This window comes from Ochotona curzoniae, unplaced genomic scaffold (genome assembly GCF_017591425.1).
Source record: "Ochotona curzoniae isolate NIBS_2020 unplaced genomic scaffold, NIBS_Ocur_1.0 contig_291, whole genome shotgun sequence".
In the NCBI taxonomy this organism is placed as follows: Eukaryota; Metazoa; Chordata; class Mammalia; order Lagomorpha; family Ochotonidae; genus Ochotona; species Ochotona curzoniae.
In genome coordinates, this window is record NW_024465649.1 from 3,252,556 (window position 1) to 3,824,032 (window position 571,477).

General features: G+C 42.8%; 2 protein-coding genes and 1 non-coding gene across 3 annotated transcripts; all 3 read right to left on the reverse strand.

The window, feature by feature from the left end:
• Window positions 1–18,923: 18,923 nt before the first annotated feature.
• Window positions 18,924–68,980, reverse strand: UBE2U (ubiquitin conjugating enzyme E2 U). The gene is made up of 10 exons (XM_040978640.1): window positions 68,749–68,980; window positions 66,897–66,978; window positions 64,534–64,626; window positions 64,080–64,177; window positions 61,171–61,291; window positions 52,762–52,810; window positions 43,663–43,751; window positions 35,985–36,066; window positions 22,894–22,985; window positions 18,924–19,206 (listed from the first exon to the last, which is right to left on the reverse strand). The coding sequence occupies exons 1-10, from the start codon at window positions 68,812–68,814 to the stop codon at window positions 19,052–19,054; spliced, it is 927 nt and encodes a 308-aa protein (XP_040834574.1). The 5' UTR covers window positions 68,815–68,980; the 3' UTR covers window positions 18,924–19,051.
• On the reverse strand, window positions 32,544–32,648 carry LOC121155398. Its single transcript, XR_005883659.1, has one exon. It is a non-coding gene; the product is annotated as a U6 spliceosomal RNA (small nuclear RNA).
• A 21,708-nt stretch (window positions 68,981–90,688) lies between the features above and the next one.
• Window positions 90,689–480,730, reverse strand: ROR1 (receptor tyrosine kinase like orphan receptor 1). The gene is made up of 9 exons (XM_040978422.1): window positions 480,233–480,730; window positions 255,978–256,049; window positions 213,874–214,161; window positions 213,194–213,224; window positions 129,545–129,672; window positions 127,025–127,342; window positions 125,406–125,651; window positions 109,288–109,499; window positions 90,689–92,635 (listed from the first exon to the last, which is right to left on the reverse strand). Exons 1-9 carry the CDS (start codon window positions 480,318–480,320, stop codon window positions 91,208–91,210), a joined length of 2,811 nt encoding a protein of 936 aa, XP_040834356.1. The 5' UTR covers window positions 480,321–480,730; the 3' UTR covers window positions 90,689–91,207.
• Window positions 480,731–571,477: the final 90,747 nt, after the last annotated feature.

The window sequence follows — 571,477 nt, forward strand, 5'->3', positions numbered from 1 at the left end:
CTCTGCACTTGCCCTTGGTAATGAGATAGCTCTAACAAGATCAATTCTATCATAAGCCAATCATGGACCTCACTGTGGTATGACTTGAGGATGGCTTCTACAGAAAGCATCTCCCCCTAAGTACTGCCCAGATGCACTACTGCCCAGGTGCCTACACTTTCTAACTAACATGGTGGCCGAATGTTTCTTTACTCCAGAAAAAGGCAAGCCTAACATATCCACTTTGCTCAGAAAAAGTCTTAAGGGTAGTGCCGGAGTCCAGCTCCAGCTGAGTTCGGAGATCGGGACGGTGCGTGGAGTCGGTGGTAAAGAAAGACACACACACTGTCACTTGGTGCACTCTCACTACAGCTCAAGAAAAGGCTGTCCTTTTTATTTACTCAGACACCTTGCAAGACTCCACACAAGCAATTAATTATTCTATTTTTACTTCAAGACTAAGGGGGCATGTACAGACATTTGGTCACTCTGTCTGCACTTCAAGGCTAAGCAGGTGCCCCTAAAGATAATTCTGCAAAATACTGTATTCATATTCTTCAAAGCAAGCCATTATTCATTCTTCAGCAGTAGCCATGGAGCAACAGCCAGGACTCCAAGGCCAAGGCACATGCGATTACCTACTAATCAGTAGTACATACTTACCACATTTTTATTTCTACAATTCACCCATTATTTAATGGGAAAATAGGTTACAAGGGAAAAACCTAAAATCTAAAACAGAAACTTCAAATGTTAAATCCCCCTACAACTATAGATCCTACAACCCCATAAACAATAAAGCTATAATCAAAAGCATTTTTCTTTAATAAAAGCATCCTTAATTCCTCTAGCTAAAAATTATAAAAGTGGCTAAAATAATTACAGTTTCTTCACTCCTAAAAATTGCAAAGACAAGCTAGCCTTTGAGATAACAATAACTATATTTATTGCCATAGCAGTTTCAGCTCTCACTCCCATCACTTGCATTAGTATTTAAGACATATATATCAAGCCCCTTCCCAGAGGGCCTGCTTGCATGTCTGGGCCAGGTTCTGAGGCAATAGTTAGCACACAATAAAGTGTCCAAAAATGGCATGGGCTTAATTGCTCTCCTGCGTGTAAGTTGCCAAAGGCCCACTCACCAAGACATCATCAGTGACATTAACTCTCAAGCTCACATCGGTTGCAAAAACCTGCAAAAACTGTCTCACAGGGGCAAACAACAATGCCTGAATAGAATACAGAATTCTTAGTGGGGTGCTTGAGTGTCCATGCAGCCAGGGGGTGAAACAGCATCAAGGTGGTCGGAGAGACTTCCACTGGGCCTTGCCTAACAGCTGGAAGCTCCCCTGGGCCTTGTCACACAGAGAGCTATTCTCTTCACACCCTTGTGTCATCCACACCCACTGCATGGACCCCAGCAGGGTAGAAAATGGATATGATCAATTTTGAAGGGTTAACCAGGAGAAGAGATGGCCTACTCTTAGGTGGGGACTCTGACACTCTGAAACACACTCGCCCCACCCCGGGGAGGCTGAAGGGAAGGCCAAAGATACTGAGGGAATTGAGTGAGGGACCTGAAATCTACATGGTTACCTAAAATCTTCTGTGTGATCTTAGGGATGAAATGGGTGCTTTCTGAACATTTGCTCCTTGTGATTTTTAAGTACACAGCCTTTCTTACCCTGATCATTTTCATATGATTCGTAGCATTACTCCTTTAGATTTTTTGCCCTCTTCTTCATTCCCTCCAGCCTCCTCTTATTTCTCTTTCTTGAATCTAAGATCCTTTACACATGCTCTTCTCCCTTCTGATTTTCTTGATTTCTCATTTATTCAACTCTACTTGAACATGAGATGTATAAGAAGAAAAAGGCTAGGAAAAAAGACTTTAAGATGGAGTTCACTGTTTGTCCCACCATTGAGCAAATACATGAGCAAGTGGGAGCAAGAAAGAGAGAGTGAGAGAAAGAGAAACAATTCTGCATGTTCCTTAAAAAGAATTAGGAATTCACTGCATTATGCAATTATATAATCCAAAGTTTGGATTTTCTTTCACTTTGTTCTTTCTTTTCTTTTCCTCCTTGGCTTTCTTTTAGGTCGTTTTGAATTGCACTAAGGGCCAAACAATCTGCTATTGTATGCCATTTGCACCCAAGCTGCCAAGCTGGCTGCCAGCCTTCGACTTAATGTGATCAAGAACGGTCAAGTTACAAAGCCACTGAAAAAACCGGTTTTTTACAGGAAATAGGAATTTATTAAAGTCAGGCCTCCCTAAGTGCCTGGGCTGTGAGGCTGGCAGTCTGCCAGGGGAACCCGGCTGGAAGATGGGGAGCCAGGCAGCTGTGATCCTCCAGCCCTTACTCAGGCCAGACTGTGGGGTATGGCAGGGTCCTGGGGATGCAGCTGTCTGGCTTAGAAGAAACTCCATGGGGCTCCACCAGGAACACTGGGACTGTGCTTTCCTGGTATTCCTAGGTTTTCTGAGAGTGCCATTTGTGTAAGCAGGTCATTTGTGAGCTCCTTGACTATATGTTGGTTAAGCTCTGGTCTCTGGTAAATGTGCCCAAGCAGAATGAAGTGTGCATATCTTTATGGAGTCTGGGATTCAAATTTTGCTGAGACCCTGAACTCCGAGCCATGGCTACTTGTCATCTTTGCAATGGAAAGAATGCTCACCCATGAATTGAGAACTTAAAGAGCAACCCAACAACTGACTGGCTCTGCCACCATTGTCTCCTCTCACTCCAGCATGGGATACCCAGGGCCACTAGCATTTTAATCAGCCTTGGTTTGGACAGCACTTAAGCTCAGAGCACAAGGGCCTAGGGAGGCACTGGCCTGGCTCCTGTGGATTTTCTCCAGCATTGGACACAGCTCAGCAAAGTTGCAGGTACTCCTGAGCTACTATTTGAATCATCACAAAAACCTCTTAGGTTGTTAGCACTGCCTTGTCACAGGGCAACGACACCAGGGCAGAGAGAGGGTGAATTCTTGGCCAGGACCGCTGTTTGGTGAGACTCAGACGAGCAGTCGGACTCCAGAGCTGCAGGCTGAAGGGAATTCAGACTCTTTCCAGTTGAATGAAGATAGTTCTTAGCATGTACTCTTGGACCATTAACATTGAATGTGGGGCTGTGAATCTGAGGAACAGGTACCAGACAGGTATTGCAGAATAGTATGAATCAAGCACGGGTGGAGCCAGCTCAGAACGTTCTGGGGCAGGAAACAGGGGCATCTGAAGATCAGCCTCTTACAGGGATTGAGGCAAAAATCAAGGAGCCAAAGAGGATTATATGTCGTCTAACCTTGGCTTTCCCTTGCTCCCCAGCCTTGCAGCCTCATTTGCTAGCTTTCTGGACAGCTTTGGGCCCTATTCTCTTGCTCTGTGTGCAATCTTCACACGTAGCAATTCTAGCTAGCTTTTGTGGAACCCAACATTATGGGAAGCACTTTACACATATTGTGCCCCTTAATTGCAGCAACAACTCTGTGGAACCCACGTTATTTTTTTCTTCACCTGTAAAAAAGGATGTGAGACTCAGAGGATGAATAAGTTGCCCAAGGTCACACTGTCATAGCCAACAAGTGGTGGAGCACAGCTTTGAACTGAGTCTGGATGACTTCAGAACCCAGCTCTAAACATTTGTGATGAGATCAATATATCGTTTGACTCTGGAATAATAATAAAATTTAACCTGCCTATGGAGTCACAACCTATTAGAAAGACTTCATACCAACCAAGGTTTGTGAAGTAAGCCTGCATCCCACACATGGTCCCATTGTCCCTCACGCCAGCTGAAAGCCTTGACCAACTTTCTTTGCTAAAGCACAATTCATTGCCAACTCTTGTCCACTGAGCAGATGCTCTTGAAAGCATCTTTTGTGTCTTTTCTTTGCGCCAGTCATGGTGAGCCCCCATCACTTCTCACCTGAGTTCTGCCTCTTTTCTGGCCCCCACTCCTTTCTCTCAGCTCATTTTCACACCTGTGATCCATCAGTTCTATGATGGCATCCTATCGAGCCACACATTGAGGTCTTTTCGGGTGCTGTGTGCTCATTTGTCACATGCCAGCTGTTCCCTCACCCATGCACTCTTATTCTTTGTCTGGCCAACTCCACTTGTTCTCCTGGGACCACCTCATGTGTGCCTTTACCTGAGCTCTTGAGTCTGGATTAGAAGGGCCTCTTATCCCATGATGCCCAGTGCCGCTTGGACTTCTTTCACCATGCCATTTCCGTTTGTTCTCCGTTCTCCCCTTTGAATTATAAGCTCAGTGAACATTGAATACACACATAAATGATATTTTTAAAAAATGTTACATGTCATGTGCCTCTTGTAAAGGCAAGAGAGTAAGAGAAAGACAAGGGGATGGAGGGAAAGAGAGATAGAGAGAGAGAAAACAAGTGAACTTCAATCCACTGATTCCACTCCTTGAATGCTTGCCCACAGCCAGGGCAGGGAGCCAAGCACCAGGAACTCAATGCAAGCCTCCCACATGGGTTGCCAGAATCCATTTTCCTGAGCCATCACTACTGCCTCCCAGGCTCTGCACAGGCAGGAAATTGAAAACAGGATCTAAAATTGGGAATTGAAGCTAGATCTTCCAATATCGAACTTGGTATCTCAGCCAGCAGGCTGAATGCCTGGTCCTGATTTTTTGTTTGAGGATAAGTTTACTCAGATTACACCATGTAATTAGCTATCTTATCCCCCAAATAAGCAGAGATCTTGCCTCAGGTAAGCTGCTTTCATTTGGTGTAGGGCATATGACATCAGTAGTGTAAATAGCTGTCCTTGAGGATCTTCTGAACTATCTCTATCGCTTGGTGCAATGCCAGGTGAAACCTCTTTCCTAATACCGGATTTGTAACATTTGTCTGTCTCTCCTGGAGCAGATTGCAAACATGGCCTCAGTTCTCCACTCCTCCCTGCATGATGTAACATCATCGCTTTGATCACTTTGCAATTTCCTGTAAGAGTTGATTATCCCCTCAACGCTGGTTTAGGACTATAACCTGTTTGGCTGTTTGGGCTTAAAAAAAAAAAGTCATGGAGACAATAGTGTACCGGTTTTGAAAAGAGATCTGAAATGTTTTCTTTCTCTCTCTCTCTCTCCTCTCTCTCAGCTGTACTGCCGTGTGACCGAGCCTGGGCTAATCTGTTGAAGGATGAAAGACCAATGGGAATCAGAGCAGAGTTGCTAGTTGACACCCCTAGACCAGAGAGGTTTCAGCTAAGCCAGTGGCTGACTGCAGGGCAAACTCCAATGGAGTAGAGGTGCTGAGAAACTGATTTGAAGAATTAGGAGCTAAATTCATGAGTACTTGGTGGGTTATAAATTGGGTGGGTTGTTACACATTAAAAGTTCACCAATGTAAGTCCAAGAAATATGATAGGAAACAGCCCAGAACAGGCCATGGAAAGTTACCCACTGGCATACATCTGGCATGGGTCGGGGAAAGACCAGGCTGAATCTGTTCACATCATCCACTGGCAAATCCAAGCACCAGAACAGTGTGGGTCAAGCCGGGTTCGATCACGAAAAAACCAGCGCACAATACAGAATGCCAAGGTGAGGTTGCCTGTGCCAGAAGTGACCGCAGCACCCAACCAGCATGCATGAGATCCAGGAAGGGAGTGGGCAGAGCCAGCAGGGGAATAAGGGGTGGTTCCTTTGCTGGATAGCTACTCCCACTGGAGAGCATGAGCTGGGATGGGGGCAGACCAGACTTTGCAGGGCTACAACACCTGTATGCCTCAGGTGGACTAGATCAGGGAAAAGCCAGGCTGGGCTGATTATTCCTACTGGTGCAATCTATAATCAGAGTGGGTGAGGGTTGTTTGGGCTTAACCACAGCGTCAGCTGGCAGAATCTGGCACTAGGGCCTAGTTCTGTCAAGTCAAACCACAGAAGTACCTGGAGAGTGCATAACTGAGAGTGGGAGAGGCCTGGGAGGGAAATAGTGGGCTCATCCCTCTTGGGTTACCACTTCCATGGGAGGGCACAAAAACCAGGACAGGGGCTGGGGTGGAATGGGGTGTGGGACAGACTGGATTACTGCTACACATACTGGCAAACCAGGGTAGGGGACAGGCCTGGTGGGGGTTATTGTGGGTCTCTCCAACTAGGCTGCAGCTCCCACTGGTTTATGCGAGGGCTGAGAATGTGCTGGGCAGAACCAGGCTGGACTGCAACACCCATTGGTACCAGTGGAAGTTGGGGCTGAAAACAGAACCAACCCAGCAATTGCAACCAACAGCTGATCATGGCGATGGACTGAGCTGGGCCCTGAACCTGCTAGTACATTCAAGAATCTGGTTTGAGAACACCTCAGACAAAGTTTCTTTGGAGATCTCCCCAGTCGAAATGCTGGACTCAGAACCCTAACCAAGAAAAGAGAGAAGACAGAACAGGTCAACCAACCATCTCAGCTATATGTTGGTAACATAATACGGGGCAAACAGAGACTCTATGATGGACTATGTCAATCAGTGGATTCTTCCAAGACCTCATAGTGCTTGGAGTGGCAAGATTGGCAGCGATTCATAACTGTTGGAATATCAAAACCACTTTAGCAAGAACCTCGGAGCATGCCCTGCATGCCGACCTGGGGAGGGTGGGAAATTGGGTGAGCCTTCTCCCTTAACACCCCCCTTTAAACATGAAGGAAACAATATGGAAACAATATTCTTACCCATTTTCCTATAGCCCTTGAACCTTTTAACCCTAATTAACTATATAAAGACTGTCAAAAATAATAAAAATAACTTTTAAAAAAGTTCGTCAATGTACTTTTGTAACCAAATTTGCTGTCATCCCCTTGCATATTGTCAGGTTGGGCATCCCAGGGACCCAGCAGTCAAACAGAGACTCTTAGTCCACAGAAAGATATATGCATGACCTGACGTTACAACATGTTCCCCACCAAGTCACCATCTCCAGGACACTGTACTGCTCTGTAGTGGATAACAAACCCAATTGGCCTCATTATGGAGCACCTGACCGTCCAGGCCTTGGGTTCTAGGCTGATGCTGGGTGCTGATGGTGTACTGTCTCTTCTGCTTAGTCCTGCTCCAGGGTACTGTGCTCTAAGCACCCCCTGGTTTATGAGAAGTTCACTGACTGTCTACACCGTGTACTGTACAGAATGGCTCCCATCATCCCACAATTTCCTCATTCTCAGCTACTTTATGACTGGGAAGATACTACTTAAGGGGGATCCTGTGTTAAGACTCCTTTTTTATCTGTTGGTTTCACAGGAAATGCTAGAAATCCCTGTCTGAGGCTACCCCAAATGATTTTGGTCACCTCACCAACATAGAAACGTTTACATTTGCCTGTCTCCCATCCTCTCCAAAGGAGTCAGCCATTTTTGTAAGGTTGATAAAAATAGAATGCCCCATTGTCGCCTCCGTATCAATTTTTAATGCCTTTTAAATGTGGCAAAGGGTATTGTAAAATATGCATTGAATCATAAGTGAAAGCATGGGTCGTCTGTGTTACTAGAACTGCCTTTCATCGGCTGGCTGCTTTTGTTTCCGGCATTTAAGACGCTTTGCAGGGGGAGCAGCAGCGTTGCCTCCCCACCCGGCTTTCCTCTTCCCGGATGAATCCAGAGGTGAGGTGTGCAGCTGCGGCAGCCACGTCGGCATCAGGAAGCAGAAGGTACAGAGAAAAAGTGGGAACATGAAAGGAGAAAAGGCCTTGATGGCATCATGGCACTGGACCCGTGCCAGCACCTGCCCACCTTCAGGCCCCTCCTTGCTTTGTGAAGGAAAATGCATTCTTTAGGCATAGTTAGATGTTGTTGAACATTAAATGGGTATATTCCAATTTAATCGTTATATACACACTTAAGCAGAGTGGTATATGAGTTATGGATTTGTATGTAAAATGGATAACCACTGCCACCACATCTAGTGTGTGCTTGTCTCCACGCCAGACAACATTTTTGTCCCTCAGTAAAGTGTTGTTACCAAGAGCTGGTTGTTGAAACTTGCACAGAGCCTCGGGATATCTCATTGGATGTTGTCATTGTGTTTGTCGAAACAGAATTCAACTTGTAAATACAATTATCTTTTGTCGTTAGAGCGATCGTTTTTCACTTGGATTCCAGTCTGGTCTCTGGAACTTAAAAGTGAGCTGAAGAGGCGGCAGAGGAGCTGGATGAGGAGGCTGCTACAGTGAGGACCGGGATGGGTCAGACAGAGGGTAGAAAGGACTGGAACGCTGAAAACCCGCCTTCAGATCTAGTAGGGGGTATTGTTCAGAAAACGAGGGCCAGCCGTTCCCCATCTTTTATGATGAAAACCCCAAATCAAGTGGGCTTACATGTTGGCATCTGGGAATCAGATCACCTAAGAAGGAACCCCCTCTTGGAAGATGCTTCAGGGCTGCCAGTGAAAACGTAGATAAGATTTTGAGATCTCGCTCTCTGGAGATAGCGGCTTAAATTTAATTCTTGGTTTCAAAAAAAAAAGTTACCTCTACGTCTCCTTGTGCGTTGCCAACAATCAGAGCAGCACAGCGTCCCCCACCCCAGGGCTCTCTTACCTCTGCCTCGCCACGGCCAGCATGGCCTGGTCTTTGCTCTCCAGGGACCTCCAGACAAGGGTGGTCCCCACGGAGCATGGGCCTGGGAGGGCTTGTGGCTGTCAGCTTGGGGAGCAGGCTCCCTTCCACAGGTAGGCGCTGAGGCAGGCCCTCGGTGGAAGCCCTGATGTCTGGAAGTCATTAACAACCCCCTCCTCCCCCACCAGACTCCTTCTCATCTACCGGAAGGGCATTTCTGTGTGGTCCCGCCCCAAGGCCATGGTGAGGACTGGCTGCCTCTCCAAGTTGGTTCCCTAACAACATGCATACTTTTTAACCCCTGGGTTGTTTTTTTTTTTTTTTTTTTCCTTAGGAAATAGTTCCTGGGACTGGGGGTAGACCTCTTCCTGGCAAGGGAAAACCAAGTAAGCCTCGCTTTTATAAAATGCTGACGTGCCACACAAGCGTGTAAGTGGCCGGGCACCTAGATTCGGGAAAACGTGCCTCGAGTTTAGTACCTCAAACAGCAGCTAACGGGCGCCACCTGGAGGTCAAAATGCTCCTCAACAATGACATTTAAAAAACATTCCCAAGTTCTGACATAAAATCAGTTTTAAAAAAAGATGTGTTACTTTTGTGTTTGAAAAGTACACTTACACACACACACACACACACACACACACACACACACACACACACACAGGAGCTGGGCCAGGGCAAACCTGCAACCAGGAGGACCTGGGTTTCCAGTATGGGTACCAGGGGCTTGGCATCTCTTCCGTTGCTTCATCCAGGTGAACTAGCACGGAGCTGCATCAGAAGAGGAGCGAGCCACAAGGACTCAAACTGCTGCCCATGTGGGATACTGGCATGGAAGGAGGCATTCTAACCTGTTGTGCCACAAAGCCTGTCCCAAACTTTTTTTTTTTAAGATTTATGTTGTAAAAAGACAGACATAGAGAAAGATCTTGCCTCCCCTCCGCTAGTTCACCTCCCGAGTGGCTACAATGGCCAGAATTAGCTGATCCAAAGTCAGGAGCCAGGAGCGTCTTCCAGGTCTTCCATGCAGGTGCAGGGTCCCAAGGCCTTGGGCCATCCTCTACTGCTTTCCTGGGCTACAAACAGGGAACTGAATGGGAAGTGGACCATCCGGGAAACCAACCCAGGACCATATGGAATTCCAGAGCACATAAGGTGAAGACTTTAGCTGCTAGGTTACCACATCGGGCCCAGTTCCAAAGAGTTTTTGAAAGTGAAATTTCCCAGGCTCAGTGTGCTGACTCAATTGGCTAATCCACCCCGCTGCAAGCTCCAGGATCCTATATGGGCACCAGTTCATTTCCCATCTGCTCTACTTTCCATCTTGCTCCCTGCTTGTGACCTAGAAAAGCAGTAGAAGATGGCCCAAGTCCTGGGCACCCTGCATATGCCTGGGAGACCTGGAGGAGGCTCCCGGCTCCTGGCTTCTGATTAACTAAGCTCTGGTTGTCGTGGCCACTTGGGGTGGGGTGGTGATGGAAGATCTCTCGATCTCTATCTCTAAATATGCCCTTCCAATAAAATAAATAAATAACTCTTTTTTAAAAAGTGAAGTTCCCCATCTTCTTTTTGCTCCTCCTTTGTGTCCATCTGGACTTCTCACAGGGAGGAGCTGGACCTCAGCTTTCCTCACACAACCCTTTGATCTGGTGTCCCAAGAGGCGATGCTGGCCTCACTGCACCCATGGCACTCGTTACCCAGACATACATCTAGGAGTTATAATGTGTCTAAGCTTGTCATCCACTGGCAGTCTCCTTGGAATCCAGGAAGGCATTTACAAGTGCTGTGGATGTGCAGTGTCTGGTTCAGAACTTGTGAATCTGAACTTGTCCCATCCTACACTGAATCAATTACGGCAAATAGCACAAATTTTTTCCCCCTATATCACACAAGTATGAAACAAATAAATATTGGGCAGGCACTAATCTTAGCACCTTACAAATAGTCAAATACTGGTGTACTGATGCGTTTACTTGCTCTTTGTAACTGTGAAGGACAGACATCCTTGACTTGATGGGGAGACAGAGGTGAAGGAGAGTTAAGGAACTTGTCCAGGTTCACACAGCTGGGAGCGTGTGCGGCAGAACTAGGCAGTTTGGCTCCAAAATCATAGCTCTTCACCCCTGGTCCAAGCTGTAGGAAATTGGTAGGAAATAGTCTCAACTGGACGTGTGTGTGTGTGTGTGTGTGTGTGTGTGTACCATTTCTAACTTGGCTCTCCCTGCATTTTAGCCTTTTTTTTTTTTCTGCTTGTACCGAAACAGAGGAAGCATAACAGAATGTTCTCTCTGCACATGGAATTACTTTAGAAATAAAAAGCAGAAAGATTTCTGGGAAATCCTCAAACATTTCTAGATAATTCTTGGATCGAAGAAAAATCAAAAAGGAAATTGGAAATATCTGGAATTAAATGTAAGCGAAGGCTGGTGGAAAGCTGCTGATGCAGATCTGGGGGAAGTATTTAGCAGGCTGAAGATCCTTGATTTAAAATGTGTGGGATGGAAAGTGCTTCACACTTGGGAGCTTCCAGATCTGGGAAGATCTGTGCACCAGTGAAGCACCCCTAGTCCCAAAAGGTGAAAATGAGAAGCTACAAAGTCTGGAAGGTGCATGGGCCGCACGTCAGCAGCCAACACGCTTCATACTGCGGACAATTTCAGAGCTCATATTTTGCTCAACTTGTAATACTAAGCTCCTATGTGAGAAGGAACTCAAGCTCTCAAATCAGTGAGCCCAACCTCCAACTGGGAAAGTTAGTTGGCAGAAAGAAGGAAGCAATAAAGATTACAGTGCCAGTCAACAAAACAGAAAACAATGAAGAATTCTCAGCAAAATAGTCCCAACTAGAGACCATTATGCTCGGTGGAATAAGCCAATCCCCAAAGGTCAAATAATATATATTCTTTCTTATGTAAGGCAACCTTTATGCAAACTACAAGATCAATAGATATGTGGGTAAGCATACACATGAGAGAGTATCTGTACAGTGCAGGCAAGTATGCCATGATGTGGAGATGTATTGCAATATACATCTCTACTTCCAAATCAAAGATGAACTCCCAATGAAACTGCTAAATATATCATGACAGTAGGATGCTGCACTTTATGTCATTGTCTATACCTATGTCAGGATACACATAAGTTACAAAATGATGGACTTATTTGTTGTTGATGGACTTAATTATTGTTACAATGTGTGGGTAAACAGTGGGGCAGGATGGAAAGGGAAATTCCTGGGCCTATGGAGCTGTGTCATGAAAAATAGTTTTACAACAACAACAAAAAAAAAAAAGAAAGAAAGAAAGAAAGAAAGAAAGAAAGAAAGAAAGAAAGAAAGAAAGAAAAAGAAAAAGACAGAGAAAACTGTGGTCCTTCCATGAAATACTATTTAGCCATTAAAAAGAGTGAAATTTTACCATTTGCAACCAAATAGTCCCAGTTAGAGACCATTATGTTGAGGGAAATAAGTCCATTCCAAAAGGAGCTGGGGAAAATCAGTTCTAGGGGGAGCGGATAAAGGAACTCCCAGAGTCTGTGGAATTATAACATAAAATTGAAACAGAAGGAAAGAAATGAAACCAGTCTTTGAAGAGGATAAATAAAATAATTCAACCTCTGAGAGGACTGATCAGGAAGTATAAACAAAGAGAAGACGAAGTGGCATAACTACTGATCTTACTTACAGCAAAGGACAGTAAGGGATTATTATAACAAGTTTATGCCCAGAATTTGGTTGTTAAGACGAAAGGGGCAAACTGTTTAAAAGATGAAAACATCAAAGCTTGCTGAAAAAAATGGACTACCTTAACAGCATACAGATTGAAGTTATAATTAGATGGTGTCCTACAAAGAAATTCCAGACCCTCATGATTTTGTTGGTGAATTTTACCAAATATGCAAAAAGGAAATAACACCAGTTGTACAAAAAATTTCAGAAAATGAAAGAAGACATTGTTTTCCACTTCATTCTATGAGGCTATCATTACTCTTACACATAATATACATTTCAATAAAAGAAAGCCTAGCCAATTTCCATCATGATCACATATGTAAAAATGGTAACCAAGACGTCAACAAGTCAAATTAACATATAAACAATCAGCCCTGTATATTTATAAACTAGAAAAGTAGTACTTTCATCTTAATAGACATCAGTAAAATAAGAACAAAAATAATTTTTTAATGTTAATGGATAACAGAAAAGAATCTAACAGAACAAACTTTTCTTTTGTGATTAAAAAAAGAACTCATAGAAAAGTAAAGCTAATAAAAAACTGAGGGACTGATCCCAAAATCTATGTGGAAAGTGAACTAGAATAATCAAAGAAGTCTTGAAAAAAAAATCTAATATGTTAACATATTCTTATCTTAACAATATATAATAAAACTATTGCAATCAAGACAATGTGGTGCTACTATAAAAAAAACTGACCAGTGGAACAGAGTCGAGTCTGGATGACTATGGGACAAGTGATTTTCAGCAAAGGTACTAAGATAATTCAGCTGAGAAAGGATAGTCTTTTGACCAAATGATGCTGGACCAGTTACATTTGAAAAGGAGGAAGGAGGGAGGGTGTGGAGGAAAGAACAAGAAGGAGTAAAGGAAAAACACATAAATTTTGGTCTATTCTTTGTATCCATTTGCAAAAATTAGCAAATCCATTTAATAGATCATGAACCAAAATATAAAAATATAAATGTGGAAATAAAATTTCTACATGAAATAAAAAAAATGTGTGATGCTGGATTTGGTAAGGATTTATTAGACACAACACTAAAAGCACAATCTATAAAAGAAAAAAGATAGATTAGACTTTATCAAAACGTATGCTGCTTTTTTGAAAGACACTTAAGTTAATGAACAGACTGTCACTAGTTTGCAAATTATATACCAACAAATCATTTATATTACAAAAAAACTTGTATCCAGCATACCAAAAAACTCTCAAAATTCAGTCATAGGAAAACAAACACCCTCATAAAAATAAAGTCAAAGTAGGGCCCGGCGCAGTGGCGCAAGTGGTTAAGGTCCTCGCCTTGCACGCCCAGGATCCCATATGGGCGCCGGTTCTAATCCCGCGTCATAATGGCACAGGGGTAAGGATGTCATGGATTGTCATCATCTAGGCTGCCACTTGACCTGTCAAGGCACCTTTTGTTTTTAAAGATTTATTTATTTGAAAGGTGTGTGTGTGTGTGTGAGAGAGAGAGAGAGAGAGAACTCCATTTTCTGGCTCCTTCTGTAAGTTGGCCACAATGATCAGGTCAGTGCTAGGATAAAGCCATGAGCCAGGCACTCTATCCAGGTCTCCCATGTGCATGGCAGGGGCCTGAGTACTTCGCTTACCTACTGCCTTCCCAGGTGCATTAACAGGAAGCTGAGTGGAAAGCAGAGCAGCCGAGATTCAAACCAGAACTCTTAGATGTGACAAAAAGATAAATGGATCAACAAACTGTAGCATGTTCATGGAGTCGGGAATTACCCAGCAGTAAAGATGAATAAGTGGCCGATGCAAAACAGGAATAAATCTCACAATGCTTTTGTTGAGTGAAAGAAGCCAGACTAAAGTGTGGAACACGCATACTGATTTGTAATTACAGGAGGTTGATCAGTGATGGCTTGGGGATAAAAATGAGAGCAGAAAACGAAGATGGGAGAATGACATTAGGAGAGGCACAAAGTAATTTTGGGGGAAAAGATACATTTATGATCTTCATGTTTGTGGTATTATTAGGATGAATCACATAATAAACTTTGTACTGAGTATACTTTAAATATTTTAATTTATTAAGTGAGGGTTACTAAGAAATTCATGGGAAATAGAATTCAGTGGTAAATTTAATTTAGTGCAAAAATGTTGAAATACATGTGCACAAGGAGTGCACAAAAAGTTCATGGAAGTGCATATTATAAAAAACTTGATTATAGATTTCAAAATTTCATATCAAAATAAAATGTGGGCTTGGCGCAATGGCGCAGTGGTTAAGGTCCTCGCCTTGCTCGCCCAGGATCCCATATGGCCGCCGGTTCTAATCCCAGTGGCCCTGCTTCCCTTCCAGCTCCCTGCCTGTGGCCCAGGAAAGCAGTCGAGGACGGCCCAAAGCTTTGGGACCCTGCACCCGCGTGGGAGACCCGGAAGAGGCTCCTGGCTTCGGATCGGCATAGTATCAACCCTTGCGCTCACTTGGGGAGTGAATCATCGGACGGAAGATCTTCCTCTCTGTCTCTCCTCTCTGTATATCCACCTTTCCAATAAAAATAAAATAAATCTTTAAAAAAAAATGTCTTACTTGCATTTCCATGAAATCTTTCTGAATTATCCTCATGTGTCAGCCATACTTCAGTAAAGCTGATTAAAAAAAAAAAAAACTTTAGCAAGCATCTTCTTCCAGAATCCATTCTGTTAAGGTGTTCCCACCCGTTGGTAAAAGCTTCTTTTTTGTTAGCTTTTTAAAGTTTACTAATGCACTAACATTTCCTAGTTTATTTTTCAAGCAGCACAAAAAGGACCTCTTGTTTGAGATGAAGAAATGAGGTCCTCTATTTTAGAAAATCTTAAAAGATGGAATTTGGCTTACACATTGAAGTCCTAGTGGGATTATCAGATGGGCAAATAGACCGTTTCAACGTAATACACACATACTCTGTGGTACCTAAAGAGAGAGGGAGTGGGAGAGAGCTTGATTCTGCCTAGGGTGAGTGATGGGCAGAAGATACTGTGGAGATGGTGTCTGAATTGAGCTTTGGGGGATGAGCAGGAATCAGCTGTAGGAAAAAGAGAAGAGATATTCCAGGAAGAAGAAAACAACAAAAACACATTAGAAAACAGAAAAGAACCCATAAATCATGGGGAACAAAGAGGAAGTTGGTTACACAAGACACAATTCCATGGTGAGAATGTTTAAGTAGTAACTCTATTGAAACCCTAACCATCAGGATGACAGTGTTAGGTCATGGGTGTGGAGCCCCCCTAAATGGGATGTGTGTCCTGGCAGCAGATGCCCTGGGCCATGTGATGTTATAGTTAAGTCTGCTGTCTGTGAACTAGGACTGTCTGTTCTGCTTGGACACTGAATCCACCAGCACCGGGATCTTGGATTTTCCACACAACTGTTAGGAATAAACTTCCGCTGTTTACATGTGATCTGGTTAATTGCATTTCATGGCAGCAGGCCAGACTGAGATGCACAGATGGTGAGTTGCAGTTCAGAGTGGGTCAGGGCTGACTTGAAGAGGTGTTCCGATTTGGACATTAGGCAGAGACTGTTAGAAGAATTTATGAAAGATGAATGATGTCATCACGTAGAGCAGCAATCTCATCCACTGATTAAAAGGATTCTGTAACATAAAGGGATAGTGCTGCTCCCAGCACGGCATGAACAGGCTTGGAGAGGGAGGCAGTTTGCAATTGAGAAAATGAGAAATGAGACAAAAAACTACAAAAGTGGAGTGGTCAGAGGGAAGCCTGTTGCCTAAATCTCTTACGGAGAACTGCCTAGGGAGCAAATTATAGGAGTTGAGTGGCACAAACCTTGATAGCTGTGTCCCACATTGATGTCAACCAGGCAGTGCTTGATGATTAGGAAGTAGCAATGTGACCCAAGTACAGAAGTACTGCCTCAATGATATCTTAAAGCATACAGTTCTGTGGCCTTGAACTGTTGCCCAGCCGTTGCTATGGACCCTTGCCTGCAGGCATCGATCTTGGTCTTGGACGTTTGCCCACTTGTGAACTGATGCCTGCACAGAGCGTTACCTGGATCTCTGGCACCAGCAGTCTCTGAACTCAAGATTCAGGCACAGTTTGGCTTGTTCTTCCTTATCAAGTCACACTGTCATTTTCTTTTTTTCAGAAATGGCCTGAGGCATATGGTAAGGCCAGGGATGGAATGTAGGTTGGTTTATCATATCCAAAAGAACATGTTCCAAGCTTGGTGATTAACTAAGTGTAAATGAAAGAGAAAAATCCACATAGACTCTCAAGTTTTCACTTTAAGATTATACATTCTCTGAAAGAAGAAATAAGAGGCAGGAGAAGGAGTGGGTAAGGGTGGCAAGAAATGGAGAAATTAGTTGAAGTTGAGGCATGTTGAAATTCAGATGCGTGGGGGACAGTTGAAGAGAAGAGGCCTCTTTAGGACAAGTGGGAAAGATGACTGAAAATGACAACATGAATGGAAAATAAAACAGAGTGGCAAGATCGCGCAAGAAAAAATATATAGAGAAGAATACTGGGCTGGCTCCCTGAAGAGTCCTTCAGTAAAGGCTGTGCCAGAAGGGAAATTGCTATTGGAGAGCTAGAGTAAGTGGCTAGAGGTACAGTGAAAAGTAAGTTAATAATCTTGCTCCACTGACTAATGTCTTTATTTCGAAGCCTTCTGGTCTGAGACTTCCCAAGGCAATCCCACTTCCACCACCAAGTCTCATGGCTTCAGGAAAAGAAGCTAGAAACCACCACTTTTTGATCCCAAAAGATTGATATGAAATGGGATAAAACAATCTGTGGCAGCTGATATCAAATAAGTAGTTTTTAATTGATTGTCATAGTCTTCTGGGTTGAATTTCTTGGTGATGGCTTTTTATCTGTTGACACACACATATTCTCATTTCTTAAATGTCACCAGATATGAAAGTCAGACTCTGTTGGTATGACCATCTGCAAGGCACTTTTATAAAAAAAAAAAGTTTTATTTATTTGAAAATCAGAATTATTGAGAGAGGGAGAGGCAGAGCGAGGGAAAGAAAGACCGGAGAGATCATTCCTCCACTGGTTTACTGCCCAAATGGCTGCTATGGACAGAGCTGTGCCAGTGTGAAGCCAGGAACCAGAAGCTTCTTCCTGGTCTCTGTCCATATGGGATGCCAGTGTCACAGATGGAGGATTAGCCTGTTATGCCACTCCACCAGCCCAAGCAAGAACGGGATGAAACATTAAGAACACCGTTTTCATTGGCTGTGAAAAGAACACTGCTAATTGTGACCTGACTGGAGTTGGAAGTGGACTTTTGGCTGTGCTTTGCCATTCGCACAAAAGGAATGGAAGAGCTGCTGGTATTCTGTGATTCTGGTTGGTGGTGAAGGTGGAGAACAGAAAAAAACAAAGCATCAGGCACTATCATCCGTTGGGGCACTATTTCGAAACCACTTGAGAAGCTCTGGCAATATTCAGCTAGACAGGGAAGTGCCAAGAGACCACAGAATACATAGCAGAGATTTTTAAAATTGTCCTTGGAAATTCAAATCTCCCTAGAAATAAGGGATCCAGATCTAAGGTCACATAAATGCATTTGTGCTGTTTGTGAGATCTATGCATGTTGATACATAGGTTTCAAAATATTCTGTTGGAAGGCACAGTAATATCCATTGTCACAACAGGTAGTGATTAATAATATTGAATACAGCCCTGAAGCCCCATAATATTAGGTATCCACTGAGTTTTAGCCATATTGAATGCTTTGGGGAGCCTATAAAAATTTAGTGAAGTATAATGAAGCAGAAGTAGATTTTATCATATGGTGGATGTAAATGTGTTGGGAAGTAAATAAATAAGGAGGGCTTGGTGCGATAGCGTAGTAGTTAAAATCCTCGCCTTGAATGTGCTGGGATCCCATATGGTCGTCGGTTCTTATCCTGGCAACCCTGCTTCCCATCCAGCTCCCTGCTTATGGCCTGGGAAAGCAGTTGAGGACGGCCCAAAGTCTTGGGACGCTGCACCCATGTGTGAGAGCCAGCTGAGCTCCTGGCTTCGGATTGTCTCAGCTCCAGCTGTTGCGGCCGCTTGGGGAGTGAACCATCGGATGGAAGATCTTCCTCTCTGTCTCTCCTCCTGTCTATATATCTGCCTTTCCAATAAAAATAAATAAATCTTTAAAAAGAAATAAATAAAGAGAGCAAATGATAGGTTACTCTCAATAAATTTCGTGAATGAGATAGTGTTGGAGTAAAGCTACAGAACAGGAGAGACTCAAGCATTCGCAGGTTGGGGCAGCATGGCAAAGAGGGAGAAAATAAAAAGCTAGAACAATATGGAGAAAGTGAAGGAGAAAACAGCACGTGTTCTGAGGAAAGAGTAGAACATGAATGGACGGGGACATCTTGCACCCTGAATTGGGATAAGGCAAGTACCTGAGAGAATGCAGTTACTCAGAGCGCCCTCTGAGTTAATGGCAGCTTCTGAAGCTTCTCAACGTTCCTGCTTGCACAAACTTGCATCCAACCCACCAACTGTGGGAGGATAACACAGTGGCTGGGACACAGCAAGGAGCAGCTTGAAGTTGGCTAACCTGGTTCCAAGCAAAGACATGTCCCTCCCCCCCCTCCCCCATCTCTCCCCTTCAAAATTCAAAGCAACGAAGTCGCTGGTTTCGACATATTTCTAATTTGTAATTGCAGACTAGCTTGGAAACAACAGAATCCAACTTCCCAGAGCCTGCCAAAGTTACTCCCTGCAGCGGAAATGCGCTTGACATTGCTCAGGTTTTGAGCCCCGGAGTTCTAGGTTTGCTCTTCTAAAGCCTCTGCGTTGAGAGTGTGGGTCCAGGCAACCAGATCTTCTACTTCCTCTTCCCATTCCTCCTCCGTGTCGCTATCAAATGAGGAAGTCTCCGCGACAGAATCACTGCTGCTTTGTGACTCGGAGTAGGTGTCATCTATAGTGAGAAATGTGAAAGACAGAAATGCAATGGGCACCACAGGTAAAACAAAACAAAACAAAACAAAACAAAACAAAACAAAACAAAACACCACCAATGGAAACAGACACATTCCTGAATTTGGCCAGGATGCTGAATTCAGACTGAACACAAATATCTTTTTAAACTTTAGAAATTTTGTATTTTACAATTAACATTGCCATCAATCATCCTTTCTCTTTCACTCGATCTTGTTACTTTAATTAGCTTATTCATTTAACTTGCTTATACTGAGTCCTAGTTGATGTGTCCCTAGCAAAACGTATAGGTATGGATTTTGTCCCTGTGTTAAAATAAGTTACGAAAACACTCATTCCAGCTGCCTCACATTTTGTGTACTCTTATTGGGATGAATCCTGGAAATGTTCCCTTTTAAAATCTATTTGTTAATCTTAAAATAATTTAGTTAACTCTTCAATTTAACTTAACTCAGTTAAAAACTGCTAATGAGTGGGTTCTGGTTGTTGGTTCAATTCCATTCACCTCCGTTATTAGTCTGGGTTCAGTTAAAAATGGAAGTGCTCAGCTAACCCAGGAGTGATGAAGGGATCTGAGGTTAGGTAGGTGTGGGAGGCCCTGGGGGAGAGCGGGTCTGGCAGGCTGCGGCTGAGAACTGGAGAGGCCTGGAGCCTGGTGAATGAATGTCAAGTTGTAAGCCAGGAAGGAGCTCATCAACTGCAAGCAGTGCACACCTGCAGAGTGGGACAAACGTGCTATGTTCCTGGGCTGCGTGTGAAGCTGTCACGTCTGTGAAGTGGGACACTGTGAAAAGTTCTGTGAAACTGCTGTGGCCAGGGAAGCTGCCACACCTGACAGGCGCACCTTCCTGAGTACAATGGTCCCTTCTCTCTCCCCACCCACCCCATGCCGCCTCCTCAGTCTCAGGAGAGTTTTCCTCTTTGGCAGACCTCGACATGCCAACCCTCTCTGCAAAAGAGCAACGCGAAGCTCATTCCTTTCCCAATTGAGTCATACTTCTGTCTGATACCTTGTGCAAGTTCTCTAGTGCCACACAATGAGCAGTCTCAAAATCTTAGCGACATGCAACAATAAGTTTTTGTTTAGGTCACACAGGTGCCCATCAGTTAGGGGTTGACTTCTTTGGCTCAAGAACCGCTGAGAAACTTGGCTGAGGAAGCCTGGCCCTGTGCCTCCGTATCTTTCTCTGTGATCAGAGAAAGCTCAGGCATGCTCTTGTGATGATAGCAGAATGGAAAGGCGATAGCTAAATCATGTAAGTCCTTTCCAAACCTTGAGCTTATCACCGCTGCTAATATTCCACTGATCAAAACAAGCTCCAGCACAAAGTTCAAAGTCATGGGGCAAGGAAGCATATTTTACCCATGCAGGTGGAATAGGAATGAATATTTATGAATGATAATTTATCACAATTGTTAGGTAGTCTCTCCTGAGCAGACACAAAGAACACTCTATCCAGTCTTCAAAGAGGACAAGACTCGGCACTAGGAATCGAGTCGGTTTCTAGACAATTCCCGAGAAGGTTCTCCCTTCAACTTTATCTTTTCCTTCCCACTCATCATTAATTCACTCCTCTTTTGTTCAAAATAGCAGCAGTGCTAAAAGCATCATGACTTTACCTCAGCCTATCCTAACGTGCTCATTTATCCATGAGCACTGAATACTTCTTGCAAGTATTACTCTGGGGTAAATAGGTGTGAGCAGTCCCTCTCTGTAGGGCACCCACGTCTTCTCAATGAGACTGGCAGCAAGTCAACAGGGCGACAATGGTAACAGCATGTGTGGCAGTCAGACTCACAGGTGGGCTCTTGGGATCCCTGTTCACATCTTTGTGGAACCCCTTTCCTTCTGAGAGTGGGTGGGACCTGTGACTTGCTTCTAATCAGCAAGGTGTGGCAAGGGAGTTGGCATTCCCTTGACCATATCATGTAATAAAAGATTCCATTTTGCTATCAGCAAATTCTATGTTACATAGTAATAGGAAACTAATAGGGCACAATATGGCTATAATGGAAGTGCTATGATAACCCACAGAAAAAATTTCCAGAACACCTAAACTGAATCTCAAAGGAAACATAAGTGTTAGAAAATAAACTCAGTGCATCTCTCATAATGTTTTGAAATAATTCAGGACACAATCATGTGTCAGAAGGTCAGTATGGCAGCAACAGAGTAAGGGGAGAATGAGGAGAGATGTTGCTGAAAGACAAGCAGGTATTAGAACATTAAGGACTCTTTATGGGAAAGAGTCTGCATTTTGTCTTGATCAAAATGGAACGCTCAACCACTTGAGCTGGTGAAAGCACATTTTGGTTTGAGCCGTATAGATATGTGGCGAAGCAGGGGTAGACATCGTTGGGATCATTGTCTTAATCAAACACTCTCCGGGTGAGGGTGATGGGAGTGTTGAAAGACAGAGACTGCAGGGAGGAGCAGAGTAGCTGGAGGAGGCAGAGAGGAAGGCTGGGGAAGGCAGCTTATCTTGCAGGGACACTGATGTCTGGAAGAAGGCCCTAGGCTGATGGTTTAGAGGGATCTGCCAGCACAACACAGGAAGACAAATCAATGCTGATCCGAACAAAGGAAGGTTGGGACTGCAGGAGCAGGGTTCATTGAATGAACGACATTGCCTGTGCCCCATAAAGTTTATACTACTTTGCAGATCTCAAAGAATTTTCACATATTTGGAATCATTTAGTCACAAGCACCCTAACATCTTCTATGTCCCATTACTAGCTGAGCAAGAAGGCCCTGAACCCCAGAGGTCCTGGATCTGAACCCAAGTTCCCTGACCCGGAACACATGTATCCGGTGTTCCCTTTGCTGTAGCTGACTTCCACTGCCCTCACCATTACCAGCCCCCACTTGCAAAGTTGTCTGAAATTATTCCAACAAAATGTTCATATTTAAAAGCACACCACATACTAAACTTTAACTACCACCATTCCTTTCTTTCTAGTTATATTGTATGTACCTTTTAACCTACAAGTTTCAGGGCTTGGTCTTGTTAATAATTTCTTTGGGTTGCTTTTTACATTTTAAAACTTATTCTCAAAATATCAAACTGTATTATTAAACCATCAAAGTGTAATGAGCTTGCAAGGGTGAGTAATTCAAGTTTTAAAGCTACAATTCCTATGTCATAAGTTGTCTGAATTGATTTTTTTTAAGATTTATTTTATTTTTATTGGAAAGTCAGATATACAGAGAGGAGGAAAGACAGAGAGCAAGATCCTTTGTTGACCCCCTCCCCAAGAGGTCGCAATAGCTGGAGCTGTGTCGATCCAAAGCCAGGAGTCAAGAGCCTTTTCCGGGTCTCCCACGTGGATGCAGGGTCCCAAGGCTTTAGGCTATCCTTGACCACACTTCCAGGATACAAGCAGGGAACTGGATGGGAAGAGGGGCCACTGGGATTAGAACTTGTGCCTACATGGGGTCTTGGTGCATGCAAAGCGAGGACTTTAGCAACTAGGATACCACACTGGATCCTGAATTGATTTTTTTTTTGAAGAAGAAGAAGAAGAATAATTGAAGTAAAAGGGAAATGTAAGATTTAGGCCTCACATATTCAAACTTATTCTGAGCTGAATATGAATGTTTAATTTATGGTTATGAATAACATTTTAGTTCTACAAGCCAAACCCAAATGGGCAGAATTCAGTTTACCTGGAGTTGGGAGATGCGGTCTTTTCTTTGAGGCACTGACTAGTTCGGTCATTTTATTTTCCCTAGCAAGCCGGGCCTTAATAGCAGCATACCTAGGAGGAGAAAAATAGCAATGACTTCAATTCCCAAATGAGTTTGGAGATGTGTACATCATTCTTAAGAACAATCAACCACATAAGTGAAATGAACCAGAGAAGTGGAACAATGGTCTTTAAACACGGGGCCGTTCTGAATGCTGCCTAGTTTAATAATAAAGTGAGTTTCAAATTTTTTTGCACCAAAACAAATCCATCCTTTAATTGCATTTTTTAAAGATTTATTATTATTATTATTATTATTTTATTATTGGAAAGTCGGATATACAGAGAGGAGAGACAGAGAGGAAGATCTTCCGTCCAATGATTCACTCCCCAAGTGAGCGCAACGGGCCGATGCTATGCCGATCCGAAGCCAGGAGCCTCTTCTGGGTCTCCCACGCGGGTGCAGGGTCCCAAAGCTTTGGGCTGTCCTCGACTGCTTTCCCGGGCCACAGGCAGGGAGCTGGATGGGAAGCGGGGCTGCCGGGATAGAACCGGCACCCATATGGGATCCTGGGCGTGCAAGGCGAGGACCTTAACCACTTGCACCACCGTGCCGGGCCTCTTTAATTGCATTTTTACAAACTTTTTGAAATATCCTGTGTACAGCTAAATTTAACTTGCTAAAATTTTGCATCTATGCATATGAAATGTATGGATTTGTAGGTTTTATTTTATGTACTGTTTTGATTTTGCTATGGCAATAATACTGACACTATTTGTTGGGAGGTGTCTTCTGTTTTGTGAGAGGTTTTGAGGATGTTTGTATTATTTTTTTCATACATATGTAGGAAAATTCTCCAATGAGAACATGTGTTATTTTTATGTGAAGACCCTTAACTGGGAACTCAATGCATTCATTAGATACGGGATTTTCACATTATATATGTCTTTTGAAATAGGGCTTGATATCGTCTTGCAGCATTTTTGTCCATTTCATCTATGAGGAAATGTGTTTTCATTTTTAGAGAAATTTTCATTGAGTATAGAATTCGAGTTTTGACAGTGACTTTCAAGTACTTTTAAAATTTTTACTAGTTATATGTTGACTGCCAGGTTAATGCCATGAAGTCATTATTTCTAAGTTCTTCTTTTACTGTGTTACTCTACATGTAACATTCAGGATTTTTGGTATGATTTCATACTTTTTAAGAATTCTACCTTTGGGGTCAGTGTTGTGGTGTGGTCAGTTAAGCTGCTGCCTGCAGTGGTGGCATCCCAACCCTGGTTTGTCTCTGTCATTCCACTTGTGATCCAGCTGCCTGCTAATACGCCTGGGGAATCAGTGGAGGACAGTCCAAGTGCTTGGTAACCTGCCCCCACGTGGCTGGCACAGAAGAAACTCCTGGTTCATGGCGTTGGTGAGCGATTCAGCACATGGACTATCTCTTACAGGCTCTGTCACTTCCTTTCCCCCCCATAACTCCTTCAAATATATCAATAAGTCTAACAGAGGAATTAAGCTTTATCTCCGAGTTGCAGCAGATTAGTTCCAGGGTGCCTTCGCGTGGTTTCCTTGCACTCACTGAACCTAGTGTACATTTAAGGCTTCATCATGTTTGGGGATTTTTCAGTGCTAAGGATTTCCCCCAGTGTATCTTCTCCCTCTTCTGGGCCAACAATTCACTGCAGCTTACATCACTCCATACCGAGCCGTGTTTCAGTGAGGACTTTTTCTTCTTTTTTTTTATCTTTTCTGTTTTTGTTAATTTATAAGAGTTTGCATTCCCCTTCCCCCGGATCCAGAAAAGAAAAAAAAAAAAAAAGCCCTTGATCTTCATACTTTAATCAACTAGGTAAAAATCGCTAAAAATAAAATTTGAAAAAGAGTTTGTGTTTCTAATTCATGGGACATTTCTTCTGGAGTATCTGATTTTCTGCTCTTCTAGTTCACATATATATTTTTCATTTTTTTTTTAAAGCTTCATCTATTGATTTGAGAGACAGAATGACAGAAAGAGAAAGAGAGAGAGAGATAGCTTCTGTCTGCTGGCTAACTCCCCGCAGGCCTGGCTTGGTATCAGCAGGACGCTGGCTAGCAAGCAGATGAGGTGGAAAGCATCCTGAAGGCAATGAGGGAGTTCCAAGTGGCAGCTCAACTACCATGCCACAGTTCATTTCCTTTATTTAATCTTATTTATAGCTTTTCCGTGGATATTTTATATATTTCCTGTTTCTTCCTCTTTCCATTTCTTTATATTAATGTTTTTGCTATTTCAAGTTTTTATTGTTAAAGATTTATTTATTTTTATGGAAAAGGCAGATTACACAGAGAAGGAGAGACAGAGAGGAAGATCTTCCATTTGCTGGTTCACTCCCCAAGTGGCCATAATGGCCAGAACTGAGCTGATCCGAAGCCAAGAGCTAGGAGTTTCTTCTGGGTCTCCTACATGCGTGCAGGGTCCCAATGCTTTGGGCTGTCCTCGACTGCTTTCCCAGGCCACAAGTAGGGAGCTGGATGGGAAGTGGAGCAGCTGGGACATGAACCAGCGCCCATATGGGATCCTGATTGTGCAAGGTGAGGACTTAGTCACTAGGGTTAAGGTTTTCTTTATTTTTATGGATCCACTTATATTGATTTTTTCCCTTTGGCAATGAGTCATATTATCTCACTTATTTTCTTACCTGGCAATTTAAATTTAAAAAATTATATATTTGAAAAGCAAATGCCCACACTAGTTAGTGTGGGAGCCGGCAATGTAATTCATGTGTACATGTGGCAGGATCCCAATTACATGCCACATTAGCATGACAGTGGGGTCAGGAGCTATAGCTGAGAATTGAATCCAGGTATTTCACTGTGGGACATAATCATATCAACCACTAGTGCAATTGCCTGTTCCCCAAACTGATGATTTAATAAAAACAGGTTTATTCATTCATTTGAACAGCAGAAGGACAGAGAGGAAGAGATGGCGAGAGATCTTCCAACAGCCGGCTCACTCCCCAAATAGTTTTGACATCTAGATGAGTCGGGCTGAAGTCAGGAGCCACTAACACCTGCAGTACTTGGGCCATCTTTCACTGCTGTCCTAGGCACATTGGCAGGGAGAGGGATGGGAAGCCAAGCAGCTGTGATCCAATGGGTGCTTGATATGGATTACCAAATGCCAGCTTCACGAGCAGCGGCTTAAGCTGCTGAGCTACATGTTGGCTCCCAGACTGATGGTACTTGATGGGATTCAGGCCCTGTAAGTTTTATGCTCCTGGGTTTTGAGCTTGGCTATATTCCTTTAAATATGGCTACTCTTTGTTCTGCCATTCAGTTCAGCATCTCTCAACTAATTTGAAACTTTCAAGACAATATTTTTAAGCTTTCTTATGGATTTGAGACAGACTTTATCCTGGAGCCAATGTGGCCCCGCTACTAAAGCATGATCCCTCTGAAACTGCTCCTCTCCACCCTTGAATTACGAGGTCTCCCCATTCTGGCTAGCTGGAACACAAAGTATTTGCATCACTATAAACCTTCGTGTCAGCCTGTAAAAAGGTCGTTAGGATATTCTTTACTTCAGGGCAAATGTGACTTTAGCAAACAACATGATCGATTTAATTCTGCTCTTACCTGCTCAGTGACCTTTGTCATCACTAAGTGGGTCCCAGCGTGGTAGCTTAGCGGTTAAAGTCCTCGCTCTGCATGCACCAGAATCCCATATGGGTGCTGGTTCATATTCTGGCTGTTTCACTTCCCATCCAGCTCCCTGCTTGTGGCTTGGGAAAGCAGTCAAGGACGGCCCAAAGCCTTGGGACCCTGTACCCATGTGGGAGACCCAGAAGAAGTTCCTGGATCCTGGCTTCAGATGAGCACAGTGCTGGCCATTGAGGCCAGCTGGGGAATGAACCAGCAGATGGAAAATCTTTCTGTGTCTCCTTCTCTCTGTAAATCAAACTTTCCAATTAAAAAAAATAAATCTTAAAACTATAGAAGTATGGTTATTCCCTTATTTATTCAACCCTTTATTTATCTTTATGAAGGCACTTTACAAAGTTTAAAGAGCCTGGCATGGTAGGACTAAAGTCCACGCCTTGCACGTGCTGCAAACCCATACGAGCGCTGGTTCATGTCCCAGCTACCCTGCTTCCCATCCAGCTTGTGGCCTGGGAAAGCAGTTGAGGACGACCCAAAGAATTGGAATCCTGCATCCACATGGGGACCCGGGAGAAGCTCCTGGTTTCGGATCAGCTCAGCTCTGGCCATTGTGGCCCTTGGAGAGTGAATCAGAGGATGGAATATCTTTCTCTCTGTATATCTGACTTCCCAATAAAAAAGCCCCCAAAACCTTAAAAAAAAAAAAAAACAAGAAAATGTGTATCAGGAAGAAGGTCTCTTTCTTTCTTTTCTTTTTCTCTTCCTTTCTTTCTTTTTCTTTTTCTCTTCCTTTCTTTCTTTTTCTTTTTCTCTTCCTTTCTTTCTTTTTCTTTTTCTCTTCCTTTCTTTCTTTTTCTTTTTCTCTTTCTTTCTTTCTTTCTTTCTTTCTTTCTCAGCAAAGTGAATATAAAGAGAGATCTTCTATCCATTGGTTCATTCCATAGCTATCCACAATATCCTGCGATGCAGCAGGCCACAGTAACTCCTTTGCAGGTAGTGGGAACCAAGCACTTGAGCTATCAGCTGCTGTCCCCCAGAGTGTGTGCATCAGCAGGAAGCTGGGGTAGATGTGCAGGTGAAATTCAAAGTCAGCCATTTGGATACAGGATGTGGGAGTCCCGAGTGCTGGCCAACCTCCTGTGCCACAACATCTACCCTATACATGTACTTAAATTCCATTGTTCAATGAGCCTTTTAAAGAATTCCTTACTATAATTGAAAAAAGTTATAAAAAATAAAAATGGTTTGAATCACTATAAAAAGTGAATTAAGTTACCATGGAGCAAAAGGCCGTAATTATTCAATTTAAATACAAGATAAAACCCCTATTACCTGTTATTTTAAATTCCTGCATAATTTTGTTGTTACTGTAAATTTCCAAATGTTCTCAAAAACTGCTTTACATGCAAATGTATCTTTTCCTTGGCACCTCTCTTTTAAATTTATGTGTCAGGAAGAGAGAGACAGAGAAAGAGAGAGAGAGAAGCTTCCATCCTGTGGTTCACTGCCCCAGTAGTTAGCTGGCCAGGCTGAACCCAGGAGCTGGGAACTCCATCCAGGTTTTCCCCATTGGTAGTACAGCTCCAAGTGCCTGGACCATCTTTAGCTGCTTCCCAGGTCTGTTAGAAGGGAGCTCCACTGGACATGAAGGTAGCAGTTTAATATACAGTCCCCCATGCTGGCCCCTGGTGACATGTTGTAAGCAAACGTCTTGGCCCCTTTTTTTACTCCTCTTGATAAAGCACAAGCATGTATGCCTCCCCCTCACTCCCGCTCAGGGCAGAGTATGAGCAGCACCAAAGTCAGTCTGAGTTTTCTACTTCTTCGCTCAAGTTCAGGGCAGGAAGGATTAAGGAAAAAGGGAAGAGAGATTGACAGTGATGGAGGGAGGGGTCTCTTAAAATGGAGGAGTCTAACCAAAAATGCGATTTTCATAGGGAAAATAAATATTCCATATGTGCTTTTGGCCCACAGTAGAACTGTTTTTCAGGAGAAAGGAAGGTGGGGAGTGATCTTAAAATGCAGGAGCTTCTGCTCGATTCTGTACTATAGTCAGAATTCTGTAGTAAATCTTTAGGGCTACGTCCTTTTAAAATAATTATCTGAAGTGCAGAGAGACGGAACGAGGTGGACAGAGCCCGCCCATCCACTGGGTCAAATGGCCACAGCAGCGAGGGCTGGACGCGGCTGAAGCCAGAAGCCTGCGACTCTGACTCTTGTCTGAGGGACAGGAATGTGACTGCTCGCGCCCTCGCTGCTGCTTCACCGGGTAGGCATTGATCACAAGCTGGCATCTGAAGCAGAGCCAGGACTCAGACTTACACTCTGATCCCAGACGCACGCATCCCAGGCAGTGTCCTAACAGCCGAAAGTCATGCCCGCTCCTAGGGCTAAATTGCGAGAGACCAAGTATATTCAAAAGAGGAGCCCCATAAAAGGTGTAAAATTCCTAAGAGTTGGAGGAGTTCGGTGTGGCCGGAGTCTCCGTGCCTGGCTGGCTAGGGCTTGCATTTCAGCTATGATGCGAAGTATGTTAACTTAGGACACTCTATTTTAAAAAGCTGTTTCTTTATACATTCTCCTTCTCCCTCTCCGTCTCCTTCTTCTTCAGAGAGGAAAAGAGGCAGTGAGGAAGATCTTCCATTCATTGATTCATTCCCTAAGTGGCCGTGACAACCAGAGCTGAGCTAATCCGAAGCCAGAAGCCTGGAGCTTCTTCCAGGTCTCCCAGTGAGTGCAGGGTCCCAAGGCTTTGGACCGTCCTTGACCGCTTTCCCAGGCCACAAGCAGGGAGCTGGGTGGGAAATGGGGTCATCAGGATTAGAACCAGCGCCCATATGGGATCCTGATTGTGCAAGGTGAGGACTTCAGCCACTAGGCTACAGCACTGGTCCCTCTATACACATTCTTAATAAAACAGATATCATTTCTCATTTTAGTTTTCTAGACAAATGTAGAAGCACCAGGCAGGAGTTAAATAAAATCCATGAAAATCTGGAATGATTGGATATTGAAACATGTTCCATGGAAGCAAGGAGGATTGGAGCTGTTTGAGCACTTAAAAAATCCGCAATGTACTGCCTCTAAAAGCATCCAAAGAGAGACTAAGCACTTTTCAAAAAAAAGGGTATTGCTTAAAAAGGGATTTTCCCCCCTTCAGTTGTATTTCCCCCCCCATGTTTGTATTTTCAAATGTAAGCAAAGTCCATTGTAATGTCAATTCTCTCGCTAACCACAAGGTGGCAATCAAGGTCTTATCTTTGGGGAATAAACTAGCCTGTTCACGAAAAAGCGCATTGAACATGTAACTAAGTAAATCTATAAAAACTATGTTTAAATTCAATAACCCAGACAGAATAACACAAACACACAATCAACGAATGTACTCAGCAGGAAGGTTTTCTACACACGGGGAGGAAAGGAACGCCAGTGTGCTAACAGGAATGGAACTTGCTTTAGTGAATTAAAACACCTGCTTACAGAAACCAAACAGTAAAGAAACTTTAAAACAGTGTGTTAATCCCTTAGTAGATAGAAGAGCTAAGTTCAGAGTGTATTTTGTAAGTACTAAACATTTTTATTTTTGTGTCGGGTATAATACAGATGTTAATATATTAAAAAAAAAAAAAGAGAAAGAAGAAGAAAAAGGACAAAGGAACAATAAAATATGCTGTTGGGGCCAGCTGTGGCATATTGGGTTAAGCCACCACCTGCAGTGCTATAACCCCTTATGGGTGCTGGTTTGTGTCTTGGCTGATCCACCAATCCCTGCTGATGTGCCTGGGAAAGCAACATAAGAAGGCCCAAGTGGGACCCTCCACCCACGTGGCTGAACAGGAAGACACTCCCAGTTCCTGGTCCCTGGCTTAGGCCTGGTTCACTTATGGCTGTTGTGGTCATTTGGGAAAAGTGAACCAGCAGGTAGAAGACCTCAATAAATAAGTCTTTTAAAAAATCTTTACTGTTGATGGAAAAAAAAAAACTTTCTAAAAGGGAGATTTGATTTGTTCTTGCAATTGGGCCTATGCAGAAATATGGCCTATTTCAACATTTACCTGAAAAAAATTAAGTTTTTAATACGCATCACTTGAATTTCAGATAACACTTGTTGTTTATCAGTAACCTCACACACACACTGGATGCTCCCTCTGTGCCTCAGTTTCTCTCACGGGTCAACTGGAGATGGTATCTAACCCCGCCCTTATCGCACTTCTGTGAGGCATTTTGGGGTGGTGCCAAGTTAACATGGCAAGAGGGTGAGCCGTGCTGGGAACTTGTCTTGAAGCGGAGGTGGCAGACAAGCCACGCAGGCTGACCTGTGGCTTTGGTGGAGTCCGGGGCCTCTCACCTCCCCAGGGTGGCCGACGTTGTGTCAGGAAGGAAGGGAGAGTGCTTCTTACTAAAGGTACCAGGCATGTTGGTCCCTGCTTCTCTACACCTTCCATTCTAAGAGCACATGAGGCTACCAGGCTTCGAAACTGCGGGTTAGACTACCTGCTCACCAGACAGGAAAGGCTCAGATTACCGGCACCGATTACTCCTTCATCATGTTAGGTACAGAGTAACACACGTCTTTTTTTTGTTGTTGTTTTTTTTAAGATTTATTTTATTTTTTTTTTTTATTGCAAAGTCAGATATACAGAGAGGAAGAGAGACAGAGAGGAAGATCTTCCATCTGATGATTCACTCCCCAAGTGCCCACAACGGCTTGAGCTGCACCATCTGAAGCCAAGAGCCAGGAGCTTTTTCTGGGTCTTCCATGCACGTTCAGGGTCCCAAGGCTTTGGGCCGTCCTTAATTGCCCTCCCAGGCCACAAGCACGGAGCTGTATGGGAAGCGGGACCGCTGGGACACAAACCGACGACCTTATGGGATCCCGGTGCATGCAAGGTGAGGACTTTAGTCACTAGGCTACCTCACTGGGTCCAGGATACATAGTTTTATGCATGCATAACATGAATACTCAAAATAACAGATTTCATTGCCTTCTGATTTTTATCTTTTACTATTTCTCTAGAGAAAAATACAAGCTACTGATTAGATTTTTGACCTGTTGTTTCCCATGTTTTGGTGGAAATAAGCATTTGGCTGAATAACCAAGATAGTCAAGACAATTGAAAAGAAAAAGGTCTTCAGAAATGAACACCTCACGAAATGATTGATCACTGAATATTTATGGACTGCTTGAAATGATAATTGGCTTCTATTAATAGTAACTAAAACATGTGTAAAATTCAAGTATTTGCATAAAATATTCAAGACTGTCATTTGTACTTGCAGTTTTCCATCACTGTTCATGACGGTCTCGGAGAACTCAAGGCACAATCCCTGCATTGGAACACACCTTCATACAAGTGTACATCTCAGGGTAAATTTCCAAAAATCAACTGCCTTTGCCTTCAGTCTTAATTTACACGTGAGCAAGTGTGCATCTTTGCTTGGTGTTTGCCAGGCACCAGCGATTGCCTCTGCCTCCGTCCCTCTCCACAAATAGAGGCACTGCTACCCCACAGGTGCTGAAAATCAGGAAGGAGAACGGACAAGTGGCTACGTCTGAGCATGTCAGCGGCTGCGTCTCCAGGACAGGGTGGAGCTGGCTCATCGTGCCAGGCAGACGGCGCGGGGTGGAGCCGGGAAGGGAAAGCAAGCAAAGGCACAATGGGACTAAAGGGCACGTGGTCGTGGTTGGTGTTTCCTGACCGGCGAATGAGCACTTTGTGGTTTTTTCAGGTCTCCATCAGAGATGATTGAGAATTCTCTCGAAGGCTGTCAGGCATGAGGTGCACCTGACCTCTTGCTCAGGGATACTTGAATGTTCATGGCCATCAGCTTGAGTGTTACCTACGTATTCTCGTTTTTGACAGGCAGAGAGGCAGAGGGGTCTCCCAGCTCACTTTTAACTTAGTCCAAACCTTAATTCTATCCCAGAGGACAGCAACACTACACGAATGAAAGCATCCGTTTGCATTTTCTTTTCGTGTGTGTGGGACTAGGTATTTTTGTTTTGTGTGTGTGTGATCCTTGTGCAGGGGCCATGCTAATCTTCTCTGTATTGTTCCAATGTTAGCGCATGTGTTGCCAAAGTGAGCTTTTTCATAGATGTTTATGTAAAGGTGTAAGGTGTGACTCAAACACCGGCCTTGAAGACCCCTGCTGTTTCAGACCATTTTAAATATCTGCTGCCCCCAGGTCTGGGCTTCCTTAAGATTCGGGTGCCCTTTAGGTTTAAATTTCCTGGTCAGCCAATCTGCTGTAACTTCCTAACCCCGTTCCCGCCAATCCGCTGTAACCTCGTGGTGGCGCTGTGCCTGCGGGCTCTCTCCATCAATTCCTGGCGGCCTCTCCCCTTAGTCTTCACCCTCTGCCACCTACCAATCCCCTACAGCCCCAACTGTCCTACCCCCCATCCCTCCTGGCCTCGTGATCCTCGTCCCAGCCATAAGGTGCCCTTCTCACTCTCCCCTCTCCCGCTTCCCTTGGCGCCCTCGGCTGGTACTACAGCAGGAGACACATCTCCCTGTCTCTGCCTCCGTTCCCATCCCTGTGGCCAGCATCCTTGCTGGAATAAAACCTCCTGTGTAGCTCGCTGGGTCTGGCGTATCGCCTTGTGGCAACAAACCAAAAAGAGCTAATATCAAAAAGAGCTAATGTCAAAATATCGAACAGAAGGGAACAAATCTCCTGTATTTTACATATACAGCTTTTAGAGCATAACTACTTTTCATTTTTTTCTCCTTCCCTCCCTCTTTTGCACCCTCTCTCTTCCTCCCTTTCTCTTTTGAATTTTTACGATACAATTTCAACTTATTTTATAACCACAAGCTTATGCCTCCACTAAATAAGAGTTGATTTTCAAGTGCGTGCTAACAGTGGAGGGTGGCACTATGAGGTCTTGTAGCGGTATGGTTTGCTGCGGATTTTGTTCTCCCAAAGGGTCGTGGGTTGGAAACTTGACCCCCAGGTGATGCTACCGCAAGATGCTGTGGACTGATAAAAGTGGGCGGTAGTGAAAGATCTTTGGGTCAGCTGGCGTGGTCATCTCTGCTCCTGATTTAAGAAGTTATCACGCGCCTGCTTCCTCCATTGCACCTGTAACATGAGCGCTTGCGTTGTACTACTTGGACTTTGCAAAACTGTGAGCTGAATGTGCCTCTTCATGAGCAGCCCCTGACAGCTGGCTAATATGTGCAGTGAGAACGTAAGATCAGTCACTGATGTGCAGAGATGGTTGACCATTTTCTACTCGAGTCTCTGTGAACTGAACTCTCTATCACACTTTATGCATTTCAGTGATGCAAGACTTCTTGGTGATTATCTGAAAATAAGTTGAATTTCACCATTCTTCATGTCTCTATTATGCTTTTTCATGTTTATATATTCAGCATTCATGCCACATTAAAATTAGATACGTGGCACTTAGTTTTGAAATTTTGAAGACTATTCTAAAATCAATACGAAACTTACAAACAGCAAGTACCATTTGATCTAGGTAATATATTCTCATCAACCACCAGATGGCATAAGGCGTGAGGATTTTATTCTGACAGGATCACGACGCGCATGATAATTTGACCTACAAGTTCAAAATAATGTATTTGGGAAAATGTCTGAGCTCTCAGGCAGTTTACGACGGTTTTAGCCATATGCAGAAGTGGGTGAGTTGAAAATGACATGGTCCTCCTTTCCCTACATCTCTGGGTTCTGTGTGATGTTGGCATTACACAATGAATCAATGATCAAACAAATAAAAAAGCAGGTCTGTTAAAGGAAATCAAACAGGAAGTCATGTCAAAGCAAAATTCACCTCGTTTTCTAAGTGAGTTTCTACAACTCTATGAGAAACTTGAAACGTGCTTTCAAAAAAAGAATGAAAACATGCTTGTACTCCTTCAGATTCTTAATAAAAACTTTTCTACTGCCTGTAATTTATCTTGAAAGCTGAAAAGCATCTAATCAGAAAGGTTTTTTTTTTCTCTACGTGGACTTGAAGGAAGTTATTGCAGAAGTCAATTGAAGAAAGTTTAACTTAAAATCCAATCCATACTATCATGCTAACGGCAGGAAAATTTAAAAGGATTTTAAGATCTTCATTCCCTATGCAAATTCAAAATAAGACATGCTTTTTCTATTAATCCTGGATTTCATTCTTGAAGAGAGAGCACATTACTAACAATAAGTTAGAGTTAAAAAAAAATAGGGGAGGGCCTGGCACCGTGGCCTAGCAGCTAAAGTCTTCCCCTTGCATGCGCCAGGATCCCATATGGGTGCTGGTTCTAATCCCAGCAGCCCTGCTTCCCATCCAGCTCCCTGCTTGTGGCCTGGGAAAGCAGTCAAGGACGGCCCAAAGCCATTGGACCCTGCACCCGTGTGGGAGACCCAGAAGAGCTCCTGGCTCCTGGTTTCAGATTGGCACAGCACCGTCTGTTGCAGTCACTTGGGGAGTGAATCATCGAATGGAAGATATTTCTCTCTGTCTCTCCTCCTCTCTGTACATCTGATGTTGTGATAAAAATAAATAAATCTTCAAAAAAATAGGGGAATGCAGCAGTTGGCATCTTTAATTCCCCTAGGTTTAAGGAATCATCATGTTCACCCAGTAGTGATTAAGGTCCCCCTCTTCATTTGGCCCAACACTTAATGATTTCTAACGATAATATTTAAATTTTTTTTTCTGGGCCCAGCATGGTAGCCTAGTAGCAAATGTTCTTGCCTTGCATTTACCACGATCACACACAAATGTAGGTTAGTATCTTAGGTGCTCTACTTCCCCTTCAGTTCCCTTCTTGTGGCCTGGGAAAGCAGTGGAGGACGGCCCAGAGCCCTGGGCTCCTGCACCCACATGGGAGAACGAGCTCCCGGCTCCTGGCTTTGGATCAGCTCAGCTCCGGCCGGCTGTTGTGACTTCTTGGGGAGTGAACCGGTGGACGGAAGATCTTTCTTTCTGTCTTTCCTTCTCTCTATAAATCTACCTTTCTGGTAAAAATAAATAAATCTTTAAAATGCTTTTTCCTGTGCACCTCCTTGATAGACTTACTATATTTTGTAAATCTGTACAAGGAGAAAACGATGCAGAAGGATGAGAAGGACGGAAAGCTAACCGCTGACACACAGACGGTTTTGTGTTTCAATCCTTATGTCATGGACTGGGGCAACAGGGAACCGATGGGCGTGAGAGAGCTAACGGGGAGGGCATTTGACATTGAGTTCGTTGGGGTTCATGACCTAGATCTATCTTCAGCAGCCATGGTGTTTCCCACCCGAGATCACATGAAAGGAAAAACTCACAGCTCCCTTCTCCCTGTGCTTAGGAGTAGAAAATGGCAACACTGGTGATTTCTCTTGAGGATTCAGTAAATGGCAGAAATAGAATAATGGCCATTTCAAGTGAATGAGATCATCCATTGAAGGCACTTAAAATTTCTTACTTGAATTTCCATTCTTCAGGATATTGTAGTTCGCGTTTCTTCCATTTATAATACTGTCCGATGAAACTTGTATCTTCAAGCACTGAAATCAGAGCATTCGAAAAAAAGTTGTGCACACATTAGCAATAGTTAAAAGTGGAAAATAACTCAGTTCACGTTGTGTTGGTATGTGACAATAAGACACATTATATGGTTCACGTCATGCCGCAGTGCTTAGAAACTTTCCAAAGTTCTTCCTTTTATTGGGCCTTTGGAAGATGCTGTTTGAAATAAGTAGATGGTGTCTTGAAAATTGTTTTTACTATAATGACATTTGTTTATACATCATTTATGTTGTTAAATAAAATTGGTAGGAGGTCATTGTTTTGACTGTGCTCTTTCCTAAGCCCCCAAAGGCCAAACCAAAATGGAGTCATTTACCCTATGTGCCTTGAAACCAAGCTGAAACTTTCAAGGAAACAGATAAGTTTTTCTTAAGAAATTCATAGCAGCCAATTATTAGAAGGGACCCTGGAAATCTGAACCAACATGAGAAGGAAGTCCCTTCTGGTTTCCTGGTTGTAAGGTAAGTAGTGTGAAACATCCTAATGCGAACGGATCCATTTTTCCACTTATTCTGCGTCCTTGTTCCCATTCTTCATGCCCTGTGCAAGCATCTGCTTAGCCGTGGCCTCTGGAACAAGGACCTGTTCTTTAGGTGACATGCCAGCTACCTGAACCATGAACCACTAATAAAAAAACAACTAGATTTTTCAACTTGTTGAAATTTTGTGTTTTTTTTTAAACAATCATGATAAATTATCAAAAATAACCCATAAAGAAATCACAGACATCATAGTTTAAGAAGTTCATACTTGAAGTAGAAAAATAATAATTTTGGGTCAGCACCAAGGGGCATGTGCAGCTGCTGTCTGCAGCACCAACATTGTATATGGACGCTGGTTCAAGTTCCAGCTGCTTCACTTCCCTATCCAGCTCGCAGCTGATGTGCCTGGGGAAACAGCAGAGAATGGTCCAAATGTCTGTGCTTGAGCCCCTGCACCCACATGGGAAACCTGGGGAAGGCTCCTGAATTCAAGTTGTCCTAGAACTAGCAGATGGAAGATCTTTCTTTTCCCCTCTCTCCTCTCTATCTCTCTTTCTGCCTTTCAAATAGATAAACAAATCCTTAAGAAAAAAAGAAAAAGCAAGCTGGAAGAGACGTCACAGATTTTTAAAAATGTATCTTTGTCTACTTGAAAATCAGAAAGAAAGAGAATCTTTTACTCACTAATTCACTTCCCATAATGTGCACAGCAACCAGGACTTTCCATACAGTTCTCCCAAATGATGGAAGCCATCATTTGCTGCATCCCAGGAGGCAGTGGCAGAAAGTGGGATTGGAGTGGAGCAGCCTCAACTCAGGCTGGCTCTCCATTATGGAGTGCAATTGTTCCAAGCAGTGGACTTACCCACTGTTACAGAAGGCAAGCCCTGAAATTACAGATGGTAGAATCTTAACAGATGAGCATCCTGGCTCTGAATTAACTCTTTGTCAACACACAGAAAATGCTTCACCTTGTGTTTGGGAAACTGCCTGTCCCACTGGTGGGTAACAAGGGCTACAACATCCTTCCTTAGTCTTCATGATTCATAATTTTACTGCTCTTAGTTCTGACTCAAGGAACAAAACTGAGTGATCTCTCCCTGCTCCGGCAGGTGAGAGCCCTCTGCCAATACTGGATTAGAAGGCATCTCTCAGGAGAGAGCTAAGATCCTTCACCTTCTTGTTAGGATGTGATTTTCTAAGAGACTTAAACATCTCTGCTGTCCTGGGGTGAACCTTGTTGGTGTGTTCAGAACCAGACTGGGGCTTGTTTTATTTTGAAAACCAGACACAAGAATGACTTACTATCTTCCTTGACCTGTGTACTAACTACACTACTGTTAATTCAAATTGGCATTAGTATTTTCTGGAAATCATATAATTATAAACCTTTTGTCATCAAAGTCATGTAAGATTTTTGGAAAACATGCCATGATTAAGGCATTGTTAATGTTTATCTGACATGTTGTTAAGTCAGATCACACTCCCACAAATACTTACCTCCCTCTAACCCTTGTCATTCATTGTGCTGTTTACAGTCTTGAACTACTTAACCAACTAGATGCTCTCCATTAGTCTTGTGCTCTCCGGGCTCACTTTAACAGTCATTAACTTATTCTTTCACCTTAGCTTGATGGCATTTGCCATTGATAGAAAAAAAGACCTACCTAATATCTTTTCTTCTTTTATTAATAGGACTTGATTTTCACCAGCAATATTTCTATCTACTCTTTATTTTGTTGTTTCAAGTATACACAAGAATGCATATGTGTACACGCTTATTGATTTTAGAATTTTATCATATATACATATATATATATATTCTGCCCTTTCATTAAAGAAACAAACCTTAGCTTCCCAGAGTTCTTATCAAAGGCTCATTATTTATTTCAGGTGATTAGTAATAGCTACCAGTAATAGAATTCTTGCCATTTTCTGGACACATGTAAAGTAGATATCCACTCTACTAATAAGCAAAGAAAGAAAGATTACATGCTCTCATTGGGAATTTTCATGACTTGCAGTCAAAATTTAACCTTTTACAAATGCGATTTTTCTTTTTGAGACTTCAGTTCAAGGATAATTCATATCTTTTCTTAAACTGTTTTGCAATTGCCTTCCTTACACTTTATGTTGGGATAGGGAGGACAGTCCCTTCCCATCATTACAAAGCCCCAATGATGTGTCACTCTTCCTGAATAGTCCCATTAATTTTATATCATTAACTCATCTTGCTGTCTTGCTTTCTTTACAATCATGAAAATGCCATGGGACTTTGTACAAACTTTGTACAAATACTTCTCAAATTCTATCCCTTTACGTTTTCCACTCATCTGCCTCCTACCAACTGCCTATAAACTCTTTAAAAAGCTTATCACAACATGTATTTTTTTGTCTCCAGCACTCGGCCAACTGTCTAGACAGAGAAGATGGTCAGCAAACAATGCTGATTGTGGGGGAATAATGAAGACAGAGAGAGAGCAGAGAAAGAATGAAACTTTAACTATAACTTCTGAAAGTTCTAATTCTTTTATCATTATTGTATTTTGTTTCTGTGGTCACTTTGTAATCTGAAAGATTTTGTAGGGGGAAAGCTCCCTCTTGTCTCCATAATATAATTCTCCTTCCCTGTAGTTTCTTCTGAGGATTGCTGGATCTCACTGGACCCATACTATTTTTTTTTTTACTGTGACACACTTCCTGTCCAATGCTGGTAGAAATTGACCTGAGAGTTTATTGCCCATTGCTGTTTGTTACTTGCAATGGAATACACCAGCACTAACTTGTCTCAGCAGCTTTTATTTGCACACATTTGGTCTCATATTGATCACAGGGTCACTTAGAGGTAGATTATCTTGTCAGTAGACTTTGGTAGCTAACTTAAACTCACTTATCTGTGTGTGCAAAACTAGTACAAGGCTAAGGAATTCTTGACTTCTGACATCACACTCTTCCCACTGGAGCCTTCCCAACCTTGGCTGCACATTGTCGTCACCTGGAGAGCTTTAAAAACTACCAGTGCCTGGTTCTATTCCCAGGGATCCTGATGTAATTGGCCTGGGGCATGCCCCTTCTATTGGAATTTTTACAAGCACCTCAGGTGGTTCTGATGAGCAGTGGACTATGAACCACTGCATTGGAACCAGGTGATACCGCTTCTTGCATCTCAATATGTTTCAGAGAGACTTGTCTTTATTGCTGGCTCAAAGACTCAAAGAAGGAAAGTTTCCTGGGGTGAAAGCAAGCATCCCCACGATGCTTCAGGCTGTTGGCTCTGCCTTGATGACAGCAAGCAAACATCAGGAAGCCTGTGCTCTGTGTTCCTGTGTACACTGGTCTGGAGGAATGCTCTGCATAAACATTTCCTTATGGGGATCATATTCTGTCGTTAAGGCACTATTGCCCACAACCATATGTATCCATTTGTTTTTTGCCAATCCTTTTACTTGCCATTTTGTAGTGATGGGCAGAGAACATTGGTGCATTTTTCCCATATCATTGCCTTGGTTAAGAACCAAAGCTTGTAACTACTGGAAAATTTACTGCACACATGTCAGAGTCTGAACTTAACCATTTTATCGTGCAGCGATAATTTTGCTGTGATATGGATGGAGTCAGGCTAGTATGATAGAAGAAGCAGCAAAGTCAGGACCTGGTTTAAGTCTGAACCACAGCCCACTCAGTGAGGAAAAGCCACATTTATGGAGCACTTACTTGCTGAGTACTTCCTTCCTCTGTGTTTATTCTCATTTTACAATGGAAGGACTTGGATGAGGCGAGGTTAAGCAACTTACGGCTGGCAACGGACAGAGCCAGGACCAACCCTTGATAGTTCCAGGACTCACCGTTTCTCCAACGTGGCAGTCTCCCTCACACGTGAGAGGTAAAATTCCCTCCAGTTTGCCTTGGGTACGCTGCTTGGTTTTTACCTGTCTTGTTTTTCTCATTTGTAAAACGGGGTAAATAATTCTAATGCCTAAGCTCCTAGGGTTAGTATACTACCATACATGACATGTATTAAATATTCATGAAACAATCAAATCAACGCTCAAATCAATGAATATAAGATTCCTGGATTGGGATGATTTTCATAACATTGTATGTTTGAGTGTGCTCTGTGAACTGCATGTTAAAGGAACAAGCTTAGTATTCTGGCATCCAAGCCTAAGGAAACATTTGTGGCACAAAGGTATGGGAAAGAGTTAATCCTACAAATCAAAACGTTATTACTCATCCTGAAGAACGACGCTCTTAAAGTATGCCCAAAAGCCAGTGCGGTGGAGCGCATCGGTAGTCCCAGCTACTCAGGAGGCTGAGGCGGGAGGGTCGCTGAAGGCCAGTGCAGGAGGGTCACTGGGCTGCAGTGCGCTATGCCCAGCGGGTGTCCACACTAAACTCGGCATTAATGTAGTGACCTCCCAGGAGCAGGGGACCACTGGGTTGCCTGAGGAGGAGTGAAGCGGCCCAGGTCTGAAACAGAGCAGGTCAAAATATGTCCAAAAGCTCACTGCTCTTTGCAGTGAGATATATGTAACTGTAGAAAATGAAGCTAGTAGGGGTTTCCCTTTTATTTCTCAGTTGCTGTAGAAGTATTCTGTGATCTAAAAGCTTCATGTTTATTATTGCCAGGAAATTAGGCCATTAAAAAAAGATAGCATTGGATCACATCCAGATGAACTATCAAAAGACAAAATGTCCAGCAGCACATGTGAGGTTTACATTTAATTGTTTTTTAATTAAGTGCTGGTTATTATTGGAGGAAAGCTAGCGGAACAGTCTTAGAACAATTCCACAGGGGAAGAAGAGGCAGGGTGATTGTGAAATCTTGCACCAAGTGTTACATTCAAATCTTAGAAATTCTTCTGGGCTAAAGATAAGGTTACCAGCTATTGCTTTTACAAAGGGGGCTGCATTACACACTAGCATAGTGGCAGATGTGGAAAGAAGAAGATGAAAAAGTTTGAAGAAGGAATTGTTGTCAGTGGCGCCTCAATATCTTCGTTGGCTTTTTCAATCATTTTTTATTTCAAAGCAATCATTTCCAAATCTCCTTAAGCTTTGGCACGTGCTTCTATTACTTCACTCTCTAGCAGTTTGGGATATCCAAGTGGCCCTGTGCATTTCCATGATACTCTAGACAGCAGCATTCTATAACCATCTCTTTGCTGTTTGGTTGGAGGATTCTGACTTTGGGTCATTCCTTAGTGAATGCCAGTTAACGTTACGAGCCGCCACATTTGTAGGGTTAAGGGTCATCACCTCTGGAACCTAAACACTTCATTCAGTGCTTCCCGGACATTTAGGAAGACAATGTGTAACACTCAATTACGAAGCTTTGAAAGGAAGTAAATATTCACACCCTCTAATATTGAAAATGACAGAATCCTTTATAGTGGTTTGAGTAGCAAAATTCTGTGCACTGTAAAGCAACTTAAAACACCTTTAACCATTCATTTATAAGGTTGATAATCTATAATCAGAAAATAATTAAAGACCAACTTCCTGAAAGAACATGTGATTTCTTAAAAGTTACTGATCTAAAATTGCTCTTTATAATATTTCTTAAGCCCAGTATTTTTTTTTCTGTAATTTGTGCCTTGAGACTAGGTAACGTTATTGCAATAGTAGAAAACGATCACGATGATGACATATAGTGAGACTCCAAATAATGGCAGTGTTCATGAGGATGCAGTAGAATGGAGACATTCTAAATGTTGAAGTGGAAGAAACTTAGGTTTAATGAGAGCGATCAACAGGTTTATGAAATATTCTGGATTAGTTGAAAAAATATGTAGCAATCTATCTACCATTAACAGAGAGGAACTAAAGCAGGAAGAATTGGGTTTGGGAACAAAATACTGGAGTTCCTTCAAGATGTCTTTAATACGAGTAAGGTGAGATGTCTAATGCACCTTGTAAATACGCACGTACAACCCAGAAAAGGACTAGGAATGTGGCTTTAGGAAAGGTTGGTATGCAGGTGTATGGAACACATGGCAGTGGAAAAAGTCTTCCAGAAAGACGGAGGAAGAGAAAGGAAAGAGGCAGAGAAGGGGAAAATAAAACTCACAACCACACGGTGTCCTCGAAGTCCAGGGGACAGTGGGAAGTGAGTTCAAATAAGAAAAGGACAACTGAATCTGGACACCAGCAGGATGCAGCAGCCCGGCTGAGGCGAAGTCCTCTCTTATTAAGTGTGTGCAACTGGACAACCTACTTGGGTTCAAACGATGCAACAGTACTCTAGAGAGTCAATGAAATGGGGCCAGAAAGTTGTCCAGCTCTCACGTTGCGTCCTTTGATTCCCAGTGTACAAGGCTGACATGATTCTTAGACTAGCATAATTGGGTAACCTTAGGTTCTTATGTTTACTTGCTGGATTTCCACCTAATACTTCATTTGGCTTATATAATAAGTATGTTTAAAATTAAAATCTTTCTTGGGCCTGGTGCGGTGGCGCAAGTGGTTAAGGTCCTCGCCTTGCACGCCTGGGATCTCATATGGGTGCCGGTTCTAGTCCCAGCAGCCCCACTTCCCATCCAGATCCCTGCCTGTGGCCTGGGAAAGCAGTCGAGGATGGCCCAAAGCTTTGGGACCCTGCACCCGCGTGGGAGACCTGGAGGAAGTTCCTGGCTCCTGGCTTCGGACCTGCATAGCATCGGCCGTTGCGCTCACTTGGGGAGTGAATCATCGGACGGAAGATCTTCCTCTCTGTCTCTCCTCCTCTCTGTATATCTGACTTTGTAATGGGGATAAAATAAATCTTAAAAAAAAAAAAAAGAATTAAAATGTTCTCATGAGCTCTGAGGTCATCTGTCTGGGGTGTAGGGAGGATAGCAAACCTCCTTAAGATGAAGAACACCTTTTATTCCTCCAAATGTCTTTCTTTCTGTGTTGTAAGTAGACTTCAGACTCTACAAAAGAGGAACTAAATTGATAGCTGTTAATGACCAATAGATAAAGCCAATAGGGAAGTTTATCACCCGTATCTAGCAGATACATATCAATTATCCTTTGAAAGAGGGACAAGCTGAGAATAATGTACAGATTGATATATTCCTAAGGACACAGGATAAGGCTAGATCATCTTACATGGAGTTCTGTAGAATGCTGAGGTTTTTGATGTAGCTATTCCAGACCATGTCTTGTGGTATTCATAAAATGAGATTGCTCTAATGGTTCTGAAAAATGGAAATAAACATCGCACAGTGAATAATTTGCAAATGTGTTTTTAAAAAGCCGTTTATCCAGGCAACATTTCAGATAACAGTATCTCATCACAATAAAGACTTGTGCAAATTTATACATGTAGATTTCTAAGAAATGGACATATCATTAATTTTATCCTAATGAATTGAAATTATAGAGAGAAGAATCTACCCAAAACATTTTCCAATAACAAATATAAACATATATCCATATATATATTATAAAACACACACATATTTAAGGCACCTGCCCATGCTCCCTAGCATTACAAAAGAATGTTAAACAAAGCATTATACCTATAAATGCTCTCCCAGTAGTTTCCTTGATCTATTCTCACACATTTTAGTGAAATCACCTTTGTTCCCTTCTTACTTTTAGGAGAAAATAAAAAGCACTAGAGTTGAGATGAGTTTCATTTTTACACCAGATCGAGCCACTTGCAAAGAGAGGGGAAAAAGATCTGTTCTTCGAAAACTTCTACCAATACATTTCTTTCCCTGTGCTGGCATTAGTATGTCCTCAAGGGAGCGCAAACATCATTAAAAAGTAGTAAATGGAAGCAATGAAGCAGCCTTTCAAATAACTGAATTTTTCTGTTTTTTCTCTACGAAATTTTTTTTTTTAACAAAGAGATTCTTAACACTCCATAAACAGAACATTCCTTGTGGTTGCTTTTTTTAAAGATTTATTGGAAAATCAGATATACAAAGAGGAGGAGAAGCTTGTGGCTGTTCTGAGACACGTGGTATCATCACTGAACTGGCTCAAACTGAAGGGCAACACCAAATGTGCTCTGCAGTAGGCTTGTGTTCCAGCTTCGGTTCCCAGCTCCTTGCAAGAAGCAGCAACTTTCCAGTCAGAACAAGTGTGTTGGCCCTAATTTTTCCAGGCAGATTGTAGGTCCCTCAAAGTAAATATTTGACCCAGTTTTGAATGTCTTGGGGCAATATCTAAACGTGTTAGTGCATTTATTTATTTAAATAACAATACAGACACCTAATGTTAAGACTTAATACTTTTCAAATGTGTTATTGCTTTTGCAATCACACTTAAGTAGAAATCTGAGACTAGGTGAAGATAAATTAATCATGGTTATTATTGCTTCCAGAGCCGCATGCCATGCTTTCCACTACTAAATGATATACTAAACTAACATTAATTTGCCAATGAAATGTTTCACCATTTGGCAACGGAGGTAACCAAATGAAAGGCTGCATTATATCTCCTGCACGAAAAAGCTTGTGATCAATTTGCTGTCACAGGTCGTTTAGCAGACAACAATGACCCAAGAGGAAGGAAACTGTCAACACACTGTCTCGTGAAAAAAAATACACCATCTTCAGGCACAATCGTCTCCATTGTTTTTTGTCTGTTTGACGAAGACCTGTGACCCCTTTCCCTTCCCAAGGGTGTCCTGTTCAATTTCAAACTGTTAGCCTTCAGGGGCTTTCTTCCCCTCCCCCCCCAGAATAATTAAAAATATTACCCTAAAAGGTAGAACTTTAGTATAGGTTGAATATACAAAGCACAATGTCTGAAACATTTGAGGATATTCGTATATTCAATTCTATAAAGGAAACAGCCCTTTTAAAGTGAGAGGCCAGTGAGTATATTTTTCTATTATTCAGATAAACTAAGTTTATATGGATGTATGCAGTATAAAAAAAATACATGAGCATACAGTTTCAACCAATAACAGGAACTTATTCAGTTTTATCCTTGACAGCATGAATATAAATAAGTAGAAGACACAATTTTAAACTGAACATTAAAGCCTATTTTCCTATTGGGAAAATAAGATACATACCAAGGCTGGTGAGTAGAAAGGCTTTCTATATTAGCACAATAAAGCCTTACAGGTTTAACACAGATGTTTAGAGAATATAATAACAGATAGTTCTTTGGCAGGGGCAATAAGAGGAGAGGCTGAGGGGGCTAAATGTAGCTATGTTTTGAAGCCATCAGTGAGAGAGCCACTTGAGATTTGGGTCTGGAAGAAAGGAAGCAAACAGAATTAGCAGCAGTTTGGATGGGAAAGAGAAGGGATGTGCCTGCTTAGATACACAATGTTGGGAGAAAACATGATAACACTAAGGACTTTGATTAAAGTGGAGAGTTCAAGTTTATAGGCATTGGATTTCCAAGTGGGCAATGGCTCAAATTTAGGCAGAATATAGACTAAAATTTGTTTTTTTTCTGATTCGTTAGGTAAGGAAGAGTCATCTGTCATTTCTGAACAAGGCAATTATGAAGTCGGTGTTTGAGCAAGGGTGTTCTTTGGGAATACTATGCAGGATAGAGTCAATAAAGGAATTTAAATGTAGGAGACCAGACAGGAAACAAATGCAGCAATGTAAGTGTGAGAATCTGAGAGCTCATGGTACGGTGGGTGCAGACTTACAAAAGGGAAGGGAAGACTCTAAGCCAACGCTAAAGAACTGACTCCAGCAATTGTCTGGCAGGGTATGAAAGGTGTAGGACTGTTACAATGGAATATTCTTCTAAAGCCCAGAAGATTAGTTTTGCTATTGAGAGAAAGCATCAAACAAAACTGAAATAAAATATGAGTTTAATTTTAGATAGGGGTTTTAGGTGATGGAAGGACAGGCAAGTCAAAATGACTTTTCAGAGTGTGACTGAGAAATTGGGACTGGAAATAGGAGACCTGGGTCAAATCAACATACAGATCGATAGACGATGCCTTTGGGGGATGGGGGAAAGCCTCTGAAAGAGCAAGTTTTCAGAAAGTAGAGAGCAGAAACCAATCCAGAGTTAAGGGGACCAATGATAGAAAAGGTTCATTGAAGAAAGAGGAACAGCATGGTGGCAGTGTTTCATGGAAGTAAAGTCAAGCCACAACCAAAGTCTAACAATGGAATTCCTAAATACATCTCTGCATGGAATTTTCTTCTCCATCATCATCTAGCTGTGGTGTCACAGCTGAATGCCAAGCCAGGAATCAATTAGCATGGCTGACAACGTTCTGGCTTTGCTGTAAACTGATCATGCGACTCTAGGTAAGGTGCCTATCTTTTTCCAAGTGGTTGTTGTAAGTATTCAATGAAATCCTGCATCAGAAGAGCCAGGTTTAGGGCCCCTTCAGCAGTCACCATCAGCTGATCTCGGTTGCCTTTGGCAGCTACTTCATTTTTTCTCCCTTGCTAAATAGTTTCTTGAGTATTTTTCCTACCTCAGAGTTTCCAGTTGGTTATCCTAACACTTCAGGATGAAGTCTAAATATTTTAAACAGAAACCAGGCTCTTTATCATCTGCACACTTCCTACCCTATCTTCTACTTCTCCCCACAACCATGTATTTCCCACCAATCCCAAATATGCCATATAAATACACTTCTGTTACTGTGCAAGTCGTTCTTTTTACAGACTGCTTCTCCCTCTGCACTTGTCAAACACTTTCTCATCAAGCTTTGGGTTTTGTACAAATCCTTCGTATCTAAAGATTGTGGCGTGCACACTGATTGCCTGCTCCATGCCTGTCTCCATTTTCCTCCATTTTTCCTCCAATGCTCTGCTGGGATTGGTTCTAAATCAGAGCCTGATGGCTTCCGGGTTATGTGAACAAGGTGCCTATTTCAAGGATAGGAACTTGATCTATAAAAATTCAATCAGAGTGAAGCTTTTTGAGGATTCAGCCACTAGTCTGGCATGATAGACTATAGGTTACTTTGGGAAGAACTTACATAAACCATGAACATTAGATGTCTTTCTCTGCTTCCTTTGATTTAAAATATTTTTTCAAAATGCTTTGTAACTTTTAGTATAAATGTCTCATGGATCCCTTTGCTACATTTTTATGCTGACATAAGTGATATTTATAAATTTGATTTTTCTATTTGTAGGTTTGAGTACATAAAAATACAGTTGATTTGATAATATTCATGTTAAATCTGAAGTCCTTGCTAAATTCATTTTTTAATTTTCAAGTTTAATTGTTCATTTGGATTGTACTATGTATATGATTTTGTTGTCTGTCATAATGAGATGGCTAATTTTAGGTGACAATTGACTTCATTAAAAAATATCAAATAATATTTTAAAAAAAGATTTTGGGGAGGTGTGTTTGTGTGGGCATTCCCAAGACAGGTTAGATGGATGGGAAGACCCAGTCTCAATGTGCGTGCACACTGGCAGTTGGCTAGAGATCTGGAGACACCGAGCACAGAAGGTGAATTTGTGCCTCACTCCGAGGGCATGGGCACACTCTGTTACTGCTGTGGATGTCAATTTCTGCCATTTGGACTTGTATACACCAGAGGCTCCCTGGGATGACACTTAAGTGTAAGTCTCCCACCACAAGTTACACTCTGGGCTTCTTGTTCCTGGGTCCCTGGCACATGGGCTATGTTTCACTGCCATAATGCCAGGGTCTCCAACCTGCTCATGTGCTACTATAAACCTTCTCAGGCATCAGGGTTTGTTAAATCTTGTGAGTTTTTTGTAAATTACTTATTTGTTCATTAATCCATTCATTTTCAAAGGCAGAGTTTCAGGGAGAAAGAGAGACAAATCTTCCATCTGCTGGTTCACTTCCCCAAATGGCTGCAAGAGTCAGGGAGAGACCAGGCCCACACCAAGCTCCTGGAACTCCTTCTGGGTTTCCATATGTTTGGTAGAGCCCAAGCAGTTGAACCAACTTCTGTTGCTTTTGCAAGTGCATTAGCAGGTTGCTGGATTTGAAGAGGAGCAATTGGGACTTGAACTGACATTCCTATGAGATGTTGGTATAGCGGGCAGCAGCTAACCTGACTGTACTACAATGCCAGGCCCTCAGCTATATAATTGAATGAGCCATTCACCCTAATAAATGCCCCTTCATGTACCTGTATATGTATCCCATGGATTATGCTTTCTAGAGAACCTTGGTTAATACAGGGAGTGAAAAAAACTCACAGTAGTGTCATCTTATCTGTGGTGTTGCTTCAGTTGCCTATATTCAGTCATGGTCTGAAAGTCTTAAGAGGAAGCTTCCAGAAATAAATAATCTCCGAGTTTTAAATCGTTTGCTGTTCTAAGCAGTTTAATGAACACCTCTGATTTTCTGCCCCATGCTATCTAAGTTGTGAATCATCCCTCTGTAGAGGATGCCCACACTGTACATGCCACTAGCAGCTGTCTTAGTTCTCAGATCAAATGTAGCATCCAGTCAGTATGTGAAACCCTAACGCTACACCACAATGCACAATGCCCACAGTGCACACCTCACTTTATGTCATCAAGTAGGCATTGCATCCTTTCATATCACACAAAGAATGAGCATAGCATTTTTGGAGTTGAGACAGATATCACATTCACATAACTTTTACTACAGTGTATTAGTATAATTGTTCTCTTTCTTCAGCAATAGTTATTATTCATCTCTTACCTTGCTTAATTTATAAATTACACTTTGCAGAAGGCGTTGAATTTGTAGGTTAAAAAACATAGCATTATATATACACAGGGTGGGGGTATTAGCTGTGGTTCCAGGCATCTGCTGGAGTATTGGAACATACTCTTGCAAAAACCCTTGCAAAAAAGGCAGGACTCCTGCATTTAATATTGTGACCACTCATGTCTCATTTTCCTCTGCCAACTGTGTAACAACCAATCGTAGTCTCCCTTTCTCCCTTTGGCTCTGTATCTCAGCTACGTTACTGATTCATTTCCTCTAAATGACAAGATGTCACAATGCCTTGCTCTGGGCCAGAAATGGGAAATATGGTCTGTCATCTTCCATGCTTTAGAATATACCGTGTTCTATCGGTAAGTTCTACTCAGCCTTTATAACTCACCAGAGGGGTCACCTCCTCTTGCAAGCTGGACCTAACATGGCCCCCCGCCCTGTCACTCCTACCAAGCCAAACTAAGATATTCCTTCCTCCATGCTGCCCCCATATCCTGATCTTGTGTCCGTCATTCAATTATGTCTATATTGTATTATGTGATACAACAATAAACAGGCACAGTTCAATAAAACATTGGTGGATTGTATTTAAAACAAGATAACTTGGTGAAAAGTGAAACCTTTTGAAAAGAGCCTAGAAAAAAAACAAAGTCCCAAAGGAGGCTGTTTCTGCTCAATAGGACTCATTTTAAGTATGAATCATTCTGTCCTGAGCATTGCTTCCCTAGCCCTGACTTTGATATCACCCTGTGGCCACCAGCAGCATCCTCCAGGCGCTTGCTGGGTTGGCCCTGGGGGCCTGACAGCTCCACTGCTTGCACTGTCTTCCCTTCAGAGTAGGGTTTCCAACACTCCAGGGTAAATATTGTGAGGTTAAGGGTTGTGCATTATTCAGGTGTATACATCCAACTCTGGGTCCTTCTGTCAGCTCCAGGCAGCATAGAACATATGCAGGATGAATACGCTTTCTTACATTTTTAAAAAGTTTATTTTTATTTGAAAGGTAGGTTTCACAGAAACAGAAGAGGGAGAGAGAGAGAGAGAGAGAGAGAGAGAGAGAGATCTTTCATCTGCTGGTTCACTTCTCCAAATGGCTGAGCTGAGCTAAAGTCAGAAACCAAGAGCTTCTTCCTGGTCTCCCATTTAGGGAAGAAGTCCAAGGACTTGAGCCATCATTCACTGGATGGATAAGCAGGCCATGAGCAGAGAGCTGAGTTGGAAATGGAGCAGCTGGGACACAAATTGGTGCCCACAGGGATGCCTGCACTGTGAGGCAGGGAATTAGCATGCTACATGACTGAGCTTCCCCCTAGTGAATGCATTTTAAATACATGAATGCCTAGTTGTTCTACAGGGACTAAAATCCAGCTTCACAGCTTGCAAGAGTATTGTATAGATCATGTGTAAATATTCTAGGAGACTAGTGTAAGCTCAAGTCACCTTCATGACTGGGCATCAGTGGATTCTCCCTAACTACATTCTACTCAGTTGACCAGACCTTGGCCAACTTTTATTAAGTCTTCAGGTAATAGAGTTTCATTCGCCTGGCTAGCCCTCTGGAATATATTTCTTACAGTCAGCCTATTTTTTTTTTTTTCAACTCATGAAGTAAAGCAAACTCAAGCAACAGACCAACACAGTGCTAACAGCACCATCACTCTTCTTGAATAGTTTAAAATAAGGAATGCACTGTTTGAAGACTAAAAGCTTAGGGCAGTTGTTGGTTTTCTGTTCCCCATATCAGAATGTCTGAGTTTGGATGCTGTTGAACTACTGACATAGTTTCTGCTGCTGCTGTTGTTGTTGTTGCTATATAAATTAAGCCATTTGCTACAGGCTGGCTATGTGTCAAATAATGCTGCCTCTGGTGCTTTCAATTCCTTCAGTCTACTGAATTCAGACTTTATCATGATGGCAGGAGTGATAGTGTGTCCAGACATCACTAGCTACAGTTTTTAAGCAGGAACCACAGTGCCAGATACCCCACAGCTCTTCTATCTTGATTTGTCCACAGAAGGAATATTGGCTGATTTCAATTTTCTTTACCGTTTTTCAAAGGGAAGCATCACAGTGGATCTAGTATTCCTGACATTCCTACCTTCTGTGTGCATTTAGTCAAACTGTCACCATGCAGGTCCAACCCAGAACGCCAGATCTGCTTGTGATGTCAGCATTCCTGCTGATGGGAACTCTGTGAGGTTGTGAATGATGGCTGAAGGATCTGAGTTCTTACCACCCATGTAGGAGATCTGGGTTGACTTCTGGGCTCCTTGTTTTATCCTTGGTCTAGTCCCAACTGTTACGGATGTTTGGGACATGAACCAGTGGATGAAAGATCTGTCTGCCTGCCTGTCTCTCTTTCAAATAAAATGAAAATGAATACATTTAAAAATTTTCAAAAATAGCATATGTTTCAAAAACAGTGAAAACCAAAAACTAGATATAGCTATTTAAGAACAAATTATCAGGTCACAAGTTAGAATTTCCAGATACACAACTATATACATGTCAGGGGTATGAAGTATCATTGCCACCTAGTATGAATGGCTTCAGTTGACGCTTACTCAAAACTTCTCAAGAGAAGTTGGGTTGGCACAGGTGAACCTCATAATTCAGACTTGACATTAGCACCACTCTTATCCTTAACTGGGTTCACACGATCTGCTGAAGCTGGGACCACCAAAGAGGCTCTGATCTGTTGTCGCTGCCTTACTTGTAAATGCTAATACTGCATCGCTGTGCACTGAAGATAATTAGATGACAAAGAGAACTTTTTTGATATTCTAGGGACAGTCATTTTTTTTCCAGGTAGAAGATGGAAACAGTGATACAACGGTAATAAATAGTGACCACCTGGTTAGTCCCAGAGTGACCAATGCAGCCAGTGCTTTGCCCCCTGTTGACATGTAAGGGACAGTACTGTCCTCTACTGAGTCCCAGACTAGCACTTTGTTCACTACACTCTGCTGTCTTCCTTCAATTTTTTGTTTCACAAACAGAAGCCAGTCAACTTTCCTAATTTTACTCATTCTCTATAGAGGACTTGTTGAAGAACCTGAACCGAAGCAAACGGTATTTCAACACACTTTTTATTTTCACGCATCAGACTGATTTCTCAGAATAAATTTGATGGAAATGCTTGAGCAACAAAATATCACAGAACCATATCTGAGCTGCTAGACTTCTGTTTTGCTCAGATATTCAAGGTTCAATGGATACCACATGCTCAGGTCATTTTCCAAAAGACGCAACGTTCACCATTGGCCTCCTAATCTTCTCCTGAGTGATTTATGATTTGTTACAGTTTGTGCTCATTCAATTGACAACACTTCTACCAAAGTGAATATAAAAGAAAAAACAAGTTTATATCATTACAATTCAATAGCTAAAGAAAATTCAGTAAATTTTTTCACATACTTTCTAAAAGCTTTTTAAAAAAAATATGTGAAGAGAAAAAGATACCTACTTCTTTTTCTGCTTTAAAAAAAATGGAAATCCAATGACAGAAAATGCAAAGAGTTTATGTTGAGAGCTCTTTGGTAAGTAAATTGACATAGAGCTATATCAGTAGACATTTACCTGGTAAGTTTCGGTGTGTATTGAGGTGGTTCCAGGTTATCACCTTTTGCTGTAAAGAAGAAAAGAAATAAAAACATCTTGGTTCACATGGGGAGTGAATATATAGTTTTATGTGCACTTTTCAATAAAATAACAAAAAATAAGATATAAAACCTCAAGGGCATCAAAGAAAGCTGACAAGAAAAACTTCCAAGATGGGCAGCAGATGTCAAGTGGTAACTGTGTTAAGCAGGCCTAACAGAAACTTGAAACCTAACAGTGTGTTGAGTGGAGGCGAGTAAGGAAGGGGCAGATCTGCACTTCAGAGCATGAGGCATAACCCAGGAACTGACAGTATTGGACACCTCTGAGAGCAAGGATGAGGTTGATCCCAAAGGTAGAACCTTGTTCGAGTATATGATCACCCTTGCTAAGATGGGAGGCAACATGTTTTTTGTTTGTTTAAAGATTTGTTTATTTTTATTGGAAAGCAGAGTTTACATAGGGAGAAAGAGAGCAGAAAGAAGGTGTTTCATTTGCTGGTTTATTCCCTAAATGGCCTCAATGGCCAGAGCCGAACTGATCTGAAGCTGGGAGCCAGGAGCTTGTTTCAGGTTCTTCATGTGACTGCAGGATTCTAAGGCCTTGGGCCTTGGAGGTCATAAGCAGGGGGATGAAAAGGAAGTGGAACAGCTGGGACACAAACTAGTGTCATATAGGATGCTGGCGCCACAAGGCAGAAGATGAGTGTGCTGAGCCACTGCACCAATCCCGGAAAGATGTTTTAATTCCTGGATCAACTGAGCCAGAGGTACGCAGGATGAAAGGTGCTGGGCACAAATAGGAGTGTGGAGGGCTGGCATGTGGCCAGCATTGGAGCCCAACAGGCTAACCTCCACTTGCGATGTCTGTACCCCATATGGATCTATGTGCTTGGTTTGAGTCCTGGTGCTCCATGTCCCTTTCAGTTACCAGCTAATGTGCCTGGGAAACAGCAGGTGGTAGCTCAAGAATTCCAGTCTCTGCTACACACATGGGATCAGGATGGAGTTCTGACTCCATTTGGGGAATCTCTATTTGGGGAAGATTCTCTCTCTCTTTCTCTCTCTATTTCTCTCTCTCTCTCTGTCATTTGCCTTCATTGCTGTTTTCCTTCTTTCTTTCTTTCTTTCTCTCTTTCTTTCTTTCTTTCTTTCTTTCTTTCTTTCTTTCTTTCTTCCTTTCTTCCTTTCTTCCTTTCTTCCTTTCTTCCTTTCAGAAGAAGATGAACAGGTGTATGGTAAGAGAAATGAATGAGAACAGGGAATAGATCCAATAAATCATATTGAACAGATTCTTCTCTTCCTTTGTCTAGGTCTCTGTATAAGTCTCTTACCTTCTCTCTCTCTCTGCCTTTCTCAACTGAAAAACTCAGGACAAATAGTCAAGTCTAACTAAATTACTGGGTTCTCACTGAATAATCTTAAATTGAAGCAAAGCCTTCAACAAGCCCAGTCTTGTATCAAGAACTTCCAGTATTTTTAATGGGAACTTATCATAACTCCATCATAAGAATGGACAATCATTAGACACTTGGGCAGGTTAGTTTGAAAGACAGTAATCCCAAGCCAATAAATCAGGAGAAAAATAGAAAGCAGAGACATATTTCTCTGGGAACCTTCTAGAATAGAGAACAAAAACCAAAGAGATGAATAACCATTTTTAAAAATCAGAGAATGTAATTAATAGATTCAACATCCAAATCATAGGAGGGGTTGGCATTATGACACAGTGGGCTAAGCTACTTTCTGCGATGCCCCCTTCCCATGTGAATACAAGTTCAAATCCCCGCTATTCCATTTCCAATCTAGTTTCCTGCTAATGTGCCCAGGAGAGCAGTGGAAGATGGCTTGGATGCTTAGGCACTGGCCATTCATGTGAGAGTTCTAGATGGAGTCCCAGGTTCATGGCTTTCAAGCCAAGTCCAACTCTATCCATTTCAGCCATTTGGTAAAGGAATTCATGGACAGAATGAGCCAATTGGTGGAAGATCTTGCTGCATCTGTCTTTCCCTCTCTTCCTGTGTTTTAAAAAAGAAAGAACAAACATATAAAAAACTAAATAGGAGATCTCTAAGACACAACAGAAAATAAAGGCGAAAGAAATCACGCAAGAGAATTTTCTAGAACTGAAAGACTAGAGTTAAAGATGTTAAGTTTATCAAATGCCCTGCACGATAAATTAGGGAAGAAGCACACCAATAACTATCATCAAGAAATTCAAGAGCTCTTGGGATAAAGAGAAGATTTTTAAAGCTTCCAGAAGAAGGAATAAATCACATGTGAAAAAGTGGACATCTGAATGAATTCAGACTGCTCAAAAGTGAATCTAGAAAGCAAAAAGTCATCAGATTCTTCCTTTTCTAGAAGAAAACTATTTCCAAACTAAAATACAACCGAACTTTGAGCACATGAGAGTAGAATAATCACATTTATTAGCAAGAAAGACCAAAAAACTATAGTTCTCATGGCCTAGGAAGCTCCTGGAAGCTGCACTCAACCAAATAAAGGAGCAAACCAACTGAGAGGGACACAGGCAGGAGCTCCAACCCAGGAGGCAGAGAAATGGGCCATTACAGTGCACCTGCCAGCTACCTGCAGAAAGAGAGGAGGGACACTTGGAAGTTGTCCCCATGGGGAATTGGAGGTGGAGCAGCTGGAACCTGAAGGAGCAGCCATATGGGATGCCACTATTGGAGATGAAAGCTTAAGCTACCATGCCACAGTGCCAGCTCCGTTCACTAAAAACTGTTATTTGCATCTCAAAATTTGCAAACTTATATTTCTTTGATAGAAAGTAGACACCATTTGGAGTTCAGATGTTATTCTAACTGGCTCAGTGGGAGAAAACAGGGGAAAATAAGGGATGTGACTGTAACAGACAGGTGTGTACACTACTGTCCTGAGAAACTCGTTTTCTACACCTCTTGATGTCTGTGACCAACAGCATATTTGCAACACCTCTGTAGTCACTGATTGTGGAGGAGGAAATTGAAGCTTGTGCTATTGAACAAGTCAGCAACGCCAAATGCCACTGGGCTACTTTCCCTTTTTATAATCACAAAGCTGATTTTCCAATGGTAAGGATACTCTTATACCTAACCCCAAAATATCCTCCCTTGATCTTAAAGAGAAAAGATACCACGGCATACAGTCCTGTGGATATCATTTGGTTGTAAGACCCTGGCAGGGACAAGATCCAGGGCTGAGAGCAGGCCTGGTAGAACTGTGGGCACTGCTCTGCTGGATTGCAGCTCCTGCTGGTGAGTGTAAGAACCAGGGCTAGGAAAGGCTGTTCAAAGCAGTAGCACCTGTTGGCATATGCGTGGTCTGGTTTGGGAGTGGGACGGGCTGAGCTAAGTTAGAGCATGCATGGGTGTACATAAGAGCCAGATGGGATGCGGGCTGGGCTGGGCTGCAGCACATGCTGGTACATGGGAAAGAAAACCAAGGCTGCAGGTGGGCCTCCAGGGTTTATGGGGGTTGTTCAGTGAGGCCGTGGTTCCTGCTGCTATGCATGAAGATAAGGCCAGTGGAAGGGCTGGGCTGGGCTGGGCTAGGCTGCAGCACCCACCAGTTCTTGTGAGAGATGGGACTTGGGACAGAACTGACCAGGCAGCTGCATTTGCCATAACTGTGATGATTGATGCTGGCAGACCGAACCTAACCCTGAGGTCACCTTGTGCAAGATTTTTTGGGGGATTCCTCAACTAGACCACTGGACTCAAACCTCAGCCAGTGCCTCATCAGAGGAGGAAAAGCAGAGCAGAATGGACCACTCTCCCAGCCAAGCTTTGCAGCATGTGTCTGGGTCTGTGGATGCACTAAAGTGGACCTGGTCAGCTAATAGACCTTAGAAACATTTTCTCAACTCTGGTGCAATGAAGCTGATGATGTCTCAGAACAATCAAAACCACTCAAGTAACGCCCTTGGAACACTCTTCCCCACATTGGGGTCTCTAAGGCATCATCAAATGACTCTACACCTGGGTGCTAACGTAATTTGATAGCAAGGAATGGCCCCCTCCCCTTCTGCCCTTTCAGACACAGGAGAAAAAATTGAAACGTTTGTCCCAACCACCTTCCTCCATACCTGGCCCTCCCCACCCTAACCCCGACCCACGTGGGCGTATCTATCAATTACATAAACCATCTTAAAAATAAAATTTTAAAAAGATAATTCAAAATTGCTCTCTAATGTTAATAAATATTCCAAAACTAGTGAAATAACAGGGACATGATTTGGAAAGGAATCAATTGCTTACTGCAGCCTATCCTAACTCTGGACAGACAAGGTTATATTTGCACAATCACTGGATTGTTTTGAAAGTATATAATGTTAATAAGTATTAAAATCTCCCTATGGCATCTGGGCAAGTGCTGTGGCATGATAGATTAAACTTCCACCTGCGCCGCCAGCATCCCATATTGATGCATGTTTCAGTCCTGGACGCTCCATTTTCCAAGCTCCTTGCTTGTAGCCTGGGAAAGCAGTGGAGGATGGCACAAAACTTACAGAACCCACACCTGTGTGGGAGACCCAGATGAAGCTCCTGACTCCTGGCTTTAGATCAGTGCAGTTCCAGCCATTGTGACCATTTGAGGAGTGAACCAGTGGATGGAAGATCTTTCTCTCTTCCCGCCCCTCCTGCTCTCTCCATAAAATCCACCTTTCAAATAAAAAGTAAACAAATCTTTAAATTTTTTTTCATTGCCACTTTGCATGTACTTTTCCAAGTACCTTCATATTTTAATAATTCCCCTATTCTTTAGTAATATGATTCTTCTGTCAGTTATTATAACTTGCTTAGGTAAATTTCTGAATCTTGGTAGTGTTTTCCTCCTTTATTTATCAAAAGCCGCAGGAATATACCTAACTAGAAAAGAAAATAATCACTTCATGCTTACTTATCATTATTCAATTTTATTATTTTTAGTGCCATTTATTTTCCTTCAGTTAAACCTTTTTTGGAGTTATATGAACCTTAAGTTTTAAAATATCAAAGGAACCGTGGTAAATAGAGATAAACATTATTTGACCGCATAACCACACAGAAGTGAAAATTCACAAGGATGAACTAAAGAAGAAAAAAAAAATGATGTAGTACCTACAGAATCTGCAAGAAACCGGAAATGAACACTACTCAGGATCTAGAAGACAAACAGTCGCTATGCATTACCTCCTTCCAGTCTTTCCAAGTTTCTATAAACTAACTTGGAAAATACTTGAAAGTTCCCAATGTGTAACTCCTGACATCAGGCAAGATGCTACTTAACAACAGCCTTGAAAAACAGTCATCTGTCCATAATGAAAAAAAGTACTAGTGGTAAATGATTCTTAAAATGACACAGGTGGCATGGTGGGTTAGACCTCAACCTGCCATGCTGGTCATTCCATGTAAGTGCTGGTTCATGTCAAGGAGGTTCCACTTCCCGTCTGGAAAAGCTGTGAAAAATAGCTCAAGTGAATGAGTCTCTGCCCCTACTACATAGGAGAGTTGGAAGAAGCTCTCGGCTCCTGGCTTTGGTCTGGCCCAGACCTGGCTCTGTGAACATTTGGCTAGCGAATTGGTGAGAGAGGTCTCTCTCTTTGTCTCTTCCTGGTCCAAAGCCTAGAGATAGGAGCCTCCTCCAGGTCTGCCCAGCAGGTGCAGGGTCCCAGGGCTTTCGGTCATCCTCCATTGCTTTTCCAGGCCACAAGCAGGGAGCTGGATGGGAAGTGTGGAAATTGGGACTTGGACCAGCATCCATATGGGATGCCAGGGCTTGCGGGTAGAGGATTAGCCAATTGAACCACCGTGCCAAACACATACATAATTTCTTTTTAATTAAAGAAGAATACTTCTAGTGATAGGAAGTTGACTACCTGCCAAGCCAGCCTTGTCCACTCTTTTAAGGAACATGAATTGTCAGAATAAGTCTTCCTCCTGTTTGGCCAGACCTGGATGGACTTTGCCACTGAGGATGCTACCAGTACAGAGGAATTTGCTTCCAGGAAATACCAGTCAGACATTCCCCTGACTGTGTAATTTGTTATCCAAACTGATCCACTGCAAAACAAGAGAGGGTACTAGAGACAATTATATCAGGGCTATCCCGGGAGCTGGGTTATGTGAGTGCTCTAAAAATAAGAGAGATAGAAATCAGACCACAAGGAAAGGAAGTTGACAGGATATGGGCAGGTCATTGGACCTCTACCAACTGGCTTCAATTCAGAGCTTCATGTCTTCTTATCAATACATCAAGCTAGGACCTAGCTGTTCAGTTTAGAAAATTATAACAGATGTTAGGAAAAAGTTTGGGGAATGAGAAGCATTTGCATATCTGCATGTGAAATACCAATCTTAGCCCATGTTAACAAAATTAATTCCAGACCACTAATTACGGAGCAAAATCACTAAGATATGTTTTGGCAGAAGGCAGGGCCATGCCTGCATACTCTAGACTACCATAGCTACAACACTGTTATGACCCAGGGGAGGAAGGACTGATTCATAGTTTTAATGTGACTCCTGCATTCGTTTTCTGGAACTACTAAGATGAAATAGTTTGTTTCTACTGGATTCTCTTCAATTATCGGAAGACAAACTTTATAGTTGCCCTTCATATTTTCTTCCATTAGCTAAATACACAGAGTTTTTTAGCCATAAGGAGAGGTGACACTCTATCCGAGTGCACTGGTATTTTAGATGAGTGCTCATCAAACCAGAGGCAGCTGAAAGTACCATGCAACACACATACACACACACACACACACACACACACACACACACACACACACACTCACACACATACTTGGACTTGGTTGAAGGGTACCTTCTATTAATGCCTTATCTTAAGCAAATAGCTCCCCCAAGAATGTTGTGATAAACTGAAGAGTCCTCTTTCATTCTGTCCTGTACTTTTTACTTCTCTGACTCTAAATGAGGGCCTTGACATTCATCCACGGAGCCTGGAGGCACAGGAACACCAGAAGACCAGATGGAAGCCAGCATTCTGTAGTTTCCTAGATGTGGCCTTAGGCTGATCACCTTAACCTTGACTTCCTCTCTGAGAAAGAAGCCATGAGGATCAGTTGATTATAAGCTTAGGGAAGTACCAGGGAAACCAGAAGAACCATCTGGAGCTAAGCACAGGTTAATTTTTCACATTCACTCCTTTTGTACATTTTTATTTACTAACTCTAGTCAGACATTACCATGGGCTCTGAGGATATGGTACTAGCCTACAATGAAGGCCTATAGAAAGGTATAATTAACTGCCTTGTGTTTCACATTCACACAATTAATTATCTGCTTCAGTTTTGTGTTCCCTAACATTATGATAAAAACGCCTTCAATATATTTTCTGGCAGTCTATATTATAACATAAGAGTGAATTCTTGAGGTATTTTAGTAGAAATCTTTTCCCAAGTGTCTAAAATGATCAATTATTATTGGACACAGTTTTCCACAAGATCCACGAAGACATACAATACTACCATCTAATTAAGAGGGGGTGAATTTTCGGTGACGTTGTCACTTCTGGTATATAGGGAATTCTGTCTTCTGCAGCATGGCAAATCTTCCTCCACTAAGTCACAACTATCATTCTTTCCCTGATGCCCTGGGCTACCACCCTCAGTCCAGCAAGATAGGGCAAACAAGCTGACACCTGTTTAATGTCTTATAGTTGTGGATGTTTCACTAACGTTACTGAACACACTTAGTGAAAACTGTCCAAGTGCTATGTGCTGTGTGGCTTCCTTCCTGGGTGCTGTGGTGATCTGGGCAGCTATTCCATTAGTATGAGGGCAAAGGAGGAGACTGGAAAGGAGCGGAGGGTGATGCCTACCTGTGGAGGGCAGAGAAAGGACTGACTTCACTTCGATTTTCTTCTCATCTCCCTTCCGCAAGGAAAACCTGAACTCTATTGCACATAATTCTTTTTGCAGAAAATTCTCGAATAGGTCCAATGGATTATAAGCAGCTGCCTGGAACACCAGCATCCCACACCAGAGTGGGATTCTAGTTTCAGCTACTCCACCTCCAACCCAGCTTTCTGAAAACAGGCCTGAGAAAGTAGCAGGTGATGACCCAAGTACTTGAGTTAAAGTCGAATGTCACATCTTTGTGGTATGTAGATTAGTTTCAATGAGCACCAACACCACCAGAGTATTTAAAGATAATAAATGAGCTTAAGTTCTTCATTGATCTTCAAAAAAAAAAAAAAGGAATTGGTTTGACAAAGAGTTTTAGTAGAAGGGCACTTACCATCATTTATTTACTGAAAATGGACGTATTAAATATTTACTGTATTCTATAACAATTTTATTTTCAGAATTATTTCCCTGCCATGCGTATTTAATGAACAATGGATGATTAACAAACAGCAATAAGTAGGCACTTCTTACGTTCTAATGGCTTGTGGAAAAGTCTTTGAAGTATAGTTCTGTACATTGATTCATCTTTAATCAGCATTTGGGCTGCTTCCAAATTCACTGGTTGTTCTAGTCCTGGATTAGAAAGCATAACCTATAGAAAGACACATGCGACACACAATCAGAGCTCAAGACAAGCCAATATAACGGCTTTCCACAAGTGTCTACTGGTGCTCCTACGTCCCACCTGGAGATAGACAAAAGGGAACACGAGACACAATCTTTACACTCAAAAAACTTCTGATTGGCCTTTGGTCTTACACTGTACATTCTCCCTGTCACATTCCTTCAAATTTATACAAATGCTGATTGGGTTTCCATGGAAAAGAAACTAAACACTAGGAAAGATTGCATTCAAGAAAAAAAAAAAAGCTTTTTAAGCTGATGCTACATTAGAATATAACCAAGCACATGTACTGAGTCAGTTGTTTCTTCCTGTTGCTATAATTAATTACACACATTTACCTGCTTAAAGCATAAAGGGCCAGTGTTGTGGCATAGCCGATTAAGCTGCTGCCTATGATGTGTCATCTCATCATAGGACTTGGATTCCTTAGCCTGCTCTTCCACTTTCAATCCAGTCACCTGCTAATCTGCTTTTAAAAGCAGTGGAGGAAGGCCCAAGTACTATGGTCCTTACACCTACATGGGAAACCCAGAAGGAGCTTTGGGTTCCTGGCTTCTGCGTGGCACAGCCTTGTCCATTGTGGCCAACTGGGAAGTTAACCAGTGGAGAGTAGGCACGTCCATCATGCAGAGACTTCTACTGGACACTACTGACATTCAAACAATCATTGAATAGCTATTAAAATGGGCCTGGTGTGGTAGCCTAGTGGCTAATGTCCTCAGTTTGCACATGATAGGATCCCACTTCTAATCCTGGGGGTCTCACTTCGCATCCAACTTCGGACCTGTGGCTTGGGAAAGAAGTAGAGGACGGCCCAAAGCCTTGGGACCCTGCACTCGTGTGGGAGACCCAGAAGAAACTCCTAGCTCCTGATTTCAGATTGGTACAGCTCTGGTCGTTATGGACACTTGGGGAGTGAATCATCGGACAGAAGATCTTTCTTTCTGTCCCTCCTCCTCTCTGTATATCTGACTTTTCAGTTAAAAAAAATTGTATATATATATATATATATATTTACATGTAAACATATATATGTATTCAGAAATTTCACCAGTGTATTCTGGGTTATCCTGAATCATTCTATTTTGAGAACATTTGTCATTTTTAGTTTAGGCAGAAATAAGATCTATCACAGTTGGAAGAAATTTAAAAAGTGAACCCCATTATCTATATTCCATACTCCCTTCCTTAACAGTTTTACTCAATAGATTTTCTTAGAACACAGTTCCGCACAGGTGGATGCTGTATACATACAGCAGGAATGAACTCAATATTGAAACTTTCAAAAGAATTTATATTTTGCTCAGTACACTGCTGACTAATCAGAAAATAGATCATTATTTTATTTATTTTCAAAACTAAGCAACAACACAAATGGGAAAGCAGTAGAGGAAGGCCCAAAGTGTTGGGACCCTACACCAATGTGGGAGGCACAAAAGAGGCTTCTGACTCCTGGCTTCTGATCAACTCTTTTTCTGCTACTGTGACCACTTGGGGAGTGAACCAGGAGACAGAAGATCTTTCTGTCTGTCTCTCCTCCTCTGTAAATCTGCCTTTGCAATAAAATAAATAAATCTTTAAACAAATGAGTCTGACTTCCGTAACTTCTATGAAGCAGCTTCAAAAAGATCATCAAAAATGTGCAGTGTTACATCTTATCTTGGGAAAATGTCAATGAAGACAAAATATTTTATCCTCCAAGTGGTCCTGTTATTAAAAATTTGATAGTTTACATTCATGTATTATTAGTAATAAATTGATTGACTGAAATAGTCTGTTCCAGCATTGACTAAGAAAGGAGGGGCTTCAAGGGTCAAGAATAACAAAATCTTGAGTAGACTACTAAAAACCCTGGACCCGGGGAGATAAAGATGGTATTTGGGAGACAGGCATCGGAGGAAAGGAGAAAGTTACTGGTTTAATTGTTCACTATGTTTGATGTGAACATGTAAGAGAAAGTAGCTAGCATAGAGACCAAGGATAAAGCCAAACATTTTCAAGGTTCAGGAACGAGCAAAGATCTGGAAAGCCTGTTTGATATCAGGAAGTGAAGTCAGAAAAATCTAAGGCTTTATTTCTAGAATTGAAACCAGCCTCACAAAACCTTTTTTTTTTTGTATTTGTATTTTGTATTTGTATTTTTTTATGTATTCAGTTGTAAATCGCCTTAACTCTCAATTTATTTTAAAATAAGTCTTTTAAATTCAAATTTCACTTTAAAAAATTATTTATCTTATTTTCCATTACACAGTTTTGTAGGTATAGGGATTCCTACCTTTGCCTCCCCGACTCCCCGCTCACACGCTGCTGCCCACATGCACCATGGCACTGCAGGTGTAGACAAAGGCACAATCTAGCATCATAGTATCGAGGTCTACTTAAGTGTTTCATGGGGAGTGCTCCCTTTATTTAGGAGTAGAAATGTATACTGCAAGGTATCTTCACTTCCAGGTATGCTAACTTCCAATTCATCTATGAAAATCTCTCTCTCTACATATATATATATCTATATATATATCTCTACATATATATGTATATGTGTAGAGAAATAGATACAGATTAGATATAGATATATAGATATAGATATATAGATAGATATATACTTGTTCAGTTCACAAACTTGACATAGACATAGATTTAGATAATTTGCTCAAGTTCTGTCAACAGTTGAATATGCTTTGTATATTTTAATTTTTGTTTTGTGTGACTGAAGCATTAAATGCATTGAAGAGAGCATTGCAAGTACTCTTCTTACCTGTAGGCTAAGTAGGATGCTGCTCAGTGTGTAACTTGTATCCCATTTATCAGGGTTGTCCAATAACTCTATACATGGTTGACCGGAACAGGGGTCTACTGTATTAAAACAATATGTAAATATTGATACATATGATGAAAATAGTTAAAATTCATGAACATCAAAATGATAAATCCACATTATTTACTTTTTTTTTTTTTTACTTCTTCCCCTCTGCAATGAGAAACACCACAGCTGCCTCTAATCCTCACCTGTCCCTTGTCATTCTGACGGATAACATGAGGCCCCTGCTGTCTTCCCACCCTTCTTCTAGCAAGATGTGGCCAAGTGACTAAGTCTTAATCATGGGATATAAGCTTAAATGTGCAAATTCTGGATCATTTTCCCCTTAAACCCTTAAAGAGCCATTTAGACCTTTTATCTCCCCCTTTCCCCTTTCCCATTCATTCCTTACCATTTGGATGGAAGGGAATTGTCCTAAATTTCACAGTTGGAGGGACAAAGTTGTACTCTGGTGTAAAATATATTGTCAGTGGAAAGACTAATCCTACAAAACAGAAATAAATGTTTTTACTGAAGTACCACATTGTATTGATGAATTCTAATCTGATTAACACTGAAATATCTCCATTTAATTTAGCCCTCACTCCACAGCTCTATTTTTATTGTTTTTCAATCACTTTTTTTTAAGTGTAAGAATTCTCCAAAGTAATGGGCTACATTATGATATTTCTATACAAGTATACACTATGTGATATCCAATCAGGGTAAATACATTTAGTTCCTCAAATATTTAACATTTCTTTATGGTGAAAACATGTAAAATCCTGTATTTTTTAAAACTCAGATATGCTGTGCATTATCATAATTAACAGTCACCCTATTATGCAATAGAACACAGAACACCCGCACTTCTGCCTGCTATCTAGCTATAGCTTAGTACCTATTCAAGCTTTTTCAGTTCCTTTCCCGTGCCATTATTCTAGCCTCTGGCGGTCACTGTTACTCTTTTAACTTCTATGAGATCAACTTTTTAAGATTCTATCCATGAAAGAGATTATGCAGTATTTGCCTTTTGAATCCTGACTTATTTCCTTTAACACAATGACTTCAAATTCCATGATGTTGTCACAACTGACGATTTCACCGTTTTTAATGGTTAAATAGGATCCATATGTATATGACCCATATTTTCTTAATTCATCCTCAGTGGATAGACACTTGGGTTGCTCCAATTTCTTGGCCACGGTGAATAGTGCTGCAACAAACGTGGGCGTGCAGACAATTCTTCAATATTGTGGTTTCATTCTTCCGGGACATGTAACCAGTAACGGGATTGCTGGTCCTGTGGTAGTTCTGTTTCAGTTTTTGAAAGACCCACTGTACTGTTTTCTACAATGACATAATTGTAGAGAGTTGAAGTGCAGGCAATGTCTTTTCTCCCCATCTTGTCAGTAGTTATTCGGTTCTCTCTCTCTCTCTCAAATTCGTAGCAAGGTGATGCTTTATTGTAGTTTTGATTTGCATTTTCCCAATAATTAGAGATGCTAAGCATTTTTTTTTTTCTTCCCACAGGCTGCTGAGCCTCCAGTGGCTTTATTTTAAAATAAATCATGCAGTGCAGCAAATCTGCTGGGAAGACTCTTCACAGTCTAGTCACATTTTATCTTTAGCCTGTCACCTATCAATCCTTTCCAGTCACAACCTCCAGAACTTCCTACGTCCTTCATATGTCCCATACATACCTACTGAACTCAGACCCTGGTGTGCCCATTCTTTTCAAGCTTTTGTTCTGCTTTTTCCTGCCTAAATTGTTTTTTTCTTTTTTGAGATATTTATTTTTATTTGAAATAATGATTTTACAGATAGAGAAGGAAAGGCAGAGACAGAGGAAAGAGGTCTTCCATCTGCTGGTTTATTCCCCCAAATGGCCACAGTGACCAATACTGAGCTGATCTGAAGCCAGAAGCCAGGAGCTTCTTCCACGCCCCTCTCATGGGTTCAGGGGTCCAAGGACCTTGGTCATCTTCTGTTGGATTGGAAATGGAGCAGCTGGGACACGAACCAGTGCCCATATGGGCTTCTAGCACCCTATGGCAGAGAATTAATCTGCTGTCCCAGGCGCCAGTCTCTGCCTTAATGTCTTTCTCCTCTTCCTAAAATTTGCAAACAAGTACATCGTATGAGACTTGAATCAAATGTCCTCTTCTTGGGAAGTCTTTCCTGACACACAGGTAAGTTCACTAATCACTCTCTTGTTGCCATTCTGTTAGAAATCTTTGACAGCAGTTTCCCTCCCCTGCCCTACTCAGGGAATTCACGATGGAAATTGCACACAATCATTAGACTATAGAGTGACTTAATCTTCTTGAGAATTTGATTTGTAGAATTTAGAGTGAAATTCTTAGAGGAATAAATGGGAAGTCAGACTTTTTAAACCAATAGGAATTTGATAGCTAGTCTCTGATGTCTTAAAAAATGTAAGAAAATACTTCCAGTTAGTATGTTCTGTTGTGCCTGAATCGTAAAGATGTAGAAACATTAAGATGTAACATAAAGAAAAATGCAAGCTCAAAATGCCCATCTATACTGACAAACAGAAAAAAAAAGCATCATATGCCGAAATAAATATTGTGAATCATTTTAGAATTTTAGGGACTTGTCACAAACTCATAAGCAAATTCCTCTTTATTTGCACACTTGCTATGTATATAAAGAGGAATTCTAGAAAATCTATTCAATACAAACTTATTATAAAAAAATAAGGAAAATAAACTGTTGATGTTATACAGACTTTTAAAATAGGTTGCCACAAACCTTGCCACATTGAGTCCTGTAGACCTTCAATTATAGCTTCCCACTCCATTAGGTCTTCACTTATCGGAAAGGCATCAATACCCTTTAATTTAAAAGGATATTGAAGCATTAAAAATGATATTAAAATAAATAAATAACATTTTAAAAACATAAAAACCAAAGCATAGTTTAAAAAGATTAGTTGATAGAGTCTTTAAACTCAGATACCAGGCTACATTGAATTCCAAAACCTTCACACTTTTTCTTTCTTTTTGATTAATTTATTTATGTGATGATTTTGGAACTCCTATATATGTTATTACACAGAGGTTAAGATAGATTCAAGGAAATATGTGCAAGAGGAAGTTAAAAACAAGTTGTGTGGAAATTACAAGAGAGACTAGAAGATTGTTTAGCGTGTGATCTATATAGCTTTTGTGTAAATCAATTTTGAATTAGAAAACATGGAAATAGCTGGAAAATATTTATTTCTTCAAAGTTTTCTGAAAATTTTTATCTGTGTTTGAAAGGGATGGAGAAAGACAGAGGGTATAGATGGAGAAAGAGAGAACTTCCGTCTGGTTGACTGTGGTTCAACTCCAGAAATTCTCCCAGTGGAGCCCAGGGCTGCAACTGAATCCAGGTTTTTCTCCATGAATGAAAAGGACCCCAAATACTTGAGCCATTGATCCCCTGTTGCCTCCCAGGGTGTGCATTCTGAGGCAGCTGGAATCCAAAGTGGAGGGGGAAGTTGAATTCAGCACTGCAAGATGGAGCGTATGTATCTCAGGTGATAGCTTTATCCACTACACCAGATGCCCACATCTTCAAAGATTTTAAAGCCATGTGGATGATGCAGGAAGACATGATGACCACTTGCATCACAAAGTCATAATTACAACTGAATGAAAAAACTTCTTATTCAAAAGTATTATTCCAATGGAAGGACAATAGTGTTATTTTATGGAAAATCTTACTAATTATGCTTAGGTGGCACACTCAGTGTGTGTGTGTGTGTGTGTGTGTGTGTGTGTGTGTGTGTAAGGCAGAATTACAGAGAGGGAGTGGGAAGGAGAGAGAAAGAGTCTTCCATCTAACAGTTTGCTCCCCAAATGGCCACAACATGACTGCGCCACACTGAAGCCAGGAGAACTTCTTTGAGGTTTCCCACATGCATACAGAGGCAGAAACACTTGGTTATTTTCCACTGCTTTCCTAGACACCTTAGTAGGAGCTGTATTGGAAGTAGAGCATCTGGGACACTTACAGACACACGTATGGGATGCTGGAACTACAAATGGCTACTGAACCCAACATGGCACATTGCTGACTCCCTCAGTAAATACCTTTAATCAGGGTTCAAATTTATGTAAATTACTTGACACAATGTGCTCAATATAATCACTATTATGTTGAGGTAATAATAACTTCTTATTGTGAAATGGGTTATCACAGTGTGTCACTGAATAACAATACTGGTGTGGCAAAGTAGGTTTAAGTAAATTATGGCTTACAGAATCAATATAAGTTCAACTGCTTCTTCAAAATCATTACTCAAGGGCCCAAAGTGATGGCCTAGTGGCTAAATCATCGCCTTGCAAGCACTGGGATCCCATATGGATGCCAGTTCATATCCCATCTGCTCCACTTCCCATCAAGCTCCTTGCTTGTGGCCTGGGAAAGCAATAAAGGATGACCCTTGGGACCCTGCACCTGGCTCCTAGCTCCTGGCTTTAAATTGATTCACCTCTGGCCATTGCGGCCACTGTCTCTCATCCCTGTAAATCTACCTTTCCAATAAAAATAAATCTTAAAAAAGATTTAAAAATCATTACTCAAACAAACACATCCCTCTACAGCCCCCTGCACTTACCATATACTTATTTTCTTTTAACTCCTGAAGTTGCGCTTCCAGCAAGAGGTAAATTCTGTGGTTCATGATGAGATGGTCTGCCACTTGTTCCCAGATTTCGCTAGTTCACTCTGAAGCAGGTGCCTAACGGTTTCTCAGTCTCCCTCCAACCCCTGACAGAAGCTGCTTGCTTTCTAGAGCTCCAGGCACTTCTCAGGGTAGTTAGCAGCGACTTCCTCTCCCCTCTAAAAAATGACTTCCAGAATGAAAAACTGTGCACTTTGCCATCTGAGGTATGTCACTGTAATGGCTGCCATCCCACAGCCAGTACCAAAACAAACTTAGATAAGCAACTAGGACAGCGCTGTGTTGTCGGTGCTAGAAGTGGAGTGGGAGGAGTAAGCTTAGCAAGTGGTCAGTGGTACTCTACCCACAGGTGTCAGTTTAGCTGGAGGACGCGAACCGGTTGCCAAGCAACCAGCCGGCGTAGGGTCCAGTCGCAAGCCTAGAGGGGGTGGGAGAGCGGCAGCCTCTTTTCCAATTAGCTGTCCTTCGACAGCTAGTAGTTCCCAGTATCACTTTGAAGGGCACCTGGATCCATGGTCAAGGCAACGCCACTGCCCATCCCCCCTCCGGTCGCCCATTACGCATACCTAGCTGAAAGGAGTTATGGTATATGTCACAGAGCCTTCACTTGAAGCCCTTCTGTGAAATTAGCCCTGCTAATTTTTTTTTTTTGAATCCCAAGAACTGACAGTAAATAAGTGACCATTATCCACAGGTTGCGTTTATTCATAGCGACGTCTTAACAATTATAGCAAGCTTCCAAGCATTAATACGTGCTCATGCCTCGTTATTTTAGCGACTATCTTCCTTAACCGAGAACAGGGCACTGTTTAGTGTTTCTCAGGCTCCCATCTCTTTCTGCATCTAGTCTTTTACTACATCCTGCCATTCCTTCCTCCCCTATTCTCCCTGCGCTCCTTCAGGTTTCAAGACTCCAAAGGAATTCCTTAAGGCAAAATTGGGCCTCTCCCTTGTGTGACCCCTCCGGAGCCCGTGTCTGCTTTCCTGGTGGCTTTTGTCACCATGTACCACTATTGCCTGTTGTCCTCCCTCCAAACGTGCACTGCTTAGAAAGGCAAGGCTGAATCGTCAGTACACACCGGAGAGCCTGGCATCTTGGTTCAGAACTTCACTCACTACGTCTACGGGAATTGATTTCACACGTTCATTCCCGTCCCAATCATTTAGTAAGCACCTATTTCGCTTGCGATGGAAAAATTCAAATAAAGTCACTGTGGCTCCAGCACACACATAAACAAGTACAGTTGTCCCTCTATCCGGGTCCGCATCTGTGAATTCGACCATCTGTAGACAATATTTCGAGAAAAAAAAATGGCATCTTGTACTGAACATAGGCATGCGAAAGCATGCAAGAGCTGCTTAGATGTTCCGTGCAATTCTCTTGCCATTGTAGAAAAACACTAGCAAATTTGGATTTTCATATTTTGGGGTATTTTGGGGAGTCTTCAAACTAATTCCCCCTTGCTCCCCGCCCCCGCTCCAAGATATCGAGAGACAACCGTAGACTACAGGTAGATATTCTGAATGATGGAATAACTCCAGATCATGGTAACAGTGCTATTAGACAAAGAGTAGTGTGCTGGGCAGTGGGTGGATTGTGCAGGTTTGGGACTCAGGAAGGCAGGGGACCGTTGCACTCACACGTGTAAGATAAGAATGAGCTTACCATATGCATTATGAAGAGGGAAGGGGTTTTAGGAAGGAAAAAGCATGATAGCTTGGAGTCCAGGAAGACCCTGTCTTGAAAGGGAAACCGGGGCGGGGCAGGGGAGAGATGTGGTAACTTGTGCCCCGCAGGAGAGGAAGTTTGTCCTGTAATGGAAGCAGCATTTAGAATCTTCCTGAATATTGTGCTCTGTTTTACATTTGCAAAATCACACTGGCTTCTGTGGAGTGTATGCTAAGGGAGCAAAGCCAGTTGACCCAGTCAATTTCATATCCAATCATGCTAACTTAGAAACTGTCAACAATATATGTAAAATTGCATTACAGTAAAGTGATTTGATGTTTTGAGAACTGACTCTAAATAAAAGTTTCCTATGAAAACATTCAACAGCACCTGAAATTGATTTTTTCAGTCATCTTTTGATACCATCAGATATTTTAAAAGATGTGTTTTCTCAGCAGGTGCTTAAATTGGGCTTTGTAGGACTAGAAAGTTGGAGGTGAAGAAAGGGGGTTCCGTGAGAAGGGAACGGACCCAAGGGAGAATCTTATTTAGATTTCTCGGGAATATCATGATGGTCCATGGACCTTTGCTCCCATTTCAATGGATAACACGGAAGTGAATGCAGAATGTTTATGCTTTAACCTATGCACACATATTTACTGTGTACAACATAATATTTTAAAATATGCATAAGTTTAAGATGACTAAATTGAGTTAATGAATATATTACATTGCCAAATACATATTTTTTTGAAAATGAGGACACTTAAAAAATCTTTCTTGGGCCCGGCGCAGTGGCGCAAGTGGTTAAGGTCCTCGCCTTGCATGCCCAGGATCCCATATGGGTGCCGGTTCTAGTCCTGGCAGCCCCGCTTTCCATCCAGTTCCCTGCTTGAGGCCCGGGAAAGCAGTTGAGGACGGCCCAAGGCTTTGGGACCCTGCACCCGCGTTGGAGACCCAGAGGAGGCTCCTGGATTCGGACCGGCATAGCATCGGCCATTGTGCTCACTTGGGGAGTGAATCATCGGACGGAAGATCTTCCTCTCTGTCTCTCCTCTCTTTATATCTGCCTTTCCAATGAAAATAAAAATAAATCTTTAAAAAAAAATCTTTCTTTTTTTTTTTTTTAAAGATTTACATTATTTTTATTGGAAAGTCAGACTTACAGAGAGGAAGATCTTCCAACCGATAATTCACTTCCCAAATGGTTGAAAGAGCCAGAGCTGAGCCAATCTGAAGCCAGCAGCCAGGAGCCTTCTCCAGGTCTCCCATGCAGGTGCAGGGTCCCAAGGCTTTGGGCCTTCCTCTCCTGCTTTCCCAGGCCACAGGCAGGGAACTGGATGGGAAGTGGACTTGCCAGGATTAGATCCGGCATCCATATGGGATTCCAGTGCATGCAAGGCAAGGACTTTAGCCACTAGGCTACTGCACTGGGCCCTTAAATCTTCTTTCTTAACAGTTGTCAAGAATACCTACAGTCAACGTGTGTTGTGCAGGTTAGATTTTTTGTTCTTTAAAATTTTTTTCTAGAGGAAAATTCTGCTCAAGCGAAAGATAAATTAAACATAAGAAACAAAAGAGCATTAAGATGTAAAATGTCCTTTGTTGTGACTTTTCAGGAAGTGGTGCTTGCATGTACATCAGTGTATTCAAAGGGTTGATTCTCCATTGACGCCCCAGTCTGCAGCATGGGATTTGGCTTCTTTGAAGTCTGACTTGCAATCCCCACTGCGTGTTCTTCACACAGCTGATACGTCCCAAAGACATTTGAAACTCAAAGATAAAAAATAAATGTATCATTCTTCGTGCCATGTAACCTTCTTTCCCAGATGGTTCACTCTTCTTCCAGGCGGGAACCCTGAGGTGGTTTCTGATGCTTTGTTGTTGTGGTTCACATTCAATCACTCACCAAGACATCCTGCTTTTATTGCTTCTTCTAGACAAGTCTTCCCACCGATGTCTGATTTCAGAGCCCTGTCATCTCTCGCAGAGATGCAGAACATCTTTATACCACACTCTTTTTGCCTCCAGACTGTCTGGAAACTTGAGAGTAGCTTATCTAAACCAGCATGAGGTCAGGTGATTTGTCCCTAAAAGCGCTTTACCTCCCCCTGCACCCCATCTCCATCTTTAATATTTTAAAAGCCGATTGACTCTGGGGGTGTGGGTGGGGTGACTGAAAAAAAAAACTGTGTGTGTATTTAATTTTATGTGGCTACTTGAGAAAGCTCCCAGGGATATGAGATTGAAGGCTTCATTCTGGTGCAAAAATCAAATCCAAGCACAATTTCTGCATAGTATTCATTTTCTATGAGTTTGTGGAAGACCCCTTAAATGACAGGAGTTTCACTGGTGTTCCTCAGTGAGATGACAGCTGTGCTCACTGGTTGCCCATGCCCTTTGTTTTTATAACCAAATCCTAGATAATGGGACAAGTGCTATGCTTCTGGTAGCTTCTGAGCTATGGAGTAAGAATGGGAGGTGTGTGCCAAGTGGTGGTGAGATTCAGCAGGTATATGTGTGTGTGTGTGTGTGTGTAGTGTATAGTACTCTATTGTTTGAATAGACTTTGGCTGCTAAACTCATGGTGGACTTTAAACTTCAAAAGTTATAAATTGGTGGTACTGACAGGGTGGAAATTTAATTTACTTATCATGTTTAGGAGGTCGACCTGGTGAGAGATTCTTAGGTCTTTGGAGGTAATTCTTGTGGGAAGATTGGTTACCAAAGTCGGATTGGGGGCCCAGCGCAGCAGCCTAGTGGTTAAAGTCCTCACCTTGTGTGCACCAGGATCCCATATGGGTGCTGGCTCATATCCCGGTTACTCAACTTCCCATTGAGTTCCCTGCTGTGGCCTGGGAGAGCAAGTGAGGATGGCCCAAAGCCTTGAGTCCCTGCACCTGCACAGAAGACCCTAAAGATGCTCCTGGCTCCTGGCTTCAGATTGCCTCAGCACCAGGCTTTGTGGCTACTTGGGGAGTGAGCCAGTGGATGGAAGATCTTTCTCTCTATCTCTCCTTCTCTCTGTAAATCTGGGTTTCCAAGGAAAATAAATAAACCTGTGAAAAAAAGAAAAGAAAAGCAGGCTTGAGGACCTACATTGTGGCACAGCTTGCAACACCAGCATCCTGTATCAGTGTGCCAGTTTGAATTCTTCCAATTCATCTTCCTGCTAATGTGCTTGGGAGAGCAGCAGATGACAGCCATGTGGTAGAGCAGCATGCACTGCCTGCTTCCTGTCTTTGACCTGGCCCAGCCTCCACTTTCGAATGCGTTTAAGGGAGTGAACCGACAGATGGAATATTTCTCTTTCTCCTTGGCTGCTTCTCTCGGTCACTCTGGCTTTTGAATAAGTAAATCTTTTTTTTTAATGATTAATTTTTTTTTATTTTGACAATCTTTACATATTTAATTGGGGTAAAAAAAAGGCTCAAGGCCTAAAGGGGGATATAGAGGAAGAAGCCCTACCCAGTTTCCCACCCACCCTAAGTCCCGGATGTGGGGCATGCTCTGAGATACTCGATCGAGTGGCTCCAATAGTTCACCATTCATGGGTCGCTGCCAGTCTCGCCACTCCAAGCACGATGTGGTCGTTGAAGAGCCCATTGATTGACACAGTCCCTTCTAGAGTCTCCATTTGCCCAGTTTTTTGCTGCCAACAGATAGCTGAGGTTGTTGCTTGACTTGTTCTGTCTTTTCTTGGTTAGGACTCTGAGTCTGGTGTCTCGACTGGGGAGATCCTCAAAGAAATTTTGAGGTATTCCCAGTCCAGATTCCTGCGTGTTCTAGTAAGCATAGGGCCTGGCACAGTCCATTGCCCCGATCAGCTGGTGGTTGCAGTTGCTGGGTCGATTCTGTCTCCACCCGTGTCCTCTTGTAGTCTGGCCTGGTTCCGCCCTGGACACACTTGGCCCTCACACGTACCAGTAGGAGCTGCAGCCCAGTCAGGGCGGCCCACAGTAACCCCAACCAGGCCCACGCCCTACCCTGGCTTGCCAATGTGTATGGCATACTAGTCCAGTCTGTCCCAAATACCCTTCTGCTCATATACTTGCCAACGGGTGTTGCAACCTACTTCCATCCAACCATCTCATCCAACTGGCCCTAACGGATGTTGTTGGGTGTCTGTCTAGCCACCCCAGCCCCTGTCCTAGTTCCCATGCCCTCCCGTGGAAGGTGATGACCCAAGAGGGAGGCGCCCACTATTTCCCTCCCAGGTCGCTCCCATTCCAGTTGTGCCCTCTCCAGTGGGCCCTGTGGTTCAACTCGACATGTCTAACCCTTTGTACCAGCTTCTGCCAGCTGATGCTACGACCAAGCCCCAACAACCCTCACCTATTCTGATTGTAGCTTGCACCAGTGGGAATAGTCAGCCCAGCCTGGCTTTCACCCCATCTGGTCCACATGAGGTGCGCAGGTGCTGTGTCCCTGCCTGGTCTGGTCTACCCCCTACCCAGCTCACGCTCCTCAGTGTAAGTTGCTGTTCAGCAAGGGAACCACCCCTTATTCCCCTGTCAGCTCTGCCTCCTCCCTTCCTGGTTCTCACGTGTGCTGGTTGGGTGTTGCGGCTGCATCCAGCTCAGGCTACTTCACCTTGGCATTCCAAATTGTGTGTTGCTTTTGTCACGACTGGACCTGGTTCGACCCACACTCTGTTCTGGCGTTCGGATTTACCAGTGGATGACATGAACAGATTCAGCCTGGTCTGCCCCCGACCCATGCCAAATGCATGCCAGTGGGACACTTTCCATGACCTCTTGACTGTTACCTTCCATGTTTCTTGCGCTGACCTGCGGGGTCTGTGTCCTGCCAGAGGAGTTGCCCGGGCTCCTCCATCAGAACCCTTCCATGTGCCAGGTTTCATGCATACCAGTGGGTCCATGTGCCAGTTCGCCTCCTGTCCTAGCAGGAACAGTGACCTTTCCTAACTGGCCATCATCCCATTCTGGTTCTTGCTGTAGGGTGTTTCAGCCCAGCCATGGTCGTCCACACCCCCTATAGCTCGTATATGGCTCACTTGGGGTTGGGACCTAGCCTAGTCTGTCCCACATCTACCCTGGTACTCCAAAGCACCAGAAGGTGTTGTGGTCTGGCCCGGCCCGGTACGTCTTTTTCCAGTCCACACTTGTGCCAAGGGAGACGACGACTGCATCCAGACCCGACCGCAGCCCCATCCACCTGTCACGACCCCTGCTTTAGACACCGTGGCTCAACTCTGTGCTTAATGTGGACCAGTTGGAGCCAAAACCAAGCTGGGCATGTCCTGAGTTGCACCCTGTGTTCCAATCATGTTTGTGGACTAAGGTTTGCTTACTCTGAACATTCAGGTCTCAGTCCCACACTTGCATTAAGGTTTCATGTCCCGGGTCCTGGGAATCACCAGAAATTAGTGTCTCACCTACGCTAACGCTGGTCTTACTTATGGGTGTCCCTAAGCAGCTATTTCATATCATCAAACCCCAGAGCTCGCCGCTGGGCGGCCAGCAGACAGAGCCTGGCACCACTTGGTGCACTGGCTGCCCAAGGCCGGGGTCTCTGACCCGCCTTGCCGTGGGGACTGTGGCTGAGACCCTGGAGGGTTCCATCCGGCAGGGGCTCCCTGACAAGTGCCACCTTGATGGGGGGTTAAGCCTGTCCCTTTTCCTGAGACTGAGACCCACCCGACCTGTCCTGCCACCAGCTTTTGGCTGGCGGGGGCAGGGGAGAGCTAGGAATTTACCCCCAGCTCCCAGCCATCTCCTGCGGGTACTCACCCACGAGAGAGGCTTTAGTTGCTCTTGGGCCAGGAGAAGGCCGGGGTCTCTGTCTTAGTAACTTAATCTTAAACAAAGAAGCCGTGTGTGGATCCCAGCTGTCTGGTGTGTTTCTGACTTGCCTATGTAATCCCTCTTCCGCCCTCACTCCACAACAGTCATTGAATCAGTGGCACCTACCTGATCTTTCGTCTTGTTTTTAAAATTTATTTATTTTTTTCTTGGAAAATCAGATACGCAGAGAGGAGGAGAGACAGAGAGAAACATCTCCCGTCTGCTAATTCACTCCTTAAGTAGCCACAATGGCCAGAGCTGAGCCAATCCAAAGCCAGGAGCCAGGAGTTTCTTCTGGGTCTCCCATGTGGGTGCAGGGTCCAAGTCTTTGGTCTGTTCTTGACTGCTTTCCCAGGCCACAAGCAGGAAGCCAGATGGGAAGTGGGGCCGCTGGGCCACGAACCGATATCCATATGGGATCTTGGTGCCTGCAAGGTGAGGACTTTAGCCATTAGGGTACTGTGTCATGCCCCCCTACCTGATCTTTAGCTGTAAGTCTCCACAATGATGAGCCAGAATAAACTTCGTCTCTCCACAGAGTTAGCATGTCTCCAGTATTTCTCAGTGTAGTAAAAAGAGCTGACATACATATACATACATACATATACCACATGTGTAACAATTGCCTAGGTTTGCATCTTGCTATTAATAGCAGAAACTTGAGACTGAGTAATACTAAGAGCTCAGACTCATGGAACTGGAAATTTAGAAGTGAAAGCTGCTCTGAAAAATGCTTTTGTCTGCAAGGAAGCACCTTCTATTTCTTCTAGCAAATGCTAGTTTAAATAAGCTTTTCCAAGACATGGGGTCATGAATAACACACGTACAGGTCCTTCTCTGAGTTGTTCATTAGATTATGTATGTTTGTTTTTTGTAAAAACAAAAAAACCAAAAAAACAAAAAACAACTTAACCAGAACATAAGTCCCATGTGTGGTTCTTCTACTGTCTTACAAGTAAATCAGTAGTAAATAGAATGTATTCTCTTCGGGCCAGTGCAGTGGTATTGCAAGCTAATCTTCCTGCCAGTGTCAGCATTCCATATGGTTACCAGTTCATGTCCTGGCTCCTCCACTTCTGATCCAGCTCCTGCTTAAGGCCTGAACAAAGTAGCAGAGCATGATCCAAAGTCATGGGCCCCTGTTCCTATGTTGGAGACTAGGAGAAAGCTCCTGACTCCTGGCCTTGGATTGGTTCACCTCTGACCATTGAAGCCATTGGGGAGTGAACCTATGGACAGGAAATATCTCTCTCTGTCTCTCCTTCTCTCTGTAAAATCTGCTTTTCAAATAAAAATAAAGAAATATTAGGAAAAAATACCTATAACATGGGCCCAGCACAGTACCCTAGTGGCTAAAATGCTAGGATCCCATATAGGCACCTGTTCGTGTCCCAGCTGCTGCATTTTCATTTCATCTCCCTGTTTGTGGCTTGGAAAGGCAGTGGAGGATGGCTCAAAGCCTTGGACCTTGCACCTGTGTGAGAGACATGGCAGAAGGTCCTGGCTCCTGGCTTCGGATTGACTCAGCTCCAGTCCTGTGTGGTCATTTAGGGGAGTAAATCAGTAGACAGAAAATCTTTCTGTTTGTCTTTCCTTCTCTCTGTATGTCTGCCTTTCCAATAAAAATAAATAAATCTTAAAAAAAAGTGTAGCATGTATTCTCAAGACAGACTTGGGTTGAATCACGGCATACTTGTGTTTTGTTAGTCTGTTTAGAGAAAGCCTCAAAGAAGTTACTGAGCATTCTGGATCAAACGCAGACCACTTCATTTGACATGGACAGCCAATGGTAATGATACCTCATAGTTCATGGCCAATAAGAAATAACGCCTGCTGAGAGGTTAGTCGCTGCCTGGCATAGAGAGTTGGCTGACAACTTTCCATATCCTGCACATACTGTTCTAAGTACTTTGAGGGAATGTATCTCATCTTCAGAAACAACTTTAAAAAGTTGGTGCTCTTAGGATTCTATTCAAAATGAGGGAATTAAAAGCACAGAAACACTAGCTTATGTGTTCAGTGTTGCACAGCTAGAACATAGCAGATCCAGCATGCATTCCAGGGTATCCAGCTCCAGAGTCTAGGATTCTAACCACTAGCTTACTCTGCCTCACAAATCCCTCATTTTCCAGTAAGAGAACTCTAGGACTTCCTGGAATGAATGATTGTTGCTCTCAGTAATTGATGATAATGGTGTACATTTATTATTTTTGCTTGTTAGTTACTTTTACTGAAATTTTACCTGTAAGCTTCTTAAGATTCCTGCCCTTAAGGCAGGAAATTCTTAAGGCAAGGCCACTGTTGTGTAACATAGTACCCACAATAGATGGTAGGTCAAGTATCTGGGTCCTTGCTGCATATGTGGGAGACCCAGGTGGAGTCCCCATTTTCAGTATTGCCTGTTGCAGACACTTTGGGAGAAAACTAGTGGATGAAAGGTCTCCATCTTTCTACACTTTGATGTGTGAAAAAAAAGAGCCAACATTATCGCATAACAGGTTGAGCCTCTGCTATATGACATCAGCACCATATAGGCTCTCATTCAAATCCAGATTGCTCTCCTTCTGATCCAGCTGCTGCTAATGTGCCTATTAAAGAGGTGGATGATAAATTCATTAAGATTGAGTTTAGGGCTGGTACCATCGTACCACACATTTGACTAATCCTCTACCTCTAAGTTCTGGTATTCCATATGGGAGGTGGTTTGTATCCCAGCTGTTCCACTTCCCTTCCAGTTCCCTGCTTGTGGCTTGGGAAAGCAGTAGAGGAAGGCCCAAAGTGTTGGGACCCTACACCAATGTGGGAGGCCCAAAAGAGGCTTCTGACTCCTGGCTTCTGATCAGCTCAGTTTCTGCTACTGTGACCTCTTGGGGAGTGAACCCGCAGGCAGAAGATCTTTCTGTCTCTCCTCCTCTGTAAATCTGCCTTTGCAATAAAATAAATAAATCTTTGAACAATTGAGTCTGACTTCCATAACTTCTATGAAGCAGCTTCAAAAAGATCATCAAAATGTGCAGTGTTACATCTGTATATATTTAGAAGGCACACAAAGAAAGCACTTCCATCAGCCAGATGGCTTTATCTATAAATGCTGCCACACCTGGACATGGCAGACTGACGCCAGAAGCCCAGAATTCAACCTGAGTTTCCCATGGGGGGGATAGGGACTAGGTCACTTGGCCCTTTGCCTGATGCGTTGCAAGCCGTGCATCACCAGGAAGCTGCAATCAGAAGTCAGCCAGCACTCAAACCCAGTCACTGCTGTGCGAGGCTGACTGGCAGAGGGGTGTCTTAGCACTGGGCCAAACACCTTGCATTGTCTTTTCATTCCATGCTTTTTTCCACAAGCATTTTGAAAACCCCTGAATATTTGTAGTACTTTGTGTTCATAGCTGAGAAGACACTAACTACTCAATAGCATTTTTAAAGATATGTTTATTTGAAAAATAAGAGAGAGAACGATTATTTTCTATTGCTTTTTAGTACCTCCAAAATTAGGTTTAGGGTCCATTGTGGTAGCCTAATGGGCAAAGCCCTCGCCTTGCACACACCAGGATCCCATATGGGCACCAGTTCATGTCCCAGCTGCTCTGCTTTTCATCCAGCTCCTGCTTATGGTTTGGGAAAGGAGTGGAGGACAGCCCCAAACCTTGGGCTGCACCGTGTGGGAGACCTGGAAAAAGTTCCTGGCTTCAGATTGGCTCAGCTCTGGCTGGTGTGGCCACTTGAGTTGTGAACCAGAGGACAGAAGATTTTTCTCTCTGTAGATCTGACTTAACAATTTTTAAAAAATCTTAAAAAAAAAGTAGGTTTAATTGTCTTCCTATATGTTCTCAGGGAGCTTTGTCTCCCACTCTTTTCCCCTAGAACCAGGCCTGAGATTTGAAGAGAAATGCTGTGCTGTGCTTCTGTAGTAGGCAGGGCTCTACAGTGGCCTTCAGCTGTCCTACTGTGCGCAAGCCTCAGGACGGCGACTGCGGAGAATGTGGCTCCTAGGATCAAGTCAGAACATATTTACTAACCTTTAAGGAAGTGTGCTTAACATGGTGTGTGCCCGACTCAATCAGGCAAACCCTTCCTTGAGGCTGCCTTCTTCCTAGATCACGCTTGAGAGGAACGCTGTGCGAGTGGACTCCTTGCAGCTGGTCTTGAACATGGAAGCAGTTATAATGCAGGGAGGAGGGCAGCCACCGGAAGCTGAGAGTGTACCTGGCTCACAACCAGTAAGAGGATCAGGGCCTCTGTCCCACACTGGCAAGGAACTGAGTCAGCCATGGAAGAGGACCTGCGTTCCCAGCCGCCATAGAAGCCAGCCCGTACCTCAGGACATCTGGAGCAGAGAATCCAGGCCAGCTCTGGTCCGGTCGGGCCGACCTAACTGTGGGCCAGGATAGTGAGTGAGGGGTGTTTTGTTAGGCAGCAATTGATGACTGATACAACTTGTGAAGTCTGGAACCGCTGACCACGTGCTAAGACGTGGGACGCTTCCTGTGCTAGGATTACCCTGATTTCCGTGACAAGAACTCGAAATCCTGTGACTTCTGACAGGGGAAAGGAGATGTATGTACGTATGAAATCCTGGAAAATGAAGGCCAAACTGAAGGTCACGTGCAAACTTTCCTCCTCCTGGGTGAGCGGGGGCGGCTGGTAGTATAATTATTGCGCATTTGCGATGTTTCTGAAGCCGTTTCCTGCTTTCACAGGCAGCAGCCCCTCCCCCCTGCCTTTTTAAAAATAATTCTTTCCCTCAGGACTTGGACAGCTGTTTTCATTTTGCTGAAACTAAAAGACTGTTTTCCTCATCCACCAGGAGTGTGTGCCAGTACAAAGTGTTAACCTCGTTTGGACTTGAACCCCCATCCCCAAGAGCCAGAGAAGGCTGAGGACTGCCGAACGGCAACTCAGCTGTGAGAAATGTTTTAAATCATATTTTGACGTGTGTTACGCTGTTAACTGGAAAATGAAGTGCAGCACACATGCTTCCAGTCACTCCGGTTTCAAATCATAAGATCTCCTCTTTGTCTCCGAGACCTTTTGATGTGCACCCCCAATATTGGGTTTCTCTGCTTTTAATCATCTTCGATTCCCTCCTCAATATAAATGTCATGAAAAATACTGAATGCTAATCTTCAAAGATCAAACAGGAAGCATGAGGTGGGCAGCACAGTTCAGTGACTCGAATTCCTGAGACTTCTCGTTTAGACTGATTCTCCAGTTCAGCTTGTAAAAGCTTTCGCTCCAGAAAGGCTAGCTTCCTCTTTTGAAAGCTGAAGTTGCATGCCCCTCTTGAGGAGGGAAACTCCCCTTGCCCCTGCCAAATCTTCCAGTTTGTTTCTGTAAAGCACCTGAGACGCAGCAACAACTTCAGCCGTACTTTATTGATCTGTGTTTGTGATTCCCTGCAGAGAGGGGCTCAGAATCCATCTCCACTGGCTGGTAGTTCAATGTCTTCGCTTCAGCCAGAACCAGCGACAGTCCTGATTCGCCTGGGACAAAGGACTTTTCAGACTGAAACTAGGACAATCACTGGCCAACTGGCACACATTGCCTGCCTCGCCGGGACATCAGGGACCTTTTGAGAGTAAGAATTGTGTGCACCTGTTGGTACAAGCTGTTTACTTATTTTTGGAGGCTGGCAAGGGAGGGTAACAATTTGTTTTCTCTGATGGGCTAGTGCACAGATCCCAGTATCCTGGGTTATCAGAAGTCACACTCAGAATTCTGGCAAGAGAGGGTCCTAGAGGTGCTTGATAGGAAGGAGTACAGGTGGCCAAGGTCTTCAATATGTGCTCATGTCCTTCTGGGGAAACGGGTCTCCAAAATCCCAGTCACAGAGTGGTCCGTGTGGCAGGAATATGAAAAGGAGTCACTGCTCCAGGCTTGCCTCACAGCCCTCAGCTGGTACTCTCAGTTGTCCTCCAGGGCGGGCGGAGAGTTTTGTCATGGCAGAGCTTTGAGGCCGTGAGGTGGCAATCAGCTTGGAGATGGGGAGGGATGACATGTGGTTTAGCGATGTGTCTTGAAGCTGGTTTTACTTAGAGTAGCTTGAGTGGGGATGGTTGAAAGGAGATGATGGAAGTTATTGAGAGGTTAAACCCGTCCGCCCTCGGCACCAGTGCCGAGTGTTCTAACCTATGGCATACACATGAATAATTAAATGGAGTATTTTGTGCGTTGTTTACTGCACTAGAAAATAATATGTCCCTTTATAAAAACTGCTTAAAACAAGTTGAATAATAAGCAACATGACTTCTTCTGGGGCACCTTCTATCTGCCACTTACTGCTTATATGTTCATTTACAGGTTTATTAGATGTTCCTACCAATTCTGAAAGGTTGGTATTATAGAAAAATTATAAAATTATGTATACATAAATTCTACTTTTGAAGAAGTATTATTTATTTGAATGGCAGAGAGCTACACAGACAGGCATTGTTCAACTGCAGTTCGCTCTTCACATGTCTGCAATAGCTGAGTCTGGGCCAGACTGAAACCAGGAGCCAGGAACTCCATCTGGATCTTCTATATGGGTGGCAGGAACTCAGCCACGTGAGCCATCATCTGCTGCTTCTTACGCACATTGGCAAGGAGCTGGACCGGTGCTCCAACATGATACATGGTTATCCCAAGTGGCCATGTATGCTTTTGCACCCCGATGCCTGTCCCTAGACTGCTGTTTGAAAAACTCTGTGTTAAGTGCTTTTTGTTCATTTTACAGCCTATAAGACAGGATTAAAACTCTAAATTAGGTTCACTGATTCAGGTGCTGTGTTGGCATATGGCTTGTTCCCTAAATGTTCAGTTGTTGGCAGACTGGTCCCCAAGGTGGTAATGTTGAGAAGTAGTGGAGAATTTAGGAGGTAGAACCTACTGTAAGGTGATGAGGTCATGCGGACGTTGCCTGGGAGATTGGTGCTACCCTCTTGAGATTTTATCAGACCAAGTGGTTACCAAACAGAGCCACACTGCACACTTGTTGCCGAGAAGTGGCCAGTTCCCTTTCTGTTTCTCCACTATAGTGTGATGTAGCCGAGGGCAGCCCCTACCACAGGCTAAATGATGGCACCTCCTGACCTTGGATTTGCAGGCTCCCATACTGTGAGCCCGATAAAGCTCTTTTCTTTACAAAGAACCCAGCCTCAGGTGTCTTGTTATGGCAACAAAATGGATCAAGCTGTGTCGTTATGGGGTGGGAGCAGGCATTGCTATGTTGATTTATCCCTTTTGATGGGTATAGAAATACAGACGAGGTTATGTTCTCAAGGTAGTACAAGTGTGGCACAGTAGTCAAAGTTCATGTTCAGGCACAGTAAACAATATAGGTGCTGTCTGCTCCCATTCTGTTCAGACAGCCTCCTAGGAAGAAGGGAGACCCAGAGATACAGCAGTGTCATAGCTCAGCGAAAGGAGCTCCAGTGAGTGACGTCTGTCATAAATTCAAGGGGGAGAGGACACGATTGATGTGGATTATGATATGGACTCTAGCTACCCAGGGCTTTGGCTGGAGATGGGAGGACTCAGCTATTACCAACTGTTTATCTGCTTTCCTACAGGAGAATTTTATACTTCTGCCCGTAACTCTGGCGAACTGCAGTGTCTTTCAACAAGCAGCGATACCTCCACGCCCCACAGTCAGGGTTTGTTTTGGAAGTTGTGTTGACCTGGAAGATGTGACCTAGGCCATGTCTAAGCTTAAATTTTATGAGCAATTATGTTTCACTTTTGCTTCTTGCTTTTGTCCCTGTGCCATGAGGACAGCTCAGCTTTCATTGACCAGGGGTTAGATCTCCAGGATAGATCCACCTCTGCTGACAGATGTGAGTGAGGAATAAACGTTTGCTCTTCTAAGGAAGCCCTTAGGGCTTTGGAGTTATTACTATAAGCAAGCAGACCAAGAAAAGTCAGTATTGCTCAATTTGGAATCAATCATCTGGAATCCATTCCAACAAATCCTGAAAATAAAAGAAGTCCTAAACTGCCATTTTACCTTAATTCTGGTGTACGTCTTATTTAGACTGGCTTTCAGTAAGCTGTGATCTAGGTCATACTATAGTGGAGTTTTCATTTCTTCCATGTAATTTGAATTTCTCTTGGAGTGGGCCACATCATGACTGCAGTCATTGTTGCGATGTCCAAGAACTGAAGTCAGAAGAGGAGCTTCTGCTGGTATGATGAGGCCTTGTCCAGACTACTTCCGGTGCAAGGTGCAAGTGTTTCAAAGGCTGAGAAGAGCTGGAGCATTAACCTTCTTGTTTATGTAGGTGGTTGTGTTGTTCTGTGTGTATTATTTGAGTCTACAGTCAAGAGCACAGGACTATGAAGAGTGACATTTTTTGTTCCAATGAAATTATTCCCTGCATCACCTTTATTTCTATACATGCAGATATCCTGTTTCAGTTCTTAAGTCATGTTCTATCTGATGTTCAAGAGGAGCCTTTCTTCTAGCTTAACCATTCTCACATAAGAATATTTACTGACACAGTTATTTGCTAAGGATACATTTGCCAAGCCCAGTTGGCAAATGTTATAGCTCTCATTTGTGAATAAGCGATTCATAGGTGCTTGGATTCAACCAGTCATAAATATGTCAGCAGACCTTCACCTAGTATGTCTCTACATTTTTAAACCTTCCCAGCTTTAATTTCCCAGAGGATTACCTTGACCTTGACTGCTTTGATGGTGTATAAGCCTCTCCGTCCCTGGAGTTAACGGTGTCCTAATACTCTTGGCATTTATGATAACAAACTTCAGGTGCAGTCATATTTTGGCTACAGAAAAACTTTCTTACGTGCACTCCTTTGCTCCTTCTGCTCTAAGCTAGCACTTCCTTTTTGGCATTTGAGCTATTGGCTGCAAATGAAGTTCTATAAATTAAGGGGAGTATGAGTTTCACCCCCAGCACCTCCCTTGGATCCCTCTTGCTGTCCTCCTTCAGTGCTTTCAGCCTGCTCTAGGCAGTGGGAAGCAAAACCTGAGCTCAGGCGCACACCCAGCCAGCCAAGGACTGACGGACTGCAGCTGGCAATGGTCAACAGTAGGACCAGTCACAGGTGACAATGTCACGGAAGCCAGGACAGGGAGGAGGGCCTTGCCGCAGCTTCCTACCTCGTGCTTGCTAGAAGCTAGGTCTTTTTTGCTCTTCCAAGAAAGACCTGCTTATCTTGACCTTAACTGTGCTAAGTTGTAAGACAGAATGGAAGTTCTTTTAGTATTACTTATCACCAACCCAAGAGTCAAAATAGGTACACAGAGAGGACAATGAGTTTTTGAGCTTGTCCAAGGGAAGCAAAAAGTTCTGGCTAGTCTCCCAGAATGTGGGTCTCAGATGAACCAGATGAGGAATCTGTCTTGACAAAAGCTAGGTGCTGTCTATCCATAAAACATATAGGCAGTTGTCTGAGGGATAAGACAAAAAAGATTTTAGTGTTGACTTTTTGACTAAGTATAGCTTAATTTTCTCAAAGGGGGGTAAAGTGACAAGCTGTTACTTTAATGTTGCTGGGGTAGGGAGGGATGGCACTGTCATATAGCAGACAAAACTAGCTTGAGTGCAGCACAGGCGACCCATATTGGTGTCAGTTTAAGTCCTGACTGTTCCATTTCCAATCCAGTCCATTCTAATGCACCTGGGGAAGCAGTGCTTGGGCCCCTGCATCCAACCGGGAGATCTAGAATAAGGTCGTGGCTCTTGGCTTTGGACCAGTCCTGCTTTGGCAGTTGTGGGCATTTGGGGGAGTGAACCAGTAGATAGAGGATTCTCTTTCTCTCTTTCTCTCTTTCTCTCTGACTTTCAAATAAATAAATAAATCTTTTTTTTTTTAATGCTGCTGAGAGTACTTCAAAAAATATGAGGAAAAAGAATGGAATCAATTTACATGCTTATTTTCCCTGCTTATTGTTTTTTAAGACATCAACGCCACATTCAACATGCTAAACCTTTAGTTTTAAATTTTTTTATTATTATTTAATTGGAAAGGCAGATATTCAGAGACACAGAGAAAAAGATTTTCTTTCTGCTGGTTCACTCTCCAAGTGGCTACAATGGTTGGAGTTGAGTTGATCCAAGGCTAGGAGCTGAGTTGATCAGAAGTCTGGATCCCCAACGTGGGTGCAGGGTCCCAAGGCTTTGGACCATGTTCAACTGCCTTCCCAGGCCGCAGGTAGGGAGCTGGAAGGGAAGTGGAGCAGCTGGGATATGAACCAGCACCCATGTAGACTCTTTCTTGGCAGATACAAGGCTAGGATTTCATGTTTTGTTTTGTTTTATCTTGTTTTGTTTTGTTTTGTTTTTTGAGACACAGAGCATGAAGGGAAATTGGTATGTCCAGTGGTTGGTTCACTTCCCAAATATCCACAGTGGTAACTGGGGCTGAGTTGGGACAGATCTGGGAGGTGGAATTCAATCCAGGTCCCCACATGATGGAAAGAGCCCAGTTACTTGAGCTCCATAGCTACGTCTCATGGCCTGCGTTAGCAGGGAGCTGGAGTCAAAGGCTGGAGCAGGGACTAGAATGCAGTTATTCTTTTAGCAATTTGTTTTCAATTTTATTTTCAATATTGTTTACTTAGTTGGGAGGGATGTATGCCCATGTGGGCCTCTGATTAGGCGCTGGGAAGGTCAGGTATGGAGGAAGATGGGTGGGACACAGGTTTCAGTCTTTTTTTTTTTTCTCCTGTGTTGGCAGGACAGGAGGGACAAGGCTATTCCTTGCTCCTCAAAGAAGCAAGTCAGACTGCAGCACCAGGAACCCAGCTCTCTCTTGCGAGATGTGGGTCTCTTAATTACTAGGCTATTGACTGTTCCAAACAGCCTATTTTGGTGCAAAAATTTATAAATCCCATGCTTAGCTTTTTTGTTTTGTTTTTACAATATGTAATTTCCATGTACTTTCTGAGAACCTTCCACTGAGCTGGACTTAAAATTTCTCAATAAACATCTTTTAAGAGGCTTTCAAAAAGTTCATTTAAAAAGTGTAACATGAAAAAACCATGCTTGAATTTTAAGTTTTGCACCTGGGTGTACTTGAATTTTATTTTCAGCAAACTTTGTGAATAACTCACACATATACAACATGGCTGAGAATGTAATGATGGCTTGTCTACACCCTCATCCATGTTTTTAAATTAGGTTCATTCTGCATTTATGGTTCTTATGCATATCATAATTATGTGGCGGGAATGCTAAGATGAAAATTGCTGGGTCCCAACCCCAGAATTCATGATCTTAAAATTTGAAACCCCTTAAAATTTAGAAATGGGGTTGACCATTTGCATGTCTCTTAAGTTGTGGGTGCTGCTGGTACTTTGCTTAGGGAGCTACCCACTGTGACCTGGTGGGATGGGGAAGCGACTTTGGAGGTGTGTGGCTACAGAAGAGAGCTTCTCTTTATTTAGCATTGAGTGCCTTGCAGCAGGCAACACAGCAGCGTGACGCTGGGAGCCTGCAGATGTTGGTGATTATGGAATTAAGGAAAATCAAGAGAATTTAAGAGTTGAAGGGGATTGGATGGTGGGAGGGGTAACCAACCAGAGAGACCCAAGAAGGAAATGGGAGTGAAGGGCAGATTGAGGAATTCAAGTGAGAGGGGAGAGAAACCCAACCTGACACGGATGCTGTTGCCATGTGAGGTGATTGCTTTATTGAGTTTGATGGCTGAAGTGGTGACAAGGGCTGTACCTAAAACAGATGGATAAGGCCCTGAAGGCTTTAGTGTGTTCTCTTCTGTACCAAATAGCAGAAATGGACAAGTTCTTTGAACTCTCATAATGACACTCATTTTGCTTGACAGTGTGTGTTAATCGCCAGATGGGGAACTTTTTCTTTTGGCTCAATAAGGTCAAGATAAGCTGTGACAGTTATATGGCCACATTTCTTCTGTGAATACAGTTGGCATCTAAGTTGGACATGATAAGATGTGTACAGCCTTTTCTTCTTTAGAGTCCTAAGGCATGGTGTTTGAGGTTAAGTTCATGTGGAAACATCAAAACCAGAAAGAGAGAAATTCTCTAACAAAAACCGATACTTTGGGTTCCATGGACTGTGATTATTCACTACATTATTATGATATAAAAAATTCAAAGTTTTCCATAACTAGGTGGGTAGAATTTGGTTATAAAATCACTGGACTTGCTCTGTCACCTATAGAAGGCAAAAAAATTCAAGCCAATTTCAAAAGCTTACTTGGAGAAAGTCATTCCAGTGAAATGGCAGCAGATAGGAACTGTGATTCCTCTTTCTAGGAAATGTCATCATTAGGAAAAATGATGTTCAAATTACCACACCCCTCTAGGATATCTGATTTCAGGAAATGATATTTTACATTAAACATTTTAATAAACAGCAGCATAAAATAATCAGTGTTTAATATCATCTCTGGTGTGTGAAGTACAAATGCATATATCCTCAGTATAAAATAGCCTTTTGTCATTACAATTCCATGCTTGTCTATTTGAAATGCCCATAGTAACAAATCAAACATTAAGTAATACAGCGCTCAAATGCATGCAGTGAAAACAAGGGAAGGTATGGTAGAGTGAAATATCTGAACGTTGCTATTATATATTTGAAGAAAATCTATCAAGTTAAAGACAAAAGAAACAGGAAAACAGGCCAGATATAAAAATGCAGAGATATATTTTCACTTCTGTGATACAAACCATAAACATAAATTTTGTGCAAAGAAAAAAAATCTGAAAATAAAGTCATCTTACAAAACGCTGTTAACAAAGCAAAAGATTTTTCAGTTTGTGGGAAAATACTATTTTAATACAAAAGGGACTGTGTTATGTAATATCACAGTGCTATTAGAAAACATTATTACAAGTGGTTTTGAAATTTACTTTGCTCACCCTAATGATTTCCATTATTATAAAATGTTTAAAATAAATGATATATAGTCCTTTATAAAAAACCAACTTGGATTTATTTCGCAAGTGTATGAGTGTTTTTTCCAGAGGAAGTGTTTTACTGGCTCATGGAATGCTAATTTCCCTTTAAGGGACTCCTAGAAAAACTCAGATTCACTGAAATTGTGTTTATTTAAAATAATAAATATTCTTGGAAAAGAATTGATTGTCATATGATATACAAAAATTGTGATTTGAAGCTTCATCATTAAACAGTTGCATAGCAACAAAAGGATACAAATATTCTCCTCTACCTAAACTTAAGAAATGTAACTTCTGAGTCAGCTTATTTAGGCCACAAAAGTATGTCTGGATTCATCTCCCAGTAAGTCTGGATGCAGCCAACGCCTCAAGTTCACAGTACCTATCAGTTCATGTTTGTTGTCTGAAGAGTCAGTTTTCTACAACACGTTTGGTAAACATATTCCCTTGATTTCTCATGCTAATTTTACTTTTTATACAACGGAAACATCAACATGTTTCTAATTCTCTTACATTCTCCTCATCAAACATAATTTTCAACAATTACTTTACATCCTGCAAGTCTTTTTGTAAGACTTATATAGCTTTAAAATAAAAACAAGGCTTTGAGACACTGTTCTTAGAATAAAGGAATTTTGTTGTTGTTGTTGTTGTTCAGCCAGAGAAAATTTCAACCAGTATAAAATTCCTTTCTAAATAGAACTTGAAATCCACAAGAATTTTAAACTTGGCAAAAGACGGTTGGCAGGTGAATGCCAGGAGACGCACATTTGATGCCTCCTTCGAACACAGGCAAAGTGATCATGTCGCTTCTGTGCTACTAGATGAAATTCAGTTGTTGATAAACTTTGAAATAAGAACTCAGTACATTGTTTAAAGAAATACTGTAAATGTTTTACAACATAGAATTCATTATCTTCGGATGCTAACTAACCCTATGAATAAATGGCTATATTTATCGGTGCTGGAATCACATCTGTGAACATTTCCAAGAGAGAAAAACAAAAGGTGAGAAAGACTTGGAATTTACTAGCTATTGGAGCTAACATGGGGAATCCTATTTGCTTGTGTCTCTTGATGGTAAGTACCCCAACACGTTGGATGACTTGTAAAAAGAGGGCTTGTAAGTTGTGGGCATGCTTGTCTGCAGCCAAATCTCTCATTCTTAACGTGACTGGTCCAGGGAAGCTCCTGTGGAGGCTGTTCCTGTGGGAAACCTTGTACCACCACATCCATGAGTACTGATCTAACAGGAGGAGCCATTTTTCTGACTGTGCCTCCTTTGGTGTCTTATCCCTAGTTCAGTGAAGTGAATCATCCATCACCAATCAATTCTACATCCGAGGCTAGCCTTCTTAGGGTCTGAGGCCCTGTGTTTTTTCAAAGACTTGTGTAAACACTTGTGACCCAAGAGAATGCGGGCTGGATTTCATGATCAGAGGCACACTCTCCACCTTCCTGAGGAAGCTCCACTCGGTAGAAGGCTGCAGGGGGTGTTAGACTTGTCTTATGGCTCATTTCCATTTGGCCTAAAGCTTCCTCATTGATTCTCAACATCACTTCCATTACAACCAAGCATAGAGTCTAACTTGAAATAACACAATTCCTGAACATCTGTCCTGAAGAAAAGACAGCAGGTAGACAAATGCTACTGTATATACATGTAGGAGGGAGAGACCAGTCATGGCCGCTGAAGTCAAATACACAAAGCACCATTTGACTTCCTTTTTGGTTTGAGATTTAATCACAAAATTCTTTTTCCTCTTCACCAGTTTGCAGTTTTTAGCACTTGAAACTGTTAAGTTCCAGTCCCAACGCCATGTCATGTACTCCGACGGAGTGAATGGTGGTGGTGGAGTTTTCTGGCTAGGGGGTGTCTTGCTTCATATGACACAGTTTAGCTTCACAGAAGATACTTGTTGCCACGTCTGCTAAATGAGAGCCTTACTTTAATAAAACATTTGAATATAAAATCTCTTCTACAACCTCCTAGTTGTCCTGTATACCACATTTACAAAAGTTGTGCATGTTACAGTTCTGCAGAAATCATAGATTCGGTGTGTCCATGAATATTGGAATCTCCTAGCAGAGATGGTTGCTTGGAGTCTATTTTGTAGGGTTTCTGAGATTTGTTGCCAAAAACGGTGATTCCCATCCCTCCGGGATGATTTGGCATGGACATGTGTGGTAGCAAAGGGATATTTGCTTCCTGATTGGATCCTGACGAAGGGAGGCTGGTCACATGACCTGTACTGGTTGATCCACTGGCGCTGCTTGGAGACCGGCTCTTGGGGGGCGGGCAGTGCTGAATCACCCTGGGAGGTCCTGGTGGCTGGTAGTGGGCAGCCGGAAACGCTGCATATCCAGGAGGTATTGGATACCCATTGATGGGGATGAAGCGCTGGTTCTGAGGTATGGGTGGGCCAATGAAACCCGCGATCTGGCCCTGTGGTGTGATACCCTGGCTTGGGAACATATAATTTGGGTATCTGGGATTACTGAGATTACTCACTGGGCTGGCACTGAGGGAGGTTGTCTGCGTGGTGGCGTTGCCCCCCGAGGGAGTTGTAGAGCTCGTGTGACTTGAGAGTCCCTCCCAGGACCGAAGGCGGACGTGAATCTCTTTAAATCTTGGTCTCCTGGAAGGAATCTCATTCCAGCACTCCGTCATGAGGCTGTACATCCGGGGCGGGCAGTCCTCGGAGCAAGGCAAGAGCTGCCGTTTCCTCACCATCTCGATCACTTCCTGGTTACTAAATCCATAATATGGCTGGAGGCCAAAACTGAAAATCTCCCACAAGACAACGCCAAAGGACCAGATATCTGAATCAGAAGAGAACTTGCCATACATGATGGCTTCCGGCGGCATCCAGCGGATGGGGAGTAAAGACTTACTCTGCACCCTGTAGTAATCAGCTGAGTAGATCTCTCTGGAAAGTCCCAAGTCAGAAATCTTGACGTGAAGCTGCTCTCCAATTAAGATGTTGCGAGCTGCAAGGTCCTTGTGGACAAAGAAATGACTGGACAGGTACTCCATGCCAGCTGCAATCTGAATTGCAATGTGCAGGAAATCTCCGTGATCAAGGCTTGATTTTACTGTCCCATCTTCGTCACTACTGCAGCCAACGTCAGAGTGGGGGGAGCGCATGATGAGGAATTCATGGAGGTCTCCCTGGTTCATGTACTCAAAAAGCATACACACAGGTTGGTCCTGTGTGACAGCCCCTAGCAGGCACACGATATTGGGGTGGTGCAGTTCGGCCATGAGGGAGACTTCTTGCTGAAATTCTGCCCATTGCTGAGGGTTGTTAAAGTCTTTCAGGGTCTTGATAGCCACCAGTTGGGCATGGTCCATGCCTGGGAGGTAGAGATGGCCCTTGTAGATTTTCCCAAAGGCACATTCACCCAGTTCTTCCATAAAACGTACAGCAGATAGTGGCAGCTCCTTAGCCTTGCTCTGTGTGAAAGATTGGACAAGAGTGGGTTAAATCATTGTTTAAGGCAAGATTTCTTGGTCTCTGAAAGCAGGGGAGTGGTATATAGAAAAAAAATGTATAAATAGACAGAATAAAATATTGTAGGTCAATATGTTTAACATTTTTGGCTACAACTTGAAGGAAGTACATAAGCAATTTTCTATCAGTACTCCATCCCTTACCCCAACCCCCAGGCTCAAAATGGTTTCCTGCTGTTTCCTAGTTTCTTGCTACTCTAAGTGTGGTCCAGGGACCAGTGAGATCAGCATCACCTGAAGCTTTACTGCAAATGCAAGCTTTTGTGCCACCTTGGGCCTACTGAATCACTGAGTGTATTTGATGAGAACGCAGGCCATGTCTGTGGATGGGAGGGTGCAAGCAGCATGACCATATAAGACACAGCCTGAAATCCTTTGTTATGGGGTGCAGCCAGTGATAGTGAGCAAATGAAACTTGGTTGGGTCCCCTATCCTCTGTCCTGAAGGTGGATCCTAACAGCAATGGCATGATAATTCAATCCTCAACCACTTCCCCCATGTCCTAATTTAGCCAGGATATTGGATACAGACAAGTTCAATTAGTCTAAGCATTTTCAGCTACAAACCCAGTTCCTGTCCTGCCCATCCCAGTGAGCGCCAATTAACTCCTTAACTCACAACACTTAGGTATTCGCTCCTGCCCACCTGTGACTCACCTATCAACTGAGAGGGAATGGTATTGTATTGTCGTATAACCACCCCCTTCACAAGCCCCTTTAAAAGGCCCAGGAAGCAGGGGCTCTCCCTGCCCCTCTCTCTCTTTCTGGCCAGGTGCTTCCATTACGCTAGCACCTCGACTCTTGGCTGACCCAGGACAGGTGATCCCCTGAGCTATGGAGCCTGTGTACTGCTTAGATGGAGCAATGGTTATAATAATGTTGTTTCTGTTTTGTGTGCTGTCGGGAGTTCCAGGAGGGGTGTGGCCTAGCAGTAGTGGAATGTGGGCAGAGAAGCTAGGGAAAGGTGAATGTCTGCAGCTTTGTGAGTGTGTCCAGGTTATTCGTTGCATGTCTCTTAGGATAACTTATATTGTTGGGGAAGCTGGGACATAGATCTTCACCTTAATGGATGGACTTAAGGATAATGACCATTTGTTCCTTTTGGGATTATGATTGGTTGGATTATGATTGATTGGATTGCTGTATGGACTTGTGTTTTGCTATTGTGCTCTATTGTCACCAAGCTTGGTTAATAGACTCCTTCATAAGCCTTAGACATGTCTGGTGTGATCCCGCTTGCACCCTGCAACACCGTGAGATGTGATCCCAGCCTCTGCCTTGGCTCTGTCCCGTTCACTCTCCTCTGTGCCCATCGCACTGCGTGGGCATAGGTCTCCTCAATGTCCACTCCAAAACATTTTTCAGTGTTCGCTCTTCCAATGAGCTCCCGTTCTTAGCATATTTTATTGTACTAAAAATCAGAAATATCAAAACAGACAGTTGACTCTGAGGTGCTCTGAGTGGCCTGATAAAACTCGGTCAGTCTCCACTGGAATCCTTTGCGCTGCAGTCACAATGCTGCCACAAGGGGCAGTGTGGCAGCTGGTTAGGCACATGGTCTCCCACAGCCAGTAGCAATCCTGCCTTGTCCACTTAGTGGTGTGACCCTGAGGTCTGTGTTTGTCATCCTGCATCTCATTTCCCTCATCTATGAAGTAATTTATAGTAATTGCACTTACCTCATTGGCTATTGTGAGCTTTTAATATGTTAACATTTGTAAAGCACTTGGGACCACGCCTGATCCATGGTAAATGCTATCAGACTTTTAAATAAGCCACCAGTACCTTAATTTTTCTGTTCTTTTCATGCATCTTCACCAAAGTTCAGTTTCTTGAAAGGGGGCAGTGCACCTCATCCCATTTACATCCCTAGGGCTTTCTAAGCGGGTTGTCTGACTGACCTTAGAGCAGACAGGACATCTAGCTCATGATGAAAGTCAGCATACGTTGTGGCAATCTGATATTGGCAATAAATGTCTACAACGTTATGTGCTTTCACTATTTTTAAACATCATCTTAAATCTAGCCTGATTAAGGCTAATTTGATGGGGGAATTTGCGTCTAAAATTCTGATATTTTTGTTTCTATTTTTTAAGGCTTTTATAGTAATTTGAAATTCAGAGTTTGAGAAAGAGATAGAGAAATCTTCCACGCATTGCTACTTCCAAGATATTCACAATGGCTGAGGTTAAGCCAGAGCTGAAGCCAGGATTCTGGAACTCCAGCCAGGTGTCCCAAGTGAGAGGCAAGGGCCCAAGCCACCTTCTGTTGCTTCCCCTGGCACATTAGCATGGAGATGGATTGAAAATGAAGCAGTGGTTCCTGGCGCAGTAGCCTAGTGGCTTAAGTCCTCACCTTGCACGCACCAGGATCCCATGTGGGTACCAGTTTGTATTCTGGCTACTTTACTTCCCATCCAGCTCTCTGCTTGTGGCCTGGGAAAGGAGTGGAGGACAGCCCAAAGCCTTGGGACTCTGTACCCCTCATAGGAGACCTGTAGAAGTTCCTGGCTTCTGGCTTCACATCGGCTTAGCTCTGGGCACTGCAGTCACTTGGGGAGTGTACTGGTGGACAGAAGATGTTTCTCTCTGCCTCTCCTTCTCTGTAAATCTACCTTTCCAATGAAAAATAAATAAGTCTTTTTTTAAAAAAGAAAAGAAAAAAAAAAAAAAGAAAGTGGAGCAATGGCAGGGTCCCGAAGCGGCACCTATACGACACGCTGGCAATTGCAGACAGTGGCTTTGCTCATTGCAACACAATTCTGGCTCCTTCAATCAGAATTTTTAAAAAAATTATTTTATTTTAAAGTAATTCCTGTAATTTCAACACTGGTGTTTTTTTAGAAGAATACTATTCTGAGTATCCAAATTGAAACTGACATTGCAAATACACATGAAATTCAAAGCTCTCTGTACAGACTAAAACAACAGTTTAGAAAATTAGCTCAAAAATTTCTCTTATCCAAACACTACTAATTTAAAATTCATGATGATTAGCTCTGTTCTAGGCTTATATTTTCCAGGGCAAAATGCCAACTAACCTAATTATAAATGTAAATAAACTTGCTGCAAAATGTCCACTTAAAGGGATAAAACGGAGTAGGGGATTTGGGAACATTAATTCTTCTATGCAAATACTATTTCTCATTATACATTGGGCTCATTTGTTCATCAAAGCAGATTTTGCAGAGTTTATGTTTGGAAAAGCTTGTGCATAAAACAATAGTAGTGTAGAAATTAAGGCTCACCGATCTAGTCCTATTCATCAAGCATTGTTTGGATTAACAAAAGATTACAGCTCAACAACATACTCCACTATATAATACTAAGTAACTAAAAGTTTTGGTGGGGTTAGGAAATAGACTTGTGCATTCACAGGCTCAGCATTCAATCAAATGTAGATTGAAAATATCTGAGGGAAAACCTGCATATGACTGAATATTTTTGTTATCATCATTCTATAACTCAGTGCAGCATTTTTAAAGACGTATTCATTTCATTGTATGGGAAAGGCAGATTTACAGAGAGGAGAAAGAGAGGGGGAAGAGAGACAGAGAGACAGAGAGAGAGACGAGAGAAAAAGAGAGAGAGAGAGAGAGAGTAATGGTTTACTTCCCAAATGGCTGCAAAGGCCAGAGATGAGCCGATCTGAAGCCAGAAGCCAGGAGCTTCCTTCAGGTCTCCTAAGTGAGTGCAGGGACCCAAGGATTTGAAATATCCTCAGCTGCTTTTCCAGGTTGTAGGCAAGGAGCTGGGTCAGAAGTGGAGGAATCAGGACACAAACTAGCACCTATATGAGAAGCGAGTGCTGCAGGGGGAGGATTAGGTCACTATACCACCACGCCAGTCCCAAGAAGAGCATTGTTACAGAAGTTATTTATTTGAAAAGGAGAGAGAGGAAGAGAAGAGGGGAGAGGAGGAGAGGAGAGGGGAGGGGAGGAGAGGAGAGGAGAGGAGAGGAGAGAGAGAAATCATCAATCTGTTTGTTGGTTCACTCTCCAAATGACCACAGCTATTAGGGCTGGGCCAAGCTGTAGGCAGGAGCATGTAATTTCATCCAGGTCTCCAGAGATCTAAACACCTGAGTCATCTTCTGCTGCTTTTCCAAGCCACATTAACAGGGAGTTGAGTCAGGAGTGGAGCAGTGGGGACTTGAACCGGCACACATGTAGGATGTTGGTGCCAGTCAGCGGTTTAACGCACTATGCCACAAAGCCAGCCCTCAGTTTGGCTTTTACACTGGGCTTGGCATTATAAGTTGAGATGATTTAAAATACACAGGAGGATGAACATGTATTACATGCAACCACTGTGCCATCTTGTATATTGGAATTGGGCATTGTTGGATCTTGATTTTGAAGGATTTTTTTTTTCAGGAACAAATCCCCTGCAGCCACGTGGGGAGGATTACAGATGAGAAAAAAAAAAGATAAATCTTTTTACACAGAAAGGTCTCCAAAACTCTCTGCTTTGGGTAAAAGTATAAAACAAGGGACCAGCTATATGCTGCTTTTATGAAAAAAATGGAGAAGAAAAAGGATAAACACATTCAGAATTCTTGCATATGCATGAAGAACTAAGGAAAGTATACCTGGCTAACAGAGAGTGGTGGCTCTTGGAGGAAAGGGAAGTAGGATAGAGAAGGTGGGGGAACAGGTGGAAACTTTCCACTTTCCTCTTTTTAAAAATACTTTAACATCTTTTAAAGGATTTGCATATTCTTATTGGAAAGTTAGATTTAGAGAGAAGAAGAGACAGACAGAAAGATCTTCCATCTGCTGGTTCACTCCTTAAATGGTCACAACAGCCAGAACTGAGCTGATCCAAAGCCAGCAGCTTCTGGGTTTCCCAAATGAGTGCAGGATCTCAATGCTTTGGATCATCTTCCATTCCTTTCTCAGACCACATGCAAGGAGCTGGATGGAAATTGGAGCAGCTAGGACATGAACTGGAGCCTGTACAGGAACCTGGCACATGCAAGGTTTAGCCACCAGGCTACAGTGTCAGGCCATAAATATGCTTTAAAATTTTTGAAGCTAATTTTTGAGTATGTTACTGATCCGAAATAAAGTTAACTAATTAAATATAAGAGTATAAGGTCACTTTTCCCATTTGAATGAATCAAGGAACTGTTTTTGCAATTATAGGTCCACACACTATTTACTCTTTGGCTGTTTATGGTGTCTGTATTCTTCCTGCAGCAATGGAGCACCTCTGGGAGAGCAAGGTGTGGGTGATGAGAAAGGAGGCCTGATTTTTTTCTCTTGCACCACTCAAGGGATTTTACTCTTGCTGGTAACTATAACCCAGGGGGCCTTCCTCCTGCATGGTGTTATGTCTGGATATTTCCCTCAGAGCTTTTCCTAAGGACGTGAAGTTATCCAACTTATGTGGTGATCCCCTTATGGCCATAGCACGTACTGCTTGCTTTTTTGACCTAAACAGGATCCCTAGAACTTTGGTGGCAGAGAACAAAAACTGACTGAGAATTAAACTTCTTTTGGGAAAAATGGGAATTAGGAAACAAATCTATAGAATATTAGCTGATTTAATGAGGAGTTGGAAATTCAACACCTCCACCCCCCCACTTGAGACTAACATAATTCAGTGTGGTGTAATTCAAACCAAGTGAGTTTTGGATTCAGACAAACCAGGGTTTGCATCATGGATCTGCTGTTTTCTATTAATAATGTCTAACACTCACATAGCACTAACAACGTGCCAGCCACTGTCCTACATACTTAATGAATATTAAATTATTAAACACAATAGATTTATGGGGTGAATCCTGTATAACAAACACTACTATAAAGATTGATCCTGGAGCAGATCTTTAATCTAGCAGTTAGGACATCTGTGTCCGGTACTGCAGTATGAGACACAAATGGGTGCTATACCAATCAATACCTCCTAATTGCAGCTTCCTGCTCATGTAGGCCCTTGGAGGCAGTGGTGATGGCTCAGCTAACTGGGCTCCTGCCACCCACATTGGAAGCCTAGATTCAGTTCCTGGACCTGAGCTTTAGCCAGCTCACCATGGCATTGCAGGCATTTGGAGAATGAACCAGAATATGAGAGTTCTCTCTCTCTTCTTCTCAAATATATAAATGATTTGATCACACACACATACTGAGATTCATGTACGTAGAGTCTTTTAAAAGTTGATGGAAATATGTGTAATATATGTATATATGATATGTTATGAAACCATTTTTATTTATCTGAAATTTTTCATTTCAATTTTCTCTGTTTTCAAATATGTACAATTTTGGCCTTGTTTTAACAAATTGTATTTAAGTCTCCTCTGTAATTTTACTTTGCTATCGGCTAATTGGCTGGCATTTTAAAAATTAAAGACCATAAAAACACAGGAGAATTTGTTTTGGAGCCCTGGGAGCCATGAGAAGGTGAGTGGCCTATTGCCTACTTCTGTGGATATGGATGAAGCTGATGTGGATTAAGGTGGGGACAGCAAGAACACACGTGGGAGAGTGGGTGGGAACACATCCACATGATGGGCAAACAGGACAAGCTCTCAGGGAGAGGACAGCAATGGTGGCCAGGACCTTGGCAGTGGCTTCATGCTTGGTCCTGGGGCCTTGAGGCCGGCTGCTTTCCCATCCGCTGAAGTAGACAAATCAATTCACTGGTACTTGCCTTTGGAAGAGGAATCTTCACACTTGCCAGTTTACACGTGGAAAAGAAGGTTTACGCAAAGCATTGAGAACGTTTGGCAGAGCCGAAAGAACTTGCAAGGCCTTCTGCTTTGGGCCTCAACCACTCTATGAAACCATAGAAGCCTGCTGGCCAGCAAGCAGGCTGTGCGCTGGCTGTCTCTGGAGTGTGGGCCTGACACCTTGCAGGACTGTGAGCTCAGCCTTCAGGGTGTGTTCGCTCCGTGCAACTGTAAAGGGTCTGTGTGTGCAGATTCATTTTGGCTGCAAAGCGTGCCTTGTCCTATCTCAGCATCACTCACACAGCGCAGTCCCAAGGGTTCTCCAGCAAGGAACGAGTAGTTGAGTAGCACCACACCGCCGCCCCCCTGCAAACCAAATGTGTGACTTTCCCTGGGAAAGAAGCATGGAGACTATCTACGATGGCAGATTCCACAAAAAGCTTTCCTCTGAACACCTGTGCAGCTAGCAGCACAGAACTATCAAGGAAAAAAAAAAAAAAAAAGCTCAGAGCTGGGTTTCAGGGGAACAATTTACACAGTGATTTGCATTTTTAAAATGCTCAAGTTACTTCGTACAAATGAGTCTTAACTACAGACTCATTTTCAAATTTTACACTAATCCTGAACTAGTTAAAAAATCATAAAACCCCTTAAAGCAGCAGCCAGTAGACTGCACGGTGACGGCAGGAAATTAGCTGTATTGTTGAGGAACAGATGGTTTACATTAAACAAACCCTTTAGGCTAAACTTGTTTAGGTCTGGCATATTGTAAATTATATTTTAGTAATGAAAGTGAAATGACCTCCGCTTGACCCCAAGTGGGCTTTGTCTGTTTGAACCAATGCAGTGGAAAACTATGAAAGAAAATGAAGTCATAAAGTTTTGGCAGTTCAATTTTGGCTCATTTCAAGTTAAGGGGTTATAAATCTGTTTAGTTTTTGTTTGACAAGTATTTGTCATACGGGGATGTACAAAATGTAAAGAAGTGTAAAATACACATGAGGCATGGCGCCAAAGTAAACCAAGTACAAAGAGAAACTGGAATGAATAGGGTCGCGAGCTCCTATCTCTTTATCACTCCTTCCATTAGTTGAATGACAAGATGGGCTCGGTTTATTATATGGCGTAAGGCAATTAAGTACCTTAAAGCTGAAACAGGCTTTCAGTTTAAATGTTAACATTTTTACTTCTCAAAGTAAACACACATCTGCCTCAGTGTAGTTTTAAAAATTACATAATTTTTGATGGGGGGGCGGTTGTGGGATAAAAGTTGCTGTTGAAGTCGATGCATTATTCAAGTGTGCTTCTTCCCTGAGAGAGGCTTTTGGGGAGCCATGTGTTAGGACTGACGTGAGCTCTTCGCAGAAGGGACACGAAGGAAGAATGGTTTCTATGTGACTTAGTTCTTCAGACTTGAGGGTTGCTGTGATGGTGTGAGTCAGACCCCAGGACTGTCTAAAGCTGCTGATGAAGGGGTCAGCTGAGCTCGGTGTTGCCTTTCACCTGGGTGATGCGTCCTAGCTGGGGGTGGGTGGCCCTTCCAGTCTCTTCACACTCAATATGAAAGCAACAACATCACAAGTAACATTTTAACAACCCATATGCATACAGCAAGCCAGTCTAGATGGAGAAGGAGGGCAGAGTCAAGTGATTTTGTTTCTTTCCACCTTGAGGAAGCTGCATGGTGCTTGGGTGATGCTATGTTTGAAAGTCTCCCTGATGAGAAGGCTTAACCTGTCATTTCTCGCTCACTTTACCCATGTGTTGATCGTGAAACAGAAGGAAGGATTTTGTGATACACTTTAACATTTGTAGGGAAATTTCTTTGCGGGGTGCTTTAACTTGAATGGGGACCATCACTCTATTTCTGGGTCCGACCTGAAGTAGACAGACAGATAAAAACCAGAGCTGTATGAGGATGGAGATCATAATGTTGGCTATAGTGTAATTTTTATAAGATTTACTTATTGATTTGAAAGGCAGAGAAATGAAGAAAGGAGAAAGGATGGAGGAAGAATTCTTCCACCTTCTGATTCATACCCCAAGTTGCTACAATGGTTGGGGCTGGGCTAGACTGAAGCCAGGAGCCAGGCACTCCAGCTAGATCTCCCACACAGATGGTAGAGCTCCAAGTACTTGGGGCCATCCTGTACTGCTTTCCCAGGTGCATTAGCAGGGAGCTGGATCAGAAGCAGAGCAGCCAGGACTCAAACTGGTTCCCTGCTATGGGATATTATGAGTGACATAAGGATGTTTACACGTTAAGCTCTAAGTACTTTGCACAAATTACTCTTGTCATTCTCAAAATAACTCCGTGGCATTGTGAACTATGCCTAGCCCCCATTTCACAAATGATGAACCTGAGATCTGAAACCAACGCTGGAGCACTGTTATGGAAAAAGACATCAGAGTTTTCATGAGATTCTCCAAGAGTTACCCCATGTAAAAAGCATGAGGTCCACTGGCATAAATGTGGACACCTTACAGTGTAGGAACTCCCTGGGGACTGATGTTTCTTCACAGTATACTCCACTACCTCTGTTGTCTGAGTTAATAAACAAACAGAACCTATCCATGGCAACCTTAGCCTGAATCGGGCACAAGAGCCTTGGAGAGGACCAGAAAATCAGTGAGATTTCTTAGAAACTAAACTTGGCTGTAGGCACAAATCTGTTCAGCTCTAAAGCCAATTTTCCTTTCTTGTGGCTTTTCCTGGCATTTTAGGTAAATAGCGTTAGAATTGGGCAACAACTGACTCCACTTCTAAAGGGCAATAGCTACATTTTAGAGGGCACACCCATTTTCTTTCGGGAGGGTATGGATGCCTTCAAGGACTGCAGCTGAATCAAATGCCTTCTGGCTTATTCAATCAGATTCTAGAGAGAGTTCCAACCAGTGTTTTGCCACATTTACTCAGAGCTCAGCTGTGCTTCTCTGGAAGTGATTTAACTTCAGAAGTATTCCTCTTCTCTATAACCTAACTTGCTGATACTTCCTTTGAATGTTTGGTGGTGATCAGGGTGATTGTGTGGTGGAATTGCTTTATTGCAGCAGTGAGAGAGGGACTATTTTGCCTGCAACTCCACAGAACACATGCCAGTAATTTTAATGTCATCTTGATCCACCATGTTATCACAACTTGGGCTCATAGATTTTAGCCTGAAAATTAAGACAGGGAAATGAAATAGGGTAGCCCTAGGTCTCTGGAGCTGGCTAGACCTGTGTTCCAGTTTTGGTCTTCCCACTCATTATCTGTGTGACTTTGGCTATATTCTTCACTTCAAGCCTATTTGCTCAGCTTCCTCCATCCCACAATCAGGCTCAAATTAGAATCTACTTGGGGGCAAGCTTTGTGTTTAAGATGCTGCTTGAAATGCTGGCAGTCATTTCAGAACACTGGCTCACATCCTGGCTGCTTTGCTTACTATCCAGCTCCTTGCTAATGCACCTGGGACTACAGCCAAATATGGCCCAAGTGCTAGAGTCCCTAATACCCATGTGGGAGGCCATAATGGATTTCCAGGATCATAGCTTCAGCCTGCCTTAGACCCAGCTGTTGTAGTAAGGGTGAACCAACAGATGGAAGATCTCTCTCCTCTCTGTCGCTCTGCCATTCAAATAAATAGAGTAAGTCTTAAAAAAAAATACTACGTACCTCTTGGAGCTATAAAGATTCTATTGTGGTGATGCCACAAGATCTCAGTATCACTGCCCCCGACAAGTAACATTTTGTATAGACATGGGTTTCAGCTAAGCCTGTGCCCCGGTCTCTCAGCCATCACTCAACCTTCCAGCGTCATGGATTTTATCCAAGGCGTAATCAGGGTGTTCAGCAGGGAAATGCATGCCAACAGAATGGAGAAATACTGGAGTCCTGTGAAGCACTGCCTGCATCATCTGGGAGTCTGTATTCTCTTATCGCTACAGTCTCTGCTGGGTTTCTTTTGCCACTCTCTTCATCCCAGATAATGCGACAGACTGCTGGATCCCATTGCCTCCTTTCCAACCAACACTGCCCCGTTTTGGCTTCATGAAAAGATCTGTTGTCAGCACTGTAACAGAAATAGTAGCAATTTCTGGCTGTTGAGTGCTACGAGGCTGTACTCACCAGGATCTCAAAGTGTCAGAAATAGCCCTATTAAAGTATCATTTCATTATGCTGCATAGGTGAGAAACAGATTCAGAGAAGTTTATGAAGTTATTTGCTTAAGATCTCCTGGTCAGTAGGCAATGAAGTCAAGATTTGTAATGATATCTTTTGGCCTCTAAGACCAGCTTTTGAAGTGGATCAAAACTATCTCCCAGAATTCTGCTAAGAGCAATACATGACTGGGAAGGTAAGCTGCTCGCAGATTGGACGGGCTCTTGGGTGACAGGAGGAAGAATTTTTTTTACCTAGAGACTGGTCCTTCCAAATTGGAGGATCAAGGGGGAGCTAGAGACATCAGAGAACAACATCAGTGTAAGAGAGATAGAACGGGAAAAGGGGACAAACGCTAGAACTTGTTCCCAGTCAGGGAATTAGAACTGATGAGGACACTGGTGAGAAGTCCACAGCAGGAAAGCCAAGGGGGAACGTGTTTGAAGAGTCAAATACTCCAGAGAGATGAAAGAGGATGAAGATCCGGAAAAGGTCACTTGGGTGATTCCCAAGAAGCCTGTGTCGATCACGTGCTGAGCACAGAGCCTCGGAAGACAACGGCTTTAAGGGATCAGTGGAGACTTTCCTGAAGGCAATATAGCATTCACTGCAGCAAGGTTTTGATAACAGCAGGAGTCTGACTTTAGTCTGACCGTTAAGTTACCACTTGGGACATTTGTAATCTGTATCTGAGTGTCCAGATTCAAGTCTTGGTTCTACTCTCCATGACAGCCTTTTTTTTTTTCTTAAAGATTTACTTATTTTTATTGGAAAGTTAAAGGAGAAAGGTAACTTTATACTCTTAATTATTTAACTTTACTTTAGATCAGTAACATATTCAAAAATCAGCTTCAAACATTTTAAAGCATTTTTTAGGGCCCAATGCAGTAGCCTAGTGGCTGAAGTCCTTACCTTGCATGTGCTGGGTTCCTACTGGATGCTGGTTTATATCTTGGCTGCTCCACTTCCCATCCAACTCCCGGCTTGTGGCCTGGGAAAGGAATGGAGGATGACCCAAAGCCTTGGGACCCTGTACTCACATGGGAGACCAGGAAAAAGCTCCTGGATCCTGGCTTCAGACCAGCTCAGCTCTGGCCATTGTGGCCACTTGGGGCATGGAGAGTGGCACCAGTACTTGAACCTGAGCACTCAGAGCTGGGATCCAGGTGTCCCAAGTGGCAGCTTGCTTTGTCAGACTAAATTCAGACCCCTGGCTTTATCAAAAGGTTGCTACAGTGAATGTGAAATTGTCTTCAGGAAAGTTTCCACCTGCCCTTTAACTTCTCTGCAAGCTTAACTCCTGGCTACGGAGGGAGCCAGGAGCCTCCTGCTGAGTGTGCCTGACTTGCAGTGGGAACTGCCCCTCTTCTTTCCAGAAGTACATATTCCACAGCTTCTCTCCTCCCCCCAGGCATGTCTAACTACTGCTCTGCTTCTCAGTCATGATGATTTGAAGAGCTGGAGGAAGGGGAACGAGAAGCAACGGAAAAGCTAAACAAAAACCAGACAGAGGGGCCTTGAGAGTATTTAGGCTCCTCTGAGAAGGGGCATTTTCTGCAGTGCTTTGACAAAACACCAAACCATTTCAACTGTGAACTGAGAAACGCAGGAGAGGGAACTCCTGCCTCATTCAGGCACCAGTGGATTACTCATCAGAGGATTAAATGGCTCAAAATATTGGGCTGAATGAAATAAAGCGGAAATAAACAAACAGGCCTTGATGCAGACACAGCTTGCTTGAACAGTTGAGAAAAAGGGAAGGGAAAAGGCTAGAATGGCCTCTTAGGGGGTCACAGAGCTGTCAGAGGCTCCTCTGACACCTCCAGGTCCTGCCTGGGACTGTGCATCGCTCAGTGTTAAGATACTCCCTACCCTCTCTCCCTTCTCTGCCCCCTGCTTTCTTCCCCACACGCTGGGAGGAAACTGAGCCCTCATCAAAAGCCACTGCAGCATCCTGCCTCTCTGGGGACCTGAGTCAGGCCTTGTCCGCCAGTCCGTCAGCGGCTACCTATTGTCCTCCAGGAAGGGTATCGGTTTCTAATCTCCCAGAGGAGCTTCTTCTTAATCCAAACACTCAGGGGGATTTCAGCAGCTCAGCCAGTGAAGAGAGATGGAAACAGATAGTCGAAACCCAAAGGGCACATTCATTTGGCTAAATAAGAAGCCTGGATCCCTTCCTTTGAACTGGCCTGGGATAAATAAGACTAAGGCGAGGGCGGACCAGCCTCCAGCCTCCAGGCTGTGTTCATCTGCGTCTCCAAATACCCTGGGCATACCTGGGTACACATTTGTTCTCAGGACTTGCCTTTCCTCTGTGTGCCCTTCTTTTTAGGATTTTATAGGTGCATGTAATATTTATGTGTCAAAGACCTTCCAAAGGCATCTGAGAGATTGACTGTTTACACTCAGGAATTTTCTCTAAGGTCCACAGAGTCCTTTGTGCTCCTTCCAGGAAAGGCACTCTGTAAGAACCAAAACAAACAACTGAATAACTCGAATTTGATCTGAGCCAAATCTCTTAGGAAAGCAAGAAAAAAAAGTAAGTATGTGTTTTTGTTGTTTCTTTTTCCTGCCTGCCCAACACAATCAAATATCTGCAACCATTGCTAACTTTGCCTGGCCCGGAAGTAGCTATGAGCTGTCTAAGGCTATAGTCTAAGCCTTCTAGGTTGGAGAAATTTTGACCCTGGGAAACTTTGCAAGGTGCATTTCAGAAATAATGCAGAAACAAGTAAACAATGCTTACTTCATTAAGCCTCTGGGAAACGTCAAGCCAGTGTATTTTATTTTTGTTCCTTTGACCAAGGAGGATGGAGAACTCTTATTGCTTGAGCCAAGCTCAACATGTACCTCACAGGGCTAGGGCTATGCCATTCAGGGCTGTGACTTTCACTTAAAGGCTTGTCATAAGTGCTTATGGTCAATGTCAAACACGAACTAACCAAATGGAATCATATCTGATGTGCGCTTGACCTGCAGGTCAAGCAAGGGTTGAATTTTGAGTTGAAACTCCTATATTCATATTTTATCTCTTCCAAGGTCTCTTTCTCTGAGCTTGGGGGACATTACTGCATCTATTGTTGAGTTTCAGTTACCCTGGTGGTATAATAGTGATGATATTTCTGCCCATATATAATGGCCATGAATACTGGATGAGATAATGGAAGTATACTGCTAATATACTTAGCATTATGTGTTGATCAATATAGATTAGATTTCTCCATTTAAGCCCAAAGCTCTTTGAGATGTCTGTTGGACATCATGTGTTGTAAACAAACCTCCAGTAAAATGTGATTAAGATGTTCATTAAGGCTAACCTACAAACTTCATCTTTTTTTGCCTTTTCAAAATATTTTTAATGTTCATTTTACACGAAAGGCAGAGAGAAATGGAGATAGAAATTTTTCCATCTGCTGGTTCACTCTCCAAATACCCACAACAGCAGGACTCAGCCAGGCCAAAACTAGGAAGCTGGAATTCAATCTGGGTTTCCTATGTGGGTGGTAAGGATCTAAGTATTGAGCCATTACCTGCCACCTCCCAGAGTACACTTTACTAGGAAGCTGGAACCAGAAACAGAGCTGGGACTAGAACCCAGGTACCCCAGTATGTCTTAAGAACAGTCTAAACCAGTGCACCAAATGCCCAACTCAAATGCAACACTTTTCCCTAAATGGGATCAATGGTTCCTTTGTTCCTTGCCACAGCAATAAGGAAACCATCTTCCCATGGTGATGGTTGTCACAGTGTGTGACCTCTTGCATTACACTAAGCTGGGTTTCCACGGTTCTGGCATTTCTAAGACTTCTGAACATTTCCTAACAGAAGTGACAGGGGAAGAATCTCATGTAATATTGGCTAATTGCACTAGAGGCTTGAAGTCTTGTGGTACGCCAAAGCATCTTCAAGGCCAGATTTTACCTAGTGGCAGTTGGCAGGAAGGAGCAAGTGTGATGCTACCTAGAAATCCATAATGCATGAAATCAGCCAGCTGGAGGGTAGGATTCAAAAGAGTCAAACTCCCACCTCCATACATCGTCAGAGTCACTGTGTGAGCTCTATCATATTTTGAGTTTGTGGAATTAAAAACAAAAGCATAGTATTTATTCAAAAGGCAGAGTCACATATACAGAGAAACAGAGCAGCCTTTCATCCCCTGGTTCATTCCCTAAATGGCCACAACATGGGTCTGAGGGGATGGCATTCTTGAGTCATCTTCCATAGCCTTCCCAAGGACATTACAAGGGGAGTAAGTCAGAGGCAGGGCAGCCAGGACTCAAATTTGCATTCTTATGGGAAGAGAACAATAATGGCTTTGCTTGATACAACTTGAAGTTGAATATTTAACACTCTAGGTATATCACATCCTCACTAGCAAATACGAATTTACAGTAGTACAAATGTTTGCAAGATGTATGAACAAAATAAGATAAAGGTTCTATGTCAGTTCACTTAGGCTACTACATTTATTAGAGCAGAGGATTACTTAATATGAATGTGATAACATCCCACAAAATTTTATTGAAAGTGGTGTATCTCCCTTTTTATAAGGATTAAAAGAATAATAGATGGTCATGCCTCCTTAGAGAAGGTAAATATGTAAATGCTCCCTCGGAATTGGAACAAGAAAAGACAAGATTCTTTTACAACAACCCTAAGTTATTTAAGTGAAATTTCTGTGCTAGAGGCATGGGTCTGAAGTGTTGCTTTTCCTGAGAGAAAGCCCTGTTGTATTTCAGTTTCAAGATGCAGCACGGATGCTCTGTGTAAGGTGAGGGAGGGTTCATGACCTAGGTTCCTTGCCAGGACCTCCAGCAACCCAATGTTGAAAGATGTGCAGGGAATGCAAAGAGAAGTGTGTGACTAGGCACAGAGGGGAAGGACTGAAGTGGGTTATCCTACAAGGAGCATTCAAAGGCTGCTGTAAGGACAGCGCATCTCTAGGAATGCAAAGAGAAAGCTGATTAAGTTAGGCATGAAAAGGATTTTTAAATTATGAAAACAATACAAGATTGACTTATCATTTCTAAGTATTCAGTGGAGCATTTTAACTAGCTGTACTCTGTTGGATAATAAAAATGACTCAGGCACATTGAGGTTTGTGAACGAATCTCACAGCTGGGTTGGAAGAGGATGGCATTTCTTTTTTTCTTTTTTTAAAAAAAAGATTAATTGGAAAGAGTGACAGAGAGTGAGAGACAGGGAGAGAGAGAGAGAGAAGGAGAGATTTCTGTTCTGTGGGATCATTCCTCAAACAGCCACAACAGGGCAAAAGTGGGCCAAAGCCAGGAACCGCAAATTCTATCCAAGTCTCCTACACAGGTGGTAGGGACCCAAGTACTTGGAAGCCATCTTCTACTGCTTTCCTGAGGGCATTAGCAGGAAGCTGGATCAGAAGTGCTGCTCAGATATAGGATGCCAGCACTGCAAATGGCAGCTTAACCTCATGTACCAAAACACTGGACTATATAATCTCCTTGAGAATTCAGAATCACTCCTCACACTCCGAGTTCTGTGGACTGGCTGCAATGGTCTACAGATGGCTGCTGGCCCTGCCACCCTATAGGAAGGGGTAATGTGGACGGCCAGCCACTGATGAGGACGTACTCAGGGAGTAGGCACAAGCTGCCTTGGGCAACGTCGGGCTACATTTACTGAAAATAAACTATTACTTGTGAGATTCTGATCCTGTATTGTTTCATTTGTAGGCTTAGGAAGGTGATAATGTGCTTTAATCTAAACCCCAGGGAGTACACGCAGTGCTGTCCTGCTCACTTTACCTTGGGTTTATAAGCATTCAGCATCGACATCTCCACATTTTGGCCTCTCACATGCTTTGGTTGCCTCTGGACTGGTGGTGATGATGACTTCTGGTTATTGCGGCACACACAAATGAAGAAGAAGAGTAATGCAATGGCCAGCGGGATGGTAACACTTGGCACCAGAATGTACAGGATTTCCATTTTATTCTTCTCTTTGGAGTCCTTTGAATCTGGGTGCAGAAATAAATGAAAAAAGTCAGCATTATATTCATTAAAATACCATGTATAATATTACACTGCTCAGTTTAAAATGAACTTCTTCTATATACACAAATCCACTGTGAAGGCAAAAAAAAAAGAATCTATTGCTTATTGCAATTTGTTTCTATCAAACTTTCAATGTAATTTATTAAAGTTTAAAAGTTTAAAGTTCAAACGTTTAAAAATTGCAAAGAAACATTCTAAAGACTCTATATGTGTGTGCATTGTATCTGCTGTCGCCTTTCTCACAGCAGACCTGCATTTCTCTAACACCTTAGAAGTTAAACGCCACGTGAACGGACTGTATACATCCAAGAGCCTTAAGTGTGGACCTCAAAGCTCTTCTTCCATTGGCTGCCAGCCCAGATCCACCACTGCAATAGGGTGCTGTAAAAATCATGTTCTTGCCTTGAGTGGTTTGGACTAACAAGGCCAATCCTACGTTCCAGAATCAACATTGCTCCTAAGAGCCAAAGAGCCATCAGCCTTCCGACAGAGGGGCCGGAAGTCTGTCTGATGAGCTGTGTGACCTGAATAATTAGGAACGTCTCTAAGTCTCACATTTTCTCATCTACAGAAGTGAAGTATCTGTTTTGGAATGGTGTCTACAATTTCATCCCATACAGCAGCCCTGTACAGCTTGACACACTTCTGAAACCCTAGAATTCTTCTTAAATGGTTTCATATGAACCCAATAATTATATGTGCTAACACTTTGAAGTACATTTCTGAAATCTTATACATCCACTTTCTCATTACTTGGCAAAGAATATAAACTATATAGAAGGATATGAGGTATACTTTTCTTTTCTTTTTTTCTTTTTTTTTTTTTTTTTTTTGCTTGGAGTCTGACCATCTAAGCCAAATACTTAGGGTATATATTATTAATAAAAGAATCATTGTATGTGGGGCCAGTGTTTTATATGATGCTGGTATCACATATGAACACTGGTTTGGATCTCAGATGCTCCACTTCTGATTCAGCTCACCAATGTGCCTGGCAAAGCAAAGGCGACCTCATGTGGGAGACCTCATGGAATTCAGGCTGCTGGTTTCAGCCTAGCCCAGCCCTGATTGTTGCGGCCATTTGGGGAGTGAACCAACAGATGTAAGATCTCTCTGTGTGTTTCTTCCCCTCTCCCCATATCTCTGCCTTTCAAACAAACAGATAAATGTTTAAAATTACAATACACTAATTAGAGGGGTGACATAATGACATGCTCTGATAATCAGGGCCATCTTTCCTTCTTAAAAATTACCTTTATTTGTTCAAAAGAGAGCACGGGAGTGAGAGTGAGATCTTCTATACACTGACTTACTCCCTAATGCCCATTATGAGGGATTTAGCCAATTCAAAGCCAGGAGACAGAAACTCCAGCCAGCTCTCCCACGTGAATAGCAGGGACTTGAGCCATCACATTCTGTTTCCTAGGCACGTCAATAGGAAGCTGGATAGGAAGTAGAGATGAGACTTGACCCCAGGGATGTGAGCATCCCAAGCTCTGGCTTTACTTACCACACCATGATGCCTGCCCCAGCTACCTTTATTTTCTTATTTTTAAAGATTTATTTATTTTTACTTAGAAAGAAAGATTTTACAGAGAGAGGAAGAGACAAAGAGAGGCACGCTTCAAATGCCTACAACAACCAGAGCTGAGCCCATCTGAAGCCAAGAAGATGGAGTTTCTTCTTTCCAGGTCTCCCACATGGATGCAGGGACCTAAAGAGTTAACACATCCTTCCCTGCTTTCCCAGGCCATAAACAGGGATCTGAATCAGGAGTGGATCAGCTGGGAGATGAACTAGTGCCCATATAGGATTTAAGTGCTCCCAGGTAGAGGTTTAGACTACAAGATCATCTTGCTGGTCTCTGCCCAGCAATCTTTCTCTGGGAAACAAATAGTGAAAATCATTTTTCCACAAATTCATTTTCTTCTCCCAACCAATTCCATATGATCGATAACATCATGATCCCCATTTTTATAGATAAGGAAGCAGAAAGACAGAGTGGTTAGGCAACTGCTTGAAGACATCCAGCTAGTAAGTAAAAAGCCGAGACTTTTTCATGCTTCCCATTATAGATACCAAACCGCATAGCCAGCACTTGAGACTGGTTATTTTCTATATCTGTTTTATCATGAGTTCATCTTGGATATAGGAAAGATGAAGGGCATCTGAAAGGTGAGGAAGATCACTGAACAGGTGTGCTTTGCTGGAGGTCATTCCAGATCACTGGCAGCCAGGCAACTTAGTATGACTGTGTTTACATAAGCGGATACATTGTCTGTACACAGATGGAAATGAAGGCACCACCTGAGTGCTAGCCTCTCGAGCACAGGGCCTGGTGTGTATGAATATGTATATGTGTATATATCTACAGTCGGCCCTCCAGGTCCGTGAGTGCTACAGCTGCAAATCCAACCAACCATAGCTAGAAAACATTTGAAAAATAAACCCAGTTGTGTCTGTTATGAATTGATTTAGCCTTTTACATTTATTATCACTTATTTATTTGAGAGTGTGGAGTGGAGAGAGAGAGAGAGAAAGCAAGCAAAGGAGTACACATGTGCTTTCCCAACCAGGAGGCTGGGATACAACCTAGGTCTCTCATGTGGGTGGCAGGAGCCGTCACTTGGGCAATCATCACTCCCTCCCATGGTCTACAATACTGGAAGCTAGAGTCTGGAGGTGCAACTGAGCCCACTCTCTCCCACATGTTTTCTCTTTCCTTGCCATTATTACTCCCAAAATGCAGTAGGACAAGCATAGCATTTCAACTGTATTAAGCATTACAAGTAAGGTAACATGATATCAAGTATGTTGTGTGAGGAGTTTATATATAAACATCATGCTGTTTTCTATGTGACTTGTGCACCTGCAGGTTTTAGTATGGTGGGGTCCTTAGGATGACTGAGTGGATCCGTATGCACACACACACACATCTGCGAATGCACTTTAGAGCCAACGTAGCAGAAAAAGGGATGTGTGCATTTGAATCAGACACCTTTGAATGCTCCCTTTGTCATGCTCCAGGTGACCTTCAGTAGACACATGACAACTCTTAGCAAGTTCATTTGGAAAAGGGGGAAGGATAATATCTATTTTTTAGAATTGTTTCAATAAGTAGAGCATATCTGTTTCAGTTCCTGTTACAACTCACTCACTCAATGTTTACCTTTAATGTAGAAGAAGATTCAGGGATAAATGTTTTGGGCTGGAAATTTTAAACAGCCTGAAGCAAGAGTCAGCCCCTCTGATTTCCATTTTCTTATTTATTCAGTTGGAATAATACCTGCTCTACCAATCTTACTTGGCTAATGTGAGAATCCAATGAGACAATATTCATGAAAGAACCTCGGATAATTGAAAATTGCCAAACTGTCTTTGAGTGCTAGGATACTGTTAACAATGTAAACCTTTTTCAAATTTCTTAGTATCCCACAGCAGGGGGGCGGGCGGATGTCTTTATTGTTATTCTTGGATTTTCACTGAAATCATAATGAGCGTAACAATCACAAAAGGAACGAGGCTAGATTAGTACTAATGCAGCACTAGTCATTTTTCCAGTCTAGATTTTAGGAACAAGAGAAAGAGTTTCATCTGCCTGGCAACAAAGGACTGTCCTGCATTTATTCCCTATCAGGTTATGCACAGACAGCTTTTTTTTTTTTTCATAAGCAGAGTTCTGGGACAAATCTTCCTGTAGGTTTGCAGGAGAGCAAGCTACAAGAAGCTCAATCCTTTAAACACATTCACACTTGGCTCCTTCTGATTACCCAGAGGACATGCAAATGAGTACAAGGGGTGCAGTGTCTCCTTGCCAAGTGTAATAATCAAATAGAACAATATGTGGTCATGTTGGAAGTGACAGAAAACAAATTCAGGCCTATTGTAAGACTATGGTAAAACAAGCTCCCTTGCTAGCTGTCCATTTAGCAAGGAGAGTCAATCTTTGGTTAAAACAAAAACAAAAAACCAACCAAATAAAAAAGCCTTCCATAAAGTACTGTATAGGACATTAACCTTACTATAATAAAAAACTTAAAAACTGGCCCTGGTCTTGTCTTTCTTAAATTTGCTAGTATTTTTAGCCTTCATTTTAAACCTGATACTTTGGTTTATCCTGATTTTGCACATTGAAAACCTAAGGCTGAAAAGCCACAAAGTAGTAGTGTCTGGGTCAGAACACAATGCTTCTATCCTTTTACAATTATAGTTATATTACTAACCTAATTGGCACTAAAATATTAGACACAGAAGTGGTTTTCTTTTTTATTCTTCTTAACAGTTCAAGGATCCTTTCAATGAAGACTAAAATTGAGTCAAGATTACACTATTTTTAAACAATCAGCATTACTCCTGCTACTCACTTGAAAGAGTAATGGAAACCTCCAGTGCATTGCAGAGAAAATTGGCTGAAAATTAGAATAGTGAAGACTTTTAATACTTTTTAGTAAGAGTTTAAAAATAAAATGAACATATTAGTTACACCAAGTTAAATACTTGGGATTTTTGAACCAATAATTTAGTCTGGATCACATGACTAATTTCCTTTTAAAAATCAACAACTTGGTATCATAGTTCAAATCTGACACTCCTGCTTTATTTTTAAAATGAAATCCAATACTTTGATCAGTAATTAAACATAATGGAGAAAGTATTGCTTTCTTATCTTGGGATTTAAAGCAAGATAAACATAATTTCTTATTCAGATGGTACCTGTATAAAATAAAACATCATTTGGGATACTACTTTGAGTTGAAACAACAAAAAGATTCGTTTTTAAATATGGCAAAGACTGGAATAAATCTTACAGGATCTTAGAGTTCCACGGAGCTGAATGTTTGGAGTATGATGTCTAAAATTAAGAATCATAGGAAAGTAACGAGAATCACACACCCTTATTATTTGAAAGTTACAAAATATCTGTGGTAGATAGGGGCCTACCCTGGTGATTGCAAGCTATGCCAGAAGCCACATGGGGATGAGTGGCAGTTAGGTCCTCAGTAGGCATCCTGCCATAGGCACGCCCTCTCTCAACTTGATGATGGAAATATTAGATGGATGATCTAAGCCTTGTGAATTCTCAAATGAATTCTTTAGAGAACACTAAGTAGGCCTTACATAACGTGAGTGGACTTTGTTCTCTGCAGAATGTGGTTGAACTACAATGAATTAGGGGTTGCAGCTCATTTGTGAGCACCTGAGACAAATTTCTGAAACAAGAATTTATACCTGCTCACTGAAAATTCTTCATAAACTCTTTAGAGCCTAAGTCTCCCTGCTTTGAAAGGAAAGATTTTGATTTGTCTTTTCTTAATTCTTCAAAATGAAGCCATGAGTTACAGAAGTATAATGTAAAGTTTACCATCGGAACCCTTTGTGATTGTATAGTCCAATAATGTTATGTACATTTGCAGTATGCAACTGATTTTCAGAACCTTCTCACCTTGTAAAACTGAAACTCACCTTGAATACTTCTGTACATCCCCAGGCCCCTCACCATCAGCAAGCATCTTTTATTTTCTGTTTCCGGATTTTACTATGGGTGTTTGGATTAGTTTCACCTTGTAGCTATTGTGAAAAATGTTGCAATGAACATGCATATGCCTATATCTTTTTTGAGGTTCTGTTTTCAAATTTAGGTAAATACATAGTAGTGGAGTTTCTGTACCACATGGCAATTCAATTTTAAAAATTTCAAAACAGCTGTACCATTTTATAGCCACATTAACAGTGCACAATGGTTCCAATATCTCCACACCTTCACTAGCACTTTATATTCTCTGTTTTTCTTTTGATGGTGATCATTTTCATGAATGTGAGGTAGTATCTCATAGGAGGTGCTTTTCTGCAATGATTAGTGCCATAAGTCTTTTGACATGCTCATCAGCTATCTATCTTCTTTGGGGAAATGTCTATTCAGCCCTTTGTCAATTTTTAATTGTTCAACCTATTTTAAAAATGTATCTGATGACCAGAAGAAAGAAAGAAAGTAGAGCTCTACCCTCTGCTGGTTCACTCTCTTAAATAATAGCAAAGGTAGGGCATGGGCCAGGAGGAAGCCAGGAACCAGGAACGCACTGAGTCTCCTTCAAGAGTGGCAAGACTCCGTATTACCATCTGTTGTCCTAGAGCGTACATTAGCAGAAAGCTGCCATTGGAAGCACAGCTGGGACTTGATTCCCGTTACTCTGAAATGGGATGTGGACATCCCAAGTAATGTTTTAACTGCTTGTCCCTGTCCACTTTTCAACTGAATTAATATTCAAAATTCAACCTAAACCTTAAATCTCTTTGGTGTTTGCCAGGATTACTTTGGAGTGATGGACGAGAGACATTTAAACCTTAGCCAAATATTGATCAATTGTCTCTAATGACTCCTAATTTTCATGTAGACATGATGGAGAGCTGAATATATCTGTAATTCATCATGCACTTTATTAGGTAAAGTTAATCAGCAACTCAACATCAAGCTATAGAAGGCTATACTTAAGGAAAACCACCCATTCAACATTAATATTGATAATGATAATATTGATTAATCATGATTATCAAACTTGTAACAGGCCTATGTTTAGGCAAGAAGCCTGCTTAAATTTAGAAATAAAATTTTACATAGTCATCCACAGCAGATGAAAATAATGAACCCAAACTAGCAGCTAACCTTCTACAGTCTAGCACGCAGTTAAATTTAAAACATTGCTTATGAGATCCATGATTGGACAAGTCCAAATCATTGTTGATGTGGTCAAACAAAACAGCCTCAAAACAGTACCAATAAGTTTTAGAGGACATGTAAAGGTTCAGTTGCAGTCAGCAAATAGAATACTTCAAAACCTCCAACAGCTTCACATGTGGCACCAATAGCAACATAATGGGCTTCATTGGGGATTCTAGGTAATGATCAAGAATAGCATGGTCTTCTACCTGTTGTATTAAAAAAACACTGAAAAGTGTCTTGTTTACTAAGAATCATGGTTTTAAGGAGGATTTTAAAAGAGCAAGAAATGCGAGAGGAGGAGAATGGGTAAGGAGGAGGTGCTAGCTGGCTTTGAGAGCAAAGAGAAAATCAAATGAAAGAGTAAATGTCTTCAAAGATGAATGACAAATGACAACAGAGGTTACAAACCAGATCCAGTCTACAAGCATGCTCTCTCTCAGTTTTTTCTCTTTCTTAAAACAAAAACAAAACCTGAGTAAGTGGCCATTATCTACAATGATCAGATTTTGCATGTGAGTTTTGACTGTGATTTTAAAAAGCTAGAATGTTCGAGTATTGGAAGCCACTCCATTAACCACTTTGAAAGGGGACATTTTCCCTGTCACTAGAGATGCCTGGTGAATACATCAGGCTGAGGTTGGATAATCCCTATGGTTCCCCGCAAGGTTCTTCTGGTTTTATAAATGGAGTTGGTGTGACATAGGCCCCTACCTACTGAACTCATATTCTCCCACAGCAACTTAAAGTCAACAATGGTATTTACCTCATTTTCCTCAGTCCCCCAGTCTAGTCTCAATCCTTTTCTACTCAACTTCATGCCCGAAGATTATCTTTATGGGTAATACAAATGAGTACTCTGGAGTTCTGGCTGCCAGTGAGAGGCACTGGCAGGAGAAGGATGGCATGAAGAGAGCATGGTTGACATGCTTGTTCCCCTGGCTTCCTCCATGCCAGGTACCTGAAGGTTGGCGTCATTCTAGGCACCTGCTAGGTGGTGGGCCTGGAGGGTTAAGAGCTTTCTAAAGTGTATCACCAAAGTGGCTTAAGCACTGGGATGCAACGCTTGTGGATACATACTGGAACAAATAATGCTGATTAAGAAAAAAACAAACCCTCTGACAGAAAGTTATTTTCTGGAAAAAAATGTTGATAGAAAATGACTTAGCTATACTTCTTGGGTCACTGTTGTTCTTTACTTTGGTGAAATATATACAGACTGGAAACTAAAACACGTCTTGGAAATCTTTGTAGCACAAAAATAACTCTTTTTGCAAGCATCAAACTATACAAAGCGGTGCTCTATTCCTTCCTCCTTTACCCCTCCCCACAGTCCAATTCACTGTAATGTTCAATTTTGGTTTGAAGAAATGGCTGAAAGACAAATTGCCTTACAACAGGTCTTCTATGAAATATGGGAGAAGGCTGCTGACAGAGTGAGTTAAAAACTGCAGTGTTCGCAATCTGGAAAACATCTGCCTTGCCCCGAACTGTAAACCACCACGTTGTAGAAAACGGTTTGTGACAAAGCAGAGCCCAGGGTGGGTGTTTGCAGGGTTATGGGACAAGTCGAGGCTATTCAGGCATAGAACTGGGCAGTGTGCCCTTTGGCAAATTACTGCAAGCCCAAGTCTTAAAAGGGAAATACAAAAGCAACAGGCCAGGTATGAAAACTTCAAATGGAGCCAAATGGTTCACTACTTTTCTTACTAATGGGTACTCTTCAGTGATGCTGGTTTAGAAACAAAAACAGCACTGCTGCTGAAAGTTCTGATTGTTTTCTAGAGGGAGAAAACTCCTTCAGGCATGGCTAGGACATGAAATATGGTCTCGAGACTCAATCATGTAAAATAACAATCTCAGGTTTGAACATAAAAAGCAACAGTATAATCAGAATTCTGCCTCCTCAGGTAAACTGAGAAAGCAACCAACATGGGCTTCTCAATTGGTAGGGGAGGGAGAATGAAAACAAGTCAGGTAGCAGAGTACAGCCAAAGGAAAATGGCCAGATGTTTCCACAGGGAGCTCCCCAAGATACAGACATTTCCCTCAGTGCTATCCCCGGAGTCACGCAGAAAAAGCAAAGGAGAAGTGCTACAGCGAAATGGGGAGCCTGGGAGGTGTGACTAGACGACAGCTGCAAAGAATCCAAGCAACATATTTCTTTTCAATTTAGTTTCGCTCCAACTCAAGTTGAACTTGAAGGAGGTCAGGGTGGCCAGAGGTGACTGTGTATCGCTTTGGAAGCTGTGAAATAGGACCTCAGAGCATATGGCCAACGAACTTCAAGAACTGGAGACCAGGGCTTCCAGGAAAGCAAGAGAGATGGATTTTAATGGGCAAAGGTAGACATCATGAGAAGCAGGTGGAGCTGAAGGAGAAACTGGTCCAGACAGGGCTGAATTGAGGTGGAGCCCCCTGGAGTCACAGAATAAATGTTCTTGCGTGTGGCAGGGGGCTCCGATCCTGTAATCCCTGGTCCTGTGAATAAGAAAAATCAATGGGCAGCATGTCAAAGACATGACAAATGTGTAGCCATCCAAGAGAATGCAATCTAAAATTAGTTCTTTTTTTTTTAAGATTTATTTGTTTTTATTTGAAAGGCAAATTAGCAGAGAGAATCTTCTATCCACTGGTTCATTCCCCAGATGGACTCTAAGACTGGAGTTTAGCCAATCCAAAGTTGGGAACCAGAAGCCCCTTCTGGGTTTCTCATATGGGTGCAGGGGCCCAAAGCCCTGAGCTATCCTCCAGTGCTTTCCCACGCCATCAACAGGGAGCTGGATTGGAAGTGGAGCAGTTGAGGCATGAACCAGTACTCATATAGATGCTAGCTCCTGCAGGTATATAATTAGCCTTATTGAGCCATGGCACTGGCCCGTAGAATTAGTGCTTTAAATAGCTGTGCCTGTGGTATACAGAGGACTAGATCTGGAGCCCCATGGACTTGGTCTGAATCTTGGGTTCAGTAGAACTATGCTTCCCCATTAGTAAAACAGAGATGATACTTTTATCTTGGGGTGATTGTGAGGATGACATTAATTATGTCAATACGTTTTGTTGATTATCAACCAAGCCTTATGCAAGATGCTATGTAGAGAACTTAGCAGTAGTCACCATTAAAACATGAAGCATACTGGAAACATGTGACAGCACTTAATGTGGTCCTTATGTACTCGTCAGATTGTTTCGCTAGATTGTAAGCCACATGAGGGCATGTTCTCCTCTGCATTGTTCACAGAGTTCAGAACCTCAGAGATGCCCCACATCTTTATAGGGGAGTCTTAATGACTAAAGAGATCATTGATTAGCCATTCTAATTAATGGCTAGTTAGATGCCTGGGACATAAAGGAAAGGACTACGAGGGTGAAAGGTCAGGTCTTGCCCAAAGTCTCTTTGTTTTTGTTTTGTTTTGTTTTTTCCACTCTAAGTACTTCCTGGACATAAACACACAGTCAAGTCATTTCCCAGAATTTGCAGTAGCCATATTTTCTGTTATTCTTAATTTCACATTCTGTTCTAGAGTGAAAGTTCAAAAATAAAACTATCTGTGGCTGATTGTTCTTCAATGTCTTTATACTAAAAACACAGCAAATGCTCACATTTTCTATTTTGTTAGGCCTCTACTTTTAGTCATACTTAGTTGAAACTGAAACAAAATTTAGCAGTTGGAGAATTGAGAAACCTCATGGAAATTTTGAATTTCCTCCATTTTGACTTAATTAAAGAAAGCAGGAACATTCCTATGAGAATCCATCCCATTTGGGATAGAGAAGAAAAAGGACTCATTTCAAATCTGCCCCACTAATTTACTATTTATTTTAAAATGAAAACTTTTGTTCCCTTTCTTTTTCCCTCCTTTATTTCTTCCTTTGCCTCTCCCTCCTTTTGTCTCTCTCCTTTCATGCCTTCCTTTCTCTCCCTCTCGTTTGTTCATCCACCACCTGTCTGTCGTCATCATCTCCATACACACAAACACACAGCCAGTCACACACATAAATAAACCAGTGTTTAAAAGCTAGCTATTAGTCTGAGTCCTAGATCCACTTTTTATCAGCCGTGTGACCTAGGACAAGTTACTTACCATCTCAGTTTTCTCTCTTGGGTACACTAAAATTTGATTCAAAGAAGACCTACTTATGAACTAATGCACTAAAATCTCTTAGCATAATATTTTGCTCAGTGTAAGCATTTAATACATAGTGATTGCTGATAAATGCCATTACTACTCGATAGTCTCCAGTTAAATGGCGTAGAGAAGTAAGTGCTGGTGTGTGTGGGTAGTGTGGGATGTTCAGCAGCATATCTGACCTCTCCTAGCAGATGACTGTATCATTCACCTAGCCCCCACTCCACCCACCCAGCTGTGATAATCAAAGTTATCTCAGGACATGGCTAAATGTTCCCCGGCAGGCTGGCTGAGATCCACTGGTGTGTGGAGCAGACCCCTTGGGGATGGGAGAACTGATTCTGATTAATGACTCTGCAGTCCTAGGTAGTCTCTTAGCTCTCTGGACTATGGGTTTGAGATAGGATACAACAATCCTGGGCATTCCTGCTTCATCTTTCATGGGGTTCATAAGGAAGAACTGAGGGGCAAAAATCAAATGCTCTGAAGAAGTTACCAAACTGGGATTCTACAGGATTGGGTAGCTAGAGGTAGGTCATTGAAGGGGTGATTCAGAAGTCTTGCTTCAGACAACAGCTGATGCTGACTGCTCACCTCTGATTCCCACACTGAGAAGTCCCTCTCCGCTCAGCAGTTCTTATCAATTACATGTCAAGGGCTCCCTTGTCCTTCCATGGATGTATCTGTAGCTTGAAGAATTCAAGAGGAGCTGTTTTCTTTCAAAATGAGATGTTCCTTTTAAAAACCCCAAGTGGTGAAAACTGCCTTGTTGTCTCTAGATATAACTGTCTTCTAAATTTATCACTCACATGTCTAGAGTTAACCAGTCCCTGGAATTTTAACTGTTCTCGTCTGCAGATGGATATTCAGAAGGAAGTGTTCTGAGGCTTTCCAATATCACTGCACAGAATAATACTACAATAATATATATGAGTAATACCATGAGAGGGGTTTTTTTTTTGTCCCCCATTAGCAAGGGAGCATTTATTGATGTTCTGTTGTATAATGGGAACCAGCATGGTGAAATCCAGAGGTGGAACCGCCTGTCACTGTTGGATTTATTTTTGCAAAATCTTTAAACGAGCAGGAGTGGAGTATCTGGTAAGTCTGAGTGGGATGCAGCCAGATGAGGGTTTAAGGTTCAGCCCCATAAATATATAGCACACACCATCAAGCAGGTGTGAGGTGGCCGTTTTGTAGGTATAAGTAGTAACTTACTTTCTGCCCAATCTGAAAGACTTTTCAGTTTCTTTTTTTTCCCATCAGAACATGTTTGGTCTGAATGCTTCAGAAAGACCACTGAAATGACAATCAATAGTTTTAAAGTAAAATTTATAGTCTTAAACTAAGCATGAGAGCGGCAGAATCCTTGGATCACATGACCAATTATTTTCCAGTTTATGGGTAAATTACCTTCCTAATTTCCAATGAGTATTAGTTGGAAAGTAAGTATCACAAGTTACCTAAAGGACAATGGCACTGAGTCAGGGCAAAGTAGGTGATGCATTTTTTCCTTCCTTAAAATAATTCATACTGGCTGTTTAAGAGCATATATTAGATGTGGGTATTTGGTCCAGTGGTTAAGTCCTTGCTGAGATATCTGCCTCTCATATTAGCATGCCCAGGTTCAGACCCGATTCTGTTTCCAATTTTATCTTCCAGCTAATGTGTAAACTGGCAGGAATCAGGTGATGATGGTTCATGAGGCTGAGCCCCTTCTCCTCCAGATTGAGTTTCTGGTTTTGGGCATTTGGGGAGTGCCCAGCAGATGGGCACTGTGTCCATTGGTCTGTCTCTCTCAAATGAATGCATTATTTTTTCCTTCAGAAAGGACATCCATCAGTAACCTGAAAGTCCAGCAAAGAAGCAAGAAGATAAGCTTGGAATTAGACTGGTCTGCCATTTGCTAGCTGAGAGACCACAGGGTTTTCTAAGCCTCAGCTTCCTCATCTGCAAAGACAAGATTAGTGCCATTTATTATAGCGTGAGGGTAAATATAAATAAAGCCTGTGAAAATGCCTAGTGCCAAGCCCAGGGTGTGGAAGCACTCTAACTGCTGCTTCACACCAGACTCCGTTATAGAGTCCTGTATCTGGTGGTTTAGAAGAAAGGATGGGACAACCCACGCAAATGACTGTAAACTTACATTATGTTTCTATCGCTTTCTTATTAATGTAGAATGTAGCATGTGGAAAACGGCGTAAAAATTACAAAGTAAAAGCCATTGAAAAGATACAGAATAATCTGTTTGCAAGTTATCAGTGGTGACACTGCAAGTTACTTATCTATTCATCCTGCATGGGAAGGTACTTCGAAGCCCCGCCTCCTCCACGCAAAAAAAAAAAAAAGCCATGAATGTGATCAGTTTTCTTACACTTGGCGTGGTTCATCAGCCACAAAATCATTTTGTGATAAAAGACACTATGATAACAGGTAACACAGGAGAATGAAATGATAAAAAATAAGTTTCTGGAATTTTCATGACTAAGAGCTTTTAAAATATTTTAAAGTATTTTCCTTATAGAGGAGCCCTTTAGCCATGCTTTAGTGCTTCCTTTTTTTGTCCCTAACAACTGTTCCAACTTGCATTGCATTGTAATTGGCACACGTAGAAATCATAAACCAACGTTTATTAGTCTCCCTACTGCATAGTGGACTCTCAAATACTATTTGCTGGGCTGAGTGCAAGCATTCCTTTACATATGTTGACTATATCATAGGTATAGTACATTGTTCTACATACCATTTGTAACAGAAAATGTTTATTGAACATTTGCTGTTTTCAGGCATCACCAGGGTTGTTCTGTTAATGACTCAGTTATTCTCACAATAACACCCAGGTGTATATATTATCTTCATCTCACTGATGAGAAAGTTGAGGTAAAGAGGGATTAGGGAACATGGCTGCCTATTACAGACGTTACCTAACAAAGACTAAGAATGCACAGTGACTTCATTGAAGAGCAGTGATTCAAAGCCAGTCACTTAGACATGAGAGCCCACACCCTTGACTATGTGATAAACTACTTTGCCCACAGACTATTTATTGCTTACTCACTGTTGCTGCTTTTCAACAGGTTTGCTTTGCTTTCTCCTAGAGGGGGGAAGACTTCGTCGAAAGGGCCAATGACTTTGGAAATCAGGCTTAACGAATTCAAATTATGATTAAGTTGCTGACAGCTGGGTGTCCTTGGGCAAGCTGCTTTTTACTGAGTTTCCCTTGTCTTAGAAGCTGGACATAAGATTAAAAGAGGTGATAGAGGCAAGATATTCTGCAAAAGACCCGACACTCAGCAAGCATTCAGTTAAGTAGTTGCTATGTTAGGAATATAGACTATTGACACCAAACAGTCTAAAGTCGGCTTTTAGTTATACATTCCCTGCTCGCTCATCAACCAGATATGCCTCTATTCTCCTCAGGGTGGGGTGTGTATTTCCTCAACCTGGCTTCCTAGCAAGTCTTATAGCTTCAAATGTTGTCTGTTGCTGAGCTTTCCCAAATGGCTCTTTCATTCTAGACCCTGACCCTGGACTTCGGTCCATGGCAGTCAACCTCCTCCTCAGGATCTGCTTATGGATTTCTAAATGGCTCAGTCTTAAAACTCAGTATGAGCAAGCTTCAAATTCCACTTACCACAAACTTGCTTCTGTTATAGTTCTCTCCATCTCAGCAAAAGGCAATCCTACGCACAAGCCCTGGAGTCAATCCTTGAATCCTTCCTTTGCTTATAACCCACATTTGATGCATGGTGATCCATCTTATCTCCAGTTTCAAAAGCAATGTAGAATTTGCTCCCTTTTCACCACCTTCTCCACTATTGATCTTGCCCTTAGATTATCGCTGTAGCTTCCCAACTGGTCTCCCTGCTCCTATGCTTGCAACTGCCCCACTCTCAACTAAGTCACCAAAGTGATCCATTCAATGTGAAAGTCAGATCATGCCTCTCTTCTGTTCAAAACACTCAGATGCTTTACCAGCCCACTCAGGGTTAAAGAAAAGTTCCATGATGTCCTACCACAGCACCTTGATTGTCACAGGGATCCTGTTACATCTACTCTCTCTTGCCCATCCTGGCTCCAACCTCAATGGCTTCTTGTTTTTTCTTGGTTATAGCAGGCCTGCTCTAACCTCTTAAGATCCCCACCATATCCCCACACCCTGATGACTAAGTACTTAGCATGAAGTAGGGGCTCAACAAATATTGTTGAATGAATGGCTTAGATAATCATCTAGCTGAAGATCCAGCTCAGTTGGTGATGTGCCATTTCTGTGTCCAGTGACTGCTGCTTCTTGTTTGGCTCCTCACCGTGCAGTGTAGGCTGTGCCTTTCCCAGCAGTGGCATCCTGACACTTCTGCTATGTCTGGGGGATCCACTAAACACTGTGAGAATTCGAATCAGAAAGACAATTCAGTTCCTAAATAGTTCCAAGCTCCAGGTCTCAGCAGCATTTTTATTCTTTTTCCTAATCTCCAAACATTTTTTGTTATAGAGGAACACACTGAATCAGGAGTTTCATTTTTCATTTCCAGATCCCTATATACATCTTCTACAGTACTATAGGCCTAACCACAGGTTAGGCTGCTCGTCATGATGGCATCACGACTGTGGTTTCACTTTGCCTGGGGATATTCACAAGGACACCCAGAATGCATTCCCCTTTCTGCTGCCAAATTAACTGTTATGCTCAAAAGGCACATTTGGACATGGGCCATGATGAGTAACATCTTTTTCTGTAGGAATGGCTTGGAAAGGCTGTCTCACATGTGTTTTTGAAGAGCTGGGTCACTCTTTTATCCACTACCAGTGGAATGGCTGCAGGCACAAAAACAGCTCACTTCTTGAAGCCTTTTGGTGTCCTACAGGTGTTTTCTGTGAAATGCCAGGCTTATCTCCAAACTGCTTGAGATCAAAGGAACATGATCAATCTCCTTTGCCCCCTTCCAAGGATTCTCCTGAGCGAAGGGGGGGAATGAAGATCTTAGAGGTAATGGAATACATTAGGAGCAATGGCTTCTACTTACCACATGCTGGGATGTCACAGAGATCAGACTTAAAGTTTTCATCCAAGGTAAAGCACCAGGGAGCTTCTTTCTGGTTCCCTGGGTTGCGGCAGTAGGAATGGCCTCCATTCAGCTCTGGGAAACGGAGGGCCGTGAAGGTGTGCATGTGGGGGTACTGAGAATTCCAGGGCTGGCACTGGCGCCCTGATTTAGTCACACTGACAGTCCCCCGGTAATCCACTCCTGTGCTGTTATAACACTTGTGATCTGGAAAACACACAAGGAAGGCCCAACGCATGAGAAAAGCACAGAGGGGATGCAGCCAGCTAGTAGCGGAAAAGAAGGGCATGCAATTAACTTTGAAGCCAAGGCCTCCCTGCTGGTCAGGGGCCATGCAGGGCAGTCTCCTTGCTTGCTGGGCTAGGACCCTGGGCCTGCCTCGCAGCTACATTCCTGGGAGGATTTAAAGCTTATGCTTCAGTGATAAAACCAGCCTTCCACAAGCATTTTCAATACTGAACATGGGAGAAATCAGAACTGAAGGAGGGACCTGGGGGCCACGGGAGTTATTTCCTCCTGAACGGTTCAAGGAAGGTTCAAGCCGAATTTTTCCTTTCTTCTGACTGATGGCCTTAGACATGAATCATGTGATAAAGGATTCAGTTGGTAATTTACAGAAAACATTTATTGGGAGCAGCACATTCTGATTTGTATGAGGACTTAGGGTTACTTCTGTGCCGACGGAATAGACGCGCTAGGGAATCAAGCCCTATTAAGTGTCCCTCAGAGGTGACCACAAGGGCTGTAGGATGATGCTGAGATCTTAGCATTTGCTAAGCATACTTCTAAGAGGTTTAGATGCATGATTTTTTAAGCTAGTAAAGCAGTATTAAGTACCAAAAGAAAGCCAAAAAGTTCCCAGAAGTTTAATTCTAGATGAAGGGGAGACAGTTTACTTGGTGCTGATGAGAGGGTAGAGGATGGCAGCAGGCCTCCAACGTGTAGTGATTCCAACTTGCAGTAGAAACACAGTCAAATTTACCATTGGTGCATTTAGCCCATTAACAAGGCTGTATAACCATCATCCAAAAAGGAAATCCCACACTCGTGAAGTCAGTGTTTGCTGCTACGACTGGTCCCTACCCCCGGCAACCACTACTGTACCTTCCAACTCTAGGAACTGAGCTAGTCCGGATTTTTCATACAGAAATATTTGTCTCATCCAGGCTGTAGTACATATCTTTCACTCCTTTTTAAGGATAAATAACATTTGGCTGTGTGGCTATACCACAACTTGCTCATCCACTTATTCATGGACACACAGCTCCATTATTTCCACTTCTGGCTACCATGAACAGAATGTTAATGAACAGCCTTTCATGCATTTTAATTCAGATCCTATATTCAATTCTTTGGAATATATCTAAAGGCATGGAACTACTGGCTATATTCAGCCTATGTTACTGAGAAACCAGCCCTCTCATTTTCAAATTATTGTCTTCATGAAGCTTGTTGAAGATCATGGTATCTAACCTATTATGGAATGTACATATACAGTAGCTAACCCGTTGGAGTGTAATCCGAGTTACTACCATGAATCATTACTGTGGGGCAAGGGCCATTTCAGGGTACCCGCTTACTTTTGTTTATAGGATCCGCCATAGGGATTCCAATCCGGATGCAGTTGGCAGCTTCCGGGCTCTCGGGCTGCGGCAGATCTTCACAGTTGGGCAACTTGAGCCTCATGAGAATCATGGGGTTAGACCTGGCAAAGATGTACTCCGTTTGACACAGGACGTTTTCCAGGATTTCACATTCATCGCGACACAGGTCACGGGGCTTGGGGACAGCAGAGGTTTCGTCACAGTAAGGGAAGGCGTAGTGGCACAGGGAAGGAATGGCGAACTGAGAACACTTATCAGATAAGTGGCTGGAGGTGCCGATCATGGTGAAGGCGGCTGAAAAACAAACACAGGTTATAAGCTTCCACAGGCCAGGGTTTATCTTCCCCGGTTATCTGGTCATCAGAGATCAGATCTAAACACACACAGGGACAGAACAGGCCATGCTGAAACACAAAGGGAGAAGGAGACTCATGGCAGAGGGCTAGGTAGCTTCCTTTCTCTGACTTGGAAAAAAACATTTTTAAAGCAAACACTTGGACTACAAAGCTAAAAAAAAAAAAAAAAAAGATTAAATTACATACGGACCATTTCCTAATAAGAAAAATTAATTGGGTTAAAGTACAATACATTTTTCATTCTTTGCTACAGAACCACAGAATGTTGTGTTTCATCCGGTGCCTTTTATGAGTTTTGTGAGCTTTCTAAGACACGACAGCTCCAGGGCAGATCTTGCTGTTTGTGGTGGCTGAGCCCAAGCACGGGATTTAGTTCTGTGTCTTCCCAGATGGTCAGAGCTGCTGAAAGGCTTAGGGCACCCAGCTTTGTTTCCTTGTGGCTAGAAGACTTACTCTAGAGGCAGCTCAATTCGAGGATGTCAGTACACAGCATAGGCGACCGCCACAGTGCTGCAGCTTAACCTCACATCCCGCAGTGTCCCTGATCTAAACAGTCCAGACCAGATTTGACCACCCTGATGGACAAGATGAGAGCACACGAGATGGCCTGTTACGTCACTGATACACTGCTTCCCAAGGTATGTCCCTTGGAACATTAATCCTGGAGAGTATTATTAGTGTTTGAGAAACAATGACAACGCAGCCAAACAACTTTGGAAAACGCTGGGTGAAAAAGTTCAAGGGGTTTCCGTAAAATTTGCAATACTTTCCAGTAAGCTGAGGCCCACTGAAAAATTCCCAAGAGGGTGACACTGGATATGCCAGAGCTTCCACTTACTTTTGTGATTACTTAGTTATAAGGACTAAGAATTCTTACATCAGGTGGAAATGCACCTTCACCAGCTATTCCCCGTCAGTCCAGCTGGTGTGGTTTGGAGTTTCAGAATTCTCTTCCTCCTGTGAGCCTGTGTGTGCTGTTTGTGGCAAACAGCCACCACACATGCTTGTGGCTGCTTCTCTTGGTGGACTAGCTTCCCTCCAGCCTCCTCTTGGATTCCCCAAGCCCCTTGGAGGATGTGACCAGGAAACGTTGCAAAGTTTACAGAAAAATGGAATTAATAGTTGCTTATTTTGGTGTGAGAAGTTTTTGAAATCCATGCATTCTAAGGGGTACTCCAACAAGAGCTGATGAAAAATGCAGTTTGTGGAAAGACTGCACGTGAAATTCAAATATGAAGGGAACAAACAAATTAATCTTTTAATTCCAACTTTTGGTGCGTTTCTGTCATTTCTGAGCCTTTTACTCTTCTGCCTTCCTGTCTGGAGTTTGCTCCTGACTCTCTTAATGGCAGATGACAGTAACATTTGAACGTCAGATAGGCATCAAGGATATAAGTGTCCTAAAGCATTACCTGCTATTTTTCTGAAATGCAAATGTAACTTGTCACCCTGTACTTTTATTTGTGACGTCCACATACTGTGCAGAGGTGTGCCAACTATGCTGACAGAGAAGGCGCGGGGCTGCTGTCACCACCAGAGCTGGGTGTGCAAAATTGCAGAAGGTGACTGACATCCCGTCCTGTACGTGCGCTAGAAGGCATTTCACTGTCCACGTCCATCGGAGTGGCTTCTGGTGAAGGAGAGCTAAGGGCAGAGTGTCGGCAGCTACGGCAGGAAGATACCTTTGCTCAAGTGTTCCGTCACTTGTTCCCCAGATGCAGATTTTCATGGAAGGTCAGCGTGTGCCCAAAGACCCTGAATTTGGGTCCAGAACTCCAGCCTTGCAATGTCTAGACCATGTCACTTTCTTCCCACCCATAAGCTCTGTAAGGGCAGAGATGTGCCTGGACACCATCATGTCCCGAGCACTTGGCTCAGTTCTTAGGTTGCTGAAAGCCCCCACCAATATTTATTAAGTGCTAGAATGAATGTGAGATTCCTCAAAGCTTCCTTTTCCTCTCAGAGCAACTTGCAATAAATTATTTTGACATAGATTCCAGAGCACAGAGATCATGTCTGATGCTTCTTCAGGTTCCTGTTCAGCCATCCCCATACCTAGCCCCGATCCCTTGTGAAGAAAGGAGCTTGATAAAACTTGTGATAAGAAGGGATAAATATAAATGCATCAGTGCTAACCTACCTGTGATTTGATTTTCTATTTCTCCTTGCATGTGCAAAGACTCCATATAGACGGTGCGGTTGCCAATAAATCTTGCACATGCTATCCCTCTGTATGGCTGGCAGAATCCATCTTCTTCATACTCGTCTCTAGAAACAAAGCATGAAGTTAGCCTGAAGCACCACGTATACAACGTGAGCTCTGATTGCACAAAGCCTACACAGTCGCTAGGTGGTGCAGTTGGGCACAATATCTAACAAAGTCTGCAAAGCAATCGGGCTTAAAACGGCACCTAAAACATCTGTTGGTCACGTTGGTCAAGTTTCCCACATATCTAGAAAATCATCCTGAAGCACAAAATCGTCCTTAAATATGGGGGAAAATGCTTTTATTTTCGCAGCTGGTGGTGGGCTGAAAGATGATGTAGTCGTAAGAGTAAAGAGGAAATGAGTTGGAAATCTGGGCACATGTTCTACAGTTGTTTTGTTTTTTAAGCACAGATTATTTCTGCTTCATTTGCTTCAAAGGCGTAGGTGCATTAGCTGCAAGATTCACTCCAACTGACATGTCAGTTAGGGGGACCTCCAGGGTGCAAAGCTAGGTGCAGCTGGAGGAAAACCAGACAGCAACCTGGGTGAGTCTCCCAGGCACTGAAGATGGTCTGTACTGGGAAGAAGGGCCTGGCCAAAGCACAGGCTGCAGGACCCAAATGGAGTCCCGGAACCCAAGGACGTCTAGCGAGAGTTTTGGTGGAAAGCTTGCTCTTCTGCGCCCCTAAAAAAATATTACTTCAAAACAGGACAGGGGAGACTCTTGAAGGTGAGGGGACACCAAAAATTAACATGTGTAGAATGAGTGACAAGTGCTGAGGCTGGAGATGAGAGGACCCAAGATGGCAGGTTCACCTCGAAAGGACAGAGGCTACATCCCAGGCACTAGAGGACGGAGCCTCCAGCTGCTTCAAAAGGGCAGACCACAGCTGCAAGCAAAGCTGCCGGCCATGTTCATGGCCGACCTCTCCCCTGGATGCTCCTCTTCTGTGCAACACACTGCAGTCAAATACATCATCTCAACAAAATCTCAGTTCTCTGCTTTGGTCTCTACTAAGCGCAAATGTCTCAGGTCAAAGTTGGGAGAGCAAAGTCTTATCCTGGACTTAAGAGATGGGCATCCCTAGGTAGGCTGTCCACACAGTCTCAGCCAAATGGAACTAACAATTGATTGGCTGCTTGCTCCGCCCCGTGAGTGGAAGTCATGGAGATCCCATCAGATCATGGGAGAGATTCAAAATTACAGAGCTGACATTTGATTGTCATGAAAGTATTTACAGTGACCAAAGAGGACATTTACTTGAGAGATATTCACTAAGCTCCTGCTTTGTTAAGTGGACTCTGGTTTGTGCCATAGAGCTGGACTTCCCCATTTGGGGGTTCAGAGGAAGAGTCTACAAAGTCTGGGATAGCAGTAAGCAGAGTAAACAAGAGGATCTGACAGCATGCCAATGTCCCATGCCTCCCTTCTCCCCATTCACCCAAGTAGTCATTCTGAAGGTGGAGCTGGGGGCAGTATCTTCAGTTTAGTGCCCCCACCACATAGTTTGTGTTGTGAAGCTCTTAAGATCTTAACCTTTCAGTACCCATACAAATGAATATGTCATATACCTGACATGGAGACATTGAAATTTTAATGTTGCACAATCCTGCAAGCACTCCACATGTTTACTTTCATAAATCCTGGAGTAATGCTGAAGCCTTTTTGGCTTAAATTTTACTTGGGCTGTAAAATTAACCCAACTTTTATTGGGTAACTAATACCATAAACCTATGGGGAGAAAGAAAGTTCTCGATGACCTAGCCATGCATCTTGGAAACCAAAGTGCAGGGATGCGAATGCACCCCCACACCCTGCAGCATCACCTCATTGCTATTACACAGGATGGTTTTCTATCCTGAGGCATTAGCGGACCTCTGGATTTTTAAGGTGTCATTATGAGAGTACTTCTTCCTCCCCCACATTAAACTCTCAAGACCTCAATTTATATCTCTTGGGAGGACAAAACCATGAAATTACCTCAGATATAAATCCCCAACCTTCTGGGAGTTCCCATATTTTATGTGTGAGGCTTAGACTAAACTTCTTACCACCTTTCCAGTTTCAAACTCTTAAAAAGACTCTTTAAATACTTTTCCCCCCAGAATATATGGAATGCAATTCCTTGGCTGCCCATTTCTTATCAAGGGCTTAAGGCTGCAGGTGCACTGCACTTCTGATTATGCCCAAATTCCCACAATTCTGGCCGGTCTCTTGAGGACAGACTAAAGCAAACAAAACCGTATGGAAACATCATCAGCTGGGGGTTGCTCTCATCCCAGGGTACTTACAAGAATCTCTTCAGGACACTTGTAAAAATATCAATGTCCAAACCCTACTTGAGACCTATAAAGTCATACTCTCTGGGGTCAAGGTTAGGTATTTATATTGCCTTTTTAAAAACAAAACAAACAAAACCCCCCTAAACCCCACAAAAACCTCTCAGCTAATCTGAATGTGGTTCAGAACTGTAGTACTAAGCAAAATGAACGTGGAGTGTCTGACTCTGTCCGTGTGGGGTGTTGCACTAGATGTACCGCTGATGAGGCTGAAACTCCGAGTCAGGGAAGATAACTAATTCAAATTCACGAAACCGCTAAGGTGGCAGAGCGAGGCCTTAGACATTCCCAACTCAAGTCTTTACTCTGTGTTGTAAGATGTGTGGGGCTGGTGCCACGGCTCAACAGGCTAATTCTCCATATCCAAGTGTGGCGTCCCATATGGTTACTGGCTCATGTCCTGGCTGTTCTATATCCCATGCAGCTCCCTGCTTGGGACCTGGGAAAGCACTGATGGTTCAGATCCTTGGGATCCTGCATCCATGTGGCAGACCAGGAAGAAGCTCCTGGCTCCTGGCTTCAGATCAGCTCAGTTCCAGCTACTGAGGCCATTTGCGGAGTGCACCAGCAAATGAAAGATCTTTTTTTCTCGCTGTCTCCTTTTCTTTGTAAATCTGCCTTTTTAATGAAAATAAATCCTTAAAAAAAGAGATCCATAACTATTTGCTTCTCAGTACTGCTTGATTAAATCTTGATTAAATGAGAGATTTTATAAAGAGTATCCCATACCCTGATGTGTTTGAGTCAGAACCATTAGGCAACACAAAGAAATAAAGGGGATACAAACTGAAAAGGAGGAAGTCCAACTATTTCTATTTGCAGATGACTTGATCTTTTATATAGGAGAACCAAAGTACTCTACTAAGAGACTATGTTAGAGCTCAGGAGAAAAATCAATGCACAGAGATCCTTGGCATGCTTACACACCTATGAGGCTCTGGCTGAGACAGCACTTGCAAGATCAATCCCATAGCTACAAAAAATTAAATCCTATGAGATAAATTTAACCAGGCATATGAAAGAACTCTATAACAAAGATTGCAAAATATTAATGAAAGAAATAGACGACACTCACACAAATGGAAAAATCATATTCATGGACTGGAAGAATTAATCCTCTCAAAATGTTCATAGCATCCAAAGTCATTTTATAGAATCAACGTAACCCTCATAAAAATTCCAAGGACATTCCTCACAAAACTGGAAAATTTCATATACTAACAAGATAAGACATGCTGTCATTTCATTCTGACAACAATTTTACAAAGGTGGTGATTATTTACAAAGGAGGATACTGAAGTTTATTAACTGAAAGGATAAGCAAAGTTCACAGCAGTAGAGGAATTTAATTTTATCCCCCAATATTATTAAATTTTATCCTCATACATTCTACCATTTCCCTCCAATGGTTCAGTTATAGAATCTTTTTAATTTGAAAGAATGAGAGAGCGAGTGAGTGAGTGAAAGAGACAGAGAGGAAGAGACACATACACAAAACATACCCAGAGCTCTTCATCCACTGGTTGACTTCCTAGTGCAACATCCAGCATGGGGCCAAGCTGACGCCTGGAGCCAGCACTCCATCCTGGTCTCTTGGGCCTTCATCTCCTGCCTTCCCACATGCATAGCAGGGAGCAAGATCAGAAAGCAGAGCAGCTGGCTGGGCTGGGTGGGGAAGGGGGAAGTCCTCGCCCGCTGGGCCACAGAGTCTGCCCCAGGGATGGAAGTTCTGACACTACTCCTAAGGATTTTGTACTGGGAGGAGGCGCTGGTATACACAGAGTACCAAAACAGTTTTCTTTTAAAAGCCTGACGCCAAAATCACCTCTCATTCCTTTCCATTTTCCCTGCTGTCTTTGACTGAAAAGGAACAAATGCTCCCCCACATTCATTAGTGTGGTGCTCTTTTCCATCTCACACTTCTCTCATCATGGAGGTCTTCCTGCCTTGCCCCTCCCAACCCCTATCAATCCCCAATCTGCATCCTGTCTGTGGACTTACTCATTCTGAGTACACCTTATACATGAAATCAGGATAAATGGCCTTTCATACCAGCTTATTTCACTTAGCATGATATTTTGAGGTCCTTCCTCTCTTTCATATAGATGAACAAGCTTCTCCCATATAGAGCTATCATGTTTTGTCTACCCATTCATCCGTGGGTGACCTGGAAGTTGTATCTACCCATTGGCTATGATGAGCAATTCTCATGTGAACACTTGTTTGAGTACCTGTTTTCAATTCTTTCAATTCAATGCAACTTTGCGATTAGTGAACTATCTCTATACAATGCATTCTCTCCCACTAAGGAGAGGTATGCATTGTAACTGACTTCAAGGGAACTTTTGGGGACCAAATTCTTCAGCAAGAATCAGTTCTTGCTGATTAAGTCTATTAGCTTCAGGAGTATGACAATTTATTTAGGGATGATGAAAACATGCTGAACTAGGTAGAGGTGGTGACTGTACAACATTGAAGCACAACTGCTACAGAGTGGTACACATTAAAACAGTTAATTTCCTGTTACATGAATTTTGCCTCGCCTCAACTTAGAAAAATCTCATTTACACACCAGGGCCTGAATGGATGGAGAGGCCCAACAGTTACAATTTCAAGCCTCCGAGCTGGGGAGTGATTCTGGGGTCACTTTCAGGCATTTGGCAATGTATGCTGTATCAGTAGGCTCCTTTGTTCTGATTCTCAAGGCTCTTCCACTGGAATGCCAGTGAGATGCCAGGCAGAGTGGTTCTGCCAGCCCACAGTGTGGAAGCTCTGTAAGGATGGACTGGAGTGAATTAAGTAACCCAATACTTGTGCCGTCACTCCATAGTCTCACTTCTGGATCCTGCCTGGAGCTACAGAGATGAAATTCAATCAAGACGCCTGCTCCCAAACCCCTGAAGGAGAAGCTACCACACAGTTCAGAGAGCGGTGGTGTCCCTAGGTGTACTCTGGCAAGTAATTTAGGAAAGTGCAGGCAGCAATTTCTCTTTACCCATGCAAAAACAACTTGTCGGAGCCTCCCAGAAGACCACCACAGCCATAAATGCGAAGTATCCCTTTTAGACATTTGGAAGCCAGGCTGTCTATGAGCTGGTCTGGTTAACGGCAAAGCCACATAAGGACTTTAGTCACTGCAGGCTGGGTGTGGCACTTCCCACCTCTCAGGAAGGGATTTCCCTGGGGAAGTGCAAGCTGATCTCCTTAATTACAAAGGAGGATAAGTGACAGAATTAAGCATCCAATGAAAGGATGCGGAAGTATTCCAAAATAGATGGAAGACTGGAGGCAAAGCAGCTTCAAGAAGAGATTCTAAATCCAAAAAACATCACACCTATCCAAAAATGTCTTCCCTTATCCTCCAGAGAAGACTAGGAGTCTCAACGCATCCATGGTTGATTGTCAGCCAGGAGGGGGTAGTTCATTTCAGTCCAAGCAGCTTTAACTACATGCCTTGGAATGAGGACCCCTTGGAGAAGAGAGCCCTGGACAGGTATGGGCAGAGACCTGGCAAGAGTGGATCAGAGTCAGGTAGAGAAGGTGAGCATCCTGGAGGTGGAGTCACAAGGTACAGGTTTTGCTTCAGGCTGGCTGTGGCCAAGGGAATACAGGTGAGTTATGTGATTCTGGGCTTAGCTCACAAGCACTGCTTTCTAAATATTAAAGTGGGTACCCAAGAATGTAAGGTGTCACCACACTTGACCTTTAATGTCAAAGTGAGCCAGCAAGGCATGTCAACCCAAAGAAGCAGTGACTCACAGAGAAGACTTTGACCTTGAAGGCTGAAAATTGAGTTAACACCAACATGGTTTCTCTTCTACAGGAAGCCTGGGTGACCACAAGCAATTTTGCAATGCCTGTCAGATGGCATGAGTGGATTCCTAGCCTAGATACTGGCAGTTGTTAACATTTATTCTCTGAATGGAAGAGTCCCCCTCTAGCCACACACCACTTTCTTTTTCCTTACAGAATTAAATAAAAATTTAAACTTTTTTTCTTGGCTATGAAAACACCACAGGCCTAACGTGCATAGTTTCCAGAGCAGCGCATAATGGTTTCTTGTGTCCAACTTAGAAATGGCAAGGTATAAGCTTTGCTTCCCAGTGCGTTTCACTTGGAAAAGGGACAGGGTTTCCAAGGCTTCTATCTCACAAACTGAGATTGAGGGAAAACTGTGAACATAATCTATTTCATTCCTATTTAAGGACACATTTGAAGTGATAAAATTGCAACTAGCACCATGTTTGAAAGAGGATGATATTGCTAATAAGAAAGAGTGGTGTTTTGCTGTCTTTAGTTTACTGAGGTGTTTGAGAGGGTGGCCTCACATATCCTAACAATGTCTTGGATGTTGGCACCCTTCTCGTGTAAGCCCCCACTTTGCTCTAAGGTTAGGCTAAATCTTGGAATGCATAGGTGGGATTCTGAGGCCACAGATCCTGGTTGAAGGCCTTTTGGATATGCCTGGACAGTCCTCCAAATGTTAGGGATTTGAATTGCTCCTCTATTCTCCCATGCCAAATAATAGGGCTTCAGACGACTGTGAAATTCACACATACCAATATGGATAGATTTTCTCCCACAAATGTTACTAGGATTTCTTTCATTTATTTATTTTATCTTGTTTCTTTCATGTCCTTGGCCATGGAATGAAAAAAGATGAGATTTAGTGGGAAAAGAGTAACAAATGGAATTTAAGGACTTTTTAGAAGGGGTTTCATTTCTTTTTATTACTCATCAGTGGGGTGAAACTCAATCCCCAATTCTTTGCATCTCTGCTTTGTTTCCCATTTCTTCAACCGATGGAATTTAAAAAAAATCACAAAGCAGAAATTCATATCAAAATTAACAGTGGGTTTGTGATGCACTGAATAGGAGTAGCATAAGAGAAAAAGCAATGGTTGCTAGACAAGGGGTTTCTGGGATAGAGTTGTGAAATCACGGGGGTTCATTAGGTGGAATGAGGACTAGGGTGAATCCCAGGAGCCATTAATGAGGATGGGAAAGCCCAGTGCGGAGGAAGGGGAAGCCTCATAGCCACAAAATTGAGATGATAGTGACAGTCTTGGTGAGAGAAATAGAACCTGTATTCTCCTTTCCCTTCCTTCCTCTCTTTGCGTGTCCAATTAGCAAATATGTTGAAGCTCAGTGCTAAGCATGAAAGGAGAGGTTTCTGGGAGCAGACATTTATTCTAGTTGGTAAGACTGGGTAAGACGTCATGTCCCATATCCAGCTCAGAACACCTGGATCTGATTCTTGCTTCTGGCTCCAGATTCCAGCTTCCTGTCAATAGAGATCCTGGGAAGCAGCAGTGACGGCTAAAGTAACTGGGTTCATGCTCCATTGTAGGAGACCTGGATTGAGTACCCAGCTCCTGGTTTTGGCCCTGGCCTAGCCCTAGCTTTAATGGCCAGTTGAAAAACGAAGAGAGCTCTATCTATAGATAAAGGAAATAAATTTTAAAAAGCAAGTGGCAGGCACATCTAGTTAAATGGGAAGGTTCCTGGGAGGCGTGAACACTTTAAAAAGAGGGATAATTTAGTAGATCTCAGATTAAACAGAATGCTAGCCATGGTCAATGGAACCAGAAGCAAAGTGAGATTTAATGGAAGTAATGGAGAGAAGTGGGAGAGGCCGGAGGATGGGGGTAGAATGGGCAGGACGGGCTCAAGGATGGGATTTAAAGCTGGGGTGTCTTGGTAGCAGAGAAGTTCAGTATTCCACTGCCTTCCCTGTGGATTTATTCCTGCTTTTCCTAGTCCCCATAGTCTGATTTTAACATAGTTTGATTTTAAATCTGCTACCTCAAAATTATGACAAAAGGGGGAGGATTGTATTTTAATCCCAGGACAACAGAGCATAACATGAGGGCCACCAAGATTGACATGAATGGTCAGTGCCGACACAGGAGATTAGCACTCAAGATACCAGGTTTGGGTTGAAACAACAAAGAACAAAACCTCCCATAGGTCCCACAGTACACACAAGATGCATAGCACAGACTGTACAGCTGTTCAGTGGGGAGGACTGAGCCTACACTGAGGGTCAGAAATGTGAACACTTGGTGTAAAAGAGGAAAAGGAAATTAGGGCAGACACCATGCTTTGTAGCTGTCTCCTGGGTCCACTGACCAACTCATGGAGTCATTCATTTGAAATGGGTCTTTGTTGGATTCAGGTTTAGCCAGAATCAAGCTAAAGAATATAATGTAAAGAATCAAGCATGGGGTGGTTATGAGATTGACAAGTTCCCTCCAGATGGGTAGAGTGTGATACGGTGGGAAGACCAGGGCTTTGTGGACTGATGGAAGTGACTACAGTCTTGACATCTGCCTCTAGCTCTGTGTGGCCAGGGACCAGGCAAGAAAGGAAGCTCTCTGTGCCTGGGTTTCCTCATCCTCAAGACAGGCTCAGTGACCAAACTACATAACGAACACCAAGTATTTGTTCATGCCTGGTGCTTATGAAGTAGATTTGTTTTCTTGGAAAAAGAAATTGCTTTTCACTTTTATCTTTGGATATAGATTGTAATCACACCTAGATGTTTGTGAGAACACTATTTCATCCCAAACTAGAGCAAGAAACACAAAACAAATAATCCTCCAAAAATAGGTACATACGCAGCTAGTAACTATACACCTACCTGTGCTATTTGTTTCTCAAAGAAACTAGTGTCTATATTTTACAGCTGTGAAAGCTGGACATTAGAAATTAAGGCTCTTGCCTCAAACCTTGGATCTTACTCCAAATTTCCTGTTGTTTCTGCTATAAAGGGAAACTATAAAGCTAAAAGCATCATATATCAAAATGTGTGCACTTATGATTTAGTGAAAAAGGGATGACACAGAAAAGTATTTGCACAACTCACACCACCACATAAAATGGCCATGTGGATACGAATAAGGAAGGAATTCAGATGGAAACAGTTTGATTTTATTACATTATTGGTCCTCAAAATTGTCTAACTGCTTAGCAATGAAACTATAGTTAGATTTAAGCATACTGAGAAAGCAGGTTTGAGAAAAGGGGCTAGACCTCACTGTGCACTGCTTGGTCTCAGCAAAAAAGAGAACTGTGCCATAGCACTTGGAAAAATTGTTTTGGAGAAGACAATTGGAAAGGTGAGGGAGATATCTAATCCCAGAGAGAAAGACGAAGAACTGAAAAGATCTCCCTAAGGCAGTTTGGCTCAGTTTAGAGTCCCTCTGTCAGCCAGGGCTGCCCTCCTTGTTTAGATATCAACAGGGAAAAAGCTAGCTAAGTGTATTTCAAGTTTTTCTAGGGAATTGCCTAACTGAGCTAGGCTGCTAGGACTGGAGTTGACACTACCACTTTGAAAAGTCACTGGGTTGGAAATCAGAACCCCATAGTCTTGGTCCTATTTTGATTGCCAACAAGATTCTTTCCATACAGCCTTCTTAGATTGGATGTCCTTCTATCCTCAGTTCCTCACTTGTATAATATAGAATTTGAACTATGTGTTATGTTCTTTCCTATTTTAATCTTTTATGGTTACTCTGGTTTAAGTTTTCATTATGTCTGACCAAAACAGTTGCCATAGCCTCCTAACTGGTCTTCGTCCTTTCGTGGTTCTGTAAACTGATCTTTGACACTACTATAGATCTAGCAGGTTCATAAGATAATCTCTTCTCTGTAACCCTCGATGACTCTTGGCTGTTGTAAAGTACACTAGGAATAGTCCCTGAATGATTGGTCCCATCCATGTCTTCAGTCTGGCCTCCCAACGTTGCCCACCTTGGTCTCTAGACTTTGGTATTATAGAACAGCCTGTAGTTCCTCAACAAGTTGTGCCATCATAAATTTTCGTGCCTTGGCTATTTCCTTCCAGGAAATTAGTTCTCCCCTTTCTTCACCTGGCTTATTCTTCCTCATCCATCAGTTTCAGTTCACTAAAGTCTACTTTAAAAGACCTTCCTAGAAACTTCAGTTTGTCCGTAAGGACACATGCTTTCTAACATGCTGCACTTACTACATTCTACTAGGATTATTTGTTGAGAGGTGTGTTCCTTTACCAGACAGAATGTTCCTGAAATGCAGCAGCTGTTCTTATTTTTTTCCATCGCTGTAATCCATCTCCAATCTCACTCCAGAGTCTAGTACACATAGCCTGGTTTGTAGAAGGCATGCAATAAATGTTTATGGAATTGTACTTTATGCTTCTCAGCTTTGGCTGTACACGCTTCTTCCAACACTCCAGCGTTGTCAGCCTGCAGTGAGGCCTCTGCTGAACATAATCATAAGGTGGAACAAGGTCCTCAAGCTTCATCCCTCTATTTCATAGGTGCACTTGGCCAGCTTCTTACGAGCCCTGCAGCCTACAATCTGTTCCTCTCAGAGTTGGCAGGTCAAAGGCAGACTCACTGTTCTCCACCCACTTCCACTGACTTTTCTAATTCATAATGAGACCATTTCGCGATCCCTGGGGATCAGGTTGTTGTTGTGCAGGGCCCGCTGTGCAGAATCGTATTTGGCTCCTTGAGACTATTATTTTAAGCATTACTAAACACCCCTAACCTATCAACTCCTAACTTTGTAGTCATTTCCAGTTGGAATGTTTTTAGGCTGAAAAAAAAATAGACAGGTTTGTGAAAAGACATAAACATCTTTGGTGAGAGGTGACATATGTTTTCTCCTAGTGAAAGCAAGACACTCCCGTAGATTCTGCAGTTTCTGGACACAGCATCAAATATATCTCTTAGGCAATTAATCTCCTGGCAGGCTTTGAGTGAAGCAATTACCCTATGTTTTCCTTTGTCATTGTTCAAGAGTTTAACAGTGCATCTATCTACTTTATTCACGTCTGGAAAGCCAACAACAGCCTCACAGCCTTTGTGGCAAACATATGTAGAAACGCTTAGTGTTCACACGTTTGATTTAAATATTGACAAATTTTTTCATTAGAACATTAAGCCCTCAGCTTTATTCATCTTAAATGCTTTCCAGGAGAGTAACTTTCCCCAATAGAATGACTCTCAGTAACTCTATACAAACTTTGCAAGTGAGAGAACCATGGAATATGGTATTCTATTGTATTCACATTCTGAGGGGAGGCAGCTGTAACTGGTTATGAACCAGTGCTGGAAATGGTATTTGGAGCTCTCTTGGCAGATTTCTTACATCGTTATTCAATATGAACTGCAAATCATATGTTCGTAGTTATGAAAATGTCAGGAAACTCCTAGTGTTCATGCTTTGTTTGACAAAGCTATTTTCGAGTAGTGTTGGAAGGCATAGGCATCCCATGCTTGCGATGCAGAAGGAGCACCCTCCCACCCCAGCAGATTTTGAGAAGTTGGTAATTTCGTTCTGTATGACACAAACTCAACTCTGCACAGACGGACGTACACTCCACACATTTTTGATTAGTCCAGGATGTGTGTCAAGGCTACTCAAGGTCTGGAAGGAAATGCAAGAAACTTGTTCCCTTCTCCCTCAGTTTGGATCAACTGGGCTTCAGATCAGCAACAGCAAATTGTTTGACTCTCAATCCTAGTTGCAGCAAAGCAATGCCCCATGGCCACAGGAGCAGGAATAAGGCAGAGCCCAGAGAGAAAGGAAAGAGTAACAAAAGAAAAGGTGGTTGATGGAGAGAAGGAAGGGGAAAGAAGAAAGGAGAAAGAGGAGCAAGTGTTTAAAAAAAGGCAAAATTTAAGATTAACATAATTTCTAACTCTGAATGAATAGAACTCCACATAGACATTATACTTTAGATGTCACCACAGCTTTATAAGACACACAAAGCATCTTTATTCTACATTTTACAAAGCAATGGGGGTGGCAGATGTTGTGGCTTAGTGAGTTAAGCTACCACTTGGGACTTTTATCTCCCATATCAGAAGAGTGCTTGAAATTGAGTCCCACACCTCAATTGTCTATCCACATTTCTGCTAACGCACACCCTGAAAGGCAGCAGATAATGGGTTCAAGTACTTGAGTCCTTGCCACTCATGTGGGAAACCCACACAGGTTGCTGGCTTCAACCTGGCCTGGCCTTAGCTGTCACAGGCATTTGAAGAGTAGAATAGCAAATGCCAGATCTCTCTTTCTCTCTCTCTCTCTTCCTTTCAAATAAATAAAAATAACAATAACAACAATAATAAAAACCAGTGAGCTGGACATTTCATCTAGCAGTAAAGATGTTACTTGGGATACTCGCATCCCATATCCAAGTCCTAGCTCTGCTCTTGTCTCTAGCTTCCTGCTAATGCAGCCCAGCAGGTAATAGCTCAGGTGAGGCCTGCCACTCACCACATGCAAGACCTGGATTTAGTTCTGGGCTCCTGATTCAGTCTGACCTGATTCTGGCTGTTGTGGACATCTGGAGAGTACACCAGTGAGAGCTCTATCGGTATCTATCTTTTCAATAAAACAGAAGTAGAAAATTAAAAAAAAATTACTATGGAAAATTTTAAAAAATAGAATCACATGAGAATTAAATTACTTACATTTAGAACCCATGAGTGACAATAGTTAATACATAGTAAATACTTGTGTATAATATATAAACACAGATGAATTCTTTTGACAAATTGAAATTATGACACAATTTTCTTAATGCAGAATATATATATTTTCTACATGATTGAACATCCTAGAACCTGAGTTTTAGCAGCTGCAATTACACATTGAGCCTGGATCTCAACTCAAGCACAAGAAACAGAACTACTTTTCCAGCTCTAGGAAGTCTTTTCTGGACTGGAGGAAAACCCCATTTCTATCTTGTGTAAGCTTCTATCACTCGTTCACTCTGTGAACCCTAACCACCCATCCAATTACTCATGCATTAGACTGACTGTAGTTAATACTGCGAGACAAACTATAGAGAAGGAAATACATGGTATGTCAGATGTTAAGTGTATGCAACGAAATAAACCAGAGGTGTGAAAGGGTAAACAGTGAGTATCGGTGGGTTGGGAAGGCTACAATGTCACACTCACCACTCACCACAGTGCCTGCTTTTGAATAGTTGAATGTGGCGATCCCATACTTAGCATAAAAAATAAAGGCAAATATCTCAATATTTTATATTGATTATACATTGAAATGAGAGTATTATAGACATACTAGATTAAATAAAACATTAAAATTAAATGATCTGCTTTTATTACTAAAAGAGGCCTTTAGAAAACTTCAAATGACAGGCATCACTCCCATGCCTTTCAATTGGACAATACTGATGTGGGCACCAACCAGCAATTCACTGTTGTGCTACCAGTTAGTTCTCCCAAGCCAGCTTCTTTCTCTGTACCCTCACCTCCTCATGTCTTCCCTATTCCAGGCATCCTCTGGTTCTGTTCATGGGAAAGAATCCTGTTGTTTGGCTATTAGAGTTTAGTAACCATAAAAATAATCAGCCAGTATACTCTTTTTAAAAATATACAATTTCATTTCTATTTTACAGAGAAATGGAGAGAGAGAGAGAGAGAGAGAAGAAAGAGAAAGATATTCCCTTGCTGTTTCATTCTGTAAATGGCCACAATAGCCAGAATTGAGCTGACAGAAAGCCAGGAGCCAGGAACCTTTTCTGGGTCTCTCACATGGGTGTATACAGGCCATTCTCTGCTGCTTTCCCAGTCTATAAGTGGGAAGCTGAATTAGGAAGTGAAGCAACCAGTGTTAGAATCGGAGCCCATATGGGATGCTGGCACCTGTAGATAGAGGATTAGGCTATTGAGCCATGGTGCTGGCTCCAGTACATCTTTTAAACAGCCAGAACAAGGAGGCCCTCCAGCCAGCAGAGGATGGGAGTCAAGAAGCACCCAAAAGTTTTGCTTTTCAAAAGAATACACCATTCCCACCTGGACTGCTGCAATACACAGACTTTTGACAGGAAAGGCTTGCTCTAGTCTTACAACTTCTTGTTCCTTGAGGGCCCTTGTTAAACAAAGTGGCATCTAAAAAGTTCTAAATCACTGTGTCCAAGAATAAAGGCTTCAAAATCAGGTCAACCAGACTTCAGATTTCAGCTCTGCTCTTCATGGCCATCTGGTCTCAAATAATATTTAGGTATCCATGGCTTCATTTCCAAAGCCAGGGCATTAATGTGATTCCCTACACCTCACAGAGTCACCATGATCTCCTGTAGTTCACTCTACCTTAACACACATGCCTTGGATATTGGGCAACCTCAGGTTAGAGATCTCAGAGCCCCAGCCTTCCCTCTTAAGAAGCTGCTCAGAACCAGGAGGAGGATTATAAAACATCACAACAGGAGTTTGAATCACCTTTGCTTCTGCTACCTCATCAACAAATTCTGCTACCAGGAGTAGGATGGGAGGGGCAATGAAAGAGGAGAATCACATTCTCTTAGAGTATAGGCAGCAAATGTCAAAATTCCTTGCAGGCACCTGGTACATTCTACCCGGAGACCAAAGAGTCAGCAATGTGTGTGCAAAAATTATTGAAAGGGGACTTTTCTAGAAAGAGAAAAAATAAGGCAGCTCTGGCATGTTCTCAACGCAGTGTCCTTTTTACACTGGCCCTCAGGTGATGCCAGCCAGAAGTGGATCATCAAGGTGCTGCTGATGTAAAGAAAGAGTTTCAAGAATGCTGTCAAGCCATGACAGCTAGACCTTCCTGTGTCACTCAAACACAAGTTGGATTCAGAGTCACAACGCAAGGAACAGCTGAAATACCAACAGCTTTCATCTCTAGAGTCAGATAGGAGACTAAGCACATTAGCTTTTTCACTCTCACCTCAATTCTGGGAGTTAGGTGTGGTTAACTCTGACTTACCAGGGCTCAAAAAGCCTTCTCAAATTTACTCTGATCTGACAAGCATCAGAATGAATGCTCAATCTGGGTTTATCTAATTCTTAATCAGAATGCTTTGTGGGCTAAAAATAACAGAAAGAGAAGGTTTACCATGTATAAATTTACCATGACACGTTAAAGACTTGCACATTGGAGGGAATTTTCATTTTGAATGTTTTTATTACTTTTATGGAAGTAATGCTGGGGAACTGGTCTCCTTGTCCCTGAAGCAAGCTGTAAACATGTTTGCAATAGAAAACATCATGGATAGACCGTAGAATATAAGGAAATGTTAGAAAACACGTGGTGTGGATAAGAGGACAAAACTGCAGGAAGGCAGGCACTGTGGGCCCCCTAGAGAGACAGGGGGACATTTTGTTTTAATTTTCCTGAGTTTCAATTTGCTCATCAAGAAAATGGAAATCCATATCCTTGCACTGCCTGTTTCATGGAATTTTTGTATGATAACAGGTGTAAAAAGTTTCTGTGAGCTACAAAATCCAGCACAAATGGCATGCAGCAAGTGGACTGGTTTGAGAAAAGGGCAAAATGTGGGCGATCTAACTTTTCATATAAGCTTAAACGTTCAAGGAAAATGTGATCAGTATCATTTCTTCCCTCCTTCATTAGTTTAAAGAAAGAAAATTGTATTTTTTTGATTACCCAAGTCATACTGGAACTTGGAAATAATGATTAACATTGCCTGGTGGGTTCCTGCATACAAAGCACTTTCCCTCTATTATCTCATGGACTTCCCCTCATTATACTAGGAGGTAGGTAGGAATTTCAGAGATACGGAAATGCACTCGAGTCTGTATTTGATGCTCTGAGTCTGACAGGGCAAGGTGGACTCTAAGTGCCAGGTCTATTGATGTCTTCTTCATACAGTTTCCTACGACTGGAGTCTTCATTTTCCAACTTCCTCCCTCATTTCCTTAATGTAGATGTAGATGCAGGGGTGGGTATTATGACACAGTAGATAAAGCCACTGGCTGGAGCATCTGCATCCCATATTGGAGTGCCTACTTGAATCCCACTCCCTGCTAATGATGTGTTCACTAAGCAGTGAATGATGGAGCAAGCACTTGAGTTCCTGCCACTCACGTAGGAAACCTGGGTAGAATTCTTGCACCTTGGCTATGACCTAAGTTAGCTCTAGCTCCAGCTGTCATTTGGGGAAAGAAAAAATGATAGAAGATTCTCACCCTGTGTCACTCTGCTTTCCAAATGATAAAAGTATTTTCAAAATGTTTAACAGAAGATAATTCAACATCATTGATCAGTCTCTGGTCTTCATCAATCAGTCTTATTTGAAGACACATCTACTTTCCAGAATTGTCCTGTATCTCAAGAGATTTGAAAGACCTATTGGACTTGGCCTCTGTCTTTCTGGAGAGTCAAGTATAAATTGTTGAAATAATTTATTTTGTTATAGTGGGGGTGATGTGGTAAATCACACAGCATAGACTTTAACTGTAGTAGATTCAGTTTAGGAAATTCTACTGTAGATTGGGACAATCAGAGAGAACTTCCTGAAGCAGCTGGAACTTGAGCTTCTTCTCAAAGCAATGACAAATGGAAGCTGGAAGCCAAGCCTTTGCCACACTTTCTTTCTACTACATAGATTGGTGCCTAATGGAAGAGCAGATGATACATTTAAAATGTACTTTGCCTTCCCTTACTCTTCCCCACTTCCCACCTTGGTTGCTGGGTCTAATTCTGGTAAGCAGAGTGTTGGCTGTCCACAAGGTTGGTTCGCTTTGTCAGTCACCAAGACTATCACAGTGTCAGTACAGTCACCGAGGAGGATGCTTCAGAATGATGTGCTGCTTTTGTAAAAGAGCTATATTCTCTGAAAAGGAATTCTTTTATGTGGCTTTCTCAAAAATACAGCCTGGCAACTTGAAAGCCCACGTAGTAAAGCCGCCCCCTTTGGAACCAGCTTGATCTCTACCATGTGCTGATTCACCAGGCATTACATTTAAGAAACTGGGACACAGAATCAAGGCACCCTTCTTTCAAGTTGGATGCAGCCAGTTTAACATGCACTATCGCTGATCACAGAAGTCCTTTTTGATCTGAGGATGTATGAAACACAGCCATCCCCCAGCTGGGACGTGAGCATCCCACAGAAGAGCATGGATTAACTTGAAAGTGCAGAGGAAAGGGCTGCTCTTGTTGCCGTGGTGCCCAAGAGTGTGCAAGAAACTCCCTGTTTCAGCACATTGTAAATCTGTGTTCCCCGTACCAAACTCCACGTCTGGCATAAAGTGAAAACTCAGGCGATCAATGCTGGATGAATGAAGAGCCAACCACCTTTGATGATCCTGCACTTAGTGGTGCTTTCAGAGTCCTTTTTCAACATCATAATGCTGAGCAGCCATTGCCATGTGTGTCTCAGGCACTTATAGATGATGAAACTGAAGTTTAGGAAAATGAAGCAATTTCCCCAAGTTTACACACCCAGAGCCCACCCTGACATCTTATTTTATAAAGTCACTTAATCTTCATGTGCCCCAGACAGGAACAGAGAAAGGAAATGCTAATTTTCATATTAAACAAAAGTAGTATTTATTGAGATCTTCTTTTTAAGATGATTACATACTCTATGTCATTTAACTGTTATTATGTCCAATGAGGTAATTTCTATGTAATCTCTCATCTAGCCGAGCAAACTGAGACATATGAAAGAAGCTACAAAACTTGTGTGAGGTTATTTGGTTTATAAGTGGCTGAGCAAGGTACTGGATGCAAAGCTGTGCATATTACTTAAAGTTATTTTTGTTTAAAACAGAGCAAGCAAATAAACATAAACCCAGAGGCAGGAGTTGTGCATGGCTGGAAAGGTCGCCATTTAGGACCACATCTCATATCAGAGTGCTGGCTCATGGCCTGGCTCGTCTGCTTCTGATTCTGCTTCCTTTAGGAGCTGATGATGGCGTGAATATCAGGATTCCTGCCACTGTGATGGGTGACCTGGAGGAAGCTCCTGGGCTTTTGTCTGGCCCAGACCTGGCTATTGTGGGCGTTTCAACAGTGAACTAACAGAATGAAAATCCATCATATTCTCTCTCTCCCTCTCTTTCTTCTGAATCATTTTTAGAAGTACTAACCATCTCATTTTTACCTAATTTGCTCCTAAGTAACAAAAATTGGACTATAGCAATATATAAAGCACACAGTCCTGGTAAACTGAGTATGTCAGTTGATGGAGAATTCATCATCACACATTCATTGATATCCCAAGCCTGGGCTTTCTTGCTTGTAAAAAAAGGAGGAGCTAAGATAGGAGGAATATGATTTGCAGTGCCCGCTAGAGATTCATCAGGATGATTCTGTGACCTTCTTGTTGTTCACCACTTCTTAGTGGTGCTGAAAGGCAGCTGATTCTCATTTGAGTTGTGTCAGTCAAAAAAGGCTTTGCTAATGCCATCCTAAACAACTTCTCAGTAGATCTGTCAGCAGTGTCAGGACATTGTGCACTGGTACATCACAGAAAAGGCTGGAAAGCCGCTGTAGGGCATTTTTTCAGTATCAGGCATTGAAGGAGGCTAGCTTTATTGTTCACACCTGCCCACATCACCTCTGCACTCTCCACTCCCATCAGTCACCCCTTAGGAAGCTGCTTCTCTCCCCTAAAGTTAAGCCTTTAAGCTTTTGCTTCTCAACATCTCATACCGATGGTATCAAGTGGGTGTTAACTGTGCAACAAGTGGCATAGCAGGCTGAAGAGTTTCTGAGGATCTGATTTAGATGCCTCAGCTGCTTGTCAGTCATATTGCCAGCTGGGGATGGCCCTGAGCTGCTCAAACAGGAAGGCAATTGTGCAAAAAGTAGTTGAGGTTTCCCAGCATCAGTTATTAACTTGGTCTTTTTTCCTATCTCCTCCCAGTAGATTAATCTCATTTTGGACCCAGATTTTACTAGCCGTGGTCAGACATGCAAAAAGAGTTAAAGGAAGAGGTGCAATTTTATGGTACAGGAAGAAAATGGATAGATTGAGCCATGCCAGGAGCCATGCCAAACATTTAAAATTTTCTCCTTTCAGTCTGCACGTGTCCCCTGTGAGAGGCCTCATTATCTTCATTTTATAGATGGAAAGAGGGTTGTTAAATATCAAAGCTGGGCCACCAACCCACATCTGTTAGATTCCAAGGGAAATCGCTGGATCTTTTGGAATTTCATGCTGTTCTTTCTGGAGACCAAAATCTGGAAGTCCCCCCACAAACTTGAAATATGGGTGTCTTATGAGATGAACTAGTCTTAAGAGATTCAAACAGGGCTCCTAGAAGCCACATAGAGACTGAGTGAGTTGTTGTAACATCCAAGGTGTCAATGAAGATTTGTAGTTATTCCCAATGTAAGTTACTCTTCAACATGTAATGTTCCCTTCTCACTTGCCTTAACTTCTCTTGATTACATCGGGACAAAGAATTAAACTATACTTGAGTTTAGAATTTCAAGAATGGCTTGGCAATCTAAGAGTTGTGAGAGCCTGGACTGTTAACAACTATACTAACCTTTAGCTTCTTTATCTGCAATATGGGACAAATGACCCAACTACCTACTGTTCAGTGTTCAATGAAATAAAAGAAATGTAACATGTAAGAGCTCAGCCAACCACAATTCGCTAGCTCTACTTTTACTGATTCTTTGAGCAGACACTTAGTGTTTCTTTGTGGAAAGCACAGTGACAGGCTACCTTAATGGATACAGTGAATAAAATGTAATCTGCATTCTTGAAGAATGTGCATTCTTAAAAATACATTTACATGAATAAACTTAATAGAACATAGAGAACAAACATGGGCACCAGAATTAAGAGAAACACAAGATACTATAGGACTTGAGAACATGATGCGTGAAGGAACTCAATGAAAGGGACGGAAGCAGCCCAACTAAGAGTAATGTTCCGGCCAGTTGGATGCAATTCCAGGCTTTGGCTTGGACCAACCTGACTGTTGTGGCTTCTTAGGGAGGTGAACCAGCAGATGAAGATCTTGCTCTCTTTTTCTCCCTTTCACTTTCTTTCTCTTGGTCTTTCAAATAAATAACTAAATAAATCTGTAGCAAGAGCATTCTGTAAGATATGGACTATAGATTGTCTAATTTTCACTGCACTATGCATTCTTCTGTGTACCATCCATTAATTGTATACTCCTTTGTGCTGGCTACTGTGCAGGTTATGGAGTCAGTGTGGAAAGGGAGAATGGGAAATCTGATGGGCTGTCCATGGGCAAATGCTCAGGAAATGCCAAGTATTGAGTTTAGGAAAAATGCCCAAGTTGAGTGACAAATTTGCACCATTCATAGAGAGCAGGCAACTGAAGCTAGGATTGATGAGTTCACCCAGGAACAATGGTGGTGTTAAATGGTGGCAGAAGGAGGAAGGGCAGACAGAGAAGCTAAAAGCTTGTAAGACTACGTCATCTATAAAAGCCTGCTTGCCAAAGGTTCTGGTCAGATTATCCTCTCCCTCCTTTGTCTGGGCTCGTGAACTTGGAAGGCCCATAATGTGAGTCATGTAATTTTCCAGTACTGCTGCTACAAAGCTGACTGATGGGTCTGGGCAGGCCCCTATGAACCAACCTTAAGAGTTATCACATTTTCCAACTCCCTGCTTATGGCCTGGGAAAACAGAGGAGAATGGATCAAGTCCTTGGGCACCTGTCTCTATGTGGGAGACCCAGATGAAGTTCCTGGCTCTTTGGCTAGCCTCAGTTCTGATCTTAGCAGTCATTTGGAGAGTGAACTGGTAGATGGAAGATCTCTATCTGACATTCCATCTCTCTGTAACTCTGTTTTACAAATAAAAGAAATCTTTAAAAATACACACATACACACAAAAACTAAACCCTATTACACTGAAATTCTTTGCAAGTTGGGGAGATTTAACAAATGTTAACAATAGGGAGAAAGAGGAGGATGTCACAGATTTTACTCCATACGTTTCCTGTTAATGAGTTCAAAGGATTTAATTCCTTTTTTTCCCCTGCATGTGGTATCTCACTTGTTACTAGTGTTTTACACACCAGGACACAGAAATGTCAATGACTAGCCCTGACTGGCTTCTCACAGCTTACTCCCAAGCCTACCCCACAGTATGGGATTGTGGGGCCATGAACAATGTGTCAAGGCAACAGACATCACGGGCTTGAAGAACAGCTCTCTAAGGCTCTCCAAGGGGCTGGTATCTGTGCCCCAGCTTGTCCAAGACACAAGCTCTGGAGTGTTATTCAGAATGTGGGAAGATCACTAAAGCTGCCTTTGAAATCAGTTTAGACTGTGGAAGTAGGAACCTGGGGTAGCTAAATTTACTTACAAGTCAACTGGATTAGCCCTAAAGGAATTTTCCTTTTGTAAACCCAATTTTAGGTGATGCATGAGCTAAATTTGAAGCAGGGGGCTGAGACGCAGATTTCCTGTGCTGTCCGCTCGTGATCTCAGCAGATAACAAAGCTCTTATCCCGGCAGAAATGGAAGCATCCTCAACTCCTGTCAGATGGTAGCGCTGACAGAAATTACAACCAAATGTATTTTTACACTGATTCGCTTTCTGAAGTCTGGCTCCTCAAAGCCAAACATTTTCCTCAAGAAGATTTAGTAAAAGCAGAAAAATGTTGCTGCTGGGGAACATCCCCCCCCCTTACAGAATTCTGGGAACTGACAACAGATTATTTCTGATATACGAAAGAAACAAAGATTTGCGATCAGTTTCTGAATGGCATCAGTGTCCTTTCTTTCCACCCCACTCCCATCACCAAGTTTCTTACCAGGCATTTTGGAAGAAAGAATTTGCATCATAAATTCAGAAATTACTTGAGCTCACAAAATTATAGTGTGAAAGTATTTTTGCCAACAGTTCCTTGAAACTCTTTAGCTCATTTCCCTTGACATTTTCATCTAATACCCATCTGTATACCTCTATATTCTACCTCCAGGAAATATCAACCTATCCAGGAACTAATGAGAATGTTTAAAAAAATTTTTTCTTTAATTTATTTGAAAGGCAGAGTTAATAGAGAGAAAGGAGGAAAGACAGGGAGAATCTTCCGCGTGTTGGCTCTCTCCGGAAATGACTGCAATGGCCGAGGTTGAAGCCAGGAGCCGGGGGCTTTTTCCAAATCTCGCCTGTGGGTATGTGAGCCCAAGCATTTGGTGCATTTCTGTTGTCTTCTCAGATGTATTAACAGGAAACCGGATTGGAAGTGGAGCCACCAGAACTAGAATGGATGCTCCTTTGGGACACAAGTGCAACAGACAGCTGCTCCATTTGCTACATCACAATACAAGCCCCATACCAAGGAGAATGTTAAACTCCTTTGCTTCGATTTCTCAAAGGCAGAGCTTGATCCTCACAGAGACAGTGACGCAGAAGGTAGTTGACAGACACTGGATGATTTTTTTTCCATGAAGACATCGATGGAATATACTGAACACTATCCTTGACATTATCAACAAAAGCAATCTTTCTGGGCCTGGCGCGGTGGCGCAGTGGCGCAGTGGTTAAGTTCCTCGCCTTGCACGCCCGGGATCCCATATGGGCGCCGGTTCTATTCCAGCAGCCCCGCTTCCCTTCCAGCTCCCTGCCTGTGACCTGGGAAAGCAGTCAAGGACGGCCCAAAGCTTTGGGACCCTGCACCCGCGTGGGAGACCCAGAAGAATCTCCTGGCTTCGGATCGGCATAGCATCGGCCGTTGTGCTCACTTGGGGAGTGAATCATCGGATGGAAGATCTTCCTCTCTGTCTCTCCTCTCTGTATATCCGTCTTTCCAATAAAAAAAATAAAAAAATAAATCTTTAAAAAAATAAAAAAAAAAGCAATCTTTCTTAGTTATCTTGTTTTCATTGGCATAGAGCAAGTAGGTGAAAGTTGAGACTGGGAATCAGAAGAGCAGAGCCTGCATAGTAGGCTAGTGGCTAAAGTCTTCACGTTGCATGTGCCAGGATCCCATATGGGCACTGGCTCTAATGTCAACAGCCCTACTTCCCATCCAGTTCCATGCCTGTGGCCTGGGAAAGCAGTCAAGGATGGCCCAAAGCCCTGGAACCTTATACCTGCATGGAAGACCCCGAGGGTGTTCCTGGCTTTGGATCAGCTCAGCTCTGGCCGTTGTGGCCGCTTGGGGAGTGAATTAACAGATGGAAGATCTTCCTCTCTGTCTCTCCTCTTCTCTGTATATCTGCCTTTAGAACTACAACAACAAAAATCTAAAAAAGAAAAAAAAAAAAGAGCCGAGTCTGAATCCCCAGGTATGACATCATTACCTGCCTGTTGTCAGGGTTTAGAGAATTCAAACTCTGGCCCCACAGCTGTCAAACTATGGCCTAAGGAAAGTGAGATGCCCTCTGTGACCTTCAGGTTCTGCAAATGAAGAAGGAAGCACTTGCTTCTATCTGTCTCTTTTCCCATATTCAAATATATTTACGTACACAAAATATGGTTAAAACAGACAACATGGGTAAGAGGAGAATGGATTGCTTTTAGATGAGGCAAAGAAGGAGAGTGAGCTGTCTTTGTTGCTTTGGCTGGTGAAAGGATTTACCACCATGCACATGTTGGTGCAGTAGCAAAGCCCACCATTTGCAAGATCCTTGTTTCATAATGAAATGCTGGTTTGAGCCCTGGCTATTCTGCTTCCAATTGCATCCTGGGAGGCAGTATATAGATGATGGCTCAAGTCCTTGGGCACTTGCAAACCATACTAGAGGCTAGAATGGAGTCCTGGGTTCACAGCTTCAGCCTGGGACAGCCGGCCAGTCTTGACTTGTGAGCAGTCAGGCAATAAAACAAGAAGATGGAAGATCTCTCTCACTCTGTTTTCTGTCTTTCTCTCTGTTGCTCTGCCTTTCAAGCAAATGAAAATAAATAAAAATAAATTTTTTCTAATTGCATTTTTCTCAATCATTCATCCTGTGAAAACTTCAGAGTTTTACATTCCTATTTGTACATGTGGAGACTGCATAGCTGGTCTCACGTAGTGTGAACAAAGACATAGCAACGGGGGATTGCAGAGAAAGGCATGCAACCTTCTCGTGGGTGGCAACAGAAAGATGGTAGGAATGGTTAGGTAAGACTTTTGGAGATCAAAAGCCCCCAAAAGACAATATATTGATTACTATCCCACCCTACAATATAAGGAAGGAAGGAAATAAGGAAGGCAAGCTCTGTTTTTTTCCCATGGAGATTACTGTAATACTTTACAAAAATGACGCTCTCTCTAGAGTATGCACAAGGTTCTCATGTGCTGTTATTTCTCCAAAGAAATGCTCACTTTGCCCATTGGGACACCTGGAACTGACTGCTCAGACTCTGGGAATAAAACTTTGACTTAGAAATTATTTGCATTTGATATCATACATCCTCAAAGCTATCAAAACAATTTCTTCTTGATTTTTACCTTTTTTATTTATAGAAAGGAAACAAATTTCAAACATTTCATAAATACAGCTTTAAAAGCAGAATGATATTGCCTACCCCACCCCAATTGCCTTTTAATTACAGTGACCTAATCCTAGTGATCTTTGCATAACTGGTGCCTACTACAACATTATACCAAAGAGGGTGTTGAAAATATTAATAGTTTTGATGATTGTATTTGTAGTCAGAAGTGACAATTATACAGAAAGCAGCATAGGCTGAACATTTTCCAAAATGTTCATTTTCTACTTCACTGTGATGACCTCGGGGGCAGGAAATGAAGAATAACGAGTCCCTTCCTGAAACTATTCCTAATACTCTAACTGCAAAATAATACATGGTGGGACCAGCAGGGTAGCTTAGTGGCTAACGTCCTCACCTTGAATGCATTGGGATCCCATAGGGGCACTGGTTCTAATCCCAGCAGCACTGCTTCCCATTCAGCATCCTGGGACAGCCCAAAGCACTGGGACTCTGCATCCACGTGGGAGACCCTGAGGAAGCTCCTGGCTTCTGATTGACTCAGTTCCAGGACATTGCAGCTGCTTGGGGAGTGAATCATTGTACAGAAGATCTTCCTCTCTGTCTGTCCTGCTCTGTGTATATCTGACTTTGCAATAAAAATAAATAAATCTTTAAAAAAAGAATAATACACGGCATGAAGAAAAGGATTTGTTGCTCTATCAATATGTTTGTCTTTCCCTTGATAATAGCATCAATATCTTTAGCAGAATTATCCTTTGCTAAATGTGAATCTTGGAGAGCCTATGCCTGTGCCTTTACATTAGCAATAAGAATCAGAATTTGTCAATGTCAATATTAGGCTCATCAATGGTTACCATGCAACTCTGAATAAGGTGACCTGTTTTAGCATATTACCTGTTATATCAATCTTACAGCACTTTTCAATAGCATGGAGCAAGTCCTCAATGTGGCAAGTTATGGAGACAGCACATACAAAATCACTGGCGTGGGGAACGGAGCCAAAGAGCTGAGCTGAGTCCAGATTCTGCCACCTACTTGGGATTTGTGGTAACCCGTAGAGGGGTCATCAACTCTTTGTAAAATCATTTTCCTTATTTATAATTCCAGCTGTAGTCATTTTAGATATCAAAGGAAATAAAAAATGTACAAATGCTAGCAAGGTTCCAGTAAAAGTTGTGGCAATGGTCAGGATTGTTCATTGGCACTGATTTGCAGGGTGTAGGAGATTGGGCTGCTTCTGTTCTGGTTGAACTTATAACAGTGCTTGTCCAGTGCTTCTCAAGATATTCATCGAGGGCTGCCTCTGGAATCACCCCAGAGATCTGATTCAGGGTAGAATCCAAAAGCACACACTGTTAACATGCAATTTATGTGCCCTACAAAATTGAGAAACAGCCCTGAAACACTTCCCAACCAGGCTTTATGTCAGACCCAGCTATGGGAGCTCTGCCACATTCCTTGTCTCTGGCCCCCGCTGGAGATATTCTGATTCAGCAGGTTTGGGCGGGTCTTAGATCCCCGCAGCACTTTCAAAAATCCATTTTCCTGATTCTTCTAGAGATCTGGATCCAGTAGGACTACGATGTAGTCCTAAACATGACTTTTAGCAATTCCTCCAAGGGATACTTACTCTTATGTAAAGGTGACTGACTCATACAACAGAAGCTTGTTGAAACCAGTTACCAAAAAACTTCCTCCTGTCCCTCCCTACAGAAACTCCAGGATACAAGAAGTCCCCATGACACACAATTTCTGTGATTTTTTTCCCCTCAAGACTGCTATTGTTGATCAATTTCCTATGCACTTTTTGCTTTTGTACGGCATGCTTGTGTAGGCTGTGTGTGTGTATAGATGAGATGGCTTGAGCAAAGGCTCATGCATCATAACTTGCCCAGGGCTAAATACATCTGGGTACTTTAATGCCCTGGATATGCAGAATTTGATTATACTACAGTGATCTCATGTTTTATGACTTAGCTCTTAACAGCCAAAAAGTGACTTGTAAACACAAACACGACAATAACAAAAACCGCTCATAAAAATATGTCTCTATGAAAATCAAAATTTACACAATTCTATAATATAATTAAACATGCCATGAATATGATGTGATTCTGTGAAGGGCCAACTTTGAGCTCCATTGTTGAATATTTATGGCTGGCTCCACCAGGACAGAGGTAGTTACAAAATACGCTCTGGCTCTACCCAGCCTCTGCTTGGTAATATAGCGAGTGAGAACCAAAGCTGAAATACCTCAGAGGTGAAGCCCAGCAAAATCATAATTTAAATATGGGTTATTATAATCAGCTCTAAATGGAGGGTTAATATAGAAATTTAGACAGCAAATTGATGGAAAAACAAAGCAATCTGCACTAATCAAGAAAAGTACTGTTTGCTGGCACTTTCAGATATTTTCTCAAAATTGATTAACAATCTTGAATTTCTTCATCTTTTTCCTTTCCTTTGTAAAGAAGTTCCCAGTTCCCCTGATTGAAAGTTGGGGAAGGAAGAAAGCACAAACCTGAAGCACAACAGCCATCAAGCACCCCAGGGTCATGAGATTCAGCGGAGATGAGAGAGGAGAAAACCTGATCAGCTTGTGCTGGGAACACCGTCTGGGACACCCAAAGCCTTTCTCATCACCCATCCCACTGTCACTGCTCATTGGAATGCTCACGGGAGATCTTCAGTTACAAGAGGCTAGGGTTTAGGGTCAGACACTTTCAGATCAAAGGCTGCCTGTGCTATTTACCGACCATGTGTGCTTCAGCAAAGTAAGGAAGGAATCTCTCTGTGTCTCACTTTCCTCACACGGAAAGATATCACTCACTCATAAAGAGGATTCTAAAAATTAAATGAGATGATGCGTGCAAAGCATATAAAAAAATGCCTGAAATGTAACACAGGCACATTAAATGGCACTTTTGACTATTCTTACCATTTTCATACGATTATTTCAACACGTGTTATTGTCCCCACCCAAGGGGGAAACTGGAGACCATCAGGTGGCATGACTTGTCAAATGATATATACCTCAGTGGCATATGGGGACTGTGTGGGAAATGGATGGACCAGGCCTTACAGAAATAACCATATATCAGATTTTGTGAAAACCTTTAACTTGCAAAAACAGCATTTCTGGAAGCAATGAAGAGGATGGAGCAGAATAAAAGACTATAAGAATCAATTTTGTAAGAAAGATTTATCTATATATTTGAAAATCACAGTGAGAAAGAGAGACAGAGAGTTCTTCTATCTACTGATTCATAACCCCACTGCCTGCCATAGATGGGGCTGGGCCTGGCTGAAGTCAAGAGTTTGAGCTCCATACGGGTCTCCCACATGGGTGGCAGGAGTCCGAGTACTTGGTCTGTCTTCTGTTGCTTTCCCAGGCACATCAGCAGGGAGCTCGACCAAAATTGGAGCAGCAGAGATTTAAGTGGCACCCAAATGGGACAGCAGTGTCACAGGCAGCATCTTAATCATTGTGTCCTAATACTGCCCCTAAGAATTGATTGATGAAGTATGTATTAATCACATTATATCACTTACTAGGAGACTGGGCACAAAATGTATGAGATTTCCTTTCGACTCATTAGCATTCTCCTTGTTAAGTCTCATCAAAACATTTTGAAAATAAATATCTTTTTAAAGATTTATTTTTATTAGAAAGGCAGATTTACAGAATATAGCAAGGTCTTCCATCTACTGGTTCACTCCTCAAGTGGCCACAACAGTTGGAGCAGAGTCAATCAAAGTCAGGAGCCAGGAGCTTCTGTCAGGTCTTATATGTGGGTGTAGGGTCCCAAGGATTTGGGCCATCCCTTGTTGCTTTCTTTTTTTTTAAAGATTTATTTATTTTTGTTGCAAAGTCAGATATATATATGAGGAGGAGAGACATAGAGGAAGATCTTCCCTCCGATGGTTCACTCCCCAAGTGACCACAACAGTTGGAGTGCGCTGATCCGAAGACAGGAACCAGGAGCTTCCTCCAGGCCTCCTGTGTGGGTGCAAGGTCCCAAGGCTTTAGGCCATCTTCATCTGTCTTCCCAGGCCACAAACAGGGAGCTGGATGGGAAACGGGGCTGCTTGGATTAGAACCAGCGCCCATATGGGATCCCGGCGCGTTCTAGGCGAGGACCATAGCAGCTAGGCCACTGTGCCGGGCCCCCTCTGCTGCTTTCTTAGGCCACAAGAAGGGAGGTAGATAGGAAGTGGAGCAGCCGGGATACAAATCGGGGCCTATATGGCTGCCACATGGTGTGTGCAAGGCAAAGATTAGCTACTGGACCACTGCCCTGAGCCCAGCAACATATATTTTTAAGTAAAAAAAAAAAAAAAAAAAGGCAATACTTAACAAAATGTTTGCAAGAGGTCAGTAAGGCATGGTAGAGAATGCTAGGGTCCAAGCGTGGATAGAACTCTGGCTCTTCCATTTTTTGATCGTAGAATCTTTTTTTTTTTAAAGATTTATTTTTATCATTATTATTTTTTTTTATTGGAAAGGCGGATATACAGAGAGGAGACACAGAGAGGAAGATCTTCCATCTGATGATTCACTCCCCAAGTGAGCCGCAACGGCCGATACTATGCCGATCCGAAGCCAGGAGCCTTTTCCGGGTCTCCCACACGGGTGCAGGTTCCCAAAGCCTTGGGCCGTCCTTGACTGCTTTCCCGGGCCACAGGCAGGGAGCTGGAAGGGAAGTGGGGCTGCCGGAATAGAACCGGCGCCCATATGGGATCCCGGGTGTGCAAGGCGAGGACCTTAACCACTGTGCCACCGCGCCGGGCCCCTGATTGTAGAATCTTGAGCAAACTGTTTTGCCACTTAGAGCTTCATACTCTTCATCCATAATATGGGATTAATAACAGTAATTACTAATGTAAGGGCTTGATAAAGAATATCACTAGGTTTATATAAGGTAGCTATAACCTACCTCATGGACTCTCAAGCTCAATGCCCTTGACATTTTAGCTGGATTGTCCTGGGCTATGTGGGCTGTCCTACGCCTTGTAAAATGTCAGTAGCAGTCCTGGCTCCTCCTCATTAAATGTCTATGGTGTCCCTCCTGTTGTGAGAACAAGAACTGTCGCTATGCAGTGCCAAGTGTCCCTTGGTAGCCAAAATCATCCCTTGAGGATACCCACTGTCCCCATTCAAAGACTGGCACATCATAGGTGCTCAATAAAGTTTACTGCCTTCCCTCTTTCAGATATGATTTTTCCTTCTTTTTTGGTAGGATGAGACTCTCTTAATTAAAAACCTGTTTCAATTCAGGCAATACCAGGACCAAAACCCCTTTTTCCAGTAATACAAAAAAACCAATAATGTCCATAACAATCCTGAGGACACTGGGCATTCCCTTATGAAAATACGCTTAGACATCCATACATACCATTTACACATTGAAAGTCACATTTATCATCAGCCATTCTGAGCAAATCTGGGTGATAATTGCCATTGAAGGCACTGAAATAGTGTGGGGTGGAGGGCATCTGGTGTTGAAGTAGCTCCTGACTTCAATCTGGTCCATGCTCAGCTGCGTGGCTGTGTGGACATCTGGAGGTTGACCCAGTGGATGGGAGATGTTTCTCAAATAAATGAGATCATATAAAAATTGTGTTTGTGTTGAAAATACACAGGCCTTTAAAAAAAGTGTTGAAGGGGCTGGTGCAGTGGAGTAATGGATTAAGCTGCTGTCTCACAATGGCAGCATTCCATATAAACATCAGTTCAAATCCTGGCTGCTCCACTTCTAATCCAGCTCCCTGTTAACATGCCTGGGAAAGTAGCAGGTGGTGGTCCAAGTGCCTGCCAACTATGTGGGTGGCCCAGAAGAAACTCTTGGCTCCTGACTCTTGACTTCTGCCTGGCCCAGTCTCAGCCATGAATCTGGTTAATGAATCAGTGGATGGGGGATTCTTTCTCTCTCCCTCACGTTTTTGTAACTGCCTTTCAAATAAATGAAAGATTTCTTTTTAAAAAGGAACATTCTTTCTTTTTTAAAATAAGAAAAAGTAATGAAATGAAAATTTCATTCATAAAAAAACCAACCAACTTTTAAAATTTTTCTCTTTCATATAGATTTATTCTCCGTTTTCTCAGCAGGCGTTACAATGAAGCTTGTTTCACTCACATATCTATCTAAAGGGGAGATGATTTTAGAGCTGGTATAGTGAGGTTTTCTAGTTCTTACCAAGTTTACAAGCAGCAGATTCTTTTCTATCATGAACCTAACATCTCCATACTGTGTTCTCAGCTTGTTTTTCATTGTTCCTTCAGGCCAAAACCAGGAGCCCAGAGATCCTTCTGGGGCTCCTAAGGGAGGGCAGAGGCATAAATACTTGGACCATCTTGCACTTCTTTCTTGGGCTCGTTAGCCAAGAGCCAGATCTGAAGTGGAGCAGCCAGGACTCAAACTAGTGCTCATGTTGGATGTCAGCATTACAAGTTGTGGCTTAACCCACCATGCCATTATGCACTGCCTGGTTTATTTACTGTTCTGTCAAAATCCGTGCAGGAGCTATACTCTAGAGCAGGATTTGTCAATAGTGTTGACACTTGGGCACGGAAGAGTCTTTGTGGAAGGGTTGTCCTATGTGCAGGAGGATGCTTCCCAGCTTCCCTGGTCTCTGCTCAACAGATGCCAGTAACTGTCCTTGCCCCAGTTTCCATTATGAAATCATGCCTCAAGACATTGCAAAGTGTCCTTCTGGGTGGGAAAGCACCCCATCAGAATCATTGGTTCACAAGGGAAGTCCCAGCAAAAGGCTGCTGTACCATACGGTCTCCAGCTACATGTGAATGAAGCCCTCCTGGTGAACAGCCAGAGTGGCCATTTAGGGGAGTGAATCAATGGATGAATGGGAGAGCTCTCTCTTTCTCTTTAATTCTGCTTTTCCAATAAATGAAACAAATCTTATTTAAAAACAACCCATAACAGAACCCACCTAGCCTTGCCTTTCTGGTTCTGGGGTGCACTCTGCAGGAAGCCTTTCCTCATCTCCCTGGACAGTACACAACTTTGGGCATGTTCCCATCACAGCCCTTGCACCACTAGCCCAGTACATGCTGGCCACATGATCGGAGACAGGGGAATGAAAGTACAGCCATGAGCCCGTATCAGCGGGGCTCCCGGGCCCTGCAGCTCTGGACACATTCAGAAGTGCTGAGGGCCTGGGAGGGACTTTTCTCTGTGGGAAGAAAGGGCATGGACATGAAGGCAGCTGGGTTTACTTGTTTCACTCTTCTGCTGTCTGCACCATGAACCGGACTTAATTTTCCTTCTTTGCCTCACACTGACAGGAATATAGATTTGATTTCATTTAACATTTCACTTACTCGCCTGAAATGTGAAAACTGAACAAACACATCTACAACACGCTTTCCACACTCTTTCTTGTGGTGCTGCTAGGGAGAACTGTTAAAACAAACAGAGGAGAAATATGCAGTCTGGGTCCTGCCACCTGCTGGGAATCCCCCTTCGCTCCAAACCTCTCCCGAGCCCTGCTGTGAACCTTTCCAGAGTAGCCCCTTCTTGGTGCTGCCCAAGGATAAGAGGTGCTACCATTCTTACCAGTGAGCATGCATCTTTGAGTCAGACCAGGAACTATTTGCCTACACCTACCAGCGGGGGCTTCCAAAGCATAAATGAGGAATTGATATCTGGTACTAAAGCTTCACCCGGTCAATTTCTGAGAGTCTTTCATTCAGCCAAGCATGCTTCTGCCAAAACATCTCTATGCTGGCTGTGCCCTTTGCCTGGATTATCTCTCTTTCTCTGATACATACATACATGGCTTATTCGTTTCATTTAAGCCTTTGCCCAAATGCCACCTTATCAGAGAGGCCTCCTCTTGCCAAGCTTTGTGAAGCAGCAGCCTCCTACTGTGTCAGTCTACTTCCTCTTAACTCTGCTTTCTCTGGCTTGTGAATAATTGTCCTTTCCCAACATCACTGAACTTCCTCTCAAGAACTGAAGCTCCAAACGGAGTGGGCCAAGATCTTTGCCTGGGGTTTGCATCACGATGTGCTGGGTTCCTAGAACCAGTTGCCGGCCTATACCAGGTGCTCTGTCAAGAATGTGCACTGTTACAACTCCACCTCTCCTCCCCTCCCCACATGTGATGAGTCCCTTCTTGCATTAGTTAATTCCTGGTCTCTTAACCAGCTGCATGTGTCTGCCTCTGGTTATTACTTTGTACTTATCAAAACAAGTGCTTCTGAAGACTTCCAAGCAGCCAGCAAAGACCATGGTAAACAGTCGCCATGTCCCCTTCCCCATCACTGCCACCCTCTCTATGCCCCCACACAGGGAGGAGCCCCTAAATCCTGAGTAAAGGCTTTGCTATATCTGGGCATAAAACTCACTGCGAACAGAGTATTGAACAGTTCCTTCAGAATCATGGCAGAAGGTAAAAATGGGAACCTTCTATCCTCAACGCTATGTAAAATAACCCTCATGGTTTTGTCTGTGACCCTGAACCTGTTTTTTTTTTTTTTTCCTTTCTCTCCCCAAACTCCTTTTATTTTTTTGCAAAAGAATGCACTAGGCACCAGCATCTGGCTTGTAAAAATAAATACAGTGACTGGTTTTCCCAAATAGCTTGGCCTAATCATTGTGAGCTCCTGCAAAGACGTCCCCCGAGAGGTGGCAATCTTGGTGAACGATCTGCTCTGTGGGCCAGGCACAGAGAGGGCAGCGACACAGGTTGAATTACACACCCCAGAGTGTCTGCGTTTGCAAGGACGGCTGACTCTGGACTCCATACTGTCAGATGTTTTCCTGGGGTGGGTGGAAGGCTAGTGCTTGCTATGCCCTTTAAACAGACTTGTTATGACTCAAGTAGTATAGGTTTCTTTTTCATTTTCTCTTTTCTTTTTTTCAGACTGGTGTTCTAACTTTACCTAAAAGTAGAATGAAAGTTGGAGTGTTTGTAAAAATGAGATCATGCTGATATGAAGTCACTGAAAAGCAATCATCTTTCAATCAAGGTATCAATTCATAGTTGCAGATATTATTTTAAAGTTTATTTATAATTGAAAGGCAGATTTACAGTGAAAGAAGGAGAGGTGGAGAGATATCCTTTATCCTCTGATTCACTTCCCAAATGGCTACAATGGCTGGAGCTAGGCTGACTCACTCAGGAGCCAAGAGCTTCTTACAAGTCTCCCATGCAGGTACAGGAGCCCAAAGAATTGTACCAACTTTGTGCAAACACAAACTAGTGCCCATATGGGATGCAATTGAAAGATTAGCCTGCTATGCCACCATGGCAGCTCTGATATTATTATTTCAAAATTCATTTATTTATTTATTTAAGTCAGAGTGACGGAGAAAGGCAGAGAGAGAGATCTTTCATCTTTTGGTTGACTTCTCAGATGACTGCAACAATGAGGACTGGACCGGACTGAAGGCAGGAGCCAGGGGCTTCTTCCAGATCTCCTATGTAGATGGCAGGGGCCCAAATACTTGCGCTATCTTCTGTTGCTTTTCGGGGGGCATTAGTAGGGAGCTGGATTGGAAGTAGGGCATCCAAGACATGAATCAGTGCCAATACAAGTTGTTGACATCACAGGCAACAGCTTTGCTTGCTATATATGTGTAGCCTGTGTGGAGATATTATTGATAGCATTACTTCTCCCACGACCAAATTAGGGTTTGGCATTATGTGCTTCAGGTTAAGCCACCTGCTTGTGATGCTGTCATCTTCTGTGGGAGGGCCAGTGTGAATTCTGACTGCTCTGCTTCTAATCCAACTTCCTGCCAATATATTTGAGAAGGCACTGGGTAATGGGTTCAATATTTGGTTCCCTTACTGCACACATGGGAAACCCAAATGAAGTCCTGCCTCTTGGTTTCAGCCTTGCCAAGTTCTGGCTACTATGGTACTTGGATAATGAATCAGTAAATGGAAGGTCTCTGTCCCTCTGCCTCTTAAACAAACAAATCACAAAATCTCCCCACCCCCACAAAAATAAAATAAAATAAAATAAAATAAAAACAAAGCCCCACTAAATCATCAGAGTCAACTGAACTGCATGCATTTCCCTAACATGCATCATTATCTATTGTGTTACATAAAAATTGTTTTAAACTGTTTTAACATGGCTACACAATAAACATAATTTATTAGGTCTTGATTTCAACAATAAACCCACAACTTATATAAGCAAAATAAACAAATGATTGAAATTTTAATTAGTGTGCAAATGACTATGAACTGAATTTATTATAGAAAAAATAGTACTCAGTATGCAAACTTTAAGACACCAAGTCATACAACGATTTATTTTTAGCCATTACTTTATTATTTATAACCAACTAGAAAATAGAAATACTTTCTGTTTGCCTTCAACACTGGTCCCTGCTTTGAGAATTTTCAGAGTGCAAGTGTTCCAGGAACTGGCATTGTGGCACAGCAGTTTCAGCTGCCACCTAGAACGCTGTCATCCCATATTGGAGTGCTGGTTGAGGCCCCAGTTGCTCTGCTCCCAATCCAGCTCTCTGCCAATGTGCCTGAGAAAGCAGCCAAGAAAGGCTGAAGTACTTGGACCCCTGTTACCCACCTGGGATACCTCAATCAAAATTACAGGCTCCTTGTTTTGGCCTGGCTCAATGCCAACTGTTGTGTGACCATTTGGCAAGTAAACCAGAAGATAGAAGATGTGTGTATGTGTGTGTGAGACTCTGCATTTTAAATAAAGTAAATCTCTCTCTCACACACACAAAATCCATATTGTAAATTTTGCAGACCACACTGCTCCTTCTGTGGCCTCTCAGGAGTTCAGATGCTCAAGTGATTGCTACCATCTTTCTTGTGCAACAGTGACTATAGCAGCTGACATGGACTGAGTGCTCAGGAGCTTTTCATCTTTATAGGGAAACTTTTTATGGGCTAAGTTTTGTGCTTTCTGACAAACCAATACAGTGGAAAGATCACTGGAGCTGAATTCAGACTTGTTGGGCTTTGGCAAAACTCCCACCCCCTTGGAGCCTCAGTTAATTGATTCTTGACATGGATCATGGCTTTGTCTGTCTCACTTAGTTGACCATGATAGCATGCACTGTATGTATAGTAGAGCTGAGTAGTGGAAGTACAGATGAATGCCCCAATTGCAGGTGTAGTTCTCAGTGACCTCCCTTTGCTATCCCACATCAGGATCAGCCCTCTGAGACACGGGACTTCCCCTCCCAGAGCGTTAAGCTGTTGTTTGTGATGCCATATCCTAGATCAGAGTGCTGGTTTAAGCACTGGGTGTCCCGCTTCTGATCTTGCTATTTGCTAATGTGCCTGGGAAAGTAGTGGAAGATAGCCCAAGCACGTGGTCTCTTGCCACCTGCCTGGGAGACCTGGATGGAGTTCCTGGCTCCTGGTTTTCACCTGGCCCAACCCTAGGTGTTGTGGTCATTTGAAGAATGAAATCATTGAATGGATGATTTCTCTCTCTCTCTCATTCTCTCTGTTTTTCAAATACATAGATAATTTTGTTTTTTTAAACTTCAGCGTGAATAAATTTTATTAAACTATTAAGAAACTTATTTAGTAAGTAGTTAATGTAGTGAAAAGATAACAAAGACTGATCTTGACTTTTTCAATTCTAAGCTCTGTTTCTTAGAGCACATCACCTCACTTCTTTGGCTCCGATCTCTCTTTGTGTGAAACACCTCTTCTAGATAGTCTTTCTTACATCCATTCCGGTCTTAACAATGCTGAGTTTAGGGGATTGTGCCACAGTGTTGCAAGCTAGATTTCCGCCTTCAATGCCAGCATCCCATACAGGTTCAATCCTGACTGCTCCAGTTCCAACCCATCTCCTTGTCAATGACCTGGGAAGTCAATGGAGGATGGCCCAAGTGCTTGGTTTCTTGTACTTGCATGGGAGACATAGAAGAAACTCTAGACTCTTGCCTTTGGAACAGACTGACTTTGGCTAATGAAGCCATCTGGGGAGTGACCCAGTAAATGGAAGATATCTCTGACTCTCTGGAATGCTGCCTTTCAAATAGAAATAAATGCCTTAAAAAAAAAAAAGAATGTTGCGTTTAGTTTCTTATTTTATTTAAAAAGAGGCCATGACCTTTTAGAGGACATAAGTTTCAACACTAGGAAACCCATCCAGAATTTTGGAGGGCAAGAGTGAACAAATGATGTCTACATATAAACATGAACAGATGCTAAATAAAGCAGTCAGTGAATGTTTACAAAGTGAGTACATCCATAGAACCCACACCGAAAAAAAAAGACCATTACAGCCTCTTGACCCCTCCCTTATGGCCCCATAGGCCATTCTCCCAGAAGCAACATACTGTTTTCACTTCTGACACATTTTGTTAGATTTTTACATTTTTGAATTTTACAACATCTTAATTTTAAAATCACACAATTTGTAGTTCCTGCATCTGACTTCTCCCAACACTATGTTTGTGAGGTTCACCATGCTTGCGGCTGTAAGTCATGGCTTTTTCTTGCTAGATAGTAGTTTGTTGCATGAATACATTATGCCATAATTTGTTTACTTAATGTATTGTATTGTCGATGGAAATGTGGGCCATTTACCAGTTGGAACCTATAACAATGTAGATTTCTGCTTCTCCAATTAATACGTGTGTAATGTAAGCATTTTATTCTATTTAATTGGTCTCGGAATTCCGAGCTCATGTATTCCTTGCTTCTGTCCAGAAGAAGAAATTTAAAAGAGAGTTAGTAGGGATAGTTAATTGGCTCTCTGGATCCTGTGTGCAAAGAGGATTTTAGATACCTGTTTCCATGTCAAAAAGAGAATGGAAATAGCTGATGGCAGAGGTCTCTAACGGCAATACTATATGGCTTGCATGTGAAACAAGCAAGCCCACAATAGAGAACATGAGCACTACTGAAGAATGCTAAGACCATGAGATTTGAAAATTTAGTCCGTGAGGCTACTGTATTGGCAAAAAACAAACACTCAAAGATTCAGGAAGGACAAAGCAGAATCTATGATACAGTACATAGGCTGTCTTACTGATCTGGGGGGCAGGAATAGAATCAAGTCACAAGATGAGCTTTCTCTCCGCTTCTTTGGTTCTTTCCAGTGCTCAGTCCACCTGGATGAGTAAACCTCTTGATTTTAGATTACATCTCCCTCAGTCCTCCTTCCCACAAGGCCCTCTAAAGACCTAAAGTGAACACTGAAATTATGGCTTCCAGAGCCCCAATTTTGTGATAGGATGGGGTTGAGAAGTGATGGAATGATTGGTTAAGGAAAATATCCTCAAAGGAGCTAAAAATACACATATCAGAATTTAGGGAGGTGCACTCCATGATAAGAGAATAATGACACAGCAGCTTGTGGAATTACGAGTTGGTTTTATGAGCCAAGCTTGCCATATGTAGAGAGGACTTTATTCAGGGAATTTACATTCTTTATTTGTGGTAGGACAGAATGAGCAGCTTTTGGAATCAGATAGGTCTAAATATTTTTTTTAAGTTTTTAAGATTACTTCATTTACTTGAAAGGCAGAATGACAGAGGAAGTGGGGGGGTGGGAGAGAGAGAGAGAGAGAGAGAGATTGATTCATTTCCCAAATAGCCACAATAATTATTTCTCAAATAGTTACAATAATTTGGGTAGGTCAAGCTCAAGCCAGAGCCTAGCATTCCATCTGAATCTCCCATGTGGGCCATGTGCTGCTTTCCCGGATGCTTTAGTAGGAAAGGCTAAATATGGGATGACTGAGTTCCAGGTGATGGCTTAACCCTCTTAGCCACATCACTGCACCTAGGGCCAAAGCTTCAACTTAAGGTCTACCACTTTTGTTTGAGTTCCTTTAGGCACATTACATAACCTCACTTTGTTCATTCCCCTCATCTATAAAATGGGTATAATAATGACTCCCTTCATAGAATTGCTCTTGAGAACAGACATAGAAGAAATAAGCACATTGTTTAGTTTAAGCTAAAAGGTAAGGTGCCACAGTGAATTAGAGAGTAGCAAAGGAAAAGAACACACTAACATTCAAAGTCTTGCCATCTGCTTCTGACATCCCTAGCTGTAAGGTCTTATGCAATTCACTCTATGCACTGTCTCAGCTTCCTGAAAAACAACACAGAAGGATTCAGGACAAGGCTGCCATTGGGGGTCTAAGGTTCCCCATAAGTACATACTGTTGTAGGGCCTGTGTGTAGGAATGATCAAAAGGGTTAAAAGCAAAGAGGTATAATTTGATTAAATTTTTTTCATACGACCTTTCTTCTCTCATTTCATCTGCTTTATAAATTGAGGTTTGGCATAAGATGCAATGTTTTTTGGAAGGGGAAGGACTTGCTCCTTAGAAAGTATCTTGGCAAACCACAGAGGAGCTCCCTTCTCAAGGCTTCTCTAGCTCTGCAACACGAGGCTCTGATAAATGCCTGCCATTGTGGAAGCTGAGCTACCTTCCCAGCCAGAAGCAGCCTGGACCTTTTCAGCAAATCGTTATGTCGGCTGTCTTTAGACGGCAGGAAAAACAAACCCTACAAGGGGCTGCGGCTAGCACAAACGGAGACTCATCCAACTTGTCCAGAAAAATAAACCCATACACACTCTCAAAATGCATTAGTGATATCATGTAGGAAATGTCAGGCAACCATAAAGATGTCATTGAATGTAGATGGATGATCTATGCCTTGCATTGATTTGGGCCCAGAATCTCCCAGCTTTATCAGAGGATGGCCCAAGAGTACAAAGCTGTCCTGAGTGGTCCCCGGACCCAAACAGTCAGTTCTACATGCAGACTGTGAAAACATACATTCCCCTCTCAAGGCCCACCACTGACGGATGAATCTAAACAGAATATACACAGAGGGGATGGCAGATCTCTAGCTCATGCATTTGGTGCTGCCTTCCACCAGGTAGGAAGCAGACAGAAAAGGAGACTATTTTCTTGCTTACAAACTTGTTCTTCTTGCAAAAGTTTAAAACCATGATGCAGCTAAAACCAGTTTAACTAGAACATTTATCTTGGCTGAGGTAGGCATGGGGGAATTAGTCCTGCCTATTCCGCACAGACCCTCTCCCTTCTCTATGACAACAGATATCTCAGGGCAGACCCTTGAGGTATCTCCACAACTCTGAGAGGGTCACAGAAACAACTTCAAATTCACTCCTTTGCCTAATCTTCCCTACTTTGAGAAGACAAAAATGGGTGCCTAGCAGGCAAATTATTTGTCCAGAATCCAGGACATGGTGAAAAAAGTGACCAGAGCTAAGGCAAAGTCTCTTGATGTCCACCACTAGTTCTTATCATTTTGCATCTTGGTGTTGTTCTGAGAAGACATTTAGAGCATTTGCAATTCACCTTGTAGGAGGCATATAGTCAGATACAAACTGCTCAAATGCACAATGAAGCATTTTTTTTTTTTTTGCTTGACTAAAGAGCATTTAGGAAGAAAAGAAGAAAGCAAGGAAAGGAATTCAATTACTGTTACCCTCCATAAAGTCAAAACTATCATAATTAGGAAGAAGAAACAGTATCAAATTGATTACTAATGTACTAAAATTAATGAGAGTGAAGTAACTATATAGTTAAAGACTCCATCCATTCATCTTTCCCATTACTATACCCTATCCTTACATATCACTGCTTTCTGGAAGATGGAGGCAAATGATTTCAGACTGATTCACTTAGTTTGAGGACAAAAAAGCAGTTTGGTGCTAAGCAGTATGTTGGGAACGGAGATGGGGAAGAAAAGGGCATTGTGGAGTCGTAGAGCGAAAGGGTGGTGAGATACAGTGGACATTGCAGTCAGCAGAGGGTGAGAATCCTGGGTGGGAGGATTTGCATGGCCCACAATGGGATGTGTGCCCTGGAAGAGCAAAGACCAGACTGGTACCCATGGGCTGGGAGAGTGATCCTTGGAATTCCAGGGAACAAAGGAATTGGAGACTGTCACTGCTTTTTCTTCCACATTAGCTACCTTACCTATAAAATATCATTACAAGCATACTGAACTGTTAATAAATTATGAAGTGTTTATTGAGCCCTTCTTTGTCTATAATCCCAGTATTAGGATATCTGGTCAGTTATTTAGGTTTGTTAGTGCAAACTGTAGGAGAAACATGTTTTTGTTTTATAGCTTAGCACAACCTGTATTTATTTTCTACTCAGAACTTTTCACAAACATATCTCATTATGCCAAAGGGTCAGTGGCTGGGGTCTGTAGTTAACACCTCCAGCTCATGCTTAATAACTTAAAAAAAAATTGCATCGGAAGCAGAAGCTTTGCATGTGTGGCCTTCATACCACAGGGGCTTAATAGTTAAGATGTGGATACCAGACTTAAGACAGACTGGTATGATTCCCAGCTGCCTTGAGCCATCCATAGCACCATGAGAAAAGTACTTAACTTTTCTGATTCTCAGTTTGGGGTGATAATACTGCAGATGCCAAGCTATCGCTGTATTAGGTAACTGAGAATTACTTGAGCTACACATAAAAATAGTCATAAGTACTAGAGCCCTAGATGAGTGCAGGAAGTTGATTAGGGCTTTGGACAAGCTGAGCACTCTAAGCTGTGTGTGTTGGGCTGGCGGGGGTGGATAGGGAAGTAGGTTGGGAGGTGAGGTGGGTAGGGTATTTCTACCAGGGAAAAGGGGGAAACTTGAGTGATATTGATAGGATAAGTGAAGGTCCTTCTCCCACCCCTCACTCCTTTCTCTCTGCCTTGGAATAAGATTTTCCACTGGTTTATCAGTGAGAAAAACCATCCGAACCCATTTTCTTCTCACCAAGACAATGCATTTTTTTTTTCTTTTTCTGTGTATTCAGGTACAAACAAAATCCAGATTCTAAAACACTTAATTCTACAACACAGAGCCGTGGTGTGGTTTCCCAGCACTGAAGACAGCATAGTCCAGTTGGTTTATCTGTTGATTTTCATTTTAAAAAATGTTTTAGGAAAAAAAAAAACAGTTACAGATAAAAGACAGTTACAGATAGGAAAAGAGACAGAAATTTTTGCCCTCTGGTTCACTCTCCAAATGGCCACAATGGTGTGGGCTGGATCAAGTCAAAGTCAGGAGTCATGAACTCCATCCAGCTCTCTCATATGAATGCAGCACCCAAGCACTTGGCCATCCTCCTCTACCTTCCCAGTTGTATTAACATAGAGCTAGATCGAAGGTGGAGCAGCTAGAACTTGAAACGGTGCTCCTGATGGATGCTGGTGTTACTGTTGATGGCTTAATGTGCTGTACCACAATTCTGGTCTCTATTTGTTCATTTTAAATTGTTGTTCTAGCTGTATCTGACAGCAATTAGAAGTGTTTATATACTGGCTACACAGAACATCAAGAAGTTTTTATTGACTAACACAGCTTGGAATTCATCCAATAATTAATGTTTCAATGAGTCCATTAAAGTTCATCTGAATTTAACTTCTGAGCTCTTCTCATTAGATATATTAGGAATGAATATGTTTCCTCCCAAAAGATCCATCACATACCCCACAGTGGTTGCTTGAATAGACCAGGAAATACTCTGGACTTCGGATAACTGTGGTTAATCTGGACACTGAGAACAACTGGCTTTTTCTCTTTAATATGTAGAAGATGTGTTAATTACATTTCCCTTGCTCCATTGTGAATATCAAGTAGTTTCCTGCCTGTGGTGACTATGAGTTTTGATCAAATTTTCATTTAATTTAGTAGTTATGTTTCCATTCTTTTTAGTTAAGGCTTTCTTTTATTTTCACTATATGTTTATTTTATTTTTTCCATATTACATATTTTACTTAAAGATTTTTTTATTTGATCTAATTTTCTAAAAATTATTTAAAAATGTTCTAATTTTTAAAAATTTTTCACTAACATGTTCATACGTGTACATTTTATGGAGTGCTGTGTGATATTTCATACACAAAGTCCAATGATCAAAACTAGTAATTTACATTTCAATTTTCCTATCTTTTCTTTATGTTTATGGCTTACCAGATCCTCTTTTCTAGATCTTTATAAACCTTGTAATTTATGATTGGTTTTCTTATCTATTCTTTCCTAACTTATATAGATACAGTATGGATATAGAGAGATATAATCCCATTATTAAGATTTTCAAAAAGGATAAAAATGAGTTCCATGTACTTATTCCAGTCAGTTAATTCTCTGGTTAATGTCTCTTTATACAGCTTGTCTATGCCAATGGTTTTAACCTACTGGTTTGATTATTTAACTGTTCTTATCAAGGCCAGCTAAAATTGTAACCATTAACTTAAGAAATAAAATAGTGAATCAGAGGTGCATCTCACCATCTCTGGAGTAATATTCCAGGAAAATACCAGTTAAAGTCTTACAATGGTATTCATCTGCCATGAAAGTGTAGTTTTAAAACACAGAAAAAATGTCCTAGGAAACTGCTATGTTAAAACAAACTGAATTTGTTATGATAAAACCATCTTTTGGTAGATTAGTTGGTAGATTTTCAGTTCTGCAGAAAACCTTGTAGAGATTTCCTCTCCCATAAGAAGCATGTTTTGCACTTTGTGTTTCTTTCTAAAGATTTCAAAGTAGCCCACAATCCCTGTGAGTATGCGATCTTTTGCACATGCTCTTTGTATGTCATTTAACTGATGGCTTGTCAGAATGTTTTTCTTAATTACTTGGTTCCTGAGGTCACATTTTTTGGGCTGATCTAATCATGTGTATCACTGAGGGCTTCTATGGTTGCAGATGACAAAATTCCAATCTGATCTAGATTAGGCAATAAAGAGCTTTATTTGAATCAGCTGTTGAGGCCTGGGGACATTGAGGATGGAGCAGGCTCCAGGAAGACTTGATTTGAAGAATGGGAGGCAATCACATGCTGTGTGACAACATCTGATCAACCATGCACTCATTGCCATGGTGTATACCACACAGCATAGGTGTGCAGGAGGCTTTGCCATCTAGGCTTGTGTACGTTCACCCTACAATGTTTGCAAAAAGGACAGGATTGCCTAATAATGCATTTCTCTTGAATGTATGTAGCTACTGTTAAGTGACACATGACTAATATCCTCTTTCTCTCATCTCATCTCAGCTTCTGAGATGGTTTCATGGCCAAAGTCACTTTCAGATTTATACTACAATTCTATTCTAAAACCCACAGAAAATGTCATTTATGATATTTTGTGGAATGTGAAAAGTTTTACAGAAGGATTATAATGGCCTGGTTTGAGTCATCTGCTTGCCCTTAGACCTTTCTGTGTTGAAAAGGTGAAGCACTGTGGTCAGCCTTCCCATAACACCCCAACTGCTGGAGGGATGAACAGCCTCTAATGGTGAGCCAGTTAAACTGCCACCTGGTATGCCCACATCCCACATAAGAACACTAGTTTAAGCTCCATTGCCTGTGCTTCTGATTCAGCTTCTGCAGAATATGATAGCTCAAGAACTTGATTTTCTGCCACCTATGTGGAAGACCAGGATGAGGCTCCTGGTCTAGCCCTGTCTGTTATGGGAATTTGGAGAGTGAATCAGAAAATGGTCAATCTTCGGTTTTCTCTGTGTTCTTTTTTTCACATCAATAAGTCACTCATTTCCCAAAGAAATAAAAGGGCTGATCTGTACACAAAACAATATGTGTCCACATTCCCTTTACCAGAAGGTATAACATGGAGGGAGCCCTCCTTTCCAGATCATTCCTTAGATTGCCTTCCACTCACCATGGTTGTTGTGTTCCTTTGAGCAAAGAGATTTAAATAAAGTGTGCACATTCAAAAGACTACGGATTTCAAGTCTGGCACACGATTTTAAGCCCTGTTATCTCTAAAGCTCTGGAATGCAGCTGGGCAAGAATCATCACTCTTCCAACAGCTCTTAGTAAAAGCCATAACCTTCCTTCAAAGCACATAGGTACTCTAGGGAGATACAGGTCCACCAGCCTGCTGCTCTCTTATGGGACTCACCAGCTGAGTCAACTTCCACATGTTGAATCCAAGCAAATCCTACTCATACATCTATCTGGTTTGTTATCGAAATCTTCACATGCAGGAATTATCCAATTGGCTGTTGACAGATTGATTCATAAGAGTTCATATAGATTAGTATTAGTATTTTCTTTAATTTTATTTTTTGTTCCCTCCTGGTAAACTGTCATGCTGACAGGCTCTCCTCTCTTCCTTTTGGTATTTTTGGCCAGACTCTGGAAACTGCCTGTTGATCAAGGGAACACTGCTTTTTATCAACATTACCACTTATCAAAAGACCATAAAAACACACTTTTCTTAGAATGAAGAATGTAAAGGAAGATCAAATCTATATTTCTGCAAATAGAAATTGTGCCACTGGAACTGAAAGGAAGAATTAGTCTCCCCCTAATTCTAGGGATCCCTGGTGGCTCCAGCTGGGTTCAGTTTTCAGCCATTGGTCTTGCTCTGGCTTTGACACCTCATCTTTTCTCAGAATGGATGCCAACTGTTGATGTATTGTGGCAACACACACCCCAACCCAGTGGACTACCATTTATGTTTTGAATAAGCCACTTATCACAAGCAGGTGTGGCTCAACCATCTCCCTGCTTGACTTTAGTTCAATCTTGGATTTGACACCTTTCTAGAAACACAGAGATCCCACTGCAAATTGTTCTATTGAAAAAAGATGTTCTAAGAAGACCATAAGACAGAGAGTGCAGCAAAGATCAAGATATAAATGATCTTGGTAGGAAGACCTGACAACTTGAGCATCTGTTGGCCAAAACTTCAAATGTAAAAGGAACTCATTATTGGGTTGTTTCAGCATTAATAAGACAATGAAGATATAATATTTGGTGAAGATCAGAGTGATAATAATTTTCTGCAGTAGAGAAAAGGCCAAATACTCTTTGCAAACTGGGTTGTGCTGGAAAGAATAGGAAAAGGAGAGATATTAGCCAGCAGTCCTGTCTTCACAGGGCTTACTGTTTATTTGGGGTACCGAAAATAACACAAACACATATATACATTCGTAACAGCAAAACAAAATACAAACTTAATAGGTGTTGACTGTGCATGTAGAAGTAGTTTCGGAGCAAGAGTAGTTACTGAAATCTAAACTAATCCTTTTTAAAATACAGGCTCCACCACGGCTGGACTGTGGTCAGTTTGGTCAATTGCTTTCTCACCAGCACTTAGACCAGTGCTTGGAACTTGGTGGGTAGCCAAGAATTCTGCTGCATGAATAGGTCAATGAATTATTTCAATACCCAGCGAAAAAATATGAAGACCTGGGTTTGGCTTCCTGTTTAATAGCTCTAAAACAATGGCTAACTCTCTTAACCTCTCTTAGTTGTCTTATCTATAAAATGGCTATATAATCCTTGCCTATTTCATTTAGCTGTCATACAAATAAATAATATATTTTGTCTGAAGGTAACTGATTCACAGCAGGCACTTGAAAAATGGCAGCCACACACACACACATATATATATACACATAAATACATATATTTGTACATATATATTGAGGGCCATTTACATTGCATGTATGTATATTTGCAGGAGGAATTGGAAGCTTCAGGAAAGGTACAAACTCGACGGGTTGAGAGAAGTAATTTTACTGTTTCATTTACCTACATGTCCCTTTACTTGGGCTCCCAAACCAATAACAGTGTCCACGAAATAACAGGATGGATGGCTGTTTTTCTTTCCCGTCATGGTAACCAATGGCACATGCTCCATTGCTGTTAACAAGATCAATAAACTTGCCACATTCAGAAATCGACAATTAACCCCTTTTACAACACTTAAAGTCACAGACCACTCTATTTTTTATGGCCAGGCAGGCTGCTGGGCACATGGTTTTTATTATTGCCCCCCACCCTAGTAATAATTTAGCACCTTCTAGAACCTGTCCCTTTCTTAATGATTTTGCAGGGAAGCTCTCTGCACCACAGCTGTCTCTGCAAGGGCCACCTTCAGGTCTGCCCTCCATGCTGCCAGTGAGAATGCTCGCGTCTTGAGTCCAGCTTACCTTTCTAAATGTTTTATGGTTTACAGCTGTGGTGAAAAGCATTTTGGGGTCAGCAGAGATTTATTCCCCTTTTTAATGTTTTTACTAGGCTGAATAAACACATTCTCAAAGAATGAAACCTCTGGCCATGTTGGGAATATGGAGAGCTGGGCTCCACTCAGGGATGGCAGTGCTGTAGTGACTGATACTTGCTCAGAACAACGAGGGCCATTGTTGACTTGGAAAAGGACTGTGGTCAGGAGCCCCTCAAAGAGTTCCATGGCACCAAACCCAGGAGTGGTTCTATTAGAATCCCACCTAAAATCACCCTCTTCTTCTGAGGATCCTATTAACACCTGCAGGAGAGCACTGCTTTTGCATCGTTCTGCAGAGCTTGACAGGTTGAGAACGTATAGCTGAGGGTATTTCTTTGGCGTTTTTACATCCAGCATGTGCTCATTTAAAGATTTTTGGCAAATGAGTTCAGATAAAGTGAGTCTTTCTCCCACATTCAAACCAACCCTTAATTTTTATGAGGTTTGTAAAACTTCACCAAAATGATTTCTTAAAAAGGGAAAAAATTATTTCCTTAAGCTTACTCACTCGTTGATTTTGGCCAAGACTGCTCATAGAATTACTAGCATGCTATGAGAAAGATTATTCATATAGTGATTTGGAGCTGGGTGGAATCAGAAAGTATTATAAATCTCTTCTCATGACATTCTTGCAAACTTTGCCAGCACTGGAATAAAAAAAAAAAATTGACTTGGAAGCCAACAGCCAGCACCTGCACAGCGCAATGGAAGGCCAAGCCGACTTGTCATGTTGACCTCCTTAAGGTGTCTCTCCATGTTATGCTCTAGGGTCCATGGAACAAGCAGTCTGGTCTTGTTGGGGCACTTAGCAAACAGAAGTAATACTTGCAGACAAATCAGTTGTCAGCTTGGAAGAAACTGACAAGCTTGGCTCATTCCTTCTCAGTTTCCATCTTCTCTCTTTTGGAGTCATTTCTGGCCAATACGAATGAGAAATGCCAGTGATTTTGTCATTCACTTGCTTTCTGGATATTGCCCTCTGTGCTGCTCTAACTCTATAGTCTTGTTCTTAATATATTACAAGGTTACACATTCTATTACCGAAACAATGATTTCAAGGGGAAAGTATTTGGGAGTGAGGTACGTTCAGGTTTTAGTAAACATGATTTTTATTTTCTGTAAAAATATCAATAAGAAAGTTTCCTTTCTAACTGTAGGTGTTGAGGGTCCAAGATGGAGCTATAAAGTCTCAACAGCACTGTGCAAATGTAACCATTGAGCCCTTCTGTCACAGTAACAGCACTTCTTCTCCAGGCACCCGATTTCTGACCCGGATCAGGGTGGCTCTTGTACAATGCATCACTTTTGTCAGCAGCTATTAGGATCATGGAGAGCCACTCTCTCACAAAGCAAATGGATAGCTGCTTACTAGCTCTTTTTCTTGAGTATGGTTAATTACAAAAGTGATATCATAATGTCAGACCATGTCTCTGAGCATTCAGGTTACAGCTGAGCCAAGAAAATTCAACCTGTAAGACATATGCCATAACTTATTAGACCTTTCCTTCCAATTAGAGTCCAAGTCCCTTGTAGAAGAACTTGGTCAGAGACTTAATTTCACGCCTTTAAGACAAGGTTGTCCTTTGCCTCATCACATTTTTAAGTGATAAAACTTAGTATGCTCACTAGCTTTTCCCAATATTCTCTGCTCTCATTAGACTTTTTGTCTATTTCATTCTCTTACTCTCAGAGATGGGTTTTGTCACTTGGTACTTGCAGGCCAGACTGAGAGTTCATTTATCTGTTTTTGCAGTATCTCCACCATTCCAGCAATCTTCTTTTTTCCTTCAAATTTCAATAAAGAAGTCTTCTTGAAATCTAACTGTTCTTATCCCTGGCCTCAGTAGACATTTCTTCCAACTGTTGCCAGGAATTTGATCCCACAATCGTTATTTTCTTCCCTAAAACCTTAAAAGACCTCTTTCAGGATTGGTTGTGAAGTCTTTCTCAAACACACAGTCTTGGATGTTACTTACTTCTGATTAGCTCAGTTTCCCTTTTCTCATTCACAGTCAAGCAGTCTAAGTGTGCTGTCTACCGTGATCGCCTCCTGTTGTTTTCCATTAAGTTTCTTCTTCATTCTTGTGACTTGGCATTTAATTCCCATTTTCTACCTGAAATGATCTCTTGCTGGCTAGCCACACTCAGTCTCTTTATTCATACTTCTTCCTCAGACATTTGACTTGTTGCCACTTGTTTGTAAAAATTCTTCTCTGGGGCTGACATTGTTAAGCTACCATTTATGAAACCAACATCCCATATGGGTGCTGGTTCAAATCTTGCCTGCTCCACTTTTGACACAGCTCCCTGCTAATGCATGTGTCAAACAGCAGAATATGGCCCAAGTACTTGGGTCCCTGCCACCCATGTGGGACATTGAGAAGAAGCTCCTGGCTTTTGGCTTCAGCCTGGTACAGACCGAGTTGCCACAGCCATTTGGAGAGTGAGGCAGTGGATAGATCTCTTTATCTGTCTTTCTCCCTATCTCTGAAACTGCCTTTCAAATAACAAATAAATAACTCTTTAAAACTTTACTTCATGGCTTCTATAATCCTGCATTTTCTTGGGTTTCTGTCAACCTTTTCAAATAATTTTCTCCCTTCCCTCCTGAATTGTTTTCCAAAATCATGAAAATAAGTATACTCCTTCCCAATTATGAGGTTTAAATCTTGGTCTTCCACTCCACTCTCTGAATATGTTCTTGGAGGGAAATCTTAGCAAACAAGACAGCCCTCAGTCCTGAATGGCTTCAAGACTTGTACTATTTTCCTTCTAAAATAATTCTGCCTGGATATGCAACCATCTCCCATGTTGGAGACAATCCTGTGGGAGGCAGATGCCAAGATGTAGTTCCTTGTGTAGGAGACTGTTAGTAATGATTCTAGAAGGAAAAGGAGGCAAGAGGGAGCACAGTGAGCAAGGAGAACATTCAGACCACAATTAAGGATTTACATCGAATCTAGGAGTAGGGGAACAAAGGAGTGTTGAGTTGGAAGAACCTAGTCTACAGCGTACTTTTTGGAGGTTGTGCTAACCATTGGTGATCCCAGAGCATTGACTGCCTATTAGAGGCACCCCGAGGGGGCAGACAGGCTCAGCACCAAGGCTTATTCCAACTTAGTCATTGTCTAGGCAGACTTTAGCTGTGGCTTGCACTTAGGGCAGCTCCCTGAGGAGCTGTAGCTAGAGGCTGCCACATAATTGTTTTTCTCAAAGAAGGTTTTCTCCTGGGGGATGGGATTGAGGGACATTTCAAATACAGTTTGCACACCATGCCTCACTTCTCCTCCTGCCCCCTATGTATATGTGGGTATTTCGGAAATTTCAAGGAAAATGGAATGAACAGGTAAGTTGGAAGTACATGCATAGTGGTTGGTAATACATGGGTCCATGAACTGTCTGATTTCAGTAATTATCTAGGTCCTGGGGATCTGTTCTCTTTTTCACCCTGAAGAGAACTTCAAACAATCATTGCCTTTTGCACTCCCCTCATAGCTGCTCTCCAATTTAGAATCCTTAACTCTCCTTAAAAAAAAAATTCTTAACTGTATTATTTGCTTCATTTCCCACTGTTCTAATCCATACACATTAAGGATATACAGGAATTTCATCTTATACATATGCCACAAATAATTTATTTTATAATAACATCAGTATTAAATAATGAAGCAAGAAATAGCCTTATACATCAAGTCTTGCCTGCACACCAGAGTATTTTATAAGAAGAGCTTGATGTCAAGTACTGCCATGTGGGATGTGGGCATTACAAGTGATGGCTTAACAAATGGCATCACAATATCCTGCCCTGAACTAATCTTTTAGTTCCATTTGTCCATGAAATACTCTCATACTTTCTCAGTCTGTATTTGTGCTGAAGTCCCATTTGCAATAGCCTGTCTCTTCCCAGCTTGGAGGGGCTGCAGGGCTTTTCCGTAGTTGCATTTTAACCCTAACATTTAAAGACAGCATGAGCTCAGACTAGAAGCAAACACAGGGCACCAGGTAGCTGCATATGGAGCTTGTCCTCCGCCCTCCTCTTGGCCCCAAGCCTCTGCCTTTAGGAAGTGTCTGATGTTTTCCTGAGAGTCACGGCATCCCTGCCTTTACTCAAGCAGGGATCTGTTTCTTGTTTGGATTCTACCCAAGAAGTGCCTTTTCTGGCCAAGAGAGTTAGACATGTCCCTCTTATTGCTGTGGCCTGAAGAAAGTGATGGGCAGGGTATGCAGTTCATAAAGGCAGAACACTCTGCCAACAATCCTTAAGTTACAAGATGAAAGGAGGCATGTTGGGTTTTATAGACTGCATGCGTGGCAATTGATTTTGAAGGACATCTTGATAAAAAAAAAATCTCAGTGATACTGACATTTGGGACTACAGAACTGATCATTGTGAGGCGGCTGTCCTGGACATTTCAGATTTTGAGCAGTTTCCCTGCTAGGAGGAACCCCTTCCCATCACGCCCAAATTGCCTCTGAGAGTATGCATTTAGCCTAGGAGTTAAGATTCTGCATCTCTTCCTGCAGCGCCTAGATTCATTCCTGATTTTAGTTCTCTTTTCCAACCTTCTGCTTCCCAGATGAGAGACCTGAATTGGGTTCCTAGGTAGAGGCTTTGAGTCCAGCTGTGGTGGGCACCTGGGGAGTGAACTAGCAGATGAGAACTCTCTATGTCTCTGTCTCTCAATTTAAAAATCACAAATAAATGATTTCGTAAAGTCTCTGGACATGATTAAATGTCCTCTGAGAGTCAAAATCATCCCCATTTGGGAACCACTGACATGTTTCCAAGAAGAAAGTAGACAATTTCAATGTAATGGGAAAATTGAAAGGGGAGATGTGTGGGACATCTTGTGAGGAGAGGACTCCCATGCTGACAAGAATGGTGGTGCCTTCTCTGGTCATCATATAAGGGTCCCCTTCAGACCCATAATGAGAAAGAATGGGCACAGAACTAGAAAGAAACTCTGTCCATTGCAGGTATAGGCATTACAGACACAGCATACCTGCTCCCTAGAGCATTGTTTTAAAAAGGTGGGCCAACCGGTAAGAATGCTGGAACTAGCTTCCCTCTATTGTAATATTCCAAATCTCACATACCTTTAAAAAGCTAGGAGCTCAAAGAGATTGGAGAAGTCATCTAAGTAAGCTTATTGAAACCATCAAAAGGCAGATTGTTGTTCACAGGCCACCCATTACTTTCTTACGCTCCAGCCACTCTCTTCCTCCATTTCACTGGCACCTCACAAATGGCTTCAACAATGACTTCAAACCTTCATGCTTTTCATCAAGGCTCCTAAGGTTCTCCTTAGCCTCTCATTCTCCTGGTTGGACTTGTCCTTGACCTTAGAGAAAGACCAGGCCCCAGGCATGTACTGCTCTCAAGATTACATCCTTTCCTTCTACCTTCTCTCACCTGTGCCACCCTCTCCCAATACCTGCTCCTATAAGTTTCCTTACTTCTTCAAGTCTCTTGTTGTCCCTTCAATTGGATGAGGGTGAGGGCCTGTCTGTACTAGTCCTGCCCTTGGTTCCATGTTTTTAATTTCTCCTTCCTTTCATCTCAAAAATCACCCAACCGGCCCAATGTGATGACTCAGTGATTGAAACCTTGCCGTGCAAGCACCAGGATCCCATATGGGCACCATTTCGTATCCTGGCTGCTCCACTTCCCTTTGAGCTCTCTGTTTGTGGCCTGGAAAAGAAGTGGAGAACAGCACAAAGCCTGGGGACCCTGTACCATGTGGGAGACCCAGAAGAACCTCCTAGCTTCTGGGTTCAGATTAATCCAGCTTCAGCCACTGTAGCCACTTGGGATATGAACCAGCATATGGAAGATCTTTCTGTCTCTCCTTTATATAAATTTGCCTGTCCAATAAAAAGGAAAAAAAAAAAAGGAAAAAAGTAAGGAAGGATAGAAAGAAGGAAGGAAGGAAAAAGGATGGAAGGAAGAAAAGAAGGCCCAACTAACATCGCCATCACTTCTTCTAACTTCAGTTCTCACTCTCGTTCCTCCACATCTCAGGCCTCCTAGGTATCCTGCATATTTGGAGGCTTGCCCCTTCTAGTCACCACAGTCGGTATTCTCATACCAAATCCATGCATGATCCCTTGTTTCACATACACCATGGGATCTGCAGGCCCCAAATAGAGCATTTTGTTTCTTATGCCATAAATGATCCCCCCCCCCCCGGCCTGCCTAATTGGCAAATTCTTAGTCTTACGTAAAGATCTTCAAATATTATTTTCTTTGTACACCCCTTTCTAGATTGTTAGGAAGAGAATAAGATTGATTTATAAGTGTGTTATAAAAGTTAGGCAAGTTAATACACCAAATGTTTAACATGATGAGTGGCACACAGTAAATGCTTAATAACTATTGTTTATTACTGTTAGACCTGTAGGTAGACTCATTTTCTTATTTTCCAAAATCCTTACAGTTTTCCAGAATATCAAGGTTCTATTTGTCTCAACTGCTCACAGTTTCTCTACCAGTCTACCCAAATAACTCAGGACAGGGACATTATCTTCATTTATACATTTTGTCTGGCTCCTAGTAGGATCTCAGTATGTGATGAATGAGCAAATGACTGCATAAGTACAAGGCCATTTTTGCATTTTGTAGTTAACAATGACATTCTAGTTCTATGCCGGTGGCTCTAACCTTGATATTAGTGAAATCACATTCCAAACCCCCAATTTATCGCCATGCATTGGAAAAGGGTTGGAGTGCCACAGGGGGAAGGGCTGGTCTCTGAGACGGCTTGCCCAGTGGAAAGAACCTCTGTGCAAGATCTTAGGGATTGAGTGAACACTTGGCTTGGTTTGAGGCTGTCTGCCCTTCATGGACCAGGGTGCCCTGAGCAAGCCAGCCGCTCTGGGTTCAGCTGAGGGCCAGCCACTGAGGGTGGAACAAAAGAGGCATTGATGCCACCACTCACAAAGCAAGCCCTTGGGCGAGGATCAGAAGACTTGCCTGTCAGCTTCATTCTTGCCGGCACAGCTCCACTCCACCCCGCTCTCAGGACCTGGGGGCAATGTAAGCCCCTGAGGTCCGGGGAGAAAGGACATTTAGGCCAGGTGGGAAAATCCTCAAAAGAATGTTGCTTGGTAGTTTGCAAATGGAGATGACTTTCCCTGTACATTTCAAGTTACTAATTGTTTTGTTTATGTAATCAACAGTAGCCTGTAGTTAGGGCCAAGGAGCTGTGAGTTTCAACACACACACACACACACACACACACACACACACACACACACACACACACACACACTTCCTTAAAAATGTTACAGCTTTTCCGCCCCTAAGGACTCCTACTAAAAACATTTTTTTGTCTAATACTTAAGTTTTCAAGCTTTTTATAGAGAAAAATGTTTATTCATTGGGCCCTTTCTGGGTGGTAGGTACTTTTCCTCTATCTTTGAGTTTTGCATTGCGTTTCTTTTATTACAACCATTTGAGGAAGGAATAGTATTTCTATATTATAGGAAACTGGGGTTCAGATAATACTTACCAGCTCCATGAGTAGTTCACCAGCTTGCCCAAGGACAAATGGTTTTTAACATGAGCTTAACGAACTGTGTGCAGAGTAAATGCACTGTTTTCCTATTGCTATTGACATAATAAATAGTTTTGTAAAATATAAGTTAACCCATACTACCAAGATATAACATACTCCTAAAATATATCAACATATAACTGCATACCAAAGCTTCTAATTCTAAAGATAAGAATGCAGACTTTCAAATTTAGTTGATGTCCCTTGCAGCAAGAGTAGGGACAAGATGCTCTAGTTGATCTGTGCTGGCTTTAAAAAATGTCATTATAGTTACCAATAGGACTTCTGTAATATGAGTAATGGTTTATGAACTTCTCATCATGCCTTTCAAGTAGTGTGCAGGTGTGAGACTTGCAGAATGGAGCCTCTCCTTGCTGTATGCCAGTTTTGTTCTTGGCAGCCTTCTCTGTGAAGTCAGGCAAGTTTCCTTCTAAGTCAGAAGGGGAAGGCATGTCTAGTTCTTTGCTTTGACCTGGCTACTTATTTGGAGAAAACACAATTTGAGGATTTCCTCAAGCTGTTTGCATGATCCCTAAAGGGGCAACTCATAAAGATTTCAAAGGAATCCTAGGGCCTGGAGAAGAAATGAAAAGCTCCCCTTTGCCCTCAGCTTTGTGTGTCCATCAGTCAGGGAATCAGTGGCCCAGGCTTACTGGTGACTCCAGGTGTGTGCAGGAGGGTCCGATTTCAAAGTCCCAAGGGAATGCTTTCTCTAAGACTCAAATAAGAGGTTCGCCTTTGATTTGCAACAGCCAGACGGCCTAACCATGTTGCAGCATCCTGGCTACTCCAAGAAATTCCATTCAGCTAGATCAGGGGAACGGCTTCCAGCTCAGAAGTGCTGGGACTCTGCTCGCTCTGTTGGCAAGAAGGGTAGACCCATGATAAAATCGTCTGGAAGGCAAAGCACAGAACAACACGTGGGAGGAAACTGACCCACAGAAAACCGCCATTTTGGGCCCGGCGCGGTGGCGCAATGGTTAAGGTCCTTGCCTTGCACGCCTGGGATCCCATATGGGCACCTCCTATCCAGCTCCCTGCCTGTGGCCCGGGAAAACAGTCGAGGATGGTCCAAAGTTTTGGGACCCTGCACCCACGTGGGAGACCCGGAAGAGGCTCCTGGCTTCGGATCCACCGTTGCGCTCACTTCCTCTCTGTATATCTGCCTTTCCAATAAAAACAAAAAATAAATCCTTAAAAAAAAAAAAAAAGAAAACCGCCATTTTGTCTTCCTGGGGCAACCCACATGCCAGCAAGATCACACCTCGTCAGAATTCTTAGCCATCTTAGGTGTCTTTCATTCCCACTACTTAATAAAAAAAAGATGCAAGCATTGGAAACAAAATCTAAACTTTGTGTACTGAAACTTGAAGTTGCAGAGTGACATGTATCAAGCTGTAAACTGTTGCATTATTTATAAATTAGTTTAAAAAGAACATGTGACAAAGTGAATTTAGAACATATCATGAGAAATGGGACAAAGCTTAAACACCTAAGATACAATGTTAGAGGGAAAAAATAGAAAGAAGCAGTTGTATACACATTTAATCAGACAGAACATATATGAAGACAAGGATTGAAAGGCAATAGCAAGTGGTAACATTTATTGAACTTGTTTATATGCCAGATGCTCTATTAAACATGAATTATCTCATGTAATCCTTACCTAAGCCTCCATGGAGGAGACTTTTCTGTGGTGAAGCTTCTAGTGACATTCTGAAAGGATGGATAAGTATGCTGAGGTTGTGAGAAAGTTAGACAACCTGCCTAAGATGACAGGTAGTTATCTGGGGACCTAGAGGCAGATATTCTTAACCCCCTGAGATGCAGGAAACACGGCTGTTATTATCAGCACTGATGTTAGGAGCATGGTTCTCCTTTTAATCTATTCTCTAAATATCCTGAAGTTGGGCTGTACAAATTTATAAAGATTTCAGGACACTGAGAATTTATAACTGAAATATTGAAAAACACAGATCCCACTGGCCAGTGAACTTGAACTCTAACAAGGCATATTGAATAAAACATTGAAGTGAAATTGTCACCCTCAACTAGATTCAGCAAACATTTTCTAAAGCAACAGCAACTGGGAGGATGAGAAGTGAGGCATTTCAGGAGCTTAGCTCAGTGCCCAGGGCACGCTAACAAGATCTCCACAAAATTACCTACTATTATTATCATCTGCCAGGTGCTGGTCTGTGTGCTCCCACAAAGGTTATTTCAATTTAGCCTCACAAACACCTAAGTATTTATCTGTCATTATCTACATTTTGCTGATAAAAAAGAAAACCAAAACCAAAAACAAAAAGAACTTTGAGATCCAAGAAGGTTAGCTCATGCCTTGCCACTTGGTAAGGCCAAGTTCCATGGGCTTTCCCCTGCCCTGTGGCAGCCTCTCCCAGCCTACTGAAGCATGGTGCCATAGACTCCCCTAACCCAGCAGCAAAATCTGGTACAGAATTTCCAGTCGCACACAGATCCACCCTGGGGAACTTTATATGTTCACACTTATCAAAATGGGGCTCCTATTCTTTTTCTAAAAAAGATTTATTTGGGCCCGGCGCAGTGGCGCAGTGGTTAAGGTCCTCGCCTTGCACGCCCGGGATCCCATATGGGCACCGGTTCTATCCCGGCAGCCCCGCTTCCCTTCCAGCTCCCCGCCTGTGGCCTGGGAAAGCAGTCGAGGACAGCCCAAAGCTTTGGGAACCTGCACCCGCGTGGGAGACCTGGAAGAGGCTCCTGGCTTCGGATCGGCATAGCATCGACCATTGCGCTCACTTGGGGAGTCAATCATCAGATGGAAGATCTTCCTCTCTGTCTCTCCTCTCTGTATATCTGCCTTTCCAATAAAAAAAAAAATCTTTTAAAAAAAAGATTTATTTATTTTTATTACAAAGTCAGATATATAGAGAGGAGGAGAGATATAGAGGAAGATCTTCCATCCGATGATTCACTCCCCAAGTGACCGCAATGGTCGGTGCTGTGCCAATCCGGAGCCAGGAGCCAGGAGCTTCTTCTGGGTCTCCCATGCGGGTGCAGGGTCCCAAGGCTTTGCGCCATCCTCAGATGCTTTCCCAGGTCACAAGCAGGGAGCTGGATGGGAAGTGGAGCTGCCGGGATTAGAACCGGTGCCCATATGGCATCCCGGTGCATTCAAGGTGAGGACTTCAGCCACTAGGCCATGCTGCCGGGCCCAGGGTTCCTATTCTTTAGGCACCTGCCCTTCTATACCTTGTGAAAATCCACTTCCTAGTTCTTCACAGAGCCCTCATTTTCAGTGAGTTTGTTCAGTGCCTGCTGCAGCACACTCCCCTCTCCACCTCATCAGTTTCTAGCCATGTTTTAGGAACTAGTTCAGTTTCAGCCTGTGCCAGGATCCCAGCCACCCCATCAATTTTTCCCTCTCTCTACTTTTCACCTGACTTTCCATCTCATTTAATTATACTGCATGGCATTTCACCCCTTAAATAGTTAGTGTATCCTCCCAGGCAGGAATCTAAAATAACACATCCCTGAATGTGTGTTTGGTGTTTGGGGGCAGAGGAGCGCAGGGGAAGTGGAAGTGTTTGCAGGCTCCCATTACTGCCAAGTCTCGGGGTTCCAGGGCATTGCTGGATTCTCAAAAACACCAATGGGGCAGGACTGGTCCTGTGGCCACCCTGCTCTGTGAAAGGATTAGCACCACCTGCCCTGCGCGTGGGCGGGAGACAGATTTTCCCAAGCGAGGAGTGGGCTGTTCTTGTCACAAGGATGAGCGCACACGGGGCCAAACAAGAGCGCCAGACGGCCTTGTCAGATCCCTCAGCAACAACGTTACACTCCTGCGGGCATCAGGCTGCAGCCACAGGACCTCCCAACTGGATCAGCCTCAGCGTGGTGAGCTGGCCTGAGAAAAGCTTCCCGTGTTCTGACACAGCATTTTCACACCCCATGGGATACTTCCCCCCTTTCCCCACACATCGCGTTAACCCTTCGAACGCAGGAATGACTCCCAGTGTTGCGCGCCTTAGTGGCTTTCCTTCAGAGCTCTTCAAAGAGGCTCAACACTTGGCAGTGCTATTTTAAAAAAACTTCTGTGCAGACGGCAGACTAATCCATCTTCAAATGATCTAATTGCATTTCACTGGCTCTTAAGGAACACTGCGCGGTGTTGCAAAGTCTTAATTGTGGGGTACATGCCTAATGCCTCCAAGATTACGCAGCCAATGCCTCGTGCCAGAGCTGGGGAATTCTAGTGGAAGCTCGCGGCGGAGGGGGAGAGCAGCGACATCATCATGTCGTCCGCCTGGGATAGCCTGGGCTTCATCAAACCTCAGTCGCTTCCTATCTGCTGCCTGAGGACTTCCACTCAGGCCTCGGGGCACTTCTCTCTGGGCCTTCAAGGCCTTGCACTTCATTTCCCATGGAGAAAACGGAGAGAACAAAGCAGGAGACAAAAAGGGAAAGGATGGGGGCGGGCAGCAGAAGGGAAGCTGGGATCTCATGATCTGCTGGGCAACAGTGAGAAGCTTGGTGGTCAGTGTTTCTTCGGCGCATTCCCTGAGCCCAGTCAGGTTTACATGCCCCGCAAAAGGCTTAGCTGAATCGGGCAGATTTCCGCCAGGAAGGTATGCTAAACAGAGTGGGGGTATGTGTTGGGAGGCTGCAGGGAAATGCAATGCTCTAGAGAGGTCAGAAAAGGACATACAGCAGGTGAATTGGTGCAAAGACTGGGACCGGAGTGGGGAGGGGCATGGCGGCTCTTAATCTAGTAGTTCCTTTAAATCTTGTTTATCTGATTAGTGCTGTTTATTCAGCACAATTAGGCTGTGGGATACATTTGGTACCTGAATTTGCATTTGGGAAAACCCCAGCTCCCAGCTGAGGTCTGAGTTATGGTTGAGGTCCAGAAGTGGGAGCCAACACTAGTCTGTTTATGACTCCCAGTATCATTCACTAAGGCCCTCCCCAGTCATGCCAGGGTAGGTGCTGGGGGCTGGCTGGGTCAAGGCCAGCGCTCCATGAGTTCCTAGCATGTGTAAGTATAGACAACTTGCTCTTCCATTCTCTGGAAGGCCTTGGGGAACTGTTATTTTTTATGAAGATGAAGTCATGTATTAAACACTAACATGGTTTATGTCAACATCAGGCCTTTAAGCCTTTGCCTTCTCTTCCCACAAAACATATTTATATTGGCCCCAGTTAACGATATTCCGCTTTCCATTTGCATTCACGATCCCGCTAGACTGATCTGGTGCACAATATGCAGGAAACAGGCTGTAAATGAACTGGTGGCAAATTTAAGGCACTTTATTAATTCCATTTCAAGTCCCTAGTGATGATGAGAACTGGAAGGGTCTTATTCAGGTCCCTGCACCAGAGCTCATCTTTCTTGAAGACTGGCCATACTCCCCTCTTATGCCAGGGCCCCAAAGAGTCTCCTTGGGCCATTTATCTGCAGCAGCTCTAACAGAAGAAGCCCCAGGAAGCAGATGCCCTAATCAAAGAGGTCACAGCAAAGTTCCATCAAGGACTTTTTACATGCCAGGCACCACGTGAAGTGAATGACACACACATGTCACCTAATCCTCATGATCCTCGGAGCAGGTGACATTATTATTCCATTTTTAAAGAAGAGAAATCCTTGCAGGCTCTCGTGGAACCTCAGAAGTTTCTTGGCTCTGAGTTAGGGAGAACTAGAGTACTCATCACCTCTGTGGCTAGATATGGATCAGGTGCTCTCTGCATGCCAGGGTTAGAGGTTATGGAGATGAGTGTTCCGAAGAACTAAACTGTGGACCACGGTGTAAATCCCAGAAGCACAGATGTGGCAGGGGAGTGGAGAATGGGGAGTCCCTTGCAGAAAGGGTCTGGTAGACAATATGGAGAGGATCTTCTGCTTGCCAGTGGCTTCATCCCCTGAGGCCTGTTTGAGCCCTCCCCCCCTCGCCCAGGGCTTCACAGGAGAACAAGAATTCTGGTGGAACTAAAGTCAGCAAACCACATCTGTCTCTATCCCATGAGAATTAGAGATACAGCCTTGCCTATCTCTCTCCAATGGGAAATCCCAGATAAGGATGAAATCCATAATGTGGTTCCCAAAGGGAAAACATTGGCTCTGACCTAAGCACTCTTGGGCATTTTTGCCTCCACTTGCTCACTTGGCTTCATTCACCCAGTTTGCTTCTATTGATGTCATTAACCTTTCATACCTGCCACATCTCCAAGTCACCGTGACTTCTTCACAACTCACACAGTCCTGCCCTAGTAAAAGTTACCTACCCAGCTGATTCTCACTTTTGCATAGTGTAACAACCACCCTGATGCTCTTCCGGTTTCTGTTTTTGGACTCTCCCCACCCTCACCTCACACAGCTGGCACAGTGCTGCTCTGCTCGTAAATCAGAACATATCCCTCTGTTAGCTGAAACCCACCATGGTCTCTAACGCCATCAGGATGAGGTCTAAACAGGGGGTCCCATTTTCTATAAGATTTGGCTCCTGCTTACTTTATCTGAAGTCCACCCTTCAGTCCAAGTTCAGCCACCAGTGCCTCTTTCTATCCAGTGATCATAACTAACCCAGTCTTGCCTTAGGGCCTCTGCCTTGGCCAGAAGGGTCTTTCTACTCTATCTCTGCACAAAGGTTGGCCCATTCTCTTCCTCAGAGGTCAGATTAAAGGCAAATCTTTTGGAGGAAAAAAAATCATTGCTCTCAGCTGTTAAAGCAGTCTTTTCTCACCCAATCACTCTCTAGTACACCACCCTATTTTCTTTTCATTTGTCTGCACAGTTGGGGTCCATTTCTCCCACTGGAACCAGGTTCCAAGCAGACAAGGCACTTGCACAGCATTATCTGCCATGGTACCCTGAAGGCTTGGCCTAGTACATACACACAGGGTGCTTAGTATTGTTTGAATTAGTCAAGTGACTCCTCACAGAAATTTCCAAGTCTCATTGTTTCCATTTGGTAGCTCCAGACACTAAAAGTTAAAGCGACATCGGGCTTAAATACCAGGCCCCTTGTTACTATGTCAGCAAGTCTCTGAGGATCTTCAAAACACCAGGGAGACACATGCACGGAGGAGTTTGAAAACGATGTGTTCAGGGAGAGAAGCCAGTCAAAAAAGGCCACATGGATTCCATATATATGACTGTCATTTGTATTCTGGACAAATGCTGCAATCATTGGTTTTTATATGTCCAGAACAGGCAAGTCCAGGCATAGATACTAGATTTGTGGTTACCAGGGACTGGGGTCAAGGAGCAAGACAGTGTGACTACCTAACAGGCATACAGTTTCTTTTCGGAGTGATAAAAATGTTCTGAAACTTGGGTCTAGCGTGGCCTAGCAGCTAAAGTCCTCACCCTGAATATGCTAGGATCCCATATGGGTATTGGTTCTAATCCCAGTAGCCCCACTTCCCATCCAGCTCCTTGCTTGTGGCCTGGGACGACAGATGAGGATGGCCCAAAGCCTTGGGACCCTGCACCTACATGGGAGACTGGAAGAAGCTCCTGGCTCCAAATTGGCTCCAAATTGGCACAACTCTGGCCAATACTTCACTTGGGGAGTGAATCATTGTACAGAAGATCTTCCTCTCTGTCTCTCCTCCTCTCTGTATATCTGAGTTTGCAACAAAAATAAATAAATCTAAAAACAAAAAGTACTGAAACTAGATAGTGGTGATAGCATGTACTTTATTTAGGATGGTTAAAGTGACAAATTTTAAGTTATGTATATTTCACCGTCCTACCACTACTACTACTAATAATGGCAAGGAAGATTTACCAGGAAATGTCCAGGTACCCACAGCTATTTGGAGACCAGGCCAGGAGCCACAGCCTCCCTGGCTGCTCCACAGTGACGTCTGCAGATATTTGATCTGTGCTGCCTCCTCCCATTGTCATGAACCTTTGCAGATCCGCCTGCTAGAGTGTGGACTGTTTCAAAATTAACCCTAATCTAAAAGAATAACATTTTACTTTGCAGCTTCATGGTGTTTCTCTTTGCAATTTACGCTTTCTCTTTAATCAGGATGATCACCCAAACAATCACATGTGCCTGTACACACGCACACACACAATTCAAGAAGAAATGAAGCCTGCTAAATGCAGCTTTGAAATACTGACTGCCGCTTCTGTTTTTTGAATTTCTATTTTTAGCTTTAAACAGAAAATGGATTCAAGCACATACTATTCTGGAGAAGTTATGAGCTCTGTAGTGTTTCAGCCAAGGAAAGTCCCCAAAGCAGCAGAGTAATGGAAAAAGGGCTGGGATAACAAATGGCCCAAGTTCTGCGATGAATGTCAATTGGACAGATCCCAACAAATAAACAAACAAACAAAGATGTTCATTGTGTTAAAAATTAGAGCTAATACAGTAGAAAATATTAAAGAGACACTGTTAGCAAATATATGATAATTTTGATGCAGAAAACAAAAGTCCCTCTTACTAGTCAAAAAAGATCAATGGGGCCTCGGCCTTGTCACTTCACAGGTTAGGTCAATACTACCAAGGCAAGGAATGTTATACTGGATTGTCTGGGATGGAGTCCCTCAAGTTCAGATGAGATTGGGCACGTTCAGGGAAGTATGGCCGTAGACGAGTCCCTCAAATTCAAATCCAGCTTCCAGCTAATGTGAATCCTGGGAGGTAGCAGGTGGTGTCTCAATTATTTCCACTTTACCTGGGAGACCTGAATGAAATTACTGGCTTTAGGTAAGCCCACCCTCTGTCCATTACATGCACCTGGGGAATAGACCAGCAAACAGAAAATTCTATCTCCTTCCCTCCTTCCTTTTCAGATAAATAAAATTGAATTAATTTAAAAAAAGTATCAATGGGGCCTGTCGCAGTAGTCTAACAGCTGGAGTCCTCGCCTTGCATACATCAGGATTCCATATGGGCACCAGTTCATGTTCCAGAGGCCCCGCTTCCCATCCAGCTCTCTGCTTGTGGCCTGGGAAAGCAGTCAAGGACAGTTCAAAGCCTTGGGATCCTGAGCCCATGTGGGAGACCTGGAGGAGGCTCCAGGCTCCTGGCTTTGGAATGGCACAGCTCTGGTTGTTGTGGTTGTTTGGGGAGTGAATCATTGGATGGAGGGTCTTCCTCTCTGTCTATCCTTCTCTTTGTATATCTGGCTTTCCAATAAAAATAAAATAAATCTTTAAAAAAATTATTAATGAGATTGGTTGCCTGAAATCAGAATTAATGTCCTATAAAAATATTTACATAATTTTAACAGAATCTGTGCTTGTAATATTGGACAACTATAAATTATCTTTAGATGAAGTGATAATAAAAAAATGTTTTAGTTATTGGTAGCTTATAGAATAGGAAGCTTTCCTAACAAGTCAAAAATTAAATGATTCAAAATTTGAAAAGTTGGGCCCAGCGCGAAGGCTCAGTGGCTAAGTCCTTGCCTTGCAAGTGCCAGGATCCCATATGGATGCCAGTTCATATCCTGGTTGCTCCATTTCCCATCCAGCTCCATGATTATGGCTTGAAAAAGCAGCAGAGGATGGCCCAAAGCCATCTCACGGGTCCCTGCACCTGCATGGAAGGCCTGGAAGAAGCACCTGGCTCTTGGTTTCAGGTCTGTTCAGTTCCAGCTGTTGCAGCCACTTGAAGAATGAACCCAATGATGCCTCTCTCTATATAAATCTAACTTTCCAATTAAAATAAATACATTGTTCAATTTTTTTTGAAAAGTTATAGGTACTTTTTTTTTACAAGAGATATAAAAGCATGCCTAATATTTTGGGCATATTTTATCTTAAAATCCACAAAGAAATATAATTTGTAGACCACACAATCAGATTTGTAGAGTAGATATTTTTAAACTTTCTATAAATCTTTTGAAAAAGATCAGCTTGGCATTAAAGTTTTATCATAATGGGTGATTTTAAAATCTGTAAATCAAAATGCTAAACTTAATGGAATTTAAAATCAATAGGAAATCTAAAACCACTTATTGCTGTAGTCTTCCACTGTATGACACATATGGAATATGTCTATGCTTGGCTTTCCAAAGTACGCTTTGTGGATAGCCATGGATAGAGTTATTAAAACTATTTCATGCGAGTACTTTGGTGCACACAGAATCATCACCAGATATAGAAATGTTGGAAAAAAAAATACAGTGAACTTCATGAATCTTGGGTTCTTTTCCAGTATTGGTTGATTGAAATTAGAAGAGTTTTACAAAGATGGACTATACTGTTAGCTCCAATCCAAGTTTTTCTTGAAACAGAAAGGATGCTTGTGAATTACTCAATCATGAAATATGTATTTAAGAAAGGAATCTGATGTGCATTCTCACTGATATCATGTAGTATAAGAACAAGCTAATCCTTCAAGTACAAGAAAGAGAAAATGGCTTATTATTCTAATCCAGGTAGACATGTGTAAGAATAGCTGTTGTTGGACCCAGTGCAGTAGTATACTGGCTAAAGTCCTCGCTTTTCATGTACTGGGATCCCATATCATATGGGCACTAATTCATGTCCCATCTAACACCATGCTTGTGGCCTGGGAAAGCACTTGAGGACCGCCCAAAGTCTTGGGACCTTGCATCCACCTGGGAGACCCAAAAGAAGCTCCTGGTTCCTGGCTTTGGATCAGCTCAGCTCCAGCCATTGCAGCCACTTGGGGAGTGAACCAGCAGACAGAAGATGTTTCTCTCTGTCTTTCCTCTTGTTTAACTGACTTTCTAATAAAAAATAAATATATCTTTAAAAAAAAGAATAGTTGTTGTCACTGATGCTTTTCACAATACAAACCAACAATCATAATTTTTATAAGTTAATATGAATCAATATCAGATGATTTCAATGATAATTGACAGCATTTTGTAATGCTGAAAATACAAGAAAAATTTGAAAAATACTTTGTTGATAATGAGAAACTTAGTGTTGCTTTTCAATTTATGCAATGTATTTTAAAATTTTATATAAATAATAGAGTTGAAATGAGGCTTAGTGTCGGGCCCGGCAGCGTGGCCTAGCGACTGAAGTCCTCGCCTTGAACGCACCAGGATCCCATATGGATGCTGGTTCTAGTCACGGCAGCTGCACTTCCCATCCAGCTCCCTGCTTGTGGCCTGGGAAAGCAGTCAAGGATGGCCCAAAGCTTTGGGACCCTGCACCCGTGTGGGATACCCGGAAGAGGTTCCTGGTTCCTGGCTTCGGATTGGCATAGCATCGGCCGTTGCGCTCACTTGGGGAGTGAATCATCGAACGGGAGATCTTCCACTCTGTCTCTCCTCCTGTCTGTATATCTGACTTTCCAATAAATAAATACATCTTAAAAAAAAAAAAAAGAAATGAGACTTAGTGAAATTATTTAGCTTTGAGAGATACAATTTAGAAACTCATAAGCTTGTGATTCAAATATGACTCAGATGTATAAATGAAGGAACAATTGTTCAATTCAGATGTGAATATTACAGTAAAATCATGTTTGGTTACTGGTAAACTGAGTATGTTTAAAACAAATAGGGAGTGGAATGTGAGTTTATGTTTTAATCTTTAATTTTATAAGGTGTAAGTACAGATCAACTATTTCTGGTGAAAATTTGGCACTAAATACCAATTGCTATAAATATGATACATACTAAATTTTAAAGACAGAAAAAGAGCCTAAGATAACCTACTATAGTATTCAGTTTACAGTGCACACAAAAAGCAAAGCATTGTACAGTTTAATAATATGCAACATTAGCTTATCAATTATATCACAGCAAACCTGGCGGTGGGTTTTACATTAGTCTCATGTTGAAGTCACACTGTTTTAGATACAATGGATGAAATAAAATATATATTGAAATTCACTTTTACTTGATTCTTCTCATTTTTTAAAATGTGATTATGAGTTTAACAATACTTACGTGCATTGCATATATGAATTGTTTATTACATTACATTTTAATAGTCAGCATTGCCCCAGAGATATGCTCATGTTTATTTTAATGGCCTTTAGGGAAAGTTAGGGTGTTATGTGGAAACAAAGGACAGATGTCCAATTCTGAAATAAATAGGAAATGATAAATATCAGAAATTGACCACCAAATAAAACACCATCTGCTGAGGTAATTGATATTGGTGTGAATTATTCACGGTAGCTTTTCTATTATCGAAAGAACACTTCCAGTCTTGTTAGCAAGTATTTGCTTTTGAGTTACTTCACTAATGTCCAAGTTGTTGGCTGACAAAGTAACCAAGGCCAAGCAATATGAATGGCATGGGTTACTCTCATCTGTCCTGAAATCTTCAGAATCATTGACAGTCACTAAGACTGTGTTTCCTAAAGATACATGATTCTTTTTATCTAAGAGTCTACAAATTCTTTGGGACAGGATATACCAGCTGGTCATCCTTAAGTAATAATAATAACTGGATTCATGGTTTGCACTTGATTTTAGAGGAATTTTTATGATTCTACAGTTGAGATGTGGCACAGAGTTGAAATGAGCGTATGTAACCAGTTCACTTAAGAGGCATCCATTACAAACTAATTTTGCGCTTCTTGGAAATCAAGAGCTTTCCATGCATGGCAACAAGAATTTGAGACTTGCAGACAAATGAAGTCGCATGCAAGGAAGTTTGCTTTTGAGATCTCTGGCCCCCTTGACTTGGACATTTACCTCCTGCTGTTGCTGTCCTCTATCTCCTGCTGTTTGAGTGCTGAAAGTCCTTTCAGCAATCAAGTCCTTAAGGTGATGAAATGTGTAACACATGTAGGAATTCATCAAGTGATCACCTCTCCACAACAAGGAAAAGCCTTATAGCAGAGTGGCTGAAGCCTGAACTCAGGAGTCCACCTGCCACGGCTCAAACCAAAGCACCAGTCCATTACCAGCCTGCCAGAACGGTCAACTTGCACGAGCTGTTTAATCTGTAAAATGGAGAACTAATAGTGTTCAAAGGATGTAGAAGGCCATCCTTTGGCAATGTTTTATAAAGACACTTGGCACACAGGAGTACTTTACACGTGTTTACCACGGCATGTTCTCTTATTAAAGTCCCAGAAAGCAAATTTCTTTCCAGAGTTCATACACATTGAGCACTAGATTCAGAGGATCCTTCTGCAACATTAAAGAGTACTTGTTATGGTAATAAAGAATGCAAGCAGGATCATTTATCAACTTTTCCATTGCACTAGACAGAAGAACAAAACATCAGGGTATCTTGTCAAAGCTATTAGACAGCTGTAAGATCAGAAGAGATAAGAAAAATGTTCTCTAGGATACAAACAGTGTTACAAATATGAGATGTCATCTTACTGTTGTTTCCCTTTGACAGCTTCTCTTGGGTATTTCACCCATTTCAGTGCTTTGCCCACCAACTTATCCAGGTACCACCATATCTGCCCCTTCAACCTTGACCTTTGCCCAGTCTCTGTTCCAAAACACACCTCCTCACTTGAAGACTGAGCAAGGATAGAAACTTTAAATGTATTTTTCCCCATCTTCCTCCATGCCTGGCACATGAGTGGCATGAAAATCAAATTGAAGTATTGGTATTAATGCTGTATCTCTATCTGCCTCCGGATTCATTTCTTACCCTTTGTTCATTCTGCTTAGCTCCTACAAGAGAGATGACCTCTGCAGGCTATAACTTACAGGCTCCCCAATGTCATACAGTTTCTTGTTAGCATTCTTGTAATGGGAGACAATGGCTAGCATTTAGACATGAGGAGAAGGCAAAGGCCAATTTGTTTCTCCCCCTTTTTTTTTCCTGACTTGGGTGATGACCCCACTATTTTTCCAGGGCTCTATCTCCCACAGAACAGACTCGCCACTATCCAGTTCCCACAGATGACCACACGCTTAGACTTAAGTAGAACTCTTTTTCCCTGTGTTTTCAAGCCTACGCGAGGCTTTGGCTCCTGTGTGTTATTGATGTAGTGGCACCATGCAGTGTTTGGATTTTCAGAAAATTTCATCACCCATTGAATTATAACCAGTTCTCTACACTAAATTTCCTGTGTTAAATAATTACGAGTGATTCTGTTTTTGTGATTGGATCCTATGATGCAGTGGACATGTAACTATCCAAACAAAAGTTTCTACCACTCCATCTCTCCTGGTATTCACAATATAGTGTTGGCACAGAGTGGTAAAACTGGACAGTCTAACGCAAATTTTTTCAACTGAGAAAGTGAAGAAGTGAGGAGGAGAGGAGGGGAAGGCAAATGTATGTTCCTCAAATCTGGATGTGTGCATGTAAAATCACTCAGAGTGATCTAATGAAATACTAGACCTGGGCACCACTTTATGATTCTGATTTAGTTCATCTTGGAAGGAGCCTGGGCACGGAGAATTAACAAAACCCTGAGTATTCTAATAGACAGTTGAGAAGCACTGTCCAATAATATAGGACTTTAGTTGTTGCTTTTGGATCGTGCATTAATGTATGTACATGTGAGTATAAAAGAGTACTTCAAGAGGTTCAGGGAAAATTTGTGTATTGATGATAATACAAATACACTTAAGTTTGTTTGTGCCAAAATAAGCCTAAGTTTTAATTCTATCTTTGCCACAAACATTTTAAGTGGACCATAGATGTATGTGCGACACAGGCACAGAGAGGAAAACAGCAAAATGAAATTATCCACATTGATGTTGATGATAAAAACTAGAGATTTTTAAAAAAGATTTATTCATTTTTAAAAATTTTATTGGAAAGTCAGGTATAAACAGAGGAGGAAAGACTGAGAGGAAGATCTTCCATCCACTGATTCACTGCCCAGGTGGCCACAATGGCTGGAGCTGCACCAATCCAAACCCAGGAGTCCAGAACCTCCTCTGGGTCTCCCAAACGGGTGCAAGGTCCCAAAGCTTTGGGCTGTCTTGAACTGCTTTCCCAGGCCACAGGCAGGGAGCTGGATGGGAAGTGGGGCTGCAGGAATTAGAACCGGCGCCCATATGGGATCGTGGTGTGTGCAAGGTGAGGACTTTAGTCTCTAGCCTACAGTGCTGGGCCCCCCAAAAAACAGACTTAATGAGAAAAAAACCTGAACAAATAGGCGATGTAAATATGTCACCTCAAACTATGCCATCGACTATTATTATTTTTTTAAGATTTATATAGTTAGAAGTCAGGGTTATAGAGAGAAGACACACACACACACACACACACACACACACACACACACACACACACACACACACATATCTTCCATCTGTTTCATCCCCCAAATACCTGCAATGGCAGGTGCTGGGTCAGGCCAAAACTGGGTGCCTGTAACTTTGTCAAATAGGGTCTCATGCCTGTTGGTGGCAGGGGCCCAGGCACATGCCTTTCTGGCAGCTGAATTGGAAGTGATGCAGCTGGACTGAAATCAGCACCTTATTGTGCTGCTGTTATCACAGGCAGTGGCTTAATCCACCATGCTTTCCCACATACTGATTATTTTGAGATGAGGCAATTGTGAAACAAAAGGTGCAGAAAAGCTGGGCCTCCTCATCCCTCCCCCGCCCCGCCAACACCTCCCCCCATCTCAGTCTACTTAAAAGCAGGCAAAAGTTTCTGGTGAGAAAGGTACTTTCCTTATACCATAGAAACAAGACCATTCTTCCATTCTTAGCACCAGAGATGGCAAAGTCAATTTGCAGAATTCGCAATTTTATGAATTTGCAGAAACCAAGTGATTTTACACTATTCACCTCCCGCGTAGTTACCTGCACATATTTTAATAATTCAATCAAAATCACTTTTTCCTTTGTCTTGTCAATATCTCCACAATTTAAGCGTCTTTGTAAAATTGGTCATCAATCCCCTGGGTGGAGTTTTCAATCCCGTTCATGAAAACCCCTTGTGCCATATAAAAATAGTTAAGTTCAAACAGAATCTGCATGTGGTTTTACCTGTTAATTTGCCTTTTGCCAATTCATTGACTTTCACTACTGAAACAAAGATGGTGGTGGAAATGTCATTCCTTCTCCACAAAAGCAAAGGGTAATTACAGAATATGTGTACAAAATGAGGATTCTGCTCAGCCACTCTTTTATGCCATCAAAATTACACCTAATATTTTTCTTAGCTATGTTTGTGGTGCGTGACCCATGAAAGTTCTGTGAGTGAACAGAAGTGATGAACTGGTGATGAATCTGCATTCACAAAGTTACACATGTGAACCAGCACCTTTCCTCTTCATCAGCCTTCAGGCAAGCAGGTTACCTCCCCAGTGCCTTCGAATCATTGTCATAAAGACATCACCATCAACAGGCTGTCTCTACTACCACATCCTGCTGTAATCTTCTTGTTAAACGTCTGATAAAGGTATTCGGCTGGCAAAGCAGGAACTCGGGGAAGAAATATTGGAGGAAAATGCTGCTCTATTTATCAGGAGGCAAGTAGAGCCTATTATTGACCTGAACAGTAAATGGCAATTTTCTCTTCTCCCAGAAGGGTACACTAATAAGGCCACTTCACAACACGAGGAGGAGCTTCCAGGAGGGGGCACTCCATAACCTTATTCTCATTGGTTGAATCTAACTGGACAAGATCTTGTTTGAAATGAGCAGGACAGAAACATGACAAATTAAAGACGACTAGCAGCACCTCAGGACAGAAAAGGGAAACCTCAGAGAAGATTGCATGACACCTGAACTGACTTTAAAAATTATTTGTTTTTATTGGAAAGGCAGATCACATTTGCAGAAAGAAGGAGAGACACAGAGAAAGATAATCCATCTACTAGTTCACTTCCCAAATGGCCGCAATGGTTGGAGCTGAGCTGATCTGAAGCCAGGAGTCAGTATCTTCTCCCATGTCTCCCATGCAGGTATCAGGTCCCAAGGTTTTAAGACATCTTCTACTGCTTTCCCAGGGCATTTATAGGGAGTTGGCATGGAAATGACATGGACAGGACACGATATATGCTCAATATACAGATCCCATATGGATAGGCTCCTATATAGGATCCCAAGGCTTGCAAGGTGAGGATTTAGCCATTAATCCATTGTGCCATGCTGGCAAGAAAAACGATATATGAAGTACAGTGAGAACTTTAAGAATAACTTGAACAGCAGCCTTGTACCTAGAAAAGACTTGAGAAAAATGTATCAAGCAAATGAAGAAAACTGTCTTACGTAGAGAAAAGTCTTCAGGATACAGACTTCCAATGCTGGTTGCAGTACACATAGTAGACATTAAGTACCTGGTATGTGCTTTGTGTTGCACCATGGTTGAAGATACACTCAGGACTAACACACAGACCAAAAAGCTCAGGCCCTGCTCGACAAGCTTCCAGAAAACAGGCCTTGCCAATATTTACAAGTGTCGCTATACCTGGCTGCTGTCCACACCGCCTTCACACAGTGGGGATTGTTGAGTGATGAGGGTGGACTGAGACAGAAGAACTGGAGATTGGGAAATCCTTCTTATCTCTCTGCACTCCCTGAGATGGTTTGATGAAGAGAGGGGGTTAGCCGCTTTGTTGTGGCAGCTGCTTTCTGAGCCCTGGCTCAGCAGCCCAGTGCCTTCCTGGTCTTCTCCATGCAAGATACTTTGCCCGTGAATTACTTGAGCAGCTGCGAGGAAAACTGTCCTCAAATTTGTCTTGGGCTGAAAATGACATTATCACTTCCGGGGTTGGGCTAGCACCCAACTATATTTCTTCACTGTGGCTGAGACTTGGAAACAGATAAAAGAAGGAAAGAATTCATTAGAAGCTGTTCATTTTGTTTTTGTATGGAAAGGGACTTGAGCCAAAAACTAACAAGAAAAAAAAAAAAAAGAGGGGAAGAAAGGTTTCAAGGCTTCTGGTTGTGTTCCCAGGAGGGAACAAGTCCAGCAGAAGGACTCTGGCTGAAAAGAAGGTAGCCTCTCCCATCCGGCAGCTGTGAAGGTCATGTTGATGATTACAGTCACATTATTAAGCCGCTGGTGTGTGCTGGGCACAGGGCTAGCTACCAAATATACAGCATCTTATTTTATCTTCTTAACAAACCTATTTTTTCTTTTTTTTTTTTTTACCACAACCTTCTAATACACTTACTATGCAGGAGATCTTAGAGGATGAAGGGAAAGCAAGTTAAATTCAAGTGATCATCAGCCAAGTCCCATGCAAGAATTTCTGATATGTCATAAGACAGGTGAGAGAATGGACAGATAGAAATAGGGCAAAAATTGGTTAGGAACAGAATTGCAAGGCATTAAAACTTTTTTTCCCATTTATTTGTTTGCTTTTTAAAGATTTATTTATTTTTACTCGAAAGGCAGATTTTACAGAACAAGGAGAGACAGAGAGAAAGAGGTCTTCCATGCACTGGCTGCCCCAGCCAGACACGAGCCGATTCAAACCTGGGAGCCAGGAGTTTCCTTCTAGCTTTCCATGTGACTATAGTGACCCAGGGCTCTGGGCCATCCTCCACTGCTTTCCAAGGTCATAAGCAGAGAGCTGGATCAGAAGTGGAGCCGGAGGACACACACTGCCCATTAGGGATGCCAGCACTAGCAGGCAGAGGATTAGCCTGTAGACTATTGCACCAGCTCCTCATTTATTTATATGAATGTCAGAGTAACAGAGAGACAGGGAGAGGGACCAAACACATGGATCATCTTCATTATCTTCCCAGATGCATTAACAGGAAGCAGGATCAGAAGCAGTGCAGCCATGACTTGAACTGATGATCTAACATGGGATGCTAATGACACAGAGAGTGGCTTAACTCGCTTTTGCACCACGCCAACACCATTTCATGGCATTTTAAATTGTTCAATTCCTACTTCCTTCTCAGAAATTCAGTGATAGCCTTGAACAACAGCAGCCTGGCTCTTCTTGAAAGGGTGTGGAGCTTAGCAAAATCCCCATCTCCAGTGAATTCACAGGATTCGTCCTGTCTAGCACCCTCTTGTAGAGCCCCAATTGCAGCAATTGTCTTTATTTGACTAAACCGGAGGAGGTTCTCAGTGAGAGAATCCCTGGGACCAGGACATTTGTAGAGGAAGAAATCCTGTTTGCCTGTGGTATCAAAGCCAGCTGGGTACACCACAGTTTGGCTCCAAACCTTAAAAGTTCAAAGGGAAGGCAAAGGAATGTGAGATCCATCCAACGGGGGTTCTGAAAGCTCTAGACATGTTCCTGTTCCTAGAGCTTCGGAAGGGAACACTCACCAGCAGGCTAGGAAAGCCGGGCCAGGATAGACTTGAGAAAGCTGCCATCTCCCACCCCTAGCTAACTTTGAGGCTCTGCACTAGCAGAACATGAATGCACAGGCAGGCTTTTAAATTGGTGGCATTCTGAAGGTTTGTCCCCAAAACATGCATAGAAGCACTTGACATAGAGTTGGAGCCTTAATGGCCTGAGGAAATTTCTGTGTAATCACTAGTTAAGAATAACACTAACATAGCTGAGATTTCAGTAACTGTCAATGACAGAATATAAAGAAAACTAGATTGGTTGAGGAAAAACCCTCAACAAATGGGGTCAACAACAGCATGCCACAATACTGGCAAGCAGACTTGCAGAACTGCCACATTAAGCTAGTTAATTGTCTAATTTTAAACAAAAGTTACTTCTTTCAAATGACTAACAAAATCTGCAATCCTTTAGCTAGATTAGCTAGTCTGATCAGGGAAAAAAATACACATGCTACTAAAATCAGAAAGGAAAGAGAAGTATCATTACTCTAGTTATAAAAATGAAAAATAGAAGGGAATATCATTAACAACTAAATGCCAACAATTTAGATAAACCAGTTGAGACAAATTCTCAGAATATTAGAAACTACCAAATTCAGGTGAAGAGGACCCAGCGCAGTAGACTAGTGGCTAAAGTCCTTTCCTTGCATGTGCTGGGATTCCATCTGGATGTCGATTCATGTCCTGGTGGCACCGCTTCCCAACCAGCTCCCTGCTTGTAGCCTGGGAAAGCAGTAAAGGCTGACATAAAAGCTTTGGGACCCTGCATCCGTGTGGGAGACCCAGAAGAAGCTCCCAGATTCCTGTCTTCAGACTGATTCAGATCCAGCCGTTGCGACCCCTTGGGGAGTGAACCAGCGGATGGAAGATCTTCCTCTCTGTCTCTCCTCCTATTTGTATATCTGCCTTTCCAATAAAAAAATATATATCTTTTTAAAAAAGAAAACTAAATGAAGGAAAAATAGAGAAATACAGCAGCTGAAGTTGTAAATTTAAAACTTCCTAAAAAGGAAAATAGCTTAACTTGCTAAGTAATATCAAATATTTATTTGAAGAGTTAATATAATCTTTCACAAACTCTAAAAAAAGGGGGGATGATACTTCTCAAATCATTCTAGGAGGCCAGTATTATTCTGATGCCAGAACTAAAAGAAGATACCACATAAAACTACAGACCAACAAATCTTATAAACATAGAAATCAAAACACTGAACAAAATACCAGCAAATAGAACTTATAAGCATGTAAAACTGAATTATAACCATGGCCAATAGGAAATTATTAGGAATGTAAGCTTGATTTCACTGCAAAAATCAGTATAATACATCACATTAATATAATAAAGGACAACCACCCACAACCATGACAATCTCAATGGACACAGAGAAAGTATTTGCCAAAATTCAACACCCTTTATAATAAAAAACACATTTCAAAATAGGCCTTGGGTTAACTTTCTTAACATGCTTGAGGGCATACACAAAAATCCCATTGTACAACACCATAAAATGGCAGAAGAGTGAAAACTCTCTCCTCACAGCAAAGGAAAGGGGCAGAATATCTACTCTTACTACTTCTATTCAACACCATGGTCAACATTTTAATCACGAGTTAGGCAAGAATATGAAAAGGATATTCAGATAGAAAAATAACATGCAAAATAATTTCTATGTGTAGATGATGTGTCTTATACATTAAACATCTTAACGAGTCCAGAAAAATAACTACCAGAGATAATAAATTTTGCAAGGGTACAGGAAATGAGGTCAGCATAGATATCTCAACTAGGTCACAATAGGTTAGCAATGAATTATATAAAATGAAAGTAGGTAAAGAGTTCCTTTTACAGTAGCAAAATAATAATACAATATTCAGGAATAAAGTTAATATGAGAAGAGATGCACATGTACACCAAAACCTTACAAAACATCACTTAAGGACATTAAGTAAATAAATAAAAATATATATATCCCACGTTCTTGAATAGGAATAACACTTAATATGGTTGAGTGGCAATGGTCTCCAAATTGACCCATAGAGTTAATGCAAACTCTTTCAAAACCGTAAGTTTGCACCAAATTTCTATCACTTGCTGCACGTGTCTGTTGGTTAATCACCCAGCTTCTTAAACTTCGGCCGTTTGACCTGTATGACCAGATCAACAGTAACTACTTCATGGACTAATTGTGTGGATTGAGTAAAAGCAAGCATAGGAACATGTCTAGCGAATGTTTGTGGCAGCTCAACTAATGGTCCCCAATGACATAAGGTTCTAATACCTGGAAACACTATATGTTATGTTTCATGAGAAAGTGATTCTTATAGATGTGGTTAAATTAAAGATCTTAGAATGGAATAATCATCCTAGGTGGAGCTTGAATGCAACCATAAGTGCTGTTAATAAGACAAAGGCAGAAGGGTATTTGGCAAAGAAGAGGAGAAAGCAATATGATCAGAGGACACAGAGACTACAGGGATGAGGCCCCAAGCTGAGCAATGTCACTAACCAATGAGGCTGGAAAAGCCAAAGAGGGTTTCTTGCTCAGAGCCTCTGGGAGGAGAACAATACTGCTGCCATCTTGATGTCAGCCCATTGAAACACATTCAGATTTGTGGTGCCAGGACTGCCACAACTGTGAGGACTACATTTGTGTTGTTTTAAGCTTTTAACTTTACCATAAATTACTACAGAAATCACAGGAAATTAATAGTGCTTAATGAATATTAATTTGCCTTTGCGTCTTTGGATAAATTTTTCTTTGCTTCTACTGGTAATATTCATAAAGACTTTCATTAAGTTTTCATCATTGGAAGCAAGATATCAAACTCTCCTTATCATACAATTTTGTGACATAATTATTTCATATATTTGTCATGGTTACCCAATATATTTATTTGGTTAAAAGAAAATTCCCCTGACTTTCTGGCAGAAATTAGTAAATCAATGCTAAAATTTACATGGAAGTATTAAGAATAGAAAGGGAAAGTCGTGAGATGGAAAGGGAGAGGGACAGGGAAAGAGAGATTACACTTCCTTGTTCACAACAGTCAAGTACTAGGCTTGATTTGAAACCAGGAGTCAGGAACTCTTTCCATGTTTCCCACATGGGCGGCAGTGACTCTGGTACTTGATCTATCACCTGCTACCTACCATTGCACAAGCAGGAAGCTGAATAGGAGCCATGCCCTAAACTAGGCACTCTGATATGGGATGTGGGCATCCCACGCGATGACTTAACTTCTGTGCCAAATGCCCACCACGAAAGTTTGTTTAAAAGAACACTACCATTAAAATAAAAAGAAATCCATAAAGTGAGAAAATATTTTAAATGTACATATCCAAAACATATGGAGAATTCTTACAAGTCAAGAATAAAAAGAAAACACAATTTTAAGACAGGAAAAGAAACTGATCATACATCTCCCCAAAGAAGACATAAAAATGGCCAATGAGTTCATGAACAGATGTTCAACAGCATCAGTCACTGAGAAAATGCAGGGCTAGGCAACGTGATATGCAGTGTTAAGTTACTACTTGGGATGCCTGCATGCCACATAAGAGTAGGATCAAATCTTGCCTCTGCTTATGCTTCTAGACCATCTTCCTACAAATATCCACCCATGTGGCATCAGAGGATGGTCCACATACTTGAGTCTTTGCTGTCCATACGGTACAACCACTTGGAGTTTTGGGCTCCCGGCTTCTGCCGGGCCCAGTCTTGGGTGTCATGTGGATCTGGACTCTGAAAAACTAACTGAAATCTCTCAGTTTCTGTTGCTTTGCCTTTCAAGTAAAATAAAGTGAACAAATAAACATTAATAAATTTAAATTATTAAGAAAGGAAATACAAATTGAAACCACAATAAAATATAACAGTATACCATTAAAAAACACATCTATTTTATTTGTTTGAAAGGCAGAGTTAGAAAGAGATGGAGAAATCTTCGATCCACTGGTTCACTCTCCAAATGGCTCAAATACACAGGTTTAGGCCAATATGAAGCCAGAAGCCAGGAACTCCATTCTGGTCTCCTACATGATTGGGGGCAAGGGAGGAGCAGCAGGGGATCAAGAAATTGGGCCATCCTCTGCTACCTTCCCAGGTGTATTAATAGAGAGTTGAATCAGAAGTGGAGTAGCCAGGATTCAAATCAGTGCTCATGTAGACTGTAAGCATTGCAGGTGAATACTTAATCCACTACACCACAGCACAGGCCTCACATTACATTGTCTAAAACAGCTATAATTAACAAGCAAATAAACACATGTTTCTAAAGGGAAATATGTATAGGGGAGAATGTGGCATAATTGGGATCCACATACATTACTTCTGCATATATAAAAGTTACGAGTGCTTTGGAAAATAATTCGGCATTAAATTAAGAATTCTGAAAGGCCCACCTAGGTGTATGTCCTAGAGGCTTAAGATTCTCACCCCATGAAAACATGTATATAGATGACCACTACGGCATTATGTAGCATAGGCAAAAGGTAGAAGCAATAGAATGTCCATCAACAGATCAATGAAGAAGCAGAATGTGGTATAGCCACAAAATATAATATAGCACAGCCAAAGCAAGGAGGAAGGACTGCGAGACTCTCCAATGTGGACAAGTCCCAGATCCATTAAGCTAGTGAAAGAAGCCAGCATGAAAAGAGACAATTCCTGTGGAACTCTTTAGAATAAGAGTATTCACCAAGACAAAAGAGTCAGTTAGGGGGTATATGAGCTAGGAAGAGTTTCTGAGTGGATTAACATGTGCTAAAAGAAAAAAAGGTAAGTGAAGGCTGCACAGTTCTGGAAAGTTAGTAAAAATATTCAGTTGGTGCCACCCTTGTGGAGCAGCAGGTAAAGCCACTGCCTGCAACACAGGAATCTTGTATGAGCACCAATACGTGACATGGCTGTTCCATGTCTGATCCAGCTCACTGATAATGGCCTGGGAAACGCATAGAAATAAAGGCAAATTCTTGGAGCCTCTGCCACTCAGGTGAGAGATGCAGATGGAGCTCTTGGCTCCTGGCTTCAACGTGGCCCAGGCTTAAGTACTATAGCCATCTGGAGAGTGAGCCAGTGGACAGAAGATCTGTGTATGTGCTTCTCTCTCTGTACTGATTTTCTTAAATAACTAAATCTTTAAAACAACAACACTAAGATGTATATTCAATATTTAATCTTATAGTGAACTATATCTTAATAAAACTGTCCTTAGAAAGAATGAGGGAGTCTGGTGTTATGGGGGCAGTGATTCAAGTTGCTACCTGAAATGTCAGTAAGCCATATCAGAATCTGGGTTCTGGCTCTACTTTCAATTCAGATCCCTACTAATGTACCTGGAAAGGCAGGTGGAGATGGTCAAAGTACTTGGGGCCCTGCCACCCATGGGGGGAGATCTATATGGAGTTCCAGGCTTAATCTTGCCAGTGTGGTCATCTGGGAAGTGAACAAGCAAGATGGAAGATGCATCTCTCTCTGTCTCTTTACTCTGCCTTTTGAACAAATTAATCAATTGACAAATATGCAAAGACCCAAGCAGAACAAAGGTTTCCACCATGTACCTGCATACAAAAAGGCCCAGATGTGAAATCCAACAAGAGGAAAGTGTACACATGAGACCTTCTGCCTCTTGGGACCTGAAACCTTAAATATCTGTTGCTGGGACTAACACTATGTGACAGTGGACATGTCTCTATTTCTTTTACCCTCTGTCCTGCAGCCACCAGGTGACTGGAATGTCACACCATGGGGGTTATTGTGTGCTGTGGCCCTGCAAAGAACATAGAGTACTGCAGAGGCAGCAGTACTTCAGCATGAGGTTCAGCAAATCTACCAACCTATCAAGCTCCTCTTCCCAGTGTAAGAGTTTCGCAATAACCATCATTCCAGCATCACCAAGCAGCCATGCTCTTGCTTTTCTTTTATATGCCAATCAGTGCTTTGGAACGTCTTCACCATTTAGAAGAGTTTCACATGGTACAGAAAAGTTATGTGATATTAAGCATTATGTATTAACTTTTCTCCCCCTACCCAATTTTTATGTCGAAGTCCCGATCACCAAGACTCCAGAAGGTGACCTTATTTGAAAACAAGGTGTTTACAGAGAAGTGATTAACTTAAAATAAGGTACTCTGGTTGGGTTTTTAATAAAAAGTATGCACAGAGAGAATGCCATGTGAATCCCAAGAGATCTGGTGATGTGTCTACAAGTCAATGGATGCCAAAAAATTCTGGCAAGTCGCCAAAAGAAGAAAGCCTTTTACACAGCCTATATGAGGAACTAATCCTGCTGACACCTTTATCTTAGATTTCCAGCTGCCAAACTTGTGAGACACTACGTTTCTCTTATTTTGGTTATGCATCATGCAATACTTTGCTAAAGCAGCCCTAGACAATATACACAGAAAACAATTCGCATTGTACACTCAATGTGACACACACTGAGAAACATGTATAAAACACAACACAGATTCATATAATGTGACTTACTCTACTGTGGTGAGTAGTAACATCTTCTTATTTTTATGTTGGAATTTGGCATGTCAAATTCTTAGTTGAGTTTCAAATTTAAGTGTTGCTTTAGGGATTTTATTAGCAGCAATAGCTTTACTGGCTTAGGAGAAGAAGTTTCTCTAAATTAAAATTAGATTTGAAAGTAAGCATCACAGTGACTCAAGAGAAGCTTGTCTAACTTGACATCAACAGAACACAGTCCAGACAAAGTTGCAGACAAAATAACACAGGTAGTAAGAAGTTTTGCTGAAATGAAGGAAAACATTTATGGAACTAATATATAACAACCTGTGGGTTATTTATAATATTTCTGGCCCATAAGCAGAACACTCAGACATGCATAATAACGATTAAAATAGATAATGTTGATAGTTTCTGCTTTTTAGTTGTAGAAAAAACACAGCCTTACATGTAGTTTTAAATTTTGTAATTCTAAAAGTGTATTTGTCAATGTGGGAAGATAGAACATATTTCATTTAATAGTTTTGATAGCTTGATTTATAAAGTTTAAATATTTAGACATATGGTATGTGGGTCCCCACTTGTTTTTAAGCCCCTCTCTAATTTGTTAGAGGTGGGCCAGGAACCAGCAATACAAAAGAAATAAAGCCTGAAGCTATGAATGGACACCAAACCAGAATTGAAAACGTGCTGCTAGTATTAACAAAAACATTATGTTGAAATCTTGGATGCAGTCTCAGGTCAGAGTGACAAATGTCTTCCTGAGCTATAGTACCAAGGGGCTTTCAACCCTCACTAGGATTCATACACCTAATAGCTTTCACTGTTGCAATATTCTGCGTGTCACGATCCTGTCCTGATGTTCATTTTATTTCCCCTGCTATAAACTTAACAATGTCACTTACAAGTAAACATTCCTTTTCCAGAAAAAAACAAGATATAATTTGACAAAAGCCATTCAGAAAGGTCTTCAATGACATGAAATTCCCAATGTCCATTTTTAAAGAATATTCTTGTCCCCTTGAATGGAGATGTTCTTGGGGCCCATGAAGACAGGGGTAGGAAGACAGAGACAGGGAGTGGCATTTTATTTGGAAGTTCTTACTCTCATTGACAAGGTAAATGATCACTGAGAGATTTGAGAAAAAAAAAACACCACTAATTTCTTTTTTTTTTAAAGATTTATTTATTTATTGGAAAGTCAGATATACATAGAGGAGAAGAGACAGAGAGGAAGATCTTCCGCCCAATGATTCACTCCCCAAGTGAGCGCAACGGCCGATGCTATGCAGATCTGAAGCCAGGATCCAGGAACTTCTTCCAAGACTCCCACATGGGTGCAGGGTCTCAAGTTTTGGGCCGTCCTTGACTGCCTTCCCAGGCTACAAGCACAGAGCTGGATGGGAAGTGGAGCTGCCGGGATTAGAACTGGCGCCCATATGGGACCCCGGAACGTTCAAGGCGAGGACTTTAGCTGCTAGGCCACACCACTAATTTCTAAGGAAAAATATTTTTAAAAGCTATCAAAATGCCAACTAACAATGCCAGAAAGTTGACAGAAATCAGCAAAAGGCTATGCAGGATCTGCAACTTGGATTGGATTTTATTATAACTACTTCTGAGCAGTTATGGCAGCTCTATATTTCATGTCTCTACTCAACAACAAGATGGGACAGGAGATGTGATGCATCAGGTTGAGCTTTCACTTGGAAAGCCCCCCATACTGTATTACAATCTCAGGTCCTTGCTTACAATCCAGTTTCCTGCTAACATGTCTGAGAAGCAGCAGGTGATGGCTCAAATGACTGGGACCCTGAAACCATGTGGGAAGCCTGGATGGAGTTTCAGGCTTCTGGCTTTGGTTTGGCCCACCCTGGTTGTTGCAGGCATTTGAGGAGTGAACAGTAAATGGAAGAGGTCTATTTCTCTCTTAGTCTCTTCATTCCTCCTCCCCTCCCAATTTTCTCTGACTTTAAAGTAAATAAAAATAAATCCTTAAACAAAATGAAGGATAATCAGAAAATCAACACGAAATAGGTATTATACTGATGGATATTTTGAGCTGTGGTTGTGCTACATTAAGAAACTTCACTACTCTCTCACAGATGGCAATTTACAAGAATGTGTGCAACCTTTGCATAAAACTAAAAACTCGGAGAGATTGAAACTGCAAGCATTAGAAAGGTATCAGCAGAGAAATAAAGAAATCAGAACAAACATTATTCCCTATGCAATACACAACTATTTACATTGCATGTGCATTGTATTACAGAGTATAAATAATCTAGACATGATTTTAAGTGTATAGTATAATGTTCCTATGTAATATGCAAATAAAATAGTATTTTATGTAAATAACTTCAGAACCCCCAAATTTTTGGCGTCCTCAGTGTGTTCTGGAAGCAACTCTTTTTGGACACTAAGGACAACTGCACGTTATTCTAGACTTAGAACTTAATGCTTTTTGTTGTACTCTGTGCTATGCATCCTACATACATGGTCTAATATTATAGTCTCATGAAATAAACACTTAACCTGTAAGTCTCCAAAAGAGGACAAAAAAGTGCTTAAAAATAAGTGATAATATAAATGTAACACCGTGAGGTAAATGCAACAGTCAGGAAGTCAGCCTATTAGTCAAGACAGATTTAACCAATCTGGGATACAAGTTATCAGCTACATTTGAATCACAGATTAATAGAACAAATAGGTACCAGGGTGGAATGCATTTTTAAATAAAACTTCAAAAGATTTCCTCATATATCCAATTGTTTGACCATTAAAAAAAGAGACTAGCTTCAAGAAATGAGAGGCAGAATGACCAACTTCTGATCTGCCTAAGATCAATCAGTATTTTTTTTACCTGAGCAAGGAGAATGCAATTAGCACTTGGGTGATTTTAAAGGCTCTTTCACTGTAGTCTTTAACAGGCTGATGAAATGACAGAACAGTGTGGCTGAAGGCCAATGTTTATTTTTACCCATTACCTATTTTATTAATGGGATTGTGAGCCCCTGGGCCCCAGGGCACACAAAAATGTATTAAAATACTCCACACTGTAATTAAGTGGCACAGAGGGGATTTGAGCAAAATTAAGTGGGTGTTGTATTTGCCATGGGTGTAGACTGGGCCAGACATTTTGATGCTTTCATGGCATACACTACTGAGACGTACTTCAAAGGTCTATAAAATATGGAGGATATTTTCATGCAAAGCAAGGATTTTTATAAATTTCCCCCCAAATAAAAGTATACATAAAGAAAATAATGCTCCAATTGGTTAACCTTAGAGTGAAAGATGAGGATCTCCACTAAAATAAAAGACAAATGTATCAAGAACAGTATCAACTAAAGGAATGGGATCTTTAGACACCATTAGCAAGGGACTCAGGGTGAAAAAATGTCTATGTACTTCTCAACCAAGCATGGGACTGCCCTTCTTTGAGTCAAAACTTGTACCTCTGAGTTCATTAACGGGATTAAAATATGGCAATCCCGTTACTGTTGCCCTGTTCAAAGTTTAAGCACCAGACATGCTTGTGGAACCATAGCAAAGTACCCTGATGCTTAAAGTCAAGGTTCCTAGGGAGGCACTCAAGTGTTTTCTGTTGGCTTTCACTAAATCTACCATTGCCACTAAGTGTTGGATTCATCTTAAACAGAGTGCATTTATCTAACTTTTTGTTTTCATAATTGAGATTACTAACAATGCTGGTCGCCTGTGAACCTTTACATCAGAAAATACCCAAAATGAAACAAAGGCAAGATATAGTGGAACAACATCTGGAAACAAGCGCTTGGCCAACAGAGGACAACATTGCCTTGGCCCCATAACCCTTGAGAAATGTTCAGAAATGGCAAGAAGGGAGATTCAAAGTACTTACGAGGATCCTGGACTTGCAGTGGGAGGGGGGCCTGAAAAAAATGAAAGGAAAACAAAAGTAACAGTCAGTCTGGGTTAGCAGAAGGCGAGTGTGGGTACAGTGCAACCATCACAGAGAGAAAAGTTCTCAACCACTCAGAGGGAATATTTATTTTTCTGGGACTTTGTGTTTTGCTCCAGTTCTCACCAACCACTTCTATCAAAAAAGCAGACCAGCGAAAATGTGTCTAGATCCCAGAGTTCAGAGCCCTGAAAAATGCCAAGACAAGTGCTAAAAATGGACTCAATGGAGCACATATCCTCTCACTGCATCAGGATTTTTCCATAGGAGGGTGAGCTCATGTAAGCACACAAAGGGCATGCTTGTGCCAAGTGTTTCCAAATCCTCTGGACAAAGAGCACCCTGCTTGAGAAGAACTCAGTAGTGTGATGTTTGGAGTAGCAAATGTGAGGTCAGACTGGTCTACCCTCCCATCTTGTTCATTACTAGCTGGGCAATCCTGAATGTGGCAATTATCTACTGGACCTTGATACACTTGTTCGAGAAAATAAGCTTTAGGTTGTGGGCATTCAATACATTTTGAGTAAGTGCTCATTCCCTCCATTCTTGACCCCATGGATCTTTGCCATCCCACTGCATTGGATTAAAGGCCAAAGCCAGACCCAGTAGGAGATGCTTACCAAACTTGACAAACAAGACTCCAGTGGTAGAAACCACCTTCTTGCCATTAGTTGCCACACACTGGAAGTAGCCTGTGTCTGTGGTGTCGAGGTTTCTAATCCGCAGCCGTGAGCCATAGTTGGTTGCTCGAAAGGACAGTCTCCGGGGCTCCTGGACTACAGGTGCATCGTTTTTGAACCAGCGGATGGTAGGAGGTGGATTCCCAGAGACTTTGCAGTGGAGCTCTGCAGTCTGCCCCAGGGATGTGGTGATGTTATTCATTGGTTCATCCAGAGTCAGGTAAGAATCTGTGAGCACAGAGAAGGCAGATGTAAGGGACAGACAGTTGAGAGCACTTCCCAGTGACTTAGATTTATTTGCTCATACCCCTGGGTCACAGGGACACTCACAGGAGAGGCATAAGAAAGCAGACGGGGAATGAAGTGAAAACAATCACCAAGAACTCATCACTACTGACCAATCACCCACACAACTTGACCCAGAGTCCACAAATGAGTACATTGCACCCATTGGGTATTTGTATATTCCATATCAAGACAAAATGGGTGTCTGTGCTTCAAACCCTGAACATAATTCACATGTGGTGTTTGTTTCAACAATACAAAGAAGAGGAACACAAGCAAAATTCACAGATCTTTCATCCCCAAATAACACTGTTCTGGAAACCATTCTTTCAGCCTGTCCACTTTTGATAATAAAAGACAATAGAGACAAAATCAAAGCTAGAAAAGGCAGGAGCAACACATTCACAAGAACACAGCACGAGGTCAGGCAGTATGGCTGACACTCTTCTGCGAGTGACGACAGCAGGGTCATGAAGGCCAGGTCAACAGGACACAAAGCACTTGAGCAACAGACATTTCCATGATGATCTGTACAGTTGTTTCCATCATAGACAAAGATTCAGTTCAGTTATGTCTCAGACGTTGAGATGTGATTTACATTCTGTGCAAAGCACAGATTATAATTCTATAGTTCCATGCGCACTGACAAATGCATATATCCATAAAACCACTGCTCTGTCTGGATAGGCCTCACCAACACCCCAGAAAATACCCTGGAAATTCTTTGCAGTCAATCTCTGCTGCCAACCACTTCTTGTGACTCCACCCCCAGGCAACTACTGTTCAGACTGCTATCATCACAGATTAATTTTGCCTGCTCCAGAATCTCTTATAAATGAAATCACACTGTAGTTTTGAGATTTATTGCATTAAAGTTTTATTTAAGCTTATTCAATGATGTTTAAACATCATATTAGTAATTAGCTATGGACTCTAGCTGTAGAGAATATGATTTAAGAAAGTAAAGTTGAATATTTAAAAAAAATTTTTCTGTAATTTGGACATACGGAATTTTCTTTGGTTCTATTTTCCTGACCTTCCTGCTTTGAGTAGACACCTCATCATACTCTCCTACTGCCCTGGTCTTCCTCTAGTCCTAAGTCTAGGATGGATGGTTTATTTAATTTTTTTCAAGATTTATTTATTTTTATTGGAAAGGTGGATATACATAGAGGAGGAGAGACAGAGAGGAAGATCTTCCGCCCAATGATTCACTCCCCAAGTGACCGCAACGGCCGGTGCTGTGCTGATCCGAAGCCAGGAGCCAGGAACCTCCTCCAGGTCTCCCACACGGATGAAGGATCCCAAGGCTTTGGGCTGTCCTCGACTGCTTTCCCAGGCCATAAGCAGGGAGCTGGATAGGAAGTGGAGCTGCTGGGATTAGAACCGGCACCCATATGGGATTCCAGCACGTTCAGGGTGAGGACGTTAGCTGCTAGGCCACGCTCCTGGGCCCTGGATGGATGGGTTAGCACCTGTCTTTACTTCAGAGCTATCGGGCCTAGATCAACAAGTTTTGAGAAGGAGTGAGTCTTCACTGCCTTTTTGCTGTGTGCTACTGTCCAATGGATCTTTCTTCAATGATGGAAATATTCCATAATTCACATTGTCTGATTGGTAGCCATTATCCACACATGACTTATTGAGAAACAGAGCTAGGAGGGGTAAAGAATTCAATTTGCAGCTTTACAGAACTACATATGGCTAGTACTGTACTGATCAGCATAATTAATGTACAGTAACTTTGCTGAATTCAGTGGAATTATATTAAAAAGCTGCTTACGGGGCTAGCAACATGGTGTAGTAGGTTGAATTTCTGCCTTTGGCACCAGCATCCCATATTGTCACCAGTTTGAGGCCTGCTGCTCCACTTCCAATTCAGCTCCCTGCTTATGGTCTGGAGAAGCAGTGGAGAATGGTCCAAACCAGTCCTTGGGACACTGCACCTGTGTGGGAAACCCAGAGAAAGCTTCTGGCTCCTGGTTTTGGATTTGCCCAGCTCTGGCTGTGGTGGCCATTTGAGGAGTAAACCACAAGATGGAAAGTCTCTTTCTCTCTCTCTGTCTCTCCCTCTCCATCCTTTTCTCTCTGACTCTGCCTTTGAAATAACATTTTAAAAACCTTTTTCAAGAAGCTACTTGACTGGGAAATGTATCTAACTGTCCATTAAATGTGTTCATAAATGCTAAAACCAAATGGCTTATTATTCATTTTCCTCAAAGATAAATTGGAATGTGTATTGTTAGGGTCTAGAAATCACACAGGAGGATGTCACATGTGTGAATGGCATTTAGCATGTGCTTACAGAAGAAACGAGTTTAAGGATGACCATCACTCACTCTGCTGCCATAATGACACTCTTCATCTCACTTAAGTCAATGAATAATTATCCTTCCCAACAGAATCACGAGCCCATAAATGATTCTGCAAATGCTTTACTTCCTTACATTTTTGCTCTGGTTTCTATCTTGAGCATGTTTCTATAATCTACATACATTTCTACTTCATCTGTGACTGTGTGTGCTCATGAGTAAGAGCACATGTGTTCCTAAGATGTCTAACGTATGCCTAGAAAGTAGGGAGATTAATTAAGATGACTTCATGATCACTGTCATTGCTGCACAGCCCCACATCATGCCTTGAGAATGCACGTAGCTGTGTGTCCTTTATACGAGCAACCTTAGAAAGAGCAATCACATCACAACATCAATATCAGCATAAAGATGAATAGTTTACTGTCTCAATCCTGGAATTGGAACACTGGGTTTGAATCCAATTCTCTTCCTATTTGTTTGACCTTCAGCAGACCATAACCTCTGTGCTTTAATCAAATGAAAAATCAGGAATATTAAACAGGGTTCTGCATGGGAAAACTGTTAGAGAAAGATTAAAATGAAATCAAATGGAATAGATGCTCAGCTGAAAAGTTAAGACACCCACATTCCAATCAGGGTAGCTTGGGTTTGATTGCTTTGGCTCCTAAATCCAGATTCCTGCCAGTGTAGACACTGGCAGACAACAGTGATGGTTCAAGTTACTGGATTCCCAGTACCAGAGCAGCTGTCCTGGAGGACATTCCCAGTTTCTGACTTCAACCCCAGTCAGGTATTTGTTGTTAGTCTGTCTCTTTTCTCTTTCTCTCAAGTAATCAATTAAATCAAGTGACATCCATGGAGCCTAAAATCTGTGTTTGACAAAAAGTGAGCATAAATGTCAATTTATGTTGTGTCTATTATTTTTATAGTAACTTCAGCATAATACTTTTCAAGTTACAACATGTTTTCATGGCCTCTCTCCTGTCACCCCCAACAATCCAGGAAAACAAGAAAGGCACGTTAATTACTATGATTTCCTAGTAGCAGATCAGAAAATTAGGATTGTGGATTTGCCCCCAAATTTCCCAAAGCTTCCATCATCATTGGCCTTCAATTCTGAGGTTCGATTAAGCACCTAAACAAAGTCTAATGAAGGCAACTGGCCAATCCAGTAGCAGTAACAGACTACTATGAAATCCCACCATAGGCCAGGACTTCACTTTCGTGTCTACAGGCACAATCATCCAGCGAGTGAGGACTTGTTATCAGTGATTTTGTAATGAGGAAACTAGAATCAGGGAGGTTATATATCTTGTCCAAGGCCTCTATCTGTGGACCAATTCATATCCCTCTGGCTTCAAAACATATGTCTTTCCATTCTACTAGACTATTGAAGTCTTAACCCCACCAAGGGCTGGGTTTGGATTTGGAATTTCTTCCCCAAATCTGGCTAGCTCCTGGACACAGTTCTACCCATGTGGTTACACCTCTCCCTTTAACTCCCACTTGGTCTCTCTTGTTAGTGGGACTGAACACTAGCCATGGGCTCTGGGTGGTGGTCCAGTTTCCCTCTGGGGATCCAGTGCCTCATTTGACCTGCACTCTCTAGCTATATCTTTATAGAAACTATTTAAAAACAAAAAATGAAGAATGCACGGCATTTAACAGCATGATGCCAGAGAACAAAGAAAATGTAAATGTATCTTTGTGTTTACTGAAGATGCCTTGGCACCAACAGGGAATTTGGTTTCGACTTTCCACCAACATAAAAAGCAGGTTTAAATTTGTTTGCCATCTGTAGCTGCTCATTTAATGAGTAGCAACACTAACAAATGGTTTCATCCTCAGCTTGGCAAAGACCAGAAGCATCAGAGCTGCGTTTTGCCTAACAAAAAAAGCATTCTGTAACTGGAAGGGAATAAAATAACATAAAACAAAAATGCATGTCTGTATCACTGCTATCTTTTTTTGTTCTTCACAAGGCCCTGGCCAGGATCCAATCTTTTCCCAGAAGCAGCTGCATCCTTCTGTAGCAACCTCATAGGTCCCACTCTTATCACTACATCAAAGCTTGGAGGGACCCTAGCAGATTCCCAGCCATGGGGGTCACTGTCTAGGAAATTCACACGATCAGCTCAAGCTCCAAGCCTGCCACCGACTAGTTGTGTGTGTCACACAGGCATTTCACCTCCTTGTGGCCCTGGGCGTTGTCCCCTCCTGTGGCAGTTTGTGTTTTCAAACAAGGCACAGCAGAATCCCTGGATGGCAGGCAGCAGGTGCCCACTGGACTTGAATGGCAGACAGAATGATTTAGTCTACATTTACTCCTGCTGTTTATATATATGTATTAATTGATTCATCACCTGGGACAATGATTCAACAGAATAAACTGCTAGAAATTCTCCTCCTTTTCCCCTAAACTGCAAGTGTTGATAAAGAAGACTGGGGTGTGGGAAAGGGTATAATTTAATTTCATAGAGAAAAAAAAAAAGAATTCCAGTTCCACTGAGTCCACATCTAGAGTGGCATCCCTAAAAAGTTGTCTTCCAATGGTAATAGTAGAAATGATGATAATGACAGTGACGATGATGGCGACATAATAATGACAGGGTAATAGCCCACCCCAAATGGTACTTATTAGCATGGTAGGTATGAACATGTCACACATGTGAAACTCAAGGCACAGAAAGGATAAGAAGGTTGTCCAATAAATAGAAATGACATTTAAAATAAACTATTTGCTTCTGGAATCTGCAACAGGAGTTCTTAGGAGAGAGCATCTTTTTTGTTTGTTCCCTTCACTAATGCTCAAAGTAGCAGGGTTAGGCTACTCTGAAGTCAGGAGCCTGGAGCTCCAATTGGGTCTGCCACAGGGGTGGCAGGGATTCAAGTAGTTGAGCCAAAATCTGCTGTCTCTCAGCACGGCTATTAGCAGGAAGTTGGATCAGAAGTAGTGCAAACAGGAGCTAGCATTGTAGTGTAATCATTAAAACTGCCACCTGTGACACTGATCACCCATAGAAGCTCAGGTTTGAGTCCTGGTTGCTTTACTTCTGACCCAGCTTCTTGCTAATACACCTGAAAAATGTACCACATACTCGAGATTCTGCAACCAACACAGGCAATGAAGATGACATTCCAGGGCCCGGCGCGGTGGCGCAAGTGGTTAAAGGTCCTCGCCTTGCACGCCCGGGATCCCATATGGGTGCCGGTTCTAATCCCTGCAGCCCCGCTTCCCTTCCAGCTCCCTGCCTGTGGCCCGGGAAAGCAGTGGAGGACGGCCCAAAGCTTTGGGAACCTGCACCCGCGTGGGAGACCTGGAAGAGGCTCCTGGCTTCGGATCGGCATAGTATCGGCCCGTTGCACTCACTTGGGGAGTGAATCATCAGACGGAAGATCTTCCTCTCTGTCTCTCCTCTCTGTATATCTGCCTTTCCAATGAAAAAATAATAAAAATAAATCTTTAAAAAAAAAAAAAGATGACATTCCAGGCTTCTGATTTTGGCCTGGCCCAGCCCCAGCCATTGCAACCATCTGGGGAGTGAATTAGCAGATGAAAAATCTCTCCTTTTCTCTCTGTAATTTTGCCTTTCATATAAATAAACCTTTAAGATTTCCATTTTTTTTTTTTGAAAGGCAGATTTACAGAGAAAAAGAGAGACAGAGAAAGAGAGGTCTTCCAATTGCTGGTTCACTCTCCAAATGGCAGCAATGGCCAGAGCTGCGCTGATCCAAAGCCAGGAACCAGGAGCCTCCTCTACTCTCTTATGTGGGTACAGAGGTCCGAGAACCTGAGCCATCTTTTGCTGCTCTAAGCAGTGAGCTGGATTGGAAGTGGAGCAGCTGAGACACAAACCAGCACCCATATGGGATGCCCGTGCTGCAGGTAAAGGGTTAGCATGTTACAACAGCATGCAGGCTCCAATATAAATAAAATTAAAGAAAAAAAACCCTGCAGTTGCAGGACCTCAAACCAGGTGTTCCATTCAACATGGGATGTGGGCATTTCAAGCCCATTGTATTAAACATTTAAGCCATTGTATTAAACACTCATCTCCAAACACTTTACTGAAAAATATGTCTTCCATTCACCCAGTGGTGAGAAGAGTAGCACTGTCTCGTCTTGAGAGTAGACAGCTGGAGTCCCTGTTTCAGCAGCCAATATGTTGAGATTTGGTGTATGCGTTGAAGAAAATTTGACGCTTCACACATTTGGAAAGGCAGGAATTTTTTCTTAAACAGCATTTCAAATAATTTAGGAGATTCTTTGATACCACACCAAAATTTAACAAATGATACTTTTTAAAGGTTGGTTGCAATGTGAGATCTACAGTGTGATGCCACTACTTGGATGAGTGTTAAGGCCCCAGCAATTCAACTCATGCTTTGTAGAGTAAGATTAAGATCTCTCTTTGAGTTCACAAAATCATGACAAAATCATGATGTGGACTCAAGTTCACTGCTCCCCATAGCTGCAGTCTTCCACCCATCTGGGTGCCAGTCTGGAATGAGGCTCTTAGAACAAAATGGTTTAATCTAGACCTTGACTAGCAGAAGACAGAGGCCAGGGCACAGCTCGCATGGCATACACTTTACATCTGAACAGATAGGCTATGGCTTTGGGGCAGTCCCAAGTGAGAGGGTCAGATCTGTTCAACATTTGGGATTCTGGATAAAAACGATTTGTGTGTGTTTTTTTTTTATGATGTAGGAAAATAACAGGGTAGTTTGGAGCATCTTCTCCCATTGTATATGGAAAGGAATAGTCACAACTAATTCTTTTGTCTTTGTAAAGTTTGTTCATTTAGTTCAAAAGCAGTGTGACAGAAGAGAGTCTTCTATCCATTGATTCACTCTCCAAAGGGCCACAGCAACCAGGGCTGGGCAAGGTTGAAGCTAAGAACTAGGAACTCTCTGAGTCTCCCACATGGGTGGCAAGGGCCCAGATATCTGAGTCATCATTTGTTAGCCTTCCAAAATTAATCAGCAGAAATTGAATAGGAAGCAGGAAAGTCAGGATTCACTCTGGCATTTTGATATGGGATGGCAGCTTTGTAGGCACTGGCTTACCCCATTGTACCACAGTGCCAGACCCTTGGAGCACTAGCTAGCTAGCATTACTCTGAATGTTTGCAGGGTGCCAATTACTGTTCTGAGCATCCAAACACATTAACCTCTTTAAATCTGAAAAGAATCCAGCAAGGGAGACACATCTTTTATCCTCATTTTGGAGGTAGAGAATCTGTCACCCAATCCAGAGAAGTGAAGCAACTTCATGAAAGCCACACAGTCAGAAAACAGCAAACAAGACCCAGAGCCAGTCTTTTGGCTGCCATTGTCTGAAGCAGGATTTCCCAGGCAACCTAACTGGACTTTCTACGTCCTTTGCACCACCAGGACCAGGACTCCAGAATCTTTCTGTCTTTTGTCTCTAGTTCAGGAAAACGCCCACTGGTAATGAAAACAATGAAATCACCATGAGTTACTCATGATGTAACTGGCAGCCACTGTTGAGAATGAGCTGCTAAAATACAACACAGGCATCTTTTCTACTCAGGCTTAACTAACCTAAAAAGTGAACTGTAAGAAAGAAGTTGCTTTATGGGCTTTCAGGGAATTGGGACTCTATTTCCTCCCCTTTGCCTTTTCCTATTCTCCCTAGCACTCCATGTGTTATTATGAACTTCGTAGGCCTTTAATAAATGCTGGTTGATTAAGTCAATGGAAGGCCCCAGTGAATTTCTGGTAAATCAGCTGTGGAGACACCCCATGCATTACTGACCCACTTGACAAGATGTCATATCCACAACTCCGCAGATCCCTCCCAACATGACTACTTAATTTTCAAACTGCCCTCCCATCTCCCCATAGGGGAGGCAGGCAGGGCCAAGAGTTATAGTTCCATTTTGCAAGGTGAGAAAACTGAGATATAAAAAGTTGAACAGTCTTTGGCCATGGCAACCTAGCCAGTCCGCTGAGGAGCCGGTCACAATTAGGCTTCGGGCCTGGGTCTCAGTATCAAAAGAGGCAGATGCCAAAATCTTAGGCTTCTACACGAGCGATCTTTTTTAGAAGAGGGAGGAGGCTCCCAACATGAAATAAAATGCTTAGCTAAACATAGAGGAAGGCTGCCAAACACAGTTAGGTCATCCCATTTGACTTTGAGAGAACATTCTGTTCACGCTATCAACCTGCATTCACTTTCAGCACACTTCACCATAAATACTTCTGACTCACTATCTCGGCAAATATTTCTTATCTTAATAAACTCAATGCAAAGCATAATCTAAATCAGCTTGCACATTCTTGAGTCTGAGCCACAAGCTGTGTTTAATAAAAATCAGCCGCAAAAATAGGGACTTCTGAATCAGCGCAGTTCATTATCAGCTGTGGGGCCGGAGGCCGGCTGTAGGAGCAGGAGGTAGGTAGGATGAAGGCACAGATGAGCTAAGGCCTTGGGGTGTCCCACTGGCTGCATCCCAGTTCCCAGGGTGCAGCCTCACCAGAGGCACTATTTATAATAGGAGCCACAGTACCTTGAAGGGTGCTGTGGTTTTAGACTGCTTGGCCTTAGAGCTGGGTACTGCCTCTTACCTCCTGTGACTCAAATCTTGTTAAGCCCCAGTTTCCTCCATTGTAAGACAAGGCTAATCCTTGTATTGGTCTATGGGGGTTAAATGAGATACTCCTCTCTGGAACAAAAAAAAAAAAAAGGGTTCCAGGGCAGGTGTCTTGTACAGTGGTTAAGGCATCATTTGGGTTGCAGATACACTCCATCAGAGTGCTTGCATGCGAATCCCAGGTCTCCCCACTTGCAGTCCATATTCTTTCTAACGTGTGGCCTTGGAGGCAGCAGATGATAGCTCAGGTGCATGGGTCCCAGTCACACATGTGGAAGACCAGGATTGAATTCTGAGCCCTTGTCTTTGGCCTGGACAATCTGGCTTTTTGCTGACATTTGTGAAAATAACTAGGAAATGGAAGATCTATTTCTGACACTTGGGTGCTTTCCCCACTCAATGATTCTATCTTAATTATGTTTCTTAAGATCTATTTTACTTTGAAAGGCAGAGGAACAGAAAGAGAGACACACACACAGAGATGGAAAGATCTTTTATCAGCCATTTTACTTCCAAAGGCCCTCAACAGCCGGGGCTGGGCCTGGTTAAAGCCAGGAGCCAGGAATTCTATCACTCTTCCATATGAGTGGTGGACAGCCAGCTCCTTCAGTTGTCATCTTCTGCCTCCCAGAAGCATTACCAAGATGCTGAATTGGAAGCACAGATGGGACTTGATCCCTGCACTTTGATTTGGGATGTGTGCATCCGAAGTAGTGGCTTAACCCTCTACACCAGAGTACTTGTACGATTCTCACTGATCCAAAGTGGAGTCTAATACTAAGCATTTTTTAGACCCTCCCAAATGATTCTGACACAGTCTAAAGGAGAACATTTTGGCCACAATCATTTCTGACCATCAGTTATTGCCTGTCTTCCTGCTAAACCCTCTATTTGATCCCTCGTGAATAAAACAAAAATACAATGTATATGAAATAAGAGATCATAATTTCTTTAAAAAAGATGTCTCCAGGAGGATTCACCACTATAATTCCCATTGCTGCAAAGAAACCTGAGCTGAGACATTAAGCCTGTTGTTGAAGGTCACATTAATGACAAAGCAGAAAGGCAGTTTCCATTCACTTGTAGCAGAATGTGCCCTTGTGAGCAGAGATGGCTCAACAAGCAGGGAATAGGGTGTTTGGAAAAAAAGAAGACGAAGAAGAAGAAATGCATAGTGTTAGCCTTGGTCCTGCTGGATGTCACAAGCACTAATGTTGCAAGCTGAGTTTGGGAGAGTGACTTCTGAGTGGGTTTTAAAAGTGTACACTGGTGCATGGTGTGGTACATCACATAAAACCACTAACTGAGGCCACATTCCACCACAGAGTGCCTGCGATTGAGCCCTGCCTGTGTTCTCTGCTCATGTGACCCTGGGAGGCAGCAGGTGACAGTCCAATTACGTGGGTCCCTGCCACCCATGTGAAAGATCCAGGTGGACTTTTGGGCTTCTGCCTGGCCCAGCATCGGCTGTTGTAGTCATGTTGGAGAATGAACTTGTGGATGGAAAATCTCATTCTCTTTCTGTTTCTGATACTCTTTTAAATAAATAAAAATAAGTCAATGCACAGAAAAGAATGTTTTCTTTAATAAAAAAAAATTAAAACAGTGTTTCCCAGAGCAAAGATGTCAAATAGCCAATGACGCAGTCCCCTTTTGGGTAAAAACACACATAACATCAGAAATAGCTCTGCAAATGTGCACTTAGAGTAAAATCCCCTATAAATCTGGACTAATGGGGAAAGACAGCTGCCTTTATAGGTCTTTCCTTAGGAAGCCTGGTAAGTACAACAGCAACTCAAACGAGTTTAAAAACTCTGCTACCTAGAGGCTTGTTTAAATGAACAGGTCATTTTTATAAGTAGGCCAATTGTATGTAAATGCACTCTTAAAGCTCAGGGAACCAAAACTACTCTTTCCTCTTATGTAGTTGAGATCTACACAGCCTAAGAATGGCTGCTCTCCAGCATTTAGATGGGCTCTGGATCCTCTCTACAGTGACTAAGTGTGGGAGGAGAAGGAAATGTGTGTTAAGAACTGATTCTATCGGGCATTTTGCATACGTTACTATATTTTATCCTTACCCAGTTCCTGTGATGTGTGTAGTTCTTTCCAGCTACATTTTAAGGAAGATTCAAAGGTTTATAGAGGTTTTAGCAAAGCTAGTTCCATCCCTACTGGGCCTGAACTTGGTTATATTGGACACCCTCTACAATGTGCTCTCCCCGTTTGTTGGCATCAAGGACCTTTTCTACCATTCACTCTCAAGAGTCTGCCCAGATAAGACTTCCTTCTCATATCCAATATGCCACCGTTAATAACAGTCCTTATTTTTATACCAAATGCAGGTTTTCTAATGGGGTCATCTACAAGGTTTCTTAGTCCCAAGCTGTTGTGGACCTCATGGGTTAAATGGTGATGGCCTCTTGAAACTCCTTTTTTGAAATCCTGGGGCAGCACAATGGCTTATCTGGCTAATCCTTAGCCTGCACGCATCAGCAGTCCTTATTGGCACTGGTTTATGTCCTGGCTGCTCCAGTTCCCATCTAGCTCCTGGCCTGAAGCCTGGGAAAGCAGTAGAGGATGACCCAAAGCTTTGGGATCCTGCACTCCTATTGGAGATGCAGAAGAAGCTCCTGGTTCCTGGCATTGGATTGGCTCAGCTCCAGCTGTTATAGCCTTTTGGGGATTGAACCAGCGAATGGAAGATTCTCTTTCTCTCCTCTCCTTTCTCTAAAGAAAGCAGGGGTGGGGGTTGGGATAAAGAAATTCTAACCTTAAACATGATGGTGTTAGGAGGTATGGACTTGAGAGGGGGGCATTCTGACAAAGGATTCAAACCCCTGTGAAGCCTTGCCTCACCCACCAATGTGAAACACAGGAAGGAAGCCTCACTGTGACCTGACCATGCTGGCACCTCCATCTTGGACTTGCAACCTCAGGACTGTGGGAAATCAATGACCCAGTGTGTGGTGGCTTGTACTAGCAGCCACAAAGGACAGACAGTGGATTTTGGCGTTAAAGTATTCAACTACTTTCGCTTTGATTTTCACCCATTTTGTATTATGGAGGGGTCCATCATTTTGATATTTTATATTTATCATGTGTGCATGTTTCATTTAATAACAGGAATACTGGAAGGAAAAGGCAGAAAAACCCTTAATCACCAAGACAATGGCTTGATTTTGATATAAACAAATTCTTTTCTAGACCAATTACAACATTTTATTATCCTGTCAGTATTATGAAATGCATGAAACTTATTCACCTTATATAAAAAAGCAATGAAAATTTAAAAAATAAGTTTAAATTGACAAAACAAAAAAAGTCAAGTAGTTAAATGAATTCCCATATACCCCCATTCCATTTCCCCTATTAATATTTCATATTAGTATCTGTCACGATTAATGAACAACACCCAGCCTCCTCTATTTTTTTACCCAAACTACTTTTATCCCTCCGATGGTCTAGTAATCAACATCGTGGGTTGAGTCTGAGTTTTGTTTTAATTTTAGCTCCATTATACAAGGGAGAACGTGTGGTATTTGTCTTTCTGTGTCTGGCTTATGTCATTTCACTGAAATTTTGTGAGACAAGATTTCTGGTTTGAGACTTGGTCCCTGAGTGTTGGAGGAATATATCTCATCTTCTTTCTGACTCTCTTGGTCTGATCTATTCTAACTTTACACTTGCAAATTTTAAAAACTAAATGACAATTTTCAGCTGAATGCCAGGAGGGTAAGTAACCCTAAGTATTGTTCAGGTATAGGATTCCACTTACTGTGAACTTTCTTCAGTCTTATAAAACTAAACCATTGATTAACAGCAGCACCACCACTCCTCACCTTGTTTCCCTGCACCTTAATAAGGCTCCAGTTTAAAAGCAAATGGGGAAGGTCCTGCACTGCACACTGCAACCGGACATTGCATCCTGCCCATCTCTGGCTGAATTAGAAGCCTTTGAAAAATTGCAGATAGACCTTAACTGCAGCGGCACAGGACGAGGGGGTTTGCGTAATGAACTTTTAAATGACTGGAGATAGCATCTAGAAGGCCAAGCCTGAAACGCGTTTCTGGCTTGGGCTTTGTGCCAATGCAAACAGAACACATCATCAGTCACCTCTGTGATTTCAATACCATGGGCAGGAGACGCCTCAGCGTCCGCGTGGTTGGTGCATGATTCCTGGGATGGAGGCCACTGCTGTGAGAGTTGGCTTTCCAGGTCCACGTGAGGAAGAACCAGAGCCCTCAGAGGCAAGGCCAATGTGTATTTTCACTACGCTGGGCTGACACTGTGCAGCAGCAGCTTGCCCAGTCATAATAAATTCTCAAGCATTTGATAGCTTTAAGTGGAGCTTGGGTGGCTTTCAAAATAAAAGTGTGTCATTCTGGTCAATGAATTTCCACATCTATGGGGGACCACACAGTTACAGCAAACCAGTTTTCTCCCCCCGCCTTTTTTTAGAAAAGAGTTTAATATATATATATATATATATTATATTTTTAATATATTTTTTTCATATATATATGAAAAAGCAGAGAGAGAGAGAGAGAGATTTTTCCATCCACTGGTTCCATCCCCAAATGGTTGCAATAGTTGGGGCTGGGCCAGACCAAAGCTACAAAAGTAGAATTCCATCCAGGGTCTCTCATGTGAATGGCAAGGCAGAAGCTACTTCTACTTTCTCAGAGAGCATTAGTATGGTGCTGGATCAAAAGTAGGGCATCGGGATTTGTACCACTACTACACCTTATTGAGGCATAGGCTTATCTCACCAGCTCACCACACTGGCCCCAGCACCTTGGTTTTCTGAAGCCACGTCTTCATTGAGTAGGACCTGAATCCCTGTATGTGCCACTCAGTATTCCAACTCAGTCCACAGAGGCTGGCATTTCAGTTTCAGATGAGGACACAAACCATCATTTCCTCCCTTATCCAATCCTTGTACATGACTCATGTTTCAAAATTCTGAAATTCACATCTCAGGCCATCAGTTCCCAGAGCAGTGCCTTGATAGAGTCTCTGTCACCTAGAAGTTCTCTTATAAATGGGTTGGTTTTACCTTCAGATTCTGAAGTAATTTGATCAATGGATCATCTGCTCTATCACTTTGGTAATACACCAGAAGAACATGGAGGAATCTGGTGATCAGAACTTGAGGAGCAGTGCTTTCTTGATACAAGAGGCAGTAATCACTGTAACATTCAAGACTGCAATCCATTTTCTTTGCTGTGGCTGTACAAGCCTAGCACAGGCTTGGCTGAGGGTGAAAGTACAACGTGCTTAACAGACAGAGCAATAAACAGATTCAAGTGTCTGTTCTCAAAGATTTCTGGTGTCACCTATGGAGTCCAGAAGGCAAAGAGAACGTGACTACAGAGTGTGACCTGAATATGTGCAAGGTGGTGAAGGGTCCTAGAAAAGGAAAACAACCCATTTTCTAGGCACAAAAGGAAATATTATTATGGCTTCTGTACTTCAGAAGCTCCTTAAGAACTTGAAGGAAGGAAGAGATAGTCCAGGGATCTTGTTAGAAAGAACTAGTTAGAGTGAGAGTCAGAGCTAAGTGTGTGGTCAAGATGTTGAGTGCTGAAGGAGTTCTGGAGAGAGAGAGGGGGATGGAGGCCAAGATCAAAATGAGCCAGCTGGGGTCACAGTGTAGAGGTGGCCGAGGGGGGCCAGGCCATTCCCTGCCTTTCATCAGGCCAAGTGGGCATGACCCAGAGCAGAGTAGAGAGGGAGAGAAACCCCAGACTTCCTGTTCTCTTGCTGGAATGTACAGGCAGTTAGGGGAGGGCAGGAGTAGAGTGCAGAGGGGAAACAAGAAAAATAAGCAAATATTTAATAAACACCTGTTCAGGCACAGAGGGGATACCTGCCCCGTCTCTCACAAGAACACTGATGGAAGAGAAAGCTATGAAAATAATCAGAACAAGCAAAAGGTAAGAACAGGGCTGTTTCATGCTCGAGATGATGAGCATGTCTGGCAATAGAAATCAGGCAAGGCCACAGAAGGGAGGAGGAGCCTAGCCTCAATGGAGTAGATGCAGAGCCTGGCTCTGACAACAGTGAGGGATATGGTGGGCTGGGGTGGGAACTGTGCACCTGTTTTAGAGAGTAGGCACCAGAGAGTGGGCACCAGGTCAGATGACACCTTTGATAGCCCTCCAACTCATGCCACCTGCTGAATGCCCCACAGTGCCTCTCCTATAGTTGCCTCTCTTCCTCTATCCCTCAGCAGAAACAAAGAAAAGTTCCACTTCCTGTAGGGACCCCGCACATGGCAGGGGTTTAATTTCCAAAGCTCCTGCTCAATAAATATCACCCTTAATTCCATGGATGCCTGAAAAAAGCACCTCCAGAATCCAGCTCCACACAGGAGCCCCAAATGCATCTTCCCATCATGTTTTTAGTTGCTGTTGTGTTAACCAAAAGTAGTTTAGCTGGAAAGAAACTACTTTGGGGAATATACTCAAGGAAATTCCAAACCCTATCCTCTGCAGGTAAGTTTCTTAAAGGAGATAGAGATGGAGGAGATGGCATTCCCCGGGAAAAGGAGTCACCTCAGCAAAGATTGAAAGGCCAGAGTGGCCAGGGTGAGCAAGGACAGCAAGGAATAAACCAGCCAGGTCTGCCTTGAATAGAGAAGAAGGAAAACAGGGCATGGAGGAAAGGGAGACATTAAAGAGTAATACGGAATTCTGCACTTCCCATGGCTAGCAGGAGACTGCTTCCACACAAGGCTGAGTGGGACTTCTGCTCAGAACTTCTGGAATTGTGCGCTGCGTTGTCAGGACTGGGAGATGGAGTTGGGGAGGGAGGGTGGATGGGAAGTCTGTAAAGGATTGGACTGTATGCTCCCAGCTTCTTCCCTAAGCAGGAATGACCACAGAAATCCAGGGCAAAGCAGATACAAGTGTGTTATGAGGGGTTTTCAGCAGAGGTAGCAATAAATGAATGTCTTCAATAGCTGAGTATGTGATTCTTCCTCAAAAGCAGAATCTTCAAAAAGATCATGGAAAATGCATCTGTTAAAAGAGTTTATTTTATTTTTATTTGATAGGAGAAAAGGAGAGACAGAAAACCTCCATCTGTTGGTTTGCTTCCAAAATGGCTGCAATGACCAGGGTTGAGCCGATCTGAAACCAGGAGTTTCTTCTGGTCTCCCATGTGGGTGCAGGGGCTTAAGGACTTCACAGGACAGCAGGGAATTGGATCAGAAGCAGAGCAGCCGGATACAAAGTGGTGCCCATATGGGATGCTGACACTGTGGATGGAGGCTCAACACACTACTCCAAGATTTTTTAAGATGCTAATTTTTAAATTATACAAAATGCAGGAACCTCCCCCCACCCCCCAACACACACACACACACAGACACACACACACACACACACACACACACACACACACACACACACACACACACGGGGACGAGAGCTCTCTTCCATCTACTAGTTCACTTTCCAAATACCCACAACATTGCAGTCCGGGCCAGGCCAAGCCAGATGGTGGGAACTTAACCCAGGTCAACCCACACAGATTGCAGGGACTCTAGTACTTGGGCCATCACCTGCTGCCTCCCAGGGTGTACATTCATAAAAGCTAGAATTGTTGGCAGAGGTGGCACTTGGACCTGGGCACTCTAAAGTGGGATATAAGTATCCTAAGTGATGGCTAAGTCACTACAACAAATGCTGCCCCCAAAGAAACATCTTTTCCATGAATTTTGAAACACACTTTATATTTCTTTACTGGAAGCAAGAATTTCTTCAATGTATACTTTACGTGTGAATCTTATGTCCAGCTTTATATTATTTCATTATTAGCTGCAATCCTTCATTTTCATTTTTTTAAGAAGAAAATGATTAGCAAAGTGAGGAAACAACCAACAGAATGGGAGAAATTTTTTGCACACTACACAAAAGATAGGAAACTAATATCCTGGATTTACAAAGAGCTTCAGAAATGACCCTGTGAAGAAAGAGACAAAAAAAAAATGGAACAGATATTTTTCAAAAGAACAAATTCAAATGGCTAATAGACGTATGAAAAAATGCTCAGACTCCTCCCTCACTATCAGGGAAACACAAATAAAAATCACATTGAATTTCTACTTAACTCCAATGAGTTTGGCCTACATTAAAAATTTACTAATACCATATGCTCTAGTGGTTATAGGGAGAGAGGTACCCTACTTCACTGTTCTTGGGAGTACAGGCTAGTATAACTACTACGGAAATTAGTATGGAGAATGCTAAAAGAGTTGAAAGTTGATCTTCCATATGACCCAGCTATCCCACTTCTGGGAATATATACAAAAGATTTGAAATTTGCAAATAAAAAATTGACCCATAATTATATATTTACAGCTGCACAATCTACAATAGTGAAAGCATGGAAACAATCCAGACACCCTTTCAAAGAGGACTAAATAAAGAATTGTGGTACATCTACTTCATGGAATACTACTCAGATACTAAAAAGGAATGAAATTCTACCATTTGTGACCAAATGCTTCCATGTAGAGACTAACCCAATCCTAAAAGGATAAATTTATATGTTCCCTCTGGTATAAGGCAAACTTCACGCAAAATACAAAATCAACAGACATATAGGTAAACATGCATGTATATTTATTCATCTAGAGGAACTGTATAATAGACTATCACATGGCAAAAGTGAAGATTAGTGGATTAAGATCTCTTTCTGTCCCTCTCTCACACTCATTGTACTGCTTTGTCTTTCAAGTAGACTAAATAAATAAATAAATAAATAAAATGCTTAGGACAGATTCTTCGGGTGCTCTGAGCCCCCAGTAATTCTGAGCCACTATGGAAAGTACTTGGAGAGAGCTAACCTTGGAAGTTCCAGCTATGTAACACCCTTTAGTTCAGATACAGAAGAACGAAATCTCAGAATGACCCCTGCCTCAACTGCCATCTGCCTGTGACCATGAGAGATTCAGCAGAACAAATTAGCTGACCCAAATCATCTCCCAGAGTCACGAGAGATCATAAAAATACATGAGTGTTTTATTAAATCATTAGGGTTGGAGTGATGTGTTACCTAGCAAGGAAAACTATTTTTACTCCCCTACTTAAGAATCTAAAGTGTGAAATACATATGTTTAGAATATTGGATTGGAGTTACATTCTTTTTTATTTAAAATGAAGAGTTCCAGAGAGAGGGAGAGACAGAGAGAGATCTTCCGTCTCTCTCCAAACAGCTGGAATGGCCACAACTGGGTCAGTCCAAAGCCAGGAACTAGGAGGTTCTTCCAGATCTCCCATGTGGGGATAGGATCACAAGGACTTGGACCATTCTCCACTGCTTTTCCAGGCATATTAGCACGGAGATCTATTGGAAGCAGAGCAGTCAAGATTCAAACCAGTGCCCATATGGGATTCCAACGCTGTAGGCAGCAGCCTTATCCACAGCTTTCCTGAGAAACAACTAGTACTAAGTTAAAAAAAAAAAAAAGAATTTTTTTTTGTGTGTGTGGCTTGATGGTAAGGATGAAATCTCTCTCTCTCTCTCTCTCTCTCTCTCTCTCTCTGTTTTTAAAATTCATTTGTTATTGGCAAGGCAGATATACAGAGAGAAGGAGATACAGAAAGAAAGATTTTCCATTCACCCACTGGTTCACTTCTCAAGTAGCTGCAAATGTCAGAGCTGAGGCAATCTGAAGCCTGGAGCCAGGAGATTCTTCTGGGCCTTCCACTTGGGTACAGCATCCCAAGGCTTTGGGTCATCCTCTACTGCTTTCCAAGGCTACAAGCAGAGAGCTGAAAGGGAAGTGGAGCAGCTGGGACATGAACCAGCACCTATATGGGATCCTGGCGTGTGCAAGGAGAGGACTTTAGCTACTAGTCTACCACACTGGGCTTGTGAAATAAATCTCTCTTAACAAAAGTTTCCTCCATCGTGCTTACTGACATATTCAAACTTATTTCACAAACTAACAAATGTCAACAAAATGCTGGTTTTCAAACTCCATTAAGTTGTACATAAGCATCATTATTTTCTAACAGGTTTAGACTACAGACTCTAGAGGAACCTTAAGCTGTTTATAACCCCTTTCATCAGAAGATGTGTTTTTAAAACATAAATAAATGTCCCATGACAGTTACTGAAAGTGACTGAGGCTTTGGGTGTCACCACAGAAGTCATATTTGTGGATGGCCCAGCAGACAATCAACTCAGACTTTTAAGAAGATTCTTTAAAACAAACAAAAAAAGGAGATATCTCAAGATAAAGGCTACTAAATAAAGGAATAAAAATATGTTGACAATCACATTAGGGCTGGTTCTTATTAGCCCCATTTTTTTCCCTGAAAATATGAAATCTGGAGCAGAAACTTATAGCAAAGCGCATTCCCTAGCCTTCTGATCTATCAACCTTTCAAATAAACAAAAACTTTACATAGAGAAAACTCTGGAAGTAGGCATTTCTTGGTAGTTGCCTCAAGTTAGCTCCTGTAATAATAATTACCTAGCAATGGTTTTGGATAAATGGAGTAAAACAGGGAGAATGGGGAGAATAAGAGAATGCAGAGAATGTGTGTGTGTGCGTGTGTATGTGTGTGTGTAATAGGGAGAGACTCAGTAACTCATGTTCACTATAAATGCTTTAAAATGCCAAATAGGATACCCTCTTTCACATTTTTCTCCAATAATTCTATTTTGCAAGTCATATTATTCATAAACGAGACATTCAAGAAACACAAATTCTGAAATAAAAATGTGCACACCACCAGTGGAAAAGCAAACAAAAGCAGCTAATGTACTGTGGCTAAAAAAATGTTCAAACAAAGTGGCAGTAATTTACTGCCCTGGCTCTTAGCTGGACCCCATGAACATAATCAGAACCCCCAGGACTGATGGGAAAGTGTGATTTACAGTAAGTCTCAGGATAATAAAATGAAAAAGCAAATTGCGCATGAACATGAAAGCTGTATTTCTTCCACTTTCAGCAACTGAATCAAATTTCCAGCCAGAATTTCAGGGTGAAATTTAGAAGTCCCTCAAGAAGCAAACTGTGAACTGACCAATAGCCATATTCAGACACTGCTCCAGCCATCTCAATGACATAATTAATATCCAGATATGACCACAAAAAACACACTACCTAGTAGTTAGTAGCTTGGGTTTGATTCCTGGATGTGTCACTGCTGTCAAGTGTCCTGGGGCGAATTATTTCACAACTTCAAGTTCTAGTAATACCTGTTGTCTCAGACTGCCATGTGCATTAAGTCAAACAAAGGGTATAAAGCCCTTGGGAGGGTGGTTGGCCTATGTCAGCTGCAATACTTTTGGTATAAATTTAAATGAAAAATAAATAGTACACTTTGATAAATGAGTTAGCTTAATTAAGGCACTTAGAAAGTACTGAGTGTTTAGTAAGTTTTATGTAAGTGTTTGTCATTTCTGTTACTATACACTAAAATTTCAGTCAATTTGAATGTTTAGAAATGGGGTGACTAGGTTTATTTTTGTGTCCAAAGCCTCCAAAGTAATATGGTGCTCAAAGTTCTTGAAATTCTTTCTAAAACATATGCCAACTTTTCAGGACTAGGAAGGGTAATAAGTTAAGTATCATTTTACAACATGTTGCACTTGTTTGTGGGGAGCAAATGCTAATCATGAGTCCTGTGTTCTAGTGTCAGATCTGCTGGCTGTCAACTGTCTGATTTGGTGCCTCAGTTTACTTATCTGTATAATGGGGGTAAATAGATCTGCCTTTATTCCACTTTTGGAGATGACCATGTGAAGTCATGCGTATGAGATGATTCTGAAGATGACCAAACATGAGATAAATAAAGGATAACATTCATTTCTTACTGTTGTTCTTGAGTGCTCATGGACCATTTCTGGAGATGTGTGGGCACAAGGGATATGGAAATTTCAGATATATCAAAGATTCCATTTTGTTTTTAAATAAACTGCAATAAAATAAACAACACATAATTTACAATTTTAACTGTACAGAGCAGTGGCCATTCAGAATATACACACTGTTGTGCAGCCAACACCACCATCCATCCATAAGAGTTTTTAAAAATTCTCAAGTTGAAATTCCAAACACTTTAAATGGCTAGACATCCATTCTTCCTTCCTCCCAGCCTCTCTGATTCTACTCTGGCCTTATGAATCATACAGCTCTAGTCTTCTCATACAAGGGAAATCATACAGAGTATAGCCTTTAAAATAAATCCTGTGATGACTTCCTTAGCTTTTCCATCTTTGTTTTTGAATATTGGTACAGAAAACAATAGCACCTAACTGGGATTTCAGTTTGTGGGTTCCCAGTATAATGGAGGTTATGACAGGACAGTGATCAGTGAACTAAGACGTAGGGCCTGGGTAGCATCCTCTGGGGGTGATGGGGCTGACAACTCAGTCCAGTTACACCATTACTTTAGAAAACTTCTGGGAAGCTGTGATGCTACAAGGCTGTGCAATGAGGACCCAAGATGAGATGTGGCCTTCTCAGAGAAGTACTGTTTACTGTAGAGTGGATCATTCTCTTTTCTGGGACAAGTCTGGTGAACTCAGAAGGAGTAAATGATTACACAGTACTGACAAGTGCATGTTCAAGTGTTTTGATCACATTTCTATCTTTCAAAATACTAAAATATATTCATTCTCTTCTTCCCCTTACCCTCTTCAAAGAGCAACAGATTTTTGTATAGCAGAAATAGAAGATGAAGAGGCTACCTGTGTTAGAAATTTTGGTTGGGAAAACAAGACCGGAGCTAGGAAACAAACAAACAGCCCCCACCGCAAAAAAAATCCTGTGAATTATTTTTGCGTGTTCCTTGCAATAGATTTAAATACTGCTATCTCTTTCCTCTGACCAGGAAAACATAACACTAAAAGTTTGATAGCAGATGACAAGACGTTATTACACACACAGAGCAGAGATTATGCCAAAACTCTAGGCTGCGCTTCCACAATGGGAAAGAGAAATACTGAGTTAAACTGTTCGGATCGAGAAGATAGGTGTACATGAGCATTTTAAAGATATCTCTCAAGTTACACCAATACATGCATCGGCTCCAGGATTCTAAGGCCCATTTATGTTAAGTGCAAAAAAACAATATAGGCAAATCTAAGATGCCACAGACCAAAGGGGTTATGTATATGAGCTAAATGACTATACTTCATATTCATAGACTTCCCAACTGGGATATATTTGTTTGAGGAGACACTTTTGCTCTGATAAGAGCCTGGCTCTGGGAGAAACAAGTTGACTTGAGTTTGTATGGGGGAGACACTTTCACACATGAATCACCCAAAAAAATGGCAGTTGCTTTGGAACATTGGCTGCCTGCCTCAGAATCTGACACTGCGGGGCTTGGTCTGCAGAGACCCACCTTCAACATGGAATGTAACCAGAATAGCAAGGCTAAGTACCTCATCCATCTGACTTGGAGTCGTGGGACAACTCTGCACATTAACATTTTTCCCCAGGCTGAGTAGCTGTTGTTGAAAAGTACAGCTTCTATTGCGCAGAATCAAGTGGATTTTAGTAGTATACATTTCTAAAATTGGTGTCCTCCAAATGGCTTCCTTGATACTACACAACAGGACCAAGGATAGATGAGTCAATATAACAGTAAATTATAATAATATTCAGAGCTTTTATAACATACGTTTTCTACAAAAGGATGAGAAAGTGAGTTTTAGCAGTCTATTCTCATTCAATTGATGTGTACAACTAATTCCTGAGCTACACTGAGAGCATTCCTGATGTATTTCCAAAGAAAACAATCATACCATGAGCTTCAACTCTGCTAGAAACAGGGAAAAAGAGGTGAAGGATATCAACTATGTGACCTTAGCTTTGTTGGAACTTTGATTTTCTCATATACCTAAAAATCTGGAGTTATTTTATAAGGGTGTGTAGGAGCAGAAATATGTCTATAAAAGCAGTTTAGCAACTGACTACCCTTCTTGTTTTTTAGAAGGATCTTCCAAATATTAGGTTGAAATCTGCTTCTTTGTAATTTTTCCCCAGTTCTCTCAGTCCAAATCCCATGGGGACCAATGGGACATTTTTTTCTCTCTTCTGCAATATATTTCATCCAACAGTCATAAGATTTTCTCTAGTCTTTTGTCCAGCCTAAACTCACCCAGTTGCTTTCATCATTCCCCAGAACAAATAATACTCAAGCCATAAACTTTATAGAGTACTGCTGGCATGGGAGACACACAAATTGGAATATTTTAAAGCAGGTCCTTTGCTTTGAAGAAACTTAAGTGTGTATAATGCAGTGTGAATTAAAACAAACAAACAAAAAGTAGACTGATTCAAAATGGAATGATTGTGCAGGAGAAAAGAGCAACTAAATTTATCTGGAAAACCAGAGAGTATTTCATGGGAAATGACATTTGAGCTTGAGAATCAAGAACTGCAATAATTTTGAAATTCAGTAAGCCTGCACTGGAAGAACAGCACAAGAAAAACCACAGAGAAATGAAAATGCAGTAATTGTTTCAGGAGAGGTTTCTTCCACTCTACCCTTATATGTTGAAGCCCTACCCTCATGAAATATTTGTTGACAGGGCTTGTAGGAAGCAATTAAGTAAACAAGGTCATGGAGTGAATCCTGAATCTTAGCAAGTATTTGTAAAAAACAAACAAACAAACAAACAAACAAAAACATAGAGATCTCTTAATCTCTCTTCCCCCTATTCCTTTCTTGCCATGTGAGACAGAGCAAGAAGTCAGCAGGCGTCTATGGGTCAGGAAAACAGCTCTCACCACAAACTGATCTCTGGTAAACCTTGGTCTTGCACTACCAAGCTGTAGAATCTGAAGGAAATACATTTCTGATGCCTGGGTATTGTGTTACGACAGCACTACTGAAAAAGGGTAACTGCAGAATAGACTATAGTGGTAAAGACTAAGGAGAGAAGCAAGGGTGTGTATTGGCCAACCGGCCAATGAGAATAATCTTTGAAGACAAAGAAACCAATGTTCCAGTCTCACCTCTGCTGTTTCATTTACTGTGTGACCAGGCTGTTTGTTCAACCCCTCTGAGCTCAAACTTCTTGTTTGTATGGTAAAATACAATGTATGTAAAATATCATTGAAAGTGCCTGAAGATAGAAGGTACTTTCTAAGTTACTCCTAGTGCCACTACTAGTCAAAAGGACAAGGCACAATCAATGAATTTCCTGAGAAGGAAAGACTTCTTCAAGCATGACACCAAAATAAAAAGCTGTAAAAGACAAAGCTGACAGATTCGGCTTCATGAAAGTACATTTTCTGTGGTTAAAATAGACACAATGCCATAAGCAAAACTGTAAGTTAAACTAGAGAAAATTGCATATTTCAAATTGTAACAAAAATAAATACACAGTAATAATGAAGTGAGAAAAACAAGTGAGTATTCATTAGGGAAAAAATAGCAACGAAATATAAAAAAATTCAAGTCAGTTAACCAAGAATATTCAAGATAACAATGACATGCTATTTCTGTTTTTATAATTGACATGACTAAGGATAATTCCTAGTGTTGGTAAAAGTAACTGGGTAGAATTGGACATTCTACTGCAGTTGTACAGCCCTAAATATGCATAAAGATTGGTGAGACCATCACATGATGAATACTTTCACGACGCCAAGGTACTACTCTAGGCCCTTTTAGGCTAGCCCAATATATTTTATAACACAACTGGAATAGTTCTGTTTTTTCAAAAGTGAAAACTGCACTATATTTCTAAACATTTCTGCAATGCAACATGTTCAATGTATCCCATAGTGTCCTTAGGAGCGAGCATTCCCTCTGCTTGGAATGCCTGCTTCCCACACTGGAGTGACAGTTCAAGTTCTAACTCCACATCTGATGCAGTTTCCCATGAATGCACACCCTGGGAGGCCACAGAGCTGCCCCCAATTTGGGTAAGAGACACAGACTGTGTTCTGGGCTTCCGGCTTTAGCTTGCCCAAGCCCTGACTGTTGCAAGCATTTGTGGAGTGAACCAATGCATGGATGTTCTCTCTGTGTCTGTTGATCTGCCTTTCAAACACAAAATGAAAATAAATCAGAGAAAATTTTTAAGAATGATATTGTTAAAAAAAACAGCTTGATGAGATTGAAAGATCATGATGCTGCTGTTAAAACACAAATGCCATTACCAGAAAGTGAAATATATGGCAGTATAAATCTGTACTCCAGAATAAAAGGAGGACTGCCAACTATTAAACTACTAAATATATCTTGACAATAGGATACTAGACTTTCTTTCATTGTCTATGCCTACAATGCTATGATACACTTAAGCAGCAGAATTTCGAACTTGTGACTGTTGCTGAAACACACTAGTATTACAATAATATTCTGGAAAGCAGTGGGGGAGAGAAATGGGATGGTGGAAGGGAGGATTCCAGTGCCTATAAAACAGTATCATGAAAAATAAAAAATATGCATATGAAAAAAACAAAACAAAAGAAAAAACAAATGCCGCTTACAAATGAGAATGCTCTAGAATGGTTTCATTTGGTAAATCTATGTGCCTGTAAGCATAAAAAGGATACTGTTAATAGTGAGATGATTTTGACTTAATTTCACTTTTCAGATTTTTTCATAAAAATGTATATTTTAGACTTTTTATATTTTTACATACTTATAAAATATATTTTTAATAAAAATCCACATTTTTTTTCTAAAAGCAAGAAAATTACTTAAGGAAAGAAGCAGAAGGTACAGGAGACCCACCAGCCCTTCTCACCCCAACAGAGCTGAGCTGTGGAGATCTGCCTTCCTAGCAGAGATTTCCTGCTTCAACTGACCCTGGGAAGGAGGATTTCAACCACATAGCTGGAGTCTTTTCAGATCTTCTCAGGCCTTCCTCAGGAAGGGACTGTGGAGAGCAGAGACCAACATCCAGTCAGGTCATGCTCCTCTCTGACTCAGCACACAAGTGACACTCATTCATAGAACAGCGTCCCATGGTATGCCCTGGAATCTCCTGCGCTTCGGGCTCCAGGTCTGAACTGTCACCATCAGCACTGGATTCTCCTGGGAATCAGTGACAGACACAGGTTCATCACCAGCAGCAGGCTCTCTCAAGCATGGTCTTCAATCTCCTTCTAATCCCAGTTCCAAATACTCCTGCCAACCTGAGTAAAATTTAAGTAAAAAAACAAAGCCAAAACCCTACAAACTGAGAAATACCATAATAACAACAGAGAGGAAGATCTCTAAACACACACATTACCAGGATTTTACCCTCTGTTTCCACAGTTGCTTTAAATACATGGTCTGGCAAGCAGTTAGAGATGATTTGTGATAATCTAGCATTTCTTATCATAAAGCTAAAAGCAAGAAAAACATACTTGCATCACTCTATAGTTCACAAAGCATATTATTAGGATCTGGGAAGAATTCTGTGGACATTTTTACTCCTATTGGACAGCTGACAATTCAAAAGTCCAGGGAGGTAAGTGGCCCAAGGTGACTTTATTAGATATGTCCGGCTCTTATTCAGATTTCAGGCCACTGCACTGTAGAAAAAATTTACATACATATATTAGGCCCAGTTTTGTTGTCTTCACAGCACTATCAGTACATAAAAATAACCTAACAATGCTTATCCACATGAATTTATTTAGATTTCCTTATTTTAAATTTACACAAAATCCAAGTAAAATTAAGCATTTCAAAGTAAACAATCCAATAGTATTTAGCATATAATACTGTGTAAGGGGGACTTCCAAAAGGTCATGGAAATGGAAGTAGAAGATGTTTATTTTGGCACAAAAAAGTGTCCAATGTGCACGCATACATGTTCTTCATGATATACACTGCCCACGAGCTTTCTGAAGACCCCTCATAGGACACTCCTAGGCAGTTCCAGAGTAGACCTCCCTGCCTATCCTGAAATGTGCCTCCTCCCCTCATTAAATCATTGCTTCCTATTCAGGTCCTGGCAACTGGTCCAATTTCCGCTTTGGGCATTTACTTCTGTATGTTTTATACAATGAAACCATACAACAAGTGGCTTTCTGTGTCTGGTTTCTTTCACTCGGCATGTTTTCAAGGCTCATTCATCTGTGGCTGGACTTGCTCCCTTTTTATGGCTGAATAACATTCCACAGTATGAGCAAACCCCTGGGTTTCCACATTCACCCACAAATAGACATTTAGGCTGCTTCCACCTTTGGATTATTGTGATTTATGCAGCTATGAATTTGCATGTACATGTATTTAAGTACCTTTTTATTTTCAATTTGCTTTAACATAAATATATGTACATATATTCTTATTTTTACATGTATTTTTTCACTTACTAAAAGAGTATAAAATGCTTTTTGAAAAAAAAAATGGGGAAGACTAAAAGCAAGCCACTATAAGAAAAACCATCTGAGAGTAATTAATAGTCTGTAGAAAGGATCTTCTATCCATCCGCTAAAAGGCATATAACCCTGATGGTCTTTTTTCCCTATAGTCACACACTATTAGCTGAGAACTAGATTGTTGGATTAGAAAATTTTCTGTTGCTATCACAAAATACCTGAGGTTAGGTACTTTTGAAGAAAACGTTTATTTAGTTCACATGTTTGGAAAATCAAAATCCAGTTCTGGGTAGCTTCAACTGTTGAACTTTTGACAAGGGTCTCTTTTATGTTTTACAGCATCACAGACTCATGGCACTATGGAAGGAATGTGTACAACAGGGAGAGTGCAAGTTAAGACAGAAAGCCAGAAGACCCAGGGTTTAGACGGTCTCTTTCTATGACAACCTATTCTTGCAAAAACATTTCATGAAATCGACTTTACTTCTTAGAGGTCAACATCCCCAGGGACCCAATCTCCTCTTACTGAACAGTATCTCTTCAAGGTTCCGCCATCTTCCAACAGCATCATACTGGACTTTGGGCTTCCAGCACATTAGCCCTTAAACCATAACAGGAGTCATTAAGAATACAGACTTGGCAGCCAGAAAAACCAAAACTTTGAACCCCGATTGTGCTATTTACTGAGTCACTTGACCTCAAACTTGGTAAACTGTCTATAAATTGGACATAAAAGCCTTCCAGGGTTTTTATAATAAATGAAATGGTGTTCAGAAAGCATTAGCTATGAGAGAGTACTTTCCACACAGTGTTCCTGAGAGAGGAATTTTCCATTTTTTACCACTGAACCTGCAACATAATGCCAGGTACATGATTGGTGCTTAATAAATCCCTGTTGAATGAACCAGTGACTGTGAATGCTGAGTGGATATGTTGAAATGAGAGTCATGGGAGAAATTCTTGGGAAGAATCCAGTGCTCTGGGTCCAGAAGAGAAGCACAGGTCATGTTCTGGAAGCTCTTGCAAGTCAATGTGCATTCTATACAGCCATGTTTCCACAGCCAGAGTTGGTCAAATCTGAATTGGGGCTCACAGACAATGGAATCACTTGGCAGAAAATACTTAGGGAATATGCTAGTATTCGTTGTAGCAACAGAGCAGAGCTAGGAACCTTCCAAGATATTTGGAGAATTGAACTTCTAACCTGCTAGACCAAGTAAGGTTTAGGGCATTTTTCAAAGCAAATAAGCATTTGATGGAATAAACCCAGACAACTAAATATTTAAGCATGCGGCCTGACAGGAACTGCCCTCAAGTAGTATTACTTAGAACTAAGGAGATGATTAGTGAGCTTCTCATGGCCTTACAGGAAATCTTGCTTGGCACAGGAATGCAAAATTTCCCAATCTCATCTAAAAGAAATTTCCCTACACTCCACTGCATCATAATGATGTCTGTAATGGGTTGCAGAGCTCATGTCTGCTGAAGACTTTACTGCCTTTCCCCTTTTGTAGGTTCTTCTACCCAAATAAGGGACTTGTTCTGTTGCAGACCAACTTTCACAAGCTCAGAAAGACTAACATGGAGTCACAACACTCAAGCACCCACAGAATAAGGCCGAGATGAAATGCTGACCTCTACTTCACCCAGCAATTAGCTGCTCCAAAAATCCTCTAGTTGATACTCTTCCATTGTAACACCTATCTCAACTGGAACAGAATGATCTTGCTTATATCCATACTGATACATGTGAAAATAATTGTTTAAAGTTTCTCTTTTCCACTAAATTATTGAGTATACAAAAGCAAGACCGATTCTGTCTTGCTAATTGTTTAGCCCTTGTCTGTGATAAAAATATTTCATATACACATGAATCTAAAGCACTTACTGGAAAACTCCAAGTCAGTTCAGAGGCAATATACTGGTTAAGCATAAGAGGTATGAATTCTAGGTTCACTACTTTGCACTTTGGGCAAATTGCTTAAGTCTCTTCTATTAGTTTCCTAATGCTATTGGTACAAATTGTCACAAACTTAATGGCTTAAAACAGCAAAAATATTTTCTCACACAGCTCTGGAAGCTAGAAGTCTAAAACCTAACAGAGCCACACTGCTTGTGTTTAGGCTCTGCAGCAGAATTTGATTTTTGCCTCATCACCTTAGCTTTCCTGAGCTTGTAGCCATATCACTCCAACACCTGCCTTTACTTTTACATTGCCTGCTCCTTGGGTCTGCATGAAAGCTACCTTTTCCATTCTCCTAGAAATACTAACACTGGAGTCACAATCTGATAATGCATGAAGGTTAATTGCATGTGAAAATATCAATTTTTCCTAAGAAAGTAAAGTTCACAGCTTTCAGTGATTTGCACATGAGCAGCTTATCTGTAGGTTACAATCAACTATTTTTCTCCAAGACTGTTTTTCATCTATAAAAGGGACAGATAATCTCTCATTCTCATGAGGATTAAGTTTGACAATTAGCACAATTCATGGCACACCAAAAATCCTCAGTAGTAACAGCTGGTATAATTAATGTTACAGGGAAGTAGTGTTCTGGAAATCCATAAGAACAAGTGATGGAGTTATGCCAGCATATTCAGACATTTAAACAATACCTATATCAAGATCTGTCATTCTATATACACACATTCAATCAGGGCTGGGGCCTGCACTAGGTTTCTTACAGACATCATTACATTGCATACTCATAATGATAAACAAAAACAAATAAACAAAAACAGAGAGACCTTAAAGCTCAGCTTTTAAATGCCCAGAGTTAGCCTAAGAGCTTAAATATAAACCAGAAACCTTTTGCTCTGAACCCTGGTCATTCCCATATAACCTTAAAAAATTAAGGACAGAGATGGAGAATTTCTGAGTACTTATCCCTACAAAAACCACATGTTAAAATATCACTGAGTTGGATTGCAGAGCAGATAAACCTGGAAGGACTCCAGAATGGTGGTTCCAACACTGCTGTATACTAGAATGGTTAGGGAACTTAAAACAAGCTGCCCACCATACATGGAAGCAGAGTAGGGGTGTGGGCTGGGATGATTCCAGACATGGGCATTAGTAATACTTTAAACTCTGTAGGTGATTCTGGCCAAAGCCAGCATTAAGGATAGCTGCTCTACCTGTGGTCTTAAAATGTTGGTGGTCATCAGAATCATAGCAAAAGTTAGTAAAACTGGAGAGGGTTAATCTGGAACCTCCTCCAAGGCATGTGTCTCTCTCACCTGACCTTAATACTCAGCAAAATTTGAGGACATCCATGCTGCAGTATATTTCAGCTCCTGTGTCCTGATTTTCGCATCTCATTCATTTCTTGACTTAGCTAAACACCCTGTGCAAGGTGTTGGTGATTTTGGAATGCATAAATAAAACATAATTCCTAATCCCAAGAGCTTACAACCTAATGAGTCGTTCCAAGTTCTCTCAAAGCCTTCTCCACTGTTCTCTGCTGGGCTGATCTTCTACCAGAAATAGGAAATCCATGAGGTCTGCTTGAACTGATGATGTTCAGTACATGAGTCTACATGAGGAAAGAAGAGGAAGGGAGGTCCAGGAAGAGTATTATGAAAGTAAGCCCTACCTGTCTGTGTGCTGAGAAACAGGGATGCCTCCCCAAAGGGAAAGGTGGAGTCAGGAAGGGTTTCTCAGAAGCCAAGAAGTCTAAGAAGAGTCTATAGGAATGGCAAAGGGTTGGGGAGGGTGTTCTCATCACACAGCACGAAGTTTGCGCGGAAGCCTAAAACAGCATGAGGAATGATGTCTAGCTTGGCTATAAGCATAACCAGCAGGATGCAGGAGGAGAAGCAGTGGGAACTGAAGCAGGAATTGCATGATAAAGTACTTCTTCAGAATGCTTTTCTCCATTAGCCATGAAGCGTTTAAGTCCGAAAATCATTAGGAAAGGTTTGCTCAATGCCATGGGTTCAGGAACAGCACGCCTATCTATAACCTAAGTGAGCACAACCTCAATCCCACAGGCTTCTGGAGGCACCCTCAGGCTACACTGTGAAGTCACATCTCAAGTCGGGTCACTAGGCAGTTGCTTCAATAGAAGACAGGTTTAAACCCAAACTGAAAGATACACAGGCAAGGAAAAAGACAGCCTGGGAACATTAAGAAACTCTGCACTGAGTCCAAAAATGTGCCTTGTTTTAGTCAGGAATTACCAAAAATAGCACCAAGTGAGTAAGGAATCTGGGACCAGTGACAGCTGGTGGATAAATATCTATCCCAGATCTAAATGATAAAACCAGGAGCATTAAAAACTTCCAAGTTTGTTCCATCGCACTTCTGTCACTAGGGCAGTGATTGCTGTTGGGGGAGGTGCTGGGCTCTATGCTTCTCTCATGTCCAAGTTGGATTATGCAGAATGCCCTCAGGGTCTGTTTCCTCTAAGTTGAATGCCTCAACGATAGCAGTAGAAAAGGGATGTGAGGACTGATGTGAGAGATTGAGTGCCAAGAGCTGGAGCTGGAATGACCAGGTGGAAAAGGCACTGAGTACAGAGGAAGACAGTCTCTGCTCCAGAGGTAGTGTCTCACAGAAATTCTCCCAAGTGAGCAGGCTTGGAAGAGTTCAAGAGCACCATGGAGTTGTAGTAGGGACTTTCCTATTAATGTACTTCTATCTGTAGAGAATAACACAGAAGCCTATACTCATACCTAGGTGCTATTATTATCCTATTCAGTCATCTGCACTCTCATTGCATTTTGCACTTCAAGTTAGTTAATCAATAAAGTTGCCATTGGCATTAGGCCAACCACACTTAGCATTTCTTTGCATCTGTACATGCACCATCTTCAAAGCCATTTGATTCATAGGCTCTGGACTGCATCATTCATAATCTCAACAGCCAAAGAAGCTATTCAAGAAATAGAAGGCTTATCTCAAGCCTGTCCTAGCCTACTTCCTCACTTGTTACTGGGAGCATGTTCCCTCCGTGATCTGACAGATCCCATAGCCTTGTCTTAGTGGGTTCTTTCCCTAGAGTGAAGAGACTGGTCAAGTTCAGCAGACTAGAAAAAGGCCCCAGGGAGCAAGAATGAGTTGTCAAGGAAGGATAAAACAGAGATAGCACAGCTGGCAGAGCTATATCCAGGTCCCTGCTCTCCCAGCAAGAAGGTGTTCTCACTGCTTCTAGGCATAGACTTGGAAAATGTAAACATTGTTATAAAGTAGGGGTGGGGACCATGCCGCCTGTGGGTCTATAAGGTCTGTGAAATGTCTGGTCCTGCGGAGGCAACTGCAGGCAGGACTCGAAATTCAATAAATCTACAGCCGGTTAATTTTTAAGTTGATAATTTTGTACGGCTCATGAATTATGCCATAAATATCCAAATGGCTCAAGGCAAATTCCCCACCCCTGCTCTAAAAGCAAAGGAAACTGACAGTTGAGTTTCATATTGGATTTTAGGAAAAGTTTCTTGTAAGAGATGACAATGACACCAAAACCTGGAGAATGCAAATGGTAAGGAAATGCATTCTGGGTAGAAGGAAGACTATTTGCAAACTGTCATTGACCAGGGAAGAGCTTGTCTTGCTGGAGCAACCCAAAGACAGCCAGAGTGGTGGGTTTATAGCCAGCCCAGGACATAACATGAGATAAAGTTCAAGAGATAAGGGCCACAGCTGGACCAGCAGGAACTCATAGGAATGTCTTACGTGAAACCCCTAAGCTGGGGTCTCTGAAATGTTCTGTGGTTCCCTTGTCTTCTTCCATATAAACTATTACCAAACAATAACCCCTTTTGGGCTTTTGGCTTTAAATCACAAAACTTTTCTCCAAAGAATGGAAATTACTATAGTTAATGGCATTCTCTGAAATTTAATGATCAGATAATAAACAGTAATTATAAAACCCTGCACATAAGATACTTCACATATTTCAAAGCACTGTACACACCCTTAAGCACACATAACCAGTTTTTAGAAATATGCTATTTTAGAAAAAAAGAAGCTCCAAGAATTTCAAAGCCAGAAGGACAAGAGACCATCTCATCACTCAGCGAGGAGGAAACTCAGGTTAAGAGATCTATTTAAGGCCTCCACCACTGTTTCACAAGTGGAAATAGGGAGGAACCATGCAGGTAAGTCATGTGTGTGATTTACAAGTATTTATGGCCACAGTATAAAGAATCAGGCAAATTATTTTAATAATATTTTCCTCTTATTTCAATATATGGTGAAAATATTGCCATTTCAATATGTAATCAATGTAGAAATTAAGATATTATGAAGTTCTTTTTCATATTAAAGACTTGAAATCTAGTGTGTTTTAAAAATTGTTGCTATGAGGGAGAGAGACTCCATTCATCCTCTCACTGCTTCACTACCCACCTGACCTCAACAGCTTGGGCTAGACCAGGTGGAAGCAAAAGGTGAGAACTCGATTCAGGTCTCCCACAGCGTTGGTAGGGAGACACAGGTTTTTGAGCTATCACCTGTTGCTTCACAGGGGGTACTTAAATTGGATGCAAAGTTGATATTTGAACCCAGGCACTGTGATCTGGGATGTCAGTATTCCAAACAGTATCTTAACCACTATGTCAAGTGCCCAGCCCAGAGTTGTGTGTTTTATACTACATCTCATTTTGGACTCAACACATTCCGTGTTTAACAGTGGGAGACAGTGGCTACTGTGGTCATCCAGGCAACACTACAGCCTCATAAGGGAGATGGTCAGAAAAAGGATTGATGCCTTCCTTTGACAAATGAAAACCCTGAGCCCAGAGCATAAGAGATTGCCACTCCAGCGCACAACAGAGCTGGGAGTAAGTACAGCATGGATTTCTCCCAGATCATGCTTCCTTCCATTAAGGATCTAGAAAAGGAGTGGGGACAACAAACTACCAATTGTTTGCACCTGTCAATACTACAGACTGTAACTGGGCTTTCTACTTTATTGAATCCTTACTACAATCCTTTGAGGCTATAGTATTTCTCCCATTTTCCCATACAAAAACCTACAAGTGCTTTAGTACTTGATGATGATAAGATGAAATACCTGAAGGAAAATAAATGATGCTATCAATTTTATAAATATGTTGCATAAGGCCCAAACCTGCTTGAGTGACTTTAAACAAGATATGACTACCTCAGGAACTCCACAAGGGATTTGTGAAACCAGTACCACTTTTTTCCCCCTTAAGATTTATTTATTTATTTATTTATTTATTTATTTATTTATTTATTTATTTATTTATTAAGATTTACAGAGATAAGGAGTGACAGAAAGAAAGCTCTTCTGTCTGCTGGTGCACTCCCCAAGTGGCTGCAATGGCTGGAGCTGAGCTAATCTGAAGTCAGGAGCTTCAGGATCTCCCACATGGGTGCAGGGTCCTAAGGCTTTGGGCCGTCCTCCACTGCTTTCCCAGGCCATAAGCAGGAATTTGGATGAAAAGTGGAGTAGCCAAGACATGAACTGGTGCCCTTGTAGAATCCTGGCACATGCAAGGAGAGCATTTAGCCACTAGGCTATCTTGCCAAGCCCTAGCTACCACTTTTAAAGATGGACATAAGGCAGGATAAGGTCTCAGAGACTCCAATCTCTGGAGGTCTGTCTTGTCTGTTTGTCAAACATGAATGTTCCCAATTCAGTCTACCGTACGTACCTATCGTTGTCCTCTGCCATTGCTCCAAATACTTGACTCAGATACTCCAATGAGACTGGGAATCAAGCTTCCAGCTATAGGGAATTAATATCATTTCAGTAGATTATGTGCCAAGAACAGCCAGGTAAGAGAAACGAAGGACAAGAGGAAGAAGCCACTCCTGAGCTACAGAACCGATCTTAGTCCTGGATGGTACAGTTCTGAGGGAAGAAACAGGCCCTGGGGCCAGCATGAGGGCATGTCTGTCTTTTAGATCCGTTCAACGAGCTATCACAACACAGAGTGACCCTGCTGGTCTGTCAGGACAATGACCCATGATGACAGACACAGTCATCCCCCCTCAAAGATGAGCAAAAGGGAGCTCAGATTCAAAATAACAGCAGCACCAATGCGCTTAAGAACCCAGCTTCTTTGCACTTCTCTATTGTGTGTAAGGCTGTGAGCGGGTCATTCAGGAAAGCAAGCCAAGGAGAAAGGACCCCCACCTTGAGTCTGTCAGTACAGAGAACCATTTGCAGTTGGAAGCAGGCCTTGGTATTTTATTTAAGCATTACCTCCTCCCTTTCTGCTACCTACTGGTGCAATTTCCAGTTCTTTCTCCAAAAGAAACATTTGGCTTTCTATAGAGAACCTCTGAGACCTCTTGTGCCTGAATCTGGAAGACTAGGAAAGACGCTCTCATCATACTCACCCCCAACACTCCCTGGGGAAGCTGAGGTTGATACCCTGTAGATGGATTTATTTAGGCAGGACTGGCCTCTGAAGCATTTGTTTCAGAAATTACCCCCGTGACCCATCAATAGTAGCTTTCAAGGGTTCTTCCCAGGTGGCCATGTCTCTTTTAAATTTCATTTCCTGCTGGAAAGGATAAACAGGTAACTATTTAATGCTTCTGACTGGACTCCTTTAAGTTCTTTAAGAAATCCGGGAGCTGAGTGAGGCTGGGGATTCAGAGAAGGACGGATGAATGGAACAGAGCAGCCAGGTGAAGGAGAAGGCATTCCAGCACGCCAACTAACAGGTTTTCATTTGCTGCTTCTCCCTTCCTGTACAAGAAACTGCTCCATAGTAGGAGAGATATGCATGCAGGGAGATAGTGCACTCAGCCACCAGGCAGGACCTGCAACCTTGGACTGGACCTTGAGCCTTTCTAGGAATGTCGACATTGCTATTCACCCTGTGAGCCTCAGTCAAGTCCTAACACCCCTATGAGTTTCAGGTGTCTATCTGTTCTACCACACTGCATGGTATGAATTCGAATAATGTATGCAACATACTTAGGAAGTGCCACACAGAGTATTCATTAATTGATACAGCTTAAACAAACAACTTGAAAACATACTTCCTTCTATATGACAGGCAGGTGTTGTGTTAAGGCAATAAAGGCACAGCAATGAATAAGAAAATCAGGACTCAACAGATGTGGCACAAAATAGATATTCAGTACCACATGGTAATAATTCTGATCAAGACTGACATGCGGTAATATTGCTATCCCACACAGGAAATATTTAGGCTACTGTTGGTGGTATTGACAATGGGGTTTTGGAAGGATTTTTTCAACTGTCTGTCTCACCACCCTTTAGAAGATGCACCAAGACAGGAATACTGTTGGTCCTAATTAGTAGGAGGTCCACTGGGGACACTGCAGGTAAAGAAAGGGGAGGAGGAAACAAACGAAGGTGATTCTCAGGTACTGAGGGAGTAACCAAGTGAACATTAATCTGAGGAAATCGATGTACAAACCATGGCAGAGACTGGAGTCAGAATGCTACATGTAAGGAGTTAGAGGCAGATTGTGAAATCAAAAATAGATAAGTACTGGTACTAAAATGGAGTATCAAGCACCATGACTAGGGGTGAGATCAGAGGAGTCAGTAGAACTGAGACTATGCAAAAAGTTGTCTGAGATGTGTCACTTGCATGGGTGAATACTGACGTGTGGACAGCTGGTACTGTGGGATGATTTGTCAGGATCTGAAGTCTCTATTCAACCCTAAGATAAACCTACCTTCCCAAACTGCAAAGTGCCTACAATTTGCTTTCTATCAAGCCCAAAGTAGTAACCATAAAAACAGAATCCAGCTTTCATTTTTATTCTCCAATTAGTTTATCTAATTCACTAGTTAGATGAATTTTCTCAATAATGCTATGAGAAGTAATTTTATGATCCCATATTACATATGAAAAGAACACAGCATGGCACACTGGGTGACTCTCCAAAAGTCACATAGCTACGAGGTGGTAGTTTCGGAATTCAGAACTAGTCAGATACCTGGACCAAGTCCATTCTCTAAGCCTTTGAATTTTCTCAAATTGATCTTCCAACTCATTATCTCTCTCTTCAGCTGATTGCATCCACTCTTTAATCCATTTGATGAATTTTACTTCTCTAACCCTACTTTTCAGTCCCAGATTTTCCATTTAGTTTCTCTGAAATCTGCCCATGTTTTTGATCATACTATCCTATATTTGTCTTTAGATTCTATTTCCTGTTTCAGCATGAAACATCTTAAACATGTACACTCTCTCAAATTGGTCTGACTTCTTCCTAAGATAAAGACTCCTCCATGTGTTTTGTCTTCTGACTCTTGCTAATGGTGGCTTTCTCCCCTTTCTTACGCACATGAAGATTTTTAAAAGTAAACTTTCACCAGGGCTTTCTCATTGTTATTTTTCCTTTTTGTTTTTATACACGCACTGGTTGCTGAGACATTAGGCTTGCCACTGTCAGGTTTTCATCATGTAATTAATTCACCCCAAGGTCATATGTTATTGTCCTGATTTGCGGCTCAGGCAATTCATGAGAAAGACTCAAGCCTATTCCTATGAATAGCAGAAGTTAAGGTTTTGATTTCCCATGGGTGATCCTGATGGCTCAGGGTAGTGGATAGATTTCCACACAATAGTATCAGCAGAATTTTCATATGTCTTCAACTCTCATCTCTATGGAATAATGAAATTCCAGGCCCAGGATGCATATATATTTCCCCAAATTTTCTAGGACATTTTGCTTAATTCCTTTTCACTGACCTTCACTATAATATTGAATTTATTCCTCATTTGGAGCCTGGAAATTGTTCCTTTTAATGTCCCAGACTAGAAACAGATTCTTTTTAAGTTTTGCTTTATTACTAACTGACATATCATGAATATATTTATAGAAGGTAATGTGATGGTTTGATACTTCACATTGTGGAAATACCATATCATGCCCATTAGCATTTCCCTCATCTCAAACATTTAGCATTTCTCTGTGGTCAGAGTATTTAAAATTTTCCCTTCAAAGTCTATTTTAAAATATACACCTGATATCCAGCTGAAAGTGAACGTTATTTATCAATGAGATGTTGGTTCCCTATCCTGTTAACAGAATTTGACTGTCTGCCTGGGTTTTTGAGTTAATATGCTGTTCTCCAGGTTATCCCATGTTGCTAGGAATGACAGCATTTTCTGTTTATTCTCAATACTAAATTGTATTCCATTGTGTACCACTTAATTTGTCCAACTGGTAAAAACTGTGGCTCTTGCTTCTATGTCTGGGCTACTGTGGATGATATAGCAATGAATGGATTTTTTAAAATCACTGTACATTTCCAACAGCACCTTTGTCATTTGAAGCAATGATCCTGGTAGCTCAACTAGATTGACTGGAAGACTTTTTATTATTTACTTAGACAGCAGGTTCTGAATTGGAGGACAAAGGCCTCTGCCTGATTTATCTGCAAATACTAATTCTTCTTAGAGTTCTAGAGCAGAGCAGGAATCAACAGGGATTTGATCAATGAAAAAAATAATCACTTTTCTCTATCATTAATGGGAATTAAAGGCCACACATCAGTTATCTTCTGAAGAAAGATGCTGCTAACCATCCCTGCTATGCTGTCTGTGCTCTCTGGAAGGATGTTCTCTGGGGCCTGCCTGCCTTCATATTGTCCATTTGCCAGCAGGCTCACTAATGTCTACATTCGTTCTTGAAGGACAACTGCTACTAATTGTAGTGCCTGTCTGGCAGAAATACTAAATCTGGTAGGTTGAGTTCTTGATCAATGGTTCTGCTGTCCTTCTTAGCATATATTCATTAGTAACAAGAAGAATGTGGGGCAGGCACAGCAGTATACAGACACATTCTCCATTTGTAGTGCTTGCATCCCATACAGGTGCCAGTTCTAGTCTCAACTGCTCCATGTCTGATCCTGCTCTCTGCTTATGGCCTGGGAAATCAGCAGGGATGGCCTGAGTCCCTGCATCTCTTCACCTGTGTGGGAGACCTGGACAAAGCTCCTGGCCCACAGTCCCACATCAGCACAGCTCTGGAATTTGTGCTCACTTGGAAGTAAACCAGCAGATGAAATATCCCCCTCTCTCTCTCTTTCTCTCTTTGTAAAAAAATCTGCCTTGAATCAAATAAAATTTTTTTAAATTAAGACTGCAATAGCATGATGTTTCTGTTGGTGCCATATGAGTTAGCACAATAAATACCTTGCACACTATAGACATTATGTTGATATTTATGTTGATATCTTTCCCAGCAAAAAAATCCATAATTTTGTCGAAAACACATTATTTTCTAGGCATTATATCTGATGACGGAGAAGTAAAGGAGTGGTACACAGTACCTATATTAATTTCTAATTATAAAAATAATGCCCAAGTCTAATTTGGACGATAGAAAAACAGATTGTGTCTTTGGTAGACAAAATAACTGTTTTTGTTTTGTTTTGTTTTTAGCTCTCTTGCACAATATGGTAAATACAGCTAATAGCTGAATATTGTACACGTGAATTTTGCAGAGAACTTAGCTCTTGAATGTTCTCAGCAGAGGATCCACATGTCTGATGGATGTGTTCATTGGCTTAAATTGGCCATTCCACATTGCATTAACAAATCTTGACATACTTTGTACTCACTCTGCATATTTATACAGCAATAGTTTTTTCAATATGTAATTTCAAAAGAAAAATCCTAAATACATGCTTTAATTTAAGATGCTTTAAGATGAAAAGGCATCTCATTTCATTCTACCATCCTAACATATATTAGTAACAAAATAACATATCTTCTCAGAGAGGAAGCACAATTCCCAGGGAACGTATCAGCAGATAAAGAAAGCTGATCATTGAAGGCAATTTCTAACAATGACGCTTCAGTTCCTTTCACCACTATAATCCCAGACCCAAGAAACATGTCTGCACTGAAGTAAAAACTCTATAAATTGATTGTATTTGTAAAAACTCTATAAATTTATTGGTTATATTGTTATGTTAGTTATATTGTGTGTGGGAAGTCCCTCATTAGATAAAGTGTGACATAATTTCACACATACTCATTGAAGATTTCCTATGAACAAATTTGTATTATATTCCATAATGAAGAAAACAAAAAGCAATATAGAAATCCTATTTGCAAGGACCTTCCAGGCTTAAGAATGAAGGTGAGAGGGCCCTGCGGTGTGGCCTACATGCTAAAGTCCTCGTCTTGAACGCCCCACGATCACATATGGGCGCCGGTTCTAATCCTGGCAGCTCCACTTCCCATTCCAGCTCCCTGCTTGTGGCCTGGGAAAGCAGTCAAGGACAGCCCAAAGCCTTGGGACCCTGGGCCTATGTGGGAGACCTAGAAGAAGTTCCAGGATCCTGGCTTCGGATCAGCATAGCATCGGCCATTGTGCTCACTTGGGGAGTGAATCATTGGATGGAAGATCTTCCTCTCTGTCTCTCCTCTTCTCTGTACATTTGACTTTGCAATAAAAAATCAAATAAATCTTAAAAAAAAAAAGAATGTAGGTGAGGCAGACAGGTAACTAATTCACCATGATCTAATCTAGAAGATGAAGAGGGAAGAGCAGGGAAAAGGGCTGCGGGAGCTATTCCAAGAAGGATACTCCCTGCTCAGGGGTTAGACATGCCTGTGATTAGTACAGAACTGTTGCTCAGCCCAGAAAGAGCAGCAATGTGTTGGTGCTCAGAAGGGAGAGAATAGGTCTAGGTAAAGAAGGAAGGGCAATGCAAAGTGTAAAGATTGCCACTAGATTCAGCGGGGTCAAAAAGCATAGACCGCATGAAGGTACTTTGAAAAGCTCATATAAAATGGAGTTAAAAGATAAGTTTATTTCAGTGCGAAAATTTTTTTGAAATCCATAAATAGCTTTTTTTTTTCACAATACGTATTTTCCACAAACTTTTGGAAGATCCAATGTCTCAGAAGAAATAGACATTGGCTGGCAATGCATAAAAGGGACTGAGAGGAAATAAAGGTGACTACAAAAAGGGAAATTGGGCCAGATTGCAGGGACTTTCAGTGGATTTGGACCTGACTGACCACTCCAAGACACAGGATGTCTGCAGAGTAGCCAGTGCTTAGCGTACAACGGGGCTTAGTGAATGCCAAACAATAAGCGTGAAGCAGGAACCTGCTCCCCACGTGCACACAGGAAGCTGCCATCTGCACAGGCATGCAATTACAGACATTCCAAATACTCCATCCTGAACCCTGCAAACACATCAAATACTCATTGTAAAAGGTCACCCAGCAAACAGCTCTGATCAATCCTGGCTCCGGCTGAATCAAATCCCCTAAATAAGATCCACGAGATGTAGTGTCAGGAAGGTCACAAACCACCCTATTTCACATCTTGAAACATTTTTACCATGTGGAACATTTTAGAGGAAAAGGGAAAGGAGTGTGTGTGTGGGGGGGTGGAGAGTGGAGAACCTCTCCAGAAATAATACAGTTCCAAGTAATTAAATGTTAAACAAAGTAAGCTAGAGATTTATTTTGGCCACTTTAGTGTTCTGAAGACCAGTTGATTGCAAGGAAGCCATGCCAGGACTAAAAATGGAGTTTCTTACCTCTCTTCCCACCTCCCCTTTGTGTTCCCCACTACATACCTTTGTCGAGTTCACTTGAAATGTTCCATGATGAGGTAGGCACTAACTCAGCAGTGACTGACAGCTCTGTTTCTGAAAGGAGAAAGAAGGGAAGGGAGAAAGACAAGGGCATTATTAAACATACTAACTTATGGGCTGTTGGAGGCATTAAAGGACATTTGCAATGGGAGAGGCTACCACAATCCCAAAGCTTATTAAACTGGTTTGGCTGCTACAGCTTTCAGGCCCAGGCACCTGCATGTTAGAAACCAACCAATAATCTCTTGAACAAATTTGAAGATTCTTACCTCAAAGCACTGCTTTGAAAATGACAAAAATCATATAAACAATAACAAAAGAATATTACATTGAAAAAATTACATTAACAAACCAACATAACTCTTCCTTTTGTTGTTAGAACAAAGGGTTACACTAAGCATACATATAGTCTACTTATGAAAATTCGAACACTAATGCACCTGTCACTGATTTCATTGGTACTTATCTGTGAATGTATCTGAATTTCAATAGTCATCTGTAATAACTCAGTTTAAAAGATAATTTTCAGGCCCGGCGGTGGGGCCTACATGCTAAAGTCCTCGCCTTGAATGCACTGGGATCTCATATGGGCGCCGGTCCTAATCCTGGCAGCTCCACTTCCATTCCAGCTCCCTGCTTGTGGCCTGGGAAAGCAGTCGAGGATGGCCCAAAGCCTTGGAATCCTGCACCTATGTGGGAGACCTGAAAGAAGCTCCTGGATCCTGGCTTTGGATCGGCATAGTATCGGCCATTGCGCTCACTTGGGGCGCTTACTTGGGGAGTGAATCATCGGACGGAAGATCTTCCTCTCTGTCTCTCATCCTTTCTGTATATCTGACTTTCCAATAAATAAATAAATCTTTTTAAAAAAAGAGATAATTTTCAAAGTTACTACATAGCAAACATGTAACACTCTACAAAGACTTAAATGTTTTCAATAATAGACTAATATATATATATACATATACACATATATATACATACACACATATATATATATAAATTATAGCTGTTGTTTGTGACAATTTGAGTTATATTATCCTAGTAATACATTTCAGCTGGGTTAGACTAACTTCTCTTTTAGCTATGTCTACATACACGCACTCACTAACTACACCAGTTATACAGAACACATTAGTGCCACATTGGACCTTGCAGGGCCCTGGGTCATCAAATATATGGCACACAAGCACTCAATTTCCCACCTTAAAACCCAATGCAGACATCATTAACCAATTTTTACTCTTTTTGCTTATACACCCACGCCATGCTATAGGCATTTTATATTTTTTTAACATAATATTCTAGGTAGCCAATAAAACTGGGTATGAGCTAGAATGCAAAGTTTATTGGAATAAGGGGAAAAAACACACTTAAAATCAAGGTCTGTCTGACTCTACCACCCATACACTTTCCAGCAACCCATGCTAGGACTAGTCTAGGACACGTGCCTGGTTTTGTATCCATTCAACCTTGGCCTTACCTTTATACAGATAGAAGAACACTTTCTACATTTCCCTTTTCATGGATGGTGATTGTGTGCTAAATGGCCATAGAAACCACACAACCTCATCACTGATTGAGCTTCACCAAAGATAGGATGTTTATCCACAGAGATCTTGCAAAAGACTACGTCTAGTCAGCCTACCTGCCACCAGCAGAGGCAGAAGAGTTGTTTGCTTTGTTCAGTTCTCCTAGGATGATGTAATGGCAGTTGGGAAAAATGGTGGCAAGCCATACACACCAACCCTTCTGCTAGAGGTCTCCTCCTATATTCTTTTTTTTTTTTTTTAAGATTTATTTATTTATTGGAAAGTCAGACATACAGAGAAGAGGAGAGACAGAGAGGAAGATTTTCCATCCGATGATTCACTCCACAAGTGAGCGCAATGGACGACGCTATGCTGATCCGAAGCCAGGATCCAGAAATTTCTTCCAGGTCTCCCACATGGGTGCAGGGTCCCAAGGCTTTGGGCCGTCCTCAACTGCTTTCCCAGCCACAGGCAGGGAGCTGGATGGGAAGTGGAGCTGCCGGAACTAGAACCAGTGCCCATATGGGATCCTGGTGCATTCAAAGCGAGGACTTTAGCATGTAGGCCACGCCGCAGGGCCCCTCCTCCTATATCCTTAACCTAGACCAGAAGATTGCTCTAAGGGGACCTGAAGTCAGACAGGCAGTATGGCATGGATCTGAAAGCATACAACATTGGCAATCAGAATTGCAATTGGCAATCCAAAGGAAAAAATGGACTCTATTAGGAAAAACTGTTTCACAAAGACCTATAGGAAAAAGGAATGGGCTTCTGTTATCAATCTGGTACAGTTTCAAGGTGGTTTGTCCTCAGAAAGTTCATGTGATGGAAACATGGTCCGTAGTGTCACAGGATGGAGAGGTGGCAGAACTTTTTTAAAAGCTTCATGATCTTTTCTCTTTATAAAGGATCCAGCCATAAGTAACAATACAAAAGACTGAGAAACAGCCCCTTATCCTATGGATGAACATTTCCTGCAGGTGACTTTGCCAGGAAACAAACTGTTTATACTTTTGTGTCTTCTGAAGATGACTGATTGCAGCTCCACCATGCCCCATTCCAACCCTGCTGCCACCTCCTTTGGCTTTCTCAATAATGATAACCTGTGTTTAGAATATTCTGGACTACTGTGGCCCAACCTATAAAAAGGTTCATCACATATTCCAGTTTCCAGACTTCAGGGAACTTGGGAATAGAGGCAAGTCGGCTTAAGTGTCATTTCAGACAAGTAAGCAAAGAATGGGAAGCGGTGAGATTAAGACAGACCTTGACAGCATTTACATCCAATATTTTCATAGCTTCATCTTACTGCTGCTCTCAGTTAAATTGCCAGAAATGTAAGTTTCATTTTACAGTATCAGCTTTATAGAAAGTTAGCTTTATGTCACTTGGTTTTTCCAACATGAATTTGAAATGCTGATTGAACATAATTTGGGACCAATGACAAATGAATAGAGGCTTGGCATTGCAAAAGGGGTAATTGTTCCATGTATGTCCCTGGACACTAATTACCACTCAGTTCTTGGTCAACAGCAATGATAATCTCAATCTTTAAGCTCATTAAGTGACTGTGTTGTTTCTCAGGAACTTTATTCTTGGCTTCAAGATTCATTCCTTTGGATAACCACATGTTTGGCTTCTTAGACAAAATGATCACAAAGACAGATAAATATTTTTGCATGTAAATGGTTTCCCTGAAATAAGTTATATTCTGAGGCTACTTATAAAAAAGAAGATAATTTTCTGCGATAAGTTTACTGTTTTAACCCCTGTCACAGCAATTTTTATTAATCTATCGTATTTCCCTAAAAAAAGGTTGAACATCAATTCAGAAAAACTAAGCTCATCTCAACATGAACTCCATCAGTTTCACAGCCACCAACAGCTTTGGAGCAAGATATAGCCACTGGTCTTGACTCTGTAGAGTCTCAAGGAATTCCATGCCTTTGCTATTCTTACTGTGGCAAAAGGATAAGACATTTCCAACTATGCCCACTGATGGATAGCAGCTTCTCTTTGTGTGCAATGTCACAGTGATAGCAAGTTAATATGTGGCAGTAAGAGACACATACACCTAAATTAAAATATTATTTTCTGCCACTTACAAATTTTGTCATCATTGCCAAGTTATCAATTGGCTTTTAACCTCTATTTTTATCCTCTGTCAAATGGGGCTAATAAAACCCATTTCATATGACTAAAAAGTGTATACTGCAAATCTAGACCTATATTACTGATAGAGAGCATCAGGGAAAAGAGGCTGTGAAAATGTTGGGTGTAAATACCATCAAGGTCTGTTTTGGTCCCACTGCTACCCTAGTGGGATAGCTTTCCCACTTGAATAGTCTTGCTTCTATTTTCAAGCCTCTTGAATTCTGGGAAATGCATAATGTATTGAGCCTTTTTGTAAGCTGACTCACAGGAGTGCAGAATATTGCAAAGAACTGGACTAAAAAGCTCCTGCACAGTGCCCAAATTAGTCCTGAGCTCTTTCATGCCTTGTCTGTTGTCTAGTTGGGTAGAGAGCAGCCATCCTCCACATGGCCATATTTAAGAGCTGCTGTCTTACTGGCTTCATTTACAAAAAATGCATTCCCCATGCTTTCAAAGAGACTGTTCCTCCTCAGATTGCTGCACTAATCTGAACCAATCTTTTCGTTCTGTGAGGTTTTCCTGAATTGGTCACCAGTTCTCTAAGAACTTAAGTGTTTATGTGTGGTTTTCTCCAATTCAAGTAAATCAAGAATGTTTCAGGAAACTGCAGCCTCTCTCTCAACTCAGTAGGAGGGCAAACCTCAACCACTATTCTCCCCGCAGTGTGATCAATAGGAGTTATTATCTCTGCAGGTTTCCTCATGATGGACTTTTGGCACTGCCTCTGCACACCATAAGGTTTTGGTATTTAAGTCTGAACAGTGGGAATGTTATTTGAAGGCAAGGGGGAAAAATCCTCAAAATCCTCCTCATTGATAGAAGTCTGGGCTCTCTAAAAGGATCAGTGGATCATCTCAGCAGGTGACAGGTGGAGAGACTCAACATTTACCAGATGCAGAAGCTCCTTCAGAAAGTGCTTAGTCATGGCACACCCTTCATGTTTGCTGCAGGGAGGCAGGAGGTGACACTGGCACACAGGGCACTCTGGAGACTAGTAACTGGCCTAGTGGCCACAACAACTGAGTGCAAGAGAAGCAGGTGGCTACACCAGTACGCTTTGTCATCCCGAATGCCTGAATCATAGAAAGTTATCTTGGGTGGGTCCTGAATGCCAAGGACTCATTTAGAAAACTGTAGTCTGTGTATCTATAGGATTTTGTGGGTGTATTATTACAGGGGCACATTGCAGGATTTGGGGGGCGGGGTACAGAAAAAAAAAGACAAGACTCTAGGCCCTCCCTTAAAAAAATAACCCTAATTTTATCTGCTTTACATAGTTAAGTGTTGTCAAAAAGATTCAAATACTTCAAAATTTTTCAAAATTATGTTACAATTTCCTAAAGAAGAAAATGAGACTCTCGCTAGACAAAAGGTTTTTCCAAAAGTCAGAAAAGTTTTGACACAGCCAGGTCTAGGAAATAACTTGAAAATACATACAAAGTTGTCACTTCTAATATATAATATTACCTTCAGAGCAATTTCCCAACAGTCAGGTTCAGCCCCACAAAAATGACTCACTTCCTCGCTATGGTAAAAGAAGGAATCTGTTGTGATCATTTAAAGGTAATGTAGGGGGACAGGAAAGCAGACACGGTGGCTCTGAGGAGACTGGCAGGTTACTGGAGACATTAGCAAAGGCTTTTGGGCTTCGTTTTGCTGGTATTTCAATGAAAATGCCCACAAGCAGCTACACTCCATCACGAAGAGCACCTATTTGGGACAACAACCATCTACAACAGGGGGGTTAGCCAGTCAGGGCATTGCTCCAACCCTAAGTTCACAAATGCCCCACCTCGGGATCCTGAAAGAGGGGTCCTCTCCATTGTGGAGGCTCTGCTTGTTACTGCAGAGAAGGGAAAGACAGCCACTCTTGGTCCAGGAGAGGTAGTCTGGAGTGGAAGAGGCTCTGGCTCACTATCCACAAGAACTTGAGCATCCTCTTCAACCTCAAATTCAGAGGGCTGCAATCAACTCCAAGGGAAGGCATCAGCACAGTCATAAGTGGCATGATTCTATAGCTCAGGACCGTTGCTCAACATCTCAACAACACTACTGCTCAAGTTTTCAATATAGCACCCTGAAATCACATATTTTGGTAAAACATGTAATTATTTTGTATACAGCATGATGACCATACATCTGACAAAGCCATAAATTTGAAGAAAAATTTGAAGTATTCCAATCTATGTGGTATTATTCATATTTTATAGAGTAACAACTGCAGAAAAACAAAAGAAAGGAAAAGACAGGAAGGAGGGAGAAACAAAAGAAGGAAGGAAGAAAGAAAGAGGTATTCTGTTTTTGTCGATGTTTGAAAGGCTCTGTTTATGCTTGGAGGTTTGCCTAACAGTTCTCTAATGCAGGCACAGTTTTGCAAGTGAAGAACCTGAGGTAGGGATGTCAAGGCACCTGCCCAGTGAGGACTGTGAACAAGCCAGGCAGCCCGGCAGGCCAGCTCAGTGAGTGGGGGTTTCAGAGCGTCCATGCCACTTGCGCTCTGGCTTCAACCCTGCCCCTCTCTCCTGCTCCAGCCACACCCTACATGCTGTCCTCTGTAGAGTACAAATGGTCTGACATCCCAGAATGAGAGGTTAAACTTATCCCTGGGTCAACTTTAAGTTCACGAACTCTAAAACCCAAAAGTGGTTGCAGAAGACATATGCAAGAAGAAGACAGTTCTTGCAGTTCGAGTCATGTTTACAAGTCCTTTTTTCCCCAAGTCCTTTTTTTCCCCCTTTAGAAATTCTATTTCCTTCTCAAAATGTGCTAAATGAATCTTCCAGATTACACGTAGGTCTGTACTTCAAGGAACTATGCTACAGAAAGCATCACTAAGATGCACATGTTCTTTAAAGTGAATACAAACAGTCTGTATTCTTGGAAACTATGTAACTCAAAAGCTATCATCCTTGGGCTCTCTTCTATGAAACTGCAGATGTGCAATTCCTCATTCATGCTATGGGTACATGTAGATTAGCACTCTTTATGTGTGAAACTGGGAATGAATGTTTGACTTGGCCACAGACATCTTCCCTAAATGGAAAGTTCACAGCAAGTGCAGAAACACATCTGATTATCAACAGTGCAATGGAGCAGCAAGAGCATTGCACAGAAATGGCTTCCCTATCCCTCTAGCCAACCCCAGCCCCATCCAGGTTCATAACACTGAGTACTAAATAAAACATCATGAGAAAAAATACACAGCATTGTTGAAATCTAAAGAAAAAAAATTCTTGGATTCCTAAAGGACAAGAATAGGAAATAAAAGCTGAGGCTACAGGTGATCATGAATATGGGGCAAGGGTGGAGGTATAGTTCTATTACTCATTTGAAAATCAAAATAATATCCCTAGACCAAGGTAAAACCTGCACTTCCTGTTGAAAGCCTTGCTTGAGTCTAGAAGAGCTGCCCCATCTTCTTCCAGCAACCTGAGGAAAGGGCTCTGTACTCCATCCAGGATGTGATGGGGAGGGGAGAAGTCTCCACTAGATATCAGAAGTGTGGGTGAAGACCAGAGAGCTCGCCATGTATGCTTCCCCAGTTTCTTCCAATAGCTACAGTTTACATAATTATGGGACATTATGGAAAGTAGAAACTTGATACTGTCATAATATGTGAATCTCATCTTCTCATTTTATCACTAGTGTAAATTCACAGAATCACCAGCTCGATTGGGATACAGAATTATTTCATCACTCTAAAGCTTTCCCTTGTGCTGACTCTTTATTGCCCCCCCATGCCTTCCTTTCCAATCATCCTTAAAATGGGCAATCATTCATCCTTCCTTTATCTCTACAATATTGTTGTTTGAAAGTTATGAAAGCTTTTTCATCTAGCATAATGCCCTTGAGATTCATTCAATGTGTGTGTGTGTGTGTGTGTGTGTGTGTGTGTGTGTGTGTGTGTGTGTGTTGATAGGTTGTTGCTTCATACTATTGTAAACTATTTCAGGGCATGAATAGATTGTATTTAATTTAATCATTTGCTTGCACTTTTGGTGGGTCCTACAAAGAAAGCTGTTGTGAAACCTCCTCACAATATTTGTTTCATTAAGAAAAAAATTAAACACAGAAAGAAATAATTATTTACAAGGAAAATAATAAGCAGACTAATTGGAAAATATATATGGGGTATGAGATATAACAAGGATTGGCAGAGATGTCCAAATCAGCACAGAGGAAGGGGTAACATCCAAGGACAGGGATGTGGGGAGTGGGGAAGAATCCTTTGATAGACTGTTCAGTATGAAAGGAGGGTTGTCAATAGAAAGACTGTGGCACAGGAGGAGTGAAAACAGCTAATCGCTTGCCTCACTCAGCTCCAGCAATAACAACTTTCTTCCTTATGTAGGATTCTTAAACTCTTTAGGAGAAAAAAATCATAGTTAGTTTAGGTTGGAACATTACCTTAAAGTAACACAGAGATAGGAGGGAAATTCCAAACTGTCTCAAAAAGAAAGAAGAAGGTAGGCAGACAGACAGGAAGGAAGGGAGGAAGGGAGGGAGGATGGAAGGGAGGAAGGGAGGGAGGATGGAAGGATAGAAGGGTGGAAGGATGGATGGATGGATAGATGGATGGATGGATAGGAGGGAGGGAGGGAGGAAGAAAGGGAGGGAGAAAGGATGAATGGAAGGGAGTTGTAATACTAGAATAGCAGACAGCTTGGAAAACTATATAGCTATAAGGAATATTAATGACTCCATAGGTTGGCCCTGAGGTCAGTGATACTAGGTTCACTTATTTGTCCATATATCCATCTAGCCAACAAATGTTTATTGAGTATCCACTCTGTTCCATTAGCAAAGTGCCAGTTACGTACTAGAATGTAATTGTGAACGGGAGCTCATATTCTGACAGGGACACAGAGAAGAAAACAAAGAATTAAAAAATGCTTGGACCTGGGAAAGGACAAAGGCTTAGCACAATCTTGCAGGTCCAGGCCTGGCCAAAGGTTTTGGTGAAAATTCAATCCCGTTCCTGGCACGTCAGATGTCTAGGAGGGCTTGGCTGTGTGGGGAGCATAGTATCTTCCCTTGACTACAGCAGAATTTCAACAAGAAGTGAACAATGCAGAGACTTGGAGAGGATGTCACCTTAACAGAAAGCCTCCACTCATTGTAGAAAGCTGGTCCACAGCAGCATGTCCTCACTCATTGCAATTACACAGCTGTCCTGGCCTGCACAACTCCGGTACTCAACAGCCTTTTATGAGAAATAGGAAATGCCTCCACCAGTTTCAATGATTTAATCCCAGCCTCATCCATATACAAGATATCTTCATAACGTTCATGGAAAACATACATACTCTTTTCATTCATTTTTCCCACAAACTTATGCAAGTCCCATTTTATCTCCTAAACTGATTGCTCACCCAGGGCTTTCTTTTGTGCTTCTACCTTCCTTGCGATATAAACATCTGCTGGGGATGCAGTTAGCCTAAGGTACCTGCTCTGCAAGGTTCTTTTTAATGCATGTTGACTTTCTAATTGACAGATGGTCCCTAAATGACAAAAATTAATTTTACATTTTAAGTGATTTCTGCTCCAGGTTGCTTTTTTACAGACCAATGATAATATAACAACATAAAGCAGAATATTTTGATGCAAAAATTTTATCAGTGTCTAGTGTAACTCTGTAACACTGAAGTTGTTGGAACCTCAGAAGAAAGGAAACTTCTGTTTCACACTATGCCTAAGTCAAAGAAAACAACCATGAGATTCAACGGAAAAAGAAAATAAACCTGCTAATCTAGTAAGTATTCTTTCCTTCTGATAAGACAGTTGCCCTCCTCAGAACAAGGATCAGGTGTCCTCTCTGACTTGTAAGGAATCTTGGAGCTGGCAGAAAGTACTCCAGAGGGGTGAAACGTACTGACTTTCAAGTCAGATCTGCTCAAACCCTCTCTGTCACATGTGAGCTTATGATCTTTGGCAAATTACTGCACATCTCAAAGTTCAGTTCCTCATTCATAAAATTAATGACCTTGCAAGACTGTCATGAGACTTAAATAGGACAATATTTGGAGATGAGCTCAGTGTTCAGCAAATGGTAAACCGTCAGTAAAACAGCAGCTATCATTGGTGGGCAAAGCCTTTTTAATTAACCATAGAGTCTGCCTAAACGGCGGTCAATGAAATGATTTGGAAATCTAAGTGGTGAGCATGTTAAACAATTTAATAGATTTCATAGACACCTCCTGAATCTCTGAACTCTTCAATCTTTCTAGGTGAGTCGTGTATAACAGCCTTTGACAAACCATCAGAGTAACAAAATCTCAAATAATGATACACCTGCAAAATAATAACAACAACAATGACACAAAATAATTAAAATGCATTTTAAAGTTTTGAAGTTAGGACTCTAGGGAAAGTCAGTGATAGACTCAGACTTCACTCTTTGGTCATAAAATTCCAACATGAACAGTAACCTCAATAATGAGACAGTTCAAATAAATTATTCAACAAAAAACAGTACCTCCTGAATGTATTTCAAAGTCAATTATTTATGTTTAACCTGAAGATGCTCTTAATTGCTTAATCACTGATTTAATCAAATAGAACTTTAGATGACAAATTAAAGCACATAAGGAGCAGTGCAGTTTTATTCTTAAGCATTATCACATTTACACAGGATCTCAATGGCTGGGATGTTTGTAGAGCCATCTTTTAAATAGGTAAATTGGGCAAGTACTAAAAATGTGCAGCAATCCTAGTCAACAAATATATAGAGAAACAATCCTGTTTTCAGCCTTGATTCTCAGTCCCTCAAAGCATTTGCAAAAAGACGCCCACTTTGAATGCAGTTGAGAAAGCTATTAAGATTCCAAGCACCTTATAGTAATACAAGTACCTTGTATTTAGGTAGCACTTTTCCTTTCAAGAAAGTCAGTACACAGAACAGACATTAGCTCATGACTCCACATGTGAAGGATCAAGGCCTGAGATAATCATACCCTGGGTGGATTTGAAGAAACCCAGACCAGGGCAGAGAACTTGCCTAAGGTCCCTTGACATGTCATCAACTGACAAAAGAACATAACCATGACCTCCCCTCCCCCATGCCTGGGCCGCAGCAGCCTTTCTACTGCACTGCCGGTGTACCCTTCCTTAGTTTCAAGGTGATCTTTTTTTTTTTTTGTAACCTCCATTCATTCAATCATTCAATGCTCCAACGTAATGAGTCAAAGAAAGGGTGGTGTAGAAAGGAGATTTTTGTTTTGTTTTGCCAAGAAATCTATTGAAAGTGTAATTTGTACCTTCTGGCTATTCCTGAAAATGAAGTGTTTAAGCTAATAGGATTTGGGACCCCTGGTGCCTAGAAATTATTTTAATCAGAGACATCCACCTAGGAGGACTACTATTAATCTGCGAGATAGAAGGATGTTTTTGCTCCAGCCATATTAGTCAGGGCATGTAGAATCTAGATTGCTGGTGATTTTCAAAGACAACTTGCCTAAATTACCACAGTTTAAAACATCTCACCAGTCTGAACTGGGTTTCCTGCACCATGTCATTATTGATAGCCTGGGGAGATCAATCATTACAACGAAATACAGGGAAACATTAGAGAGAGTTTAAGTTGATACCACAGTCCCTTCCCAGAGCGTCTAAATTAATTTTTCCTCTTCAGAAACCCTTTAGTATTTCACCTATTCTTCTATTAAGACACTGGGACTTTACATGATAACCTGCAATTTTGTCAATATACATCTGTTCTACTAAGATTGTATGTCTCTTGAGATCGGCACTGAGGTTTCATTTATCTCTGTAGCACTCAGAATGCATTTAACACCTAGGAAGGACTCACCAAACTTTTTCTGAATACTTAAATGATATACCAGCTGAACTCTATATTATAGATTAGCATGTTTACTTCCACAAGGTAGCGCGGTAGGTTGGAAAAGAGCCATAATTCATTCCTCATTGTATCTAAATCTTTCTGCAGCTCCTTTAATGAAGAGACAGTCTATTCCCCAGCCATTGAATGTACACTGCCCTTGGAACTTGCACTTGCTCACAGAACATGCAAAGATTGCAAAGATCAGATTGGCTTAGTCCAGATGAGGGAACCATCCCAGCACTGACTCATGAGTGAGAGAAACGCTTGCTGTTACCAGGCACTATTTTGGGGTGGTTTACAAGGTAGAATCATTTGCAGTTAATATATACTGACTTGCACACATGAACACTAAGGCCCAACGACATTAAGTCACAGAGTGCTTTAGGATATTTCTGATTCCAAAGCCCACTATCTCTCCATTAAACACATCGAGCAGATTTCAAATATCCTCATGAATTCTAAGTTTTAGAGACCAATGACAAAGTACAGGTGGAGGGCAGCACTACCTCTGAGACTGCAAAGCACGATGGGTGAGCAGGAGGGAGTCATTGGGTCTGGCACGGTCCTCTATTGGAAGCACATCTGATCAGATTTAAGGGAAAGGCAAAAGTTCAAGCATCTTTCCAACAGTGATCTAGAAAATGGTTTTTTTTTTTTACCTCCATAAGTACTCAAGAGCTCAGATAATAACAATTGTTTTTTAATCAACATGAATACCATGCCCTTGTCCAGTATTTTTTCTTTTGTTCTCTTCTAAAGAAAAATAATTTTCCACAGACTCAATTTCCACTGACCATGGATCTGTCAAGACCCTTTTTGATTTCCCAATGGAAACAGTTTGATCTTATTCTCAGGTGTCGCTAACTGCACCTGCAATGAAGCCTACTTCTACCTGTGATCTTTCAGGCCACCTAGATGCTCATGGTGGCAGCCTTGAAAATTTCTCACAACTATGTGGAGATGTGCTCTGGAGTTGTCAGGAAGCAGCTCACATGGGACAAGTGGGAACCTGTCCTCCCAGTGCTGTCAAAGCGAGGCCTCTCTGGGTAACTGCAACAGACAGCAACGACCCATGCTGATGTGCATGTGGAGCATGGGTAGCCTTTTTCCTCATGTGTGTCACCTACCAAGATAGGCACCTTGTGAGAGAGTGCGTTTCACTGTTCCCCTGCTCGGAGGTGGACACTTCCCCCCTAGGGAATGCAGCCTTCCATTTTCAGTCAAAGATGACCAAGGTTTTTATAAGAAATTGTTGTGACTGGCAGAAGTACTCTGACGACAGGAGCAATGAGATAGGCTTTTGCTTTCTTGCTCTCCAATCCACACTGTGGGATCATCCACTCATGGGATGTGCTCTTTGGCAAGTTTCTCTTTTGAGCCTTCCCTGCTACCCTTGTTTTTGACTGATCCACTGCTTCCTTCAGGTTCCCCATTGAGCAAGTGTACCCCCAGTATGCAGTATTAATATATTTATCAAACTTGTTGCATTAAAGGCTTTACAAAATTTGACACAATATCTAAAAGTCACAGAGAAAGATGCTGAATCTCACTGAATTCAAAGGATTGTGCAAGGAAAAATAACCAAAATATCAAAAGGCAAATGATACTAGGAAGAAAAATAAAACTACTGCAGCTCAAAAAGCAAAGGACTAGCTGCCATAACACAGTGAGGCACCCACAATTCAGTAAGGGAAAAATTCAGAAATGCATTAGAAAAGTGGGTAGAGGTTTTGAACCGACAATTTAGAGATAAGGAAATGTAAGTGGTCCTTAAGTATGTGAAAACATGTCAACCTCTCTGATAATACTCACATGAGAAACATAAATTAAAATTTAAATGAGATATTTTCCTCTAGATTAGAAATACAAAGTTGGATAACTCATTATAGTCAGAGGGATATGAGAAAGCAAGAATAAATAAATGAGTAAGCTTGTCAATTTCTAAGAAAATTTAAAATGCATATACTGTGTAAACAATTCCATTTCTAGGAATTTAATCCCATAGACACCCACAAGTAAGATGTATGACATATATTAGTACAAGACTTCGAAAGCAGATTGCTTACAGTGAAGTTTGAGGGATGGGTATTACAGTGAGATGGGTTAAACTGCCATTTAGGATGTGCACATCCCATCTTGCAGGCCTGGTTTTGAGTTCTGGCTACTGTATTTCCAATCCAGCTTCTTGGTAATGAGTATGGGAGACAGCAAATGATGGCTCAAGTGTTTGGGTTTCTGCAATCCACACAGGACAGCCAGATGGAATTTCTAGCTTCTGGTTTCAGCCTGGTCCAGTACTAGGTGCTGTGGAGCACTTCAGGGGTGAATCATGTAGTAAACGATCTCTCTTTCTCTCTCTCTTCTTCTCCTTCCTCCCTCTCTCTCTCTCTTTCTCTCCTTCTCTCTCTCCCTCTCTTTTACTTTGCCTTCAAATAGATGAATAAATGGCTCTTTTCAAATCAAAGGAACAATTTACTGTACAATAACAGTGGCTGGTGAAATAAATTATAGCTATCCAAAATTCACAAGGGAATACAATATTACACAGAGTAAGGAAACTCTACATGTACTGACTTGGAACAATCACCAAAATACATCATGATGATTACAAAAAGGCAAAGTTCTTACAGCATGTATTAAAACATGTAATTTCCAGGTACCAGTGTTGTGGCATAACAGTTACAGCCACCACCTGTAATGTGGTCATCCCATATGGAATCCAGTTTGCCTCTGGCGGCTCCACTTGGAATACAGCTCCCTGCTAATGTGACCGGGAAAGCAGTGAACGACAGTTCAAGACATGGGCCAGGCTGTATCCAGGAACATGGAACTCAGTCTGGGTCTTTCATGGGAGTGGCAGGACTCACTCAAGGGGGAACCATTACTGCTGTTTCTCAGGGTGCATAGCAGCTGGAATTGAGAGTACAAATGTTGAAACTCAAATCTAGGCACCCCAAGTGGTGGCCTAACTACTGTGCCAAATGCCCACTCTCTACTTACTTTGATACTTATCATTATTAAAGGACTCCAGTGTCAGGCACTCATTAGGTGTCTAATATTTGCTGAACTTGAGTGATTCATAGGCAGAAAAGGACATGGATCATAGATCTCAACTTACCCCAATAGCTCACAAATTGTGAACAGTATCACAACCATACAGCATGTGTGTCGGGGTGGGGGGGGTGGAGGAAGAGAGGCAGTGGAATAGGAGTAGGAGGACTTTAGTAAATGGCACACTAATTAGCAGAACAATCATGCAAAAAAAACCTGATTTATTTCATAGATCGGTGAGGGTTTTCCAAGCACATCTTCATAGACGCTCAAATGTCATGACTCCTGTTTTGTTATGATAAAACCACAGAGCAGAGTGATAGGTTCGACGCCACTGCCAAAAACTGGCCAAACAAAACTTGAACTCACAGTTCTTTCCCCTGATGTACAGTGGCTTCTATTTATACCATCACTAACTAAAGCCTTTTGCTAATACATGAGTATAGAGTCCATCTCTCCCAATACAAAGACTCCAAGCAGATGTCTGTGCAACATAATCAACACATTACACAGATGTTTGTTCCATTTTCTGCCATTCAGTGTATCACACTGTCATTACATTACTTTGTTTCACACACATAAGTGTTGTGTTGGGTGTGTGTATGTGCATGTGTTTAAGTTCATACCAAAAAAAGAAGTATAAATTTTCTCCCCCAAAGTTGTAAATTTAAAATATAAGTCAGGGGGCATGGCGCAGTAGCCTAGCAGCTTGCACACTGTCCTTGCACGCAGTCCTCACCTTGCACGCGCATGACCAATCCCATATGGGCACCAGTTCATTTCCTGGCGACCTTGCTTCCCATCCAGCTCCCTATCTGTGGCTTGGGAAAGCAGTTGAAGATGGCCCAAGGACTTGGGACCCTGCACCCGTGTGTGAATCACTGGACAGAAGATCTTCCTCTCTGTTTCTCCTCTCTGTATATCTGACTTTCCAATAAAAATAATTAAATCTTTGAAAAAAAAATAAAATACACATCAGGGAATTCTGGTCTCCCTGAGTAGACGTTACTAGTAACTGCTGTCCTGTTTTCTCCCCAAACATGGGAGGCGTGAGCCAAACAGGCAAGATCCAGGACAGACATGTCATTGCATCTAATGCCAATCATGTTTATGTTGGTACATCAGCTCCTCTAACACCCTTGCAGGCTAACAGCTACTTTCTTGGTTTCAATGGCTTTACCTTCTGTACCTGAAAGAAACCCAAAGCATTAACCCATGATGTTTTCACATTTCCCCAATGTAGCAGATCACAAACAGTTAACGTAACAAAAGTGACAAACTGACCACAGCCCAAATTAGATCTGAAAGGCAATGGGGACCATATTGGTCAAGAGAATCTGCCCTCCCTACCTTCCCAGCACCAGGTAATGCCTGCACAGGGCTGTTCATCACTAGGAAGGATGACGTCAATACAAATATATATATATGTGCCCAGCAGGCAAGGTAAAAAGTGATTACTTAGCCTTGACTTTGCAAAAGAACACCTGCATGTCTGCAGTCTGACAGCTTCAAATATCTGAAACATGGCTGTGAACTACTGAAAAATAGTTCTTCAACATTCTCAGTGGTTAAAGTACAAGTCAGAAAACTCATGTCATGAAGCTCATATATGTCAATTATAAATCAAACTGCAGTCCTTTACTAAAGACAGAACTTTTGATTTACACATAGTTTTAACATGTCTTTCAACCATGATAGCACCCTATGTGAGGGGGATTCTGGCTATTCTATTAAAATGCCAAGAAAGTGAGATATCCCCCCACCCTTTCACTTATTGTTTGTTTGTTTTTAAAGAAAGGAAGAGAATCTGACTTTTACCTTTCTTTGTGTAAACATATGACATATACTTGGGAGGCTAATACATGAAAAATTGGATTTTTAAACATAGTTGATGAGTTGGGAGAGCACCCCACGCAGATATTTTATTCTTGACAAAATTACAATTTCCCTTCTCAGGAAAAGAGGTTAGAGATTTTTTGTTGTTGTTCTCAGGGGTAACAGGGTTCATAATAAAATCAAAATGTCTTCTTGGATGTCAATGAACTCATAAAGGAAAAACATTTAGATGAGTTGGGTAGGTAAACCAGAAGCATGCAGCATTTTTCCAACTACATGAGAACTTTCAGAAACAGCATTAGTATTTCCAAAGCACTCTATGTATGCTCCTAAGGGCAAATTTGGAAACTGGCAATTTAGCTTGGCATTGGAGAGTCAATGAATTATAGGACAGGGTGGGGTGGGGAGAAGCCCTCCCTAGACTTTCATGTCTGAAGACCCAAGTTCAAAGTACTCCTTGGAATTTCAGCCAAAATATCCTCCCACCCTAGCCTTCTCTTCCTGGGCAAGTCTTTAGGTGTTCATGTCAACCAAGCAAAAGGTTCAAACTACACTTAATGACCTCAGTGTTCCTATGCCTGTGTCAGAGCACACAGCTCCATATCTCAGAGTGCACGCCGAATTTATTGTAACAATATAATCCTCCCCTCACTCCACTGCCATTGCTAGTGGGAACACAAGGAAGATATACAGACATGAGCAGCTGCTGGATTCTTAGGGAACTGACTATGGGGAATGAGAAAGCAAAATGGAGATTTTAAATGCTTCAAGACTGATTCCAATGACAATAAAAAGAAGTGCTATGGACAATCAACTTTCTTGGCAATGAATAAACAGACATGTTGAAATTGGAAAGGCTAGCAGTGTGGCAGAGTGTGCAGCATATGGAGCTGACTCACCAATATCACCAGTGAATCTGTCCACGTGGACATGACTATTAAGGAGGAATGCCAACAGAATGGGAAAGTGTGATATCCAGTGACCACCCTCTCCCAGGTACACTGCATGTCGGAACTGGGAGGTGTTCATGATGAGAGACCTAGAAATGGCATCAATTTAAGAAACAGCTGAGGAAAACAAATACTGTACAATTCCACTCATATGCAGCACCTGGAGTAGCCACATTCCCAGGGACCAGAATGTAGATGTTGGTTGGTGTGGGGATGGGGCAGGGAGAAGCAAAGGGAGGGATCAGAATTAAATGGCATAGAATTTTGCTTGAGAAATAAGAGAAAGGTCCAGAGATGAACAGCAGTGATGCAGCACAACAATGGGGAATGGACTAGAGCCCACAGAACTGTACACCTGAAAATGTTTACAACAGCAATTTTATGTTACATTTATTTAACCCCAATTTCTTTCCTTCCTCTCTCTCTCTTTTTCCTTTCTCTTTTCTTTCTTTTCCTTCTTCTTTCTTTCTTGCTTTCTTTCTTCTTTTTTCTTGTTTCCTTCTTTCTATCCCCCTCTCCTCTCCTCTCTTTCTCTCCTCTCCTCTCTTTTTCTCCTCTCCTCTCCTCTCCTCTCCTCTCCTCTCCTCTCCTCTCCTCTCCTCTCCTCTCCTCTCCTCTCCTCTCCTCTCCTCCCCTCCCCTCTCCTCCCCTCCCCTCTCCCTTCCCCTCTCCTTTCCTCTCCTCTGTTTTCCTTACCTCTTTCCAAAGAAGAGGTGTGCTTTCCATGGCTGGACATGTGATGCCGAGTCTAGATGTGCCTATCAGAGACTCTGAGGCAGGGGCGATTATTGTGGGAAAGGCCACGTAAATGAACTCCAAATTCCTTCCAACTCTGACACTGTATGACAAGATAAGCTCTCCATCCATTATAGGAGTAAAAAAATTGTTTCATTTTTCCATAAAAATACAAACTACCTTTTATCCTGGAGCTTCCCAGCCTGGACCCTGAGACAGCTGGGTCTCAGAGTTGATTTACAATCAGATTCTGTCATTGTTTGTAAAGCACATTACCAGAAAACCATTTCCAGCTTCATTTTAATGAGGACCAATTTGTTACCCGCCACCCCCCCACACACTTTTTCCCCTTCTTTTTTTCCCCCGAACCCTTGACTTCCATTGTTATAGGAAAGATACAAGAAACAGAAATCTTGCTCTTGCAGTTCAAGAATTAATGAAGGTCCTGAAACAATTATGCCTTAAATATACAGAGGTCTCCTTAATGTAAATAGACTGTATTTCACAGCAAATCTTCTCAGAACAAGGGATCCATTTCAGCATGACAGAGTGGGCAGTAAAGCAGGCCTATAGTCTGTACTCAATTTGCGATTTTACTTCCGTTGACGTTGACTAATGCACAAACAGCTTGGCTTAAAGGCTCTGGGAAACACTAGGTCACAGTGTGAAATATATGCTAATATAGCACAATTTATATAAAAATAGAGGAATGTAAATAGCTAACTGAAGCCAAAGGTAGTGTTGCAGCCAAGGGAGGACTGAGAAACATTGAGAATGCAAAGAGAATGTTGTTCTCGTGAAAGCCTCCAGGGACACTACCTTCATGTTTTCTTCCAGCTTAAATGCCATGATAAGCTGAAACTGAATTTCTGCAGCTCTCTGAAAACATGTGTGTGTTTCTGCATTACCGATTAGACTGACATGTTTAAATGATCTCAATGAAAAGTCAGTCTGATGCAAAGATTAGCATTCCCGTACCCACTGCAGAGGTGCGTAGAGTGAGGATAAGCTGAGAGCTCACATCGCTTCAAAAGAGACAAGTGTTGAACTGGCAGAGAGCAAGACTGAGTGGAATAGGCGTGGACAAATCAACTGCTGCTTATTTAACGCTTCTGGCTCAGGCAGACATGATTACCACACTCATGATCCTAGGTCTTCCTTATGATGAGGGTCCAGAACCAGCACAGCCAACGTGGGGCTTAATATGGCATTAATGAGTTTCATTGACATTACTTCCCAGTGAAAACAATGGTTGAGTTGTCCATAAGCCCTTTCCCAGAGTAAGGAACCCTGCAGGTTCTGATTGCTTGAATTAGCACAGCAGCCCTCCATGGATAAGAAGAGCAAAGGCAGAAACCACAGAATGCTGTGAAGAAATTTTGGATAATTAAGGCAGAAAGCCATAAATTTAAGGCCTACAGGTGAAGTTGAAAATTACATATAATTTATTAAATTCTGTGGGTTTGGTTCTCTACTGCTATCTACTTTCCATGCCACGATTCACCCATGACATGGCCTCACTTTTCTTAGAAGCCCCTAGTTAGAACCTTCGTTAGGCTCTTCTTGTACAAGAGATAAACTTTAAAGTTCTCAGCAGAGTATGCAAAGTCTTTCCTAACCTCATCTCCCACCTTCCAACCATTCTAAATTACAGCTCACCACATGCTGGCCTTTCATTCCAGGACTTTCTTTATTGGGATGCCAGTTTCCATCCCTCTGCCCCTCCTCTCCATTCACCCTTTGATATTCAAATGAGAATAGAGATCATTCCTATAATATTCATTACCCTAATATGTACTTTGTGGATGACGTCAAAAAAATATTTACTGAATGTAGAAACAGGACAAATACAGAAAGATAATTAAATAAAGGAGGGAACTAGAGAGAGGAACTTGTGTCCTACCAAAGAAACATCATTCCATCCTTTGAACTATATGGAATCTAGTCATGCAGCCTTTTATCATGTTTTTAGCTTCAGCCTTCTAAGGGCAGGGTCTGTATTTGTCTAGACAAAGATGGCACGACACGAAACAAGTGCCTGACACGAAACAAGGAACGACAGAACGAATTTTTGTGACAACCTTTTGTAAAATTCCATATAAACGAAGCACATGGATAGAGGCAATTTAGAGATTCCAATCAACATTTGGATTGGTTTCTGGGAACTCAGATAGGACAGACTGGTCAAACAGATGTCTGCCAAAATATGTTCCTGGGTTAGGGGGATTTCTGTCTTGGGGATGCCAACCCAGATGGATACAGTGAAACCCTTGCTCCTTAGAAAAGCTCACTAGGTCTTCACTCAGAAAGCTGTTTATGTGTACTTGACACAAGCTTGATGATCAGATTTCCCAGTACAACTTACTAGACACAACAAATTGAGAGTAGGAAAGGAGCTGGAAGCAGATAAAGCAGAAACTGCTCTGAGGTGGAAGTGCAGAGATCTAAAATATGTAAAGCTTAGCAGCTTGAGGCAATCAGCCTTCTATGGTGGCACCATCTCTAACTCCAGGTAATAACCATGCAGGACTATGACAATGGAGCCTTCCTGAGAAAGATAAAGGTTTGTGGGCTCTCCATTAGGAAAGCATCCATTAAATAGCAAACTATTAGGCATTTAATGCGGAATGCATTTACAAACGAGACGATTCATTTGGGTGGAACAGTTAATGAGGTGACCATGACAGATTATTACTATAGAAATACACTATAAAGAAGAGACTTCATAGTGTTGTGCATTTGTCCATTTCCAGCTATTCAACAAGGATCTCAAGAAATACCAGAATTAAAATACTCAGAAAGTCAGGATCCTAAATGGAATTCCAAGAGACTATAAAGCATCCCCGAAGCAGTTTTGAAGGCCACCTGAGCCCCTCACTGGCCTTCAACCTTTTAAGAGACTATGACTGATACAAAAATAGTCAGCAGGAAGCCAACAGAAGCCACTGAGCTCACTCACTGTGAGCTCATTCATGGTCAGAGTGGCCTGAGAAAGTCTTCTGTGTGAGACACAAAGCCATCACTAGGCACTTAACTTAATCCTACTCCATGGAGCTCCCTTTTCAAGCATGGAGAAACCACAAGCATGATATGTGACTGGCTGTGCTCTGGCTTGAGCAGCAGGGGAGACATTCACTTGAAGAAGTGTTCTGGCTTGAGGAAAGCAGGGGCCCCAGATCTGTGCTTCTCACTGGTTAAATCCATTCTATTCCAGTCTTCTACAGGTGCTCCCTTGAAACTGAGGTTCCTGGGAAACTTTAGGGATTCCTCCAGAGAAAATGTTACCAACTGGAAAATTTACTTCCACTTATTCCATCTATTTAGAGCCCTTGGTGTCCTAGGCATTAAGCTTGATCATTCTACATGGATGATTTCATTTGGGTGACAAAACTGGGAAAATCATGTTTCTACTTGGTCTTCGTGAACCTCAGAGCTCAATGGGCGGGGGGGGGGGGGGGGGGAAGAGAGAGAGAGAGAGAAAGAGAGGGAATGCTTATAAATACAAGACAGTGAATATCAATAAATACAGGTTTATTTTGTTTTGTTTTTTGTTTTTTTGTAAAGAATCATGTGTAACTTACCATGAGAAAGAAAAACAACAAAAAGTTGGTAATTGCTTACTGTGAGCTATGCAGACTGTGAGGTCCTATGCCTCTACATCCCTTTGTACTTGACTTGAACTTCACAACCACCTGGCAAGGAGGCCTTGTTCAGTAGATAAGTAAACTGTGGCTGAGAAATTAACTTCAGTTCAAAATTGTACAGCTAGTTAATGACAGGGCCAAGAATCAGACCTTAGTCTGTTAGCTTTTAAAAAGCCAGCATCCTTTGCTTCACCTATCATATTTAAAGAACCAAGACTTTGATCTTTTGAAGTTTTAATGCTGTAGGTTGATGTGATATCATCTTATATCAACCCAGCTGGAAACTGGATCATTTATGAAATATTATAGGATACCAACAAATAGCCCTGTCCTACTGGATAGTCCTAAAGTCTTAACTGTTTGAAAGCAGTTTCAAGAATATCTCTAAGCAGGTAGCTCTATAGAATGCCAAAAAAAGCACAAAAAGGCTAAAATCAACTTTCTTAGCTTCTAGAGGTCTCTACTTGACTCTGTTGCCCATCTCTCAGCAATGCAGGCAGAGCTCAAGACTATAGTCCGTCTTCTCAATTCTCAGTATTAGTCAGATCTGGGAACACAGAACGTATCACCAGCTGCCAGTCATTGGCGATTTGGAGAAGTATTTAACAATAAAGAACTATTAGAAAACAAATCAGATGATCACAGAATCCTCTATATTTCAGTTTCCATATCTGTTCAATGGATCAAGTGTGGAGGATGAAATCTCTTGACAGTTGTGTTGATGGTTAAAATGATAATGCATATAAAATGTATAATACCTGGCAAATTCTGGACTTAATATATTTAGCATTCTATTCTTGAATTATTCATGAATTTTTGCATGCTAATAAACACAATGATAGCATGAGGTAATTTTTACATAAGTGTTCACTATGGGCCAGACACAGTTCCAGTTGTTCAGTCATCCAAGCAGTCCCACAAGGACAGATGCTGTCATTATTCCCATCTTCCCATTAAAGAAACCAAGGCACAGAAAGATGAAACCATCCCCCAGTTCCTATCTAGTAAATCTGACTCTGGTTGGATCATGGATGGTCTTGATATTGCTGTACTGGTTGTAATTACATTGTCCAAGTTATTATGCTAGCTCCATTTGGTACTGAAGAAATGCCCATTCGCCTTTTAAAAAGCAGCTCCTGGAGACAGCCTGACTTATCGAATGTGTATATTTTCAAACCCCTCAATCTGTGAGAAGGCATTTAATTCTCTGACACTTAATGCAGTCTCTACAATTGAACTTCCTGGCTTTTTAAAGGCTTCTTGAGTTTGCTCCAAGTTTGCTGAGCCTACCCAGAAAACAAAACCTTCCTAATGGCTTTGGTTTCGTGGACTTCATAAACATTCTTAGAATGATAAAAGGATCACATGTGGTGTTATCTTATTGAATAATGGCCTGGTGTGTCTTCTCTTAAATGAAATGTTTGAGCAGTGTTTTTGTAGGCCAGTGATACATTAGAATAATACCATATATTTATATAGTGCTTTGCAATTTTCAAAGTGCTTTCCCAATTACTGTCTCATTTGATCCTCACCGCAGGCTTGCAAAGCAAGCAGGGCAACTGTTATTACCATCCCCGCTTTATAGGCAATGTGGTCAAGTAGAAAGAATCTTTAGTTTTGAAGGAAAACAGAGTGGGGTTCTGTTCCCGACTCCTTGATGTTCTAGCTAGGTGACCTTGAACTAGTTTCTTAACATTTCCAAAATTCAGTTTCTTCTTCTGCCTACTGGGGACAATAATTTATGCTGTTACATAGGAAATCATTAAAGATCCCTTGTGTAAAGCTGCCACAAAGGTGCTTGTCACCAATTATTACTAGTATTACTTTATCATTTCTTTGCTTTCACTTTTTGTGCTATTTGCTACTAGGATAAATCTTCCTTTTAAAAAGGGAAAACCAAAAGAGAGGCAGCCAGGGAAAAGTACTGAAACTCAATTGGCCAGAGTGGGGATTGTGTTTGCTTTGGGTCACCATTTGCAAGTGAAGAAAGGGAGCATGTGATTCCTGCTGAGTGAACTGTGAGAGACCCCAGAACAGGGAGTCTCTCCCGACAACCCAAGAGTCTTCTCTTCTCTGCCTGGACTCTTGCTCTCTAGGAGCAAATTGCAAGGCCACAAGCAGCCATGTCCTGCCTTTCACCATCTTTCCACCCCAGTGGACCAGACTTAGCCTACCAGTGCAGCCAAAGGATCCCTGGACTCCAGGCCCTCTAGCTACAGTAAGGGAGTTCTTAGCACAGTCTGCAGGATTTATATCCTGCCTATATAACTGGATGAACTCCCTCACAGCTGCATAGTCCTTTTAAAGGAGAACCCAGGAGTATAAGCAAGGAGCCAGGAATCCCAGAGAAAAAGCCCTGTCTTTGAGACAGGCAGCAGTGTGGGCCTTGGAGAAGCCTCATTAAGCCCCACCTGGGAAACTACGACCTTCTCTGGCTTCCATCTTCCAGACTTGTCCTAATATGAGGACAAGTGAGGCTATTGGACTTGTGGCAGAACGTCTGTGAGGAAAGAGCAAGTGATGCAGAGGCTAGTGACCTGGGTAAACTTGGAAGTATGAACTGTTTCACCTACTTGACTCTGGTCTATGAACATGACTACTCTGGGTTTGTGGCACTATTTTCCATCAATGCTATCAACTGAAAACTAGCCATTCCTAGCTACACAGTGGAAAGGAGTGTGTCTGGGGCAGATAACCCCCTATGCCCAGAGACAGATTCTCTTAAGTCCACTTGCACAAACCTCGCCTCAACACTGGGTAAGACTACCACCACCTTCTTCCTTTCCAAAGCTTGGCAGCTGAATCCATGCTTCACCTGCTCTAGCTACATTCAAACTCCTTTTCTAAGTTTAACTAAACAAGCCAAGTGAGGCTCCTGTTAACAGAAGGAGATGCAAAGTAACCTGGGAGATAACAATTGAGGCTTGTTTTGCTTGAGCCCAAACAGATAATTACCTTGCCCATAAAAAGCCATTTACAGAAGCTTTGGCTAATGATAGATACAAGGCCAATGGTAGTACTTTCCTAAAGCCAGCCTTCAACCTCAGCAAGTGGGATATCAGTAATTCGCTCCGGTCACCAAAGAACACAAAAATAATCACTGTAACCCGTGGATCAAGTGTCTCAACAAGGGGGCGTCAAGGCCTGGTCACTGAAGAGAAAGATCCACATCAGAATGGCCCCAGCCTCTCTTTTCCTCAAAGGCTCTCTCACTACCATCACACCTTTGGACTGTTCCTTAAACTCTAAGGCCTCTGCTGCCCTATCACTATGAGTGTCACAGAGAGATTAATGCCAGTGATGTGATTTCTGTTACTTTAAAATTGTATCTTCTAACATTTCATTATTTTATACTAGAAAGACAAAAAGACATACATACAGAGATAGAGACAGAAGTCTCCTATTCATTGGTTCACTCCCCTAAGTGTCCACAGTAGTCAAGCCTGGGCTAGGTCAAAGTTAGGAGCCAGGAACTCAATACAGATTTCCCACTTGGTTTGCAAGGACCCAGCGATTTGAGCAACCCATTATCAACTGCCTCCAAGGATATGAATTAGTAAGTGATAAAATTGGAAAAAGAGTTGGGACTCAAAATAAGGCACTCCAATGTGGGTTGTGATCATCCTAAGTAGCGTCTTAGCCATTACACCAAAATGTTTGCTCTAAAGTTGGCTCTTTGATACAGGGAATTGAGCTATCACTCTCCTTTGCTCATGAAGCATTGTCACTATTAGTCCATGAAAGATTTCTCTCACTCTCAAATAATTTTTCTGTTTATTCACTTCAATCTTCCTTTCTGCTACCACAATCATTCCTTAGTGTCTGATGTATACACTTCCATTCCCAAAGACTTTTGCAAATGAGCATTACTGTTGTGTCTGTGTGTGCCTCATTTTAACAACTAGAATCATGTTTCTGACTTTTTTGTATCCCTTTCCTCATTTTTTTATATTGTATCTCTTTTTTATTTTACTAAATGTATTTATTTATATTAAGAGGATACATGTCATGTATTTATATACACACCTCTAAGACCATAACAATACTTCCTACTCTCCCTCCTCTTTGTTTTCTTATTTTTAATTTTGGGGGTAACACACTTTTCACTTAATTTATGACCACAAACTTAACCCTCCACTAACAAGAATTAGAAAAACTACTGTTCCCCATGCGGACAGAGATGGACTACAAATAATCAAACCTCAGGACTCGAATTTCACTCAAGTACATTTCATGTATTTGTGCTCTATATATTAGCTACCACAAATCAGAGAAAACATATGTGTCCTTTGAAGATTGGCTATGTTACTAAGCATTGCGGTTTTCAACTGAATCCATTTTGTTGCAAAAGACAATATTTCATATGATACCAGCATGTGAAAGGGTTATCTGTACCCCCATGTTTATAGCAGCTCAATGTACCATAGTTAAGATATAGTATCAACCCAAAATGCCTATCAGCTGATAACTGGCTAAAGAAAACTTCTCACACATATCATGTACTTCCTGTTCCCCTCCCTTTTACCCAGCACTATACCTTCAGATTCATCCATGCTGACATATATTTGCTCCATCATTTGTAACTTCCATGTACTGTTAATGCTGCTCTCTTGTCCTCTGCCATTTCTGGGAGTTTTTGTCATTCTTTGCTCAGTTCTATGCAGTCTATAGCAAAGTCATGAAGAGCCCCATGCCCACTGGCTTCTGTTTGATGAATAGCAGAGATTGAGGAAAGGAGGAGAAATAGGCTGCCAGCAGCCTCCTACCATGTCTCATTGTTTCTGTTAGGATGGACCTCTTTCATGGTTCTGATCTCACTAGACTCCAATGACATCTTTCTCTCCTCTTAACCCTCAGGCCTAGCTGCTGGTCTCCAGCTGTTTTTTTTTTGACTGTTGATTACTTAAATTTTGTCTACCTTTGTAAATAGTAATGCCATTACTTTTTCTTTCTTTCTTTCTTTCTTTCTTTCTTTCTTTCTTTCTTTCTTTCTTTCTTTCTTTCTTTCTTTCTTTCTTTCTTTTCTTTCTTTCTTTCTTTCTTTCTTTCTTTCTTTCTTTCTTTCTTTCTTTCTTTCTTTCTTTCTTTTTTTCTTTCTTTCTTCCTTTCTTTCTTTTTTTGTGAAATCATTCAAGAGTGCCTTTTCTTTTTCTTTTGGGACACTTATTTGACACAGTTGCCCACAATTTGGATCCATTCAATTTGACCTAATTTTACATGTCAGTCTGACTGGACCACAGTATCCAGATGACATGACCAAACATTATCCTGAATATTTCCGTGAAGTTGTATTCGGATGAGTTGAACACTGAAATGGGTGTATTTGGAACAAAAATGATTTCCCTCTATAATGTGGCTGGTTTTCATCCAAGAAAGTGTGAAGACTGACCTCCGTGGAGCAGAAAGGAATCTTGGCAATGGACAGCTTTCCAGCCTGTACTGCAGCATCGGCTCTGCCCCACACCTTCAGCCTTACAACCCACTCCGAAGATTTGAGGCTTTCCAGCCTCCACAATTTCATCAGCTAGTTCCTTATAATAAATTCCTACACACACACACACACACACACACACACACACACACACACACACACACACAGGTGCTATTATTTCGGGGGCTCAGCAGGACCCTGAGGAATAGAGAGGGATGCACACATTGTCACCATTTTCCAGCAAATACCAACAGTGTCATGTTGACCACACACATACATTCCATTACAGACACAAAAAGAATGTCTTTCATTTATACACCCAGCGTAGGAGACCAACAACTTTTGGTGTTATAAAGATTGTGCTAGGACAAAATTTTAACATTTTACAATCATTTACATGGGGTTCACCAAGTGCCACCCACAGTGTTTGGAAACTGGATGCAGAATAGCTTGCAAAATGAATATGACCCATATTAAACTTTAGACCAAAAAGGATATTAATAATCTGGTAAATGGTTAGTTCCCAATCAAAGTGTAACTATACGTGAAATCAAAATTATCTGCTATTCCCAGCTTATTGCCTATGTCAATATGATTTTATGTTCTGCTATCTTAATCAACATAACTTTGCTACTTGAGAAAATTCTTGACAGGGAAAATAAAGGTTGCCAAAAATTTCCTGAAAACCACTGTGAAGAAACACTGATACATTGATTTTCTACATAAATATCATGAACAGTCGACTCACATTCTTTATCTACTTACTGGGTGAAAAATTGTTCAGAATTAAGTCAAGAGACCTGGCAGCTGATCTTAGCTGGGATGCTAACCAGATAACCTCCAGGGTATATCCAGTAACAATAGATAGGAACATCCCCACACCTCTGTGTTCTCATCTTTACAATGAGGCTTTGAATGACGATACTAAGGCACTCCCAAGCACTGAATGGTATGAAAAATCTGTGCACTGTAATCATAAGCAATGAAACTACTGTTTCTTGGGAGATGGAATTTCAGAATTCTTACTAAGAATGAGGATACTGGGGACAGTGTTGTGGACCTACAGGCTAAAACTACAGCTTAAAAATGGACATCAGTCCCAGCACTATGATTTTTAAAAGTGGGCAATTCTTGGGGCTGAAATTCTGGTGCAGTAGTTTCAAGACACTGCCTGTTATGCCAGCATCCTATTTGAATACCAGTTTAGCTCTGTAATGCTTACAATCTGGCCTCTTCTAATACACCTAGGAAGATGGCAAAAATTGGCCCAGGTGCTTAGGCTCCTCCCACATGGGAAGCTCACATGAAATTCCTGGCTCCTGGCTTGAACTTGAGGCAGTTCCAGCCATTGTGGAGTGAACCAATGGATGGAAGATCTTGCTCCTCTCTTCCTCTGTAGCTCTATTCTTCAAACAAATGAGTCTTTAAAGTGGACCAGTCTTCCTCATCTGAGAAACTATAATTTTCCAAAATCACTGTAATGCTCAGAGAAAACAGAATACAAAGCACTCTAGGCGATGTGTATTCAAGCTTCATCAAGTCAGTCTATCCTACCTCTGTGCTCACCGCAGAGTAGAGCGGCTACTAAAGAGAATAGATAAGGTCACCAGACCAGAACTCACACTTCATCGGCATTGCCTTCTATCAATTCCATCTCTGATAATAGGGGCGCCTAGTTGTTGCATGTGTTGTCATTCAGCTTACAAATGCATGTGTTGGCTCTTGAAAGGACAGTACATTTCTTGAGGGAAAGTTATAACATCTATTTTGTTTTCGAAGCCATATAAAATGCATTTTTAAAATTCCCTGCAGCACTATTAACCCAGTGAATGATTATAAATACTTTCCAAGCGAATGAATTTACTATTGCAGGTTGTAATGTACTCTTTAGTCAATAAATGCTGTGTATTTCAGCAATCCCCAGCATGACTTTTGGAAGATGGAAGTGTGCTGAGTGTGGACTGAAATGACGGAAGCTCTGTCTTGATGCCAATTACAGCTCTCTGATAGTGACAAGATGTCACTCACCAAGGAAGTGCCCGATGAAATACAATTCTAGCAGATTCTACTATCCCAGCTTCAGATGGGATCCTGGGCTCTCACAGCCAGGAAGAAATTACATAAGGCTCAGAAATTTGCTTTGGCACAGAGTGAGGACACTGTGGCACCACTTCGTGTGTGTTCAGCTATTTCAACATCCCATGATTTTTCTGTTTTATACTTCCGGACACCAAAAAGAAAGATCTCTGTATAACTTCTTAATTGGGAGTCAGCTGGCCCAGAAGAAAAGTTAATTTCCCTGAGCTCATCAGGGGAGCCCATCAGGGCAGCTCATTGTGCCATCTTAGCTACTAATAATTCAATATTTCATGATGGAAGATCTTTCACCTTAAAAATCCAGTTTTCTTTGGTATTTCTAAGGGAGGAAGAAATAGAAGGAATTTAACTATGGATTTGCCTCTCTGTTCCAATGCTAGCATGGTTCCATTAACAAGATGTATGGTATAGTCAAACTGTAGTCCTGTAAAAACATTATCAACTTTTACTCGTTTGGAAGATATTTCTGGCTTGAAAGAAATCCAAATTCCTTGTTCCAGTGAATTCTTTCTCCCTCTTCCTCCTGCCAGCCATTTGGTTTCACTGCTCGTCAGCATCTCTAAGGAAAGATTCTGGAAAACAGAAACTAGCAAATGTGGGGTTCTGTTGAGCAGTTCTAGCAAATTGCCTAGTTGGCTAAAATGATAGTCCATGTATACTTTACCTGAAATCCATTTATTGCAGATAATGAAGAGATAGCTATGACGCAAATTGTATGTTGGGGTTCAGAGAAACCCTAGCTCTCAGATTAAAACTGAGACACGGTGAGAGGTGCAATACCTTCCTTACAGTCACACAGAGTCAGAAACAAGGTGGGATCACAAACCTTTGGGTTCCGCATCCTGTGCTCTCTCCCTTCTATGTCAGAAAGTAAGATCGTGAATTTCTAACTCAATTACTATTTACTAAAAGGCTCATGCTCAATCAATGTTTTAGACAGATTCAAGTAATGTTCCTATTCAACATTTCTTTGTTTTTTTTTTTATACTCGGGATTTTTGTTGGCTATGATTATTTTCCATGATAAAATTTTGCAGGTATTCAACATTTCTTGGGCACTAGTGTGTGCTCTATATGTTTCTCTCATGGCCTTCAGCAGAGTCCTGCAAAGCTGGATTTCGTGTTTCTGTTTTTCCGACAGTAAACTAAAGCTCAATGAGGCAGATATACGCTCAAAGGTATCCAGCTCATAATTTAATTCCAGACTTAAATCCAAGTTCTTCGGCTCAGTACATAGCATTTTTTCACTATGCCCTGTAAATGTCAATGAATCATACTCTTCCTTCACAGATTTGGGTGATGGATCTATTTACTTGATACTATCCTCTAAACAGATCTACTATTTTATTTAATTAAATCTAGCCTTTTCATAAGTGATAATATCCATGGATGCACGAGTTTGATTGGTTAAACATATGAGCTTTATACTTAAGTTAGAAACAAAACTTTAAAAATTAAATTCTGAGGAAAGTGATATCTACCCTACACTTTGAGAAACCAGTACCTCCTACGCATGTTATAAGGCGTGGGATCTTTTTTTTTATTTATTTAATTTATTTATTTATTTATTTATTTTTTGGAAAGGCAGATATACAGAGAGGAGAGACAGAGAGGAAGATCTTCCGCCCAATGATTCACTCCCCAAGTGAGCGCAACGGCCGATGCTATGCCCATCCGAAGCCAGGATCCAGGAGACTCTTCCGGGTCTCCCACGCGGGTGCAGGGTCCCAAAGCTTTGGGCTGTCCTCGACTGCTTTCCCGGGCCACAGGCAGGGAGCTGGAAGGGAAGCGGGGCTGCCAGGACAGAACCGGCGCCCATATGGGATCCCGGGCGTGCAAGGCGAGGACCTTAACCACTGTGCCACTGCGCTGGGCCCAAGGCATGGGATCTTAATTCTCACATGCACCAGGATCTCTTGAGATATTTGTTAAAAAGCCTATGACCAGATGCCATGCCTAAGGGACATCCAGCCACTCTGTTGTTGATGCGCTTCAGATCATATGTTAAGCAACTCTGGGTTCCAGCGCAGGGGATGATGCCACTTGCTGAAGCATGTGTCACCTCACATCACTATTTTCGTATTTCTAACAAGTACTGTTAGTAATTGACAGCCACCAAATCACAGAGCTGAAGATTCCAAACAGGCAGTTATGGATTCTGCTCCCAAAAGGCTTGCCTTAGTAACGTCTTTACAAATCTCTGTTTCCCTACTGCGAATGGGCAGATATCTCCAGGGGTGAGTAGAAGCTTACTCTTCACAGGCACCACAATCTCATGGGTGGATCTTCCCAAAGCAGCTAAGTCATAAATATGCTCCCGGTGGCCCAAGGGAAGCGTTTGATCTTCTGCCCAGTGATCTCTGCATGTCATTTGCTCAGCCTCATTCATCACAACAAAGACAAAGAGCTAAATTAGAGAGCAAGCTCCAGCGTCAGAGGTCTCTGCAAAGGAGATGGTCACCAGCCCTGGCAGCAGTGAGAGAAAGTGAGAGTGGCCACAAGGGCAAGAAGCAGGGTAGGGGGTGTGACTGCTGTTATGCCAGGGAGCGCTGCAGGTGACTCTGACCTGTGTGTGGGTCCAGGCAGAGGGCAAAAGGAAACAAGGGACCACCTCTCCTTGTGAGTCCAGGTACTACAGGCTGCATGGTCAGCTCAGGGCACAGCCTCTCCGGGTAGTCTCCCACACTGGTGATAAGGCAATTACATTAAATCTGAATTTCCAACTTTTATTTCAAAAACATTGAAAATCTTACTTTAACAGGGCCACATTCCAATATGACAACCATTAAACGAAGTTAAGTTATGGTCACTTCCAGTGATGTTCAGTTAGCAAGAGCTGCCATCACTATTCAATAGATGAAACCCCATTTTCTTATTGCCATCTGCCTGCCACAATGGGCATTTGGTGTGTGAAGCCTATGCTACCCATCTTGCTAAGTAAAACAGAAATCCTATAACCATACCACTGTATGTCTGCAATTCTATAAACATCTATTTGTTCAATGCAAGTGTCCCAAATCTAACAACTTGTAATTTCAAAAAAAAAAGTCAACTGAATGAACGGAGAAATGTATTAACCATAAAATGTGCAAGGCACAACAAGTGAAGGAAAATAAAGCAAGACTTGACAAATGACTTCAACGAGAGCATCTGAGGCAGAAAATGCAACACTGAGGTCCCAGAGTTGCAATGTGACTTGGCTTGGTGTCTTTAGGTAAATCACTTAACCTCTCTGAGTCTTGGGTTCTTGTGCAGGGAAGTGAGAATGACAATAATAACCATCGTGAAAGGCTCTTATCAGACCCAAATGAAAGAATGGATGTGGGAAGTGTGTTTGAGAGAAACAGACAAAAAGGGGGATCTGACGGTCTGGGCCTTGGAGTTGGGAGCAGCTTGCAGCTCCCCGCAGTGTGGCGGCTGTGGGGGGTGCCCCTGCCAGACCGGACTCAATTCTGGGGACTCAGGCCAAAGTCACTGCCAAAAGGCAGTTACTGAGTCCTTGGCTTTGGGCAGCCAGTACACCAAGTGGTGCCAGGTTCTGCCTGCTGGCTGCCCGGCAGTGAGCTCTTGGTTTTTAGGATATGAAATTGTTGCTTAGGAACACCCATGAGTAAAGCCAGCTTTAGTGTAGGTGAGACATGAATTTTGGGTGATTCCCAGTAATAGGGTCATGAAACTTTCAGGTAAGCATGGGGACTGGAGACCTGATGGTTCTATGGGGAGCGTCCATAAGAGATATTTGGGCCAGACTGATTCACCACCTCAATTAGCAATCCTGAGATGGGCTGTTAGCATAGAGCATCAATGACAGCCATACAACAGTCCACACCAAAGCTATGGATGGGGAACTGTCTGGAAGGACTAGGTACCATTACTTGACTGGGTGGTGGAATAGTGGACTGGTCACATTTGGCAGGGTCAAGACACTAACCACCACGCTAGAGAATTTGGCCCAGAGGCAAACTCTGTGGGGGAAGTGTGGGCCCAACCCTGCGGAAATACAAGTCCCACAGGTTAGCTTGCGAGCTGGGGTGGTGATGGGCTAAGCTAGGAATGGCCATGGCACCTGCCACCACTTATGGGTAACAGAACTGATGGCAATCTGGGCAGGTCAAGGCATCAGCACCCAAATGTGCACCCTAAAATAGGATGTGGGGTGGGCCGAGCTGCAACTGGAAGCAGGTGGACCGGGCAGGGCCAAGCAAACTTCAACTCACACAAAAAAAATAGAAATCAAGATGGAGCACATGTCATTCCAACCTAGGTTCAACTGGTCTGCATGAGGCAGGGATACCATACCACAGCATTGAAGGCAAAGGCTGTGACAGGCACAAATGTGGACTGGGGCTGGGCACACCAAGCTGGGCTAGACGCCTTCACCATCTGGTGCTCTGGAGAACCTGGGTAGATGTAGGATGTACTAGGCTGGGTCTCTGCCCCTACTGAGCCATGTGTGAGCAGTGTCTGGGTATGGACAAGCCCTGGCTGGGATGAAACAGCCAACACCAAGAACTGGAATGGATTGAAGGCCAGCAGTGAGTACTGGCCCATGGAACCATCAGTACACGCAAAACCTGGCATAGGGAGAGGTTCTGAAAGAGGAGCTTGGGAAACTCCTCTGATGGAACACAGCCCCTGCAGGTGAGCGCAAGAACTATGATATGCAGCAACCCAGACCAGGCCAGAGGAAGATAGCCACCATTATACATATGGCATACGTTGGGGGCAGACCAGGCTGAATCCGTTCACATCAACTGCTGGTGAATCTGAGCACCAGCATAGAGTGTGGGTCAGGCCAGTTTCGGTTGCAACACATACCAGTGCACATTAAGGAATGCCAAGGTGAGGTGTGCTATACCAGATGTGGTTGCAGTGCCCAAACAGCACACATGAGAACTGGTGGTGAGAGGAGGGGCAGAGCCAGCAGGGGAATGTGGGCTCCCCTGCTGGACAACCACTCCCACTGGAGAGCATCAGTTGGGATGGGCGAAGACCAGACCAGGCATGGCTGCAACACCTGTGGGCCTCAAGTGAGCTAGACTGGTGAGGGGCCAAGTTGGACTGACTGTTCCAACTGGTGCAAGCAGAAATTAGAGTGGGTGAGAGGTGGTTAGGCTTTGCCACAGCATCAGCTGACAGAGGCTGGCACTGGGGGCCAACTCTGTTACATTAAATGCCAGAACCACCTGGAGAGTACACAATCCGGAAGTTGGAGTGTTCTAGTAGGGAGATAGTGGGCACCTTCCTCGTGGGTTACGCCTCCCACCGGAGAGCACGAAAACCAGGACTGGGGCAGAGGTGGCTAGACAGAAAGGCACCTGCCAGTATGTGTGTGGGCTGGATAGTAGGATTGGTTGGGTTGAACTAAGCTTCAATGCTCATTGACAAGTATGAGAGCTAAATGGGATGTGGGACAGACTGAACAAGTCTGCGGTACATACTGGCATGCATGGGAACCAGAGTCGGTAGCAGGCCTGATGGGGGTTTTGGGGAGTTGCCGCAACTAGGCTGCAGCTCCCTCTGGTTTGCGTGAGGACCAAGTATGAAGTGGACAGGATCGAGTTGGACTGCAACACCCATTGGTTCAAGTGGATGACAGGGCTGGAAACAGAACTGACCCAGCAATTGCAATTGCAATGACCAGCATGTGCATAAGCTAATTGGGGCGATGGACTGTGCCAGACCCTGTACTGGCAATTTCAGGCAAAAAAAAAAAAAAGGTCTGGGATCATCTCAGATGAAGTTTCTTTGGAGATCCCTCCAACTGAACTGCTGATCTCAGAACCCCAACCATGAAGAAACTATGTCAGCCAGTGGATTCTGAATAGGTTTCATTGTGACTGGAACGGCGAGATTAGCAGCAATTCAGAACTGTTGAACTATCAAAACTGCTTGAGCAGGACCCTTGGAGCGTGCCTCACATTGGGGACCTGGAATGGGAGGGAGTCTAGGTGGGGCTCTTCCCTTTTTTTCTCCCCTGACACCAGATACAGGGGAAAAATGATATTGGTGTGGAAACAATGGTATTACGCATTTTCCAGTAGCCCTTGACCCTTTGTACCCTAATCAACTAAGAAGATCATTTAATAATATAAATTTTAAAAGTTAATTAATTAATTAATTTTAAAAAGGGAGAACTCCCTATCAGAACACCAAAGTGAAAGCAAACATGAGACATAGGTTCAGGGAAGAGAAGGAAAATGTAGTTGAGAGACTCATAAACAGCTTCAAGAAGGAAATTGTTTAATCTGAGCCTTCACAGACATAGACAGGTTCAAGTTTCACTGAGATATGAGTTTAAAAAAACATTCTATGTAGAAGAAAGGGTAGGAGTGGTTGAGTATTCAGATGGGTGCAGATTACAGCCTGTGGTGAGACCAGGTATCACAAATGCCCAGATAAGGCCCGAGAACTAATGGTACATGTACTGCTCTGCAAATGCTAGCACAGACAAGACTGAGGACAGGGACTTTATCCTCTGCTGACCTTTCTTGAGCCCACACCAACTCCTACTATTCACATCCAATACACAGAGGAAAAGGTCATGGTTCTATGACAAAATACACTGTCCACATGCTTCTTGGACTGGCACCCCCATTAGACTGTGCATTTTGAATGACTTCAAACCAATCTTAGCAGCAGTCTTTAAACTTGGCCCAACTTTTAGATTTATGGGAACCTTTCAAGTCGGGTTTTACAGATTATTTAGTTTCATCTTCCTGTGTATGTGTGTGTGTGTGTATTTTAAATCCCATAATGAGATAAAAAATCTGTAAATGTCAACATCTTGATTGGCAGTCAGGCTTCCTTGAACACATATTTTTTAAAATTCCTACATCTTTATTTGAAAGACAGAGAGGAAAACAGAGAAAGACAGAGAGACATAGATCTTCCATCCATTGGTTCACCCTCGCCCCCTCAAATGCCTACAATAGCCAGGGGTGACCTTGACTGAAGCTGAGAGACTAGAATCCAACTGAATCTCCCACGTGGGTGATAGAGACAAAAGTACTCTAGCCATCATCTGCTTCATCCCAGAATGTACCATGAACTAGGAGCATGAAGTTGGAATATATAGTAGAGCTGGGACTCAAGCTCAAGCACCTGGATTTGGGATAAGCACATTTCAAACAGGATATTAGCTACTGTACCAAGTATCTCCCCCAGCCCTTTAAACAAACAAACAAAAAATATTTATTTATTTTTACTGGTATGGTAGATCTAGATAGAGAAGGAGAGACAGGGAGAAAGGTCTTCTGTCCTCTGGTTTACTCCTCAAATAGCCACAATGGCCACAGCTGAGCCAATATGAAGCCAGGAGCATGGTACCTCTTCCAGGTCTCTCACATGAGTGCAGGATAGGGCCATCCTCTACTGATTTTCCAGGTCTAAACAGGCAGTTGGATGGGAAGTGCAGTGGAGCAGCAGGAGTGTGAACTGGCTTTCAAATGGAATCCTGGCATTTGCAAGGGGAGGATTAGCCAAATTGAGCCAGTCCACTGGGCTCCTACCAGAGTTATTAGCAGTCATTTCACCTCAATACTAACTTGACTAATTATTGCTAAAATTGTTTCAAACAGAAAAAGTACTAACACAAATTTAGCCAAAGACTTGTTTTTAATCTATTCATTATCACAGCATCCCATAAGTTACATAAGAATATTATCCTCAGTGAATAGGTGTAGAAAATGAGGTACAAATAATGCAGTTTTCCCAACATCATACACCCAGTAAGTGGCAGAGCTGTGGTTTGAGCCCAGGGAGTCTGATTTCAGAGTCTTCTTTCAAGGCCCTAATCTATATGACCTTGCAACGAAGAATGCAAACACTGATTAAGGAAAGAAGGGCAGGTTCACAGAGGGCTTTGACATGGACAGATCCCATCAGAAGTTGTTGGACCCTAGGGCAGCTAGTGGTAGTATCTGCAGCAGCAGAAGACCCAAAATAGTGATGCCTTCTTTTTTTTTTTTTAAGACTTATTTGTTTATTGGAAAGTCAGATATATAGAGAGGAGAGACAGAGAAGAAGATCTTTTGTCCAATGATTCATTCCCCAAGTGAGCGCAACGGCCGATGCTATGCAGATCTGAAGCCAGGATCCAGGAACTTCTTCCGGGTCTCCCACATGGGTACAGGGTCCTAAAGCTTTGGGCCGTCCTTGACTGCTTTTCCAGGCCACAAGCAGGGAGCTGGATGGGAAGTGGATCTGCCGTGACTAGAACCGGCACCCATATGTGATCGTGGGGCGTTCAAGGCGAGGACTTCAGCCGCTAGGCCACGCCGCTGGGCCCACAGTGGTGCCTTCTTGATCAAAGACTTCTGCTTTTGTGAGCCAGTCAATAACAGAAGATTCAAGGTAAAGGTTCTTTAGAACTCATCTAGACAAGCAGCAGGTGCATGTGCCTAGAATGAGACTGCCTAGGTTTGTTCCTCCACTCTCTGTCCTGTACCCTGAGCCTGGTTACTTAACTTCTCAAGGCCTCAGCTCTCCCATCTGTGTAACAGGAATAATTACACTTAGCTCACAGAACACTTGGGAGGATCAGTATAGTTCACATAAAGCAGTTGCTAGGTGCCTGACATAAAAGAAGTCTGCAGCACATGTTGGCTGACATTTTTTTAGGCATTCCTCCTTTCTGAGTAAAATTTTATTCAGTACCCCTGGTTTATGTTATTTTTATTCTAGAGTATCACTTTTTTAATCAATGGTTAAGAAGGTAGCAAGGTTTACTGAGGAAGGGCATCCATCAGAATGGATGGGCACTTCTCCAGACAGAATCTGAGAGAGACAGAGACAGAGACAGAGACAGAGACAGAGAGAGAGAGAGAGAAGCTTCTCAGACTAGGAAAAGCAAGGTTACGTGGTTTAATGGAGAGAATACACCTGGCCTGGCAGGTGGGCAATCAGGAAAGAGCTGAGAGCTAAGCATCTTTAGTTCATCATTTTTTAAGTATAGTTGATCTTAGAGTTCAGTCACGTGCAAGGTTTAAATGATGAAATTTCTTCAACAGAAGAAGTTCAGTGGCAGGGAAACCAGAAGCAGGGAAGAGGATAGAGAGAACAGGGCTGACATGAGTCATCTTTGCAAGGCAGAGGATGTCACCACAACCACATGGTTCACTGGATTTGGAGGGTAGAGGGGAATAGATGAGTAGAGATGGCTGGCTTGCACACTGTGTGGACGTGGGACCAACGCTGGAGATAGGCGACACGGCCAGAGCAGTTGGTTTGGGCACAGAAGAGGGAGGATGTCAGCAACCTGGCATTGAGACAAGCCAAATTTTCAATAGGTTTTGGACTCTTACGTGAACTGCCCAGCTGACAACTGCATATCAAGAGAACCCAACAGGCTGGACTAACAGACGGAAACTGTCACTTGTAAGCAGTACCTGCAAGAACAGGGGTATGAACCTCTCAGTTAAGACTGTGGGGCTTGTGGTTCGCCTGGGAGCAAACCAACAGGAAAAGCAAAATTTGCAGGCAAACAGAAGATGCAAAGAAAGGAAGTAACATCTGCATTTCTCTCTACCTTCTAAGGGCATTATATTTCATGAGGGCAGGGCCTTCACCTTGTTCAATATTTTATACCCAGCACCGGGCAGGAAGCATCAACTCAGTAAATATTTCTTGACCAAGCGAGCAAACTGTGTAAGGTCACACAATCCAAGAGTGGCACAGCCACAGTACTCTACATGACCCCAAATATGATTTCTCCCCTTCTCTTGACCTCTGCAGGCTATGAGGATTTAAGAACTAGAGCAAAGTCATAGGGGAGGACAGTTCTTGCCAGCTGTACAGCTGTTTTATTCCAAGAAAGTCTGTGTGTGACATTCCCTGCCATAACGGAAACAATGTTCACTCCTCTTACTATTTCCTTTTTCTGTTCCACCCTCTGGAAACAGCGAACTCCATCATGACCAAATGCCTGCAGACTTAAACTTGTTACCAGCAGCACAGGGGCAGAGTGGCCTTGTCTTTCCTGCAACCATAGTGTCATGCACATGGATCCCAGCCAAGCAACATAACAGACTCGCACTTAGGGTCTTTCGGAGATGGTCCTGCTGCCAACACCAAAACTTGTGGGTGTGAACAATAATCCTAGAATCAGAATACTTTGGCTCAAGTCACTCTTTTCTGGCATGGTATCTCTGAGACAGCATAAAAACCAACATTAATGTTCTTAGAGTTCATTACAGCAATATTTTTATGTGAATTAATGTGTAAAAAATGAATATATATATATAATTTCCCATAAGATAAATAAGCTTATCATCTAGAAATCTTAGGAATAAATGTTATTAAGAGAATAAAACATTTCATGATACCACATTTCAGAAATAACTATGATCATTATTTGGAGTTAGTTCCTCCATTTTTGTATCTGCTGTTTTAAATAGATATTGAACTATCTTTGTACCTTGCTCTTCTATATTAAATTTTAGTTAATATACAAAACAAATTTATATAAGCAATCCTTTGTTGGTAAGCATATTTTGTATCCAGATTTTAGCACCATAAATACAACCGTTATTAAATAACTATTTCAATGAAGCCTATTCCTAAAAGCGAGGTACTAAATCAGATACAACTAGGCAGCTCTCTTTGGTCTGATAGGAAAAGTCTCATAATCCAGGTGGTCATTGACTTTGGTGTCCAAGCTATACAAATAGTCTCTGACAACAGTAGAAATAGAGTATGCTCTTCTAGGTTAGTTCACTGCTACCTGGATGTCTTCTATTTGTAAAGTTCTGTATGAAGTGCTAGCTTAGCGTTGGTAGTAGTGGATGGAGAAGGCCAACAGGAGTGATGAAAGATAGTTGTTGTCCTCAGTAAAACAGTGTCTTTAACAAGTCAACTTCCATCACATGCAATTTTTTTCTTCTACCTGGATTATAAAGATGGGATAGCTCAAAAAAGAATGGAAATTTCCACAACTGGGTAAAGGACATAAATAACCTATCCACCACATTTCATAGAATGATGAAATGATGACAACCACCAGCACCACAATTGCTAGCAGTTATTAAGTGCTTACTATGTGCCAAGCTCCATTCTAAGCCTTTTACTGAGAGTACTTCATTTTGTCTGAGCTTCTCTTAAGCCATATCAAGTTCCCTTAGGATCTAATTTTAGAAAATCCCAAATCAGATGATGCCAAATAGCTAAAACTTATAGAGCCTAGAGAATCCAGTCTGATGAGGCAACACCTAATCAACATGGAGGATCTGTACAACCATGTAACTGGGGAAGATAAAGGTTATGAAAAACCAGATGTGAAAGCCTCCTAGAAGGGTGATATAATTTGGCACAGGAAATGAATCCAAAGTGAAACTTTTCAGATTGGCTGATTCAGTGTTTGGTCATTTTCTAGTTAGGAAGATTAGCTTCATCTTATACAACACTAAGTTCTCTCCATTGAAACAGAGACGAATATCTGACACAAAGCAATACTATTTTATTTCACATCTGGGAAGTTTTCAGAAACAGGAAAACAGAGAAATGGCTGGTGTAAGGGAAAAACAAAACAAAAACAGCAGACTGCCAATATCTGAGCTGAGATAGAGATAAAACTGTCCCTTAGACCTGAGAGTAGAAGATATAGCATTTGGGCTTCACTGAAACAGGGACACATTGAACTCTTACTTATTTTCTTCTGGTCTGAAAGTTCACCCAGCACTAGGTTAACATTTTGAATTCTGCAGTTTGATGATGTCATTCATACCAGGTTGCCCACCAGGAAACAATGCAGACCTTGGCATCTTTTTATCCTGTAAACTTTAAAAGCTTCAGGATAGAATGGGTTGTCCTTAGCACAGTCACAGAAGTGATTTTGTTAACAATGGGGGATGTTCTGCAGGCCATGAAGGCTGCACAGGGGAGATCTAAGAGGCTACTATCTTGACATGCACAGCTGACAGTCAACAAAGGGAGTTTTCACTGTGGTTTTGACAGATCTGCATAGCTGAACCAACACAGCAGCATCTCCCATTATTCCACATTTTACATCTGCTTGTTCAGCAACTTCCAAAGGAGCTAACTGGTTCTAACTGCATCTGAAACATTATATGACGGGACCTGAAGATCAAAGCAATAGCAGATCAAGAGTGACAGTTGTACAGCTGGGACTTAGTCCAGCATGTGCTGCTCTAACAAAGAGTACATACTAGGTGATTTATAAGTTGTAAAAGCCAGGTCTCATGGCTCTATAAGCTGAGATGTCCACTATCAAGGCAAAAGCACCTGATGAAAATCTTACGCCTGTGCTACCCCAGTGCTGAAGGCAAGAGAACAAAACAGCAGATGTGTGTGCAGTGTACACACGGGAGAAAGAGGGAAAGAAGAATGGGAGACCAACTCATCCTTTCATTAGGAAGCCACTTCCAGACAACTAAAGTTCATGATAACTTATTAATGCAATAACAGTCTTGATCCCACACTGGTGCATTGGGGACATTAATTTCATAATGCAAGAGCATTGGGTGACATGTTCTAACCATAACAGGGTTTATCTTGTGTCAGATACAGCACCTATGCTCTAACATAAGGTTTAATCTTCACAACAGTACTATGAGGAGCTACTATCAGCAGCAGATATTTTAAAGAGAATTAAACTGAACCTTATAGCGGGATAGTGACTTATCTAATCAAATAGTGGGTAGATAAAAATCTAGCTCTTGGGCCAGCATCGTGGCATCATGTGTGGCAGTGCCACTCCATATCCCACATCCTTGGGCACCTGTCACCTACATGGGAGATCTGTACTCTTGGCTTCAACGTGGCTCATCCCTGGTTGAGACAGAGGCATTCTGGGAGTGAACTGGATGACAGGTCTCTCTCTGCCCCTTTTTCTCTTCCTTGCTCTCTTTTTCAAATAAACTGAAAATAAATAAAAACTGAAAAACAAATAGACTCTAACTCCAATGCTCCTGTAGTGTTCGCTGCTTAGATTACTGGCTGTCATGCCTAGTTCAAGAGTTCCTAAGGCTTTGTTGTTTTGTCAACTAATTTGAAAGTAAGTGATCTCCAAGAATAGACTACCCTCTTTCACACACATCTGATAGGCCGAAATCAAGCACCAGGACAGAAGACACAGAATTCCAAAATTATACCAAAAGAGACACAATCTGTCCAGTAGGATAAAACAGTCTTTCTAAACATTTCTACTTCCCAGAGACTGTGTCAGGCTACCATACAGGCCCCTTGTGGAAAGAACCCTTCAGCTATCTTTACAGGCTTTTCAAAGAGGACTCAGGATTCAATTTTTCTTCCCTTAAAGAAAATATTACAAATTATGATGAATTTGCTCAAAGGTGAAACAAGCTGTGTGTTTTCGCAAACAAATGTAATGTCTGAGAAAATGTTAAATGTTGGAATACTCAAGTACCCAGTTCATGACAACAGTCAGTCTGTACTAGCCACATTAGCCAAAAGCAAGTGCTAAGAAGCTGACCCCCTCCTGTCCAGCCTCAGCAGCAATAGATCATGAATATGTGCATGCATCTAAAACGTCTAAAGGGGGAAGGAAAGTTTAGTGCGAAGCTTCATAATGTAGAGCAAGATTTAAGCCCAGGTTCTGCCATTTACTAGATGTGCTAATTCTAGACCAATTTCTGAACTTTTCCAAAACCTTCACTTTTTCTATAAAATACAGATGATACTTATTGGAGCAAAATAGTCAGTTGTATTTAAAGAGCACAGCATACTGGAAAGTGCTTATTTAATAACAGTGTGGAAAATGTTTATTAATAGTAGCAATAAAGAAGCAGATGGGCATGGCAAAAGTTAACACCAACGTGAGCTCTTAACGAACCCCTGTCTTAAGATTTCAACCACTATGCCCCTGAAGGCCCATCTTAGGAGCTCAACCTGAGGCATCAAAAAACTGCTGAAGATCATGACACTCACAGCTCCAGGCTTTGGCTCATGCCTGGTCACTTCCGTCCCTTGTTTGACAGATGCAGTTAAATCATCACCAGCCCCAGAGGGACCTTTCTCAACCCCTTTCCCACCTCCTGCTTCTGCACCTACAGGTAGACACCCACCCTCTCCTGATCTCTTAGCAGCCCCCATGTACACAGGTCTATATACTTGCATCTCCCCATGTCAGTGAACTGCTTATCCTTTCCCCTTCTAGATCCAGTCTTCAATTTCTGCATTCCCAGTGCTTTGCACATCATTAGAACATTAATTTCTTCATTCGTATATTTAAAAGGATCTCTACTACTCACTTTCTAATCTTAAAGGTGCCTAATAGGAATTGAGAGAACAGAAAGGAATTGAGAGAGAGAAAAGAAAGGATGGATGGGGAAGGAGAGAGGAGAAAGTTAAGAAGAAGAAGAAGAAAGAGGAACAGAAAGAAGAGAAAATGCTAGCTCAGCTGTTGGGGACATCAAATTGCTTAACCTCATGACACTCCTTAAAATATTTGAAAGCTGCTGTCATTTTCATGTGAATTCTTCTCTTATAAAAATATTTTTAGACATTTCTCCCAACACACTCTCGAAGGCCACTTCTATACTTACTCTCTTCATTTTGAAATCCCCTTGCTTTCCAAGGTTGGTTCTCATAATAATAAACATTTCTCTGAGAAAATCTAATCCATTTTGTATTTATTAGAAAAATGAAACTTAAGCATATCAGCAACTGGCAGTGAATGGGAAGGCTGGGGGTTCAAAGGTTTAAGCCAGCCTTTTCAGGGGCTCTGTAACACAGGACCCTTTTAAGGAGCCTGTACAGGAATGTTAATTACCTAAGCAAAGTCATGCATGACACACACTTACACCAAGTGTCTGGTCAAACACTAACAACAAATGTAACTTGAGGTCTCCGGCTCATCTTTCTGCTAAACAGAGCCTTGGGATTCAAACAGGATTAGCGCCAAGAACCCATTTCTATTAAAAAATAAACCATTATACAAAGCCCAACATTTTATTGAAGTGGCTGGTGAGAACCAGTAAGTCCCTTCAGCTGCACAAACTATAGAAACTTCTCACTTGACAGTCTAGGACATGGAATTTAATATAAGAATCAATACCAAGCAAGGTTTATGCTTTAGTAAAACAGTGAGACAGCTTTATCATTATATGCCTAAGTGAAGGTCTCTCATCTCCAAGGGATCACCCAAACAGGGAAAGTCATTCTATTTTTTCCACCCATCTAAGTACTGAAAGGTGTCATTTATTCATTCAACAAAGAGTAACAAAGTTTGTTTGGTAAATTCATTGTTCTGCCTTTGAAGAGCTCAGTGTCTAGTGGGATAGGACAGGCTCCTCCATTAACACTGACAAGACAAACATTGTCATAGCAGTATATTCCAGGGACTCGTGACCCTGGAAGAGAGGGAAATTAGGAGATACTTCTTTGAGGAGGCAAAGCTTGAGCTGGGTCATTTAAAATAAGCAGAGTATGTTAGGATGCAACTGCAGAGGAGGCGGGTGGAAGGATGTGGAGGATATTTCAGCAAAAGGAGCTACTTGTGCAATTCTCTGAACTTAGAAGTGGAAAACAAGACGTTCAGAACTTGGAAGAGCTACTGTGGAAGAACTTAGACCTGTCTGAAGAACTTACACTAAGAAATCTTCCTTTCATTTTCCCTCTGCTTCTCAGTTCTATTTCTTTAAAGTTCAAATGGTTACTTGGATATCTTTCCAAACTTAAGACTTAATGACTATGCAAATGTAATGGAGTTGAACACACTGCCTTTTGGATGTGCTACCAACAGCAACACCTTTACTGCACTAATGTTGCTAATAAATCTTGTTCAGAGTTACCTCCTTCCCACTTGGAAAGTCCCAGGAAGCTCTTGGACTGGTGTCTATTAGACAAATCCATGCTGGGGAATTTGTGGTAGTTCTCCTGGAACAGTGGAAGCTTCATCCAAATCACACACAATGTCATAGCAAGTGGAATGATGCAGAGGAAATTTATCCAGAGACAGGGATGCACTCTGGGGCTCAAACCACCTGCCCCCTCCATTCTGCTAGAACATCTGTGATCACTTCCTTTCCTTAGGTCCAATGTACACTGAAGTTTGCAGGGGCTTGCTCTCACCTAAGCTCCATGCTGCCTTGTGATTTACCAGCACCACCAACACAAGCCATATTACCCACAGATCAGACCAGCAGAAAGTCACAAGGGTGCAGGGAAATGCTAGAGAAGCCTGTGGACCTTCTTTCCTGTTATTCATTGGGCAAATCTTTATGAGAATAATTAAAAATTCAGTGCATCAGACTAAGAGGTGGCCTTCAAAACTTGGCTCAACTGCCTTTTCAACTAAAAGGACTCTGAGCCACAGCTTCCTCTCTTGAACTTAAGATATCAGCAATGGGAGAGTAGATATTTGGCAATGGGTAACATGTCACTTGGATCGCATAAATTTTTTACCAGAGTACTTAGATTCAAGGTCCATCTCTGCTTCTAATTCAGATTCCTGCAAATGCACACACTGGGAGGCAGCAAAGGATGGCTCATGTATTTGGGTTCCTGCCACACATGTGTGAGGCTGACTCTGAGTTCTGGGCTTCTCATTATTTAGTCCTAACTGATGGAGACAATTAGGAATCGGAACAGTGAGTGACAGCTCTCTCTCTCTTTCTCTTTATCTCTCCATTTCAATAAATTCCATAAATAAATAACACATAAAAGGAATAAAAGAAACAACTTTGCACAGGCTCCCATTTTTTTTTGCACTGAAATAAATTTATCTTTTCGTTTACCAGCTTTCTATGAATTTTTTTGAAGCTCTGTGTGTCTGCCTTGTCTCAGAGCCTTGAGTCTGAGCTCTTCAACAAGATCAGTTATGGTGGGGGTGGTAGGAGGTGGAGGGAAGGATCGTGAGAAGGCCACGTAGTTTCTTATTGCACTGCAGGTCAGCTGAGAAGGGAAGCTATGCTAAGCTCTCCTCTGGTCCTGAGGGAAAGACGGAATCTTGGCATTTTTAGTTCCTCTCAAAAAAAAAAAAAAAAGAAAAGAAAAAGAAAAAAACCCACAAAAACAGGAAGCAGCTAAATTTATTTCTCCTACTTTGATTTACACCCCCTTTCAGCTCACAATCATTGTTTTCTAATTAATATTTTTAACTGTCTCTCCCAAGAAAAAAGGAGGTATAACTTATCTGCTTTTAAAAAGCAAATAACCCCAAAGAGCAAAGAATCTGCCCCCTTTGAAATAATTCTATTCTGAAAAGCTATAAATAAGATTTCTGTTTCAAAATTGAGATAAGATTATCTGAGAGAGATGAGGGGGAGAAAGGAACTGCCAAAAAACAAATTTATGCCCACATTAACAAACTCCCAGGAAGGATTTGTTCCTTTCAGCTAAGAGGCTTTTTTTTTTCCTTTAAAAGCTTCTTCTCAATTAAAAATAATAATAATAATAAAAGTAATGTCTGTAAACCCCTTCAGACACATGAACTGAACTTCACTCAATCTGGCTGGCCCTTCCCTCTCCTTCTGCTCACTAAAACTCTAGCTGGGACCTAAGCTGCCTCCACTTGGCCAGCCCTCACTCTCCGCAGATCTGCCTTTGCATGCTCTTGCCCAGTCTCCCTACACTCTGCAAATGACTTTAATAAACATGTCCAGCTCTTTTGAAGCTAATACAGCCAACTATTGCTTCATCCCACAACCCACATTTGCCAGTTTTGCCTATTTGCCCATCTTTCAAGTTTTCTTTAACTTCTTAGCTCCTCCTATTACCACAGGACAAGTCCAGCTGATCACCTCTGCTGTACCTCTTTACTCTGTGATCTCACAATCTCTAATCTTTATGGAATAGTGTCTGTGCCAGAGATAGACAGCTGCCCTGAACATTTTCTTCATCTCTTGTAAAATAAGGGAATTATAGCTATGAAGCCAGTTTCCCAGAATAAAGACTACTTTGCATAGCCTCGCTTGCAGGTAGATGTAACCACAATGTTCACCTACAGAATGTGAGAAGTGATAAGTACATTATCTAAGTTGTATTCTCCAAGAGGCTGGATGTATTTTCCCTTAATCCTATCTTTCCTCCCCTGTGAATGGATTGCAGGTACACTGGACCATTGGAATGAAAGCTATCCATTAATAAAGACAGAGCAATAGGACAGGACTCAGAAACCCCAGATAGTCTGTGTTCTGACCTCTAGCAGAGTATTGACTGTATCAAAGGTATATGCTTGGATCAGGTCTCCTCTGTCATTCCCACTGGCTCCCCCAAAATTTAGAGATTATCTTCTTTGATGCTACCTGAGATTCCATTCAAACCATGGTTTCCTCCCCAGTCAACTTCCTTTTCAACTCTCTCTTTTGGGGGCGGGAATCTAATTCCACATTGCTTTTTTGTTAGCTCAGAGTACACTTTCTCTTGGTCTCACATGCTATTCAAGGCACTTTTGCCAACTTGTCAGAATCACTTGTGGCCCTATAGACCCCACTTTCACTCTAAGGAGGGTCCTGATTATGACAGATATAGTAACCACTTTCTGCCAATTGTGCCTCTCATCTGTTGCAATCACTAGTAGCCACCATTTATTGCTACCTACTAGGTGCCAAACCCTGAGTTCCACATTGTATGCACACTATCTCTAATCACAACAGGAGTAGGTATTGCTCAGATAAGGAAAGTGAAATATCGAGAGATTACATAAAGCCTTTCCAAGGTTACACAGCTAATGATGGAAACAGATTTTGAATACAGGATTACCTGTGTTCCTTTCTTCCATAAATGTTCAATGAATAAAGGGGTGACTGGATGAATGAGAGAGTGCTTCTCCATACCCTTGTTGACCTTCCTAAACTACAGTTTTCATTCCACAATTTTCATTCTCCCAGGAAGAGGCAAAGGTTAAGCCTCCTCATTCCCATTGCCATTAACCCTTTATCCAAATAGGATTTCATTCACATAAAAGCAGTGTGCTTGTTATATAATACAGCTTCGGTGCAAGACGTTAAATTGTTACCATTTTGTCCTTCCCAAAGCCACCCTCAAACAAACACAGTATAGGTAAAACTCCAGCTTGCTGGATGTAACACAAATCCTCAGTCCCTCTTCACCACTGCTATTGCCAACTAGACAGCAATCCCCAAACACTCCCAAACACAAATTTGAATTTACCATTATCCTACCATGAGTACATGGTAGCCAAGGTTTCACATTTACAAATATCAAATTATAAATTGCTCATTTAAGTTAAGGCACCTGTGTCCCACAACAGAGTGGCTAGTTTCAATGTCAGGTTCTGACTGCTGACACTAGCTTGCTACTAATGTGTAGTGATATCTCAAGGAGTTGAGTTCCTGCCACCCACATAGAAGACAGATGGAGCCTCTGGCTCCCAGTTTTGGGCCTGGCCCTGTCCAGCCTGTTGTGAGCATTTAAAGAGCGAGCTTATGGATGAGCACACTCTGGTTGTTTGTCTCTGCTTGTCTCTCAAATAAATGCATAAAAATTTAAAAACTGTCTTTAAAAGCTAATAATTATATCACATGCTCCTTGCTGATCCTATTCCAAGCCCTCCATGATTGAAGCCAGCTTCATCTTTGCAAGCTCACACCCAGTGTTTTACAGAGAACTCCAGCTCCAGCCATATGGCCCAAATGACCAGTGGTCCGTAGATAGGTCTCCTTGCACAACCTGCACTCCTGCAGTAGCACCTACTTGGCTTTTTTTTTCTGTGCTGACGTTTGTCTAGCCTACTAGATCTTTACAGGTCCAATCTGAAGTCAGCTCATTGGTCTCTGATACGCCAAGCACCCTCCTTCCTTGGCTTTCTGGAGCCCTACTAGTTAGTATAAAGCTACCCTCTACTCTTGGAACAAAATCCAGACTCCTTAACTCGGGTCTCCATAACCCCATCCTGCTTGCTTCTACATCTGGAACTTCTTTCAAACAGGCCTCATGGGTTTTTATTTGAAAGCTTTTGTATTTTCCTAGGGTGCTCTTCTTCCATATGGACTAGTCAATCACTCCACTGGATCCCAGTTTTCCTGGAAACTAGGAAAGGTCTTCCTTATTCACCCCCTCATAAAACAGCATACACTACCTGTCCTACCCAACAACTTTGCATTCCCCCTTGGCCTGATTCATTTTTGACCATTGTCACCTGGCACATTTTTCTATGTACTTACTTATTTTTGGTGTCTCTCCACAAGAATAGAAACTCCATCTGGATAGATACTTCATCTGCTTTTTTGCATAGAAGCACCTCATACTCAATAAATTCCTGCTGGATGAATCAATAAGTAAACCAAGGAATGAATGAACCTAGTATACTCCCTATTTTGTGGAGTAGCTCTCTTCACATCCATTTTCTTTTATTTTTAGGTTCTAACTCACCAGATTCATTCCTGCCTCAAGACCTTTGTACTTCACATCCCTATGGATAGAATCATGTTTTATAGGCTTGAGACTTTGTGGGAAAAACAAAATTAAGAGACAAGTTGATTTTTTTGGCATAAAATATTTTGAATTCATGTATGGTTTTTACAGAACATGCATTTTCTGTGAACTTTTGAAGACTACGTCATATAATGTGGATTGGGTAGTGAATGGAATAAGTCTTCAAGAAAAAGTGAAAATATAAAACAGCTAAGGTTCCTCCCAGGACCTTAGAGAGGCTATGTAAGGTAGAACCAAAAACACAACTTCATAGCTCCCCAGGAAATTCTGTGCATACTCCCACTGCTTTGCTGTTCTCTAAGATACCCCTCTCCCAGCATTTCATATGGCATTTATCCTGCCAGTCAGGCCTCTATTCGAAGTTGTCCCCTGCCCCCTTAAAATAAGTAAAACAAAACAAAACAAAACAAAATAAAATGAAATAAAACAGACAAAACTCCCTCCAGCACCCTGTAAGATATTCTTCATATCAATTACCATCAACTGGCGTGAACTTTATTAATATTCTATTCACTTGTTTGTTGTCTGTCTTTACCACAAGAATGTCAGTTCTTAAGGGACCTGGCCCAGTTCAACAGTGCAGGGTGTCTGGAACAGTGTTTGCTGCACGGTCATGCTCTAAAAAGATTTGCTGCCAAACAAACATGAGCCCGACAGCACCTCCTCCGTCCTCTAAAAATCCAAATGATAAACAGGATTAGGGGTTCTTCACATTGCTTCCCTATGATCTCCAGAAAACTGGGCTGGAATCATTGCTAAGGACGTCGCTGAAGACCCAAGACAATAGGTCATTCTAGTTTTTACTATGTTCCTTCTAGCTCTATCTATAAGAAGTTAAGCAGCATTCAGAGAGAGAGGGCTTTTAGCTCATAGAGGATACAGAGTTTGGAGCCTTTATTTCAAATGTTGTCTTCAGAGATACTAAGTCTTGCTAGAAAATGCTGCAATGTTTGCTTGTTTGAAAGCTTTGGGTTGTATTTTCATCATTATTTCCTAAGAGAAATGGTGATCTTGCTCTCCTACCTCCACACCTTTGATGAAATCTCAATGCAAAATAGCTGAAAATACAGCTTCCTTCGCGGTGGCTTTAAAATTGGCTAACCCCTGCAGGAAATCCCTCATTTATTTCCCATGAAAGTGTGGGCCAGCTTACAGCTCTCAAATCTGGTAGTGCTCAATTTCATCTCCAATGCTTGTGACCAACAGACATCTGGGGCCCTGGCCTGGCTCTGCTTCACTGAAATCTCTTCAGGGCATGCTGTATCCAGTAAGCACCTTGGGTCACTCCAATATGCAGCCAACAGGGAAATGGCTGGCTGTGATTCCCAGAAATTCAGATATCAAAGCAAATCTTCAAGATACTGCAAGACGAGGTCAAAACAAGTGGATTGGGCAATACTGTGACACAATGGGTTAAGCTGCTGGCATCCATGAGTACCAGTTTCAGTCCTGATTGCTCTGCCTCTGATTCAATTCTCTGCTAACATGTCTAGGAAGGCAGTAGAAAATGGTCCAAGTACTCGAGCTCCTGTCCCATGCGCGGAACCCAGTTGTGGTTCCTACATTGTAGTTTTGATCTTAGTCCACTTTTGGTCATTGTACTCAGTTGGGGAATGAACCAACTTGGTAGATCCCATTCTTCCTCTCTCTCCTCCTCACCCCCAATAACTGCCTTTCAAGTAAAATAAATCAATTTTTAGAACAAACAAAAAAATGGACCTCAGCAAAAATATAAGAAGTTTACAAATAACATCTAATGAGAAATGAACACATCCGCCTCTCCCATAGCCCATGTAATCAATTTTCCACAATCTTTACAAGTTCAAGCGGGAGGGAACTACAGGAAGTCCTCAGCTTCTTAGGCTACCCCATTGGGAAATCAGAGCAATTCTGGAAATGGTGTGAGATCTTTGCTTTGAGAGAGTCAGGCAGGCCACTGATGGAGTGCCTCACTGAGCCCTTGATACTGGGAAGAAGTTTAGCATTAGCTGCAATTACTCATCCATCTCACAAATGCTGTCCATTCAAAGGGTGGCAGGAAAAACTGCATCAAGAGCCAGAGCACCCTGTGTGCTATCTCCTAAAAATTGCCCAAACACTCCAAGTCTTAATATCTTCACGTAGGAAATGAACTTGAGGCTCCAGCATGATAGTTCAATGAGCTAATCCTTCCCTCACATGCACCAGGATCCCATATGGACACCGGCTCATGTCTCAGCTGCTCCACTTCCCTTCCAGATCCTTGCTTGTGGCCTAGGAAAGCAGTGGAGGATGGCCCAAAGCTTTGGGACTGTGCACTCATGTGGCAGACCCACAGGAAGCTTCTGGCTCCTGGCTTCAGATTGGCTCAGCTGTAGCCACTATGGTCATTTGAGGTGTGAACCAGTGAATAGAAGATGTTTTTCTCTGTTATTTTCTCTCTGTAAACCTGCCTTTCCAATAGAAGTAAAATAAATTTGAAAAAAGGATATAGAAGCTCATTTTATGTATAGACATGAGAGTACTTCAAAGCTACATGAAGAAATGAAAATAAAAATAGTTTAAGCATAAGAACTTTAAATCTTTCCTTCCTCTAGTGTGGTGAGAGAAGATAGAGTAGGGAAAAGTTTACCAGGGAGCATTGTAACCTGGAAAAATCACTGCATGGCACTAAATATGGAACTGATTTATTTTCATTTTTCTTTACCCTTCCCTCGCCTTGTACTTTTTTCCTCTAGGGAAGTCTTCTTCCTTACTGCATTATATTACTGGTTTACCAACTAAGGAAAGCATACCCAAAACCCACCTACCACACTGAACTACATATTGCTAATAAAGCAGAATTCATGGATGCACTGAGCAAAGTTCCTGGACATATCAGGAATGGTGGTACAGTCGTGATAGCCTATGTATTATGCTTCTCAGTCTCTACAGGCTACCCTAACAGAATACATTGTTCTTCATGACTTATCAACAATAGAAATGCATGGCTCACCATTTGGAGACCAAGAAATGTAAGATCAAGGCATTCTGGTCAGAGTCCCCTTACTGGAGTGAGGGAGTTCTCTGGGGTACCTTCCACAAGGGAACTGATCCCATTCAGGTGGGCTCCATTTTCAACATCTAGTCACCTATCACAGGCCTCACATCCTAAACCCCTCACATTGGGGAGTAGGGGAGCAGTGAGTTCCCAACACATCAATGGGGGAAAAGGGACACAGTGATTCAGTATTTACAACTGTGTATATTCCTAAACACTCTTACTACCTTCTAACATCAACTATGTGCTGGCATCAAGCCACATAGTAGGAATATGATGGAAGATGAATCAGACGGAAATATCTGCCCTCAAAGAACTTAAATTCTAAGAAACAGTGGGATTTCTATGACATGATTGATGCCAACTACTTAAGAAAGAACCATTTTCTTCACAATAAAGACAATACTCTCCCAATTTGTTAGAAGTAGCAGTAAAAAAATTTATCTGATCACACAAATCTCTATTATACAAGTACTTGAAAAGGTTTGTAGAGGAAACAGAATTAAAAAAATATGAGCTCTACCAGCAGTATCATCCCATATGAATACCAGTTTCAGTCCCAGTTGCTCCACTTCAATCCCACTTCCTATTAATGTGCCTGGGGAAACATCAAGGATGGTCTGAGTATTTGATTCTTTGCCACCCAGTGCAAGACCCAGAGGAAGTCCCAGACTCTTGACTTTGCCTTGGTCCAGATTCGACACTTGTGTTCTCTTGGAGAGTGAGTGAATAAGCAGATGGAAGCTATACATAGATATCAATCTCTCTCTCTCAGCCTCTCCCTCTCTCTGGCTCTCCCACTCTTTCAATAACTCGAACATTTAAATAAATAAATATAGATAAATAAATAAATAATTTTAAAGTTAAGTTTCAGTAAACATTTTTGTTATGATACATAAACTATTCATATAATGAAAAGACTAAATATTTAAAAATTCTTATGCTTAAACTACTTTTATTTTCATTTCTTCATGTAGCTTTGAAGTACTCTCATGTCTATACATAAAATGAGCTTCTATATCATTAAAGTGTATGCTGTAAGACATGCACAAGTAAGAATATAAAGTGTCCGATTAAAAATAAGTATAAAAATAAGTTCTAATAAATTTCTTTGTCTTGGTTATCCAATCACTTTACATAAACTGAATCTATTATAAAATCCCAGGTCAGCCATTTACAGCCTCTGTGATCTTAGACAACCAGGTTGCTTTATGTTTTCTCTTTAAAATAGAAGTAACAGCAATATCCATCTTGAAGGTGTTAATAAGAGAGATCAAAGGAAATAATTTAGGTGTGAAGTCCTTATTCCTGGCATATTATAAACCCCATGATGGTAATACTTCTTAGTAATATAGAATTATCATTTCTAAGTGGTGTCTGTTCATCAATATGATTTCAGACAACAGATTGTGTCACCAATACAAAATTCCAAATGGCTTCTTAACCATTGGTATCAGGTAGCAGGAGGACCGGAGTTCAAGACCCAGCTGGGAATCACATTCTCCACTGGAACAGATGAATGCAGGCCATTATGGTATATGATATGGGTCCCCACTGTAAATCTTCTTATTTTAACTTCCAGGAAGGTGTTCTAGATGGGACCAGTTCACACAGGTCTCAACTGTCTGCTCTTGCCTGCAACCCCACCTCAATCACAGGCAGCCACACCCCTTGATCCACGGGGGATTGGGGGGGACACCGTGCAACTGGCTGCTGCATGTATTACAGGTTATTAAAGGGCATGGAAAAGTGCTCAGGCTGCATTGTAGATTCAAGAGTAGCTTTCACATTGGCCTGTTTGGATGGGAATGCTTTAAAGCTGAAGTATGTTTTCCTTGGCAAAGGTACCCTCCATTAGATGCAATTTCTTCCTGACATTTCAAGAATTGTTTTATGTCTGTGTTCTCTATAAGGACTGTCCGTGGAGGTCAGAAGGGAAATTATAGTTCTAAGAATGCTCACATTAGCATAAAGGGTAATACACAAGCCTCAAGCTAAATCTCTGCATCCCAGCCAGCCTGCCAGTGTGATGATTAACAAGTTGGGCTGCCACACAGGGGACTGTACTGGGCGCGCTCTCGGACTGCTGCTCTCCCGGCCAACATGGGCAACATGTGTTTAGTCTATCAGAGTATTTATTCAGGACGCCTATCACCGTGGAACCGAGACAGCCGTCTGAGAGAGGACTCCCTGAATCCCCTGGAGAGCACAAGAGGTAGATCTATTTTTCCACTAGATTCCTTTCCCAGCCTTACACAACCTCCACTGCCAAGAAGGATTTGGTGTGCTGGTCAATCATGGTAGCCTCTGACAAACTTGATCCCCAAAGATAAGGCTTCAGCAGAGTAACATATACAGTGAAGCAAGACTGTAACCTGTAGGAGAGTCAGGCACACGAGGGAACCCCTCAAAACCCCAACTTTGCCTAGCTCATGCCTGGCATACGGGCTTCTTCTTGTATTCCCAGTGTTTTGAAATTGGATTCAACATTCTTTGGGAAAACAAGGACTGCCTCTCCCTATCCCAAATATGCCTGTCCAAAGCCTACAGAAGAATGGGGGCATGACTTAGAAGGCAAAGACCTGGGTTCAAATCCTACCTCTGACACTTAACAGCCAGGTAAGTCTCACCAGTTGAAGGCTCCATCATGCCCTGCATATAGGAGAAATTATAGGATCTGCCTTTGAAGATTGTTACAGAAATTGATAATATAAAAAGTCAAGGCACAAGTTCAATTATGTTAACATTTACTTTGTCATTCCATAATGTATTTGTGTATGAATGTGTTTGCATATGTATGTATATATATGAGCATAAGGAAAATATGAGACTAAGAGGAAATGAAGCTGCAAAAAAAAAAAGCAGAGTGAATCAAACACAAAGAAGGAAACTATTATTCTGTGAAAGCTGTATTTACATGAATTTACATATTTTATTCACATGTAAGTGAATATATTTACTGACTGTACAGCTCTTACCGACTCTATAGATTAGCATTTTGGTTACAGCCAAAATGTATAAGTCTGCTACCTTCCAGGCCTTTATCAATCTCCATGTGATATCATGTAAAAACTAGTCCATCCACACTAATGTGGGTGGTTTTAATGTTTGCTTCTAACTTGCATTTTGGGGCTTTCTCACATATTCTCTCCTTCATGTTCAGTGGCTTACAGCCCTGAACAGAAAGTCGAGAGATGAAAATTAAGCCTAAGTCCCTCCCTCTCCCCACCCTCAGATGCTGATCTCACTGGTCACAGTGAGTTCCACAAAAGTATTCTTTGGCCATCCTTCCATCCCCCAAGGCAATTCTAATGTACAGCCAAGGTTGAGAGTCACCAGATTAACTCATTGAACACACAGAAGATACCCGCGGGAGAAGCAGAGATGATTACCCCTATTTTCCAGACAATAAAATTAAGGTCCAAGGCAACTGAGAGATTTGGCCAAGGTTGTGTCCATTGTGTCAGTGTAAGAATTGGGTGAGAAGCCAGGTCTCCTGACTCTGGGTCTGGAGCCTCCTCTTTCCCAGCATTCCACACTCATCACTTCATCCAGTATCTCTCAGCCTGCAATAAGGCTACCAATGAGAGCATAGAGGAAAATTATTAGAACCTCAGTATTTCTTTGCACGATCATTCTCAGAAATGCATCAGTAAATACAAGCCCCTCCTCCCTGGAATAACGAACTAGACCACTTAAGTAAATCAAGACATTTGATGGAGGCCAAGAGAGCTATTGATACTAGTTTGCTTCTCTCCAAGGAACAAAATACTGAAAGGAAAAGGCTTAAAATGAATGAAAATGTATCCAATGCACAATCAAATGAAAATGTTATGGCCCATGGCCAGGGATCATCTGCCAATTGGATCTCGTTCAGCGCCCTAAATTTAACCAGCTGGGATTCTTTTTTCCTCTCCCCTCCTTTTTATAAGTATCATCTTTTTCGACACTCAGAAAGGAAGAGATTTTCCTTTTAATGGGAAATCTGTATTTCATCATGAAGTGGAACACAACGCACTTGGTTTCACCGATCTCCTGGAAGTAGGTTCTTTGTGTATAGCATATTTGGCATAAAAGACTCAAATTCCATCAAGGTTTCAAGCAAGACATACCCATGGAATTTAAGGTATAATCTCACCTCCATTCCCAACATAGTAATAATACTTTACATTTATAGATTATTCAATTGCTCTCACAAATTGAGACAATATTTAAATTTATAAACTAGTTCAACCTACAGTGAAAAAAATGGAGTTAAAGGTGTGTGCATGTGTGTGTGTGTGTCAGGGAAGAATACTAAAAAATAAACCAAGGTATTTACAGTGCTTATGTATGAACAGAATTCTTCAAATTATTTACTTTCTTATTGTTTGTGTTATCACAGCATTTTTGTAACAAATACTTCAAACTTTCCAATTTTTCAGGATTTATTTATTTGGAAGGCAGAGTTATTTGGGGGAGGATAAAAAGGGCTAGACAGGGAAAGAGAGAGAGATCTTCTATCTGCTTGTTTATTCCTCACATGGCTGCATTGGCCAGAGCAGGACAAGGTCAAAGCCAAGAGTCTGGAACTGCATCCCAGTCTCCCATGTGCTGGCAAGAGACCAAGCATTTAGACCAACTTCTGCTACTAAAGAGCATTAATTGGAAGCTGGATTGAAAGTGGAGTAGCTAGAACTCATGCTGCCATTCAGAGGAGATACTAGAATCACAGATGGCAGCTTAACTTGCTGCATCACATCAGCAGCCCTGTGCTTTCCAATCTTAGAAGAATTATTTTAACCAAAAAAAAGAATATTGTAAATCACAATTAAAATGTGAAAATGACTACCTCATAAGCAAATGACAAGGTTAACGTTTATCTTCACATAGGTGATCAGCCAGCTTAGGGGCTGGTTAACAACCTGTCTCTAAATCCAATCTCCTACGGCTGTGCTGTCATCTGCTGTAAGCACAGTTAATGCCAACATTTACCATAGGAGCAAATTCCCACCCTGCACTGGGGAGAGTGGCTTTCCATCAAGAGCTCAGAAGTCACACCAGCCAGAAACCAGGGAAGCTGTGTTCCTCTAGGTGGCTCCTTCAAGAACAAGGCTGCAGGGTCAGGAGCCTGCCCTGAGCAACATGCACGCTAAGATCATCTGCTCTGACCTGAGTGTGAGTACAGCGCTCTGGTTCAAGGATGGCACTCTACTGGTGTCCTGCCCTGAGCGGTATCCGCATGAGGGGTACAGCGAAGCAATCATTCCAGTAATTCTACATTCAGCCTTAGCGACACAACAGATGGGGGCATGGAGGGATCCAGGGAAGGATGTGGCTCCCTACTTATCCATTGAGTCAACAAACATTTCCCAAGTACATGGTGGACATGGCGGTCACACATCATCACTTAGTTGTCAACAAGGCAACACATCCAGCCTCAGAGGTAAAGCTTATTTTGCTACACTGTGTCCCATGGCAAAGGAATCTCTGGTCTTTGAAGAAATGGGCTGCTCCTTTACTGCTGCCAGCCTTGGGTCCACAGACCAACATCCAGCTAGAGGATGTGCCTTTGGGTTAACCAATGCTTCTAAGACCAAACATTGTTCTGGGCAATAAGAATTAAAAAATAAAAATGGCACGGCTGTTACACTTAGGGAAAAATCAATATAATTAGAAGCAGAAACAAATAATTATAACAAAGACATCACAATAATTACAAAGTGGACATTTGGCCACTTTTATATTTGAAATGCCTGTTGGGATGCCCATGGCCCATGCTGGAGTCCCACCTATAGCTCCTGATTCCAACTTTCTGCTGGTGTGGACTCTGGGAAGCAGCAGTGATGGTTCAAGAGGTTGGATCCCTGTTCCCCAGTTGGAAGAGCTGGATGGAGTTCCCAGCTTCCCAATTCAGTGTCTGCCTAGCCTCTGGATATCATGAGCTTTTCAGGAGTGACCTGGTTGATAGAATCTCTCTCTATCTCTGTCTCTTTGTCTCTTTGTCTCTCTGTCTCTCTCTCTCTCCAAAACAAATACATTAGAGGCTGCCACTTGCAATGCCAACATCCATTATGGGAGTGCTGCTTGGAAACTTGGACGTTCTGCTTCTAATCCAACTCCTTACTAATGTGCCTGGGAAAACAGCAGACAATGGCCAAGGACTTGAGCACCTGCACCTATGCAGGACTCTAGGGCTCCTGGCTTCAGCCTAATCCAGCCCCATCCATTTCAGCCATTTGGGGAGTTAGTCAATGGACTGAAGTTCTCTGTCTCTGTGTATGTGTATGTATGTGTGTTTATAAGGAAAGGAGGACAAAAGGAAGGGAAGAAGAGAGGGAGAGGGAAAGCTTCTACCTTTCAAATAAATAAAATCTTCTGAAATAGTAACTTTAAAAAATTCTTCATTCAAAAACAATGGCTTAGTTAAAAGTAATCTTCATGCTGTCCACAATGAAACATTCAGAAGAACGAATAAGAAGAAAAGAAAAAGGAGAGGAAAGAGGAGACTTGTGAACACATACTGAGTAATTCCTCAGAACTACTCAAATGTGGAAACTGAAGTTCAGAACTGCTGAGTGTGGATTTGAAGTCAGCTACAAGCAGTTTCTGAGCCCTTACACTTTCTAAAACACTCTACTCAGTCTGCAAATATTGATCAGATCTGGGGCAGCCTCTGCAGGGAGGATGCTGGACTCAGGCAAAGAACTGTCAGAACTAGAGGGTTCTGCCTGAGGGCATGAACTGACAGCAGCCTCCTGTCACCTCAGTCCACTCCTCCGTAAGATGCAGTTAACAATAACACAGTCAGTTCTCCATGTTCACATATTTCCCAAACCTGGAGCCAAATGGAAATGATTTTTTAATTGCACATATGCTAAAAAGATATTTTTTTCTTATCATGATTTCTTACAAAAAACAAAATGTCAACTCTTAGCATAGTGTTTACATTGTGTTAGGTACTACAAGTAATCTTGAAATTATTTAAAGCATATAGGAGCATGTGCATATGTTACACACAAATGTAAGGGACTTGGCTAACTACAGGTTTCATGACAGGTGCTGCGACAAATTCTTCTCAAGCACTAGGGGAAAACTGTACCTGCCTAGTAGGGTTTTTGTAAGGATTGAAGGAAAATACATATGTAAAGTACCTTGAAACAATGCCTGGCATATAGAAAGCATTTTAAAAGTTATAGAATACTATGGAGTTGTGGGAAAAGTGTTGTAGTGGTAGTGAGTATCATTATCTTATAATTTATAATCAGAAAGTACTAGCATTTAAGACAGAAAGAGTCAATGCTTCAAAATCAAGACAAAGTCCTAGACATGTGGAAGCATTTAGATTAAAATGCCACTAAAAATATCTAAAGTTCTTTCAGTTAGAAAGCCTGTCACACATGGCAAATTTATAAAACAAAAAGGATAGCTATTCATGTTGAAATACAAGAAAACTGAGGATTACAAATGCCCAGTTACTTGTCTACATTAAGACAGTTAAGTAGTGACAGATGTCTGGGCTCCAATTATCTACTACATTTCAATACTTTTCAAACGTTTTATTTTGAAATTATTTTAAATTTGCAGAATGGTTTCAAGAATACTCTTTTGCTATACCCAGATCTGTCAATTTCAATATTTCATAAGAGCTGTTGTATCACTCTGGGTATATCTACTTGATGCATTTATGTAAATCATGACCTTCGCCCTTAGTATTTCAGTATATTTTATTGTCATTAATATTGGCATGTGTCTAACCCAGAGACCTTATTCTAAGGTTTTCAATGGCTACAATAATATTCTCATGGTATTTTCCCCACCTAGAAAATAACCTAGTACAGATCACTTACTATACTCAGTAGGCATGTCTTTTCAATCTCCTGTACTCTGGAATTATTAACTCCTCAGCCTGTGATTTTCATGGCACTGGCCTGTGAGCAGTATAGGCCATTTATTTTACTGACTGCTCCTCATTTGGATTTTCCTGATATTTCTTTATCACTAGATTAAGGTTACGCTCTCCTGGACAGAACACTACACACCAATGCTTATGCCCTTCTCAGTGGATCACATACCTACATACAGATACCTTGAGGTTTTATGATGTCTGTCTGTTTTTTGTTGGTGTTAGTAACCTGATCACCCAACCAAGATGTTGTCCACTTTGCCCACTATACATACATACATATATATATATATATATAAAATTTGTTCACTGTCAGCTAAGAATCAATGTGTGGGGAGATGCTTTACTTCCACACAAATACGCTGTTCCTTAAACTGATCCCTTCTTCTCCCAGATTTAACAACCATTGATAATCTTGCCCAAACAACTGTAGGGCTAGAAACTGGCAAACTGGTTAATTTCCAAACTATCTTGTAACTCTATCAGTTGGCACCATACTATTTTTAAAAATTACTTCTTTTTCCCTCAAATTTCTATAAATCAATATCTATCATCTAACTACCAATCATATAATTACGTACCTATCCATAACTGAATAGGCTCATATATTCCTATTTTATGCAATATGATATCATCCATTTGGGCCCTTGATTATTTTATGCCAAAATTGTCCATTTGGCCAGCTGGAGTCCCTTCAAGATAGCTCTTGTATCTTTCTGACAGCACTGATTCTGTTTCCACACTTTCTGGCATAATAAAATGTTCTAGGCTTAATTTGTACTTTTCTTACCCAAGCCAAGGGATCAATTTTTTCCTCAAGGATTCTCTGGTTCTTTATAGTGGAAAATGGCATAATCTGATACTTCTATTCTTGGGTCTGACACATAGCTGGTTAGTGAATGACTGAATGCTTAAAAAGCTGCCCCTCCTGTGAGGCCCATGAATTGCTATGGAACCAGAAGGTAATCTTTTGCCTCTTGTAGAGTGATGGACACAGAACAGGACACTTTTAAGCCACACCTGTATGCTGGGCACTTGAACCCAACTCCTAACTCCTACCACCCTTCCAACTCACACACATTTCACAAAAGGAGCACAGAAACCTGCCGAACCACCCTTAATCACTCAGAAAGCGCTTGAGGAAGCTCATCTTCCTAAGCCCCGGAGATTCTTATTAACAGGACTGTCTTCTCTGGTGACAAGTTAAAGAAAGGGACCCGAATCCATTAACTCAAAACATGCAGGAAGGGTAGGGAAAGTGCAGACAACATTTAATACTAGGTACTCTACATTATTTTTAATCTTCCCAATACCCTCCCATTCAGGGTTTTGCATTTCCATTTTCACATATGTAACTTGGAGAGGTAGTACAAAACTCCCTGTCTAATATCACACAGCTAGCAATGTGGGAAATATTTTCTTTCCATTTGTAGCTTTTGATTTTAACCAACATCATTTTTATTAAAGCCCAAGACATATGTTGCTCATACTAAATGCCAGAGGCTAGATAATTGATGAAAAATAAACATTTACTGAGTTCACAGTTCTGGAGACCCAGAGGTTGAGGAACCACATCTGCGGAAGATCTTTGCTAGTGGGGACAGAGTTTCCAGGCAGCCCAAGGCATCTCAGGGCAAGAAGTGTGCATGCCAGGGACATAGCAAAACTAGCTTTTGCAGGAGACCCACTCTTCAGATAACCCATTAGCCCATTTAGGAGTACAGAATCCTCACAACCTGATAACCACTGAGAGGTCCTCTCTGGTCTTACTCTTGATCCTTCCCAGATTGCTTAATTTATCCATCAAATGGCCCTAGGCTTGGCAATATAAATACAGAAGATACTAAAGCAGAAATGGCTCTACTCTTGGGGAATTTATACCCATTACAGTACATTCTCAGGACACTTTTGATTTCTGTATATAAAAGAGGTTTTTTTCTGTTAAAATTTATTTATTTATTTATTTATTTATTTATTTGAAAGGCAGAGTAACAGAGAGAGAAGGAAAGGGGGTGAGAGAATGAGGGAGGGAGAGACAGAGCGAAATCTATGCACTGGTTCACTTTCCAACGGGTTGCAATGGCTGGGGCTGAGCCAAGTCAAAGCCAGAAAATAGAAATTTCCTCCAGGTCTCCGACATGAGTCACTTGGGCCAGCCTCTGCAGATTTCCTAGGTGTATTGCCAGGGAGTTGGGTCAGAAGTGGAACTGTTGGGACTTCAACCAGTTGGTTCAACCCATAACCATTTGGGATTCCAGAATCATAGGCAGCAAATAATGTCCTATCTTGCCACAACCCATCCCCAGTAAGAGAACTCTAATATACAGAATCTCATTTGTTCAAACAGCAACCTTGTAAGGGAGCTAAATGTTGTGCTGTTATTTCCCAAGGCCCAGAAGAATCACATCACTATCTCAGGTCTAATAAGTAAAAATGACATTGGCAGGCTGCAGTAGTTCAGGGCAACTTTTCAGGGCACCATCTACCAGGGTGTGTGAAATAGCAGACAAAGAAGGAAAGAATGAAGGAGAAGCAAATCTAGGTACCACCAAGTGCAGTTTCTTTCTTCCTAATTAATTAACATATCCCCAAAACCTATGTAAATGACTCTTTGTTGTATATGCTACATCATTAAAAAATCAGTCAAAATCCTGTCCTCTACTCCCACCAAATCTGCACTTTATTGTTGAATAAAACAAAGATTTCCCTGTAGAGAGGCTATGAAAAAAAGAAAGGAAGAAAGGAAGAAAAAGAATTCAGAAAGCAGCTGAATCCAGGGTATCTACTTTTTCATTTTTGGACATCAGCTTTTTTTTTCCTTAGTTTTGCTAAGAAAAGGCAGAAATTTAATTATAAATGCTTTTTAATACTTTCTTTGAAAGTTTTTATGTTTTCTTTTTCATTTCTTCATTGATATTTGGTTATTCAGTAGTATGCTGTTTAACTCCATAGCACTATAAATTTTTTCTCCTGACTTAATTCCTGTTGTTGAATTTGTTTCATGGCTTCTTGTTTGAGGGAAAGTATAGTGATGGCATAATGGAGACCATCATATCCAGATGTGAAGATACAATGGAGTGTGTATCTCTACTTCCAATTCAATGATGAACTCCCAATGAAACTGTTGGGTATATCTTTACAATAGAATGCTGGACTATCTGCATTGTCTGTACCAGCAATGTCAGGACACACTTAAGTAACAGACTGATGGACATATGACTGCTGATTAAGGACTATACTATCGTAATAATATGGGGAAAATCAATCGGGCATTGGGTATTTGGGGAGGAGGTAGGGAAATTCCAGACCCTATGAAATTATATCATAAAATTTTAAAATAATAAAATGAAAAATTAAAAGTATATAATAATTTATTTGGAAACAATAGCTTTTTTTCACTTACTTCCAAACAATGTCAGATCACCCAGAAAACACTGGTTAGGTTTTCCGTAGCAACTCATAACACAAAAGGCAACTGACTGGAAGGCTGAGGCATTCATCCGTCCTCAGTGGCAGTCTTTTAAATCAGCAGTTAACATCACTGCCATTCAAACTGGTACTTAAACAAACTGCCTTATTTTATTCCTGGTTAATCTCCCTTTCACTCTCTCAGAAATATCAGCAATATCCAACAGAGGCTTAAGACCAAAACCTTCATGATTTACTGGACTTTTTTTCTTTTACATTAGAAACCGCAGCTACCTCATAAATAACTCCTTTTATCACAAGTGTAGATGTTCCTGTAATGCTACCTGCAACACGTCAAACGTTTTCAAAGTTATCTCATGTGCTAGACAGAAACTGCTTTTGACCTCTGGGTTCTCCCGAGCTATCCAACAAATCTCACTGCTTTAAAGGCTCCCTTCTGCCTCAGCTGCCACTGTAAGCTATAAATTACTGCCACTCAGGGCAGTGACAACACTGGGTATCAGGAAATTTCCTGACACTGTACAATTGGTGATTAAATATGGCCTTGGTTTCCTGTGTCAGGAATCAAGTATGTGACCATTATATATAATCCTGAGAAGCCTTCTTGGGAATCTAACCACAAAAAAACAAGTATCAAAAGAACAGGCCAAATTCATATTTTAACTAAGTCTGGGGTTTCCATTGAAGAAATCTAATTTTCTGTAGTCCAACACACCTAGGCCTAATCTAGATCATCATCTATCCCCGCTCCAAAAGTCTGACCATTACTGCATCTGCCAAGCGCCAAGACTTCTCATCAACTGTGCCCTCTCCAAAGCCTTCACTTCCCTTCCTCACCAGTAGAAATTCCCACTGCTCACCCTCCAGGCTCAGGGTAGGAGGAACCTCCCTTGGAGGTCTGGGCCCTGCATGCCAGTGGGAAATGAACTGCTCTATTTGGTATTCCCATTGTACCTTGCACACCTGTTTGAAACACAGAATCTAAACTGTTCAACAATATGCTGAATTCTGAAGACATTGCAGTTGCATTTGTTGTTTAACAGAAAATGGTTTTTAGAAGTTGAAGAATGGTTACTCAGCTATCTGTGCCCAGCAGATGATCTTTTGAGCATGTAGATCATCTTTTGAGCATGTAGAATCATGAAGTTCCCTCCATTCTGTATTTTTAGCTGGAGGCCAGGGGCCAGTATTGTGGCATGGTAAGTTAAGCCACCACCTGCAATGCCAGAATCCCTGTATGGACACTGGTTCAAGTCCTGGCTGCTCCACTTCTGTTCAAGCTCCATGCTAATATGCCTGGGAGAAGCAATGGAGGATGACCTATATGCTTGGGTTCCTGCATCCTTGTATAAAACTTGGATGAAGCTCCTGGCTTCAGCCCGACCCAGGCCCAGCCACTGCAGCCCTCTGAAGAGTTAACCAGAAGATGAAAGCGTTCTCTCTTTCTCTCTGTGTAATTCTGTCTTTAACATAAAATAAATAAAATAAAGTAAAATGAAATAAAATAAATATGTCTATTTTTAAAAACCCTAAGGTTTGAAAATTCATTCTTGCTGTCTAGCAATATCGACATTACTTTTTGTCCCTTTGGTGTTGTGGAGATAGAGAGGCAGAGAATTACTTATCAAATTAACACTTAAATATCAACCATACAAAAATTCTCCTTTTCCAAATTGCACAGTGCTAGAGATGGAAGTCAGATTGCTAAATTCTTGTCTAGTCAAAATGCAGAAGACTCATGACAAATTGCTTCTTGGCTCCCTCATCTATCCTTTGAAAAAATAATTTACAATGTGAGATGGGTTAACTCCCCTTTACATCATAAATCCTCAGAAAATCCACAGCAGGCACTGTCTGAAAACCCAATTTAACCTCGTAGGCCTAACTCCTAAAAGATCTTCTTAGCCCCCAGACATTAGACACAGGCTATCCATCTACCCAAGACCCGGCTTTTTCAAGAGCAAAAGTTTTTAAATAAACTTTTGCAAAAAGGGAATCATACCCAAAGTTAGCCCATATGCTTTCCTACTGAGAAATTAAAATGTGTGTTAAATCACATTCTGTCTAGCAGTCCTCACAAGTTTAGTCAGGATAAGAAGTTGGTAGTTTTGTCTATCCAACATAATTATCCACGCGGTCCGGGGGGGGGGGGGGGGGGGGGTTCGGGGGGGGGGGGAGGGGGGGGGAGGGGGGGGGGGGGGGGGGGGGGGGGGCCGGGGGGGGGGGGGGGGGAGGGGGGGGGGGGGGGTTTATGTGATGCCTTTATATATAGTTGGATCACGTGATCGGGCAGTTGTGGAGGGCGGTTGTGCAGATTGTGTTTAGGTGCACTGTAGGGGGACCATGGAGGGTACATGAGTATTATGTGTGTTAGATTGAGTTCTAGGGTCATATATCATTTTGACTCCTAATCCGCAAACTGAATGAGTATTCTATAGTCTGTAAGGTCTTGTAGGTTGCTTGACGTTTGAGGCCATCCATGGTGGGTTGCCCTGGTCCTGGGTACTCAACCAGGTGATCCCGATAGTGCATTATGAAGCCTTGGGTCATAGGGAAAGGATCAAGTGATATTCAGTGCTTGCCAATTGACGCTACCTGTGTAGTTGGTGAGTCATAATGGAAATGAGGGGTTGTGAGATGCCTGGTGTGGAATAACTGGGTGTGATTGTGCTTGGATGAGTGAGGGGTAGGATACACCAATGATTCAGTTATGGTCGCGCAATTCCTCCTGATGTCCCTTTCATTGACACCACTGAGGTAGAGCCTCAGTATCCCCTAGTCCTTGTTCTTCGACCCCACCTGACCCAGGCCAGAACCGCTGCACCTGCATTGAGGGTAGACGATACACATATTCAAGACTGAGACAAAGCTTGACTCCCCAAAACTGGGGCTTTAGTCAGCCCTCATCTTAACTCTCTCACTATATGGAAGTCCTACCTAAGCTTACGGACGTGAGTGAGTTACATGGAGATTTGGTCTCGTTACTGGTGTTCAAGTCAGTGAGACACCGAGCTCTCACCTGGTGTATGTGGGTTCAATACATCTATCTGGCATTCACAGGTGGAAACATACCCTTGAGATCAACTCTGGATGCAGACCCTAACTCGACCACTTAGGTGGGTTATCTTGGTTTTCTCACTGAACCTCTCAGAACCTTAATTTCTTCACTTAAAATCTAGGCATAATAATGTTTTTCAGGATTGTTGTCATTAAGTAAGCCATTTGCCCAACAAATTTTAGTGTGTTAGCCCATAAGAGACAGAATCTTAAAGGCCTCTTAATTCTCCTATGGTGAAATTGAAAAATGTCTAAAAGAAAATCACATTCATTTCTTCCACACATACTTACTGAGCATCTACTACATGCCAAAAGTTTGAATGAGGGTTTGAAACTACATTGGGCTATTAAGGTTCACTTTTGTGTGTAGAAAGCAACATTGATTAAAATTGTTGTTGTCTAGCATCAGGCATTTAACATGGAGGATCTCATTGACGGTCACACCATTTAGACCAATGTTATTAGCCCTGCTGTACATGTATGGAAACAAGACTCTAACAGGCCTGGGAGTTTGGCCAAAGTCCTACAGCTGTGAGCAGCTATCCAGCTCCCCCAACCTCTATTGAATTCCAGGTGGCTCAGGAATTTTGGTCATTCCCTATCATCTAATCCTTCTGCACTATTTAATTTAGGGAAAATTAAAGGGAGGAGCAGTTCTTGTAACTTTCAACACAGTTGATGAAGGCTGGCATGGTCCTGGGTTTTAACCTCAGCCTATGCAACTAGGTGAAAAAGGCATCTTTCAAGATTTTTGGCAAGTCCTGCGGAGATAAAGGGATGCCAGACAAGGGGGCAATGAAAGCTCCAAACTGTCACCACCCACTCCAACAGCTCTATTTCTGGCACTCCATCTGCCCATCCAGCACCTGAGTCCAATCTCCAAGCTTCAAGTAAAAGTCAGCGATGTGAAAACTCAACAGACAGGATGAACACCCAATGAGGCAAAGGCAGGAAAGCAAGCACCCTTGCATAGTGCTTGCTCCATGGCTAAAGTTGCTGAGTCAGCGGCATGCAGGTTCAAACCCCTTTGCTGACATTACTGGCTGAAGGACTCAGCTGCCTTCTCCAGAGCTGCTGAAAGATGAACACAGTATCACCTGGTGGGCCTCTGCCAAGAACCAGGCATGCCAATGTAAGCTAGTCACCATCCCTCCCAGTGGAAAGTGTCAACACAGAGCATCCTTCTTCCCTGACTTTACTAGTAGTCAGAAATGCTGCGGACGGCAGAATGGTGGGGGATGTGTGCTGTGACTCACACTATCAGGTCTCACCTTGCACAAAGCACCAACTGCCCAGAAGAAGGCATGTCTAGCTGCTCCTGCCCACATGCTGGTGCCCCACTTTTTCTCCTGCTGTCTAAGTAGGACAACAGTGACATCACCATGTTATCATGCCAGTTGTTTAGTGGAACTGGCCCCACACAACAATGGCAGGTGGGTTTCAAGGATGGGTGACGATTTCTGTGCTCACCAGCTAATAAATGTTGTACTTACGAAAAATGCAATCCACATGCCTCATTTCCAGTTGTACCAAAGATAACCTGAACCTAGATGGATGCATAATGATTGTGCTGGTTCCAGGACCACTGCCTTCAAGAGATGAAGCCACTCAAAAGTCTTAAAGCTCTACCTAAAATCTCACAGTGAGAGGCTGCCTGCTGTCATTGTTAAGGGGCCACTTGTGCATCACATGGCTATATTAGAATTCTGGAATGAGCTATCTCTCCATCCATGAAGAGACAACATTCCTTATGTTCCCTCAGTGACAAAAAAAAACAGTACACTGAGCAAGAGGAAACACTCAATGGATGAAAGCACAATTGATGTTCAAAGGTACACAGCCCAACAGTGTGGTGCAGCAAGTTCAGCCACCCTCTGTAGTAACTAGCATCCCAAACAGATGCTGGTTTGTGTCCTGGGTGCTCGACTACCCAATTCATCGCTCTGGTAATGCACCTGGAAAAACAACGGAAGATGACCCAAGTGCCTGAGTCCCTGCAACCCATTTCTGAGACTCAAGGAAACTCCTGGCTCCTGGCTTCGGCTTGGCCCAGCCTCAGCTGCTGCACCCATTTTGGGAGTGAACTAGTGGATGGAAGAACTCCCCATCTCCCTCTCTCTGTGTAACTCTGTCTTTCAAATAAATAAGAATAAATCTTTAAAAACAAACAAAAAAAGGAGAGGCACACAATGATAGCCCTCATTTTACTGCTTATCACTGACTTCTACACATATTTGTTTACCATTTCAAATTGACAAAGCAGAGCCCAAGCACTAGCAGAGATGAAAACAAATTAGAATCACTCGGTATCCGCTATACTGTTTCCCATGGTATATGCACTCAGCGGGCTCCCAGTGTAACAAGTGAGTCAGAAAAACAGACAATCACAACCCTCACAAGGTTAAAGGGCAAGTTTTTTGGGGGTAAATACCCTAAAAGAAGAGAAGAAGGCAGACAAGAAGAGAAGAAAAAGGAGTAAGGGAAAGATGGGGGAGGGAGAGCAAGGTGGAGAAAGAAAGCCTCTAGCATACAGAGAGAAGCCTGACAAGACTTTCCAGAGGAGCTTATACTTCAGATGGGTTCTAAACACTAGGGTAAATGTGCTCACACACCAGCATTTATTTCCCAGCTTGCTTTCCACACTGCAAAATTTCTAAGGGACAGGTGCTCATTATTGTGCATTTAACTGACAAAGAAGGAAAAGTTGTATCGCACTAGAAAGAAGAAGAAAGGAAGCATATATAGGTGGGTGGCTCCAAAGCAAATGCTGCAAGCCCCACACTGGAGAGGCAGGAAGTGCCAGTGTATCCACTGGTGTGTCAGTTGATCTAAACACTAACCTTTTTTAGCTAGGATGGATCAGCTGTGGAAAATTCCCAAACCTTTTTCTCTGACTCGGATGACATTTACCCTCTAGTAGCAGCCAAAGTGAGGGCATGCAGTGTCCCTCCATAGTTAGGATGAGGTTAAGTGATGTCAGAAGCATGGCTTACATTTTGGACTGGCCTGATGGTTATCCCAGGGAGTCCCTTCGAGACCTCTCAGGAAAAAAATAAGTGGTGAATGTGAAACGGGAGACCCAGCCACGGGTTAACAGTACCACCGAGAATCAGTCTGTTGAGCATCGTTCTCAGGGGTTGATCTGTCTGTAGCCACATCTGCCTGAGGGACACACGATCTGTAAAAATTAGGAGTTTAGTCATGTGATCACCAATGAACAAATAGCTCCCCTCATGACCTAGTTGTGACAACAGGTCTTTCTGGAAGCAAGCCTAGGAACCAAGTCATATTACCACATCAGAAGAAGCTATGTCTATAACCTGGGACTTCCACAGGATGCTGGATATACCTACTCCTTTTACCCTAATAATCACATTAGCATCCTGACTGCATGTAAGGCACTTCTGCTATGTCTGCTGTAAAATGACTAAGCTGCTAATAAAAGCAATGCTTCTCGCTATGACTGGTGCCAACTCCACTGTGCTAAGTGCAAATGGCCTCCTGGCTTTTCCCTCCAACTTTTCTGGATGGCCCTAAGCAGACAAACCACCCAGAATGCATTACATGTTACTTGGAGATGAGCACATGCCAGGAGCAACAAGAAAGAGGGGCCCACCCTCATTGCAGTTGGAACTTTTTTAAGTAAATCCATCCTCTAAAATAAGTTAATTAGTCCTACCAGGGACTCTGATGAAGCTCACAGTTGCCAAGTACTTCAAGATCAATTTCATGAGCATTTCCCCAAGCCCCTCTATAAAACCATATTGGCCATTTCACAAAGGTTTTGGTGGCTTGCATGAGCGTGGGATGCAGGTTCTCAGAGACAGCCTCAAGGCTCAAAACTGCTCAGCTCCAGTGTGCCAAATCATTAGGCTGCCTGGCAAAAAAATATTTGCTTGCATTTTGGTTTCTCATTTGCTAGGAGATTTCAAAAAGCAAGTCATATTGAGACATTCTGTAAGGATTGAAAAGGACATCAGCCAACTTCTTAACTTCTAAAAATTCAGAGTTGGCCATGTGAGTTGGAAGAAATAAAAGCAGCAGGACAAAATGGTCCTTAAATTCCTCACAATCACAATGGAGCTGTGGAGCAGTCCATCTGCAGCTTAAAAGAAGACTGAACTTCAGACTCACAGAGGCAGGTCTCTTCTACCGCTTGCTAGTGGAACGAATATGGGCATAAACTATAGCTTCCTCATCTACAAAGATAGCAGCATCCCACAGTTAGTACATCTATACAAGTTTATTAAAAGAACAGAAAGAAAAAAGTGTCCTCTGGGTAGAAGAATTCCAAAAAAAGATCAACCCATTTCCGGGACCAATCTGTACAACCATATACCTACCTCTCGACTGTAAGAGATCCATGAGAAAATAAGAGTAAAGCTAGCCATCTATCAGATTTATTTTAAGCATCATTTCCTGTACTGGTCTGTCTCTTGTTGCTATAACAAAATACCCAAGGCTGTAGACTTTATGTGGTAAAGAGGCATAGCAAGCTCATTGTTTCAGAGGCTGGAAATGCAAGACAGGGTTGCTCATCAGCCTGGCCACGCATGATGGGCAGATGTTTGAAGCACCTGTGGATGAGTGTACATGGAGGGACACAAAGCTAGAGAGACTCAGGAGCTAGGCTCTCTCTTTCTATAACCATCTGCTCTCACAGGAACTAACCAGGGTCGCTCAAGAGAATATTAATCCCTTTTCAAGTGCAGTACTCCAAATGGCAGAGTTACCTTCAACTGTGCCCCATGTCTTTAAGCTTCAACACAGCCACACTGAAGACCCAGCTTTCAGCACATCAGCCTTGGGAAACACAAAGCACATTCAAACTGTGGCAAACCGTTAGAGGGTGAACCTAATGCCCCAGAATATGCTGAACTACAAAATGCTCCCAGAATCTCCTCTACATTTTCCCAGTTAAATTCATGAGATTGTTTTACATGAAAATTTCTGGGTTCAATGCCAGTCCCTGCTGTCTATGAACTCAGTGGGGGCAAAACCTGATGGGTCTTTGCTGCTTAACTGCTCTAAGTTCAGCACACAATATCCTCCTGTCGATTAACTGAACAATCAAATCAAATCAAAGCATTTGCAGACAGACAAAGGACAAGATGGACTATTTTTACATCCCAAAACACTTAAAAACAGGCTATGTCCTGAACCCAACATTTTTCACCGCCCCATCCATGATCACTAGGTTGCAAATCACAAGCTGAAGAAAAGCACTGAAAATCTCCTGTCTTATATTTTTAAAGATGTATGTTATGTATTTATTTCTTTTTGAAAGACATATTTTTAATAGACAAGGAGAGATAGTTTTTCCAAGTACTGCTTCACTTCCCAAATGGCCACAATTGCCAAAGCTGAGCCAATCCAAAGCCAGGAGCCAGGAGCTTGTTTTGGGTCTCCAACGTGGGTACCTGAACCATTCCTTGCTACCTTCCCAGGAGTAAAGCAGGGAGCTGGATCAGAAGTGGGGCAGCTGGGATGTGAACCAGCACCTATATGGGATGCTGGTGCTTCGGGCAGAAGATTAGTCTGATATACCACCGTGCTGTATCCCGCCCGCTCCCCTGCAACCATCACCCTGTGCATTACTTAAGCATATTAATACGTAGGATAACTGGAAGACAATATGTGATAAGAACAGCATTAATTCATTCAACCCATCCATTTTTTCGAGTGCCACATGGAGGCCAGATATTTTGCTCAGAACCTTAGAAACAATAATGAGGAGAGTAATGGAGTTAGTTCTTTGGCTGAAGAAAAAAAACTATACTTAAATACATAAAGACAAATGTTTCAGATGATGATGAGTACTGAAGAAAATCACAATAACAGAACACATAAGAAAGTACCTAAAAGAGGGAATGTGGAGACTCCATCTGGAGAAGTTAGCAAGCCTTTTCAAATAGCAAGATGTGACAATCATGTAGACATGAAGGAAAGTATTCTAGGCAGGCAACGGGGACAAATAGCAGGTGCAAAGATCACCGGCCTTGGGGCATCCAAAGAACAGAAAGAACAGTAAGGTTAAACCACAGTGAGTTTGGGCTGAAAGGCAACCAGGAAAGGTGGGGAAGTGGGCAGGGAGCAGAGCAGGTAGCAATGTCTAGGCAAGAAGTAAGTGCAGTAGGAAACTACTGGAGCATTTTAATTAAAGGAACGGATGACCCAGTTTATATGTTAATAAAATGACTCAGGAGGCTCTGCTATGCGGAGCAGAAGTAAAAGATCAGGTGAGAGGTTAGGGCAGAAATTTGTGCATAGCTGGTAGCTGGCAATGGAATAAAAATCTTTGAAGTATAAATTAAGAGGTGAATGACAGAATTTGTTGATAGGTGGATTTTAAGTGAAAAGAAGAATATTCAAGCATGATGTAACCTAGAAGAAAGGAATCTGCATTTATCCTCACTGGTTATGCACCTGCTACCTACCTACCTTCTGTGGATCTAATACCACCAGGCCAGGACCCCCTTCTAATCCTGAAGGAGAGCATCTACCATTAGTCCTACCTAAATGAACACACAGCTACAGAGGAGCTATAGTTATACTGTCCACAGGAAGCCCTTTGGGGACCCCCAGAACTCGGCAGGTAAAGCTAGTTGATCTCTGTCCCGTGCCATGCTGGGAAGCTCACATCAGGTGCCACATCCAGTGTGTTTTGCATCATCTCCCAAGGTTAGTGCAGCTCTGCTCTTCCACACCTTCTTATGTGAAGGGATGTGACAGCAGCAGAAGAGGCTGGCAGTATTTTAATCATTGTTATTATTACTAGTTTCAGATGGCTTTTTTTTTTTTTACTATGAACCACTGCTAATTTTTAAACTTGTGGTCACTGATGGTGGTGAACCCACTGGGTAGGGCAGTGTATGGGAACCAGCCATGAATGATGAGCTGGAAAAACCAAAATCACAATCCAGGCTGCTTGAAGCAGGAGGTGTCAGGCTTGTACATGTTTCCTAATTCTCTATTTTTCCAGTTTCCTCTTGTCTAAAATGTGGGTAACAGGGCCAGCACTGTGGTTTAGTAGGTAAAATTGCTACCTGCAACATTGGCAGCCCATATGGATGCCAATTCAGCCTGACCCAACACTGGCAGTTATATAGGGAGTGAACCAGTAGATGAAGGATCTCTCTCTCTCTTTTTCCCTCTGTGTCTGACTCTGACTTTCAAGATAAGTAGATCTTTAAAATAAGTTATTTACTTAAACTTACTTAAAAATAGATGAATACATAAAATATGAGTGAAAAACCACAAATTTATGGAGCTATGTGAAGATAATGTAGATAATTTTTGCACTTGGAAGTTATTCAATGAAAGTCCATCATCCTCACTACCACAAACACTGCAAGAAACAAGCCTGTCTTCTTTAATTCTGACTCTGCATCCAGGAGAGTGAGTTGTAGGACTCTTTCTGAAGGCCTGTGAATTTTGATTTCAAAGAATTCTGAAAAAAAAAATTCTCCAATTCTGCTACAAGGAGGGAAGCATTCAGAGCAAAATTCTTCGCTTCATCCTAAGCTCTTGATATTGACCTCTGGAATAACAAAGTGAATTATTAGCCGGAAAGCAGAGGTTGCTATTGTTACAGTCTTGTGAAGGTGAAGCAATCGCATTTTTAAAAAGATTTATCTTTATTTTTATTGGACAGTCAGATATACAGAGAGGAAGAAACACAGAGAGGAAGATCTGTCCAATGATTCACCCCCCAAGTAACCATAACAGCCAGTGCGGAGCCAATCCAAAGCCAGGAGCCAGGAACTTCTTCCAAGACTCCCACATGGAAGCAGGGACCCAAGGCTTTGGGCCGTCCTCGACTGCTTTCCCAGGCCACAAGCAGGGAGCTGGATGGGAAGTGGGGCTGCTGGGGTTAAAAGCCCATATGGGATGCCAACATGTTCAGGGGGAGGACTTTAGTTGCTAGGCCACTGCGCCAGGCCCAGAAATAATCACATTTTTACAGCTGCAAAGTTGAATGGACTTTTCTTCTCCCACAAGGAGCCAAATGAAATTCCAGCAATGGAACTTGATGTGCTGCCTCTGGGAAACTGGGATAATATCTTCTTCTTAGGAGTGTTGGGAAAATAGTAAAATAACTCATGAGGAATGGTATTGAAGTGCAGCACATTAAGCTGCTGCCTGTGACACTGGCATTTCATATCATGATGCATGCTGTCCCAAATACTTGAACCATTCCATCCACATAAGAGACCCTGATGGAGTTCCATGCTCCTGGTTTCAGTTTTGCCCAACTCTGGCTGTTGTATCCTTTAGGGGATGGAGGGGGGTGAGAAAGGGTGAATCCCAGCAGCTGAAATAGTGCTCTCTCTCTTTCTCTGTGTTCTTCAAATAAACACATACTTTAATAAATAATTCCTCTGAGCATTCAGCATGATGGCCTAGTGGCTGAAGTCCTCACCTTGCATCTGCCAGGATCCCACATGGGTGCTAGTTCGTGTCCCTGCTGCTCCACTTTCCATCCAGCTCCCTGTTTGCAGCCTGGGAGTGCAGTAAAGAACAACTCACAGCCTTTGGATCCTGCACCTGCATGGGAGATGCAGAGAAAACTCCTGGCTCTTGGCTTCGTATCAGCTTAGCTCTGGCCCTCACAGCCTCTTAGGGAATAAATCAGCAGGTGGAGAATCTTTCTGTGTCTCCTTCTCTCCATGTATCTGCCTTTCCAATAAAAAAAAAAAATGAAAACAAACAAACAAACAAAAAAAACTCCTCTGGATTGCTGAATAAATTTTCTCTACTGGTGTGCATTCCCAGCTCTGAGCACACCTTCCCTCTTCAGGTGTCTGGTACAGGGAAGAATAAGCTATGATAATGTGGGGCTTTTTATTGGGCAAACAGCATGCAGTGGCATGTTCTGGAATAGCACTGAAATAAGCTCTGCAAAAGGTGTTCACGTCTCATGAATACAACAGATGCTGCAAATTGTTTTTAAAAAAAAGCAGGAGGTGAACCAAACCAGGATCTCATAGACACACACTTTCTTTCCTGCCTACTGCTGAAGACCCTGTAATCTTATAAACCCTCACGGGTATCTTACAAACACACATAGCTGTAGCATTTCTTTGGCTTCCAAGAGCCTTTGCACACTCTACCGAATCTACTAACTGGGCATTGTAGATGAGGAAAGCAAGACACAGAAAAGTTCAGTGATTTATCAGAGGTCACACATAAGTCTGTATAAGAACACAGATTTTTGGCCTGTTTGTACACCAGTTTCAGAGCTGACCTCATAAGCTGTCCCCAGGACAGCTTTCACTCTCCTGGTAGGAATTATTGGCTGCACCACTAGCCTTGAGGATCCAGTCTCTGAGATGTTCGCAGCTGCACGTGGAGAACACAACAACAAAACTGATCATGCTCTGCTGGGATGTGTGGTGAAATGCACCCTGGCTATCATTTTGGGTTTGAACATGACATTGTGTTTCTGCCTTGACTTTTCTTGCATTTCCTTTACCACTGATTTGGTTCTCTACAAGCTTGCTGCTTCAAGAGATCACTTGGATGTGCAGCATCACCATCCTCTGGGAGTTTGCTGGAATTTCAGGATCGTAGGCTCCAGCACAAGGTTTCTAAGCTAGCAGCTTCATTTTAGCACAACTCCCAGGTGGTTCGGATGCACACTAAAGCTTAATAAAATACTGCTCCCTCAAACTCAAAATTTGTGGACAAATAGTTAATGCATAATATGGGATGCTGATAAAGTATCGAAACCGGTAGTTAGGATGTGATTATTGAATTATTTCAGTCTTTAAATTCCGATTCATTAATTTTGCCAACACTAAATAAGAATGCCTTGGAGGCTAGCCTTGTGGTGCAGTGGGTTAATAATGGCATTCTGTATCAGGAGGTCAGTTCCAGTCTTGGATATTCTGCTTCCCATCCTGCTTCTGCTAACGCTTTTGGGAGACAACAGAAGATGGCCAAGAGCTTGGGCAACTGCCACCTATGTGGAAGACCAGGATGGAATTCTTGGTTCCTAATTTTATCCTGGCCTAGGCCTGGATCTTGCAACTGCAACTGTTTCAGGAGTGAGCCAGTGGATGGAATCTCTCTCTCTCTCTTTCTCTCTCGCTCATCCCTTCCTCTTGTCAACTCTGCCCTTCAGATTGTCAATTAATCTTAAAAGGTAGGTAATCTGGCATAGATTAGGCACTAAACAAATGTGTATAGAGCCCATCGATGATGAATTATTTAATTCATTAATCTTTTTGTAAGGTCCACCCATCTCCTTCACTTCTACTATCCCTCTCTTCTGAAGACTGGGATGAATTTTCACATGGACACATTAAAGGAGTTAGTGTCCAGCACATAGTCAGTGCTCAACAAGTATCAAATATTAGCATTGCTAATAGGCTATGGAGGTGGCTGCATTTATGATGGATCATGCTGGCTTTGAGAAATAGAGAATACAGGCCAGCCTGGACTTGTGTGGGAATGCTACTTGATTAAAGGAACACAGCTTTATTTCAAGGAACAAACACTCTGAAGCATACTTAGCAATGCACAGAAAAATTATTCCAGTGGATTCCAGGGAAATGATTAAGTGTCCAGGAGAGGTGGGCTGACAGATTATCAGTGTTGGTATGTAAACTATGTTTGGCATAGTAGCGAAAGGCAAAGTACTTCCTCCTATCTGTATCTGCCTCTTGTCTTCCTTCTGATATGAAGATAAGAGACCCTGGGGTTATGAATCATGGTGGGAGAGAATGGCATGATGGACAGGTCTACTTGATCCAGGCAGGCAGACACTTCTGGTTCAAAGGCAGTCTCATATGTTAATGAGCCTTTACTTTTCCTCCCTCCTGCCTTGTTCTTTCCCACCATACTGATTCTGCTCTTGCCATTAATTCATGTCTATACTAAGAGGCTTCCCTGCCTCTATACTTGCCCATCCTTTACATATCAGCACAAAACCACGGCTCTTCCCATCACCAATGCTTCAAGCTTGACGTTTTTTCTTCCCTACTCAATGGCAGGTAGATGTTATCTTATTTTATATTATCCATTTTATTTTCCCAACTACACTCAAAATTCCACGGGGGCAGGGATTTGCATTCTGTGTTTCTTTGAACTCTTATAAAATACCTAACCATGTTCCTTACAGCAAGCAGGTATACAGAGTTTTGGGATCAACCCAGTTATTTTTACAAAGACTAGAGATTTCAAATTAATTTTCTGTCACTTTTAATACAGTAATCACATCTCTGTGTCACCTAGGAAAATCAGCTGTTGGTGTTTTAAGCTTCATCATATTCTGACTGCTACTCTTAACATTTGGTGATTCTAGGTGGCTGAATCACCCTACTTCCTGCTTGTTGTTACTGTCATCACATCCCAAGAAGGCAATATTTAAGCCATGCTTTCAGTTACACACAGCAGTGCATTGCTAATATCGGGTGAACACTCAATAAGTGCCCAGCGCTATTTTGAATTCTTTGACTGCATTAATCATTATGACAACAGGAAGACGCTGGCACTGTTACAATCCGCAACTGAACAGAGAAACAGGCTGCAAGAGAAGAAAGCACTTAAAATCACAGAGATAGGAAATACTAAACGCGTCTTCCAAAACACTGCAGCTCTTACCCACTACATTGTGCTTCCTTGGCTTAAGTTTGCTTTGTCCCTCAGAAATGCTGTAAAGGTTAGCTAATCCCCTGATACAGGTTGATTGTCCTATGGAAAAAACCAACTCAATGAACACTGCTCATAGAGAAACTCTACGTTTAGGGCAATTCAGCTCAGATCATAAAACACACTCTCTAGGTTGATTTTTGGCATAAAATGTCAAGGACAAAATAAATTTTTTGCTGATTAAAAGAGAAAAAAAACCTCAGTGGCGGCTATTAAATAGTGCAGCTAAAGAAAGAGGGCATTCATTGGCACTGGCCCTCTTTGGTCCTTAATCATAATGCCTGAACTCCTATTAGTTTTAGAAAAACAAAAAGTAATTTTTTTCCTCAATGTGTCAATATAATGCAGTCCTTCCCAAAACAACGCTGTATAAAAAAGAGGCACTTGAAGAAATGTTTGAAGAGAACCAGCTCCAGCCTCTGACTCTGTGCAGTGAATCATCATTCGAAAGAACTTTCAAAGCCTTTTTGTCCTTTTCCTTAACCTCTACATACTCCTGTCCTTTGTAGAAAGTGTTGGGTTTTTAAAATACATCAAGATAGGTGATATCAGTTCATACTGACTTTTCAAAACTCACCAGTTTATTTCCCTAGCAAACCGATCTTTTAGAAGATCAATGGTTAAAACTATGTCCTCGTTGTAATCACTGTCTCCTGGGGACAGTACTGTCCCTACACCTTCAGGCCCTCCAAGAAGAATCCCCCAGAGAGTCCACGGATCCCCAGGCCAACGGTGAAACCGTTCCACACACTCAGCCTCACGCCTCACGACTTGTGTGGGCAGCACTTGGCCTCCTCTCTATTTACACAAACTCCCTAACGGTCTCTGGCACCACTGACGTCTCCAAGGGAGGCACAGTACATAGAGTGTTTCACAAGAAAATCTTTAAACAAAAGGAATTAAAGAAAATCCCTGTTTAATAGAAAGTTTTTACCAAGCTCCTAAATTCTCGAGAGCATGTGAAATATTAACTTTCCCCCAAATGGGAGCACAGAGCCTGCCTTGTTTCGATTCATACTGTTGGGTCCCAAATGCTGCAGAGAGCAGCACAGCTCCTTCGTCAGAACCTACTGCGATGCTTCATAAATAGTGCCTTAAAACACACACACACACACACACACACACACACACACACACACACACACACACACACACACATTAGGGCTGATGGTGGCAACCACCTCTTTGCTTTGCTGTGAGACTCATGGAATATAACATGGCTGCCCAAGCATCCAGGGTTGTAGGGAAGGGAAAGTCACACGTTGAAGTGCACTCAGCTTTCCCTCTTGAAGGCTCACTCCTTTAGCAGAAAGCACACAAAGTGACTTTCAGACACAAGTTCCTAACGTCTCTCCCTGTTCCAGTCACCCAAATCCATGCTGTGTGTGTCCTGGGCTATTGCACACGTCATGGCACCTGATGAGGCAGAGCAGCCACAAGGGGGCACTCAGACAAAGTCAGAGAGTCCTCCCCCTCCCCCCCAAGGGTTAGGTTTCTCTCCCTCAGGGCGCCAGGACTGACTGGGAAAAGAGCAATGAGCGACTATATTCCCATTCCTAGTGACCATCCTTTGAATCAGCTCCATAAAGTTCCCAGGCAGCCATTTTGCCTATTGCCCTCACCGGGCTGGCCGGAGTTTTGCCACAATGCCCCTGTGGCTTTCCCTATGTTCCCCAGGAGCAGTTCTTTACAAGCCCCTCCACTTTCCCTGCTGCTACCACAACCATTTCCCGTGGCCAGGACTCTTCACATGTGGTCTATGGCTCTCTCTACCACATGACTCCATTTTCGTGAGCAGTCAGTCTTGACTTACAATCATCCATTCCTATTGGATATGATAAACTTCAGATTGGATCAAACAACAGATGTAAGATTTGGAATATAATTACATCATATAATTAGATCTGGTTGTAACAATAGAAGATTCATTAAACAAAATGATGGGATATTAAGTAAAGTAAGTGAATATTTATTGTTATCCACAATATTAAGTGAGAGAAATCTTAATATTATCCTATAGATTGGGGAAAAAAAAATCAGAAAATGTGTACCGAAAGTGGATTTTCTTTGGTTGTACAATTACTACTGCTATTTGCCCCTTCCTCTTTTTCCTATATTTTCTATCTTTTCTGTAATGATTCAACACTTCATTCATTCAACACTTATTGCAGACCCACCACGCATAAGGCTTGTGCTGGATGTCAAAATCATTATGGAAAATAAGGCAGCCTATCCTCCCAGAACCTGCAGTCAAGTGAAAGAGGGGCACATAAATAAGGTAATCACACAAACTGATCATTCCAAACTGGGACAAAAGCCACAAAGGAAAGATCTGGGACACTGTAATCCAGGTAATGAGAGACCCTGATTCTGCTGTGGTGGAGCAGGTTCAGGATGAGTTCCCTTCAGTAAGTGATGGGCCAGGCTGATCTGCAGATAGAAGACTTGAAGCATGAAGGGAAAAGGAGGTGATGGGCTCTGCTCACAGAGGATGTGCAAAGGGCCTGAGGCTGGTCGTGCTCAGTAACAGCCCAGGAACCAAAAGCAAAACAAACAAAAACAGGCAGGATCTTTGTGGGAGAAACTCAGGGTTTTGGTCTCCATGGGCCTTACTTCTGGCCAACCACCTCCCTCCTGTCTGTGCAGGAGTCTCCACAGCAAGGCCTTCCAGAAACAGTGTTGGCTGAGGAAAAAGAATCTAGCAAGCTCCTTTTCTTTAAGCTGCTCAGATGCCCCCTTCCCCCTAACCCCACTCATGCTGTTGTTAGGGTCAGTTTGGGAACAAATTGTACAGCCTGTGCCCAGGCGCAGGCTAATTACACTGGCACAGTGCTCAAAACTCTATTTTGTTGGAAAACCTGTAAGCTGTACTTGGGAGAGCAAATGGCAGGTGTATTTACATTAAACATGAAACTCATTCAAGCCTGTGTTTGTGAAGCGCTGAGCTCTTTTATTCGCAGCGTCAGGGGGCTTTTGTAGTCTGTTATCTCCTATTACCATGTTATTAGGTTCCCCCTCCATCTCCCCACCCTTTCTTTCAGACCCTGGGTAAGTATGTACCACCTTGCCCAGCCCTGCTGAGAGGTACCTGGTCCCAGTGAATGCTCTTTTCATTCTCTTCCCTATCACAATAGTAGTCCGATCATTTTGTGGTTGTTGTTCAGTTAAAGAGGAAGCTTGCCAAACTCCACCCCAGCTGCCTTAGCAAAACAGGGTAGGAATTTTTATTTTCAGTTCTAAACTTTGGGAGCAGCACAAACAGTGGGTCTTGAAGGCTAGGGATAAGACACCTAGATTATTTTAGAGAGTCGGGTAGGAGAAAGATGTGAGGGACAGAATCTGACTTCCCAGGTAGACCCTGCAGTGACCCAGGTAGGTAGACTCTTCCCTGGCCAAGACTGACATGCACAGACCAGACATGTCATCTCTTTGGTTCAGGAACCAGCAAGTGTCAACAGAAGCACACCCCTTTACATACATTCAGCCTAACTCCCTGCCAGCCGTCACCCATGCCACACACTGTGACCATCTAAACTGTTTCCAAGCCCAGGGAAACCATGGTGACTCGTGTGAGAAACAGTGGAAGGGCAGCTGTTCCTAGGTCAGGCTGGTTACCATCTTCTGTAGCAAAAGACCAAGGACAAGGCCAGAAAAAGGACAATGTGGTGAGCCCTAAGTCCTCAGTGATAACAGGATGTAACTGAAGACAACCCCTCCCTCCACCCCCAGCACACACACTCTTGTTGCACCCCACCAGATCTCCAATCACATCATTTCTTCTATTCTCTTCTATTCCTCCAGTTTCACCATAAATTCTCAAGTGCAGAAGAGGCAAGTACTGTTCATTGAGCATCTTTATACTTCTCTGAAGAATAATCCAGATTTTTGAGTATCTGCATCCCCCATACTGCACACAAGCTGGCAGTGACTGCTTCACTTTCCAGCCTGGATCAGAAGCTGTGATGACTAAATCCATGATTCATTCATTTCTGTGTGCTCACTCCCTCATTCCCAGCTCATCAGTATGTTAGGACAGTGAAGTAGGGGCCGCACTTAAATGCCAACTAGGCTACTTACTATTTAGTGTAATCTTGGGCAGCTGCTGCTTAGCCTTTGAGTAACTCACCTCTAAAAGGAAGATGATCATATCGCCCACCTTCAAGTGGCAGGTAGAGGGTCTGAGAAGGAGATGCCAAGCACCATGACTTCATTAAAGGGCACAAGGAACAAGTGGCTTTTGCACATGTTACTGTAGGCAACTCTGTGCCAATTTCCTCCAGAGGCTCACCCAGACCCCATCTGCCCTCCATGCTGTGCCTGTCACTTCCAACTGCACTCCCCAACCAAATCACACAGAAAGCAACACAGAAGACTGATACTGTTGAAGGCTGGGAGAGAGAGCCAGGCAGGGTTCGACCATTTTTGTTGTTTACATTGTCTGCTTTGTGGGTTTTTAATGACTGACTTTGCCCATCACTTCTGAACTCACTAGAGAAACACTTGGTGTCTGTAAGACAGAGAAAGGGGTTCTGAGTGTGGGCTATGTACAAAAAATGTATGCTTGGTTGAGTTAATAGAATAATCTGAAAGAGTATACTGGGATCATCTAGTATCTTGAGTCCACAGGTTCGCAGTTTTGTCTAATAGCTAGCTCACCTGCTTGGTCTCTGTATCCTCCAGTGCCCTCCTCAGTGATCTTTTCTGATCCCTGACAAGAGCTAAGATTCTCAGGAAGGCCACAGACACAGCTTGGCATTACCAGCGCTTGCGACTTTCTCTTTCCTCCCACCTACCTTCTTCTCCAGGAAGAGGAGCCACATAATAACTTTGCACAGAACAGTTTACTCCTTTGGGCTGAGCCACACGCAGACATTCTTAAATTCAGCACAAGCCTGTGGGTCTGTAATCGGAACTTTCACTATAATTTATCAGAATGAAAAAGTCTATTTCTCTGTACTTCACCTTTCTGAATACAAAGCTCATTTTAGAGCTCTGGGTACTCAGTCAATGCTAAAAAACATTGAAAGTGAGAGCTAGTGAAGAATGATTCTTCTTAAGTTGTTGTTGAAAATACATATTCATAAAATGTACCATCACATTGCCACACCCAACTACAGCTCTTGCCTCAGGTGGGGGATCCTTGGGTACTTATGTGTATTTTCTCAGAAGAAACAACCAGAGCCTTCTTTTGAACTTGAGACTGCACTCCAAGGAAAGGGCTTCTGGAGGGGGTGACGGGGGCAAGACTGGCACCACTGCTCTGGGAGGATGGGACTTTGAACTGGGATAATCAAGTGCTCACCACGTGTGAGAAGCCATGAAGAACCATCAGCATGACCCACCTTGGCCATGCCATCCTCCTGAGTTGATTATTGTCTTTCCCAGCTCTTATCCAAACAGCCTGGACAGTTTGTTTATGGAAGGCTCTGGAGTGGCCCCGCAGCAGGAGAGGCGATGACAGAATCACAGGGTGTTGTGGCCACAGTGAGCCCAGCTAAGAAAATCTCAGCAAAAGGAGCGGGACGAGCCAGGGGTTGGTGTTCGGGCCAAAATAAGCCTGTCTGGAAAAGTGTGGCTGGTGGCAGAGTAGCTGCTCAACAAATATGGGCTGAGTGAATCATGAAACAGCCCTCAGAGTCTTCACCCATCTGCAGAAGATACCAACAAGAGAGAAGCCAAAATCTTTCCAAAACACACAGCCTACCCTGATTTTACCTCTTTCCTTCCTCCCAAGAAATCTGTTTTTGTTTCTGAAGTTGAGCACAGGGATTACACTGGGAACTTCTGTGGAGATTTAAGATTTATTTGCTCTGTGGAAAGCAAAAAATGTGGAAAATATAGAACCAGATCTTGTAACCCAAAGGGCATTTTTATATTCTATGTACATATGTAATTTTCCTTTTATGACTTTGAGAACATCCTAGAGATAAGGTTTTGTGACCTAGATTTATACACTGTGCCCTTTATCAAGCACAGAAAATTCCAGAAGCTAAATTTTTCTTTACTTTTTACCAGAAATAAACCCACACAGTATTCTGATTCCTGAAGGTGAAGCTTTTTTTTTTTTTTTTTTTTTTTGCGATTTACTGGAAATACAACAATTTTTAAACAGAGGGAAGAAAATAAAAATAAATGTCCCCATCAAGTTAAGACAGGAAAGATGTGGGTCACCAGGGACAACCCCAATAGAACTGGCCCTCTTCTTATCAGAGGTTCACACTGGAGGTGAATTTGCTTTGTCAGTCCCCACCAGATAAAAGCTATCCAGGCAACCAACATATCTTCCTGTGTCCAGTAGCAGCAGCAGGTCAACTCAAAAGAAAAGAGAAGAAAAGCCATGTGCCAGAGTGGAGCTACCCATACCACTCCCTCAAGAGGTCCATGGGCTTCCCCTAAATAGATAATCCTAGCCCGTAGCATGGAGAATCGTCTGCCTCACAGCCTGCGTAATGCCCCTCTGCCTGCAGCCACAGCCAATGCCATAACCTTGCACACTAGCACCACTTGGCCTTTGCCCATGTTCTCTATATTATCTATTCTTTCCACACTGATCACCCCTCCTTACAAATTTCCTCTTATCCTTTATCTAAATGGAAACAGGTCTGCATTTCTCCACGTGCCTCAAACAGATGTGTGCTCCCACAGTACTTTTCCAGTGCACACAGTGTGTGGAAGGGGTCAAGAAATATTTAACAAATGAGTAGGTAATTCATGCTTGCCCTTCGACCTTGAGCAGAAATTCTTTCCTCTTCTCCCCATCATATCCCTTGCCTAGGTCCTTTTTTTTTTTTAAATTTTACTTCTTTTTATTATTATCATTATATGATACAGTTCCATAGGCCATGGGATTTCCCTTATCCCCTCTCCAATTCCCTCTCCCCTCACTGAGTTCCCCTATATCATTACTATAGTATAGTTCTTCATATACAGTCATATGTCCATTATTGTGAGCATGGGCAATGGCAGAGAGTCAAGCATTCTATTGTAAAGATATAGTTAGTAAACAGTTTCATTGGGAGTCCATCTTTGTCTGGAAGTAGAGATACATACTGCATTGTATCCTCACTTCTGGATATGACAGTCTCCATTACACAGTTACTATACATCCCCTTAAATGAAATGCCACAATACACAATCAACAACAGGAAGAAAAATAGAAATTTACAGTGCCATGAAGTTAAATAGCATGCTACTAGATATGATAGTCTCCATTACACAGTTACTATACATCTTCTTAAATGGAAAGCCACAAAACATAATCAACAACAGGAAGAAAAAAAAAAGAAATTAACAATACCATGAAGTTAAATAACATGCTACTGAATGACTAATGTGTTGCTGAAGAAATGAAAAAGAAAATCAAGAACGTTCTTGAAGAAAATGATGTTACTGTATGACCTATGAATCGCTGAAGAATTTAATCAGAAGGAAGTGATTTGAAGAGATGAAACTAACAAAAAACATCAAAAATCATGAGATACAGTTTCTGCTTATCTTTGTTGGTGATATGTGTCTCCTGTAGGCAACAAATAAATGGGTTTTGTTTTTTAATCCAGTCTACTAATCTATGACATTTGATTGATGCATTTAAGCCGTTTACATTCAGGGTTAATACAAACAGGTAGTAATTTGGTTCTGTCATTTTAACAATTGGTTATTCATTAATTTGGTCTTCTGTTGTTACTATACTTGGATGTGCTTCACATTTGCCTTTGGTTTTGGTGGGCGCTATTCCTTTTCTCTGTCAAGAGAACATCTTTAAGTATCATTTTTAGGGCAGGTTTGGAAGAGGCATATTCTTTTAACTTTTCTTTACTGTGGAAGAATTTTATTTCATTTTCAAAGACAAAGGAAAGTTTTGCTGGGTATGTTATCCTGGGCCGACAATTTTTTGCTTGTAGAATCTGGAAAACGCTGCTCCATTCTCTTATGTGTAGTTTCCTGTGAGTTTAATTGGCATTCCTTTATATGTTACATGTCAACTGATTTTTTTTCACGTGCACATTTAAGGATCTTTTCCTTATGTTCGATTGAAGAGAGCTAGATGATCATGTGTCTTGGTGAAGATCTCTTTTGGTCAAGCTTGCTGGGAGTTCTGTGCCCTTCCTGGATGTTGTTTCCCAATTCTTTCTCTGGATTAGGGAAATTTTCCCTTATTATTTCATTAAATACATTTGTAAACCCAGCCTCTCTTTCTACACCCTCTGTAACTCCTATAACTCTTATATTTGGCCTTTAATAGTGTCTTTCAATTCTTGAATACTTTTTTTGGCCTGATCCAGCTCTGCTTCCAGCTTGTTTGTTTCCCCCTGACGACAGGAAATATCTTCCAATTCTGAGATTCTTTCTTCTGCTTGCTTCATTCTATTTTGAAGACTCTCCACTGTACTTTTAGTTTGCTCCACTGTGTTCTTAATTTCTGATATGTCAGCTTTCATTTGATTCACTTCTGTGTGACATATTACTTAACTTCCTTGAGTGCCTGCTTTATGTGTTTCTTGTTGTTGATAAGAAGTTTTATAACAAGAATTTTGAATTCTGTATCCTCCATTTTCTCTATGTCTTCCTCAGCAAACTCTGAGGTTGGCAAAGGGTTTTGCTCCTTTGCAGGGGAGTTTTCAGTAATATTCATTGTGCCTCTGTCTCTTCTTTTGCTCTTGGTCATTGTACTTCTGGTTATCAGATTCTTCTCCTTGGGGCAGTTTCTAAGCTGTGCCTATCAACCGACACTCAAAACAACAGCCCTTGAAAGGCAACACCTGCTATACTTGCTTTATAGGCTAAGGAAACTGAGGCACAGGGTGGCTAGTTCATGCTAATAGATGTGAGGAACAAAATCAAGGTGTAAACCCAGGTATGTTTAACTCCAGAGATTATGCTCTAAGTTTCCTTGGTTTGAAAACAAACAGAAATTTAAGTTTCAGGTTTTGAAATATGCTAAAGGAGTTTCAAAATATCTGCTATTTCATTTATTCCCTCTTCTCTCACCAGACATCTGAAGACACCAGTGCTGTAATAATAAATAAGCCCCCTGCAATCATCATATTGTATTGAGTCAGAAACCAACACACAGAGCACATCAGTGTGTCACAAATGGTAAAACTGGTGCTTGAGAAGCTAGCATCCTACGTCAGGGTGCCAGCTCAAGTCTTAATTGCTCTGCTTCCAAATCCAGCTCACTGCTAATGTGCCTGGGAAGGCAGTAGAGGATAGTGCACATACATTGGCCCCTATCATTCAATAAAGTTTTATAAAAAAAAGAATTACTTGGGCCCAGCTAGGTAGCCTAGTGACTAAAATCCTTGCCTTGCATCCACCAGGATCCCATACGGGCGCAGCTGTTCCCTTCCCATCCAGCTCCCTGCTTGTGTCCTGGGAAAGCAGTCAAGGATGGCCCAAAGCCTTGATACCCTACACCCGCATGGGAAACCCAGAAGAAAGTCCTAGCTCCTGGCTTCAGACTGACTCAGCTCTGGCTGTTGCAGTCACCTGGGAAATATACCAGCGGATAGGAGACCTTTCTCTGTTTCTCCTTCTCTCTGTAAATCTGCCTTTTCTATTAAATGTGTAAATAAATAAATCTTTTTTTAAAAAAAGATTTTAGAAAAAGATTTTTTTAAAAAAAGATTTATTTATACAAAAGTCATTGATTTCCCTCTGATATAAAAATCTAGAAGCATGCAGACCAGGGCCAGTGGGAAGGAATTCAGAAATAGAATCATGGAGCCATTGTTCAACCCACTACACAGGATAAATGTTCTTATCCTTCTGAAATTCTCGATTGGTTAGCCTACTTCTATGAGCACTGGTATGTTGGCCTGAGTGGAAGAAACTGAGAAAGAGATAAGACCTCTGTCTAATTTTTTGTTTAGATTTAATTATTTGTATTGGAAAGGCAGATTAGATTCATAGAGAGAAGAGATAAAGAAAAAGATCTTCCATCTGTTGATTCGCTCTCCAAATGGACCAATGGCCAGAACTGAATTGATCTGAAGCCAAGAGCCAGGAGCTTCTTCTCTGTCTTCCATACAGGTACAGAGTCCTAAGGACCTAGGTCATCCTCTGCTGCTTTCCCAGGCCACAAGCAGAGAGTTGGATGGGAAGTGGGGCAGCCAAGACATGAACCGGTGCTCATATGGGATCTCAGTGCCATTGAGCCATCATGTGGGGTCCTCGGCTCTGTCCTGCTCCCCTGTCGGAGCACAGGTTGAAGTCCCAGTCAACTCTGCTTCTGATCTACATCCCTACTAATGAGCCTGGGAAGGCAGCAGAAAATGGGCAAAGTACATGGGTCCTTACCACTCACTTGGAAGGCCAGAAGGAGCTCTAGGCTTTGGCCTGATCAAACCATAATTTGTGCAGCCATTTGAGGAGTGAAACAGCAGGTGAAATATCTCTTTCTCTGTCTCTCCCTGTCTCCATCACTCTAGTTTTCAAATAAATCTTGGGTGTAAAAAGAGAGAGGCCAAGCTGCAGAGTCTATTCTCACAGTCCAGGGAAAGGTGTCAGGCTAGAACCCAAATGGCCCTCCTGCAGCAAAGCCAGGAGAAAGGTCTCACAAGTGTCATGAATTACAAGAGGTCCACTAACTGATTTGGACAACAGGAATAGCTTCACAGAGACCCCAAGGACTAGACCAGATTTCAAGAGCTAAGACTGGATCTCAGATTGTTGAGGCCAAACAACTACTGCTTCCACCCTTTCCTTCCCTTGGGAACCTGGACACTACTTCCTATAACCATTCCTGACACTTTTACAGATCATGCTAGTCTCCTTTTCTCCCTAAGCCAGTCAAACAGCCCTTTCTGTGTCTGCCTGGAAACAGTATATGGTGCCAATAAGTACATCATTCCCATTCACTAGTTGTCCATGTGTAAACTGTTTCCATCATGCCTGATGCAGCCAGCTCAAAAATTCACCATCTACCTCATTGTTCAAACAGTTTTAGCAATACCTGTCAGATGCAGCACTGTTGGAGAATATAAGATGTATGGGACAATATTTTCAGCCCCGAGAAACAAGAAGGAACCAGAACACTGCTCAGTATGTTCAAGTGCCCTGAGCTATGGGCTATATTAAGTGTCTCTTTGAGAGAACTATAATCAACACCAAGAGGCTCTGTCTGCTGAGACTGATCTCCCTGCCTCCACCCTCCCACACTCATTCAACCAGGAAACAGCCCTTCAAAATTCCTTCACATTAGAGAACAAACCATATTCTTTTGCAGCACGCCAAATAACTCCTAAAGATTGTTCAACTTTCAAATGCTTTCAAATAAGCCCAGGAAGTGAGACTGGAGAGAATAAACAACTGCAGATCACTTTCTAGTATTTCCAACATATTTATTCCATTTTCTCCAGTTTCATGTAGCAGTTACTCAGATTGATTCACTTACAAAAAAAAATTTTTTAAAAAGACAAGAAAACTAGAATAAAGCTGACCCAGATGTGTACAGCGCCTTACCCTAAGAAAATGTGTGCAACTTCAAAATGCTCCATACTTAGAAGGCAACAGAGGGAAAAGGCTGGTGGGTGCAGTTTATAGCTAGGAAAGTTTACTGCAGGAAGGGTAAGTGAAAGGGTAAAACAGCTGTAGTGACCCGTATCCCATCTGAATGACCTAATGGTGGCTTTCAGACCTTCTTGAGAACAAGAGGGGCATGGAGTGGCTTCAAGGGATCCTTCCATTTACCTATCACCTGTTGGTACATGAAGACAACCTCAAACATTAGTTTGCTTCAAGTGCATACAGATGTCATCATAATCGATAAATCCCACATCTGTTAAATGACTGCATTTTCCATATTACTTTTCATATGTATTTATTGAACAGAGATACTGTGAATGTAAAGACCACCATCTTAGTTCAGTAGCCTAGGTACAAATACAGAAGAAAGAAAAGAAAAAAAGGACCTGAGGAAAAGTATATGTGCAAAACCTTTTCAGACGTGGTACAATCTAGGGTGAAAGGTAGAAAAGAAAGAGTGCAAGTTAGGAAAGGAGGTAAGTAAAGCACTGGTCCCCAAGCTTCTAGTTTGTAAGAAACTGCCTGGTGACAGGTCTCTGGGACAAAACTGTCCAGGTCCACCTGCCACTCTCCTAACTCATGGTTCACCAGAGGGCCTTAAGTCTCTACATTCCTGGTTACGTTAGCCAGTTCCTACAAAGACTGCCAGCAAGGCCAAACTCACCAGCAGCACAGTCTTCATTTGCATCCTAGAATGATGAGAAATCTAAGGCTACCTCGGCAGGCATAAGTCACCTTACGGGCTGGTCCTTTGGGTCCCATTGTATAGGGATGTACCAGGACAGGCTGTAGGATTGCCTCAGGAAATAGGGTGGGGTTAGGTGTCAATAATGTTGGCCAGCTGCTCACCAAGAAGGTGACCAAGAGCCTGAGAGGCAGGCAGATGAGTCTATCCGGGAAGGTACATGATTCATATCCCCTACAGCCACTTGTGGGAAAGGCATGCATGGTTACTAACGGTGATTTCTTATGTGGTAGGAACAAAGACATCACCTGGATATACATGTATATCATTTATCAACATGTAAATACATAAACAGGGGCAGAAGGAAGTGACTAGAAAGTTGTTGCACCAAAGTACTAGCACTAGCTATCAGCAAAGTACAACCAATTTGTGTCTTAAGTGCAAACACATTTTGTTTTCTTGAACTTCTGTTCTCCCAGGAAAAAATACTCCATCCTAGAAAAAGGTGTTGGAAATCCAGGGTATGAGCTTCTGATGGTGTTGTGACCTCTGCCTGTGTCTCACCTCATTTATAAACAGAGCTTTGGTGTTGTAGCAGGAGTGTGCTTCAGAAAGAGGAGCGGATAATTCTGCAGCATTGAGTATAAACCCCGCATTTCAGAACTCTTAGCTACACAGCCCTCAGTTTCCTCACCTCTGAACCAGGGGCAACAGTAGGCTCATCTCTTACAATTGTTCTGAGGATTAAGTGTGGCAATATTGGTCAAAACACTCAACCATGTACCTTATACTTAGTTGATATTATTATACAGGAGAAAGAAAGTTCTAATGAGCTTAAGATGCTGGAGAATATAGACTTTGGATAGGCAAGGATCTTTAGATTCACAAATAAGACTAAGGAGCAATGAGACTGATTTCTTTCTCATGTCATGGCATCAAGACATGAGATCCCAGACTCAATGCTAAGTAGTCTTGCCAGATATTAGAATATATCTTGGTTCCTTTCAGATGATTGATAACACTGACATCCATGGGTGAGAAGTGTGTCCAGCTTTAGTAAGTGCCTGGCAAGAAATTAATTTGAACTCTGGCAATTCTGCCCACTGCTAGGCACAGAAAATACTGTTATAGTAAAGCAAAGTTTAACAAAGGATTACAAGATTCAGTAAATTTTACAACTAGAAAGGAATTTCACATTTTATACATGAGAAAGTGAAAGAACAGCCCACTCAACTGGTCACTGATCCAAAGTCACGGATGTGGATTTTGGAAAAGCCATCTTTCAGATTAATGAAATACCAGCTATGCCATTTGAGTAGAGTGAGCCAGGCATGAACTAGACAATGGACAATGGATACCAACCCTGGGAGGGAGGTATCAATAGCAGAAAGTAACAAGATCAAAAACCTTCTGCCCAACAGAATTATAGTCTGCCACAAAGCTCATGATCTTGCTTGTTGGTAATCTCTAATTCCAGGGCCACAGTCAACTCCTTAGCTAACAAGCATCTCTACTGCACCATGCTCCCAAGCAAGGTGCGAATCACTTGATTTAGAATATCCCACCCGATGAGGTGCTTATTCTAACTCAGTCTCATAAAAGTGAGATAGATTACTCCAGATAGATTGTTATTCATAATCTGAGTAATTTGATATTTTTGCTTTTTACATAACTTTTTTTTCTCTTCTCTACAAATCCAACCAACAATCACTGAGTACCCATATCTGCAACCATCACTTTGCTTTCTGATCTGCCCTGAATTTAGTTTTCACACCTTTTCTCTCCTCCCTATGCCTCTGGATAAAATAACACTGCGGCATTTACTTTTACTTTCATTTGAAAAAAACTTTGGCTTTTCCTTGCACACATACACACATAGATACATACAAATCATGTGTAATCATAGACTTTTCTGTATCGTGCCTATGCCTAAGCAGTGAGCAAAACGGAAAATGTTAATCCAGAACCTGAAAATAAAACAGAAACATATATGTTCTGTACAAAACATTGTTTGACAAGCCCAAATTACTGCACACGAGGGAAGTGGTTTCATTAACTGTGCCTCTTTGTCACATCTGCATTTTTCCCTGGGACTCCAGTGGAAAGGATGAGAAAGCAAAGAGTTAAAGCTCACCCAGGTGCATCTGGGTAATTACTCTCTGGACACTTGCTAAAGAGCTGACTGAGATGCTAACCTCCAGCAAATACAGGCGGAGTAAAGGGAACTGACACAGCTGGATTTGTGTTTAAGAAAAATCCAGGGAACAGGCTTGTATAACCACAAGCTGTGTGAGAGTCTTAGAGACGTCACTCCAATGCGCACATTCAGGGTCTTTTAAACACACACACACAGATCTTGACAGCACATGTGCCTCTTTGCTGAGACCAGATGCTTTCAAAATGATCCTTGTTTTCTACCAAAGAGGTCTAAGAGAGTGATCACGCCTATAATCAAGATCAAAGCTGGGTCTCAGGTTATCAGAGCTGTATCTAGGAGGCTGAGGGCAAGCAGGAGCAGGCAGGTCATTTGATAATCTTCCGGGGGATGGGATGGGTTTTCATCACCAGTTTGTTTTAGTAGGTGCCCTAAAAAGTCACCAAGCAACACCACTGGCTAAGGATCTAGGCGTCACCATATTATGAGAGTGTTGAATTTCACCTGTTCTTGTAAAATGACTACAGGAAATGACAGGAATCCCAATGGGAAGGCATGATCCCATTTGGCAGGGGGAATTGGTAAGAACCGTGATATTGCCTGATCTATATAATCCCCAGAATCTCAAGTGACTACATTATTACATTTTGATTATTAGCAAGTTCAATAGCAACTTGCTATCCCTGTTACTTGAGGAATTAAATGGTAAGTTATAGTGACATTTTCTCATTTTTTATGAGGTTATTTGGCTATAATGTCTGAGTCGAGTTCCCTTTTCCTAATTTTCAATTATACGCTTTGTCATCTTCTTTCCAAGGCCAAGCCAGAACTCTAGAATCCAGGAAAAACACATGATACTCAGGTTTACTGTACAATGGCTGTCATGTCACATTCCCCTTCAAAGACTCACACATCAGCAGGGCAGTCACGGTCTCTGTCTCTGTGTGGGACTCCCCTGGGCTCATGCCTCTGGCCTCGTCCCATTTCCTTCCATTCAACAATTATTGGCATTGGCCTCCTCTCCTCTACTAAGGTCTGAAAAAGCCCCTCCCATCCCAGCTGTATCCCCCTTTCTTTTTTTTTTTTTTTTTTTTTTTTAATAATCTTAGTTTATTAGGGTACAAAGGGTCACGGGCTACAGGGTGAAAGTGGGTAATATCATTGTTTCCACACTAATATAATCATTTTGCCCTGTATCTAGGGTTAGGGGAGTAACAAAGGGGAAAGCCCCACCCTACCTCCCACTCATCCCCGATCCCCAACATGAGGCGCGCTCCAAGGGTCCTGCTCATACAGTTTTGATAGTTCATCAGTTCTGGATTGCTGCCAATCTCTCCATCCCAACCGTAATGAAACTTATTCAGAGTCTACTGGCTGACAGTCTCTTGATGGTTGGGGTTCCAAGATCAGCAGTTCAGTTCGAGAAATATCCAAAGAAACTTCATCTGAGTTGATCCCAGATCTGATTCTTGAGTGAGTTTGCTAGTACAGACTCCAACACTGTTCGTCACACCAATCAGCTTATGCATATGCTGGTCGTTGCGATTGCTGGGTCCGTTCGGCTTCCAGCCCTGTCTTCCTTGTGAACCAATGGGTGTTGTAGTCCAGCTCGATTCTACCCACTTCATACTCGGTCTTCATGCAAACCAGTTGGAGCTACAGCCTAGTTGGGGCGACTCCCCAAAACCCCTACCAGTTCTGCCCCCTACCCTGGTTCCCATGCTTGCCAGTATGCACTGCAGGCTTGTCCAGTCTGTCCCACATCCCAATTAGCTCTCGCACACGTCAATGGACATTGAAGCCTGGTTCAACCCAACCAACCTATTATCCAGCCCATACACCCACTGGCAGGTGCCTTTCTGTCAAGCCACCCCTGCTCCTAGCCTGGGTTTCATGCTGTCCAGTGAGGGTGGTAACCCTGAGGGAGGTGCCCACTATTTCCCTACTAGGTCACACCCACTCCCAGAGTATGCCGTCTCCAGGTAGTTTTGGCATTTGACTTGTCAGAATTGGCTCCTAGTACCAGCCTCTGCCAGTTAACGCTGTGGCTAAGCCCAAACACCCCTCAACCCACTCTAATTTTAACTTGCACCAGTCAGAACAGTCAGCTCACCGTGAGGCCCACAGGTGCTATAGCCCTGCCTAGTCTGAACTGCCCCCATCCGTATTCACACTTTCCAATGGAAGTAGTTATCCAGCAGGGGTGCCCACGTTCCCCTGTTGGCTTTGCCTCCTCCCTGATTGTCACATGTGCTGTTTGTGTGCTGCAGCCACATCTGGTACGGCTCATCTCACCTTGGCATTACTTGTTGTGTACTGGTATGTGTTGCAACCGAACCTGGCTCGGCCCACACTCTGTTCTGGTGCTCGGATTCACCAGAAGGTAATGTGAACAGATTCAGGCTGGTCTGCCCCCAACCCATGCCATGTGTATGCCAGTGGGATAATTTTCATTGCCTGTTCTGGGTTGTTCCCTATTGTGCTTCTTGCGCTTACCTGCATGGGACTGTGTCCTGCCAGAGAAGTTGCCCAGGCTCCTCCACCAGAACCTCTCCCAATGCCAGTTTTCGCGCATACCAGTGGGTCCATGAGCCAGCACTACTCAGTTCGCCTGCTATCCTAGGAGGAACAGTGGCTTTTCCTGCCTGGCCTCCGACCCAAGCTGGTTCTTGTTGTTGGATATTTCAACCCATCCATGGCTCTTCCATACCCCTACCCAGCTCACACATGGTTCAGTAAGGGCTGAGACCTAACCTAGTCTGTCACACAACCCTCCCCGGTCCTCCAGAGTACCAGATGGTGTTGGAATTTGGCCTGGCTTGGTGCTTCCCATCCCAGTCCACAATTGTGCCAAGTGAGATTACGATCGTATCCTGATCAGAATGTAGCCTCAGTTCCAGCCCATGCGCTCCTTGGTGGGAAACTCAACCCAGCTAGGGTGTCCCGTTATTTCCCCAACCGGGCCTCTTCCCTGCCATAGAGCAGGTGTAGGCCAGTGGTTGTTCTGTCTCCGCTTGGCAGAGCCCCTCACTTGTCCTGGCCCCTTGGATGCTGTGGCTTAGTGCCTCTGCCTCACACAGATCAGTATGTGCAAGGACCTACCTGGCATGAGCTGTGCTCCAACCTGATTTCTGTTGTTACTTGTGAGTTAAGGTTTGTTCAGCCCTGCCCATTCTGCCCCCTTCCAGTGGCAGCCCGGCCCACCCCACATCTTGTTTAAAGATGCACATTTGGGTGCTGCTGCCTTGACCTACCCTGACTGTTGTGGATTCCTTTACCCATGAGTGATGGCAGATGGCGTGGTCACACCTAGCTTAGACCATTGCAACCCCAGCTTGGGAACTAACCCGGGGGACTTGTATTCCAAAGGGTTGGGCCCACACAACCCCACAGAGCCTACCCCCAGCCCAAGTTCTCTTGTGTGCTGGAGAGTGTCTTGATCCTGCCAAATGTGACCACTCCACAACTCCAACACTCAGTCGGGCAATGGTACCCAACACTGCCAAAGAGGCCCCCATCCATAGCTTCGGTGTGGGCTAGTATGTGGTGATCAGTGATGTTCTATACTAATATCCCATCTCTGTATTCATAATTGAGCTGTTGCATCTGTCTTACTAAAATTATCATCTGGACACTTCCCCCAAACCACTAGGTCTTGGTCCCCTTGCCTGCTTAAATCTTTCATGACCCTGTCACTGAGAATACCCGAAAATTCACTTTGCACCTACATTCAACCTAGTCTTAGTCATGAGTGACCCCAGGCAGCAACTACATATCTTGAAAACCCCAGAGTTTGCCTTTCCGGGCGGCCAGCAGGCAATGCCTGGCACCATGTGGTGCACTGGCCGCCCTGGGGGAGGCCGAGGACTCGTTCACTGCCTTGTGGCAGTGTCTTTGGCGTGAGTCCCCCGCATTGGGTCCGACCCGGCAGGGGCACCCCCCACAGTAGCCACACTGCAGGGAGCGTCAGTTGCCCCAGAGCCCAAGGACCGAACCTGTATCCCCCTTTCTTAAATCCTTGCTTCACTGTGTCTTTAAGAAGCCTTCCCTAAGCTGAGGTGGTCTCCTTTTATCAGTTTTACTTCTGTTTGAATATTTGTCATTCTCCTTAACTTCAGCATTATTTCCTGCTTTTTAAAACTATTATTTACTGTTTTTTATCTGAAAGACAAATAGAAATAGACAGACATCTTCTACCTGCTGATTCATTCCCTAAACACTTAGAATAGCTAGGCTGGGGTTTTCTACATGGGTATCAAGGACCCAAGTACTTGAGCCACTATCAGCTGCTTCCCAGGGGACATATTAGCAAGAACCCGGAACTGGAAGCAAAATCTGGACTGTAACTAGACATTCTGATGTGAAATGCAAGGCACCTCAATTGGTGTATTAACCACTGTGCCAAACTGCTGCCCCCACTTCACTCCGAGTGTTAGAGTCTAGCTAATTGTATCCTACCTATTGTATAAGAAAAGAGGAGAAATAAAGAAACTTGTGTATCTAAATCTATTTTAAAAAACCACACATACACAAAAAGGTTAAACCAGAATTAATAGGACGCCTTCAGGATTGGAGGAGAAACAAGGTAGAACTAGGAACATAGTAATAGAGTACAAGGATGATGTCAATGGAGATGGAGATATCTGTTTCTTTATAATTGTGACTTTTTAAAAAGATTCATTTTATTTTTATTGGAAAGTCAGATATACAGAGAGAAAGAGAGACAAAGAGGAAAATCTTCCGTCCATTGATTCACTCCCCAAGAGGCCACAATGGCCCATGTTGCAGCAATCCGAAGCTAGGAATCCATTCTGGGTCTCCCACAGGGGTGCAGGGTCCCAAGGCTTTGGGCCATCCACAACTGCTTTCCTAGGCTACAAGCAGGGAGCTAGATGGGAAGCGGGGCTGCCGGGATTAGAACCAGCACCTATACAGGATCCCAGCACGTGTAATGTGAGCATTTTAGTCAGTAGGCACTGCGCTAGGCCCAGTTGTGACTTGAATCTGGTACTGTGAAGAAATGATGAAGAAAAGGTAAGGAGGGTGCATTCAAGGAAAACTAGGTAACCTCTGACTCTTTCCCCACACCTATGGACTCAGACTGAATATACTAACAAAGGCGTTAAGGTTCAACCCTTGAGTATACCATGATTTTGATGCTTCATCATCATCTCACCATAAAAACATGTTTTCTATTCCCACCTGAATACTCAACCTTCCTCCACAGCACACTGGACTATGATGTTCTATTTGTATTCCTCACCAGATTATTAGGGTTTTACCCCCAAATAAAGAAAAATGCCATCTCTAATTCACTCCTTAAATGCCCACAGGGCTGGGGCTGGACAAGTCCAAAGTTGGGAGCCAGGAACTCAATCCAGGTCTCCCACATATGTAGCAGGGAGCTGGGGGACCTTAGCATCTTGGCCACTTCCTAGATCTATCCTGCAGCAAACTGGAGGATGGAGCCAAAAGCAAGGAGCAAGACCAGGAGGTCCAACATGTGAGGCAGGACTTTCATGGTGCTTCCCCAGCTTGGCCAAATGCCTGTCCAGATAGTTTTTTCAGCTAAGGTCTAATTTGTCGAATGAAGAACACAATCTCCATCTTAAGGAGACTGTATTCATTACTCAGTATTGGAAAGAAGTGTGTGTAATCCTTGCAGAATGAAGTATACTGGCCCAAGAGAACAAAACACATGGTCAAAAACTTTAATGTTATGTCCTCCAGAAAAAAATATATATCAAAATTAAGTCTCACTCTAAAATCAGAAAAGCACACATCTTTACAGGCATTTTTGAAAATATGCCATTCATTTTGAATCACTGATTCAGCACAGAACTCACAGATATATTTAAAGATGTTATTTCTTATGAACTAATTTAAGCACTTATTTATTTTAAGGGCAAAGTGAAAAGAGAAAAATCTTCCATGCAGTTACTCCCTAAAAGCCTACAACAGCTAGGGCTGAGTCAGGCTAAAACCACAAGCCAGAAATCTCCACCTGGGTAACAGGGTCTCAAGTACATTATCCATCATCTGCTACTTCCCAACATGAACATGGAGGCAGAACTTGATCATATATACTCCACTAAGGATTGTGGGAACTCCAAAGAGCAACTTAACCTGCCAAACCCCAGTGCCTACTCCTGTAAAGATGCTATCAAAATCTGAAAAGCACAATTAATTTTGACTTAGCCCATTTGGCTAGAAATTCCCAAACACATCAAGGAGCATGCTGAGCCCTTAAGAGCATTGATGGTACCTCTGCTATCACAACTATTGATTTAGTAAAAGAGTATAAATCAGAGTCACAGGGAGCCAATCAACAACACCTTGTGTTACGACCTCTAGACCAATAGCTGCTGCTTCACCATTCTGGCTGGCATAGAGCTTTGGGGGCCCAGAACAGCAAATAATTCACGGGTCAAGTATGAATGGCCACATCTCCCACAGTAGGAGGACCCTATTGTCATTTATCAAGTCAGTCTCCTAAACATCAACACTCAGTCAGCAGCCAGGGGTGCCAGCTCACAGCAGGCCAGGCTACATCCCAGAGGACTGAGAAGTCACACAGACAACACGGTGACTGTTCTGGCTCTGCCACTTTCTTACTCATGACCCAGTAAGTTATAAAACCCCGTCTGAACTTCATTGTCCTCTTCTGTAAGACCAGCTTAATGGTAACACTCATAGTGAGAAGGATAAATGAGGCACTATTTCTAATGTGCACATGATTGTCTATACATATAATAGCAGAATGATGGACTTGTGACTATTGCTTAAGGGACTATACTAATGTAATATACTATTACTATTACAATATACTATTGTAATAACATAGGGGAAAACAGTAACAGGGGAAGGAGAAATGGGAAGGATGGAAAGGGGTAATCCCTGAGCCTATGGAACTGAATCATGAAAAATAAAAATTTTGAAAAAAAAAAGAAGTGTGTCTGGCACACATAAAACAGATCATATTAAGTATTTGCTATTTCCAGTGCTTGATGAAAAACAGAAGGATGTGTTCATCATAAATATTTTTTATTTACAAAAATTACATTTTCAAATACGTACTATCAGTAAGATGTCAAAATTACATATAATGGACAAATATAGATAACTGGATAATAAAATATTAACAGTGCCTTCCTCTTAGATGTCAAATCACGGATCAGTTTTCTTTCTTCTATAGTTTTATATATATTTGAGAAAAAACAAAATGACAAAGTCATAAGTATTAACAACATAGATCTTGGCTTCCTAACCCTTGGTATGGGGACAACTTTGCCGGGTCTCTAAAGTAGACTTTAAACATCAAACTCAGGTATATACTCGATACCAGATGCCAAGCCAAAGAAAATAAAGTAACACCCTCAAATCAACTGCTTCTTTCCTGATGGGAAGAATGGTTTTTTAGAAAGATCTCTCTTCAACCAGAATCAGACTTGGTGATAAGCATAAAAATTAGTATCAAGATTACACAGACTTGCTCTACAGAGTGAACCTAGCAATGCCATTCACACTAATTCTATATCCCTCAATACCCTACTTCTCCTAGCCTGGAGTTATATGGTGACAGAGCATTGCTACAGCACATCATCGCTAAAGGAGGGAGAACCTGCGTGATGGTCTCTGTCCCTTCTCCAATGCAGAGATGGTACTCCTGTTACTTTGCCTCACATGATAAACCATAGGTAACAGTGCCTGGCTTTAGCAAGTTTACAACCACACCAAATTGCTTTGTCCAATCACATGTAGAAATAAGAATTTAATAAAACTCAAGCAACACAAAAATCAATCTGTATACAGAGCAAAGAACATTTCCTTCCCAATTCTGATATTTAAGTCACAGTTGGACTTTGCAAGTGCAAGTTTCCCAGAGCAACCCACACCCAGGATTTCTCTTTTGAATTCACAGCTTCATTTATGATGGCATGTTTTTCTTTAAAGATATATTTTATTTTTATTTGAAAGTCAGATTTACAGAGAGGAGAAGCAGAGAGGAAGATCTTCATCTGCTGATTTACTCCCAAGTGACTGCAACGGCCGGAGCTGCACCAATCCAAAGCCAGAAGCCAGGAGCTTCTTCCGGATCTCCCATGTGGGCTCAGGGTCCCAAGGCTTTGGGTCATCCTCAAATACCTTCCCAGGCCACAAGCAGGGAGCTGGATGGGAAGCAGGGCTGCCGGGATTAGAACTGGTGCCCATACGGGATCCAGGCAATGTGTGCAAAATGAGGACTATAGCCACAAGGCTTCCACACCAAGCCCTGACAGAATGGTTTTAAGGCTCTAAACAATTCATACTGATGCCAGGCACCATGAACCTAACATTGAACCTTTCTGAGCCTCAGTTACCTTACCTACAAAATGGGCATGTTAATATTACCTTCAAAGTCCTATGGCCAAACCTGTTGTGAAAGCCCATGATGAAATGGAGTATACTCTATAAATATGCGGGGGGAGGGAGAACATGGGAAAGGTAGCAAGAGAAACCCAAGGCAAAAGATGGACACAACGGCAACTAACCATGGGTGGGAATTGTGGCTGCGACCTCTGGGAGGCATCTCAGTATGGTATTTCCAGGCCTGAGAGTGTACAGTCACCATCAGTCAATTCACCCCAACATTTCTGAATGCAGTCCTTGTGGACAACTTTGAAGAATCAGGTACTGAAGAAACCAGTTAGGGAAGCCAAGTCAACACATTTGTCTGGGGCTCCCTGAGGAGCTTCCTGAGGCCCCAGGGTGCACACCCAGATCTAAACAGCTGAGTCTAGCTGTGCAAAGCAGCCTGACTTCAGACAGTGCATGTCTGCAACAGCACATCACTGTGCCTGAGGCCCCACTCCTGCTGGCACCTCTTGTGGGTAAAAGGGCCACTCCCTGCGTGTTACCATAGAGAAGCACACACTTTGCAGGAGGTTTCTGCACTTCAACCCAGAGATATTTGTGTCCTCTGTTAGGATGGACAGATCATAAAGTTGCAGAAATTAGGCCTGGGAACCAGGGAGGACTGCAGCCAAAGCAAGAAGGTTTTCAGAACGTTTTCAGAACACAGCCTCGATTTCCCAAAGCAGAAAAGCCTCCTTTTCCCTGCCTCTGGGCTGCCACTGGTCTGAGAAGCCTAGAACCTAGAAACGGGTGCTCAGTAAATACTGAATAAGACAACATCTTATGCTTTCAAATTTATTTATGCTATGCCTACCTTTTATCAAAAGTTACACCTTTAAGATTGGATAGAACTGATTAGGAATATTTAAAGCTACAGATTTTCTGGGGAGAGCGGGTCTATATTTGGGGGAGGATTAAGGAGCATCACAACTGACCAGGTGAAGGGCCAAAGGGTAGTGCCAACAGTGACTGCGGAGAAGAGAGAAATTCTGAGTTGAAGGAGACAGGAAAATTTTACAGAAAATGCCGTTAATATCAGTTTGATTTTTTTATGACCTTGTAGAATTTACAAAGCATTCCCACACCTATTAGCTCATTTGACACATTTAATAGTTCTCTGGGGGTGGTTATTATGAACCTCAAAGAGATTAAGGGATTTACTCAACCTCGACAGCTAATAATGAATAAAAAGCCAGAACTCGAACTCTGTTCATTTCTCTCCGATTCTGCAATGAGACTCTGGTGAGGAACAAATGTAGAGTTAACTGCTAGCGTCTGCAGAAGACAGCCTTGTCAGGAGCATGGGCAAGGAAAATGTGCTCCCTCTTCACTTACTGCTTCCAGTGACAAGCTCCCCTCTGCCGTTTTCTGGCTATTGCTTAATAAAGGACCATGCACTAGTGGGCCAGTATCTCCCTGGCAGCCCACAGGCAGTTCTGTTGCTTCAGCAATCCCACAACCTGAGACTGGTGGCATAATCAGGAAACAGAACTCAGCTCCTTGCTTGGATATAGAAGGAAAACTCCACTGAAAATGATGGGGAAGGGGAAAGAAGCCATTTTGAATGCCTACCCAATTTGAGGAAAATCTTTCAGGATCAAGGTGGAGCCCAGCACTTACTTTGGAAAAGGCTACAACTAGCAAGGATTCAAATTATTAAATTATAGAACACCGTAGGGGCATTAACCCTGTTTCCAGAAATGTCACCACAATCCAAACGGATCCTGGAGCCAAAGGCATCACTTAATTCCATCTGCTATCAAAGAGCTGTGCAACGATTTTTCAAAAAGAGCCTGTGTGTCATTTGTCTGAATGTTTTTTTATTATATGTTTTTTTTTAAAGATTTATTTTTATTATGTTTTTATTGGGAAGGCAGATATACAGAGAGGAGAGACAGAGAGGAAGATCTTCCATCCGATGATTCACTCCCCAAGTGAGCGCAAGGGCCGATGCTATGCCGATCCGAAGCCAGGAGCCTCTTCTGGGTCTCCCACATGGGTGCAGGTTCCCAAAGCTTTGGGCCGTCCTCAACTGCTTTCCCGGGCCACAGGCAGGGAGCCGGAAGGGAAGCGGGGCTGCTGGGATTAGAACCAGCGCCCATATGGGATCCTGGGCGTGCTATGTGAGGACCTTAACCACTTGCGCCACCGCGCAGGGCCCCTGAATGTTTTTTACAAAAACATTCGACAGAAGTTATGGGATGCAATATGAAATCTATTATGTTAAGGAAGCAACTGCTTTGGATAATAGGATGTACACTATGAATGAATGATTCCAAACTAAGTAGCCACCTATCTAGGATACAATGAATAGCAGCATTTGCCAGAGAGGAGGTGAAAATCATGGTGTGTGCAACCATTTAGGAACCTGAATGCACTTTACTAAACAGAAAGCATTGAGAGCTTGGAGGAGTCACAGTCCAATGCCATCTCTAAGACATCTCTGCATGTTATTTCCTGAAGGAGAAAACAATTCTCACAAAAACAAAAATGATGAGACAAAATAAAAAAGATCATATAATGTATCAAAAATCAAGGGAAAAAAATGTCCTAAAATTTGTCAACTATTTCCAAATGAGGAACAAGTCTATGTAGTAGCTACTAAGTGTTCAAAGCCAGTATTTCCCTTCTCTATGCCTTGTTTCCCTCGTGGTAAAGGATTGAATCGCCTTAAAATTCACCATTAGCTCAAGCAGTCAGTGATTCAGTGACCTCCAGAAAGACTAATGATGTACTGGGGGCCAAACTGAGAGCTGTGGGTGTCAATCCTCAAGCTTCATCTTTACCAGGGAGCCCCAACCAGCCAAAAACCTCATCCTTCATCAGCTTCACACTCCAACTTGATCAACAGGGCTGTCCCATTCTGTATCCTCTATCTTCTTACTCAGCTCATGACAAAGAGCTCATTTCGTTATGTGAATGTTAGCCTTTACTCGAAGACTCAAGTCTAGAAATCTAGCCAATTGAAAGACAAGTGTATACCCACAGCCTAGACAGGAAAGAGAAATGCAGATAATTTGGATGTCTCAACCTGCAAAACAGTTCCATGTTCAGAAAGAACAAGATCATACAACAAAAACGCAAGTCTACTAAGTCAGCCCAAGGGTTTTAATTGGGGAAACACCATGCTGTTGGATGCCCTCTCTCTATCTCCCTTTCAAAAGATTTTGAGATTTTATCTAAAAGGCTTGATAATTTTTTGCAAGCCCTAGTCAAGCCGCATTTTTAAAATAAATACCATCATGCCACAAGACCCTTGTTAGTGTTACATGTCTTCTAAACATGCCTTACAAGGAGTATTCTAAACTGCCATAAATTGTGTCTACTGAAAGTGTCTATAACTCACATTTCAAGAGTTTTTCTGCATTGAAGGAAAATAAGTGCTACAGGATTTTTAACCTCCCTGTTAGGCTTGAAGGACTTAACCTGTACCTTCCTAATGTGACTTGGAATGCACCAAAAAATGGCCCAAGTAGCTTGTTCCCAGCTACCAATGTGATGTGAGATACTCAGATGGAGGACCTAGTTCCTGGCTTCAGACTGGCTGCTGTGGTCATTTGGGAAGGGTACCAGAGGATGGAACATCTCTTCTCTCTCTTTCTCCTTCTCACCTCTGTTTTCTCCATTCTTTCTATATCTCTCTTTCCACCCCCATCCCTGCTTTCTATCTCTCTCCCACCCTTGTTATTTTGCCTTTCAAATACATAATTTAAGAAGAGTATGCATCTCTGACAGAGTTTAGATGTTATTATTCAGAGATGACCAAACTTTTTATGTCATTAATTCACAGAAACACTGTGGCTTCCTTTATTTCTTAGAAGCACTGAAACCTGAAAACTCATGAAAGGGCCAGTCAAAAAAGAAATAAGTGTTTAAATAGAATCCATATTCAGTCAGCCAAAGACAGAACAAAGAAGTCCACAAAAAGCAAAAACCTTGCTATCTAAGGTTTTGGAAGTTACATCTGAGATTGAAACATCAGCCCATTCCATCCACTTGCTGGAGAAGCCATCATTGGCCCAAATTAATAACTGTCTTTTAGGCCAAATTTCATGCAGTCATATTCCCATTAGTCTCCAGGAGAGCCTTTCCATGGGTTTGGTTTTGTGCTGACTTCTCTGTTCTTAATATGTGAGCCAAGCTGGGAATCCTGTGCAGCAAGCTGCCAACATCACTTGGATAGCAAAAGTGCCACAGAAGTCTGAGGTTTCATGTCTTATTGCCAGCTCAATACAAAATTTTCCAAGTGACTGTGTACCTGGAAGATGCTTACTGTCCAAGTGCACAGTCAATTGCCCTCAAAGAAGCATTCTTCATATTATAGACTGTATTTTCTGCTGCAGAGACAGAAAAGTGCACTCTCCATGGCTGACGCCATAGACATCCATCCATCTTCAAACCTGCCCTTCTACTTTGTGCATTCACCTGTCACCCGGTTCTTCATCGAGAAGCCTAAGGAACCCGAACACATCCAGTTCCACTAACCTCTGAAAGGTTAGGGTTGGGAGGAGAGGATGGGGAAAGGGCTGTACCTTTGGAAAACCAAACTGACCACAAAGTTACTTCTAACTGCAGCTGCTGGTATCTCCATCATCCTCATCAACCTGTCCTGCTCTGTTTACACAAAGCACAGATTGCACAATCTGGGAGCATCTGAAGTCCTACCATTTTGGAGCTTTAGAAGAAAAATGGGAAGTTTCAAGAGGTTGGCAACTTGTTCAAGTTCATAGGCTCTTTAGTAATGGCAGGGCTGGGCCAAACCCAGGATTGCTGGTTCTGGTCCAACACAGACTGGCCCAAGCACTGGTTTTATAGTAAGAAACAAATGCTGAAATTTAGTCCTAGAGTTACTACCCTCTAGTAGTTCGCCACAAGAAAATATTATTTACCTATTTATGCAATTGCAGGCTTTCTCATCTGCAAACTAAACATTAAATACAACTACAACTCCTTCCGTGGGTATGTAACTGTGATAGCACATTTTCAAGAATGTACAGATATGTACAAAGGCACTTCTCTTCATACTAATCATACTTCACAAACCACACTCTTCTCTGCTTCAAGACCCACTGAACCCCCAGTGCAACTTTTCAGGTTCAGCTTGCTACTAGTAGCAAGTTCTCTCCTACCAGAGGACTGAACCCCAGCTCTCCCTGCATGCCCAGTCTTTGTACTACAGAATAATGATCCCTGCCCCTTCTTCCTACTCCATTGTGAGTCTCAAGAAAATGGATTATTTCTTCATCATCTTTGCATTTCTATAAACCCAGAACGATTCTTAGGTCACAAGTTCATAGGCTCTTTAATAATGGCAGGTGAATTAATAGTGCTTTTCCAAAAAAAGTGTTAGTGAATACAACCATGGAAGGACAAACTAAAAAAGACTGGCTGTACATTCTTCTATTGCCTTACTGTATTAGTTAGGATTCTCCAGAAAAAAAAAAAAAAAAACAGAACCAATGATATTCACATCATTGTGTAAAATGAGATTTACTATGGCAAGTGGTAAAAATCCAGGAAAAAATAGTCATATGTTTTAAACAAATCTCAAGGCCCTAGGAGCAACAGTGGAGGCTTCTGATGTACATCCCAAAGTCTAGATGTCCAGAATCCAGGAGAAGCAGTTCTGATGCCCAGAGCAGGAGGAGACAGGTACCCCAGCCCCAGGTGACACTGAATCCATCCATCTCTTTCATTTCTGTTCCACTGGCCCATGGGAGATTGGATGATACCTGCTCATGTTAGTGAGAGTGAACCTTGCAGTCTACTGATCAAAATGCTAATCTATCCAGAGTACATCCCCACAGACATACTCAGAAATCATGTTTTATCAGCTTTCTGATAAAACATCCTTTAGCCCAGTCAAGTGGACGCATAAAATTAACTATCACACTTGCAAATGCTGAAACAACAACATTCCTAGGCAATCACTCACACTTGGCAGCCTTCCTTTGAGGCATATTTTCAAGTAGCATATCTCCACCAGCTTAAAGGACTACTTACCAACACCTGTAGGCATGCAGCTTGTAATAATTCTTCTAAAGTGTTTTCACACATCACTCTTTTGTCAGTCTCCAGCATATTTATAATTTATCACACACAAGATGAAAGACCTTTATCTTGTTATTTATTTTAACCAGGGGATGGTATGATGCAGAGACAGAAACCACGTTGTAACCAGGCAAGGGAAAATTTTTTACCAAGCTGGCATTTATGACTGTTGCAAATCCCAGGAACACCAATGAAATCAGCATTTGGTGAGATTTGACTAACAAAGGTAACGTGATACGAGAAGTTCCCATACTGACATAAATACGTCCCCAAGGGTCAGAAAAACACCACGCAGAAAATGTGGTTTAAAATATTATTAGTTATGGTAGTAAAAAATAATAAACCTTGCCAAGTTGAACTCTTTTTCATGTACTACATCTTTGGGGATAAATAACACAACTTTTGGAAAAACAATCCAGCAATCCTAGTGGGGAAAAAAATCACAGTATTTTGGTTGCTGAAAAGGTGGGAGGTACAGAAACAATCATTACTTAGGACCCAGATAGCTTGGTGCTCCCAAGTGGAACAGGCTGCCTGTGCAAATGATTTCCTCTTATTGGAATTCCTCTGCCACTATCCCAGCCTTTTATTTTCACTGACTTGCTTCTTTCGGCAATTCCTCCTCAACCGGCTACACTCAGTCTGGGCATCATCACCCCATGAAATCTCCCAGCATCCTTAATCCAGAGTGATGTGCTCTTTCCTCTGCAACTTCAGGTAAACCAAAGGCTAACCAGGTTGTCAGGCTCTTATCTTTGTTAAGGTGCCCACTGGACGCAGAGCTCTCTGTAAGAGGGAAGTTGGATTTTTCTTTTTTATTCCTAGTACCTGCTATGAAATTTCTTTTTTTTTTTTTAAGATTTACTTTTATTGGAAAGGCGGATATACAGAGAGGAGGAGAGACAGAGAGGAAGATACGTCCAATGGTTCACTCCCCAAATGACTGCAATGGCTGGTGCTGAGTCGATATGAAGCCAGGAGCCAGGAGCTCTTCCAGGTCTCCTATGCAGGTGCAGGGTCCCAAAGCTTTGGACTGTCCTCGGCTGCTTTCCCAGGCCACAAGCAGGGAGTTGGATGCGAAGCGGGGCCACCGGGATTAGAACCAGTGCTCTTATGGGATCCCGGTGTGTGCAAGGCGAGGACCTTAACCACTGCGCCATCGCAGTGGGCCCTGCTATGAAATTTCATACCTATTACTTCTGGCCTAGCACAGAACTAAAATAAATGTTCATGAATTCCCTTAACCTAGGTAGGATATATTAGTAAATTAACAATAAAATGTTTGATATCTTTTTATTTTCTTTTCATCAAAATAGTCTCTTTTATTAAATTCTTCACTGACTCATAAATCATAAAGTAGCATCATTTTTTCCAATAATGTTTTTTGCTTTATTTTTCATTTCTTCAGAGATACATTGGTTATTCAGTAGCATGTTATTTAACTGCATGGTGTTGTAATTTTTTTTTAACTTTATTCCTGTTGTTGGTTTTGTTTCACAGCTTTTCATTTAAGGGAATGTATAATAACTGTGTAATAGAGACTATCATATGCAGATATGAAGAAACAACACAGTGTGCATCTCTACTTCCAAAGCAAAGATGGACTCCCAATTAAACTGTTGAATATACCTTGAAAACAGGATTCTGCACTTTCTACCACTGTCTATACCAGCAATGGCAGGATACATTTACATAGCAGAATGATGGACTTACGACTGCTGATGAAGGACTATACTAGTGTAATAATATGGGAAAATCAGTTGAGGGGAGGGAATTTGGGGCAGGGATAGAAGAAACCCCAGAGCCCATTGAATTATATCATGAAATTAAAAATAAAATAGAAGAAAAACAACAACAACAGAAACAATAAAATGAGGAAATGGTGAATAAGACTAGGAAGAAGGTATGTTTCTGTTTTTATAAAATATCCCAAGATCACTAAAGAAATAGAAGCTTGAGAAGTATGTGTAATTTTTATTATTTGCTCAGTATGGACATTTAGAAGTAGATAAATGTTTACATTTTTAATGGGCCAGCTACAGACCATATAATCTCCCCAAATTCTTTCCCTAAAATGAAACTCCCATAAGTAGGTCATGACAGGAAGATTTATCTTAGTGGTCAGGTCTTCTTGCAGTGGAGGCAACTATAAAAATGCCCTTTTCTGGATGTGGTAAGCCAGGGTGGCTTGGGATGGTCTGGGAAAACACCATATACACACCAGTCTCCTGGATCTGAAACATAACTAGACTTGCTCATGGTTTATTAGTGTCCTTGTAGATCTGAAAATATTTTTAAATGGGATGTAATCCACATCTACCCAAGCAAAGTCAAATCTTCTAGCCAGGATAATTTCATTCATATGCAATTAGAACACTACCACACACTCAACCGTCTGAAAAGTGCTTGGGATACAGGAAAATCAAAGCAAGAGTGCTTTAAATATTGAATATCTGCAATATGTTCTATGCAAACTGAATTGACAAGTCTTTGGTTATGTCCAGCTCCTTTAGGACATGCTAACTACACAATAGCTGTCTATGAGTTATCAGTCGTTTGGGACACCGTTGGAAGCATGGTACGGGACCCAAGGTCAAGTCCACATGTGATTTGCTCCCACTTCAAGCATCTCTACATCAAACATGCACTCTAGGAAGCATACAGGCAGTGTAGTTAACAATTCAATGTTCAAATCCTAACTTACTCACTTTCTGGATTTCTGCCTTTGGGAATGTACCAAACTTCTCTGAGCCGCTATTTTTCAGCAATGAAAAACAACACTAATCATGCATATGGAAACCAGCTTCGGAGATGACCTCAGTACTCTCTTCACTCTGGTCTTCACACCCCGTGCAGTTCCCTCTCACATCTACAAAGCTAACTTCTATGACTAATCGCAGCCAGCAAACAAACTGCTGTTCCACATTTAAGATTAGCTTAGAAAGGACTGGGCATCCATCTCCACCTCTTTCTCATCCCTCACTCTGGAGAAATCTATGCTCACCCTGCAGAGATGCTCCATGCCACACACCTGGACCTTTGCCCAACCTGTCTCAGTGGAGGCAGAAGATCTCAGTCTCTGGAATATCATTCTAGTATTTCCAGCAAACAAGAAATTCATCTGGAACGAGGAAGGAGCATGGACAGGTCGGGATCCTTCTATCCTTTTTTATGCTAGGCAGAAAAACAACACACACTCAGTTAACTGTAACAACGCCAAGCTGCTACATCAACTCCTCTTCACCTCCCATCTGCCCAGGGTTCCCCATTTAGCCTGGAGCTGGCCCATGGCAGAGGCAGACAATTGAATATAAACGGTTTTTCTTCATTTTTTAAAATCAAAATCTTTTTTGCAGAAAGAAGAGTAACAGCTCTTAGAGGAAGACAGTTCCTACTCTGCATCTAAGGGAAGATGGTGTAGCAGGTGGCTTTTAGCATTCTGAAGGATAAGGCCCAGAGACATTTGCAGTCTGGCTCACCAATGTCAGGAATTGAGTGTGGAGGTCAGATGGCCAGCAAAGTGTCTTCACCAGAGACTTGACCCCCTCTGCTCAGATCCCCTGCCCCTGCAGAATTATTGAGGGCCATGTGCCACAGCACCACCCAGGTCCCTGGCATGTGGTCCCTAACATGGTATATCCCACCCATGATGCCAAGGCCCGAGAACAAAAGCTTCATATCCACCATGAACCTTTGGAGTCAGCTGCTGTAACCAACTCCTTTTCCAAAAGAGAAGGCAGCCCTTGTAGAAATGGTCTTGCTAACACACATGAAGATTCACCCCTTGAGAACTCAAACCTACACATCCCAGCACCTGGGAATCCACTCCTAAGGAGCAAATGCATGAAACAGTGATGCTAATGATGCCAAGACACAGTGGAAACAAGCTGGCAATATTTCCTGCTGCCTTCGCAGGCTTCAGTGGGCCCCCTCTGCCCTCCTCCCTCCCGCCGATGCAGAGCAGGGCAGTGGTCTATATACTGACAGTGCCCCTGGCTTATTCAATGGAATACTCATCCTCTGCCACCACCACTTGGACTAAACCTCTGAAGAACTTTCTTCTCCCCAGTTCATTCCAGGTCATACCTGGCACATCCACCCCCAAGAGCCTCGTTCCCTAAGAAAGAATCCTAGCCAAGACCACCACCTTCACTGGCTACTGTGCCAATACTTCTGTATCATTGTTCAGCACTGAAGTATGCAGTTGTCTAATCACCCAGCCTACTACACAAATACAGTTAATAGCAATAGCAATAGCTGTTATATGAGTTTGTTCCTACCCACTAGAATTCTTTTTAAGCACTCTGTATATTAACTCATTGAACTCCTGCAATAAATCTAGGAGCAAAATATGATTTTTTTTTCTCATTTTCCAGAGTGGGAAATTGAGGCACAAAGAGGTTCCCAGCAGGAACAGAGCACAGCCTGGATTTTAACATAGGCTGTCTGGTTCTAGAGCCCACACTCTAGGTTCTCCTCTGAATTCTCTCTTTGGATTAACTCAGTGCCATTTCTGTCCCTTCTGTTAGAAAAATAAATCAGTCAGGCTCTTTTTCCCCTATGTGCTTATAGCCATCTTCTATCTCTACCTGCCAGCACTTCCCACACTGAGTCAAAATGATCAGCACAAACACCCCTCCTGGGCCCAGAGTAATGACTAAATTGGCTAATCCTCTCAAGTGCTGAAATCCCATATGGGTACCAGTTCATGTCCCGGCTGCTCCACTTTCCATCCAGCTCCCTGCTTAAGGCCTAAAAAGCAGAGAGGGATGGGCCAAAGTCTTAGAACCCTACAACCATGGGGATTCTTGGAAGAAGCTACTGGCTTTGAATTGGCTCAGCTCTGGCTGTTGCGGCCACCTGGGAGTAAACCAGCAGATGGAAGATTTATTTCTTTGTCTGTCCTTCTCTCTGAGATTTTGCCTTTCCAGTCAAAGTAAATAAATCTCTAAAACAGAAGGAAAGAAGGAAGGGAAGAAGGGAAGAAGGAAGAAAGGAAGGAAGGGAGGAATAAAGGAAGGAAGGAAGGAAAAAAGGAAGGAAGGAAGGAAGGAAGGAAGGAGGGAGGGAGGGAGGGAGGGAGGAAGGAAGGAAGGAAGGAAGGAAGGAAGGGCAAGCCTCTCCTCTGCTGGCCTAGGAGTTGTTACAGAGGCAGCTCTCATTTCCCTTGTGGTGCATTAGACAAACACTGAATCTCTGAATCACTGGTTCAGTGAGTGAAACATCCATTTTGAAAAGGGTCATTCTTGAACCTAGAAGAGAATAAACATCCTCAGATTGTGAATCAAGATGCCAAGGTTTCAGGTCCTGTCATCACCTAGCTGTGTGATCATGAGCAGGTTTCTTCGCTGCTCTGGTCCTCTGGGTCCTCACTGCCAAATGGAGGGGGCTGCAAAGGATGATCTCCAAGTCCTCCTTCAAGCTTGGGCATCTCAGGGCTGCAGTGCTGAGGTGCCGGGGCAGGCTGCAAGAGGACACCAGGGTTTGTCTAGAGGTGCCAACACCACCAATCTAACTTTGCAGTCATCATTATGAACTGGAAAGGAGTGAAGTGTATGACTGCAAATAAGCCCAGTGGCTCTGCCGTGTGCATGAGTATTCTCCAAGAGCGGACAATAGGGCCATGTAAAGAGCCCAATGGGAGCCGCTAGCCATCAGTGCAAAAAGAATGCGATGAGCCACCCTGTCTGCTTCAAAGCCACTGAAATGCCTGTGAATCAGGAAGGGATTAGTCCACTTGAGCAAAGCCTATGATGTTCAAAAGGCCTGCTATCCCCGCCGTTCAACTACCATCCTTACTCAATGCAGCATTCTTGGCATCTTAAACAGGTGATTGCCAGGCAGGTTTTTTGGAAGAAGCCAGGAGCAGGAGCTAGATGGGTGCTTTTGTGTGCATCTGCTTATCCCTCCCTGCCCCTGCTCTGAGACCTGCCCCAGGGATAGCATGTGGGTGAGGGTGGAGGGAACGGCCACAGAGGCCACTAAACCCTCTGGATACATTCTTCACCCAAGGTAGGGGAAGGCATGTTATGATGCTGGGAACCTCTACTGAGCAACAAGCAAAACCTGACATGAACAATCAGACTCAGAATAGAGGCTGGCAAAGCCTCCCATGGCCACTGGCAGCCAGAGACAACACCATACACTGCCCAGAGACACAGAAGGCCGCTAGCACCAATCAGCAGAACACTCTTGTGTTTTCTGGCCGTTTCTCTGAGGCCAGTTCATTTCACTCAGACATAACAAAGGTTTTAACAAAACTTTTGAGCTGGGAAATGAAGCTTTTTTGTCCTATCCTCCAGGTTGCAAGTATTTTTATTACTATTATTAGAAAATTATTTATCTTTTCTGGGCAAATGCTTTATAAGATGTGTTGAAACTGAGTGGTCCAAAAGCAGAGAAAGGAGGAGTTTTAAAAACAACATTTTTAAAACAGGATGCAGAGCAAGTCAAGACACCTGTCCTAACCAGACATCCACTCAACCGAGAAACTAATTTTCTAGTTTCAGCAAAGACAATCTAGTGTGAAGATACTTTTTCTGCATAGAATAATAATAATAATAAAAACACACACATTCAGAGTTGAATGTACTTTTGGGTCCACACTCCTGACACATAAATAGTCCCCAGTGTTAATCATTCTAAGCAGCTTCAGTTCTTGGGCAGAAAGGACTATTATAATTCTGGCTTTACCAAAAACTGGGCTAAAATTTGCTTCCATAAATTTCTTTTCTTGTAATTTTTTCATGATATGGTCCTATAGGCACAGAGATTTCCCCCTTCCACGCTTCATCCCCCCTGCACTGTTTTCCCCCATGTTATTACAATAGTATAATCCTTCAGCAACAGTCAGTTTCTACCAACTTCTCATCATTCTACACATCATGAGCCTAATTCTTCAAAGGTTGTCACCTCAAAATCACCAAGCAAAATCTCTCAGCATCTCATTGTTACCCCCTGGACACATGCCACTTGATTTTTCAACTCCATCACAAAAATGAAATTCCCTTCTATAGTCTGACCATGATAGAAATGAGCAGGATTATTTAGCCTTTTCCAGACTGCTCTATGCTTATCCACCATGGCTGCTGTCACTGCACAGCCATATCATGTTGTGCAGTTTTGTAGCTTCCAACCCAAATCCTTTTCACACATATTATTGTCAAATCAAGCATCTCTCCATACTATGCTAGTGCAACTGATTGTTTGATCAAAGGGCAGAATTTTACATTTTCCCCTGGTAGATATTCTCTGACAGGGAGTTAGTCAAACTGCCTGAGTCCTCTGCTTTCTAATGAAATCATGCACCAGATGAAGATCTTCCAAACACCGAACCTTCTACCCACCTGTTCAACACATGTATCACCATGCTCATTAAGTCACTGATACAAAGGTGCAATATGACAGGTCAGGGTTAAATCTCCAAATTGCACCATTGGAACCTACTTTCCACATCAGTGGTTTTTGTGGAATTGGTGATGTTTGTAGCTTTCTCCTGTCCCTGCTGGGCTTTGCTATCCAAACCCTTCTGTGTGACCTGCCCTTTACAAGGCTGTTCATCTTTCTGGGTACACAAAGCAATTTTCCTTTCCCATTTATACCCTCTAAGGCCTGGAATCCAGGAGTGCATAGCTTCCTTTGTCCAGAAAGCTCTTCGCCTGCTTGTCTGCCTATGAAACCATTCTCTCGTTCTAGAGTGGCATTATGATCTCCAAAATAAAATCCTTCTGTGCAACAGTCTGCTTGTTTCCTGGAGAGTTGAGGCAGAAAAGAATGGCCTGCCTGCCATCATTACATCATTACCCCTCTCCTAACCCTCATGAAAGACTATGCTAATCAACTGGGGCATCCACACAAAGCCTCAGAATCCTTCTCAACACAACCCTCCAGGTAGCCACTACCAATTAACTGATTAGATCTGGTAATCAAGTTGAAACCTTATCCTATTTTACATGTTTCCTTAAGGGCACAAAACTTTATATTCTTAGGCCTGACAGAGTATCTGGCAAAAAATTAACTCAGCAAATGTTGGTTGAATAAATGACTATTTGCCCAATTAACTTTTAGAAAAGAAATTTCCCCATTTATTTATAGGATCCCCCATTATATAAAATGATACTGGTTGTTCCAGAATGTGCCCTTTTGCGCCAATTGTGATTAAGGTTGAAGAATAATAATTGACACTCCTTAAGAGCTTGCACCACCTGACTGCGAACAGAACTCCACTGTTCGTCCTGGTGAGTCCATAGTCCTTATCTGACAAATCAGCTTGCAGGGTCTAAGAAGTCTGGAACCAATTTGAGTGCCTCCCTAGCTTCGTGTATCCTAAATATCTATTAGGTGATAGTAATTTTAGGAGGTCTGAATGCCAGGGTTGAAAATGAATCTGCCAAAGTTTTATCTGTAAGAAATCTGTATTACAAAGATTGCTTCCCCATGGAACACCCTTCAGAGACAGCTGCCTGAACTAAAAAGAAAACTTTCTAGACTCATTTACTATCACACTTCAGTGTTGGCAGAGACAGCCCCTGGGATGAGACTAGAAGCAGCTGTGCCCAACTTAAGGCAGAATGAGGGCTGGCAGCATCATTGACTATTATTCACTTAGTAATTGGTGTTTCTTGTGTATCTCCACCTACGGAAAATAATTTTAGGTTTTAAGCTGCACTCTAATCTCTTCTATTGACCTTGCAGAGTCACAATGGACACAGAACAGAACATGTAAATGAGGAGGAAATAAAAGTTACAACTTCATATGTGAGATTTTCAGGGGCCTAAAAGATTCCTAATACTATTTTCAAACCACACTGCAGGGCTTTGTGTGGGTGTTTTTGAAAATGGAAGGGTTAGAGGTACTTGACTAGAGGTAGGTCATCAATAAATGTTTATCGGATGGACAGAAGGGTGGCTGGATATACAGCTCTGTCTATGGAGTAACCAAGAAGTCAAACATCCTGTTTCTGGATTCAGCTGCCTAGAAACAAGAAACAAACAAACAAACAAACAAACACCTGGCATCATCAACAAGAGAGGCAATATCTGAAACAGAACTCAAAGGAAGACATAAGCAAACTGATTATACTCAAATTCTTTCATAGCCAAGGTCTGTGTTAAAGAAACAATTTTAAAGATTATAAAGCACAGCTCAGCTCCTGCCGTCAGGGCTAATGATGATTACTGACTTGGACATACACACATACTGCATGACTCCACAGCTGTGCTCTAAGAACACACAGTGTGGTCCTCTCTACTTGATTGAGGCTCGAGTTGTTCCACAGCTTTGAACGTACTTCCCCGTCAGCTTCTTCTAAACACTATTGCTCAAGTCAAGCTGCAAAGGGCCCTTGCCGAAGAATATTTTTGATGTCAGGTCTCTCTGGATTTTGTTAGGAATAAAGGGCTCTGATCTTTCCATGTTTATTAAATCTTCGGCATCATTTATTCAGTAATACTAATTGTTCTAGCAAACATTTATTAAACTCTTACCTTTTACCTGACACCGCATTTAACTGACACAGCATTACATAAGCACCACTGCATTTAAATCTTGGGAGCATCATTACTGTATTATTCATATTTCACAACTGAGAAGATAGTCACTGATAGGAGAGAAAATCAGTTGAGATATGAATTCATACCCAGCAACTATGCCACACTACAATCAGAACCTTGCATTGAAAGAGTGGACCACTGTGGCATAACAAGCTAATCCATTTGTGGTGGCAACATCCCCTATGGGTGCCAGTTGGTTTTCCACCTGCTCCGCTTCTGATCCAACTCCCTCTTGATGGTCTGGGAAGGCAGCAGAGGATGGTCTATAACCGTGGGTCCCTGTACTCAGGTGAGAAATCTGGAAGCAGCTCCTGGCTCCTGGCTCCCAGCTTCACACTGACCCAGCTCAGCCATGGCAGGCATTTGGGGAATAGACCAGCAGATGAAAGATATTCTCTCTCTCTCTCCCTTTCCCCCTGTGTGTTTGTGTGTGTGTGTGTGTGTGCCCCATCTCTGTAATTCTGACTTTCAAGTAAAAACAAAAAATGTTTTTAAACACCCATCTTCATAAAAGGAAGACCTTCATTCCCTAACAAAAACTTACCTGACACACCCACTCCACCCTACCCCATGACCACAATAAAAAACCAATACAGAATTTTGTTTCAGTTTTCTTTCTCATAAAATAGGTAACTAAATGCCCTTAATTTGAGTGAATGCCAGTTCATCTTTGCCTCAGCTCCTACAGGAGCATTCCCCCAGGTATGATCTGAGGGGTATCCTGCAATAATGGCTTCTATAGTCACATAAGATTGAAAATGGTAGATTTGACAGCTAACAACATCACTTCACAGTTAGATTTATTAGGATCTTTAGTTGTCAATATGCATTACATATCTTGAAGAGCAAGCCAGGGAAGCTAGCATTTGACGCAGCCAGTAAAAGTTGACGGCCACATCCCATACAAAGTATGGTATTAGTTTCAACACCACTTCCAATCTCAGCTCCTTGCTAATGCCTACCCTGGGAGTCAGCAGGTGGTGACCCCTACACCTATGCTGGGGACCCACACCTCTGAGATCTGGACTCCTGGCTTCAGCCGGCAACAGACGGGCAGTCAACTGTGGATCCCTGAAGGGGAGTGTTTCTCTCTGATCTCTCTCACCTCTGTGTCTCTCAACTGCTCTCTTACTTACAGAAATAATTTAAAAACTTTTAAGCATAAAAAGAGAAAACCAAAGTATAATCTGCAATATTTTTGGTTTTTTCCATTTTTCATCATCATGATTATTATTTTATGATACAGTTCCATAGGCTCTGAGATTTCCCTTTCCACCTCCCCAAGGTCCTCTCCTCCCTATTGATTTACCCTATATTATTGCAATAGTATAGTTCTTTATAAACACACTTAAGTCCATTATTGCAGGCATGAACAACGGCAGATAATACAACATCTTGTTGTTAAGCTAAATTCAACAGTTTCATTGGGAGTCCTTCTTTGATCTAGAAGTACAGTGCGTACTACAATGTATCCTTACATCTGGATATGACAGTCTGCATTACACAGTTACTACATCCCTTAAATGAAAAGCCACAAAACAAAATCAACAACAGGAAGAAAAATAGAAATTTACAACACAGTGAAGTTAAATAGCACACTACTGAAGAAATGAAAAAGAAAATCAAGAAGCTTCTTGAAGAAAATTATTCTAGTGACCCATGAGTCAGTGAAGAATTTAGTGAGAAAAATTAACTGTTCTGAGGAAATAAAAATAAAAACAAAAGCATCAAAATCCATGAGATATAGTTTCCACTGATCTTTGTTGGTGAGATGTGTCTCTTGTAGGCCACAGATAGATGAGTTTTATTTTTTGATTCAGTCGATTAATCTATGACATTTGATTGATGGGTTTAAGCCATTTATATCACAGTTAATATGAATAGGTGGTAATTTGGCCCTGTCATTTCAGCAATGGATTGTTCTTTGTTTGATTTAGTCTTCTGTTGTTGTTTTATTAGAATGTTTTTCACATTTGCTTTTGGTTTTGGTGGATGCTATTCCTCTTCTTTGTCAAAAGAACCTGTGATGTGACAGGCTTCCTTTATTATGGTAATTGGGGAAACTACCCAGGGAGTACATAGTCTCATGGGCAAGACTAACAACAACAACAAAAAAACACACATAATTTTAATAGGGTACTTTAAAAATGCATGGAAAACAGAAAGAAAATTTTGTTTCAGTACAAAATAAATGGCAGTGACTCAAGTTATGTTTTTTGATAACATGCATTAGCCATAAATGTCCTGAAGACTCCTTGTAAGAATAAAAGTCAAATTTTTTTGCCCCAAAGTAATTCTTTTTTAATCCCATTTTTTCATATAAAGTTTTGAAAGTTTGCTCATTCATTATTCTTTTTTATTTGGAAGGCAAAGTAAGAGAAAACTTTCATCTCCTGGTTTGATTCTTGAAAGATAGCAACAATCAGAGCTGGGCCACCCCATCAGCATCTCCACTGTGGGTGGCAGAGGCCTAACCACTTAGGTGATCACCTGCCTCCCAGGATGCATCAACAAGAAGATGGACAGGAAGCAGAGTCATTAGGGGTGCCAATGGCCATTCCCAGATGGGATAGGGATGCCAAAACACATGCTTCTCTGGAAGCTCTCTGTAGTGCCTTCTATAACAGTAACACATCATAATGAATGTTTACTAGCCTTTCCACAGAAACAATGGAAGCTGGGAGTAAGAACAGGCAGAGTGGTCAACGGGGTGGACGGAGCTTCACTTGCAGGTGGTCTGGTGAGGGAGGAAGGGTGAGAGATGCTGCAATGACCCACAGTGCTCCGTTAGCCAGAGCACACACAGAGCTTCAGGCCTTGGTCATGAACCAGAATTGAGACAAGGCAGCTCAGAATCAGAATTCCAGTTTTGAAAAAGCATCACCTAGGTACAATATGGTGAAGAGATCAGAAGAAGGCAGAGGAAAGTATTTGGAGACAGCTGTGAGGATGTGAAGTACTCTAGGGATTCACACCATTAAGTAATCAAGTCAGGTCTATTTCCTATCAGGGCCTTGTGGCAAAGGAAGGCAACATTCTTTGCAAAGCCAAGGGTACACAGAGGTGTATGCAAAAAGGCTGGAGCATGCAAAGACAAGCCCCCCGTCCACACCTCAACCAGGCATCCTTTTGACTCTGAGGCCTTCTCCAGGTCAACCTGCCACACATGACTTTTTGGCAGCAAAGCAAGGCAAGGACACTGCAGAGTCCTCAAGGCCATGTCACCTATCCAAAGACAGTGGCATGAGGGTGGTGTTCAGGATCAGGGAGCAGCTGGAAATCAGGCATGACGGTGCATCCGATTCCAATAGGTCTTTGAAGACAAGCACTCACGCTAGAGAATGCCGCTGTGCTCCCATTCCCACTGGGGCTCCACACTCAGCCATGGGCAGCTTGCAAGCCTCATCCAGAGGCTTCCAACAGGTACGTTGTCTTGCTGGAATATTCTGACTAAATCCACCAGGGGGTTCAGAAACTTTGGACTTCAGTTCCATTCACTTACTGTCCCCCTCTGCCCAAATGTCTACTAAGTCTGTCCCCTACCCCAATTGCCTAATAAATTCCCCTAAATTTAGGAACTGATACATATTCTTTCAGATCCCTTAAATTTTCTCTAGAAATAGTAAAGAAAAATGCCTAGTCTCCCCTTGACTGTAGTAAGAAGTTAACCACAGAGTCTTTAAGGTGCTCTGTCTGCCTCCCTATACCTGTGTCTCCTTCCCATAACCTCCCCCGCCCCCTACTCCTTCCGGTACCAATGCTTTGCATGTAATTTTACAAATGAAGGCAGAGCAAAAATGCACTTGGCTCTTGCCAGGTGCCAGGTCCCACATTCGTAAGTTATAAGAGTGTACAGTCTTACAACATTAATTCATCGTTGTACATTATTATCCCCACTACACAGCTAAAGAAACTGAAACTTAAATTCAGCAATTTGTTCTGGTCACACTTGGAGTGGCAGAGACACAGCAGCTTGAATCTATGACCATCTGGCACCAAAGGCCACATTTTCAACTACTATGATTTCCCACTCAGAGGAATTTAGTGCACTCTCAGGGTAATTTTTCTTTCAACTTTGGGCAAATATCTCTTTCAGCGCTGGTGACTGAATCATACAACTGGAAGGCTCTGCTCTCTCTCTATAACATCAAGTATCCAAAGGAAAATGGCCCTGCTTCCACAGAAAGCATAAAGTCAGACATCTGAAATATAAAAGGCAATGCCTATCCTGGCAGCCCTCATTTCTTATGAATATTTTTCAGAAGGGGAAACAATACTATTTTCACTCTAGAAAACAGTCATTGCTGTCCAAGCCAAAGCTACCTACTCGCTCTTTTCTGCCAACCTCATTGACAAGCCCAAGTGCAAGACTTGAGATTCTCACTAAATGAGCTATGAAGCCTTCTACTTTGGTTAATTTGGGGCATAGGGGTTCAGGCTGCAGAGTACAATTTTGGACATCCAACCAAAAATACAGCCTTGAGACCACAAAAGAAGAGGCAAAAAGAAAAACAGATTAGAAGAACGAGCTGACAAAAATATCTGCTTGCTCACTCACTCTCTCATACTGTCTCTCATGAAAACAGTTACCAGTGTGTTTCACCATTGTTTGGGGGTGATCTGGGCTAACATTCAGACCATTTCTCAAATACACTGTACCCCTTAACACAGGAAAAGCAGGCATTTAAGAAAATTTCTCTCCTCCCCAAATAATCTTTGGGTGGGGGCAGTTAGATGAAAAAAGCTGCGAAGAAAAGAGGGCAGAAATTTTTGAAATCACAGTTGATGAATTGCAAGCATGTACAAGTGATGCACAGGGTAAGAGGGCGTGAAAGATGAAATTCTTTTCTGAAAATTATGCACATGTCCTGGGAAAATCAGCCACACATTTTTTATGAATCAATAGACTAGTGCTTTCTTTATATGTGCGCCAAACGGCATTCCTGGGTAACAGTTCCATGTCTCATGAGGTGTAAGCCACTTCACTCCATCTTATTAGAAACACTCAAAACAAGGCAAGGATTTCAAAATCCATAAAATTTATGGAATTCTAAGCACACCAAAGACAGAATGGATGAGCGACTCCTCTATTTAACTGGTTTCTATTTATATTCACTTTAGCAGTTTAGCCCACCTTTAAAAAGCAACCAAGGTCTGAAAACATTAATAACTATAAACCATTTTTAAATATTCGTCCACTTTCTCAACAGCCTCAAAGCTCATATGCTTAAATCTTTCAGGACACAAGAGAACAAATGAGTATCAGAGTCCCAGGAAAATTGGTTGTAACCTTTGTCACTCTCCTGATTACTTACTCAGTTCATAGACCATTTCAAAGACCAGTGGGCAATGTATCTACTGACCTCAATATTCCCCAGGAATTCTAGACAGCAATTAATGAGGAGAGAAGTGATCAAGCAAGTCTATTGATTCTAAAACCCAAATCAGACAGTGCCCAATGGCAAAAATAACACAGTGGTCAGAACAATCAGGAAAATGCACCAAAAATCTGTGAGCATACAATTTTAAGGAATTTTAATTTTTTTCCACAATGAGGTAAGACCCCCCCCCAAAGGCAGAACTAAATTTAAGGAGGCATGCTAGGTAGATTCTTAATTTTTAAAGGCAAAGAAGAATAAGCTTTGACTATTGCTCTCAAAAATCCAAACCCTCAAATGATTAATTCCTCTATCCTCTTTTTTTTTTTTAATAGAAGTGGAAATAGATGCTGAGAAAGGCAAAATTACTTACATACAGATGCACGGGGGCAGAGCTAACACTTAAATGTAACCCTCATTCTAGCTTCAATGAAAAAGTCAGCGGCTCTTCAGATGGTAAGACACAGGTGGTTTACAATGTCATGCTCAATATCAGCTAACAGAGCACATGTGCGTCGTTCCAAGCACTGCTGTTAAGCCCTTGGCATAAGCTAATTCATCAACCTCTTAACATATACTTATAATTAAGTGCTACAAGCATCTCTTGCTTTACAGACAAAGATATTAAAGCACAAAGAGGTTATGCATCTTGCCCAGTATCAAACATTTCACGAGAAGTGAATCTGAATACAAAGTGAGGTGCCTAATACAGGCTGTTCTGTCACGTCACTGTCTAAACCTGGCAGCCCAAAAGACCCAGTAAATGCTAGCTCCATTAAGAGTCCAATAGCAATGTCCAGAACCAAAAGGGAAGGCTGTGCTCATCGTGCTATACTTGGAACACTTCCATTACTTCTACAGCATTTAAAGAAAAACACTGGGGTTGGTGTTGAGTGAGGTACAGTGCTTAAAGCCACTACCTGTAACGCTGGCATTCGCATTCAGGTGCCAATTCGTATCTGCTGCTCCACTTCCAATCCAGCTCTCTGCTAATGGCACAGGGAAAAGAGGCAGAATATGGCCCAAGCATCCGGGCCCCTGATACCCATGTCGGAGATCCGTATGAAATTCACAGCTCCTGACTTCAAGCCTGGCCCAGTACTGGTCATTACAGCCATCTAGGGAGTGAACCAGAAGATAGATCTCCCTCTCCCACTTGCTGTAACTCTAACTTTCAAATAAAAATAAATCAAAATTTTAAAAGAAATGAAAAACACTGACAGACTGGAATTTGTCCAGTGGAAAGAAGCAGAGAAGGAAGAAAGAATGTCCTTAAGAGTATGGCGTAATTGTGGCCATTCTTCATGGGTACACATTTATCATCCTCTGAAAACGTCAGAAGGGCCTCCTTCCCCACCCTGGCAAGATGTAAGAAGCAGTCTAGGGACCTGACTCATTCATCATTCAATTGCACATCTATTTACTGAATGTCCTGAAGAGGCCATTTTTGATAGAAGAGACCCTCCATACCCCAGTAGTTGCATTTCAGAAATGGAACCGCAGCTCATCACTTGTCAGTGAACCCAATTATCCAGAATGCACCCAGCAGAGGTGATCCAGACAGGAGAGCCTGGCCCTGCCCTTGGTGGAAAGTCAGGTCACAGGTGAGATCTTGCTAATCAACAGCTTCCATGATCTGTCCATTCTGTTACGCACTATAAAAGCCAAAAAAACACCCCAGCAATCCTCAAGAGTTACTGCTCCTCATCCTCTTCAACAGGCCAAAGGAAGCAGCCCGTTGGCACCAAGAGGATGGAAACACTCTCTTTCCCACCCCCGCCCCCCGTAATTCTGCCTTCCAAATAAATACTAAAACCTGAACAAACGAAATTTAAGCTACACAACACTTCCTATAAACAACAGTGTTGTAAAAGTTAAAATTTCTGTTGTCTTCAGCATTACTATTTGTTCTAAAGATTTATTGACTTGAAAGTCAGATTTGCACAAAAACACAAGGCAAAGAGAGACTCTTTCTGCTGGTTCACTCCCACAAATTATCACAGCAGTCAGGACTGGTTCAGAACAAAGCCAGGAGCCCAGGGATTCTTCTAGGTCTCCAACATGGATACAGGGGCCCAAGCATTTGGGCCAGTCCCTGCTGCTTTCCCAGGTGCAGTATGGAGTTGGACAGAAAGAAGAACATCCATGATTTAATTTAGTGCCAATTGAGGATGCAAGAGGCTTAACCTGATAAGTCCAACAATAGTCCCGTTCAATATGAGTATCAATAAGAGGGGATTTTGAGAATTAAAAAAATTTTTCTTGAACAATACAGTATGAGAGAAAAGATGAAATAAAATTTGCCACTGTGTTAGAGCGTCTTTCTAGATAAGATGATAAAAAAAAATCTTAATGATAAAATAATCCTTTTAAGGATAAAAATCTTAAAAATATGATTTTTTTCATTGTACTTTATTTATTTTTTTTATAATCTTAGTTAGTTAGCGTATAAAGGGTCAAGGACTACAGGAAAATGGGTAAGACCACTGTTTTCACACTAACATCATCATTCTTTTTTCCTGTATCTGGGGTCAGGGGAGAAATAAAGGGAAGAGCCCCACCTAGTCTCCCTCCCATCCCAGGCCCCAATGTGAGGCATGCTACAAGAGTCCTGCTTAAGCTGTTTTGATAGTTCGATATTTTGAATTGCTGCCAATCTCATCATTCCAATCACAATGAAGTCTATACAGAATCTACTGGCTAACATGGGCCCTTCATGGTTGGGTTCTGAGATCACCAGTTCAGTTGGAGGGATCCCCAATGAAACTTCATCTGAGGTGATCCCAGACCTGATTCTTGTGTGTGCTTGCCAGTACAGGATGTGGCACAGTCCATTGCCCCAATCAGTGTATGCACATGCTGGTCATTGCAATTGCTGGGTCAGTTCTGTTTCCAGCCCTGTCTTCTACTTGAACCAGTGGGTGTTGCAGTCCAGCTCGATCCTGTCCACTTCATACTTGGTCCTCACGCAAACCAGAGGGAGCTGCAGTCTGGTTGGGCGACTCCTCATAACCCCCATCAGGCCTGCCCCTACCCTGGTTCTCATGCTTGCCAGTATGTACCGCAGACTTATTCAGTCTGTCTCACATCCCATTTAGCTCTCATACTTGTCAATGGGCATTGAAGCTTAGTTCAACCCAACCAATCTACTATCCAGCCCTACACACATACTGGCGGGTGCCTTTCTGTCTAGCCACCCTCGCCCTTGTCTTGGTTTTCATCCTCTCCGGTGGGAGTGGTAACCCACGAGGAAGGTGCCCACTATCTCCCTACTAGGCCACTCCAACTTCTGGATTATGCACTCTCCAGGTGGTTCTGGAGTTTAGTTTGAGAGATTATGCTCCCAGTGCCAGCCTCTGTCAGCTGATGCTGCGGCAAAGCCCAACCATCCCTCACCCACTCTAATTTTTGCTTACACCAGTCGGAACAGTCAGTCCAACTTGGCCCCTCACTGATCTAGCTCACCTGAGATCCACAGGTGCTGTAGACCTACCTGGTCTGGTCTTTGCCCATCCCAACTCATGCTTTCCAGTGGGAGTGGTCGTCCAGCAGGGGAGCCCACATTCCCCTGCTGGCTCTACCCCTCATCCCTGGATCTCACATGTGCTGCTTGGGTGCTGCAATCACATCTGGTACACCTCATCCCACCTTGGCATTCCTTAATGTGCATTGGTTTGTGTCGTAAACGAACTCGGCTTGGTGCTCGATTTCACCAGCGGGTGATGTGAACGGATTCAGCCTGGTCTGCCCCCAACCTATGCCATGTTAATGCTGGTGGGTATCTTCCTCTGGCCTGGTCTGGGTTGCTCCCTATTGTGCTTTTTGCACTCACCCACAGGGACTGTGTCCTGACAGAGGAGTTTCCCAAGCTCTTCCATCAGAACCTCTACCTATGCCAGGACCTGCGCATACTGGTGGTTCCATGGGTCAGCCCTCATTGCTGGCCTTCAATCCATTCCAGTTCTTGATGTTGGATGTTTCAGTCCAGCCAAGGCTTATCCATACCCAGACACTGCTCACATGTGGCTCAGTAGGGACAGAGATCCAGCCTAGTCCATCCTACATCTACCCAGGTTCCCCAGAGCACCAGATGGTGAAGGCATCTAGTCCAGCTCGGTGCGCCCAGCTCCAGTTTACACTTATTCCAAGGGAGATTGCAGTTATATCCAGACAAGAACGCAGCCCCACTCCAGCCCCCGCACTCTCCTATGGAATCCTCAACCCAGCAAGAGTGTACTTTCACAGCTCTCAACCAAGTCTATTCCCAGCCCTAGACTGCACACGTGCCAGTGGTTATTCTGACCCAACTGGCTAAGCCCTCCACCTGTCTAAACCTTTGCCTTTGATGCTGTGGCCTAAGTATCCCTGCCTCATGCAGACCAGTCAGTGTAAGAGCCTCGTTATAACATGTGCTCCACCCTGATTTCTATTCTTTCTTGTGAGTTGGGGTTTGCTTGGCTCTGCCTGTTCCACCCTCTTCCAGTTGCAGCCCCTCCCACCACACATCCTGTTTTTAGGATGCACATTTGGGTGCTGCTGCCTTGACCTGCCCAGACTGCTATCGGTTCCTTTACCCGTAAGTGATGGCAGGTGCCATGGTCACACCTAACTCAGCCCATCGCCACCCCATCTCGCGAGCTAACCTGCGGGACTTGGATTTCCACAGGGTTTGGCCCACACTTCCCCCACTGAGTTAACCCCGTCTGAGTTTTCTCACATATTGGTTAGTGTCTTGACCTGCCAAATGTGACCAGTCCACTATTCCACCATTCAGTCTGGTAGTGGTACCTAGCCTGCCAGACAGGCCCCCAGCCATAGCTTTGGTGTGGACTGGTGTGTGGCAGTCAGTGATGCTCTATGCTAACAGCCCATCTCAGGATTGTTAACTGGGCTGGTGAATCAGCCTGGCCCAAATATCTCTTATGGACACTCCCTACAAAACCATCAGGTCTCAGTCCCCATGCTTGCCTGAAAGTTTCATGACCCTGCCTGCCTCTGGGAATCACCAAGAATTCATCTCTCACCTACACTAACACTAACCTTATCCACTAACACTGTGCTTATCCCTAGGCAGCAATTACATATCCTAAAAACCCCAGAGTTCGCCGCTGGACAGCCAGCAGGCAGAGCCTGGCACCATTTGGTGCACTGGCTGCCCAAAGCCAAGGACTCAGCCACTGCCTTTTGGCAGTGTCTTTGGCTTGAGTCCCCAAAATTGGGTCCGGTCTGACAGGGGCACCCCTGACAGCCGCCACACTGTCAGGAGCTGCTTTTGCCCCCAACCCCAAGGCCCGAACCCAATTTTATTTTTAATGATACTTTTGGGAGTAGATCCTTATCAACAAGATTGGAGATTTGCATGAAATAGATTAAAACAGTTGCAATTCGCCAGCTCTAAGACATTAATGCAACTCTACTATGTTGAGGTTTCAAACTAGCCCTCCTCACTCCAAAATGTTGCTTTAGTTTTGCTGTGTTCTGCCTTTACTGAATGGAATGGAGGAGAAGCATGGGAGATGCCGTGCCAGAAACATCCTTTCCTAGCAAAATTAACTTTCTCTGTAGCTTACAATATTGTTTAAAAGAGAAATACCATTTAGCCATAGCCAGATTCACTCAACTGGAAATCGAGAAGCAAACATATCAATAAACAGTCCAAGCCTTCTTGCAGTAGCTGGCAAGGCCATGGATGAGCATGTCTCTCCTATCACTTACTACCTTTCCAATACAAGGAGAGGGAGAGAGAGTAGCAGAGACAAACAGACCTCCCTATACGAACCCTATCTCTAAAACAATAAAATTATAGATGTGCCATGATAACCTTAGAATGGAAATATCTCTCAGATCATCTTCCCCTATCATCTAACTGTTTTTCTCTGGATTTGGAGGAACCAAAACAGATCATAAATACAAAATATACTCTTGCTACTATGGGATTTGAAGAAACCTAGAGATAATGACTAATAAAGTCTAAGAAGATAATTATGTCTCTGTTGGTACTGCTAATGAAGGGAAGAAGTGAAAGATACATAATGGACAATCCAAAAGCCATTTGTATTTGATCCCGCAGCAAGATAGATGAGATCTCTTACAGGAGAATTGCCTTCTCTAAGTATTCAGTCCTACCCCTACCCACCAGTGAGCCATGATAACATCAAATTGCCTTCAAAAGCACACACAAATGGATCATGGCAGAGAAGGCCAAGAAAGGCTGGGTGGCCTTGGACACATCTGAGAGGAATTTAAGGGGGTGGTGTGCTTGTCTTTAAATCTAACCTTCAAGTAAATACCGGCTCAGTGTCAGGTGCACATTCAGCTACGCAACCAAGGTAAAAGGAAGGTAAGGAACTGACCTGGCCACCAACTGGGCAAGCAAAGAGCTGGAATCCAGTTTATATCTATTTAGCACTAATGCCTATAGTCTTTCCACAACACCTCACCACTTTCCATTTTTAAGGGGCAATTCATATAATGGGCAATCCACAGAAGGCCAGATGATGCAAACAGCAGATGGGCAAGTATGCATATTTATCAGACATGGATGATATGCAATTGTTTGATGGCACCTACTGTAGAACACCTTGGTAAAATAGAAAACATATTTACAATGAATTCATTCATACATGTGTATGTTGACAGTTTCAGCTGAAACCAGTTTGTTTGTTTCTACTTCTCTGTTGAATTTAAGACAGAGTATTTTGCAAAGCCACATTTCATGTTAGATCTTACACTTTGGCAAACACAGTGCAAGACTGGTATTTAATCTTGACAACGTCTCATTAGTGTAAATTAGTGACTCAGTATTAAAACTAGAAAACAAATGGTTAAGAGACTCCACCTAAGACAAGTTTCATTAAAACAATAATGACTCAATACACACTGCCTAGTTTCAGAAAGCTTCTAGCTTCCCTACTAATTTTCTGCATGGCTTCCATTCCAACTAGCTTCCATCTTGATATAAACCCATCAATTTCTAGTGAGGATGAACATGGGAAAATGAGCATAATGCTAAGTCTACACAGACCCTGCTGCAATGTCAAAATCAAGTGACGTCAGCTTAAATTACAGCTTTTCAAAAAAAGGACTATAAAGACAAACGTCTCCAGGAGCCTGTCTGGGTAGAGAAACCGGTTTCCATGTGCCTAGCAGTTTTTTTGCTGCTTCCGTCTTCCAAGTTGTTCTCACTCCTCCTAATGTGCTTGGCAGTATAACTGCTTTTGCACCACAGAACCCTTGGGACTCAAGAGGGTGTCAACTGCTGATGCTCCACAAGGACCTGGTCATTTGTAGCATTCAATCCAGTCTTCTGCTTATAAAAGCCTTCTATTTACTCCCATCCTTGCTGGAAAACCACAAAGTTTTCACATACTCACTTCTTCAGCTGAAGGGTTTTTTTTTTTCTTTAACACCAAGAACCTCTTTCGTTCTTCTTCCCTCAATGGATACCACTTATCAAAGTTTTCTATACCTACTTTTCTTAGATTTGGAAATATTGCAAGTTTTTCATACTTTCACCCCCATTACCACCCAGGCCAGGTTACCAGTTTGGAAAACAATAAAGTTATCATGTGAAGCAGGAAGTAAGAATAATGTTTCCCACTTACTGAGTACTTAACTATTCATGCCAGACACTGTGCTAGAGTATTATTTACATCATCCAGTCTAATCATCACAGCAACCATGTGCAGTGGGCACTATCATTATCTGCCTCATAGAAAGACTCAGCAACATGAAGTAATTTGCCCACAGCCACTAAAACAGTGCTGGAGCAAAGATGTGAGCTCCTACTGCCTTCGAAGCTAGGGCTCTTCACTCTCCAGACTGCCCTGCCTCTTGCTCCCAGCTGCAGTTCCAGCACTGTTCTCTTGGAGAAAACTCAAGTGCACTGTGCCTGCTTTGGATGTATTCACAAAACGTCAAGCTATCATCTCACTCCCCTAATGCCTCTGTCCCCAAAGATCTGACACTGCTCATCCTCAGAGGACAACCACAGAGAGAGAGGGACAGGCAGGCAGACACAGAGACTGAAAGGACATACAGCATCTTATGCTTCCAACTGAGGGAGCAGCACTCCAGAATAAAGAAAGGGACTGAGTATGCTCATCACTGTTTAGATGCACATGACTTCCTCTGCTAAAATAGCAACATGAGGTCCTCTCTCCTCAGTATCCCAGAGCCTTTCAAATATGTTGTTTTAAATTGTCCTCTTCAAGCCTGAAAGACAAAAAGGCTTCACTGTGACAGTGTGTCCATATTTCTGATGAAATCCCCAAGACAGCCTTGGACAAAGTCTCTGGGTCCTCTTCCTACCATCTCTAATTCCTAAACTCACTACCAGCAGAAAACACGGCATCTGAGAGGTACCACAGAACACCAAATCGCATATAAAACAGGACTTCCATTGACTGTGAAGTAATGAATTATCAGATACAGACTATGAGTGAACACAAAAACAAATGAAAAGTTTGGTGTGTGTAAATGGTGAGCCCATACATTTTTTCTTTCATTTTGAATTGAGCTAGTTTTATAATATTTGTATAATAAATAATTTAAAAGCATATTATATAGAGAGTATATAACTATGGGGAACATCTATAAACAAATTAGCTTTATAACATTGTCAGCCGAGCATTAGGCACTTAGGAAAAAAAGAGTCAGGCTGCCGATCTGGGATAATTAACTTGCACCTCTCTCCTTCAGCAGGAATTAGATCTAGTTGCAAGATTTTTGGCAACCACTCGTTATGCTTCTAGATGCTGATCCTGTTGACAGTATTCTATGCTCTGTAAGGAGCCCAGTAAGTGTTCTAGTATAACAGAATGAATCCCAGAAAAATATTAGCATGGTGATAATTACAATGGATCCAAGTTGAATTCCTTAACAACACAACATGTTGAAGTTCTGTGCTGAAAAAAAACATTGCTTACAAAATAGTAAGATTCAGATTAAAATGTGCAAAAAGCCAAGAGTATTGGAAACTATACAGAGGACCCATATTTTTCATTGTTCCAGGGGGCACATGACTTCTATTTAGTTGGTCTGAAGAGAGACATCAAAATGACTATTATTTCAAGGCTTGGTAGGACGGCAAAGAGGCTAGATATACAAAGGGCACAGTTAGCTTAGCCCCAATGAGCTGCTGTTAAGCAAGGATACTGCACCAAAGTCAGCGTATTCACTCATCAAGGAGGACTTCCGGTAGCTGTAAAGTTAAAACTCTGGATTTTTAAAAATTAGCTAACTGCTACTAATTCCAATCATTATTTTCCTTGGCATGGTTTGTCATGTGTGCGGCCATCCTGCTGCAGCATTTTCCCGTGGGCTCTCACTGTGCTAGGCACTGGACACCTGTTCTGCAGTACCTCTGACGATGCTGAGGAGTTGGAAGGACAGCCTCACTAACATGCAGAGAATGTAACAAGGTCACAACAAAGGACTCTGCTTTCATTCAAGCCAACAAAAGAAGACAGAAGAAATATACAGTTGCTGGCACTGGGATTCATAGCCAGGCCTCAGTAATCTTATGATTTGATTCATGCTCTGCAAATAAAAAAAGGCAAAATGTCTATTCACTAAACACAAATAAAAGGTATAAACCTGCACAGTATATCTCAACTACTTTCTTTGTTCTCTCTTAACACCTTTCTACATTCTGCTACTCCTGCCAGGCCCAGCATAGACACATGGCCCTCTTAAAGGTCCTGGCCCCTTTACTCATATTCTCACTCCTTTGATAGGATTGAGAATTGGTGGCCATTTCCTGTGAACTACAAGTTTCAAACAGTTTTCACCCCCAAATAAACATATTCTCTTAATCCCTATTTTCATAAATATTTTGAAGTATCTTCCTGTAATCCACACTGTAAAGATTTTAAAACTCCAGTTCAACAAGATTAAGTACCTTGCCAAAGCCAAAAGAGTTAATCAGTGACACGAGTTGAATTTGAACACAACTCCACGTGACCAAAGTCCTTTGTTCTGCATGCTATGGAGCCTCTCTCTGTCTTGCACTTCTCTCTCATACTAGATGATAACACCCAGGAGACCAGACTCCTGTCTGAGTCTCCACTCAGTCTTTCACAAGCTGCTCTAAGTAATCTCTTAAGTACAAGGTGAACAGCACACAGAGTCGCTACTTAATAAATACTTCCTGAACCAATGGGGAAATGACAGAAAGCCTGCCAGAACAGCTAGAAAGGGCAATTGTCAGGATGTTGGCAATGAAAGCCCACACTCCTATTTTTATGTTTTGCTTTTGTTTTGTTTTGTTTCACTGCAGAGCAGCCTCTTCTTCACTGGTCCCAGTTGATTCATCAGGAACAACCACTTCTTCATTAGTAGCCTCATTCAGTCACACCTGGAGTCTCTTCAGTCCAGTATCAGAGTTGAGGCAGTCCAGGCAGTGACAGTAAAAGTTTTTTTCTTTCTTATTTTTTTTTTTAAAGATTTACTTATTTATTTAATGGCTTCCTGAAAAAGTCTTGACTCTGTTAAAAACCATTCTCTGCAACAATCCCCTCTCTTCCCCACCCCGTCCCAAAGCTTTCAGATTCCCAGAGTCCTGGATTCAAGAAATGATAAGCAAACCAAGAAAGGTAGAATATTTGGCCCCTGCCTGCCGTGTACACTGTGCAACAGTAACCTATGAATCTTACACTTAGATTTTATTTTTTCTTTTAAAACATAAAGGACAAGTGGTCAGGAGCAGGCCCATAAATTTTCTCTGACTTTTATTAGATGGAGAATATTTCTTTCTGAGAGGTCACCATAACTTAGAGAAATAGACCAAAAACTCTCCCCAAGTGAATTACCATGATACCCCTGAGATAACACAGGCCTGCCCTACACTGACACGTGAGTCTCTTGTTGTCACGCAGTTAAAACTCCTTAACAGTCACCAAAACGGGTCAACTTTTCCCACTTGGTGTTATCTCTTCCTGTATTTCATGTCTCACATAGTTTCGACGGGGGGAAGGAACATGACTGGAAGTGGCCTGAATGATAGGAGAGAGAAGCTGGACACTCTGCATTGACCATCTTGTAAGAGGACATGAAAGCTGTACAAGTCTTAGAAGCAAGGCTCACACTCCTGTGTCAGTGGATCTAACACTCCAATGTCTTATCCATCCAGCTTTTAGAGCGGTGTGTGTCTCATGTGGCACTATGCACTGGTAATACAAGAGGGCCCCAAAATAGCTGTGCAAAACGTAGAGTCTGAATAAGCCATGTATGGATTTCAGCATTTTTTTGGCAAGGAAGTCAATTTATCTCCGAATTCCATTTTCCCATGGGATTTTTAAAGGCACCATATAAGAGGATGAATAAGCCTTTGTCCTGGTCTCCTGAAGTTTACCATCTAGCAGAAAGGAGATTGTCTAGGAAATAGTTCCCATACAGGCTAAGCGCAATGGGGCAGAAGACTTAACCAGCTACTACTCCACAGCATTCAACTACACAACTGCCTGAATAGCACAGTGTAATGAAAATTCATTAAAGTAATGGTTTTCATTATGCATATCCAGTAATTTCACCTATGTTATCTGATTTCATCCCCAATTAACCCATCACAAGAAAATATTCTCCTTAGGGGGAAAAATCTGAACTATCAAATCTATTTCTTTCAAGTCTATGCAAAAGAACACCTGGAATTTCACAGAAAATAAATTTCTGTACAGAAAGGAAACAGTTTATGACAAACTCAGATATTTCATGAGATAAACCACAGCTTCTCCATAAAGCCTTCTTCATAAAATAGTTTCCAGCCACCGCGCTGGTCTAGTTTAAATCAGTAGACCCCACAACCATAACTAATGAAAGATACCTTTTTATTTCAGAGGAGAGTTTATAAAGAAGGCTGGAAAAAGAAAAAAAACTAAGGTCACTAGAGCTGCAAGTGAAGGAGAAAACCTCCCTCTCTTAAATTTGACTGACAAGTGGAAATTCAACCAATTCTCATTTGACTTTGAGTGGGCAAAGTAGGGCTCTTATTTTCAAAGGAAACCACTTCTCCAGGATGATCAAGTGGAAGTAACATTCGACGTCATCTGGGGAGACATCGTAGACACCTTGGTGGATTGTGCACAAAACAGCCACATTTCTCCTGGCCCATAGTTCTTAATGTTTGATACTTGGATTACCCCAGCAGGAAACGGGCAGTCTTTGAATGGAGGGTTTTGTTCACAATTCTAATAGCTTCCAGCATTTGCCCCAGACCACAAGAAGTACACCAAATTTACTTAGACATCCAGGCCAGACGTGAAGAATTTCTCTGTCAGATCTCGTAAGCTCCACCAATTTAACATTTTGGCTTCTCTCAGGCAAAAAGAAGACAGCCACACAGTACTGGTTGTTGAGGGGAGAGAAATGGGGGGCCAAGAGGAGAATCTGGTGACATGTGGCAATTCTTGAAAGAAAATTAATGAATATAACCAGTAACCTTTCAGCCCCTTTCCGCTTTCCTCATCCACGGAAGAGAAGCAAAATTTCAGGTGTCCAGGAGCTAGGCTGCTTCTTAACACAGCTTTGGAATTACGGGGTTCCCCCTCCCCTACCAACTTGCCACAATTCATTGTTTGCTTGTAAGACCACCTCACCCTGAAGCCTGCTGACTTACAGGTACAGTCATCATTTTTGTCCCAACAATTTCCTCCTTGTTAGTGTAACGAATAAAAAACTACTGCTGGCAATATTGATTCAATCATAAGAGCTAACTATATACAATCACATCCAATAAAATGTTTGTTGGGTGTCTATGATGTGCCAGGCACTGTACTTGGACATATTTTACGTATTAACTTGATGATGATGATAATGATGATAAACAGCATCACCGATCAAGCACTGTGTTGAATCAAGCTTGCTCCTCACAACTCTTTGAGCAACACATAATTACAATTTTCTCCTTAAAGGGCCAAAAAAGGTTCCAACAGCTTATATATTCTTGCACAGATTCACAGAGTCTGTAAGTGACAGAACTGAGATTTGAACCTATGTCTGCTTCCAGAGACAATGCCTGAATTGTAATATAGGCAACTTCATGAAATAAAGTGATATTAAAAGCCTCTGGTAACATAAGGATTAGATAGATGGAAAAAAGCTGTCAGATGACAACAAAAGAAGGCATGCTGATTATTTTACATATTGGGACCAAATCATAACAAAACTATTTGTAGTAGAGTTTGGCCATCTCGCTAGCATTTGAGCTAGTATAATATGAATGATCTGTTTTCAGGCCCAGAAAGACATATCCTGAGTAATCAAACCAGTAACAGGGACATTAGGCAGGACACAATAACAAAATTTTAACATTAAAAAAAAATTTCCTGGTAGATACACTCAGTTTCTGCGAACTAAAAGTATTTGGTGCTGGTGCTGGTGGTGAGTATGTGTGTGTTTCCTGTTGAATCTATTAGTTTTAGAACTCCATTCTTATGTTAGTATATGGTAAACCAATCTTTACAAAGTTTTGAAAGGACTTATCTTAACAAAGAAAACATTCATAAAACTTCAATAGGAAATTGGACTCATGGACTAGATGAGTAATAAAAAGCATACAAACGTCTGATTTTTTAACAAAACCAGTAAGGAAGGGGTGACATAAAACAGAAAAAAAATTACCTCAAAATGCTGAGATTCCAGAAATTTCTAGAGGGAAAACATGACTGAAAAAGTTGGAAAGCTTCAAGGAAAGAAAAAGGCATTGTCCAACTGCAGTTCAGCAGCAAAGCTCCAAATAGCAGAGGGACATTTAGAAGGTCTGGTTCTCCTGGGTTCCCAGAGAACTCATCCAAGTTTAAGGCTGACAAAGTCCTGCCCAGTTACCATGGTGACAGTGACAGGTGAGGGGTCCCTCTGAAAAAGTACAAGAAGCCACGAATGCGTCAATCTACCCCTCATTCTCACAGCACACACAGACCCATAAATAACAATTTTCACACCATTTCCAAGTGTTTGTGAGTCCAACCACCTAAGACATGGAATCCAGAAAATACTTCTGCAGAGTAAGAATCCTTGCACTTGAGAATCAGGCCAAGTTTAAAGCCGCAAATAAGATGGTTTGGCTGCTTTCTTAGTCCATGGGCACCTAAGAGACCTGTTTTTTTGGTTACTCAAACTTGAGCTGGGAGTAAATGGCCTTCATTTAGGAGCTGTCCCAGCCATTGAGGATGTGGCTGCCTGTGATCAAATCCTGACTGGGTCTTTTAAAAGATTTTGAACAAATTTTATTTAAGTTCTTGTGCCTCAATTGCCTTATCTCAATGTAGATGACACCTGCTTCAAAGTGTTGCATCAACTAAGTGAGTTTTCATAGGAAAAGCACTTAGAACAATATCTACCTAGCATAAGGCAAGCACTAAATAAATATCAACTGCTAACAGTCCTCTAGTCCTTTTGAGTAAAAAGGGAAAATGGCTTAATATAAACAAGTTCTATCAGAAAGACACAGCACAACTGCAGAAAATAGTTCAGGTTAGCAATCACATTGCACTCTACTGAATCACTAGCAGATGTCTGTGTCTGCTGATTCCAAAGGTGACCACTTGGTTAACTGAACAAAGTACCACCATCTTCATTCCAAGATTGCATTGCTAGTATCAAAAGTGAGAAAACACAGTTAGCCTGTGAAAACAGCAATAAAGCATATATGACATAATTAAGAAAATATCTCATCAGATTATTAACTTTCCTTCATTTCAGTTTGTGAAGGTTTGAAAAGTACACAACTTTGTATGATCATACACCTACAGATGATAACAAATTAGAAGAGAATTCATTGATCATAATCATTCAACATACCAAATCTAGGTCCTTACAGGGAACTCTAAACACAAAGACATGCATACTTGCCCTGACATATTTCATTTGGTAAGTAGCAGAGCCATGGACCCAGACTTTTGGATGTCTTTTTGCTCACCTGCCTCCTTGCAGTGGACAGTGAACCTCAAGAGGACGGAGCCTATTCATATATATCTTTATATCTTACTGCCAGTTCAGACATGTAGATACAGAGGCAACAGCAAGTGGGTTGCAAAGAATCATAGGGGTACAGTATTAATTTGCTTTTCCTGTGGCACCATTTTTCCCCAAGAAAGGAGACATTGTGATCTCATGTGTTGAGATGAGGATGCAAAGGTAAACTAGAACAGAAAGCACACCTGAGCCTTATGCCAAAATGAGAGTCAGAGCAGTTGAGCCTCTGCACTCCCCACCAAAGACACACACACACCATCACCCTAACTTGTTTTCTAACATTGAACAAGCATGTAACTTTTTTAAAAGAAGCTGACTAGGCAAACACTATCTTTGGCAGAACTGAAAAGAATCAAATTGCTTGAGGTCACAATAGAATTCAGTAGCAAATGCTGTAATTAATTGCATGTCACTCTTAATCCCTACTTCTGTGGACATTATCACTCAAAGAAATCTTCACAGTCACCTTAAGTAAATCAGAAAAGAACCTTACAACTCCACTTCACAGATGATGATGCTGAGACTCAGGCAGAACACAAGTCAAATCAGAGTTCAATATGAGCAAATAGCTCCTATGCCAAGAGGCTCGTTCACACTAAGAAAAAAACACATATGCTCAGCGGTAGGGAAAGAGACCAAGAAGGGTCACGCAAGCCTTCAAAGCTGAACTTAGCCAGGAATCGTAGCCTGCAGCCCCTACTAACCGCTGGATACCTTTCCTCAAAATGCTACTTTCAATATTGGGCTGCTCCCACAGCCACAGAAAGATCAGATAGGTTTGGGAGAAACAAAAATTAAGATTATTGGTGGATGGATCCAACACAGAAATGGAAGAAGTGTCTTGAAACTTATTCTGCCAAAAATACAGCCAAATGTATTTCTAAACATTTTATTGAACTTCATCGGAAGAAAGATCCTGGAATAGGAAAAAAGAATAGTAAGCAGGAATTAAGTCATATTCATTACTTCTTATTTAAGCTGAGTTGAAGCACCATTAATATCCACTTTCTTTATAGAAGATGCTATTGAAAATTTAATTTTAATAAGCCTTAGTAAATATATAAAATCAACTTTATGGCCCAGTGCAGTGACCTAGTGGCTAAAATCCTCGCCTTGAACGTGCCAGGATCCCATATGGTTGCTAGCAGCCCTGCTTCCCATCCAGCTCCCTGCAGTTGAGGACAGCCCAAAGTCTTGGTACCCTGTGCCCGTGTGAGAGATCTGGAGGATGTTCCTGGCTCCTGGTTTCAGATTGGCGCAGCTCCGGCCATTGTGGTCACTTGGGGAGTGAATCATTGGACAGATTGTCCTCTCTGTCTTTCCTCCTTTCTGCATATCTGACTGTCCAATAAAAATAAATAAATCTTTTGAAAAAATCAACTTTATACCAGTTTGGATGGACCAGCCAACACCAAAGCCTCTTATTATCTTAGAACACCAAGATTGTCTTACTACTGACTAACTGAAATGGACATTTGACTTTCAAGACCTCCTTTAACCTTTGACAGACTCTCTCAACATCCTGACAGTTTCCCCTTTTATCAATGAGTGCCCTCATCACTAAGTAGAATCCCAGAAAATTGCATTTCCCAGGATTGCAACAGTAAAGCAATCATGTGCCCCTTTACAAACTGTGGATCCAGAACAAAGTAAAGCAGAAAAGTCCCCTCAGGCAGATGGGTCACTCAACAGGCATGAAGTGGAGTTTGAGCAAACACTAGTATCCAATTCCTGTGCAATGTCTGAGTGCTAAACATTGCCACCAGTGACATTTTCTCTAGACCGGCTCATGGTGTTAACTAGACATTGCTGCAAAATGCTCTAAGCTATGTAGCATTCAAATCTGGCTTTCTGGGGTGAGTAGGCACACTGCTCAAAATGTCCACATTCTGTAAGAGGGTTCTGGGTTCAGATTCCAGCAACTCTGTCTTGGCTCCAGTTTCCTGCTGGTTTACATCTTGGCAGTGAGTTAAGATTCAAAAGTTGGGAACCCAGCATGGTAGCCTACGTGGCTAAAAGTTCTCACCTTGCAAGTGCTAGGCTCTCACATGGACCCCAGTTCATGTCCCAGCCGCTCCACTTCCCTCCCAGCTCCCTACCTTCAGCCTAGGAAAGCAGCAAAGGACGGCCTAAAGCCTTGGTACCCTGCACCTCTGTAGGAGACCTGGAATAAGCTCCTGGCTCCTGGATTCAGATCAGCTCAACACTGGCCACTGCAGTCATTTGGAGAGTGAATCAGCAGATGAAGGAAACTTCTTTCTCTCCTTCTCTCTGTAAATCTGACTTTTCAATAAAATAAATAAGTCTTTTTAAAAAAGAACATCATTTTTTTAAAAAAAAAAAAAAAAGAGAGAAAAGATTCACAAATTAGTTGGGTCCTTGGGTCCTTTCTACCCACATGGGAAACTCAGACTGAGTTCCTGGATCATGACTTTGACCTGGTCTCACCCCAGCAAGTGCAGACATTGGAGCAGTGAACCAACAGACTGACAATCCCACTTCCATCTGCCTCTTTGGATGCTTTTCAAATAAAACAAAAATAAATAAACAAAAATGTCAATGAAAGTGAAAAAAAGAGAAGACACAAATCCAGCTTTCTGACTCTCTTGAAAATACAACATCCATGCAGGCTGTTACAGAGCAATACTCAAAAGAGAAAGAAAGAAAATCCAAGGGGGGGGGGGGGGACAAAAAACAAAGGAATGACTATTATCAAAATGGAAAATGTTACTCCCAATTTACATCTGCAGTATTTAATTATTTCTCCCCCAACCACAAGAGAACCATAAAGATTAAAGTGCTGGCAGCCACATCTCTGTGCAGCTTTGTTTCATCACACAGGCTTGTCATAATATCTTTTTCTGGGAGAGAAATATTGGGGAGATGGTGAGGAAGGACAGGAGTTCCTGGACCTGGTAGGCCCAGATTCCTCCTAGAAAGCCGTTCCTTTCCCTGGAGCAAAGCAAAGGTCCTTACCAAAAAAGAACACCTTTAGCTGTTTTGGAACAACTGCTTTCGGGCCAAGCAGACCAAATCCACTCTCAACTTCATCAGCTAAACCAGAGTCGGCTGGCCATTACCAACTTTATGTCAAGGTAAATCAAGCAACGACAGAAGGACAACTAAGGCTGCATACCCTCCCAGCTATTCATCATCTTTGTAAGGGATGGCCATGTAATGGAGTAATTTGTCATTTCTCTCATTTTGCTCAGAAATACTACCAGCCAGAACATTTTCAAATGCTGTCTACCACCAAACTGTACCCTTCAATTTAGTTCAGCTTTCTTCCAACTTTCCAACACAGAATTTCATTAACTGGTTTGCCCCTCCCGCTGGTATTTTACATTTTCCTGACTTCTACTATTTTGTGAAGTCTGCTAAACATGTCCCTTTGAAGACAGAAAAACCACCCACCTTCCCTTACACAAAACTCCAAACCAATTAAGTCCAATAAAACTTTATTGAAAAATATGACACATATGACTTGCTATTAATCCCAGCAGGAAAAGAATGGGAGTGGTGGCACACAGGTTAAGCCGCTGCCTATAGCACTGGCATCCCATATGGGAAATGGTTTATGTTTCAGCTGCTCTACTTCCAATCCAGCTCCCTGCTAATGTGCCTGGGAAAGCAATGGAGGATGGTCCAAGTGTTTGGGTTCCTGCCACCATGTAGAAAATTCAGAAGACGCTCCTGGCACCTGATTTGGGCTCAGGCCAGCCCTGGCCACCACAGTCATCTGGGAAGTGAATCAACAGTTGGAAGATCTCTCTCACTCTCCTCACTCACTTTCTTGCACTCTCTGTAACTCCTTTAAATTACTAATTTTTTAATTAAAAAATCATTTTTAAATAAATAAATAAAATAGTTACTATTATGTGTCAGGAACCTCACCATGTTGGCACATACATTATAGCATAAGTATGCATACGAGAGAGCACACTATAATCCTAAATCTGGTACATGGGAGCCATGCAAGATCTGTCTAACCTCCCACCACAGCATCCCTTTAGTAAACTAGTAGGCAACCAACCTTTTCTGTATCCTTACATCTGGAGCAGCACCAAAAGACGTATGCTGATTGAGTGGCTAAAGCAATATTAATGAAATAAGACTTACAGGTAAGTATTGAACACAAACTACATGCAGGGTATTATTCTAAGGAAGTAGCAAGTCCTAACACATGTAATATTTAATTTAAAAATCAAAGATGAAGGGATAGAGACACATTTCCTTTGAAAAGCAGCTTCTTGAGGTACATTTGAGGACAGAAGATAGTCTACAGAATTTTCAGAAGTGAAGAGTATCTCAAATGAAGGGAGCCCCAAGAGCCAAGGACAAGAGGGGAAATGACTAGCAAGGTGTCTTCAAGTGCCTAGGGATAAGAGCAAGGTCGGACGAGAAGGTGTCTGTGCAGGCAGGGGCAGAAGTGAGGATTAGATGGAAGAGGAAGTCAGAACATGCCTGACTTCCATGATCAAGACTCAGCCAACCAAAAAGCTGCTGACAGCAGAAGGAACACATCCACAGCCATCCACTCTACCTCATCACAAAAACAGAGAATGTGAATTTGACTCAGAGGCAGACAGAAAGGAATCCCAAAGGTAAAATAGGAGGATCTCTGTCTTATTGAGGTTCACTCTTCAAGGAAACATTGGCTGGGATGAGAGCAATGACTCCCCTAAGAGAACACAATATCAAACAGCAAAGAAAAGACAGGGCTCCATGGGCCAGGATGCCATGGTGTCCTGCAGAGCAGCATCCAATCCCAGCAGCAATCATGTACAAAAATACACCCAGGCCGACCAACCCTTATCCCCAGCTACACCAAGCATGGAAAAATGGGACAGTACATGTCCAGCAGAAGTGGCATCTTGCCAAGTTGTGCAAATCACATTGTAAGCTCTTTGCTTATTGTAAGAAACATAACTGATTTCCTTAATCAGTGAGCCCATCTCACACTCCAAAATGCACATATTTAAACAAGTAACTTGGAGAAGTATAAATCAATAGTTATGTAATTTATACACTTATATATAGTCATATTTTTTTAACATACATAGTGCTACACTCAGTATAGTGGAAGTGAACAGAGTTTACCATTTAAGAAACATAACTATAAGTATCATAAGTGGTCGCACAAAGGGGGTTGGGAAGGCATTTGGTGGGTAAGCACACATCCCACACTAACGCATCTGCCAGCACTGACTCCTGTTTTAATTGTGCATCCTGTTCATGTGCACCCTGGGAAGCAGGTGATGCTTTTGGGATCCTGTCACCTGTATACAGATCTGAACTGAAGTCCCAGCTCTCAACTTCAGCCCATCCAAGTTGTCCTAATATCCTGGTCATTATGGGCATCTGGAAAACAAACCAACTGATGAGACATCTCTGTCTTTCAAATAAATAAAGAAAAAAATAACAGGACAAAAGAGAATAACTGTCTTAATAAACATTCTGGGCAGCATCAAGAAGCCTGTTACCTGGTCCCAGAGATGGTAGGGTCAGGGCAGCTGTACTAAGTTAGCAAGGAAAAAAAATCTTCATCTAAACAAGACAAAAGGAAAAACATAAATATCATCAGATTTAAATATAAAGTGTACTTGAAAGTTAAATTCAACTAGTAGTTTTGAAGGCAACACAGTTTACTGTTTAAGCAGAAAATTTTGTATAGAAGCAGGGTCTAATCTTGGTTTAGCCACAGAATCAGTGTCATTCTAGGAAAATATGTAAACTACACCAAGCTTTCATTTGTGTATCAGAGATCGGTTAATCAATATCTGAGAAGTAGAATGGGAAATTGCTTAGTGTGGAGTGTTCCTGCTAATTAAAGCTACCCCCTGCCTGGATCATGGATTTGGAGTGGAGGAGCAGTAATGGAGAAAGAATGGGGAACAATAGAGATGTCATGAGGCAAGAGATGCAAATATAAACATGTGCATTGGTACATATAAGAAACAAGAAAAAAAACCACTTTCAGTCACAAAAACACCATGGCAGAAAAATAAGCATTTAGCCTCAAATCACATATGAAATCTCAAAGGAAAAGCTGATAAGAGATAAAATTACTCCATGTGTCTTTAATACTAGCAATCAGTAAAAAAGTCTTCAAAAACATTCATGAAAATCCTATTAGGTTAAAAAAATTGCATATGGATTTCAAAATTTATTTGCATCAAAAATTTTATTTATTAATATTTTTCATGAACTTTTTGCAGTATCTTATACAACTCAACTTCAGAAGCAGATGGCAAACTTTTTTAAATATTATTGTTTGAAAAGCAGATTAACAGAGAGATCTTCCATCTGCTGGTTCACTTCCCAAATGGCCACAATGACTGGAGCTAAGCTAATCTGAAGCCAGGAGCTAGGAGTTTTTGCCAGGTCTCTGACGTGGGCACAGGGGTCCAAGGACTTGAGCCATCCTCCACTGTTTTCTCAGGTTATTAGCAGGGAACTGGACTGAAAGTGAAGCAGCTAGAACACAAATAGGCACCCATATGGATATCAGTGATGCAGTGGAAGATCAGTTTGCTGTGCCAGCCTGCAAACCCCAGATGACAATCTTTTACACTAAGTTCGTGGAGAGGAAGGAAGAGACATTTACTACCAGGAATTGTGGTAGATAACTAACATTTATCAATTCATGTATTCCTCAAAGCAAGATCTTACTATCACAGAGTTGAAACACTGAACACAAGCCTTAAGCCACTTGCATCAAGGCACACCTACAGGATGGGGATAATGGAGGAGGTCAGGTGTCCAATCACCTTTGGAGCAAGAGCTGCTGAGGAAATGGAGCAAGATAGTCTTCAAAGCGTTACCAAATATAGTTCACTCTACTGACTCTCAGAGCTCCAAATATAGTGTGAACTTGCACTTGATCATGGCCCCAGTGGCAAATAACCTCTCCCAATTGTCTGCAGCTAGTAAGAATGCTAGGACTCACAGCCATTTACAAGCCACCTGCAGTCTGCTTCGAAAAAGATATCCAAGCACAGGAAAAGGCATTTGCGTTAAAAGCAATTCTCTCAGAAATTTTGGACTTGGGCTATACTACACCTGGGGGTTCACCACAAAACAGGTTACCCAAAAGTTAGTTAACCTTCATTATACAGTTACTCCGTTCTTATTTCCTTCAGTTCCATATATGATTTCAATGTATTAGTTAGGTGCATTCATGTGAGATCACACAAAATAAACAGCTAGAAAAAAATCTTAGTTATCAAAAAAATTGAGCATCTAGAAATTGAAAAAAGACACCAATTGTATATACAAAGATACACATTTAACTTCATTTCTGTAAAAAAAAAAAAAGCTTCTGAAAGTAGTGCCTAATCTGGTGTTTTGAAAATTGAATCCTATTTGTTCATTCATTCATTCCTTTAATAAATACCTATTGAGCAACTATTAAATGCTTAGATTATGTTAGGTGTAAGAAATCCAAAGATAACAGACATGCCTGTTCTCAAGGCAATAACATGAATAAAGTTAAAAATCAGAATAGTGATACAAGCAGGTAAGCACTGTGCTGAGTTACTGCAGGCGATGGGTATGATGGAAGAGCAGAGGAAAGATTCCCGTCCCAGTCTCATGGAGCTGGGTGTGGTAATATTTACATACTAGGGATGAGGCTAGTTCCAGTTCTGGCCAACGTGAAGTAATAGGATGATTGACAAGTCTAGGATAACAGGCACTGAGGACAGTGAACCCTGGGTGAAGGGAAACAGTGAAAGGAGTCCTGCCAGACCTCTAGCTCACAGCCATGTGTAAGAGTACGGGGACAGTCCGAAGTCAGGAAAAGCTCAGTAAACTCCCTGGGTTGACTAAATGGAGCTAATCAACCAGAGTTCCCACGACAAAGCACCAAAGAGAGAAGATTTGTAAACAGATCTGTACAAAGGGCACCCATCAGTGTGTGCACAGGAGTGAATGGCCCCAGGCTGGGGAAAGAAACATCCAGAAGGCTGGCTGCAGACTGGAAAGTCTCAGGATTCCCAAGACCATGAGAGTACAGAGCAGGAATTTTTCTCTCCCTTGGGAAGAATTAGCTCCAGAGGATTCATCTGAGCCACACTTGCATTCAAAGCAACATCCACAATGACGAAACTGTCTCTAGACCACCTGACTGCATCCCAGAATGAAGTCCAAGAACATTTATAGAGATAACAAAATGTCCTGCACCTAACAAGATAAAATCCTGGCATCCTACCAAAAATACCAGGGAGAAAAGGCAGGAAAGCATGACCTTTGATGAAGAAAAAATAATAATTTGACACTGAAACAGATGTTAAAATTTACAAACAATGACATTAAAATTATTAAAGAATATTATAGCTATTAACACTATATTCCCTATGCTCAAAAATCAAGTAGAAATGTTGAAGATACAAAAAAATCCAAACCAAGTTTTGAGGGATGAAATCTGCAATATAAGCAAACATCACAGAAGGTAAACCAGAGCACTTAGAACACAAAAGTCAAAACTATCCAAAATGAAACACAGAGGAAAATGAGAATTTAAAAAACAAGCAGAGTATAAATGAGAATCGAAATAACTCCAAGCAATCTAATATACATGCAGTTGGAGCCTCCCAAAACAAAGGGAAAATTAAATATGAAAAATTCATGCTTGCTCTTATTCCAAAGAATCTACAACCTTGGTGGGAAAACAAAAATGAAATTTTTTAAAAGTCATAAGATATTTGAAAAGCAGAAACTATTCTAAGAACACGAGGAATGTCATGAAGCAATACATAATTAAATACCAAACAGAACACTTAACAGTTTAGAGAAGAGAAAAAGATTACATCCTGCCAGGCAAGTCAAGAATAGTCAAAGAGGAAACATTCAATATTGTCTGTTGTTCATGTAACCTAAACCATGGCTCACTATATTTACAACTCTTTCTTCCTTGTTCATCCACTCACCATTTACAATCTACCAGGGACTCAGTGCAGACATATTCTCTGTGTACACCTGATGGGCTATAGTCCAGAAGAGGCAAAGGTAGAAGTGAGTATTAGCTACCCTGCCAAACTGACTCCAAAAGAGATACATTTGGTTAATTGTCAGGAGGAGGCACTTAATGCTGCCAGGCAAAGGAAACAGAAGAAATTTTTGAGACACAAAACCATCAGCTATTTGTTAAACCTCCATCCTGTCCTACTTTCAGATTTGGCTTCCCAAAAGAGCTGCTGGAAAATAAGTGGAGAAATCTGTCCTAGGAGGAAACAGGAAGCCAAGCAGTTTTTCTCTCTTGATTGCAATTCAGTATTATGCTTGAGAAGTCAGAAACCTCATCCTTCAATCAACTACCCCTCAGTGGTGCTAGGATTTGAATAAATCCCAACAAATTGGTAGAAAATCACCTTAAATAAATAGGCAGATTCAGGCATTGGGGCATATGAGGTGAAGCTGCTGTTTCTGGTGCCTGGATCCAAGTGTCAGAGTACCTGATTCAAGTCTCAGCTTCTCTGCTTCTGTTTCAGCTTCCTGCTAATGTGCCTAGTGGACAGCAAGTTATGGCTCAAAGACTTGGTCGCTGCTATCCAATGTGAGAGACCTGGAAGGAGTTCTGGGTTCCTGGCTTTGTCCTGGCTCGGTCTTGGTTGAGATGGGCATTTAACAAGAGAACCACCAGATGGAAGGTCTTTCTGTCTCTCTCTCCATCTCTCTCTCTTAAATAAATAAATAAATAAATAAATAAATATCGATTTTTAAAAATTAAAAATCAAGGCTAAGTGTCTCACTATGAACACCCCATACTGGGAAAGTTTTCATTGATATGTCACTCACAATGAAAGACTGTTAATGTACATTGTTTCATGTTCAATTTACAGTCTATTCATTCAAGATATTAGAGCAAAGCATGAGTTAAACTGCCTTGCTACATACGAGTTATGACTTTGAGTTAACCTGTTTTCTCACCTGTAAAATGAGGCTAACTATAGCCCTGACTCCCAACTTTCAGGAGTCCAGTGTCGTCACTGATTGAAAAGCACATCAACAGGCATGCCATAGGAGTTCCAGAAACAGCAGCACTACTGCCTCAGTTCATGACTATGATCATGAGGAGAGGGAGCCATTACTATCCCTAGGACCTTAAGGTTCAGATAGAGTAGATACCTTTCCCATGCTTTTGCAGCAAACTCAGGCAGACACAATACCGAACACTGACAATGTTACATGACATTGTCCTTGGGTTTCCTTCGCTTAAGTGTTTGCACCTTTCCATAAACATAAAGTTTTCAAAAGCAATAATAAAAGCTATTCTTCTAAGTCTGAGCAGGGCTAAGTTATTTTCACCTTATGCTGTAAATGGCAGGCTACAGCACTTGGAGCACTGTATTTTCCACCTTTGTAAATTCTTTATACAAAAGCTGGGTCCTATTATAAGTATCACCCTGGGTTTCCCATGGCCGAAACATACGTGATACTCAATTCTCATGCCACAGATATGTCCAAAAGGTAGACTGTGAATTCTGTGAATTCGGCAATTAAGTAGTCTCCTTGTGACAATGATCTGGTTTATTTCTGAATTTTTTTTTTCTTCCACCAGTACCATTGGTTTGCATTACTGAGTAAGCTTCTTCCTTTGCCTAATTACTTCATATCATGTAAGACAAATCTTGACACACTGGGACAAGATCAGTGTGAGTCTAAATCCCACCTTTCCCAAGGCATCTGTGAATAAAAGCACCTCTCCATATACTTCAGGAAGGACAGCCTCAACGGCGGAGGAAGCAATCAGACGCCATGTTGCTCCTCAGCACCTGAAGGCTGCCACAAGAAGACAGTTAACTGCAAGCAGAGTGAGTACAACGTGCCAGGGATAGCCTGCAGCTCCATAGAAGGTAGAGTGCCGAGGGCAAGGAGACCAGCACATGCCTATCCCAGCACAGGAAAACAGACGGGGACATTCAAGCAGCACTAACCAGCTGCTCATGTGGGGCAAGTTTATACATGTATGCATGGATTTAAAAGACAGAGTTACAGAGAGAGGTAGAGACAGAGAGAAATGATGGATCCACTGGTTCATTTCTCAGATGGTCACAACAACCAGGGCTGGAGACTGGGACTCGTGTTGGCACCTATTCAGCATGCCAGAATTTCAGGCAGTGGCTTTACCCGCTACATGATAGTGTCAGCCTTGAGACAAATTTCTTAATCCATCTGCATCCTCAGCTATCAACCAGAACAGCCACTCCTGCATTTCAGGGTGTCCCTTAATTAAAACAAAATATACAGACTTGATGTTCAGTATGTGGCAAATGTTGCGATTACTGCAATGTTTATTATTACTTCTGAAAAGCAGAATAAATCTGTCAGGTATCTTTGGACCAGCATCATCCAAATGGGCCAATGGCTAAAACGCTCTAGCTCCATTTTTTCCACTTTCTTTTTGGGTCATAAAGCCTCCTGACAGTTTAACTTGCATAATTCTTTGCCACTTCTTTTTGCTGGATGCCGGTCTAGATGTTTCCCACTTTCCTTCAATCTTTACAACAGCAACACACAAAAAATGGCACCTTGAACCTAACATCTTAACCCAGGCAAGGATTAGAAGGATTATCTTGGAAATTTTTACAAATCGATTTTAATACACAGGTGTTCCCCACTTTGCCTAACATATGTTTTATATAAATCACATTCTTTTTCCCACCAAATGAGCTTATAATTGTTTACATATGCTTATTATTTTTTTCCAAGAATATTATTACATGATCATTAAAGAAAATTTGGAAAACAGAAAAATCAGGCAATGATGGGAGTAGTCACCTGCAATCTATAGACATTGTTATTATTTTTTCCTATCATTTCATGCATGAGTGACAGTAAGCATTTCTACATGATTTTAACTTAGATTGCAATTTTGAAGGTATTTTTTTTAGTATTTCTAGTTATTGGTCATTTAGTAGTGGTTCCTATAGCCAGTCTCTTCATTTCTAAGTTAAGTGGAATATGAGTGATTAAAAAGCATTTTAAAGTGGCAAGGGACACTGCCATTGACAAACATGGAATTTTGAAAGTCAAAAAAGACAATCAGCACTTGAAGATGGGAAGACTAAAAGCAACCTCTCATCTAAGGGCTGAATTCACTCAGACCCAAAGAGGCAGGCAGGCAGCGATCTACTCCAATAGAGTACAGGTGCTCCTTACTCCCTGGTAAGTTCAACAAATCCACTGTAATCAGGTCATCATATCTTCTGCTGCCCGCTCTCAACATAGGTTTTACGGACTCAGATTTTTTTTTTTTGGTCTGAATTTGTACATAACATGTTGCAAAGGCAAAGCAGGCTCTAATGAGAATGACTACGTATTCCCCCAGAAACTCAAACTTTTCCTACAGTGTATCTTGAAGAGGAGGAAAAAACCATCTCACTCTTCCTTCTAACGTCTTTATTCAACTTTTGACATATGTCTATACATCTAAATTAGGATCACTCATTTCATACCCACTGAAAAGCAACTAGAAATATTTTTTATATTGAAAACTACACAGAGGGAACTTTAAGAAGAATGCATATAGATCAGGTATGTCTTAAAATAGGTCAAAGCTTTACACAGCAACACTGTTTATAAAACAGAAAAAAAGTGGACACACGTATTATGAAGTGATCATAGAACAGTTACTACATAACAGTTCAATTATCTTCCTGGATTATCATGCAGTTCTTAGATTAATAAGGCTGAATGTCTAAAAGGACAGTATGGTGAATTATCATTTATTTTATACAAAAATAGAGAAAGTAATGCCTTGTGATATGAGTGGGCTAAGATGTGTCCAGCCAAAGCATAAAGACATACAGGGAATGAAAGAATTTAGGTTGCAATTATCTCTGGAAAAGAAAAGAAAGGATTGGTAGAGCACTGGGGCTTTAGTTGTATCTATAATATTATATTTCTTCAAAAAAAATATGAATCAAAACACAGACAAAACACACTTATCTCCAAGAATTTTTAGCATTTTTGCTTGCTTTCCTAGAAAACTCTAATGTTCAAATTTAAGAAAGAACACAGAATGTCATGGCTTAGTTACAGCTTGTTCTGAATACCCAGGAGTCTGAGAAGAAAGAAGTAGCAAAGATTCACCTCTAGTCTTGGGTATCTTCAGCAAACTTCAAAACCATCACAAACTTCTTCATGCCCCTGTGCCCAACACAGTGCCTGGCCAAAGTTACATACAGACTGAATGTTGAATTAGTGAGCAAATACATGAGTAACCTAATTGAAGGGGCTGTTATATATGTCTATAACAAATAAAAACCGGAGAAACACAGACTTACTACCAATTAGTTCAAATTCAAACACTGATTTTCAATATGGGTCCATGGAAATCTCTTAGTGAAGGAATCATGAGCAACAAAGAAAAAAAATGTTCTAAACTAAAGGACAGGGTAACCTTTCCCATCCCTAAAACTCAGTTATTACAGAGCTAGACGAAGCACACTCATTTGCTTCTAGTCATCAAACACGGCAGGCATTCATTGGGTATAGAAGAGTCTAGGACATTGCCACAGCCTGGAATCAAAGCTTTATGTGACTAGCCCTGGGTAAAGAGCTCGTCTAGAGGAATACACTGTAGAGTAGCAGGTTAGGCTGTTGCCCATGAAGCTTATATTTTCTATGGGTGCCAGTTCCACCCACTTTCAATCTAGCTTCATGCGAATGGCCTGAGAAAAGCAGCCAACAACTTAAGTACTTGGGCCTCTGCTACCCATGTGGGAAAGCAGAATAAATTTCCAGGCTCTTGACTTTGGCCTGGCTCAGCCCTGGTCATTACAGCCATCTGAAGAATGAAATAGACTATGGAAGATCTGTTTCTTCCTCTCTCTGAAGTTCTGACTTCCACATTAATTTATTAAAAAAAAATAGATCTTCTAAACCCTATGTTAAGATTCCTAGTATTATTCTGTCCTGTGTATTACTCATATAAGGATTCCAAATCATTCTGTATTTATCAATATGTATTGTTCCACCACAGCCTTCAAAATGCTAGGCTACAAAACTGTAAGGAAAATTTGCCAGAATCATAATCATGATTGCCAATTCCTGACATTATAAAGGAAGACAGAGTCATGGGAAAATTGAGCAAAAATTTACTATCTTTTTTTGTATCATATGTTTGGTATCACAGACTTTTCACAAAAATTCAAGTGAACTAGGCCCAGTGGCGTGGCCTAGCAGCTAAAATCCTCGCCTTGAACGCCCCGGAATCCCAGATGGGCTCCGGTTCTAATCCCGGCAGCTCCACTTCCTATCCAGCTCCCTGCCTGTGACCTGGAAAAGCAGTCGAGGATGGCCCAAAGCCTTGGGACCCTGCACCCATGTGGGAGACCCGGAAGAAGTTCCTGGATCCTGGCTTCTGATCGGCATAGCATTGACCGTTGCGCTCACTTGGGGAGTGAATCATCAGACGGAAGATCTTCCTCTCTGTCTCTCTGTATATCCGTCTTTCCAATAAAAATAAATAAATCTTTAAAAAAAATTTCTAGTGAATTTAAAAACAACCAAAATAAGATATATGATACATTCACCTAAACTTAGCAATTAAATCCCAAAAAGCAGTATAAAATAGTTGCAGCAGGTAGAACAGCTGTAGAAAGTACACCAGGCTTCCACTATCTGAAATGAAGTCAGTGTTTTTTAGTTTCTTTTTTGAGTTATCAAAATATTAATTTACTTTTAAATATAATCCTGAAGCTTCTTTCCAAATACCTGCTCCAGGGAAAGGGGCATGTATTTATAGTGTCCCTTTAAAGTTTAACAAAAGAAGGATTCAGAGGGAGTACCTCCTCTCTGTGGCTCTTTTTTCCACATGGGTAACAGGATCTCACTGCAGTCACTCCGTCTGGTCTCCACACAAACAAAGGCTGCAAAACATTTGGGTTGTGCTTCTGGAGTTAAAAATGAAGAAGTCCTTTCCTTTCCATCAGTTTTTTTTTTATTAATAGGGTGGCCACACTACATCAGAAATTATAACCATATGCCTTAGCCATTCAATGCAGATTCCAAGACCTAATGATAAAGTGACCTCTTTATGAATAACAGAAAGCGACAAGTGCCCTTTTTCTCAGAGTGTTCAAGGAAATAAATCAATCCCTGGGTCCAGGTTGACGGCCCACCTCGGTGGTAATGCCCCTCGTTTTTCTCTTCAATCCAGATTTTACTGTTCTGACCCACAGGGAAACTAAATGAGCTCCAGAAGGACCTTGTCCTATATTTTGTTCACTTCTATTCCTGATGAAACACCACTTTACCACCTCACATAATTTGAAGACAGTATCTCGTATTTCTCCAACACAAAGAATCCTTGTGTGCATCATCTAACCCCTGAATAGACATGTGGGACTCCTTAGCTGCAGCGAGTGTGCCTGATCCAGACAAAGCGGTGGGAGAAAGCCGGGGCTCTGCAACATACAGTAAGATCACTGCAGCTGCGTTCTAATAATTCAATATCATCGCTCCTCACTTGCTTTCATTCATGTCATAGAATCATGATGATAAAATCACTCAAGTATGTTTGATTGCAGCGGGTTTTACCAAACCAGCCTGGTAAGGCAGACAGAAGCTCTTTGTTGCACTGCCAAATGCATAGAGACTGGCATGCCACCCTCCACATCCTTGGCCTCTGATCCTTCTGGCAGGAAGCCTCTGCCACCACCTAAAGCCCAGGAATCTCTGAGAGATGAAGCTCCTTGGCCATTGTCCAAAGGGGCTTTACTACTGGGAGGACCAGAAAGACCTCTTTACCAACTGCCCTTACTCTAATCCATAGGCTTATGCAAGGATAAGTAATGGTTCCTGGGCAGACTACTAGGAGAATGGAGTATAACGCCACCCCTCCACCATCACATGGGGAGTCCCCAAGTCCTGCCTTAGGTTGGAGTTTCAAAAAACCCATTATCACAAAGCAAGAGGTCTATCAGCAAATACTCTTACACCACTGGCTCCACTACCTTGCTCCTCCCAGTTTCCTCAGGACTTACCACTGTGGGAAAGGCAGTCACTGTGGGAAAGGACACTGTCGCAGGGCAGTCAAGAACAGAAGACTGGGAGGGCAACCAGAGAGTCTGGATGACCAGCTGAGAGAGAGCAACAGGGAGCGTCCATAACCAGTCAAATCCTACTACACAGTCACTCGAGTGACTGGTGGACAGCACCTGGCCAACTGATGGGCTTGCATCAGGAATCTAGGCAAAGGCTCAGGTTTTGCAGTACAGACCATACTACATGTGGAGTGCCGGTGAGCATTGCCCTGCCTCTCTATTCGTCCCCCTGGATAAGACAGCAGGGCTGGGCCGTGTCCCTGGAAGTGTTAACTTTCTATAATGTGAAATCAATCCTTTCTCTGTGACCTCAGTCTCCTCAAGCTCCAAACAGAGCAGTTGGAGCAGATCATTGGAAGGCACTACCCAACACTGAGATTCTATGATCCAGCTGATGAATCCAGATCACAAGCAAGGATTATTTTATTAATCTCGGCGTCTCTTTTTTTTTTTTTTTTTTTTTTGCCAAATAATGTTAGGAATGTGCTTCAGCTGAATGCCCCATCCCAACTACCAGTACATCTGGCTAGGAAACATTCGGCTACTTCTATCTTCCCACTTGCCAACACGGAAATCTTCAAAGACAGATGATTAATAGCATCTTTAATAGGGCCCCCACCTTGACATTAAATCTTGGGCTGAGGTTATCAAAAACAGCAAGTACACAAAGAACTTACTCAAGGTCTTGAAAGCCAAAGAGCGTGCAGGTGGCTGGAAAGAAAACTGACATGAATTATCAAGAAAAGGTGTATTGAGTTAATAGAAAATAACTCCAATATTGAGGCATAGGAGTTGAAAACAGATATAAGAGGCTGGCTCCCTCATCACCCATAAGGAGTGAAGGAAAACAAGTTGCCTCTTTTCTCAATTACAAACACACATGATGCTTTCTCTCTCTGTCACTTTTTCTTTCAAATGAGTAAATATTTTAAAATACATATGTCTGCTGATCTATTCAAGCCAGGGTTGTGTCACAGTAGGTTAAATCGCTGCTTGCCATACTGACATTCCAAGTCCCAGCCACTACACTTCTGACTCAACTTCCGGCCAATGCATCTGGGAAACAGGCAGAAGATGGCCCAAATGCTTGGGCCCCTATCACCCATGGGGGACATTGGAAGAGTTTCATATTCTTGGCTTCAGCCTGGTCTAGTCCTAGCCATTGCAGATACTTGAGGAATTAATTAGTAAGTAAAAGATCCCTCTTCTTCTTTGTCCTTCTGCCAGTCACACAGATAAATCTTTAATAATTAAATAATTAACGATGTTAAGGAGGCAAGAAGCAGATTGCAAGATGAATTAAAACATGATCTCATGTTGAGGAGAAGTTATAGAGGTATGCCCCAAATATTATCTATACTTATTTATTGTTATTAGGACTATTTTAGGGTTGTTTCATTTATTTGGTTATCCACTTTTCCAAAAAACATTATATATACACATAAACTCTTCCTGTTCCAAAAGCAATAAAAATCACATACTGGGCCCGGCGCGGTGGCGCAAGTGGTTAAAGGTCCTTGCCTTGCACGCCTGGGATCCCATATGGGTGCCGGTTCTAATCCCGGCAGCCCCGCTTCCCTTCCAGCTCCCTGCCTGTGGCCCGGGAAAGCAGTTGAGGACGGCCCAAAGCTTTGGGACCCTGCGCCTGCGAGGGAGACCCGGAAGAGGCTCCTGGCTTCGGATCGGCATAGTATCGGCCTGTTGCACTCACTTGGGGAGTGAATCATCGGATGGAAGATCTTCCTCTCTGTCTCTCCTCTCTGTATATCCGCCTTTCCAATAAAATAATAATAATAATAAAAATAAATCTTTAAAAAAAATCACATACTAAAATTTTACAATAGGCACTAAATAGTTATATTTAAGAACTTGATGTCCTAGATCTCATTAGCATTCTGTGAGTAAGGTCACATTATAATTATTTGAAAATTGCTATTGAAGTTATGAAAAGATCAATCATTGCATAAACAGATATGAAGAGTTTCCCTAATTAAAAAAAAAACAACATTAAACTTTTCAGGGAAAAAAAATCCAAATTCCCAAAGAGCCTCGATATTCGTAGAGGAATTAGACATGCTCACATATAATTAAAAGCCATAATGCAGGGTGCACCTGTGAGATAGCCAGTCCAAGGAGGCTGACCTGAGCCACACCTCTGAGAACCAGGAAACTTCAACAGGAGGGATAAAATCACTTTCTGCTGCAGAGACAATTTAATTAAAAAGAAGCTCCATTCAATCCATGCAACCAGGTAACAGAGAATTCATTGTGCTCTGAGGAACTGAAAATCTTACAGGAAGGCAGATTGCATGGCTCTGCATTTGCAATAGCTTCTTTCAGGAAAGGGAATAATTAGGGCCGCACAGAATGGGCCAGTTTATTTCACTGGGGAGATAATTTCAAACAGCAGCCACACTCAACAAGCAAACTTCCTGTGCTGGACTTCTAGAAGGCTCCACACTCACCTTGGGCCAGCTCCACCAAAACAGCCCAATTTTCATTTCAGCCAAGAGTCTCTCACCTGTTATGAGGAAACTGCTCCCTTCTGTTTGCCCTCAGCCCCCAAATATGGCAGGAGACTGTGATTTTCTCTAATCCCTCATGCATTCATTCACCACTTTCAGCAATACATACTGTGTGCCAACAATGTGAAGAAAAATGACAGTTCCCACCCTCAAGAACTCAATGGTCTAGGAGCAGACACCTACAGCTCAATGGCTGAGACATGGTTTATATAGCCAACACAAGGGAGAGAGGCTGTGCTAAACAGCACAACCCGGCCACTGTGGAGGGATGGGCATTCCAGGAAGAGGGTGCTGCAGGCACAAAGGCATTCCTTGTGGTAGGAAAGCACACAGAATGAGCAGAAAGCCATGTGGCCAGATCCAAAAGTGGGAGGCAGAGTGGGAAGATACAACCAAAGCAGCCATGATTTGAAGGTTAACTACACAGATGCTGAATTAATGAATTCTCACAGTAATCCCATGAGGGGAGAACGATCCTCCTAATGTTTGCCACAGATGAGGAAACTAAGGCTATAGAAGTAACTTGGACAGTAAGAGACAAAGCTGTTCGGAAACACTGCCTCCTGTACACAGCTACCCAAGACAGAACATCTGCAGTTTCTGGGCTTTCCCCGTAAATGGAGAAGAGGCAGGAAACTGCTTTAAGCAGGACAGAAACAGAATCAGATTTGAGTCTCAGGAAGCTACTCCAAGAGGGCATGCAGGATCAATATGAAAACAGATCTAACCAGAGATCAGTCACAGAGATCAGTCAAAAATGGCTTCAAAGCTAATATTGTGGTGTACTGAATAAAGCTACCATCTGCATCACCAGCATCCCATATGGGTCCCTGCTCATGTCCTGCTTGTTTTACATACGATGCAGCTCCCTAATGGCCTGGGGAAAGTGGTGGAAGATGGCCTAAGTGTTTGGGTTTCTGTCACTAAGTCAAGAGACCCAGATGAAGCTCCTGGCTTCTGGCTTCGATCTAGCCTAGCCCTGGCTGTTGTAGCCATCTGGAGAATAAATCACCAGATGAAAGCTTGCTCACTCTTCCTCTTTATCTTCCTGTAACAGTTTTTAAAATAATAATAAATCTTTTTTTAAAAAAAGATGATTGCAATATCTTTTAAAGAATGGCTCAGCCTCATCTAACAGGTTAAGGAAGGAACCGTGCGAGTGGGTGCAACGTGAAGCTGTTGGGGAACTGTTCTCCTCGAGTCTCTTGAGTGTCTGCACATCATATGAACAAAGCACTGGCTACCCTTGGTTCCACCTTATCTTTCCAAAAACGTTCATATAGAGAATGGTCCAAGAATAAATGATCTGTCTCTGGAGCAGAAAGAGAGCAGGCCCACGTCCCAGAATGAAAATGTTGTGTTCAGGGAAAGACTTTTTAGAAAAGACGCCAAAAACAAAGGCAATCAAAGCCAAAATGAACAAATGGGACTACAGCAAATTAAAAAGCTTCTGTACAGCAAAGGAAACAATTAACAAAGTGAAGAAGCAACCAACAGAATGGGAGAAAATTTTTGCACACTACACAAGTGATAGGGGACTAATATCCAGGATTTACAATGAGCTTCAGAAACCCAGGCACCAAAATGAGCAAAGGAAATGAACAGACATTTCTCAAAAGAACAGGTTCAAATGGCTAGCAGACATATGAAAAGATGCTCAGGCTCCCTAGACATCAGAGATACACAAATAAAAACCACCGTGAGGTACCACCTAACTTCAGTGAGACTGGCCTACATTCAGAACTCACCTAACAACACCTGCTGGCATGGATGTGGGGAGAAAGGCACCCTCCTTCACTGCTGGTGGGAGTGTAGGATAGTACAACCACTGTGGAAATCAGTATGGCAACTGCTTGGAGAGTTGCAAAAAAGCTGCCATATGACCCAGTTATCCCGCTCCTAGAGATATACCCAATAGAAATGAAATCTGCATATGACAAAGGGATCTGTAATGCTATATTTGCAACAGCACAATCCACAATAGCAAAGACATGGAAACAATCCAGATGTGTGTCCAAAGAAGAGTGGTTAAACAAACTATGGTACATCTACTCCATGGAATATTATTCAGCTAATAAGAAGAATGAAATTATATTATTTACAACCAGGTGGTCCCAACTAGAGACCATTATGTTCAGTGAAATGAGTCAATCACAAAAGAACAAATACCGTATGTTCTTCTCTCTTATATAAGGAAACCAGAATGAAAAGTATAATTTCAATAATCCAATCCATACTGTTTTTTGTTTGGTTGGTTTTTTGGCTGTATCCCATGTGTTTTGATGTTTTTTATTTTAATTTTATTTTTCCAAATAATTGACTTTTTCTTGTAGAATTCATTGCTGGCTCGTGGATTACATGGTGGCATCATTTTTCCCAAGAGACTTTTGTGTTTCCTTTTAGTCACCCCATGTGTTGGTTACTCCATGGCATGTATTTTCATGGTGCTATAAGTTGTTGTTGATGTTGCTGTTGTGGCTGTTGTTCTAACTCATACCAGTTGTTGACCTTGTTTCATGGCTTCTCAATTATGGAAATGTATAGTAGTGGAGTACTGAGGTCCACCATATCCAGATGTGGGGGTATAAAGTAACATGCATCCCTGCTTCCAGACGAAAGATGAAGTCCCAATGAAACTGTTGGACCTATGTAGACAATGGGATGCTGGACTGTCTGACGTTGTCTGTACCAGCAATGTTGGGGTATACTTAAATAAGAGACTGATAGAATTGCGATTCCTTATGAAGGACCACACCATTGTAGCAAAATGGGGAAAATCTGTCGGGGTGTGGGAGTTTGGGGGAGAATCCCAGCCTATGCAAAATTATATCACATAATTCTAAATTCAAAATAAAATATATTTTAAAAAGGTTGTGTTCCCTAAACCCATGATTGCTCTTTGGTAACATAATTCATTGCCTGTGTGTCACCTGATCCTCTTTAGGATTCCCTATGGGAATTAGGAAATGCTGACCCTCTGGCTATACTATAGCTACATGCCTCTTGTCTCTAATCTAGAAATCTCCTATCTTCTACCAGTGTCCACAAAACTATGACAACTAACTAGTTTGTTTGCAAGTAGGATAAAGTGTCAAATCCTTTTTATTTGTAATGGAAAATCAGCAGTATTTCTGACTGAATGAATGTAGGAGGTAAGGGATAACAAAGAATTACCAAAGATTACATTTAGTATCTTGGTTTAGGCAAAGAAGAGAGCACTGATTCCACCAACTATGATCAAAGAAACAACAGATGCAAAGTTAGGCACAGGGGCTGCTGGAACTCGGGTGACAGAGTCAGTTTGGCAGCCTGTAAGATATCCATGTGGAAGATGAGTAACAGAGTCAAAATGGCTGCATTAAAAAGAAAACTTTACAAAGCCAACACTTTGGCTCAATAGGCTAGTCCTTTACCTTCAAGCAACAGCATTCTATACTGATATCATTTGTGTCCCAGCTGCTCCACTGCCATTCCAGGAAAGTAGAAGAGGACAGCCCAAATTCTTGGGATGCTGCACCCATGTGAGAGACCCAGAAGAGGTTCCTGGCTCCTTGGCTTTAAATCAGCTCAGCTCTGGCCACTGCAGCCATTTGGGGAATGAACCAGTGAGTGGAAGATCTTTCTGTCTCTCTTTCTCTCTCTGCAAATCTGCTTTTCAATAAAACATAAACAAATCTTTGAAAAAATAAAAAATAAAAACTTTATGAGTCATTATCATCAGGAGTAGCAAAAACCACAAGAGTGAATAAAATTTGCTACTTAGCAGATGAAAAGTTTATTGGACCCTTGGTGAGACAAGGACAGAGCATCCAGAGGTATCATTACACTCAGCCTTAAACATTTAGTACCTGCAGAGGCTCATCACAATCTACACACCAAAACAGGTTCTGCCAAACAAGTAGCCAAAGCCAGACATAAAATTAGTTAGAGCCTTTGTTTAAACTGGAATTGCTTCAACAGATCTGTGTGAACAAGGAACTGCATTTTCTCAAATCAGGGTCTCAGATGCAGGGTCTCTAGATTTTTATCACAGGAAATATACTCAGTCTCATATGCAGACAATTACAAATTCATTTCTCTCTCATGAACAATACCAAAGAAGAACACAATTCTTTTTTTATTTTTTTAAATAATCTTACTTGAAGAACACAATTCTAAGATTTATAATTTCATAGTCACAAGAAAAAAGCAGTACTGCTAAGTGTCCATGGGATCATGTCTTCATTCATTCATGTATCAAGGAATTATTCACAGACTACCTAATATATTCAGGGAACTGTGCTAGAAGCTGTAGAAGCCCTAGAAAATACCAAAGTCCCTCTTTAAATGTATTATCAAATCACGGTGGAAGCAATTATGCTGATATGATGAGACTATGTTTTATACTAGACAGAGCACTGACACACAGTACTGCCTCAAAAGAGATGGCTGGTATTATCACCAACATCTTATGCTGGCTAGCAAAGAAGTACTCAGATAAACTCCTTCAGTAACAATGCAGGACATTACCAAGGCCACTGAAGTCACCCAAACCAGAACTTTAGCAGTATGCTGAAAATAAGTAAGAGTTAACTCTATCGAGTTCTTCCTGTGTCTTAACTTATTTAAATCACTCCAATAAAGCTATGAATCAGTTATGCTATCCCCATTCTCCAGATTTAAAAAAAAAAAAAAAAGCAGCCATCCAGCAGAAAGCAATGAAGCAGAAAACAAACTTAGACAAGTTCAAGTCCAATGCCAAACTGCCTCTTTGGAAAATTACAAATGCATTTTTATGACATATTTTTAAAAGAAGAGAGCAGAAATCTTTGGAAAGATTTGAAAACCCACAATTACAAATACTGTTCAACTCACTATTAAAAGATGATTCATAAATATCTAAGTAGACAAATGGAGGCTTTTCTGAGTTGGCTGGGGTCCTATTTCACAGATTCAGAATACTGAGTTAGCAGATTCAATAACACATGATGAACACCACATAAGGCAAAATCATGGTACATCATAGACTAAACCACGAAACCCAAAAGTGATTCAAAAACATGGGGCATAAAACACTGAGCACTTTTAGCCAATGAAATCCCTCCATTGACTCTTGGCATCTCATAAACACCTCCTTAATTTTAGTTTAACATACCACACTCCCAGGTACACAAAACAAAGAGACAGCCTCTACAGCCACTATGTGGAGTCACTTTGGACTTCAGTCCAATTGTGTTATCTTCAATTTTCTAAGACAGCAGAAGCAAACTATCCCAAATAATCAACTCAATAAACCATGGCAGCTGTGCCCCCTTCCATGTAATAATACACAGCCATTTAGGCAAGGTTTACTTGGGGCATGGGCACTTGGCCTGGCAGTTAAGATGCCTGTGTCCCATTTCAGGGCACCTAGATTCAATATCTACCTCCAGCTCCTGACTCAAGTATCCTGTTAATGCACACACGGCAAGCAGCAGTGATGACTCAAGGAACTGTGTTCCTGCCATTGACACAGGACACCTGGATTGAGTACCTGCCTATTGCTTTGCACCTCAGGTCTTCACTGTGGGCATTTGAAAAATGAGCCAGCATATAAATAAGCAAATAAAATTTCCTGAAAAACTTGGCAAAAATAATATCATCATGTTAGGTAAAAAAGTTTGATACAAATAGTATATGCCAGATGATCACATCTATGGAACTTAAAAAGACTACATGTGGGGCAAAAAAAAAAAAAAAAAGAAAAAGGCTAGATGTAAAAATATCAAAGTATTACAAGTGCTTATTTGTGTTTATAATATGAGCCTTAAAAAAATCTAATAATTTTCGATTACATATTTCTCTATTCTCTAAGTTCTCCTTCATGTATATCGCATGCTTGGGACTTTGTTTTGTTTCTTTGCTTTAGTTTCAGTTTTAGTAAGCTAATTTTAAATTGACAACTCAAAAAGGGTTAATGGGGAGAAGGCCAGAATAGATCACAAAGACCAACTCTAACACTCGTGACGGACAGTGTTGGAGTCTGTACTAGCAAACTCACGCAAGAATTAGGTCTGGGATCATCTCAGATGAAGTTTCTCTGGAGATCCCTCCAACTGAACTGCTGATCTTAGAACCCCAACCATGAAGAAACTGTCAGCCGGTGGACTCTGAATAGGTTTCATTGCAATTGGAACGGCGAGATTGGCAGCAATCCAGAACTGTTGAATTATCAAAACTGCTTGACCAGGACCCTCGGAGCACGCATCCAGTTGGGGACCGGGAGGTTGGGTGGGGCTCTTCCCTTTGTTACTCCCCTAACCCCAGATACAGGGGAAAATGATAATATTAATGTGGAAACAATGGTATTACCCACTTTCATCCTGTAGCCCTTGACCCTTTGTGCCCTAATCAACTAAGTAAGATTATTAAAAAATAATTTAAAAAAAAACTCTAACACTCTATCTCTACTTAAGCCTTTCTTATCTCTTTCTTAAAGGATTATTCTCTTTCCTGATATGTGGTTTCTCATTGCATCATGCAGCCTACTGCTACTTTCCAAGACTGGAATATTTATAGAATATTTGAAAGATGGATGGATGGATGCATAAATAGATAGATACACAGACAGTTAATATGGAAACAGACATTCTTTTACCATAAACATTTCAGAACAGCTTTTCCTAGAAACACAGACCTTGCTGCTTCATCCAATTCAGCTTCTCTAAACCAATTAACCGTATTTTTTTAGATCAAATTGGCGGACACACCTCCCAGACATACATATTTAACTTCTGAAATCCTGAATGCAGGATATAGGTAACCAATATATGTGTGAACTAGTTATCTACAATCAAGATAAGAGAAACTTAGCATGCCCCCAATTATATACAACCACAATTAAGTTTCAATGCAAATATCAATATGGGAAAAATAATACTACGTTTCACAAAAAGTCATCCGAATTTAATTTTGTTCAAAAAAAAAAGAAAACTACCCTGCTAGCCAGAAATTATTGAATTGGGTCTGGTGAAATGAGTAGAATAGCTACACAAACTATATAATGAACTTTAGTGGCTGTTTACATCTGGGAATGTGTATCCCATGCACATTACTCCATATGTAACCAGTAATCCTTTAACCGCTTTCAAAACACCAGTCATAACACAACCCCAAAAAGAATAATAGTATGCACATTAAAGAAAAGAATACAATTATTGGAAGAGCTTTGGGAAATTAGCACAGCCCTACATGGAGGTCAAATTCATATGTAGTATAAAACGAAAACAAACCTGACATACTGAACATTTGTCATATGGCTCTCACTACCAGAGCAAGCCAAATTTCAAAGCAGAATGGAAATTGGTATCCAGTGGGAAGTACAGATGCCTGCTTTCTTAAAGCGAGCAGGGCCATTCTATTAGCTCCCTGCTGTTTTGTCCAGTTAGGCCCAGTCTCCCCTGCCACTCGCCTAAGACAGGACTCTAATGACATGCAGTTGGTAAACAGAACCTTAAACATACTCATGTACTCCACTGCTGTTAAGAGTTGCCTTTATGTGCATAAATTAATTAGAAGGTAAGAAGGAGTAAGAGGAAGTGGACATTCTTAAAAGGTAGAAAGTCAATTGCATTAGTGGTCACAAAGGAACCAGAGTGTGTTTTTGTTTGGCTGTGGAACATCTAACTTCAGAATCTTAAGCTCTTTAAAAAAGCCTCAGTGACTGAGAAATTAACTTGAGGTTTGATCTGTGCCAAGCACAAAAATCCTGAAAAAACTATTGTGGAGAAAAGGAAAAATCTACAGTGTCCATTCCTCTTTTCTTTTACAACCTCTGGCCTTTTGGTATCATTTTGCGGACTATCTGCAGAAGGTCTTTTTATATTCACCTCTTCAGAATTCCCCATCTTGTTATGAATCCTATAAAACAGATGGTAGGAAAACATAACTTTTCTGATCATAAATTTCTCCTCCTTATACCCTGACTCATTTGGCACCTATATGCCCTATTTATTGTTCATAAGCTTAGCTTTCCCACTGGTTCAGATATGCAGGTCCTAAAAGTGATTTATAACATCTGTCTTTTTATACAAACTGCCTCAAATCCTACAACAGCTTTCAGATACCGTGGTAAGGAGGCATGGTGGAAGGGGTATGGTGGAAAGGATATAGGCCTGGATTCTGGAATTAGACCGACTTGAGTTCAAATTCTAACTTTGCAGCTCAAGTTGTGTAACTATGAACAAGTCCCAGAGGTTCAAAATGGCCCTAATTTAAATGAAACTGTGAGGAGGACAAAACAAGATAATGTATAAAAACTAAGCAGCCCATCTGAAATATTACCTCTTGGGGCTGCTTAGGAATAATATTTTCAAATTATAAAATCTCAGCTGCTACTGTTGACAATAGGATCAAAAGAAAGAGGCAACACTTTCAGCTTCAATCACCATACAAATATAAGCTGCTGTGTCTCGGCTTTACTTTCACTTAAAAATATACGAGGAATTAACTCCCTAAGGGCTCCCTTTTTCTCAGCTATAAAATGAAAGGTCTATCCTGGTTAAGTTCTGAGTTTGGAGATCTGAGTACTTGGGAAAATGAGATCTATTTTCCTGTATGCAGCCTAGATTACCCAGCAGCACAAACACCTCCAACAATCAGACCATATTGTCTTTCCATCCACTTTACCTACAGTTAGCTGTGCCTCACTGTACTGTGACCTACAAGGCAAGAGACTGTCTTGCACGCTTTTTAACACCCACTGTGTGTGTGTGTGTGTGTGTGTGTGTGTGTGTGTGTGTGTGTGTGTGTGTGTAACAATACTCTGGCACCCATCAGATAATCTGTAAATGAATTTGTGATTGAACCATCTCAGTGGACTTCCCAAGGACACAAGGATTTGGCACACAGTAGGTTTCGAAGATGCTTCTTGAAAGAGTAGATTTGAGTAAAACTGGGAGTGCCTTTATCTACAGGGGCTTCCTCTTACTCATCTATGCAGCCCCTAGGCTTAGTACAAAGAAAGTAGGATCAGTTCATCTTTGTGTTCTCAAGACACACGGACAGGGACTCACGCAACTAACCTCTCCAAGAAAAGACGGGTGACTAGAAAAACTTCTGTGGAATCTAGTTCTGGGAGGCCTCTGTGCTGGATGATTTACATGCTGCTTTCCCAACAATGCCAGTAGCTAGAGATCATTAATAACATATTTTTAAATGAGTGAGGAAGCACTCAGAGTGATAAAGTAACTTGTCCCACATCACAAAGTTGTTAAAAACACAACTAAGACTCAAACCCAGGCTTTGGGAGGTGAGGTCCTCTCCACCAGGACAGGCTAAGGAAAAGGGAAACTGTACCAAGAGGGATAGGAGCATCTAGTTCGAAATTCTAGGATGATATTTCCAAAAAATAAAATTAAAGGACATGTTTATTTTGATGCAAAATTTTTTAATGTCATACGTAACTTTTTAAATAATACTCACTTCTCATGAATTCTTTAAAGATCTCCCATATGTATGGATATTAAATAGCTGTACAAAATTAATTTATTTTAGATTCCATTTTCCCATGAACTTTTACAAATATTTTTTAATTTTTATTTTTTTATTTGAAAGTCAGATTTACAGAGAGAAGGAGAGATGGAGAGAAAGATCTTCCATATGCTGGTAGCCCACGTAGCTGCAACAGCCAGAGCTGAGCTGATCTAAAGCCAGGAGACAGGAGCTTCTCCTGGGTCTCCTGTGAGGTTCAGAGTCCCAAGGCTTTGGGCCATCTTTTACTCCTTCCCCAGGCCACAAGCAGGGAGCTGGAAGGAAAGCAGAGCAGCTGCAATATGAATCAGTGCCCATAAGAGATCCTGGCACACGCAAGGCAAGGAGTTTAGCCACTAGGCTATTACCCCAGGCCCATCCTATAAGATTTGTTGTTGTTGTTGTTGTTAAAGATTTATTTTATTTTCATTACAAAGTCAGATATGCAGAGAGGAGGAGAGACAGAGAGGAAGGTCTTGCCCAAGTGACTGCAACGGCCAGGGCTGTGCCGAACTGGAGCCAGGAGCCGGGAACGTCCTCCAGGTCTCCCACATGGGTGCAGAGTCCCAAGGCTTTGGGTCAAAAGCACCCTTTGCAACCTTAATGCATGAAGAAGGTAGAAGCCACTGGTGAATGAAGCTTAAGAAGGGAAGCTGACCAGCAGAGGCCCCAAGTGATAACTGATCACAAACTTGCCATCCTCAGACATAGCCGGCAGAGCTGGATGGAAAGCAGCCTGATCAGATTTCCTTTCCAAGCAGGAATATCCAGGCTGATGGTGCCAGTGAGCTTCCTTCCTTGTTAACTGCAAGACCAGGCCAGCCTACCAGCAGGCCTCAGGCCTGGAGCTCAGCAACAGCAGTTCACTTCCCACATATCCCCTAGAACCAATGTGCAGCCCAGAGCTCCCATGCGGAAAGACCAGCCACACCTCTGGCCAAAGAGCTGAAAAGGGGGGAGGCCTGAACAGTGCGTCTCCCGGGAAGAATTGATGATGATACCTGATTATGGAAAACATCAACTTAAGAGCAAGCCTAAAATTCCATGTACTGTTCACAGAAATGAAAAGAGGTAACATTTTCAAATACCAGAGCACGAGCACCGGTTTTTTAAACAGCATTTTGTCAAGTCTTTCCTGGCCTTGTTAATATTCAGCATGTCAGGCAGAACCTCTTCTATGATTAGAGGAGAAACTAATTTAAAGAAACGAAATAGGTTTGAAACAACCTCTATTCTTAATAGTAACATCAAACAGAAAACTAGACTCTAGATATAAACAAAACACTCAGAATAATCAAAACTGAATGCATCCAGGGGTCCAAAATAATCCACACATAGCTCCAGCATGCACACCCAGAGGATCCCATTTTTAATACTTGAAGCTGACCCTGCCAGTCTTCCCAAATATCCCTGCTTCTCCACCTTTGTGCTACTGAGAGGGTCTGAGACACGAGGGTGACATCTTCCTTATTAAAAGGACAAAAAACTATCCAGTGGGTCATAGAAAAATTAAGACAAGTTCAGCAAGTAATTGAGGTGTCTCAGTATAAAGAAAGAAAGAAACAAAACAAAACAAAAAAGGAAGGAGGGAAGCAGTCTGAATGGGAAGCATTAATGCCATTTCACTATTCCTAAGTATACCAGAAGCCATAAATATTTGTAAAGCAAAATTTTTATATTTTTCAGTGTTCAAGGCCATAACTAAAGAAATCAGTATGTGAAAACACACATATGCTAACTATTGGCAAAGGAAAGGCAAGTAGAAGATCAAGGACTTTTGGAAAAGATGGAGCTATTTCTGAATTCCACTCTGCCCAGTGCTGTAGCATGTGTCTTTGCACATGCTTTTAAACAAACAACAACAAAAAATTGGGGTCCTGCAATGTGGCATAGTGTCTTAAGTCACTGCAGCAACCCGGGCAGCCCGTATACGTGCCTGTTCAAGTCCTGCCTGCTCGCTTTCTGATCCAGCTCCCTGCTGATGCACTTGGGAAAGTAACGAACAATGGCCTGAGTACTTGGTCCCCTGCCACCCATGTGGAAGACCCAAGTAGAGTTCAGGTTCCTGGCTTTGCCCAGCCTTACTAACCATTTGTTGAGCAAATCAGCAGACAGAAGCTGATCTCTCCATCACTCTTCTTTCAAATAAATAAATAAATTAGTCCCAAAATAACCAAAAATTTTAAAATGGGACCTCCAATCATGTGCTGGACTCCTCCCTGCCTGCCCTTCCCCAAGCCAACAGCCAAGCAAGGAAAGTCCTTCGGTCCCTAGGGACTATTTCAATGTTCTTTCTGGTGCTGAGCACAAACCTGGCCCAGGAAGTGTCTGCTCACAGATCTTGACATCCCACAAAACAGAGCTAGGTGACCCTGTCCTCATCGTAGGAGGTGGCTTACTCCTTTCTGGACACACTAACCCTAGAGTGAATCCTGCAACAGCAAAGCCCTTCCACTGAGGTAGTCCATCTCCCTTACACTCACAATGGGAGCCATTCAATGTTCCCACTGTGTGGATTAATATTAATCTATGACAGCTACCTTTTTGTGAGTGTTACCTGCCAGGAGTGGGCTTAAGAGTCTTAGATAACATCAGTGCTGTCATAACACCACAAACAGGTTGCAATACTACGCGAAACCATGCGATAGAAAACACAGGGCTTATGAAAAAAAAATAGGTGGGTCTTACCACACAAAGCAAAACAGGAAGCTGGAAAAATTGGTAACCTTATTTTAGACACATTAACTGGTTAAAAATATAACAATAAATATGACATTCTGTCTTGAAAGTGACCTGCAATTTGGCTAGTTGGAGTGGCCATCAGAAGAGTTGGCTGCTTGTAGGTTATTGTGAAGTGACAGAAAGACATCAGAAATCAGAACGCTGTAACATCAAATGAGGGTGAGTGTGGCTCCTAGTACACAGGTGAATTCACAATGCTTGATGCATGTGTGTGCGTGTGTGCACACGCTCCCTGTGCCTTGCCATGCGGCTTGTTTCATCCGGGTTCTGCTTTTTTAGTTCACCTCTTATTTGTCACAGAAAAATCTGATCCTAGGTGAATTCCAAATGCATGTTATCTTCAAATTTTCCCTCATGTGTCAACCAAGCTAGAGTAAATTTTATTTCAAAACAAGTGTTAGAGCAGACTGACAATACTTCAGCTCTTTGAATCCTAGCAAAGCTAAAACATGGGAAGCCTTAACTCTATTTCACAGACTAGGAAACTGAGGTTCGGAGAGCTGCATCATAGCACCAAGCAGAGGACCAAGGTCGGCTGGGTCTCCACTCCAACACTTTATGCATTATTGCTGCCATTTCTTCTTGGATTTGGCAACTAGTACTGGATAATATATGCTCTGAGCCTAAAGCAGGTCACACAGTGCTCCATCTCTGCTGCTCCACGCATCTGCCCCCACAGTGCTGTGGAACTCATGGGAACACCCAGGCCTGCAGCACGGCCAGGGCCCTTCCCTCAGGCCCTGAGCTATGTTCCCAAAGACTGTTAAGCCTTTAACGCAAAATTTTTTCTTCCCCTGAATTCACCACTGTGACACTCACTGGTGAAATTCAATAGAATTTTGAGGGATTTCATGGAGCCCTCTTTTTCTACTTTTACAACTCCTCTTCCTGAGAACTTGTGTTTGAGTTCTCTGGTGAGGGAAAAACAGCTGGCTTACTCTGTAAAATGACTACTATAAAACGAAAGGCTGACCAAGCCATTCCTTCCCAGGAAAACTTCCAGGGCTCCACACTGCCCTTAGGATCAAATCCAGGCTCCTTGGCATGGCCTGAAAAGCTCCCCTGGATGTGTCCCCATACCATATCACAGGCTACATCTCTGTCCACCTCCCTGCCTCCACTTGGATGTTCCAGACAGACTGAACTACTTTAAATTCCCTCCGTGCTTCTTTGTTTTCCATTTCCAGGCCTTGTGCTTGTTATTCTTGCTGCCTGGAATACTTGCCACACCACCTGTCACTTCAGCCTCCCTGTGCCTGCCAATGCCCATCCATCTCCTGAGCTCAGCCTCCAGGTCCCTTCATTCTGGAGGTCACCTTGGGCCCTATCCCCAGATCTGGATTAGGAATCCCTGGTGGGTGCTTGCACAGTTCACTGAACCTTCCCCATGACATCTATTACCATTTTTTTTCTGAAATTACTCATACAATTGTCCAATCATTAAGCCATGGAAAAGCGAGGGTCTGGCTGGCTAAATGAATAACTGAATGAGTACATTAGTATGTTTAGCATGAAAGAACTTTCATGGGTAACATGTCATCTGATCATGTCACACTTGCCATTTTATGAAATAAATGGGACTCAAACAAAGGACCCAAGAAAAGAAATGCAGTAGCTACTGCCACATGGCTAGTGGGTCACAGAATACTTATTTATTCACTTTCTTATTCAGCCAAGTTATAGGAATGATCATGTTCTCAGAACTGTATATACAAAAGTGACCAAATCAGATGAATGCCTGCCCTCACAGAGTTCACACCCTAGTGGTGACAGACAGACAATAAAATAAACAAGTTGGACTCTTGTGTCAGTTTACCAGGGGGTGATGATATTATGAGGGAAAAAATCAAAGCAAGGAAGGAAGATACATTGGGCCTCACTAATAAAGTGCAATTGAAAAAAAATTCCTGCAATGGCTAAGGGCATGATGCACCCTGTATGAACCAAGAACAGAAACAGGAATAGGCTGGCAAGTCCCAGGAAAAACAGCAAGGACAGGGGAGCTGGAGAGCAGTGAGCCACAACTCAAAGTGTGGGATGATGATAAAAAAAAAAGAGCTGGAACTGGGGCGAGCATTTAGCCTAGCACCTGAAACCAATTGGAAAGTCCATCTCCCATTACAGAGTGTCTGGGTTACAGCTTGATTTTACTCCCCATTCTATCTACCTTGGGAGACAGAAGATGATAGGTCAAGTGATTGGGTCTTTGCCAGCCATGTGGGAGTCCCAGATTGAGTTCCTGGCTCTCAGCTTCTCCCTGCCCCAGCCCTGGCTATTTGGGAATTCAAGGAAAGAACTAAAAAACGAAAGGATTCTCTCTCTCTCTCTCTCTTTCTCTCTCTCTCTCTCTCTCTCTCTCACACACACACACACACACACAAATAAAATTACTCAATATTTTCAAATAGCTAAAATTTTCTATGCACCTAATATGTGACAGGATAATACAGTGAAGAACTAGAAAGACACATTCTCTGTTCTTACAGACCTTGTCGCCTGACCACACAGGTTTCAATATGCTGGGATCAAATCACATGCTCTCAAAGGCCAACTCACTTTTGGCCTACCAGGAGGATGCTGAGCCCTTGAGCACTGCTTTGCCAGACCATTGTGTAAATGCAGACACAGGTAGTGAAAGTTGACTCCTTGGTCCATTTTGAGTTGACTTCCTCGGGATGAACAGAAGTCACCCTCTGTCCATAAACAGTGTCAGCACCACATCACAGGGGTTCATGCATTGCGGCTTTTTGATCAACTGGATGAAATTAACAGAAAACTGCTTTAAAATGTATTATTGCAAGGAAAATTATATTATAAAAGACAAAAGCTTCCCTATTACTTACAGTAATGAAAACAAAACAAAACAAAAAGTCAGAATTTGTATGCTTCCCAGCTCTGGCCTAAATTTGCTGTGTGTTATTTTGCTACATCGCTTTCTACTTTAGGAAAACCACTACTAATTGCATTCACATTAAACAGTATCAACCAAACCTGGATTGGGTTTCCTCCAAGACCACCAACAGGCTCAAGTTACAGAAAGTTTATTAAATGGGATTCTTTTTTCCTCTTTTATGCAAAAGCTAGAATGAGGTTACCTTTTGGGGGTAGCTAAACAGATAGATGCTTGATAAGTCACATTTTAAGAAAAACCAAAATGTATAAATAAGGAGAGTATGCACATTTTTTAAACTCACAAATAATAAAGGATTTTTAAAAGCTTAGAGTTTATTGGTGGCTGGGAGCCTGGAGCTAATGGAAAAAACATTTATGAGTTTGGTTTCCACAGCTTTTCTTTTGTGTTCTCTGAGTACAGACACTCCTGGCAGTACTCTAAGAAAAACCTGGAACTCAGCTAAAAACAGAAAACACAAGGACTTGGGGACAATTCAACCTCTCCCTGTTTAAGCTTTGCCACAGTCACTGCCACTAGGAAGCAGCATGAGGACCTATTATTTTCAAGACAGCAATTCCAAACTCCTGATCCTAATCATATTGCCAGCTTCAGTCTTTCTTTCACAGGCACTACGCTGGGACATAAGAGCACAAAACCCAGATGGCTTCTGGGTGCCTCCAATCGCCCAATTTGTGCATAATGGGCACCATGACAAGTGCACAGGCCAAGCAGATCTCTTTCTGTTTATAGAATAGATGCCAGCCAGTCTCTCTCCTGAGTTCCCTCCAATTTCTTGTCTTGTTTTGGACAAAGATTACTCCAAAACACCACACACAGTTCTTATGGACTTCCACCAGTCAATAAGTGTGCCGGGAACAGGGCTAAACAATCAGTCCCTGTCCTTGTTTCTTAGTTAATTCAATCTTATTATAGCTATGACTATGTTTTTCATTTCCAGTCTTCTATCCCCTGGGCCCAGTGTTTCCTTGTATCCATCTCTCTTCTAGAATGAGGAAACTGAGATCCACTCAGCTGGAGGCAGAATTGAGACCAAAAGTAGGTTGCTTGATGACCAGACCAGGATTTGTTCCACCAAATCATCCTTATTGAAGTCCAGTGGCTTAAATCTAATCTACTGAATACGGATTTTGGTTACAAAGGAAGTAAACCGTGAATATCTCTCCCAAGTCACAAAGGATAAAGAAATGGAACACTCACACAATGGAATACATGACCCTGCTAAAAATTTGGGTTTTGGGGAGTAGAAATTGCAGCGCAGTAAATAAACAAACCACATGGGACACCTGAATCCCAGAAGGGAGTGCTGGTGCAGGCGCAGCTGTTGTGGGTATTTGGAAAGGGAGCTGGCAAATAGAAGACTCTTCCCCCCAACTCCTTGCCCCAGACATCCTTCTTACTCTCTCTCTCTCCCTCTCTCTCTGTGTATTTTTCTTGCCCTCTTCCTTTGTTGTTCTGATTTCAAATAAGTAAAGCTTTTTAAAACTTCAGTGTTCAAAGAATATATTAATGGTTACATTGAGGTGTAATTTATATACCATAAAGTTCACTCATTGTGAGTGCAGAGTGCAAAGATTTGGTGTACAGTCCAAGGGTTCCTGATAAATGTACAGAAGTGTGCAGTCACCACCACAGTTCATTTGGGGACATTTCCCATCATCTCCAGCAGCTCTGCTGCTCCTCTTACTCACTCCCCTCTCAATCTTAGCCCCAAGCAAACACTCAAAGCAACAACTGCTTTCCACCTCTAAGAGTTCCTTGCCTTTTCTAGAAATACAATACAAATTCAATCAAATACCATGAGGTCTTGTATGCCTGGCTTCTCTCATGAGCTTTGTGTTTTTGAGGTTTGCCTACGTTGTAAGCAACATCTGTATCTTACTCCCTTCTTACTACTAAATGGTGTTCTAGCATGTAACTCTAGCACATGGTGTTCATATCTCCATCAGCTGAAGAACCTGCAAGTTGTTTCCACAGTTAGCTGTTATCAAGTGATGCTACTCTGAACAATTGCATGCACATGCTTGTGTGAGCACATCTTTTTACTTCTCTTGGCTAAATACCTAGGAGTCGGACTACTGGATTGGATGGTAAGTTTACACATAATTTTAAAGAAACTGCCTAACAGTAGTCCAATGTGGCTACACCATTTTCTTATCCCACCAGACATGACCGAGGGCTTTGTCTCCATCTCCTCCCTCCAGTGGACATACTGTACTTCTTATTAGCTTTTAGTGTGATTTGGAGGATTCGAAAGCACCGATGCAATATTAAAAGGCATGAAGCAGGATTTAAGATTCTTTTTATACAATGAGCCATACAGACCTGGAAAACTGAAAACAAATACGACAGTGTTGATCAAGGATGATCATAGTTTTCCTTCTTCATAATGCAAAATATTTTTTATGAGTAAGTATAAAATAAAAAATTGAAGATCTTGCCAAAACACCAAGAATTATGTACTATAGTTCATTAAGAGTCAGATTGTACATTCCCAAATTTCAGCTCAACTAATCCCATTATCTATTCATTTATGAACTTCCACCCAAGGGGTCTGCTTTAGCAAATCTGCAAAACCAGATTGGCTTCTCTATGCCACAAAGCATGTTTCTGAACTTCCACCCAAGGGGTCAGCACACTCTAACCCTAGCTCTCTGCCAATATCTACAGATTTAGTAGTTAAATCAAAAGAAGATGATTTTTGTGAAAAATCAGAGCTGTAGGAAATGCAAATTTCAGTCCAATGAACAACTTGGATTGGAACATAAGCCATGCTTGTCTGTTTATGATTTGTCAGTGGCTGCTCTCCTGTGACTAACTAGAGCAGAGCTGATGAGTTGCAACACAACTTTTCTGCTCTGCAAAGCCTAAAATCTTTACTACACGGACCTCCACTGAAAAAGTCAGGGATGGGCAGGCGGAGGCTGGGAGAAACTGTTGGATTAAAAACTCTCTATTAATGCTTCTTTTCTGAAAATATAAGATTCACAGTTGACAGAAGTAATAGCAAAATTTCCAAAGCACTTTGTAAATGTAAAAGCTTTGGATTTTTCTGCCTAGTACCTGGTAGATTCTCAGTACTTGTTAAATAAATCAACAAATAAACTGATGGGTGGCTAGATGGGTGATTCAATGCATGTGTGTATGGGTGAATTGAGTTAATTTTTATTTGGCGCTAAATGTGGGCTAAGTGCCATAGTAAGCCCTATTATGTGTTGAGAGAAACCAAGGAAAAAAGACCTGTATTCAGAAATTTGGATATGAAAAAAAAGATGTTTAACATCATCAGCAAATTAAAAATATACTTAAATAAAAAATAATATTTTCTTTTTTAATCTAGGAGTCAAGTACTTCAAAATGACAACACACAATATCAGCATACAAAGATAACTCAAAAAATGTCGTCATTGAAATAAGTTAATTTTGGTGCAAAAAAATTATTTTGCATTCCATGCATAGTTTTTTAATAACATGTATTTTCCATAAAATTTCTAATAACATCTAGTAGGTAAAGAAAAAAAGTCTTTCAGTAGAATTCAGGAAAAAGTACATATTTTCTCAGCTTTTACTGTGAATACTATGTATATATCAAAAGCCTTTGCCCTTTGACTCATTAATTCCGCTTCAAAGAATTATTGCCAAGAAAATAATAATGGATATGACAGAAACTGACAAGTAATCACAGCATGATTTGTAGTGAGGGAGGTAGAGGCAGTAGATTACAGGGGGAAGAAAAACCTTAATGTCCAATGATGACGATTAAGAAAATTGCAATACAATCACACACAATGTTAAGTACGTAATGATTAAAAATTGATTTGAAAACCATGTATTTTGATGTGAAAGCTGTTCACAATTATGCTGATAAGTGGGAGTGAGAAAGCAGGTTTAAAATCCACTTGCAAGGATACAGATTTCTTTAAAAACAATTTTTTTTATTTAGTTATTTGAGATACAGAGAGTACGGGAGCAAAATTGTTGGTTTGCTCCCCAGAGGTCTGCAGCCCCACCTGGAACTGAAGCCAGAAACCACACACCAATCCAAGTCCCCTACCCAGAAAGCTAGGACCCAGTCATTTGAGCCAACACTGCTTTCTCCAGGTGTCTTAACTATTTAGGCGAAATGCCTGCCCCCAAATGCTGGTTAATTACTTAACAAAAGGATTCATCAGAGACGGCTTCCAAGTACGTTTCCTACACGTGTATCATCCAAAATCAATTTGAGCTAAACACAACTTCTCACACAAATGTCCAGTGTGCAAAATGGAATGAACCTGGAATGCTAAAATCCAGGATGAGAACACAGGTTCCTGGGGCAATTCTGACTCAGTCCCCAGCCACGCTGGGAGGAGGGGGGAAAGCTGTCAGATAATATTTCATGAATACCTGGGTTTAAGTTACTTGAACCAGCTGGGACTTTTCTTAAGCTACATTTTCCTCTGGCCAAACTGCGCTCATGGCTGAAGCTGCCTGTTCAATATCACGCCACAGAGAAATGGCTCTTTCTGTTTTCCTCATAACTGCAGACGCGGCTGCTTTTTCAGGCAAGGAAGGGAACCCACGGACCTGCTCTACAGCTTAGGTAATAACCGGCTCCCCGCTGAGGGAAGCCACTAAGAGACCTGCACTCAATTTCCGAAGACAGATTTCTCTCCTATTGGCCAGAGTTGTTCATAAAGTATGGACTTAGAAGAAGCACACGCAGGCGCTTTTGGTTTCCCAGGAGTCCTGAATCACCATCATGTCAACTCACTCTCATTTTTTTCCCCAAAAACAGCAGTGAAGTTTTGGTAGTTTCCTATGGATACCAAAGAGATCAACCGTGCAACAAGTTAAGGGTCTTTGAAATCAAAGCCACAAATCCCATCCTGTGACTGCCAGGTAGAAGTCACTGACAACAGAATGGGGAGACCAGCTGGGGTACTCCCATGCTGCACTAAAACCTGGCTGACAGCAGTCCCTCTGTGGATTTAGGGAGCACAAACTTGTCTTTTTGAAGCTCTATCAATAAAGATGGCAGTACAATATTTGAAGGTGGAAATTATGCAAAATGCCTTGCTTCTTGCTTTGATCCAGTTACAAAATGAGGACCTCAAAACTTCCCCGACATAATCTTCTTATTTTTAAAATTGTTTCTTTCTTTCTTTTTCTTTCTTTTTTTTTTTTTTTTTGGTGGGGGGTGGAGAGGAAAAAAGGCAGACTGACAAAAAAATGATCTTCCATTTGCTATATCACTCCCCAAATAAAAGCCATGATTGGGCCAGGCCAAAGACATGAGCCCAGAACTCCATCTGGGTTTTCCATAGGACTTAAGTAACAAAAGAGGTATTTATAAATAAGCAGCCAGGTTACAAGAAAAGCAGAGATAGTGAGAGCTACCAAAATCATAATGTGCCTCATTAAGGTTATTAAAACACTACAATAGTCTCAAAGGTGTCACCCAGAGACAGGTGTATGGCATATCTGTTAAATTCTTATTTAGGTTGCCCACATCCTATGTCAGAGTGTATTGTTCAAGTTGTGGCTCTTCTGCTTCCAATCCAACTTCCTGCCAATGTGCATCCTGGAGCCTGCAGTGATGACACAAGTGATAGGGTCCTTGCCATTTACATGGGAGGCCTGGATTGAAGTACCAGCTCCCAATTTTAGCAATGGCCATTGCAATTACCTGGGAAGTGAATCGGCAGATGAGAAACTGAGCATATTCTGTGTGTGTGTGCGTCTCTGTCTCTCTATATAAAATTTTAAGATTTTTTTAATTTAAAAAAAAGCAGCAGCAGCTTGGAGGCTGGTGCTGGGGCACAGTGCGTAAAGACATTGCCTGCAAGGCCAGCATTCTATATGGGCTCCAATTCAAATTCCTGCAGCTCCACTTCTACTCTAGATCCGTGTTAATGCACCAGGGAAAGCAGCAGAGAATGCCTATGACCTTGAGCCTCTGCACCCACATGGGAGACCCAGAAGAAGCTGCTGGCTTCTGGTCCAGCTCTGATCATTACGGTCATTTGCAAAGTCAATCAGCAGATGGACGATCTCTCGCTCTCACTCTCACGCTTGCTCACCCTATCTGCCTTTCAAATAACAAAAATAAATAAATAAGTATCTTAAAAATTTATGAGACTTACTCAAGTTCACGCTTGGCAATGAAGCATGTACGAACATAAATATGCCAAAGAGCACCAAATTCCTCTTCAAATTCAGTCCCTAACAGAAGTATGTGCACACTTGTCTCTGTTTCCATGAATCAGTGCCTAGAAACGCTACCCTCCTCTTCAGGAATCACAGGTGCTGTGTTTGTAGGTCTGAAGAAGCCATGGGTGCTTTGGCCATAAGAAAAATTTCACTGGGGGCCACATTGCAGCGTAGGAAGTAAAACTTACACACATGATGCTGGCATCCCATATCAAAATTGGTGCAGGTCCTGGCTGCTCCACATCTAATCCACATCCTTGTTAATGTTCCTGGAAAAGCAGCAGCGGAAGATGGCCCAAATGCTTGGGTGTCTGTACCCACATGGGAGTCTCAGAAGAAACTCCTGGCTTTGGTCTGGTCCAACCCCAGCAGTTGAGACCATTCAGGGAGTGAAATAGCAGATGGCCGATCTCTCGCCCTATCTCTTCCACTTTTTCTCTGTTTCCTCCACCTTTTTTTGTGACTGTACCATTCAAATAAATAAAAATAAGTTTTAAAGTATTCACTTGCTGATGACCCAAGATAAGGGTCTTATTTTTTTTCCTACAAGCTGTGTGAGTGAAGTAGTCATGAGAAACTCCAAAAGCTACAGAGATGTTGTGTGACTCTGAGCAGAGCAGAACTTTTCCCTCTTCCAGCACCCTTTCCATTCCTAGGATTCTAGCCATGGTGCCTCCTCAGTCACCTTCTAGAACCTCCCATGTAGATACTGGAATAGGGAAACATGAGCTAACGAGCGGGGCTATCACTCCATGGCCTTCACACACAGTTCCAAAGCCCAGCTAAGAAAGGAAGCCTCTCAAAGCTTCAGCCTGCATAACTATCCACTGGCAGTGTTGAAAAGAGAAATGAGATAAAAAATCAATCAAGCAATTAGCGTTCATCCTTATCTACAGATGAGCACAGCAGGTCATGCCTCAGATTAGCCACCACCAACATTATTTCTATCACACCCTTAATACAACAGAATGAGGAAGGAAAAACAAACACCCATTTGGAGTTCTACCTAAGCACATGGGCAACGTCTCCACTATTCTGGTCCAAAGATTGCTATGAGCATGGGTTTCTGAGCATGGGTAACTGAGTTTCTGAGTTACTCCTAGTTGGGCTGGGCCACAGGAGGGGACTCAGACAAGTACAAATGCACCTTAGAGGAAAACCGGGGATGCAGGCAGAGAACCAGGCAGAACAAGAGTGACAGAGGAATCCAGGCAGTAAGAAAATAGGTGTTCCCTGCATAATTCTGTTAGTTTTCCAAGGTCTGGCTTTCTAAATATGTGTTTAAATTCAGACAAACGGTTGAATGCCAGACAGAGATTGATTGACTCATCTTCCATTCCCTGGTTCACTCCCCAAATGTCTACCAACAGCCATTACAGCCAAGAATCACATGCATGCCTCCCACACAGGTAACAGAAACCCAAGTGCTTGAACCATCTCTTGCTTTCCTTCAGGGTATGCATTAGCAAGAGACTGAAATCATCCTATCTAATATGGGATGCAGGCATCCCAAGAGGAAGTTTACAACAACATCGTCTGTCACAACACCGTCCTTGCGGACATTTTTCAGAATACACTACTTGAAGAGGAAAAACATATCTCTGTGTGCATTCCACCAAAGAGCTAACACTTGGAGGACCTCTACTGAAGAGAAACCAGGCTCATGGGTCAGAAAGCATCCACAAGCAAACCACCAAGCTTCATTCGGACACATTTTCTTTTTTTTTTTTTATTAATATTTATTTATTTTTAACATTTTTTATTATTATTATTTTATGATACAGTTCCATATTCCCTTATCCCTTCCCCAATTCCCTCCCCCTCCCCCCATCTAGTTTCTCTATATCATTACTAACATATAGTTCTTCATACTCAGTCATATGTCCAACACTGTGGGCATAGACAATGGCAGAGAGTCCAGATAAATTTTCAACTACCTACCCTTCCCTCCAAAAATTCACATTCTACAATTGATCTTAGTCAAAGGCCAAGAAACAATAAAAAAATTCACATCTTTTATCTTACCTGGAATCTACTGGGGTGTAGGTAACAGGATACAAAAGGCATAAGGACATTTCCAAGCAACAGAACTGGGTTCTAGTCCTGCAGAGAGACACTCCCTGGCTGCATGTAACTTGAATTCCTTGCACCTCGGAAATCTCACTCTTCAAATATTTCATAGGCTATTGTGAAAATTGCAATGAGCATCTGTTAATGGCCTCACCCTTTAAGACAACATCAGCAAACACTCATTACTGTGACAGTGGGTTCAGAGGAGACACTCTGCCATTTCAATGGACCTGTGGAGACAGGGCCTTCCATGAACATATGGCTAAGATGGAGGAAGCTGAGAAGCACAAGGCCTCAAGCCAGGATATTCCACAAACCATCCTTAGCCTCCCAACTCTCCTAGAGTCTACAGAAAAACAACCTAAATGAATGAAACTGAGACAAGAAAATGGAATTCTGCCCTCCTCCTAACCCTTCTCTTGAGCAAGTCCCAGTAACTGCACTTTGGTTTTGATTAGAAAGCTCTGTTGTGCTTTCCTGCACCCTTGCAGCCCCCTCAGCCCCATCCTAAACAGGGATGGCCTCTTATTAAAAACAATCGAGCTTTAATCTATGTACCAGAGCATGCTAATGACACCAGACTGGGTCTTGGCCTAGTGCCAAAGTGTGAACAGTGCCAACATTTGTAGACTTCCAACAGGAAATTAAATAACTGCCCTGCTGGAAATATGAACCAATTTACAGTGGTCAAACTTGAATCTTCCAAAACACTGGCATGGTTTATGTATAGCCAGCCCTGGGAACACTTGAGGAAGGAGATGGGAAGAAAAATCCAAGTTCAAGCTCCAGAATGTCTTCCAGGGCAACTTTGAAATGGTCCTTTCTCTTACTCGACCCGAGGTAGAGCCTTCTTGGAGGTGGGGACCACAGGCTGTTTACATCACACTACCTGGGAATGTGCATCTACTGGAACCCCTGGTAGGGCAAATTCAAAATCACAGGCCAGCAGAAAATGCAAAACTCCAACTTCCTCCCAGAAGAAACATTCAAGTCCATCCACTCAGTGATAAAAGACAACATTGAAAAACCTCCCTCCTGCACGAAAGCCTTCTTCTCCTCCACACAGAGAAGTACAGTTAGGTCAAGAAACACATGTATCTTTTTCCCCATGGCCACTGTGTGTGGCATAGACTGGCTGGCAGTAAGTGTCCATCAAAGAGCCCTCTTCCTGTTTGCTATTACCAGCAGCATTCACTGCACACCCAGCAGGAATTCAGAGCCTGAGACAGAGCTTTCCAGGGTGCCAGCTGGGCTTTGCACACATCCCTACCATTCATGTAGAGCTACCACACGGAACAACAGGACAGGGCATCAGCAAGGATCAAGGCAGGGTGCAGGGCAGGAGGGGGGTTATGATGTGACCAAGGCAGAAACTCCTCACAACATTAAGCCCATGATGTAGGCACCTTGAATCTCCTCTTCCGAATAAGGACACAGCTGCAAAGGTCAGCAGCACTTACGCCTATCTCTGTCACTTCCTGTGACACTTCCTGCGAAGCCCTTTCAACAATCCCAAGCCACAGACAATGCAACTGAAGTCAAAGAAATTCACAAATAGGGAAATGCATTCCAATCCCTCTCCTCAAACCTCACCCTGCTGAGTTGAGAAAGGCCATTTTCCTTACAAGAGCTGTTGGCCAGTTTCTTTGCGAACATAACTGGTTAGATGTGCAGTCTCTGAGCTCGGAGCAAATGCTCAGTTGCTATTGAAACAATTCATGGAGTTCAACCTGAGGCCAGTTTCTGAGAGGGACTGTCTGTGTGAGTTCCATAGGCTTCCAAGCCAGAAAATGCTCTGCCACGGTTCCAGCCCCTGCCAGACTCCCACAGGGCTCTCACCCAACCCTGCAGAATTCCAGGTAGCTCCGTCCTGGACTGGCTGCTTCTCTAGGCCCTGAGAAGCACCTGGCATGTACCATTCACACCATTCACCACAGCTCCCCAGGGGATCCTGTGCCAAGCCCTAAATAATAAGGCACTGGGGCAGAATCTCTTCAAGTCACCTGCATAGATGGAGAAGCTACTATAGGTCCACCATCATTGTAGGAGAAACTGAAACCGCCTTTCCTAACGATAAAATAAGTTCCCAGGAGCCACTGCGCTTTGCGAGTTAAAAGCATTTCACCATTGAAAATATCATTATTAGTAGTATCTTTTCCATAAACATATATTATTAGACACAAACATTCTCTTGGATTGTTTTCACGACATTCAACAGCATACATAAGGTATCAGTTCTGTGGTGTAGCATGTAAACCCACCACATGTGATGTCAACATCCCATATGGGGACTGCTTTGTGTTTTGGGTGCTACACTTCTGATCCAGCTCCTTGCCAATGGCCTGTGAAAAGCAGTGAAAGAGGTCCAAGTGCTGGGGTCTCTGGAACCCATGTGGGAGACAGATGAAGCTCCTGGCTTCTGCCTGGTCCAGCCCTGGCCATTGTAGCCAACTGGGGAGTGAACCAATGAATGGAAGATAGATCTCTCTCCTTCTCATATTCTTTCTATCTCCCTTTATCCCTCTCTTACCTCTCCCTTAGCTCTCTCCTTCTCCCTGTAACTTGGCTTTTCAACTAAATAAATAAACCTTAAAAAAAAAAAGAGGGCCCGGCGCGGTGGCGCAAGTGGTTAAAGGTCCTCGCCTTGCACGCCCGGGATCCCATATGGGTGCCGGTTCTAATCCCGGCAGCCCCGCTTCCCTTCCAGCTCCCTGCCTGTGGCCTGGGAAAGCAGTCGAGGACAGCCCAAAGCTTTGGGAACCTGCACCCACGTGGGAGACCCGGAAGAGGCTCCTGGCTTCGGATCGGCATAGTATCGGCCCGTTGCGCTCACTTGGGGAGTGAACCATCGGACGGAAGGTCTTCCTCTCTGTCTCTCCTCTCTGTATATCCGCCTTTCCAATGAAAAAATAATAAAAATAAAATCTTTAAAAAAAAAAAAAGAGTAAGCACACAGCAAGTCAATATGCAATGGTATATTTTCTCCCAGTACAAAATCACAAATAATCTTCTAAGAAACAAAAAGCAACTAAATTTTTAAAAACAGAATTGCATTGTCTAAAAAATACAATTTTTGGATATGAAATGCTCTCAGATTGGCATAATTACTGCCATCCCACTGACTCTGTTATTCAGCATATCTAAAAATGTCTCATCACTTGGGGTTTTCACCAACATAAATTAAAGATATAGACAAAAACTCATTTGTCTCATAAAGTGACCTGAGGGTCAGGTGGTCTAGCCCGGCCACATGTGGGGCCATGCAGAACAAACCGGCCTGTAATAAGACTCCAGTGCCTTGGGGTTTCTTTCCAAACCAACCAATGCTGCAGGCAAAGACAGCTTAAGGGAAAGAAAGAGCTGGCAGGCGGAGCACGGAACTGGGCAGACAGACCCAAACTCCTAGCAGAGGGCAATACAAATATGTCAGCTGAACACAGAAGTACTGAGTGCTGTAAACTGCCACTTCCCTGGACCTGCATGCAGCCTTCATTGAGAGCTTCACTGTAGCAGCTGCCTGAACTCAAAGGCAACAACTCCAAGAAAAGAGAGAAGACAGAACAGGTCAATCAACCATCACAGCTATATATGTTGGCAGCAAAATACAGGGCAAATGGAGACTCTATGATGGACTATGTCAATCAGTGAATTCTTCAAAGACCTCATAGTGCTTGGAGTGGCAAGATTGGCAGCAATTTATAACGAGTGAACTATCAAAACCACTTGAGCAAGAACCTCAGAGCATACCCTACATGTGGGACCTGGGGAGGGTGAGAAATTGGGTGGGCCTTCTTCCTCAATATTGCCCTTTAAACATGAAGGAAACAATATGGAAATAATAGTCTTCTCCACTTTCCTATAGCCCTTGAACCTTTTACCCTAATTAACTATGTAAAGAATGTAAAAAATAGAATAATAATAATAATTTTTAAAAAAGAGTAGATCAAAGAGCTGGGGAACAGGTTGTAAGGGGTCACCCCACCTGAGATAGTGATGGCTGACTTTGCCTGTACAGCCTGTTGATGCCAAAGGGCACAGAGGGGTGGCTGCATGATTCTACATGCGCCCGGTCAGCTTCTTCCATGCAAACAAAGCAGATGAGCATTTCCGGCACTGGCTTGAATCAGGTCTCTACACAGCTGCCTGACTCCCAGGAGCTCTAATACTCATAGGAACTATTTGGGTATTACTCCTTCAGCGACCCAAAAGAACATGCAGAATAATAGGTCAGAAATATGACACAAAAGAAATAAACAACTAATTAGCAACTGAGGAGGTTGATGGGGGTAAAAAATAATCTGCCTCAAGGCCACATATGAAAGTTTCCCTAAAAAATTACATATGAGAGTTAAACTGGCCCAAGCATGGACTGGCAGAGAAGTAGGAAAAAAATTTGCTCAGTGACCTTCTGTGAATATATTTTCCAAAAGAAAAGAAACAAATATGTTTTCTATCTAAAGGAACAAATATGTTTTCCTTCGCTTTCATTGGATTGGTCCACACCCAACATAATTGTGGGTCTAGATCATTCCCTGGATACAGAGAGAAGTCCGGCTGACTGTCACTCTGGTTTCCACATGCCATTCACTTGGTGCGCACAGCTCAAAAGGGCACAGACTATCCATCACTGTGAGTAACAAACGTTCTCCGAGCATCTACTCAGTGGCAGCTCCCAAGCTAGCAGGTGTCATAACAGATACAAAGATGTGAATACTGCACCACACACAAACACACACACACTCTGTGGAGAAATTGAATGAAATAAGTTTAGCTTTTAATTTACAAAGAGAAAGGCCACTTTCGTGACATAGCTGGTTCAACTGACACATGTCATACAGTATCCCATAGCAGTACCAAAGTCCTGGCTATGCCATTTCCAATCCAGCTGGAAAAGCAGTGGAAGGCTGCCCAGGTACTCAGGGTCCTGCACCCATGTAGGAGACCCAGATGAAGCTCCTGGCTCCTACCTTTGTTCTGGTCCAATCCCGCCTCTTGTGTCCATCTGGGGAATTAGCAGGTGCAAGATCTCTCCTTTCAAGTAAATGGCCTTTTCAAGTAAATGGCCTTTCTCTGCCTTTCAAGTAAATGGATAAAAATTTTAAAATACAGAAGTTTTTCATAATACATGTTACATGAATTTTTTGAAGACTCCATGGACATGTTGCTGAATAAACTCTAGAGTCCTTCAACTCTAAATCTTACCTAAATCTGCCTTCCTAACATATTTTTCCATAAAGCACATCTGAACTAAAGTGCAAGCAGAGCTATATCTTTTAATAGCAAGTAACTTCATAGTTTTCTAACTTGGATTGGTAAAAAGATTAGAGAACAAACCAGTTTTGTTCTTTTTACTATTCTCTATCTTCCAAGGTTGATAATTGCCTCTTTTACTTAAAAGAGGCCAGGGAGTCCTTAACAGCTCGCAGAGGCAGTGGGGCATGGTGGAAAGGGTTTGAAACTAGCTAGATTCTCAACTCAATCCTTTTAGCAGCTGTGTGACCTCAGCTGATGAGTTGGCCTCTCTGGGCTCAGTTCCTTCTTCCATAAACGAGAGTCCCTAATTCCTTCCTCACCGTGGGTGGCCATGAGGAGTAAATGAGGCAATAAAAATAAAGTCCTTAATAGAGGGCTCGACACATATAAAGCGTTATAGATGGCAGTTACATTTTTGATGGCATTTTAAACACTCTAAGTTTTACTTGTATTATGGGAAATAATCTTAACAAGTACTACCTTTTTTACAAGTGCTACTGCTCTAATTTTATGTGAAGGGAAACTATATAGACATATGAATGTATAAACATAAATATAAATATAAATATATACGTACATATGAATGTATAAATACAAATATATATCACAAAAACATTGAATCTCGAGATAATATTTTTAGTCAATTCAGATTCCCCGTCCACATGCATGCATTCACTCGTTCAACCAAAATTTCCTGAGCACATTCAATAAACTCAACACTTCTTGAAACATACGATCTAAAACAGAATGCTTCTAATCAAGTTCCAATAAAATATTAGGAAAGCAGGGTCCACACCAGATTTGGCCTGACGGTCTTTGTCAACTCCTGATGGGAAACAAAGCTGGTTCCATTTCCCTAACACCTTCTTTCATTGTTGGAAGTGGAACTCAGAAAACAGAATCACAGGGAGGACAACCCTTCCTCCAGCCTCACTGCTGAGTTACCCAGATCTTTCCAGGTGGCAGAAAGGTGAGCAGACCCTTAACTTTTCAGGGTCCAAGGAAGCCTCCAACACCTTCATGCCCCAAGTGAGAATAAGGCCCAGGAAACAGAAAGGTCCCTCTGTGTCCCTACTCACCAGGTAACCATCACACAGGGGCCAAAAAAAGCCTCAGTCCCAAAGGCCAGATTCCTTCCTTTCCATAAATAAAACAAGAGGTGGAAGCAGGGGGGTCCTTTACGATTCATCAAAAGCAGCTGCCTGTCGAAATCTACAGGATTTTGGCAGGAAAAAAAAAGCCACTGATCATTTTTTAACCCACTCACTGTCATGAGGAGACACAAGATCTTTACTTAAAAATGAATGTAGGAGGTTGCCAAGCCTCCACCTGAGGTGCCAGCATCCCATACACTGACTCAAGTCCCAGCTGTTTCACATTCAACCCTGCTCCTTGCCTATGGCCTGACAAAGCAGTGTAGGATGGTTCAAGTGCTTGGGTCCCTGCACCCATGTGGGAGTCAGTTTTGGCTGTTGCAGCTGCTGCATCCCTTTCTATAGGTCTGTCTCTCTTTCTCTGGAAATCTGCCTTTCAAATTAAAAATAAAATAACAATCCAGGGGCAGCAGTGAAGCCACCACTGGAGACTCTCGCATTCCAAATCAGACATATCAGAGCACCTGGATTCAAGTCCCAGCTCTGCTTCTTCTGAGCCCAGCTTCCTGCTGGAGGCTGCAGGTGGGGACTCAAGCACCTGGGTCCCTGCCTCCTGTGTGAGTGACCAGGATGGAGGTCTTGGCTCCTGCCTTTGGCCTGGGTCAGCCCCATCTACTGTAGCAATTTGAGAGTGAAGAAATAAATGGAGATCTCCATCTCTCTGTTTTCTCAAATAAATAAAATAAATAATAAATGCCTTTTAAAATTGTTTAAATAACCTAGACAACAGACCCAATTGCTCACAGTTAACTACCTTGCTGATAATTTTAGAGGCACTGGTCATTAACTTTTCTCCATTCAAGGGATATCTAGCCATCGGCAGCTCAGCTCAGCTCCTGGCCATGCCAAATCCAGGCTTATTAGACACTACTCTAACTGCATGAAGACAAGTCTATTGCTTCCCATGTGCAGTCCACTTTAAAAGAGAAGGTGTTCCAAGTGCAATTATAATCAGATGAGCACAAGCTTTTCTTTGTGCCACTCTCCCAACTTCCAAACGAAAGCAAATTCTGTATGAATCTCAATCCCGCAGATATCTACAGCTGGTTGGTTCTTGAGACTGTCAGCTACTCCTGTCTCTTGGTTCCATTTCTAGACATAGCTTAGGATTCTGACATCTCAGGGGAAGGAGACGGCAGACAGCGTATATAAATCCCGGGGTGCTCTTTCAGGAGTTCTGGTGGTTTTGGCAAACGTATCTCCATTATTCACAGCTATTTTTCCCAAATAGAAGTGGCTGACTTCATACAAGATTGAGATTCTGTCAACTAACATATCAAGCCACTTTGGATTCCCTCTCATTTCCCAAAATACCCTTCAGGGGTTCCCCATGAAAGTTTTTCTCAATTAAATGATATGCCCAACATCCCTGGGAGACCCCATTTATCTCACAATCCCTTGTCTTTGCAGATGACAGATCTCCTTTTCTGCTTCTTTGCCCGGCAAGCCCTTTCAATCCCCTTCTAGATCCAGCTCAAGTACCATTTTTCTGTGAAGTCTTCTGTGATGTCCTCAAGATAGTGCTTCTCCAAAGCTACAAAACTTTAGCATCTATGTACTACACTACCTCACGTGACTATGTGGGTGTGCCTCCACCGCCTACCAGTCCATTAAAGGCTACAAATATGTCTTCATTTCCCAGAACTCAAACACTGCATCTGAACACACAGGTGAAGAGACGCAGCATGGATGCCCGCCACTTCTTCTTTTTTTTTTAAGACTTACTTATCTTTATTGGAAAGTCAGATATATGTAGAGTAGGAGAGACAGAGAGGAAGATCTTGCATCCAAGGATTCACCCCACAAGTGGCCACAATGGCCAGAGCTGTGCCGATTTGAAACCAGAAGCCCGTATTCTCTTCTGAGTCTCCCACGTGGGTGCAGGGTCCCAAGGTTTTGGGAGCTCCTCAACTGAATTCCCAGACCACAAGCAGGGAGCTGGGAGAAGTGGGGGTGCTGGGATTAGAACCTGCACCTATATGGCATCCCGGCGCTTACAAGGCAAGGACTTTAGCTGCTAGGCTACCACACCAGGCCCTGTCTGCCACTTCTAGGTGGTTCCCTAATGCACATAAGAGATTCAGAGTTAGACAACTCAGAATGTGTGAACCAAAACAGAAAAGCAAACACTTTACAACTTTTCCAACAGAATCTCTTGACTTCTCTGGCCACTGTCAAAAAGTAACCTTCTTCCTCCCAATTCAACTCAAACACTCTGTGACCATTCACCTGCTGCTAATTTCCCCACATGCCCATAAAATGAACACATGCGTGAAATTCTCAGTATGGATTTCTCATTTCTTAATTGAATTTATTTTTCCTGAGAAGAATGCTTTTCCTTCCTCTGCACAAACACCTGGCCTTTAAACTCTACTGAACCTGGGCAAGTTGCCTGCCTTCAGCCTGCACGCAGTGTCGGAATGCAGGGGTTAGAGCCCTAAACCACTGATGAGTTTCCTTTGTTTTATAACATTTTTCTGGTGAAATGAGTTAACCAGAATCAAACTCTGAGTACTTTCTTTATCAGCATCCCAAATCATTTTTTTTTTTTAATTTTCATGTGTTGCTTCAAGAAAACAGAGAATAGGAAAAGGAAATGTGCTTAGTGTTCTGGACTTTGGATGGGTGTGGAAGGGGTCTGTAAAGGGTTCAGAAAAAGTGTATATCATGAAAAAATTTTTTTTCACAAATGCAAAGCTTTTTTGCACCAAAATAAACTTTTGCTTAGATACCACTTTCTCACAAACTCTGTGAAGTGCCCTCATAGACTATTTCAGTTTATGAAGATTTACTTTTTAAAATTTTCAAAATTTCTATGGTTCAATGACTCTAAAATTTATTTACATTATTCTTATTCATTTGAAAGGAAGAGCAAACGACAGAAAAAGAGAAATCTTTCATCCACTAGTTCACTCCACAAATGCCCCAAACAACTGGAACTGGACCAGACAAAAGCCAGGAGGAAGAAATTCCATCTGGGTCTCCCATATGGATGGCAGGAACCCAAGTAATTGAGCCATCATCTGCTGCCTCCCAGAGAGTGCAGTAGCAGGAAGATGAATCAGAAGTGGAGGTGGAACCTGAGACTTGAACCAAGCACTACGACATGGGATGCTCGCAGCTCAAACAATAGTTTATTCTGCCACAATGCCACTCTTAAAACTTTTCTTACACAGTTTTAGGACCCCATACCCATTGTTTAATGTGGCATATACTTCTAAGTTTGTTTCTTTAGTAAAAAGAACACTGAAGACAAGGTGTCTCATCTAGCAGTTAAGACTTCTTGGGATGCCCACACCCCACATCAAAACATCTGGGACCAAGCCATGGTTCCACTTATGATTCCAATAGTCTTCTAAAATGCACTCTGAGCAGCTGAAAGTGATGGCTCAGATAGTTAGGTTCCTGCCACACATGGGGAGACTGAGCTGAACTTCCTGGCTTCCTACTTGAGCCTGGCCCATTCACAATAGCTTTTTGGGGAGTAAATCAGTGGATCAGAATCTGTCTCTCTCTTCTCTCTTTCTTTCTCTCCATCTCTCCTTCTTAAATAAATGTTTCAACCGCATACTTTTCAAAAGGAAAAAAAAAATTTTATGAAATGGAGCCCTTCCATTCTCCCTTTGCCTGGTGGATTTCAGTTTCCCAAAACATTTTCTCTAGAACCAAAGTGAGAGCCTCAACTCTAGACTTCCAAACCCCATATCCCTCACAGAGTAACAAGTACAATGGCTGAGTGAGCCACAGTTGTTAATTCCAACACAATCTGCCAGCAGCCCCACTGACTCAGATTCTCATTAGCAATGAAACTCAGGCTTCAGCTCAGGGCACTTCCAGTTGTTCTTCCCAGAAGCCTTTCTGTCTTGTTTTCTTCTTTTCTTCAACATGGAAGACAAATACTCCATCTAGCATTCATGACACAAGGGAGCACTCCCCAGTTTACTTCTCCATGCCTCTCTCCAAGGCAGAACTCACTTACAGATTCCCAGTACCCAGTCTGGCCAGAATGCATAATATTTGCTAAGTATCTGCTGAATGTTTCCTGATTGCCTTAACACACCTGTTTAGGTCACCTGCAGACTCTGGAATGACCATACCTTGCCAGAAATTGGTCCCACAGAACCCTGAGGCATCAGGTGTCCTGGGCATCAGCATCAGCATCCCTTTGTAGTCTGGTCCAGGTGGCCATTGATCCATTTGTGTGACAAGATGAGTAGGTGTAGCCTCAGGGTCTCCACCCATAATTATCTACATTCTTTTGAAGACATCTTGCCTCCCCAGAATCTGGTTCCACTGGGATAAAACACAATACTCACCTTAGGTGGTTTATATTTTTTTTTTTCAAAAACAAACAAACAAAACAAAAACCACAAAACAAAGCTGTTTTTTCTACATGCATACTACATACTGGTTCACTCCTTATTACCTTTCCTATCCGTTCTGTGCCTTCTCAAACAGTAAAGCTTGGAAAATGAAACCCAGATTCAAGCCTTCCTTGCACCTCTGGCTTGAGAGTCTCAAGGGCACAGTTTTGGACAACAAAATACAGCTGAAAGTTATTTGGGAAGGGAAGCATTCCTTCCATATAAAAATGGCTGCAATGACTGCTATGAAGTTATCTGATAATAAGGTAAGGTAGAAATTCATGTAACCAGGTCCAGCACAGTAGCCTAGTGGCCTAAGTGTTCATCTTGCACGCCTGGGATCCCTTATGAGGGCCAGTTCGTATCCCAGCTGCTCCACCTCCCAACCAGCTCCCTGCTTGCGGCCTGGGAAAGCAGTCAAGGACTGCTCAAAGCCTTGAGACCCTGCACCCGAGTGGGAGACCTAGAAGAAACTCCTGGCTCCTGGCTTTGGATCAGCTCAGCTCCGGACCTTTTTAAGATTTATTTTATTTTTATTGGAAAGGCAGATATAGAGAGAGGAGAGACAGAGAGGAAGATCTTCCATCCGATGATTCACTCCCCAAGTGAGCGCAAGGGCCAATGCTATGCCGATCCAAAGCCAGGAGCCTCTTCCAGGTCTCTTCCAGGTGCAGGGTCCCAAAGCTTTGGGCCGTCCTCAACTGCTTTTCCAGGCCACAAGCAGAGAGCTGGATGGGAAACAGGGCTGCTGGGATAGAACCGGCGCCCATATGGGATCCTGGCGCGTTCAAGGACCTTAACCATTGCGCCATCGCGTAAGGTCCTGTTCACATTTTTTTTTACCAGAATCCCACAGAACCATGTTCAGCTGTAAGGGAGGAAGAGAAATATGTCCGGCTACAACTGCTATCACAGGAGGAGGAGTGAGGAGCAGGAAGACCAGAGTAGAGTAGAAAGAGAAATGAATTATCTCACATGTGTGCCCTCATAGTGGGAGGCCTTCTGCCATGTTGTAGTGCAGCAAACAGGCTACCCTCTGCACCCTCCATTGCTGTGACAAATTTATTTGATCTGCAAATTAACCAAAAAAAAAAAGGAGAAGAAAAGAAAAGACAAAGAGGAAAAACATAGGGAAAAATAAAGGAAGAAGCAGCCTACTATGCTTATAAATATCAGTAATAACAAAGAAAAACAAATAGCAACTTTTGCCACACTCCTATATGCCAGGTGCTGAGCTGGGTGCCAGGACTACAGATGTCTACATCGAAGTCCCTCCTCTCTGGAAGGCTCCAGTCAGCCCTTCAATCTGAAAGTGCCCATGACCTTGGCAGCACTGACACCAGCACAATTCTCTAACCTCTAGCGATGCCTAGTATGTACTTGTTGAAACCCATCAGCAACATCAGTAAATTTTCCTCCCTAAATGATCCTTTGTACAGAAGTGGACTTAGGAAATACTCATGGATATGGCATCATCCTGGTCCTCGGGCAAAACAAGATGGGTCCCATGTCAGGAGAGGTGATGCAACAAGAAATTGGGAAGCCCAATGCCAAATGAAAATCTCCCTGAAGCTGGGACAGCTACAAATGGCTCTGAATGAAGAGTGAGAACTGCTGACATTGGTCAGCACAACAGATCTTAGGTGAGACACTGAGGTAGACGAAGGCAGGGCAAATAACAGCTGAGCACCAAGGCAGGCCCTGCTGAGTGCAACAGGGCAAGGGCCCTCTCTCATCATGCAGAGCCTACTCCAGATATTCCCTGCACTCAGCTGCTGCTTCCCCGAGAGACAGGCAGACACCCCCTCTACGTGCTAGACACAAGCCAGCAACCCCACCTTGTCCATCATTCGTGATTTCATGGTCCCAGTGACAGGAGCATTTCCCTAGAGCAATTTTCCCAGAAGTGGCAGAAGGGCCCAGATCAGCTTCAGGTTGCCATGGAGAGCCCGGGAAGACCATCTGTCCTGGCTGGTTTAGACTTTCACCTCCCACAAGGTTACTTCTTAAGGTCAGATGCTCTCAAACATCCCTCCCTGCTGTCAGATTCTGGGATCTAAACTGGGATGGGGAAATGTGAAACCTCTAAAATGGAAGTGGGGGACACCTTGGCCAAAACAAGGGAAAAAATCTTCCCACAAAAGACCCATTCTAGTGCCAAATACTAAGCCAACAATAAGCAGTTGTTATTCTCACTTTTATTGGTTCCTCTTTCTTTACTCACAGCCCATCTCAATCCAGAGAGAACTGAAGCAGCCTTTCGCACAGTGAGCAACACTAATAATGAAAATTTTTATGCCTGGGCTAATGAATGTTTCAGTAAATAAGGAAAGAAAGTTAGGAAGGCAGACTATGAAAAACTACAACAGTCACAAGATTCTAAAATGGAAACTAGCCCTGAGCTACAAATTTTCCCCTGGTTTTCCCTGGAGTCAAAGAAAAAAATTGCATCTTTATGAAATTTGTATTATGTGAAAGTTGCAAACAAGCAAAAAACAAAGCCCCAAAAATTCACTCCCAAGTTTTGCTGGGCCTGATCCAGGGAACTTGCTCGGGCTATGTAAAATGTGAAGAGCAAGTCGGGAAGCTTGAGGGAGACTGTGAGTAAAAACCTGAGAGACTACTAGACTCAACAAAGTCAAATAGATTTCTTTATTACAGGGTTTTCCTAACCTTTAATATGCTTGTTATATGTCTCCAAAAGGACATCATCTTTTTCAAGGAGCCACAGAGCACCTGTTCTAACAAAGTATCGCATACCTGGGGATGCTTGGAGTCCAAAGTATGTATGGAAAGTTCTTACCTAATTTCATGATTGCAAAACCAACCACTATTTTCTTCTAAGAACCATTTGTTGGTTTTAAAATATTTATTTATTTATTTATTTATTTATTTGAAATGCACACACAGAGACACAGAAAGATCCTCTATCTGCTGGTACATGCCCCAAGCAGCTACAACAGCCAGATCTGGGCCAGGTCTGGACCAGTTCAGAGCCAGGAGCTAACAGCTCCATCTTGGTGTTTCACTAGGTGGCATTAAGTCCAGGCATTTATGCCATTTTCTCATTTTCCACTGCCTTCTCAGGTGCATGAGCAGGAAGCTGGATGGAAAACAGCAGCTGGGATTCAAGACCTGTACCCTGATATGCACGTTGCAAGTGGCAACTTGGTTATCACTGATTCTTTTTTTTTTTGAGATTTATTTATTTATTTGGCAAGGCAGATATACAGATAAGAGGTAAGACAGAGAGACTGATCTTCTGTTTGATGATTCACTCCCCAAGCAGGTGCAATGGCTGGAGCTACGCGCCGATCCAAAGCCAGGAGCCAGATCCTCTTCCAGATCTCCCTCGCAGGTACAAGGTCCCAAGGCTTCGGGCCATTCTCAACTGCCTTCCCAGGCTACAAGCAGGGTACTGGATGGGAAGCGGGGCCACCGGTGCCCATATAAGATCCTGGCACAAGCAAGGTGAGGACTTTAGCTGCTCGTCTACCGCGCCGGGACTGGTTACCACTAATTTCAACCCTGGTATTTGTTCAATCAATAATTAAGTAAAAGGTCAATGAAGGAGTAGAGAAGAAAACATGGTTTACTGTATAATTGAGGAGACAGACACTTCTACACATGGTGGACCAGATGGACATCTCAGGGAAGGATTGGGAGCCTCGTTCTGTGCTCAGACCAGGGTTTTCATGGACGTGAGTTTGGATCCCTGCTTTTTCTTTTTCTCCCTCTTCATCCATTCTGGGATACTCCTCTATCGATGTGGAATCCTCTCATTACTTCTCAGTCTCTGCAATAAAGGGCAGATGAGATTCCCCTCAGCTGCTCCAAGGGAGAGGCCAAAGCACAGCTGCAGGGTTACAGCACAAGATCAACCACATTAAGGCATGGAATTTCCCTAAACAAGCCCATCCAGATGATTCTGGTCATCGAAGCTCTTATCTATAGAAGGGAATGGTTCCTTTAGTTCAGTAATGAGAACCTTGTCAGGCGAGCAAGATCTCTTCCTCAAGTCAGTGAATTTCTTTTGATAAGGGATAGGCAAGAACACCTTGGGCTTAGGAAGACAAACAAGAGGCTGGGTACATTGTTCAGAACGTGCTTCCTTATCCAATTGCATATAAATTCATTATCATCAAGACTTCTCATTTGGGGGACTAATGCCTGAGGCACCAGCATCACCTATGGCTGCTTCATTTCTGATCCAGCTCTCTGCTTACAGTCTTGGAAAGTAGTAGAGGAAGGCTGCAGTCCTTGGGCCCCTAAACCCATGTGGGAGACCCAGAGGAAGCTCCTGGTTCCTGGTTTCAGAACAGCTCATCTCTGGCCATTATTGTGATTTGGGAAGTGATCCAGCAGACGGAAGATCTCTCTCTGTCAGTCTTCTTTCCCTTTCTCTCTGAAACTCTGTCTTCCGAATAAAAAAATTTAATGTTTAACAACTAAAAAAATTCTCATTTTCTTTAGCCCATCCTACACACATACCCTAATATCTACCTAGCTATTTGACAGTTCAACCTGCTGTACCACAATACTGTTTTTTATTTATTTGTTTGTTTTTAGAAACAAGGATGGAGTTGCTTATCTTCCTTTCTTTTCTCAATGTGATTTAGAAGTATCATTTTGGATAATGCATCATTAGCCATCAAAACAAAACAAAAAATACTGCAATCTGGTGCAGTGGGTTAAGTTGCCATCGGTGATCTTCACATCACATATGGGTGCTGATTCATGTCCCATTTGTGCCACTTCTGATTCAGCTCCTGGTGAATGGCCTGGGAAAGCGGCAGAGGATGGCCCAAGTGCTTGGGTCCCTATATTCATGTGGGAGACCCAGAAGAATCTCCTGACTCCTGGCTTTGGCCTGGCCGAGTCCTCACAACTGAGGCCATTTAGCGCGTGACACTCTCTGTCTCTCCCTGTCTCTGTAACTGTCTTTAAAAAAATAATAATAAGCAACTCTTTAAAAGAAAAAACTGCATATGGGTGTTTCATAGTTTTCAATGGACTTACTCCCTCCATATTTTACTGCATAACCCCGTGTGGAAAGTATCTATATATCACCTCTATTTTCAAAGAATGAGAAAACAAATTCACAAAGGCTGAGCTTCAAGGTCATCCCAAGTCCATGGCCAGGCTGCTCCTGGAGCATGAACTCTACAACTCCTGGCTACAAGCATGGCAAAGCAGTCCCACTGACCCTGAGTCTCTGCTCACTGCTCAGGTGCTGCTTTTATCTTCTGGTTTTGCAGGTGAGTGGCAATGTCGCTGACTCCTTTCTGGCTCCATTTGGGCTCTTTTCTTTCATCCTTTAATTACTTCATGCACTTTCTTCATAGGGGAGCAGAATCTTCAAAAGAGGAAAAGGAGCCCTCCCTTCCCCAGCATTCGGGAATTAACGCTCATCTGGCAACGGAATGCTCACCAGGGACTAACTACATTACTGAGAGGCAGGCGCTGAAAGCTGGTGACACATTAATATGAAAACGTGAAGAGATAGCTCAGCTATGAACAGCAAAATCTCAGGCTGGAGATTCCCAAAGTGGGGTCAAAGAACCCAAAGGCACCTCAGGGAGTGGTCAAGTTCAGTGATAGCTTTGTCTGCTGTGTTAACAGTAAAAGAAAGGTGGAACAAGAATGCCCTTGGCATTGTTCACACAGGGGTGCCTCCTAACCTTGGGGAGAGCCTATTATGGAGCCCAGGCCCTTCCCCTTTGCACTGCAGGGAAATCAGCCCTATATCCTTCATCCTCATTGACTTGGCTTCTCTGGGATCCCTCCTGCCCTGGCAGTTCTGAGCAAGAAGCTTTCCACATCACAGAACACCCATTCAGGCACCATGCTTGCTGGTTTGTTTTTTCACTTTGGAATAATCATAGATTTAGAGCAGGTTTCAAAAATAAAAAGAAAAGAACTCAAACACCTTTCACCCAGTTTCTCCTTAACATTGAACATAACCCTAGCACAACAAAAAAAATCAGGAAATTGACAGCAAAGCAGCCACAGGCCTCATGTGGGTTTTACCAGTTTTGATACACACTCATTTCTGTGGTCATATGTGGATGCCTCTAGCCACCATCTCAACACAAGACCCAGATGTGTGCCATCATCACAGCCATCACAGATGCCTCGTTCGCCAAAGAACCTGCAGGTTGTCCCTAACTTGCAGCTGACACAAACAGAGCTGCCACAAATAGCACAGGCGTCGCTACAGACCTATGTTTCCACTTCTTTCAGACAAATTTCAGCACACAGAGTTGCTATGTCTTATGTTAAATCTTCCCTTAAAATCTCTGATGAAGAATCTTCTTTTTTATTTAAAAAAAATATTCATTTGATTTATTGCAAAGGCAGAGTTACACAGAGAAAGCCAGAGAAAGAGGTCTTCTATGTTGGTTCACTCCCCCAAATGGCCATAATGGTCAGATCTGAGAAAGGTGAAAGCCAGGAGCCAGGAGCTTCTTCCAAGTCTCCCACATGAGTGCATGAATCTAAGCTCATCTTCCACTGCCTACCTAGGGACTGGATTGGAAATGGAGCAACCAAGGGCAAAAGCCAGCACCCAAAGCGGATGGCCAGCTCAACAGGCTTTGCCTCTTATGCAACAACAACTGCCTCATTGTGCAAATTTATAAGATCGTTAATTGGAAAGTGCTTTGGTAACTGTGAAGTGTCATACCAACAACTACAGATGCATGTGTCTTCCACATAACTTCCATGTAACTAATGCACTGGATAAGTTCCCCAACTCCACTGGACTCTTTCTTCCCTGGGGGCCAAGGATGCGTGCAAGCTCCTGCATGCTCCAGGACACAGCACACCCTTCTGTTCCCACCCGTGGAGGTCTATGCTGCAAGAGCCAGTGAGTTTGGTTCCAAAGCTATATCACAGTCATATTCTGCCAAAGTTACATAGTTTAACTCTGCAGAATACAAATGGATGAAAGATGAAACAGGACCATTAAACAGAGTTATTACTTCTATGAAAACAGTCAAATTCTTTGGAAAGGTGAGATAAAAATAACTGTCCCAGGCCACTAAAAAAAAAAGCTACTGTGTAAGCTGTGTGATAAGGATGCATAATTGGGACAGGTCAAGGTGTAGAAGATTTTCCATTCTGAATGCTACATATGTGTCTTCAAATTTTTTTAAGATTTATTTTATTTACTTGAAAGGCACAATGACAGAGTCACAGAGGAATAAAAAGGGAAAGACATGTTTCATCCACCAGTTTAGTCTACATGGCCACAAGTGGCCAAACCAGGCGAAGCTGGGAGCCTGTAACCAAAACTGAATACACAAAAAGACATATTACTAGTTGAACATCCCTAATTCGAAACTCTAAAATCTGAAACTTTTTGAGTGCCAAGATGACATCACAAGTAGAAAATTCCATGTCACGAAACTTTGTTTCAGGCATAAACTTATTTAAAACAGTGCATAACATTACCTGTAGGTAATATCTACAAAGAGTGTATAAAACATAAATAAAACATTTGGCTTTATTTCCTTCCTCCCTGCTTTAAACTGACCTTTTCCATTAACTAACTGGTGCTAGGTGGAAAAGCTTCTATTTTGTTGCAGGATTTTTGACTCTGAATACGGCAGCAACCTCAAATTCTTGTCTCGCAAGAAAGAAGAATTTTCGTGCGGACACAGTTTAGTTTTAAAGCAAGATTTATTAGAAAGGCTGAGAAGAGAAGACTCCCGTCCTAGCGACGGGAGGGGGTTTTGAGATAGAAAGGACCCTTACCCCCTGCCATAGTGGCAGGAGGAAAAGTAAAAAGACCCTAGTCCTCCATAGTGGCGGGAGGACAAGAAGAACCCTAGTGCTCTGCCATAGTGGCAGGAGGAAAATAGGAACCCTAGTCCTCTGCCATAGTGGCAGGAGGACAAGAAGCCAATCCCTCTGCCATAGTGGCAGGAAGAGAAGAAGAACCCCAATCAATGGTGGGGAATGCACCTTTTAAAGGTTTCCCTCAAAGATGTTTCTCCATGAACAAAGAAAATTCCTGGTTTCCATGGTACCCAGCCTTGGGACAAAAGGCCACAGAGGTGCCAGACATAGGACATTCCAGGCCTTAGGCAGATGTGTATTACTTCTTCCTGCTCTCCTTTCAATGATAAAGAGATCAGCCTGAGGCCCTCCCACGATGGCCAGAGGTGATGGCCAATACTTCAGGTGGAGAATTGATATGCTGATAGCACCCCTGTCCCTTGGGAGAGATGTGCTCTGGTGAATCCAAGACATGGTGGGGAAATTCTCTTTTTACTCGGGGACCCAGAATACCCTAACTGCCTACTACCCACTCTAACTCCTCTCTCAGTTTCATCTACTAACATCAGAATGAAAGGGAGGAAGAAAATCTTCAGAAACAAAATATAAACAACAGAGTGATGCTTTAAAATTTAAAAGACACTGAACACAAATTGAGCCATATACTCTTAAATCCATGCTTAGAGTAGGTTTGGGGCCAGCGTTCTGGTGTAGCAGACCACTACACTGGTATTCTGCATTAGGTCTCAGTCGCTCCTCTTCTGATCTAGCTCCCTGCTAATGCACCTGGGAAAGAACCAGAGGATGGCCCAGGTACTTGAGCCCTTGCCACCCACATGTGCGAGAGACCTGGATGAAGTTTCAAACTCTGGCTTCTGGCTGGCCCAGCTCCAGCCACTGAACCCACCTGGGGGGTCAGCCAGTGGATAGAGATTTTCTCTCTTTCAGCGTGTGTGTGTATGTGTCCCACCCTCTATGTAACTCTGCCTCTCAAATAAATGAATCTTAAAAAAGAAAAAAAAAAAGGAGTAGAAGGCTCAACAACAGATAAAAATGGGAGAGCTTAAAAGCTATTAATTCATGAAAGTCACTCATTAAGTCATATAAAAGACATACTTCAATATAACATTACAACATCTTAATGATGAAAACACAGCAGATCTCCCATCATATCAAGTAACTGAACTCTCTGTACTAGGGCTCAAACAAAACAGTCATAGTATCAGGACCAAATGATATTTACTAAACAACTACTATGTGCTAAGAAAGTTACATTATCTTTTCATTCCTCAAGCCTGACCATAAAAAAGCATAAAATGCATAAATTTTATATATAAAAGAAATCTGAGATTAGAGAAGATCTAGTAACCCCCTTCAGCAGCAGTTTTGGGATTCAAAGTCAATCCAACTTCTCCATGTTAATTCCACAGAAGTCCAGATATCGGCCTCAAGGTGGAGATGCTTGATGCTTCAATGTGTAGGTAAGTCACCTGTACCAACTGCAGCCTCTGATTCCATCTCTCTGACAGCCTGAATTTCCAAACAGCTCCCAGCTGACATGTGAAATGGACACACTGTGAGGGATCAGGTCCCGCCCTAGAACAGCATCTACTCACTGCCTTCAGGAGGCACAGGTGGCCCAGGACATCAGCCTTGGCAGCGTCTTCTGGACAAGCCAGGCTGACCCAGCGGTTGCTGAGGGTTAAGACATTGAACCTCACCTCGATGAATGGCTTCCTCTACCCTAGATACAGAGAACCAAGGAGAGTAAGGAAAAGACACACACACACTGAAACTCCACCTCCATTTCAGAACCTAAGGCACACACCACACAACGTCTTATCTGCCCATGCTGCATCCCTGTGCTTGCACCTGGCTGTCTGCCCATCTTCTGGGCCAAGGAGAGGAAAATATTCACAACCCTGCCTTTCAAACCAAGGGAAGCGTTAGCTCCTGCTTTTAATTAAATATTTTATACCGATTTTATTCTTTCACCATAAAAGATACCCAGCTGCATATTTTTAGTGATACATACAGACCTAATAAACAATGTTTTTCCAGTAAAAAAAAAGGGGGGGGGGGCGCAGCTCTCAACTGTCTCCCTTGTTTGCCATAAATTTGAGCTTTCCAATACCTCTTGAGTAGACAAATATTTAATGGATGCCTCTTCTGTGCTGGGCACTGCAGATATGAAGGAGAAGGCAACACGGTTGTTCCCCATGCAGAGCTCACAGACTGGAGGGAGGCACATGTGTAAAGAAGCAGTCCCAGTAGAAAGCCCTGCAGCTATTTCAAAACAGTGGCCGGCCTTGTGACACCGCAGGTAATGCCACTGTGTATGACACTGGCATTACATACAGGGAGCAGTTTGAGTCCCAATAACTCTACCACTGGTCTAGCCCCCTACTAATGACCTGGGAAACGCAGCAAAGAATGTTCCAAGGGCTTGGGCCCCTGCCACCCGTGTGGGAGACCCAGATGCAGCTCGTGATTCCTGGCTTCAGCCTGCTAGACGACTATGTTCCAGTCATTATTATCCCAAGTGTTTTACATGTAGTATTTGTCATTTTCCTATTTACCCTTTATGGGAGACTAAAATATGTCACCCCAAAAAAGTACTTCTGTGATTAAGTTGAAGAGAAACCGTGGACACAGGAATGGCCAGGACACACTGGAAAGAGTGGACATAGGAGCTCCCTGACAGGCTTCTGACAGCCTCACGAAGATCTAGAAAGATCCCAGCTTGGAGCTAGGGCCCCATCCCAGACTGCCATCCAAGGCTGTCACATCCTCTTCTGGGGACAGCATGGAGATCCCCTTTAAGATGCTATCTGCACACTACATCGTCTTTATTCCTGCTCATCTCCCTTCATTGCTCCTCCAGAAGCTGGTGCTACACACCCTCCAGCTATCTGCCTCTTCTCTGAAAGCTCATACGCGCTGTGACTCCCATACGCACACATGTAGCCCCCTTGGTCACTTTTTCTCCTGTTAATCTGTAGTCAGTGTATTCCAGAGATTCAATTAGGGAACATCAGAAAGTAATGGGAAAATATTTTTTTCAGGTTTTTAATTTCTTTGAAAGGCATGGTGACAGGAAAGGGGGTGGAGCAGAAGGGGAAGGAGTTGTTTCCTACTGTTTTCCCCACAGCATTCACAGGGAACTAGCCTGGAGGTGAGTGGAGCACACAGGAATACAAAGCAGAACCTAGGTGGGATGTCAATGCCACAGGAAACAGCTTAGTGTGCTGTGCTGCAGCACCAAACCCTAGAAAGAAAATCTGAAATGCCCTTCTACCTTTACAGCAGTCATGATCACCCCCTTTCCAGAGATAAGGGCAACTTCAACCCAGTAGCAATAAAATGAACATCTGAGGTCATGTGGCCAACAAGATATGGCTGAGGAGTTCAGTTCAGCTGATTGGATTGTCAAAGGGCTCAGAGGTTAAAGCACCCTTTGGGATGCTTGCATCCATGGCAGAATGCCTGGGCTCTGCTTCGAACCCAGCTTCCTATTAATGAGCACTCTAGGAAGTACTGAAAAAGGACTCAAGTTCTTGCGTCCCTGTCACTCACATGGGAGACCGAGGCTGGGTTCAGCTTTGGTTATTCTAAGCATTTGAAGACTGAAGGATGCAAGATTCTTCTCCATCTACTTCTGCTTTCCCTCCCCCACCTTCCCTCTCTTTCTCTACATTTAAAATAAAACAAATTAAAACAACTGGAAGAGATTCCTGGAGGGAGGAAACTAATGGAAACCCCAGGGTTGTCAGGGCCTGAGGAATTGTAGCATTACTCAAAAAAGCCAAGTTTCTATGTCGCTCACATGAAGAACTTTATCTGCTTTTGTTTTGAGCACAACATACTAAGGACCTAGCAAGCGTTGGTGACTACATATGATCAGGGCTGGTGGGCAAGAAACCTAGAGAACAACCTGTCGGGGATCACAAGGCAAAGTGGCAGGACAGAAAAAGGTCATGGATTTTCCTTCTTTGGCCACTTGCCAACTCAGACCCCTGCACAGTACTGGAACCCACCACAAGGGGTCGGGCCTCTGACCTTGTGGTCTTCTCCTCCTCCCCCGCCCCCATCATCTGCTTTCCTCCTATGTAAAAGGTTTGCAACTCCCACTGATAATTTGCTTCTCCATGACTCTCAGTCCTGATTCTGGATAATTCTAAAACTGGCTACAAAATGTTCAGGGGATATTAAAACAAACAACAACAAAACACAGGGCTCCTTCTTGCAAATTATCTTACAAATTTCCAGACAGCAATAGCAGAGCACGGACCAACAGTGAGGCCCAAACACGGAGAGGCCTGCCCAGTCCCACACTCAGACACTCGGGAAGCTGGCAGTGACCCCAGCCTGGCTCCTACTGCCTTGGATGATGACAACCACACAGGGCACCGCAAAGGGCCTGCCTGGCTCTTGGAGAAAGGGTTTTTCTGTTCTACTTCTCTGAGAACCAGAAGACCCAGGACCAAGAAGAGAGCTGGTGCAGTGCGGGTTCCCAAGATGCAGAGAAAAGCAGCTCTGGGCCCAGGCGGCTCCCTTTCCATTCTCATATGGTTTCCGGCAATTATGATTATGTGGTACAGGATTCAGTGAAAAGGAATTTGGTGTTTTGCTTTCCCAAAGGTTACCCTTAAGGCCGAGTAGAGGAGAGTAAGTCAAGGCCACAATCAACTCTGCTTTAAAAGAGACTATTCCGAAACTTCATATGCAAAACTTGACTCAAATAATAATGGCAAAAACAAATATGATTTGCATGTTCACACCACTGACTACGCAAAATTTTTTTTAAATATATACAGTCCTGAAGCAGACTCTAAGTTAAGCTGCCTTACTTAGAAGGCCAGCATCCCATATGGTAGTGCCAGTCTGAGTCCTGACTTTTCTGCTTTCAATCCAGTTTCCTGGGAAGGAAACACATGATGATCCATGTGCCACACACATGGGAAACCTGGATAAAATTCCTGGCTCATGACTTTGGCAAAGCCCAATCCCAGCTGTTAAAACCATTTGGGGAATGAACTAATGGATAGAAGCTCTCTCATTTTGCTTTTCAAATAAATAATCTTTTTTTTAAGGATTTTTTTATTTTTATTACAAAGTCAGATATACAGAGAGGAGGAGAGACAGAGAGGAAGATCTTCCATCCAGTGATTCACTCCCCAAGTGAGTGCAACGGCCAGTGCTGTGCCGGTCAAAAGCCAGGAGCCAGGAACTTCCTCCAGGTCTCCCACACGGGTGCAGGGTCCCAAGGCTTTGGGCCGTCCTCGACTGCTTTCCCAGGCCACAAGCAGGGAGCTGCGTGGGAAGTGGAGCTGCCAGGATTAGAACCAGCACTCCTATGAGATCCTGGCACGTTCAAGGCGAGGACTTTAGCCGCTAGGCCACGCCACTGGGCCCCAAATAAATAATCTTTTAAAAATTAAACTCAAGAACATATATAACCCTCCAATACTAAGAAAGGTAGTATTAGAAACCAGATTCATCTGCTTTACAAGGATTTGTTTCACTCATCCACCTCTCCTATCTATGAAATATCAGACAGACCAAAACAAACAAATAAAACCCTATTAATTGTCTCACTAAGGGTAAGTCCTTTTCCTTGCTGAGTGAGGTGTGTGTCCCTTGAAATGAAGCATTTGAGTTGCCTTGTCTCAGGTCCCCCACACCCTGCCACTCTGTGACTCCACATCAGTCACCCAGGAACCCCACACTCCATTCAGCTTTCCCACCCAGGCTGCTCCAAAGCATGGGATGGACAACCACCAAAGGTAGCACAACAGGAATAAACTTGGCCTGGCAACTAGGACACCTGCATTTTACTTCGGGCTCCACCACCCATCCCCCCGAAAGTGTGACTTGAGCAAGTCCTGTCACCACTCTGAGCCTCAGCCAGAAACTGGCTAGCAGACCCTAAGGTCACTCCTACTAAGGCGGGGTGACACATCAGCATTCGTCACTGATGGTCATCAGTTCCACTAGTCCTTGTCACGACCTTCTCCAAAGGTTCCCTGTGGCTCAAATAAGACCCCCTTCTGTGTAAAAATGTGTTTTTTTTTAAAAAAAAAAAAAAAACCTGGGCAGGAACCCATTTCTCTGTACCACCAGGCAGCTCAGGTCTTAGTCCAATGACATCTCCATCTCCTATCACCTTGACCTTGCAATTCCTCTTACCTTCTCTCCCAGCTGCACTTATCTATTGCTAAGGCCTACAGCACAGCACAGAAGGAGACATCAGCATCTTTGTAACTATATATCTGTGTATTTGCGCATCCTTCAGGGACATGACTTCTTCATGCATGTAGAATGCTTGAATCAGTCTAGATAAATCCCTCATTGGAATATTTCAATATGTATTTGGAATAACACAAAGTATTACAGGATGAGTGCAGGAATGGTTCTTTCAAAGAAATGCTAACTCACTTTAATTGGCATACAGACCACTTGAGAATCTTGCTAAAACGCAGATTCTCATCCTGTGTATCTAAGAGTCAGGCTTGTTTCCCACAGGTCCAAGGTGGTGCTGGAGTTGTTGGGGTACAGAGTTCAGTCTGGGAGAAAACTTGAGGCTCAGAGAGGGCTGTGCTCCGTCTCAGATCACACAGCCAGAGGCAGGCCTTCTGCGATGAACTCAAGCTTGTTGACCTTCAGTCCAGACCTCTTTCAGCTATGAGCTGATACCATCCTTCCTCTGGCAGGCAGGGTGGAATGGGTCTGAAAACAAATCTCACTTTTCCTTCTCCATCAAAAACATCAATACGCATACCTACACAGAAAAAGGAGACGTAATTGAGGTTTCTCCCCCAGGTTTCAGAACAGTCTTACGGACAAAAGTTGTGCAAAGAAATATATGTGAACATATTAGGGGAGGGAATATCCAATTACAGTAACATCTTTACCTTTCCATTTCCTTAGAGACTCCCTTCTGATCAGTCACTCCAGATCTCCCAAACGTCTGTGTATCATCAAAGGCATTGTCCAAAGTAAGGACTAGCTTATTGGGAGAAAGTCTGAAATAAGCCATGAATCTAATTCAATACTGAGAAGGGTGATAAGGGATCTTTATTCCGGTAACAGTGGGACATTTCCTGTCCCAGAACATCCGTTGCCTGGGACCACTTAAAGAGTGTGAAGTGTGTGAAGAGTCTCAAAAACTTGGCAGTCCACGTATACAGACGGGATTCAGAACCACTCAAAGGGTTCCTGAGGCTTGGAACTGTGTTTGCACAGTCTTAAGAGCTCGAGAAAGCCTACTCTATGTGCTGATTAGTCCAGGCAAGGCACATAGCAGATCCACATCAAATTCCTGACTCGGTGTCACAGCCATTACTTGAAGTCACAAGTATTTCAGATTTTCAACAAGGCTTTCTTTTATAGTCATAAAACCTATTTTAAATTACCAGCATTGTGGCACATCAGATTAAGCCACTGAGTGTGACACCAGCATCCCATATGAGTACCCATTTGAGTACCCATTGCTCTATTTCTTATCCAGCTTCCAGATAATGAATCTGGGAAAGAAGCAGAAGATGGCTGAAGGACCTGGGCCACAGCTTACCCACATAGGATCCCCAGCACATGGAAGAGCCTCCCTCCCTATCTCTTATAGCTGTATCTTTCAAACACATGAAATAAATATTTAAAGGGGGGGGAAAACACATTTTTTAAAAGGAAAGAACAATTGGCTGGTTAGCCTCTTTTCTCTTCAACCACTTTGTTAAAATTAGCAATTTCAGTCCATACATTCTAGATTTGGATCTTGCCACACTAGGAAGTCAAGAGAACTGAGAGGTATCACTTAAAGGCAAAATTAATTCTTCTCCTTATTGGAGGAAGTGCCAACATATCTCCAAAGCCACAAGTGCCTTCTCAGTGGGGCTCCTGGCTGTTTCTAGCTGAAGGAAGCAATCCGACAGCCCCCTGGAGCTCTGGCCTTGGCTGCCAACCCTCCCATCAGGACCTTCCTGAACTTACATCCCAACCACAAACTCCCCTTGCCTGCATGGAAGAGTCAGTCTTTCCTTCACTGTGCACCACTCAGAGCTCTGGAAGCAGAACAGCCTTGCCTGGGGGCCATGTCTCACTCAAGGTGCGTGTCAAAGTGAATTCTATCTCCTGTGCTTACTCGGCTCTCCCCAGTCTTCAGAGTCTGGGAATCCCTTGTAGGCAGGGAAGACTGCCTGGTCCATGCATGTCCCTGGCACCCAGCACAGTCCGTAGCTCATCCCCAGGATTTGCCAAATACCAGCTATTATTGTTAAACAATGGGACACATTGCCTCCGCTCTCCCTTCTTGCATTCTGCATCCTCTATTGAGCTTCCTAAAAAATAAATAATAATTAGGGCTGAAAAGCACACACAAGTCACTTTACTGTACAGAAGAGAAAATAAGTAAAGCCATCAATTGTCTTGGTCAGTGCTGGCACATTGACTGCTCTTGCTGGAAGGTGACTCTCTGAACCTGGAAGGAGACCTTGGACAACTGACCCTGAGCTCTCCCAGCAACTCCTCAGAGCCAGGCTACCACCCACCACAGAAGGAAGCTGGCACCTTCTTGGCCTCATGCAGAGGCAGGAAACACCAGTTTCTACTAGACCAGGCTGCGTCACTGAGAAAATCAGGATGGTTCAGTCTAAGCAAGGCCAGTGTGACCCTCAGATTGCACACCTGTAAAATATTGATTTTTGCACATATTGACAGATGATGGCTTTCCACGTGCACTGGCAACCTGCCTGAGGACTAGATACACTATTTGATTTCACCATCATGCAAAAGTTAGAAGGTGGACAGGAGCAGTACCCTCTATGTTTACAAGTGGGAAAACTGGAGCTTCCTGGTTTGTCCAAGGTCACAGGTAGTAGAGTAGGTTCAGCCAGTATCTTGAGTTCAGCTTATTGCTTCTCTGACAACACTCCTGAGCCCTGCAAAGCAGTGACTGTGAAGAACGCCTTGCCTGAGAGCAAGGCAGAGGCTCTCCCCATGCCTCCCGTTTCCCAGCAACCAGTGTTCACCTTACCTGATTGCACCAGCGGTTGCACTGGCGGCAGCTTGACTAATCCTAGGTGCCCACAACAGAGACAGGATTCTTTCCCTGCGGGCCCCACTTCTCCTGAGATTAGCCACAAGCCCCGGGAGGCTGTTAACCCAAACCCAGGGGAAGAAAGCCACATAGCCAAGAGGGAGCTAACTGCAGGAAGCCACTGGCTCCCTAGAAAAAACTGCACAGAAGGGATGGCGGTCTGATCACTGGCACGGAGGTAGTGCCAATGGGGATGGGTTCATATGTGCCAGTCATTCGTGGGCAGCAAAATCACCCCCACCTCTGTGCACTGTCTGCAAGGGCTGGGAAAGGCATCCACAAACATCCAAATTACAGAATAGATGCTGCATCTCTTACAGGCATTCCTTAGAGTGTGCGTGCAGACCTCCAGCTGGTTCACCTGTGTATGCTCAGAACCTCATACTGCATCTGGCTCACAGCAGATGTTCACTAGATCATCAGGGTAGCAAACACATGAACTTACTGAGCACTAGCAGTATGGCAGAAGCCAGGCATGCATTACAGACTTGAGTTCATCATCACTTAATTCAGTTAGGGGTAAGTCTTAACCTTGGTTTTCTGTTCTCACATAATAATACCTTGGCCTCCAAATCATGAGATTTAACTATTTGCCCCACAGGGCTTGAGGCAAGTGCATAGGGTAGATTTAAAGGGTAGTATTACCTAGGGCTATGTACTTGTCATTTATTGAACATCTATCATCTATACACCGTAACATTAGAAAAAGCTGCCCTAAAGGTTGGGCTTTGGGGTTGCAGATATCCTGGTGCTACAGCAGAGGGAAAGCTGGAGTTCTAGGACCTCAAGTGATTGCTTTTGAAGTGTGAGAACCTGCAGAGCCAACTCTCCCTCACAGTTCACAAAGATGCTTGCTAATTGAACCGATCTTGTAGTCAAATCACCCTCAGAAAAGCAGGAGAAAACAGATTTTCAGGTGAAAACAAACTTCGTCCTCTGCAAACTTCATTTCTCTCGCTCCCTTTCTACTTGAGCAGACACAAAATAAAAGTATGAAAATATCGGTAACAATCAAGTGGCATTTTCACAGTGCCACACAATTTCCAATGTTCTTTCACCTGGGTTTCTCATGTAATACACGTGATGAGCCTCTGACGTTTTATTAGCCCATCTTGCCAATCAGGTAACAGAGACCCAGACAAAGATCAACCAGTGAGCAGCAGGCCAAGCTCAGAGCTGTCTCTCTCCAAACTACTGTACACTCTCCTCTCTGCACAGCCCCACTGGGAGTCCAAACTCTGTTCCTGCTACTTTGATGCTTGGCTTGTCACTGAGGATGCCTTTCGCTTCCTCATCCATGAAACAGATACAACACTAACAGGAACGGGCAAGAAGGACTGGTGTGTGGCTCCGGTGACTCTTAAATACTGGCCAAACTCACTAAGTATGTAGCAAGCAATTCTACTTCTAGTAGAAGCAATGCTAGGCATGCTGTTACCCAGCAGCCCACACCCACTTCAACCATATGGACACAACACCCTTCCCAGTCACTGGGCTGCCCTCACTCCATGTAAGCCTCTGAACTCACTCTATCAAAGTGGCTTCCCAATCAACCCTGTAACACTCCTCACTCCACTCCAGCATGTAAGCCCTTACAAGCTCTTAATTGACATTATTTTTTTTTTATTACTCTCACTTGTTACTTCCTATGTAACAGTACTTATGAAAGTCTCTGGAAAATGGAATTTAAAAGTAAGTTCATTTTAATACAAAAAAATTTGAAATCCATGCCTATGAGAAGTTTCAAAAACTTCACAGAAAATATGTATTACCAAAAAAAACCTCTGTGTGGACTTTAGAATTTTTCTGTACCCAAAGAAACTTACTGTTTTTTCTTTTTGACAGGGAGAAAGAAAAGAACACCCCATGCACTGGATCCCTCCCCAAACACCTGCAAGGAGCCTGGGCTAAAACTAAAGCAGGGAGCTGGGAACTCGGGCCAGGTCTCCCACATGGATGGTAGGAATCTAAAATACTGCATCACTGGTGCCTCCAAAGGGCTGCAGTAGGAAATGGGTCAGGAACCAGAGTTACCAAACCCAGGTATTCCCATGTCAGAATCAGGTGACTTACCCTCTAAGCAAAATACCCATCCTTGAATTTATCCTCTAATTCTGTTTTTTTAAATGAACTCCCTGAAGCACCCTTGTATTTCTTTGTTTTCTGTTGAGTAGGGTCTTTGTTTCATTCACTGCTTAGGCCCCAGCACCTAAACCAAAACCTGGCACATAAATATTTGTCAGGAGGCCTCCTGGATCCACTCACCAGGAAATAAAGAGAGATCCTTCTTGCTAGTCTGGCTTTTCCATCTCAGATAAGACTTCAAAATTTACATCCATCAACTCCTGTAATCTCCCATATTTTTCAGGGAATGAGTTTAAATCCCAAATGTAAAGGTAAAGAACTCAGACTCCCAGAGAGAGAGCACTCCCCCAGAGAGAGCACAACTTTCTGCAGAGGCAGAAGGAAGAGTGGGGTCCTGAGCTAACCCCAACTCCCTCCCTCGCCCCAGTAATTAGACATGGGGGGCTCAGCCTCTGAAGTGCTCTGACCCTGGAGTGCCAGCCGAGGTTCCCAGAGAAGAACTGTCTTATTACAGAGACGCCTGGGAAATGATCTTATCACTCAACTGAGACCAAACATTACAGACAGCAGTTTTTGAGAACTGATTTGTGAAAATAAACCCATGTGAGTATAATCAATATTATTTTTTAGATGCACAATGCTCACCCCAGTGAAGGGACCTTTTTTTGCACCAAAATAAACTGATCTTATTAATTCCATTTTTCAGCAACTGTTTGAAGTAGCCTCAAACATGGGAAAAAAGGAAGAGAAAGATCTTAAGGAGAGAATCTGAATTTGCTGCCAATCAAGAGCAGAGTGACCCTATTCCATAACAGCAAACTCGAAGTTAGTACAAATTTTCTGTCTTGGAAAACAACTGCCCGCTGCTCCTCTGCAAAACGAACTCAGAGCAGGCTTGACTTGGTCCAGATTGACCTTCTCATTGAGTTGGATCCCCTTACTTTGGCAAAAAGTGACTTTGAGATATTCGATTGCTCAAAGGCAGTTCTAGTTGCAATACAGTAATAGTACACTGGGATCATACATACCCCAGCCTGTGTGGACAAAGTTTGGTAAAGACGAGCAGGTTCATTCCTCAGACGGCCAAGCTTTCATTACCTGAGAAGATCCAGAACGAGACCCTGCGCTGAGGGGAAGCTATTAAAAATATAACCACAGCACTGCCCTGGGACAGGGCAGTCGGGAACACAAGTGATTTGGATGAAAATCCTATTCCTGCAAACCCAAGAGCATTTGTGGTTGTCTCTCCTGCTTCTCACTCCCCTACACCAGATTGTATTTTATAGGTCTTAATTTCCTGATGCCTGTATTTTTCCTTCTCGACACTTGCACTCGATGTCATGTTTACACAGCTTAACTTTTAATTTTACACTTTCACAAAAGCCCAAAAGCAATCACTGTCTCCTAGGCAGTGCCCAGAATTGACAGCAGGGAGCACTCTAGAGACTCAAACCATGGGTACAGGGGTCTTCAAAAAGTTCATCAAAGATGCATATTATAATAAAACCATGCATGCATTTCAAATTTTCTGTGCACCAAAATAAGCTTATTATTTCATTCCATTTTACCATGGATATTTTAAAGGGCATTTCAGACTATCTTACCAGGAGGACTGCAAGTGAGCTTTATTTTTGTTATACATCTCTGGATTTATTTTTTTTTTAAAGATTCATTTTATTTTTATTGGAAAGGCGGATATACAGAGAGGAGAGACAGAGAGGAAGATCTTCCACCCGATGATTCACTCCCCAAGTGAGCGCAATGGCCGGTGCTATGCCGATCTGAAGCCAGGAGCCTCTTCCGGGTCTCCCACGCGGGAGCAAGGTCCTAAAGCTTTGGGCCGTCCTCGACTGCTCTCCCGGGCCACAGGCAGGGAGCTGGAAGGGAAGTGGAGCTGCCAGGATTAGAACTGGTGCCTATATGGGATCCCAGGCGTGCAAGGAGAGGACCTTAACCACTGCGCTACTGGATTTACTTTTAAGGGATATATATTTTCTCATTTGAAAAATCACGCTTCCTCCTGGGTTAAAAATAAGTAAACACAGGTCGGCATTTGGCCTAGCCATTAGATGCTAGTTGGGACATCCACGTGTCACTTTGGAGTGCTTGGGCTCTGGCTCCGGACTCCAACTTCCTGTTACCGACTTGAGGAAGCCTGGACTGAGTTTCCAGGTCCCCACTGTTTGGGGGCACTAGGGGAGTGAACTAGTGGATGGGAACCTTCTATCTGTCTTTCTCTTCCTCCTTGACTCATTCCATTCCTCTCCAGCATATACATGGACTTTAAGAGGTAGCATTTTAAATAAATAAATAAATATCTACTTGATTTGATGTGGATGGTTAAGGGCAAATGTGGGCAAGACACAGTAAAAGCAACATCCAATGACTCAGGTAAGAACAACCAGGGGAGGGGGAAGAAAAAATGATGCTGCAGACTGCTGGTCACCCCGCAGCAATGACTGTTCTGATGGGCGAAGGCCTTTCCTCCTACACGCCACCTCCTTTTCTGGGGACACAGACCTGGCTGTGGAGGGCAGCTCTCAAATTCCCCACCGCAGGGGGTTCCCTCTAAATGTCAAGCCAAGATTATGGCATCAAAGGCATGCTGGGGTGTTGAGGGTTATACAGTCAACCCTCCATAACCATGTAAGAGTAAGGGAAAAGTAGTTCCCTTTCAGAATTGATAAAGGGGAATTTTCCATAAAGGGGGTGTGAGGGGCAGGTGACTAAGAGCAGGGCAATGACTCCAGTCATTCAGAATAGCATGATGCCACTAGAAAACACAAAATGCTTTGTAAGAGTTTGGTCCAGATTAGATGCCCAATAATGATAGTGACTATCACTACAAAGATTAAAACCAATTCAGGGCCCGGTGGCATGGCCTAGTGGCTAAAGTCCTCGCCTTGAACGTGCCAGGATCCTATATGGGCACCAGTTCTAATCCTGGCAGCTCTACTTCCCATCCAGCTCCCTGCTTGTGGCCTGGAAAAGCAGTTGTGGACGGCCCAAAGCCTTGGGAACCTGCACCCGTGTGGGAGACCTGGAAGTGGTTCCTGGATCCTGGCTTTTGACCGGCATAGCACCGGCCGTTGCGCTCACTTGGGGAGTGAATCATCGGGTGGAACATCTTCCTCTCTGTCTCTCCTCCTCTCTATATATCTGACTTTCCAATAAATAAATAAATAAATCTTAAAAAAAATAAAATAAAATAAAACCTAGTGGGGAAGCCCGATACAAATAAGGCACCCGGTTCATCCAGATCAGCTAAGAAAGTTTCTAAACTTGCATCCTGAGCATACTGGTCAGTGACTTATGGATGAACTGGGTAGAACAAACAGGGCATGCTCAGCCCTACTTCTCCCCTAGTGGGGAAGAAAGATGCCATCCACCAAATGTCCCCCGGGAGGCCCCAACAGCAGGTTCCAAAAGCTTTCTGACCACAGGTAAAGCTCTTGTTCCGTTAGCTTGCCATCACCCAATGTGAATGTACATAGTGCCCATTGAGTGACATAAAAGAAAAGATGGATAAATCAACATTAAAGTGATGACATCATCAGTATTGCTACTTATTATCAGCCAACTACACAACTCAGTCCCAGTAGGTAGTTCTTTAAAACTGGATGTTTCTTACACCTGGCACAAGAGTGCTCTAAACTCTCTCTTGGGGTAAGCACTAATTCCTTAAGTTATGCATATGCAAAGCTAATATCTCCCAATAACACAAGTTCAGTGGGTGGGAGGAGGGGAAGGAACCAACCAATATCCTCCAGGAAGTGTGAAACTTACGTAAAATTATAAATGCCCGAGATGGAGTGCAATCCAACAAGTGAGACTATAACCTCCCTTATGGAGAAAAAGTAGAACATGTTGCTTTAGTGTAAGTCTAAACCTATCCAGGGGATGGTGTCAATTTCCCATGAAGAACAGATAAGGACCTTTCAAGGCTAGCTAAGATTTCTGGCAGCAGATTCAATTTTTTTTTATTATGATGTGAGGCTTTCACAGAGGTTAAAAAGAGCCTCCTCTATCCTTGAGATTAATATAATTATAACCTAAAACTGCCAGAACCAAGAAAGTCTATCTGTGACAGCTGTATAATAAAATCCAACTGCCAAGACCCTGAGATCTAGAAGTTTGGTCTCATCCCATCCTGTGAATAATCAAGAAGGAGGGATTGCTGTTCCCTACTCAATTCATGGATACAGCTGTAATGGACCACCAGCCCCCACCCAGACTCTGCCTGCCATACTCCCACTGGGCTTCCCATTATACAAGTAAGAAAAACAGAGAAATTAAGTCATTTGCTCACTTGCCAGGAAAGTCCAGTATTACACTAAGATCTTTTGGAAACTGACTCTTAACCTGTCACCATCACCAAACACTTAGTAAATTCCTTCTTTTTAAGTGACTGCTCTCAGTCTACTCACAAGTAGAAATTGTCTTTGCTTATTGCAATCTTCAGCAGATGCTTCACAACGAATTTCAAAGACAAGTGCTACGCTGAGGATTTAATGGATGAAACTAGAGAGAATCAGACTAATCAATTGGCTAGTGGAAATAGCCAATATTGAGCAGTGTCTTAGAGTCACAGACTCCAAATCCAGGTTGCCTTCTAGAACTGAAGTCAGAGACACTGGGCTTCACACAGTGATTGGGTGAGCTAAACCTCACCTCACTTTAAAGAGGAAGAGAGAAGGAAGCTTCATTTCACCAGCTTATTTGGAAAATTAAAGGTACTACTGTGCATGAAATAACTTTGTAAACTGCAAAGCCTTGTACAAATGGAGGGTTTAATTGTAATTGTTTTGACTCAGGTATTTAGCTGGAATCTTGTAGAGAATTTTAAGCAAGCTGGGATGTTACCTGGCATAAGGATTAAAGATAAAGCCCCAGCCTCAAGGTGCCAAGGTCCAAATCCTGGCTTTTTTCACCTCACTTGCTGGGTGGTCCTGGGCAGATGAGTTCCCTTCTCTGTGCCTCAGTTTCCTCATTTGAAAGGAACACAGTCAAAACTAGCACCTCCCTAACCTGTTGCCCTGAAGACTGTGCAAACTTTTAAAATGCTTAAAACCTATGTTAATGGTTCTTAGCACCCAGAACACTGACTGTGTTATCAACTTGTACTTTTGGGATTTTCATCACACAGGCAAAACAGGATCTGGGATTTAGTAGCCCATATTACAAAACTGCCACAGCAGAGAGAAGACACAATCATAATCATTTACCACTGGCAAGCAGTCCTGAAATGTAGGAAATTTTAATCCTCTGGGGCATCCTTTAGAGAGAAATTTTAAGACTTCTGACTCCCAGAAAAATCCTGGGTCCTTTTCCCTCCCCTCCCCCAACACCCTTCATATGCAAAAAAAAAAGGCGGGACCCACTAAAGGTTCTTTCCTTCAGGCTCTCACTCATTCCTTGAAGACCTGCTTTGCCCGTGTTGGAGCCCAGTGCTGGAGCCAATTATTTCGCAGCAGTTCCCCTCCTCCTTTCCCATCTTCCCAGCCATCATCCTCTCAATCCCTCTCATTCTTCAAGGCTCACTGCATATCCCACTTCCTCCCTAAAGACTTCGGCCTTTTTGGGACTCTGTATATATAATTGCCAACTCTGTACTCACTGGCTGTATAATTATTTCACAAGTGCCTATTTTATTGCCCCTAAAAGGTAAACTCCCCCAGGGAAACGGCCAGTCATAGTTCTTCTAGATAGCCCACAGGGCTCTGCACCGTGCTAGAAGCAAGTTCAGGAGGTCATAAATAATCCCAGAAAGAGCTGAAATTCACTAGAGGGAGCCCCAGGCTCCATGTGAATCAGCCAGATACAAACTGGGTTTCTTGCTTTATTCTATCTAAAAATGGTGGCCTTGACTCACTAAATGTATCTCTGTGTACACAGTGGTTTACAATCTTATGTTAGCTAAGGTAACATTAGCAGATGGGAACCGCGCCCCCTTAACACCCCCAAATCTCAGCTTTCTTAGTTGTTTCGTTTCTGGTTCACATAGAAAACCCAGCAAGCCTGCACCAGCAGGTAGCTTCCATCATGCAGTGATGAAGGGAACGTGTCAGGGTTCTTCCATCTTGGGACATCTTCATGTCTGAAGCAACAGAAGGATCATGTAATCTTGCCTGGGAAACCTACCCATGACATCTTTACTTCCAACCTCTTCCTATTGACTAGTATTTAATCATGTGGTCTCACCTAACCAAGAGGGAGCTGGGAAGTGACTGGTCTAGTCAGTGATCCAGCAAGTAAGGGGGATGGGTTTGGTGATGAGCTAGCAATCTCAGGCTGCCCATAAATCTGCCATCTGACACATTCGCCTTCCCTCTCTGTGGCCCCCACCAGAAAACAGTCTAACCTTATCCACCTTGCTATATCCAGTGAGACTAGCAGAATCTGTGGCTCAGATTAAGAGCATCAAAAACGTAGGATGGGACGAAGTCATAGCCAGAGTTCGAGCGGTGTTGGTGTCATGGTTAGGCATTGGGAATCACTCGGACCCACACCTGTGCAACACCCTCCTGGGCCCCAAAGCCAGGATCAGGCAGGTGGAAAAAGGCAAAAAAAGTGACTGTCCTGGTGTGTCCCCTTGCAGTGGTCCCTGCACAGCAACTCATTCTTCCCACAATCAGATGTCAGTTGAAAAGTTGCACAATGGCACGAGAGCATACAGCTGTTAACAGCAGATGAACTTTGGGCAGGCCTCCCACTGGCTGCACAAGGATAGCAGAACACTCATTGAGCACGGCTCCATAGGCACTCATGTAATCCCCCTTTAGCTCCAGAACTCTGAGGATCAATGTGTTCGAGCCCTGGGCCTCCACAGCCCTTTCCTGTAGTTCACTGGTGGGAGACACGGCTGATGGGTAGGCGGAACATGTCTCATCAGTGGCATCTTACTATTCACATTTGAAGGCAGTACAAAGAGCATACACTTTGCAAAGCAAAAAACCTGGCTTTGGGGCTGGCATTATGGCACAGCACGTTAGGTTATCACCTGCAATGCCCGCATCCAAAAACAGAGCACCAGTTCAAGTGCCAGCTGCTCCAACTCTGATCCAGGTCCCTGATAATGGGCCTGGGAAGGCAGGAGAAAAAGCTGCAAGTGCTTGGAACCCTGCCACCCAATGGGAGACTAAAACAGAGTTCCAGGCTTCTAGCTTGAGCCTGGCTCAGCCCAGCTGCTACAGCCATTTGAAGAATGATCCAATGGGTAGAAGATTCTCTCTCTCTCTCTCTCTCTCTCTCTCTCTCTCTGTGTGTGTGTGTGTGTGTGTGTGTGTGTGTGTGTGTGCGCGCGCGCGTGTGTAACTCTGCTTTTCAAATAAATAGATCTTAAAAAAAAAAAAAAGAGGGGGGAAGTTAGGTGCTATAGCTCAACAGAATAATCCTTTACCTGCAAGCGCCAGCATCCCATATAAGCACTATTTCATGTCCCAGTTGCTCCACTTCCCATCAAGTTCCCTGCTTATGGCCTGGGAAAGCAGTAAAGGATGACCCAAGCACTTGGGACCCTGCACCCATGTGGGAGACCCAGAAGAAGCTCTTGGCTCCTGACTTTGGATCAGCTCAGCTCCAGCCATTGCAGCCACTTGGAGAGTGAATCAGTGAATGGAAGATCTCTCTCTCTCTCTTCCTCCCTGTAAACCCACTTTTCAAGTAAAAAATAAATAAATCTTACAATAAATGAATCAGCCCTAGTCTGAGGGTCAGGCACTTAGCCTTGTGGTTAAGCTCTCCACGTCCTACATCAGAGTACTAATCTGGGATTAATACCTGGCTCCAGATCCAGACTCCAGCTTTCTGGAACTGCAGATCCTGGGAGGCAGCAGGTGACAGTTGAGGTTGGTAAGTCCGTGTCATCCATGTGGAAAACCTTAAGTTCCCAGTTGCTGAAGCCAGCAGCCATTGAGAGCACTGAGCGAAGAACCAATGGATGAGAGCGGCAGCTCTTGTTTTCTATCTCCAGCTTGCTAGCTCTGGTTCTCTCTCGTGTTCAAACACAAATAGGATATCTAAAAAGCAAACAAATCCTAAATCCCAGCTTGATTATATAAGGTTTGGCCAAGACAATTTATCTCTGAGCTTCCATTTCCTGGTCTATAAAATGGGATCAGAACTCCATGGTTACTGAGATGCACATAGGAGCTCAGAAAGTGAAAATATTCCTCTTCCCCTTCTCTTGAGGGCAGGGATAAGGTTCTATTCCCGGATACTAACACCCTGTCTTGCACATAATAAATATATTAAAAATGTGCATTAAATGCATAGAATGACAAGCTTTACTGCTGAAAAACAAGTAACAATCACAAACTCTTGCCTCATCTTTAGAAGTTCTTTCTACCACCCCTCCGCCTTCCCACACACTCCATTACTCTTCTCTCTTTGGGTAACATGAACTTCTTTTTTTTGTCCTCAGAAATTGTAAATGGCTAACAGAACACCTCAGGATTCTTCCCCCCGGCCATTATCCTTCTCTTTCAAGTTGTGCTGGGCATGATTATTTGGATATTGGAGCTACAAACGGTCAGGTTACAAGTGGAGGTCCCTGAAATGCAATGTGCCCCATTGCAGGATCTGGAATTACACAAAGCACCAGAGAGACAGGCTCTTCCCCAAAGGGCTCCAGGTTTGAAAAAAGCCTTTGTTTTAAAAGACTTTGCAGAACCCTACAGTGCAGGCTCCTCCCAGGGGGGACCCTAGCATTAGCATGGGCTCTGTTGGAATCCGGAAGGTTTACATGCCTTACCCAGGGTCTAAGAGAGGATGCTCCCTGCACCTGGCTTGCTGTCTCCCATCAGTGACCTGGAGCATGACGTTCTGTTCTCCAGGAAGCCCCTGATCTGACCACAGCTCACCCACTCCACAATCACCAGCTCCATGGCTTAAAAAACTACATTTATGTCCCTGCAGTTCTTTAATTCTCTCAGGATCTCAGCAGGTCAGACACAATTATGCTGTTCCCATTTCACAGGTCAGAACGCAGAGACTCAGCAGATTCAGTAATTTTGCCCCTGTTCAAACCTGGTGTAACAACTTTCAATCCTAATTTATTTCTGTTCCTCCACGCCACCTCCTCACAGGGCTATCATATAAAAGGCCATTCTATGAAATACTTGCAAAAATAAACAGTGTGAGCTGATGGGTCTTGTAGATCCTTTCCTTTTAAAAGAAACAAAACAGATTCTGGTTCTAGGAAAGGGAGGGGGTGAAAGAAGGAGGCCGAACATTACAAGGCCCAGCTTATCAGTATTTCATAACAGCTTTTGGATCAAAACTGCATAGTACCTTATTTATGGACAGACAGTTACCGTTAAGGAGAGCGTTTTTATACAACCTTTTCATCTGAGGATGTTGTAGCCTTCTACTGCCTTTCTATTAGTGAGAGATGGGGTGTGAAATGTGCTGGCCCTGCCAAGATGATCCCATTAAATTATCTGCCCTCGTCCAGCGTAATTCACTCAGGGTAACACTTGAAGGCTGGGGCTCCATTGCCATCCAGGCCTCAGGCGTTCTCCAGGGCAGGGCAGGGGTTCGGATGCAAGAGGAGATTGAGGTGGCAGTGGCAACCCTGTGACATCACGTTCATCTTTGTTTCACTGCCTCACCAAAATGAAGGGGATGCCACAATTATCTCATTTCTAAACAAACTGGAAACCCCGACCCAGCTCACTGCAACAAAGAGAGAGCCTTTTTACTGCTGTTTATTTTTATTTTGTATTCGTTAGCTTTTTAGATATTCCTGGCATGCAAGTCAGGCTCTGTGTAACAAGCAGCTGCATTTAGTTAAGGATTTTCGAAGTTTCCCCACTGCCACCCCTCCCCCTTCAGCTGCAGAGAACTGTCTCAGGCTTAGAGAAAACGGTTCCTTTTTTTTTCATGCGTTTGGCTGAACGGTATCTCCGGCCACTCTGACAAGTGGCTGAGCTCAAAGCACCCCAGGATCTGGATACTGCCCTGATGCAGCTGGGAGGGCTAGGGTCGGGTCACCCCTAGGACCTGGAGCTGGCAACCAGCTCCCACACCAAAGGACTGGCTAGAAAGTCACCCCTTCCCTGCCTACAAACCAGCGTCATACACCAAGATGCAAATACAAAGGCACTTCATCAAAAGAGAGCTCAACGCTCCTTGGAAGAAACTGCCAGACACACTCCTCAAACCGCATCAAAGTTGCAGCTCATTACAGACCCATAACTCTTCCAGAGCCAGGGGCCACAGCTGTCCCAGGAGTCTGCAGTCCATCTCTGCAAGAACAGCACAGTGAAGCCAATCAGGGGAAGGAAAACTGAAAACTGGCTGTCTTCAGTTGTTCCTTATCACCTCTAGATTATGGCTTTAAAAATGTTCCCTTTAGAGCCAGCATCGTGGTGCAACAGGTTAAGCCACCGCTTATAACACAGAGATCTTATATAGAAGTGCCCATTTGAGGCCTGGCTGCTCCATTTCTGAGCCATATTAACACACCTGAGAGGGCAGATGATAGCCCAAAGTACCTGGCCCCAGCCATCCAGGTGGGGGACCAGGATGAAGTTCTTAGTTACTTGGGCATTAGCCCAGACCTGGCTGTCACAACTATTTGGAAGTAAGTCCATGGCTAGAAGATTTCTGTCTCACCTCTTTTGCCTTCTCTTTCTACTGCTCTGCCTTTCAAATAAATAAGTAAGTAAATCTTTAGGGTAGCATAGTAGGTAAGGCCACTGCCTATAGCACCAGCATCCTAGATGGACATAAGTTTGAGTCCCAGTTGCTCTACTTCTGACCTAGTTCCCTGTTAATATTTCTGGGAAAGCAGCAGAAGATGGTCCAAGTATTTGGTTCCCTGAACCCACAAGGAGACTCGGAAGAAGCTCCTGGCTCTAGGTTATATAGTAGCTCAGACCCAGCTGTTGTAGCTGTTTGGGGAGTGAGTCAGTGGATGGAAGACATGTTTGAGTGTGTCTCCCTCTCTTTCTCTCTCCATAATCTGCCTTTTAAATAAATACGTAAATCTTAATAAGTCTAAAAAAAAGAAAACTATTAACTGCTCTTGGAAAACCTGGGGAAGCGCCACATTTATCCCATACATAAAAGCCACCATAAAATGTGAGAATAAACTAGGAGGTTTGAAAAAAATTATAACAATTTATTTACACCCAGGGACCAAGCTAGCCAATAGACAATAGCAGAAACTGTAAGGCTTGCAGGTTCTGTAAGGGCACTTTCAAGTCTTATTCCCTACAAAAGTAGCTTAACTGTCTATGCCTCAATTGACCCGGCTGTACAATGAGCTAATTCTTTTATCCTAAAGGCTTGTAGTGAAGAGTTAGTGAGTTAACTTGCAAAAAGCTGAGAATAGTGGCCAGTCCCATTGGAAGGATAACTCAAGTATTTGCTAAATAAATTGTAAATGGGCATCTTGGAACACATGGGATCTGGGGTGGGGGATTCTTAACTGAGGTCTCGACGACTCGGCACTGTGGGCACTATGATTTGGCACTGTTAAGGTCAAAAGGACTTGGCAGTGTTGACCAGCTTCTCTCAGGCCCAATTAACAGCCTGCCTGGTGACAGGAAACCTGGTACAGACTCCATGGAGTGTGCTGACCTGGGCTGAAGTCCAGAACTCACCACCAACACTCAACTCCTTTCAACCTACCCAGGAAGGCGAGCCAGCACCCAGCAGCGAGGGCTCCAAGTCAGTGGTTCCTATCTGCTGGTGGTTGCGGCTTTCTTGAAAAATCTGGCTGTACCCATAAAACATACAACCATCAACATGTGTATAAAATCTTATCTATTATTTCTGGGGATTCACCATCCTGAATTATGTGCACTCCAAATTATTTGCCTGTACCCACCTTCTAGACCCCTACAAGGCTCAAAAAGCCGAGTGATATGAAAGAGAGAAGGCTCCCACCTGGGTCAAAAACCAAACTGGTCCCGTGACCTTTAGGCTGTACCCTTGATTGCTGCTCTACTCCAGATGGAGCGAGAAAGAAAAATCTTTGAAAACAGGCCATGTTGCAATTTTTGCTAATAAAAGCAAATAACAGCATGCTTTTACAAAAAAACAACAACAACAAAAAAAGATTTTCTCTTCATTCATGGAGCACTCACTATATCCAACCCATTGACAGGTAGAGACATAGTTACAAAAGTACTTGAGAAGGTCATGGGAAATAAATTCAAAGATACAATAGTTTTTGGTGCAAAAAAAAATTGAAATCCATACAAAGTTCTTTCATACTATGCATGTTCTATGAACTTTTTCAAGATTTCCCAGACATCTGGTCTACAAAGTATTTGATTCTACATAGGACACTGTAGAATTAGTGTTTCCCATTAAACCAAGCCACATTTGTTACTAATTCGGATGCAAGTGACACATTATTTGGAAGTGTTTTAAAAGTCTACTTTGGGTTCTATGTCTCAGCGCAGGAGAAAGAAGATATTATAGACCAAGGCTGAGTTTTTCAAAGGACTCCCAGTTAGGGACCATCATTGTGGTATCAATACGGACATGGGTTCAAGTCCCAGCTGTCCCATTTTAAATTCAGCTCTCAGCTAATGAGCCTGAGAAAACAGCAGGGACTGACTCCAGTGCACCCACATCCTTTGTCTACCTTGCCTCAGTGGGACTCCCCTGGCCAGACAGAGAGGGGGATTTACAGGCATCTCACGGTTTTCACCAAGAAAATTGTCATGTCCCAGAGAGAAATGCTTCTAAGAACAGGGAGGAGGAACACCTATTGTCAGGACAATGCAAGGTTTACAAAATCACAGTAATCACAGTAGCTAGCCACCTCCCTTAGAACAGCCAAAGCACCAAGGCCAGTCTTGAGAAAGGCCCAGGTAGCTTCCACAGCCGTAAGCTCTGCGTGCAGTCATAGAGGAGGTGAGTGGGTGGAGATCAACAATGAACAGACCAGAAAAAAAGAAGAACCTAAAGGTTTTCCCCTCCTGGTCAACAAAAGAGAAAAAGCGATGGGAGAAATGCTGAGCATTTTAAAAATAAGTGAGACCTGTCTCCCCTTGGGCTAATTTCCTCAGCCACTGGCTGTGTTGCCTTAGGAACCATGCAGGAGAATTGCAGAAATAAGCCTGAATTCCCCTGGTAAGCCTTATCCTGGGGTGTGGGGAAATCAAACACTCACAGAAATGGCAAGGGACTTACAAGAAACAGAACAATAATAACAGATGTGACGCTCCTTGTTAAAGAGTTGGGGATAGGCCTTTTTTTTTTTCCTTTAAGTCTTTGAAAGTTAAAGGAGACAGATTTTGGGCAGCTGCAGCTAACAAGATTACCTTATATTCAGGAACACCAATGTACACACCTTTATTTTGAGACAGGTAAGCAGAAAAGGTGACCTATCTCCCTGTCCCACCCCACCCCACCTCCTGGACTGGGATCCGACAGCAGCCACTGTTGAGAAGTTTAGTAGGAAGAAAAGGAATCCACCAAGAAAACAACTTTGCACCGGGTCCAGGTCCCAAGCCAGGGTCCTTCTTCCTGGGTTGCCACCCCCTCCCGGCTCTCTGCACCTCAGTGTGCAGGGCAGAGGGCCTGAGAAGGGTGTTTACACCCTGCAGGCGGCAAGGCCCCCAGTTCTTACTTTCCACCCAGGTGTTGTGGCCCTGGGCCAGATGTTTGGCATCACCAAGCAAAACATCCATGTGACCAAGCTGTTTACATTTCATTAGGATTTTTCATCAGGAAGGGGCATTCCCCGCTGATGTACATTAGATGACAATTAGGGGCTGTATTTACCCCGAGGATTTTCCAGATTAGCACAACCATACTCTGGGATCAGTTTCAGAACCATGATTCTCAAGGAAAGGGGGGAAAAAAAGCTTCCCTCATTTCCCAAAAATCATGTCTAAGAAATCCACACACACATACACACACACACACACACACACACACACACACACACATACACATACACACACACACGCACAAATTCATTCCAGGGTGTGTTTCCTACGAAGAAACTTACTTGCTAACTTTTAGTTTTGCTTGTTTGTTTAAAAAAAAAAAAGACTCCATTTGCATATGGGACGCTTTTCCTTTCCTCTAGAGCACTAACTTGAAAATGAAAGATGCATGATCAAAAGGCAGGAATCTACTTAGCCGCACAGGTTTGGGGGCTGGGAGTGGGAACAGAGAAGCGTCCGAAGACTCCAGCACCCCCTCAAGGGATGCGTGTTAAAAGTGAAGCCCAAGACCCCGGAGACTTTCATCAACTTTCCCCCTGCAACCTCCAAAGAATGAATCGGTTGTCTCCGCGGGCGCAGCCGGGCTCTTCTCTCTCATTGTGAACCGGCTCGGGGTCCAAGCTCCCCGCTGCGAACTGAGCCGCTTGCGCAGCCGGCGGAGTCTTTCTCTAACTGTGACGATTGTCTTCAGAGATTACCAAAAATCAAGTATGCATTAGATGGCTTTTCCCCCCTCGGTTTGTAATAAACACGCGCGCACACGTGCACACACCCAGAGCCCTCGGGAGCTGCAGGCCGCCGCTGACAGCATGTTTTGCACAAAGTGGCAGTGGCGGCGGTGTAGGCGGCGGCGGCGCAAACATTTTGGCTTCCACCGTGACCCTCGGCAGGGCCGCGGGCCTGGGGGGTGAGGGGGGAAGGAGGGCGGGCTCCTAGGTGAGGCCACTCGAACCCTCGGAGCACCCGGCTTTTGTTTTGGGGGCGTTTCGTGCTCCGCCCTGGCTCTCCCTGGCATCACTGAACACCCAAGCGCCCAGCTGGACCGCGCTTCCCGGGACCTCAGGAAAGACGCCGGGACACACTCGAGAGGCAGTGCGGGGGAGTGGAGGCAGAGGCGGAGATCGGACACCCGGGTGCCCCCAATCACCCCCCAAGATCCCTTCACGCCCCTCCATGCTCCTTGTCAGCGCTGACAGCCGCCGCTGGGCTCTCGGCGACCAAGTCCCACGACGCACCCCCGGCCCGCGGTTGAGCTCCAGGGCCGACGCACGCCGCCTCTGCTGGCGGCCCGGAACGCGCGAGCAGCCACCAGAGAGCTCCAGGCGCCCGGGAGAAGCGGCCTCGGGCTTCCGGGGTGCCCAGCGCGCGCGGCCTGTCCGGCTGGAGGTGACGGGGCCCCGGGATGGCGAGGCGCACCGCGCGCTCTTACCTTGGGCAGCAGCCCCGCGCGCCGCCAGCAGCGCGGCCAGCAGCGCCAGGAGCGGCGGGCGCGTCCCGCGGCGGCGCGGCCGGTGCATTCCTCCCCTCACGGCGGCGGCGGCGACGGCGGCGGTGGCTCCCCGGCCGCGCGCTGAACATCCACGGGCTTCCTCCGGGCGTCCGGCCACCTCGACCCGGCCGCGGGCGCTCGCAGGAGGCCGGGGGGAGAAAGTTTGCACAGCTCTTTGTCCCTCGAACCTGATTCCTCGCCTCCGCCCGGCCGCCTCGGGAGCCGGCAAACGCGGTGCCTCCCCGGCCCCTCCTACTGCAGCCTGGCGTCGGCCGGACGCTCAGTCTCGGGCCGACCGGGTCGCGCTCACGGACAGCGGGAGGTATCCCCGGCGGGGTCTCGCAGTTGTGCGCCCTGCCGTCCCGTCCCGGTGCCGGCTCGGTGGCGGCTGCGGCGCCTCCTCCCGCTCTCGGCGCTCGTTCTCTCGCTCAACTTGTCACTTCGCACCAACTCTGCAGCCGGGCGCCCCAGCCCCGACCAATGGCAGGCGCGGCCCCAGGCCGACGACCCAGCGCCCTCTGCTGCCGCGTCTCCACATCTGCACCCTCCCCGGCTCCTCAGAAACTGGTCACTCCCGCAGGTCCAGCTGCCCACCCCACCCCCGCACCCACGCGCCGCAAAGCAGCCTCCAGGACCAGCCCGAACCCCCCACACCCCACCCCACCCCACTTCAGGCCAGTTGGCTGCAGGGGAAAGCGAGACTCAGGGACTCATCCTCCGGATGGCAGGTCAGTGCGGGGCTGAATCCCTTGGAAGCCCCATATGCTAGCAGTCTTGGTTCAGGCCACTGCCGGCTGGGTGACGCTTGGCCAGGAGACTTTCACTGATACCGGTTTCCCTTTTGAGTTCCTTCTTGACCCCAGGATCAGGAGTCGGATCTTACACTGTGGCTTGTGAGACTAGAATTCGGAAACAAAGGGGAAGAACATAAACCACAGTGGCAGAACCGACCCCTGCTGCTGCATTGCTTCTTTTTGGAGATCTGAGGATTACTCTTGGGCACTTTTGGTCTGTTTCCTGTGGTCTCTTAAAGAAGATGTGTGTCCGCAGAATAGAAAACAGGATATCAGTTTTATCTTTCATAAAGATGAACTAATTTACTTGCAAGGCAGAGTGACAGAAGAGGGGGGGGTGAGATTTTACCATCTGCTGATTTCACTTCTGGAAGGGCCATAAGAATGAGGGCTGGACCAGAATGAGAAACTGAAGCCAGAGTGTATCCTCGCGTGCCATGCAAGTGACAGGGGCCCATACGCTTGGGCCGCCGCCTCCTGCTTTGCCAGGTACATAACCAGGGATGGAAGTAGAGCCGCTAGGAGTCCAACCGTAGCTCTGATATGGGATGCCAGCATGGCAGGCTCCTTAACCCACTCTGCTGCAGTATCAGGCTGATCTTCATCGTCTTTGAAATTTAGGTTAAGCCATCTATATCTTAGTGCTTTTTTTTTTTTTTTTGTCTGCCTGCTCTGCCATGGGCCACGGGGCCATTAATGTCTCCTATTGAAACCGTCTCTGGCCTTGTCTCTGGGTTTAGCTCTGGGAGTGTTGTAACTCATAAATACTCATGAGAGTGACTTTCCCTGTGGAGTGTCCCAGATCAGATAAAGGAGTGAGTACCTGCTGTGTTTCGGGCCCCACTCTAGGCTCAAAGAATGCAAGAGCACTGGGACCCCTGTCAATCTTGCCCTACAGAAGCACAAAGAAGCCCACAGTGTATGGCTACCCACAGGGTCGCTTGCTAAATAGCGGCTGTTTGCCTGATGCTGTCCGTGCAGCTACTCAGAAGTCCTCCAGTAACACTACAAAGGTCGTTAAAATCACACTAGTTTTCTCTTTGGTGTATATCATCCCCCACTTTAGTTTTAGAAACCTAAATACAACAAGAGATAAAATAACATGTCCATAGTCATATAGCGGGTGGCAAAAATAACATTCAGGCAATTTCTCATGAGCCAACTAAAAGTTCTTCACTTGAGCCTGACTCCAGTAAAAACACTCAGTGATGGCACAGTGGGTTAAGCTACCGCCTGCAATGCCACCATCCCATAGAAATGGCTGTTGGAATTCCAACTGTTCCATGTCCAATTCAGCTTCTTGCTCATGCACCTGAAAAAGCAGTGGAAATGGCCCATCTACTTGGGCTACTGCTACCCACATGACACACCCAGCTGGAGTTCCAGGTTCCTGACTTTGGCTGCAACTCCACCATTTGGGAAGTGAACCAACTAATGGAAGTTCTCTGTCTCTCCCTCTTTCTCTGTCACTCTACTTGGCCATAAATAAGTAAATCTTTCAAAAGTAAATAACATAAAGAAAACCCCCCACACACAAGGTGGTGGTGGCAGCTGCAAATTAACCTCTAATCCATTTCTCATCACACTTAGTTATGGGTTACAGGGTGTATGGAGGAGAAGCAAAATCCTACCCACGTTTTCTGGCAGCCGGGAAAGCAGGTCTGTGGGCAATGAGGAGGGGTAAGCCACAGGACGCCCCTGTAGATCCTGGGCTCTGCCTCCAGGCAGGTGAATGCCCATCCCATCCAAGACAAACAGTTACTTATTCTTTAGCAAGACTTTAACTGAAGAACAGGAACCTCCCCCAGCTGGCTTGGTTGCATCCCCTTCTGTCACTCTGACCTGAGGTCAAGAAATGATAGACAGAAAGGCCTTGGGTCAGCCAGTTCATCACTCAGTTAGGCCTCTCCTCCGAGTTTCTCGGCCTGAGATCCGCTCACTCCTGTCTCAGTTACCTCCAGGCACTTGCCCGAGAAAGGTACTGCACAAGCTTCTCTTGTTGAGAAATTCTCTTTGATGGCCAGCTTCCCAGAAATCAGACACTTGGTGTCCCTGCACAACCCTGAGGGTGGACCCACCATGCCCCAACCCCCACTCTCTAGCTGCTACAGCCAGGTAGCTTAGGTAACCCAAGGCTGCCAGCTCTGAGTATACACAACTTAATGGCACTTTTATCAGCACTTAAACCTTCCAGGAACTTAATCACAGAATCATAGATGTGAGGAATGTGGGAACTGGAAAGGGTCCTGGAAATTAACTAGTACACACACACACACACACACACACACATACACCTCAACATTTTATGCAGCAGAAACATGGAACTTGGAGTGAAACTTCCTTGCTCAAGGTCACAGACCTGGCCAAAGCCCAAATGAATTCTAGACCAACCTGTGCAGACCTAGGTAGGGACCCCTGGGTCATCTCACATCCTCTAGGCTTAGCGGTAGCACACACGTTCCCAAAGGATAGGTTAGAAAATGTTCTTCTTGTTTAAAAAGGTGGGGGGCGGGGGCAGTTGGAAGGAATCCACAGGAAATATTTCTAGAAGCTCAGTTCATACTAGGTCTTGGGAAGGCAAGCTTGGGAGCCAGGCTGCTCAGGGTGAGGATTCAGCTTTCCCAGTTTCCACCGAGGAGCCACAAACAAACATCCTCACCAGCCTGTGCCTTGATTTCTTGCATTAAGATGATCATGATGGAGCCAGCATAACAGAGGAGTGGGCTAAGCTGCTGCCCAACAAGCCGGCAGCCCATATGACCCCGCTTGCTATGCAACTCCTTGGGGCCAGAGTGTTTGGGCCCCCTCATTCCTATGGGAGACCCGGCCAGAGTTTCAAGCTCCTGCTGTGGCCATGTGTGATGTGAACCTGTGACTGAAAGATCTCTTTCCCTGGGTTTCTCTCACTCTCTCTGCCTTTTACATAAATAAATCTTTAAAAATAAATGAATTGAATGACAATGATGGTACCTGTTTTTGCCTACTGTGGTTAGAATCTTTGAGTCATTTCAAATAAAATGCATTTATGAGTATCTAGCACACGGTAGGCACTTAACAAACGATAGAAACTATTTACATACACAAGCTTCCTTTGACCACGAAAAGCCCTATGAAGTCATTCTTGGCCCCATGTTTTACAGTCAAGAAAGCAAAGTGGGATGAAATAAAGAAACTTGCCTAGAGCCACAAAGATAAGGCAAAAAGCCCAAGTCAAATCTCCCTTTCTCCATTATGTACCAATGCCTCATACAAAATATTGAAATATTCCTCTTGCAAGTCTCGGCCTCTTTAATATGAGGGAAGGGGTTGATGCAAATAAATTGGAGAGCCCAGGGGAAGCTACTCTCTACAGGGAATGTTGTCTCCAGCTCTGGGGTAGCCACTGGGCTTCTGCTGTTTCCAATGGGCAGCCATCTCCTTGGCCGCTCCTGCCAGCGCACACAGAGCTTTGCTCTTCATCACTGTGGACATGCAGAAGATGCAGCCTTGGGCAAGTCACAACAGAGAGATGAAAAAAGAGCAGGGCAATGACAGATGATTAGGGTCAGGTACCAAGGGGAACATCAAAAGAAAACTGTTGGGCTGCCCTGTGGGCCTGATGTGATGACTCATGGATAAATTCTCACCTTGCATGCGCTAGGGTCCCAGATACACACTGGTTCATATTCTGACTGTTCCACTTCTCATATAGCTCCCTGCTTGTGGCCTGGGAAAGTAGCAGAGGATGGTCCAAAGCCCTGAGCCCCTGCACCTGCATGGGAAACCCAAAAGAAGCTCCTGGCTCCTAGCTTCAGATTGGCTTAGCTCCAGCTGCTTTGGCCATTGTGGCCATTTGGGGAGTGAGTCATTGGATGCCAGATCTTTCTCTCTGTCTTTCCCTGTCTCTGTAAAATCTGTGTTTCCAATAAAAATAAATGAAGATAAAAAACACCTTGCAATACCGACTGGCATCCCATATACCCTATGGATGCTGAGTCAAGTCTTAGAAATTTTACTTCCAACATAGTTCCTTGCTAATGGTCAGGAAGAAACAGGGCCAAAATGTTCAGACCCCTGTTACCCACATGGGAAATCTAGATAAAGCTCCTGGCTTTGGCCAGGCCACCTAAGAAGTGAACTGCCTGAGAAGTGAGCCACCCGAGAAGTGAACCAGAAGATGGAAAATATCCCTCTCTCTTTTCCTCTCTCTGTATCTCTGTCTCTAAAATAAATAAGTCCCCACCACTTCCAGAGTTGAGCACAGAAACAATGCTACAGTCTCAAGATATCTGGCTCTGAGAACCTCGCAACTGTCAAGCTCTGCAAGCATGCTCATAGGAAAAGAATGACAATCGCAGAGAAACAATTAGAAGACCTGACCATCCTATTTAGCTTTTGCTGAAGGAAGTGGCCTTTAGAGTGAACATTGACCGCACAGTCGTGCAGGTCTGGTTCAAGAGTCACAGAGCAAAACTCCAATCTGACCCCATATGACACACCCTTGCAGTCCCGGAGGCTCAGTGCCTGTAGCCCATGAGGACGAAGCCAAGGCATGGTTGCTCCCAGGCGCAGTAGCCGCAGCAGCTCCAGACACCCTGGGAAGAGAGTGGGGGGTGCTCACCTACCCGAAGGAATCAGCACCTCCTGCCACTTCAGCATTGGCCCCAGCTGTAAAGTCCGCTGGCAGCCCTTGGGCAGCCAAAGGATCGCCCACTTCGGCTGCTGCCAGGACTCCACCATCTACAAACTCTTTCCTACCTGCGACTTCCTAGGTGCGTTCTTGCGACTTCAGCTCTGCCTCTGTTTCCGCCCTTCCATGCAGCAGAAAGATTGGGCCAGGTCTGCAGCTCCGGGAGTCGTCATCAACAGCGAAGGGCTACACCCGCATGTGGCTGGGTCCCAAGGCCCAGTGCCTGGGCTCCGTGCCTGGCTTCCAGTTTCCAGCTAAAGCACATCCTGGAACAGCGATGGCCCAAAGACCATCTCAGGCAGGGCTCCAGCCTGCCATGAGAGAGACCTGGATTCAGCTCTGCCTACTGGCTTCATCTTAGCCCAGCTCTGGCTATATTACAGGCTCCACTTCCGATCCAGCTGCTTGCTAATGCACCTGGGAAAGCAGCAGAAGATGGCCCAAGTGCACCCAAATGGGAGATCGGACATTTGTGGCTATTCGGGGAGAGAATAAGAGGATGTGCGTTTGTTCTTTGTGTGTGTAACTCCACCTTCCAAATAAATAAATTGTTAAAATAAATAAGTAAAGAAATAAATAAGTAAAATGTTAAAAACACTTATTGGAAGGAGAGATTCATTTGAGATGTTACTTTAGCTTGATTCATTCATGAATTCTTCTTGGAGGAAAGGTGATAATGGCCAGGGAGTGCTCAGGAGTCCGATGATGTGTTCAAAACCCGGCTCTACTCTCAAGAGCTGAGAGACCCCGGATCTCGCTCGTTGTTTCAGTTTCCTCATGTGGGAAGATGCATAGAGGCTACCACAAAACCTACAATGTACTTTTATTCTGAAGATCCAGCTAATTAATATGCAAGGAGTGTTTAGCACACTGCATATCCTTAGTAAGCAGCCAGCATGTATGAGCTATGAATAATAGTGATGAAAAATATCAGCACTAACATTGGAGAAATCTGGTGAAATGACCTGAAAGTTATTTATCCTCTTTATAATAAGAGAACTAGTATTATTAAGCTTTTTCAGTATAAAACAATACACTTTCTTATCGAATATAAAGATCTCAACAGTGATTAGTATGTTATTTATTCAATAAATCATTGTTTTTATTTAGCCTTCTAGCTTACAAGGGGAAGACAGGCATAAATTTGGTGATCATACAGCTTGGATTTCTTACAATTTTGATTTTACGTGTCTTCTTCTATCAGCACTCCTAGCTCCATTTGCCAGGGTAAAAAAAAAAAGAAGACAAAAATACAAGACATCTAGTATTATCATCAAAAAGACATAAACTAGAAAGTCAAGGATAAGAAAGGACTGCTAGTAAAACTGACACCAAAACATTATAAACTTCAACACTTCTAAAAGAAAGCCTGGGAGAAAATCTTAGTGATCTTGGATTTGGCAAAAATTTCTGAAAGAAGTCACTAAGCTATGAACTGTGAAGAAAATAATTGCTCAACTAGATTTCTTCAAAATTAAAATCGTATGCTTTTCAAAAGACATTATTATGAAAATTAAAAGGCAAGCATCTAGGGAAAATATTTGCAAAAGCTATGTCTAAGAATCTACACCCAGAATATACAAAGAACTCGTAACTCAATAAAGTCTGTCAGCCTAAATTTTCAAACAGGAAATGCACATGAACAAACTCATTCACTCATTAAGAGATGTGGATGACAAAGAAACACATGAAAAGATGCTCAATAATATTAATTATCAGACAAATCCAAATTAAAACCATGATTAGAAGCCACTATATTCCAAAGAAACTTTTGAAGTAAGAAAGATGAGGCCATATCAAGTTTTGGCCAGGATGTAAAGCAACTAGAATTTCCACACATTGGGAATACAAGATGATGGAGCCACTTTGGAAAGCAGTTTAGCAGTTCGGAGTTAAATATATATCTACGTCATAATCCAACCATTCTGCTCCTGCATATGTTACCCAAGGGAAATAAAAGTGAATTTCCATTGAAATACATTTATATATATATATATAATACTGTCATATATATGTACATACATATATATGAAATTCAGTATAAAATTCAGTATAACAATTTAGGAAATAAGTAAAAAAAAAGTTTAAAAAACAACAACAACAACAACAAATAAGCTCCAATGGGTTCCAAGAATCTCACTGTGTGGTATATATCCAAAAGAAATTAAGCCAGTGTGCTGAAGAGACACCTGCACTCCCTTGTTTATTGCTTCACTGTTCATACTAACCAAGTCACAGAACCAGACTAAGTATCCATCGAAGGATGAATGAACAAAGACAATGGACACCCAAAATGGAGCTCTACTCAGTCATACATAGATCAAATCCTGCTATTGCTACAATGTGGACAAACCTTGAGGACATAAAATTAAGAGAAATAAATCCGGTATTGCAAGACAAGTGCCATGTGATTTCACACATATGAGAACAGTAAAAAGTTGATCTCACTGTAATGCAAATTGAATTGCCAGAGGCTCAGTTGAGTTCACAGAAGGAAACAGCGTGGAGAAGCTGATCAACAGGTACATTGGTTCACTTAAACAGGAAGAGTAAATGTTCTATGATGGAGTGATTATAGTTAACAAAATACATTGTGTATTTCACAGTAACTGGAAGAGAACATTTCAAATAATGAAATAACAGGTGTATAGAGCGAAAGATATGTTACAACAGCAATGTATACATGTACTGAAATATCTTGCATTACCCCATTAGTATACACAATTATTATGTGTTAATAAAAAGTAAAGATAAATAAATAAGTCACACAGTTCAATAAATAAGAAAATTCATAGCAACTTTATTGATGATGGTCAAAAACTAGACTCAACCTGAGCGTCCATGCAAGAAAAATTCATAAAAAATACATGTAACACTGATGGCATATTCATAAAATGATACCTCTATGTGTCATTCATGGTATATCCATAGATAATACAATGCACCCATACAAATACATTATTAATATGCATAATATCATGAGTAATCATCAACATAATTATACTGATTGCAACTGCTGTATTTTTACTTATTTATTTATTTTTAAAGATTTATTTATTTTTACTGGAAAGGCAGATGTACAGAGGAGGAGAGACAGAGAGGAAGATCTTCCATCCGATGATTCCCTCCCCAAGTGAGCGCGACGGCCAGTGCTGTGCCAATCTGAAGCCAGGATCCAGGAACTTCTTCTGGGTCTCCCACACGGGTGCAGGGTCCCACGGCTTTGGGCCCTCCTCGACTGCTTTCCCAGGCCACAGGCAGGGAGCTGCATGGGAAGCAGGGCCACCGGGATTAGAACCAGCGTCTATATGGGATCCCAGTGCGTTCAAGGCGAGGACTTTAGCTGCTAGGCCATGCTGGGCCCTGTATTTTTATTTTATAAAGCTATTGTTTTTCATCTACTTTAAAGAGGGATATGGAAGTGGGGGAGGAGGACAGAAATCCTCTATCCACTGACTCCCTCCCCAAATGCTCACAACAGCCAGGGTTAGGCTTGGCTAAAGCCAGGAGCCTGAACTCCATCCTGGAAACTCCATCCAGGTTTCTGAGTTGGGTATCAGGAACCCAAGAACTTGAGCAGTTATCTACTCTCTCCCAGGGAGGAAGGCCTCAAACCAGCACTGCAATGTGGAATACGAGTATCGCAAGTGATGGCTTAGCCCTCCATACCACAAAATGCACCACAAAAAAGTCATGTGTTTTAAAAATAATATGGATAATATGATACTGTTTATATAATATTCTAGAGAATACAAACTATGGTTACAAAAACCAGATCTCCCTTGACCTGGGTTCAGAGAATTATAAATATGGATGACAAATATGAGCAAGTGATGAATGTGTTCAATATTTCTGTTGTGGTGATGGTTTTCACAGGTGCAGGCAAAGGTCAGAACGCACTGAAGCAGTCTGTATCCAACTGAGAGAAATCACACAGTGATCACACAAAAGTTTAACAATAATTACTTTAAAATCTTTTTTAAAAGATTGATTTATCTGAAAGGCAGAGAGAGAGAGAGAGAGAGAGAAAATGAGAGAGATTGATTCAATCTGTTGGGTCCACAAACAGCCACAACACCAAAGGCTGGGCCAGGCTAAAGCCAGGAGTCGGGATTATCGCCCACCTGGGTGGCAGGAATTCAAGTACTTTAGCTATCATCTGATGCTTTGTTAGCAAAGAGCTGGATTGGAAGCAAGTAACCAGGACTCAGACTGGAACTCCAATATGAGATGTTGGTTTTGCAAATAGCATCTTACCCTGCAGCACACACACCTTTAAAAATAATCAGTGACTAACTATGTTGAAATTTCCTTTATATCATCATAAAATATAACTGTATATAAAACTCTATGCTGAGGAATTTTTTTTAAGATTTATTTATTTTACTTGAAAAAATTACAGAGGGAGAAAGGGGAAAACAGAGAGATCATTTATTTATTGGTTCAACCCTCAAATGGCTGCCATGGCCAGAGCTGGGCTGGTCCAAAACCAGGAGCCAGGAGCTGCCTCTGGATCTCCCACATGGGTATAGGGGGCCAAGAACTTGAGTCATTCTCTCCTGCTTTCTCAGGCCAATAGCAGGGAGTTGGAGCAGAAAGTGGAGCAGCCAGGACACAAACTGGAATCTATTTGGGATGCTAGCAAAGAATTAGCCAGCTACACCATCACACAAGCCCTGCCTGAGGAGTATTAACTGAAGTATGGCAAAGTTGGATAGGGCTCAAAAGTAGCTGGAGACAAAATGGTTCAGCACACTGGATAGCAGACAAGTTTACTAGTCTTTTCAGACTGAAGCAAGCAATAGGCCACACTCTGCCGTGTGGTCAAAGGAGCAGCAACTAAAAGCATGTAGGGGTCAGGACGCTGGTAGGACAGGATGGGCTTCAAACACATGGCCAGTGTGAGGTTTGCAAAAAAGACAGCAGTCTTGTGCTCACAGGTAACTGCATGAAAACCACACTGGGGCTTTAGTTTTCCATGTTCAGAAGGCCCTGAAAAAGACTAGAACTGGGTTCTCACAGTCACACCATTTGGCCCATGCTGCAAACTGCAAGATGCTTCTTCCTCCTGCAATATACTCCAAGCCCATGACTGTAAACGTTCACCTTCAGGGGGAAATGCCCAAAGAAAGTCCATTGTTTACCGCAGAACACATATCAAAGGGCGAACTTGGAACTGAGAACAAAAGCGTAATAACCAACATACTCCTCAAATTGTGCACTTTCTATATTCATTTTATTGCATGTCAATTGCACTTTAGTATCACCTTCAAAATAATATGTGCTGAGAACCAAAGAGTATCTTTTGAGGAAAGGCTATCAACACAAAAGACAAAGGTAAGTGCATACATTTTTACAAAAGGTGATTTGTAGGGAAAAGAGTATTTAGATACATGAAAGTTTACACATACACTTCCTATTTCTCATACACTGAGAGAGGTACGTAACATGCTGCTTTTAGGAAATCAGTACAGCATGCAGTGGTGATGAGGAGAGAGAGTGAAAGAACACAACAGTCCTGGATATTAAAAACACTAATGTGGAAATGAAAAGCTTAATATACAGATCGGGGAAACACAGAGCAAAGGCTCAAAGTGATGGAACAAAAGGAGAGTAAAGAAGAAAAACTGCAAGATTCCTGTAGGCGGAAAACAAACTGTAAGAGCTCTGGAAAAGATAGTATTAAATAAAATGGTAAAAATGAACAACAAAATGATTAAAGAAAACTTGCCTCAATTGAAGGACACTAGTTGATATAGTCAGTGGTCCTGCTGAAGGCCAAGCACAACGGATGAAAACGTATGCTTACGATTTAAGCATTTATTGATTTATTTTTATTGCAAAGTCAGATACACAGAGAGGAGGAGGGAGAGAGAGGAAGATCTTCAATCTGCTGATTCACTCCCCAAGTGGCCGCAACAGCAGGTGCTGAGTTGATCCAAAGCCAGGAGCTCTTCCAGGTCTCCCGTGTGGGTGCAGGGTCCCAAAGCTTTGGGCCATACTTGACTGCTTTCTCAGGCCACAAGCAAGCAGCTGGATGGGAAGTGGCACCACTGGGATACAAACCAGTGCTTATATGGGGATCCTGGTGTGCAAGGTGAGAACTTTAGCTGTTAGGCTACTGCACCAGGCCCAATGCTTATGCTTTAGGAAAAGCATGGTGAAAATTATGTAATACTTAAGACAAAAGCTTCTGGAGATTCAAAAAAAAGGTAAGCAAAAATGACTACATAGAAAGAATTTAGAATAAGAGTTGCTGTGGGGTGGGGTAGGCTAGTTCAGGGTCACAAGCTTGGAAGCCACTCCCCCTCCATCACCTATAGTCCCTTCTGCCCATCTGTGACACTCACCTATCATCACCTGGAACCTTAAAGCGGGCGGTATTGCACTGTCGTATAACCACACCCCTCGCAAGCCCCCAAAAAGGTCCATGAGAGGGAGGGGCTTGCTCTCTTGTTGCTTCTGTCGCTCTGGCATCCGACCCTTGTCCTTCCCAGTGCCTGCTTACTCTCTACATTCCCGCAGACAGCCTCTGAGGACAGGTAGCCCCTGAGCATGGCCCCCGTATGTCTGTATTCCTCACCCTCCGTTCACTGCACGGGCGGGACAGTAAAGATGCTAATGCTAAGATGCTTTGAATTTCTAATTGGTGTATGTTCAAGAGTGAAAGTACAGGAGTGGTGAGGTCTAGCAGTAATGGGTGGGCAGAGAGGCAGGGAAAGGGGAATGTCTGCAGCTTAGTAAGTGTGCCCAGGTTGTTTGCTGTATGTTCTTTAGAGTAACTTACATTGCTGGGAAGCTGGGACATAGATCTTCAGTTTAACAGATGGGCTTCAGGGTAATGATCATTTGTTCCTCTCAGAGTTTTGATTCAGACTGCATTGCTATATGGACTTGTCATTTGCTAAAAAGCCTTGGAGAAATACCCTCAAAAGTCTAAGTTAAACAAAAAGTATATTCTACTTATCATTGTGCACCTAGCTAACTTAGAAAGTGAGAAGAACATTTGCTGATATGCAGAATCTCAAAACTATCTTTATGGACCCTCTTAGCTTCCTACACATCTATAACAAATTAGCACAATATTGTTTGGCAAAAAACAAATTTATTTCCTTACATTTTTATAGACTAGACGTCTGGGTTTGACTCTACCGGGCTAAAGCCAAGGTGTCAGCCCAGCGAATTCTTTCTGGAAGCTCTAGGAGCAGAGTCACAAGATAGACCTCCAAGGCTCTATGTGCCACCGGCATGTGTGGCAGGAAACTCATCCCTGCTCCAGAACTAGCATCTCCCTGTACAGGATCGAGGACATCACCCCTTCTAGCACACTAACTGCTTTCTTATTGGTCTCTTAGTGTGAGAAAGTGGTGATAGCTGTAGCTCTAAATTTGAGAGTCGGGGAAGAGTTCTTTCTATGAAGACAGAGTTCAAGGTTACAGGGGAGGGAAAGCATGGATTATCTCTGTGTATACTCAAGAGAAACACACAACTAAAATATAAATACAGGGCTTGAAAGCAAAAACACAAAAATATTATACAAACAGTGATTGTTTTTTAAAAGCTAGTGTAGCTCGGGCCTGGCGTCATAGTGTAGTGGTTAAGGTCCTCACCTTGCACACGGCGGGATCCCATATGGGCACTGGATCTAATCCCAGCAGCCCTGCTTCCCATTCAGCTCCATGTTTGAGGCCTGGGAAAGCAGTAGAGAACAACCCAAAGCCTTGGGACCCTGCACCCGTATGGGAGACCTGGAGGAGATTCCTGGCTCCTGGCTTCAGATTGGTTCAGTTCCGGCCATTGCAGTCACTTGGGGAGTGAACCTTTGGATTGAAGATCTTGCTCTCTGTCTCTCCTCCTCTCTGTATATCTACCTTTCCAATAAAAACAAATAAATCTTTATTTAAAAAAAAGCTAGTGTAGCTCTATTTTCTTCAGACAAAATGATCTTCAAAATTAAGAGTTTCACCAAAGAAGTATATTTCACAAAGGCACAAGAACCAATTCACCAAGAACACATTGAAATGCTAAATGTTTCTAAGTTAATCTGTGTATTTCTAGAAATAGAGCTTTAGTGCACATGGGAAGCAGAAAATGGTAAAACTAAAGGAATAATTAGAATGAACAATCATGTTTGAAGACTTGCATACTTTTTTTAATTAATTACATTGCATAATGTGACACAGTTTTATAGGCACTGGGATGTCTCCTACCCCTCCACCTTGTTGTATTACCAGAGTTCAAGCTCGGTTGAGACTCTTTCATTGCAAGCATACTCTGTCGGCTCTACCTTCAGACCAGAGATGGTCTCTCCAAGAAGCCGTTGAACTTATCTGGACAATGAGATGCTGGACTCTGTGCTCGGTATATGCTTGCAATGAATACTTTTCTTTTAACTATTAATAAGGAATCTAGAACATCAGTAAAGGCATAAGTGCGGCGAACATCGTGAACCAACTTGACTTCATAGATGTTTGTGGAACATTCCATCCAACAACTGAAGAATACACATTTTATTCCAGCACTTAGACAACATTCATCAGGAAAGATCATATGCTGAAAGGCAGAACAAGAATGAGTTCCCTTTAAAGGATTTAAGTCACACAGAGTGTATTTTCTGATCACAAGCCAAGTAAACTAAAAAAAATCCCTATATTTTTAGGATTAATCAACATTAACCCTGTGCTAAACTAATTAACAAGCAAAATTAGAAAATATAGTAAATAAATGTCAAGGAAAACATGACATTAAAATATTGGAGGCAAGAAAAGGAAATTGTTAATATCGAATGTTTATACTGGAACACAAGAAAGATCTAAAACTGTGATCTAAGTATCTGTATCAGGATGCTACAAAAGAAGATAACATTAAGCCCAAAATAAGCAGAAGAAAATAACAAAGAGAAAAAACTAGAAAACAAATAATAAAGGATAATCTGTAAAGTCAAAAGCTTGTTCTTTGCAAAACAGTAATATAAGTATTAAAACAATAATACAAACGATACAATTGGTTAAATCCTAGTGTTACTAATCATGAAAAACTAGAGGGAAAAACGCCCAAATTATCAAACCAGGAATGCAAAAGAGACAATAAGCACTGGTCCCACAGCTTCTTGAAGAGTAACAAGGGACTAGCATGAACAACTTTATGCCAACAGATTGAACAACTAGAGGAAATGAACAAACTCCTTGAAAAACACAATACACCATGGTTGATAGAAGACTAAACAGAACATACATGCTGTAGTGTACCTATAAAAGAAAGCTGAACTCTTTACACTTCTCCACAAAGATAACTGCTAATCCAGATTACTTTACAGATGAATTCTGTCAAAGACTCAACAGAGCAATAACTCCAATATTTCACAAACTCTTACAAAAGAGTAGAGAATGCTTCCAAACTGATCACAAAAATTACCAAGCCCTGGTTCCAAAACACCATGAAAGAAATATGCAAACCAATATCCTATAGGAACTAAATATAAAACTGTTTAACAAAACTCCAGCAATATCAAAGAATGATGAATGATGATCAAGTTGGCTTCACCTGTAAGTAAGGCAAGATTGTTTTGATATTTTCAAGTTCATCAGTGCAATTCACAAATGTAATCAATGTCATTATTAGATTCAAAACGAGTATCATACAGTGACTTCAAAGTTATAGAAAAAGCGCTTGAAAAAAATCCACACCCACTGATGATTTTTATGAAGTACTCATAAAATTAGAAACAAGAGCCTCTCTTCAATCTGATAAAAAGCATCTAAGGAAACTTGCAATTAACGTCACGATTAAAGGTGAAATTTTAACTGCATTCATCCTAATGCAAAAGGCAAGGCAAAAGATTATGATCTCACCATTTTAGTTAATATCGCACTGGAAGTACTAGCACTGCCATAAAGCAAGAATGAAAAATAAAAGGCATTGATGTTAAGAAAAAAAGTAGGCTTTATTTGGAGGTAATTAGCTGGCACGTGTTTTTTAAAAAACCAAAAGAATGATCACCATAACAAATTTTAAAATTCCACTATTAAATTTGACAGGTGTATTTAGCAAGGTCTCAAGACACATACTCATTGCACAAAAATCCATTTCGTATCTATTTATTAGTAATAAGCGATTGGAAATGAAATCTTCAAATAAATTTAATTTACAATAGCAGCAAAAAAGACAAATTTAGTGTAATAAATAAAAAAGGCCTTTAATCTGCAAAACTAAGAAACATTATTGAGAGAAATTGAAGAAGACCTAAAATGAAAAGCTATAGCATGCTCATAGATTGAAAGATGAATACTAAAAATATGTAATATAGGCAGCTGGAGGCAAGAGGAATTAAGGGGTTGCTCTAGATCCTCCTGATAGGTAGAGTTGGCACACCAAGTCTCCTAACAATCGGTCCAGTGATTTGTGAACAAGACTCCCCCCGCACCACCACCCTAACCCCCTTAGAGAAACAGCCTTAGGTGGAGAGGGTGGAATAAGGAGAAGCTGTTTCTTCTCTTCTCAGCAGGCCACTTAATCCAGGGGTTTCAAAATGGCAGCCTGGTGGCCGTTTTCAGCTTTCTAAAGTATTCAGTCTCTTAGTATAGAGTGTTTTAAGAAGTTTAAGCCAATATTTCAAGTCTGAGAGATTTCACGTAAAACCAGAAGCCCTGCTTGTTAGGGAAAGCATAAGCAGCCCTGTTAACAGTAAGGCTTTATCGAGGCAGGGCAGTGAAGAACTGAAGAGCAGGTGAGAAACAAGTGCCCTTTGGGCCGGAAGAAGGTGACTTGAGGTCTTCCCTGTGTGCCCTATCCTAGTCCCTCATGCCAGGTCTGACTTCGACAAGTCTGGCTCTGCACACATTCATGTTTGTGACTCTATCATTCTGCCTCACACAATGAACCATCGATTGCAGAGGACCAACTGTGTGTGCATGGCTTGCCATCTAGAAAGGACAATTAGTTGAGTTGACGTTCTGACAGCTTTCAGCACCGCCAGCTCCCTCAAAGCTGCAGGTGTAAGCAGTTTTCACACACACACACACACACACACACACCCCCCAACGGAAAGAGAGACTCGGCAATCTTCCAGCATGCTGGGGCCATGAAGACTTTCAACTCAGATTTTTTTTTGGACACCAAAGTAGACGTATTTTGGGAGTCCCCCATCTCAAGTAATCCAAGCTGACATTCCACCTTGATCAAATTTACTTACCAATTTGCCCTGTTTCCAGCAACTGAGGCTCCCCTAGCCTACAGTACTTTAAGTAATTTCATAACCACCTCAGATTTCCTAAGGGAATTTATGGGTGTGAAAACCAGAATGGTAAAATATTCAGCCTTAAAGGAGCCTAGGAAATAAACACACAAAATATCCCATGATGAGAGAAGAAAGCCAGTCGTGATGACACACAGAAACGTGGTTGTTATATGCAAAACTCCCCAACTGCCTATGCCTAGTGCCTAGAGATCACTTTTTGGCTCTGAAATAGTTCCTCACAGCACACACATGTAAGTTAAAAATGTATGCTGGAGACCTTGAAGTACATCTGCTCTTGATCTTCTGTCAATACAAAATAGTTTTCCTCTTGCAACCTAAACAAGGAATCAGGAAGCCTGCTTCAGCACTATGCAGCCTAAAAACAGTTTTGGAAACCAGAAGCTAGCAACAGATTCATCTTCTCATTTGTCTCTCCTCACTGCTACAAAATGCAAATCATTTGAAGTTTTAAGTGCTCTGATTACCCTGGACTTTGCCTCTAGGAAACATAGGTCTTGATGACAATAACTGTCCTAGAAACAGTTAGATGCAGCTACTGGAGAGTCAGCTGTGTGCCTACAGTTTGTTTTGTTTCTATAAACAGTAAAATGCTTGTGGTTAATAATTTTGTGAATTCCATCCCCCTAGAGAAAATGCACTATACACAAACCATTTTCTATTGTTATTATTTTATTAGGAGCGTTAAGGATCTATTGTCTGGTATGATTTGTAAACATCAACAAGCCAAAAAGGGAGCCCTCCAAGACAAGACTGGATGTTCTGCATTTTAAAGCCAAGTGACATAGATACCACCAAACCCCTGGGACACTGGAGGCAGGGGTGGATCAGGGTGCAGCAATGTCCCTGTTTTCCTTTGCTCATCTTAATATCTGCCACTTACTCCAGACTTCCTTATCTCTCTAATAAATACCAGATTTTATTGACACATTTCGTCTGTTTCTTGCCATAGACACCGGAGCCACAGGAACATAGGATGCCTTTTCTGAACAACTATTATCGCCACACATGTTCACCATCACAATTACAATTCTCCCAGGTTCTTGACTTTGTTTTGAAAACACAGTCCCATCCCACACCCAGGGCATCTGTTTTCCTCCTCTCAAAGAAGAGAAGCATTCTTGACCACTCCTCCTTTTCCCCCAGAGAAATGAACTACACACAGATGACACAGATCTTTTGATCAACAAGTTTCCGAAGAGATACAGATTTGCTTGCTACAATCGGAAAGGAGCTGCACTTAAGTTTGTTTTGTTTTGCTTTGTTTTAGTAATAGTAGTAGTAGTACATTTTAAAAGATAGGGGTGGTGGGGGGTGGGAAAAGGAATCTTTAAAACCCTACAATGGAGAGCACTTCCTTTATAGAAAAGACTAGAACAACATTTGCAGGATCACCCCAGGAAGTCACACAGAAATTGATCCTCAACATTCATGCCCAAAACAAGGCAGTTGGAGTAGAGAGCATTTGGGACTTTTCTTCTTGGATGATGGATCTACTTACTTTTATTTTTTCTGTAATCATCTCATTGAACTTCAAGCTCCCAATTTATAACAATATTGGGTGTGCATTATAACTGCAGGATGCTGCATTTTGTGTAACTTTCCAGACTAGCTCAAAGGATCCCTGGGCTAGAAGGAATTATTTGGATTCCTGTTTACAGCTGAAGAAACTGAAGAAGAGAAGCAGAGTTTCCCACTGAGATACAGAAAGAGTCTGTTTGAAGGCTCAGCCTGGGGTTTCAAAGTTCAAACACCCACTCAAACAATGCAACAGGGGAACAGACAGCCTTCTAAATCTAGCATAAAATGCTGGATTTTGTTATTCTCTCTTATAAAGCAATAGAGTACATTTGCATGGGCAGACACAGAAACAACAGAGAAATGTGGTCAGATGGTAGCTATATCCAAAATAGCCTTTATTACACGTAATTGAATGTGATTTAAGAAATAGTCATTCTCTCCTCCTGCCTCAGGCATTTGTTAAAACCCTTTGTGCCAGCAACATCAAAATCCTCCCATTTTATAGTGCATTTGGTAGCAGCTTGTTCTCAAAACCTAAAAAAGAAATCATATGGAGACAGTTGGACTATATGCTGAATTTATCTTCCAAGATGTGATGGCAAAAGCTTTTTATTCACTAACGACAGCTATACTTCTTGGGCATCTGTGTTTACAAAAACGTCCACTTAGAGTATACCTCTTTCATGTGCAGAAAACCTTCATGATGGTGACTTATTAATACTACTGGAAGTAATCAAAGCTAACAGAGAGAGAGAGAGCTAGGATGACCTGCCTCTAGTCCAGATGAATAATAATGGTAGTCGTTGAAACTACTACTTTGTGATTATTATATGGACATATTCCAATGAATTCACACAGTACTCAGAATTCACATTAATGTCTCCATTTTACAGATGAGAAAAATGAGGCTTGCAGGAGCAGAGTAATTCACTGATGATTGCATTTAGTGCCAGTGTGGTTACTGGGTAGTCATTTTGAATCAGGAAAACTGGAGGACTTAGAGGTATGCAGAACATTGAATAGTCTTACAGTGAACAATCTTTCTGATTCTTTCAGGACTCAGGAGTTTCCCAAGAAGAGAGAACTTCACCTTGCAAGCCAGAATGATTGATCACTCTGTGAGCAGTGTGGCCTTTAAGAAATACCTCCCCTCCCTGGGTGATCTGTTAGATTTGGCAGAGATCTCAAGTCTGGTTTCCCATCCTGCACCATGGTACAGGATTCACCTGCACAAGACCCAAGGACTCCATAGTGTTGTTTCTGCCTTTGTCTTCTTGGTGACAGCCTGGGTGTAATGGAGCTCTTCTGGTGTATTCTGGAAAGCACTCTCAACTGAATTGACATTTATCAATGTTGCCACATCAGAACTTATAAGCCAGCTTTCCACTAAACCAGCCTCAGCATGCTAAGCTCCTTTGGCATCTGTGTTAGTATTTTATTTTATGTATTTCAGAGGTAGACAGATCTCACCTCCACTGTTTCATGCCTCAAATGCCCACAACAACAAAAGGTTCTAGCTCTACAACATCAGGCAAGTAAACAGCCCTGAGCCCCAGTTTCCTGAGTGGAAACTTGAACTTACTGAGAAAATAAAATTACTCAGAGTAACCTTCTCTCGGAGCCTTGCAAGAGGTGCAGAAGATATGGCATGTCCAGCATTCGGTACACTGCCTGGAATAAAACAGGATAAAAAAAGATTGTATTAGTATTACTCTTAGATCTGTTATCTAGGTAGTAAGAGGCACTATAACGTGGCAGTTAAAAATGAGGAGTCCCTCCCAATGAAACAGTTAAATACACCTTGACAATATGACACTAGGTTTTCTACCTTTGCTTATACCTACAATGCCATGATGTACTTAAACAGCAGAATATTAAACTTGTATCTGATGCTAAAGGATTATACTACTCTAATAACATAGGGCGAAGTGGTGGGATAGGAAAATGGGAATGGATGGAGACGGAAAAGGGGGCTGCCCCTATATCTACAAAGTTGTATCATGGAAAATAGTAACAAATTTTAAATACACAACCAAAACAATTTTTTTTTGTGGAATCCTGGAGGTCAAAGCCCACCTCTGCCACATAGGAACTGTTTACCTTTAGTAGGTTATTCATCCTCTCTGTGCTTTCATGTATTTACCTGTAAAAGAGGAGATAGTGGTCATAAAGCATGTACCTTGTATGCCTGTTGTGAAGTCAACTAACAATTGTGCTTGAGCTACTCTCATTACTTGGCGTGTAAGAAACCTTCACACATACTAGCTGTTGAGACCATCCTCACTGCTTCCCCCCTTTTGTTCCCTCAGCAAATTCTAAACCCGTGGTTTCAGTTATAAGAGTACCTTGTAATACGTCCCTGTTTATTTCACACCCATACTAAAGGAGCCAACTATTATACTGCTCTCCCACCTCTGTGTTGGGGTTCAAATCCCACATGCTCTGGTGAGTGCGCTGTAATTATCCCCACTAACTCTGCAGATTGCTGGTGTCAGAATTGCTCTCTGCCACCAAGAGAACCTTGCCAGGGTTGAGTCCTTTAGTCCATTCTAGGATGGTAGCTAGGTTGCTAAATCCATCTGCTCTTGGTCCAGGCTTGTGCTGCTGCGCCATGTGCATAGTGAAGGTAAAGTGATCTTTGACTCCCTGGGTGGCGTGAGCCACCTGTTCAAGGATCCTGAGACAGCTACTTGGAAGGCGGCACAGGATTGTACATTATGATACATGTGCCCAGTCCATTCAGCAGCATTCCACATACAATCTGTCCTTTTGCTCTATGCCCTCCCCACTTCTGGTTCCTGCTCCGAGTGCCTATGTCCTGCTCTGCAAATGCACACGTGCTTCTGGGAATGTGCAAAAGCTCATTTTTAGATGCTAAACATACCTTCCCGACATGTGTCTCTCCACTGTCAGAAAGCGCAGTTTGCAGTGCTGGGGCATATGGTATAAAGGAAATCCCAGTCAACAACGTCAATTAAGAAAGCACATCCTCATGGAGGTAGGAGCTCTAATAAAACATTTCTTCAGGTGGCTGCCTGTATGTTGTATGTTCAGCTTCCATGACTCCTCCTGAGACAGTTATCGGAAGGAAATCTTCAGGGAACCTTGTTTTTATAATTATGTTAGGAGTGTAACCATTTAGTTAATGTAAATATCACATACTTAATGAAACAACCACATTTTGAATGAATTTTTAAGTTTTTTAAAGAAAAAATATTTGTTTATTTACTTGGAAGGCAGAGGGAGAGACAGACAGGGATCTTCCGTCTGTTGGTTCACTCTGCCAAATGGCTGCAACATCCAAGATTGGTCCTGAAGGAAGCCAGCAGCCTGGATCTCCATCTGGTTCTCCCACCTGGGTGACAGAGACCCAAGATCTTAGGCCATTGTCTGCTGCCTTCCCAAGTGTGTTACCAGGGAGCTGGATGGGAAGCGGGGCAGCTGGGACTCTGACTGGCACTCCAACATGGGATGTTTGGTGTCCCGGGAAAGTGGCTAAGCTTGATCTGCCACAATGTCAGCTTGTGAACAAATTTTACAGATAAAACACAAGATCTAGGAGTGATTTCACATGTTGAGATGATCATTCACATCCAGAGGTGTTCATTCTGCTCTTTCCCGAGAGCGTTTCTATGGGAACACTTTTACGCCTTGGGCCCAAGTCAAAAAATGTGAAACGCAAGGCAGAGGGCAGGGTAATACTTACACCGGGGGTGAAACAGGGTTGTGAAGTCTAGAAGCCTGTGCATGGCTCCATCCCTAACCCTGGCTTGCTACCTCAGCTCTCGCCTCAACGGTGTAATAGGGCTATTGGCCTAAAAGGGATGTGCATTCTTGTCCCAGCTGCCTCCCGGGGCAGCTGTGAGACTCACATGAGACAATACATGCGAAAAGAGCATTTCAACTTGCAGCTTTCTGCAAATGTGAGTTGCTATGATTCCTCTTTGTTGTTTTTGGAAAGCTTGTTTCATTTTCTATATCTCATGCATTTTCCACCCTACCTTCCCTCCAGTGGTTACGTCAAAATTGTTTGCCTTTCTGTTCAGAGTGAGGAACCTCTGATCTGACACAACACGATGAAGTCACCAGGCTTGCTCTCACCCAGCCTCATGTCTAGGCTGGGGTACAAGCACACCCCCCCCCCACAAGCTGGACAGCCTAGCCCTCACCACCTCGCTCCAAGGGGAAGTTCGTCACCGCTGTCTGAATTTCATTATGCTGGTCTCCAGACAAGCAGAGGGGAAAAGTGCAAAGGAACAGGTCAGCGTCTGAAATGTGAGAGGGCTAGCCGGCTCTGAAGTGCATGGGAATGGGAGGAAACTCAATACTGTTCCCGAGAGAAGAGCGAGCATTGCATCATGTGAAATTCCTTGCAGGCAGATCTTGGGGGTTTGGGGAGGGGGCTCACCCACTGAATCCCCTTGCAAAAGGGCATTGCTGTGTTCTGCTCAGGCAGTTAGACATTCCAATACGTGAGTTTGGATGCTCCTAGAAACTAGAGATTGGACCCCAAACCTCAACGACCAGTTTTCATGGGAGGTGTGTGTGTGTGTGTGTGTGTGTGTGTGTGTGTAGCGAGTGCAGCACGTAGAACAGGTGGTTTGAATCCAAACTAGAGCTATTAAGGGTAGCCACAGAGTTTGGAACTGGAGAGAATAACATTGGTTAATTTGCCAATTAGTCAAAATTCCCACTTAGGGGACCCAGCATGGTAGCCTAGAGCCTAAAGTCCTCGCCTTACAGGCACAGGGATTCCATATGGGCGACACTTCATGTCCCGGAAACCCCACTTCCCATCCAGCTCCCTGACTGTGGTGTGGAAAAGCAGTCAAGGATGGACCAAAGCTTTGGGACCCTACACCCGTGTGGGAGACCTGGAAGGAATTTGTATCAGCTCAGCACACCTGCCACTGTGGCCACTTGGGGAGTGAATCAGCAGATGGAAGATCTCCCTCTTTGTCTCTCCTCCTCTCTGTATATCTGACTTTCCAATAAAAATAAAATAAATCTTTTTTTTTAAAAAAAAAAAAAAGATGCTCACATTCCATTAAAAAGTGCTTCAATTTATGGAGCACTTAGCATATCCTAACCACACACCACATTTAGTTCTAAGAATAGTTCTGTAGATAGGGATTGCTCTCTCCACTATACATGCAAAGTAACTGAGGTTCAATGTATAAGAGCATACAGCTAGTGGGTGGCCAAATTATAGTTTGAATCCAGATCTATACAATGCCAGATTTCTTGATTCTAAATTCTCTAAACAAGAAGTAGAGCCATGGTTCCAAATTCAATGGAAAACAGAACACATAGTAGAAATAAAACATTTGAATTTCTGACACCTTATTGACTTGTTTTTCTAGAATGTTGCTATCTCTATCTATTTGTAATGCATGAAATGGTCACCTTCCCCAACTGAGCAGCAATGACCTAATTTCAGATTTCCTGTAAGGCAGGGTGAGGGTGGAGCTGCAGCCCTACTAGAAGCAAATACAAAAAGAAGTCAGCAGAGACATAGGAAAGATGGAATGAGATGCATCATGCTGAAGTTTGAAGTTCAAATGCTGGAAACACAATGTCTTAATCCATGGCTTAAACTATTTGGAGATAGGGCCTTCAGAAGGTGATTGAGATTAGATGAGGTCATGAGGGTAGGCCTTGCTGAGATGGCATCCATGGCTCTGCAAGAGGAAGAGAGGCCTGGACTGGCACACTTGATCTGACTCGCCATGTGATGCCCTTCGTCATGTATGATGTAGCAGAAGACCTTTACCAGATGCTGAGCAGATGCTGTGTCACACTCTTGGGTTTGCCAGCTTCCAGAACTGTGAGCTAAATAAACCTCCATTCTTCATCAATCATTCAGTCTGTGGAATTCAGTTATAGCAACAGAAAACAAATTGAGACGAAGGGGAGTTCACTTCCTATTACTGATGTGGTGATTTGCCTTTGGTCCTCTGATCAGTTGTCTTTTGCCACAAGAATACTGTACAACAACCCACCCTGATATTTAAATAGTGGTTTAAAATCACAACCATTTATTATTTCTCCTGCATCTGGCGGGGAGGCGAAGTGCTGTGCTGATCTGGCATGGGTTCAAATGGTGTCAGCTGAACTCACGTGTGTGCGTCCGCCAACCACTGTGAGTTATGCTAGGGATGCTTCATCTAGAATGGCTTCCAGTGTGAACACTCAGCTTTGCTTCACAAGGATTCTCATCTTCCAGAAGTCTAGTTAGGTGAGACTCACTTTCAGGTTGAAGGCAGAAGGGTCATAGAGACAGTGAAAGTATTCCAGAACTCTTCATCTCAGGCCTGACCAAGAGGGTCTTGGTTCAAGACCTTAGGCTTAGAAAAGATACCTTTTCAGCCACAGTCTCCTGGCCAAAGTTAAGTCACAATACAACCAAGATTCAAAGGACAGGGAGATGGACTCCATCTCATGATGGAGTTGATGGCAAAGTTCATGCTCAAAGCTCTTCAGGAATTGAAGCCATTTTTTTTTCAACCAACCAGTCAGTGCGGCTCAATCCCAGACTCCAAAATAGATGTAAGGCAGTGGTTTTTCCCAGTACCCCGGACCATGCACATTTGTCTGCCCAAAGTGCTGGTATTTTTGCCTACTTTTCTATGCTTTGTGATCACTGGATTGGGGACAGAAGGTATAGTGATTCTGGAACTAGGTGAGTAAAAGAATGTGTCTGACTTTTCTTTTCAGCTTCTTTACCCACTAATTTCTTCTCTGTTAGTTTTATAACTACAAATTTCATCAGAAAGTATACTTAAGGATTCTCAGTAAGTCATCCAGCCCAGCTATACTTGTAGGAGAATGTTGTCAAATTCCAGGAAACAGATGTTCATTTAATAAGATGAATTTTTTACTAATACTTCCACTCCACTGCTAATACTCTGTTTGTGATCTGAATTTAAGACACTAAACTCCTGCAATTTATTTCCTACAATGTGGCTGAGATCATAGGCTCCCCAGAGGTACACTTTTGAAATCCCTTACATATGAAAGTATTGGCATGATATTTGACATTTTTATGCCAAGAACCAACTGTTAGAATATATTAGAAAGAGCAGTGGGCTTAGAATCAGCAGGCTTGGCTGGTGCACAAGTCAATGGAGCATCAAGGTCAAGCTCACACTCTGATATCAGAGTGCCTGGATTTGAATTTGGGCACCAGCAGATACACTACACAACCTTGGGCAGGTTACTTAATCTCTCCATATCTCAACTTATATCTCTGAAATAGGAATAATATAAGTGACAATCATAGGCGGTGATATAATTCAAGTGAAACAGCAAGAACAATACCTATAAGAACATTGCCTGCAAGACACTTCCAGAATGCTGGCTCATTTTTGGGCTCTCAGGCCATGCTCACTGGCCAGAGGACCTTGAGCAAGTTCTTTAACCTCTCTGGACCTGAAAACCATCTGTAACGCAGGGGCAGTATTACTTGCCAAGCTTATAGTGCTCTCCTTGCAGGATCCTTTAATTTACAGACCTCAGATGGTTTCCCAGCCTCTCAAAGCTCCTTGGGGCCAAGCCTTGATTCAGGCTGATCCACAAAGATAGGGCACTCAGGAGGAGAGAGGAGAGATCTGGTCATTCTCCCATTGGTCTTCTTGTCAGATCCTTAGCTATTTCACTGACACACACGTACTGGTATCCTCCTCGGTGTTCATGTTAGATGCTCTTCCCAGCTAATCAGCCCTCCTCTCAAGAAACCAGCAGAAGGCCATCAAGAGACTCGTTCTAGCTCCTTGACCACTCCACTTTTCATCAGCCACTATCTAAGAAGACCGGATCCCCAGCCTAAGGAATGACAAAACCGTCTACTGCTGAATGTGTAAGAAAAAGTCAATGTTGCACCCGGTGTGGTAGCCTAGTGACTAGTGGTTAGTGTCCTCGCTTTGCACGCACCAGGATCCCATATGGGCACTGCTTCATGTCCTGATGACCCTGCTTCCCATCCAGCTCCCTGCTTGTGGCCTGGGGGGGGGGGGGGGGGGGGGGGAAGGGTGGCAATCGAGGATGGTCCAAAGCCATGTGCCCCTGCACCCATGTGAGGCGCAGCTCTGCCTGTTGCGGCCACTTGGGGAGTGAATGAGCAGACTGAGGATCTTCCTCTCTGTCTCTCCTCCTGTGTATCTGACTTTCCAATAAAAATAAAATGGATTTTTGAAGAAAAAAGAAGAGGAAGAAGAAAAGGTCAAGTGGGTATAACTTCCTTTTCTCTTCATGCTCCCCCTTCCATTGAGCCCTGGCTTGGGGAGACTAAATTCCTTCCCCCAAAGCTGAGACAATCTTTCTGCTCTCTAAAAGAAGGCAAGAGGGGCATGAGGGCCATCAAAACACAGCAGTGTGCCCTGGACTTGGAGACTTAGAACCAATCAAGTGCTTCTTAGGTACTGCTGCCAAGCCCCAGCAACCCAAGTTAAATCACGTTTGTTCAAAGCATGCTCCTCTCCATCACAATGACCATTACGTTGGTTCTGATCACATCCTGATTCTTCTGAAATACACAAGTATGTCTGCCCTGCTCTGTCCTCTCTTTTGTTGGCCAAAGAAAGTTTATTAATTATCTCTCCATTTTTCAATGGCTCCCTAGCTCCTACAGGTTATTCAAAACCTTGCATTTTGATCCTTTCAAGTTCAGCTGTGCCCTGACACGTCTCTATACCCGCATCTGGCCGTAATCAAACAAAACCTCCCTTCATTTTTCTGTTACACCATGTCTTCTCGTGATCTTTAGTCCCTCGGAACTCAGCCATTGAATAGCATCTTAAATTTTATCTCCTCTAGAAAGTCTTCCCATCTCTTCAAAGGAATGGTTAGTTGCTGGACTCCACAACATGTGGTCCTTACTCCCATCAGCATTGTGTGTGTTTATAGGCTGTGATGATTTGGATAGGATATGGTCCCAAAAATCAGGCAGTCATAAGTTAATGCCATAAAGGGAGCAGGGAATTTAATCCAATCATAGCATCCTGGTGCTGGGACTGATAGGAGATCCTTAGGTCACTGACAACATGCCCTCAGATGGTGATTCTTTTAAGAGCCTTGATTACAAAAACAAGCAAGACCTAACCACTCTGTTTCCTGGTTCCCCATGTGATCCTGAACGTGCACTCCACCACTGCCATCTTCCAGTTCATCAGACAGCAGAATCAATGGGGTTGACCTAACCTTGAACTATGGACCTCCGAAACTGTGAGCCAGGAAGAAAGAAAACCTCCTTCTTCCTTCCCAAGTATCTTGTCTTGGGTATTTCCTTATAGTAATGGAAAATTGATAAACGCACAGCCTATCCAAGGCTTACTCACAACAGAGCTAGTTAGAGGACAACAAATCCATACCCAATATTCGGGAAGTCCGAAGCCTTTCATGAATTCTCAGGGGTATGTATATTTCGGGTCTGCCCTCTGCAGGTTTTGTTTTCTTTTCTGCTACTTCTGGCCTGCACAAGGGTAATCCAGATGCAACTAGGTCAACATTGTGTGGTGATGTATGAACTGTACTCTGCCAAGCACACCAGGTGAAGGGGCCAACAAGATTAAAAAAAAAAAAAAAAAGCATGTGCTGTGTTGCCCTGTTGATCACCTGCGCTTACCCGGAAACAGATGCTTATTTGCACAAATGTATGGTTCCAGCAGTCCCATGCCCAGGCTTTTCTTTGATATAAAAACTCTTCTTTCTGGCAAGTTCTTGTGACACAGAAGACTTCACTGACATTCTGAAGGTAGAGGAAATAGAGACAGTGGTTTTGGGGGGCCTTAAAGTATCTTTTAGTAGGTATTGATGTGATGGTATAACAAGCTAAGCCTCAGCCCGCAGTGCCAGCATCCCATACGGGCTCCAGTTCAAGATGTGGCTGATCTATTTCTGATCCAACTCTCTGCTATTGTACCTGAGAATCAGCAGCAGATGGCCAAAAGGCTTGGGATCCTGCACCCACGTCAGATGAAGTGCCTGGCTCTAGGCTTCAAACCAGCTCAGCTCCAGATGTTATGGTCATTTGGGTAGTGAATCAGCAGATGAAATATCTCTCTCTTTCGGTCTGTCTCTCTCTCATTCTCTCTGTAACTCTACCTTCTAAATAAAAATAAATGAATCTCTTTTTAAAAATAGACAAATTCAATTCCAGATGTCTCGAAGAATGGAACTTGCATTATTTTTAACATATTGTTTACCCAATACTATGTCAATTAATTCCATAATGTTGTATAATGATACTGAGGCCTTGTTGGGGCTTTTAACTGACCGGATCTTTACTCTGTTAGACCTATCTTCAGACCATAGAAGGTCTCCCCAAGAGGCCACTGAACTTATCTGGACAATAGGACACGGAACTTTATGCTAGGCATGTGTTTGCAAGCAATGAATCTCAACTGAACTTGATCTATGGTTATGCAACAAGGTGGAGGAATCCACCATGGGGGGAGGGGTGTGGGAGGGGTGGGGGGAATCCCCAGCGCCTATGGAGCTGTACTACATAATACAATGTAAGCAACAATAATAATAAAAAAAACAAAAAACAAAAACAAAAAAAAAATATCTTTCAGTTCCTGCTCCCCACCAGAAAAATTTTAGTACCACACTGTCCTACCTTATCCCCAGTCTCACACCAATTACTTGCTCCCTCATCCCTCCACTGTACTCCTTTTCTCTTCCCTCTGCTTTCCCCTCTGTCTTTCTCAACCTCTTCTCCATTTTCCTCCTCTTCTTCCACCTTTTTCTCTCTGTCTCCATCATCTTCCCCTTCTCCCTTTCTTTTCCAACTCACAATCAGTTTCACCTTACCGAATAGCTAATAACCCACAAAGACCTTTTTCTTTTTAATGAATAAAGAATGTCCTAGGGTAGGCACCATGATGTAGCAAGCTAATGTTCCACCTGCAAATGCCAACATCCCAAATGGGTGCCCCTTCATGTTCCAGTTGCTCCATTTCCAATTCAATTCTCTAGTTTTCTAACAATTCTATATACACATGTGCTGTTCTACTGTTTGGGACACGTAGAAATACATCATCTTGTCTTCCCCTGATAATCACTCACATAGAGTCACCATGTGAGAAGCAGCTTTGTGGTTACGTCATAAGAATCTACCCACAGGAATGTGGCCTCATGCTTGAAATTACCATTTGTGTTATATGCCTCTGGCAATGTAATCCAGCTGAAGCTACATATAGCCCTGGTGTCAACTTCATTGCTGTGAGAGGTGATACCTATCCACGCAGCTGCTTCAACATTCCTAGGCTGGACATCTGTCTCCCATGTTCTTGGTGAAGTGGGCCTTTCTTGGTCAGTTAACATCAGAAATTTCATTACATGTCTCTTCTTTGGACCTCAAACATCTCATCCATTCTTTGAAAAAAAAAATAACATATATTTATTTGAAAAGCAGAATTATGGAGAGAGTGAAAGACTCACAGATAAAGGGAGAGAGAAAGATATTCCATCCACCAGTTAACTTGCTGTATGGCCACAATAGCCAGGGCTAGACTGGGCTGAAGCCAGGAGCTAGGAACATCTTCCAAGTCTCCCGCATGGGTATAGTAGCCCCAAGTCTTTGGCCATCTTTTGCTGCTTCCCCAGGCACATTAGCAGGAAGATGTTTGGGAGAGTGGAGCAGCTGGGACTTGAACCAGTGCCAACATAGAATGTCAATGCCATGGGTGGCAGTTTAACCTGCTACATCATGATACTACCCCCATCCAATTCTTTAGAAACAAAAGAAACATTTACTTGACTTCTTTGAAAAGCAGAGGGATAGACAGACAGATAGATACACACACACACACACACACACACACACAGTGAGAGAGAGAGAGAGAGAGAGAGAGAATTCTCCCATATCCTGATTTGCTCCCCAAATAGCCACAACATGTGGGGCTATGCCAGGCTGAAGACAGGAGCCAGGGACTCCATCCAGGTTTTAACAAAAACCAAAGTACTTGGAGCATTATCTGCTGCCTTCCCCAGTACCTTAATAGGAAGCTGTATTTGAAGCAGATCAGCTGGGTCTCTAACCACTGTTCCAACTAGCACACTGGCATTACAAGTGGCAGCTCCTAATCTATGCCATTCTGACTAATAGTCTACATCTTTTAAAAGTTCTCTTAATAGGGCCCGGCGCGGTGGCCAAGTGGTTAAAGTGGTTGAGGTTCTCGCCTTGAACGCCCGGGATCCCATATGGGCGCCGGTTCTATACCGGCAGCCCTGCTTCCCTTCCTGCTTCCCTTCCAGCTCCCTTCCAGCTCCCTGCCTGTGGCCCGGGAAAGCAGTCGAGGACGGCCCAAAGCTTTGGGACCCTGCACCCGCGTGGGAGACCCGGAAGAGGCTCCTGGCTTCGGACCGGCATAGCATCGGCCGTTGTGCTCACTTGGGGAGTGAATCATCGGACGGAAGACCTTCCTCTCTGTCTCTCCTCTCTGTATATCCGCCTTTCCAATAAAATAAATAAATAAATAAATAAATAAATAAAGTTCTCTTATTAGAAAATTCGTCCTGCTACTGAGTAAATGCCTTAAAATGACACTCAGATAAAATTTCTTTTGTAAACTCTTCAGAGGGGAAATGATGATAATTAAAAAAAAAAAAACACAACGAACCCAAGGAGATTCTCCATCCTTAAAAATCATAGCAAACTATAAATAAAAGCTCAGCTCAGTGAATCTTAAAAATAAATTTCAGGATCCACCCTTGGGAAGGAAATAAAACATGGGGACTCACTGTGGAGAAATTCTCATGCAATGTGGCCTGTATGTGAAGCGACGCCATCCTCAAATACCATCCAAACTGGATGAAAATTCCCCCAGCTGCTGTCATATGATGGAGTGCCAAAGACACAGGACTTGCGCCTGTCTGAGTAGCTGATGTGCTAATGGTGCTTATGGAGCCAGCTGACATAGACGAGGATTGGCTGACTGCAAGCTTCAGAAGAGCAGCACACACTGCCTGGCACACCCCAGGCTTCAGGAAGTACTACTATCTGCTATGCAGAGGACTCTGTGTGCAAAGATGCACACACCTACTGCTACCTCCGGGAAGAACAAGTGAGCAAACGCCTGCAGAACCACATACCACAACGTAGCAAAGAGCTGTGTCTGGACACAGGGATTCTTCCTCATTTTTGGTGGGGGGAGTAAGTATTCTGTTGATCATGAAAACAGCAGACAGTATCCTCAAATTTTAGAAGAGACTTTTAAGGCATTCTCCTTCGTTTATGCTCACCTTTTACAAATTAAATACTGTGCAGACTTTTGAAATGTCCTGAGAAAGGGGACAGGAGGAAGATTCCTGCTCTGCTGACTTGCTGGTTCTCTTCCTTCCATTTTCTTCTTTCTTGTTTTCTTTCAGTCACACTCTCACCCTCTTGCTCACTCGTTCTCTCTCTCTCTTTTTTTTTGCAAGTAGTTACATCAACGATTTGCAGCTGTGAGAGCTGCCACATTTATTTCTTCAATTATTTTGCTTCCATCCCAAACTCCCATTACTTCAACTGCCTGTGCAAAATGAAAACATATAAACATTTAAAAGTTTGTTATTATTTTTTAAAATCAAAACAAAAATGAATTTATCCTAAAAGCAATCAAAATCTAGGTCAACTGTTTTCTTTCTTTAATTTTCTTTCTTTCTTTCTTTCTTTTTTTTTTTTTTCTTTTTTACACCACCAGGTTTAGTAGCCAGAAACTGCTGGAATTCTCTTTATAGAATCCAAGTAACGTAAAGGCATTGACCTCAGTTAAACTCCTGACCACCCCAGCTAGTGAATAAAGTAAACAAAAATCCCACAACTAAAGCTTGATTTTATGCCCCAGCTGTGTCACAGGATGTGGATGTTCTAAAACAAACAAACCAACAACAAAATGTAACCGCCGCCACCAACTCCTAACATGAGGGCGTGGTCCTCATTCCTTGGAGCAACACAAGTCCTTTCCCAAGCTGGCAAATCCTTCATTAAACATAACTCAGGGCTGGTGCTCACCTGCCATTAATCACAAGAGGGTGTCTGGAGGGACCGGCGGTGCGTCACTTGACAGTCTTGACTGTGGAGAACATGATTGCGCAATAGACTGGTCCTGATGTCAGTAGTGAGCGAAGGAGAAAAGATAATTCAAATAGACCACAGGACTGGTTCTCTTACCTCATTTTATCTGCACAAAAACCATACAAGGTGAGGATTTTTGTGCCCATTCTATAGATGAACAAAATGGGGCCTCTGGATTTCTTTGCTTCATTGCAAATGGGAGTCACCCAAAAAACTACAGCAGGGAATCAGAGACACAATCTAAACTTCCATGGCCATCTCTCAACAAGGGTGGAACGGGAGTTCTACTCTACAGTTTAGGAATCTCCTTTTTCAGAAAAAAAATTGACAGAGAGAGAGAGAGAGAGATCTTCCATCTACCGGCAAATGCTCCAAATGCATAGGAGCTGGGAACTCAATCCAGCCATTCCACATGGGTGACAGGGACCCAGCTACTCAAGTCACCATCTGCTGCCTCCCAGTGTGTGCCCTCACAGGCAGCTATGCTGGGGGTAAATTGATACCCAAGCCTAGGCACTCTCACATTAGATGCAGGCACTGCAAGCAACATCATTAACACCTTCTGTCTATCCCAGACCTGCCGCTTATTAGGAATTCTGCTCTTTACCCAAAAGTTCAATTACCTTAACCTGCCCTCAGGATGAAGACAGCTTCTGACAAGTGGCATCAAAGTGGAGTTCTTTCCAGACGGCACTTGTGGTAGACAAGTGCCTTGTATCAGCCGGTCACCACAGCCACCGTACTTTCCCCATGGTAAACCTAGTGGCCAGGTCTCAGACAATGAAAAGATGGATTCTGTCTTGTTTCTGAATCTTGTCACCCGACAGCACAGGAGCCAGCTCTTCTGGCCTAATCCTCAAATGGCCCCAGCTTCCCGAGCAGACTTTATTTTAGCCTGCAGGGTTCTGGTGTTAGGAGATAAAACATAAATAGTTTAGGACCAACTCCTCATAAAAAATAAATAAATAAATAAAATACAGAGCAGACTAGGAGAGGGTGTTTCTCCTAAAATGATCTGCCCTGCAACAGAGTAAGCCAATCTTCAGGATTGTGCTGGCGGCAGCGTTCAAATAAGCAAAGGCCTTTTGGAAACACAAACTTCACAAGGAGATTGTTTCAGAATTAAAGTACACTTGAAGGCCTTCAAACGTTTTGTCACTTCGGCAGCCTCTGTCTGAACTGCTGTCTATCCTTGTGTTTGTTCAATCTTGGCAGGGTTTTTCAACTGGGTACCAATGAATTTAGGAGGGAAGGGGTCAGCCTATGATTTTGTTTTGTGTGTGTTTGTGTGCAAAGAGAAAAAGCTGCAGTAAAAATAGATGACACAAAATAGACATAAAATGTCTACCTCTTCAACAGGCCTGGAATCTCACAGCTGTACTGCTGATTGTGCAAGCAGCCCTCTGCTTCCTAAAAAAAAAAAAAAAAAAAAAAAAACCCTATTCATTTCAGCTCTCATTTCCTTTCAGTCATAATTGCCTGTTATTATAATAATCTTATTACCACAATACAAAACTCTGGAGGATAGAAGGAACATGGAAATCGCCACTAATCCTATCACCAACAAGGAACATTTTAGAGGTCCCACCCCTTGGAAGGTTGCTCCCTCCATCTGAGCTTCATTCATCCATGCAACTGAAACCCACACCCAACTCAAGTCTCCCTGACTGCAGGCAAAATATAAGCAGGACCCAGCTTCTCACCCTTAGCCCAATGTTTCCTTAACTCATTCCCTTAGGATGGCTGAGGAAATTCACTGAGTTCAGGAAGGTACAGGCGGTCCTATGAGATTCGCACCATCAGACTCATGGAGTCATCAGTATCTCCATTGAATGAAAACCTTGGTGGCCGGTACTGACCGGAGAGGGTTGCTTAGGGAATTCCGGATCCTCGCAGGGAAATCCCAAGTCTGGGGCACAAAGTAACCACCATTAATATTTAACCCTTGTCCACCTCACCCCACCCACACCCCTGACCAACTGAAGCCCACCTGGCAATCCTAAAAACTCCTGAAAGCGCACGGCACCACTGGCCAATGAAAAAAGGTCATGAGCACTACTGACCGATCAGAAACTTGGACAGGAGCTGATCACACACTCTTTAACTCCCGTTTCCGTCTATAAGAACCTTCACTCCTCACTTCTCAGGGAACCACAGGAACAACGCTCCTGGCTCCGTGCTTCACAAACAAACACCTGCTTTCTTCCATCACCTGATGTCAGTGATTAACTTTCTGCCTCTCAGGTGAGTAGACCCAAGTTTAAGGGTTCTATAGCAACACCTCCTGCTAGTTTAGGGGATTGTTCTGCAACACAAAGAATGTTCACTGAGCAGCCACTACCTGTCCCATACTGTGCTCTTTTGCTTCATTGGAGTCACATGGTCAACACAAGGTTTTCTTATTTCCAGCATTAGATAAAACAAAGACATGAGGCCAGCTTTGTGGCATAGTGAGTTAAGCCACACCCTGTAGAAGAAGAAGTCCTGCGTACCCCATACTTTCAGCTCAGTTTCTGGCTAATGCGTCTAAGAGGCAGTAACTGATGGCCCAAATGCTTGGCTACCTGCCACAAACGTGGGGGGCCCGGATGAAGTCACTGGGTCCTGGTTTTGGCCATGCACAACCTTAGTTGTTTCAGGGACTGGGAACATGAACCAGTAAAAAGAGTATCTCTCCCTTCCTTTCAAATAAATGAATAATATAAATTACACCCAAATCCACACATACATTTAAAAAGAAAAAGGGACCAGTGCTATAGTACAGTGAGATAAACTATCACCTGCAGTAAAGGCACCCAACATGGACACCAGTTTAAGCCCCAACTATTCTACTTCCCATCTAGATCCCTGCTACTGCCCCTGGGAAAGCAGTGAAAGTACTTGGATCTCTGCACACATGTGGGAGACCTGAGTGAAGCTCCTGGCTCCTGGCTTCAGCTGGCTCAGCCCCAGCCATTGCAGCTATTTGAGGAGTGACCCAGTAGATAGAAGATCTCCCTCTGCCTCTCTCTCTAGGTAACTCTGCCTTTTGAATAAGTAAATATATCTTTTAAAGGGGAAGGAAGGGGCCCAGCGCGGTGGCGCAAGTGGTTAAAGGTCCTCGCCTTGCACGCCCGGGATCCCATATGGGCGCCGGTTCTAATCCCGGCAGCCCCGCTTCCCTTCCAGCTCCCTGCCTGTGGCCTGGGAAAGCAGTCGAGGATGGCCCAAAGCTTTGGGACCCTGCGCCCGCGTGGGAGACCCAGAAGAGGCTCCTGGCTTCGGATCGGCATAGTATCGGCCCGTTGCGCTCACTTGGGGAGTGAATCATCGGACGGAAGATCTTCCTCTCTGTATATCCGCCTTTCCAATGAAAAAATAATAAAAATAAATCTTTAAAAAAAGGGGGAAGGAAGGAAAAAAGGATGGAAGGGAGGAAGAAAGGAAGGGAGGGAAGGAGGGAAGAACTGGAAAAAACACTTGTAATTAAACTGTGTCCTTGAGGGGGAGGTGATATCCTGGAGGTAAAAAGTGACTGTTCTTATCTCTGTGCCCTGCAGGGAGACTTTGCTCATCAAGAGGGTGGGGGCATGCCTCCCACAAAAACACACTTTCTCTTTACTTCGGTGATCTGAAATATGGGAACCTGGACAGCCGTCAATATTTCATCGCAAAAAAGAGTACAAAAATCTCAAGATCGTCTGTTCTGCCCCTCGAGTCCTTGGCAGAAGCGAGGTGGCAGTATCCCCTTGCCAGGTCAGCCCCTGTGACAGTCACCGTGGGATTTCTCTGACCATGCCCACCAGCCCCCACTGGGAAGTGAATGCCAAAGGCATCCAGCAGGCAAGTGGTATCTGATGTGTAACCTTTGAAACCCAACAGGTTTTGCCTGGAATCTTGTAACCAGTTGGAAACTCTGGCATTGTGTGCTTTCCCTCTCCTGCCTTCCTGTGCCATGTTGCAAAAAAGATGGAGTTCATGGTGGGATGGATCTCTGTTGGAGGTAAATAAAACCTTCTTAATCTGGTTGCTGGGGCAGTCGGGTCAGCTAAGTGAGATAATGGAGGCAAAGCCCAATGCTTGAGATGCGTGTCCAGTAGCTGGCAACCATTTATAGCACAAACGCTAAGTATGAGAGCCATAAGGCACACACAGGGGTTCCTGGCTCCAAGTGTTTCCATTCCAGTGCTACCATAAATGCCTCACTATGATTTTCCGGCTTTGCCCCTCCCAGCTTGTCTCTCTGAGCACTTTGAGATCTGGTGCCTATTCGAAACATAAAGTTAATATGACATCTATACAATTGATTTGAACTATATGAGGGCTCTTCAAGCAGTTCATGGAAAGTAGAATGTAAGGGAGAGTTTATTTTGATGTGAAAAATGTTGAAATTCATTGCCATTTCTTTATAAGGACTCTACTCAGGACCCAATGTGACAGATACAAGGTGCATCGTTATGGGCTTTCACAATGGGAATCAAGGACTGGGCTCAATTCTGAATGTAGTATGGGCTGGTGGGAATTTGTAGCCAAGGAGTAGGTTGAAGGTGGTAAGGTAAAAGGCACTGAGGTACGTAGGGATTAAGGGAAACTCTAGCTAAAGCAGCAAAATGGATTCTTGCTGGTGCTCAGAGGTTCCCTGGTGGATGGTCAAGGATGTGGAACCTCATCCAGTGTCAGTGGCAGGGGCTGTTGTTGAGCTGACCTAGCAGGGTTCTCCCTGAAGTGGGGTTGTACAAGGAAGAGCACAGAAGGGCCTAGCAGAAAGTTCCCAGGAGGCCCAGACTGAGTTCCTGGCTCCAGGCTTCGGCTTGGTCTAGCCCCAGCTGTTGAAGGTCATTTGAGGAATAGGCCAGCCAGTAGGAAGTCTGTCTGTCTGTCTTCTAAACAAATAAAAGAAATATAGCTTTAGTTAAAAACTGAAGCGGGCATTGTGACACAATGGGTTAAGCTGCTGCTTATGATGCCCATATTAAATCCCATATTAGAGTGCTTGATTTGAGCTCTGACTACTCTCTATTGCTAATCCAATTTCTTACTAAGGATTCTGGGAGGCAGCAGAACACGGCCCAATTACTTGAGTTCCAGCCATCCACACGGGAGATCCAGATAGAATTCCTATCTCCTGGCTTTGGCCTGGTCCAGTCCCTGCCATTGTGGCCATCTGCAGAGCATTCCCAGCAGATGGAATCTCTCTCTTGCTGTCATTCTGTCTTTTAAATAAATAAGTCATTAAAATATCTTAGAAAAAAAAAAAAAGAAAGAAAACCAGGAGCCAGAGTTGTGGTATGACTGGTAAAGCTGCCACATGTGACTCTGGCATCAAATACAGGTGCTGACTTGAGTCTTCCAATCCAGCTCCTTGCTAATGCACTTAGGAAGGTGATAGAAGATGACCCAGGTCCTTGGGTCTCTGCATTCATGTAGGAAACCTGGATGAAGCTCCTGGCTCCTGTCTCAGCCATGGCCATTGTGGTCATTTGATAAGTGAACTAGTAGATAAAAGATTCTCTCTCTCTCTCTCTCTCTCTGTTGTTCTGTAACTCTACCTTTCAAATAAATAAATCTATCTTTTTAGAAAGAAAAGAAAAGGACACATGACAGACTTGAAAGTGCTTTCAAAACCCTGGCTAGCATCAGACCCAAAATGCTGCGGACTGTAGTCATTAACATCTGAGTTGTCATTGTTTACCATAATACTAACATTAACCTCAGTTTCTGGTAAAAAAAAAAAAAAAAAAAAGCACCTTCCAAGATGATATCCAGCTTTGGTCTGTGGTCATACAGTTTACTGGTAAATACTTGTGCCCGGGTGGCAAGCAATGTCCCCAGATGTATCGAAACCAACAGTGACACCAAACAGTTGTCACTTCATCATCTGAGTCCTTCTGTCTGAAAAACAAAAAAAAAGGGGCTTTAGGAGATAGCACCCACCCTGAATTTGTGAGGAGGGGCAGGAAGCCAGAATCGCCTGTTCTGTGTGTAGGAGGGCAAAGGAAAAATGGCCCAACTTCGATTTTTAATCAGATCATTTATGAGTGAGAATGCAAGTAAAGAGGCCAGTAGGAATCCCGTTGCAAGTCCCAGCCAGGGAGTTTGGCAGTGCAGGTGCAAGTAGGTTCTGGAATGTTTAAAAAAAGAAAAAATAAATAAATAAAAAGATGCCTTGAAGAGAACAGTGTCAGAGATCATACAAGAGTTTGGCCTGGAAAAGAAAACCATAAGGCAGATCTGAGGGAGACCAAGCATTTATACCTGCAACTTTATTTTGCTTTTAAAATGTTTGAAAGAACCCACTTTTCAAACACACGTACTTTTCAAAGCAATTTCTCCTCTGTTGCCTCAGTGGCTCCTGAGAGCACACTTGTGGGGTGCTGCTACTAACCCCATGCTATCAGTCGGAATCTGGGCAGAAGAATGGATTCGTTGTTATTAATGGAGAATGAGGGGGCTGGATAGAAAGGAGCCCTCATGTAACCATACAGGCCTCCAGAGATGTCTCTGCATTGGGTGTTGGACCCAGAGTTGATAGAGCTCAGCTAGACTGCAAGTCCAGAAGGAAAGCTGAACATAAAGCAGTGTCCATAAGGAAAGCTAGAATCCATGTGGAAAATATGGAGCCCTCGTTGTTGAAATGGACTCTGCACCTGTCTTCCACATGCCCAGTCTCAGAGACTTGGAGAAGCTAGGTGATTTATCCAAAGCCCTGCACACAGAGCTGACTCCTTCTTAGGACTCAGTTTGACCAACCTCTAGCCTAAGAACTTTAGTTGACATTTTTTTTTGAAACCTTGCATTGTGCTGGACACTACAACCATCTCATCCACAACAACACTACAGACAAGGTTTGTAGATAGAGAAATGGACCCAAAAAGGTGTGGTCAAAGGATCAAAAGCACTTGGCTTGGGAGATTAGTTAATCTCTGGGTGTGGGCTAGGATCTTTTTTGTAACCCCATGGCTCACAGTGTCACAGAGTGAGGTGTCAGAAGCTGATTTATTCAGAAGAGGTCCTGGCACACCAGTTTCCTTTGTGTGGTCTATGATGGTTGCCTGGAGCTAGTCCCCTCCCAGTCTAATCCCAGGGGGTAGGGTGGGTAGGATGGAGCAAGTGTGACTAGAGTGGTACTGAATGGCATGGGAATTTCAAACATGATAGGGTAAAAGCACCAGAGTGCAGGCTTTGCCCTGCAGAAAGCTCACTGGCCCTTGGCCACAGGCACAGGACCATGGGAGGGCTCTCCTTAATGCTGAGAAATTTTTCCTGTCTATACAGAGATCAGAAGTAGAGCTAAAGCTACCCAGCACCCTGTCAAGGCAGGGGGAAAGCCCATTGCTGTCCTGATGAAACTTGAGATGGGTGACTTCAGAGTTGCCAAACAACTCCACATTCATTCAGTTCTCTTAATAGTAATAATAATAACTAGGATTACTTCTTTTTTAAAAATTGATTGATTGATTGATGATTACATGGTTGACCAGGGTGAGAAGGATTGAGGGTTAGGGAAAGTGGGTGAAATCATTGTTTCCAAATTCTCTATTTCTTCTTGTCTCTAAGGGGAGGAGAGAGATAATGGGGGAACCACATCCAGCCTCCCAAATGTCCCAGTACCCAGGGATAGGGAACTGCAACCCAATATCAACCCAGGGTCCCACTATAGTGCATGTTCTGAGGGTTCTAACCAAGTGGTTTGGATAGCTCTGAAATGCTGTTGATTTTGCCAATCCAAGGGTGAGGCAACTCTCCTAATGTCCATTAGTTGACATAATAGTCCAGTCTCCATTCACCCTCATTTTGCTGTCATCGTTTGCTGGGGTAGTGTATAATTCGCTATGCTCTCTTTCCTCTGCAACGGTACCAAATGGACTGCCTTATTCTCCATATGCATCAGGATCTGTGTCCACTGCTCCACCTTTTTCAACTGTGGGCAGGTTGAAGGACCACAGACAGCCAGGCAACCTGAGCCCCACCAGATTCCCCTGCCCCTAGTGCTCACAAACCTGGCACCCACCTTGCAGGCGGGCCCCAGGACTCAGGACTGACGACCTGAGCCCTGCTGGAGCTAGGATCATTTCTACACTTGACTGCTTATCTTGTTCCAAGCCTAAGTTTTTTTTATCAATTAATTCAGTTAGGGGCCCACCACTCCCCACCCCCACCCAGCATGGTGGTATAGTAAGCTAAATCTCTTCCTGTGGCACTGGCATCCCATCTGGGCTGCTCCACTTCCAATCCAGCTGCCCACTAATAACCTGGGAGAGCAGCAGAGCACATCCAGGTGCCTCTGTCCTCACGTCGGTGATCCAGAGGCTTCTGGCTCACAGCTTTGGACTGGCCCAGCTCTGGCCATGGTGGCCACTTAGGGAGTCAACTAGTGGACAGAATATGTCTCTTTCCCTCTCTGTGTATTTCAAGTCAACTCTGACGTTCAAGTAAAATAAATGAATCATCTTAAAATTAAATCAGTTAATCTTCACAAGTGTAGATGGCAGGAAGTACTATTATCCATTCATATATGAGAAAATGAAGGCACAGAAATGTTAAAGTAACTCAGCCATAGTTGAATGAGCCCATGAGTCTGCCTCCAGAGCCTAGAGTCTCCAATACTACAAGGGAAGAGAAAAGAGTGTGGCAAGATTATAGTTCCCATTTTGTAGATGAGAAAACTGAGACTTGGGATGATGAGCTTAGGTTGTCTAAAGCCTCATTGCCAAGTCCAAATTTGAAGCCAGAACAGTTAAACTTCAAAGCCTGTGCTCTTTCTGCCTCTGCCATTCAGTCTTGCTAAACAAGTGGCGTAGATGGCTTCAAACCAAGCCTGCTGATACCTAATGCAAGCCCAGCCACAATTGTCTATGGTTTGTTAGAAAGACTTGTGTTCTGAATACCCAGGTGGGCAATTTGACCACTGAGATCAAACAGCTGCGTGGGCAAAGAATGGTCCTTCCACATTTCCAGATGAAAAAGGACCAACATTGACCTTCCCACCTGGGAAACATGGTTTCATACCTTTGAACCAGGAGAACCAAACATAGACTGATCCTGGGAAATTTGGCTCTGGCCACTGGCCGTCATGTGGCTTCCTCAGTGTCTAACGCCTGGGAAGCAATGGTGTAGTCACTCAGCCGTGATCCAGCAAATCTCATCCTCATAGCTTTGGTTCTTTAGGCATCCCTTCCGTGCACACAGGAGAGGGAAGCCTTACATTTGTGAGCTCGCACACACTTCCTGCCTTTGGTGACTTTTTTGAGTAGTTGGAAAAATTTCATTTTCCTTCCCATCCCCTTGTCCTACTCCCCACTGTCCTACCCCTACATCTCTAATACCCAAAACAGAAACACCACACACACACACACACACACACACAGCCACAGAAATCTACAGAAACTGGTAAGAAAAAAAATGATCAACAAAAGTCTCTCATCATTCTCTTGATGAAAAACAACTCAATATGGGCTGAGTTTCTCTTATTTGCCAGGCACTGTGCTAGGCACAGAGAATGTGACTCCTGTCCCATGTCCTCAACACCCTTGTCTGTAGAATATGCTTATGCTTTGAACAATACTTAGCTTCAGATTATATTTTCATAATAATATAGGGTATATCAGTAGGAGGAAGGGGGGATGGGGAGGGTAGAGGGGAAAATGCCTGAGCCTATGGAACTGTATCATGAAAAATAACTCTTTAAAAAAATTTAAATGAAGTTAAAATAAAGAAAAACTCATGCAGATGTTTAACTCCCACAGTCTTACGTTACTGTTGTTGAGAGACTAGGGACTTAATTATTGCCTTTGAGAAATGACTGGATCAAAGTTTCTAGCGTAGACCCATTGTGGTTCAATAATGGTGGCTTCCTTGAGGAAAGAGCACATGGAAAGCCATTGCTTCCTTGCTCCATGTGACATCCTTCTTCTGTACCCAACCACCCATTCACCACCCTCATCAAATGCAAAGCCATTGGCTATGAGCCTCCAAAATTGTGAGTCAAATTAAATTTTCTTTTCTCAGAAGTAATTTTTCCCAGGGATGGACTCTAATGACAAAAATCTGACCAATGCAGTACTCCTCATTTTACATGTGAGAAAATGGAGGTCTTCAAGGGAAAAGGGCTTGCTCATGATCATCTTGTGGATACAACACACACTCAGTAGCAGTCCTAGTTTGAATTTAGAAGTGTGTTTATCCCTTGGAGAAACTCATAGACCCAGACTGGGAGCATCCATCCGGTTTGCTCTCCAGATGCTCAAAATGGCCAGGATGAAACCAGGCTGAAACCAAGTCTTCTACACAGGTGGCAAGAACCCAATCACTAGCACCATGGATCTGATACTTGAACCCAGGCACTCCAATATGGACTGGGGATGTGTCAATGGCTGGGCTAAATGTCTACACCAGAATTTTGAATTTTGATTTTTTTCCCAGGCCAGCAATGTATGCTATCATAGTCTGTCTCCTCAGGATGGGCAGCAACAGAAAGTCATGGCTCCCAATCAGCTTTTTGATCTTGGAAGAAGCAGCCATACTTCCTGCATAGCTTACTGAAATCAATAAATTACACAAGACATTCAACACTTTGTTATGAAATATACTTTGGGTTACATGATTTTGCCTACCGATCAGCTAATGTTAACTTTATAATCATGTTTATAGTAAGCAAGGCTGATCTATGATGTTCAGTAGAGTAGGTATGTCTAATGCATTTTGAACTTAGGGTATTTAGAATGTATGATGAGTTTTGCAGGATATAATGCCATCATGTATCAAGAAGCATCTGTATGTGAGCAAAGCAAAAGTACAAACAGGTGGGAGTTAAGCAAATCAATGGAAGGTAGTAAAACTGTTTTAGTGTACCAATGAGAGATAGGTGTGACACAGTCAGCTATCCAATAACAGGATCATGGTTCCTTCCAGAGTGGCAAAAGATTGTGGGGGTGGTGTCAAGCCAGATACTTCCTTTTCCCTTGCAGCTGGGCATGGACATGAGACTTTTCTTACCAATGGCAAGTGAACAGAAGCTACATATATCCCTTCTAGGCCAGAGCATTTATCATGTGTGTGTGTGTGTGTGTGTGTGTGAATTTCAAGCCTACTTTCTCTTCCAACTGGTAGAAAGCAGAGTATGCTTCAAACTCGAGGATCCTATATCCTGGCTTGCAGAGAACTAACTCAGTAAACAAACACATATTTGGTCTTGATAGGAGCAAGTAATGAACTTCTATTCTGCTTTTTTCTTACCTATTAGCCAGGTGTGATAGTGGGGGTTCGTTTTAACTCCTGGTATTACCTTGACTAATTATGACAAATGACGTTGAAACGCCAGGTGCTGGGTGTTTTGGAATACAATTGATTACATGTCACAGAGAGCTAAGTGCACGTAGTACATGTATATTGACCAGCTTGTGGAGTACAAGAAGGATTGTTGATCAGAGGAGAGGTCTTCACTCTGAGTCATCTCCAGGTGTGAAATCTGCACCCTGCCTTCCTCCATTGCCACCACCTTGCACAGTGCACACCTTGGAGTAGACCTTCAGGTGCTGGCCAGAGATGACTCCAAATCCACTCTAGCTAGCCTGAGAACACAGTGATCAGCTGCAAGACTGGAAGTCAAGGTCAAACACAACATCAGAAATTCAGAGTATATTTCTAAAACAACTAGAAGAGAATTTAAACTAAGCCTTGAGCTTCTTCCAGCCAGAGACCAGACAGTGCTCAGGGAAGATGGAAATACAGAAATATTTTGGACTTAAACAACACTGCACTTACCCTAAGACAAAAGAAAAAAAAATCTCTTAGTAAAATACCCCTGCAAAGGCCTCACCAGGGAACTCCATGTGATGAATTGAGGTCTTTCAGTCCCTCTCCTAATCCACAACCATCCTGAAGATTCTCGAGGGGTTTTTCTGGTTAGGAAATATTATATGGAGGGTCTTGAAATGTTCCAATGGAGAGAATAAGTTAAAGTTTCTAACAGGGCACAGTAGCCACAATGTGATGCTTGATGTGGAAAGAAACCCAGATGGTGGTTAGGATGTCAGGAAATGCAATTTTCTATTACATCTGGGAAAGGGTTTACCCTGAATTCCAGAACCTACAGTGATCTGACCACAGAGATAGGTGGATTTGAAATAGCAACACACAAAAAAGAACTCTCTTTACCTGTTATGGAGGGGGTCCAGACCACTACATCTGGGACCACTCAACTGCTGGACCAAGTTGTGGCAGAATTCAAAGTCTTTCACTGAGAATGAAGTTCGTTCACTGGAAGGTCCATGGCTGACAAACATTAATAAAGACGAGGGCCTATGGGAGAGGACATTACTGTATTCCCCAGCATGTTTTGTAGATGTTTAGCTTCTCACATCACTTTACAAACTTGCTAACCAGTCATCCAGCCAGCAAATGGCAGAGGCCGGTTCCAAGTCCAAGCCTAAATGACCCTGGAACCTGCTGCGTAACACAGATTCATTTAGGAAATTCCCCTCTTGATTCCAGACCCACATCAGCACTGCCTGGACTGCCTGGAGGGAAGAGGAAGATATTTTTGTCTTATGTCTTACAAGGAGTTTGTTTCGCTGGAGGATAATTGTCTACATTGAAAGCATCAGGCAATGCTGTATGTATGTGACCTCTTAGGAAAACCTTGGTCTCGTGCTTTGAGGCCCAGTTAATTCCACTGGTGCCAGCACCACCAAAGGCAATCACCCAGATTCCTTCTAGTTTGCCTCTATGGTGTTTGAGCACAGTTCTAACTGCTCTGTAACATTTTGTGTAAGGAGGTGCCTGAAATACAACACTCTGAGTAGTTGAGAGCACAAGACAGAGTTGAACATGTTATGGTTCATTGGGGAATCAAGTCCACGCCAGCAGGTCAGATGTAGGTACTGAATTCGGTGAGCAGAGTTGGATATACAAGGTTGCTTTTATATTCCAACCTCTTTCACCTCTAAATCCAGCTAACCTATTTCTCCAAGTCTCACTCCTCGGGAGTGCCAGGCTCCTTCTGCCTGGAGACTAAGTACAGATTCCTGAGTCAGATCAAAACTGTTTGCTCCAACACCCCTTGATGTGCTTGTATCACTGGCTTCCTTTTCGGGGCCCTCCAGATTCCTCTGTGTCTAGGCCAGCATGTTTGCTTTTCACTCAGTTGCTACTCAACCTACTTTCACTTTCTTGTTTCTATCTTCACTCTGCAGTAAAATTAGTTTTACATTTTGACACCCCTTGGCATTTAAGACTGACTGCTTTTACAAGAATAAAACCAAAACATGTCAACCACTTACCCCCTGTTCATTGGCAGACATCAGAGCTATAGAACTGGTCCAGATACACCTCACATGCAGGTTGGGTGGGTGCTGTGTTCGTTGGTGGTTGGGATGGTAAATAGATCCTGTTGCTTGAGAAAGAGCCTGAGCTTGCTGGGTGAGTATGTGGAAGCAGTTGGCGGTTCCTGCAGGAGCTCACATAATGTGAGAAAAATTTGCGTGGGAACACACACAAACACTCCTGTGCTGTATGGTATTGTTCATGCTTGCCATTGATTTATAAAAATGTGGCCTCCAAAAATTTCTCCCAGTACAGTCTGTGCCACTCTACTTCTCCCCAGGACCCCCCACTAACCCTTTGCATTAAATCTGTGTTACCATTGGTATTGGCTTGACCAATCCTCAAGAGAGGATTAGACGAAATGATACTTTGTGGAGAGACAGAAAGGGTCCAGTGATTCCCAATGCCCCAGCCACCCCAGTGGGGCACCAAGCACAAACATGAAATCATTTGAACCAGTCAGCCTACTTCAGACTCCCAACTGAATGCAATTTTGAGTGACCTGGTCATTACCAAATACACCCAGAGAACTGACCAGCAGACTCTGCCAATATATAGAATCACAAGAAATAGTCAAATGTAACAAAAATTGGGCCCAGCACTAAAGCCTCATAGCTAAATCCTTGCCTTGAATCTGCCAGGACCCTTTTGGGTGCCAGTTAGGATTAGTATCCCATCCAACTTCCTGCTTGTGGACTGAGAAAGCAGTAGCGGGTGGCCCAAAGTCTTGGGACCCTGTACCCACATATGTGGGAGACCCAGAAGAAGCTCCTGCCTTTGGATCAGCTCAGCTCCGGCTGTTGCGGCCACTTGGGGAGTGAACTAGCAGACCGAAGATCTTTCTCTCTGTATATCTGTATATCTACCTTTCTAATTAAATAAATAAACAACTTTTTAAAAAAGATTTAGTTTTTTTTATTGGAAAGGCGGATATACAGAGAGGAGGAGAGAGAGAGAGAGAGGAAGATCTTCCGTCTAATGGGTCACTTCTCAAGCGGCCACAATGGTTGGAGCTGAGCCAATCCAAAGCTAGGAGCCAAGAGCTTCTTCCAGGTCTCCCACGCAGGTGCAGGATCCCAAGGCTTTGGGCCATCCTCGACTGCTTACCCAGGCCACAAGCAGTGAGCTGGATGGGAAGCGGGGCTGCCGGGATATAAACCGGTGCCCATATGGAATCCCGGCACATTCAAGGCGATGACCTTAACCACTACGCTATTGTGCGGGGCCCAATAAATAACTTTTTAAATGTGATCTAAATTATGGGACACTTGGTTATATAGCAAGAGGCAGTATGGACAGTGCCCTTATCTTGCAGCTCATTTTCCTAACTTCGGCTTAGACTTTCAAGTCATCATTTATGTATCGGTGTCTTCCTTAGCCTTTCTCCAACCACACAGAATCTGTAGCTTTCTCTTTGCTCTGCCACTTCTGATTCCTCACTAGTCATCATGCACGTCTCTGTTACAAGATTATGGACTCCTGGAATTGCTGTCTTTGATTTTACTTATAGGTTCTCTGCCAATTCTAGAAGGGAACATCTGGCATAGAGGGGGTAGGCACTCAAAAGTTTGATGAGTGAATGAACTAAAATTGACGATGGCGTTGAGTCATCACTTTGCCTGCAGCACCATCTCTGCTCCCAGACCCCTCGTATTGGTAAATCTCCCTCACTTCATCAAGTCTCTTACCAGCAAAGACTTCCACTATCCCCATATCCAGAATAGCAACTTCCTTTAGCCCTTTCTATTCTTTTACCCTCTTATACTTTCTTTCATAGCCTCCGTCACCACCTGAGCCTTCCTGTCATTTGTCCCTTTTAGAATACAAGCTCATGTCAACAGATAGAAGCTCTGACAGCAAATGTCAGAGACGACTGTTAGTCACTGCTGTGTCCCAGTGCCTTTAACAACGTTTGACTCCTAATAGGAGCCCAACAAACACTTATTGGCTGAATAAATGAAAGAATATATGTTTCACAATAAGAACACAAACCTTGGTCATTTTCTCCCTTTGCATTCAGGCTGTTTTACGTTTCAGTTTGATCCACTGCTGGGCATGCTCAGGACACACCCCTCTCTCCTCCCTCCTAGAAACCTGGAAATTGACTCTTCCCAGCAGCCTTACAATTGAGTGTGGCCACATGATTACATCTGGCCCAGAGGCTCAGAGCAGAGCGAGGTGCAGCCAGAAGGGCGTGTTCTCTTTACCAGCTCCTGCCTCGCCTTGTGTAGAGATGCTGGAGTCTGGGATTGTGAGCCACTGTATGGAGAACAGCTGTCTGGAGAGTCGCCCATAGCCACAGGGAACTTTGCGTGAGTCAGAGTAAACTTTTGTTAAGTTAAGCCAGTGAGATTTTAGAGTAGGCTCTTACCGAAGCACAGCCTAACCCAATCTGATTTTAAAAGAAAGCCTATTGGGTTTAAATTCCTTTACATTTGAGAAACAGCAGAGGCAAATGCCAAGGAAAGAGGGAAAGAATGAGGTGTTTCCATCAAGCAAACCCTAATTCAAAACTTCAGAGGAGGAACAGGCTCTTTCTGAACTGGCACGGTGCCTGTTACGGGAAAGGACGCAGCAGGAGCCGGCATGGATTGAACTCAGTCTCTCTCCTCATCAAGTTCACAGCCCAGCAAGACAGGCACATTACTAAAACATGATGGGATGCTGCTTGGTTGTAGTTACACTGTGTTCAAAACTCTCTAAGAGCTCCGAGGGTAGGACACCTGGTGCTGATGGAGCAGACCCTGTTTCTGTTTGCACCGTGATGGGTGCAGCCAAGCAGAAGCACTGGTAGGACATTCAAACAGGGAGACCAGGTCCCCCTGGACACGAGGTGGCTCAGGCCAGCCAACAGGCTAGGCAGCCTAACTCTCCTGGCTTATTGGTCATGTTTGTTCTTGACTCCTGCATGTCAGCTCCCCTCTCCTGCTCTGCAGAAGACCCGCCTCTATAAGTCCTCCCTTGGGGCTGTAATTTACCATAAGAACCTCCAACTGGTGACATGTATCCTGTTTTCTCATTGATTCGCAGCCAGCCTACCTGTAGAAGCAACAGAAGAGACGAATCCAGTGGATCAATGTGTGACATCAGAAGAAACTCATTAATGTGAAAACTACAGATAACCAGATACTAGACACATTCTCTCTATCTTCATTACAACTTGGCCCCAAAGGAAAAAAAAAATAACTTCATTCTACAGACAAGAAAACTCAAGGGGAGAGAGGTGAATTAGCTGGGCCAAAGTCACACTATAAGTACATCATATTTACCATGGCTTTTCGGGGTCTGTATGGCATGGGCTGCCTCTTCTAAGTCCTATCCTACGCACAACTTCTGATTTTAATATTGAGGTGTTTCTGCTCACTTCTCATCTTCAGGGTTGTTTTCTCCTTATGTGTTTAAAATGGCAAAGTAAAAAAAATCCCAACCACTTGTCTGTCAAGAAGGAGGTGGTCTAGGGCTGGTGCCTTGTTGCAGTAGCTTAAACTTCCTGTAATGCTAGCATCACATGTGGACACTGGTTCGAGTCCCAGCTGCTTGCTGTACTTCTTCTCCAGCTCCCTATTAACACGTCTGAGAAAGCAACAAAGGATACAAAAGTACATCTTACCTACAATTACAATTAAACCCAGACTTTCTTACTCTGAAACCCATGCAAAAACCATGCTTCATTCATGATAGTCCACCCAACCTGTATTGGCAACATGTTAAGAATGCGAAAATGCTCATTCCTCCCATGGGGCCCCAAGCTTCTGGGTCTTTCAATAAGACCATGCTTTTGCCACCAATCCTCAGTCTTTGTTTCTGAGTCCAAATGAACAGACAATAAAGACACCTGTTTCAATGGCAGGAGCAATACCTTATAATGTGCCAGACAGAGTCTTAGAGTTTCATTGCAGGACAGAGGACAGAGGAAAGAAGGCAGATGTTGGCTGGACACACCCCAGGGTGATCTGACACATACAATCCTTTCCGATGTCTCCACCATACAGATTTTAGTATTAAGCTATGATGGGGCTTAATCTTCATTATATGGATTTGTTAGTCTTCATTTTTGTTCTAACAAATTTAAACCATTTTCATTAATAAGACAGCCAAAAGAAACTTGAATCTCCTTCAATCACCCCCTGGTCCCTGTCTAAGTTTACTGGGAAGTTAGACACAGCTGGAGCTACATAGACTGGAAGATAGTATGATAGAGACCTCAGCCTGAATTCCAGCTATTGATACTGGGCACTAAACCTTTGGAGTCTTAGTTTCCTTAACCTTAGAACCGAATACTTCTGTCACCTGTGAGGATCTGGAGTCTGACCTGCCATGGGGGTTGGCTGGTGTGCTGCCTCCTTCACTGAATGGTCCTTCACAAGGACATGTTTGAGAACCAGCGTCTACTATGTGTAATTCTCCATCATGACAACTATAGAGTATTCCATTGCAATAATGTCATGATAATGGTATTCTCCCCACCAAACACTGGGAATCCAGATTATTTCCGATTTTCCTTCCTGGTGATTTGGACTGCTATGAGCATCTTTAGAGAGATAATCCACCCCAAATCAAAGTTACTTCCTTGGAATAAATTCCCAGAAGTGGAGTTACTAGGTCAAGGATGAAGAACAGCTTTGTAGTCCTGGTTATTTGTTGCCAGATGAATTCTTATTTTTTGAGAGGGCTGTCGGCTGGGAGACCTGCATACGTGGCAGATCAGCTTCTGTTTCTCATGGCTGCTCCCACCAAGCTCTACTGGGGGGAAAAAAAAAACAGCTTCTTTCATCCCCAAACTGGCAAAAGCAGTAGAAAATGGAAACAACAAGAGAAGAAAGATAAGACTTAGAATAGAGCAAAGATGAATAAAAACCGTGTGCATTTAGGGATTAGGATCAGATCTGATTAAGCACTTTGGTCTAGAAGCTGGGAGAAAACCCTTCCATTTGGTTTATAGTTTTGTTTTAATCTCACATACATTGACGACCACTTATCTAACATGTCCCAGGCAATAACTCTTGTGTCTGTAGCCCCTTTGTAAGTATGGGCCATGTGAAGGAAATCAAGCCTGGCCCTGCCTTAAAGCTTCTCTTCAGCTAAGAGAAAACTTGTGTAAGAAACAAGCAAAACTGGGAGTGATAATAGAGCCCCCATCTACAGACAGATAACAGAACTGAAGGCACAAATCACGGGCTGCCCTAAGATAAACAAATGGCAAAACCAGGAGCAAGACTGGAACTGAAGGGAGTGGATGGGCCAAGGCCATGTCCTAAGAGCTTCTAAACTGGGTAATTCACCTCTTGAACCCTTCTGCCAATACTATGCTCTCTGCCTGATCTCTCGATAACTAGTAAGGTGAGTAAAAATGTCAAAACACTCAATAATGAATCTTCATAGGTCAAACTATCTCTGCTTAAATATCTTAAAGCTGTGCTGAGAAGCAGACACATTTGCAACTATCTTTCTAATAAATGGTAATGAATGAACTTCTCAGCATGCTGTAGTGATTCCCATCATCTTTTTAAATTCATTTTTCTTCAGTCTTTTTTTTTTATCTATTTGTGGTTTTTATTCATTTTCTTTTTATGTTTTGATTAAGATTTCCCTAGCATTCTTTTCTAACTTTTGGCTTTTTATACTTTATTTGAAAGCCAGAGCTACAGACAAAGGGGGAAAGACAGAAATTTCTCATCTGCTGATTCACCCCTCAGATAGCTGCCAATGGCCAAGGCTGAGAGCCAGGCCAAAGCCAGGAGTGAGCAGTCTCCCACATGGGTGGCAGCGGTCCAGACACTCAGGCCATTTTCTATTGCTTTTCCCAGGCCAATAACAGGAAACTAGATCAGAAGTGGAGCAGCCAGCACACAATCCAGTGCCTACATTGGATGCTGATGTCACAGCGTGGCTTTACCCACTACACCACAATGCCAACCCTTAACTTAGCTTTTAAACTTTCTGTGTTCTTGGGTCTGGCACCTTGGTTCAACAAGCTAATTCTCTGCCTTGCAGTGCCAGCATCCCATATGGGCACTGGTTCATGTTCTAGCTGCTCCACTTCCCATCCAGCTCCCTGCTTGTAGCCTTGGAAAGCAGCAGAGAATGGCTCAAAATCTTGGGACCCTAAACTCACATGAATGACCTGGAGGAGGTTGCTGGCTCCTGGCTTCAGAATGGCTCAGCTCCAGCCGTTGTGGCTACTTGGGGAGCAAACCAGCAGATGGAAAAATCTTCTGTGTCTCTCCTTCTCTCTGTAAATCTGTCTTTCAAAAAAAATCATTAAAAACTTTATGTTCGGGCCCGGCGCGGTGGCACAAGTGGTTAAGGTCCTCGCCTTGCACGCCCGGGATCCCATATGGGCGCTGGTTCTATCCCGGCAGCCCCACTTCCCTTCCAGCTCCCTGCCTGTGGCCCGGGAAAGCAGTCGAGGACGGCCCAAAGCTTTGGGACCCTGCACCCATGTGGGAGACCCGGAAGAGGCTCCTGGCTTCGGATCAGCATAACATCGGCCCGTTGCGCTCACTTGGGGAGTGAATCATCAGACGGAAGATCTTCCTCTCTGTCTCTCCTCTCTGTATATCCGCCTTTCCAATGAAAAAATAATAAAAATAAATCTTTCAAAAAAAACCTTTATGTTCATGTATTTTAATTTTCTCTTAGAGCACAGAGCTGGATTCTAATTTTATACATTGAGAGTCATTAGGCTTTAGTAATACAGTTTAATCTGTGTATTTTAATTGCTTACTCACTTAGGCTTATTCTTTTTTTTTTTTAAAGATTTATTTTTATTATTTTTTATTGGAAAGGCGGATATACAGAGAGGAGAGACAGAGAGGAAGATCTTCCATCCGATGATTCACTCCCCAAGTGAGCCGCAACGGGCCGATACTATGCCGATCCGAAGCCAGGAGCCTCTTCCGGGTCTCCCACGCGGGTGCAGGGTCCCAAAGCTTTGGGCCGTCCTCAACTGCTTTCCCAGGCCACAGGCAAGGAGCTGGAAGGGAAGCGGGGCTGCCGGGATTAGAACCGGCGCCCATATGGGATCCCGGGCGTGCAAGGCGAGGACTTAACCACTTGCGCCACCGCGCCGGGCCCAGGCTTATTCTACTCTTGTATTTCCATTATCCTTTCTCTTTGTTCAGCCTTCACTTCTTGACATTATCTTCTTACCTTCTTTGAGCTGACTGTATGCTTCCTCCTCTTCATCCCACTTCTCTCTATATAGACTTATATTTAGAATTAAAGATTCATGTTGAGTCACTTAAACAAAATTTAAACAGTATTTTACCTTTTTCCCAAAAATATAACTCTTAAGTGCCTTAAATATAATTACATTTAAATGCTATTAGGTTCATGTTTTAGTTCTAGGGTGGGTTTTTTGTTTTTGCCCTTAACAGACATTGTCTTATTTTAGAAATTAAATGTTTTTTTTTTAATTTTCTCTACACATTTCCCCAAACATCATCTTGCTATGCCTCCTCACACAGCCCATCCATTCTGCATGTAGTATCTTCTTTATAATTTTCTTCCATGTGAGTCTGTTGTTGACAAATTTTGAGTTTTTGTTTTTCTGAAAATTTCAGTATTGAACTCTTCTTCTTGATTGACAATTTTCCTAGGTATGCTGTGCTAGGTTATTTATCTCAGCACATTAAAGATCTGATGCCACCACTGGGGAAGGGGTTATGATATTTATTTATTTTTATTGAAAAGGTAGATTTTATAGAGAGAAGGAGAGACAAAGAGGGAAATATCTTCCATCTGCTGGTTCACTCTTCAAATGGCCATAGTGGCCAGAGCTGAGCCGATCCGAAGCCAGGAGCCAGATGCCTCCTCCAGGTCTCCCACAAGGGTGCAGGGTCCCAAGGCTTTGGGACATCCTCCATTGTTTTCCCAGACCATTAGCAGTGAGTTAGATGGGAAGTGGAGCAGCTAGGACATGAACCAGTACCCATATGGGATATAATTTCCCACCTAGAATGTTGCGTGATTCCATTCAAATATCTTCGGGTTTTGGCTGATGGCCTAGAGGGAGATTCCGGAGAGTGGTGATGTTATATGTTCTCTCTCAGGGCAAATTTTTCAATATGATCCTCTGTTACAGGAGAAGATCTAGTTTGGCTGGGAGTGGTGGTTGACTTTGGGCAAGTCCAGGAAATTCAGGGGGAACTGGAGTCTCATGGTGTCCTGCCATATCTCAGCCTTCCATCCCCTCCCAATCAGTGCTCTACGCTGCTGCAGTAGCCCCACCTGGGCTAGGGTGATATAATCTCACACCGGATCCTGAACCCTTTCCAATTTAGACTGCAGCAGGTAAGCAGCTCTTTATATCCTGCTGGATAGAGACCCTCAGCCTTTCGTTTTCGTTCTCCAATGGATTCATTTCCCTCAGCCACACACATTCAACTCTTTTCTTTATAACTCTGTATTTGGGTAGCATTAAGGCAGAGCAGGTCAAGTAGCTGTCTGCATTGCTGGCTTCCCATATGAGCACAGGTCTGAGTCTCAGTTGCTCCCTTTCCCATCCAGTTTACCAGTGATGTGTCTGAGAAAACAGTAGATGGCTCAAGTACTTGAACCCCTGCCACCCATGTGGGAGTCCTGGATAATCTCCCTCTCTCTCTCCCTCTCTCTCTTTGCCTTTCAGATAAATAATGTATACATATGTATATATTCACATAGGTATATATATGTATACATGTATATATATAATGTATATATTCATATATAAACTCCATACTGCCCCATCCTGATCCACCACTGGATTCCTTACACTTGTATACCTTTATTGTTCCCCATGGGAAAAATTTTAACTGCTACAGTGCCACCTTATACAAGGAACCCCTGTCTTCCATTTACCACCAGTGATGGTGGTATTATTACCACCAGCCCAAAAAAGTCCTGCAAACAGGCACATCCTTGGTCAGATTTCCTGGCAAGCAGACTCTGAGATGTGCAATTGACATGTGGAAAACTTATTTGGGGGACAATCTCGGAACAAATAACCTGATGGAAGTGGAAGAACAGAACTGGGCAGAGGGAGAAGTGGCGTGTTGAAGCCAGGGTCTCAGTTCATCCCAGGTGGAGCCCCAGAGCTTGGCTGGACCTGTGGAGTGCTTGTGGGAGAAGCGTGAGGGCTGGCAGGCTGCCTGCACATTCACGCCGCATGGGGTGCAGGCAGCCTCAGGAAACGGCTGAGATGTTGGATGTATTCACTGTCTCTAAAAAGTCCAGGGAGGAGGGAAAATCCATGGACTGAGTAAGAGGTCAGGGCAAGGCAAGGTTTCTTTAAATAAAGCCGATTCTAGAGCTTTTTGGTTTTCAAAGGAAGAAATTAAAGCCTAGTGGGTTTGAACCATTAAGAGCCCTTGGCCTGGCAGTGAGGGAAGGCTGCAGAGAGAGGCATGAAGCCAAGGATCCTGCACTGCTCTGCCTCTGCTGGGAGGGGTGACCCAATGAGGGGAACAGCCCCCCAAGTCAAAGGCCAGCCGGAAAGGTTCCAGGTATGAGTGTAGCTGCCTGTGTTTGGAAGCTATTCATTAAACAGTCATGAGAATGATGAGGCCTGCCCAGCAGTCACGTGGACTTGGACATCTTGAAGGGAACCAGACCTGGAGGAGAATCTATGCTTTGAGGAAATCTGCAACTTCAGAAAGTCTGTTGAACTCATTGCAGCAGTATTTCCCAAAGCGGCAGGGCCGTGCAACTCCACATGCTCCTGGAATGTCTATTGACTTGTTTGAGGGCATTCCTGAAGACTCAGTTTCATAAACCAAATAGTAACCTCAGGACCTTAGGCAGTCCTGATCAGGAAATCAGGACTTTGAGCTCCAATTCCTAATCCTGATTGGAACTTTGAATGAAACTGGAGGATGGAAAACACATTCTTGTTCAACACTGTTTCGATGTAGAAAACCCCCGACAGAAGTAAGTGCCATACTGTGGATCCTTTTCTGGGCTCACAGTGCTGTCCCGGGGCTGGTGGCTACGAGGGACCCAGAGGACCTCAACGTGACTCTCAGGCTGGGACAAGGAGTTCTCAGGTGACCATCCTGGAATGTGCATTTATCCACACGTGGCCCCAGGACCTTCCCCTTCTTCAGAGAAGCAAGGCCAGAGGAAAGCCTGATACAGGGCAGCTAGAGCATTGCAGAGGGTCGCCAAGACTGTGGGTGAGGGTTTACCTGGACTGACCCTGCTGGGCCCTGCTTGTGTCTTTGTAGCCTAGGCCAAAGTTTTCCTCTGAGCTTCCATCTCATTTGCAGAATAAGGACAGGAATCGTCCTCATCTCACAGGGTCTCTGTGAGGATCCAACGGGAGAAAAGTCTCTGAAAAAATTACGCAAACTATAACGCACTCCACCAAGAGGGATCTTATGACTTACTTATTCCTTCACAAAGTACATTTCAAAGAAAGCTAAACAAACTCCCCCAAACTTTCCACTCTCAAGGCTATTTTTATTTTGTGATTTTCCAAGCCTCAAAATGAAATTGAAAAAAAAAAAAAAAAGAACAAGAACCTCGGCGGCTGCTTTTTATATGGTAGTTTATAAGAGTCAGGATGAAATAGAAATCATGATAGCACCAGGCCCCAAGTTTACATTCTCAGAGGGAGGCCTAGAGCTGGGAGCGCTGATGACTTTAGGGAGGGCAGCTGAAATCACTAACGCCAGCCTGACTCTAACTAGCCTGTGTAGTTTTAAGTGGTCTAATCAGCCCTGCTTTTCACAAACACAAATAAATAAAAATTGACATTACATCGGGCAACAATATGGCATGCCCTGTGCAATTAGAACCAGCTGAGTTTATGCACCCCGCGGTTTACAGAGAAGGCAGCCATGCACTGCGCACGCTCTGGGGACAGATGTCTACACAGCTTCTTAACACACATGCTGCAGCGCTGTGGTTCCCAACCCCTTGGGGGGGATCCATATGTTACAAGAGCCATGTCCATAGGCTGCCCCACAGGCCTCCCTTCACATCCCCCATACACGCGTGGACATAGTTTGCAAGCATGCATACATCTATGGGCTGCTTTGTTCTTTAGGTATTTTCCCAATTAACAGACATTTATGGAACAACAAGCATGACACAGGGAAGAAACTTTTGACGTCACCAAGGAGTTCTCACGCTCACAAGGGTCAGGGTCCATAGTTCCAAGGTGACAGAAGCCCTGGGATTTCTTAAAATCAAGTTGGAGATTGCTGTGGCCATACAGAGAAAAGAAATTACTTGGGTTTGAGAGAGGACAGCAGCCAAAACCTAGACGCTCACACACTTGGACTTGCTCTTGGAGTGGAAAGCTTCTCTCCCACACTCACTTCCTTTACCCAGGGGCCCAATCTCTGATTTTCCAAAGCAGAAACTGCACTCTGCAGCAGGAGTGATCCTTCTAAAACACAGCTCTAAATGAGGGCCACCCAGCTGCAAACCCTGCCCCCTGGCCTGGACGCAGATGCAGTGCTGCCCAGGGGCTGCCAAGGCTCCAGGCACAGCCCTTACCATTCCCGCCTTTCTGATCTCATCTCCTGCTGCTTTCCACTCCCTGTGCTTGCCTCCCATCTTGGACCTGGAAGAAGCTCCTGGCTCCTGGCTTTGGACAGGCTCATCATCGACTGTTCCAGCCATTTGGGAGAATGAACAAGTATGTGTAATATTTCTCTGTCTCTCTGTAATTCTGTCTTTCAAGTAAATAAATAAACTTTTAAAAATTTATGGAAAATTGGGATTAAAAGTTCAGTTTATCTGAATTTTGTTTTGGAAATACATGCCTTGTTTTTTTTTTCTTTTTCATTTAAAATTTATTTATTTGGAAGGCAGAGTTACAGAAAGAGGAAGAAACAAAATGAGATGCTCTCAGCTGGTCACTCTCCAAATGGCCTCAAGAGCCAGGGCAGGGTCTGGCTGAGGCCAGGAGCAAGGAACCCGGAGGTTCACCCAATTGTCACACACTGGTGGTAGGGGCCCAAGTACCTGAGCCATCTTCTGCTGCCTCCCCAGGCACATTAGCAGAGACCTGGATTAGAAGTGGAACAGCCAGGACTTGAACTGGCACTCAAATGGAATGCCAGCCTCATAGGTAGTGGCTTAACCACCATTCCCATTTTACCCAGCTCCACCTGGAGTTTTCATAGTAGACATGTTCCATGTCATGGGATCAGGAAATGGGGCTGGTTCCTTAACCATGTCTCTGGTCCCAGGGCAGTGTGTCTTCGTGTGTTCACTGGAAGGAGCTGCATAAACAGTGGTTGAATGACTTCCAGCAGAGAACATCTTTGCCACAGTTGAGTGACAGGTTAGACACCAGGAGCTTCTTCATATCGCTCTGTCACCTCCCAACGTGTAGCCTACCAACAGATTCCGATTCCATGAGCCCACTCTGTCATTAGCACAGGGATCACCTCTGGTTCAATAAAGCAAAAACCCTCAAAACACCTGGCTTTGGGAAGGAGCTCTTGGGAAAAGAGATGCTAGAACTGAGGGTGAAGCAAAGAAAGGAAAGAGCTGGCTCCCTGGAACAGACAGAAGAAAGAAGCAGCTTAAGCACCCACAGCTTCCTCCTTTGGTTGGTCCTCACATCTGAGCACAAATGCCAACAAGTGAAAGACAGGGTCCAAGTGAGACCCTAGGATTCTCAGGCCAAGTCCCATTTGCCTTTCTGAGGTCCAAAGTGCTAGGTCTGAGACCACATCTCCCAGGAGCCGTTGTGCCAGCTCCCAGAGGTAGCACATGGCGCCCTTCAGCCGGAGACTGCCTCCATAAATACATATTGCTTCTTGGCTTCCAAAGCAAATATTGACTCAAAACCCACATGGCATGGCACGTAAGTGCCTGACAGCCCCTGGCAGTTCCTAACTCACTTATGGCTTATTTTAATTTGTTTTTTAGTGCCTGTATTTTCTGCATTAGACCTGGGATAAACAGAAATTTGGAGAAGAAGCTGAGCAAAATGCAAAAGGCTTTCTCCCTACAATCTCTAGCTTCTATTTTATGACAAGTCCAGGAGTCCAGACTTTGTGAGTCAGTACTCCACTAAAGAGCATCCTTTTCAGGCAAAACAATCTGTTGTTTTCGGGAAAGGGCAGAAAGATGAAGGCAAGCCATATGAATGGCTCACAGCCTGAGTATCATGTTGACAAGCAGCCAGTTGAGGCCAGCGATGCAGGCGGAGGAGAGAGCGAGCTGAACTGGCTTTATTGAGCGCACTACAAGGAAGCAGTGGTCAGACAGGTCAGTTAGTGGCTGAGAACCACCATAACCCAGACTGCACTGTGAGAGGTCTGCCTACAGCGGCAGTCACCCTGCCTTGCTTGGGCTGAATGTTACAGTATAATTGTAAGGGAATAGCAGGCAGGATAGGCCAAGGCTGTGCATCAATGTGTGGACTACCGTCCAAAAAGCATACATGGAGCTGAACTATTTCCTCACTTGGGATGAGTTTTGTAAGTTCTGTGAGGTTTGCCAAGGTGGATGACTTGCATCTCTGAGTCTACACTCCCTTTTATCTTCCCAAAATGCCTTGAGATCTCCCTCTATAGGTTCTGGCTAGGGTCTTGTCTCTAACTCGGTAATCTTGACAATGTGACTCTGAAATTGAGTTTCTATTTCTGTGTAATGTGCCTAATGATAGCATTTTATGTAGTTCTCTTCATATTGGTAACAGACCAATTTAAAGGTTAAGTCAAATGTCTACCTACTGTGTATTTGTAAAAGGCCTACTAAAGGGCTGACTATTCCAGGAACTGAGCAGACAGAAGAGAGCAAGACAGTTCCTGTCTGTGGGGATTGCATTCCAGTGGGGCGAGCAAATAGAGGATGAGCAAATGCAATAAGCAGAAGATCTAGTGCCCAGTTCTAAATAGAAAGTCCCCATGATCAGAGAATAGAGGAAAGTAGGAGTGAGTTACCATTCCTATAAGGGTGTTCAGCAGGAAGTTATCTAGGGAATCCCAACAGAGAAGGAAGAGTGAGAACTGAAACTCCCAGGTGGTAGTGCTTGAAGATTTCAAGTGAAGCAGAATGAGTGAGTGGGGAGAGACAGAGATACGGTCTGTGGGAAAGGATGGGATTCCCAAAAGGCAGGTGTCTGGAAAGGAGCTCCAGAGATGCTGCCCTGACATAAACATGATCCTGGAACCTTGCACGTGCAATGGGTTCTCCAGGCCACAAGAAACACCACCCCAAATGGTCTCAGGGTTGCAGAAGGCTTCTGGTTAACCACAAGCATGCTCTTGTTCACAGCAGCTCAGCCCATGTCAGTTCCACAAGCTGGGACTCGTTTGGATCCTTCCTTTGGGTCTGGGATGCTAAGAATATCTCATCACAGAACTGGGCATAGTCAGACATGGACCTAGAAGATGGGTTGGCTCAGCCCTGACTGCCTTTATGCATGAACAGACCTTGGTTCTTCCTGCAAAATTTGGCAGAGGTACCCAGGCTTGATCACTTGCCTGTGTGCAGTTCCCAAAAATCATGGAAGAATAAAGTCCTTCGAGCTTACACCTTGTTGTAACCTGGGAATGGTTGGAACCTTTGCCAGGCTGGTGGAAGGATCTTCAGCTGGCTCACACACTTAGGGTGGGTATTATAGGGAATTATGAAATTTGGGTAAGAAAATGGAGGAGTAGAGGAACAAGACAGAGAGAAAACAGATCACAAACTCAACAGCCAGACAGGTGTGCTCAGAGACAAACTTGAGAGGCTCCCAGCTACCAATGAAGGACAGGAAGGTGTAAAGATGAGGTGTCTAATGGTGAGGGCTGCCTTTGGTTCTGGGAATGGGAGCAGGCTTCCCATGGACAGAGATGTGACTGAGTTGGGGAGTAGAATCTGCTCTCAATCAGGGAGGCAAGGAACCAATAAGTGATAGGGGGGCTTTAGATTTGCTTTCAAACTTGCTCCATCATTGGACCTGTCCTGGGCCCCAGTATGATAAGAGTTAAGCCTGCCTGCAAGAGCACTGAGTAGGGCTTGAGGGAAAGGCAGAGGGACAGTGTCTATCAGATGTCGCTATTTTTTGAGCAGTGAGTTAGACTCTCTCCAAGCAGGATCTCATTAAATGCTCATTAACAGGCCCAAAGGGGACCACGGCTACATAGACAAGGAGAATGAGGCTCAGATTGGGTGACTGAATTTCCCCAGGTCACACAGCTTAACATAGGTGGGAACTGAACCCACAGACACCAAAGAGAGGACCATGACTATGGCTTTCGAATGAGTCATTTTGCCACGAACTGAGACCCTATTGTGTGGTTGAGGCAGTCCTGCCCGGATCTCAGGAGTCAGGAAGGATGGCCTGACTGCAGACAGGTTAGGAGTTCAGGCAGGAGTATCTCTGCTCCTTGAGGCCACCTCCTCACCATCAGCACTCCCACCACCCTGTCACTTGTGCAAAGTTCCTGGCATGGGGATGCCCTCCGCTCTTGGCATGCTGCCAGCATCCTGCAGCCCACCCTGCCTGTGCTGCCCCATGCCAGGCTGAGTGACCACAGCTATGGGCCTCAGGCCTGGGTCTCCATGAGTCTGGACCACTGACTTGTTTTACAAGTGTTGGCCTCAGCTTCCTTCATCCTTTCTTGGGCTTGCTGGCATTCACCCTCGTTTGCAAGCACCCTTGTTCATGAAATATTATCTGCAAATATGGGCATCTCTGCACCAGCCTCACATTGTTGATAGCTCTGGGGTTGTTTATAAAAATAACCCTGCCTTTCCCTGCCCAGTCTGGCTGCATGGCATGCTCCTCTTATGTGCAAGTTTTGCCAGCCTGATAAGCAGCCCTTCATTTTCCCTTTATTTGCCCGTTAGGCAAGTTAGGACTCACATAGCCTGCTTTCCTCCCTTGCTTGAGTTCATGATATCCTTGAAGGGGGCCACTGTAAAAGTCATGAGGAAAATGGATGCCAAGCCTTGGTTTTCAGCATTCCTCTGCATGGTGCAGTTGAATCAGTGGTATCTCATGTCCAGTTAGTTTGACTAGGAACTATTTAGCATCATTAGGGACCAGTCAGCTTGATTAGTGACTTGTTTATTTATCTTGTTACTGGCTAGTTTAACAAGAGGCTTGGTCACTTAGCAAGGCTCTGGTTAGCACAATCATAAAACAGGTTTCTCATATTTGGATTGAACTGCAATTAGGTCATACACCTGCTAGCTGTTAGCTAGACTTCTTACAGCACTCAGCTTCGGAAGAAAGACCCAGATCTGCATCTCATGCAGTGCAGCTCATCATTGCTTTACCAGCTTTGTTCCAGGACTAACCCCAAGTACAGAGACTCCCAATGGATCCCAGTCTCAGGGTGGGTAGGAGGTCTCTGTTATCCTGAACCTCAAGCAGAGCATGGGGGTGGGGAGAATAGTGGTGATGAACAAGTGAGATCGTACTCCTCCCAGTATTGACTCAATAATGTCTACTGAGCACTCCAGGCACTGTTCTAGGCATTCAGGGTGTGGACAAAACCCCTGTGCCCACAGTTTGATGACACTTCTCTACCTTCCTTGCAGTCAGAGAAGGGACGTGACTGAGATTTGATCAACACAAAGTATTGAAGAATGATGGGCAACAATACCTCCCAGAGTGGCCTCCCCAAACCCTCCTGCCCAATCCTTCTGAGGTTTGCTCTTTTCCTGCTCCACCATTCCAGGCTCTACTGAGTGAAAGCCGTAAAACAGATGGGCCTTGGCCCTTGAGGCCCCTCCCAATCAGTGCTAAGCTGTTGGGACTCAATGTGAGAAGAAATAGACTTTCATTACAGTAATTACAGTAAATCTTTGAAACTCAGACATTATTGCAGTTTTTAGCTCATCCTGACCAATGCACCATCCATCACCTTCTCACTAATATGTTCTCTACAGACCTGTCTTTGCCAAGACAGGCAGTCAAAGTGCTTCACTTTTGTCCTTCTGTGTGGCGCCTTCCCCCTTGCTTTTCCATCCCCACCACCCACCAGAATGAATCCATTACCAAGTTCTCAACTCCATCCTACTCTGTCTTGCCTCTGCATTCTGTGGACTGAACTCTCCCTATTAAAAACCACACTCAATCTCACTTCTCCCTACATAAAGTGTCACACACAGGAGTCGGGTAAACAAAGCACCTTGGTGCCAGCCCAGGAATCAGTGAGGCAGGTGGATTCTCTGGACACATCTGAGATTTGGGCAAAACTTTGTCCTTAGAGCTCTGGGAGCGGGTCCCTTTGAAGGGGTGGCTCATCATCATACTTAAAATATGTGGAGAGATGTTTACCAATCCTGAATCCCTAAGCCACTTGCCCATTTGCCCATCATGTTTGGTCTAGTCAGATTCCTATAACCAAATATCATAGCTAAATAGATTAACAATACCAGAAGTGTATTTCTCATAGTCCTGGGCAGGGGAGTCCAAGGTCAGAGCAGATTTTGTCTAATTGTCTGTATCTGTATCTGTGTCTGTGTCTGTGCCTGCTGAGGAGCAATTTCTTGCTCCTGAATAGTAGCTTTTGGCTGTCTCTAAGGAGCAGGGGTCTCTACGGGATTTCTGTTATCAGGACACAAATCCCACTCATGAATTGTCTGACTCCTTGACCTAATCCTCCTGCAGGTTCCATTCCCTAACATCATCATCTTGAGCTGAGGACTTTGATGTACAATTCTGGGAGGTGGAGGACATAAGCATATAGATCACGACACTTCATAGCCGTGAAGTGGTTTTTTACACTATACTGAATTGGTTTCTTTTTTTTTTTAAAGAGATTTATTTATTTATTGGAAAGTCAGATATACAGAGAGGAGGAGAGACAGAGAGGAAGATCTTCCATCCGATGATTCACTCCCCAAGTGAGCACAATGGCCGATACTATGCCAATCCGGACCCAGAAGCCAGGAACTTCCTCCAAGTCTTCCATGCAGGTGCAGGTTCCCAAGGCGTTGGGCCATCCTCAACTGCTTTCCCAGGCCACAAGCAGGGAGCTGGATGGGAAGTAGAGCTGCCAGGTTAGAACTGGCGCCCATATGGGTTCCCAGCATGTTCAAGGCGAGGACTTTAGCCACTAGGCCACGCCGCCGGGCCCTGAATTGGTTTATTAACCTTATCTCCCAATGATTATTTTTAAAATTTATTTAATTTTTATTTCAAAGGCAGATTTTTGCAGAGAAAGGTGTTCCATCCACTGATTCATCCCCAAAGTAGCGGCAAAGTGCAGAGCTGAGCCAACCCAAAGCCAGGAGACAGAAGCTTCCTCCAGGTCTCCCACATGGTAACAGGGGCCCAAGGACCCAGGCCTCCTCCATTGCTTTCCCAGGCCATAGGCACGGAGCTGAATTGGAAAAGGAGCAGCCACGACATGAAGCAGCACTCACATGGGATGCTGGTGCTGTAGACAGAGGTTTGGCATGGTAAGCCATCACACTGGCACCATCATTGACTTTTTGAAATCAAATTCCTTTGGCTTTTCTCTTCTACTGATTTCCACCCAAGGGTCAAGAATGATCTCTGACTGTAGTTTTGTCAGGATTCTTCCAGCTCAGTCCTTCAGAAGCACTTAACACTTGAGCATCCTCTCCTCTCACTCTTACCATTCTCTCTCATGAATCTTTGGGTTAGCTCTAAATGGAGGAGTGGACCCTTCTTTTGCTCTCAGCGCTTCCTCTCCAAATTCTCTTCATTAGCAAACCGATTTATCACTCTTGCTCCTACTGCTGCTTCTACTACTAACAAATAGCATGCAATCAAGCCATCACTGGATGGCGTCAAGTGGACCACAGGTGCTATCTCACTTAACCCCAACAAGAGAACAGTCAAGTTGGTGATGTTACAACCTCATCCTACAGCTGAGAAGTTCAAGGCAAAAAGTGGCATCAAGGATCTTGTGCAAGACCACACAGCTGAGAGGGCATGGGGCTAGATGAGGCCAGTGCTTGCTCACAGGGTGCCATTTTCCACTTCTGCAAAATGTGTCCCTTTTTCTCTGGTCAGAAGCAGCTACCTTCCAGAGTGCTGGGCTTGGAAAGTAGAAGGAGCCTTGAGCCCCATGTGCCCCTTTAGCCCAGCCCCATCAAGCTGGACACAACAGAGAAGCAGACACAGCACAGACAGAGCCAGGATTCTGAGCCCAGCTTTGCTGACTCCAGAGATGCTATGCCTCCTCAGTCCCCCAGGCCCTTACCTCACAGCACATTGGAAAGATTAAAACTAAACAGATCATGGATGTATAGCATTTGGCTTGCCATCTGGTGTGTATGAAGTTCATGATATAAGGTAGTCACTATTGTCACTATTATTCATATCATGGTTCTCCTCCACTTCCAAAATTTCAACAAACTCATTCATCAAATATTTAATTATCTCTCATGTTCTAAGCAGTATGCTAGGTGCTGAAGTTGCCTCCCTGGATTGAAACTCTAACAGGCAGTGAAGCCACCCAGATAATGAGCTGCAATGAAAAGCGGCAGGTGCAATTACAGAAGTGATGCCTGGTGCTGTGTGGGCATAAGGAGGAGAGCACGGTGCCAGTGTGGGGTAGGGCAGGAAGCAAGGCAGGTTTGGGTGCTGCTTCAGAGAGGGAAAACCATTGTAAGGTGTGGATCATTTCATACTGAGCAGTTGAGACCCTTAAAAGGGACAATCTAGAGAGGAACTAAAGCATGGAGGCGGACAAGTACATGGTGTGTGTGGCCACGTGTGTACACTCAGCAGTGGGAATTCATTGAAGGTATCTCAATGTGGGGACTGTGTCTGATCCTCATTTTGAACATGGAGCCTGGGAATCTAGAACAGTGGTTTGCACATCATGGATGCTGTGTGAGCATTCCATGGATGTGTTAGCTGGGTAGAAGAAAGATAATTGATGAATGGGCAAATGACTTGAAGGAAACCTTGCTTCTTGGTATAAGCTTGCCTGTGTATTTCTCTAAGTGCTTTGAGCATGTGTAAGCATGTGTGCTTGTATATTTATTTGACCCTGCTATGGAATAGCTTGGCTTTAGATGGAGAATGTTAGCCCTCAAAGAGTCCCTGAAGAGGAATCATTCCTGAGTCGACCCTGACAACCCATAACTGAGAACCAGAGAAGCAAATGTTTAGCTCACATCACTTGTCTCTTACTCAAGGTGCAGTTCTGGCCTCTGCAGTATGAACCTAAGGATCTGCCTGAATTTCTGACTTGGCCAGGTTCTCCATTAAGGATGCTATGCTCTCTTGAGTATGTCTCCGTATTTCTCCTCTGTGCCCTGCTTACATGTCTGGATCCCTGCTACTTCTGTGTTCCTTCTAAACAATCCATCTGTAAAGCCCCTTTCCACCAGGAAGCCTCCCTTGACTACACTAACACAAAGCAATCACCTCTGCTAGCAATAGTTCTTGAACACTCAATATGTAGCAAGAGCCACACTCAGAAATTCACGTTCTGTATTCCTCATCTGCTATGCTTCTTTTTTTTTAAAGATTTATTTTTATTATTTTTTTATTGGAAAGGCAGATATACAGAGAGACAGAGAGGAAGATCTTCTGTCCGATGATTCACTCCCTAAGTGAGCACAACGGCCGGTGCTATGCCGGTCCGAAGCCAGGAGCTTCTTCCGGGTCTCCCACGCGGGTGCAGGGTTCCAAAGCTTTGGGCTGTCCTCGACTGCTCTCCTGGGCCACAGGCAGGGAGCTGGAAGGGAAGCGGGGCTGCCAGGATAGAACCGGTGCCCATATGGGATCCCGGGCGTGCAAGGCGAGGACCTTAATCACTTGTGCCACCGCGCCGGGCCCATCTGCTATGCTTCTTGCAGCAGCTCAATGAAAGTATAGGTCATTGTTGTCCAAGGTTTATAGAGAAGGGAGTTTTGCCACCAGTACCGGCACCAGAAACATGCTGAGTTAGTCAGGTGTCGAATAGTGGACTAAACACCTCTCCTGGATTACAAAGGTTTTCCTCCCAACAGGCCCATTAAACCAGTTCTGTTATTTCACTTTCCATCTGATTGATAACAGACTCGAAGTGACCTTGTCCCAAGTCCCCAGGGAAGTTAGGTGCCAATGTCAGGAGACAAACTCAGGATCATGTCTTTCAGGTCCTAGTGACACTTCCTAGTGAGGCAATGAGCAGCCAGCTGGCAGCTGAATGGAAACACAGGACTGTCACACAGCTCCATCCCCTGAATGACATGGACTCCTGTTCCCTGACTGGCCACTCATCCATGTTGAGTGCTGTCTGTTGTGACTCAATTGCACATGGGTTCGATGGTTGACTTCTGTAGCTGCATTGCAACTTCTGGACAGGGAATGGGTTTTGAGATCCAAATTCTCCTAGGATTGCAGCAGAGTGCCAGCAACACATGGGTGGGTGCTTGTGCACTGTTGATACATGGATTGAGTGATAACACCACTCAGTTATGGAGATAATCTTGCACTTTCTTGAATATGCACATGATACATTAATTGACAGCACAAAATCACTTTGTAAAAGCAGTGATTGAAGATACCATTTACTGATCCCAGCATGATGGCTCAGTGGCTAAATCTTCCTCTTGCTGGGGTTCTATATGGGCATCGGTTCATGTCCCGGCTGCTCCACCGCCCATGTATTTCCCTGCTTGTGACCTGGGAAGGCAGTGGAGGATTACTCAGAGCCTTCTAACCCTGCGCCTGTGTGGGGAGCCTGGAGGAAGCTCCTAGCTTTGGATTGGCTCAGCTCAAGCTGTCACGGCCACTTGGGGAGTCAATCTGTGGATGCGAGATCTTTCTCTCTGTATCTCCTTCTCTGTCTTTCCAATAAAAATAAATAAATATTAGAGGAAGAAGATACAATTTACTTTTCAACTTTACAAAACACATTGAAGAACAAATGTTCTCACGTGCGCAAGTTATACGCATACACACACCAACTTGAAATGTGCATTTTTCATGAAAGTTAATTGTCTACTTGAACAATCTGCGTGTCTCTAGAATGTCATCCAGTAGTTGCCCTATAAATACTTCCAATCACTTGGTCTATAAAGACACATCAGACCTTAGAACCGAGGATATTTTTGTCAGGTTTTTTGGCTCCCTAAACTCTTGTTATTTTTTTCCCAAATCCCATTGATTTTACACTTGACCTGATTCCTTTATGTGAATTTCCTCCTGAACTAATATAAGGGCCTGCCTGAGAACAGACTGCAAAGTTTCATAATTGCCTTCTACAAGAGAGAGAGAGAGAGAGAGAAAAGATTTTATTGCCAGACTTTATTTTTTCCAGTTCTTACACAAGGTTAGATTATTTCTTGTAGGTTTCCTTCTCCCAGAACCAGCTTTACTCCATCATGATGTCGCCCCCTCCTGGTATCAAAGAGAAGTTAACTAACTGCAAAATGGCTCCTCCTCTTTTCTTCCTTTTTCTTCCTTCCTTCCTTATTTCCTTCTTTTCTTTCTTTCTTTTTCTCTTTCTTTTTCTTTCTTTGTTTCCTTCCTTCTTTCTTTCTTTCTCTCCCTTATTTCTTTCTTTTCTTTCTTTCTCTCTTTCTTTTCCTTCCTTCCTTCCTTCCTTCCCTCCCCCCTCCCTTTTTCTTGGAAAACAAGGGATATCTTTGTTACTATGAACATCTTGTTTTGCATAGTAACTATTCCAGATAGAGGCAGATGTGTTTTACCCATCATTCTCTGAGGCTTCAGGGCAACTGTACCGAAACTCTTAACTTTCACTGTACCACAATCAGCCTACAATGTCAACCTATTAGCTCCTAAAGAATTTAATAATTCTGTTCAGTCTTTTTTTCCTGTTCATTTGGCACAGAGACACAGTAGGCACTCAATACGTGCTCATTGAATGCATGTGTGCATAAATTAATGCCAACATGAAAAGAAGAGAGGACTGCAGCGAAGGAGGGGAAGTGGGCGGGAGCAAGGAAGCAAAGTCCTCTGTCTGCCCATCACCTGGTTTACAGAGTCATTTAACATCATCAAGTGCTTCAGAACTGTCATCATCAGATTCTTAAGTTCAAGCCAGAGACCTTTCTTCTCTCCCCCTTAGAGTTTAAAGTCTGGCATTGTTTAAATTGGCATCATTAGGCTCTAGACTCTCGGCCTGTACTTCTCACTTTTTCTTTTGAGGTTCTCAGTACTTGCGGGGCAGCTGAAGTCTTTCTCTTTCCTGGAAGGCTGAATAAAGGCAACAAGCTGTGCACAGGTGAGATCAACCCTAGCAAGTTGGGCTGTCCAGTTTCAGTTCTTCTCTGTTAAGGGAATGCTTGCTATGGACTGCCTGGGAGGGACTGCACAGGGTCTCCTGGCAGCCACAGACCAGGTGTGCGACCTGATATTGATCAGTGGAAATTGTCCTGGACTTGGATTTGTGAGAGGGTAGTGAAAAGCTTATGGTCATTAGCATCCTTTTGTGAAAGCAGTTAAGTGACTGCTTTTTCTGTGAAAGCAGGAGTGGTTGTGTCTACACCAGGAGGCAGGACCTGGGACACAGCTCCTCCCAAACTGTGGGGGCTGGGCTTGAGGCTTCTGGGCCCAGGGGAACTGCTTTGCTTCCAGCTGCCAGCTTCCAGTGTGGTCCTGCAGACATTTCAGAAATTCTTGAACTTCAATTCTCCTTTAGCTCAGTGAACGCAGTCTCTGACTTCATCTGGACAAAATGTCAACGGAAAGTGATCAGAGAAAGAGGTCTAGTCAAAAGAGAGAGAATGAAAGAGAGTGACATTAGGGAAGAGAGGGACAGAAGGAGGGAGAACAAAAGAGGAGAGAGGAGAGGGAGGGTAAAATTCCTCAATTTCTTTCTGGTCGACAAGCAGGTGCCCAGTGAGTGCTCAAGGCCCAGGAGGCACTCAACAAAGGTGAATTGAAAGGAAGTTTCTTTGTGAAAGTAAAGGAAATACAGGGCTCTTGTTTGGCAGCTCTCTTGACTGATCCCTATCTCAGATTAGCTTCTCAAAGAACGTGGTCCATAGGCGAGCAGAAAACATCTGGGAACCAAGAGAAACACAGACCTTAGTTTCTTCCTCAACTTAGGGAGTTGCACAGTGGTTAGAGAAGTACAGTGCTGAGGGGCAGACATTGTGTCATAGCATGTAAATCCTTTAGTGCCAGTAGCTCATTCAGGGAGCAGTCTGAATCCTGGTTGCTCCATATCCCATCCAGCTCCCCTAATGTGCCTGGAAAAGCAGCAGAAGATGGCCCAAGTCCTTGGGCCCCTGTACTTATGTGGGAGACCTGAAAGAAGTTCCAGGCTCCTGGCTGTGGCTCAGGCCCAGCAGTCATGGACATTTGGGGGGGTGAATCAACGGATGGAAGATCTCTCCTCTCTCTTTCTGCCTCTCCCTATCTATAACTCTGATTTCTAATGAAATAGGTATTTTAGCACAGAGCTAAGACCACTACAGTTGTTTTGTTGTTGTTGTTATTTTGCTTTGTTCTACCTCTTCAATGCTATTTATCCTAGTTCTATTACGACGGAACTCATGGAGAGGAGAGAAGCAACCAGTTCTATCCAGCTTAACCTAGTAACTGCTTTTAAGGTTAAGCAAAATCTTCCATAGAAAGCATTTTCCATAGTGCTGGCATGCAGGTGACACCAGTAAATCTGTCCCCAATCTTGGTTCAATTCAAGTTTCACATGTCTGCAACATTGGAAGTAAACTCTGACATTTTGGTGTGAGACAGGGAGAGGGTGATGAGTTAATTGATTTAGAGACACTATAAATGATTCCGTTTCATTTGACATTGTATTCTATGCACTTGCTCTATCCCAGTTACTGTGCTAGGTGCTGGAGACGCGAGGAAAGGCGAGCGAGGCTCCCTGAAGCTCCCTGTGTGCTGCGCCGAACTTACAGACATCTTGAAAAGTCACAATCATTCTCTCACTTCCTTCTCACAGGGCCTCAAGATGGATATTAGTTTGCTGTGTAAACAAGGGAGCTAAGGCCAAGAGTTTAGCAAACGTCCCAGGCCAGCAGCCAGTCCGTGATAAAGTCAGATTTAGACTCGAGATGAGGTTAGCTGAGCAGTGTGCCTGACTGCCACAACGTGTCAGAGTGGTGTTCTGGAAGCTTCCCCAAGGACATAGAGTTTGGATCGTGTCTTTCTCTCAACCCCCTGGTCCGTTCCAGCACCACCTCTCCTTGTTCTTGCTGATGACAACAATTTCAGAAAACACGCCTGCCATTCCAGGTGGCTTGGTTCTTCAATGAGGGACTACATTTGGTTCAGGTTTAGGTTGCAAACACACGGTCAAGCTGGCAGCTCTCCCTGGCCGTGTGTGCAAGGCAGGCTTGGCCCTGGGGAGTGTCTTGTTCCTTCTCCAGCTTCATTTTCAGAACTTCTGAGAACTTCCCAGTTCTTTCTTCATCTCCCCAAGAATGCAGACTCAAGACCCAAAGTCACCGTGATCTTAGAGCTGTCTCCAGAGGCTGGGCCACCAAGGAGTTCTGCACTTGGGGGTCCTGCCACTGTGGGCTACTCCCAGGACTTAGCTCCTGAGCCTTGCCGCGGCCGCTACCACGAATGAGGTTGTAAACGGATGCAATCCCTCGGTGGAAAACTACAGAGTACCTGCCGAGGCCAGGCCTCGTGCTCCAACAGTTACTGCCCATTTTCAGATAGCCTTACCCCCAAAGATTCTCTGTGTTTTTGTCTCTTTGCGTTTGGATGTTTTTTTTCTTTGTTCTATTCTCAACAGAGGGAACATGCTGGGCCCATGTACAAGGCTGCACAGACAAGTCCTGGAATCAACACCTCTGAGTGCACAAGCACTGCAACTGCTGCACCCCACGGCCAGGTATTCTGCATTAGCAACTGGATTCCCCAGTGGAGGCCAGCACCCATTTCTCACAACCGTAAGGAGAGGAAGCATATTCTTCCCAAAGCCTTCCCATCCCCGTCTTGCCTCCCCTCCGGAGCTGCTTGAGAGCACCTGCTAAACAAACAGCTTGCACTCCCTCTGAGCCTGGGAGTCTGCCTCAGAGGAGGCACGAAGTCAGGCCTGGTGCTGGCCTGGTTCTGTAACTCACATGAGAATTTCAACAGATTGCAAGTTTCATAAAACCCCAGCAGGAATTGGCCTGGACTAGCATGTGGTTTTATTCCCACCAATAGGAGCCATCTCCCACACTGGCAGCAGGACCCGCTGATCCTGTGCACGGGTTGGACCCTTCGCAGGGCCTTCAGGGACCAGGGCATGGGAGAGTCGTTGTAGCTTGACCTTCATGAGCCCCTTGGTGCAAATGTGTCTAGCAGGCCTGTGTTTACTCTCATGAGAGATCATGGACGGTGTACCCGTGCCTAAACACAAAGGCTTGCTCTCACAAAATATCATCCTATGTATTAACCTGCAGACCCCCAGGACTAAGACATAATTTCAGAAAGTATCTGTCGAGGCTTGAATCCAACCTGAGAAGCAGGTGGAAGCATCCGCACCCCACATCAGAGGGCCTGCATCCGAACCTTGAGTCCACTCCAGATTGCAGCTTTCTGTAATGTACACCCTGGGAGATAGCATGAGATGGGTCACAGACTTGGGTCCATGCCAACCATGTGGGAGACCTAAATTGGATCCCTGTTTCCTGGCTGCGGTCCTGGCCATGGCAGTCATTTGGGGAGTAGTCCAGTAAGATGGAAGTACTCTCTCTCCCTCTGTCTCTCCTTGTCAAATAAAGAAATTTAAAAATTTTTCTCATAAAAAAATAATGTCTACCTTTCCTGCTCATTTTCTGTGTGGGAAGAATAAGAAGTGACATGTTTTTGTCAAGGTTCCACAGCCTGGAATGGTTAGAGCCTGACAGGCAAATGAATTCCATAAGACAGAACACACCTTGGAAATGTTAAGCACAGTATGCAAATCTCAGTTATGCTTTTATAAATGGGGACATCCATGTAAATGAGAATTTATATATTTAAGTGGAATAGCATAAGAACATACATAGCACACACACACACGCAGTTGGGAATCGCTTTAATAGTATCTTGCAAATACATGACAGGGAATGCTTTGAAATTGCTTTGAAATTGGCTGCTGAAATTGAATCATTTATGTCTCCAACAACTATTAAGCATTATCTTAGTCTGGCTAGCCCTGAAAGCAGAGCCCAAGGCAATGATTTGGATGCGGGAGTTTATTTGGGAGGCGAGCCAGACGGCAGAAGGGAGGGGATGGGGACCTAAGCTGGAGAAGGAGGAGCAGTCTGCAGAGGGCGTCAGCCAGTTACCACTGCGGGCAAGCCGGATCACTTGTGCAGAGGCATCCTGAGGCCTGGTGTGGGACACACGCAGGGGAGTCCCACCTCTTACCCATTGGCTGTTACCTTCCACTTCTTGAAGAGTGTACCTTCTGTAACAACAAAAAAAAATTATTTATGTATTTCTATGAAACTCAGAGTCAGAGTGAAAGAGAGAGAGAGAGAGAGAGAGAGAAATTTTCCACTTCACGTGGGTCTCCCGTCTGGGTGGCAGAGGCTCAGGCACCTCAGCCAACGTGGAGCAGCCAGGACTGCCCACAGGCTACACTGGCTGCAGGCCCCTGCTTCATCCCTTATGCCACAACACTGGCCCCTCATTCCTCTTGAATCACACTAGTTTTCTCATTCAAATGTGAAGGTCACTCCAGCTCTAGGTATCTGTGAAAATAAGATGACCCTGGAAGCTTCATATTCATGTGAGTAGAAACAGATACAGGTAGAAGGGCTGAAAACACAAAGTCTACTGGGAATTATGAAGGGGTGGGCCGGAAGGGCAGCGGAAATCAGAGGGACTCCATGCCTCCACACATCCACTAGAGGAACACACACACACACACTCCACACGGAGCACAGTTGAACTCTGTTTCCTTTTTTTTTTTTTAAGATTTATTTATTTTTATTGGAAAGGCAGATATACAGAGGAGGAGAGACAGTGAGAAAGATCTTCCGTCTGATTATGCACTCTCCAAGTGAGCGCAACAGTTGGTGTTGCGCCTATCCGAAGCCAGGAGCCAGGAACCTCTTCCAGGTCTCCCACGCGGGTGCAGGGTCCCAAAGCTTTGGGCTGTCCTTGACTGCTTTCCCTGGCAACAAGCGGGGAGCTAGATGGGAAGTGGAGCTGCCAGGATTAGAACCGGTGCCCATATGGGATCCCGGGCGTTCAAGGTGAGGACTTTAGCCGCTAGGCCACGCCGCTGGGCCCTGAACTCTGTTTCTTGAGGTGTTATTAGCTCCCTTTGTACTGGGCTGGGACACTGAACGTGTTTCTCTGGAACACTATTCTTTTCGTCTTTTTAAACTTTTATTTACTTTTATTGGAAAGGCAGATGTAAAGAGAGACGATATATAGTAAGACCTATATCTCTCTCAGGTGAGTCGTTCCCCAAGTGGCTACAACAGCTGGAGCTGAGACATCCGAAGCCAGGAGCCAGAACTTCCTCCAAGTCTCCCACGTGATGCAGGGTCCCAAGGCTTTAGGCTGTGCTCGACCTCTTTCCTAGGCCACGAGCAGGGAGCTGGATGGGAAGTAGAGCAGCTAGGACATGAACTGACATCCCTATGGGATCCTGGCACATGCAACGCAAGGCCTTGTAGCCACCAGGCTGTTGCACCAGGCCCACACTGTGCTTTCGTTACTTCCTAGTAATGAACAAGCTCTTCCTTCTTCAATGAACTCCTTGTTAAATACACATTTTTATACATAATCTATATTTAATATAAACATGTCTTATGTAATATTAACGAGCTTATATTTTAAAAATTGATATTTATCTGAAAGGCCAATATAACTGACACTCTGGATTTTTCTTGGCAGATTAGCGCAACATTATTTGAGCTTTGTCAGCTCTTGGTTGTACCCTGGGCCCTGCCAGGCATCACTTCCTCCTTCCTTTTCTTTACAACCCTGTTTCCCCTCCCTGAGGCAAGATTAACGCCCCCTCTCTCTGTTTCCTTAACTACGTGCATGCCTCCCTAATGCAGCCATGATTGCATTCCTTCCTCACGCAACTGAGCCTCCTTAAAGAGAAGCATTACATCCTAATCTGCTCACCATTGCATCCTCAGCTGGAAGAGAAATATTCGGGATGAAGAAGGGAGGAAAGGAGGGAGGGAGGGAGCGAGGGGGGGAGGGAGGGAGGAAAGATGAGAAGGAAGGAAGGAAGGAAGGAAGGAAGGAAGGAAGGAAGGAAGGAAGGAAGGAAGGAAGGAAGGAAGGAAGGAAGGAAGGAAGGAAGGAAATAAAATTAATAATGTCATTGACCTTTGGGAAAGGGTTTGCTGGGAAAAATGGACATGGCCTGTCCAGTGAGCTGCACACATTCTACATTCTTCCAAACACAACAGTGAGCATACTGTAGCTGCTCGATAATCACTTGTTACTTCATCCTGCCATGAGAAGGCCAGATGCGCATGTGAGATGAAGAGCGAAAGTTCTCCAGAAAGAGTTGTGCAGTTGCTCCCACAGACGCTTGGCCCTTCCTCTCCTCCTTTGGCAGTGTTTCTGCGTTAGCCTTTGGGGGAATGAATACTGGAAGCTGCAACCTGGTCCAGCAGAACACCTGGGGGCACAACCAAAGAGATGTGGCCCAACTGTCCTTGGTAAGAGTGGCCGAGAGTGGGTGCCAAGAACTACAATCTCTGGAATCAAGTAAATCAGAAATCCAGGAACACAAACTGTAGCAGGTGTAGCAGGTGTCACAGGCGTTGGAGGTTTGTGAGTATGGGGCAGGTGATCTGCCTAGATGATGGAGACTGCCCACAATAGGGCTTCCACGCCAAGGGCAAGGGCAATAAAATAGCTGGAGCGATTAGAAGCCTTTCTGGATCAAAGTGAAAGTCAGACTTTGCTGCAGGGACTCAGGCTGTAAGTTCTCCAGCCTTCCCTGGGGCGCCTCAACACCCTTTGGTGTTCTCTCCACACACTCGCTCAGTGTCTTGTGAGATGCCCGTATTTACATAGGCACTAGGGCTTTGCTCTCAGATCCACATCCCACTCTCTGCCTGCTCCTCTGAGTCCCATAGGCCACCCTATTTGTCAGGCTCCTTTTTCCAATGGCAGACACTAGTGGGAAAGGCAGGGAGAAGACAGGGAGAGGGCTCCGTGGGAGAGGTGGATGGTGGAGTTGTGAGGCCTAATTCAGCTCAAATGATTGAAAATGTTTAAAACGGTAGGAGCTCTGTTCTGAGGCAGCACATAAGACATGAAGGTGAAAAGAATAGTTCATTGGTCTAGGAGTTCTTAATGAGGAATTACAAAACCATTACAGGTGGGTCAGCATCTGCCTGATACATGGCATTCTGTTCTCCATGTCATGGTATTCATTTGTGGGTCCAGGATTACTTGAGCCAAAGAGAAAGGGGTCCTTCTTCCCTAATTTGGTTTTCCAAATATATAAAATTCATGTCGACATCATTCAAAAGTCAGGTGGCCGGGGGAGGCATTTGGCATACCTGGTTAAACTGCCCATAAGGATGCTCCCATTCCGTATCAGGTGTGCCTTGGAAAACACACTGGGTCACATAATGTGAGAAATGGTGGCTCAGAAAATCCATTGACTTTATGCACTTGGAGGACATCTTAGAACTTCTCACCCTTGGGTAAACCTTGTGAGTTTAGAAGGAATAATTATTTTTTTAAGATTTATGTTTGGGTCCACATGTTGGCTTAATGGCTAAAGGCCTTGCCTTGAATGTGCCAGGATCCCATATGGATGCCGGTTCTAATCCCGACAGCCCCACTTCTCATCCAGCTCCCTGCCTGTGGCCTGGGAAAGCAGTCAAGGACAGCCCAAAGCCTTGGGACCCTGCGCCCATGTGGGAGACCTGGACAAGGTTCCTGGCTCCTGGCTCCTGGCTCCTGGCTCCTGGCTCCTGGCTTTGGATCAGCACAACACCGGCCATTGCGCTCACTTGGGGAGTGAATCATCGGACAGAAGATCTTTCTCAGGTATAAACAGAGGAGCTTTGTACACCTGACTTTCCAATAAAAATAAAAAAATCTTTTTAAGAAAGATTTATGTTTTTTATTTATTTGAAAACAGAGTTACAGAGAAAGGAAGAGGAGAGAGAGAGATCTCGCCTTTGCTGCCTCACCTCCTGAATGGCCACAGCAGCCAGGGCTGGGCCTGACTAAAGCCATGAGACAGAAGCTTTTTCCCGGGTCTCCTACATGAATGCAGCGGCCCAAGCACTTGGGTCATCCTGGGTGAATCAGAAATGTAGCAACCAAATCTCAATTTGGTACTTACATGGGATGCCCACATCACAGGCAGAGGCTTAGCCTGGAATGCCACAGCACTAGCCCTGGAAAGTCAATTCTATATAATAATTTTCAAATGTACTTAGTCATTGCATATTTGGCCCATTTGTTTCAAGGGGTACAATTAAATTTTTTTTAATGTATTTAAGAGGTAGAGATCAAAAACCAAACAGAACCCCCATCCGGTTCACTGCTCAATACAGAGAATGGCAAGGCCAGGGCCAGACTAAAGCCAGAGCCAGGAACCAGGAACCAGGAGCCAGGAGTCAGAAATTCAGTCCAGGCTACCCCCGTTGGGTCTCAGGGACTCAACTATTTGAGCCACCACCCGCTGCCTCATGGGATCGACACTAATAGGAAGCTGGAATTCAGTGCCAGAGCTGGGACTCGAATGCAGGCATCCAGCTCAGTCCAATACCAAACCCAGGATGAAAGGGTTAAACTACACATTGGGATTTGTTCCTCCGGGAGCCAAGTGCTCATGGGGGGGGAGGGGCTCTCAGCTGAGGACTCCAGGGAGAATTTTTTTTTTTTAATCAATGAGAAGAAGCAGGTTACTGCGCTTCTGGCTTCAGATCTGGCCTAGCTTTCAGACAGACAGCTAAGTCAGAACCATCAAAAGCTCCTGAGACAAAAGGACACAAACCACACGGGGGCTGGAGAAGCACAAACCTAAGTATCAATCCTTGTCCTACAACTTACAACAACTCAAACTCGTTGTCACTTTGAGTTGGTCATCCTCTCCCAAGCCCTGTTTCCTGATCTATACAATCTATGTAACAGGGAGGTGGGGTGCAGGCACCTTGTTGGGCATGGTGAGAAACGAATGGGCGAAAGGTGCCTAGAGAACTCAGCACAGTGCCTAGCACACAGTAAATGTTCAGTGGAAGCTCTTAGTATTCCAGTGATGCAAAAATGTCACAACATTTCTTACACACCCCATTTTTTTCTCTCCTGTTTTCTATTTCAGGGGAGCGGGAGGAGATGAGGAGAGCGAGCACAAACACCCGGCTCGCAGGGCGAATTTGTGCTTTGAGGCTGACAAGTGTAATTTGTCTTGAGACTCCCAAGCTCTCAGTTGAGCCTTCGTATTGGAAAAAAAAAAAAAAAAGAGAGAGAGAGAGAGAGAGAGCGAGAGGGAGACGAGGGAGATTAATCTGGGCCCTTCATTATTTATTGCATCTGGCCTGGCTTGGCAGGAGCCCTTCCCTCCAGCGGACTGCTACTCCTTCAAAGCTTCAGCAGAGCGGCCGCTAATGCCTTCTGACCCGGCAGGGCTGCAGCTCTGGGATCTGACACGAGCCAAAGGAACCCTAAGGAAAACGGGATGACAAGAGGCCAAAGCCACGGTGAGCTCCGTCTTTCCCAGGAGCACCCGGGGTCCCACAACGGGCGCCGTGGGAACTCGGCTCACCTGAGTGGATTCTTGAAGGCACACCAGGGGTGCTTTGTCATCCGGCTGGGAGGTGCCTGAAGCGGGGGAGTTAGGCTTTGCGCTCCATTGTTACTGGTAAGAGGCTGCAGAGGCTGGTAGTGGCGGGGTTGGAAGGAGCCGGTAGAGGGAAGGGATTCTGTTTCTCTGCTAAGCATGACTGTGCTCCAAGTTCAGCGCCAGGAGCCTCCACACTGCTGCCCAATCACACAGCACAAGCCTGGGAAGCAGACAATGACAGTCAGTGAGGCGTTTCTCTTGAGTCACACAGTAGGTGGGCAAGCGAGGATGTAAAGAGACTGCCCACCTGCACACCGGGTTGAAAATGGTGTGAATTTACTCAGGATAACTGGCTGCATTTGGGAAGGACTTGAAGAGCAGTGAGAATCTTTCACAGCCCTGGCGGGTGCCAGCTCTAAAGCCTCAGCCTTCTCCCTCTGGACTTTAAAGCTTAGAGTCTGAGAGGAAGCTGCGAGACACCCTTGGGGAAAATAGAATTCTTCAGTTGAGGATGGAACCAGATCCATCAACTGCAATCAGCCGGCTGTTTATCTTGGCTTGTGGACAGTGGCAAGGAACAAAGACGCTGCTTCACAGCTGCCTGAACACACACAGCTCTTTCAAAGAGCCCAGGATGTGGCTTCTGTGGCTTGAGGGGTCAAGGCCCAGCTTGATGATATCTCCCAGGCCTCCGAGAAAGGACCCTGGGAGGCTTGGTGAGTCACAGGCTACACAACACTGCCCTCTCCTGGGAGCAAGGTCCTCTCTGGCCTGACCACACAGAAACCCCCGGCTCATCCAGCTGCTGTGAGATGGCTCCTGGGAACTCCCGTTTCCCCAGGAAGCCTTTTGTGGCCATGTTGTGAATCAGGACTGCCAATGTGTGTTTACTAGTCAGCAAAGTCCCTGGAGATCCAACGCTAGGGCTTCCAAGCAAAACACTCACTCAGGCATTCTTTGTTAATTTGGCAAATGTTAAGTGGAAACCTGTTTTGTGCCAAGTACTGTGCTAGACACTGAGTACCCAATTTGGATCCTGACAAATGGTCCCTAATTTCAGGAAGCTCATGGTCCAGTGCAGAACATGGGCTACCAACAAGGACTTGTCTCTGTAAACAAAGAATGTGTTGATGGTTACTGTGACGTGGGGCTTAGCAGGAAAAGCACAACCAGCCATGGAATGGAAGATGGGGAGCTATGGCCTAGTCTGGCCTTCAGCAACATTTATGGACAGAATCTACAAGCAAATACCTATCTGGAGGGTGTGGAAATAATCCAGGAAAGTGACTTAGAAAACCCATATTTTAAACAAGAGACAAGAAGGAGTCTGGCCTATTTGAAGAACTGAAAGAAATTCTGTATTGACGGTTCACTGAAAGTGAAGAAAAGAGTGGTGTGAGGTAGGGGTTAAAAAAAAAAAAAAACAGGCAATAACTATATTACCAGAGGTCTGAGAGAACCATGTTGAGGATTGGGCCTTGCATTGATCAACTTTCTTTTCAGTACATGTGACAAAATCAATGCAAACAAATTTAAGTAAAAACACAATTTACTGGCTCATAGACCTTGGAAGTCCTGGCTAGAGCCAGGAACTCAAATATGATTAACAAGCCCCTTTGCCTATTTCCCCCACTAACTAATTGTCTTGACTTATTTGTGCAATATTAGGTGGCTTCCTTCTTGCATTAGCCAGACCCACATCCTTATAACCCAAGACCCAAAAGGAAGAGAACGTGACATCTCTACCTCCCCTGTGGAAAAAGCAAGCACTTAAAGATTCTGATTGGTCCAACCTGAGAGTCAAATGCCTGTCTAATGAACGAATCACTTTGTTCATAGGGATGTGCTCAATGATCAGCCCATCCTGCACAGCCATGTTCCTAACCTGTGACTAGAAGGGTAGTGGGGGGAAAAGGAAAGCGTGTCAAGGACTATTACTGGCAGCCACTGGGCCATATGGCATATGGGAGGAGTTTCCTCCCAGGAGAAGAGAGCTAATTGTAGAAGAGAAATGGGAAAGATTGTAGGACAGTAAAATAAATAACAGATGAATGAAAAGCTATGAGAAGTCACAGAAGGGTTATACAAAAGTGGGGGGAAAATGAGAACAAAACACAACAATTTTTTCAGAGAAGGTAGTTTTGGGGGATCAGCATTGTGGCATGGTGGGTTAAGCCTAGGTTTACCATGTCACCATTTCCAAACTAATGTACCAGTTGAGTCCCAGAAGCTCTACTTTCAACTCAGCTTCCAGTTAATGCCCTATGAAGGTGTCAGAGGATGGCCCAGGTATTTGGCTCTCTGCCACTCACATAGGAGACCTGGATGGAGTCCCTGGCTCCTGGCTTCAGCCTGGCCCAGTCCCTGCCATTGCGGCCTTCTGTAGAGTGAGCCAATAAATGGACTTTCTGTCTCAGTCACTCTTTCAAATAAAAATTTTAAAAATAAGCATTTTAAAAAGATGGCTTCAGAACTGAATGAATTGAGGTGTTGGCTGAAAAGTCTTCCATAGTTTAGTTCCCAAATGAAATGCTTTTTGAGAAACTTTTTTAAAAGAACGCTCACATTTGTTTATTTGATTTATTTGAAAGGGAGAGAGAGCCTTAGGTGACCGACCAGGAGGCCTAGATCCCAACACTTGTGAGGAAAGGAGATAAGCTCTTGGTCCTCCACAAGACCGATGTTAGATCTGAGCAAATCCCACACACCAGAATACTTGAGAAAGTTTGTTGGGGTAGGGGAACAGAACTAAATGTGTATTTTAGTGCAAAAGTGATCTTGAAATCCATGTATTATTTCTTTTATAATATACATTTTTCATGAACTCTTTGAAGACCTCTCATATAGCTATATACTTGAGCAAATGGCAAAATGATGACCAAAACACACTCCCACATACCCACACTCATTGCCATGGAGAAATGGTAAGGTGTATTTGTGTCTGTCAGGGCCCCAGGTGGAAAAGGCATTTAAATGTTATACAGGTGATTTTTTTTTTTTGATGGGTCTTAGTTAACACTCATCCCATTTACCTAGTCCTAAAATCCTATAACCAATAAATCAACTTTAAAAAAAAAAATGGTTGTGGTGTTTCAGGTTAATCCTCCACCTGCCCTGCAACACTGGCATTCAATATGAACACTGCTTCATGTCCCAGTTCCTTCACTTCCCACCCAGCTCCCTGCTTATGGCCTGGGGAAGCAGCAGAGGACGGCATCCACATGGGAGGTCCAGAAGAAGCTCCTGCTTCCCAGCTCTGGCTGCTTTGGGGGAGGGGGTGAACCAGCAGATGGAAGATTGTCTCTCTGTCTCTTCCTTTCATTCTGTATCTCTGACTTTCAAGTACAAATCAATAAATCTTAAGTAAACTGATTTCAGGCTAGTCGGATCCTTGAAGAACCTGGAAGAAATTCACAACCTCTCTAGAACGAGGTCCCTTCCAACTCAGAGACACAGGGAGGGTTCCTAGAAGGGATCCCCCAGGCATGTACCCCAGCCCCACACTGGCACATCCTGGCATCTCTTTCCCTGTGAGCGCTGCTTGAACTTTCACTGGCCTCCAGCTTCCTGAGCATTCCAGTCCCTCCTGCCCTGGTTCTGACGTCCAACTTGTGTTTCCTGCTTCTGCCTGAATGGAGGTAATAACAGCCATTGAATAGGCACCCTTGCTCTGACTTAGAGCTTCACCTCTCCCTGATCCCCAGCTGTATCTCTGTGTGTGTGTGTGTGTGTGTGTGTGTGTGTGTGTGTGTGTGTGTGTGTCTAGTTGAGCCCTGTGGTTATGACATTCCTGGTTTCCATCATCAGATTCTCTCCACCCCTTAAGCCCAGGCTGGTCTTGGGATCCTGCTTCCTGGAATGATCCAATGTGAGGGAGGCCCCAGTATCTCCCACTCTACGTGCTGCATCCAGATGGAGGAGGAAGGGAATTAAGAGCAGGCCTCTGGGTTACTTTTTAGTCTGTAATATCCTGTGCAGATGGCCATCCCATGGAGAGCCTGGGTCGTTCCTGAGCCCGTAACTCCTATACCCACCCGCTGCCAGGCCCAAGGCTGGCGAGGGTCAGCAGTGGGCATGTGATGTCTTTTCTAACCTCCACCCACCTTAGTGGAGGGATGCATTCTTTGACCAGGCTACAGGAACTCCAATTCTGTTTCACACTGTGGCCTGTGCTGGTGCAGCCAGTAATGCTGAGTGCTGGCACTGCTAGTAATGCTGAGGGCTGGCACTGTGCTCCGAGGTGGAAACCAACTCTCTGACTTGGGAAAACAGATCCAACACTGCTGTCTTTGTGAGAAGAGGAGAGCTCTGTAGAGGTCAGAAACTCCCAGCGAGCTGGTTGGCAGCTCCACTCTGCCCTGCACTGCGGAGCAGCCTGCCTGACAGTGAGACAGAGGTTGGGCCTGGGTGGCCATTGCCAGGGCATCATTCTCCACCAGTCCTGGTATCCAAGGTGAGGTACCACCCCAGGCAGCCCACAGGGGTACTGAGGAAGGGCAGCAGCAAACCTCAAGGCAGAAAGGCTGGCTCAGACCCTGAGCTGTGTGCACTGCGCTCATGCCTTCACCACATCTATTCTGGCAGCTCTTGCATGGCTCCGTCCCTGCCTTGCCTGGTGCAGGGAGATCTCACTGTGGGCTTCAGGACTTTGATTCTGGATGTTTCTACCTCTCCCTCCCCATGTTGTGCATTAGTTGTCACATAGCAGGGGCTCAATAATTGTGAAGGACTTACTTCCATGTTCTCACTGCAGACATAGGAGGGTTAATCACATCCTTTAAAAAGAAAAAGATTTATTTTGTTTTATTTTTATTAAAAAGGCAGATTTACAGACAGAAGAAGAGACAGAGAGAAAGATCTTCCATCCTCTGCTTCATTCAGGCAATGGCCAGAGCTGAGCTGAGCTGAAGCCAGGAACCAGGAATCAGGAACAAGGAACCAGGAATTTCTTTCAGGACTCCTGCATGGGTGCAGAGTCCCAAGGCTTTGGGCCATCCTCTACTGCTTTCCCAGGATATAAGCAGAGAGCTGGATGGGGAGTGAAGCAGGTGGGACACCAACTGGCACCCATGTGGGGTTCTGGCACCCATAAAGGATTCCAGTGCATGCAAGATAAGGATTTAGCAACTGAGGCATTGCACTGGGCCCCAAAACCTATCTTTAAAGAATTTCCCCTTACATGAAATTTTCAAGTACAGGCCTTCAGGACCAGGGGCAAGAGTCCCAGTTCTGAGTCCCCACCCACTAGCCAGGATTTTCAGCGTTATCTTTCACCTCCCTGTCTCGTGCCTGGAAAACAGGAATATGACAGTACTTGTCTCATGAGAGTGTGAGGAGGAGACAGCAATGCCACCTTTGCAAAGCAGTCAGTCCCATGCTAGACACACTGTGAGCACTTGGCCAGACTCCTGAGTCTCCCTCAGGCCTATGTAACTGGCTTCCTAATTTATTGTGAATTTGGAGAACTGTGAAGTCAAAGACAAGCGGAAGAGTCTTCATACTGGAGTAGCTCACTGGGAAACCAGCTTTGTGCTAAAACCAGAGTTCTTCACACACAGAAAGTCACAGGGTGTGCAATTCCATTCATGTAAAGTGGCCAGAACAAGCAGATTCGCAGAGACAGAAAGCAGATCTGTTGTTGCAGGGACTGGAGAGAAGAAGCACGGCGAGGGAGGAGGGAGTGACCGCTAATGAGTTCCAGGCGTCTTGGAGAGATTTCGGAATTGGGTAGTGGTGGTAGTTGCCTAACCTTATGAATACACCACAAACCAATGAAGGTGAGTTTTTCTCAATTACTAAAAGGTGTCTAGGGTCAGACTACCTGCCACCTGAGACTTGGCATGTTGTACGACTTCTGAATGCTTCCGTTTCCACATTAGTAGAACAGGGATAAGAATAATCATCCACTGACCCTGGGAGAAGTTAGCTCCCTCATCATGTTGGCTTTTCCAGTTCGCTCTGCAGTCTCACGAAACCAGTCCACATCACTGAGCAAGGCCCCCTTCCAAAGAACCTTCAGTAAACACACTGCTTAGGCGTTGTCACACTCCACATCACAGGATCTACTGGGAACCCCCGAAGCTTTGAGAACGACACCAAACTGTGACTCAAGCTCTGACACCCACGGGATAGCAAGCCAAGACTTAACTCTCCTCTCGGGAACGTGTCACTCAGAAAGTACAGTTTTCCAAAGCAGAAAAGCAGCTAGGCACTGGAAAAAAATCCTTGAACCAATGGCAACGCGACTTCATATTTCAAAACACACCATTTCCAACAATATTTAATCCATTTTCCTCTGCACAACCTGAAATGCACTTGGCATAAGGCAAACCCTAAGTGTTTGAGCTGATGGTTACAGCCCAAGATATTCTCCATCGAAAGTGTGGATAAACCACACACGAATAAATTAAGTGTTGAAAACTCATGTGATGGGAAAGGGACCAATGTTGGGTGGAAAGGAGTGGTAAGTCAGAAAAGCATGATGCACATTCCTTTGCGGTACTTCATGATCCAGACTGAGATGAAATCTGAGCAGCAGTGTTTAGGAACAAGGACTTGACTTAAATTGTTTCATCAGAGCCCAGTTACTATCACTGTGACAGAACGTCTGATCTGTTTTTTATTGAATTAATCCGCTATTTTCATTTTATTTGAACAGCAGAGGGATAAAGAGGCACACACACACACACACACACACACACACACACACACACACACACACACACCTCTTCTATCCATAGGTACACTGTAAGCTGCAAGAACCAAGACAGGGCCAGGTATAGGCCAGAAGGCCAGAACTCCATGATGGGTTGGGTAGAACCCAGTCTCCCACTTAGGTGGCTGTGTACATTAACAGGAAGCTGGATCGGAAGTGCAGTAGCCAGGAATTGAATCAGGCACTGTGATGTAGGATGCAGGTGCCTGAAGTGATGACCACATCATTGAGCCAGACTCCTAGCCCATGGTCTATTTCTAAATGGGCTTTTCATTCTCAAAAAATGTTAGTTAAATATCTGTAAAAGTGATAAGGTAGAGAAAATTCTCAGAGATGGTAGTTTTTACCACTTGCTTCCCCATTTCTATTTGATTTGACAGAAAGATAGAAATATTGAAAAAAAATATTAAGAGAGAATCTTCCATTTCTGGTTCAGGAGTCAGGAGCTTTATCTGAGTCTCAGAATTCGAGTTAGGGACTCAAATTATAGCACCACTGTCTGCTGTTTTCCAGGCCATTGGCAGGGAGATGGATCAGAAATGGAGCATACAGAACATGAACCAGTACCCATTTGGGATGCAGGCGTTGATTGCCCACTATGCCATAGACTGACCCCATTGCTTGTTTCCAGGACATTTTACTGAGATTTCTCGAGTTCAGTCTGGGCTTGGTGTGATAGAGCTGCAAGTGGCTTCTGTCTGTCTTGGGCACAGGAAGAAGAGGAGAGTGCAGGTGCTTATCTCGATCATTGACAAATGGATGCTCTTGGTGAAAATAGTTGATGGAGAATACTAATCTGACAATTGTCACCAATTCAGCAGATCCCAAACCTGCAATGATTTGGCTGACAATTTTTTCAGGTTTGCAACCCATGCAACCATTTTCTCACTTTCAGTGCAGTGTTCAATAATCAATTATTAATTATGGAATAGACTGAGTTAGAGGAGTCGTCTCCAATGGAGACTAAAGGAAATGTTCTGACTATGTTTAAGGTGGGTTAAGCTTTATAAACGAGTAAGATGTATTGAATATATTGGCTTATGATAGTTATTGCTTATGCAATTTATTCATCACCACTTTGTAAGTTTGTAAGCCCTGAGTTGAGGAGCTTATGTGTTTTTCCAAAGATGACTACAACATCTCCCACTTCCTATGCACTTCTTCAATTTGTCCTTGCCAATCCTCCACCAAGAAGTAGAGGACAATGCCCTTCTTTTGTGGCTGGGCCAGTTTGTGTTGCTGGTAACCCATTGGAGTGATGCTGCAGGATTGCGAGATGTAAGGAACAAAGGAGAATAGAGCTATCAGCTGGTTTCATGGAAAGGTTCCTCTTGGAAGCCAGCACCAAGCTGTGAGAGACCCAAGCCGCTTGGAGAGCTCTAACAGGTATGAGATTGGACCCAGACATGGAGTTATCCCAGTCATGTGAATGAGGGCACCTCCAGACAACCCCAGCCCCAGCTGCTTCAGTCATTCCCACGTGAGGCTGCAGACACTGTGGGGGCACCCAAGCTATCTCCACTGTGCCCCATTTGATTTCCTTATTCACTGAGTCCTTAAACATGAAAAAACCGGGCAAATGCTGAATACCACTAAATTTGGGAATGCTTTGCTACACAACAATGGTTAACCAGAAAAAAAATAATAATCCCAAGGTGGTTGTGGGCATGGATGTGCCTTCCCTATATTTATGGCTGCAGGACTCTGCAGAGGCCAAACTCAGTCTCAAACTTTCCATTTCTCCATCTGGGATGATAACAGCCTTTGCATCATGGTATATAAATGCAATAAGAAACCAATGGAGACAGAACATTCCCAAAACAACACTCCCGGAAAGCGACTCCTGGAGCCTCTGTGCACGATTCGTCTGACTGTGGGATATAGTACTCAATATGTTGCAGAATACACACTTTCTGGAAAATAGGTGTCAGCCTACACCCGTAAGTCCAATTTCATGAACTAGATGGAGCTTTCACATTTGGTGAAAATCAAATGGAAGACCTCAAAAGTTCCCACAGAACATTCAGACAGACATGAAACCTGTACCTGTCGGTGGTGACCTCACTTCTTATGTAGAAGGACAACAATTTGTGAGAATTTTTTTTTTCATTCCAGTAACAGAAGCTAAGAGACTCCCAGCCTTCCAGAAGTGCATGCTGCATTCCCTGCCAGAAGAAGGCCAGGACTGGGGCAGCCACCTTACCCCAAGTGGGTGCTCTTCTGTGAATGTGCTATGGAAAGATTCCGGGGCTGGGTTCTGCTTAGTTGATCTGAACCCTCAGCAGAACTCTTCCCCAGCTGCACCCCCAATTTGTTCTTGAGGCCAGTGGAGATAAAATGCTTTTTAATATTGAATTAATTTGTATTCCAAGTGATCATGATAGGTAGTTTCCATCGGTGGCCAGTATTTCCCTTAGATGATTTTACCATCAACCTCTAGCTTTGTGAAAGAGAGTTCTTGGTCAACCAGTTGTAGCTGTGAAAGTTGATGAGGCCATTTGTCACCTGTAAAATTAAGATAATCCTACCTCATGGGTCAGGAGGATCACAGTATAATGAAATACTCTGCATGCAACTAGTCAGTTTCATTCACTCACTCAATCCAAAATTATTAAATGAGGCTATTGCCATGTGCCAATCACAGCCTAGGTCCTAGATAAACACTGATGAAAAGGTAGCCCCTGGTCTCCAGGAATGCCTGGTACAGTAAGAGAAACAGAAGTGATTAACCTAGAGTGTAACGAAGACCACACAAGAGGGAACCCTGGTGAGTTAGGAACACTACACAACGCTCCCAGGGGATGCTGGAGGCTCAGCAAATGCTTCTGGAGGTAATGAGGCCTCGCATGAGACATACGAACCAGTAGGAATTGGAGAAATCTGGTGATGGGCAGGCTAGAGTGGAGAGGTGAATCAGGCAGATAGAACAGGTGCAAAGGCCTGTAGACAAGGAAGCCTGCTAATTCCAGGCAGCTGCAGGTGGTTCCACTTGGCCAAACCATCAAATGAAGTGAAGAGAGAGAAGCTGACAGAGTGACAGAAAGGTTGCAAGAGCCTTTCAGGCTACACAGATGACTTTGGACTTTCACAGACTTAGCCAGTGATATGGAGAGTGGATCTCAAGGCATGAGTAAAGGCCAGCAAACCCTAACACAGCACTGTCCACACCCAGGGAGGTGCAACATCTCCGGCACAGAGGCTGTCATCGCTCTTTGATACAGCTGCACTCCCTCCACTGTAGTGTCTCTAACAGAAATGGCAATCAGGAACATTCTTACACAACAGGGCCCGCTTCTAACGAGTCAACATGAAATGCAGCAAACAGTGGTCTGTGTGAACTCGGGGGAAGTGGAAACAGAGGGACTCTGTTTTCAAAGCCTGGCCTTGAAGGGCCCAGGATGTAACACCCCAAGTCCTGCAGAGAACATGGCCTCTGCTTCCTCCGAAAGCGTGGTCATTTTCTGGGCTCAGAGAACATTCCAGGGCAGGAAACGGCTTCTCAAAAGATGAGAGCTGAATGTCAAGGGGGAGGGGAGAGTGAAGCTCCTGAGCTGGGTTCCAAAGAGTTCCGGCCCACTGCTCTCAGTGCAATCCTCACCACGCTCCAGTGAAAACAAGCCTGACTCACAGACCACATCAGTCCTGGGAGAGTGGGGTGGGGGTGGGGGGTGGAGGAGCCAGGCTGTGTGCTGCTGGCCAGGGCTCTCTCCCACACTCCCGGTGGGGGCATGTTGGAGTTGCTCTCTGGAAACCATACAGGAAAGAAGGGTTGGACTCTACCCATGCCCACCTCCACAGTCCACGCTCCCAGTCACCTCCCTCTTCCTCTCCTGAGCGCTTAGCTCCATGCTGCAGCTGAGTAGGGTGAGAAAAAGCAGCCGATTATGATCAAGGACAAACACGAAATACTTGAAGCCATTCCAGGGGCCACAAAACTGGGAGTTTCTGCAGATGATCCAGCAGATGTGGAGGAAGAGAAGAGGTAGGGCAGTGAGCAAAGTTAAGATCAAAATCCTAGCTCTGCCATATGGGCCTGAGACTCCAGGGGCAGAGTATTTCCGTTGAGTTTTCAGTTGTCTTGGCTCTCAAATGGGAATAAGATCTCACTTGCAAGTTACTGGAAAGCATCTTGCACAACATCTGCAACAACACAGCAGTTTGTTAAACATGCATTGTACCAGTAAGCATGGCTCCCACGCCTTGGGACATTTCTCCTATGGTCTTTCCTTTGGGACTGGACTTGCTTTCCCGCTCATTCTGCAGGTAGTTTGAAGGTAGTGACTGCATGACACAGCCTTTCCTTCCCACATATCGCAGTTTCTAGCTGTTTGGATGCTTACTTTCTGGCTAAAGAATGGACTCAGATGTCAAAATCTCAGGAGAAACGGCTGTACCAAACTAACAGCCCTTGGCACCCACCATATACAGTAGGTGAACAAGGGGCATTTGCATACCTTTCATCTACACTTTGGCTAGAAGTGGCCCATCAGTAAGAGATGCACAGAAAACAATGGTGGATGCTGGAGGGTTGGGGCTACACTGTCTGGGAGCACCTGCCAGGTGTAGTGACCTTGACTGAGTAACTGGGAAGTACTCAGAGTCCCTATCTCATAGAGCACTGGGGGTCATTTAGAGAGTATATGGTGAGTACCTGAGTAGCGCCTGGCACGGGGTTAATATTCCGTAAGAAATCTTCATCATTGTCAGCTCTGTTCTATTTGCTGGGCAGGATCCCCATCTTCTTGCTGAATAGCAACATGGAAATCTCGCTCTGGGTAGATCCTACCACCTATAACAGTGAGTCTCCACTGAGTAGGTTGTCGGGTAGGCAGACTGCAGGGCTGTGCTGTGATTTCCCCCATAAGACAAGTGACTGTGGAAGTGCTTTGTGAACTCCAAAGCTGTATTATAAGTAATGTTATAGCTTGACTTATCCGATACTTTACAGTCAAGAAACAATATTGTAAACATAACCCCAGTTCCCACTTTGGAAGCCTATTATGAACAGGTATATTCACTGTTCTCAACAGCTCATAACATTAGAAGTATTGTCATTCCTATTTTATTTACTTATGGAGATCTTAATTGGCCTTATTTACAACTATACAGTAGGGCAACACTGAAGTCTGTAAAACAGAATAAGTGGAATAAGTGCTTCTTATCTCTGATTTATTTTTTGAAAATTCATTTTCTTTTTTTGAAAGGCAGTGTTACACAGACAAACACAAGGAGAGAGAGACAGAGAGAGAAGGAGGGAGGAAGGGAGGGAAAAAGAGAACTTCCATCTTCTGGTTCATTCTCCAAATGGTAGCAAGAGCAGGGTTGGGCAATGCTATAGCCAGGAGCTTGGAATTCCATCTGGGTCTCCCACATGTACAGCAGGGCCCCAGATGTTGGGCCATCTCCTTCTGCTTTTTCAGGCACATTAGTAGAAAGGTTGAATCAAAAGTGGAGCAGATGGGACATGAATTGGTCTCCATAAGGGATATTTATATTGCAGACAGCGCTTAACCACTGTGCCACATCAGCCTCCATTTTTTTTTTTAATTGTATGTATCTGAAAGGCAGAGTAACAGAGATGGGAAAAGTGAGAAAGAGACAGAGAAAGAGAGATATCAAGTTTGTCTCTCTGCTGATTCACTCTCCAAATGTCCACAACAGCCAGGACTAGGACAGGCTAAGCGCCAAGGTCTCCATCTGAGTGTTCCATGCAGGTGGCAGGAACTCATGAACATGGGCCTTCATAGACTGCTTCTCAGGTGCATTAGCAGGAAGCTGGATTGGAAGCAGAAACAGGACTCCACCCCAGGGGTTTTGATATGGGATGCAGGTGTCCGAGGCAATGGGGTAACCTGCTGTGCCACAATGTTTGTACCATTTTCAAGATGAGAGGAATAACATTCAAAGAGACTCAGGGTCCCACATGCAGTTCAAGTTTGGATTGTCTAACTACCAGGTTTATCTTTTAAAAAATTTATCTATTTATTTTCATTTGATTTGAAGTCAGAGAGAGCAACAAATAAACTGAGAGCCTCTATCTGCTGGTTCACTCCAGTGCCCATGTGGGTAGAATGAAGTCAGAACTCAGAACTCCACTCATGTCCTACATGCAGGTGTCAAAACTAGGTACATGAGCCATCACCTGTTGCTCCCCGGATGCACATTAGCAGAAGCTGCGTGAGAAACAGAGGAAGTGTGGCTGGTTTTGTGGTGTAGCAGCAGCTTACATTGCCTCCTACAATGCTGGCATCCCATATGGATGCCAGTTTGAGTCTTGGCTGCTCCGCTTCTGATCTACCTCCCT

Excerpts from the sequence above, each read along its gene's own strand:
- UBE2U (XM_040978640.1), bottom strand. The coding sequence starts at position 68,814 with ATGAACCACAGAATTTACCTCTTGCTGGAAGCGCAACTTCAGGAGTTA. Across the intron at positions 66,979-68,748 it reads TAAAAGAAAATAAGTATATG|GGTATTGATGCCTTTCCGAT; the intron begins GTAAGTGCAGGG and ends TTTAAATTAAAG. Across the intron at positions 61,292-64,079 it reads GCATCCTACTTAGCCTACAG|GTTATGCTTTCTAATCCAGG; the intron begins GTAAGAAGAGTA and ends GTCTTTCTATAG.
- ROR1 (XM_040978422.1), bottom strand. The coding sequence starts at position 480,320 with ATGCACCGGCCGCGCCGCCGCGGGACGCGCCCGCCGCTCCTGGCGCTG. Across the intron at positions 125,652-127,024 it reads GGCGGATCCTATAAACAAAA|ATCACAAGTGTTATAACAGC; the intron begins GTAAGCGGGTAC and ends TGTGTTTTCCAG. Across the intron at positions 92,636-109,287 it reads TGAATGCTTATAAACCCAAG|AGCAAGGCTAAGGAGCTGCC; the intron begins GTAAAGTGAGCA and ends TCTTTCACACAG.